The sequence below is a fragment of the Cheilinus undulatus genome, linkage group 4, assembly GCF_018320785.1.
Source record: "Cheilinus undulatus linkage group 4, ASM1832078v1, whole genome shotgun sequence".
In the NCBI taxonomy this organism is placed as follows: domain Eukaryota; kingdom Metazoa; phylum Chordata; class Actinopteri; order Labriformes; family Labridae; genus Cheilinus; species Cheilinus undulatus.
The window spans coordinates 8,617,915-9,077,536 of NC_054868.1; the positions used below are offsets into that span (position 1 = coordinate 8,617,915).

At 39.8% G+C, this 459,622-nt stretch overlaps 4 protein-coding genes across 9 annotated transcripts; 2 read left to right on the forward strand and 2 right to left on the reverse strand.

Moving 5' to 3' along the window:
- The first annotated feature begins 60,416 nt into the window (after positions 1 to 60,416).
- neurl1aa (neuralized E3 ubiquitin protein ligase 1Aa) lies at positions 60,417 to 145,976 on the forward strand. 2 transcript variants are annotated; one of them, XM_041785996.1, is made up of 7 exons: positions 60,417 to 60,646; positions 72,256 to 72,356; positions 82,914 to 83,164; positions 83,658 to 83,979; positions 114,435 to 115,163; positions 139,271 to 139,420; positions 140,554 to 145,976. In XM_041785996.1, the coding sequence occupies exons 2-7, from the start codon at positions 72,350 to 72,352 to the stop codon at positions 140,793 to 140,795; spliced, it is 1,701 nt and encodes a 566-aa protein (XP_041641930.1). In that variant the 5' UTR covers positions 60,417 to 60,646; positions 72,256 to 72,349; the 3' UTR covers positions 140,796 to 145,976. The 2 variants fall into 2 exon arrangements, with proteins under 2 accessions (XP_041641930.1, XP_041641929.1); XM_041785995.1 differs by lacking the exon at positions 72,256 to 72,356.
- A 23,501-nt stretch (positions 145,977 to 169,477) lies between these two features.
- On the reverse strand, positions 169,478 to 397,374 carry sh3pxd2aa (SH3 and PX domains 2Aa). Of its 4 annotated transcripts, XM_041786331.1 has the most exons (16): positions 397,237 to 397,374; positions 371,386 to 371,466; positions 333,623 to 333,698; positions 326,704 to 326,780; positions 320,116 to 320,207; positions 281,339 to 281,364; positions 260,226 to 260,270; positions 249,294 to 249,422; positions 211,643 to 211,756; positions 205,390 to 205,473; positions 189,774 to 189,891; positions 182,476 to 182,879; positions 182,322 to 182,336; positions 177,962 to 178,011; positions 177,374 to 177,493; positions 169,478 to 174,014 (listed from the first exon to the last, which is right to left on the reverse strand). In XM_041786331.1, the coding sequence occupies exons 1-16, from the start codon at positions 397,330 to 397,332 to the stop codon at positions 171,999 to 172,001; spliced, it is 3,543 nt and encodes a 1,180-aa protein (XP_041642265.1). In that variant the 5' UTR covers positions 397,333 to 397,374; the 3' UTR covers positions 169,478 to 171,998. The 4 variants fall into 4 exon arrangements, with proteins under 4 accessions (XP_041642265.1, XP_041642267.1, XP_041642266.1 ...); XM_041786333.1 differs by lacking the exon at positions 260,226 to 260,270; XM_041786332.1 differs by lacking the exon at positions 182,322 to 182,336.
- A 1,137-nt stretch (positions 397,375 to 398,511) lies between these two features.
- Positions 398,512 to 410,390, reverse strand: stn1 (STN1 subunit of CST complex). Of its 2 annotated transcripts, XM_041785700.1 has the most exons (10): positions 410,162 to 410,390; positions 409,875 to 409,970; positions 409,451 to 409,528; positions 408,362 to 408,535; positions 407,796 to 407,907; positions 405,098 to 405,245; positions 404,720 to 404,842; positions 404,543 to 404,615; positions 403,308 to 403,372; positions 398,512 to 398,630 (listed from the first exon to the last, which is right to left on the reverse strand). In XM_041785700.1, the coding sequence occupies exons 1-10, from the start codon at positions 410,292 to 410,294 to the stop codon at positions 398,622 to 398,624; spliced, it is 1,011 nt and encodes a 336-aa protein (XP_041641634.1). In that variant the 5' UTR covers positions 410,295 to 410,390; the 3' UTR covers positions 398,512 to 398,621. The 2 variants fall into 2 exon arrangements, with proteins under 2 accessions (XP_041641634.1, XP_041641633.1); XM_041785699.1 differs by lacking the exon at positions 398,512 to 398,630 and having other exon boundaries at positions 402,903 to 403,372.
- A 276-nt stretch (positions 410,391 to 410,666) lies between these two features.
- slkb (STE20-like kinase b) lies at positions 410,667 to 459,093 on the forward strand. Its single transcript, XM_041784895.1, has 18 exons — positions 410,667 to 411,622; positions 418,409 to 418,573; positions 425,559 to 425,607; positions 425,833 to 425,982; positions 433,153 to 433,225; positions 434,633 to 434,827; positions 435,045 to 435,126; positions 436,604 to 436,735; positions 438,211 to 438,891; positions 438,979 to 439,109; positions 439,350 to 439,473; positions 443,586 to 443,765; positions 447,186 to 447,315; positions 450,643 to 450,767; positions 450,899 to 451,090; positions 451,201 to 451,326; positions 452,537 to 452,650; positions 454,857 to 459,093. The coding sequence occupies exons 1-18, from the start codon at positions 411,473 to 411,475 to the stop codon at positions 455,001 to 455,003; spliced, it is 2,946 nt and encodes a 981-aa protein (XP_041640829.1). The 5' UTR covers positions 410,667 to 411,472; the 3' UTR covers positions 455,004 to 459,093.
- The last annotated feature ends 529 nt before the right edge of the window (positions 459,094 to 459,622 follow it).

Here is a 459,622-nt window from a genome sequence, read left to right on the forward strand (position 1 = left end):
AAATTGTGGAATGAGATGGAAATTGATATAAACTGGAAAAATTTGTTTACTGTAGTTAAAATGGGCAACAAAGGGTTGTTAACCCATTGAATCCTGAAAACACAAATTAATGCCAGAAAATTCTCATTTTTTGGAACTGAAATGTTCATTTAACTTTCTACTGAAATCCTAAAAAAAAAAAATCAGAATGTCCATAAAATTTAGCATATATATTTTTTGTATCTCATTTCATACATTGGGTTTTTTTGGAAACTGATAATCCACTTGGGGGAATTTTTATTATTTATCAGATTGTATTCAGAAGTTTTTTTCAGCAATTCATTGATTGTATTGATTAGATAGAGGTATCATAAAAGTATGTATCAAAATGATACAACAGGATTTAAGGAGTTAAAAGAGATTTATAGAGGCAAAGTGTCAAAAAAGGCAACAATAGGCAGAAAGTGGGAAGAACTGGTTTAGAAGTGGCAAAAACAGGCAGGAGAAAATGATGGAAAGGGTTTCAAATGGGAAAAAATGGATTTTAAGTGGCAAAAATGTTGTAAAAAAATGGCAAAATTTATGTACAAAAGTGATGAAAAACGGTTGACATTTGATAAAGAAGGCATCTGGTGACCCCTCAGAGTGTCTCATGCAGGGTCCCCACCCCAAGGTTGAGAACCACTGCCTTACACAGAGGAGAACCTTCCTTGATTGTGAATAACTGAGCTTTTCAGGAGTGCTCCTTTATTACCCAATCATGGTACTACCACCTGTTACCAGTCCACCTACTTGGAATTATTTAAATAAAGCAAAAAAGCTTTTGAGCATAAACATGAAATATTTTGTTGTTGTGTTGTATCAAATTAAAAAAATATATCTGCAAAGCACTGTATTCTGTTTTAATTCACATGTGAGACAACTTCCAGCCTTTTTGGGAATTGGGGTTTGTAAAAAAAATCAGGAGGAGACAAATCAGTCTTTAGAATCCAAGGTGGCCCTTTCAGTGATCCAAACCTTTCTGATTGGCTCAGTAATAAGAGCTGGCTCTTTCTGCGCCCTAATGGCTCTTCATTTGGTACCATTTAGGCTTTATCAAATCAGCCGTATTTAGAAATATGATTACCCATGACTGATTCTGTACATGCATTTTATTCAACTAATTCCGAAAAATTATCATTATTTTCCTAAATGTCCTGTCTGTCCTAAATGTCTTGCAGGCTGGACAAAATCTGCTCACCAGCTGGGCTGTGGTGAAATACTTGAGTGCTTGGTGCATGGTGTGGCTGTGGTGGATTGGTGTGAAGAAAAGAGAGTGGGTTCATATTCATTTTCCCCATGTTTCTGGTCTAAGACAGCGGTTTTCAAACTTTTTTGCCCAAGGCACACCTAAGGTTAAGCCAAAATCTCCAGGGCACACCATATTTAAATCAATACAAAATAGACTTTTTAAATAATGTTACAGTCAAGGTGGCCTATAAGGGGGAGAGCTTTCAGGGGCCCAGCAAACTGGGGGATCATGAAGATGGCAAATTGGGCAAAAAGTGGCAAAACAAAGTCAGAAATGGGCAAAAATTGGTAAAAAATTGGACAAAAAATGGGTTGCAATTGGCCAAAAAGTGGCAAAAATGGGTTACAAGTGGCCTAAAAGGATTAAATGTTGTAAAAAGGTGGTGAAAAACATGGGTTAAAAGTTATACAAAAGGGCAAAAGTGGGCAAAAATAGGCAAATAGGTGGCATAGATGGCAAAATAGATCACAAGGTGCAAAAAAGCGACAAAAAGGGTTAAAGTTGCTAAAAGGTGGTAAAAAGAGGTTAAAAGTGACTGGAAAAAATGGCCAAACAATAGCAAAATAGGGCGAAAAGTGGTAAGAAAAAAAAAGTAGCAAAAATTGGTTAAATGTGGCCAAAAGTTCCCAAAATGTGGCAAAAATGGGTCAAAAGTTGTAATAAGAAGTGGCAAAATTCTTAAGAAAAGCAGCAAAATGGTTTAAGTTGTCAAAAGAAGTGGCAAAAATGGGTGGAAAATTGGTTAGCTTGGTTAAAAATCACATGAGTTAATAAATTCAACACCAGTGTCAACCCAATAATAGCTTGCCATGCTTTTCAGCTCTTAATGAGGTATATGTTTGCCAGGATGCTCGCACCAAATGCACCAATACCATCAATAAATTCCAACTGTGGAGGTCCCATTCTCTGGGGTTTTTCAGGGGTCCAGCCAGATCTATGGGCAGGTCTGGTTACAGCACTTGCCATAAAGTTGTAGCAATAATGTATGGTACACCTAGACTTGCCTTAAGGCACACTAGTGTGCACTGCCACACCATTTGAGAACCACTGTTCTAAGATGTTAGAATGCCTTAATATTGGAGATGCAAGCTGAAGGTTGTGATGATTTGATCTAAATTTAAAAACATAAAAAGAGCAGACTCATTCCATTAGAAAAAGGAAGAAGGAGCCATACTCTCATTCTGATAAGGTTGTGTCATTTATCAAGAGAACATTTGGAAAATCTCCACTAAGCTGTAAAGCTGACTTTTGAGAGAAAGAACAGATGGAAAGCAAATGTTCACAGTCATTGGCTTCTTTTGTTTTGTTGTTTATTGTTGATTTACACTAGATGGCAGCTTCACACAGTCCATGAAGCATGATCAAGCGCTCATTAGGCATGTGTGTTTAACTCATGTTTGAAGCTGTGAGAGCAGAGATCTTACCAAGGCTGGTGCAGCTGTCTGCTTTGCATTTGCTTGAACGTCCTCCAGATTATTAACCAGGATGATAAAAGGGAGATGTGTTAGGGGGAACTCGGACATCAGGTTGAATGGGGAAGTTAAAAACCCCCTCTGATTCCCCCTCTGAATGGGTGAAAATACAAATTCAGAGCCCAAGGTAAGATACCACATTAGCAGTAGTGTATGTCCTTATTAGTGTGACATCACAGAGGTGGGTGGGGCAGCATCTAACTGCAGGTGGACCCTGGCTGTGTCAAAATCGCACTCGATGATGACATAGTTAACTGTTTAGACTATTTACACTATATGGACACAAGTATTTGGTCACACCTGTTAATTATTGAATTCAGGTGTTTCAATCAGGCATACATGTTTTTGTTTAATGAAATAAGCATTTACAATGTTGTTTGTCCTTCTGAGGACTACAGGCATGCTGTGATTGCTGTATGCAGAATAAGTGATTTTCTGCGAATGCTTTGTCTGAAAAAAGCTGAATAATGTAAGTAATTCCTGAAAGACGTTGAACATAAATAAATCCTGGTTATAACGCAAGTGATGCTAAAATGCTTTGCAATTAGCTTACAGAATTAACCAGGTCAGAGCAGAGTCATAAGTTATAAAGAGAAATAATCAGCTGGGCTTAGTGTCTCATCTTTGTTATTGTTTTAACTAAGAGCCCCCTTTCACATCCCTTTAATTTACATAATATGAATTAAAGGTGTGAAGGTGTGTTACAATATTACAGTCATTTAACAGACGCTTTAGTCCAAAACAATACATATAAATGTATCATATATATATATAGTATTCTGCATAATTGGCCATTAAACGTGATCTGATCTGCTTCTATGTCACAAGTATAGACAAACACAGTGTGCTTAACCTAATACCACACAAATAATTATAATATTCAATGTTTTTATTGAGCACAGCCCAGGAAGAATAGCTACTGCATATTTGCTGTATCTAATGGTGGATCCAAATAAACAAACAAACAAACAAACAAATATTCACAGGGCTGCTGTATACACAGTGCCGTGAAAAAGTATCAGCAGTCATTTTGGCCTTGAAACTCTCCCATGATGCCAGCTTTACCCAGTCTCTTTCTTATTGTTGAGTCATGAACTCTGACCTTAACAGAGGATAGTGAGGCCTGCAGTTCTTTAGATGTGGTTCTGGGTTCTTTTTGGACCTCCTAGATGAGTCGTCGTTGCACTCTTGGAGTCATTTTGGTTGGCTGACCACTCCTAGGAAGGCTCACTACTGTTCCCACTTTTCTCCATTTGTGGATAATGGCTCTGACCGTAGTTCGCTGGAGTCACGAAGCTTTGGAAATGGCTTTTTAACCTTTTCCAGACTGATAGATTTCACTCACTTTTTTTGTCTTGTTCTTAGGATGGTGGCATGATTTGTGTCTTTTTGAAACCTCGTAGCCTACTTCACTTTGTCTGACAGTTTTTATTTAAGTGATTTCTTGATTCAGCAAATCTGGCAGTAATCAGGCCTGGGTGTGGCCAGTGAAATTGAACTCAGCTTTCCAAAAACTGGTTAAACACTGATAACTCATAGTTTAACAAGAGGGGGAATTACTTTTTCACAAAGGGTCAGAGAGGTTTGGATTTTTTTTCCCCTTAAAAAAATTAAATAATCCTTCAAACAATGCATTTTCTACTTACTTGGGTTGTCTTTGTGAAATATAAAAATTGCAAAAAAAAAAAAAAAAAAAAAAAAAAAGCAGGAATCAGAAAGGGGGCAGACACTTTTTCACTGTATAAATATATACAAAACCATATATATTAATCATAAATATATTGCAATAGATCACCTTGCTCACTGTATCCTCATCCCTGTCTTGTAAACCATCTGGCCAGATTCTTACCGGGGGAAATACAAAAGCAGCATCTGTTTGCATTGATCGTGTGCAGTTTCTGCTTCGATGCAGAATCATCCACATCCTTATCACAGTGCATTGTGGTAAATATTATTTTTGACTGCACTGATTATCAGCTGCTTCTGCACTGATGCAGAATCATCCACATCTGCATCACACTGCATTGTAGAAAATATTATTTTCGACACCACTGACACACATGCATCATAGGGTTTAGTGGAGGTGAAATATCCAATATCATTACATATTTTTTACATATATATGCAAAGAATTAAGCTTTAATGGGTGATAAAATGCTCTTTCTCAATCACAGAAATGTTACAGAGAAAAAAAATTGGACGATTTTCAAGTGAATCCCTTCCTTCCTTCTGAAATGATGTTTTACACATTTGTCATCTGACTTTCTTCTTTAAATTCATGGCAAGTCGAATAAGATTCTACAATAAACTAGAATAATTCCAAAACTGCTCCGTTATCCCTTAATCTGCCCGGCCAAAAGTTTCACTAGAATATTTCTGATCTAAAGTACTGCATGTCAGATTGTTTCAGAAATACATCAGAGTCATGCAAGGAGCACAGCAGCTTCCATCTCTCTGAAGAGGATTATATATAGTCGTCAAACTGTGCTGATGAAAACCCAAAGGCTCTATCCACCTGTGTGCACGTCGCCTCTTCCGCTCCGCTCGCGCGCTGATGACGGGAGGACGTCATTAAAAACACCCACTACCTCGCTCGTTTGGCTGAAGAGGAAGTGTTTGTACCCGTCCACCTCGGAGGGAACGGTGTCAGCGGGGTTTAGACGGCAGTCGTCAGTCCGAGTGAAAGCGCTGGATTAGTTTAGCCTCGTTGTCATGGGCAGTAATGTGTCGGCTTTATCGACGCTGCACAGAGGACAACAGCAGGGGTTTCACCGCCTCCGGAACTCCGCGAAAGGTCAGTAACACACCACACCACTCAGCGGCTGCTCACTGCCACCTGCTCGTCACGTGAGCAGAGAGCGGCGTCTACAGGTAGATCAATGAAGTAGTTATTAAAAATTTAAAAACGGCCTAAATGAGAGTGGGGACTAGTCTCTAAACTTTGTGCTGCTCCTGATGAGCGGTGAGGGTGCTGAAGAACAGCTCCTGTGGCAGGCTGCAGGAGGAGGCCTGCTGCTGCTGCTGCTGCTGCCTGTGCAGATGTCAGGCTGTTTCAATGCTTGGAGCTTTTCTGTTAGTCAAAGTATTCATATCTCAGAGCAAAGGCTAGACCAGTGTTACTCAACCCTGCTTAACCAAAGAGCCAAACTGTTGAAAAATACCTTTGCAAGAGCCACAATCTAAGATGTGAACAGTGGCAAAACAGCTTGAAGTAGCAATAAAAATAAGTTAAAAGTGAAAAAAAATGGTCAAAAAGCAGCAAAAATGGGTGAAAATGGGCAAAAATTGAAAGAAAAACTAGAAAAGGGGTCAGAAAGAAACAGAAATGGTTAAGAGGTAACAAAAATGAGTTACAGGTGGCAAAAAAATGGTCCAAAAGGGGTAAAAAATGATTGAAAAGTGACTAAAATGGGCAAAAATTGGCAAAAAATAGGAAACAAGTGGTATTTAATGGCAAAAGGTAGTTTAATTGGGCAGAACATGGTGAACAGGGCAAAAATTGGATAAAAGTTGCAAAATAAAGTAGCAAAAATGGGTAAAAATCTGAAAAATTGGGTTTTTAATTGCAAAAGCCAGCTTAAATGAGCGAAAAGTGGCAAAATTTGCCAAAAAGTAAGAAGAAAAAGTGGTATTTAAGGGCAAAAGGTAGCTTCAATGGGAGAAAAGTGGCAAAAAAAAAAGTGAAAAAGGGCTAAAAAATGTTTTCCTTTCTTTAGGTTTTCTGGGGTAATAATATTTAGAATCAAGACTTTAAAGAGCCACAAATCAACAAGTCTAGACAGTCATCAGGGACATTAGTGGGCTTTTTAATGATGAATGTTAATTTTCATTCTACTCAGAAAGTTAACTGTTTAGGCCCATTCTACAGCACTGATCAGCAACTGGCGGCCCAGGGGCCAAATCAGGCCCTCCAAAGCTCCCCGTCCACCCTCTGAAAATCATCAAATTCATAAAAAGAGGAAAAGAAGATGTTCTGGTTTTAGGAGTATCTTTTGGCTTCACATGTCTGCAGCTGTTAAATCCGTCCCAAAAACAATTACTATTGAAATAGTTTTAGAATGATCTGATTTTGTTTTTACAGAAATTCACTCATCAGCCATTATTAGTAAATATCTTTTAAAAAATGGGTTAAGACTGGCAGAAATGTTGCAGAAATTTGCCAGAGTAATTGATGAAAAGAGGTTAGAGTAGCAAAGTGGGTTGTGGCACAAAGGGGCAAAAATGTGCAGGAAAACAGGTTAAAATACAGCAAAAATTGGTAAATGAGGAAAAAAGAGGCAAAAAGTATTTAAAAAATGAGTTAGTGGCAAAAATGGTGCAAAAATGTAATGAAAAGGGCCAAAAAAATGGATACAAGAGTGGCACAAAGGGGATAAAAAGTGCAGCGGTTAAATGTAGTTAGAGAATGGAAAAATTGTTTTAAAGAGGCAAAAAGTATCAAAAATGGGTTAAAAGTGGCAAAAATATAGCAAAAATAGCCTGGCAAAGTAGTGAAAAGGGGTTAAAGAGTGGCACGAAGGAACAGTAATTGGCAGAAAGTTGCAAAAATGGGTTTAAGAGGGGCAAAAAGGGCGAAAAGTGGCAAAAATGATCAAAAATAGGTTTCCATTCTTTGGGATTTTCAGCAGCCCAGACAATTCTGTGGGCTTGCCTGTCTTTTTGTGGCCTGCTGCATTATAGATAATAGGGATGGATATCACCGGTAATACCTAAAAATTTCCTGCATTTTGAACGGAAATACAAGTACTAATACAATAATATGTTAATCATACCAAAATATTTATTTCATTTTTGTTTATTTGAAAGTCCGGCCCCCAGAGTCTCTGTCAAGACTAAATCTGGCCCTTGTGCAAATGTAGTTGATGACCCCTGTTTCTACAGGGACACACATTTTCTGTCCCTAGCCTTTGCTGAAAAAAAAATGAACAACTACATTTTATTAAGTGATATTTCTTATATTGTTTAACCAGTTACACACATGCCAAGCAACAAATAAGTGCCTGTCCCCATGGTCATATTGTCAGGTCAAAATCTGATTTCTATGCCATTTAATACACAAAGATACAGGTGCATCTAAAGAGATTAGAATGTTATGAAAAAGTTCATTTTTTTCTCCCTGTGATTTAATTCAAGAAATGAAACTTCTATATTAGGGATGCACGATATTATCGGTCTGATATCAGTATCGGCAGATATTAGCTTAAAAAGGCAAATATCGGTATCGGCAGAAATTTGATATTTACATCCGATATTTTGCCCATGTATTTCAGCATATATCGACTGTAAATTTTGTCCATATATAAGCTACTAATAAATTAGTGGAGTTTTAAGCTGAACCAACAGACCCATGTCAGGTGAGTTCTTTTTCTTTATTTATCCCCATTCTTTAAACTTTAATGTGTTTTTTAAGGACTAAGAAATGTTTTCTTGGTCATCCTTAAACCTTAAAGTGTCCAAAAAGAATGAAATTTCTTGTCTGAAGAACATATTTAAATATCGGTATTGATATTGGTATCGGCTAAAATGAATCTTTAAATATCGGCATATTGGATATCGTCAAAAATCTAATATCATGCATCCCTATTCCATATATGCAAGATTTATCTCCTACAAAGTTAAGTGTTTCATGACTTCTGTGTTTTAATACTGATGGCTTTTGCTCACATACATAAAAACCACTATCTTAAAATAAAGAATGTCACAAAATACCAGCCCACAAAGGATTTAGGATACAGAAATGTTGACCTTCTGGAAAATTCTGCTCATTCTGTTTTTAGTTGGAGCTCCTCTTACACAAATTACTGCATCTATTTTGACGTTGCATGGAGCCAGTTAGTCTGTGGCACTGCTTGGGGTGTCACGCAGTCCAGGTCGCTGTGATAGCAGCCTTCAGCTCGTCTGTATTGTTGAGTCTGCTGTCTCACATTTTCCTCTTGACATTTCAGCAGAGATACTCTACGGGGTTCAGGTCAGACTAGTTGGCTGGCTAATCAAACATAGTAACACCAGGGTCAGCAAACCAGTCTCTGGTAGTTTCGGCTTCACTGTGGACAGGTGCCAAGTCCTGCTGGAAAAGGAAATCAGCATCGCCATGAAGTTTCTCAGCAGATGGAAGCATGAAGGACTGTCAGATCTCCTGGTAGATGACTGACAGCATGGAGTCTGGACTTGATAAGGACTGTTGGACCAACAGCAGTTGACATGGCACCCCAAACCATCACTGACTGTGGAAACTGAAGACACTAGACTTCAAGCACCTTGGATTCTGTGCCTCTCTGATCTTCCTCCAGACTCTGGGACCTTGATCTTCAAATGGAATTCAAAATTTACTTTCATCTGAAAACAGGATTTTGGACCACTAAGCAACAGTCCAGTTCTTTTCCCCCTTTTCCTCTCAGCCTCTGAGAATAGCCTGCTCCTTCAGCAGTGACCTTCTGTGGCTTACCCTTGTGGAGGATTTTAATGATTGTCCTCTGGACAATAGTCCAGTCAGCAGTCTTCCCCGTGATTGCGGTTGTGTGTACTGAACCATAATAAGAGAACAGGCTCTTTTCTAATTGGGCCTTTCTACAGTATTCTAATATTTTGAAACAGGGGATTATTGATTTTCATGAGCTATAAACTGTAATCCATGAGATTGAAACAAAAAAGTCTTGAAATGATGCACTTTGTATGAAATGCATTTTGAATATATGGACATTTAACTTTCTTAAGTCAACCAGAGGACAACAGTGAACTTTTACATGATATTCTAGTTTTTTATATTCACCTATGCATGACGATCACATGCAAGAGACATGAAACAACAAAATTTCAAATAAATAGTAGAAATTATACCATGAAAGTTGTTGTCCCACAGAGTCATGTCACTATTAAAAAGGGTAATTTAATTTGAAATTAAAATCATGCTGAGGATACCACTTGGCTTACTGTAGCTCTTTATGCAATTTGCATAATCTATGTAGAAATGCCCAGGATAAATCCACTGACCCTTCAGGTTTTTTCTGAAATATTTTAGAGTCTGGAGAAGTTTCTTTGTGCAAGAGTTAAGGTCAATATTTAATGCTCATGATCTTTGGATCTTCAGGGGGCACTACATTAAAAACAGGCATGATTCTGTACGGGGCTCAGGAACACTTTCAGAGCTCATTCTCTCAACACAGTTCACTGTGCCATCTACAAATGCAAGTTAAAGCTGTATCATGCAAAGATGAAGCCATATGTGAACATGATCCAGAATGGACTTGTATAAAATGGAAAACTGTTCTGTGATCAGATTAATTAACTTTTTAAACCCATTTTGTAAACCATGGACTCAATGTCCTGCTGACTAAAGAGGAGAGGGACCATCTAGCTTGTTCTCAATGCACAGTTCAAAAGCCTGCATCTCTGTTGGTGCGAGGTTGCATTAGTGCATATGGGATGTACAGCTTACACATCTGGAAAGGAACCATCAATGCTGAAAAGTATACAGGGATAGTAGAGCAAAATATGCTCCCATTCGGCCAGGTCCCTGTCAGGGAAGGCCTTGCACATTTCAGCAAAACAGTGCTAAACCATTGTCCATCAGAACAGCATGGCTTGACAGTAGAAGAGTCCAATTCTGAACTGGCAGTCCAGACCTTCCACCAATAGAAAACATGTGATACAACATAAAACAACTTCCTAGATATTTACAGACTGTTGTTAAAAGAAGAGGGGATGCTACTCTAACCATGGCCCTGTCCCTACTTTTTTGAGATGTGCTGCTGCCATCAAATTGAGCTTATATTTTGCATGAAATGATAAACTGTCTCACTTTCAGCATATGATGTGTTTTTATGTTCTATTGTGAGTAAAATATGTGTATATGAGATTTGCATATTATTGCATTATGATTGTATTTACATTTTTGCACATTATCTTAACTTTTCTGGGATTGGGGCTGTATTTGATAAAGCAAAAACATCTTTAGGGCTTTTTTAGCTTCAGACTGACATGTTGCTGCCACATCATCCTCTAACTGTGATCAGTATTTATCATGATAATGAAAAAGCCAGGAGGCTGTCAACAAACAACACAATTTAGGATTTCTACTGTCTTTTTTATGGATTTGTTGTTAAATTTCTCTGATACTCAAAGTAAAGATGAAAAGACTTGAATCTAGTTTGACAGTTGTTGATATAATTTTATTAGAATGCCTTTAAAGATTCATTCCCATTCATCAGCTAGGACTGATGCTAATGCATGTGGAAACTACCTTTATTCACAGAGGAGAAAAATGGTCATTAGGCATTTCTGAGAACAAAACACAGCTAAAGCAACAAAATTGGGCTTAGTGCTTTGATTAAAGGCCTAAAAATAAAATGTTCTTTGTACAGGCACACTTTCTTCTCACATACCCTCTTTAAAGCTCTCCAGAACCCTCTGGACTGTGTCCCACGAGTCGTACAATCATGTAAAGTACAGAACAGCCCACCTCCACATCCCCCCATCCTGAACCCACTGTTACATCTGGATTACAGAGAGTAAAATGAGCCTGGGGGAACAGTTTAAAAAGGAGCTGTCATCGGGATAATCACCATAAGTACACAGCTTGCCCTTTCACATCCTCTCTCTCTGCATCGAACGCACTCTCGGAGAGCGCTCGGCTATTTTCACATTGCAGGAACACAACGGAGAACAAGTGAGTCAGGCCCAGAGAGGCAAGGCGGTGCATGAGAGAAGAGGAACCATTATTCAGCCAGGTTTCCTTGACGACCACCCATAACATGTGCAACAGTTCCCATGGTGATGGTTTCCAGAGTGCCTTATCAGCAGGAGATGATGGCTGATTAGGATGAGGACCAGAGCACATCAGCGGCAGTAATGAAATGATGAGGACGTGTTTGTGCTGCTCTGCATCCATGTCTATGAGGCTGCCGTATGGACGGCAAGCAGTGATTGGTTAAACATGAGGAGAAATACTTGCAGATCAATGTTGAGATGATAGAGATTACATTTCAAGTTTATAATTCTTGACATCTTTCCAGCTCATGATCTGTCTTTGCTGTGCTGACTCAGCCTTGTGATAATGACTATCCATTTATTATCTACAATAACATCCTAATTTCATGCTTACATGAAAAATAGTACTAAAAATTCCCATTTTTCTTCATTATTTCTCTTCTTCTACTTAGTCTGCTTGTTCTTTTATGTTATTAGATTTTAGTCTTGCTTCCAGCAAGTGACATGATTAAGTAAGCCCGATGAGCACTCGTCACTTATTAAATAATAATCATCTCTAATTTAGACCTGCAAATAAGTTAGGACAGCGGACTTGCTTTTGTGTTCAAGTGTTTTAAATAATTTACCTGTTGTTATTTAGTGTAGTTTAAAGGTGAGGACACACTACAAGAATTTTTGCCAGCTTTTACCCATGATTCCCAGTTAGGCAAAGTCTGTCCCAGTCTGCATTAGTTGGGGACAGTCAGCATTGCTAGTCTGTTAGTGGGTGAGGGGAACAGACCTGACCCAACATCTGTCATAGTCAGTCAAACATGTTTTGATTTTTTGAATCTGGACACAATCAGGTAGTGTGAACTGATTACTGACCCCAATGCAAACACAGAGTTTGCATGAGAGTTTGATGCATTCAGTTGGCTTTCATTGGTTTGACGAATCATGTAGCCTGTGATCCATCATCATGTGCAGCTTTTTAACGTGTGATCCCCAATCTTTCTGTCATTATTAGGGCTGTCAAAGTTAACGCGTTAAAATTGCGTCAACTCAAATTACTTTTAATGCCACTATTTTTTTTTGTCGCACGATTAACGCATGCGCGTTCTTTGTGACCCTCGACCCACCCCGTAGTTTGCCACATCAGGAAGTGACGCCGTCGTGATGCGGTACAAGCGAGCAGAAATGATAAAGGACAGAGACTTTTGAATGGCAGGTTCAGCTTTCATATCATGCCAGATAAGACTGAAGTTATTTTCTCTTACTGTCGACATGAACTGAGTTATCAGGAGTTTGTACTAGTGGAGTCTTACACACCCCGTACCACTCGCTAGCTGAGCACACCGCTAAAGCAGAGAGCCGCCCCCCCTCACCGTGCCGGATTGTTTACGCTCAGACAACTGCAAGCAGTGATGGACTGGCTATCTGGCATACCGGGCATTTCCTGGTGGGTCGACGCACTTTTGGGCCTGTATGATTTATTCATTTATTTATATGTGCTATGAACCGGTACTACAGCTGCTCTGACCCTTTATATTGGCCGTTGACTGCTCTGATCACGTCTCATAAAGGTCTGTTTACTCCCACTCCCTTGCCGACTCAGCTCCTGCTTGAAAGTGAAAGTATTCTGACAAAACGAAACTTACTGAAACTATCGACTGGACTAGTAAGTAAACACCAAATTAAAAAAAAAAAAACAATCAAGATGCTGCAAAAGTGTCAAAGACTGAAGTCCCTATAGGAGGGTCTGACACTGGTGAATATAGGCCTACAGCTGCATCATGATGAGGAGGAGGAGACAGAGCAGCAGAGGCTGGTGTGTAACAGGGGAGCAGAGGTTAAAGGTGAGCCTGAGAGTGAAGAAGCTCTGTCGAGTATCATTATATAAGCTAAAAGGCATTATTAGACTGTGGGTCCCCTTTAATCATGAAGAAAAAAATGCTTGAGTAATCTGTAATGTAATTCTCTGACCGTATTTAGTCTTTTTCTATCATCCTGTTGAGGGATGATTGTGAGCCTTTATTTCCCCCATGTGAGACCAAAATTCTCTGCTTTAGTGCGAAGGATCCAGGAATGATCTTTAAGTGATTTGAACTTCACTGACCATGCTCTTTATATCAGTGTGTGATGATTAGATCTGTTATTCTGAGTTAAGCTGCTGAGAACAGAGGAGTTAACTTCTACAAGTCTGTGGTATTATTCAGTAATGTTACATTAAGGTCAGTATCTTCATCTATTGTGGCTTGGTGGGCTTGAGTTTACCATGTTATGCTCTCAGAAGATTTTTAGAGCATTCAGTGTCTTTGAGATTAGACTAGAAAATTTTCTGGACATTGTCTGTTGTGTTTTTTGGGTTGTTGACATGAACAAAGATTTGCATAAAAAAAGTATTGTTGTCCACTCATGTTGATAAGGGTATTTAAATCTTGAGAAATAGTCCTGTAAGGGGCATTTAGAACAGACAAAAAAAGTGTGATTAATTTGCGATTAATCGCAAGTTAACTATGGAATTTGAGAGATTAATCACGATTAAAAATTTTAATTTATTGACAACCCTAGTCATTATACAGAAATCTGCTGAAGAGAGTCTGTGCTTAACCTGGGGCAGATCCGCTTGAAATTTTTACAGCACACTAATAGCGCAACCTTTAGCGTGAAAATTGCGCCCACAATAGCTCCTCTTTTGCAACTAATCCATTAAAGAATTAGGGCCACACCCACATTTTGCCAGCCCAGTGCATCTAGCGCATTTTCCCACAGGCCAAGTGGCACATCAGTGGCTGTGTGCTTAGATCATGAACACCTCTATGGCAGACAGAAAAAAAGAAAAATACAATTTTCAAACCAGGACCTCGTGCCTGCAGAGACGTACAGCAAAATGCACACCTGCCTGCACATTTGATGATTATTATGTGCGATTCAGAGACTGGAAAAAATGACAAACACAGCACACACATCTGTACCTCTGCTGTTGTTACTAAATCACATAAAACACACTATTATGAGACAAACTGGGCAGTTTGGAAAACATTCGCTAGCCAGCTGCAGCTGAGTGAGGTCCTTCTGTTTGCTGTTGAACTTCCTGCTGCATAAATCGATATTTTACCAATTAATCAACTTGAACGTTCGTGATTTTTTTAACCATGAGAATTAACATCAGCCAAAACTGAAACAGACTGCAGACTTTACACAGGTCTATATTGGTCTATAATTAGAATGAACAGAGCAGTTAAGAGATATTTATTTGATGGAGAGGATGGAGTTTAAGGTTATGAACCAAGGCAGACTAATCTGAGCCATGACACTCCAGGGCTGAAGATGAATCCCACTCTGGCCCTTCCTGGCAGTAAGAGAAATTTTACATTTTATCATTCTGTTTGATGAGAACGTAAAATTTGGTCTTGTAGCAGTTTGTTTTTGATCAGCTGATGTTTCCTCATTAGTAAAATTAGCCTATGAACCAAATTATTGTCATTTAAAATGCACAGAGTGAAGGTGACAGCCAGGATACCGGACCGCATTTAGACAGCATTCAACCTCAGAGATGGTACATCACTAAAAGCATTCAAACGTGACGTACGCTCCGAGCAGAAGAGCAAAATAATGTGGAAAGAATGAGCTGCTTCATGTTCACACTAAGTACACGCAGCCCGACAAGAAAAGCAGAGACACAAACAGATGTAGCTGAAGAGGACATGTAGAGTGGTGCTGTGTGCGTGTCTCTATGGAAAACTGAATGTGTTAGACAAAGAGGGAGGCAGACATGGGGAATGCTAATGCAGCACTGAACAAGATGTAGAGTAATTCCTCATGGGTAAACAACACTTTAGTTCCAGCCCATTTCTCCATCTTTTTTAGAGATAAACCCATCTTACTCTGGAAGTCCTGCCTCAGTTAAGGGAATTAAATGAGTAATACCTGCAAACAAATTCAATTATTCTTGTTTAAGTAGCTCCTATAAATAGTGTAGAGCTCATAGCTTGAGCCTTTTTCCAACCGAGAAAAGAGGCTAATTTCAAGTCTTCCTCAAGGACGTTTAAACAGAGAGAAAATGAGCAAACCATCCAGTTAAAATGCTTTTGAAGTGCAGTCAGTAACACCCAGAGGTCAAAGTTGTGCTTTTGCTTTTCATCCTGATTATCTCACAGCACGTATGACAGGATTGAGGGTGCATTTGTTGGAAGTGTTTTATAGGCGTGCGGGGTCTGCTTCATTGAGTTGTGACACAGTTCATTTACACAGAGACAGCAGTGAGGAGCTAAACAGCCCGTCTGAGCCGTACATCATCACCTTTTCATTAACAGCAAACTGACTCCAGCTCAGCTCATTCCACTACATGATACTACAGCGAGGGCACCACAAGGGCATGCTGTTACCTCACGCTAACACACCGCTGCATAAACAAGCATGAACTGGCAAGTGCACAAACTCTTCAGTAAATATCAGTGATATATAGAAGTTGTTGTGAAACTGCCAAATTACGAACTTACCTAGAAGGGCATTCAACAGTTACAGTCACAAAGCACTGATTTCAGACTGACATCCAGTTAAAGTTTGTTAAATTTGGAAAAAACCCACTCGAATATGTCTTTTTCAACCATTTATGCATGGTTTCAGGCATTCCTGCAGGGCTCATAACCTGACACGCCAGGAAAGCTTCAATAAGAAACATTTAGGAATAGGCAGAGGCTTTGAAAAAAACTTGGACTGTGATTGGATGAACGTTCTGTCTGTCACATCTCTACGGGACAATCAGAGCAACAAAACACGTGACATAGCTGCTTTCGAGCTGCGTGTGCGCAGCTACCGAGGACTAATGCGAAACACGGCAACTATAGACATGTAAGTACTCGACTTTTGTCATTTTTGAAAAATGACAAAACTGGCGTTTTAACAGCATCCATGCTAATCTCTTCCGTCATAATTGCAGCGGCCTCTTGCTGCTGCTTGTTTACATCACAACTCTGCCGCACCTGAAAGTACTGCCCGTCATCGCTGATTGGTCCTGTCACTTTCTAACCGGGCCCAGACGGATCAGATTGGAGCTTTGCGAGATAGATTCGCGAAAAACAAGGAAATGGGTGTTTCCATCTGCTTTGCAAGGTTACAGGGCTCATTCATTCACAACCAATGACTGCATGAGGTTCTCCACTTTGTGAAAGACTGCGCTGGCCAATAGTTCAACAGTTTATGAAAAATGTTCCTCAACTTGCTCTGCAATAACCTTAGTTTCTCCATCAACATTTAAAGCAACCTTTGACATTTGACCTTTCAGGCATCGTCGCATTAAAAACAGATTCTACAGCGTTGGTTTAGGAACATTTTAGGAAACCACTGTCAGTTAACACATTAGACTGCTGCATCTACAAATTTAGGTGAAGCCTCTACCATGCAGTGTAATTTTGGCAGCTATTTTTAATTTTAGTCTTAGTTTTAGTCTTTAAAAGAAATGCATTTTAGTTTTAGTCACATTTTAGTCATTTGTATCCTTTTTAGTTTTAGTCTAGTTTTTGTCAACAAAAACTCAAACATTTTAGTCTAGTTTTAGTCCATAAAAAGTCCTCACATTTTAGTCTTTACTTTCAGTCCAAGCATTTATTGCCTTGCCTAAATCTGGTACCAAGTCATGGTAGTGTGTTCTCTGCACTCTTCCAAACCTGGGGTCCCTGCTTTCTACAGCTGAGAGGCAGAATAGATACAGCTGCATTGTTTTTTTGACAGATTTACCCACAATGGATAGTTTTTGTCAGTTTTATTCATCACAGATCTATTTTTGTTAGTCTTAGTCATTTTTTTTTTCATGATTCAAAGGCTGTCAGTGAACATTTTTATTCATAGATTTAGTCGATGAAATTAACACTGTTAACATGCAAAGCCATTTATCAACAACATCCAGGAGTACCACTGATTTCTCTGGACTCAAGCCTTTCTGAGATGGACTGACCTAAAGTGGAAAAAGAGCTGGTCTGATGAGTCCGCATTTCTAATTGTTTTTGGAAATATTTTTTATCAATCTAGTTACACACACATGGAGTACAAGGTACATTTAAAAACATATAAGAAATGAGAATTATGTGTGAGGGTGAGGTAGAAGCCTGCAAATGGCAAATATAAAAAGCACACCCAGGAGACAGTATAAATAGCTTACTTTTACCCTTAGAGCTCACAAAAAATTTAAATTTAGATGAAACACTTGACAGAGAGGTTACAACAGTATAAATGTTAAGATATTTAGGAACAAATAATCCAAACTCTATAAAGACTAATAATGGTAACATTTATGTTTTCATGATCCAGATTGGTATAAAAAGCCAGCATCAGTGATGGTGTTGGGGTGTATTAGTGCCCATAGCATGGGTAACTTGCACATTTGTCAAGGCACCATTAATACTGAGAGGTACTCAAAGTTTTGGAGCAATATGTGCTTTCAGTTGGACAGCTTTTTCAGGGACATCCATGCTTTTTTCAGCAAGACAATGCCTGGCTGCATTCTACATAAATCACAACAGCATGGCTTCACAATACAAGAGTGAGGGTATTAGAATGGCATGCATGCATCTAACCCTGTCTCCCACTGAACATACAGTATATGTTTAGTGCAGAAAACATGAACATCAAGCAAAGATGGAAAACAACTTCACTTTCAGTACTTCAGTATTGAGTGTCTTCAGACTTTAGTGCTGTTAGAAGAAAAGGTGATGCAACATAAGGTAAACATGCATAGTTTATGAGTTTGAACATGAAATATCTTGTCTTTGGACTGTGTTTTGTTGTGTTTTGGTCCACATTTTCAATAGTGTCCCAACTTTTTTTGGAATTGGGCTTTGTACTAATGCAAAAGAGGATTTTATGTGAGCAAAACAAAGCAAATAGGAACTAGAACTGCCACCAGGAGGTTTTATTCCTCTGTGCCCTTGCTAACTACTGTTGGTGTTCCGTTGTATGTCTTTTAATGTTTCCTAGGACAATTTAAAAAAAAACAACAGACAGTATGGCCCACGGTCACTTCAACCACACAATAAGAAAGACTGCAGTGACCTTTGAAGACCAAAATTGAATCAGTTCACCCTCCAGTCTAGTGTAGGTTTGTGCCAAATTTTCAAGCACATCACCAGAAATCACAAACACATCTCTGTTTTCACCATAAAATATGCAGAGAGCTGACACATTTGTAGCATAATCACATTTATGCACACAGACTGCTTTGAGCTTACAACACAGGATTTCAGAATCTAAAAACATGCAATCTCAGTCCTTGAAATGAGCATAAATCCTCCACTTTCTGCAACAACAGCAGCTCAAAAGTTAGACTGGAAAAGCTGATAAGCTTGTCGAATGAAAGCATCAAAGAAAGATTGGGAAACAGCTGAGTTACTCCAAATTGTGTCAAATAGACCAAGCTGATTGTAATCTCAATCGGATAAACGGCAAAAGGGTGAAGTTCTTTTAATTGCATGAGCATATAGAGTAAAGTTGAGACTTTTCAGATGGATTTGGTTCAGTTTGGATACAGAACATTAACAGAGGAGCAGAGAGGGAGAAAATTCATGTCTGGAGCAGGAAGGAGAACAGTCACACCAGGTAGCAATTTTGTATTTTACTACTTTCCATTTGAACATAGAAAATAACTGTATTACTTTATGATAGCATGCTTCCAAAATTGTGTATATAACCAAGAATCTAAGAGTAGAATCCAGCAACAAGAAACCAATGATTGGATCTTTTTCTTTTTACAGAAAACAGAACATTTTCAAACAGCAGGTTCTTTAATTCTAATAGCACACACTGGTCAGAAATCATGCCGGTGTCTTTCAATTCAGATTCAAAGCAGCTGTCCAATTTTTTTTTTATTTTGACCCTTGTTTTATTCTACATGCTTAAATGGGACAATATAGTGTGTTTTGGTTGTCCACAACTTAGACAAAGTAGTGAATCTCTGATTGGTGAAGCTCACCATTAAACACCCACAATCAGCTGCAACACAGAATTCTGTGGTAGATTTTTTTTGTAATACAGTCAATTTAGATTGGGAAATGGTGGTACATGACCCTGTAGAAATAAGATAGCTAGCTAGCTAGCTAGAATTATGTATTTATTTATTTGTTTCATTTATTAAGGGACAAAAGCCATCCAAACCTACCTGGCCCTATGTGAAGGACTCTGATTAACCAAATTTTTGGGAAGGTTGGTGTCAGTCTCACTAGCCACACCCCGGCCTGATTACCACCAGATCTGTTAAATCTCTTCAATCAAACCTGGGTGACAAAGTGAAGTAGGCTAAACAATCTCAAAAAGCAAAACATCATGCCACCGTCAACATCAATACAAGAACAGATGACAAAAAAGTCATTGTTAACAGTCTTGAAAGGGTTACAAAACCATTTCAAAGACTTTAAGACTCCAGGGAACCATGGTGAGAGCCATTATCCACAAATGGAGAAAACCTGGAACAGTGGCAAACCTCCCCAGGACTTCCCTTTACTTGACTAAGTTAAGGTCAGTGTTCACGATTCAACAATAAGAAAGAGACTGAGTTCCAAGGTAAAACCACTACTGGCCAAAAAGAACACAAAGGCTCATCTCACATTTGCCCCATAAACATCTTAATTATTCCCAAGTCTTTTGGGAAATATCCTGTGGACTGATGAGACAAAAGTTGACCTCTTGGGGTCTGCTGTTGACATTCCTGCGTGAGCTCACAGTTCTCCCGTGATCTCTTCCTGCTGATTAGGGCTGTGTGCCATGGCGCAGTGTTCTAGACTCACTTCCAGTCACTCGTCTTTGGTCGGACCAAACCTGCAGTGCTTTAATGCGCGGCGCAGTTGTCCTATGTGGAAATTGCGGGTGAGGCTGAAGCATTTCCAGTCATAGCCTCTCTCTTTTTCCTTCTCTCTCTCCTGCTTTCTCTCTCTATCCCACACACTGACAGCATCCCCTCCATGTCAGCTGCAGGTCTGCTAGTAGGAATACTTCCTGCTTGTTTATTTCCTTTATCATAGCATGGCTGTGGGTGCATCAGAAAGTAATCACAGCTGTTGCCATGGTAATTTAGAAAGTTGTCTGACAGTTTACAAAGGAAAAATACCCCAAAGTTGTTTATTCTGCTCACATTTCTGCTCTGACTGTGAGAGTGTCTGGAGTCGTACGACCAAAATATCGGTTATTAGTCAGGCCGGCTGTCATTCACCCCCCTGTACACAGCATGACAAATGACGCCCAATCCAACTGAAAGTCGACCCGACTTCAAAGTGAGTCGTGCGACTCAAAATTTGTGGCTGAATCAGATGAAAATCGCACAGTGTATGCCCAGCTTCAGAAAAATTGTCCTTTGCGATGAGGCTCCAATCGGGATACGCCCCCACAAACGGGGAAACAAATCTTGCCTCAAATCCTGTGTGTGTATTAGTGAGTTTCAGCTTAACCTTACTCTTTGATCAACTGCATTTTTTTAAAGAAATATCAACAGCAAACCAAAACTGGAGAAAGGAACAAACAGCAGGGCTTGTTTGTAAAAGGAAACTTTTAGTCATACAAGCTCAGGAATAAACCTGATGAGAATTATGTGTGCTGACCGTCTAGAGGAGGGGTCATTAAGTGAAATTATTCTGTATTTGTGTAGTAATTAGTAAACCTAGGACCATATTTCAAGCCATGCACAGCTGAGTGAAGTCATAACTAGAAACGGCAAAAATAATTCACCAAAGGACAAATTCAGAAAATGTTTCAGCCATTCTATATACTTCTTGGTTCAGCGTTGACCTCTCTGTTTTCTTTATACGATACTTGACCCTCTTATGCAACATGGCACTGACAGTGCAGCTGCCTGCCTGCAGCGTTTTTTCGAACATCCTTAACACCTGCCTAAATAAGAAACACAGATACAGAGAGGTGATAGCTGCACATTGTCACTCCTGAGAGGACTGGAGCACCTCAGGCACTGTAATACAGCATTCACACTTAGTAAACACTAGTTATAAAGAAATGAATAAAAGCTGCCTGGGTTTTTTTTCCAACCCAGACAGCTCTCTGCACTGGATGAGCTCATCAGGTTAGACGATGTGTCATACTTATATAAGACAACACAAAGGCAAGGAGCTTTCACAAGACTGTAATAGATGCATTTTGAAATGGCTGAAGAGCGCCTTGGTGACAATGATGCATTGTTTGGCTCTTGAGAAAGCAACAACTGGTTATATTATGGTGTATATATGCCATGTATTGTCAAAAATACCTGATAAAATTGATCAAATGATGCCTTTTTATTCCTAGTACAATGAGAAATGCATTGATGTAATGACTCTGTGTCTGCTAATGCCTGCTGCTTCTGTTACATTATTCATTCGGCTTCCTGCTCTCATACTACGGTAACAAGGACAGAGTTATTGCACTTTGTTAATCACAGGCCTTGTAACTGTTTCCACAGAGTACAAATGTATTGACTTATTCCCCTATAAAGATGTGAATACAGGCTGCTCCTGAGCACTGTGACAGATGTGAATTCTAATGGTACTTTACATTGATGTGAGGACAAACAGCTTGCCCGGAGTGCTCAGTAGCTGAGGCTTGCATAAGGAGTAGGAAGGGAATAATTAATCTCAGCCTGAATCATGATCATGTGCATTTGGAGCTCTAAAAGAAACTTGGTGAATCATAAACACCTCAGAATAGATGCAGGAAGCTGTATGTTAAATATAGGTCCAGGGTTATAGAAGTCTGTGCAGTGGAGTAAAACAACTTCCTTGTACTGTATGAATGGTTTACAGGTCATGGAATCAAGAGTCGCAAATGCAAATGTGCAAGTGGAATAGTTATAGTCCAAATGGCTCCATGGTGCAATGATCTGCTGTAGGATGATGACAGGATTAGTGGATCAAGTGCAGCATTCATGAAGTTTGTTGCTGCTGGTTCACACCATCATGGCTTTTATACTAGTGTGCTGTTGGTGTATGATGCATGTTGGCTGTGTCTCTGTGTTGTCTTTCTTCATACATCTCCCTACAATGACCTGATTGATTGTTCAACTGACCCGGAAAAATTCTGAATTAAAGCATTCTGTCCAAACACAAATGCCATAAAAGGCTTTTACTTTGAAAAGCACAAATAGGAAGAGCATTCTGTTGAACTTCCCTGATGTGGAAATCTAATTCAGCATTAAGTTTTAGACAACTTTACATATCAGCATATCTCAGCTTGTGGCCTTTATCGGGGACATCAAGAAACACACTGCAAACATATGCTGTAGACATACTTATAATATATGGACAAAAGTATTTGGTCACCTGACCATCACCATAACAGGGGCTGTATTCAAGTAGATTTACTTTTAAAAGGAGTTGGCCTCCTTTTTTCAGCTATAACAACTTCCACTCTTCTTGGCGTGTTTCTGTGGGAATTTGTGCCCGTTCATTCTGTAGAGCATTTATGAGGTCAGGCACTGATGTTGGACGAGAAGGCCTGGCTTGCAATCTCCGTCCCAGTTCATCTGAAAGGTGCTCAGTGGGGTTAAGGTTAAGGTTCTGTGTCAGGTTCTTCCACAACAAACTCATCAATCCATGTCTTTGTAGTCCTTCTTTGTGCACTGGGGTACAGCCATGTTGGAATAGAAAAGAGCCTTCCCCAAACTGTTGCCACAAAATTGGAAGAATAGCAGTGTCCAAAATTTCTTGGTGTGCTGAAGGATTTTGACTGGCCTTCAATATAGTTATGGGTCGTTTTTGAACAAGTGAAAAACTGGCTCTTTAATGTGAACAATAAGATCCAGATCCTGTTTGAAAGCTCTTTTATATCATTATTACTATTACTTTTATCTGTGTCTGTGTCTAATGTTAATGATTAGTAAGGATCGTCTGTCCGTACTACTTAACTACAGGTACAAAAGTTAAGCATAGTTGGAGTTAAATACCAGCAAAAATATCAATCATATGTCATGACATTGCTAAATTTGGCAGGTTAAATAAAGCCATTCAGGTACTCGAATAAGGAGCCAGCTGTTCTTGCTGAGTCGAACTAAATGATCTGGATCACTAAAAAGGGCCAAAATTCCCATCACCCAAACCATGAAAAACAGCCCTTAACCATTATCCCTCCCCCACCAAACTTCACACCTGGCATAATGCAGTCAGGCAAGCTTGATTCGTCACTCCACAGAACAAGTTTCACTGCTCCACAGTCCAATGTTGGTGTGCTTTACACCATTCCACCCAATGCTTTGCATTGGGCTTGGTGATGTGAGGCTTGCATACTGCTACTCAGCCATGGAAATCCATTCCATTAAGATCCTGCTGAACAGTTTTTGTGTTTACATTAATGCCAGTGGAGCTATGGAATCAGCAGAGTGTTGGTGACTTTCAAGCTCCATGCACCTCTGAGATTTGTCTGCTTCATGGCTGAGTTGCTGTTGTTCCTAAATGCTTCCACTTTTAATAATATCACTTACAGTTGACTGTGGAATATGCAGCAGGGATAAAATATCTTCACCTTACTTTTCTTTTACTGTAATGTCCTAACAGTGACATTTCTGTAGATTGTATTAATATTTGTAAAAGAAGGTAAAAGTTTAGAAATCTCTTTTCAACTGTTACCATGTTGGGAACATTTTCATTTTCCAGTTATTTGCATGAAAACAGAAATTTCCTTCTGGCATTCTCCAATAACTGAGTAGTGTGTGTGGCTGTAATAATAGCCTAAGTCATAGTAGATCATATCACATTTAGATCAAATGAAATATAACACAAAGACATTCTGTGGTGAGTCGTGTGCAGAGTGGAGCCGTTGTGGTTGGAAAATGAACTGACTTTAAAGGCCGTTACCTTGTCCTGATGTGACCTAAAGCTCTGAATGCTCGATTTTTTTTTTCTTTTTTCAAAGCATACCACAAACAAATTGCTTCACCTCATGACATCAGATCAAAAGAAGCATATCGACCTCACAAATGGGTTTGATTGCACCGTTTAGAAAAAAGAAAACTTGGAATGAAAGGTGGAGAAGTAATGATGGCAGAATGACAAGTTAATCAGGATGTTAGGAGCTGGTTTTTGTTGCAGAATAGCTCAGGGAACATTGTGACAGGAAGGTGATTATTTTCAAATTAAAAAAAGGGGGAATGGATTGGTTTTGCAAGCTGCTGCATGCTGGGAAAAACGTGAACTTTGTGTGGGGAGACAGTTTTCTAATGTGAGAACATGAACATAACATTTGTTGCATGATCCAACTGTGGTAATACACTGAGAGCTGTTTCATTCCATAAGCACAGCATGATTTAGCATTAGATATGGATTCATATTTCCAGCTACATCTTTATCCTGAAGGCAGTATTGCTCATTATTGGGTCAACTTTATACAAGGGCTGTTAAAGAATCAATTTTCACAGAATAATTGCTGATCTTTGATAGTTTATCGTGATTAATTGAATTTAAGTTGCATTTCGATTCAATTATTTCAAACTAACTTAAGGGCCTTGTCCACTCGGTCTTTAAGTGCCATGTAGAGTACAACTACATCCACTTTAGAAGTACTGAAATGTTTTCTTATGGTTTATTGTAATTTGCATATTACTGACATCTTGCTTCTTCTCCTCTCCCTCCTCTGTCTCCTCTGTTTTTGCACACAGCCCTTTTATGCCCTTATATGGGCATAAAAAGGGAATTTCTCAAAGCTAACTGGGAGAAATGTGTCTCCAGCTTAAGAGAACCTATAATTCATCAACTTTAAAACCCTGTAAAGTAATAGTTAATCTGTATTGAGGTTTGTGGTGTGACATGCCAGTGTGTTATGAACCCCCAGGTCAAATTTCAGTCAAATAAAACTTCTCTAAGGTTATAAAATAAAGCCTGAAAATTTTGAAAAAAGAGGCAGTAAAATCTGCTCCAGGATGGTGTGGGCGTGTCTGTTTGATGAGTTGAAGCCACGCCCACTCAGGAGAAAAACGATCCTCTCAGATTTAAGAAGATGCTACAACCTGAATGGAGAAAGAACTTATGCTATTAGCCTGCTATTTGACCTCAGGTGACCTTATGACCAGAGCACAGCTGCCTAGCTCTGTGTCAGAGCAGAAACAAAGTCCATTTTCTGGCTCAAATCTCTGTTATGATGCTTTAAACCAGGGGATTCTGAGTTTAGATCTAACCTGAGAGCCTAGAAAGGTCAACATTTAACCATGACCTGCCACCCTCTTTTTTAACAGTAATAAGATAAGAAAAAAAAACACTGGCACTGATAAAAATGATTTTGAGATTAAAAAAAGTCAAAATGATAGGTTCAAAGCCTAAAAATCTGAGATAATGTGATTTAAAAAACAAAATCTTGGGTTCAGATTTTTATAACTGAAGTATCTGTAATGGACTCAGTTGCTGTTGAACTGTGCTTTTGGTGCCAAAGATTCTGTTATGACAGTTACTGATTTTTACATAAAATCAGTGAATGCATCATGTTTGGCAGTGTTTGTGAGAAATCAGATGCCTTTCTGTTATAAGATGTAGGCTTGTGATTGGTTGAGAGGGTGTACAGAGGCAGATGCGTGTGTCTTAGTGTGTGTGCACATCTCCCTGTCAGTGTGTGTCTCTGAGGATGAGAGTTCTCTAGGTGCGTGTCTTGACATTCAGGGCTGCAGATTCATTGTTTTGTTGTTGGCTATAGCCCACAGTAGCCTGTGTGAAAATAAAGCCCATACAAGCGGTAAGACGTCCCGTGGCTTCTTTATGATAGAGAATCAAGGTGCATAATGGGCCAGATATGGCCTCCCGGGCCTTGAGTTTAGCACAGCCTGCTTAAATGATTCAAAGTCCACTGTGGCTGATAGATTTGGGAAATTTGCCTCACAATGAAAAAAAAACAGCATTTAACTGACTGTTACCTTTCAGTGAAGGCAGTAACATCAGCTAATAGCAGACTGTACTGAGATGAACTGCTCTGTGATTTTATATTGTATTAGGGGGGCGGGTAATTCCCCTAAGTGGGCCGGTGACATCGCCAGTCCACATAATTGCCCTGCCTTAATGAAACCTATCAGGGAGAGAGATGAAAAACTTTCTGACAGTCTAAATCCAAAATTCCGTCACACATAGATCTGTGTTTTCACAAAGTTGTTCCAGCTTGTGTGTTAAGACACAAATTTTATAGGGTCTTTAAGAACACGAACAAGTCATCGGTTTAGAACATGTCATGAATCCCACATGTTTTTCTCTTGAGAACAAATTTGTGAAGAAATCGTAGGGAGATACTGGTGAATGAGGCTCGCTGCCTTGAGGTAATATTTGTGTGGTTTAGGAGGCTGTTTGACTTCTTCTTTCTGTATAAACTCTGTGGAGCTGCTGAGTCAACACGGTGAAATGTTTACTCTCATATCGCAGAGCACAACCAATAAAGCACATCTGTCACAGAGCGTAAAAGCATGTAATGTTCCCGTCTTTATGGTAGTAAGTCAACATATCTCTGTGCAAAGACAAGACTGTTGTGCTGTATGATTATAAACATGCCAGAGATGCTTTCTGGTTGCCATTCAGGTTGGAGAAAGTCAAAGAGGCAGCAGAATAGAACAATGGAAGCAGCTCTATATCACTGAAATAAATGTACTTTGAATGTGAATCAGTCTGCTCTGCCGGTGAAAGAACTTTTATTCGACTGATCATGACAAGTACTCTTATGATTTCTGAATGCATTCCAATCAAGTGTGAAGTATAGCATGTGACTCCATTTGCCTCTCGTCACCTCTGTCGCTCTAAAGCACAGGCAGCCATTCAAACACGCACAGACGCCGCTTTCAGATGCTTTTAAACACACATACAGACACACAAAGAGGGATCTCCCCTCCGGCCTGCTGCTCCGCGGAGCTGCGCTACTGTTTCTGATGGGATAATCTCCACGTTGTGCTGCGGCCCATGTGAGGGAGGGATTACATATTTATTTGCAGAGTTGTCATCCCGCCTTTACCATCTGTCACCCGCAGCCATGGGACGTTTACAGGAGCTTTATAGCGGAGTGATAGGATGAGAGTGGGCGTGGGAGAGATTTGATGTGTGAGCAAGAGGAAAGAAAGAGGAAGTGTAGGGTAGAAGCTTGAGAAACAAGCAAGTCCAAGATAAACCCCTGAGATATATAACCTCCTGCACTTTTGAAAAGTACCTAAAGTTCCCCGTCACACCTGGTGTGGTGAAATACTCATGGAAGTTGGGGACTCTCCACTGTAGTCCTGCAGGGTCTTCAGGGACTTTTCCCATGCTCTGACTCTCTCAGTAGAGCCTTTTTTTTAAGTCCCAGGGTGATTAAGAGCCAAGTCTGTGCTGATGTCATAATCCACATCCTTGTCGCTTACATTACAGCTAACACATGATTGGTGGTCTGACTTTCTTGGCTTGCAAACTCAGGAAGAGTTGGCTCATAACAATCCAAACCACAGATGATGGGTTCCTTTTGATTCCTCTCGTCTTCTGGAGTTAAAATCAAAAAGGTTTATGAAATAAACACTTTGTCTAAAAATATTCTTGACTAGTATATTTTGATTTACCATTCACTAAAACTTCTGTAGAGCTGGGCACACACAAAACCATTTTTAAAACCTGAACAGATTTTTCACATGTGAAAGACCCCACACTTGAGGGACAAAGAGATTCCCCATATGCCATTTCTAGAGGTAGTAACAGAGCTGTCACAACAGTGAGAACAGGACCCAGTGTGGCACCAACTTTATTCAGGTTCATGGAAAAGAACTGATTTTAGATGGGGCATGTTTCCTTACATGAGGTTGCAGCAGGATTGGGTTTAAATAACCAAGAAAAGCACTAATAACAGTTTCAAACCAGATAGAATATGGATGGAAAATTGATTCACACCAGAATCGCAAACATTAATGTGTACAATTCTTAATCAGTTAGAAAAATTTCCAAGAATGAATATTATAACTACTTAACTGCATCCCACTGCAGTAATTTCCTCCTTGTACTGTCTCAGATGCTGCAGGAGGTGTATGACGGTTAGCTGTGATGTTAGCCTCAGCAGCGCTAGCTCTTACTGTCGTTAATGTTAACATTATTATGTCTGACATATTTCTGTACTGTCTGCACTGCCTGTGGAGCCTTCATGTACTCGGAGCTGTTCTCAGGTTTTAAGACTTACTGTGGATTCTCCAGTCCCAAGTAAGGGGAAGCCTGACCCTACCTGTCTGTTTTCCCTTATTGGGCCCCTTTTTTCTTCAAAATTACCTTAATTCTTTGTGACTTAGCTTTACTGTAGTGTTGGAAACATTCCTCAAAGATTTTGGTCCCTATTGACATAATAGCATCACTGCACAGCTGTTGGCCTCACAACCAGCAGGGGCGTAGCACAGGGGGAAAGGGTACTGATTACCTGGGCCCACAGTAGGAAGGGGCCCTTGAGAAGCCTGTAATGAAAAGTGTGTTTTTCTTAGTAATTGCAGTCATTATTGAATCAAAAGCAACAAAATAAATCAGTCAACTGAAATTTGTATCAAATAGAGTGAAATAAATACTGGGGGGCCTCTGATCCTCCCTTAAAAATGTCCAAATGGTATAGTCCAGCACTGCGAAATAATGCAAGTAAATTCAGTTAAACCATAGCAAAAATATCGCTCATAAATGGGGAAATTATGCTTCATATACATTTAAAATTTAAATATATTTGTAAAAAATGATGCAACATTTGTTGCTCGGCTAGCCATCTAAGGGGGGCCCTGTGTAACATTCCTTCTGGGGGCCCAGAATCCCTAGCTATGCCCCTGCATCCAGTCTCCTGTTCCACTACATCCCAAAGGTGCTGGAAACACCAAAGTCATTGTCATGTTCTAGAAACCTCTGGGATGACATGAGCTTTGTGACATTGGTTATACTCCTGAAAGTGTCCATCAACAGATGGGTACACTGTGGTCAAAAGGGGATGACCTGGTCAGCAACAATACTCAAGTGTTTAAACAATTAGTACTGAGGCTCCAAGAAGATTTCCCCTACACTATTGCACCACCAGCACCAGCCTGAACCATTGATGTGAGGCTAGATGGAGCCATACGCTCATGTTGTTTGACAATACTATTAAAATGTCACAGTGGGAATATAGAATTATCGAACCTGCTGTTCTTTAAACTAAAACCAGACTTGCGTTTTTTTTTTGTTTTTTTTTTGTTTGCCATAACCTGACTGATCCAGATGGATGTGTCTCACACATCCATCTGATTAACCTTCTATAGACACCATTTGGGAAAGGGCAGAGCCTTTGAAAAAAAATGCTGAGGGGGATTGGATGAACGTTCTTTCTGTCACATCTTTACAGGCCAATCAAAGCAACAGAACACGTGACGTTGCAGCCCAAAATGAGGTGTGCTGCTACTGAGGAGTAAACTCCATAGAGAACTGCAACGCGAACCATGGCGGCTGTAGACATGTCAGTACACAACTTTTTTTTTTTCTTTTAAAGAAAACAGCTCAATGCTGTTCTTTGTTCTTCTTTTAACGGAACAATGTCATCCAGTTCTGATAAAACTGACACTATAGCCGTGTCCGAAAGTACTGCCCCTCAACGCTGATTTGTCCTGTCACTTTCTAACCGGGCCCAAACGGTTCAGATGGAAACCTTGCAAGATGGATTTGCCAGTGAGAAACACGGAAACGGGCGTATCCATCTGCTTTGAAAGGTTAGCTTCGCATTGCATCAACAAGACATTTTGGCCCAAACCCTAGATATGGTTATGATAGCAAGAAAATTCCATAGATCAGCAGTTTGTGAAATACTCAGAAAAGCCGTTCTAGCACTAACAATCACAGTCACTTAAATCACCTTTCTTCTCAGTTCTGAAGCTCTGTTTGAACCCCAGCAGATCATCTTGGCCACATCAAGGCCTAAATACATTGCTTGCCACCATTTGATTGCCTGAATAGATATTTCACTGATGAGCAGTTGAACAGCTGTACCTAATAAAGTGGCCGATCAGTGTATATTTCAGGCCAACCAGAATTTTCATGGCGAAAAAGTTTACCCAAAATATGGCAATGATTTAGCAACATCTTGATGCATTTCCTCCCCTCCATATTCGTCCCCTATTCAGGCCACTCTAAATCAGAGGTTGAGTTTGTGTGAAACCTTTATTCCAAAAATGATGGTTTTTCTTATTTCTATAATAACGTGTTTTTCTTCCTCTCATTCTGGCTTCACGTTCGCTACTTCACGCCACTTTCTGGATGCTCTCTGCTAGACATTTATTTCTTTATACCCTCTAGCAGCCCTGGCTACCACAAACTGACATTTTTGTTTTAAATGCTGCCACACTCTCAGTTACTCTGTTTTTAAGGTGAAACTGCCTGAACGGTATAATGCTGTGATCTCTGCTGTTTTGCACCCTAGGGATACACTAAATTTAACAAGGATTTTGTTCAGGGCTTCCCTGTCAAGCTTTTAGTCTTATCTCTGTGCTATTCCTGTTATTTCCTTTAATGGCACCTTGTAAACAGCTCAGACTCCATGTCTTAATATGGAAGTCTTTGTTTGTATAGTTGGTAATTTGATATTGTGACATTTCACATCATCTTTGGAGGATTTTCATTCTGTTTATGGAGTAACTGTACCATTAAATTTTTATCTTGCGCTGAAAGATAAACATATACATTTTTAATGATGAAGTGAAGCAGCAACAGAATAGATACACCATGAAAAGGCACCAACAAATATGGAGAAAAAGAGATATATACAGATATACATGCAGGTATTTAGCCTAACAGTACTGGTACAATCTCAAATAAGGGGAACCAAATTAAAAAGCTAAAATAAAATTCCATAAATACTACATCTATTAAAAGAAACTGCAAAGATTTAACATATTTTAAAGTGTAAATACTTAATACAGTTTTTAAAGGGTGATTTCAATTAGTAAGGGACGGACAAACCTAGTCATTGCCCCCTAAACCAATAGCTGGTTGTTCCACCCTTGGTGGCAACAACTGGAAGCAGGCATTTGCAATTACTGGCAATGAGTTTTATGATGTTCTTTTGAGGAAATGCTGTGTTAGTTTTACACCAGATGTAATGGGACAAACACCTTTCAGAAGGTTCAACTTTTCTCTCTTCAGTCACAGATTATTTGTCCAAAAGTCTTTGGAATCATCAGAACATTTTTGGCAGATGTGACATGAGCTTTTGTGCATTTTTGGTCAGCAGTGGTTTTGGTCTGGGAAATCTCCCATGGTCGCCACTTTTACCCAGTCTCTTTCTTACATTTGAATCATGAACACTGATCTTAACCATACTCAAAGACAAGCTCACGGAGATGTGAGTGGATCCTTTCTGTGTTTCTTGGATCACAGATTACCTGACAGGAAGGCCACAGTTTGTCAGGCTGGGGAACTGTGTTTCTGGGACATTAATGAGCAGTACAAGGGCTCCACAAGGGACAGTCCTGGCTCCATTCCTGTTCACACTGTATACATCAGACTTCAAATACAGCACTGAGTCCTGCCACATTCAGAAATACTCTGATGACACTGCTATTGTGGCATGTATCAGAAATGAACAAGAAGCCGAATATAGGGATCTGATAAGTGCCTTCAGTGATAAAAACACAAGTATGCAAGGCGTCTGAACAAACTGGTGAAAAAATCTGGCCCCTGAATCAAGCTGAACTTATTGGAGGATGAGGTAGAGAGATGTACAATGAAGAAGGTGGAGGCCATTCTGGGGAACATGGATCATCCACTTCATATCTCCCTAAATGACCAAAGAAACAATAGTGGTGGATGGCTCCTCTCTCTTCACTGCAGGACAGAAAGATATAGAAGATCTTTCATACCATCAGCAGTAAGACTATATAATTCTACCATAAAAAGATGAGACTCCAGACAAATGAATTTCCCTTGTGGGAAAATAAAGTTATTGTATTGCACTGTAACAGAGTCAAGTGAGGCCTACAGGTCTTTAGATGTTGTTCTGGGTTCTTCTGTGACCTCCTGAATGAGTTGTTAATGGGCTCTTGGAGTCATTTTGGTGGGCAGGCCACTCCTAGGAAAGTTTAGCATTGTTCTGAGTTTTCTCTTTTTGTGGATAATGGCTCTCAGTGTGGTTCTCTTGAGTCCTATAGCCTCAGAAATGACTTCTTAACCTTTTCAAGTCTTAAAAATGTCAATGATTTGTTTCTTATCTGTTTTGAATTTCTTTAGATAGATAGATAGATAGATAGATAGATAGATAGATAGATAGATAGTAGTTTATTGTCATTGCATTGTAAAAACACAACAAAGTTACATTTGACAGTCTCCTCTGTAGCAGCAAACACAGTGGTCCAAGTGGTGGCTAGAAATCCTCAACCTCATGTCATCCATCCTGCTAATGAGGGAGCAGGCACCCAGGAGAAAGATGCTCAGTACGACAGCTTTGTGTGGGGCTGCTCTTAGCCTAGCCTGCAGCCTGGCTTGTTTGCCCTGCTTCTGCTTTCTCACACACCGTCGCTGCCTCCTCCCCACTGGCTGTAGGTGTTGTACTGCTCCACATCGTCAGTCTCCAAACATCCCATTCTCCGGATAATCTCTGTTGGGAAAAGATATAAACTCCTTGGGCATTGCTGTCCGTTCTGGTGTAAGTGTAGAGCTTTGTTTTGCTGCTAGTGATGGAGCGCCGGGCTGCTGCATTTGCACGCGCCTCCCCATGCCAACTCAGAAGGTAGCACTCAGTAGTCTCCAGATGGTGTCATGTTGTGTTGGATTTTGAAATCTTTTCGCCGACTTCACTTTGTCTGACAGGTTCTATTTAGGGGATTTCTTGATTCAATAGGTCTGGTAGTAGTCAGGCCAGTGAAGTCGAACTCAGCTTTCTATAAAATGTGGTTGGTCACAATTTAATCATGATTTAACAAGGGAGGCAATTACTTTTCCACATAGGTCCAGGTAGGTTTGGGTTTTGTGCCTTAATTAATAAAATTATGATTTCAAAAATTAATTTTGTATTTACTCAAGTTATCTATGTCTAATTTGTATGATGATCTGAAATCTGGTAAAACAGATTTAAATCAACAGCTTGAGACAGTAGCAGTTGCATACCCTTAAATAACACTAGATTCCTACAATGTTCTTTATGTCGTACTCTGTTAATGTAAGGCTTGTGCTGAACTTCTCTCCTCTTCTCAGAGCTTCTACCACTGCCATCCACTCCTGCTGTGCAACATGTTTTTTTCTCAAGAGCTACAGAAAGCAGTGGGAAAATAGCAAAGATAATCTCATCCGTCTTATGACTGTCCTTAAAAACATTCTGATCAAATAGCACGAGGCTGCCAGAGCTACACAAACAATCTTTCTGCTTCATTTTGAAGTAATGCCATGAAAAAATGATGTTAATGTCAAATCCTCCTCCTCCTGGTTCTCTTTTATGCCCTGCTTTGCCAATAGCTAAAACTGCTCAGAAAAGTCCAAAAGCAGAAATTATAATCAGTTTGCCTTCCTGTTACATAACCTGCTCTTTTAGAAGTGTCAGAATCATTGTGTGCTGATTGTTGATTCAGTTAATTAAAGCACTCTGCAGCCGTTTTTAACATTGAGCTGAATTTCAGGAAACAGCCCGACTGAGTTATATTTAAGAGATTTTATCCTCTATGTGCTGCTCCAAATCTTGTATAATCTTTATTATATGCATCCCCTCAGGGTGTGTCATACAGAAACACAATGTCTCCTTTCATTGCTACACTGCTGATGATGTAACACAACAGCATTGAGTGCTTTTCATTATCCTTTCTTATGCTTCCTGATGTCCTCTCTCCTCCTGTGATCCATTTTTTCTTTATTTCTCCACCGTCATGGAGGATCTCTCAGCCCTTTAAATGCACCTCATGGAGAGAGGACGCAATTAAACACAGTTTGACTCCATTTTAGTCTGACATTCTGGAATCACACAATTTTTGGATGACATTTTCAGCCTCTCATCTACAAGTACAGATGAGTGTGGATCACATCTGCCCCCAGATGCTGAAGGATCTGGACCCTGGAGGGCTTCTTTAGCCTACCAATGTCTCACACCTCTGCATTGTAAAACACGTTTAGATTTTAAGACAGGGATAACCTGAGAAAATACAAAATGCAGTTTTTAAATGATGATTTTATTTCCAGACCTACCCGGTCCTTGATAAATCATGAGTTAACTGTGTTTTACCACATTTTTCAGAAAGCTGAGTTTGATTTCACTGGCAACATCCAGGCCTTATTACTGCCAGACCTGTTGAATCAAGAAATCCCTTAAATTAGTGAGAGGCATTATCCACAAATGGAGAAAACTTGGAACCATGCTGTATTCTCCCAGGAGTTGCCAGCCAACCAAAAGGACTCCAGGAGTGCACTGACAGCATGTGCCAGGAGGTCACAGAAGAACCCAGAACAACATCTGAAGACCTGAAGGCTTCACCTGACTCAGTTTTGGTCAGTTTTCATGATTCAACAACAAGAAAGAGACTGGGCAAAAATGGCAACCATGGGAGAGTTCTCAGGCCAAAACCACTGTTGACCTAAAAGAACAAAAAGGCTCATGTCACATCTGCCAATGATATCTTGATGATCCCCAAGACCAGAATTAAATATGACTGAGATTATGTGGCATAACCTAAACAGACTGTTTGTGCTTGAAAATCCTTCAGTGTGGATGAATGGCATGAATTCTGCAAAGAAGAGTGGGCCAAAATTCCTCAGGGGGATATAAAAGATGTGGCACAACCAGTCATTAGATTTAGGGGTAAAGACTTTGTCAAATAGGGCCATGCAAGTTTGGATAGCTTTTTTCCCTTCATAAATTAAATCATTATTTAAAAACTGCATTTTGTATTTACCTGGGTTATCTTTGTTTAATTTCAAAATGTGTCTGCTGATCTGAAACATTAAAATGTGACAAAAAGGCAAAAAAATATGTAAATACTTTTTTACAGCACTGTGTACAAACATATGACTGAACCACTGTGTTGCTCGCTGACCATGGAGGCGTACTACACTCATGTTGGTTCAGCCTGTGTGGAAAGGCGAAGAAGGTTATTTAAAACTGTTTTTACAGGGTGAAAAACTGCTTTGGTGCTTTATCCATTTCATATTCTGACCAAAGCACAGCACAGACGTTTCATGTACACTACAGGAGAGTGTGTTAAAAGGCAAAAAGGAATATACAGTATGTGTCACTTTCTTTGCTTGCTTTCATACGTTTCTAAAGCAACAAAGTTGAATCCAAGACCTGACCTGTTTCCTGTGAGCTAATCACATTTACAGAGAGTGAAGTTAGGAGGAAGAAATTTGGATTCAGGTCAGGACTTTATGATAACGTCAGCAGACTTTCGGCCAGTTGAATGTAAACGAATGCCTTTGTAAAATAATTTGTTGTATGGCTTGATGCCGACTGTGTTGCTCTTGTTGAACGCCAAAGAAGACGATTCAATAAAAGGATGTAGGTGATAAGCAACTGTACACTGGACTGACGCTGATTGCTGTGTCTGGAGATCTGCAGATTGACACGGCTTTATTACTTTTAATAAAGTCTGTCAGATCCACAATTTATGCCTGTTGATCTTTTCACCTTCTGACTCATTGTATGGCCCACTTACAGAAATCATTGTCTGTCATAATAGTTCACTGTGCCATCCACAATTAATGCAATCCAAAAAAGCTGCCATTTTCTTTGGGCCAAAGCTCGTCAAAATGGACAGAGGCAAAATGGAAAACTGTTCCATTGTCAGATGAATCAAAAACCACATTTTTTGTGGAGACCACAGATATAATGTCCTTCTAAAGAAGAGAGTGACCATCCAGCTGGTAATCAGTGACAGTTTAAAAATCCTGCATCTTGGATGGTATGAGGTCACATTAGTGGCTATGGCATGGGCAGCTTACACATCTGCAAAGACACTATCACTATCACCTCTTTCAGCGAAGGCCACGTCCATCACAACAGCATGGCTTCACAGTAGAAGAGTCCAATCACTGAACTGACCTGCCTTCAGTCCAGACCTTTCGAGAGGGGTCCAGCTGCAGACCTCCACTCTCATTCTGTCTTGGACCTTTCACCAATAGAAAACATTTATAAGCACACTTCCATTACTGGCTGGAATAAACACTTTCGATGACTAAACATGTACACATAGACTGTAGAAAGAACTGGACAAAGCCTGTGTGACAGCTTACAATAGGCGGACTCAAACTGCTCTTGAAGCCAATCCACAGCGGCTTCCATAAGGAAAACGTGGTCTTAACCAAACTTTGGATCAACCTAACAGCCCGCCCACAATGCTTGACTTCCTGTCAGCTAGCTAGGTAGCATTCTGGTTGACAGAAACTTAGCTTCTGCCTGTCAATAAAATGAGATGCTTCAATCAGTGCACAGTGAGGTTTTTCCTAACTATAATCTAAATGACTGTGGGACAAAAAATTCACCGCCATACAGTGAGAGCACATGAAGACATTAGCTAATGAGACACCTTTTTTTTTTTTTTTTTTTTTTTTACCAGGCTGTAAACTAGTTTATTTCTAGTGTAAAATACGGCTTTTTAACAGGTGTTCAGACGGGACATCTGGTGTTCCTGCAGCCAGCCTCAAGTGGACACTTGCTGTATTGCAATCTTTTGCACTTCCACATTGCCTTCATTTTCAGGACCAGAGGTTGCCGCTTGGTTAAACATCAAGTGTTTGGGAATAGAACATGCCAAAATATATAAAAATGCTCTTTATTGTTGGAAATGTCTCAGTTCAGACAAACTGCTCTCTGGATCTTCAGTTTTTGAACTTGAATAAGGAGACAGTATTACAACTCATTTTATTTAAAGATAAAACTTTAAAATCAATTTTAAAACTAGTTTCTGGGGGAGCAGGTGGCCTAGTGGTTAAAGGCGCTCCCCATGTATGCGGGCGGGGTTCGAATCAGCCTGAGGCCCCTTACCACATGTATCTCCCCCAACTCTTGACCTTGTTTCCGACTCTATCCACTGTCCTCCTCTATCTAATAAAGGCACAAAAAATGCCCCCCCCCCCCCCAAAAAAAACCTAGTTTTTGGATCCTAGATCTCTGAGATCTCTGGGTGTATAAAAATAACTGAACTTCTGTACAGAATTTAAAGTTCTTGTGCAAAACATGGCATGAAATTACTGTTCAACAGATGTTACACGTTGCACTGTTCAGCTAATTTTTTGAGAAATGAAGCCAAACTTTAGACCCCTTTAGCCTATTTTTGTGATTGTGCTCCATGTTTGCTTCCTTGACTTCTCTGTTGCTCTTCCTCACTCACTGACTGACTCTCACGAGACTGTGTTTTTCAAACACAAGTAAGGCGTTGATAAGGAACTTTTTAAAATTTAAATGTAAATTATGTCGATGGATTAAACCAGGGGTTCCGAAACTTTTCAAACTTTCCCAAAAATAACGGTGACAAAGACCGGGGACCCCCACTGTCCTGAAGATTGGGTGTGGCATAGTTGAATACAGCCATGCACATTCCAGGATCGTCATGTGCAGGACTTTTTAAACATTGCTTTGATTTCAGCATAAATCTAAACAAATGACCATGTTTTTATTTTCAATTTAACCAATTTTATGCATGTATATCTACAGAAATGTGCAAAATATACAATTTAAAAACATTTAAAAATACTATCTGTTCCTTGGAAGGCATCTCGCGACCCCCATTCAGTGTCTTGCGACGCCCCAGGGGGTCCTGACCCCGACTTTGGGAACCACTTGATTAAACCACTTGTGACTGGTTCATGATTCCCATGCCCATTTTTTCTTATGGGGTAGTTAAAAAGTTTAAAAGTGTTGACAGTCTCATAATCTCTCTCTTCTTGTTGACTAGTCATTCTTTCCTTCACGAGCTGTCGCTTTTTAAATATTGTGCTATCACTATGAAAAGGAAAACTTTAGTCCCTCACTTTATATAACTCCTGCCATGTATCAATTTAAGAAATCTCTATAAAATGTCATAAAATGTTTTCATCGAGCAAGCTTCAGCATATGTCGCACCCAGCTCCTCATGACTCTGCTTTTTGTACCCTGAAGCTACAGAATCTCAGATGAATCCCGTGACTCCTCTCTCTTTCTAGTCCTCAGTCTTTCTCTCAAGCTTTGAGCAAAGCATGAGACGTCTTCATGTGTTTTTTCTGTCAAAACTTGATTCTCTGAGGTCTGAGCTCTGGGAAAAAAGAAAGCAAAGATGCCCTTAAAACAGTACCTCAGTCTGTTGTGGTCTCGAATGAGAAAAGGAACAGATTAGCCCCAGGTAATGTCTTTGGTGGCCTCTCCTGTGCCTAATTAAAAAGGCTATCCTTTTAGTGAGAACATATGAAGCAGTGATTTGAGGTGATTTCTCTGTGAGCTGTGCCAGCTCTTTGGGACAATCACGGCACTTTCAAGAACCCTGTTTCCTTTTGATCTTGTTTCAGCCCAGCCCAGCTCCTCCAGGATCTAAAAACCTGAAGAGAGAGGAGCGACACAGGTTGTAAATGTGATAAATGAGAGGAGAGATAAAGTGAGGGGCACTTAAACGGATAAAAGAAAGCTCCAGTAATCTGTCTCTGCATCTGGAAGTATCCTATTGCCAAATGAGACATGAGCGTGTGGGTGTTGAGACGGCTGCAGTTTGGTGATTCACCGAGGGCACAGCTTGGGAACCATGAAACCAGCAGGCCCGCTGATTGATGGCGCCAAAAATCCATGCAAACGCATTCATATGTTTCCTTGAGCAGCAGCTGTCCCATATTAATCTAATGTAATGAACAATAAACACCCCATCATGATCGGAATAGCAATTTAAAAGTCACAATGATGTGTTGTGAGAGGAATTACAACCATATGTAGTCTTGCCGGTAACAGAGAGGAGAGCTACAGGAAACTATGAGTGTCCTCATCAAACACAGGTTTGAAGCCAAGGCTGGTTCTGCCAACAACAGAGTTTATTAACTTTGGGTAATAAATACATCAGTGAAGCCCACTGGCCTATCTGATACCCTACATTCTTTAGGCTGGGAGCTGGGTCCTCCCTTTATTTATGGTCATCTCTCATTAATCCATACAATCACTGATACAAAAAAAACACTTCAAACTTAAAGCTCATTTTTCTAAGGGAAGGTAAAATTCCCTTTTCTTAGAAATGATCACACAATTCATGAGTACAAAAACCTCCTAAGGAGCAATGCAACAGGTATCCTTCATGGAAACTTATTAATTAACACAATTATTAAAACCTGACAAACATATAAAGCCTTTTCAATGGGCTAAACAGTACAAATAGTCTAGAACAGCCACACCATACCTTAGTATGCTGCAGCCCAAGTTGAAACCAGGGACCCACCAACCAGGGACATTATCAATACTCTGAAAGTGTTTTGATTCACAAAGTGGTATTTTCCCAGCCAGCATGTCCTTGTAGGCCAAACATGGGTTATACATGGGCTACAGTATGGGTCCCATGTGGGTTTGTGTTCCATGGTGGCTCCACCTGTGATTGCCCATGTGAACTGCAAGTGTAGATCAGCCCATAAGAGACCCATATAGGCCCCATCTCTGGGTTAACTGTTAAAAGAGCATTAAGTCTCAGAATATTGATTTGGTTGCATTACACAACTGATGCAGTTACCAAATATATGCTATGTAAATCAATGTTACCTCAAAATAACTGCATTTAATCAGGTTTCTCACAAAAACCTAAATTTCCTTTTCTTGTAGTAAAAGTTGAACATGTCATGAGGGCTTTTCCTTTGCAGAATGGTCATTTCACCTACTAGACCACTGATCAACAACTGGTAGCCCGAAGGCCAAATAAGGCCTTCCAAAGCTTCCTGTCTGGCTCCCAGAAATTTTTTTAATTCATAAAAGGAGGAAAAGAAGATGTTCTGGTTTTAGGAGTATCTTTTGGCTTGACATGTCTGCAGCTGTTAAATCCATCCCAAAAGCAATTACTATTAAAATAGTTTTAGAATGATCTGATTTTGATCTGTTTTTACAGGAATTCCCTCGTCAGCCATTATTAGTAAATATCTTTTTAAAAATGGGTTAAGACTGGCAGAAATGTTGCAAAAATTGCGAGAGTAAATGATGAAAAGGGGTTAGAGTAGCAAAGTGGGTTGTGGAGTGGCACAAAGGGGCAAAAATGTGCAGGAAAAGAGGTACAAATATGGCAAAAACCAGTAAATGAGGAAAAAGGGGCAAAAAGTATAAAAATGAGTTATTAGTGGCAAAAATGGTGCAAAAACGTAATGAAAAGGGGTTGAAAAGTGGAAAAATGGATACAAGAGTGGCACAAAGGGGATAAAATGTGCAGGAAAAGCAGTTTAAACATATTTAGAGAATGGAAAAATTGTTTTAAAGAGGCTAAAAGTTTCAAAAATGGGTTAAAAGTGACAAAAATATAGTAAAAATAGCCTGGCAAAGTAGTGAAAAGGGGTTGTTTTAAAAGAGGCAAAATTGATCAAGAATAGGTTCCCATTCTTTGGGATTTTCAGGGGCCCAGACAATTCTGTGGGCTTGCCTGTTGCATTATAGATAATGGGGATAGATATCACTGGTAATACCTAAAAAATGTCTGCGTTTTGAGAAGAAATACAAATACTAATACAATAATATGTTAGACCAAAATATTTATTTTTTTGTTTTTATTTGAAAGCCCAGCCCCCAGAGTCTCTGTCAAGACTAAATATGGCCCTTGTGCAAATGTAGTTGATGACCCCTGTGCCAGACCTTAAACCCATCATAATGAACACTACGTAAGCTAATGTGCTAACAGCTAATGTAATCCAGCCTCCTGAGACCCAAGCTGATGTTTGGTATGCATGTTTGATACTTCATAGTTATGTTGGAGTAGTAGGACCTGATAAGTATTAAAACCAAACATTGTATTTCAACAAGTAGTTTTAAAAAAATGTCCTCATATGTGGACAGTGGGTCTATTTTCCCACATAAAACAATCAAGACACAATTGTCTAACACAATATAAGCCATTTTATGACACCGATGCAAAAATGGATTTGGAAATATCCAAAAAATTGTAATTATTCCCTAAAAAATTTAAAAATAATGCCTAAAATTTAAAAATAATGCCGGCATATACTGTTAACATTTGATATAAAAATTTCGTCAAAATTTACAAATAAGACAAAGTTTTATGTTTTCAGATTTTGTTTACATCTACATTTAGAACAGATTTATTTTTCAAATGTGTTCAGTCATTGGCATATTTTCATCACCTATCTTTGTATTTCTGTCATCTTTGGTGGATTTCTAAATTTATCATGTTTCTTTATGTAAAAGGCATAAATTTACGCATATGAACTAATTTCAAAGTTAAGAAATGATTTTTTTTCCATTCACGTTTAACTAAACAACTTTAAAACATAATTAATGGTTCAATATTATATTATTTTTGAGATTTAAAACCAAGTATGGGAGTGACTGTTGCTGTTGTGACAGCAGTGTTATAGGAAAAAGTACCCTTTATATTAGTATTTCAGATATAATGTATCTTAAAATGATCTGAAATTTATTTCTATGTTTTAGGAGATAATAGCTAAATTTTGCTAAATGTGGTAGAATGGCCCACATACAATTTTATTTGAAAACCTAAACAATGTTGTGCCACAAAATAGATTTTAACTGAACATCATGTCTCCTGAATGTCCTTCATATGTGCAGGATCATATTTGTGAACATGGCATCCCCTGAATGGGATATGTCAGAGTTTCTCCTTCTATTGCATTCATCAACCTTTCTGCATTTGATAGACGTGGGAATGTATCCCATAGAAAACAAAAATCAATCAAGACTAATTTGTACCACATCTGAAAAGCATTTACTGACATATATAAACTAATGGTTTCTTTCTAAAATATTTTCAAGCTATAGTTCCTTAATCTTACACCAGTAGAAAGTCCCACTGTCCTCATATGTGTAGCTTGTTGCTGTTGATACAACTTGTCAAATTTGCAGCCATATCAAAATACAAACTTAACTTAGCATGAATCCTAAAATTTGAAGAGTTTTTTTTTACCTTGACCAGTTTTGTGTTGTGACTGGCTGTGGAGCATTTGTTGGATAGATTGGCAGCTATTCTAAATGTACACTGATCATTGTAATGTAATATTATGACCACAAGATGGCAGACAAAGTGTCCATGAAAGATGCCAACAGGTAAAGAAAAATTAAGAGATATGGTGTCAGAAACCAAAAATGTAATGTCTTCATGTGAGGATGCTAGCTAACTTTCTAATCTACTGGTTTTAACAAGGATTTGAAGATTTGATCTTTTTCCCCTAAATGGACTAAAAACAAAGTTCGCAGGATTTTAACTGCTGCTTCAAGTGGAGGACTGAGCAGCAGCATCTTAACAGATGATCAGAACGATTATTTCTCATATTTGGATCCCATATTCCCAGGAAAAAATGGACCGATAGGGATTGAGTTGTTACAAGCTGAGTGATTGTGTGTTTGTCATGTTCCACACTTTTTTGCCATCCTGAGGACAGTCTTTCTGATGATAAACTAGCAGCACAGGTGTAACAGAGGTCAAACATTGACTGGGTTATTGAGAACAGGACAGAATGGCTCTGTGCGTGTGCAAATGCAAATCTTTTGTTAATATAATGTGCCTTTGTTGAATCTGTGCTTTGAAGGCTACAGCACGCTCTGCAGCATGTTTGGTACATTCAAATTGGTTTAACAGTGAGGGTTTGTTTTAGCAGGATGTTTCATCCTTTCCTCAAAGCCGAGGTCAGACTACACATAGTGTAGTGGTAGTAAAGGTCAACACAACTGATGTGACGACGTTAAAAGAAAAAAGGATGAGGCTTGATCCAAGAGAGATGACTCTTAACCAGCATACTGTATGTACTATGCTGTATTATGATGAATGATATTTAAGCTTGATGTTAATGTTAACGGCAGTAACTCACTGTAGGTTGCTGCTACCATTCCTCTTTTTTCATCTGTCGTGGTCGTCCCATCATAAAGGCAGGGATGATGTAGTGAGAGCTCGCACAAACTTTCCTGCGTCTCGTAGTTCTATCTTAAAGCACAGATTCCATCAATTTTCTTCAGCTTTCAGGTATGTGAGCATATGCTGGCTCGGCACTCGGTCAATCAATCTCAGTCTTGTACTGCTCTGGCTTCCTGATGGCCACTGTCCAGACCTTTGCCAGACCCATGCCCCATCTCTCAGGTATCCCCCCAGCTGGTCCCTCCACAACACACACAGCCACCCACAACATCTGGACCAGCCTATTCGGTCCTGGTACCCAATATCCAGTGAGCTGGGTCAGGCCTGGGAAAGTGCACCAGGTGTCCATAGATTACAGCTGCCAATCCCGTGTCCAGCAGCTGACCCTTCCTATCGCCGCTCTCCTGAGCACACCAGCATTAGACACACGGTCTTGCAAACAACGTAAGACCGTGCATGAAGAGAAGTCGTCACAAAGGAGTCCAGCTGTGGCCTCCGGCCTTCAGTGAATGTCCAGGCCTCACAAGTGAATAGTAAGACCGGGAGGACCAAGGATCAAAAGACTAACTGCTATCCACATGCCCAGACACCAGGGGTGCCACACTGCTTTGCCCAGTGAACCCATCGCTCCATGAGTAAGTCCAAGTCTGTGGTTGATCTTAGTCTCGTAGTCAGCAGATCCATGGATTACACTGCTAAGGTAGGTGAACTGCTCTACAACTTCCACGCTCTTACCATCTACAGACACAGATTCAATGGCAGCATCCAAAGCTTCCTCAAATAACTGAATCGGGATGAGTATTCCAAACATTTCAGCCACCTAACTCAGCAACATTAAAGCCTCCATAGGCAAATCTGTTATCTCTGCAAGGATCACAGCATTACCTACTGTTATCCAGTAGGTTCAGTCCATACAGGTGCTGAAGAGTAGGAGCTAAGAAGCATCCCTGCCTCACCGCAGAATCAACTGGGAAGAGAAGATGAAGCCACCACACCTCGCAGCACTTTCTGAACCAGGATGCTGAGCAGACATCTGCTGGTCAAGCAAACTTGGGATCCTGCTAACTCCAGAATCCTCCAGGGATGCTCACTGAGTTAAACACCTTCTGGAAATTTAGCTTTGCCATTTGGTTTATTTACATTTGTGACAGGTGCTCATGCAGAGCACTCTGTGCTCTCATTGGTCAATGTCACTTACATCACAAATCGGACAAATCAAACACACCAGACTTTCTGTTGGGAGGTTGAGCGGTGTCTCAGACATGTTAGTGATTGCCGTTCTTTTGGAAGCTGTCCCAAAGAAACCATGAGGTCACCTTGCTGGAATCTCATTTCCAACAATCTTTTACATTTCTCATCCTTATCAATCTTTTATCAGATTAATTATCTGTTTGCTCTTGATTAAGTCTCTCCTGGTTAAAGCAGTTATGAAAAAAAAAGTATAGGAATGTACACAAGACTAGCTGTAGACATATTAAATAACAAACTTCATTGATAATTCTTATCCTGCCATACAGTATGTGATACCCTGCTGAAGCCCATCACTCCTCACCTGCACATTACACTGCAGCATATCAGGAGGCAGTATTTTCAGTCACACAATAAAGCATTTCTTTGCAACTATCTAACCCAGAGCAGAGCTGGTCTGAGAGATATTAAAGCAGAGTGACAGATCTAATTATCACTTCCCCACTTCTTCTGCCTCAACTCTGATGAAAACTGTGACATAACATCAGACATCCTATGCCCTCAAACTAACTTTCACCTTTGCTAACAGCTAAGAGTGTAGTTATCAGGCATACCTGCTGAGGGCATGACTCCGAATAGACGGAGAGGGATTTAGAATAAGGCTGGATATATGAAAAGAGGAGACCATCATTATCCCTGTGCTTACTGAGGTAACTGTGCAAATGCTCCCCTACTAGTAATCTTCACCTCCCCTCCTCTGTCTCTCTTGATTGTCATTTTCTCCCCTTCATAGTACGCACAGATCCAATGTCACTTTTGTAGATGTTAAGAGTGTGTCACAGCTAGGGGTGGAGAGAAGAAAACTTTCAAAAATCAATATTTTAGTGTATCAATACTGCTATTGAGTCTCAGGGGCCCTGGATGACTAAAAAAGAAAGCTCCTCCATCATCCACCACTCAAAGCAACTGTGATAAACACTAGGGACACAACAACACAGAGAGCCCACGGGTCAGTATGTAACTGTGTGTTTTGCTCACAGTTTTCAGTTCAGTAAATTGGACAGGAGTAGCAAGGGTTTAAGGTTAATAATGATAATGATAACTCTATTTGTATAACACTTTTAAAAGCAAAGGTTTAAAAGTGCCTTGGTACGTGCAGAGCAGTGTTAAATTTGTGACCAAAACTATGACAAAAGTGTTTGTTGACGGCCTTTTTCTATGACAAAAACTAGACTAAGACTAACAGAAATAGATCTGTGATGACTAAACCTGACAAAAACTAAGTTTAGTTCTCATCAGGATGACTTAAACTAGAATAAAATGTAATGTATCTGTCAAAAAAACAATGAAGCTTTAGCTATTCTGCCTCTCAGCTGTAGAAAGCAGGGACCCCAGGTTTGGCAGGGTACAAAGAACACACTACCATGATTTGGTACCAGATTTAGGCAAAAAAATAAATGCTTGGACTAAAAGGAAAGACTAAAATGTGAGGACTTCTCATGGACTGAAACTAGACTAAAATCTTTTTAGTTCTTGCTGACTAAAACAAGACTAAATGACTAAAATTTGACTAAAAGTAAAATACGTTTCATTTAAAGACTAAAACCAAGACTAAAATTAAAATAGCTGCCAGCATTAACACTAGTGCAGAGGCACACAGATCCCAACAAAGACAACAGAACAAATGACACTCATCAACATCAACAAAATGCAAGCAGTTAAAGAACTTGAGCCAATTTTGACCTAGATAATAACACAAGATATCATGAACTTTGGCATCATGAGATACCAAACAAACTAAGACATCGAAAGACACCATAAGTTACCATGCAGACTTACCTGCAATTTCCCCATAGGACGACTGCACCGCACACCAAAGCGCCGAGGGTTTGCTCCAACCGAAGGCCAGCGACCTCATCACTGGAAGCAAGCCTAGAGCGGGCAGAAATAATGGTAGAACTTTGAGTTCATGCAGGAATAGTATGTCAACTGCAGATGATTTTACCTTTTGGGTTAATTTATCACCCATTCCAGTATAAGTCCATGATATTATTGCTTCTGCTATCGGGTGAGTACATTAGGAAGTCAAAAGGTTAATGTTTGCTTAAAGGACACATTTAGTATCATTTGTGATTTTATTTAAATTCTTTGGCTAAATGTCCACAAAACTTAACTTTTTCTTGTCAATGGCGCCGTTGTAGCTCTGTGACCCACTGACCTCTTGGTGACCCTTTGCTCTCACTGCAGGAGGAGACGTAATGTTGTTATAGTGATGATTTACAATCGAGAGTCCATGCATTGTGTTGTATTTTGAAAAAAAAAAGATATTCTACACTTTTGACTTCCTTTTTGGAGCTCTCTGATGGACGGGTATTGACGCGGTTTGGCAGTGGCAGTGGCAAATAGTGGCACTCCAGGGAGGCGCCGCTGCTGGACTGGAATGCTGGCTGTGGAAATGCTCTGTTAGACTAGAGAGGGAGCTATGTGCTCTGCAGTACAATTCACCGACGGATGGCAGCGCAGTTGCTGTATGTGGAAATTGGAGGTTAGGCAACATAGACATCATTAGGACACAGACAACACATGACATCATAGGTGCAATAAGCACCACAGGAACCCAGCTTTTTTTCATCTAACCTTTATTTAACCAGGGTAGTCCCACTGAGATCAAAGATCTCTTTTTCGAAGGAGATGTTTATTTAAAGCAGTCCAGGTGACTTTAGAATACAAAGTACTATGGTGAGTAAGAAATCCACAGTTTGTTAATAATTCTCAGAGCTGCATGATAAATACTGTCCAACATATGAAGACTCTGAGCAGACAGTCTCAGGATGTATTCCTTACACACCAGTATGCACTCATTGCAGAGTAAGTCTACAGGCCTCACACAAACATATAAAAACATACTGCTCTGCTCTTTGCATCTGCTTTTTTGTTTTTAAAAGTTGAGGAGACACTCTGTCTGGTTTACTAATGTGCTCACAATATGACCACAGATGTTAAATGTGTGCGTTCAAACATGGGAGTAGAGAGCAGAGCACAGGGCCACCCCTGGCCAAAGTAAGGCCCTGGGCAGACCTCGTTTTGAGGCCCCTTAACACTGCCCCCCCCTTCTTTTTTAAAGTTAATCCCTGTGGGTTAATTGTTTTCATTGTAACATTAATTAGCTATCTGTTTTATTGGGGTCATTGTCTTTATGTGTTTTCACCCATGATCTGATTTTAAAACAGCTGATCAAGGTAGTTGGTTGACATGAATTATTTCTTGATTAGAACCGGCACGGGATATTTATGAAGTTTTATCATAAATTCCCAAACTAATCAATTGTCGAAGTTAACGTTTGACAAAAGAGGTTGCAAAATAACAGGTGACAGACACGATGAGAGTTTCTATGCTGTAAACATCAGGAGAGAAAGAGAGGGAGGGAGAGCACGAGCAGGTAGACACTGAGCGCACTTTATTGATTACATATGGCACTGATCTCCAAAAACAGATACTTTTAGGGTTAGTTTACTAATTTGTGACAGCTAGCCTTCTTAAAATTAAATAACTTTTTAAAAAACATAATTAAAAAGGGTTAAGAATTGCTAAAATTTGTTAATAATGGCAAAAAAAATAGTGGAGAAGGTGGTGAAATTAGATTTCTAAATAATAAATTAAGGTTTAAATTGGCAAAAACAGGCACCAAAAGTTATAATAGGGGATTAAAGAGTGACTGAAATGGCTTTTAAGTGCAAAGAATTGGTGGAAATTAGGTGGAATTGGATGAAAATTTGAAATATACTGGCAAAAATTGGTTAACTGTGGTAAAAATGGGAAAAAGGGTTGTAAAAAGTGATTTATATAGGCAACAATGGGTCAACAGAGGCAATAATAGGTGGAAAGTGGCAAGAATTGGTTTAGAAGTGGCAAAAACAGGCAGAAAAAGTGATGGAAAGGGTTAAAAATAGACAAAAACGGGTTTTAAGTGGCAAAAATGTTCTGAGATTGGCAAAATTGGTGTTAAAAAGTGATGAAAAAGTGTTGACATTTGGTAAAAGTGGTGTAAAGTGGCAACAGTGTAATTTTAAAAAATATTCTTTGTTTTTTTAAGGCATCTGTTGACCCTTCAGAGTGTCTCGCGACCCCCGAGGAGGTCCTGACCCCAAGGTTGAGAACCACTGATCTACAGCAGTAGTTCTCAACTGGTCCAGACCCACCAGTCTGACTTAAGACAGATTGCAACCCAAGTTACCAAAACTTTTTCAACAGTTCACATTTAGTTAATTGAATATGTTGAAGTTTGGAGCATGATTGAACTAAAACACCTGATATAAAAAAGAAATGGGACAAAACTGACAAATTTTATATCCTTTCCCCCCCATCATTACCTGTCAATTTTTGCCAATTTTCCAGAGAACATGTGAAATAACTTCAGTATCATGAGAAAAGTAGCCATTTTTTGCAAGAAGAGGAGATAAATTAGTTGAAATATTGATCAAACGTCCCAATTTCACAGTAAAACAGGGGAAAATAAAAGGAATTGATGCATATCCAATAAGGACCTCAGGACTTTTTGCCGCCACTTTTTTTTTTCCTAGTTGCCAAGTCCCGATCCACTGAAAACTGCTCAGCGACCCACTTTTGGGTCTCGACCCACCAGCTGAGAACCACTGATCTACAGTGTCTTCCCTATATTAACAAAATGCATTGTGTCTTATTGATAAGGACTTCGACTGATAAGGAGTGAGGATATCTTTAAAATGTAACAATCACCATCTATAGTCACAGCTCTGTGCAGTTTCTCCAGCTCTCCTCACGTTATTTAATCATCTTGTCCTGTTTCTGGATACTATGAACTTCCTCTGTTCCTCATTTATAAAAGGCCTTGTGCTGGGACTCTAGAGACCTGGCTAAAAAGGAGCTTTTGTTTGCACACACGTGCCGAGCAGCACTCTCAGACAATACCGGCTGCAGGAGACCCACTCTGCCGGCCCCCCTGCCACTCGGCATCTGCTGCCAGATTCCCTTTCACTACCATACAAATCACTTAGAAAGAGGCAGCAGGCCTCATTCTGCTGGCAGGATGTTATGTTGCCCCTGTGGACTGCTTTACTGTCCACAGCTCACACCTTGCTGTGCTATTACTCTGCTAAACTGCTATCTGTTGTTGTGTCACTGTACCATTACTGTTCAGGGACACTGTGTTCCACCAAGCTAATGGGCCTTCTGTGTTTGTGTTCGTCCCCGTGTGTGCTCACACATGAATCCCTGGTAGTCGTATGTAATGCCTTTCAAGCAGCGGTTGTCGTGGAAACATTGGTAAGGTCTGGTCTCCAGCTGCTGTTAAAGGCTGGAGCATGCTGGGACATGTGGCGGTGAGGGTTGGTTAATCATCAGCCATCACGTCAGCTCAGCAGCAGCATGATGTCTGATGACTGTACTCAATTTACAGAAACATATAAAACATTTCATATTTCTTTAGAGAAGAAAATACGCTAAAGATGTTTTAGCTCAGATGGTGATGAACTAAGAAGGATGTGGTTCTACTTTTTGTCACCCTTCACCCATCATAATTGAAAGTAGAAGGCTGTATGTGAAAATCAGGCCAGATACAACTCAGCTTTAGTTCCATGGTGGCCCTGCTTGTGATTGCCCATGTGATCTATAAGTGTGGATCAGCCCAGAAGAGACCCATATTGGCCCCATCTAGAGATCCTTGTAATTGCCAATGTTCACTACAAGTAGGCTCTATCTTTGATCTCTAAGTATGCAGCCTATACAGGTCTCTTATGGGCTGATCCACACTTGCAGTTCACATTGACAATCACAGGTGGGGCCCCCATGGAACCCATGGATAAACTCACATGGGCCCGATACTGTAGCCTACATATAACCCATGTGGGGCCTACAAGGACATGCTGGTTGGGAAAGCAGCAGAGCACTGGAGACTTTTAGACACCATGCAACTTAGCAGTCCTGAGTTGCTGTTCTTCCTAAATGCTTCCACTTTCTATTATCACTTAAGGGTTAACCATGGAATATCCAGCAAGGATGAAATTTCACAGTTTTGTTGCAAAGGTGGCATCCATCACAGTAGCACCACTGAAGTCACTGAGCTCTTCAGAACAACACATTTGCAAATGGAGACTGCATGGCTGGGTGCTTGATCTTATACACCTGTGTTAAATGGTCTGATTGAAACACTTGGATTTAATAATTAACAGGTGTGGCCAAATACCTTTGTCTGTATAACGCATACATAGTTTAAATTACATAAAACACAATGAATCTGATTTAATGTTGATCACCTCTAGAACCAAAAGTGGATATTAAGTTTTATTATTACCCTGAACCATCTTTATTGGCTATGGCATTGGGGTACGGCATTATGCTTAGGCCAGCATTATGACAGCCTCAAAGCACAGATACAGGTGTCCTTGTCGTGAAAATGTACACATACTGTACTGTACTTTAGTTAAAATGAATCAGCAGCACACAGCAGTCCTGTATTATTAAAGTAAGCTGTATGGGGATGTATATTCATCCACAAATCTGCAGACTGTCTCCTCCTGCAAACACTAAATGACTCTAAAAGTGTTGTCAGGAATGTGAAACATCCAGGCCTCAGTGAGGGGCCCCAAAAAATTTTCAGAACAGCAGGATGACCTGTGTTGATGATGCTTGTGGTATTATCCAAGGACGTACACTTCAGCTGAGAAATTATGGATGGAATTAAAAGCACTCATAAACTATATCAACTGTTAGGACGGCAGTAAATCAGCAGAAGTTGTATGCACATCCCCCTCATATACAAGCTGCACAATACCATGAGCCAAACACCGTCGGAGTCGGTTATGTAATGCAGTTTTATGTACTGACTTTCAAAAATGCACTATAATAATAATGCAGAGAAGACTGCAGGCCAGAGCAGGCTTTCGTGTGTAAAGGTTATGGCAGATGGAGTGGAAGCTGCATTATTAAAACAGGAAGTAAAAGGTAGAGTACAAAGGAAGGATGTTCAAGCAGAGCATTCATGTACACCACCAACGTCAAGGCAGCCGAGGAAGTGCACTTTACTTCAGCTCTTTTCCTCTACTGTGTATCTGCAAGGTTACACGACACATCTCGGATGTCTCTTCCCGAAAGTTGTCTGGCCAGCGTCCAGTCACGGCTCCTCTTATAGTCACGTCCGTTCTGTGACAAGAGCTGTTAGTGCATTGATGTCATCACAGGAGGAACTTTAAAGCCTTTAAAATGTGGTGTAGAAAAGGAAAATGCATCTACTGAATATCTTTGACAGTGTCATAAAGCAGCTACAAGGACTGGGTAAAGACAGTTCAACATTTTTCTCATTTGGCTGTTTGTCAATGTCGTATCCCTGCTGTGTGTTGTACTTAGTGATGCACCACTTTAAACACTTGACCTAATCAATGAAAAAAGTCTAGCTAAACCTGTGCAGTTGAGCCAAAAAGACCCCCATCTAAGGTACACAACTCATTCAAAGGGTTAAATACACCTCTAACTGTGCTGCAGTGAAAACAGCATTGCTCTCGCCTGGGGCCGTTTGCACTCATTCAGATGAGCCACAATGCAGATGTTAAAAAAATGGACCATATCCATGAAAATCAGCCTCAAACCAATAAACACCTAATTCACCAATGTAGGCACTAATTGGGCACGAATAGTTAGGCTTAAAACAATACATCTGCTGAGAGTTGGTGCACTGTTTTAAAGATTGAGACCCCATTACAAACCAGTCACAATTTTTTTCTCATGCAAATGATATGCACACAGTTATTTATGTCAAGCATGAAGCGTGTCAATGCAAGCGTTCATAACAGAAACAGAGTTTTTGCCATGCAAAATTGCGCCTAATTTTATTTCGAACCATGGTTGATTTTTTGTAAAGTTTTGCTCCAGAAGAGCACACATCTGACCAACTGAAAGGCTCGTTGTTGCCTATGGTAGAACAGTTTAGAGGCAGGTGGAGTTAAAACATCCTCCTCTCCATGCCACTTCATGTTTTCCCCTTTATCATATTAATATTTGTCTCTAGCCAGTGCCGCTTATTTTTGTCCAATGGCACTGTCCACTTGGTCCATGCGTAAGGAAACAGTTATGCACAGTCAGGAGGCAAGAGAGATGAAAACATTTAATGTACACCATATGGACAAAAGTATTTGGCCACCCCTGCTAATTGTTGAATTCAGGTGTTTCAATCAGACTCGTTGCCAGAGGTGAATAAAATCAGCTATGCAGTCTCCATTTGGAAACATTTGTAATACAAAATGGGTCATTCTGAAGAGCTCAGTGACTTCAAGCGTGGTTCTTGCATAGGATGCCGGCAACATGAAAACCATCTGTTGTTTGGCTTTCACAACACATGATGGACAGTACATGCACATAGCGAGAGACTGATTCCATATTTCCTCTCCAGACAGCTGTTGCATTGTACTTAAGGTTAGGCAACACCTTATGATAACCAACCTGGTTGGAGGTCCATATTTAGGGCCCGAGCACTGACCTCAGAGTGAGGACCCTGGCATTCTTGGATATTATTTTTCCAACACTTTGTGGCTTGTGTTTGGTGGAATTGTGCAAGTCCTCTGCACAGGGGACAAACCGGGCCCCATATGTCGCATAGGAGACTGAGTAAGAGCAACATGCATGAAAATTGGTACACATGTGTATCAGATCTAGAAAAAATAAAAAGTTACCAGGAACCATCCTCTAATATGAATAGGAAATGCACTCCAAACAGTAAAAGGCCATATTTTGTCCGTATTGTTTGTTTTGGGCAGCATCACTGTTGTCACATCTGAAGGATCTTCACCTACACATTTCATCAAATTGTCTCCATTTTTTTTTTTTTTTTTTTTGTGCTCTCTTCTGCTTTTGTCAGTAGTATTCCCCTTTGCTCATTCATTTCCTTTTTTAAAGGAAATATCACCAAGAAAACATGAATACTATATAAATTCAAGATATTATTATTATTATTATTATTATTATTATTACTAAAGGCCAGTGTTAGTGTTGTTTTTTTTCTTCATGCTGTCCTTGTTCACTCCATTCAGGGGAGCAGCTGAAGTGCTGAAACTCATATCATATGCATTGAATTTGGCATCAGAATAAACTTAAAAACTGTCCTCTCCCTTCTCAGCTCTGTATCTTTATGTGGACAAAACCCTGCTCCATTGATACAAGACTGCAGCTCAGCATAGAGACATAAAACAAGAGATATCTGCAATGTGCAGGACAACCTTTACTATCATTAAAACTGTATGTTTTGTGATTAAAATCTTGAGATAGAGCAGTTGGAGAGACAAAATCTTTTCAACTATAATTATGACATTTTCATTCATACATCCCTATCATTTTGTCATTGCCTTGCTTCAGTTTTTCCTCTGGGGATTGACAGAATTGTCAGAAACCAGATAACAGGAAACAAAACATCTTAAGCGTGCATTAGCTTAAGTCAGCATAGTTCTTGAAAAAATCCTGAATGTAAGTATTAACATGTGTAGATGTGATATATGAAAACATATGTGTTCATTTAACCTCCCTTTAAGCAACAACTGTCATTAATTTACATGTGTGCGCCATATGTGTGTTTACATTGTTTCATTTAGAAAACAAAAGCTTGACATTGCAGTCCTGATGTCGTTCTAATCAACATCCCAGCCAGGAACAATGTTTGTTATGGTTTCATGGCTGCAATCATTAGAAGTAGTGGGATATGGGGACATGTAAATATCATTAGCTGCAGGATTTAGCATGTATATAAACATGAATGTAAAGCATTACAAAGCCAGTATAACGGTCCATCAGCCTCTCCTCTTCACTAAAAGAAAACATATGTATGACTTCATCATAACCCGAAAAGACTTCAAGTTACATTCTAACAATCTGATGAATATATAAGTTAGCATATGTGAGTTTAATTCCAGATGTAACAGGCTTCTAAAAAATTCAACTTTCTTCTCCTCAGTCCACAGAAATTTTCCCCCAAAGTCTTGGGAATTATCAAGATGTTATTTGGCAAATGTGAGATGAGCCTTTGGTTTTGGTCCGGATGCCATTTTTGCTGTTGAATCGTGAACACTGACCTTAACTGTTAAGTCTGGCCTGCAGGTCTTTGGTTGTTGTTCTGGATTCTTCTGTGACCTCCTGGATTAGTCCTTGATGCACCCTGTACTTCACTTTGGTAGGCTGGCCACTCCTAGGAAGGTTCACCACTGTTCAAAGTTTTCTTCATTCGTGGATAATGGCTCTCATAGTGGTTGACTGGAGTCTCAAAGCCTTAGACATGGCTTTGTGACCCTTTCCAGACTCATAGATATTTATGTTCCTCCCTCACTTGTTGATGATGATGTTTTGAGATCTTTTGGCTTACTTCACTTTGTCAGACCGGTTCTGTTTAAGGGATTTCTTGATTCAACAGATCTGGCAGTAATCAGGCCTGGGTGTGGCTCGTGAAATTGATATCAGCTTTTCAAAAAATGTGGTTATTCAGCTAATTTATGATTTATGAAGGACGGCAATTATTTTTTCCACTTGTGGCCAGGTAGGTTTGGATGGCTTTACCCCCTAATAAATAAAATCATCATTTAAAAACTGCATTTCTTGGGTTATCTATGTCTAAAATTTGAATCTGTTTAATCAATCAAGAAGGGGGCAAATATTTTTTTTACAGCACTGCATGGAAATAAGGAGCTGGTGGGGTCAATGACTGCCTGTCAGCACGTCTAAATACTCTTGTCTCACTCCAATGTGGCTGTTATTAGTAATGTTTTTTTCAAACAGACAAATTTTGCATCTTAAATTTTTTATTAAGATTTGCTGATGTGCATCTTTTGCCAGATGCAGCCATGAAAGTTATTCTGCACTGTTTTCAGCCTGTGCTGAACAAATTAATCCATCTGCTAGCTGTAGCCTTATATTTAACAGAATGTTATGAAAGTGCTATTGATTTTCTCATCTATATCACTGCCAAAACTTAAAGTCTGCTTCCCAAAACTTTCCCACTGAGGACAAAAGTCTTAATACCACAGCAATTATGTATTCCTGGCATCCACCCAGTAAAATTTAGTTCTTATTCCACTAATTCAGATATCTAATTTAGCTCAGCCTGTCCTTCACGGTGCCATTATCTAAAGGCCTGCGGCTTCAGGCCCAAAGTAAACACAATGGTGTCTGAGATTGAGGGCTGTGAGGTCACCACAGATACGTGATGACAGCTCAAGTCAGAGACCTGACTCTTGTGGGGTCACCCAGTCTGTCTGCCAGGGGCCTGAGGTACAGAAGGAAGTATGTAGGGTGAAGGAGTGAGTGCTGAGAGCAAAGAATGTGGCCGCTTGCTTGCTGAGGGTCTGGATCCATTCTTAGCCTTAGACCTGTTACTACGTTATTTTTCAAATAGAAAAGTCTATGTGGATAAACTGAAAAACATAGGTGAGGAAGTGGTAAAATGGGGTGCTTTGAAAATTTGTCTTCATGAAAATCCTTTTTAATTCCAGTGAATTGGGGGGGGGGGGGGGGTAGCTATCCCTTATGTCTGTGGGTTAAGAATTGAAGGATCCCAAGGGTTTACAACATTAAGCCCTGTCACCAGGAAACAACAAACCAGACACAACAGATCGACTCATATCCGTTGCATGTATGTATTTCACATTCATCTGGGAAAGCGCCTATAGAAGCAAATCTTCAGAAGGTGATTGGCGGAAAGTTCTGTCAGTCACATTCATGACGAGCCAATCAGAACAGAGCTCAGAGATGGAGCACTGAGCAACATCATCCCCCCTCCTCTCCAGCTTGTCTTTTATTGCATCTGCTTGGTTAAAAGTCGTACACAAACATGAAGTCAGCCCCAGCGCAAATGGCTGTTGCTTAGTGGTCCCAAGTGCTGTGTTCCAATTAAAGTAAATTTTTATTTCAGTTATCACAGTTAATGATGGTTTGAGGTGTCAGGTCAGCTGCTGCTTTTGCTCCACTGTGCTTTATCAAGTCCAGAGTCAACGCTGTCTGTCAGGATATCGTACAGTCCCTCATGCTTCAATCTGCCGAGATGTTTTAGGGAGATACTGATTTACTTTTCCAGCAGAACTTGACATCTGCCCACAGTGAAGCCAAAACCACCACAAACTGGTTTGCTGGTATTACTGTGTTTGATTGGCCAGCCAACTGGTCTGGCCTGAACCCCGTGGAGAATCTCTGAGTAAATGTCAAGAGGAAGATGAAAAACAACAGACACAACAATGCAGATGAGCTGAAGGCTTCTACAGAGTAGCCTGGGCTCCATAATACCTCATCAGTGCCACGGACTGATTGGCTCCATGCCACATCACATGCCTGCAGTAATTTGTGCAACAGGAGCTCCAACAAATTACTGAGCTAATTACTTAATGAGCTCATTTTCCAGAGGGTTATCATTTCTGTATTGTAAATCCGTTCTTTGGAGCGTGTGTTGTGATATTCTGATATTTTGAGATAGTGGATTTTAGATTTTTCTGAGCCGGAAGTCATAATCATCAAGATTTAAACAAAGAGATATTTAATTTTATGAGCTTTATCTAGAATATATGAAAGTTTCTCTTCTTGAATGAACCCTTTAAGGGGCAGAGCCATATACCGTTACTTCGGACGACTTTCATTGCAGCCCCCCCCCCCCAGCTCAGAGAAAGTGGAACCCGTATGACTTTTCTCAGCCAATCAGTGGACATCAGTCAGGGTCATGGACCAATCAGCATCTCAAACCTTCTGTTTCCAACTGTTTCCAACAGTTTAAGGTTTCTTTTGGCCCCAAAGAAATGACCCTTAAATCCTAACCAACCAAAAAAAAGTTGATGAAACTGACAAATTTAAAGGTGAACAGTAGTGCTTAGTGTCCTGATAGGTTTTCTTTGTGTAGGATTTCTAGCAATTACTTAAACTTTGGTGTGAAAAATGGAGGAACCACATTTGGACATATCCCCATTTTGGCATGTAAATTTTGTCTATATTAAGACATATGCCCAACTTATCAAGCAACCAAACTGAGGATATTTTTTATGACAAATGACGTATTATAATGTAGGATAACAGTACTCTACAGTGGTACAATTTTCCAGTTGTAAATTCTTCTAATTTATAGAAACTTTTAAGTTTTGGCCAGTTTAATAACCTGATTACAGTTTTATTATATTTATGTGGTTTGTATCAGTTAGTAGACGATTTTTATTGTGAGAATTATTTCTACCAAAATTAATTCAGACATTTAATATTTGTGATGTTTCTTAAGTTCCCTGTTGGAATCATGAAGAAAAATAAAGTGAATAACAGTATAAGAGTTTTATTAAAGTTAAAGGCATAACTCAGTTATTCTTATTGTGAGCCTCATCGCTGCAAAAAATCACTTAGTTATTCAATATTTGTGATTTTTATCGGAGTCCTGTTAAGATTGGACTCCATAGACTCCATGGACTCCAAGATACTATTATTTTTACAGTATTCTGAGACCAAACATGTCTTGCCTCTAAGAAGGGGTAAAAATGTAAAGATAACTTCACCATGTCTTGAAAAATCATTATTAATATTTTGTATTTAGAATATTTTTAATGTGCAACTTGATAGTTGTTAGACTCTCTGTTTATTTTCCATTATCAACATTGCAACATGCTTACACTTTTGGTTTTTTTTTGTTTTTTTTTTTAACATAAACTGGCAAGGAACCACATATGGTCAATTCACTGACCTTGATTTTTACCAAAAGAATAAAATATATATAAGTGACAAAAGTAAAAAAGTATTGGAATGTCTGCTAGTAATATTATAGGGTAATGGTAACCAACTGGCGGCCCGTGGGCCTCATCAGACCCCCCACCTCTTCCCATCTGCCCCCAGAGCATTATCAAATGCAGAACATGTGCACAGTAAAAATATCATGTGGTTTAGGTACCTTAATTCTTATTTTTGTGATAAATTCCCAAACAACTCCATAAACAAATGATATTGAAACAATTTAATCAGGAATAACTTAAAGTTTCACCTATTTTTCAGAAATCCACCTGTCAGCTGTTACTAGCAAATAAAATGTATGTTAACTACGTATTTATCAGTCTGTTCTTGATTCAAATAAAAATTTTAGAAAACATTTTCTGTGTCAGCCTCAGGTGATTTGAGAGTGCCATTTTCCTGCTTGGGTGTTTCCACTCATCATTACTCAGCATATGAGTGTCAAACTCTGTGATGGACAACATGACAGTCATAAAAATAAAATAAAATAAAATATCTCAGTCGCTCCCTTGTTGTTGGCTATAATATAGGGACTGATCTCACTGTTAGAGGCTAAAAAATTACATTCATTCGAAAGAAAATGAAAATATTTGAACAAAAAATATGTACATTTATTAACATTTGAAAATATTTGAACAAAAAATATGTACATTTATTAACATTTAAAAATTATTAAATTTATTTGAAGTATCTGTTTAGAAAATAGCTGTCCCTTGTACAAATGCAGTTGATGATCACTGTTCTAGGGATTAAATTTAAGTATTTCAATGAGTGCTGAACAAAAGATTAAATCACAGGGGGAAATATTTTTTTCTGATGCTCTATTTTTTAAAAATGCACCTGTATGTATTCATTTAACCTCTTAAGACCCTGCATCCACATATGAGGACCTTTCATTCTGGCTATCTGACAACAAAGTAATAATTTAAACTATGAGAATTTGTGAGGTTATTGTTGGTAATGTCTTTTGAAGTTTACATAATTCACTTGGAGAATAAGAGAAATTAATATGAGATTTCAGGAATTTTCATGGATATTTTTGGGACCAACTTGGAAGTTTTCAAGTGTTTTATGAAAGTGTTTTCAGTATATTTTTGAACCATTTGAAGTTTAATTCAAGGTTTTTCAAAGTTGAATGTTTGATGTTTTTCATGGGAATATTTCATGTTAAAGGGGTGGATATTTCCACATTTTCTCTCTTTTTTTTTTGTAAATTTGGGAAATGCATTTGTAATAATTGGAAAATTGCTTTGAGATTTTTGGGGTGAATTTGCTTTAAAATTTTAGGTATATTTAAGGAAACTTGGGGATGGGTGTTTGTGAGATCCTAGAAATTTTATGGAAAGTTCAGGGAATTTGTAAGGATGGGGGGGGGGGGTCCATCATTTAATCATTTTAATCATTTTCTTGGGGAATATATTTGTACATTTTAGGGAATTCACTTTGAGATTTTTAAGTGATTTTTTGACAATTTCAGGAATTTCTATGACATTTTTTAAATTAAAATTTAGGCTTCATAATAAAGTTTAAAGTGAAAAAATTTAGGGTACTTTATATGTGAAAATTTAAAAATAAGTAAAAGAACATTTAATAGAAATTTTAGGTAGTTTCTACAAAATTTCAGAGAATTTGTGCTGATATTGGACATCATTTTAGATGAAATTTAATACCTGTTCAACAGTGAGACTGAGATATTAAAATGATCAGATCCTACCTCTCCCCAACACGTGAAAGATTTTAAAAATGTACCCCAGACAAAAGCTGGGGTCTCAGGAGGTTCCCAATTTGCCAATTGCTCTATTTTTGCTAGGTGCTAATCCACACTATTTTCTTTTCTCTACTAGAAGTCGTTTATATGACGAATGCTATTGTTTTATGCCATTGAATCAAAAACATATTTGCAGAACAATAGCCCACAGCCTATTCTCATACTTCCTGGTTATACTTCCCCCTCCTCGTGCTCCACTAACACTGCTTGGCAGCAGCCCTCGGTGTGGCAGTGACAGCGTTAAAAGCGCTCAGCCAGTCTCCACCTTTTATGTAAATGGCAGTGTGAGTGAGTGGGACCCGAGGCGGAGAGAGCGCTCAGTGAATGAGGGGGGGAGTTGCCTTCACGGATGTGTCTCTGCGCTCACAGGCAGGAGGTGTGGGTCTCTTGTCTCCACTGTTTTGCATCTATTCGGAGGGAAGAAGCGATAGGCTAGGCTGTCTTTGGATGCGAACGTGCAATCATGTCACGAGCGCTGGACTTTGTGAGCAGAGCATCTGAATAATCCATACTGGCGATAAGCAGACTCCAGAGGAATAAAGCAATGGGTGGCCAGATAACGCGAAATGCCTTTTACGGTAAGAAATAGACATTATATGTCTATGTTTTGTCTTTACAGCACATTTAAAGCATTACAGGTGAAGCTCCCACCTCTATCTTTGTTCATTTTTCTTTGAAATAGTGGTTTAGTGATTATTTCGTGGCTATGTTTACAGTACTGGCTGTCAGGTACCATATTGCTACTACAGCCTATTCTTCGGTCACAGTTACGTCACTCCCCTTAATTAGAATAAGGGTCTCGAGACGCGCAGCTGTGTTCACTTGTCTTGTGATTATATAGCGGTACATCAAAGAGAATGTCTTCACCTCCTTGCGCCATATTGATGACATTTTCTCACATAAAGCTGCTATAAAGTGGTTATTTCTTGTGGGTTAGGAGGCGAGGACATGTCATTGAAGGATGGAAAGTTGTGGGGTTTCCCTCTGCTCCGCTCTGCCCTCCTCTGCTTTGTGATGTGCTGTGGTTTCCCCTCATTAATAAAGAGACAGTGTATGCAGCTGTGCTCTGCAAAATCGATGTATTGATTCCAATCGTATTATACTGGATGCTAGCAGTGAGGTCGAGGAATCCATCACACATGATGGCTTGTGGCGACAGGAAAACAGCTGACTGCTCTACAAAAAGTACAAAGGGGGGTGAGGGTACTTCATTTGATACTGTAAAAAAAATAGGTTAGTATTGTTTTTTTTTTCCTTTGTTTTGTTTTTTAAGAAAGTGGACAGAGCTTTGTTAGAGGATACAGGAGTCTATTGGTTTAAAAGCTCAAAAGGACTCTGCAGATTTAACAGTTTATAAATAGTGAAATTCAACAGTGTAGTTTCTGTGTAATTCATGGAAAAGTGTAGGCTAAGTGTGTCCTGTTTCATGATAGAAACACCCGATTCTGATTAATATACTCTTTAGAATTAAAAAATATAGATAGTTTTGATAACCGTGGGATTAAAAGTGCATAAGCAAAAGAGTGCAAATAGTGTTATTCTGATCTCACTCCATTCATTATAGCTTTGTTTATTAGCATGCTATTGTGTTACATACACATAAGGGAGCCTATAGGAGTTAAGCCAGGTCCCTGTTCTACAGCCTCTCCTGGCCCTGACCACCTGATCATTCTAATTAAAGCCCCAGGATTAATCCAATTAGTTAAAGAGGGACAGACTAAGACAGGAGGAAGAGGCGACTGTACCTCCGTCTCATTGGTTACAAGGTCACTCAACTCTCACACTATTGCTCTGCAAAAGGCGGAAGATATACATGATGTTGATTAAGCGTATGAGGTCGCATGCTGGCTGCAGCTCACTGTGTCAGTTTGATGTGCGCATCTGAACAAAGGCTGAAAGTTACTTTGCAGAGGGGATGAATTTGAAACTCTGTCATCAGGCAAATCTGTCTTGAAAAGCCTAATTCCACAACGGACACGTTTTGGACCAATCAGCTTCATTTGGAGAACAAGGCGGTAGCTACAGGCAAGGTTTAGTTGAACTGGAATCCAATAGCAATGGCTGCCACTAGCATGTAGCAATGCAGGAATTAGCTCAGATGCGGCAGCAATTTCATCAGAATTGCACCACATTTCTTCATGAATTGAAAACTAAAGAACCACACTGAAAGCTTTTTACAATGGAGAAGGTGTTTTTGCTCTCTTGTTGACCTGTTTTGGTCGTTAGTGAGAGTTAGCTTTGGTTATTAGCTCAGCTGTAGCCACAGCGGCAGGTTTATCTGTATTTAAGCACATTGCTTCATTAAAACAACAGCATAGTGCCACACCAATAGCTTAACAAGATGGAAAAGGTGTTTTTTTGCTTCTCCTGACCTGCCTTAGCATTAGTTTGCGATTGTTACAGGGGAGGTTGAGTTCTACTGTAAGCTGGTATACAATAGCTGCTACCGCTAAAGTGATTAGCCATAGAAAAGCGTCAGTTTAAACAGAAGTGTTCCACATTTGTTTCTTGAAACAAGAGCATAGAGCTTCACCATAAGCTTTTATTGGAGAAGACATATTCGCTCTTCTACCGACCGTCCTCGGCACAAGTTTCATCCACATCATGCTCCACTTTTTATCCAGCGTGGCAGAGTTTGCCTGTAGCTGTGCATATGTACAGCCTAATTCTATCTTATCGCCCTGATTGGCCCATCGTGAATGTGACAGACACAGTTTCTCTAAACACCTTTTGAGAATTTTTTGAGAAGTCCTGCCCTTCTCAAACATTCTCTACTAGAACTTTCTCAGATGAATGTGAGATATAACCATGCTATGGATGTATGAAACAGTCTATCTGGTGTGTCAGAAAGTTTTCAGAACAAATGATAAAATGAGTCCCAAATTATCCACACTTAAAGAATCAGGGATTGGCACTGCACAGAGACAAAGATGTTTATCACACAAGCTGACGACAGATCTATTCAATTTTAGAGTCGACATAAACCAGTAAAGTAGTTAAAATAATATTGGTGTTTCTGTTCAACCAGTGACTATGTAGCCAAATGCATTAGTTGTGTTTTCCATTAAATGCTTCCCTTATGTGTGTATCATGACATGACTATAAAAAAGCACTTAATACTCAGAAGCTCTGAGCTCAGAAGTTAGTGTAATAACAACTTTAAAGACAGCTAGCTAGAAGTCATCAGTTAACATGGACACTAATTCAATCAAAACTCTGTGACTGTTCAACCTGACATGTCAGATGGATGTGTTTCACACATCCATCTGGTAAACCTCTCATAGACAGCATTTGGGAAAGGGCAGAGCCTTTGAAAAAAACTCAGAGGGTGATTGGATGATCGCTCTGTCTGTCACATCTTTATGGGCCAATCAGAGAACAAAACACGTGATGTCCAAGCTGCTACCGTGCACAGAGAAAAGTCTTGTACATGGCACTTGCAACTTCTAACTGTGCATGGGCGGGTTCGAATCCAGAGTACCTGGAGAGAACCTACTTAATCACGGGAAGAACGTGCAGGCTCTGCAGGGAAAGACCCTGACCTTGCCGTGAGGGAACAGCGCTAACCCCTGCGCTGCCATGTAGCCACTCAACCGGCATCCTATAAAGATATTTTTGAAGAAACCAAGACAGCTTTTATTCAACTTTCAACACACTTTTTTTTCTCAAAAGTATAAATCTGGGCACAGTGGCTTAAGAATTAAGAAGTTTTAAGTTTTATTTTTGCATTTTGAATGCTTGGTATAGTTGTAAACGGATTAAAAACATGGCCTTTTGGTAGCGATTCTCCATGCATAAATCCCCTCTTGCCCCCCAAAGGACGTTCTCTTCTGCTTCGTGACGTCATCTGCAAAGAACCTGTACAAAGAGGGCAGGTCTAGACTGTAGTCTTCGGTTCATTAGACTGAACATTAATCCATCATGAGCAAAGCAGCATTTAGCCAAGCTGCAGAGGCTAGGAGAAACTGCCTTCCAACAAGCGGAAATCTCAATCAGAACTTGACTCATGTTGAACAGCCATCTGCCACGACTGTGTCGGAGGTGTGAGGGGATAGAAGGGAGATGGCAGACACAGAGAGACAAACACCCAGAGTGAGAGCAATAACAACAACAATGAATATGGAAGATAAGATCTAACGTCTGTGATAGTGATTAAAGTTGTGTAGTATCAAGTTGCACAGTCATGCAATAGATTGGTCAATGAAAGAAAGACTGATATTGGTAAATATAGCAGTTGAAGTTCAGTACTGACAATACATAAGGCATGATAGTAATAGTTGTAGCAGTTTGAGTTAGACACATCTACAGCAGCAGGAACCTATGAGACAAAGGAGCAGTCAGGAAAATATTTTATCAACTTTACTGACAGGCTCCATGAATATTTACAGTTCTGTGGCGTGCAGTTATATGATAGGAATGCAAACAGACGGAGAGAAAAAGAGAGGAGCTCAGTGTGCCAGGTCCTGTGGCAGTCTAAGCCTATAGCAACATAATGAGGGGCTGGTCCAAGCCTGAGCCAGCCCGACCTATAAAGCTTATCATATAGGAGCATTTTAAACCTACTTTCAAGGTAGAGAGGGTGTCTGCCTCTCAGACCGTAAATGGTAGATGTTTCCAAACAAGACAGGCCTGGTAACTTGATGATCTACCTCCCATACTACTGCCAGAGACTGGAGGTACCAGGAGCAGGCCTGTAGTCTGGGAGTCTAATTTTCTGGAGGGATGTATAAGTGATGTTGTTGTTAAAATGGCTAAGTGTCTGAAAATTGATTTAGATTTGGCTTTGAAGTGAATGAATAAATAATGTGAAAAGTTTAAGCCCATGACTGTCAGGGTTCTCCACAGATCAGGCAGTGCAAAGGTACTCAGACTGCTGCTGCATCTCTGCATTGTTGCTGGCTGCATTGTCTTCCTGTGGTACAGAGATGCTCTGTTACATTAGGTACAGACAGTGCTGAGGTTGTTAATATAGTTTTGGAGCATGGTCAGCTGGACAAACATGATCAACTATAAATCGTCTCATGCATTGTTTTCTGTTTTACATGTTCTGCACAGAGTTTAAACAAACTGTACGTATTTTAATATGTACAAAGAAAGGATATATGAGAGGAGGAGCTTTATGCCAGACATCAGTGACGTAGGTGTTGTCCCTGCTGGCTCATTGACGTTGCTTCTCAGACACCTAAATTAAGTAATGTGTCGACTCCTATTGTGACGAGCCAAAACCTCTGTTACCTTTCTGTACTGTGAGCCTAACCTGGCTTTGTGAATGTCCTCCTTTTTAAAGAGGACCTTTTCTTCTAAGATTCTGTCCAAAATATAAAATCATTTTGCAAGCAGCTCTCCTGTTTATTCTGTAATTTTATTCACATACAGTGTATTTTAATGCTTTTATTGCTAGAAATGTATCAGTTTATAAAACAGCATTAAATAATTGGCCTATTTGAAGTTCTTTAGAGGAGTTACTCTGTAAACTGGGGTTTATTTCATCACTTTTTGCTGTAACAACCAGCTTTTTGTACGTGATCCTTCTTATTACATGGCTTAGTACAAAATCAGTTTGTATTTCAGCACATTAAAGAGATCACAGTGGTGTGTTTACACAATTTATTTGATATGAATCAGGAGCCAGGGGTGACAATACATTTGATGCTGTAAAATGAAGTAAGAAAGGGTGAATAGGTTGGGATTTTTTAACCTAAAAACAACAGGTGGCTTCAACTTTACAAATATGAGAGTACAAGTTTACCTTAAGTTCATTTTAGAGATATATCAGTTGTGAAATTAGGACAGATACTGATTCCAATTTTTAGAATGACACTAATAAGATAATACTGTATCCCATGGTATTAAAATTAGCCACAGTATATTGGTTGTTATTTACTGTGATTTTGAGAAATGATACTGAAGATTTTCCATATTTTAAAACCCAAATAGTAACTATAAGTTGTAGAGTGTAAAAGAGAAATGAGTAAAGCAGATTTATTATTCGAACTTCATTCATAGAATCAGAGAAAATAACTTTAATGTAATCATTTCAGCCTACAGGTCATTTCTTATTAAGTAACAATGGTTTTCTGACTGCATTAACAGACCAATTTGGTTAAATAACCCAGAAAAACTTGGTCAAAAGCACTGCTGATTTATATTTAGAGACATTGTGTTTTTAAGTGAATGGGACTAAAATTGATATCAGTGTTGCTATGGTTACCCACAGCCATTGATAGAAAGCATTTGAATGTTTCTGCTGTTCTGTCTGTAACTTAAAAAGCAAAATGTAAGAAGGGAAAACGTTCAGTGATGTTTTCCCCCTTACATTGTTTAATGCTGTCTTAATGAACTTACAGGTAATTAACATATATTAACATGAAGGTGTTACCGTCTTAATTTCTGTACTCTATTAAAACACACAAGTCTTCAGGGGCTTGTTCTTGGTATGAGAAAGGTGTGACTTACTGGTGTGATTACGCTTTCTAAAATTGCACCTTCTGCAGGCTGTTGTTCTCAGGTGTGAAGCAGCAGAGCACATCCAAACAGCGTTTGCTGAGTTGGTTACATAATTGAGTCTGCCGAGTGTGTGGGAGCTCCACTTCTGTGCTCCCGAATGACTGAAAGTGGGCCAGTGTCTGAGCTGCACAGGCTCATTCGATGGAGCGTCTGGCTCAGTTCAGTGTGAATTGGATTCAGCATCCAAATGCAGAGCAGAAACAGAGCTGAATAGATGCCACATAGCAATATTTTTTTTCTTAATTAAATAGAATCGTACATGGAGAAGTTTTAAATGCAAGCTAAAGGCAATGGTAATGCAACATGCAAGCCACAATCATCATAATCCTTCTCCCTCTATCTCTGACCCTGTTTGGACCTTACATTTACATCTGTGGTAGTTAGTTAGATACTAAGTGGTAATCCTTAAAGCTAGGTGTGGGGACACCTCAGTGTGTCCTGATGATTTGGTATCTGCTAGCTCAGTCTGCATACAAAGGTGGTCCAAGATGCCTTCTGTCAGACTGGTTTGATAGCTTCCACACTGAACTCATCAAACCATGTCTTTATAGTCCTTGCTTTGTGCACAGTCATGTTGGAATAGAAAAGGGCCTTCCCCAAACTGTTGCCACAAAGTTTGAAGCATAGCATTGTCCGAAATGTCTTGGTATGCTGAAGCATTAAGATTGGCTTTCACTGGAGTAAAGTGACCTAGCCAAAAACCCTGAAAAAAGCCCCATACCATTATCCCTGGTCCACCAAAATTCTGAGTTGGCACAATGCAGTCAGACAGGTAACACTGTCCAGGCATCCACCAAAGTCAGACTCTCAGATCTGACTACCAAAGCATTTACACTGTTTTACAGTCCACTGTCAGTGTGCTACACTGACACTGGACCACTCCATTCAATGCTTGGCATTGGCTGCTCAACCATGAAAACTCATTGTGAAACTCTCACTGCACAGTTTTTGTGCTTTTAGTGTCTGGCAAGGTCGCAACTCTTCAACTATGGAATCAGCAGATCAGTAAGGACTTTTTTATGCACCATGCACCTTAGCAGTCGTTGACCCCGCTCTGTGATTTTATGTGGTCTCCTGCCTTGTGGCTGAGCTGCTGCTGTTCCTAAACTCTTCCACTTTCTAATAATATCACTTGCAGTTGACTGGAATATCCAGCTGGGATGAAATTTCACAAATCGTCTTGTTGCAAAGATATCATCCATCACAGTAACACACTTGAAGTCACTGAGCTCTTATGAACGACCAGTTTTTGTATTACAAATGGAGTCTGCATGGCTAGGTGCTTGATTTTACACACCTGTGGCAAACGGTCTTAATTTCAACAATAAACAGGTGCAGCTAAATACTTTTGTCCATATAGTGTGCCATTCTGTGATACCAAGCAATTAGCTTAGAGACAATTTATGTGCTGTTACTTGTATCAGAGGCCGCCAAGTAGGTTCTGACTGGATGGCGTCACTGGAGCTGTATTATTAATGCACAGTGGAAACGCATGTACACAAGTGCAGTCTACTTGGTATCTGTTTCCCAAATGTGGGTGTTCATGCAGGGCCTCTATATTCTGTCTTTCGCTGTATGTTTGAGAGCAAAAGCAGAGCTTTAATCAGGGCCAGGCAGCAGCTATGGAGTGACAGAAACACATGTCTCAGGGTCAGGTGGCATTGTTAAGAGTGCGTGTCACTGACACCCATAAAATTCTTACTACCTCCGACTTCAGGCAGAATGTGTCAGGGCAACAATCTGTCACCTGCGTCCACACACACGAGGAATATCCCCTCACACTTACACACGTGTGCAACCCTAACCCACCCATTTGTGCAGGAAGTTTGTGTTTGTGTGTGTGCAGCTAGCCCTTCATCCTCATCCTCACGACAGGTCACCTTCAAGGCAGCGCCTACATAATGAATTCCAGCCAGCGCTGAATAGCATCTTCCCTGCATTCAGTCAATACACACTGCATATCATTACGCCCCTCTTCCACCCTGCTCTTCTTTCACTGCCAAAGCCTCACTGGATTGCATTGTGCTCCATTGTATATATGCAGCATGCAATGTTATTACTTATTGATCACTGTTGTGTAATCCTGCTGGTGAAGAGAATGCGGTAACAGCAGGAAGACAAGTGGATGACGTCAGCTGGACTTCATCATCTCTGCTGTCTCACCTTTCTCTGCCATGTCATCGCCGTGTGATTTATTGAAGAAGATTGTCTCCACCATAGATATGTCCAGGGAGGGAAACAAGGCAGAAGACAGTGTTATAATTCCTTTTTCAAAAGGGTTAGGCTCCTAAGGATGCAGTCCCAGTAGGCAGTGTCCTAACACACTTGTGCCCACAAGTCCAGTTTGTTTGACTGGTGTGAGTGCTTCATATTATGGTCGCCTTCTTGGCCTTGGAAAAGACAGGCTTCAGGAGGATATGATTGTTCATGCACCCACACAAGCATGGATGCACAGCTTGGGTGTGATTTTTAATTAATGTGACTGTTCTTCTTAACAATCTTTTTAAACAATGGCAGAGTATTAGATGGACAGATCTGTACAAAGCCACTCAGAATAAGCCACAGAGTGAGCAAAGTTACCGTAGTGTTGGCTGAATATACCGTCACAGTGCTTCCTCTGTTAGAGCACATGTCTTGTAAACTGCATGTATCATATTATGACATGATGACAAAAAACTGCATTTTGTATTTACTCTGGTTATCTTTGTCTCAAATTAAAAATTTGTTTGATGATCTGAAACATTCAAATGTGACAAATATGTGAAGATAAAAACCAGGGAGGAGGCAAATACTTTATAACAGCACCTTAAATTACTCTGGCTATGAAATCAAAAGATATCATGCTTGGAGAGAAAAGATGGAACTGTTGGCAGACATAATACTCCCTTACCAAAGATGAAGAGCAGATTTGGGCTGCATTGTTTGTCAAATTGCAGGACTTAAATTTCGATAAGATGAAAGGGATTGTTTTCTAGCATTTGAGTCAGTGGAAAACGACTTCATCGGGATCAGCAAAATCCTTTTGAAAAATGAGGCAAGCTGCAAGAAGACTGATATCACTGGTGTTCATGCAAATAGAATGAACAAATGTACTAAATAACAGCAGTTTAGGGTCACCTGAATGCTATTACAACACATTAAGGTTAAACATTTGACCCCTATAGTTAGGAGCTGCTGCAAAGTAAATAGTTTTCAATTACAGGAGCACCTGATGCCTCTCTACTGTCTTTATGGTAACCCCCCACATACAAAGCAGCATTACCATGGCCCCAATGCATCAACACTGAACCAAGCGTTGTGTCATGATGTTGCTTAGCAGCACGTCAAGCCCTTTGGTTACCGCCGCCATAATGAGTGATGAGTCTGTAATGAGTGTCGGCAGGTAGAATAGCAGCCAAAGCTTCAGTTACTGTCACTGCCGCGGTAGTTACCTTACTGTCACTGAGACACACACAGCTGATTGGGTTTCACACACTTGCTCTGTATCCGTGTGGCATCTGTCACACATGTACAAAAGCACATGTGTGGACTTGAAGATGAGTAACAGGAAAAAGAAATGTAATCCTCTGTGAAGCTCTGAGCGCCTGCTGGTGCATACAGCACATAAGGTCATCTCTCCTGAGCTGCGTTTTGAAGCGTCTCTGCTTAAATGATAATGTGTTTGTGATTAATCGCAGCTATTATTGTGTGATTCATTTCACAGTTGGTGTTACATCAGGCTGAAATGCCATTTTGTCATGAGTCAGTGGGATTGAATACATCATCCAGACACCGCTATGTAAACATCATTAAGATGTTGTTTGTCATTGCCCTCCAGGCTTGTTGGCGGTGTGGTAAATGACACTGTCATAATAAAGAACATGAGCGGGAAGAGGAACATTTTACTCTGATAACCTTTATTAAGAGAAACTCATGCTTTGGTGTCCCTCCTGAGTTGGGACTGATTGTTGTTCTCTAAGATAATGCAATCAACATTTCAACTCTGTGAAAATACTGCAAAATGTGTTTTCCTTACAGCTCGTTTTGGTGATTTATTGAAAGCACAGCAGTACATTAACAACAATTTACACTAATGGCTCCATCTGTTCGTAGTGATAGATTTCACTTTTGCTAATTTTATGTTACACCCAAAGCTACTCTGCATGATTGCAAATGCATACACACAGGCTCTGAATGTGAATGTAAGCCAGGCTTTACATAGCAACAAGTGCGGGGCGTGGGTTGGTGAGTGGGCTACCTGTGCTTCAGAGGAACTGCTGCTGTTGTGACTGAATGTTACAGACTCATCTTGTTTCCACAGCGCTAAAATTAGTCACAGTGGTTACATGGTGGAGATGTGGGTCAATGGCTTCTGCAAAAAGTTGGCATGTTCTGTACCAGTCTACCTGGAGCAGAGGAACAATACAGACACAGTTTAGTGCAGGATACAGCAGAGAATGAATGTGTACCCATCCTGTGATGTTATAACACTGTAAAACAGATGGACTGGCCAGATTCCATGTTGATCATGAGGCATATCCATCTTGCAAAGCTAGGAGGGTGGTTTAATTGTACTGGAAGCTGACAGCAATGGCTGCCACCATTGTAGCATTTAGCTCAGATGAAGCTATAGTATATTGTTAGTTTAATCAGAACTTGACAACATTTCTTTGTTGAAACAAAAGCAAAGAGCCACACATGGCTTTCAGACCAGCAAGGCTCCGTGCCAGTTCCTGGACCTAATTTTAAACCAGCCAGCACATTCAAACCAGGAAAAATTGGTTCTGAACCTGAAAAGTTGGTTCTCAGCTCGAACCAAAAATAGTTGGCTCTTTCAAGGGAACCGTGACATCATCAAATGGGCCTATCACTTTCTAGTTTGTGAAGAGGAGCGGAAAATGGCGAAAAAGAGGTCTTCTGGGGAGACAGAATGTTTGGTTGTGATCTGGGCATTGACAGTATTCCAGGTGAAGTTGGAGAGTAGAAGAAGATAGAGAGAACTTGTGGAAGAGATGGCGAAGGCTGTGTTCACCTGAACACCAGACCAAATCATCAATTAACTCGTGAAACTGAAGAAGGAAAGACTTGGGCAAAGTGGAGCTGGACGTGGTGATATATGTCCAGCAAGTCATCCCACGTGGTTCTGCTTAATCTGGTGTGAATGTGGGCTGGTCTGCCAGAAAGCACCAAGGTTCTGAGACTCCAGGTACAGGAAAAGTAGACCGAATACTGCTTTGGCAGTAATACTAGCCTCTCATACAGCCTAGCTTTTGCACTAACACTCCAGATAGTGTCCCCTTTAAATGGTTATGCAAATTTCCAAACTTGCCCTTAAATGGTAGTTAATAATAGACTGAAGAAAAGTGTTTGAATGACTGAACCACTGTGAGAAATTAAATTATGTATGCTTACTTTAGGGGTTTAGCATGGTTGCCTGTCTGCACGCTCGCTGTTAGTTGGGACATGGACATCCCGGAGTAGATACTGGCTCAGTCCCATTTCTAACTTTTACCCTTACATCTCGATATTACATAGTAATCTGTTGCAATCAATAAACCCTGCACAAGTTCACCCTATAATCACCTTAGGAGTTTTTCTGCACACAAGCTTTAATTATTTGCCAACTTTAATCAACCTAATTCCATATAAACCAGCGTAACAGTTATTAAATGACCCTGTTTTTTCCAATTTTGTTCTTCAGAGCCAGAAAGTCATCTGTCTACCAAACACCACAAATATTGGACTAGTTTTCTCCCGCCTATAAAATCCTCTTTGCATGGTAAACCACTTAGCTGATGACTGGTGAGTAATGGCTACATGACTCTTGCTAAAAAACACACAAACACACAGAGCTTACCGCTCACTCAGCGTTGTCCAACGAATAAAGTGGGAAGAGATCAGCTCGCTGCTCTACAGAGATGCTCAGTGGAGTATGACAGGTATTAGCCGCGTACAAGCCTGCGTATTGTGATGAGGGATTGGTGCTGTTGTGTGTTTGTGTGTTGTTATTAGTGGGATAAAGACCTTGACTCTCTGGGGCAGATAAACACAGGCTTTTCACCCCGTTTGCTTATAATGAGACATCCTTGACCTTTGGTGAAAAAGCTCCTGTGATGCTATTAAAACTGTTTTTTCCCTGATTACAAAGGCCTAGTCATGTTTTTTAAGAGAGAACCTGACAGATTGATGGTAAAAGGAGCCATTTTCAAGACATTTACATCAAGGGGTCACATCTTTGGCTCTGCTGACACGAGAACACTCAAGGATTTGTGTTGCTGAGGTAATTGGAGGACTGAGAGCAGCCGTCAGGCTCAAGGCCGCTTTGGTCCGTCTAAAAACTTAGAACTTCACCCAGGGATTTGGGAGTAAACACTGCATCTTCAGAACTCCTATGTGGAAAACAAAAGCTTTCACAGCCATACCATGACCATTTTGCCCAAAGCTCTTCACTGTGGATAAAGCTTACCGCTTATTTTGCTGTCACATATTCTAAAACCATCTTTAGACAGCCTGTAATGCTCTGGCAAAAAAACATCAGATGGTGAGATCATGTTTTTTCAGTTTTACTACAGGAACCTGTGAGCAGAAAAAAACAAACATTTTGGTGTGAGGACTTATAATTCTATAAACTCCCATGATATGGTGTTGAAAACCATCTTTTTAACGATGCAACATGATTTGGACGACTCCACATTGATGCACAGGCAGAGCAAAATCAATGCAGGCGGACATTGCCTGTGTATTTTCTCTCTGCAGTTGGACCTACCATAAATACTCAAATAATAGCTTTTTCCTTTCCAAATGGGGCCGCTTTCAATGCATTTTAACAGTAGTCTATTTCTAATGGAAAAGCTTTTCCCCTCTTTGTTGTAGGACTAGTCACACAGGACGCTACTTAACCAGCCATTATCTGTTTAGACTATGCTGGCACATCAACCAGGAAATACTTGAGTCTGCACAGATACGGCAGATGCGAAACACAGATATGGAGCAAGTCAGGGAGAATGACAGAGAAAAAAGACATTTCAATCGAGAATGGACAGACTCTTGTCCCACCAACAATTTAAAACCAGCATGTCTGGTTTGTTTCATTGCCGTTGTGATTGATGAAAGTGGTAATGCCAAACATTACTACAAGATAAAACACACCTGTCAAGTGAATGTACTATTTGATGACAAAAAATAAATTAAGAGCCTGAATCTATCAATTTTGCAGAGTTTTGACCCAATCAGACACAGCCTAACAACATCTTAAGCATCATGATATTGGATAGAGTCAAATTGTTGGCCTGATTATCGTAACCATAATAGAATTAAATTGTGAGACCTGTCAAGATGCACAGCTTTACCCTGATAGTTGGCATTTAAACCTGTAGTAATGGCCACAATGCCACAAGCTGCATGCTAGCAAGTGTGCCAACAGGAACGAGATGTCAAAAAAGTTATCACAGATTTCTGGAGGTAGAGCCATTCGTTGAAGAAAAAAAATTATGATAGAAAAAGAAAAGAGGAGAAAGGGGGGGTTGTGCTTTAGCAAAGGTAAAGAAATACAAGGATAAGTGTGTATATAGAATACATATACAGATAAATGTATACACAAACAACATGTACACAATATAAACATGCACATAGGCATACATGTGGGGCTGCATCTTAGTCTCAAGTTTGTCCCTGAGGCCTGTTAATAGAAAGGAGATCATTTTATTTTAGCTAGTATTGTATCTTTCTCTGGAGAGAGAAAGAAATGACGAATGTAAAACAGTTACATTTCTTAAAATGCTGTTAGTACACTGGCACATTGTCAGGTTTTAAGCTTGTAGAAGAAGCCTTGGCTTGCAAATTGCAACTAGACCAACATTATCACTCTTGGAGTTCATAATTCTTGCTCCACTTTTCAGTGAGTAAATGATTAGAGAGCATATGAGGAAGACACATGGAATCTTAATGGTACAACAAAGAAGTCTCAAAAAAGGCCTGAGGAAATAGCTGGCTTTTTAGAGGCTTAAAACTCAAAAAATGAAGCTACTGAATTGCAAAGTGTTTCAGGGCCTTCACTCTTAAACAGAACTCCTAGTCTGAACATAGAGTCTGACCTTGACTTAACTGGATTTCAGGGCAGCTTGACCAAAATGTGTGAGAAATTTCCAGCAATACATGTGCAAGAAAAAACAATAATGTCTGCTGTTTGATAGTGGACGGAGAGTGATCTGTCAGTTCTTTATGGTTGTTTCTCCATCAGGCAAATCTCGCTTACAAAGCTCGAGAAACATTTTTTCAAATCACTGACATTTGAGGAGAACAAGGTGGTAGCTGCAGGTGGGGTTTAGTTGTGCTTGAAGATGACAGCAATGCGGTGTAGTGATTAGCTCAGATGTAGCTACAGTGTGGCAGCAGTTTTATCAGACCTGGGCAAAATTTCTCCATTGTATAAGTGCAAAAAACAGTGCTGAAAGCTTTTCATTATAGAAAAGATGTTTCAGTTCGTCTCCCGACCTGCTTCAGTGTGAGTTTTCGATAGTTATGGGTGGGTTTAGCTGTGCTGTGAGATGTGTTATACAGTGGTTGCTGCCAGTGTATCTATTTGCCCTGATGTACCTATTGTATAGCAGCAGTTATCCCAACTTGGCTGAATTTCTTCTTCTCATTCCTTTTACATTTCTACCAGCCAGCCTTGGCATGATTTTTAACCAACAACAATAATTCGTAACTTGAAGCCGCGCCTTTCTGCCATGCTCATGTTACTACTGGAGCTGTGCTCTGTCACTCTGATTGGCCTGTAATGAATATGACAGACAGAACTGTCGTCCAATCAACAACCGATTAATTTCAGTAAATCCTCTGCAGTGGATATATGAAACAGTCTGTGTGGTGTGCAAGGTTGACAAGTCTCTTTCTGGAGACATTGGCATGTCTTCAAAACTCCATTTGACAACTTGCAATGCTTAAAATGCTAAAGTTGTGTCACCTTAAACACTGAATTTAAACTATTACAGTCATTTTTTTGCTTTTCTGATTCTAGAGTGCTTATAGGCAGGCATACTTTTTGGCTTTTTAATGCTAGAGCGCATTCGGAACAGTAGGGTTCAAAGAACAGGACTGATGCACCTGAGTACTGCAAAGTCATGTTTTGTGTTACTGGTAAAAATGTTGACAGATCACTCTGGGATAATGGCACTTTAAGTACGATCAATATATTGAAGTGCAGTCTGTTCAATTTACCGGATTATTCTTAAAATAAAGCCCAGATTATCATGATAATACAGGCTAATGAATGTGGCTGAAGCTTGGCTGTATCAGGCTGAAGATGGTAAGGCGATATTGGGACCACTGACAGACCATAAACACTTCAGTTTGTTTTCTGAGGAAGCTCCGTTTTTCCTGTGTTAATGTTCAGGATTAAATGCACAGCAGAGACTAAACTCGCCCTCTTAAAGTACAACTTGTATAACTGGAAAGGTCAGAAAGTCACAACGCTTAAAGACACTTAATCCAGTGTAACTCTTTCATTGACTTGCAAATACAAATAGCTGCAAAGCTGCTGAGTCTTAGACGACATGTCAATGGTGAAAGTGTGCAGTAAAAGAGAGGTTTAAAAGATCAATGAGGATGGAAAAAATGAGTAAAAGTTGTTAGCAGATTTATTGTCCTTTGAATAGACTCTCCTTAAAGTGCACACAAGCTGAGATTCAAAAAGCCTGGACTCTGTGCCTATAAATATCATAATGTTGTGTCTGAGTAAACAAAAGGCATCTGTTGTACCCTAGTCGATAGCCGCACAGTGAAAGAGTGCACCGATTGAGACCTTTAGATACGAGGGGTTGCTAAGGAACATGAATTCACACATAGTCTGTTCCTCGCCACAGCAGCTGCGCCCCTTTACAGCCCGATAATGCATTCAGCTCAATCTGCCCAGGACCATGTGAGCTGCATTCAACAACTGCTCTCCTGCGGCTCTGCCTAAGACAAAAGGCCTCAACGATGCTCTTAGGTTGAGGCCAGATTTAACAGCAGACACGTTTGCAGGGTGAAAAACTGGAAGGGTCATTACAAGATAAACACAGACGAGAGGGAAAAGAGGGAGACAAAGACAAAACGTTAGGACTGGCTGTATGGTCTTATCAGGACTCCACAGGACAGCTGCTGCTGCCAGTGTTAGCTTTCATTTGTCTGTTTGTCAAACTGTCCTCTGTGATTATGACAGCAGCTCTACAGCCAGGCCGGAGCTCCACAAACTTGTGATATGAACTGTAATACTCTTAGAGATTTTTAATTGTTTTAAGGCTTTTTGAGTTGTGATTCTTTTTTATGAGTCAGCATCGATAATGTCAAGTCAATCTTACCAGTGTCTTAAGTTTTGATTTAAATGAATGTGAAGAGATGTGTTTTAACTTGACACACCAGACTCTTTCATACTGTATATCCACTCAATTAAAAAAAAATCTCAGAAAGTGATTGGATGAACGTTCAGTCTGTCACATTTGTTATGAGCCAATCAGAGTAGCAAGACAAAATGATGTTGTATGCATGTGCAGCTTCAGTAGCAACCTGAGCCTGACAAACCAGCACAAACCTGTTGGATAAACCCGTGCCGAGGCCAGTCAGGAAAGTGCAAAAACATGTTCTATGCCAAGAGATGGCTTCATGTGGCTCTTTGCTTCTGTTTTTATAAAGAAATGTGGGCCCATTCTGATAAAAACTGCCTATGTACTGCCAAGGTAATAACTACACTGGTGCCAGCCATTGTGTATACCAGCTTACGGTCCAACAGCTCATTCTAAAGCAGGTTGGGAGAGGGGAGAAAACATCTGTCCTGTCATGAAAAGCTTTCAGTGCTGTTCTTTGCTCTTTATTTAATTAAGACATGTAGTCCAGTTCTGATAAAACTGCCGCTATACCATATCTACATCTGAGCAAAACGCTAAACTGTGGCAGCCTTTACCATCAGCTTCCAATACAACTAAATCTGCACGTAGCTACAGCCTCTGTTTTCAGGCCTGGCACAAACTTTTCAGACTGGTGATTTGCAAGATGGATTTTCCTGATGATTTGGCCAATCCATCTGCTTTGCAAGGTTAATGTATTTTATGATCTTGACTCTTAAATTAGTCGTTTAAAGAAGTGCTACTCTGTCACACTGGTGTGGTCTGAACTCATGATTTGGAGGTAGGAAACAGCCTCAAATTATATATTCTGTGAATACAGTGGTTAACGCTGTTTTACATTAAGACGTATGTAGGATTGCATGTACAAAATGACTCATGAAAATGATATGATTCCTGGTTATGTTGGTATTCTTACTCTTCAGGCACTCTAGTTTGTCTCTTTTCCTGTGGGAGTAACCCAGATAAAGCCTGTCTGACACTAATAGATTATTAAAATCATAACTAGTTTTGAGAATGCCAATGAGAGGCAACACATGATGACAAACAATGACAAACTTAATTGTTTTGTTGCCGTAGTATGTGGTGTGCAATGGGATTTGCAACACTGTACACCACATACTACCAGATTACAACCACCAGAGTCTCCACTCTCAAAACTCAACTTTAGAGTAAACACACTAAATGTGGCTAGCAGTTAGCTGCCTGCTACATCAACTGAGGTAGCAATGTTAGTCCATCTCTCTTTGTCACTTCCATGGTGGTATATTTACAGGGCCTATTGTTGCCAAAAATCAACAATTTGTTCCTCTGTTTCGGATGTTCATCTAACTTACTGCTATACATCTACCATTGTTGCCATGGCTGTGTTTGTTGTGCTTCCTCCCTTGGTAACCTTGCTTCCTGATTGGCTGTTGTTCCTTTTTATGAAACAATCAAGCCTGTGCCAGTTCGCTGTCCTTGATGTTACCTCCACACAATAAGATCTCTGATCATAAATACTGAGCATCTTTTAAGTCATAGAAGCTCAAGTCATCTTCCAAACAGATCACTCTACCTCACACCACAAGAAAATCCGGCAAGACAGCCATCAGATAATCTGAACTTTGCTGACTTGGTCAGAAGGACAGAATCTTTACTGTGTGGTTTAGTGTTTTCTCAAGAAATGTGCTCTTTATTTTACTTTAACTTGTAATTTGTACCGTTTTAAGATTAGATAATTTACATCCTGTTTGTATGAAATCCTGCTTTTATTTTGAAAGACAATAAGAACCTTGTGGTTGATCATCGCATTAATCACAGAAAACCATAACCTACCCTTGATAGAAAACAATCAATGAACGGCAAAACAGACATTATGGTGAGTAGCATTTAGCTGCCGCCTTAGCTTCACTATTAATGCAATTTAAAAAGTTCAATGCATTAATTTGTTTTTGTGAGCATCCACCCACCCAAGCGTTAGAATACTTAAGAAGAATACTTAATACAAGAAGAAAACTTGTAAACTAAAGTATTTTTGAAAGCTGAAAGATCTCAAGATTTCCTAAATTGATGGTCCTCGGGTATATAGTCCCATACACTGTTGGCCAAATATGAAACGTTCCCATTATATCTGAGTGCAGTGTGATTGCAGACTGAAATGGACTTGCTGATACATCAGGGTAAACACAGGGTTTTGCTGATGTGTATGCCGATGTATCAGTCTCTCAGAATTGAAGAGCTGACATTTCTGTCTTGCCCGAAAATCATTCAGGGAGAAATTCATCAAAGAAAAGACAGACATACCAATTTCTACTCAGACAGCTGCTTGAATTGCCCATAATGCAACACAGCTGGCAGCGCTTTGAGTCTGGAATGGGACTCTATCTCTTAACCCACAATCATGATTACTTTTGCCAACATCAGTGATCCCTTGGCCCACCCGTTAAACACGACTGAATACAAAATATGCAGGTGAGAGTCTGAGGAAAAGTCTGGAAGCATAGAAAATTAGATCAGACATTTTGACTGAAGGTGGGTACAACAGAAGATAAATGAAGCCTCTTCACCACAAAATGCTGGAATGTTCAAACACAAATAAAGAAACTTCTGGAAATCATTGACATCCTGGGATGGTGATATATCACATGTCAAAGCAGAATCAGATGGGGGAATATTTATGGACTCTCTGTTGAAGCAATTATCCTCAGCTTGGCTTCAGAATACTAATCTTACAATTTTAATCTGGCTGTAAACCAGCTTCGCTAAATCTGAGAGATTTCTCCAGAACACGTTTCTAGTGGCAAGCTTGATCCTAACCCCCCTCAGCAACTTTTAACAAGACTGCATACAGACACATGTACTGCCAATAATTCCGATGCAGTAAGGCCTTCTGCAGGTCGTAGAACTTCCTGTGATCTGTGTTATGGTTTTTCTCTGAACTTTTCTTGTGGTTCCAGAAGTATGTTCATCATATCACATCTATACAGACTATACAGTTGTTCACATTAGATTGTAAATATTGGGTCATCTATTTCAAAATAGGGGCACTGTACATTAAAGAATGTGCAGATAACTCTAAAGTGTTATTATTATGCATTGTATTATTAGATGGCAATATTTCAATACAAAGTTCTGATGTATGAATGACCCTGGACACTGGTGATGTAGATCTATGAAGGAAATTTAAGTTGTTTTTGTTATTTCACAATAAGTTGCAGGAAAACAACTTTTAGTGTCACAGAGAGGCTGTACATTAGCATTCTATTTGTTGAGCCATGTTCTGAGTTCACTGAGGAGCTAAAAACAAGCTGGTTCTTAACGGCACTGTCAGCCCAGAAAGTTTACTCGGTGCATCAAAAACACTCTGGTACAAGAATAGTTACAAAGAAGGAAAAAAAAATGTAATCCAAAATTAAGTCCTGTATCAGAACAGTGTTAATTTTGTCGATGGCCTTTTTTTTTTCATGACAAAAACAAGACCAAGGGCTTTACACACTGGGTTACAGTTATTTTCAGATCTGTTTTTTTTGGAATCCATAATCTCAAAAAACATCATGCACTTGGACCTTGTACACTGGGTCCGATGCGTTTTTATTTGCCTTCACTGCAAAAATTCGTAGAATGTGGGAAGTAGTTTCGTACTGCGAGCCTTCGTCTCTGTCACTCTTTTAAAATCCCACTGGATCCATCCTGACAGAGAGCTTCATACAGCACCTGCTCATGCGTCATAGCATTGAGCCAAGTTGGAGAGATGAAGAGTAACTTTTTAATTCATCCTCTGTTATGACCTTTGAGTAGGCTGCCTTTTTGTGTTATATTTCCATATCTGATATCCACGTAGTAAACCGGCAAACTACGGTGTTTGCAGTGAGGTTTCGGTGCAAGAGAGAATAAAGCAGCAGGCACTGATCTGAATCATCAACCACCCGTCAATCTGTTATATCTCCATGGTTGATATCCACATAATAAATGAGCAAACTTTGGTGTTTAAAGAGAGGTTTAGCGCGAGAGAGAAGGAGAGAGAGAGAAGGGGTCGGGAGGGCGTGAGCATTCAAGGTGGAAGCAGTGGGGACTGTTTTGAATCATCAATCACCCATTTAAATGACTTGGACTGATGCAAAATTTCACAAAAAACAAACCCATTCCAAAAAAAATGACGGACGAAAATTTCAGCGTCAGTATACAAACACGATTATAACAACATGAGCTAGATTTTCTTTTTTAACGTGCGAAAAATTCTGACAAAATAAACTGACTCAGTGTGCAAAGGCTATTAGACTATCAACAATAGACCTGTGATGACTAAAACTGACAAAAAGTAAGTTTAGTTTTCGTGAAGATGACTTAAACTAGACTAAAATGTAATTAGTTTTCGTTGGACATTCAAAATCCATGATATTTCTCCACTGTTGGTAAATCTGTCAATAAAACAAAGTAGCTGTAGCTATTCTGCCTCTCAGCTGTAGGAAGCAGGGACCCCAGGTTTGGCAGGATGCAGAGAACGTACTACCATGATTTGGTACCTGATTTAGGCAAAAGAATAAATGCTTGAACTAAAATTAAAGACTAAAATGTAAGGACTTTTTGAGACTAATATTAAAAATACCTGCCAAAATTAACAATGTATGAGAAAGAACTGCAACAAAAATATAACAGAAAATACAGAGGCCAAGAAAAATCTGAAGTGAGAGGTCATGGGAAGCAAAGACAGGGTGAAACCCTGGATAGGACAAGCACCCACCCTCACAGGGTCATGCTAATGGACTTGAGCTTGAGCTTGCATAGCTTCCCTAGTCACCTGACAACTCAAACTGCTTTTGCACCACAGGTCCCACCTACCCATTCACACCCATTCACTCATCCATTCATTCACTGATGGCAGAGGTTGCTATGCAGAATTGGCCATCGGTATTAGCCCATTCGTATGCTTCCAGACCCGCATACACACCACTGATGCAGCAGTGGGAGCAGACTGGGGCTAAGTGTCTTTTCCAAGGGTACATCGACATGTAAGCGCAGGAGCTGGGGATCAAACCCGCAACCTTCTGATTTTGAGACAACTCTACCTACTGAGAGTCGCCCACTGACGGTTCATTTGGAGCCTCAGGGGAAAAGAACTATACTACCCACAATTCTTGAGTACAGTTCTTTCCAAGATTCTTTCTTTTCTCACAGACTTTGGCCTCCAGTGATTGCTATGTTCATTATATACACTATAAACACAAACTACAATGAATATCATGTTTTTTTTTTTACCAACAGTACCATGAAGATGAATGTTGAAAGGTTTGTGTACATTTTGAAAAAGGCACAGATAACTTTGTCGCGCTATCATTGTGGGATCCCTTTACTCCTGGAAAACATTATCTATATATTCTTGTACCCTTGCCTTTGTGAAATGTTTGCACTGAATCAAATGTTTTATAACCACAATTTGGGTTGCTGGCTGGTTTGGTTTCAGTATTTAAAAATATCAATGAAAGCGTTTTCTGAAAATATCTGCAGGATTTCAAAGGAGCAGTTTGCTTCCAGAATCAGAGCTGCCAAAAAAGTGGGTGGTCACTTTTGGGCTGTATACAAGTGCCAACCAAGTGGTACAGTCATAGATTAACTTTTCATGTGCATTTGCTTTCTAGAGTGCTGTTTGTCTGGGAACAGTTCAGCATGTGCAAAACAGAGAATCATAATTTCTGTCTGACATGTTTTTGCAATCCTGACCTGTGTTGAGATTTGCCTTTCGCCATGCACAGCCCAGCATGATTATGGCTGATTTGCTCATTACTTCATTGCTTAGAAATAATCACCTAATAGAAGAACTCAGAAATCTCAGATTATGTGGTAATATCTGAAGTAATTTTCTGTGATGCAAAATTTTTCATCAGATTTTTAGCAAAAACATCAGGGAATAATTACTGTGATCAAACTTAACTCTGTGTTTCAAGAAAAAGGGTGGTTCATAGTAAAGCTCATGTATTTCTTTGCTGTCTGTTTCCAACAGATTCCCTTGGTGGCCCATTTCCATCCACGTCACACCGATGTCACCACAAACCCAAGAGGTGTCTGCCCATTCAGTGTGGCAGCGTTGGCGGGCAAATTCCCATCAGTCCGCTTCTTTTTCATCCGAACGCCAAGGGATCACAGATTGTCATGGACCTCACCCAGAAGAGCGTCAAGAGACAGGCCAGTTTCTGCAACGCCATCACCTTCTGCAACAGGCCCATTGCGCTGTATGAGCAAGTCCGCCTCAAGGTAATTCATGACAGCACTCTGGGAGCTTTTAAACTGTCAGACTAGTTTTCTCTGTGTATCTGAGTTTTACTCTTCGAATCTGGAGTCAATCAAAACAGCAGTAATTTCACTCTGAAGTCACGTTTTGGACTAGATGACCAAATGCTGCTGATTTTCAGGATTGGGTTTAGTGTTAGGCAGCTAAATGTACTAGCATAGGGAATCTAAAAAATGAAATTTGATCAAACAGAGGGGCATCAGGATGTATTTCAAATTAGAGCTACATATGTGATTGGTCATACCTGCATATGCATTTAATACTAGCACCATTGGCTGTAAATATATGCTTTACCCATCGTATTGTAAAGCTCAGATAACCTTATTGATTAGCAACAAAGAAGACAGTGCAGGTGCATCTAAAAAAAATCAAAATAACATGAAAGAGTTTTTTTTTTGGCTGTGATTTAATTCAAGAAATGAAACTTCTGTATATTCCATATATTTTTGTCCACAGATCACTAAAAAGCAGTGCTGTTGGAGTGGGGCTCTACGACTGGGCTTCACCTCTAAAGACCCCTCAAGGATAAACCCTGACAACCTTCCTAAATACGCCTGCCCCGACCTGGTATCACAGAGCGGCTTCTGGGCCAAAGCGCTGCCTGAGGAGTTTGCCAACGAGGGCAACATCATCGCCTTTTGGGTTGACAAGAAGGGCAGAGTCTTCTACCGCATTAATGAATCCAGTCCCATGCTGTTCTTCAGTGGAGTCCGCACAGCTGAGCCCCTCTGGGCACTCATTGATGTTTACGGTCTGACCCGCGGGGTACAGCTGCTAGGTAAGACAGCAGAAAACACAAAATAACTAACCAGGCATAGTGTGAAGCTGGCCTGTGGCAAGCACAGAGTGAGCAGCACCTACTGAGCCATGATTGCCATATTCATGGAAAATATGCTGAATAGAAATAAATCAGTATTATCCTTAAAGGCCTTGTTTTGTTGGAGGGCCCCTTATCACACTCTGCCTTTAATAGCTGTAATATATTGGAAAACATAATGCTCACATTGTACATGGTAAGTATGGGTACAGTAGGGCTCAAATATACTCTGTCCAAAGACCTGCAAATATGTTACTGACCTGCAACACTCAACCCATGCAACTCTTTAGTGACTAGTTGATCTTTTAACTCATAGTTTAAAATAATCCAGAAAAAAGGGAAACACTGTCAGCGAAAAAAAGATTCCATTATTTACAACCCACATATGATACAAGTATAAATACCAACGCTTTTAATCAGCACGAGAGAGAGAGAGGGAGCAGGAGCAAGAAAGAGAGAGACATAAGCTTCTTATGCCTTTGTTTCAATATTCTTCTGCAGCTGTCAGTGCTGTGCTGCTCTTGTAGTTTATGATGATTTAATGCTTTTTTCAACCCCTTGCAACTAGGGCTGGGTATTGAACCTCACGATTCAATTCGATTTCAGTTCTTTAGGTTGCGATTCGATATCGATTCGATTCGATTCGATATTGATTTAAATGCTTCAATGTCGATTCAGTAAGAAGTAGAAATACACAAATAACCTGTTGACAATTTTTAAATAATTATTTTCATGCCCATGTGAACATATTTGGTAAGTCACCTCACATTTTTGAGCAATAAAACATCTGAAAATAAAAATTTGCACAATAATAACTTATTTGTGTATATGGAGTACAGAAGTAAAAAACATGACAGTTCTGTATAAACACTGAAAAAGTAAAGTGCATGTAAACTTAAATAATGTTTCTGTCCTCTTGGAAATTGCGATAAACCTCACATAACATGGTTATGGTTGGTTGTTGTTTGGTTGAGTGAGGCTTCCATCCATACAACGCACAGCGACCCCCACTGGCCAGGAGGTGAATCGATTCAGAGGATTTGCTGAATCGATATTGAATTGGGGGGGGAAATCTTGCGATGCATCGATTAATCGATACTTTTGCCCACCCCTACTTGCAACCAAAGGTAATAAAGACCAGATTATCTGATGGTTCTTCAGTTTTTCTTGCCAGAATTTTCTGAGGTTTGTGGCGTGTGAACAGTGATTTTTCCCTCTCTGATCTGTTCAGAAGACAATCCATTTTGATATCGTAAATATCCAACATGTTCAATATTTATGATCATAGCATAAATACTGAGAGAGGAACACCATAGATAGCCAGGTTGGAACAATAGCCAATCAGGAAGCAAGTTGACCAAAGGAGGAAGCACAACAAACACAGCCATGGCAATGATTGTAAATATGAAGCGTAAAGTTAGACAAACTCTAGAAATGGAGGACCAACATTAGTGTTTACACGATGGGTCCTATTAAACACACAACAATCAACCTGACAAAGAGAGAATGAAATTGCTACCACAGTTGATATAGCTAATAGCTAGCCACATTTAGCTTGTTTAAAGTCCTGTTTAATCACACCACATTCTTAGTGTCAAATGTGGAGTCTCTAGTTGTCAGTGGACAGAGTCTATTGCGTGGTTTCTGTGTTGGTCATCATCACAGCTAAAACACCTGAATTCAATAACTAGCAGGTGTGGCAAAACACTTTTGTATACTTTCGTCATTTAGTGTGAAAACCGGCTCTTGGAAAAGGATTTTTTTCAACAAACCAGAAAAAATTTCCCAATAATTAGCAAATAAAGTTCATGGGGAAAATATCAGTCAAAACTGAAGATCTGAGGCACTCTTATTTGTTTAAAAATCCTTTATTAAACAGGAATGTCTCCATGACAGATAATAGCTAAATAACATGTGTCATGTGATAAGTCACATGTCAAAGGTCATAACAACAAAGAAAAACAGATTTTTTTAAACATAGATTACAACAGTAGATGTCAAACACCAAAAAACACATTTTAATAGTACAATAAATTGTTCATACTAATGCATGTTTAAAAAGCTAGTGAGTAGCCAACACAAAGCACTGAAACACATCTAATGAGAAGTTAAAATGATGATAAACCTATGACTGATGGAACTATTTGAAAAAAAAGTCACTTTGGTCGAGTGCTATAACCGTTCAACAGACAGTAAGGTCTTACATCATAGTCAAACAGTTGAAAACAGCTGGGTCTCACCACATAAAAAAAAAACAGTTCAAAAAGCAATGATAACATCATGATAATAAGAGACATATGAGATGACTTTCTGTTGATGATAGATTTAAGAAAATGATGCAACACTTAAAATTCTGGATGTCAAAATAGACTTAGAGAAAAGGTCGGGTCAGGTCAGGGAGTTGCTGGTTCAGCGCGTTACCACATCAACCTTGGTTCTGTACTGCTCTGGCCTCCTGATGGCCATCCTCCAGGTGTGTGCCTTGCCTATGCCTTATCTCACCAGATATCCTCTCACTTGGCCCCTCCAAGATGCACCCAATATGCAGTGAGCTGGATAAGGCCCGGGAAAGTGTGTGAGGTCCCCGTTAAAGTGCTACTGCCATTCCTGTAGCAGGCTGACCCTTCCCATCCCAGCTCTCCTGAGCAAGTAGTCACAAAGGAGTCCAGTCAGTGCATCTGGCCATCAGCTTATATCCTTACAAGAGTATTATAAGACCAGGAGGACCAAGGAACAGAAGGACCTGACTTTCATCTTCATGCTCAGATACTGTCTCCCTGTCTTGCTCAGCAAACCAATCATCCCATGTGCAAAAAGGGTAGAAATCAGTCTCCTTCTTGAGGCCAGGGAGGGAGGTAGGTAGCCCCATCTCATTGTAGGAGTTAATCACTGTCTCTGAGGTTTTGGGAGACTACTTCAATGACCATTACTTTTTAAAATATCCAGGTTGGTGTGGCTAGTCATTTTGTAATGCTGTGTCATGGGTAGTTTGAGTTTTCATGTCCATATGGCATATTTATGTTCAGCCGGTCTGTCTTGCATTTAACGTTTTGTGCTGCCAAAATTTAAAAACAACAAAAAAAAAAACACATCTGAGTTTTTTGATTAAAAACAACCACCAATATGCTGTCTCCTGTTATATTACTGCAGTGGTTGTAAGCTTTTGGATTAACCAGGAGGTGGGTTAAGGGGCAGATCGGTGGCTTTTACCAAGTTGTCTTTAAGGATGGGCTCTATGAAAAAAACAGCTGGAGGTTCAGTGAACACAGAAGCGAGTATGGTGTCACTCAGTAGGATGTCCCATTTTTTTCTGACGGATTTAATATCAGAGGCCAAGTTGCTAAACTGAGTGGAAAATAAGATTTTAGGGGGTTGTTGTTCTGCTTTACTCAAAGCTTGATAGAGGACCATTTTGCTACAACCCCTTTTTGACCCCATGAAGCATTCACCCTCCCTCTTCTCTCTCTCTCTTTTTGTTTTTTTGTTGGAAAAGTTGAGTACCACTGTTATTTTAAGTGGTGTCCTCCCAGTATAAACACTTACATGTTTTCCCTCCGTTTTTGAGTTTAGGTTTTATTTCATTGTGCACAGTCTTTGATGTGAAGTGTTAACATGCCATAAGTCAAAGGTGTTTTGTTGGTCTACGATGACCTCAGATTGTTTTGTTTTTACTTTCTACCTTTCTGCAGACAAAAACACAGGTGTTCTTGCGTTCTTGTGTTTACAGTAAACATGTCTTTTTCTAGAAGGTAACCTTCCCGTCTTCCTGTCTTTGTGTCCAGTAAAGCCCTCCATGAGGCAATGGAATAACAATGAACAAAGGCTATCTATATCCCACCAATATTTGGCCCCTTATGTTTACACAAAAGCCACGCTGCTGTGTATTATCAAGGTATGTTAGCTAGCTGAAGATACATAACACAGAGGCATAGCACAGGATAGTATGGCCGAGGCTTTGATGTGAGAGAATGTATACACATATTTCTATTCCCTGGAGAGTCAGTGCTGTCATCCCCTCTGTGCTTGTAAAAATAGACCAGGGGTCACATGTCCCATAGATAGCACATTTGATTGTAATTGTGCTCTGTGTTGATTGACACGGGTATCTCCAGGCCAGTGGGGGGTGGGTGTTCAGTGTCTTGAGCATGAAGGAAATCATGCTTGTCTTAACTCTCTATTTGTCTTTCCCTTAAAGACCATTTGCACCTATGGCTCACAATGTAGGTTCATAAGTCCAGTAGCTATTTTTATCTAATTAAATGTGAATAAATTATGGTTTGGAGGAGAAAAAAGCTTATAAGATAAAAGGGCACAGAAAGTGGTTCAAATATCAGACAGCAAAGGCCGACCAGCTGAGTTTACCACCCTGAGGTCGGCTCTGATTGAAGTCTCTGTAACCCTGACCTCCTTCAAACACAGCTTAAAGCACCACTTCAATCAAAACTTCCTCTTAGCCCTACTTAAGTCACTTCCACTGTCTTTTTACAGTCAGGCCATATGCAGGGCTGCCAGCAGAGCAGAGCTCCTGTTCCTCAGGGGGCCCACTGACTGACATCTGCCCCCACAAACAGAGGCCTGTTCAGAGGGCCGGAACGCCACCGAAGGTCGAGCTAGAGCTACATCATCTAGACTAGACACGACCCTTTGTGATGCTGAATGGCCGATTGTGTCAGGCCTGTGCATCACGTTTCTGTGTGCTACGCTTCACGAACCTTTCCCTATCCACAGATAAGCCCTGAGGCTTTCACATCTGAGGCTTTTTCTCCGCTTTCACTCCTTATTTTATCTGGCATTTAAGGAGCCGTCGTCTTTTCTCAAGCCTTGAATTCTCAATTAAGCCCACAGATTGATAGGTACAGAGTCATGGGAGTGCAATAAAGATGAAATAAAAATGTAAAGGAATTGAAAAACATCAAAACATAAAAGGAATTAAATAAAATATTTGGAGAAAATGGTCAAAGTTAAACATGTACAGCTGACAGAATTTTATTTGTTTATTATTTGTTCATTGTAACTGTATACATTTGTTTTGGGGCTTTTTTGCTTATAACATTACAATTTATTTTTTTCTCTGTGTTTTTAGAACCCTAAAATACACCATTTTCTTTTTAAATATTTTGGGTTTTCCTTGGACTTTTTTTGTTTTGCTTTATTTTAAAGGGACAAGATCACATTTAAAGGGGACGTGTTGTAAAAAAACATCTTTTAGTGTTTGTGCACATATATTTGATTATCTGAAGTATTAACTGACCTACAATATGTAAAATCAGCAAACCCCATCTTATGCCTGTGTCTGAAAAAATCTGAAGGGACATTTAAGATTTGTTGTCTAGACATCACAATGATACTTATTATGATAATACCTGCCTCTTACCTGGTACCCCCTCCCACATTTCCCAACCTAAACTGTCTGGGCCTTTTCATCCGTGGTAAGACTGTCAGTGGTTTTGGACCCTTTTGGACATTGCCTCATGCCAACCCTGCTACCTGCTTGGACAGTACCCAAGGCTATGCTTACTTGCTACATCCACCCCTGAAGGTGCAAGGGTGTTGACACAGTTATTTTTTCAACATCATGCCCCTGGAAATTTGCAAGGACATCCAGAGAAGTACCGGGGTTGTGTCAATCCTCCTTTTGCCTAATAGTGCCTCTCCCAGCTATCACTGGGCGAGAGGCGGGGTACACCCTGAACTGGTTGTCAGTCTATCGCAGGGCTGACATATAGAGACAGACAACCAGGCATGCTTACATTCACACCTACAGCCAATTTAGAGTCACCAGTTAACCTGACAAGCATTTTTTGGTGGTGGGAGGAGGCCAGAGTACCCCGAGAGAACCCATACATGCACAGGGAGAACATGCGAACCTGGGACCTTCTTGCTGTGAGGCAACAGCGCTAACCCCTGCACCACCGTACAGCCCTCATCATGAGATGTGTACATGAATTCTGGTGCTTCTGCAGCCAGCCTTTAGTGGACATGCACTTTTGCACTTCTGGTAAACATCTGCAGGAAGGCTGCTGCTTGGTTGGCACGCTCTGGAAGACAGGGTAAGGAAGGAGTACAGTATGTCCCTTTTCACATCTGCCTAGGCTTTATTAACTTAATAATCAATGTATTTTATCTGCAAGAATAAAATTGAGTCCTGTGTTTTTATTAAAATGGCTGAAAGCATATGTGAGATGCACTGATAACAATTAATCTTTTTATGTCTTTATGCATAAAATGCTTGACATAATTATTACTGTTAACAAACGTGAATTTCTTTACCTATAATTTTTTTTTCTTTACGGCTCCCCTTTGACTCCACAGTGAGGCATCAAATATTATTAGAAGAGGGCCACATTATGAAGCATCATCTTTTATTTCTTTTTATAGCTGATGATGGTAAAACCTAAACTGCCTGTTTAAAACAAATTTAGCTTTGGTTGTAAAAAAGAAAGGTTTGTATTATTGCAGGCATTTATCTAGAAGCCATTTCTCACTTTAATTCAGATCCTTTATCACATTTCACTCAGAATCTCCATTTCTCCCTCAGCCTTTTCTTCCTTTCCCTTCTCTGCCGGCGTGACGACCACATTTCCCCTCCAGGATCAATAACATTTATATTCTCTCATTTCAGCGTTTTTCTGTACTGAATAAGATTATACATGTGCCTCCTTTGGAAATACTATAATCCTTACTACACAAAGATTGAATTAAAATTCTATGGTGGATTAACTTTCTTGCTCAAAGACACGGCTTGTGTAGGCAGCACTTTTATAATATAAATTAGCAGGGGGCCTCTTGTAGTGTCTGTAGTGTTGCTCCTGTTCAGAGGGGGCAGAGCTGAACATAAAAACGTCACTCACAAAGATGCTCACAAATGTCTGTTCATTTAGATATCCTACTGTCCTTTATGTGTCTTTTTCCAGCCGTTACGTTATGCTTCCTATTACATGTAGCCCAGTTCAGTAAATGGATCCTGTGAATGTGCTAATCCTCCTGTCAGTTTCTTTGGAGTAGGTTGTTTCATTGACACTTAGCTGGACACCTTGCTTTATAATGACTAATGCCTCATGAAATAGGCAGTTTTATAATGGGAGCACATTTTTAGTCATTCTGCTAACCAGTTCCTGCTCTTTCAACCCATATTATATTAATTTCATCATTTTAAAAAGGCCCAATCAACAAGCTAAGTGCAATGCACAGGTGGGGATTTCAGGACCCCATGTAAAGATGCTGACCCCTGAATAAAAATATTAAGGGGCTTGACTTAAATAGATTATTATAGAAAAATATAGTAGCAAAATAAAAATAGAATATAAACATCACAATGCTGAATAAAATCTGTATAGATATACATTGTTTTTTGTCTACTGGATCTGGGGTTCAGTGAGAGTTTGTAGGGGGAGGGCCAGAGTTCTGTTCATAAGGCCGGCATCTTGTGGCGGGAGGTTTTAGTCCTGATGGACCCCAGCCCTCCCCTCCTGCCAGAGAAGAGGGCCTCAAAAGGTCCATGTCCAGGGTGAGGGGGGTCAACTGCAATTTTACTTGCACGCCTCACCGTCCTGAGGGTGTACAGGTCATGAAGGTATGGTACACAGCTGCCTGTCCCTCACCGTGGCTGCAGCATACCAGACGGTAATCACTGACGTGAGGATGGACTCGATGATGGCGGTGTAGAAGAGCACCATTACTGTTTTAGGCAGGTTACATTTCTTTAGCTGGCGCAGGAAGTATATCCTCTGTTGGGCTATCCTGATGAGGAAGCTGATGTTGAGCTCCCATGAGGTCATGGCTGATGAGAGTCCCAAAGAGGCCGTGGAAACTGGGGAGTCAGGTTAAAGGAACAGGGGCGTGGGCAGCAGCGTCCATCCTGAAATCCACAATCATCTCCACCTTCTTTAGAGTGTTAAGCTCCAAGTTGTTTTGACTGCACTAGGTCACCAGATGTTCCAGTTTCCACCTAACCTTGCAAAGCAGATGGATACACCCATTTCCATGTTTCTTCCTGGAAAATCCGTCTTGCAAAGCTCCCGTCTGAACTGTTTGGGCCCAGTTAGAAAGTGACAGGACCAATTAGCGTCAAGGGGTAGTACTTATGGGCGCGGTGGATTTGTGATGTAAGCAAGCAGCAATAAGAGGCCGGTGCAATTATGGCGGAAGAGATTAGCATGGATGCTGCTAAAGGGCAAGTTTTATCAGAACTTGACGACATTTTTCATTAAAAGAAGAAGAAAGAACAGCCTTGAGTTGTTTTCTTTTCAAAAACGACAAAAGTCGCGTACTGACACGTCTACAGTCTCCATGGTTTGCGTTTTGCAGGGTTAGGGTTAGTGGAGTTTACTCCTTCGGGAGGGGCACACCTCAGAAGCGGCTACGTCATGTGTTATGTTGCTTAGATTTGCCCGTAAAGATGTGACAGACAGAACGTTCATCCAGTCACCTTTCTTTTTCAAAGGCTCTGCCCTTTCCCAAAAGCCGTGTATGAGTACGATGAGGTCCGTGTTGTCCGCAGACTTCAGGAGCTTGACAGACTGGTGACTGAAGGTGCAGCTGTTGGGAGAGGAGCAGAGGAGAATGAACAAAGCCTTTGGGGATGCTGGTTCTGATGGTTCATGTTTAACTACCTTCACTTGCTACTTCCTGCCAGACAGGAAGTCTGTGATCCACGTGCAAGTGGAGTCAGGCATGTTAAGGTGAAATAGCTTTTATATTAAACAAAAGATAATGCAAGTAAATACAAAAATACATTTTTTTATGCTGATTTCATTTATTAAGGGGAAAAAAAAACATCCAGACTTACCTGGCCCTATGTGAAGTAGTAATTGGTTGTCATGTCTTTAACTTTGTCTGTCTATTGATTGGTGCTGGATGGATTTGTGTGTACATTTCCTGAAAGTAGCTGCCTGTTACTGCTGAAAATGAGACTGATGAGGGCAGGAGGAGTGAATTAAAACTGTGTATTTGCAATCAGATTGTGCTGAGCTTTAACCAAGTTTTGGTATACAAGTATTGATAATTACAGTTTTCATCAGCTGGATTTAATAAATATTGAGCAATGGACTCTTTAGTAATGAGATCTATTGCTGACATGAAAATTTTCATTGTGGCTGTACTAATCTTAAAGATCTCATAACACTTCCTCAGAAAAGACTTTCTTCTTACCTATGTATCATCTTTTCATCATCAGGAGGCTCTGCAGAGGTCAAAGCAGGAGTGAGAGCATGAAGAGTGATGACCCCTGGGGAGACATTTGGGATGCCTTTGATGTAGAAAGATTGAAACAGGAGCCGTAGTGTATCATGCAATAATCCAGCCTTGCAAGAATCACTGGGGGGATTCATCATACATGACAGGAACAAGAGGGGATGGAGGGTTGATTTAGTGGTTTCACACTTCCACAAACATGATGGCAGCAAGGTAAGATTTCCCCTGCCCACCCTGCATCCTGTTAATGAGGCTGAAACTAAAAATGATGAAACGTCAACATCAGAGACACAATAAATAAATGCATGTAGGAGCATCTGAACCCATCCGTATCATTATAGCTTCAGGCTTTAAAGCTGCAGGTTGTCCTTTCCTGCAGCATTTTCTTACAAAGGGGACATCTCAGGGACACCTGTAGGGAAAATCTTCAGGTGTGGCACAAACGTCCTCTTTGACTGGTAAGAGGTCAAGAGTTAAGAGAGATTTTGGCCTTAACTACTGTTTCATGCACTACTTCACATAAATATCTTAGTAAAAACAATGATGAAGAGATGACATTTTAATAAGATAGAGCTGTCAAAGGAACTCATTAGTTTTGATAATAATCCAGAAATAAAAACACTGATAAAATTAGAACGTCATACATCATTGATCATACAGCTGTGCACCTAATTTTTCTAATAAGATAAAACCCCATGCCAGAAAAGCTATTAATCTTTTATCAGTCTGAAAGAGAAAAAACAGTCTGTGATTAATTAATAAGCCTGCTCCAATTTTCTCTCCCTACATCATTTCACTTCCACACTTGTCAATATATCATCTTATCAGGAAGTATCATGAGATTTGGTGCAAACATCCATTAGGACACAAGACTCAACTGATTGAAATTTAAAGCGCACTCACTCCCTGCAGTGAGCCCATTTTTTTACACTTCCTTGTGTACCATGCTAATGTAGCAATACTAATGTAACTATGCTAACATAGCTATGCTAATGTAGCTATGCTAACATAGCTATGCTAATGTAGCTATGCTAATTTAACTATGCTAACATAGCTATGGTAATGTAGCTATGCTAACATAGCAATGCTAAAATAGCTATGCTAATGTAGCTATGCTTATGTAGCTATGCTAACATAGCTATGCTGACATATCAATTCTAATGTAGCTATGATAAATTAACTATGCTAACATAGTTATGCTAACGTAGCTATGCTTACGTAGTTATGTTAATGTAGCTATGCTAATGTAGCTATGTTAACAGGGTAACAAAAGCTAAAGTAGCTTCATTCACTTCAGCATAAGACTTCTATTAGCTACGTAGCTATGTTACTTTAGCCTCGGATATTTTAGCTGCATCAAAGGGTTTTCATCGTGGACAATTGTAATTTTTTTCCCCTTTTTTCCATACACAGCTTTATTAAACACTCTGTAACCAGGTTTTGCAGGTCTGTTTTTGACTTTTAACTTTAGTATTCTCAATCTTACCTTAACCCTTTACCTTTTAAACTAACCAGAAGTTTACTCTGATTTTATCCTAAAGTTTAAGCGTGCATTTCCATCTGTCCAGTAACTTTAGAGCGTGTGTGCTGACGTCAATTTCGGCATGTGAGGTATTGGCTTAGCTGGAATGAGTGGCAAAACAGCCGACAACACAGCTGTCTGTGGGAAACAGAAGAAAACAGGTGGATGAAGACTAATATCTGCTTAAATTAAGGATATTTGGACTCGGCAGAGATTCTTATCATTTCCTCGACCATTAACATTAATTAGTGTTCATAAATCAAAATTTCTGACATTATGGACCTCATTCTGAGTATACAAAGCAGAGCTTGATGGCATACATCATCTTCAGTTCATCAGTGATGGATGACACAAGTTTTGTTTATACGAAGCTTTAGATCAGTTGTTTCTCCTTATCTCAGAGATTAGCCCATTTATGATAACTTCACCTTATTTGTTGGAGATTGCTCTTGGGTTGTTAAATCAAGTAGGTTTATTTCAAAGATAGATCAACATATACCGGCTGTCTTACTTAATCCAGTTCAATTTAAACATGGGTAAAACCTTTATTTTATTTTTTATGTGACAAATTCACATGCTAGAGCTATCAGCTTTTATAATAACATATTCTAGAGCCCTGTGCTGGACTCTTTTCTTAACCCCGCCCCCTCCCGCTCTCACTGGATTTCAGACCATTACTGCCCACTCCCACAGTGAATGCGTTTCCACTCCCACCTGCACCCACAACAAGTTTGTTCAGTCCCACCAACATCCCACACAGACTCTGACAATCCATGTTGAATACTCAGAATAACTTACAGTGCGTTAATAAAGGGAAAATTTATGTTCACTTAAGCACCACCTTGATTGTATTTTATCAATGAATGAAGAAAACCCAGAGAAAACAAACACGTCCTTGTCTTGAGTAACGGTGCCACACATGGATAGAAAAAGGAGTGACAGACTGATTTAACTTCTGGTTATGGCTCAGTAATAGAAACATCAAAGTTATAATTTCTGACCTCATTTACTTGTCGTTTATTTCACAGTCATACAGAGGTGGAATTGTTTCCTGATCTCTTGAAAGTTTGTGTATCATAAAAACTGCAGTATACTTCCATCAGCTCTAACAGACAGTAGGCTTATTTTTACTCTTTTAACACTGTACCATTACCGACCTTGATGCTTAATTCAAAGAGACCAGTTTGCATGGAAAGGGGTGATTGTCCCCAAATAACTGCATAATGGTTCAGCATCTCTGCATGGCAGTCCATACAGTACAGTATGTGCAGTGGTCAGCTATCAACACAATAAGGGGAGCATTAAAGCTGTTTCTTATGACTTATTTACGAAGTTTCCGCACACACTTTTTTGACGAGCTTTAACAAATCTAGCAGTAAAATATGGTTGTCTTAACTTCATATACGTTCCCTTCATGCTGCTTTCACGGAAATAACAGAACTTAAGTTAGTTAATTTACAAAGGTTACTCAATTTAATCAGAGAGAAATGTGTTAAAAATCAATGAACTTGGCAGTTTTTTTTTTAGTCTTTGCCATAAAACCAGACGTGCTAATCAGACATTGCATGACTATATGTACAGCTAAAACCATAGTCCATCATAAGTGCCTGTTACCAGAGATACTGTTTCACTGTATGGTTGATTTGCTGGAACTGAAGGTCTTAATGTTTACTGTAGGGTAAGAGGAAGGAGATTTATCAGCTGAAATAATGCCACTTACCACCACCTGCCTACGAATTTCTGTCTCTAGTACAAACTTTCTGAAACTGCAGAGACTTGCGCTGACCATGACGTCACATACATACCCTCTGTAAAGAAAAGAAATATTCTTAGGGTTAATATCATTCCTTTTCAATGCTGTGTTGCAGACCCTCCTGGTTTATTGTGAGCCTATTAATTATTGTTGTTTGTTTGTTTTTTTCTTTAACATTTAACTGTAAAAAATATTGATGGGGAAACCTGATGGATCCACATTGCAGCTTGGATGGTATGCAGAGAGAGACGGCTATATCGCTGTAATTCTAGTCATGCTTCTTCTGCAGAGAGAAGGTGTCAGATGTGGTGTTGTCTCTGCTTAGACACCTCAGGCAGCACCTTATGTGTCTGCTCCTGAGCTTGAACTGGGCAAATATAATATAGCAGAGACTTGGCAGAATAATCTTTGGGCTGGACTGAAGCTGTCCCTATAGGCTTGAAATCCAACAAACTAGAAAGGGTTGTTTAATATAAACCCAATGTCCCAGTCTGAAGGTTAGCTGTCACTCTCATGGTATACACACATATATGGACACGTACACACACACAGAGCAGAACTTTACTTGACATCGTGAAGGAGGCTGAGCAAACAGAGTAATTCCAGCTGTTGTGAAGGCAGCAGCACTCAGATTGTGTGAGTCAGTCACAGTGGAGCTTTAATCAAGAGGGGCCCTCAGTGGGACTTCCCTGAAGGACAAGGGAATGAAGTCTGATTGCAAAGCCTCAGGCTGCTAACACCTCTCAAACCAGGCTGACTCAGAGAGAAGGAGTCCGCCGATCGAGCTGTCACCAGAAAGAAGTAGAGCAGTTAATGTAGCTCATACAAAACACAGTGTCCTGAAAGAGAAGCTATCTCTGTGTTCCATCAGGAAAACAGCATTTACCCTCTATGGAGGAGGGAAACCAAAGAGCATCTGACGTTTGTTATGAGGGATTGTTCTCAGGTGATGGATCAAATTGCACAGTAGCTCTTGGCTGGAGAATGAGGTCCCATTGAGCCATCAGGGAGCAACAATGTTTCCTGTCAATCTAGATGACTGACAGAGCAGCTGTAGAAACAGTTTTGTCAAATGGAGCATAAATATGATGCAGGTTTCTTCTGAACGTTATCTGACATCCAAATCTGTGCACTGAAACCTCGAAATCCTCCTTTATGTAAGAACCGCATTGTTTATTCTAGAGCGTGAAGCAGCATTGATTGTAGAAATGTGCTTTTGTGTAAAGATGACAGATGTGGGCTAGGTGAAAAGAAAACTAATCCTGGAAGCTGAAGTGCTTCACTGAGAGTAAAACAATGTTTGAAGGCTTGATGGATGAAGGCGCAGCAGAAACGACTCTTTTGTTTACGTCTTTCACAAGGCATGTCAGAAGAGCTATCTTATCTGTGACAGCACGTCAGCTAACGTAACGGGGTCGTCCCGTTTGGACCTTTCCCAACATGTCACTGATGGTGAGGCTAAAGTGGAGGAAGCATCACAGAATGACATCTGTCATGTGTCCAGCCAGTGCAGTTATAGAACAGCTGCTACACCTACATGTACCAGAGGCTTCCCTTCCCTGATTCTGCAGGAGATGGAAATAGTGATAAAGCAGACTTTTCTGATGTGTCAAATGAAGAAAACTCGATCTGGTGTTATTTAGACCTAAGGTTGCTGAAACCAACACCAGCTGAAACTGGCAAATGTTCCTCCAAGTATAACAGCTTTTAGTCAGGACAGGTTTTAAAAAGGAATTTCCACTATTCATCACTGTTCTTTGCAGTGTTAATTTCATCAACCAAAACTATGACTAAAAATGTTTGTTGACAGCCTTTTTTTTTCCATGACAAACACTACACTAAGACTAACAAAAACAGATCTGTGATGACTAAAACTGACAAAAACTAAGTTTAGTTTTTTGTCAAGACAACTAAAACTAGACTAAAATGTAATTTAGTTTTTGTCAGACATTCAAAATCCATTTTATTTCTTCACTGTTGGTAAATCTGTCAAAAAACAATGCAGCTGTAGCTATTCTACCTCTCAGCTGTAGAAAGCAGGGACCCCAGGTTTGGTAGGATGCAGAGAACACACTACCATGATTTGGTACCAGATTTAGCCAACAGAATAAATGTTTGGACTAAAAGAAAAGACTGAAATGTGAGGACTTTTTAAGGACTAAGACAAAAATTAAAATGTTTTTGAGTTTTCATCGACTTAAACCGACTAAAACTTAGAATGGTAGAAATGACTAAAATGTGACTAAAACTGAAAAGCTAAAGACGAAAACCAAGACTAAAATTACAAATAGCTGCCAAAATTACCTCTGGTTCTTTGGACTGCACACCAAAAGCATTTCTGAACCTTACCTAATCATTTTATTAAAACAAATTCAAGTTTATTTGCCAGGTTAATGCAGTTTGTTGTTTGGTGTGAGTGCTGCAGACCAAACAACTACACTGAGACCACTTTGAAAGGTGGGACTCCTTCAGTCCAGACTAACTGTAGGAAGAACTGTGATTTTTAAGATAAAATCACAACTGTTAATTTAATGCCAGTGTCTTGAATGCACGGATGTTCTTTGTTCACACTATGGACAAAAGTCTGCAAAAACAAAAAGTCCACCACCTGCCCATTACAACAGGGACTGTAATGACATTGTATTCAGTTCCCCCCTCCCCCCTTTGCAGCTAAAACACTCTCACTCCTCTTGGAAGGCTTTCCACATATATGAGGTCAGGCAATGATGTTGGACAAGAAGGCCTGGCTCACTATCTCTGTTCCAGTTCATCCCAAAGGTGCTCAATGAGGTTGAGACCAGTGCTCCGTGTTCTTCCACACCAAACTCATCAAACCATGTCTTTCTTGCTTTGTGCACTGGGGCACAGTCATGTTGGAATAGAAAAGAGCCTTTCCAAGACTGTTGCCACAAAGTCAGAAGCATAGCATTGTCCAAGATGTCTTAGTATGCTGAAGCATTTAGATTAGCCTTAACTGGAGATAAGGGGTCTAGCCCAAACCCTGAAAAACAGCCCCATACCATTATCCCTCCTCCAACAAGCAGCTGTTGACCTTACTCTGTGTTTTATGTAGTCTACTGCTTAATGGCTGAGTTGCTGTTCCTAAACGCTTCCACTTTTTAATAATATCTCTTACACTAAACCGTGGAATATCCAGCAGGGATGAAATTTCATGAACCATTTTATAGCAAAGGTGGCATCCATCACAGCACCACACTTGAAGTTCCTGAGCTCTTCAGAAGAACACATTTTGTATCACAAACGTTTGCAAATGAAGGCTGCATGGCTAGGTGCTTGATTTTATACCCCTGGGGGAACAAGTCTGATCTAAACACCTGAATTCAATAATTAACTGGTGTGGACCAATACTTTTGCCATTAGTGTACCAGTTGTAAAGCTAATTTGCTTCAACATATTTTAAATGTCATAAAATCACTTTTTCAGGCTTTTCTAACAAAAGTATGTGTCCCCGGCTTGTCCACAATCCCCTTAAATACCAGAAAAATCACTTTCCTTCTCTGTTTCTCCACCTTTCGGAAAAGAGTTGTCACTCCCCACATGACATCATGACTCCAGTATTGGATTTTTGCATGTCTAAACATGCAAAAATCCAACACTGATATATATTAAATCTGATATATATTCCTGTTTGGCAAACAGCACCTCAGCTCCACATGCTCCATAGGACCAAAAAAATCAGATATTTTCGATGACAGATAGCAGCCGGTCATCAGGTTCGATGCAATTGAGCAACTTCTCTGTAATGGCTTTGGCCTTTGCGTGGTCTGCTGGAAGTTTAGTGTTCCTCTGAAATGAGTGTCTGCTACTTGGCGCTTCTTGGCTGTTAGCCTACTGAAACGCCTGGTTCTCTTGTCACAAGAAACTTTTTCAGAACCTTGATTAAAGCATTACTTGGCACATTGGCTTTACACAAATGCAAGTTGCCGTCTTGCTTTTCTGTTTGACAAGAGTAAAACAGCTCCACGCTTCTGCAAAAACTCCCAAATTTGGTTTGTTGACATGAATTGGAGGAGTCGATCTAATATCTGGTGACAAAATTACATCAATATCAGACCAGTTAGCGATACTGGATCGAGTCTGTCCCATCTCTTTATAAAATCAAGTCGGTCTTATGTTAGCTCTTTGATGAAGTGATGTTAAGAGAGGATAAAACAATGTCTGTGAGCACAGTGTTAACAGTTTTGCTTTTCTCCTCCCACCTCAGTTGCATGTTTTTTAGCCCATGGCTACAAAGATACGAATGAGGATAAAAGCTTAGTGAATATCTTATAAATAAAACTTTCCAGGCGATCAGATGAAACAATTTTAGAATCAAACCCTAATCATAAAAGTCTGAACGCGTTGGGAGAAGCAGACTTGTTTAAACACAAGTGGATTCCAGGCATGAATATTTGATATAAAAGTTATCTGAAATTCTTCTGTTTTTGTTCTTTTCACTCACTCTCCTTTGGCTTCACTAACATGAAGTCATCAAGAATGATAGAGGTCTATAAGAGACGTTTGTTGTGTTTTCCAGCTCAGAAAGGGAGCGAGACGGACTTCTGGGAGAAGCCGGTTTCTTTCTCTGAAATGATGATTTGATTATAACGCGCACTTGACTGGCACTGTTGTTTAACTTGGCAGGAATCAGCCTTCCAGTTAATAGCAGCACTTACAAGTCCTGATGCTTCAAGCACGCCCTCCAACAAAAGCAGAAAAGCTGTAGTAATTCTGCCTTTTTGTGCTCGTTTGGAAAAGGCTCTGTTTTTTTAAAAACCCGTCAGACATCAAAAATTGCAAATTTAGTCATGTTGTAAGTCTTGGCTCAAGCGCCACAATAATAGAGGATGGTTGTTGTTCGGAGAGCTCAAAAGGCCAAGAAGAACTTTTTGGCATTAAGATTCAGTTTATAATGGCTGCGCCTTCACTGGACACTCTAGTACACTGTGTTCAAAGGTGGAAATCAAAATTCATACAGTAGTGCACTGAGGCTGGACATGTCTTAAAATTTTTAGGCTTAATCTGAAAAATGGTTTTAATTGGATAAATATTTTGAGCTTTCACATTACACATAATCAGTTTTTAATGTCATTGTCTGTATACTGTACATCACTGATCATCCACTGAGGCAGGGGTTCTCAACTTTTTCAGCTCATGATCCCCAAAATACAGGTGCCAGTGACCGGGGACCCCCACTGTACCTGAAGGTGGCTGAACACAGCCATGCACAGTCAAGAATTGTCATGTGCAGACAAGGCCGCCCATTAGGGGGGAAATGGGAGAGCTTTCTGGGGCCCAGCCAAACTGGGGGCCAGCAAAATCATGGTCCATTGTAGAGTAAAGCTGGGGTATTTTATATCTAACCAGAATAATGACCACTCTTACCAAAGAATTTTTTTTAGCTCATTTTTGTTTTAAGTAGCCCTCTTAAAAATGTAAATCAATTTGTTGAAAACAGAATTAAAATACCTTAAAAATAGCTAAAATGGGTTAATAATCACAGAAAAATAGTTGTAAAGGTGGTGAAATTAGATTCCAAAATGAGCAGAAATTGGTAAGAAATGCCAAAAATAAGATAAAATTAGTGGCAAAAGATTAAATTGGCAAAAATGGGCATATTAAGTGGTAAAGAGGGATTCAAAAGTGGCTGAGATGGCATTAAAGTGTCAAAATAGGTGAAAACTTGGTAAAATGGGATGAAAATTGATATAAACTGGCAAAAAGGGGTTAGCTAAGGCAGAAATATTCAGAAACAGGCAAAAATGGGCATATCAAATTGTGAAATGTGGCTTAAAAAAGTGGTAAAAGGGGTTAATTGTGGCAATTATGTGTCATCAGAGCCAACAGTAGGCAGAGAGTTGCAAGATTTGGATTAGATGTGGCAAAAACAGGCATTGAGAAGTGCTGGAAAGGGTTTACAGCTGAAAAAAAAACGGGTTTTAAGTTGCAAAAATGTGTTAAAATTGGCAAAATTGGTGGGGAAATGTGATAAAAATGGGTTCAATTTAGGCAAATTAGGACCCCCAATGGGGTCAACATTGAGAGCCCCCACACTTGAGGCCTGGGGGCCACATCAGGCCCCCCACAGCTTCCCATCCTGTCCCCAGAAGATCAATAAATTTCAGAAATTGTGCTGAGTAAAAATGCACTTTGTTGCATTCAGGGTATCTTTTTTTCCTTCACTTTTTAATCCCTACAGATATAAAAATAACCCCCAAATAATTGAGATTGAAACATTTCTTTAAAGATTGCCTTACAGAAATCCACCTGTCAGCCATTATTAGCAAATAAGATGCATGACAAACACATACTCTACTACTTGATTGCTATGGTCTATTTTACAGTCCGGCCCTAACAGTGTCTGAATAGACATATAAAAAATGTAGTTGATGACCCCTGCTGTACATCAGTGATAGGGTGGTTGTGGATGGGCCTGTGTAGAGATTGGTAATGAATAATTATCAGTCCTCTTCCATGCACAGGCCCAGAAATAAAACAGGGCGGCTTTAATTTAAGAACCTTATGATGGAGGTTATTAACACTGAGGTCCTGGCATTCTGATTGGCAGAGAAGGGGCGGTGCATACTGAATTCTGCAGATGACCTAAGGGACAGAGCTTTTGTGACTTACCGGGCGTTTTGCCCGGCTCTTTGTTACAGCCATGTGTCGCCCTGGGAGCCTGCTGCTCTTTCCAAAAGCCTGGGGTTCAGAGCCGCCAAGCCTGATCAGAGAGTGAAGTTTGGACCCATGCCAGGGAATAAGGAACATCCCAAACATCTAGCACAAAGACCCCTCTGACTCCATCTCTCCCTCCTGCCATCCCCCACTCTTTTTCTGTCCTTGCTGCTTTATATGTCCGTCTTTACCTCACTGGACTGGTCAGTTTGCGTGTCTTAATCCCCGGGTCGGTCACTGAGCTATACTCTGCCTCTTTCTCCCTCAAAGACCCCTGGTTGTCTCCCTAACGCTCTACTTTATCCGTTCCCATCTAAATCTCCCTGGATATCTATCTCAACCCTCCGCCTTCATAGCTGATCCAAGCTGAACAATTCCCCTAACAGCTTCTCTCCTCATGTCCTTCTGTCTCCTCTTCCTCCTTCTCTCAAATCACTCTAAGATTTCTCTTTTCATTTTCTCTTCCTGGTTCCAGCTCTCACTTCACCTTTGCCGACATCAGATGAAGCCCTCGGGAGGCTATGGATAAAGATAAGCCCTGTGAGATAGATTGTGTGCGTGAGACGGAGTAAATCCTCCGCCCGACCCCCCTCCTTCTCCAGCACTGGCTCAAAGTCCTGGCACGTTCTGTCTGCTCAGACTAGCAAAGCCACTAAGCCAGCCTCTACCTCGATCCACCTCCCCATGCACAGCATTAGCTAACGTGCTTTGTGGCAATTCCCTAATCAAAAAACATTTACAGCATGAGCCAGGGCCTGTGCGGAGGCCAAAACAGACACACGTCCACTCTCCATCCAATCATCCGCCACTCTTGTCCATGTATTTTCAATGGATTAGCCCAACAGGTGCTTAATTATTCTAATCTAAAAATGCTTCAAGGAGGAACCAGAGTAAAAGGGAATGCAGATGGGTTTCATTTTTTAAAAGTCTCACTCTCCCCTGCTTTAATGAATCAATGATTTGACCCAACAGGTGTTACATCTGGTTAGAAATTCAATCAAAAGTGAGAATCAGGTGATAACTCCCTCCTCCTCTTTTCCAAACCGCCACAGGCTCACAGTGGCAGCAGCTGCATCTTCCATGGCTTCTTTACAAAGTCTCCTTACATGAGAGAGAGGGAAACACACACTCACACAAACACACACTCGTCGTTTAATGCTTTCAAAGTGAACCGTTATGGCCCGAGCCAATGAGAAAGAGCATCTGTGAGTGCTGAATTTGAAAAGGACCAATAGGACAAAGGGATTGTATCAGCTAAAAAAACGCAGGTGCACCACGATTAAGCGGGCAGCAGCTGGTGAGGTCACAAACAGACTGGAAGAGCACACACTCACAAACACACACGCTTTTTCAGAGGCACTGTGGTTGGATGAAGTGGCACTAAGGGTGCTAGCACCCCCCGCAAGTAGACACACTTAGAAGTTTAGTAATAGTAGCCGATAACTTGTCTATCGATGAGGGTTTTATTTATGCCAACATAAACTATGTGGACAAAAGTATTTGGCCACACATTTAGTTATTGAATTCAGGTGTTTCAAACAGAGCCAATGCCACAAGTGTATAAAAAAGCACCTAGCCATGCAGTCTCCAGTCTACAGCTGCTGGTCCTGTGATGGATGTCACTTTTGCAACGAGACAGTCTGATGCAGTTTCAGCCCTGCTGGATATTCCACGGTCAACTGTAAGTGATATTATTAGAAAGTGGAAGCATTTAGAAACAGCAGCAACTTGGCAACAGCACAAAACTGTGCAGTGAGAATGGGTTTCCATGGCTGAGCAGCTGCATGAAAGCCTCACATCACCAAGTCGATGCCAAGTGTTGGGTGTGGTGTAAAGTACATGGACACTGGACTGTGGGGCAGTAGAAACAGTCAGCTGGGCAAGCCTGGGTTTGGCAGATGCAAGGAGACCTGTTGTGCCAGCTGTAAAGTTTGGTGGAGGAGGATGATGGTATGGGTCTGTTGTTCAGGATTTGGGCTAGGCCCCTTATCTTAGGTGATGGGCAATCATAATGCTTCAGCATACCAAGACATTTTGGACAATGCTTTACATCTAACTTTGTGGCAACAGTTTGGGGAAGTCCCTTTCCTGTCCCAACATGACTGTGCCCCTGTGTACAAAGCAAGGACTGTAAAGATATGGTTTGATTAGTTCAGTGTGGAAGAACTTGACTGGCCCATACAGAGCTCTGACCTCAACCCTACTGACCGTCTTTGGGATGAACTGGAACAGAGACTGCAAGCCAGGCCTTCTCGTCCAACATTGGTGTCTGAACTCATAAATGCTCTAAAGAATGGATGAGCAAAAATTCCCACAGAAATGCCGTACAATCTGATGGAAAGCCCGCTGCTAGCTGCAAATGGGGGGGGCAATTCCATATAAAAGTAAGTGTATTTGAAAACATTTATCACAGTCCCTGTTGTTGTAATGTCAGACAGCTGAATACTTTTGTCTATGTACTTTACATTAGCTGAGCTGGTCTCATTATCACCGCTGAACATGTTGTAGTAACTGGCCGATGCTCAAAGTCCCAAAGGCAATTTTAGCTTCTCCTCTGCATTCACATGCAACACTTTAATACAAACACCCAAACTTGACATTTTGTTCTCTTGAGTCAATTTGAAACCATGATTTGGTGTACTAATACTCTGCCTTTTTTTGTGACTGCTTCCTATTGTAATGTTGCCCTCTTTTATCCTGTATTTATATTGTCCTGTTGTGGTCTTTTGTTTTGCTTTGTTGTACTCAGAATTTCTGAAAATGTGGGCCTGCTCTAAATAAATCTTTGAGGTTTAAATAAGGGTTGAATGAATGAAAAATTCCCTGCCAAGTGAACTCAATGCTTTTATATTATTGTGCACACATTAAGGTGTTTTAGAGGTTTTGGACCTAATCAAAGAAATCAAAGATTGTATAATCATCCTGTCAGACAGGATGATTATACAATCTTTGCTCCCTACATACTTCATCTCTGCTGCTTACATACTTATGCATGTCTGTATGTGCTGTTACATTGTGCAGAAAAAAATGGCTTCTGTAGAGGTCGCTGTCTCCATATCTCCTTTGCTGCTGCTCCAACCAGCCTCCACCCAGCTAGTTGCCAAGATGAGCTCAAGTCAGATATACAGTGCATTCAAAAAGTATTCAGACCCTCATTTTGTCAGTTTTGTTATGTTGCAGCCTGATGCCACATTAAAAAAAATACATTCTTATTAATCTAAACTCAGTACACTCAGTGAAAACTGAATTTAAATTTTAATTCAAAAATAAGGCAAAGCCACAAATTATGGAGGCCACTGTGCTCTTGGAAACCTTCAATGCTGCAGGACTTTTGTTGTAGCCTTCCCCAGATCTGTGCCTTGCAACAATCCTGTCTCAGAGCTCTGCTGGCAGTTCCTTTGACTATATGGCTTGGTTTTTAGCTCTGATTTGCATTATCAGCTGTGAGGCCTTCTGTAGAGATGTGTGTGCCTTTCCAAACCATGTCCAGTCAGTTTCATTTACCACAGGTAGACTCCAGTCAAGGTGTAGAAACATCTCAGCAAAGATCCAGAGAAATGGAAGGAACCTGGGCTGATTTTCAAGTGTTTTTGCAAAGGTTCTAAAATTCTGAATTTGATATTTATTGATTCAGGAATGCTTTTAGGTCCCAACAACTCATGCTATTTGTATTTTTTTAAATCATACTTCTTTGTTGTGTTTTGCTGCTCTGCTTTGAACACTAGGAGCACCATTCCTGGTGGCTTCAATAGAACATGTGAAATTAAAGACAAAATCGATGCAGAGCATCAATGAGCCTTGAGTTAACTGACTTTACCAGTGAAGTGTCTGAACAACACTGCAGACTGTAGTCTTGTTAACAGGCTTATCCAGTTGAAACAACTCCTATGTGCGCCAGTGCACATAGTTGTCTGCTCGTGTCGAAAATACGTGAAAATTTGGTGAAGTGGGATGAAAATTGATATAAACTGGCAAAAAGGGTTTAGCTGTGTTTAGTGGTGAAGAAATGTGATAAAAATGGGTTAAAATTAGGCAAAACTGGTGTAAAGTGGCAACAGTATAATTCAAAATTTTTCTTAGTTTTTTAAGGGATCTGGAGACCCCCTCTCAGTGTCTCTCGACCCTCAATGGGGTCCCGACCCCAACGTTGAGAACCCCTGTGTTAAACTATACTATATAACTATGAAATTTCCTTGAATCAGTTTGGGCTGCTGTCGTTACTCTTTGAAATTCCAGCCCATCCATCCATCATCTATACCACCAACCTTGTTTGGGGTCAGGTTGGGGTTGGAGCTGATCCCAGATGTCACTGCATGAGAGACGGGAAACACCTTGGACTGATCGCCGGTCAGTCACTGAGAGATAATAGCCAGGCACACTCATTTGCACATAGAGGAAATTTAAAGTTACCATTCAACCTAACAGCATATTTTGCATATCCTCCACATGGGGAGAACCTGCAAACTCCACAAAGAAAGGCTCTGTCTGACCAGGGACCCTCTTGCTGTGAGCAGTGACCACTGCATCACTATGCAGCCTTGCATGATTCATTTAAAAAAATATGAATTTGCAGAGAATGACCTCATCATATAGAAAAACCTCTCTCAGCAGCCATAAATAAAAGTGACTTCCAGCATCCCTGGGATGCACAGTAAATGCTGTCCAGCTCTTTCATTCCTCTCTTTGTCCTTTGAGCTAACAACAAGTTTTAGGAACGCATAAGGAACCGCTGTGCCTCCATCTCACTGGCCTTTGATGAATAAAGAAGGAAAAAAAGAAGAATGCATGGCACACAAGCCCATATGGGTTTGAAATGACTGCGCTTTGAAAAGCAAGCGGAGAAGAGGATATGAAAGGGAACATAAACCCTCAGAGAAGTTTTTTTTTTCAAAAATAGCTCATAAAGGCCTATATTTTGTGAAAGGAATCAATTTCCTGTGTGAATGAGTTTGCGTTCACATGTTCTAAGTTTGAGTTAGAGTTGGAGCGACTAACAGGGCGAGCGAGATGGTCGTGGCTCTTTTAAAAGCATCCACGCTCCTTTCAACATAAATCCTGCATTGTCACAGGCAGCCATACACCCCCCATCTTGGATTTACCTCTCTGCTGTGTTCTCTCTCGATCCGCTGTTATCCCTCCGAGACATGTCATCATCCTCTCTGCAGCCTGGAGGTCCCGCAGCATCGTAAGACCCATCGTAATCCAATTTAGGATGGAGTGATGGGCAGCAGAGAAATGGGCAGCTCTGGAAGACACAAACACACAGTTCTTCTCAGTGATGTCATTCAGATCCCCGAATAGCTCAGAGCTGGTGGGCATCACGACTGCTTTGTGGAAGGGCTGCTGCTGCTCGGTCTGTGGCTAAAGGAGAGGCCTTTTCTAATCATCAGACGGCAGACTTTGAGCCACTTTAAGGTCTCACTGCTTCATTAAAGGCTTCCCTTCAGCAAATGGCTCTCTGACGAAATGGCAAAACATCAGGAAATGGCAGATTGAGCTGTTCAATTACAACTTAACAGCCGTACATCGATAGGCTCTGTTCATTTCCACAGCCTGGCCTTTGAGTTCTGGTGAGGGAAGGTTTAAAGTCAATCAAGAGAAATCGACAGCAGAGGAAATAGTAAATGAAATCCAAGCTGGCATGCTAGTCATCTTCAGCTAGCCTGGGGGACTCACAGTTAGCTGCAGCATACTTCTGAGCAGAGAGGTGTTTAATGGTTGATTAGCAGTCTCCGAGAGCTCCCCCACCCTTCGCACCAAAGGCACTGTCCTTTCCATTTTATGCCCCTCTGAAAAATCAATTAGCACAATCACAGGGCCTTAGTTCCATTAAACATTAATCACAGAGCGCCATGCTCGGGGTTAGCAGCTCACATTAATTGACATGACTCAGAGGGAGAGGTGATTACGTCTCAGCTTCGCTGTTTTCAAGGCCTCATCAGACACATCAGAGAGCATTTCAGTGAGGATGCAGAAAATCAGACATGTCACTGAACGATGATCAAACACTGAGGAGGCTGATGTGGTTTTCACTTCAGTTTAACACACTTGTGGCCTGATACTTGATGTCAGCCACTGTCTTTGTAGATGTTGATCCAGTGTAGGTGAACTTCAGAGACACAGAGGTGGACGGGAAATGTTTATTGATCACTAACCGAAGTTCATACTCTATTAAAATCATTTTTATAAGTTATCCTCATTTTGAAGAACATCACAGTTAGGGTGACCAGATTTTGAATCATTCAAATACGGACTTTGTAGGTGCTTATAGTAAAACTGGATTTTTAGTGCACCTTTAAAGGGGACAAATTATACAAAAAATGCTTTTTCAGGTTTTTCTAACAAAAATATGTGCCCCTGGCATGTCCATAATCCCCTCAAGTACCAGACCAATACATTTCCCCACCCCCTTTCTCCACCTTTCAGAAAATGTGTGCTGAAACAAGCCGTTCTCAGATTTTCCCCTCATGATGTCATGTTGGGAGTTAGCCCCGCCCCCAGGTTCAGTTGGCCTTCTCTGCTTGGAAGAAGGTTCTGCCCTACTCTCCTGATCCTCCTCTCAGCTGGCAGCTGAAGGGCAGATCAGAACAGCCAAATCCACCAAGCCACATCCATTTCCTGAGAGGGGCGGAGTCAGGGGAGGAGTCAGACAGGTCAATAATATTCAAAGCTACAGACACAGAAACAGCTTGTTCTGAGCAGGGCTGAAACAGAGGTTTTTATAGACATACAAAAATACAATACTGGCGTGTTTTTTTCAGCAACAGACTTCACAGTGTTTTGGGGACCTCTGAGACCAACATAAACTAAGATATTTTCTCTATGAAGTTGGTTGCTGCTAGTGTCTACCTCACTGAAGTAGGTTCCAATAGTAGTTTGAGATGGCTTTGTATGTACGTCTGCATTTTCACTGTGGGCTCATCCAGAGTTGTAATGGCTTACAGTCCACTGTGGGCGACTGAGCTTGCACGCTTTTGGGCAACCTTTAGCCTAGTTCTCATTTGTTATTTCTCCCAGGAAAGTCATGTTATTTTCAAGGCAGTCTGACTGCAACCCACCTTTCTCAGATGCCTGCCCTGCAGACCACTGCTGTCAGGATGGAAATACAAGCTGTACTGTTCTCATTGTGTGGCGACACAAATTAACAGCAAGCCAAACTCCGTTCAATAAATGCAGTAGAGTCAGGATTCATCTTAGTTTTGCCCTTTAATAAGATGCTGTTGATGCATTTATGAAGCAAGAGTGAAACTGTAAAGACATGAAATAAGAGAACAGCGAATGACAAAGTAGCTTTAGCTTACTGCTTCATACAAAATGAATCTTAAAAATAAAACTTAAAAGTGTCTATCACTTTAATGAATTTCCTTTGAAATTGCAATAAACTCACACTTTAAATCAAAAATTGCTCTCACAGCATTCCGTCATCTATAACCAATGTGTGTTCCACCTGCATGCCACATTTCTAACAGTGCAATGTCGGAACAAATTAAACAAGCTTTTCCTTACAAATGTCATCAAATATCATTAGAATATGAACATAAGGTAATTAACATAAGGTAAAAACTTACAGATGATGCTTTCACAAGCTTAAACAAAGGATTGGCAGCAGATGAGACGCGTCTGCTCCTCAGACTGCATGTAGAGAAAAATGGCAGCCTCCTTGTGTAACAACTTCCTGTTTACTAACTTACTTCCTGTTTTAATTTAACAACCACTAGGAGGTGCTCTGCTCAAAGTAATTCAGTGCCAGAGGCAGGACACAAGCAACACTTTCAAAATAAAATCAGATTTAACTTCAAGTTAGGGTTAGCGCTAGGGTTAGGATACCAAAAGTTAAAAACGTGACCTGCAAAACTTACTACAAGACTTAATATAGCACACTGAGCAGTCTGTCCTCCATAGTGACACCCTAATGCAGCTAACGTAGCTTAAGCTAACACAGACTAACCTACATTAGCTACATAGTTTATGTTTATGCAAGTAAAGTTGGTACTTATGAAGCTAATGTAGCTATGTTAGCATTAGCAACATAGCTAAAGCTAACGTTGCTAAAGCAGAAAATGGGAAACACATTGTGCCATCCTGACTGATGGTGGTTGTGTGTTTCACAGTAGCGAACTGCAAGAGTGGCGTCTGAGACTTGCTTGAGGCATTATTTTAGTTTGAGAATTTCCCTTCTGACAGACCAAATCCTGCTGTGTTCTTCATAATGAATCAACAGGTTAAAGACCCTGTTCTTCAGTATCTTTCCTCCATTAGTGTAGCTGTCATGTTAATGTGTTTGGCTTATGCTACTCTAAAGAAGCTTGTGTGTTCTGTTTTCACTACTCCAAGTTACAGCTAGCAGTGGGCAGCGTCTCCCACAGCCCTGCTAATTGAGGCTAAGAGGTTTATCTAGAGTCAGGCTCAAAGGTCTTGGTCAACCCCCCTATCTGACCAAGACTGAGAGACTCTCCAAAGAGGGAGAGTCAGCGGATGGTCACTGTCTTTCATCCCCCATCCTCCTAAAAGCCCCCCCTTTTCTGTCTTAATTGCTCTCCTTCAGGTCCTGCTTTGACTGAGGAGGGTCTTCTGCTATCTCCATGACCTCCTGTGAGGGGGGAGTGGAAGTTATTTTCTCTTTCTTCTCTGTCTCCTGTTTCCTCTTTCAGCCACTCCTACAAATGTACATTTGCATCTGTCACACACAAGCTCAGACAGCCAAGCCCTCCTCTACACTCAGAGTAACTGGGGTCTCTCTCAGGATGCCGGGCTAATTTTACCCCCAGGACAGCCAGAAGAAGCACAGCAATAGAGAGGGAGGGCACATTTGGAGGTGTTATTTTTAAATTGAGACTTTAAGTGAACTGACTGCATCTTATCAGAGACCCGAGAGCACTAATAGCACTCATTATTGTAGATGTGGAAGTAAAATCACGTTTATTTTTTTCCACAATGGATTTGATTATTAGTCATAATGTTTGTAATGTTTCATATAGCCTTTGCACATGTTCTATTTCTTATTCCTGTTGGGAAACCCTCACACACCCTCACGGGCCAAACAGAGTGACAAGACAAAATGAGCTAGCAGGCACGTGCAGCTCTATTAGTGACCTGAGCTCAACAGGCCAAGAGTGCGCTGCTGCTTTATAAGTGGTGGAGCTTGTTGGTGGATAAAACTCATGCTGATGCCAGTTGGAAGAAACGTGAAAACATCTTTTTTCATTATGAAAAGCTCCCAGGGCTGTTCTTTGCTCTGCATTTAATAAAGAAATGTGGCTCAGCTTTGATAAAACCTTCACTTGATGGTGCACTTGTATATTTTACTGACATCTGAGGCCAACCTTAACTTTATACAGCCAGTTTGTATCGCTAATATATTGGCTGTAAGAGGAAATGTTCATATCTGCCTGTACTGATTTGCCGATAACATTTTGCATCCCTACTCGTAAGCTCTGTGATATTTGTCTTGTGGCTTTTCCTTAACAAATCGAAATGTCAACTGAGGATCTCTACTGGAGAACACCATCAAGAATCAATGGCTAAGAGGTTTCACATCCTACTGATTCTTGTGCCATGCCTAAGTGTGACACAGAGCAGAAAAGTGGACTATGGGGCTAAAGCCTGATTGCACACAGTGTGGATTCTCTAATGTGAGTGATCCCTAATGAGATGTCAGGGGCCTCTGACTCCCCAGAAATGTGTTTAAGTTGTACTACTTTTGTACTACTAAGTTGTACTTTCTGTCGGAGAGCCCTGGTTTGTATATCCACACAAGCTTTTTACTGACCAGTACACTGAGCTCCAGATCCTTAACTGGTGGAGTGCACCTTTAAAGGCATAAAAACTTAAATATGAGGTGTACCATTCTCCAAATATTAGGCCAAGAAAATTAAAAAATGCTGACATACAGCTGATTTTTATTATTCAAATGTAACTGCCCAGGCTTATTACACACCCATCCTTCTTAAAAAAATATTTAGGTTCACTAAGATTTACTTTCTGTGGTGGACATGATTAATAATCATTGACTAGGAAGTTGGTATTTTTGAGCTAAATAAAAGCCATTTATTACTTACTCCCCAATGATTCTTCTCACCAGAAAGTGTTTTCTACCACTTGGTGGCTGCGATGATTCATGCTGACTACAATGTCATGTGCAGACCATATAAGCAGTTTACACTGATGAGAATTAAACAATCAGCCATGAAGCAAAGCATGGATGCCCCTATATACCTGCTCATAATGGATGCCAGGATCTGATACATTTAAATGCTGACTTCATCATTTATCATTAACAGCATAGAGACCAAATCTAATTACAGGTACATACATTCCCAACCTGTATGAGATGTAACAATAATATTACAATCAATTATAATTTGATCCTATTCTGTAACAAAGAGATTTTGTAAGGGCCCCCAGTCCATCTGACCAGTCCCACCTTTATCACAGGTCCTTAAACAGCATGGGCCCCAGTGCAGCTGCACTGTCTATAGTTATGCCTCTGATTGTGGGTTTCAGAGTTCCATTACTCCTGTTAAAAAATAGATAATTTTATTGGCATGAGTATTTAGGTAGCTGTTTGACTTGTTTCCAGGATTTATATATATTGATGTAAGGGTTTCCTGAAATGTCAGCGGACCATTTGAAAAGAAAAATTTACTTCTGGAACTAGAGCAGTGGAAAAAGTGGGTGGTCACTGCTGAGCTGTACAGTTGTGTGTCTATGTGATGAGTACTCCTGCTATTATAAATATGTAAAGGCAGATATTAATGGCTCTGTCTGCTGTGTGATACTGTACTATGGATTGCAAAGAATTCCCTCTGCTCAGGCCCATACACTTACACACAAACATGCACGTGCATGTGTTCAGTTTTGTACCAGGAGAGTAATTTATTCCTTGCAAACTGACACCATACAATATTTTCTGTATGAAAGTGGATGATTCAGCCCTGTGCATACACAAAAAACAAGCAACAACTGTCTGTTTTTCTTTATCTGTAAATACACTTCTTGACAATCTCATTTACTGCTGAGATGAGTAATTAGATTCAACCAACATTTGTGCAGCCAAAGTTAAATTGCTCTCTCTCTTTTTTATCATTATCTTGTTGTCAGAGTAGCTGCAGATTCAGCCACTCTCCGAACTGTATTCTCACAATTTGTACTTAGCTGACTTCAAACTTCATTGCCACCATCCTCAGGCAAATTGCTAATCAAAGTGGTACACAGCAAGACTGCTATTAACCGCTGTTCTCTTTTCTCTTCCTCGTCTCTCCCCTCCCTCTCCAGACAGTGAGATTGTTCCTCCAGACTGCCTGCGCCCACGCTCCTTCACCACTGTGCGCTCGTCCTCCCTGCGGCGTGAAGCCGATGACTCCCGCCTGTCTGTCAGCCTCTGTGACCTAAACCTACAGCAGGAGGACGGACGTCCGCCCCACAATCACGCCCACCGCCACACCCTCCACCTGGCCTCAGCCTCCTCCTCCTCCACCTGCCCCATACCGCAGAACTCTCTCAACTCCCAGCAGTCCTCTCTGCTGCCTTCCGCTCTGGAGAGCGACCTTCACTTCCACCAGCTGCGCGGCGCCCACATTAAGACGCTGGATGAGCAGACGGTGGCTCGCTCTGAGCACGCACGAGAGGAGCGCACCCTTGTCTTCACCAACCGTCCCCTCCGCACCGGAGAGACCGTCTTCATCAAAGTTACCAAGTCCAGCCCGGCACGCTCAGGCTCATTGTCTTATGGCGTGACATCATGTGACCCTGCTGTGCTGCGCCCCAGCGACCTTCCCTACAACCCTGAGGCCCTGGTGGACAGGAAGGAGTTCTGGGCGGTGTGCCGGGTGCCCACGCCTCTCCAGAGCAGCGACATCCTGGGTTTCTTGGTCAACCAGGAGGGAGAGGTCATCCTCAGCCACAACGGCACCAATGTGGGCATGCAGGTGTGTGTGGACAACTCCCGCCCACTCTGGATGTTCTTCGGTCTGCATGGGGCTGTGACACAGCTGAGGATTCTGGGTAAGTAAGCACTACATGGAATAACATTATATACTTATGGATAGAGGTGTACTGGCTCACAGAGGTCACAGATCAGTTTGGTTTCCACCCAGCCCAAGAAATCTCAGTTTGGCACAGTGCATGCTGATCTTGCATTTGGTGACACAGCCATTGTCCATCCAGTCTCGCTTGTTGCAATGGGAAATCCATCTCCTTTTAGAGACCTGGGTCATCTGGCACAGCTCAGTAATAAGACTTGGTCTTTTGGCTCCCAAACAGCTCTTGATCTGGCACCAGTTTGGCTGTAAAATGTATACTGAATTACAACAAAAATGGAAGAAATGAAACTGGTGTTCAAAGCAGACTGATTGTGGATGACTCATCGTTACTCATTATAGTAGGAAGGTTGCAGACAAGTCATTTATTTGTGTGTATATAGATCATCTCCACAACAGGTAAACCAGGTAACCCATGGGGGAAAAAATCAAAATTTTTCCGAGAGTAGGGATCATTCCAAATGTGTAGAAATTGTCTGATTTTTGGAGATTTTCTGATGATACCATTTTCAATTTATTCCTCACTATTTTTTTTATAATTTCTAGACATTTACATGCTATAAATAGAGCAGCATCTGTGCACTTGTTCAGAAAGGAAACTCAGGTATACTTATTTCACAGCTGGCATGCATCATAATCACATCACATGACACATCTTCTTAATTTGGCGGTCTATTTAAGCTGCGTCTCTTCCTCTGCTCTGTTATTGCCAGCTCTGCCCTGAATCAGGACTGCTGAAACTGAATTTTTAGCATGTTGGTTAATTAGCAACTTCTTTGACCCTCCAGTTATTTGTTTAATAGTTGTTAGCAAACCATTTTAAGAGTGTGGATACTGCCATGTTTTTTCTCGACTCAGACATAGGCTGTTTATCTATGACTGTGAGCGCAGAATAGTGACGTCCAAACAAGACAGTTCAGGAAGAATACTGACACCCTTACAGCCCTACTAAAGCATAGACACAAAAGTATTAAGATCATTTTAAAAAAGACTTAAAGAGGTTGTCATACATCCTTGCATCTTTGCAATATATTAAAAACTAGACTCCTTGAGTGCCACTTATATTCCTGAGTGTCATGTATAGCATTTAAAATATGCCATCTTGAAGGGCACAGTTGCTCTGTACCATGCTGACGGACAATTGTGCCCCCTCCTCAGTCCTGCTCTGGCCTTCACTCAAACTACTTCAGACTCAAATAGGCATGAAAACAGTTACATCTTCACACTGTTAGACTATGCTTTCAAGACATGCTATCTCACAGCATTGACACAAATCAGACAATGTGACTGTTACTTGACTCCCTGTAGTCAGATGTGGCCCTCCAAGACGGTCAGTCTTTAAAATGACTATAAAGAGGAAGCTTGTATTGATTATACCTCACAATTGTTTTGCACACCTGTGTTTGTGCATGTGTATGATCGGTCATATGGTGCTGAAGCTCACTTCTTTTATCCCAGCCTGTCTAAGGATGTGGCACAGAGCACTCATACTAGTTCAGCAAAATGGACTTTGGGGCTCAGGCCGGCTTGGGCACAGTATGGATTGTCTAATGTGAGTGCACCCTAAAGAGATGTTAGGGGTTTCTTACTCAGTTCTACTCTCTGTTGCAGTCTAGTTTGTAAATCCACACAGGCGTCTTACTGACCAGTAGACTAATCTTCAGATCCTAAATTGGTGGAGTGCACCTTTAATTTCATAAAAACTTGAAAAATGAGGTGGACGATCCTCCCAATGCTGTGCAAAGAATATTCAAGAGCACTGACATGCAGCACACTTTTATTATTCAAATATAATCCTGATGATATATATATTGGATGTTAAACGACCATCTTTTTGAAAATGTTTGGGTTCACTAAAATTGAACTCAAACATCATCAAGTGTTAACATGTTTAATCTACCTCCTGGAAGTGTCCTGAGTGGAGTAATGAGCTCCCTCAGTTCCCTGACAGCATGCTTTGTCTTGTGAATAATCCCACTTGAAGCAGTAATTTATGGTGGAAATAACCATCCTTTTAGCCCAGCGATGCGTCCTGGGTCAGGAACTCACAGATCAGGATATTGATCTTCATTTGGCCAAGCACACCACTGCTGGGACCTCCAAGCGCTGTGCTTAATTCACTTACTCTCCCAGCTAAAATCTATTTGTGCTAAGTGTTGATCGCTCTGACAGTATGCCGATGGAAGCAAACCACATCCCCCCTCTGTGTGGAAATTACAGCCATGGCCATGACCAGAACCAAAGGGTCAAGAGTGAGAGAGAGCACTTTATTACTTTGTTTGTCTCAATATTTACAGCAGATGTCTTCAAACAGGAAGTTTTCCGACACGTTCATAGGATTAAGAAATGTACACACTCTGTCACGAAGCTGGGGAGATGAAAAACAGGAAGTGAGAGAGCAGAGGATGGGGGGTGACCTGGATGAAGGAAGCACAAGATGTCTTACAGCATTGGCTGTTAGAGGTTTGCTGGGACACCTGAGGTTTGTTTACCTGCTGTAAATACTTAAAATGACAATAAGAGATATAAGGGTCTTTATCGGCTCTTCACTTTAGCTCTAGTTTGGTTAGAGCTACCTAGAAACAAAAGTTGTACTACTTTAATAAGGATGCTTTCATTATATTTATTGATTTAAATTGGCATGCAATAGAAAGTAATAAAGATGAACATATACGCTATCATAGAAAGCAAAAATGATTTGATATACTTATGGGTTATGCATGGAAAAACAGCTGTAGTTTTGAACCTATGCTGTAGGTCTGCGTTGCCCTGAACCCTGTGCAGAGGCCTACAAATGTAGCTGATGTACGCCTCTTAATGAAAGGAATATGCCTATACATGTATAGTATATAAAAAGTACTATCTATTGCAGTACTATTATTATGAAACATTGCAAAGCAGACCATAAGTCCTTTAACTGATGTGCAGCATAGCACTGTTGACTGCCAGTCTCTAAGCTATTTAAAGGCGTAGTTTATTCAAAAGCCAGATACTGTAAATGGCTGCAGAGAGTGTCACAACAAGCTAGTTGTAAGCATTGGGAAACATCCAACATGGATTTTCCCATCCATGTCTCCCTCCATAGCCAAATGAGTGCAAAAACTTCTCCCATCTCTGATTTCATGGATTCCATCTCCTTGGAGGACTTCTCTCTTTTCTTCTTTTCAATAACTGCAGTTTGATCAGTTGCTGCTCAGTATAGTAGCTTGCGTAACAATCAGACTGCTGCGTAGAATTTAGCTGAAGTATTTCAGAGTGATGCAGAAAAAGCACAAGTATGCACAAGTAAAAAGAGTACAGGAATATAGTACTCATGGAAAAGTACTGGTCTATAAATCTGCTCAAGTTAAAGTAAAAAGCTTTTATTTCAAAGTTTACTTTAAGTACTGAGCTACTAAGTAAGGGAGCACAATATTTGAATTTTATATCCCATATGCCAATATTTATAGATTGATTTTAGCCAATACCCATGCCGACGCCCATATTAAATATATATTTTATTTAACTACAAATTCAGTCCTTTGACCTTAATTCTAGTTTTGAGGATGAAAAAAGATACAAACTTTTCTCCTTAAAACTCACTTTTGAAGTTCAAAGAATGAGGATGAATAAAGAAAAAGATCTTAACTTACTTAGTATATACAGTATGGCCACATTTTACAGTCTATATACTGATATTCACGGCCAAAATATCAGATGTAAATATCAGCAGAAATATTGATATCTGCTGATACTTCTATCAGGCCAGTAATATCATGCATCCCTACTACTAAGAGTGGGCAGTGAGAAATAATGATTCTATTGCAAAACGGCCTTCTGCAATTTCCACGCTGCAAAATGTGCAATATTTCTCTACGCTGAAATGTGCATCAAAATACCAGTTTATTACATCCTTTGTTGCATCAGAGATGTTATGCTGTACACATCTTTTAGACTTTAAAGTGTAATTTTTCAGAATAGATTGTAAAAATTCCCCCTTTCCTTAATTTCAGTTTTTGCATTGATGTTGATGTTTATGCCTCACTTGTATGGCAGGCCTTTGTTATGATGTCATGATGATTGCTACAGGGCTGTAAGTTGTAATGAATCAGACATTCACTACTGTGATTGAAGGAGAAAAAAGTTTGTAAATCATACTGAATCATCTTCTATTTTCATCCCAACATACCGGCCTGGTCTACAGGAAAGTACAGTTTATGTTTAATCTCTCTAATCTTGTGTTGGTTATGATGTATAAGGGTGTGTTCCTTGTGTTTGTTGAAAAGTACATAAAATGAGAAATCTCATATTTAATCACTACACAGTACTGGGAAAAATCTGTGTTTCCCTAAACGATTAGCTGCAGTTGCTACAGAGGAAATTGACAGTAAAATATTATCTTCCTTTTTTTAAAATAACAGCAAGAGAATAAACTCCAACCAGGTTGTCCAGGTTAAGTCACACCATTATAAAATAGTAAAATATAACAGCAGTTGTTGGACGTGATGTGGAATCATTCTCTTGCTTTATGCCTTAGTTAAGAAAAGAGGTGGAAAAAGTACAAGAGTATTATACTTAATTAAGTGGCAGTACAGTAGAAGTATGAATACTGATTTCAAAATGTGTTCAAAAAGTTTAAGTACCCCAGAAAAACTACTCAATTACAGTAATCTGAGCAAATGTAATTACTTATTTTCCACATCTGCAGGTATGCAGCACTAACAATAGCATGTGTCGTAGCTATTACAGTTAAAGAAGCGTAAACCAGGCTTCTTTTCTGTCAGAATAGCTACACGCTGAGATTATAAGCACACTCCAAGATGTAATTTTCCTACCACCAACTGGGGGATTTTTTTCCTGTTTAAAGCTTGTCACAACCCATTATTAGTTAAACAATCCTTAAACTTGGTGTCAGTACAATTATTTTACTGCTTCTGATTGAGTTGGAACCTCCCTGACCCTGAATCACGAGTATCAATCTTGTTTAATATGATTCCAGGTTTGGATGTCTCTGATGAAATAGCCAATGAGAACAAGCAGACAAGGTCGTTTCACCAGCCAGATGTTGTGTACTTTTACAGCTCACAAACATAAACCCAACTAACTAAGAACACATGCAATAATCAGCTGAGGATGTTGATTGTCCTCCATATTGCTTTAGGTCATGTTTGATCGTGGGAGCTTCTGCTAAATCTCACGTCTGTCAAATCACCATTGGAAATCTTTTCTACAAGCTGCAGGTGTGTGGTCTCTCAGCACAATCTTTTTTGTTAACATTTGAATATTGTCTAGCATTTGTCAGGGGGGGCAAAGATGGAGGAAATGCAATTACTTTGCTGATCATTTGTCAATAAGAACAATAGAAATACTGTGACAAATTTTCTGGTCTTTCACAGATGTAGCAGTGTCAGTTGATAACTTAAATATAAGTCCTTGAATGATTGTGCAGTGGCTGATCCAGTTAAAACACCAAAATCTCGGGGTTCACTTCTCCACTCACACTGTTTTGGTAGGGAGGGTACACTCAATGTGAAAACCAGCAGACTTCTTTGCACACATTCTTAAGTGAGCCTGTTTGAGAGGTATTTGTTCCCAAAATCTGAAAAAATCCTGCTCAGATGAAAGAATAAATACATTGCTGAAATCACCAATTTAACAGCAAGCAGTGATTGCAGAATAACTCAGACGTAGTGAAGTCCTTGACAGTAAGAAGGCAGCCTAGCTGCCAGCTGTAAAGGCTGATTGTCGCGTGCAGGAGTGGAAACCATCTCCTGATAATGCATCTCTAAAGAAAAATAACTGCCAAAACAGCAGCGGCCTTTCAAAGGTGTCACACGTGTTTGTCTGTGGAGGAAGAGGCGACTATAAATACATCCTGCTTTTCGTCACTGACGGGTGGAAAAGGAAGCAGACGTTAAAAGAGGTTAAAGGGGTACCACCTCTGCTTTAACTAGACATGCAAGAGAGACCAAAGATAAACCGTTATCTCATCGAACACTATTTAAAACTGGCATGTTACAAAAAGAAATTCACTGTGTTCACTGTGAGCTAACTTTGTTCTGTTAGCTTGACCCTCTTAGCATAAACGGACAGCATAATAACCAAAATGACCATGTCAATACAAATCACACTGGACCAACAATACAGCAAAGAAAAAATATTATCAATAACTTCAGCAAAAATAGAAGTTCTAATAGTTTTTCTGTACGTGCCCAACCATGACAAGACCATTATACCCCTCACATTTTTTAGCCAGAGCAAAGCTGGAGCAACAGCACATCAGGCTGTAAATCTACCACGAAGACCCTTGAGTTTGCTTCCTTTCCAGGAGATTTCCTGGAAGCTTAATCATCCACAGAGGTTTCCTCTTCTCCAAAAGGGACTGACCAGTAAACAAAGCCAGCAAAAACCCTGAATAAAACAGAAATACAGTACTGTGCAGAAGTTGTAGTCATGTACCGCACTGATGGTTCTTCACAGGTCCTGATTTTCCACAGCCCCGGGCTGAAGAGAGGAGGGAGGTCAGCCAGAGTCAGTGTTGACACATTTGTCATGTACGTGTGTCGCTCAGCAGCCAAGGTCAAGCTTAACACCATTTCTTTTGTCCGGGCCTTTGCACCCATGGTAATACACCCAGCAACCACCAACAGTTTTCAGGTGCTTAGAAGACACACGACGACCAGGGATTGTGGCAACCCGCCCTAACAGTACCCTAGGCTATTATTAGGCACCATGTCTAAGCTGTGGTTTTTGTTTTGTTTTCATCAGATTATTTCCCCATGCCCTTGGTAATGTACAAAGACATCCAGAGCATGACCTGAGTTGTGTCAATCCTCCCTCCCGCCTGATGGGGCCCTCAGATGGGCGTACTTGCCATTACACGCCTTACTTCATTCTCAAATTTTGGCCCAAACATGCCTAAAACTTCTGCACAATACTGTGTATCAGTACGTTTACATCATGTTGAACAAGTTTCATCAAGTCAAGTTCAGACAGATGGACTGGCCAGATTAGTCTGTCTTCAGGCCGATCCATCTTACAGAGTCTGAGGCTGAAATGCTTGCCCTGGTCTGAGATTGATCAGACCAATCAGCATCATTTGAGGAACACTCAGTAGCTATGGGTGTGTTTACAGGTTCTCACTGTTGTCCAGATGAAAGTGAAATATATCACACATCATCGTTATGTGAAACAGTGAAACAGTATCTGGTGTGTTGTGGTTTGATGTTAATTTACTCTTGCATGTATATACTCAGTCTGTCTCATGTTAGTCAAGGCGTTCTGAGCATGCTCCACAGCTCTGATGTCGGGCTTTGACCTGGAAATTTGAAAGCATTAACCTTGCAAATGATTAGATTGGCCAGATCCCATGTTTGTCATCTGGCAAATCCATCTTGCAAAGCTCCAGTCTGAAACGACTATGCAAGGTCTGAAGCTACACGTAGCTACAGTTTGGGTTTAGTTGTACTGGTGTAGTATTTAGCTTGGATGCAGCTATGATATAGCATTCTCATGAGAACTGGACCACATTTCTTTATTTAATAAAGAGCAAAGAACAGCACCGAAAGCTTTTCACGACGGAAAAGATGTTTTTGCTCTTCTCCAAATCCTGCTGCGGCAGGAGATTGCAAAAGTTAAGAGAGGGGTGTAGTTGTACTGCAAGCCGGTAGATACAATAGCTGTCATTGAAAAAATAAGCATGGAAGTAGCTATAGTATAGTGGCAGTTTCATCAGAACACATTTCTTTACTAAAGCAGAAGCTAACAGCCACACTAAAATCTTCTGTTTGCAGAGCAGATGTTTTTGCACTTCTCCCAACTGGCCTCAGCATGACTTTTATCCACCAACAAGCTCCACAGTCCATAAAGTATGGAAGCACCTGTCTGTTGAGCTCAGGTTACAACTGGAGCTGCACATGCCTGACTACCTCATTTTGTTATGTTGCTGTGACTGGCCCATAATGAATCTCTATTGAAGGATTCCAAGATTAATATCAAATACATCCATGCAATGCATATACAAAACAGTCTATCTGGTGTGTTATGTTAGATCAGCATAAACTTGAAGAAGAAAGCCAGGAAGAAGCAAGCACAAGGCATCAACAGAGTGCTAGAATCACACATTTCTGGACAGATGAGGAGTTTATTGTGTCAGCTGAAGGACTAAAATGTACTGGATTACATGGATGGAAGGAAAAACTATTTACCCCATTCCACATAAAACCAGTCTGCTGCTTGTTAACTTCTTTGTTGATTCAGGTAGAGGACGTAATTGATCAACCTGAAGGCTGTCAATAGTAACTAATGGTGCACATCACCAGCAGAGCAGAATTGGACTTATTACTGTCTTAAATGATTCTCCCACAGTGCCTGTATACTGGGACAAAGACAAGAGCCCAGTTACAAGGAGCTATAAACCCACAGTGCATGTAACTGTACACACCGCCTATACCAGGAACCACTTTGGCTAACACAGAACATCACAAGGGGCTGTAAGCTAAGCTGCTGCTGGCTTGTTTCTGAGCTTTAAGGCTGTTTGTACTTTAAGATTCTTTCCATTTCCATCACTGTCTGGGTTGTTAATATAGGCAGAATATATCTTAGGTATAAAATATATGCAAAAATTCACAGACAATGCAGTTTTATGTTTTTGGGGGCTTCAGGAGTGTTAACAAATGTGACACTAATGTTGTCTCACTTCATGATGAAAACCCTGAATCTATTTGATTAGCATAGCTGACAAAAAGAACAGTGATAGAACCTGGAAAAGTGCTGAAGTTGTCGACTGCAAATATTCTAACATGCATCCCACAGAAAAGGTTTAACTAAAGCTCTGATTTGTGTGCATAAAATGAAAAACAGTTTCTTAACACAATGCCTGATACTAGGCCTGCTTTTTACAACAACGTCTGCAGAAAAGGTCACCTTTTGTTGCATTTTGGCTGTTTACTTCACATTAGCAGTTTGGAATGCAAAGTTATTAATTGATCTCCGGCTTCCAAACTTTTGGTAACAGCACCATCTCTATCATTATGCAAACTGGAAATATGCAGTTCCTCTCAAAACAGAGACTTTATGCTCATGCTCCTTAGATCCAGTCAGAAGTTTTGCATGATTGGGTGGACAAATGATTTTACAGCACTTCCTGTTGCATTGATCCTCAACTTGTGGCCCAGGGGCCTTATCAAGCCCCCCAAAGCTCCCCATCCAGCGCCTAAAAGATTATTAAATTCCAAAAATGTGAGGAGGAATGAAAAGTTGCTCACTTTTTGGGTATCTTTTGTCTTTTATCCCGACAGCTATCAAACTACCAACACTGAAACAGTTTTATCAGCAATGACTAAACACTTGATCTATTTTTTTTACATAAATCTCTGTGTCAGCAGTTAAAATGAACATGATGCATGATAAATACAAATATATTCATCCAATCCTGATTAAATCTGCACTATTCTGTCTCAACTTTCTGCTTCAGGCTCTTTGAGAGTGCAGTTTTCTCTGCCTAAGAATCAAAACAGAAGACTCACTTCCTGCATGTAATTTTCACCAATCAGGATGCAGCAAATTAGCCTAAACCCCAGTGATGGACAACATGGCCCCAGAAATTGGAAAATCGGTTTAATTTCCCCCTTGTAGCTGGCTGTAGTGTAGACAGAAGAGACTGAACAAACTGTTAATGCTTACATTTTACTTGCATTCTGAGAGAAAAAACAATATTAATACACTTAAATGTTAACCAGAACAGATATCTTTTATAGTTGAGTTTATTTGAGGGTCCAGTCTCAAAGCATCTGCTAAGAAAAAAGTTGGCCCATGTAAAGTTGTAGTTGATAAACCCTGTCCTTTTAAATAATATGTTTCATATTAAAGCATATAATCTAACACTTTATTTAGGCTAAAGCTAATAATTATGACTCATCATATCCTGTTTTCCAGTTAGTAGCCTGGTCAGCTAGCGCACTGTCACACTTTCTACGACATCTGCTGCAAAAGTACAATTTTTCAATGTAATGTGAAAATGAGGCGTTATTGTGTGCTTCAAAAACTAAAAATAAAATGGGGACAATATATCCAAATTTTTAGTCCCTGTCTTGGGATTTCTGCTTTAGCCTTTGGGCATTATGAGCAGCCAGTGGGCTGTCCAGCATGTTGTTCTTAACATGAGATGACTGAATCAGTCCCAAAGAAAGGGGAGCCAAAATGAGAGCGAGAGAATAAAACGTGTCGCCATGGTTACAGAGACACCAAGCAAGGATGTGAGCAAATGATATAAATATATCTGTAAATCATTACGCTTTATGCCACTTCCTGCCTTGGTTGGTGCACTGGTCCACTCAGGTTGGTTGATCCAAGTTGGTCCACTTTGCTTTCACACCTCAAATGAACCGCAACAGGGTTTGTTTGGAACCGAGGCCCCCGATTTTAAATAGGTTAACTTCTTTGGTCCATACCAGAGTACTTTCGAGCTTTCATACGATTCCAAACAAACCAGACTATCTGGGAAAATGGACCCGAGTTTGTTTAAAGCAGACCAAACAGCTATTGTGTGAATTGGACTCAAAATAAGACGAACTCACTAAAATTAGACATTTTTGCTTGGATTTTTGAAATCCAAGCAATTATAATTATCTAATTTTGTCAGGTGAATGTCTTTTACATGACTTTTTTACATATTTTGATGAGAAATGAAGACAAAAAATGTGTGAGAAAGTGATTTTTTTCAGTGCCGTACCAAATTCTGTTCTCCTTTTTCACTGCAAAGAAAATAAAAACTATACATTCTTTCTACTGCAGAAGAAAAAATGCGCTGTCATGGGACTGATAGATGGCCTACTCCACTGTTAAATTAAATGTCGGCTTGGCAGCCGTGCACAACAGACCACCTGTGTTTTCTATTTGAATTTCTAACAATCATTTACTGAAACCAGAGCTCTCTGACAGCACAACAAAACAGGAACAGCAGAACAATGAAGCCGGTCGGAGGCACGTCTTCTTATCAGAGCTGATCTTGGAATTCCCACTGAGGTGTGAATCATCTTTATATTTACCAGCTGCTTCAAATCAGGAAGCAGCCCTTATCTCCTTCGTACAACCTGTGATCTATGGCTTTGCGCTGACTGGAGAGCGTTTTATCGTTCAGTTAGGCTTGATTCGAGCCGTGTCTTCTACCTGGAGTGAGGGATGTTAAACTTGAAAGCTTGGCTCTCCCTGTGGACTCTTGTTCTTCAGGATGGGGAGATAAAGCAGTCATCACAAAGGCCTCCTGCTTCAAAGAAAGCACGAAGTAATGGAGCTCCGTCTAATGGGAGCAGACACATTCAAACAGAAACATCAGGTTAGCTCAGGTCAGCCTGGAGTGCTCTCACAGGTTAATGATAGTGAATGAAATCGATACTGCATTTCTTCTAGTGGTGCTAAAGGCAGGGAGGTCATACAAAGGTTAGAATATCTGTCCTCTTTGTGTTTTACATCCAGCTGAATTTTTTACATGTTAAATGCATTCTTAGCTTGACAAAAGTGACAAGTGTCTGTCTTCATGTTCCATTGCAAAGGCTAAGTCTTTGCACATTTTAAATGTTTACGAACATTTTTGCTAGCTTTGATTTTATCTACTATTTTACCATTATTTTATATCATTATTAGCCATCTACACACTAGAAATAACTAGGTCGGAATTATGATAAATAATTATGACTTTAAATAAACTTTGCATGTGCATCAGATGTATAACTCCTTCTACATGCTCTGGTGTGGATGTGTTGAGCCCACTCTAAAAGACTTTGGCTTCATCAGGTGTCTCAGTCTCAGCAGGACGCCTTTATTCCAAACTTAATAACAAGACTACAGTCCTCGGATGTGTGGCATTTAAGCCCACAGCACGGAGGAAGGCAGACTTGTTGGATGGGTGACTAATAGATAAAGAAAGGGCAGAAAAACAAAGACTATATTTTACCTTTATCAACTCTTGTTAGCTTGTAGAGCCCAAAACTATACTGTCAGAAACTCAACTTATTTTCAGTCTATCCAAAATGGAAGTGTCCCAGATGAAAGTTTTGATTTTTAAGTGATCATTTATTAGATTTTCCTGTGTTGGGAGTGATCCAAACTGCTTGGAAGAACACTGGGGCCGCTGTGTTCCCAATTCTTAAATATTAAAGAGATTAAAAATTTACTATCCAATCTCCTGTTGTGTGGGTGGAACCCCAGCGGCAGCTGAGCAGGCGTTCTGTGAAATGTTACATGATGACTTCAGTAGGAACCAAAATGTCCCCAGCAAATCACTCCTTACCCACATCCATCTAGCGGGCTGTAAAATAAAAGGGAATGAGCAGTCCCCACAACTCCTTGATTTTCTTTTCCATTTGTGAATGTTTGGGAAAAATAGTCCAAAAAACATTGTCACCACTTCTTTCTGCCCAATCTTAGCCGGGCATTTTTACTCTAAATTCACACTTGACCCTCAGACAATTTGCAAGATTACCAGGTTTTATTGGAAAGGATTCTTGAAGGCCTTTATTTTCTTCTGTAGCAAAGATAGGCTGTAACTGTGCTATAGTGGCCCAAGTGGTGATGAGCAGTGCATTCATGTCTGGTGGTGTGTCACTTTGCAATTCATTGCAATACATGTGGGTTTCATAATGGTCCTGTGCCAACTACCCATATGTGTTTTAAGCATGAGTGCCTTGCATGTTAGGTGGGTTAGTGTAAGGTCTCTTATGTTTCAGCCTCCATTAAGATTTAAAAACCTTTAGGTGTGGGTCAGCCTTCAGCTGACAGTCTATAAAGATCAAATATCAATGGTTTGAAAAAGATAGGGATTTTTTTCTATGATGCTTAAATCCCTTTTAGAGAGCTGTCATTTGCATCCCAAGGATGCGGCTGTCAGTGAAGGGAAAGCATCCTAGCACTACTTTTAAGAGTAAGCCATGAGGATTTCTGCTAAGGGGAATGTGTGCCAAAAAACATCACAACAATCGATTATCTTTTAGAGAAGGAGGATAAAAAAAAGAAAGTATTTTGCTTTTAAAATGTTGTTCTGACAGACTGATGAAATGAAGGCTCTCCCAGGAGCCCCACCAGTAGCACGGCATCCTGACTGACAAAAATAAAAGTGACAGAATGTGTGTTTTTTAAACTCTCCATGCCAAGACATGTCACGTACAGTCAGACCCACAGGGACACGACGACTCTTAGACATCATGTCACCCCAGTATTCCCCTCTATTGTCTAAATATCTGCCATTAGTGAGATTATTCCGAAAAGCAGAGCAGCTGACAGTTGAACTCTGAGAGGCAGATATTGAAGGGACCCTGTGCCTGGTGGTGTGGAAATAGGACACCCATCCAGTGACCCACTTCGCATGTTTTATAGATTCTATTAAAATGTCAGTGCGCTCATGCTCGAGTGAAACCTCTCACCACCCACATCCTCATGTGCTGCAGCTGCCACCCTCCTCTCTCCTCCTCTTCTCAACTTCTGCCATCTTAGCTGCTGACTTCTCCTCGTCTTTGCTTTCATTTCTGTGCTTACCACATGTTTGTTTCTGCATCTATTATTTAAACATGCTTTAACTGTCCACCATTAGTCAATGTAAACATCAACGTTTTGTCTTCTGATCCACCAGAAATTTCTTTTCTTGAACAGGAAGTAGCAAACCCAGGGCTTAAGACAACACAAACTACAAAGTAAAAGCATAACAAATCTCTTGGCTAATTCTTTAACTGGACTTAAGTGTGTCATTTTGTACATTTACTGTAAGTATATTAAGTATATACGCTATATGGAAAAAGTATTTGGCTACCTGACCATTACACCAGCAGGGACTGTAATGACATTGCATTCAGTTACATGTACTTTAATATGAAGCCCCCCCCACCGACATTATCTTGTCACATGACTTGTCAGGTGATTCAGATTATACATACATGGAGGTGCATCACCCGTGTCTATTTGTCTGATGAAGGGCTTGGGCCTGAAACGTCACATGTGGTGATAATCTTCATTAAATAAGCCTTTGGAGCAGCTTCTGGTGTGCAGACTTATTTACCTGTTTTGTTAGATAATGTCCTCCTGGCATCCGCTAAACCCAGACTCGCCAAAACAGTTAACCTGCTGTGTGCTGGGATTTTACATGGGCTCCCACTTCATGGTTGAGTCGCTGTTGTTCCTTAATGCTTCCACCTTCTATTAATGTAACTTACAGTTGACCGTGGAATATCCAGCAGGCATGACATTTCATGAACCATCTTTTTGCAAAGGTGGCATGGCCGAGAAAAGTTTTTGCACTTCTCTCTACCGGCCTCGGTATGAGATTTATACAAGAAGCTCCACCATTCATAAACTACAAAAGTGTATTACTACGAAGCTCAAGTTGCTTACCAGAGCTGCAAATGTCCTCTACCTCATTTTGTCTTAAGCCGGTTACACACTGCCGCCTCCAGTGATTTTAATGAGGGAAGGGCAGCTGACAGGAAGTGGTTTTAACCACGGCGGTAGGACCCAGAAGCGGTTGCTGCCCACATGAACGTGCACAGATTTTGCCCTGCCGCTCGGAGTTCAGCGTGTTGAACTTTCTGGCAGTGGCCGCCTGGCAGCAGCCAATCACATCAACAGAGGGAGAGAACCTGGAAATAGCAGGCCCTGCGTGTCTAAGCAAACAATGGAGGAGCTCATAATGTTGGTGTCAGAATATCCTGAGCTCTACAACACGGCTCTACCGTCATACAAAGACAACCAGAAGAAAAAAATTGTGGAACCAACCGTTAAAACGTATTTTCTAGGGGGAATTATTTTAATGACAGAACCGTATTTTTCCCTAAGTTTTATAGTACATTATACATGTTAATATACAGAGATTGTGAGGTACTCTACGTGTCTTTGGGGAGGGGGGGTTGTGATGGACTTGTGGGCGGGCTCTGGTGTGATATTCACCGAAGCACCTCTATGCCATTAATGCCTTGTACCACGGCGGCAGCAGCCACTTTAAAAACGCTCAGCATTTCGCGGGAATCCTCCGGCAGGGAGGCGGTTTTAAGGGTATTTACCGCGCGGCAGTGTGTAACTGGCTTTATTGCTATGATTGGCTGTAATGAATGTGACACACAGCATTCCAGTGTTAATTTTTTGTTGACTAAAACTCTGACAAAAAATGTTCCTCGACAGCCTTTTTTCCATGACAAAAATTAGACTAAAACTAACAAAAATAGATCTGTGAATACTAAAATTGACAAAAAGTTTTGAGTTTTTGTCAAGATAACTAAAACTAGACTAAAATGTAATGTAGTTTTCATTGGACATTCAAAATCTGTGATATGTCTCCACTGTGGGTAAATTGTCAAAAACAATGCAGCTGTAGCTATTCTGCCTCTCAGCTGTAGACAGTTGGTATCCCAGGTTTGGTAAGGTTAATAGAACACACTGTCATGGTTTGATAACAGATTTAGGCAAGAGAATAAATGCTTGGACTAAAACTAGACTAAAATGTTTTGACTGTTCGTTGACTAAAGCTAGACTAAAACTAAGAAGGATAGAAATGACTTAAATGTGACATTTCATCTAAAGACTAAAATCAAAAATAGCTGCCAAAGTTAGCACTGGCACCTTTCAAGAAGTTTTGAGAAGTCCTGCCTTTCTTTAAACTTTGTATGAGAAGTTTCCTTGATAAATATGAAATATATCCATGCAATTGATATGTGATACAGTCTATCTGGCCTGTCAGGTTAAAAAACAATGAAAAACATGTTAAAAAAAAAAAAAAGAAAGAAAGAATTTAGGAGCAATGAAATATATTAAATAAAATACTGATGTAAAATACTAAAAGACAGTCCAGGTAACAAAAAACCAATAAGAATTTAGATGAATTAACAAAACAAACGTTTATATAAGAAGACTCTAATTTATACTGTATCTACAAAAAAAAAAGGTTGCATCTATCCTCCACTCTTAGCTGTATTCATGTGTGAAAATGTCTTGGTCATATAGCTTTAAGTTGGATTGCTTTTTATTAATGAATGGTGTCATAGAGAGAGAGAGCATTTCCTTTTTTCAGACAAAGAAATGAGAAAAATTCACAAATTGAGCATGGGAGAAAAACAAATCACTCCTCATTTTCTTTTTCTTATTTTTCATTTGATTTCAGAGAGTCTAATCCAACATAAACATCCTTATATTGACACTCTGTCTCTCTTTTAGATGGAGGGGGGATTATCTGTGTTCTTCTATACATATGTATGAACCCGTGTGCACATATCTGCATGCAAGCACCACGGCTAAGACCATAAACAATCCAGGGATGTACGACTCTGTCATCCTTCCAAAAACAGCTCCTTTGTCTCTACAGATAATATCTCCAGCACAGAAAAAAAAAGACTATTAACATTTTATGCAGCAGGGTGAGCCATGACCTCAAACTTCTACCTTCTGAAGTCTTTTCTTCTCATCCAATCTAAACAGACACACAAAAACAAGCCTAAGTGCACATTCTGTCTGATAATGCCTCAGAAGAAGAGATTCTCTGCAATTAGATTAACAGCCATGCAGTCTGAAATGGCTCGTGTATGAGGATTGCATTTCGGAGAGGAGACGTTAATGTAAACGTTCCTCTTCTTCCTCTCCTTTCTTTATATCTGTTGATTTTCAGCCTATAAACAGTCCTTAAGATGTTATGTTTAACCCCTTCACTCCCCTTAGGTTGTGAAATGTCCGTCTCTTTATACACACAAAGCCCCTACACCCCTCAGCCGCGCCCATCTATCTGACCACATACTCTGCATTCCTCCCATGCTTTCAGGGAGGAGGAGATGTATGTGCTAAAGATGGATGGGTGGATGACCAGATAGATGGATAGATAGAGGTGTGGCCATAGAGAGGCAGCCCGGCCTCACAGCTGTTCACACAGGTCGCTTTAATCTAGTGGAGAACAGGCGGGATCAGGGACGGGCACCGCAGATCCTGCCTCAGCTGCCCGGGAGGGGAGGTGCCCGCCTGCCAGAGGGATTAGCAGGCAGAGATGGACAGAGAGGGGGGAGGGAGGGATGGAGGAGGCGGTGTGGAGAGAATAAGGATTCAGTCCCACTGGGGGAACCTCTCGTGCTGCAGGGCGGTCAGGCTCAAGTAATCCGATGAAAGGTGAAACATGACGAGTAGAGCTGCACCTTGTAGTGGCACAGTGGTTTATTTATCAGCACTTACAGCATTAATCTGAGTCTTAACCCACTTACACACTAGTTCAACAGTACATTTCTATGTGCATGTCCCTTTTTTTCTGAGCGTGTTAATACATCCAACAGTTTTGCTGTGCAGGACGATCAATATGGTGAAATACTCACTTAAAAACTGAAAGTAGGAAATGTGAAATTTAGTCTGATTGACTCAACTTCGGGTGCTTTCACATTAGGCCCAGTTGTTTTGAACTGCGCTGCGGCACGATTCCCCCCCCCCCCCCCCCGTTGGCTTGCTTTCACACTATCAACATTGATCCGTGCCAGGGCCTACTTGCGTATGTACTCAGTCTGAAACAGCAGGTGGCAGTATGCGTGTAGCTGGAATATAAACCCGCCAAGCAGGAGAAAGAAGAAGAAGCTATGACGGCAACCACTTGGGTCATGACCTCAGTGAAGACTGTTTTTGTTTTAACCCGGCCAAAAAGTCCATCCTGCAGCCATGGATGATTTAAAATAACTTTTTAAGATGCCAGCAATGTCGCTTTTCATATCTGCACATATGTGTGCAGCTCAGAGGATTAAATGGGCTTGCGCTGTGCAGATACAGCGTTTTTTTGAGGTGACAGACTTTTAATGCCTTTGCATGTCATTTCACTGACTATAATTTGTCTTCATCCGTAAGGTGAGTTACAACAGACCGTTTATTTACAGGATTCTGATGATGTCCGTCTTTTATTGAGAAAAAATGTGAACAAACTGCCTCGCCGTGGAAAGAAGTTTAGTTTTTACGATGGCGTCATAAAGCTGATATGATGCTCTGTCCCCTGTCTGGGCACAGTTGCATTCACATCTCATCTGAACTGTTCCTGAGTCCACTTGAATTGTGCCCGAGACTACCTCCCTAAGAAGGCCCAAGCCCGGCCCGGGCACGGTTCGTTTGCATTCACGCTAAATCAAAACGAACTGGACTTTGGTCTCAAATGTACTCGGATCTGGGACCGGGCCCCTAGTATGAAAGCTACTTTAACCTTCTAAGAGAGCAATGAATTGCTCACTTGTCAACAGGGAGTCTTTTCATTGGCCTGCGGGCCTTTTTAGGCTGTTAGGGCTTTTTTATGATCAATTTGAGTACTGTGTCATTTGCTAATAAAAATGTCAAGATCAAAAAGAGGTACGTGGTTTCCCCTAGACAGCAATGGATGTCAGATAGCAATAATGTAAATTACAAATTTTGATTAGCTATGAAAAAAATCCCAGTGTGCCATTGTAATTTTATTTCTCTGTTAAGACACTCATTCTGTACCTTTGAGAACTCCACTACATTGTAGCTGACATTGTTGAGAAGAGCAAGAGGATAAACTCCCAGCCCAGCATCTTTTGTCCTCCAAATCTGGTCTAGCACCTGAACCAGCTCCAGAACACGTCCAGCTGTATCCACAGCAATAAGAACATTGCTGTCACCTCGCAGGGTCTACATCACATTGGTTGGCAGCATCTCATCTCTTTGTTTACGACGTGGCTGCACATATGTGGCCCTGAAGGAGTCTGGGATTAGTAAGGAAGGACAAATGATGCTCTCTAATGTGCAGCCATTGAGGCGAATCTCTCTCTTGTGGTTGAAGTCCACAGCAGACACAATCTCCTCCTCCCCATCTTTTACTTCAGGAATTAAAAAATACATCATAGCAATGCTAGATAATCTTAATGTATCATTATCAGGATAACACAGACACTAATAGCAAGTTTCTCACATTTTCATAACTTGCAAAAATAAATTCAGTTGTTGGGCGGGTGTCATAAACAGTGCTCACATACTGGTCGCAGGATTCAATCTCAATCCTGGTGCATGTTTGATCTCACTTTCTTTCCCCATATTTCCTGTCTCTCTCCAGCTGTCCTGTTCAAGGAAAGATGGCCAGAATTCATCTGAAAAATAATAAATTTTGGGGGGATAAGAATGCATTTAAAAGATATTACACATCATGACATATTGGGTTTATGTGGTCAGGTTGTGCAGCAGGAGAAGCCGAGACAAGATGTCAGTTTGTTTGTGATGAAGGAATCTATAAACAGTGTTTCCCAGCCTTTAGCGGACTGTGAGCTTCTTATTCTGCTCAGGAGGTCCCCAGCTACAAACAGGTAGCTGTTACATCACACACGCTGGACATACAGTACAAAACAGGAACACATCAAGGCGCAGAGGGGCTCGGGAGCACCAGGGTAAGCCCCCCCGGTTATGCTAACAAAAGAGATTCCTAACTAACCCACCTTCATCCCCAAAATACCACATCACAGCTGCTGATACAGAGTCTACATGTCGACTCACCAGCTGAGACAAAAACACTGCTGCTCTTTATGACCCTGCTGTTATGGAGCAGTTTCTCTATATTCCAGTGACCCATTATTGGTTTGGCTCTTAAACAAATCAGCCTCTGTAGGGTGTCCCGGGGCATCAGATGGATTGATGGCCCTGCCGGTGCAGATGGCAGCAGATCTGCGGTCTGGCATACTGCTGGGACATTCGTTAGCGTGGGGGCTGTCATCCTGATGTCACCGGTCAGTGTTGACTATGACTCTGCCACAACAGATGAGTGTGGTTTCACTGTTTTTTTCCCCTCTGTCAGCTGTCCAGGAGAACAGACAGCCATGAAATCCTCCTCAGTGAGATTCACCACACTGGAGTGATGTGTTTTTAATAAAATCTGTCCTGAAATAGGACGCTTTAATGCACACATAGCAGCTGATTTGTGATGCTGTTGTTGTTCTATTTCTGACAGCGGGCTTTAGGAAGGTAATTTAAGTAATCAGCGTTTACATTGGGAGGCAGCAAAGCATTTGATGGGAATTCTTTGTTGATGATTATGTGCTAGCTCTGAAAGGCAGCTCATTTGCATCTTAATTTGTTTGGTATTTTGTGGATGTAGTACCTTTAGCAGAGAACTATTCCAGTTATTTTAAATAACAGAGAAAAAAAATTACCAAGAGTGGACACTGCCTGCTGGAAACATTTCATAAACAGTTTAACATTTTTATGAAAACACTTCATTCTGCATTTCTTGTTTGATACTGCTGGACTTTTTAGCCATGTTAATTGTTTTTAGAGGCATTTTCTTTTCTGTTGTTGTTGTTGTTTTTCAGTCACATGGGGTAGAATAACAAACTGAAAACACATCTGACAGATTAGTCCTTTAGAATGGCTTGTTTGTGGCTTCAAGCAGCCCAAAAGTTCCAGCCCGACCTTGTTGGAGACTTCGATATCCACTTGCCCATCCCATGACGTTTGGGAAAGGGCAGAGCCTTTGGAGGGTGATTGGATGAACTTTCTGTGTGTCACATCTTTACAAGCCAATCAAATCAACAAAACATGTGACGCTACTACAGAGGTGCACCACTTTCGAGGGGTAAATCCATAGAGAACTGCATAACAGGAACCATGGCGACTGTAGACATGTCAATACACCACTATTGTTGTTTTTGAAAAGAAAACTTATTGCTGTTCCTTGTTCTTTTAACGAAGAAATGTTGTCAAGTTCTGCTAAAACTGCCGCTTTAGCAACATCCAGTCTCTTCCGCCATAATTGCATCGGCCTCTTGTTGCTGCTTGCTTACATCACAACTCTTATATGGCCAAAATTCCTGCCCCTCAATGCTGATTGGTCCTGACACTTTCTAACTGGGCCCAAATGGTTCCGATGGGAGTAAGCAACACGCAAACAGGCGAATCCATCTGCTTTGCAAGGTTAGTATATTCAGGTTTATTTGATAATAAAAAAATATGGTCAGATGAGATGCTAATGAGCACAACAGAGCAGCATATATTACAGACTTTGCTTATATAGTGTATAATACACAGAGCAGTAAGGATGAGAAGTAGACACACAGATATCAGAGTGTATTTCACACACAAAGCTTATTGGAGACCATCAGTCTGTTGACAGAAGTTGCATTTCCATTACAGAAAAAAACACAATTTCTTAAATTTTGACTAAGTACAATTGCGCTTTGAATGTGTTTCCATTGAATGGAGTTTGGGCATGAGTCTTGTAATTCTTGGAAAATCTCATCTCACGAGACTCCACTGTGTAGGGAGGGTGAATCAAGCACTGTGATCTGTGTTTGGGTCAGAAACTGCTTTACTGAGAGTGTAATGTGAGCTGGCGCGTTGTCTTAATGAAGAATTATACCATTTTTCCACAATTGCAGAGAGAGAGGTAGGGAACGAGATGGAGATTGCACATAAGTTAATATCTCTCATAATCTGATGTTTTTAAATCATGAATATAAACACCAAAGGAAAGTCGAGCATGGATGCAAAGAAAACCTGAAGCAAAGAATTATCCCAGAAACACTTTAGAATAGAAGCATCATGCGCATAAACAAATAGTCTCACCCCAGAAACAAAGTGATCGGCTTTCACTTGAAACACTCAGTGTAGATTTACTGTCCCTTACATGTCAGCCTGGAATCAATTTACAGACGTATACACACAACAGTGCAGAGAGATGTGACTGCAGCTCTTAGGCACAGGTTCCTCAAATCATCTCACTGAAAAAATATCCAACTATCATCTTAACTTATTCAACAGATAGGGATGCAGCTAAGGACTATTCTATAGTCAGCTAGTCACCGACCACTGAAACAATAGTCAGCTCATTCATTTTTAAACAAAATTTTTGTCTTGGTTTTTATCATAATTATTGTTGAAGTAAGGCTGAATGATTTTCTTTTACAAATGTAAAGCCTAATTACTGTGTTGGTTAGAGTTTGCTCCACTGTTTAAGGGTTAAGTGGTTAAAGAGCTGACGTGCTTCACTCCCTATGTAAGGTGTTAACATCAGAGGAAGAAAATGTGATGGGGGGAAAAAGCCACTGTAATGTTATACTGTCGAGTAAGAAGTAAAAAGGGAAAGGCATGGGGTTCAGTCTGCAGCACTGTAGAGTTACACTAATGTTAAAAGCCAGGACGACATCGCCAGTGGATGACCAGCATTTGCTAGCATAGAAAGTAAAAACGCATTGACGATGTGCTCCTGTGATATGTAAGGTCTGCTTTACATATTTCACAAGCAATCTTTCTTTTTGAATTGTCAAGAGTGAAATATTGAAATTTTAGGACGTGCCAATGTTGCAGCGGGTGCCACCGTTTCTCTCTCTCGACAGATAGTATGAATGACAGATCGCTCACTCAGCTCAACACAATAGCGACAGGCTAACCTTAAAAGCAATGGATTCGCCCATTTCCGTGTTTCTCACAGGTTAGAAAGTGACCACTCAGCGTCAAGGGGCAGTTCTTTCAGGCGTGGCAGAGTTATGACGTAAAGCAAACAGCGACAAGGGGCCAGTGTAATTATGGCAGAAGAGATTTTTGTGGATGCTGGCTGCACCAGTTTATCAGAACTTGATGACATTTCTGCAACAAAGAACAGTATTGAGTTGTTTTCTTTTCAGAAACGACAAAAGTCATGCACTGACATGTCTACAGTTGCCATGGTTCTCGTTATGCAGTTCTCTATAGAGTTTACTCCTCAGCCCACCTCAGTAGCAGGTACGTCACGTTTTGTTGATTGGCTTGTAAAGATGTGACACACAGAACGTTCATCCAATCACCCTCTGAGTTTTTTTAAAGGCTCTGCCCTTTACTAACACATCCATCTGGAGTGTCAGGTTGCAGACGCAACAAACAAACTATCAGCTATAAAATTTGTCGGCAATGGCAGTCATCATTGATTATTTTTGACTATGGCGATGAATCATAGTATCCCTACCAACCGATGCAGGAACATGAGCATGTTTTTTGGAGCTGCTATCTTGCCTTTACGCCATTTTATGTCATTTCCTGTAAGTTTTGTCCCCATGAACTTCTGAGAGTTTAATAGTTAATGTTTTAGTTTTTAAAGTTCTTTTCCTCTTCAATACCTCGGTGTTAACTCCACATGCCTCCTTTTCTACTGCTAATAAACTGTATGTAGTGTGCACTTTAGTTTGAATCAGTCAACTAAATGTGTCATTCAAAGTGCTGACAAAGTTATTGTGTGAAATTTTATACATAGAGTAAGTATGGCTCACACTCTTTTGTGTCCAACTTGAGCTAAACATTTATGCAACAGTTACAGCTAAGAGGGCTAAAAAGCACCTTCTAACTCCAGAATCAGGACCTCTTTCTGTCCACAGACCATTATGATCATACTCTTTTATATCATACTTTCTTTTTTGATGCATTACAAATGCATACATCAATGTTGAGGTTTCAAGTCCATCTTATGCTAAGGTTTGTCTTAAAATTTAGTCCGTCAAATAAATCATGCAACAGCCCCCTCTCCAGGCATTGTAAACATTCTCAACATGTGTCCTTTAACTTTTCTTGGAATTTCCATTTGTTCCCGCCGTCTGTCATGTAAATATAGGACATGGAAAGAATGGAGGAGGCCTGCTTTGTTCTAAAAAAGAAAGAAGAGGAGAGCTCTCCTCTTCAGTAACAAATATGGGTGCATTTTTGAAATGACTGCTTTGAAAAATTAAACATGCTCTCTCTGTGATATCATGACTTTGAATGTAACCCCTTATTAGTGACAAGTAAGCCTCCTCTGCTCAATCTCATTGTTCGTGCTGTTCACAAGAAACATGAGCGAGAAATAACTGACAATGAGTTTTTACTTTAATGTCATGTCAATTTGTCTTCTTCAACCTCTAAAGCTCCATTTCTACTTTATGTAAATGATCTCATTGATTTTTGTTCATTCAGTCTTTTGTGTTCTGGATTTCTCTAAGTCCTGCTTTTTCTTTTCTCTCTCTGCTCTGTAGCTAATATCCTGCTATGCTTTTATGTCATGTAAAGACTACTCCTCTCTCCACCAAGGAAAACTCGACTACATAGTCATTCAAGTTCTGATTAAAGGTAGACAACTAACTCCCTGCCTTTCTCTGCTCCTAGGTTCCACTCATCTCGGGGATCAGCGAGCCACTTCGAACCCTGGCTCGCCCTCCTCCTCCCCTCACACCCCCAGCGCTCTGGGCAGTGGCAGCTCTGATCCGGTGCTGAACGGAGGCCTGTGCTCGGCTGCGTACTGCAGCTCAGCAGGGGGTAGGTACATCCAGGGAGGAAGCTACTACTGCAGAAGAAGAGAATCAATCACCCCACAGGGGACTGAGAGGAAGTCATTATGGGGTAGTAGCAGATGTCATCCTGCAGTAGTTAGAAACAATGGCCGACACTTAATTGTCCCGCTGGTGCTGAAGCTGCAGCTTGATGCATGAAAACGTTCGGCACGTGTTGCCGTCACAAAGCAGTGGCATGCAAATGGACCTGATGCAGTGGCTTTTCTAGAGTTAGACTGTCATAGACTGTATATTAAAGTGGATACAGTCACTGAGGAGTCTCTAGTTAAGATTTCTGCCAGTGTCTTTTTTCCCCTTTTCCCTGTTCATTACATATTTTGTCCAATTTGTGGATAGATGTTCTTCGGAAATTCACTTTATAATTATCATTATCTAAGTATCAGTTGAAATAATTGTGACTATGGTTTTGCCATATTCAAGAAGCCGTAAACCATGAAATTAACATCTAAGTGTAACTAAGGAAATGAAATATCAACAGGCCCTTTTTAAATTTCTAACATACAATCAGGCTTATTTATGCAAACATTTTTTTGGTGTTGTTGTTTTTAATTCAGCCCCTGCAGCACATTCAACCTATGATTATTCATTCTAGCAGGCAAATATACAATACCACAACCAACTAAAAAGCCTCCTGTACACATAACCCAAAAGGACATTGGCCATTTAGATTTTTTTGGAAAACAGAATTAGTGAAATTGGACATTTCCTGGACACATTCTGGGATTCATTACCCTAAAAATGTACTGTCACTATTGTAGAGTTACGTGTGGCATGAGAAAAGGCCTTCAGAAATGTAAGTCATTTAGCTCATGTGCAAAACTTGAGGGGGTGGCTCTGGACATTTAAACCAGAGGATGGATATTTAAGCCCAATCTGTAGGTAGTTGCCCTATCTCTCAGAGGCACACGTCAAGACATGTCTTTAAACTTCTTGGTAATTTTCAGAAAATGCTACAGTAGCTCAGTGTTACTCTTTGCCATAACATAAAATTACATTACAGCTACCTAGAAGTTCAAGTATGGTTTTTCAAAATGTGCTGTGCTGTTTTGTCTCTCCCAGACTTTTCTACCCTGACATTTTATTTTATTTTTTCCACAGGAACCACCCCAAATTCACCCATCAGCCTCCCTAAGTCACCTACGTTCCCATCAGGCCCACGGCCTTGGTCCGACGAGTGCTCTATCTGCTACGAGAACACAGTGGACACGGTGATCTACGCCTGCGGACACATGTGTCTGTGCTACACCTGTGGCCTGAAACTCAAGAAGATGTCTAACGCCTGCTGTCCCATCTGCAGACGGCAGATCAAAGACATTATCAAGACGTACCGCAGCACGTAAGAGGGCAGGACGGCTGACGGACGGACGGCCTCCCTATGAACAGCATAATCCCAGAGTCAGGGAAATTAACAGTTCAGGGAATATGAACTCTGGTACATACAGTTACTGTTGTTTGAACCTTTCCAAAGCTGGTACTGCTTCATTGGAAGGTCACTTCTCTGTAAGGAAGCATGGGAGGTTCTTCTGAGAACTTCATTTTTGCCAGAGGTGTTTGCTCTTTCCTGGCATCTTGACTGACATTGAAGGAGACAACTAATTTGACCATTATGTAGTTTGTTGAGCCATGTTGTAAGATTTAGGGAATGCTTCAGAGCAGATGAGATGCTTTGGGGCTGAATGTCTCAACAATAGTCTCTTAGAAGAAGCTTGGATATTCAACCTGGTGCAGATTTTTCTGACATCAATAAAACAAGCACATCTGCAGCAGGCTACATCTCAGTATGTCACAACTTATGTCTGTGTTACTGAGACATGAAGAGAAGAAATCAGAAGAAGAAGAAGTGGATTTCTGTAATCGTTGTGGTGATTATCAGTGAGTGATGTGCTTAGAGATGCGAGACGGTGCTGAGTAAATTAAGTAGGATTGTAAAACCTCTTGTACTTGTATAATCTAATGTACCGTAATGGTAGTTCTATTGCAAACGTCAGTGGTAGCTATATTGATGTGCTAGCTAGCTGCTTGCTCTGCAGTGTAGTATGTTGCACTGAAATCAGCTTCATCCTCTCAGAAATGCCCCGTTACTGACAGAGGATAAAGTAACAAACCTGCATCCAGCTCACTCAGCAGCTCCAAATTTCTGGAAGGAAATAGGGAGTGAAAAAGAGTAATTTTGATTCTCCTCAGGGTAAGCAATCTTTTCTAAGAACATTTAAATGATTACCCCAGATTTTACACAGGCCTAGTACACTGTGAGCACTCATGACAAAGTGATTCTCTCTAAAATAGTACCCAAAATAACACGTTACATCAAAGGATTGTTGCCATTGCATCAGGATCAACCAGGATACATCACAGCCTCCTGCCTTAACCCAGAAATGGTTCAGTTTTCACACAGATATTCTGTGTTCTCCAAAGCCCCTGATAAATTACCAAATAATGCTGTTGTGTGGCACATACTGTTTACTCAGAGGAGAAAAAGCACACAAATTAAAGATATTTTTGTAACACAATTCTATGACATTTCCAATGTTTAACTTTTAAATATTTATAAAGTTTGTGATGGGCCTTTCACCAGCAACAATCCTTTCTAGATATCAGTTCAGGGCAATGGTTTAAAAAGCTCAGATTTTTAATGTTTCTATGATACCCCCTTTAATTTCAGTATCAAATATCCATACACCCACTTCTGAAATTTTAATTTTAAATAGATGCCTTAGCAGTAAGTCATAGCTTATCAGGCTGGTTACACATTAGATCCTAACTGATTTTTAAAGTGTTATCAACCTCAGACATAAGACAACAGTAATCCTACAAATGTGCATGCTCAACAAACACCAGACTTCACACCTGAGATTTGCAGTAATGATTTTGGCAGTTCCACAGACATGAGATCTCACAGAAACCTGCATGATCAAACGTGACTTTAAAAGAAAAACAAACATGGAGGGTGGTCTAAATCCTCATCTGTCCTCATTTGCCTTTTTTTCTAGTGAAGACACTTGAGGTGAGGTGCTTTTTTAGGCCCCGTCCACACAGAGACGAATTCAGGAGTAAACGCAAAAGTTTTTTGTCATATCGGCATTTTATCCACACGGAAACAGCGTTTTAGGTGGCCGTAAAATGCTACTTTTTGAGTCAGGGTCCCAGAGTGGACAAATCTGTAAACACTTACCGTTTCGTCTCCGTGTGGACATAGTGGACACATAGCGTAGCCCACTTACCCCGCATGCGCATGTCGAACAAAACAACAATGGCGAATTATGGGGGTGTGTTCGTGCTGCAGAAGCTACTGAGTTTATTATGGCTTTTACAGCAAAATCTAAAGCTCCTTTATCACAACGGCGAACTGCATACACCATATGTTGCGTCAGTTTTCTGTGATCTTCTTCTCTCTTTTGGTGCATTTCGGTGGCAGCAATATAGCGCCACATACAGGCTTGGCATATATACTACAGTGTTTCCAGTTGTTTTCAGTGGTTCCATGCTTACGCGGACATTTCCTGAAACTATCTCTTATTTACGGAAAACTTTTTCAAAATAAAACAGAAATATAATGTTTATGTCTTTGTGTGGAAAAAGCCTTAGATATGTCGCTCAGGTATAAGAAAAAAAGAAAAAGAGCGAAAGCCTTCACTTTATCTCAAAATCAGTTTTATCTATGACATGTTCCTCATTGCATCCTTCTCGTATCTTAAAAATGAACCTAACAAGCTTATGGAACATTATTAATTATTCTAACCTCATTTTGTTGTACTAAAATAACACCTGACTCAGAGACAATCAACATGCACCTGCCTTAGGCATATAATTTTCATGATCATGGCACAAGAACTATTTAGCCTACAAAATAACCTCAGATATTTTTGTAGTAATCATAATGATAATTACTAACTGGACTGTATTAAGACTTGACTTGTTCCAGCCTTAAACATTTCCAAACATATTTTAGACATCATGCAGCATTTATTTACCAGTGTGAAGTGGGGAAAAAAGTCCACTGTTTGGGATGTAAATGACCAAAAGAGATCCTCTTTTCTCTCCACTGCAGTCGCTCTTTAACAAACACTCACCCTGATGTCTAACTGTAATGAGATGATAAAGGGACTTAGTACCTGTATTTGTTGACCAGTGGATTAAACAGGCCCCTGAAGTTCAAGGTCTGACCAAGCAGAGTATAGACATTCTCTGCGCCACTTCAATACAAACATCCTGCATCTTTATGTCCATTCTAAGTTATTTATAGCGTAACCCCTGTGAAACAATCAGACTAGAGCATGTTCTGCATCACTTTTATGCGCCTCTCTCTACTTGCATTGCCCTGCACTGCATTGCTCCTCCCTGTCCTGCTGCATGTCTTTCAGTCAGTCAGTCAGAGGCAGGCTCTTGCCATGTGCAACCAGAAGGGCCTTGGTTGGATGAGAGCCTTTTGACCAACCAACCAACCAACCAATCTACTGGAGCCAATCCCAGCAGTCATTAGACGAGAGGTTGCCATGGGCTGACATGTAGAGACAAAAGAAACAGACAAACTCACATCTACGGGCAATCTAGTGTCCTCAGGTAAGCTAATGAGCTTGTCTTTGGACTGTGGAAGGAAACCAGAGAATCCAGATAGACCCCATGCATGCATGGGGGAGAACACACAGACAGCCTGCTTCAATTAGGGTTCGAATGAGGGCTGAATGATCTGGGAAAATACTGATAAATATATTGAAATATTAGGATTTAATGTGCAATTAATTTTAGGTTCCTCCTCTTGTCTGTTTTTCAACAAACAATAAATGCAAGCAATAAATCATTCAATATTATAACCATTTGAAGAATATGATCATGTGTATGCCGTTCTCCTTTAATTAAGATAACCGACAAAAACAAGAGAAGTTGGATTTTCTGTTAACTTCTCTAAATAAATGGAAGTTTACATTAAAAAAACTGTACCATCTGCTATTTGATCCAGTGGCACAAAACCACATCCTCACTGTCCAGCTTACCTCGTGATCAGCTGGACATGTTAGATATTTATGAACAGGGAAATAGTACAATATTTGTATTGACCTGAGAATTATTCGGAGAAATAATCAGTTGTGGCAAGACTTTAATCAGGCCACACTCCTCCAATCATTAAGAGGCAAATCATGCCTAAAATCATCTAGTGTGTCACCAGCCTTACAGGAGATCACCCAAAATTGAGAGGCTTTTTCGTTAAAACAATTACCATACTATTTAATTTTGTAGATAATCAATAAATGGGGCTCAAATCTATGCTGCTATGGTTTTTGCCAGTTGTCCTTTTTTAGGGCAAATGCTGACAGAGATGTTTCACACATCCCTCCTCCCACATTACAGTTTGATTATGCTTTTGCTTGAAGTGTTGAATCACATTTGAATGTCTTTATGTATTTGGGGAGTTTTTTTTTTTTTTTAATCTGTGTGCTTGAATTGAAAAACAACAAAAAAAATGCTTTGGTCTTTTTTCATTATGATTCTGAAATTTGTTTCCTTGTTTATCCAAAACCATGAGAATCTAGATCTATTCTTGTTTTCTATAGAGAATATAGAGGGTTGCTTGTACCTAGGCGCAATAAGAAATATTGCAGTACACAATCAGAACCTCACTAATTGGGGTGGGAGTTATAAAATCTTGCTTGTATTGTCTGTATTTCAGGTGGTTTTTTTGTTTGTTTTTATTTGATAATTTATCTTTTTGTGTGTGAGCCCTTATTAGAGAGCCCTCCAACCCTATTTGTATTTATGATTCCTCTCATTATAGAGTCAGATAGCCATCAGTGTATGGTAATGATAAATGTCACTTTATAAAGCTACTGATTGTAATCTTGTAAATGTTAAGCCAGCGTTGCTCTGGCTGTTTTTATTTTGTGCAGACCCTCCGACCAAATTTGCTTTCTTTTGACTACTCTGTATAAATGTAACACCCTTTCTGCAAAATCCATTTACTCATCTATTAATTTTCAGACCACTTTAATTGGCAGACACAGTGTACAGAATGCACTGAGCTAAAAAAGGAACCAGCATTAGATTAATTAGATGTAAATTATCTGCACAACCATTTTTCTGAAAGGATGTAACACCATTTTTACTTTTGATTCAAAGTTCCTTGAATGTCACAGATTCTGTAATGAACTATTTATTTATTCCTGCAAACCTGCTCGCCTCGAGTGTTTGCTTTCTTTCTACATTGTGGCTATAGGATGCAAGTGTTCCTAGAAAATCTTACAGCAGCACATTTAGAGATTCCTTCTGTAGATTCTTGGTAAATTTCTGTCATGCATGAGTTATCTGTTCACTCTGTGTGAACACTGGGACCAACTGAAGACGAGCATCAGAGCGGAGCACTGTCAGTGTTCATGTAGACTGGAACCAGTGGCTAGAAATAAAATGTATATAAAGCCATTGTTGTCATAAAGCAGCTTAAATACTTTGCAGGTCTGTATTTTCCTTCTTTTTCTTTGGAAACAAGTGTTTGTGAGCTCTGTTCAGTGTGAGTCGGGCGATTGTGCTTAATAAACTTTCCAGATGTGTTTGAGCAGATTCTTTTGTTTGGTTGTTTATTATGTTCATTTTTAGTATACAGTATGTGGAATCCTCTAGCTGGGTGCACACTGTGCGATTTTGCTGCGATTCAGTCATGAATTTTGAGTTGCATGACTCACTCTTAAGTCGGGCCAACTTTCAGTCGGATCAGGTGTCGTTGTCGTGCTGTGTACGGGGGGTACGACAGCCGACCACAGCCCAACTACGACCCCATGACCTGCTCCCGATTGGTCGGCAGGATTTCTGGCATTTTTGATATTTTGGTCGTACGACTGACTCCAGACACTTCACACTGAGAGCAGAAATGAGAGCAGAATAAACAACTTCGGGGATTGTTTTCCTTTGTAAACAGTCAGACAACGTCCTAAATCACCATGGCAACAGCTAGAATAACTTCCTGATGCACCCCGGCTATGATAAAGGGAGTAAACAAGCAGGAAATATTCCTACCCGCGGACCTGCAGCTGACACAGAGGTGATGCTGTTTGTGTGTGTGAGACAGAGAGAGGTAGTAAGGGGGGAAGAGCGAGAGAGAGAGAGAGAGAGAATATGACTGAAAACACTTCACTCTCTGCGTGTGAGACTTTTTAAAAAGGAACTCCACGTGTTTTTGTCATAGTCCGTCCCGACTTCAGTCACACAGTGTGAGCACTCAGGTCATACACAACCGTCAGATTGTGCACGACCTGAGTGCTCACACTTCACGACTGTAGGATCGTACAGTGTGAGCACACAACTCGTGTGCCATTGTTGTGCATTATAAGCGATTCAGTTGCACAGAAAGAGATGACATTCTGCCATGACTGTCATATGACTGGCTTAAAATCGCACAGTGTTCACCCGGCTTTTGAGTAGATGTCCAGTATGGTGCCGCAAAATTAATCCAATTGTGATGTCAGGCAGTGCAATTACGGGATGCCACTTTTATATGCAACTACAGACCACTTTATTAGGTTCACCTGTTCAATAGCATGTTAACACAAATAGCTAATCAGCCAATCACATGGCAGCAACTCAATGCATTCAGGCATGTAGATGTGGTCAAGATAACTTGCTAAAGTTCAAACTGAGCATCAGAATGGGGAAGAAGGAGGAATTAAGTGACTTTGAATATGATGTGGTAGTTGGTGCCAGACAGGCTTGTCTTGAGTATTTCAGAAACTTCTTCAAGTGGATTTTCACCCACAACCATGTCTAGGGTTTATAGAGAATGGTCAAAAAAGGGAAAATATACAGTGAGCAACAGTTGTGAAGATAAAAAAAAATACCTTGTTGATGTCTCAGGGGAAAGGGCTGACTGGTTAGAGGTGATAGAAGGCAACAGCAACCCAGATAACCACTCGTTACAACCAAGGTATGCAGAATATCATCTCTGAATGCACAGCACATGGAACCTTTAGGCAGATGGACTACAGAAAAAGAAGACCTCAGCGTGTGCCACTCCTGTCAGCTAAGAACAGGAAAGTAAGACTACAGTTCGCACAGGCTTACCAAAATTAGACAATAGAAGATTGGAAAAAATGTTGCCTGGTCTGATGAGTCTAGATTTCAGCTACAACATTCAGATGGTAGGGTCAGAATTTGGAGCAAACAACATGAAAGCATCAGTCCATCCTGCCTTTTATTAATGGTTCAGGCTGGTGGTGGTGGTCTAATGGTGTGGGGGATAGTTTCTTGGCACACTTTGGGCCCCTTAGGACAACTGAGAATCATTTAAACGCCACAGCCAACCTGAGTATTGTTGCTGACCATGTCCGTTCCTTTATGACCACAGTGTACCCATCCTCTGATGGCTACTTCCAGCAGGATAATGTACCATATCACAAAGCTCAAATCATCTCAAACTGGATTCTTGAACATGACAATGACTTCATTGTTCTCCAGGGCCCTCCACAGTCACCAGATCTCAATCCAATAGAGCACCTTTGGGAGGTGGTGGAACAGGAAGATTTGCATCATGGCTGTGCAGCTGTCAAATCTGCAGCAACTGTGTGATGCTATCATGTCAATATGAGGAATGTTTCCAACACCTCGTTGAAACTATGCCACAAAGAACTAAGGCAGGTCTGAAGGCAAAAGGGGGTCCAACCTAGTACTAGCAAGGTGTACCCAATAAAGTGGCCAGTGGCTGTATTTTACATTATTAAGGTGAAAGTCAATGGCAACAAAGTGACCATAAACAGTTCCTTGCCCCAAAAATATCCATGCATGCCTTTAAAAATGTTAATAGTGTAAAATAAACACATGTATAGTCTAATCTGTATTTACATACACATCAAAAAGTCATTCAATTACAAAATTATCCTTTAGACATGTTGAGGTTGCTTTTAGAACCTGACCTCTTTCAGAGGCAAGACAGAATTAGCCTTAGAATACTATATAAGTAATAGTGGTACCACCAGTTTTATCTCATAACAAACAGGACATCTATGGTTCAGTGTTGTAGTACTCACATGTTGAATGTCCTGGTCTTGTCTCAGCCTCAGACTGGCCGGACTTGGGATTTTCCATCAAGGCCAGTCAAGACAGCACTGATCTGCTATTCTTCGACTTCATTACTGTGATAATAAGGAGAAACACTTGCTAAAACAACAAATAGCTTCACATGCAAAAACTCATACATCAGTTCAGGGATAGGAAGAAAGAAAGAAAGAAAGATTACGATGCAAGGGCAAAGAAGTTTGTCAAGTCTGGATTCAAGGAAACTCAGAAAGAGGCATGGATGAGTTGTAGTTATGCTTCTGATACGTTTCCAGAAAAATTACTATTAGGAAATTTAGATACAACAAACTCTTTCATCCATTGGATATCGATGATGTAAATGCCTGTCTGCTGTCGTCAAAATGGTGGCACCAGCCTTTGTACATTGAGGTTATCACATCTTCAGTTCAGTTTTTTCTCATGAAGTCCAGTGTTTTTATGAGTTGCCTTGCATCCAGGGGGAAGAATGATTCTTTTCTTTTTTTTTATTGAGATGTTTGAGAATCGTTGCGCAACCAGAGTAGGATCTCTTGTATGATGAAGACAAAATAACTACTATAAAATGGGTTCTATTCATTGTTGTTCACATAGAAGGGACACTTTCTTCAGATTTGTTCACCCATTTCAAAAATATCCTCGAGGTAAATTTTGACATAGGTGGCACCTTTTCCAGTTATGAAAGCCTTCTTTAAATAAAGAAAGCTCAACAGTGGATTCTGTAGAAACCTTAAAAGCATGCAGTGTTCCTGTACTGACCCTGAAGTTCCTCAAGGCTTTGCTTGTTGCAGGACTGAACATAGACTTCAAGTGTGGACCAACACTTCACGTTTGAATGAAGCAATAGCATTTATCCCCTTTTTTCTCAGCTACTTTCAACAGAATTATTCAAACATTTTATCAGCAGTTGAAGGTTGCTCTGTAGCTGCAATGTGTAAACCAAGGCTGCCAGCATTGACGCATTCATCACGAAAATCCCAATATAGTGCATTAAAGGTTTGTACATATGCCTATCAGGACAATAAATGTGCTCTATGCACGGCAGGGGGTGGCGTATTTCTGGTGGAAAATAAGACCGGTTCTCACCTTCCGCCTAACGATAAGTGTTAGGCCAAAATGGAATCTAAACCTGTACTGCCTTAATTTGTCCGTTTCGTTTTTTTTTTGTTTGTTTGTTTGTTTGTTTGTTTTGATTGTTGTTTGTGTTTACCATCATCGCTTGGCATCCAAACATACTAAAATGATGTTTCAAAAACAGGTTAAAAGCACTTCTGGACATCGTTGCTGCGTGCTGCAATGTACATCTTCAGCTAAATTTAACTCGTCATTAACAGTCAGCTCAGGTAACTCATGCAAACAGCGAGTAAACCACAACGATTTTGCCATCATACCCCATTCTCTTCTCCCGACTGGAAGTGTGGGAGCGGTCTAATGCCAAATGCGGAAGCAGTTCATGCATAGAGCCCATTACAACTTTCTAATAAACCTACAACAGAAACTCACTATCATTTATCTCCATAAGACCACTTCACATTTTGTGCTTATGTGGTATTCCAGTGTGTAAAATGCTTATTAATCCTGTGAATGGTCAGCAGGCTAACAGGAATTTGTCTTTTACTTCCAGTGTCAAAGTGGAAGGCAGTTTGCAAGACTGCTACGTTTTTTATCGTAAAAGTAATAAATAATCATTATCATGGACATGTGTGGATTTGTAGTTTCAAAGCTATAAATAAACAACCTGCTTTGCGCCTGGTTTAAAAATTTGGAATAGATAAAAATGCCAAAATCCACCTAGATCTGCAAAAAGGTAAGCTTCTGATCACAATTAACTCCATAGGATCCATCAAAGGGGTGCTGAGATATTGTAAACAATGCTGCAGCTTGGGATCACTGTTGATGCCACTGGCTTCAGGGTTGTAATAGAGCAGGAATGAGTCACAGAAGTAAATTAGCATTTTAGCACTTCCGGTTCCCTCGTCTGAAAGTCTATGGGATTTTTGAATGAGTTTTAATAAGGTCTGTGGTGAACACAAGCTCAAGAGAGTTTTATCCTACAACATAAAATACATGCGAAATGTGCCCCTCCTTTGAATTGTGTATCTTTTCACGTCTTAATAAAGGCAGTTGCTAGAAGACAGTTAACAAGGACCACAGTGTTTGTTGGGAAGACTATACATCATCATCTGAAGTGCAGCAACTGAGCCAGCCGTTCACTTGTATACGCGGGTGATGATGTTAAATTCAGTTGACCGTGTTGTAGTTCAATATAGCATGACGTTAGCTTTTTACTTTCGCCAGTCAGATTAACGGACCAGATATGATGCTTATATTATCAATTTGTTTTATCATTATGAACAAAACATGTAAGTTTCATACATTTTTATTGGACACAGGCCTTATTTTCAGCAATAATACAAAAACCCATTGAAAAATCCCATAGGCTCAACCTGCTAACTTTCGGGTTTGCCTACAAAATTACGTCACGACTGCACCACTCTATGAAGGGGCTTCTGGGTCTCAGCATTGTGTCTCAAATTATCTTTATATCAATCTTGTAACAAGCCAAAAAGGTGAGGCTGGGACGGGTTTTTATGCCTCCTGACAAACAGCTACACTGTGCCAACTTGCAATTACTTATTATATCAGCCATTACCCTATTTATGCAGTAATCCATATCCTTATTTAAATCAAAACCACCTCACCTGCTAAGGAAGCCAGTGATTGGCCATATTTCTAAGGTAGGTTGTTAAATATATCATTGTAGTAAACTGCCTTAGTTTAGGTGGAGTTACAGATGTTTACATATGCATTTGGTTCATTAATATTAGTGGATAATATTAGGTTATAATAGTTTTGTTTTTTTCATTAGTTTTATTTGTTTTTCATTTTCACTTTCTGTTTTCAATTTCAGTTTAGTTTTTATTAGTTTTTACTTGGCTGCATGGCGGCGCAGGGGTTGGTGCTGTTGCCTCACAGCAAGAAGGTTGCTGGTTCGCGTCCTGGTCAGGGCCAGGGGCCTTTCTGTGTGGAGTTTGCATGTTCTCTCCGTGCACGCATGGGTTCTCTCTGGGTATTCCGGCTTCCTCCCACTACCAAAAACATGCTCATTAGGTTAAATAGTGACTCTAAAGTGCCCGTAGGTGTGAATGTGAGTGTGCCTGGATGTCTGTCTCTATATGTCAGCCCTGCGATTGACTGGTGACCAGTCCAGGGTGTACCGCACCTCTTGCCCAATGACAGCTGGGATAGGCTCCAGCACCCCGCGACCCAGAATGGAATAAGCTGTATAGAAAATGGATGGATGGATGGATAGTGTTAACATGGTTTGTTAGCTTAGTTTAGTTTTTATTTTTCAAAAATGCTTCGTTTTAGTTTAGTTTTTATTAGTTTTAGTTTTTTCGGATACATGTTAGGGCTGAGGGGACATCATACATTTTTAAAAACATACAAACAGGCTACTCTTCACTTATCATCTTATCACCTCCGCCAAGGAGGTTATGTGATCGGGTGGGTTTGTTCGTTTGTTTGTCCATTTGTTTGTTCATTCGGTTGTTAGCAACATAACTCAAAAAGTTGTGGACGGATTTTGATGAAATTTTCAGGAAATGTCAGAAATGGCATAAGGAAGAACTGATTAGATTTTGCATTTGGAGGATTCTGTACTATTGGGAGACAGGGCTAATGGTGGAGGTCTGCGCTGTTACCACTTTACACCAGGAGATGGTGGACATGAGTAATTTCAATCCCAGTTTATGGAGCAGGAGTTTTTGGGTGTGTTTCTATTCAAAGTTTTGGAGTTTATAGAGTTTGACAGATGCACGCCTGGTCTAGGAGACGAGCGTAACAGAGAGAAAGACAGTAAATTGTAGTGAGAATACTCACAATGCTGGGAGGAACAGAGGAATATTCACCCTCTGCCATGACTTCTAGTCGTCCGGTGATACCATGGGTGCATCTGTTGGCACCTGTAGCGAAGCCAGTGCTTTGCCTCACTGTGTTTCCACCCGACCGTGGAGGGAGTAATCGGCAAATGCTGTGGTGGGGGGCACATGGGGACGGATCCAGGAATTTTTTTGAAGGGTTCTTCACTATTGGGAGATAGGGCTAATGGCGGAGGTCTGCACTCCCGAGTGCTTTTCTAGTTAAATATAATGTTTGAATACAAACCCAGACATCAAACTACCACTGTGTAAAGTCTTAACCAATCAATTCAGGCTATTTTAAACTCCTCAGACTTGGGTGTAGGTGCCGCTCAGTATGGTTGTGTCAAAGACCAAAACTAAGAATATTTTGTCTCAAATTTTATTTTATTTTAGTTAGTTTTGTGAACCCACTTTAAAGTTTTTGTTATTTTTTTCTCTTTTTTTTGGTAAAGCTTAGTTTTGGTTTAGTTTCAGTTAACTAAAATCATTTTGGGATTTTTGTTTTAGTCATTTAGTTAGTTTTAGTAAAACTATAATAACCTTGGTCGGGAGGCCTGCTGGCTGTGATGATGATGATTTAATATCATATCTATAATAACTTAACATTTCTGAGTCCAATAGATAGGGAGTGGTTATACAGTGTCCTCTGTTATATCTACCTTTGAAATGTCACAGTAGGAAACAATAGTTTTGATGACCAGTCAGATGTGCACTTAAGCAAAACTTTAAAAACTATGGTCAGAAAAACATCTGTCCATTTTCTATACCGCTTATCCCATTCAGGGTCATGGGGGGGCTGGAGCCTATCCCAGCTGTCAGTGGCCGAGAGGCGGGGTACACCCTGGACTGGTCGCCAGTCGATCGCAGGGCTGTCATATAGAGACAGACAACCAGGCACTCTCACACTCACACCTACAGCCAATTTAGAGTCACCCATTAACCTAATGAGCATGTTTTTTGGTGGTGGGAGGGAGCCAGTGAACTTGGAGAGAACCTATACATTCACAGGGAGAACATGCAAACACTGAAAAGCATGTTTATAGAATTAACTAAATCAATCACATTATATATGGAGGCTTGCATTGCTGCATGCTAAAAAAGTGTTAGCCTAGCTCATTATAGCTTTTCAGATGCTGAATCCACAGCATGTTTCTTTAATTCAAATAAAAATGTGAAAAGCCAAACCATTCTTCTTTCTTTGTCTCCCTCTACAAACGACTCAACAATTTCCTCTCAGTTCCTTACAGTTTGCTTCTCACCATGAATCATAATGGGATTTTTTTCTGCACAGTTACTGAATAAAATCAGTGTAATTTCTTCTATAGACCTTGAGTCAGGGCTGTATAATTCTCCCTGTCAAAGTGAGCTAAACTACTTCCTCTAACTTAAGTAGTGTAAGTGTTCTTACAGTGTGCTGTTTAATAGATTTGTATGTTTACTTTAAATAATGAAAGCATCATCATTGTGCCACTGTCTTTCTTCTTCACTGATATAATATTTGACATATCTTTATGCACATTTGACTTTTGACATTAAGACATAAAGAAACCAAAACCTGAAATGTCCTTTAAGTCAGACAAAGCCAGCTGTGCCCTTTGTGGTGTTCAGCTGAAACACAATGCTAAGTCATGTGGGGGCCCCAGTTACATCATATGTTGTGGCCTCTGTTTCAACCACAGCTGCTGGGGGGGCCTCAGGGTGACAGGTAGAGGATCAGTGGAAATATTTGTAACTTTGAAGCTTAAACTATGGAAGCGCTCCTGCTGGAATGACTGCACTATAAATTCATGAAGCACCTTATCCAGATGTCTCCAGCTCCATGATAGCCATCCGTCTGTCTGCAGTACGACATCCTCATATAAAGAAATGACTAAGGGATATGAATAAGATGAGTAATAATCTCCTGAAAAGAATAATCCAGACAAGTGTATCTAATCCCCGTCATTGTTCGGCTGAGCATTCATAACCCTGCCAGAGATCATCATCCATCAGTGTTCACACCCAATATTATTAGTTATGCTGTATAAAAACGGCTTGAACATAATAGAATTTCATCAAGACTCAGTGTCAACGTACATATTGGGTTTGTAATGTGCAGGTCTATTCATATGAAAATCTCTCTGTTCTTATTGTCGGTCCCTTTAACACTGGCTGTCTGCAGGAGGCAACACTGGATCAAGAGAGCCATCTAGTGGACATATGCTAGAATAGTCACCTACCTCAAAGGATGAAGGGTTGATTTAGAAAATGACTGAGACGTGATGTATTAGATATTCCTTTTGGAGCACCTCCAGGTCTCTGTAGCTGGAAGGACAAACTCTACTTTTGTCTCTTGTTGACAGCAGAATTATTACCATGAAAAAATGCTTGACAGTTTTGATATGGGGTTTGTAACTCTGCAGAAAGCAACATTTCACAGTACAATTGAAAGGAATTTCAGAGGGAGGTAACATGTATTCAGTAAACATCATGATTACACATTTTTATTTTGAGATTCAGCGAGAACTTTTTTTTTTTTTTTTTGATGACTCCATGCCAGGAATACCCCAGGCTGGAGGCTTTTTGTTTCTATAGCCATTCAAGTAGCTGTATTATCTAAAGCAATGGGTCCCAAAGTGGGAGGGGCGTTAGACACTGAGGGAAGGGGGATCTTGAGATGCTTTCCAAAAAGCAAAGAACTTTTTAAAATGACTTAAAATTACATATTTTTCCCATTATTGTAAAAATATTTCCATAAAATTAGTTCAAATTAAAATAAAACTAGTCATTAGGTGAGATTTACAGTGAAATCAAAGTAATGGTTAAAACACCCTTAAAAGTCTGCACGACTGTTCTTGAATGTACATGGATGTGCGTGACTATGCTTTCCAGAGACAGTGGGAGTCCTCGGGTCATGCACCTTTATGACCCTTATTAATAATACTATGAGGGTTTTTCTACAAACTTTGCACAAATTTCCACCCTGACTCAAGGATCAGCTGATTAGATTGATGAGAGACATTTATAGGGGTACTCAGCGCCAAACCTTTCTGCATGTGAAAACATTTTGTCTAAATCAGTGCTTCCCAAAGTTTGGGCCCCAGCGCGATTGTGGGTGGGCCACAAGAAGTCGTTTACAAAAACTAATTTGAACAATCATAAAATACTTTAATACATGTGGCTTCTGTTTGAAAACAGAAGTAACAAAACACAGCCTAAAGTTTCTACTGATTTCACCTTTTAATCTTCCATTTTGTCGGTGTCATGGTTTAACTGGTGTTGGATTAACTAGCGACACTCTGTTAATCATTCTGCTATGTCATTTTCTTCCCAATTTTGAGAACTTATCATTGTCTTCAAAGACATTTATTTATTTGATTAGGACAGTGGGGGCTGCAAAGCAGTGCAGGGGTTAGCCTTTCTGTGTGGAGTTTGCATGTTCTCCCCGTGTAAGCATGGGTTCTCGCCAGGTTGTCTGGCTTCCTCCCACCACCAAAACATACTCTATAGGTGTGAGTGTAAGTGTGCCTGGTTGTCTGTCTCTATAAGTCAGCCATGTGATTGACCAGTCCAAGGTGTACCCCGCCTCTCGGCCAATGACAGTTGGGATAGGCTCCAGCCCCCCCGCGACCCCCAAAGGGATAAGTGGTATAGAAAATGGATGGATGGATTAGGACAGTGCACATTAATCAACATATCTGCAATAAACGTCATTGTAAACTACTGCTACTTGGGAAGAGTTTTCAAGGCAACAAAGTCCTAATCTTGCAAAGTAAATGGATTGGTCAGACTCCATGTCTGTCATCAGGCAATTCCATCTTGCAAAACTCCAGTCTGTAATACTTGTTCCAGACATGAAAATGGTTCCAACCAATCAGCTTCATCAGAGGAAAATGAGGCGGTAGCTACAGGCAGGATTTACTTGTACTGGAGGCCCATAGCAACGGCTGCCACCAGTATAGCTATTAGCTCGGATGTAGCTGCAGTATTATTGCAGCAGTTCTCAGAACTGGGCCACATTTCTTTATCTAAACAAGTGCAGAGACTCACACTAAAAGCTCTTCTTTGCAGACAAGATGTTTTTGCACTGCCCTGTACACTGGGGCAGTTATGTTGGTATAGAACTGAGCCATCTCCAAACTGTTGGCACAAAGTTGAAAGCATAGCATTGTCCAAAGACATCTTGGTATGCTGAAGCTTTAAAGACTGCCCATCCCTAGGGACTAGACCAAACCTTGAAAGACAGCCAAATACTTTTTCCCTCTTCCACCAGTGCAGTCAGGCAGGTTATATTCTCCTGGCATCCGCCAAACCCAGACTCGCCCATCTGACTGCCAAACAGAGAAAGGTCATGGTATCATTTCACAAAACAGGTTTCCACTGCTCCACAGTCCAATGTGCAGGGGTGATAGTATTCAGGCACCGTGCCGGATCTCTGGCGTGGTGGCGTTTGGCTGCTGTGAAAAAAACTACTTTTGTGAGCTTGTTTATGGGACAGCCTGACATCAAGTCCTGAGTCAATAAAGATAACTGACACGTTTCATCAACCACACTAGGCCTACTAGCAAATCAGAAGTAGAGCAGGGGTCACACTAGGCTTACTAGCCAATCAGAAGTACAGTGGAGGCGGGTCTTGCGGAAGACAAAGCTTAGGTTGATTCCCTGCTCTGCCGTTCAGTGAATCTACATCTGATGAATCCCTACCGGTGTTGCCAACTTAGCAACTTTGTCGCTATATTTAGTGAGTTTTCAGACCCCTCTAGCGACTCTTTTTCAAAAAAGCGACTAGCAACATATCTAGCGACTTTTTCTGGTGTTACTGGAGACTTATGGAGACTCTGACATGAAAGCACACATCGTTGTTGCTCCACAGGTGCTGCCATGCGGCCCCTCCCCGTCCAATAGCACTCAGGCAGCCAAATCCTCGCACAGTGTCCCCCAAAGCTGAAGTCGTAGCAGGAGATGCTCACGCCTCCACGTCCAGACTGCAAATTAACTGCGCTGTGAAGGCCCCATGACTGTTTTTCTATTTTCTCTATTTGGTCAATTTAAAATTGTAAATGAAGCTTTTATATATATATATATATATATATATATATATATATAAACATATTATAAATGGTATGATCAAAAATATTAATGTTTCAGTGGGATTTGGGATTTTTAAGTGGACCATAAGGTTTTAAACTGAACCAAACATAAGAAAACTAACTTTCTAAGAAAAACAGAACAGTAAATAGAATAATAAACAAAAAATAAAAATGAACATAACTCTGCCAGAGTAGCTCTACAGTTATTTTTGCCTGTCCCAAGCCCAGATAAAGGAGGAGGGTTGGAATTGTGACGTTATAAAAACAAGAATCAACAGAAGCGCATTTATTTGTGGTTCTACATATATCAAAGTTCTTTTAGCTCACTTTTTTCTCTCTCTCATGACGTTTTTGCTCTCTCCTGCAGCGTCCATTACAATTAAATGTATACTGCTGATTATGCAAATTAGGCGGTTACGTCATTTAGCGTCCATTAACTTTACAATATATTGCAGTCAGATCCAGTACTTTTGTCGATATTGGCCTATACGTCCCCCACCTGGGAAAAAGTTCAGGTTTAGGATTTTTTTTCACTATCAGCCATGAATGTGGTGTACTTCACACCACTCCAACTAAAGCTTGGCTTTGGGCCTGATGATGTGAGGCTTGCATGCTGCTGCTCAGCCATGGAAACCCATTCCATGAAAGTCCTGTGTTGCAGTTTTTGTACGTACATTAATGCCGGTGGAAGTTCAGAACTCTTTAGCTATAGAATCAGTGGAGTGTTTGTGACTTTTTGACTCCGCTCTGTGATTTTACATGGACTTCTGCTTCATGGCTGAGTTGCTGTTGTTCCTTAACGCTTCCACTTTCTAATAATATCCCATATAGTTGACTGTGGAATATCCAGCAGGGATGAAGTGTAAAGAACTGTGTTATTGCAAATGTAGCCTCCATCACATGACCACACTTGAAGTCACTGATCTCTTTAGAATGACCCATTGTGTATCACAAATGTTAACAAATGAAGACTGCATGGGGCTTCAAATGCATTTTACTTAAGGGAAAAGTCAGGCTATTTTGTGAATATAGTGATTACATGTGGTTCAATAAAGAATTAACAGTTTTCTTTTTTACCACTTTTCCCACCATCTATGTGTAAAACAGGAACACTAGATAAGACTTAAATAAGATCATAGACTTAAAACAAAATTAATAAATCATCACATTTCAGTTGGCCAAGGACAGCGAATAAATATTGTGTCCTGTTAGCCCTGCCCCTCTGCAGCTTTAGCTATCATTTGAAGGGTTAAAACTGACCCAAAGTGTACTGATGGACAAAAGCTATGAACATGAACAATAGGCTGAGCTGCTGAACCCTCCCAAAACCTGCTTTCTCCCCTTAAAGTTTGAAGATTGTGGCGCTTCCTGGGACAGAGGTGTGAGCACATATTTCACGTAGCTTTGGACACCAGTCATAAATCTCTCAGCACACGTTTGGATACAAGGGAGCAAAAAACTCTCGTTTCTCCTCTTTAGTGGGAAACTGAGGCTCTGAGAACTCGTTCGTCTTCATTCGGAGCTCTCAACCTCCTCACACTTTTTCTCTCATACCGCCACACGTACTGTATATCCAGCTGCACTGTTCTGCTCCCCCACATCTAAACTCACTTAATCTGGCTTTCACAATAAGGCGAACAAAGATAAATGTCTCAATCTGTTATATTACTGTCACACAATATCATGGAGGAGGGAAGGGGGAGGGCTGATCCTCTTCATCTGCAGGAGCACGCACTGTGCATTCAGAAAATATTCACTTTTTTCAGGTTTTATGTTGCAGCCCGATGCTACAGTTGGAAAAAATAGTACCCCATCATTAAAACTGATTTTTAGACATTTTTGCAATATATTAACTATAAAAACTTAAATATCATGACACATGTATTCAGACCCTTTGCAGGAACACCTGAAATTCAGCTCAGGTAGCTCCCATTTCTCTTGATCTTCATTAAGAGGTTTCTACACCTTGATTGGAGTCCACCTGTGGTAAATAAAACTGAATGGACAGGATTTGGAGAGTCACATATTTCTCTATAGAAAGCCTCACAGCTGATAATGTATAGCAGAGAATAAAAAACAAGCCATGTGATCAAAGAAACTGCCTGCAGAGCTCAGAGACAGTGTTGCTGCAAGGCACTGATCTGAGGAGGGCTACAAAAAGAATTCTGCTGTACTGTGGTATCCAAAGAGCAGAGGGGCTGCCATAATTCTCAAATGGAAGAAGTTTGGCACAACCAGGACTCTTCCAAGGACCGGTTTCCCAGCCAAACTGAGCAATCAAGGATAAGAGAGGTGACTACTCTGGTCACTCTGACTGAAGCTCTAAAGACCCTGAGTGGAAATGGGACAAAGTTCCAGAAGGACAACCATCACTGCAGCCCTCCAGTCTGGACTTCATGGCAGAATGGCTAGACAGAAGTCTCTCCTCAGGGCATGTGATCAGTCAGGACCATTTTGCCTAGAAACACACAAAATTTACAGTTACAAATATTTCTTCATTAGTAGTTATTAATCAGCACTTGTTGCTAATGTTTGGCGGTGTGGCTGTTCTGGGATCCCCCTGCCTTTCCACGAGTCCGTGTGGAGAGCATTTAGCAGGGCTAGCACACGTTCCTATACCGATAACAAAAGCCCAAGGCAGGGAGAGAAGAAGCAAAACCCCACAGAGCAGGCATCAGTGTAGAGTTAATTTTGGCAGCTATTTTTAATTTTAGTCTTAGTCTTTATACTAAAGTCTTTTAGTTTTAGTCACATTTTAGTCATTTCTACCCTTTTCAGTTTTAGTCGACTAAAACTCTATTTTAGTCTAGTTTTAGTCCATAAAAAGTCCTCATGTTTCAGTCTTTACTTTTAGTCCAAGCATTTATTCTCTTGCATAAATCTGGTACCAAATCATGGTGGTGTGTTCCCTGCCAAACCTAGATCCCTGCTTTCCACAGCTGAGAGGCAGAATAGCCAGAGGTGCATTGGTTTTTCAAAAATTTATCCACAGTGGAGAAAAATCACAGATTTTGAATGTCAGACGGAAACTACATTACTTTATGTCAGTTGTAGTCAACACAGATCTATTTTTGTTAGTCTTAGTCTAGTTTTTGTCATGGAAAAAAAGGCTGTTGACAAAATTAACAGGGCGCACAAGAGCTGTTTGGTCCGCTCTAAACAAACTCTGGTCCATTTTGCCAGATAGTCAAGTTTGTTTGGAGTTGTGTGAAGCTCACGCGAACTCTGGTGCGGACCAAACAAGCGGACTCTGGTTCATGGCAAAGTGGACCAACTTGTAAACCAAAGGCTGGAAGTGGCATAAAGTGTAATGATATACGGATTTATATTTGATTTAATACACTCAAATATATGTCGGTACCTCACTTGGCATTTTTGTAGCCATAGCAACACGTGGTAGTCGGTGCTGATTTATTCATCTCATGTAAAGAACGACGTGCTGGACAGCTCACTGCCTCGCTGGCTGCTCCTAATGCCCCAATGCAAGAGCAGAAACCCCAAGACAGCATGAATTCTGCATTTTTTCATTGTTTATGTGGAAGAAAAGACCGTTCCAAAACTATCCCGGACTATCAGGTGTGAAAACGACCTAAGGCGTAGCAGAATAAAGTAGGAGCTGGGGTGGAGGAGGGTCACAAGAGCAGCTTGCCGAGAGAGAGGCAGAGTGTATCCAGGCTAGAGGAGTTTAGATAAGGCAGAGGGATTAACCAATAGAGCAAATCAGCTGGTCATCAGCTGATGAAGGCTTGTGTGAGATCAGCTGCTATTAACTATGGCAGCGCCTGATTCTGTAGCCTGCCTGAACTATACGCTGGATTTTTTTACACTCAGAGGCTTCCATGTAGCCACTCTGCCATAAAGCCAACGTGATGGTTGTCCTTCGGTAACATTGTCCCATCTCCACACAGGATCTCTGGAGCTCAATCAGGGTAACCATTGGTATCTTGGTCACCTCTCTTGCTAAGGCCCTTCTCACCTGATTTCCCAGTTTTGCCAGGCAACCAGCTCTAGGATGAGTTTTTGTCTGCCAAACTCCTTCCATTTGAGACTTATGGAGGCCACTGTGCTCTTGCATTAGAATCTTTTATAGCCTTCTTTCCCAGATCTTCAATAGAGAGGCATCCAAAGAAATGGGAGAAGCTGAGCTAAATTTCAGCTGTTTTTGCAAAGGACCTGAATACTTATGTTAATGTGAGATTACAGGCTTTTATTTTTAAATAATGAACAAACAAAATCTAAAATTATGTTTTCATTTTGTTATGATGGGGTACTGAATGCAGGAAAAAAAATAATTTAAGTGACTGTGGGAGTGTGTATACTTTCTGAATGAAGTGTCTGACTGGAAGTGTGAGGCAAAGAAACAAGGAGACGCTTTAAAACAACAAAGATAATACATTTAATATTGTTTCTCTTTTGGGCAATGCGAGATACAATGTAAACATGTACAAGATACAAAAAATAAAGGAACAAGACTTAAAAGGAAAGGGTAGATAAGAAAATGTCCTGTTTTAAAAAGGATGCACATGGATAAAATGTCTAATCAGAGTATGGACCGTCTGCTCTTATTTTTTAACATCCTGATCCACGGATGGATCGTGTTATTAGGATCTGAATGCTGAGTGTTCTTCGTCACCATGATTTTGTGGGCAGATGACTCATCACGGGATGACTCACTGACATTTGCAGTTAAAAAAAGCTTCCTAATCGCATGTCTTCAGAAACAATGAGAGGTTTAATCAAACACAATTAGCAAAGACAATGGCAATAAAAAAAGAACAGAATAGCACCTCCTTTGGTCCGACTCGAGGCCTGTTTTTGTTTCTGAGTTTGTTAGAGCGGTAGACATGCTGGCAACTGATTGTTTTAGTCAGAGTTTACGGATCAAGAACTCGATGGCATCAACTTCCAAGTGTTTTTGGCACATCTTCTCCACTGCACGGTGATGACAAACTCCCTTCTATTAATGCAACATGCAGGTGAAAAACAGACACTGACTCCATGACTTTTTATAGCTCACCTGTGCCATGAAACGCTGCCCTGCAGACTGGCAGAAGCCACTGTGTACTTGATTAGGAAGCTGTTAGTGTGGAATATCCTCTGCCTGGCTTAGGGTTAATTAAGACACACTGTCGTGCTAATTAGAAACAAGGTTTCAAACAGAGATGGAGAAAAGCACTACAGAGACACAGCTGCATGCCTCGTTCCTCGACACAGCCTCTTCTCTGGAGCTCAGAGACAGACTCGCTGATGCCCGCTGGCGTGTCAAACAGCAGCGATTCTGTGAGGAAGTTTAAAGAATGACATAAATAATCAGCAACTCTCGATTCAAAGGATTTTTTTTTTACCCTAAATGTTAGGAAAAACGCCTTGCAGCTTCGCTTGTTCCTTTCTTTCTTCTCTCAAACTGGAACAAAAACTGGATATTAATTAAAAACCTACAAAATCGTCCCATTAAATACCTCCCACTGACTCCCACACACTTCCTCAAACTTTCTCATCAAACATACGCCTGAGCCTTTATTAACTCAGCAATCACACTCTTCCAGAGCTGGCTGCTGTTGACTTCTGAAAGCCTTTATGAGTTCTTCTCATTATGAAACGTGAAACTTGTTTCATTAGACGTGAGTAAACTTTTCAAATCATGCCTTACACTCTTACAGCACTCAGTGATAATCTCAACAAAACATGAAGCAAAAAAAGAAGAAAAGAATCAAACATTCAAAGCTGTATTTTTTCCCTCCTGATTCATAAAAAAACTTTCTCAACATCCAGCTCGACTCTCACACCCTCAGGGCCACATAAGATCTGAAGACGCTGACAGCAGAAGAAGCTAAAATCAGACACGGGATCAGATTTTAAAGTTATTCTCTGGAATGAGAGCGAGACGAAAGAAGCTGCTGATGTCTGAACTCGTTTGTCTCTGACTGACTGGTGGAGCGGCATCAAATAGTGCAGCAATTAAAACATTGTTTGGAGTGATGAGATTTCACGGCTCTCATTCGGAAAGCTCATTAGGTATGCAGCAGAAGGAGGTGGAAGGAATTATTTTTCATAGTTTTCATAGTGCTGCCCACTAGTCTTTCATCTGCTTCTTATCAAAGCAGAGCTCCTCTCACCTCGCTCTCGCCTTGTCTGCTAGAATCCACTATCTGATCCGTCTTGTGTCTCCCTGCATCCTCCTTTCAAAAACTTTATCCTTGACCTCCCAATTCTCTTTCTTCTGAGTGCACCTGCAAAACAACCCATCTCATCATGCAAAAACACAAAGACCACCCCCCCCCCAACATGCCAGCAAACCCTGCCTAGACATCTCAATCATTTCACCAGGATTGGACTGCTGTGTCGAGGAAAGAGAAATGGAAATGTGTGGCGAAGAACGGAGAATATGCTATAGCAGCAGCTAGTGTTTGGGATTACAGAGCTTAAGGTGCTTCACGCTTGAGAGGTGCCATCCATTTGTTAAAATAAAGCGGAGGGTGAGGAATAAAACCGGGTTCTGGTGTAGTGGAGCTGTCTCACCCGGCTGACCTCCAGGAATACGTAGGGAAACTCGTATATTTCCACAGGCATGAATGACTCCTCATCACTGCTCAGTGTGTGTTGGCATGTGTGCATATGCTGAGCAGTGCAGGTAGAGTGTAGAAATATGGCCTTCGCCAATTTGGTTTCCATTCTGCCATGTGGATGCACAGGTTTAAGAGCTGTGAGGCTGAGATAGGCTGGATGGATTTAAAAAGGAATACTGTTACTGACTTTCTGCTGAGAGTTCGATAAAAACATTGATACCCCTCCCCAAAGCCGGTACTTTTAATATGAAAGCCAAGGTAGTTAGCTAAGCTTAGCATGATGACTGGGACTGGGAATAAGCTGGCATGGCTTTCTTTAATTGGTCAATCCACCTACACATTCCTGGAGAATGCAAACTCAAGAAAAGTATACTTTATGATTTGTTTTTGGACTTTTTGCTATTATATGGATAGGACTGATGAGGGAGAGAGAGAGGAACAACATGTTTGGAAAGAAGCCACCGGCCGGACTTGAATGCAGGCCATCCACTTTGAGAACTAAAGACAAATCTGAGAAGAAGCTGAAGAGATTCTGTGCTACTTTATTTCTGACAATGACATAAAGGAAACCAGGAGGAACTCATGGAGCCCCCTTCTGCTCAAACAGCTGTGACGGACTAACTTTGGAAAAAAACATTCATAAAGAGGGAAAATGGATTTACTGAAGAGGACTTACAAATAATCCCAGAGAGAATCCACAACAGTATTATTTTGGCCCCTTTGACTGATCAGTAGGAGGCATTTAACCTTTTTGTCTCTTGGCAGTTTATAAAAATCTCATGTAACGTTCCTCTGTTAGCAAGCATAAACGAGTAGGAGCTGCATGTAATCACTGCAGACCAAATCCAAAAGCAAAAAAAAAAAAAAAAAAAAAAAAAAAAAGGAAAATATTCACTCAGTGAATATCTATAAAGAAGGCATTTGTAAGCACTACTAGCCCATGGTGATTAGATGTAGCTAGGGCTAATAAGCTAACTAGCTAAGTTAGTAAAAACAGCTTTTCTTCACAGTTTCATATGTGGCTGTAACCTTGCAAAGCAGATGGTTTCAGGGTGAATATGATCTTTCCTCATTGTGCAATATTAAAAGAAAATACAGATCTCGAACCAGGTTGTTTTTTACAAGATGTGACTAAACCTAGAGTGAAACATAACAGCTGTTTTGGAATGAAATGTGAAATCATTCTCTCGCTAATGCATGCTACTAACTGTTGTATGTATTGAAAACAGAACTTCTTACTACTTTCTCGATGTTTGCAGAAAGCTTAGACCTCCTCGTTTTTGGCGTTTTTTTTTTTTCTAACTCGGTACTTGATGCTTTTTGAAATCTAACTGAGCACAACGCTTCTCCCAAAATGTACTTAAACAGAAGTAAAAGATTTTAAAAATGACTAAAGAAAGGACAAGGTATCAATAAGGGGGCAATTGTTTGTCAGATGGCGCTGGTGTGTTCTGGGCTTCAGACCAGACCTTAAACAGTGCTCAATAACTTTTTTTGTCATTGTGCTTAAATTATTTGTTAATCATTCATTAATCTGCAGTGTTTTTCCAGAATGCCTTAGCACATTGGACTCTTTCGCACCATGAGTGAAGTTACACACTCAGTTAGATAATTCCCACCAGCTGGAAACAACTTTACTATAGTATGGATGGTTTGCTGAGCATAATCAAAAAGGACTTCCTGGTTTAATATGCACTTTTCAGACATAATTGCTAGTAAGCACTGAAGTTAGCCTACCTAACAGGAAAGTTTCCACAGATTAGTTAAACTAATAAAAGTTTAGTTGATGTAAATTAAGTTGATATAACTTAAAATAGCTTAGTACATAACACTTCACATACAAAAACTATTTTTGCAGTATTACCTAAAATTTTTGAGTGATCGGTCCCCTTTAAGATTTTAAGTTTTATTAACCTCTCAGGGTTTACAGTGTACCTTTACAGCTGTTATACACATTTGATGCCTGATCCAGGCTGCTGTCAGTCTGCAAACAGCAGCAGATGTTGAGATGCACACGGTCTAATTTGTAAAAACTGCAAGAATTTTTCATGTCAGTTACCAAAAGATGGCAGCACCCATAAATCACTTGTCAGATTTGTCTACAACCCCCATACATGATGCACGGCCCAACCACTGTGCCATCTGCACCCTTCATACTTTCATCAGTACACGAAGTAAGAGACAGGTCTACAAGCTGTGATGTCTGGTGCATGTCTGTCCCCGCTCTCTCTCATCATATTTCCTTTCTGTTTTTAGCTGTCCTATCAAAATAAAGGCAATGTAATAGTAATTATTAGTTATAATAATAATAATCTTATAAGTATGATTTAATTATGTTTTAAATTACTCCTCACCCAAGTGTAGTGTCTTTCTGGCATCAAATCAACACTTTTTACTGTAAATCCAAACTGGGTTAGTGTGTTCCTCCCATCCTTCAGTCTACATGTTTAGAGAGTTTTAAATAAAAAGCGGCTTCAACATTTCTTAAATTAAAGAAAGCTGTGTCAATGTTACTTAACTCTCAACAGGAAACCAAAACAGGACTTTCTCCAAAAATGTCAAACCGATTCTTTAAGTTTATGGACAGAAGCCCTGCAGGAAGCTCTGTGTGTTGGCCTATTCACTCAGGAACTCTTTAGCACAATGGCATGTTCACCTATCTCATAAACAAGGCCTTTCAGGGGCTTGGTAAAGAAAAAACATAAAGATTTTTCTCCTATTTCTGGTGTACAATCTGAAAGCTGATGGATTGACGTGAAATGGCCTGAAGGTGCACTCATCTCCAGCTGTCTTGTTTACCGCACAAACTCCTGTCCACGTCTCTTTGCCGAGGGTTCCAAATGTCTCCTCCGCGGTGGTGATTGCTGAGGGAAAAGTCAGACCCGGTATGACAATGGTGGAGTAAATGTCAAGAGAGACATCCGTGTAGGTGCAGAGGATGCACCCTCAGAGGGAGAAAAAGAACAGAAGGAAGAAAAACAACAACACAAAAACAAGAAACTATCAAAATTCCATTCAGGCACGAACGTGACAGCTCAGAGAAGGGCCACAGAGGCCCCTGATGGTGGACCCATAACTCTCACTGTGTGGAGAAGAGCCCAGGTGGCTGTAATGTCAGTACAGAATGGGTCAGCGGGTTTCAGCCATGCCATTCATTCATTCTGTCCACTGCTGATCCCGAGCACAGGAGGAGCACAGATCCTCATGTGTTCTTATAAAAGTCCATCACGTCAGGAGATAATGAGATGTCACAGACAACCGCTTTGGTCCGATGAGTTTTCTGACACTTATAGGGGCTTTAAACATCTGCTCTTTCAAAATCATACACTTTAAATGATGCTAAAAGCTCATGACTGGCAGTTTGACTGGCAATATCTACTCCCAACAGATGTAATGGCATTGTTCACTGTTCTTCCAGACCTTGTGTGACCTTGCTGAAGCTTGATGCGTTTCTTATCTATTGCACATTTCCTCGCAGGTACATTTCAGAATATGACAGAAAAAAAAGAAAGAAAGAAAGCAAGGATGGAAAAAATAGATGCTACAAAGCTAAATGTCTGCTTGTCACAGAACAATTCCCTTGCCATTTCAGCAGAGGGAAATCATCAGGATCAAACAAAGCAATAGGAAATAATAATACGTGCTGGAGCAAAATGTTTTAAGTGATTCAGCACATTTACATAATGCCTTCGTCAGGATGGGAAAGAGCCTTGCTGCCTGACAGCAAACATCAACTTCTGAATGTTTAGTTTGATCATTTATTGGTCCTTCTGTGGGTTTATATGAGAAACACCTCCACCAAATTATTAAGATTACTGCTGTTTGTTGCATATTCAGCTGATGACGTCCAATTCATTAAAGAGATAATCTGAGTGAAAAAACTTTCAGGGAAGTAATGTGATTGTCACACCATAATAAGATTAAAAAAATATAATAAATATATGTTAAATCAGGCATTATGTAAAGCACAATAAAGATGAAGGAAGCGTCCATGATTTGCTAAAGTTGCAGCACACAGCATAGAAAAAAAATCAAATTTTTAGAGAATAAATTACTGCCCAATAAAAAAAACATGCTACAAAAACATTTTAGCTGCACTCTGATTTTTTTAAAATAGGAAAAAAAAATCATTTAATTCTGTACACTGTAGTTTTGCGACTCACTGACCAGCAGTGCATTTCTTATTGCACTGAGGTAGTACGGCTTGTACAGTTAGCCTTGATGATGGGATAAAAATCAGGTTGTAGTACCTTTCGCTGCCCACAAGAGGTCTCTGTTTCTCCAATTCTTCCCAATCTTTAGAACAGTCACTGTCACTGACAGTGCCACCTCCTCCTGTAGGCGAGGTGTGTTAAGAACAAAAAGAGAAATTAAATAATCACATTAAAAAATGAAATAAATAACATGCTGAGTATTGACTGCATCTTTACATTAATGCACCATAAAAACAAGTTTAAAGTGCACTAATTCACAAAACAGAACCACTTCGTTCCTCGTTATTGCCACTGTGTGATCACAAAGAAACAAAGTAAGAACAAAAATGAACAAACCCAAATATGCCTTTCTAAAATAGATAACTGCAATCTAGCAGGTACTGTACTTAGTATAATACTATGATGCTGTCCAGCAGAAACATAATGAAGAGTTAGTGTTCAGCCTCACAGTACAGCCCTGCTGAATCCGTCCAACACAGAGTCCTGCTCGGCCCACCTCTGTTACCTACTAGGGTTTCTTTAATTGGATGTTTATTCATGAAAAACTGAACTCACATAGGGTGTAGGTGCTAAACAGTAACCCCAGGTTTTATTTTTGTGGATTAATTTTCACATATTAAGAGAAAAGCTGTTTTAAAAATGCCTGCTTGTAAAATGATCCCAATCCTTTTAAATAATAATACTATTAATGCAATAAATACCTGACTCAGGGATTTTATTTGGAGTCAGAATAAACCATGCCTTAAACCAGGGGTGTCAAACTCAAGTCCCAGGGCCAAATCCAGACCGTGGAACAGTTACACCCAGATCATATATTTTTATCATAACTGGTCCATTCGTTTGAGGTCTGCAGATTTCCTCCAGTCTAAAATGTAAACTTAACAATGATGATCTAAAATATCCCTGTTAAGTCATAAAAATTTGAAAAAGTAAAAGTTAAAATAATTAGATAAACAGACGGGAATGTGGTATGACACAAAGTCATGGTTTCAACATTTTGAAATTTAAAAATTGTAATGTTTTTCTCACGCTTTAACATTTTAAACCAATTATTTTGAATTTATCTCATATTTTGACTCTTAAGAATAATGATTTCAACTTTCTATCTCATATTTTTGCCTTTTAAAAACATTATTTTGACTTTAAATGCCATGTTTTAAACCTTTTGAGCTAATAAATTTGAATTTTTATCTCAGATTTTGAGACTTCACACTTATTTCTTTTTCAATGTCAAAATCTTTTATAATCAGTGCTAAGGTTTTTTCCCCCATGATTCATTGCTGGTGAAAATTAGGTTGAAAGTTTATGGTAAAGTTAACCCCAAATTCAGAATTCAGCTCCTGCGGTGACTGAGTTTGACATCCATGCCATAAACTGATGGAACTGCATTTACCAGCGGATCAGGGAGGGTTGGTGGTCCCAAACATCGAACTGTATCAGCTTGCTTCTAAGTTTTGATGTTTGATTGACTGGATACGAAATGATCCAGATTCTGTCTGGCTTGATACTAAATCTTTGAGTTTTGCAAACCAGGAACAAAAGCCAGTCTTCCATTTGGAAACATATTTAACATTGTGGTCCAGAGGGAAAATAGGACTATTTTATCACATAGGACTCTGTTTTGCTTGATTATGTAGGAGTGGGATATGCAGAATATTCCAGAAGACTCTTCCTAGAACAAGAAAGGATGGCTATGAGTGCACTGTATGACTGAGATGTGGTGGATAATTGCCAACTAAAATATATATATTTTTGAAGTACCAGCTCTGGGTGCTGACAGCCAAGTGGTTAGGTCACGCCCCATTTACACATGTGGCTCAAGTTTAAGTCTGGCCTGCAGCTTCTTTCCCACATGTCCCACTCCAACTCTACCATCCATTTTCCTGACTATCTGAATAAAGGCAGAAACCCCCTAAAAATATCTTTTAAAAAAAAAGGTGTGCTTGTGCTTGTGCTCCCAGTGGACACAAGCTACACGCAAAGCATTTTGGGAATCCTATGCAGTGATTCTTCTTCAATATGTGAAATTCATCCATGAAAAAGTAACATCAGTTGCTGTATGGTACCCCTACCTTACTGTATACAGTCCTGTTGAAAATACACCATAATTAAAAAAAAATTGTAGGTAACAGAGCAGAGGTGGGCGGAGCACGACGCTCTGTTGGCTTTAGACAGACAGATTCAGAGTGACTGTACCGTCAGACAGAGTGCTCCCATTTTTCATTAGAAAATGATTTCAGCAGTCTTGAACATCAGCCTTTTGAATTTTGACTCAAGCTCAAACTATAAAATTCTCTCACTTTACTTGAAGAATAATTTCTTATTTCATCATTTAAGGTGACTGATGAGACATTTTTTGAAATCTTAAAATCCCTCCTTACCCTTTTTTCTTAGATTAGTATCAAGTGCTCCCAGGTGCTGATAGCAAAATGTATTTTATGTCCTGAAATGTACTTTAGTTTAAAATACCATCTAATTCTTGTATAAAAAAGTAAATAAGCAAATCATTAAACATGTCAAATGTTAATAACCTTTGTAAATATGTCCCTGGGATTCAATTAAACATTGCATTTCCAGTATTTCAATACATGTACAGCTGTATCATTGTATGTCTACAAAACAAAATACATATAAAGCAATTGTTCCTGGAGGTAAAAGCATTAGAGTAAATGTAAACCTTTGTTAAGTTAATTTCTCTGAGGTGATTTGTTCTGGAGAGAATTTAAGGTGATAGTAATGAAGAAGCATACTTTCCAGGAAACTTAAGTATCTGACTTTTTAAATATTTTCAAGTTCTGCAGGCTTTTTTCATAAATTTGTTACTCCAAATATTTACAATTGGGAGTTTAAAAGATACATAAATATATATTTTTATCCAGGGCATGGAGGCCTTTATCAAACCGGAGCACCTAAGGTATATTATGCCTGTTGTTGGTTGATGATAAAAGGCAAAATTAAACTTTTAAAAAGTCAGAACCGATGTAACAAGAGAGCAGAAATTATTCTCTAAGGAAAACTAACATTAACACGAGACATTAAACATAAACAATGAAACTAAAAATACTTGATAACGTGATTAACATGATGATTTAGTTTGCTCGATGATTTGTGACTTAAAAAGAATAAATTCTCTGCTGAATCTGGAGATTCAATCTTGGAACAGTTAGAGAGCTCCAGGTCAAACTTTTTTCTGTGGAGCTCTTTATTAATCATGGAAATACTCTTGGTGGTGTTCATACATCTATGGCACTCTTAGAAGATTTGGTTGATTTACTGTTTTGCCATCCACCATTTAGGACCTCCATTCAGGTGAACAAACACAAAAGGCACTTATTGGCCATCATAGTCAATAATGGGCAGGAATAAGCATAGCCATTACCCTGCTCAACTTCGGTATTACATGATCCAAACCTCTTAAAGAGGTTATCACTCCCATTCACATCCATTTTATATCTCACAGACACCGTCCTCCTCAAACTTTTTCACTGAAGGTGACCAAACCAACATTTCCAACCAAAATATTTAAAATTGTAACGTTCCTTTGTGTACATTTTAGTAAACCAGCACTAAAAGTGTTCTTCCGAAACAGATTAAAACATCTTTCTTTTCACACAGTCTTTTTAAAATTTACATTTTCAAGGACATATTGCTTACGGGAGATTGTGGGTAACATTCTTAAGAAATGATGCCACCCATGTCCTTGAAGACATCAAAAAAGGAGGGGGTAGGGTAGGGATGGTCTTATTTTTTCCGCTCAAGGTAGTTGGATGGGACCCAGCCCTTGCGGGGAAGCAGGCTGTCTTGCACCTGGCAGTACCACCATCCATTGGGATTTCTCTCCAAAACCTCCAGACAGGTGCCTTCAGTGAATCCCATAGTTTCCTCATCGCCCCTGTAATCAGCGATGGATACGTACACATCCCTGCCGAGGTTATTGTGAATCAGCTGGCTCTTCTCTATGGGCTTGGGTCGGACTGTAGACACGGGGATGCCGTTGCGTTGGTTAACTCTGCTCAGGGCCTCCTGGACATTTCCTGTACTGAACGCGCTCCCAGATGACCCAAGGCTGGAGCGCTCTGCGGGCCTTGTCTGACTTTCAACAACCACATGTGGCCGCACAGTGCTGAAGGAGGCATTTCTGCGCACACCCAAAGTGGCAGAACCAGATCCATAGTGATCACTTCTACCCAGCGATTCATTCCGCCTCAGAGAGCCTGTCATGTAGTGTCCATCCTTGGGTGGCTGAGTTGTGGTCACAAATACAGACTGGGGCCTTACCGCCACCTGGCGTACCCCATTCCTCATCCGAACTCCTCCGTTTACCATCCCAGATGGCTTCTGAAAGCCACCAGGAGGCTTTGATGGGATGGGCGGAGTGTTCCTCCTCAGGCTTTGATGCTGCTGGTTTAGACCTTGGATATTGATGTTGTTGAGAGCCAGAACGTGCTGCTTGTTTTTCTCCAGGCTGTTGGACTTACTCCCACCACTCCCATGCCCATCTGATTCTAGGCGGCCCCCATCAGCTGCTTGTCTCACAGGTTCTAGATAGTACGACGGGGCCCAACCTTCATCAGATCCCCAACGGATGTACCACCATCCACTCTCCTGCTTCTCCAGAACCTCCACCTCCACCCCGGCTGGAAAGCTGATCTCAGAGTCCTGGACCTTCTTGTATGCATCAAGGGAGCGGTACATATTGGGGCCTTCCACGTCTGAGTCCCCCCGGCTCCCTTTGGAGTAAACAGAGGAGAGATCTGAAGTGCTGCGGGAACACATTGAATCTTCTGACGAGATAACAGAAGCAGTTTCAGAGTCTTCCCCACGGGATTTGAGCCCATGCCGAAACTGACTTGTAGGCCTCAGCTGTCGTCTCAGAGAACTGATGTCCATCCTCTCAGGACTCTGGGGTTCAGATTTGGTCAGAAGGGGTTTTGGTCTCACAGATGGCTTGGGTCTGGTTGAAGGGCTCTGGCCAATTCTCAGCTCTACATCCCGGTTGAAGGCAGGAACTTTCTTGGGTCCTCTGGTTAGTTCATCTGAAGAAGAGTGTGGGCTGTTGTCCTGGGACCTAAGACTGATATCGATGTGTCTGCCCAAGGTCTGACTTCTTCTGTTCATCTCTGGGGTCATGGTCTTCATGGGTCTACCAGCTAAAGGTGAAGATCCAGAGGGTTTGCGTGGGACTGTGGATGAATGGTAGAGTCGTGGGGAATTTGGCTCACTGGCACCTTTGACTGCAGTGCCTTCAATGCCACTGCTAGGCCTGAAGCCATCATTCTCATAGATGCATTCCTCTTTTGCCACTTCCTCCACAGACCTAAAGGAAGCTCTTCTGCGAGTGAAGACAGGGGATGCTTTGCACACAGGAGGAGAGGCCTTGCAAGAAGGAGGAGAACTGCGGTACTTGTCGCTGACCACGTTGCTGATCTTCACATCCAGGGAGCGCTCATCCTTCAGGGAATCTGTGTCTGATTCACCTTCACAACCGACTGCTGGAACATCGTATTCAGGTTCCTCGTACACAGGCCTGGTCTGTGGCTCTGCAACTTTTGGAGCAGAGCTAGAGGGGGGAGGAGTTTCTTCAGAGTCTTGTTTTTTGACTGGCGGTGCAGGAGGAGGGACTTTAGGCCGGGTCAGGGTGCTGGTCCGACGGCTGAGGTTTGGCTTCTTGCGCTTGTCGATGTAGGAGCAGGGGGCCCAGCCTTCCATCTCTCCAATCTGCACATACCACCAGCCCCCAGGGTTCTTCTCTATGACCTTTTCAACAAGAAAGAGGAGAAAAATGCATTTAAAAAAAGAGTATTTTACTTTCTGTGAGGATTTAAAAACTTGCGTGATATTGCAATTGTTTTTTTTCCTCAAACCCTCCATCAATGCTTGATGCATGTCAGCATAGAATCATAATGGGTAGACTTTTTACATTGTGGATAGTCTACAAATTCTTTACCCTTTAAGTTTTTTGTCAGCCTAAACACTTCCATGACTTCAAGGCAACCTGAACTAAAATGTATCACAGCACTTCCAAGCTATCAGTTGTAGTGTTATTACAGTACCTACAGGGATTGTTTATACAAATGCATGTTCAGACAGACAACTACCCCTTGCCCCTCTAAAAAAGCATTCAATTCCATTTTTTCCTCATGTTTGTGCTTGAAAATAAAATCTGCTGTTGCAAGCTGAGCTATCAGTGACTCCAGTTTTGCCTTCTCTTTGCACTAAAACCAAAACTGGTTTAATGACGGTATTAATAACAGTTTACTGCCCAATCCTACCTTAACCCAAAGGTTATAATTGACAGAGACTTCAACATTTAGATTTTTGCTTCTTTTAAATCTACCTGCTTGCATCACTATAACTTTACTGAGCTTAAATTATGCTGTAACAAATAAATTGCTGTTCAGGTGGACTTCATTCAGATGTCCAGCAACAAACTCTACTCTGGACAAGTGGGTTTACATTTTGATATCAATTTATAAGGCCATTTATCTACACCAAAAACATGTGTGCTAAACATAGCCAACCTTAGGTTAGATCTAGGCTTTCAAACTTCTGTGTAAATTGAAGTAAAATAGTTGGGGCTTACAAAATACTTCTATCAGTACCATTAAAAATGCAGTTTATTGAGCTCAGTGTAGCTCAATTATTCATTTTAACTCAAATACTGTCCCCAGCCCAGTAGAAGTACACCATGAGAATCTCTCTTTTTTTCTTGGCATTTTCACCTCTGGTAGTTTGCCTGGAGCTCCCCAGCATTTTCAGGTGCTCAGGACACCCAAAGCATGACCAACTGGCAACTATGCGAACCACCTGGACTGTACCCTTGGCCAGTGCAGGGTGAATTTTGTCGACTAAAACTATGACTAAAAATGTTCGCCGACAGCCTTTTTTTCATGACAAAAACTAGACTAAGACTAACAAAAATAGTTCTGTAATGACAAAAACTGACAAAAACTAAGTTTAGTTTTCGCCAAGATGACTAAAATAGACTAAAATGTGATGTAGTTTTCGTCAGAGATTCAAAATCTGTGATATTTCTCCACAGTTGGTAAATGTACCACAAATACCATAATTTTGTACCAGATTTGGGCAAGAGAATAAATGCTTGGACTAAAAGTAAAGACTAAAATGTGAGGACTTTTCATGGACTAAAACTACACTAAAATGTTTTTGAGTTTTCCTTGACTAATACTAAAAAGGACAGAAATGACTAAAATGTGACTAAAACTAAAATGTATTTCATCTAGAGACTAAAACTAAGACTAAAATCAAAAATAGCTGCCAAAATTAACACTGGGCCAATATGGTTACCAATATGGGGTCAGGCCAAACTCAGGGGGGTTGTGAGACCCTGTCTGCTCTGACATTGTCAAAATTAGATGTATACACGTTTTAGAAAATTATGATTAGAAAAAACATGTATTAGGGCAAACCTAAAGATGAAAAAAAGAGAGAATCCATTAATTTATGAGCAGAAAAAGTCAAAATTTTGAGAGAAAAGTTGATTTTTTTAATTATACAGTTGTTTATTTACAAGAAAGTAAACTTATGATTTCAGAGTTTGATAAGTCAGTAATTTACGAGAGAACCTTGAAACGTCCCAGGTAAAAAAATGTCTAAAATCTTGACATAGTAAGTCTAATTTTCAAGTTTTTAAATTTGTAAAATTTAGAACAGTGTAATATCACAAATTTATAAGAAACCGAACTGAAAACAGTGATTGAATTTTCAACTTTATAATCTCAAAACTCAAAGTTTTGGTTCATGTACATTTAAGACTTAAGAAAAAAATCTTGTTTTTTTCCCCCATAAATGAACAACTTTTTAATTCTGATTATTAGTTTTAAAAGTTTTCTAGAGTGGCCCAAATAAACCGTTATAATAACAAATAGTTTATAAATATAGATCTTTTAGGTTTATGTAGGATTTTATGTCAGGATTTAGTAAGTGAAAACAATTTAAGTTTTGGCCATGCTTACTCGCCGTACCCAACCCTTACTCTTCCCTGAAAGTGTGGACTTTGCAATATTTCAACATATTATTTTCCCATGCCCCTGGTAATATGCAACGGCATCCAGAGCACGATGAGGGATGTATCAGTCCTCGGGCTTACTCATCACATATATACCTTACTTCACCCTGAATGTTTGGCCTAAATATGTCTGGAACAGTGCTGCATTTTTAACATTTGCTTATGCTGCTTCATGTTTGTCCTACATGCTTTACGTATTTTGTGTCTGTGGCTACTTATCCACCCAATAAATGATGGCATGTTATATCTATGCATAGTTTTTAGTTGTTTTTATTGCCAGGCATTGCTTGCACTCTATTTTTGCACAGTTTTCTTCTCTTACCCTTTCTTATCTTATTAAGTTTAGGGGCCTATTTTGACAGCTAGTCACAGAAACTAGCCTTTTGGGTAACTCTAGCATATTTACAGAAATGTTGATTAATATGCACTATACAAAAAGGTGATTACATGTTAGAGAAAACTGATTTTAAACCTTATTATCTAAGTGTGCCATTCTGACTTTGACACATTTGAAATAGTATAATGTCAGTCAGTCGTTTTCATGCATTTTTGAAGTCAAGTTTAAGTTGGACAAACATTGTCACTGCATCTAAACACATTGAATGTTACATTTTAGTGCCAAAAGGCAGAGTAAAAGAGAAAAAGCTTCATTCTGACGCTTAATATATGAGCAAAAGCATTCCCTACTAAACTGTGGAGAAACTTAGCCATACAGATGAAATGCAGTGTTTTTGGGACTGTCTGATTTGCTTGGTTATTGGGTTAATGATCACATATGTGATGTTCTTGAAGCAACATTTATAGCCTTCTTACATAAAGGTGAATAAAAAACAGCACAGTAGCAAGTGTTAAGGTTTCTAGTACAATGTAACTTAAAGCTGAATGATCTCTATCATCTTCATCTCTTTTCCCCAAGTCTCTGCAGAATTTATTCTGTCTACATCCTCATGTTCAAACATAAATCTCAAGGTCAAATCTCTATTGCTGCAGCTTTCAAGTCATTGCAGATAGCAGTGAGTCAACATTCATATTCAACTGGCCCTGACTGTCTCATCTCAGTGACAACAACGTAGATCTGGCCTCTTACATCAGCCTTTTGTCCTCCACGGAAACTGATGCCATCGGAGATTGAGGACTGGAAATCTGCTATGGTGTAATACTCTGCTTCCACAGCAGGGGGCTCTGGTGGCTTAGGTAACTGGAATCCCTGGACAGAAAATAAAGAGGAAAGATGTGAGCAGCTGACATCATTTCTAGACATCATTATACTGTATTTGGTTTAAGAGCGAGTAAGACTATGAACATGATGAAGCTGCTATCTGCTTATTTTAAGTTTTGTGTTTGTAATATGAAAACTAGACAAGTCTAATGTGTTCAGCAGTAGATTTAGATAATTAAAGACATGCAGAAATATATTTTTTCTGTGTATTGCTGTTACTGAGGTTGCTATGCCAACTGGGATCTCATTAATAACCTTTCCATTTTGTCGGTATTCTTGTTTACTGTGCTTTGATTCTTTTTTCTCAGCTACAATAAGCTTTCTAAATGTGTTACATCATTCTTCACTGTGTTCAGAGATAGGTCTGCAATGCTTGCACACCCCTGGTTAACACAAGCTTGTTTAAAATAAGCAAAAGCAGGTATTGTAAAGAAAAAGACATTTTTAATTACTTACAAGGTTGGGTTCTCTTCTTGGGGGAGGTTTCTGTCTCAGATTTGGAGAGCCTGAGAAACAAAGAAACATGTCATGTTTTTCCACAATAATAATGAACCAACAGTTAGGAACAAAAGATTTTATTTGTGCCTCATTCCTGGTCTCAGAGAAACAAAAACACCTCCACCACTGCCACAGAGAGGGTGGAAGTCATGATAGCTGTTTGAGACTGACAGCTTCTCCCAGCACTCCCTCTTCTAACTGCACTCCAGCAGTAAGAAAGGCATGTCACTCAACCCTAGGTTACACAGGGCACCACAATTTCTCCTTCTGACCAACTGCTTTGATTTCTCACTACTGGATATGTGTACTTCTGTACTGCCTGACAAGATGATGTTACGGACTGACAGTGAGTCGACCTCACACAGATGTGTGCTGATCCAGTGAGGAGCCCACACCCAGGAGAGCACGAGCAAAGCTCCCTTAAGAGAACGTTTTTTTTAACAGTCAGTGGAGAGGCAGGGAAGCACTACAAAAATTGTAAAAAGCTTAGTATGTCAATTCAGTTTCAGTTAAATATGCAATTCAAAGGTGCAGTGTGTAACATTTAGCATAGTTGCATTCAACAGAAAAAAGGTTAAAAAAAAACAAAAACAGGTAAAATGATATTTACAGTGTCTATAAAAATTATTAACCCCCTTGGATGTTTTACTCTTTTATTGATTTTTATAAACCAATCATGGTCAATATAACTTTTTTTTTTTACAAGAAACCTCCTGAATGTCAAAGTGAAAACAGGTTTCTAAAAAGTAATGTCAATTACATATAAATATGTAATGTAAGGCCCACGGCTGTGTCTGAAATCGCTCCCTATTCACTATGTAGTGCACTATAGTGATTGTAGTGAGTGTATAGAGATTGTAGTACAAAGACACCTGTGTCTGGAAGGTCTAGCCACTGGTTAATCAGTATTCTTGGCTACCATTACACCATGAAGACAAAAGAACACCCCAAGCAACTCAGAAAAAAAGGTTTTTCAAAAGTAGAAGTCAGGGGATGGATACAAATAAAAAAAATCCAAGGCACTGAACATGCCCTACAATTCAGTAAATTGATCATCGAGAAATGGAAGGAATATGACATGTTAATCTGCCTAGATCAGGCCGTCCTCACAAACCCAGTGACCGTGCAAGAAGAGACTAGTGAGAGAGGACACCAAGACACCTGTGACTACTCTGAGGTGGGTTAAAAACAGGACTGGATTACTGTTGGTGGTGAGGGCTAGCATTTACTATGGTGGCTCTGGGATGTTGGGGTTCAATGTCCAGCCTCCCTGTGGCGTTGTGGGACTAACTGGATGAAACACTCATGATGAGAGGTTTCACTTGACAGCCCTAGTGATGTGCTTTTTCTGCCCATTGATCTGCAATGTTAATTTTTAGGCCAGTATAAAATTATTGGGTGAAGGGGTTTCTTCACTGTGTGCTAATTGTTTATTTTTCGCTTATGTAGCTGGTTACCCCCACAGTTACAAGCTCCACAACCATGGCCTTCTCATTTTTTTCCTTTGTCTCATTTATTAAAAGGACCAATTGTGACTTGTTCAGCCCAGATAATAAACTTTACATTTTAATATCTTAAGGACCTTCATCATAACTTGCACATCAAGTTGATCAGTTACTGCTAATAACATCATGACATCATAGTGTAGCAAAGACCAAGAATGATTTAAATCTACAGTCATTATAATCAGTGGTCTAGTGCAGGGTATATGCAGGTAGACTTCTAAATCTGCTCTTGCAAAGGCAACAAAAAATTATCTTAATATACCGGTGCACTGGTTTGTAGCACATTACCCCATCCATGCTGAGGAATATTAAACACTTCACTCAAAATACATCATCATGAGTCATTGTGGGCCCGTGGTAATCATAAAATCTGCTCTACTTTGGTTGTTAATTTCATCAGGATGATTACTCAATGAAGCAGCAGAAGTTAAGTGGCAATATGTAAAGACTAAAAGCCCATTGAACTAAATATGCAAGACGATCTTACATGTCTTTGTTTTGAACACAAGGAAGTTATCCTTTGCTGAATAGGCTGCTTAAAAATGTGTGGATGAATTAAGACTATGCCTACCTCTCCAGGCACAACTCCATCACTGATTATAATTTCATAGGTACTCTTTATTATAGGAAACTGCCCATTAGTTTCTAAAATGCCTTCACTTTCTGGATGAGGTCTCAAACTACTCATAAACTAGGGCTGAACAATATTAGACAAAACTATCATTCTAACCTTTTCTTTCACTGATATAAAAAACATACAGGAAGTTGTCTAAAAATAGATGTGAGTTTATGTAGGCTTATGGCCAATTAACATTTGAGTCAAACAATCATTAATTAGTTAGACTGTAAGCCTATTTTCCTCTTCTTACATGATACAGATGCAATCAAAATGATTCAACCCCCATTGCAAATCCGGTTTATTGTTGAAATTTGCAGACTTTCTGCTTCTGCAATGAACAAATCAAACAAAAGCAACTGACATAGCTCAACACAACTGACGCTTCAAGTAGTTTCCCCAAATCCAACTGAAAATGCAACTTACAATGACGTCTCCAGTCTCAAAATTCAACCCCTTCATGGCAAGCATCTGTTGTACTTAGTAGAGCGCCCCTTTGCTTCAATGACCTGCTGCAAATGAGATGTATATACAGACACCATCTTCTGGCTGCGTTCTGGCAGGTATGCTTGGGATCAGGGAACTGTGCTCTTTTTAGCAGATGCTTCATTCTTCTTCCTCCAACATACCGCTGTGCCAAAAAGTTCCAGTTTTGTTTCATTGCTCCACAGAACAGAATCAAAAACCTCTGAGGCTTATTTAAATGATTTTGAGAATTTTGAAGCCAACTTGTCTTGGACTTTTTGATCAGTAGTGGTGTACCTCTTGGAGTTCTGGCTTGGAAATCGTCTACAGTTGTTGTGCGCCTTACTGTACTCCCCGAAACATCAGTCCCTGTTGCCACCAAGTTTTGCTCAAGGTCTTTCACCGTCACTCGAGGGTTTGACACAACCTGCCTTCACAGGTATCTGGTGGCAGCCACTGATTGCTTCACTTTTCTGCCCCATCAAGGAAGTGAAACCAAAGTTCCTGCAATCCTGAATTTAGGAACTGTGCTTCCAAAGGTGTGTCTAGAACACTTCAGTGCCTTTGCTATCTTTTTGTGTTCCTTGTGAAAGGGAATGATCTCTTCTCTCAACTTTTTGGACCATTCTTTTGACTTTGCTATATTTTTAACTTGCAGTCAAACGTGACACTCAACAAACCCCTCACAGTTCTGGTATTTCAGCTCAAGCACACCAGGAAATAATGAAGCCTTTCATTTGTTTCATCAGGTTTGCTTTAAAAAGTGCTTTTGTATATTTGTTGTGAGGGATTCTGTTCAGGGGTTGAATAATTTTTAGACCAGAGTAGTCATTGCAAGTTGCATTTGAAGTTGGATTGGGGAATCCACTTGAAACGTTAGTTGTGCTGAGCCATTTCAATTGCTTTTGTTAGATTTTTTGAGGAAATGTGACAATAACATTGTCAATACTGGAATATAAAGTGAAATAAATACGGTAAAACTAGAAAAATAATAATATCTATATAGCTTTAGCCGTTTGGACAATGTTTCTCTTGAATCCAAAATAAATTCCCCCTAAAAATTGCCACTAAATTGTAAAGTATTTTCCAAGGATGGCTCATATCTAGCTTGATTTTATCTGACTCCATATATAGATGAAGAACTTTTGTATCTACCATGATAGATTCATACTTTTGCAATGTGTTCACTGTGAACCCACCTTGCAGTAACTGGGGGATTTATTGTGCAGGCCCATCTCAAACAAAGTGATTTATAAAGATAGAAAGACTGCAACTGGCGGCTAAACTACCAATCAGATTATCAAGAATCAGTCAGCCTGAAATCACAGACTAAATTTTCAAAGTTTCCAGTTTTGGCCAATTGTAACAAACAGTAGAGTTTAGGAGGCTTGCAAGCTCACCCTAAGAGTGCATAGAGCAGTAGGGGTCAAAGAAATCAAGAGGCGAAATTACAAATTTTGCATTTGCATTTGTGTGATATTTCCTGTTCCTGTTCTCAAATCATCTTCTATGTTCAACATGTCCCTGCACATGCTCAGAAGGAAGGCACAAACTATGAATAATTTATTATTAATTAACATAAGCTAGCAAACAGAAATCAGCCATACTATCCTAGTATGTCAGTAGAAACAAGACACCAGTCAGGTTAAACAGACTCACAGGTTATTGCCAGTTGATTAGTTTAGATTAAACCACCACCACAGTTAGATATACCACCTGTAGTTTAGCTTACCTACAGCATCGAATCCTACACAAAAAAGAAAGTTACATGTTTTATTGTCTCATCCAAAGTTTCAGACCCTTCTCTCTTAAACATCAATGCATTCATTTATCAAATCTCTGCTGCAGAAAGACCAATTATGTCCTAACACTCCACAAATACTCACCAATTTCTACTCGATGTGGCGCCACTCTAGCGACAGCTGGGGACCCTGGCTCTCCTCTCGCTTTACTTTCTCGGAGTGCAGCGCTCGCTGCTATTCCTAGACATGGGCTGTTGGTGTCTCGCCCGGCACTCAGCCTCCTGCCTGTCTCTGCATTAATCTCAGCACTAAAGGGCATGGGCAGGCTGATCTCACTCTTTGAGATGTGTCGCTCGGGTGAGGTGCCTGCTTCTCCATCCGTCTGGATGTCCTTCTCACTGACCGACTTCTTCTGCAGCAGGTTGCTGATCTCCATGATGTTGCCGATGATTTCCACAGGGCCTGTCAGGGTCTTCTTGCGAGGAGAGAAGTCCTCTTTCACCTTTTTCAAGTATGAGGCAGGGGCCCAGCCTTCTTTTCCTAAGTATCTGTAAAAAGAAGACATAAAAAACAATATATTAATTTCCATTTTTTTCTCCAACACACATTTAAAGATAAGGAAATATTTGCAAACTTATGTTCCTCAAAGATCAGTTTTATATCTTAAACATCTATTCTAAATTTATTTGCCCAGTCACGTTCAAACACTGATGGCAGAAACTGCCATGCAAAGTGCCCATCAGTTTAACCTAATTTCATTTATATACCGCTGACACAACACAGAGAGGTATTTGGTGTTTTATGACAATATGACAACTACAGGCCAGTGCTGCTAAGAGCTACCCATCTCTGCTTTACTAGTTCTTTAAAGGTCACATATTTTACCCCTTTAAGACAAGTTAATATTGGTCTCAGAGGTGCTCAAAACATACCTGTGAAATTTGCTGCTGAAAAAAAATTCAATCTTGGATTTTTGCATTTCTAAAAAACCCCTCTGTTTCAGCCCTGCTCAGAATGAGCTGTTTCTGTGTCTGTGTCTTTAAATGTTACTGAGCTGTCTGACTCCGCCCCTCTAAGGAAATAGATGTGGCTTAATGGATGTGACTCTCCTGATCCAGGATCAGGACAGGAGGTGGAACTTTCTTCCCTGTGGGATGCGCCAACTGAACCTGGAGGCGGGGCTAACTCCCCACATGACATCATGAGGGGAAAATCAGAGAACGTCTTTTCCAGCAAACTTTTTCTGAAAGGTGGAAAAGGGATTGTGGACAGACCAGGGGCGCATATTTTTGTTAGAAAAGCCGGAAAATGTGTATTTCACATAGTATATGACCTTTAAGGCTCAAACTGAAGCCAGATTTGCCTCCCCCAAAGATTGAGGGAGTGTACCCTGCATGGAGACTCATCCCAAATGATTTTACGTCTGAAAAATCCCCAACAGTGTAGTGTCAACATAATCATTTTACTGCTCCAAATTGTGTCATAGCCTCTCATACCGTAGAGCACAACGTCCACATTATGAAACCTCAAAATGCCTCTGGATTTGAAAACGTTTGGAAATGTTTGAGATAATGTAAAACCTCAACTTTAAGATCTGTACAACATAGGACCGGTTGTTTTTACAATGAATACAGACATGTCAGTGCAAAAAGTTCTTGTATCTTTAGGAGACAACACACTCTACTACTGATCTACAACTGCCTCAAACAGACACTAATAATTCTGCAGCACATGCATACATACACGTATGCATGTTCATGCTGTATCAGTACCCCTTGCACTGAAGCTTTATATTTATATATATATATCTTTCCATTTCTGTCCAATGCATGCATACATATACGTATGTATGCACACATTGCATCAGCCTGCTCTGTATATGAGACCTGCTATGTGCATACATATTTATGTAGTCGGTATGCACGATTTTATTGTTGTATGCAGATCTGGGGCATGTATGTGTGAATGTAGCACTGTCTTGGCCCACTCCAGGCGGCAGGAGTGGGCGAAGTCAACTATAACATTTAATTTAGTTTTAATATCTGCTATAAGCTCTGCACAACATACAAGTGGAAAATTATTACTCCTTGCACTTAAAATAGCACTTAAAGCTATGCAAATTATTCAGCACCGTTTACATGCATCTTGTTACTGTGTGTTTGCACAATAATCAGTTTTTCTAACTCCAGCATGTTTACCTTTGTCTTTTATGCTTAAGCTCATTAATGTGCTCTGTCCTTTAAAATAGATAGATAAACACATTTCACAAACCAGGGACACAAATAGTGCAGTTCTATAAAGTCTTTTGTAGACTGATTTGTTATTTCTTTTCATGAGGCAAGCCTATCTCCCTTTAAGGGAGTCAAGATGACTTATTCTCAACACAAGATGTTACTCTATGTAAATCCAAGGGCATGAGGCTTACATTCATTTTACTATATACAAAGAAACAGTTTTAAATCTGTGCCTTTAAAGATGTCTCTTGGTTCTAAAATATTGTATATTCCACCTTTTTTAATCATGCAAAACAGATTTTTGTTCGTTTTCTTATTTTAGTTATATTTATGACTTTTTATGCTGTTCTTTTTTGGCATATTTTGACTATTACTTTTAGACTTCCTAATTCTATGAGGCCCCCTGCAGCTTGAAGTGCTAATGATGGTGATAAATCATCCTTGGAAGGAATATGCAACAACATTTCCATACTCTATGGATCTAAGTATGTGATAAAACACACCCACTGAGATCAAAAATATTAAAAAGCAGACACTTTTTAATTCTAACAGCGTAGGGTAGCCAAAGGCATGTAAACAAACTTCATTATGAATGCAAAGAGATGCTGCTCCTGCATTTGCACATTCATTGTTAAGCTAAATGAGTCATTTCAGAGAGCTCTCTGCAACAATAGGTAATGTTCCTAAAAGCAAGACTGACTCATTTGCCTCTCGTTGGGCCATTTTCTGCTCAGAAGAGATGTGATCATTTCTGCTCCCCTGTTTTATGACTCCAGCTGTGACCACAAGGAGTCCCCGTGACTAAAAAAGCTCCCATGCTATGATTTAACTGTAAAAAAAACACAAGGGCACACAGAGTGCAGCATGACTCAGATGTACACCTGGAGGATTATTTTATTGGACAACATGCTCTGAAATGACTCACTGCGCACTACAAAAAGGACAGAAGCAAATAAATCAAGTTCATTTTTATTTCTTTAATATTTATTTAGTAACATGGCAAATCATAAATTCACCTCAGGGTTTTTTTTTCACAGCAGATGACAACCTCTACCTCCAGCTCATGGATTCCCTTTAATGATGCGTACTGTAGCTGCAAGAATCTGGCAATATGATGCATATCAGAGGTACTGACATATTGTAATGTAATAGCAAGAGTACGTTACACCAAATTTAACTGGTCCTTCATGGAACTGTCTGATTAAAAAAAAAAAAAAAAAACCTTTGCAACTTCAGTTATTATCAGCAGTATATGTGTTAACTCTTTGCCTCTGTAAACATAGTGCAAGAATTTCAAAGCAAATTACCTCAGGAGGGAAACAACTCTACCATTCAGCTGTTAGGGCCTAAAACTATAGATGACAAGCAGTCCCATTTTAAAATTACAATTAATTGAAAAATGTGGGTAGTTAACCACAATTTCTCAAAGGTTTAATGACTTTTGTATAAATTATTTTGTGCTGGAAAACATTTTAAGTCCACTGACAAGGTAAAGCAATTCTTAAAAGTGTCTTGATTTTGGAATCAAATGAATGCAAACAAAATTTTATGACCTTGACTTGTTTGAATGAGTGCTGCACTGCATCACCAGTGTGGTCTTGAAGCATGACTTAGAGGTAGGAGACACCATCAAACTGCTTATTTTTTAAATAAAAAATACCCCGCTAAGCTGGGGGCCCAGGGAGGTTAGCAAACCATGGTTTGTTATGAAGTTAAGCTGTGAAACCATATTTTCTATCTGACTTGAATAATAACCACTCTTAGAAGCACATATCTTTATTTATTCATTTATGTATGAATAACCTTCTCTAAATGAAAATAACTTTTGTTAAAAACATAATTAAATGGGTTAAAGTCGCTAAAATTGGTTGATGATGGCAAAAAAATGGTGGAAAAGCTGGTGAAGTTAGATTTCCAAAGAATATATATTTGGGTTAAAGTGGCAAAAAAAGTGGTAAGGGGGGATTACAAAAGTGGCTGAAATGGTTTTTAGGTGCAAAAAAATCTGTTGAAATTAGGTGGATAAATATTTGATATAGACTGGCAAAAATGGGTTAAATGTGGGTAAAATGGGCAAAAATGGGTTGTTAAAAGTGATTGACAGAGGCAATAATGGGCCAACAGAGGCAATAATGGCAGAATGTGGCAAGAATTGGTTGAGAAGTGGCAAAAACAGGCAGAAAAAAAGTGATGGAAAGGGTTTAAAACAGAAAAAAATGGATTTTAAGTGGCAAAAACGTTCTAAAATTGTCAAAATTGGTGTTAAAAAGTGATGAAAAAGTCTTGGCATTTGGTAAAATTGGTGTAAAGTGGGAACAGTTTAATTTAAAAATCATTCTTAGTTTTTCAAAGGCATATGGTGACACCCTCAGAGTGTCTCGTGGCCCCCAAGGGGGTCCCAACCCCAAGGTTGAGAACCTTTGTTTTAGCATACTTCACTTTGTCAGACAAGTTCTATTTAAGAGATTTCTTGATACTTAGAAATCAGGAAGGAATCAATAGTGTTTCATGGCATAGTATATACCTCAAATATCACACAAGCCCTCTCAAATATATTTGTTTGTATACAAGTATGCACACTTTTAAGGGAGCATGTTTATGTCAGAAGCCACAGGGCAGCATGTGATAGTAATCCTAAGTGCAGATAAGCTCCAATCTGTTTTGCCCCCCAGGGACACAAAGAAGCAAACAACTGGTAGGAAACACACAGCCTGGTAAACAACATACAAGCAAAAACAGTAGGACAGACATTACACACATTAGAAATTCAAGGCTGGGCTCTCTGTTTATTTAAGATGCTATATGCTGCTATATGCTAATTGTTTCTACACTCCAAACCATAAATAAATGAGAGTTGGAGAAAGCTGCCATCTTGATCAAAGCAGTGAGGAGGGAAGACTGCCAACAATGTCACTAAGGACCTGTTCACTTTGAAACTGGATGACAAATCACATCACTGCCAAGTGTATATATGGGGCACCGTCATCCTGAGCCAACACACTGAATGGTTAAGGATTTAGTACTGGAGGTTCATATATGACACAAATAGAGGAGAAGAACTCTTACATAATGATTTACTAATGTATCACATGCAGTCTTTCTGTTACTAAAGACATGATGTCATCTGACAGTAATGTAGAGTTCAGTAGGGTATGGTTTGGTGACAGCGAAGATTACTGTTGGGCATGTATTTTTCAAGTTTCTTTAAAGAGGACATTCTGGTCAAGTGTCAGCAGGAGTTAGATATCATGACAGCAAATCATCATCTCTAAAGACCCCTGAAAACTCCTGAAAACTTCCTGAAAATTTCAGGGTAAGCTGCAGGTGTCAACACAAAAGGGTGAGCTGATGTGAGAACTCAGGAAGAAACATTCAGAAAAAATTGCCATGAGTAGATGTGAAGGGGTGATGATGTTTTCACCTGTCAACTGGAATTATACAGGTGTGATCTCCATTAATGTAATTCAACTGCTTTACCATACTTTCCTTCTGATTACCAGTATGCATGTCTGGACGTTTTTGTGGATGCACTGAATATCTCAAAGTACAGATTGCATTGAAATAAAGGCAAATATTCTAATCACAACACTGCACAACGAACTCCTTTACTTTGTCTGTTACTTCTGCAACATTCCTTTCTTGTCATGTACAGGGAATTGAAAGTATTCAGACCCCCTTCACTTTTTCTAGGTGCCTCCCATTTCTCTTGATTGCTCCTAAGATGTTTCTCCACCTTGACTGGGGTCCAGCTGTGTTAAATTAAAATGACCGGGCATGATTTGGAAGGGCACACACATCTCTAAAAAAAGCCTCACAGTTGACAACGCATATCAAAGCAAAACGCAAGTGCTTGTTGTAAGGCACAGATCTGGGAAAGCCTACAAAAAACCTTACTGCACTGAAGATTCCAAATAGCATGACTGCCTCCATAATTCTCCAACAGAAGAGGTTTGGCACAACCAGGACTTTTCCTAAAGCTAGTCATCTAGCCAAACTGAGCATTCGGGGGGGAATGGCCTTAGTAAGAGAGGTGACCAATAAGGCCTTTCCATTATGATTACTGGCCACACTAATCCAAGCCAAGCTGTGCTAATTTACTTTTTCATCACCAGTTTGGCCGTGCCAGGCAAGGCCGAGCCGGTCCAAGTGGGCCTGCCCCGCCTCCAAGCGCGCTGCAGTGACATCAGAGTGGTTTGTCATAATTCAAGTACACCTTGCAGACGTGTTTAAGTAGCAACCGCTGCACCAAACTTTGAAAAACCAGCATGGGCAGGCATGATGTGTGGACAGCTACACCAAACAGTGCTTCTTCCAGCAAAACAAAACAATGCTTACTAAAGCCCAGCAATTTGAGGTCACCAACTCAATAAGCTGCATCATGAGCTCTAAACAGGCCCTAAAATGGTCATAAAGCCCAGATAAGTGGACAGCTGCAGTGATGGTTGTCCTTCTGGAACTTTGTCCCATCTCCACACAGGATCTCTGGAGTTTAGTCAGAGTGGCCATTGGGTTCTTGGTCAACTCTCCTTAGGCCCTTCGCCACCGATTGCTCAGTTTTGCCAGGTGACCAGCTCTTAGAAAGTCCTGGTTGTGCCACTGTGCTCTTTGGAACCTTCAGTGAAGCACAATTTTTTGCCACCTTACCCGGATCTGGGTCTTGCAGCAATCCAGTCTCTGAGCCCTGCAGGCAGTTCCTCTGATCTCATGGCTTGGTTGTTGTTGTGATATGCATTGTCAGCTGTGAGGCCTTCTTAGGGAGGTGTGCGCCTTTTGAAATCATGTCAGATCAATATAATTTACCCCAGGTGGACTCCAGTCAAGGTGTAGAAACATCTCAGGAGTGATCCAGAGAAATGAGAGGAACCTGAGCAAAATTTGAATACTTGTAAGTATTTCCAAACATTTCACATTGTCATTATGGAGCACTGAGTGTAGATTAATGAAGGAAAAATGGAATGAAACGATTGTAAGCATCAGGCTGCAAATGAACAAAATGGAAAAAGTGAAGGGGGTCTGAAATAACCTTATTCTGTTGATTTTTTTGGACAGAACAGACTAGGGCAAAATCAAGTGGAAACTTGCGTTCAAAAGCCTGTGTTGTATTGTCTTAATTTAAGCAGCTTTGCCTCATTCTGTATTCCCCTGCTCAGTTCATAGTCAGATTAATCTGCTTGGTGTTAATGTTCTTTGCCAGCAGTTTTTACTCACCTGATGAACCACCAGCCCTCTAGGTTCTTCTGGATGACCTCCACGGTGACCCCCTTCTCAAAGCTGACTTCATCCTTCCCTTGGCTGGTATACGGCTGAATCGTCACATATTTCTCCTCTGGAGTTCAACAGAAAGGCAAAGGAGAGTGAGAACACCAGTGAAACACTGCCATTAAACCGTCGTTTTATTGCAGAGTGAGACTACTGTATGGTTTACATCTATCCCAGAGGGCCATATCAGGGGAAAAATGATGAGTGTGACCTACTTAAAGCGCTCAGACTATTTCCATACCAACACAAACACAACCCTCTCCCCCTCATCTTACACAATAATAACAACACGCTCCCTCTGCTGGCTGCTCTCCTCTTTGCTTGGACTCTTTGGACCCCGACCCAGTGTTTCTCTCTCTCCAAAGGGAGATTCCTCATCTAGCAGCAGGCCCACATCAGGGCCTCCCTTGAGGAGATAAGATTTTTGGACCGAGATCTCTCTTCTCATATCTCAAACTGATAGCCAATCCTCTCTCACGCTTTCAGGACTTCCAAAGAAATCAAAGAGAAAAGATTGGAGCGTAAGATTGGCAGGTAGATCTGACAAAGCAGAAGGGTATCATATGATCACTTTGACGTTTTAGTGGCTGTTCATTTATGGTATGGTATGCTTGGAGGGGAAAATCCCCTATAGACAAAGAATACAACGGAGGAACTGGCCTTAATGTTGATCTAACTATGCAGGGAATAGATGACTGTATACTTCTGGAAGTCATAAGACTATGTAGAGGAAACGTAAGGGGCGGAGAGGGTATCTCAACGCATGCTTTCAATAGGTGGGGTACGTCCAGACGGCGAGTTCCTCTCCTGCCTGTCAGTGCGGAGCAGCTGAGGTCAATAATGTGGACCAGGGAGGAATGTCTGGCCCTGAAACTCTGCTTGTGGAGTGTATTGTGTGTATGTGTGTTTGTTAGCTGGGGGTGAGTGCTTGCAGATGCAGGGACTAACTAATACACTGGCTTACAAAGGAATCTGCAATGTCTACCTAAACATGTGTGCTTGTTATGAGTTTTGATGCAACAGATGAGATAAGATAATCTCTTATTTTCAAAAGAGGGGGGTTCTGAAATTCCAAAATTCCCAGAGTGGAAATACAGACAAAATATTTGGTTTTATGTAAAAGTACTGTGTAATTTTAGAGGCTTTTAAAAAAGTATTTCCCAAGTGCTGTTAAACAGAGCAGGGAATTTTGTAAAACAGTTTTTCAAAACATCCTGGTTTGATATAACAGGAGATCTCACTTTTTTAAGCCCGCAACCCCCAAAATAAAGGTGCCAGAGACCGGGAACCCCCACTGTACCTAAAGGTGGTTGAACACAGCCATGCACAATTTGGAATAGTCATATGCAGACAAGGCTGTCCGTAAAGGGGGATAAATGGTAGAGCTTTCTGGCTCCCAGCCAAACTGGGGGCCCATGGAGGACAACAAAACCATGGTCCATTGTAAAGTTAAGCTGTGATATCTGTATTTCATATCTAACCTGAAAAAATAACCACTCTTATCAAAGAAAAAAAATCAATAAGAATTGGTTTAAAATTGCTACAATAGATTAATAATGGCAAAAAAATGGTAGAAAAGGCGGTGAAATTGGATTTTAAAAGTAGCCAAAATGGGTTAGAAGTGGTGAAAACTAGACAGAAATTGCAAAAACAATGGCAAAAATGGGTTAAAGTGGCAAAATGGGCATAAACAGAGGTTAAAGGGAGTTAATTAGTGGCTAAATTGGCTTCAAACTGACAAAAACGGTTGGAAATTTGGTGAAATGGGATGAAAAATTAATTTAAAAAAACAGGCTAAAGGGTTTACTTAGAAAGATGAAATAGGCAGAGATTGGCAGAAATTAAACTAGTAAAAAAAGGGCATTTTAAATGGTGAAATGTGGTTAAAATGGGTAAAATAGGTGTAAAAAGGGGTTAATGGCAGCAATAATCAACAGAGCTAGGCCTAAGTGGAAAGAATTGGTTTTGAAGTGGCAAAAACAGGCAGAAAAAAGTGGTGGAAAGAGTTGAAACATGACAAAAATAGGTGTTAAATGGGAAAAATTTGTTAAAATTGGTGGGAGAAATAATGAAAATGGGTCAAAATTTGACAAAACTGGTATAAAGTGGCAGCAGTGTCATTTAAAAAATATTCTTTGTTTTTTAAGGCATCTGGAGACCCCCTCTCAGTGTCTCATGACCCCCAAGGGGGTCCCAACCCCAAGGTTGAGAACTACTGTGATATAGGATGCTAACATGGTTTTACTTTGCACACAGAAACATAATTATTTCACTAAAAATAAGAAATGTCAGGGTCCAAATTATTAGCCCCCTTCAAAAAACATTATCTTGAGCCCATTTTATTAAGCTTTTTAAGTATTTTTTCATGCACAGCAGACTGGAGCAGATGCTGAAATGATTCCCTCTGTATAAGAAATAAGGAATGTGTTTGAATCAAAAAACAATTCTGAATAGAATCGTGACCCACAGAACTGGAATCAGACCATGAGATACTTAAAGATTCACACCTTTACTAAAGACTCCAGGACACCCGCCAGGACACTAGTGAATGACTCAGCCAAGTCAGGAATTGTAGTCTCAGAGAAGACAATCACTAGATGAGAGGTAACAGACCAAGAAAAACACCGCTTCTGCAGAAGAGACACCTTTAAGCCAGACTGAAGTATGCTAAGGACAACCTGGAGAAAGATTCTGCATACTGGAACCATGTCCTTTGGTCAGGTGAGACCAAACTAGAGCTCTTTAGCCATAAAGACATTGTCTATGGAAAAAAAAGGGAGAGGCGTATAACCCAAAGAACATCGTCCCAACAGTGAAACATAGTAGGAGTATTATGCTGTGGGATGCTTCAGTGCATCTGGAACTGGGAATCTTCTAAACGTGGAAGGAATCATGAAGAAAGAGGATATGTGAAGATTTTGAAAGTAAACTTTGACCCAGCAAAACTGAGTCTGGGTTGTCGCTTTGTCTTCCAGCAATCCAAAACATCTGTGGCTCCAGGTGAAGAACTACCTCCAGAAGACCAAAGTGAGCATTACTGAATGGCCTGCAAAAAGCCCTGACCTGAATCCCATTGAAAATCTGTGGGGTGAACTGAAGACCAAGGTCCATGCCAGAGGACCATCAAATCTAGAGGAGCTTGAGAGATTGGCCAAAGAAGAATGGGCTGGGATTCCTCTGAGGACATGTCAGATACTTGTAGAAAACTACACAAACAACTGCAGGCTGCAGCAAAAAGGAGACACAACTGACTATTAGCATCAGGGGGCTAATAATTTTACCTCATCTGTGATCCTTTATCTAGTGGTTTATGTGTTATTAATGCATTTTATTCCCTCTTAAATATCCACTTTCCATTTTAACTCCAAACTAAGTTAATCTGGTATTTCTTGGAACCAAACCAAACCCTAACACAAACAAACCTGCCCCTCCAGTTTCAGGTTTATTCTCTTCTTCAGTTTTATGTTTATAAAGTTGCCAAAAAATCTCAACTCCTACCTTGAACTTGTTCCAGGATTCTGTTTTGTTTTTGAAAGCAGCAGGTAAGTTGTGTGTGGAGGAGTCTTGTTGTTATGGATGTAGCATCTCAAATCGATGGATATGAATGAAACCGACATCAGCCTGTTTCTATTCCAGAGCTTTTACAAAACATTCCATAATGAAGCTGATGTTAAACAGTAGGGTTATGTTTACATGGGGGATGTAATATGAGCTCTTCTTGTCTTGATATAACTCTCATAACAGCATAGCGAACAGGTAATTAAGTACTGAAAAGCACATAATTACAGTTAACTTACATGGGCAGCAATTAAAGTATATAGGAGTTAATGAAGAGACTTTGAAGGCTGATTTCTTGTACACTTGATTTACTTAAAAAGTCTATTTCTGGTGTAAACTAGGGCTGTGTGTGATCAGCCGACAAAGGATTAAGGGAGATCGATCCACAATCCAACCACAATCCTGGTATGCTGTCTAAACTGTCATGTAGCTACCCACTACTAGGATCCACTGTAGCTCTGGTTAATGAATACTACAATACCACAATAACACTCTAAACCTAGGTGTAAACAAGCACAGATAATAGAAAGCATCACAAGCATCTCATGCAGCAGCATGGCTTGGCAGTATTTAAGGTTGTTCATTTTAAACCTGATAGTCCAGTGGACTCGCTCTGTTTTGGAATGGAAATTGCAACATTGTTGCACTTTCCTTTGGTTTAGTTCGCATTCACACTTCTCTTGGTCAAACAGACCAAACCGTCTGTACACCTAACCTCTACCCACTAGGGGAGCTGTTGTCATAAACAAAAGGCGACCAAGGAAAAAAGACGGCATCGAAGAAGAAGACAAAACCGGAAATCTATCTCCTTCCGCTGGTCTTTTTTCCACATCAGCAATGAAAAAATACCAAATTTACGCTGTCACGGAGTTTCTGCTTTTGCATTGGGGCATTATGAGCAGCAAGTGAGGCGGTGAGCTGTCCAGCATCTCGTTCTTTACATGCGACAAGTGAATCAGCACTGACTACGATGTGTTGCTATAGCTACACAGACGCCAAACGAGGCAACGACGTGTATTTGAGTATATTCAATCACATATAAATCCCTATATCATTACGCTTTATGCCTCTTACTTACTGCCTTTGGTTCACAAGTTAGTCCACTTTGCTTTCACACCTCAAACGAACCATACAAGGGTTCGTTAGGAAGCGGACCGAGACCCCGTGTTTTCAAGCGGACCAGAGTTCGCTTGTTTGGTCTGCACCAGAGTTTGTGTGAGCTTTCACACCGGCCCCAACGAACTGGACTATCCAGGAAAACAGACCAGACGAACGGCTCTGGTGTGAATGCGCACTTAATCTAGATCAGAGATTTTTAACCACTGTGGAGAAAGTGACTCCGGGAGTGAGCAGAAAAAAGAGCAAGTACGACCATGACTATTTCAAGTTTTGATTTTCATGGATGATTCCTGATGCCACAGCGTGCAATTTTCAAAGAGGTGCTGGCTAACGACAGCGTGAGACCAAGTGAACTATACAGCATCACACTGTGACAAAGCAACCAAGGTTTGGAAATCAAGGTGCATGATTTTTTGACAGGAGGAGGCCAAATAAATTGCACAGAAAAGCAGCTGAGATACTGAGCAAGCTTTAGTGAAGACAGGAAAGTCTTCACTATTCCCTGCTGCTAAAGATGACAATGATCCCATTGTCCGACAGCACTATCCAGCACCATGTCTCAGACATAAACTCTGTGGAGAAGCAACATGTACTTTCATCTTTGTTCAACCCCAACCTTGCATCAACTGTCAACAGGAGAGGCCTCCGTCCAGCCACTCTGCCATAAGCCTACCAGATCAGTGGAGGGCTGCAGTGATGGTAATCCTTCTGGAACTTTGTCCCGTCTCCACACAGGACCTCTAGGGTCCCTTTTCCACCGATTGCTCAGTTTGGCCGGACAGCCATCTCTTGGTAGAGTCTTGGCTGTACCAAACATCTTCTATTTGAGAATAATGGAGGCCACTGTGCTCTTGGAAACCTTTAGTGCAAACAAACTTTTTTTGTAGCCTTCCCTGGATCTGTACCTTGCAGTAATCATGTATCTGAGCTCTGCAGGCAATTCCCTTGACCTCATGGCTTGGTTTTTGTCCCGGCATGCATTTCCAGCATTGGCACATTCTATAGAGAGGTGTGTGCTTTTCCAAATCATGTCCAATCAATTTAATTTACCACAGGTGGACTTGAGTTAAAATCTATGACCTGTGCTTGATAGTCAGCAGAACTATTACCCTGTTATCTGTTGTTAGAGACTAATAGACCACTGTAACACTACTGTTAATGGGATCTGCTTATACTGTCACATCCCACCTGGTTTTCTGCTGGCCACACTGGCTGAAGTTTGCTGAAACATGATGGGCAACACAACTGGAACTACAAAATGTACCACAAATGTAAACCTGGGCATGTCACATGCAGAAAATCCAGACCCCCGAGCACAGATTCTCTATTTCTATGTAGAATCTTTGCTAAATGTTGCAAAGATTATTGCTCCTGGTGGTTTAATAAGGCTTTCTGTATTATAACCAAGAGTATGGACTAGACCTGCTATTTATAAAATGTCTTGAGATAGCATTAGTTATTGACCAGGGACCAGCACAGGGAGTGAAGAGGTCGGTCAGTGGGACCATAAATCAGATGAGGGACCTGCTGTAAATGATAGCACTCAGAGGGCGGAGGGAGGACAGCTTTTATTGAACCCCTGCCTAGCACACAATGATGTCACACCACTGTCAGCAGCCAATCAGAACCCTCAGAGGGGTCAAAACACCCCCGACCTGGCTTTGTGTCAGAGCATGAGGGAGTCAAAAAGATGATGCGCCTTAATTCAATTTAATTCTCGAGTGCACCCTTACTCATCTGTCAAGATCTTATGATCACATCTCCATCATCTTTATGGAGCGCCAAGTTAAAGGCAAAGAAATCTGCATCAGCAAACAGGCTGCAGAGTAAACGACTGCTCTCCTCCATTAGTGAATTAGCTCCTGAGAGAACATAAATCGTACCGGATCAGTCTTTGTTTTTGTCCTTTGCCAGCACTACTAAATCAAACTGTATCTCATGTGTCTGTGCAGAGCTGTAAAACCTCACTCACCCTGTTTCTTATCGCTAGCTTGGCAATGCATTATCATGCAGGGACAGTGGTGCCTCCATTCACAAAGCAGGGAGAGGAAAACAGGGATGACAAGACGGCAGGAAGGATAAGACCAGGACATTGAAATTTTTTTCTCCATAATAGCTGCTTATATTTTCTTGACTGTGCTAAAACTTTCAAGATAAAATACATGGAACCAGGCCAGTTTTACTAGACTTTCTTGTGGTTGTCTCTACTTTCTGGCATTCACATTATTCCCAGTAGCACACTCTCAGCCATCTGGTGCGGCAGGTCTGACTGAAGCACAGTTGAACCAAGTTCAGGCAGAAAAAAGCAGACAGCAGTACGGTAATTGGACAGCATGCCGACAGAAGGTAATACAGTCACCAAGTGAAGAGTGGTGGTGATTGAAAAACCTGGAAAATCCACAAAAAAAGAGACAGAAATCAGCAGCAGCTGCAGGTTTCATGGTGAGACTGTTTCGTATGTTAGAAAGGAAGGCTGCTGGTCTGGGAAGTAACAGCTTTTTTAAGCAATACAGCAAGAAAAGGAGATTTCATTCTACTTTTATGTTAGTTTAAAACCATGCAATTCAAATTATTTCACCAGGGCTTGGTTGTAATGTGGCGCCTTAGCCAGACAGTGGCTGGCAGCTGTTCGCAAACTACCATTCAATAAAAGAACAGAAGAAGCAGTAATGTCCAGTGACAAGGGCTGTGACGAGATCTCGTGGCATGAGAATAAAATGTCATGACATTTCTCATCAAGGTGAAAAATGAGATTAACAGACTGTTTATATGCAGCTGGGCAACAGCTGTTAAGTGGTCCAATTTAAGTGAAAAGTGTCCTGCTAGTTGCTCCTGACACTTTAAGAGGCAATAATGAGGATTGGAATATGCATTATGCTTCCTTAAGGAGCACTTAAAGTCACAAACTGGACCTCTAACTCAGTGGATAATGTCATGCATGGTGCAAATGTGTCTGACATCAAAGACAACAAAAGTACACCAGAAAAATTAAAAAGAACCCCCGCAGGAATCACTGTCCAACAGGCAACATCCAAACAAACATGTCTAAACACTCTGCCCAAGAGCATGATGGGAAACTCTGCCAACATTTCCCCCTAGGATTTGAAATCGCAGCGGGCAGAGCTTAGAGTACTTGACTCTTTACAGAGTTGAACTAACACTGGTGGGTCAACACTGGCTCTTAACACTGAAAAAACTCTTAACACTGAAGAAAATTTCACTCTGAATGGAGTTAGAGTCAAACTTTTGGAATTGAAATCAACTCTGAAATGTTTAACCCTGGAAATTCAACACTCCAGATTTTGCTGTGGGACACAAATGTCTACTGTAGACAACAGAGGAAGAAGTACAAGAGCATAGTACTCAAGTAAAAGTACAGTTTGTAGTAGGACTGATTTCAAAATGTACTCAGAAAAGTACAAGTACCCCCCCCCCAGCTCGATCACAGTCATTTGAGTAAATGCTACCAGTTACTTTTCCCCCTGGTTATCATAAAAGCCTCAGGTGTCTCCATGTTTGTAGTTTTACACATCAGGTAGGTGTATACACAAGCGGCAACCTCTGGTCCTGAAGCCAATGCGGAAGTGCAAAAAATTGCGAGTGTCCACTTGAGGCTGGCTGCAGGAACACCGGAAGTCCCGTCTGCACACATGTTAAACAGCCGGTTTTGACACACAAAATAAACTGTTTACAGCCTGGTTCGAAACACCAAATGTATCTCATTAGCTAGCGTCTTATTGTGCTCCCATTGTACGGGGGGTGAATGTTTTTGTACCACAATCGTTTGGATTATATTTAGGATGAAAGCTGATTGGCTCGTCTCATTTGATTGACAGATAGCTCGGCAGGTAGAGGCTCCATTTCTGTCGACTGGAATGCTAGGTACAGGCTGACAGGAAGTCGCTCTTAGTGGGCGGGCCATTGATCCAAAGCTCGGTTGAGGCCGCGATTTCAATATGGAAGCGTCCACGGATTGGCTTCAAAAGCCGTTTGAGTCCGCCTATTGTAAGCAGACGACTGACGTCACACGGGGTTTGTCCAATTCTTTCTACAGCCTATGTGTATACAGTAATCTTTGTGACCCCTAGTGGTGTCCTCTAGTAAAAATGCATTGCATATACCCTCTGAGCCTGAGAATATACATGTATATATGCACAAGAATGCTCATGACACAGCCAGACACATACGCCGGTGGAAGGTGAATACACCAAGTAAATCTCCAACGAATTACTGACTTTTCAAACTTTCTAAAATATCTGAATACATATGCACTACACAGAGGAATTTGTGGACAGAAGTACATATCTATCACTGGCATTCCTTAAGTAACGCACCTTGTGCTGTCCAGGCTGGCAAGACCAGGTGGGAAAGACTGTGATGTCAAATGCAAAAGATCTAAATTCTTTCCTAGGTTTAAATTAGCTCTTAACAATACTAAATTGGCAGGTCCATTAACAATTTTGAACATGTGTTGGCATCAAGTTAACTACCTAAGCTTCCGAAATATGTAATATATAGGCGCATCAGGCAATTGAGATCCAAACACAGGTGTTCATGTGAACGCTCTTACTGAAATGCTGTTCACCTTTTTACTCCTGATATCAACATAGACCAAAATCACCACTTTAGAAAAGTGTGCTTTCAGAAGAACAGCCTCTTTTAATGTATTTATAATACTTCAGATTCATGAGGTATAAACTGCACTGTACAAAATAAAAAACAAATACATCAATAAAAGTAGAAAAGACCTAAAATACTGCCTCTACACAATGATAGTAAAAGATGTGGTGCCTAAAAAAAGTGCTGGAATTCCAGGACATGGCCTCCAAAAGTGTTTCATGATGCCCTCATTCTCCGGTGGCGACAGCTTGCCTGGTGATTCATCCGCTCTCTATAGAAGCTGAGGTCTGTGTGATTAAAACCAGTCCACAGATTGGGCTGCTGCCCCACTTTCACACTTTCCATCGGCTCAATGGGGCCAAACCTCACCGTTCTGAGAGACGTATCTCATTAAGTAGCATTCCTGCAGACCTGGCTAACGATGTTCCTCTAACTCTGCTTCCAGTGTATAAATGATGACATACTGTTAACTTCCATCCTTTCATATTTTGTCCTACTTAGTTGCCAGTTTGAATTCCCAGCTAAGCTGTGTGAGAGATGTTTCCCTGTCACTGGACCATAGTTCAAGCTACTCTTTTTTTGGATGGTCTATTTGGCCAGCAAGACTCCACAATTCCTTCCATACAGAACAACTACCAAACATACAGTTATTGAGCTAATAATTCATATCTGAAAACAATAAATAATGTGAATTTTGAAAGCATTTAAACGCACACAAATTTTCCATGGAGAAGTTTATAAAATAAAAACTGCTCTCTATAAGGTGCATTTATTAAACACTATATCACACTTGCTCTCAGTGTGAACCAGGCTGGCAGCTATGTGTTTAAATGCTAGGTAAGTAAACTCTGCTGCTACGGGCCCCTCAATCAGAAAAATATAAAAACTGACATGTAGAAAAGTGGCGCTTAGCTTTGCCGTACTTCACTGTTTACTTTCATTCTGAATTGAGGTTTAACAAAGAACTTCACTCTGCATAGTACATTTACAAAATAGTCATGATGGAGAAAATCTGTTAAAAGTGTCCTACCTGGTTCACAGTGTAAGTGATCCCAGAATGCGTTGTGAGTGATTTGCAGTACAAACCAGGAAGTCTACTTTTAACAGCTTTTCTTCCTCATTATATGAAATTCATCCATGAATTTAAAATGCCCAGTTACTTTAAGTAAATCACCTAATCGAGTACTTCCAAAGATGAAGTAAGCCTAGGAGGTAATGGAGCAAAAGGGGTCTGGCTGCAAGCAGCAGCTCTCAGACACCCATGTTGCAGATCACTTCGGTAAGACGCACCACTACCGTCAGGACAGAAGGGATGTAATTTGTCAGTAAAACATATTTCCCATCTTAGAAATAGTTGCATGAACAGTGGCTATGTTAGCGTAAGCTACATAGCAAAAACTTACCTAGCTTTGCTAACTACATATCAAATGTTACTACCGTATTTTCCGGACTATAAGTCGCTCCGGAGTATAAGTCGCATCAGTCAAAAAATGCGTCATGAAGAGGAAAAAAAACATATATAAGTCGCACTGGACTATAAGTCGCATTCATTTAGAAATTGACACACCGTTGTCCATGCTCTATTAGAGAGGCGGTTGCATTGCATGAAGCGGTAACACCAAGAAGACCCGCCTGCAAAGTCATTTATATTCATCTCCTTTGCAACTACCAGGGCGTGGAGACGTAATTGCACCATTGACAAGCCTCTCCCAGCAGCACATTGTTCAAGCAGCCATCTGTGGACTTGTTCCTCCAGCTCTGGCCATCTTGCTTTCAGCCCGCAATTAGCTTTCTTTGTTTTCTTCACTGCAGTTAGAATAACCTCTGCTTTTCGCCAGTCCCTCACAAGTTTCTCACTCACTCCAAACTTTCTTTCTGCTGCTCGATTACAGTTTTCGTTAACTTTTTCAGTGGTACAGGAGCAGCATATAGTTGTCACAAGCCTAGGGCGCCCTCTTGCAGCTGTAGATGGTAATGTTTACTCCTTGTGCATGTCAGTCAGTATGGATTAACATTTAAAAACATGTTAAATTACATATGTTTTGATATATAAGTCGCACCTGACTATAAGTCGCAGGACCAGCCAAACTATGAAAAAAAGTGCGACTTACAGTCCGGAAAATACGGTATATAAGCTAAAGAAGTAACAATAGCTTTGGCAAATGTAGCTTAAAATAATGAATCAACATAAGCTATGTAGGTAACATAGCTACATTAGCCTTAGAAATGTTAGCTTTAGCTACGTATGCTAATGTAGCTTTAGCTACATTAATAGTTGCATTAGTGTGTGTTCAAGGCTTTTTGCAGTAAGTAGACTGTTAAGACAGCCTTATTAAATGTTTTGTCATCAGGTCATCCTAACCCTCACCTTAACCCCCGTGATGAATCCTTAGCACCTTATATATTCCCAAAACTTATGCACATGGCTGTAGGTGAAGGGGAAAGAAAGCACCTGATAATCCATTTTTATAAAACTCAAGTTTAATAGTGAAATATAACAAAAAATATAACAAAAATTGAGACTTAATTCTCTTTTAACAGACCTCTGCCTTCAGACAACGCGATTAGGTTTTTAGGAAAGATGTCTGTGTGTTCATAACTTGTTATGAGCTTACTGTCAATATTCCGAGCTGATAACCCAAAAAATCCAATGTCATTAACAAAAGATTTGTGCTCAGTGTTTTAACAGAGGAGTCTAAAATCAGCAATTTGTTTGACTTTATATTAAAGTGCCCCTGGCAACCACTTCTTCAGGTACGCAATATCTAATATGTAATTAAAATTATTTATTTATTTGGTATTATTTTCCCTCCAGACATTTTAGCCATCTATATCTTTGCCTGCAGGACATGATACCAATTACAGCTACCCCCATTCTTTCCCATAAAACTTAACAGGATTAACAACTTGGTTATGAAGTCATGAGTGTGACCTATCCTGCATTAACTTCCTGATGCCCTGACTATATGAGAATGTGTTTTAAATGTTGGTTGTTAAAGGGTGCAACAGGAGCCATAATCTTCTCTCCTGTAAAGTAAAAGTTGCTACAGGCTCCCTGGGGTTAGGCAGTACCTGCTATTCAACCTAGTTTGGCTCTTAATTTCATCATATATATGTATCTTGGCCTGCTGATTAAGGATAAGGTGGTCACACAGTTCATTCCAGGCAGGTGTTACTATGATAACAAGAAAAGAGAGTTTGCACGGGTCCAGGAACAGCTTTCACTATCAAATCTTAACCGTGACGCATCTGTTAAAAAAACCTTCACTTATTCTGCAGAGAGGTGTCTATCTACCTTACAGTTACAGTCTGAAGAAACAGCACTGATTCACACCCTAAAGCCTGTTTCAGACTGGCTGCATGTTTTGCTACTTGCGTGGTCTGTGTGTGTCTGCTCCTGCCGGTGCGGCTTTCACACAGGGCACCAGTTTGCTGTGTGTCAGCCACATCTTCCTGCTGTCATATTCCTGTCGTTCTTCATAAGTTTTACCTCAATAAACCCCCCTACATGTGACTTGATTCAGTGTATAGTGGAAGTGTGTCTAAAACAATTCAAAATAAAAGCATTCTGTACAAAGGAAAGGTGTTTCTCTACAGAAATGTTAACCAGGCTTTTAATTTGAAAAGCCAGAAATGCACTTATACTGTGTCTATCTTTCATGTTACTTATTCTGATGGTGTGGAGACAGAAAGCTTCATCAATAGTAGATCTTTAGGGAACAGCTTTATCAATCAGGTGCATTTAAGCTTGTGGCTTTCCTCAGGGTTATCAAGTCACACTTTTAAAACATATTCTACCCAGTTGGATATGTGTATGTGCCACAATAAGGTAAATATGGCTCTCCATTTATCATTTTCCTGTTTATTATGGTCCATAACTGCACAAGGCGCATTGAAAAAAATAGACGAGACCTCGAGTATCTGAATTCTCCACACCTGAGCCACACATATCAGGCACGTGGGACACAGCGCTCATGCAGGCAGTCTGAAAGCCCCGACTTGTTAACATGCAATCAAACTGAAAATCCAGATGTGTTGCAGTTGAGATGCGAGTGTCACACTCCCTGAAATGGGCTTAAGAAAGATGAAATGTTGTAGAAATGGGCTTATGTCTCTCTTTTAGCATCAAAGAAATACTGACAGAACCAAACTGCATGTAATTCAAAATCCAAAAATGAAGAGTGTGCAGCAACATTTATGTTTTTTTCTCTTTTTGAAGACATAAACACGAAAGTCATTATCGGCACTAGAGGGAGCTTGCTTTAATTAAGCAGTTATACAATCATTTATGTTGACATGGCTCAGTAGCTGTGAAGGTTTTTGTGTCTGAGCTGTAAAAGCAGAATAATTATCCAAATGTATTTAAAGCAGTCCAATTATTTTGCTGCTCAGAGTGAGAAGAGCAGCGTTCCAAGCTGGAGCGAGATTTGAGATTTTACTGTCAGAGCTGACTCATGGCCACCCAATATTCAGCTCCTGCTACGGTCTCCAGGCCAGTTGTTGTTGGCTGACTGCTAAGGGTGTAAATGAGGCTGTTTACCATGTGGACCACATAATATGTGAAAGTAAAGATGAGAGGGGCCAACAGAGGGGCTCTGCACTGGTACTTTGTGTTTGTTTTATTTACAGCACATGGGAGAGGTGTGTACTGCCTGTGTGGATGAGTCAGTTTTAAGCATCTTGTTCTGACTCCACTTCTGTTTTTCTAATCATGCATATTTTTCCCTTTTAAGATACTATTTAAAACATCAATCAAAAGTGCAGTACCAACTTTGAACTTCTGAATCTCATAATGCTAATGAGCAGAAAGAGGTGGCATGAGCACCATGTGCAGCAAATGTAAGCTACACCATGTGGACAGAAGTATTTGGCCACACCTGTTAATTATGGTATAATTTATCATAATGACTGTAACTTTTGCTGACAAGTCTTAGACAATAAGCCACAATGTAGAATAAATTTAAAAGGAAGTTAAAGTAATCTATCTAAACTTTAAAAGTTAAGAGAATGACAGGTATTTTAACTTAAGTATGTTTCCCCACCTGAGATTTTTTTGGAAACAGTTTTAGTTACTCCCACTTATTTGGGATAAGCAGGGTCCGATAATTCAAAACATCAGCCTTGTCTTTGAACAGGAATTTCTTCTTCACTTTCCACAATTAGAAAAAAAAAATCACACAAATTAAAAATAAATAAATAAATAAAAATAAACTAAAATTTCTGAGGAAATTATTACACGTTTTAAAAGTATCCAATAAAAGGACCCCAAATATTACTTTTAATGATCCTAAAATCTTTCAGTGAAACTTATTCTTTAACCTTAGAACATTCCATGCAAAGTCCTGAAAGTTTTCAAGCAAATTCCCCCCTAAAAATTCTTAGCAACTCTTAAACTTCTACTGATATATTCTTCAAAAGTCCATTAAAATAATAGAGAACATAAGGACGTCAAAACAAGTCCCCTGAAATTTCCATGAAAACTTAAAAGGACAACCCCTACCCCGCGATTTCCAATCAAAATCCCCAAAATTTACAAATAAATTTCCCACACTCCCCAAGAAGATGCCAATAAATCCAAAGCAGTTTCCCCAAATCTTCCAATGAAACTTTACAAAATATGCAACATCTTCTATACCGCTTATCCCCTTTGGGGTTTCAGGGGGCTGGTGCCTATCCTAGCTGTCATTGGGCCAGAGACAGGGTACACCCTGGACTGGTCGCCAGGGCTGACATATAAAGACAGACAACCAGACACGCTCACACTCACACCTACGGCCAACTTTACAGTCACCAATGAACATGTTTACAATAAGCATGTACCTGGAGAGAACCCACACATGCACAGGGAGAACATGCAAACTCCACACAGAAATGCCCTGACTGGGACACGAACCAGGGACCTTCTTAGTGGGAGGCAACAGCGCTGACCCCTGTGCCGCAATACAGCCCCAAAATATGTAAAATATCCCAGAATTTAAAATAAAAACACATTCTAATTTCCAATAAAATTTTTAAAAATATTCCAAACAGCAAACAATCCCAACATTTCAAGCAAATTACTCAAATTTTGAAAAATTTTCCCCAAAAATCCCATCAACAGAAGAGATTGCCACGTTTTAGGAAAGCCAAATGCAATGTCCTCATATGTACATGCTGGGTCTAAGGAGGTTAAATAAAGAAGGCTCATCCTCATCATGTGTAACGTACTTTATGTGTTTACTTCGTAGTGTGTTGTGTGTATGTGAGGTTCAGTTTGCTCTGTGTTCACCTCTGCTGTGCTGGCGGTTCACTATCCCGCCCAGGGTCCAGCGGCGGTCCAGCCTCTTCAGATGAGCCTTGCGTCTTTTAGTAACTGATGATGATGAGGAGCAACCAAGGAGGAGAAAAACAAACAAAAAACAAACGTTGGGTTAGTCTGAGCAGAATCCATTAGCAAAGTCAACAAGAGCAAACAAAAGCTGTTGTTAGAGGAATAAAAACGATTACAAGGGGGCACCAGCAAATAAACGAGGTCTCTAAGTCAAGTGTAAAGACAGTAATTTAGGGAAAAAAAACACAAGATACTTGAACTATAATAAAAATTAAAGCATACAGAATGTGTCAGGAATAAGGAAACTGATTATATTATTCAGGGGTAAAACAGTATTTAAGTCAAGTTAACAGTTTGTTCCTCACAGCAACAATCTGCTATAGAGAGATAGCAGCCTGATGCTAAGCCAATCAGAATCAAGTATTTAACACTGCCGCTCATAAAACCTGGGACCTGGGAACAGAATCTCACTGGAAATGTTTGAACTCTTCGCCTCTATCACTCCTCATTAGTCCCAGACCTGTGTGATAAAGCAGCAGTCAACATAATGACTCTTTTTCCTGTCTCAGTTCCCTCTCCTAAGCCACATGATGAACAAAACGAATAATCCTGGAGAGGAGAGATGGAAACAGACCTTGTCTTCTGCCTATGTTAGTACAGTGGTAATCTCATCCTCTATGGCTGCTCTTCACCTTCTTGTCTCCCATCATTCCTTCTGCTCAACACCCACCCCATCCTTTTGTATGCTGGCTGCTTCTTGTCATTTCCTCTTCCTTTGATTTGTCTCTGCCTTCCATCCATCCCAGTGAGCACCACCCTACCCCTGTTGACCTCCTAATTGAAATATCAGCTAAGGGAAGCCACAGAGGGAAATGTTATTTCGAGGTAATTTCAGTGGGGGCCAGGCTGCGCCTGTCGGTTCCTCTCCAGCGAGCTGAGCTGTCAGTGGAATTAGGTTACAGACCACGCAGAGATAATGAGATGTAAGAGACGACAGGAAGCAGGGAGAGGGAGATCAGAAATAAGAAGTGACGATGTGTGCAAACACAAAGACACCAGGCCTAATGGGAGAATGGGGCCGCTGACAGAGAGGGGTAGGAGTGGATCTCTGTGAGCTGAGGCACTTTCCACATAAATTGAGTTGAACACACTGGTTAACAGTGGAGGAAGAAAACTCAAGGCGATGATTGTGTGTGTCTGTTAAACAGCCAACCCGAAAGCTTAAAGGATTAGTCTGGTTCATGATAACTTGGCTCTTATTTTGGTAGATTTTATATAGCATTCTAAAACTAAAACAACATGATCCCTCCAGTAAATGTAGATGTGCACAGTGACCCTGAGGATAGGGATTTAATCACACACTGAACTCGCAACGCAGTTTGCAATGACGGGTTCACAATAGGTTCTGAAAAATCTGGGTCCATTTCAAAACCAATGTTTGAAGCAACAGTTTAGCTGACTGCCAATACTGATACTTTTTCCATTACTTCTTCTTCTCCCACCATGCCAGCAGTTTCTCTCATGTTTGACCATGAAAACAGATCAGACCAACAAAATAAAAGTCCTCTCTGAGTCAGCAGCCAGTCTGTGCTAGGTGCCAGCAACTCAATAGATGTTACTGACATCAGTCCATGCCACATTCCTTGGCACTGTGCCAATACAGATATCAGCTGATGCTGATGTTTCCTGCATTACTAAATTCTCACAACCGAATTGTTACATTTTATACAGCTGTAGGTCATCAAGTCAATATCTGAATATGGGATTGCCTTATAAGGCTCTCAATTATGATACTTCCATTTAGCCTTTTTGACTGCCTTGAACCTAGGACACTTCCTTTCTCTGAGAGTAAATGTGCTTTTATTTTGAAAGGACACAAGAGTAGTGCCCCCTTTGTGTCTGTGTGAAGGAAACACTGGTAGTGCAACATCCACTGGCAATCTTCACTCACTGTCGTATGTTTGTAGGCTATCCAGTGTTTCTTTTCAGTTAGAGATGTGACCTGTGGAGTTCAATCTCTACATCGATATGGAGTTCAGTATTTTTCCCAGAATTATTTATACTTTACATAAAATAGTATTTGTAAAGTATCAGATATAAAAATGTTGATGATACCAGTGTATTATTCTCTGGAGGGGACATAAAGTAATCATTAAAATTAGGGATGCACAATATTGGATTTTTGCCGATATCCTATATCGATATTTACAGATTCATTTTAGCCGATACTGATATGGATACTGATATTTAAATACGTTTCACTTAACTAAAGATTTAGTCCTTTCAACACAATTTTAGGTTTGAGGATTAAAAAAACAAACTTTTTTTTGTTTGTTCATTTAAAGAATGAAAATGAATAAAGAAAAAGATCTCAATTTACATTGGCTTGTTGTTCCAACACAAAACTCCACTAATTTACTAGTATATGTGGCCAAATTTTACAGTTGATATATGCTGATATGCAGGCCCAAAATATCGGATGTAAATATCTGCAAAAATTTTAATATCTGCCGATAACGATATATGGCCAATAATATCATGCATGCCCAGTTAAAAAAAAAACAAACAAAAAAAAACCGAAAATTAAGTTTTGTTTAATAAGTTATTGCTGGATTTAAAAAATGGTGTTATGGTGGAGCCAGAGTCAACAGGGACATAAAACTAAATTTAAATGGATATGAAACAACTGAAATAAAGTTTTTGGAATTTTCTTTCTATTGTAAATTTTCAGGAAAATTCCTTGGATGATACAGGACAGGAAAAAAAGCCACTGGCTTAAGCCTACTGTTTTTGTCTACTGATTAGGCCTTAGGGAAATAATCTAATTATGATGTTTTTTTCATCCCTGACATTTTGATTTTAATTATTTTTAAGTTCCTCATCTAATGTATTTTTCTTTTTCAGCAAATACAATCAACACATTATTCTACATAACAACCAAACACATTAGACAAATTAAACTAGGGCTGACCATTTGAAAAAAAATCTAGTGGATTTATTTTGACTGTTATTGCAAATTCAGTATGTGTGGAGAGAATAAACATTTTGATGTCAATTTTATTTTGACTATGAAAACATACAAAAATAGGAAAAGTACGATGCTTTTGCAAGCTGTTCTTAAAAATAATTGATGTTTTCATGTTTTCATGATTCGTAGAGCATAACATTTCTGCTGAATAAGTTTTCAATAAACTGACACACGTATTCACCTCTTTGAGATGTGTTCCCCTTTTTATTTTATAAATAAATCATCATTTTGAAAAAAAATTATGTGAAAGTGAAAAAGATTTCTACAAAGTAATGTCAGTAAAACAGAAAATATGAAATGGGAAAAAAGTGCCAGCATAAATGTTCACCCCCTTTAAAGAGACTGACCTAATTCAACAGAGGTCCAGCCAATTGGTGCTAGTAGTCTAACAATTAGTAAATATGGATCACCTGTGTGCAGTGAATGTGACTAAAGTGACTGTAGTATAAAGACACCTGTGTCTGGAAGGTCCAGTCACTGGTTAATCATTATTCCTGGCTACCATTACACCATGAAGACAAAAGAACACTCCAAGCAACTCAGAGAAAAGGTTACTGAAAAGTATTAAGTCAAGGGATGGATACCATATAATTTCCAAGGCAGTGAACATGCCCAGAGTTCAGTTGAATCCATCATCAAGAAATGGAAGAAATATGGCATGGTATGGGTAAATCTGCTTAGACCAGTGACCGTGCAAGAAAGAGACTAGTGAGAGCAGCCACCGAGACACCTATGACTACCCTGAAGGAGTTCCAAGCTTCAGCAGCTGAGATGGAGAGACTCTGCATAAAACAACTTTTGCCCGGCTTCTTCACCAGTCAAAGCTTTATGGGAGAGTGGCAAAGAGAAAGCCACTGTTGAAATAAACTCAGATTAAATCTGGACTATAGTTCACCAGAAGGCATGTGGGAGACTCCATGGTCAAGTGGGAGAAAGTTCTTTAGTCTAATGAGAACGAAATGGTGCTTTTTGGTAATTAAAAACCAAACATTGCATATCACCAAACACACCATCTTCACTGCAAAGCACAGCGGTGGCAGCATCATGACCAGCGAAAGCTAGACAGAAATGGTTTAAAGACAACAAGCTGAATGTTGTGGAATGGCTGAGTCAAAGCCCAGACCTCAAACCAATAGAGAATTTGTGGCTGGACTAGAAAAGGGCTGTTCATGCAACCTGACAGAGCTTGTGCAGTTTTGTAAAAAGAGTGAAGTAGTGTCAGCCAGATGCAAGCCAGACTGAGACCGATCCACACAGACTCAGTGCAATTGTATCTACTAAATTATGACTTGCAGGGGGTGAATATTTATCCAATCACTTATTTTACTTTATGTATTTTTATTTCCTTATCATTATTTTGTAGAAATCTGTTTTCACTTTGACATTAGGGAGGTTTTGTTTTCTTGTTTGTTTTTTTATTCAAAAAGGCCCAAATATATGGCGCCGGTAGTCAAGTGGTTAAGGCGCATGCCATTTACACAGACAACCCAGGTTCGAATCCAGCCCGTGGCACCATCTCCTGCATGTCTCTCCCTGCTCTCTCCCCTGTTTCCAACTCTATCCACTGTCCTATCAAATAAAGGCCAAAAATAAATCTTTAAAAAAAAAGGCCCAAATATATAGACCATGATTTATTTATAAAATTAATAATAGGGTAAAACATCAAAGGGGCAAATACTTTTTTTATAGGGACTGTATTTTTGGTAAGTCTAATTTGATTTGAATCACTAAAATGGGTACTAAAATAAAAAAACAGGTTGTCATTTGATTTTATCTAAATACAAAAATCAGACTGAAATAGAAGTGAATGTATTTTTCATGGTAAATTAAAGTATTGAAAGTGTGTGTTTTGTTTTAGTTTTTCTATTTTAAAAGAAAATAGGAATAAAAGCAGAAACAAAGGAAGATTGTTTATTCATATTCTGAGTCCGTATATTCACATCATCAGGGCCAAATAGACTGAGGTGTATCAGAGGTCCTCCTGCATAAAAACTTCTTTGGAGCTGCACTCTAATATGATGAATGATGAATATCATGAATATCCCTTCACATGCACATTTGAGCCAGTTCCCGTTTACCTAAGTGGATTTGAAACTACCTTCAAATCACCTGTTATCGTTTATTCCCTAACTGCGGAGTAATGGGCCAAGACCCGGTTAACAATGTGGCCAAATTATCCTGCAAAGGCCTGAATTAATCCACATTTTACACTCCATAGCTCACCAAAATTAAATTAAATCTAGTTGATTTGCAAACTTTCAAAATGAAAAAAAAAAAAAAAAACTTAGGCAAACCCTATTAAAACAATACAAACATAAAACCCCCAGGCGACAAACGCTTCATATCCATTAGGCTGTTATTTCACCTCCAGGAAACAGACTGTATGAGAATTCACTGCAGGCACTGACAGCATCTATTTTGTGTTAGAGAGGAGGAAAAAAAACCCAGAAACGAATGAGAACAGAAAATAACAGTGACTGTGGCAGCTGTGCAGGAGCTGTCATCATCTAGCAGAGTGTGTGTTTGTGTGTGCAGAATGTGCACAGCTCAATGAAGCGAGGAGGCTTGCACATCTTAATGAGAGACAGACCATGTTTGTTAGATAATCCAGTGGAACTCTGGAGCATGATAAACCATTCCAGGATTCCTGTTTCATTTCCACATACTGCTGCAGATAAACAGCGTGTGAAGCATGTTTTTCTAAGCATGCATCTGAGCATGCTCGCGTGTTTGCTCTTTATCTCTACAGGATTCCCCTTGGTCTGAAGCTGAAAAGGGGCTTAAAACACAGTGATGAAATGCTCCATCCCTGCAGTCAGACTAAACATCAGGGAGGAAAGGGTCACAACAAACTGAGCCTCCTGCAAGAGTTGCAGCCTCCCAGGGGAGCTAAAAGGAATTTTTCTGTGGTGCCAAAATATTGCAAACCCTTTGGCTTCGGTCTGGTACCATTTCACCATGGAGCGGCGACTGTGGTCTATAAGGTTCCTAATGTGTGACTGGAAGTGTGTGTTTAGCCCTGGCTTCTGTGTGCTGCTTTTTCAATTGAGATGTGAGCACAGAAAACCACACACATAAAACTGATCATTGAGAAATAATGGCTTGTTCCACTGAGGGGTTTCTGACGGTCATGTTCCTCTGTGTTCTTTGGAATCTAATAATGTCGTGTTTGTGTGAGCTAACCTTCTCCAGTCCTCGAGGTGCCCAAGTCCAAGTCGTCTCTGGTTACATTTTGGGAGTCCAGGTATGTGGCCGGCACCCAGCCCTGCTCCTCTGCTGTGCTGACGAACCACCAGCCTGAGGAGACAGAGATAAAGACAGACATGAATATAATGAACACATTTGCACTGCCAACAATCATCGAGGCTTCAAGTATGGCAGCTGCTGTTATTCCCACGTGGTGATTAAAAACCAAACAATGGGAATAACACGTCACTGTTACTAATCACAACTGTAGCACAATGCGACACCACTGTGAATAAATCTGCTTTGAGATACAGCCTGAGTTTAGCTGGTATGTCTGTACATTTAACATGCTGGGCTTGTCTGTATCAGCACGACAAAGGGATCTGAGGCAGACACATGTATGAATGTTTCACCTACTTGGAGTGCTTTCATCATCACTAAACCAGACATAGGAAAAGGAGGAAGACACCGGAGAGGAGAGTGTTGGAGCCTGAAGCAAAACATCGATCAATATAGATTTCAAAACTACTTGTCACGCACGCTGAAGATTAATGTGTTGACTGAGCGGTGGGTGGTTTAAGAAGTTGCTGCTTCTGCCATTATTAGTCATTCTGAAATGTACTTTACTGCTGCTGTTGCCTTTACACCCCAAGAGCTAACTGGCAAGTTAGAGTACAAACTAGCTTTGTGTAAAATCAGTACAGTTACAGAACACATGCTAATGTTTAGCATGTGTATCAGGGATCACACAGTTACTGATATGCATGATAAAAATCCTTCATAGTTGGGGCACAGGTGGCCGAGTGGCTAAGGCGCGCCCCATGTACTCAGATGGCCCGGGTTCGAATTTGGCCTGAGGTCCTTTACTGCATGTTTCTCCCCTGCTCTTGTCCCTGTTTCCAACTCTATCCGCTATCCTCCTCTATCAAATAAAGGCACAAAAATGCCCAAAATAAACCTTAAAAAAAAATCCTCCATAGTTTAAATTTAAAGGTCACATACTTTACCCCTTTAAGACAAGTTTATATTGGTCTCAGAGGTCCCTAAAACATGTCTGTGAAGTTTGTTTCTGTACAAAACACTCCAGTATTGGATTTTTGTGTCTTAAAACCCCTTGTTTCTCTGTAGCTTTAAATGTTAATGAGCTGCTCGACTCCGCCCCTGACAGGAAATGAATGTGGCTCTCCTGATCCTGCATCAGGAGAGGAGGGCAGAACTTTCTTCCAAGCAGGGTGGGCCAACCAAACCTGGGGGTGGTGCTAGTTCTCCACATGACATCATGGCCCGGGGCACAAATTTTTTTTATAAAAGCCTGAAAAGGTGTATTTTGCATAATATGTGACCTTTAATCATCATTAAAACTTGCAATAACTTTGATATCACAGTAAATGAAGTCCAGGTGGCATGTAGTGAAGGTTTGTTTACTGAGGTGAATGAAAAAACATTAACAGGTTGACTCTGGACAAACAGAAAAAATTTTAGGGACAAGGAGACATTTCTGCCTCTTAAGCCTCTTACAGGCTGTGCATTTCTAACAATCTTACTAGTTTCTGGCATGCTACATTGGGTAACTTGATTCCCATACAACATCAAGTTTGAAGTGTGCAGACTATAAGATGACAACTTTTACTGGATGCTGTTGAACCACAGGTTTGGCCTAACCTGACACGCCACACACACCTCCTACAGACTGTGTTTGGGAAAGGGCAGAACCGCTGGAAAAAAAACTTGGAGGGTGATTGGATGGACTTTCTGTCTGTCACATCTTTACGGGCCAATCAGAGCAACAAAACACGTTTCAAAACATTGTTTCTCAATGCTGGTCTTTGTTCTTGTCAAGTTCTGATAAAACTGGCACTTCAGCAGCATCTATGCTAATCTCTTCTGCCATAATTGCACCAGCCTCTTGTCGCTGCTTATACCATGACTCTGCCACACCCTAAAGTACTGCCTCTTACTCCTGTTTGGTCCTGTCACTTTCTTACAGGGCCCAGTCTGTTCAGATGGGAGTTTTGTAAGATGGATCCGCCAGTGAGAAACACGGAAATGGGCGAATCCATCTGTTCTGCAAGGTTAGGTAAGATTTACAACGCATTCTAATGCTAACTTGTTAGTTTGTTGACGCCAGTGTCGTGTTTATCGTTATGTCACCTCGTGCTGTATTCCTATTGTTTTGTGGGTCACTGTAGGTCATAGTAGCAGTCAAATTGTGAAATTGTCATCCTTAATTTCTGACGCTGTCAGAATTTTATCCCACGCTCACTTTGGTTGCAAGACTGTGACAACAACTATCTCTCAACCTGTCTCAAAGTGCAACATAGGACCACCTTTTTTTGGATCTGTAATCCGACAAAAACGTTGAACACTAGGACCTTGCACACCAAGGTCAATGCATTTTTATTTGCCTTCACTGCAAAAATTCATAGAATGTAGCAAATGGTTTCATATTGCTAGCCTGTGGCTCTGTCAGTCCTTCAAAGTCCTGCTGGATCCATCCTGACAGAGAGCTTCATACAGCACCCACTCACGCGTCATAGCGTTGAGCTAAGTTGGAGAGATGAAGAGTAACTTTTTAATTCTGTCTCTGTTACGACCTGTGAGTAGGCTACACACTTACGTCTTTATCTGTTATATTACAATAGCTGATATCCACATAATACACCGGCAAACTACGGTGTTTAAAGTGAGGTTTCAGTGCAAGAGAGAGACAGAGGAAGAGATAGAGAGAGAGGAGGGGTAGGGTGGTGGTCAGCAAGCAAGGAGGAAGCAGCAGGCACTGTTTTGAATCATCAATCACCCATTTAAATGACATGGACTAATGCGAAATTTTGCATAAAATCATACCTGTTCAAAAAAATAATAATAGTAATATTAATATGACAGACGAAAAATTTCAGCATCAATGTGCAAACATGATTAGAACAACATGAGCTGAATTTTCTTTTTCAATGTGTGAAAGATTCAGACAAAAAACAGACTCAGTGTGCAAAGGCCTTAAGGCTCAATCCCAATATACCCCTGCCACTAAAACCTACCCCTAAGTTCCCTTCTTGTATTGAGATTTGAGATGTAATGGTGTTGCTACACAAAGGGGAAGAACTAAATTTTATGGATTTAAACTATAAGATTTTACAGTGATCAGGATCATGGTCTAATCTGGTCAATCAACAGGCAAACCAGAATTGCCATTGCTGCAGCTAAAAATATGCAGAGAAGAAAAGGATCCATCATTGAGTCATATGTTGAAGTTTTGCCATTACAGATGCTGAATGTATGCTTTACTGGAACTCTTTAAAATGTTGACACATCTGAGCTTAACAGCCAAAGAGCTGTTTCTAGACAGTCTACATTTTTCCACAGACTGTCCTCTGTGTATGTCTGACTCTGGCTGACTAATCTTGTCTTTGGGGAGTCTCATGAAGGAGGGGTCATGGTTGCACATCACATCAGATTTCAAATTTCACTTCTTCCACACTCTATCCATACAGAAGAGAGATGCCTGCATTAACTATAACTGGATGTTTGTGGTCACGTTTGTCACAGCGCTCACTAAGCTGACTTGACATAATGACAAAAGCTCATCACTCTGGGCGCCAACCACAACCCAAAGAAGTAGGAGGGAAATTATTTACTGCAACCAAAGTTTGATTAAAGGCACATGTCAATGATTGCAAATCAATGCTCTTTAAAAGCTGAGGATGCCAGTTGTCTTGTGCCAAGGCAAAATGACTTAAGTATATAAGCTGCTTCAACTTCAGGCCAGATCAAACCAGATTACAAAGTGTAATGACAGCCAGCTAAGTGAACGAACGTGTTGGAGCACTGATTGTTGTTCCAGCTTTTGTGAAGTTGTAATGGCAATGTGGGAGCAAAAGTTAACTGCCTGCTTGTTTCGAGCAGCTGATGTCAGTTCAACACACCCTGAATTTCACAGATATCCAAAGGACTTCATGCTGACAACCCTCTGGTCTGAAGTGTTCAAACTGGTCTCAAGCTTCCCTCTGTATTACAGTATGATTGAACGTGTAAGTCCAGTAGAAGTCACAGATTTAGATGGATGGGTGGAGGTAGATACAAAACTCAACTTGTTTTCTTTCCAACAGTTAGATCATTACTGCTCACCATATGGCTTACTCTGTAATGCGGTTACAGAAGCCTGGGCGAATCAACCCATCACGCCCTTTTTTTTACTACCCAGCAAGACACCAATCACATTAACACATATTATGAATGATGTGGAAACTATGCCTGAAACATTGAGCTGTATCACAGGGAAAGTATCAGTAATGGTGAAGAGGGGGAGCCATGTTTGTACAGTAAAAGCAGCTACAGTCCTTGAGATGTCACACTTCTTGGTTGGGAGAGAGCATGTTCATTAATTTTATCAAGAGCACAGAAAAATTACAAGTTTATAACCAAAACTACACTGCCAATCATAAAACAATACTGTAACTCAATTTAATAATACTTGCAAAGGATGCTTTGGATAACTACTATTTTACATTTTTTGGCAACACTGGCACTTGAAACGTTGCTAACAATCACCTGCCTTATGAATTAGTTCCTTTTTCTCAAAAAATAGTTGATTTTTTATTTTATATATGTAACCCATAGCCAGGGGTGTAGCTAGGGATTTTGGGCCCCCAGAAAGAATATTACACAGACCTTAGCTGGACAGCCAAGCAACAACTGTTGCATTATTTTTTTTTACAAATATCTCTGCATTTTGATGTATTTTTTTACAATAATTTCCCCATTTATGAGCAATAATTTTACTATGGTTAAATTAAATTTACTAGCATTATTTCTTAGTGCTGGACACTTGGACATTTTTAAGGGAGGAGCAGCCTCCCAATACTTTATTTTACACTATTTTATATAAATTTCAGTCTACTGACTGATTATTTGGTTGCTTTTGGTTCAATAATGACACTATTTACTAAGAAAAATAAAAATAAAAATACACTTTTCATTGCAGGCTTCTCAAGGACCCCTCCCTACTGTGGGACCAGGTAATCAGTACCCTTTTTCCCCCTGTGCTGCACCCATGCTCAGCATTATAGTGAAGTGAAACAGCATTCCCACCCTTCCTGATTTCTCAGTTTTTGCATATTTGTCATTTTTAAATGTTTCAGATCATCAAACTACTTTTAATGTTAGACAGAGATAAGCCACAACGTAAACACCAAAAGCAGTTTTTAAATGATGATTTAATTTATTAAGGGAAAAAGCCATCCAAACCTACCTGGATGACCAGTTGTTCGGTTAAGGGGCATGAACGGCCTGTTTAAGGTGTTTCAGATCATTGTCCTGCTGCATAACTCAGGTGTGCTTGTGCTTGAGGTCACAAACTGATGGCTGGACATTCTCCTTCTGGATTTTCTGGTAGAGAGCAGAATTCATGGTTCCATCAATTTTGGCAAGTCAACCAGGTCCTGAAGCAGCAAAGCAGCCCCAGACCATCACACTACCAGCACCATGTTTGACTGTTGGTATGATGTTCTTTTTATAAAATGCAGGATAAACATCTTCCAAAAACTTCAACTCCTGTTTCATGAGTGCTCAGAATATTTTTTCAAAGGTTTTTGGGATCATCAGGATGTTACTTGTTAAATATGAGACCAGGCTTTGTGCTCTTTATTTGTCAGCTGGGGTTTTGGCCAGGTTGGCCACTCCTGGGAAGGCTCACCATGGTTCAAAGTTTTATCCATTGTGGATAGTGGCTCTCACTGTGGTTCGCTGGAATCCCAAAGCCTTGAAAATGGCATTATAACCCTTTCCAGACTGATAGATACCAATGACTTTGGTTCTCATCTCGATTTTCTTTAGATGGTGCCATAATGTGCTGCTTTTTGAAATCTTTTATCTTACTTCACTTTGTCAGACAGGTTCTATTTATGGTCTTTCTTGACACAGCACGTCTGGGAGTGATCAGGCTTTATCAAGGGGGGGGCATTACTTTTTCATGTAGGGCCAGGTAGGTTTGGATGGCTTTTCTCCTTCAAAAAAAATAAATAAATAAAAAAAATAAAAAATAAATCATTTAAAAAATGCATTTTGTATTGACTCAGGTTATCTGTGTGTAATATTAAAATTTGTTTGTTGATCTGAAACATTTAAGCATGACAAATCCAAAAAAGAAAGACAATGAAAGCCAGTGTTGAAATCATAATGGGTTGACACTTAACAGACTCCAGTGGAGAAGCATGCACAGCCCCTATGTGTGTCCTCATCTCTCCAAACAGCCATACAAGCAGCGAGAGGCCTGAGCCACCCTGACTCTGACAGCTAATATTTTATATAAAACACCATCTTCCAACACACACACTAGATCTTACTGTTCTTCTGAATACCCCACAGCAGGCCATGTCTCACAGTGAACACAGGAGTTAACTCAACCTTAGGGGCCACAGAACCACAGGGGGGTTACACACAGTAGCTGCAGTGTAGCTGAACTTCCTCACAGTCCCTGCAGCTTTCTGTGGATGCTCTGAATCTGCCCACAGTCTGCCTCCTGACTCCTGCAGAGACGTTGCGGTACAGTATGGCATCAGCGCAGGTCAGTGCAGTTCATGTTGGAGCAGTCGGGATCGATTTAGGTTTGTGTACGGCCCCAACTAGTGGAGGTAGCAGCTTCACGTGAAATTGTATTTGACACCCTGACAGTTATACTAGGCTAATTAAATGTAACGCTGTAACTTGTGGTGTAAGGAGCTCAGCGTTGTAGTGAGACACTGCTAGGGCTTGTAAACTCAGGAGGAGTTGTCAAACCTGGGCATGAAGAAGGCGCCTCTTTGTGGGTCTTGTCTGCAGGGTGAAGGTTGAAGAAGTGGGTTGTGTCCAGAAAATGGCAGGATTATTAACAAAAGGGGACACAGATAATCAAATATTCAAGTATATTAACCTCAAACTGGTTAACAAAGACGTTTAGTTTGATAGCAGTTAATCAGCTAGGTCTGTTAGTAATCAGCTGGAGATGACTGGTTATTAAAAAACAATCAAAGTATCAGCCTTTGCATTATAGATTTGAGTCATTGAGAGGCAGAGGTGGCTTGGTTGACACAAAATTGGAGAGTGGAGTAAGATGAGCCAGTTTTTACTCATGCTTCCTCTGGCTCAGGTAAAAATGTGACAGAAGTGAAATGAAAACATAAACCTTTGTTTGAAGATCTCTGCTCTCAAGTAAAATCAGCATGAACATACAGCAAAGACGTCTGAACATATGACCTCCCAAAAAAAGTCCCCAGATAGGGCTTAACTGATCTAAGTTGGGGGGTAAGTTGAGCCATCATAATAACATCATGAGTTTTAAGTTTATGATGAAAAGTCACCAGATAACAGATCTGAGATACTGAATCCGCCTCTGATAAAAGGACGGATCATGCAGCCAAAAACAGAAAGGTAGAGGTAAGACTTTGTCAGAGTCAGAACCCCAAAAAAAATCCTCCAGACAAAGCAGAAGTTCCATTTGAATTGCTTTTCTAATAAAATGACTATTTAAAAATGGATTAAAAAAATTAATGCCTATTTTTCCATGAAAGGCATAAATTTGTCTTTTATTTGCGTTGGCACAAATGCTGCAAAAAATGAGAAAATTTTGGAAGAATGTTTGTCACATTTGAAGAAGAAAGAACTCAAGAAATGAAACACATGCCAAATTTACCAGACAAGTCTGGATAAGCATATCATTTGAAGATATAAGAGGCAAGAATAAAGTCTGACTTCCTCATGAGAAGAAGCTACAGATGTAGCAATTAAACAATTTACTTGTTATGTGTATTAAACTTGCAATGCTCGGTGAACTATTTCAAATCCATTTGATAGCTTGTCACACTTCAGAGACTTTACTGATCTTAAATGCCTTATGGTGTTGGATCAACTTACCATTTAGCCTTTGGCTTACTTTGCCCTATAGCTATCATTTCGGGGGAAAAAAATGCCTGGTTTAGCAATTCATCCTGTGATATACATGGTTTAAAACATTAGACAATCATCAACATGTCTTATATATTGTTTTACATCTGGATGTCTTGGCATTGATATAAAAGTAATTTCCTACATGTGGAAAAAGTATTTTGGCATTTTTTTCTGTAAAAAAGGAATTACTTCTTCTCCTGTCTGCTTCTTTCAAACACAGAATGATCGAAATGATACTTCCTGAATTCAAGATCACATGACAAAACCTGTGCACAGTTGCCTGAACACAGGAGCTGGATCATGTTACCCAACTCTCCTTTGTGTGTCTGGGATTCTACAAGTAATAGAAACTTTGACAACAAAACTGTATTTACTTTACATGCTTTCACTTAGGTCAAGCAGCATTTCTAATTTAAAGTGGGGCAGAGATGGACATTGTGGGTTATTATTCAATAAGCTTTCTGCAGTACAGGAGACTGCAGCTAAAGTACGCCCAGTGTGCCTACACTGTTGCTCCTGCAATGGAAATCAATGGAGCAATGAAGCCACAGTAAGTTTAACTATCATTCACAGACTTTCTCCCCTCCATGACCAGCATTATAAACAATATGGACAAAAGTATTCAGACACCTGACCATTACACCTACAGGGACTGTGATGACATTGCATTCAAATACAATTTTGCCCCCCACTTTTGCAGCCTCCACTCTTGGAAAGCTTTCCACAAGATTCTCAAGGGTTTCCATGGAAATTTTTGCCCATTCATTCTATAGAGCACTTGTGAGGTCAGGCGCTGATGTTGGACAAGAAGGCCCTGCTCGCAATCTCCATTCCAGTTCATCCCAAAGGTGCTCAATTATGGAGCTATTATTGTTGCACAAGTACTTGCAAATACGTACAAAGATCTGTGAACAAATCCACAAATGCGTGCAGAGATCTGCAAATGTGTGCACAAATCCACAAATTTGTGTACAGATCTGCAAATCCATGTAAAGATTTGCAAATGTGTGCAAAGTTTTGCAAATTTGTACAAAGATCCACAAATGTGTGCACTAATCTGCAAATATATAGACCAATTTGTAATTGTGGATTTAGTTCATTTTGGTTCAGAATCTGCCTCTCAATTGGCTGTCACACACACGTGACTTTTGCAACACTTGTTGTTAGCAATAAGATCGACAGAGTGGTCTGTAACATTTCTATTTCTATAAATAACAGGGGAAGGGAAAGATTGTCGGTTTTGTACGGAGCTCAATGGCACCAACCAGTGTTGACATTTAAATCAAATTACTTCGACGAAGTTGGATAAGCTGATGAAGTGGCAGAGTGACAGAGCTGTGGACTTTCAATTATGAAGTCCAAGGTTCTTATTGCTAACATCACCCGGCTCATACAGCGTCATAATGGAGATTTCTGTTAAATACAACACAATGAACCACTGCTGATACCATTTTAGAGATAAGGAAGTCATTATTTTATTCACTCTTTCAATGAAAATATAAATAGTAACAATAGCAGTATAATACGATAACATTTCTCCTTCCACTCTGACGTTATATATAGCTCTTACTAAGACTTAACTGCTGCCTCTGTGTGATGCCTATCTGATGAGAAAGGCAGCCTTGCCTGTGAGCCTGCACTGAGGGCAACAGACCCCGCCTTTATGCTTACAGATCTAAGTACACGCTTACGGATCTGAGTACAAATCGTGCGCGGTACAAGTGTTGCAAAAGTCAAGTGTGTGTGACAGCCAATTGAGAGGCAGATTCTGAACCAAAATGAATTAAGTCCACAATTACAAATTGGTCTACATATTTGCAGATTAGTGCACACATTTGTGGATCTTTGTACAAATTTGCAAAACTTTGCACACATTTGCAAATCTTTACACAGATTTGCAGATCTGTACACACATTTGTGGATTCGTGCACGCATTAGCAGATCTCTGCACACATTTGTGGATTTGTGCACAGATCTTTGTACGCATTTGCAAATATTTTTGCAACGATAATAGCTCCATACTCAATGAGGTCAGAGCTCTGTGCAGGCCAGTCAAGATCTTCCACACCAAACCCATCAAACCATGCCTTTATAGTCCTTGCATTGTGCACTGGGGCACAGTCATGTTTGAATAGAAAAGGGCCTTCTCCAAACTGTTGCCACACATGTGGAAGCACAGCACTGTCTAAAATGTCTTGGTATGCTGAAGCTTTCAGACTGGCCCTCCCTGGTGATAAAGCTCCCAGCTCAAACTCTGAAAAACAGACCCGTACCATTATCCCTCCTCCATCAAACTTCACAGTGGGCAAAACCCAAACCCAGACTCGCCCATCCAACTGCCAAACAGAGAAGCATTGATTTGTCTCTCCACAGACCATGTTTCCACTGCTCCACAGTCCAGTGTCTGTCTGCTTTACACCACGCCATCTGACGCTTGGCATTGGACTTGGTGATGTGGGGCTTGCATGCAGTTGCTCAGCTATGGAACCCATTTATGAAGCTCCCACTGCACAGTTGGCTCTTCAGGTGTCAGCAGGTTTTCTGATATCTTGGTTTATGTTGCATTATCATTTAGCCTTTTCCATTTTTAATTTTGGATAATAAGTTCAAAACAATAAAGACATGAACTATAATGATCATAATATGAAGTTGTAGACAACACTCTGGGTGTACACTACCTGCTGGATTAAGAATAGTTCTGCTATAACAATGGCTTATTATGGCTTCCACATATTCCTTACTGTACTCAACCCCTTATATGTAAAGGCTAAATATGATTTGCTTTTGTATTTGTTTATAGATTATCTGCCCTAGCAGCCTTGGAAAGCACCAGAGGCTGTGGAGAGTTTACGTTTTGATACATGAAGGGTTGAATCATTTTCTTTTGTGCCAGCGCTTGAAAGTGCAAAGCTCCTCAGTATGAAACACATTCAGTCTTTCATAGGCTGATTCATTGCTACCACTCAAAGAGCTGAAGAATTGGAGCCACCTGTACTGAAGAGAGCTGGAGGGAATAAAGCAGAGTTCTTCCTGTCTAACCTGGCTTATAGTGAAAAAACAGAATAATAAATCTCCTGGGATCATGGAGGATTTAGGTGATTGTTTGGCACCATCAGTGGCAAGTTTAAGCTCTCAGCTGCAGCTTATCTCAACTCACTGCCATCAGTGTTTATCTCATCTTACCTTCAGTAAGATAAGATGGGAGTGGTTGATTGTTTTAAGAAGAATTCTTGGACTCAAAAGATTCAATAACTTGGGGAAATAACCATACTTCACCATTCAAAAATCTGAATCAGGAGTTATGTGATCTCATCTGTTAGTGCTGGTTAAATGATTGTTTTCAAGTTCCACAGCTGCGCAGAGTTAAACAGGGAATAGTTTTGGAACACAAATTTCAAAAATTTGTTCAGTTCTTAAAGGTGTTTTCTTATTCAGAAGAAAATAAATCTGCAGATCATCACAGTTTAGTCAACAAACCTTAAAATTAAGGGTTGACTTTACTGGCCTATAAAGTTACATGTTCTCCATGTTTAAAGTTAGATCATTAGTGTCACTCCCATGCTTTAGTGTTTTACAAAAGGCTAGAGCCAGCAACAGTCAGCTTAGCTGAAATGGCACACGCACACATGCTGTAATCCACTTGCTTGTCTGGCTTTATTCAAGTCGATCCAACTGTTACAAAATCTTCTCAAGCACCTCTGAAGCTCCTGCTGCATACAGTTACTATTCCCATGTAATATGCTAAAAAAATTTTCATCAAAAACTTCCATCATCATCTTGAAATATGAGATTAAAATAAGAGACTATCGTACTCAACAAGTACAGTTACTCTGGCTAAAATGTACTTAAGTAGAAATAAAAGTACTGGTCAATAAATCTACTCAAGTAAAAGTGAAACGGAAGTGATTCAAAGTTTATTCAAGTACTGAGTAAATTCTTTTATACCCAAGGGTCTTTCACAGTGAAATATGATCTTTCCTTAATGTGCATTAAGAACAAGAGAACATGAATCTTAAACCAGGTTGTTTATTATAAGGTGCGACTTAAGCTCAAGTCAAATGCAAAAGCTGTTTTGGGATGAAATGTGGAATGACTCTCTTAGAATATGCTTTTAGCCATCATTTGTAGTCAAGCCTAAACTACTGGCCAGTTTTATATTGTTGGCAGAAAGCCAACCTCCTCATTTTGGCTTTAAAGGCTTAATATTTTTTTCTCAGTACTTCATGCTTTAAAAATGTAGTGAAGTGCAATATTTACTTAAGTAAAAGGAAAATTAAAAGTACTCAAATAAGTAAAAGTACACAAAAAGCTGCTGACTAACAGTAATCTGAGTAAATGTATTTAGTTACTTTCCTCTAATTAAAACAGACCTGTGGCAGATTTGAAAACATATTGACTGTTTCTCTCTGCTTACTGTCCATCCATCCATTTGCTTTCATTCAAATCCATCCACCCATCTGTCCATCCATCCATCTAGTCATCTATCCATCCAGTTAGTCATTTATCCATCCATCCATCCATCCATCCATCCATCCATGTCCTTTCATTCACACCCATCCGTCCATCCATCCATCTAGTCATCTATCCATCCATCTATCCACCCATCCATCCATCCATCTTCCACCCATAACCCCCCAATCGAAAACATCCATCCATCCACCTTAGTTTATTCACATCCATCCATACAAATATCAATTTTATCCATCCACCAACATCATACAACCACAAATCTGTCCATTCACTAATAAATCCATCCTTAAAAGGAACCCTGCATGATCAGACAAGTTAATCTTGTTGTATAGATATTTGTATGTCTCAAATGTATATTAAACTAAAAAACTCAATATCCCACATATCTGCATTTTGAGTACATTTCAGCTCATAAACTCACCAGGAGACTGCCATGTTTTCATCCACGTCACGGAGTATGATGTCACGGAGTATGACGTCATGGAGTATGACGTCATGGTTCCGCAGCACTCCTCTCTGTTGTTAAGCAGTTACCACTTTTCAGACTTTATTTCTGCTTGCAGCTGTTGCTGACATGAGTTTGCTGCGTGTTGGTTTTGTCTCCCTGCTGTAAAAGCTGTCATTCCTACAAAGTTTTACCTCAGTAAACCTCCATCAAATGACTACATTGAGTGTATAGTGGAAGCATGCTGGGAGCTTTTCAAAATAAAAGTATTACGTACATAGAACGGAGTTTCTTCAATGCTAAATCAGACTTTTACTTTGAAAGGCACAAACCGGAAGTCCTTTCGTATTGTGTTTATCTTTACCTGAACCGTGAGGAAACAGAGAGCCTCATAAAGAAGAGAAGTTTGGGGAACAACTTTATTAAACAGATGCATTTCAGCTCGTGGCCTTCATCTGGTTCATAAAGAAACAGATTTCAAACATTTTCTACACGTGTGGATGTACATATTTGCTACAACAAGGTAAATATGGCTCTGTATTTATCATTTTCTTGTCTAGACAGACAGATAACTGCTCGTGGTGCAAATATAATATAGAAGAGACTTCTAATTTAAGAATTCTCCGTGTTTGAGATGTGCTGCGTTTCTGAGATGCAGCCCTAACACTAGCTTTCAGTCTGAAACAGGTTACAGCATAGGATCAAAGCGGAACTGTGACATCACGGCGCCAGCGCAGACCAAACAGGACCAAAACATGGCGATTTCCTGGTGGATTTATAAACTCAAATTACTCAAAATGCAGGTATCTCGTGAGTTTTTTAGTTCATTATGTATATGAGAGATGCAAATATCTATCCAACAAGATGAGCTTGTCTGATCATACAGGGTTCCTTTTAAAACCCCATCCATCCATCCATCTAGTCATTTATCCATCCATCCATCCACCCATCCATCCACCCATCCATCCACCCATCCATCCATCCATCCATATTTTCAAAAGGAAAATGAATAGGTAAAATCAGCTGTGTTAGAACAGAATCCAAAGCATGGATGTATTTGTTTCCTGTTGAAGCCTAAAAGGCTTCTGTTAAGTAAAATGGACAATAACACTTTGCCATCTCCAGTCTGGCAGATATTTTTTGGTCGCCTTCAAATATGCCTACTAAACAATCTCAAAAGGCCAGAAACAGTCAAACAGCCTCTCTGTCTTCCTCACACATGCCAAGCTTCAGACTCCATCATGTGCACACATGGTAGTCCAAGGCAAGGTTTGACATGGCCCAGTTCTCCTATAAATCCAGCTCTGCAGAAAGTGGGCCCAGTAAAAGCAGATAAATGAGAAACAGAAACAGAGCTGGACCCCCTGAAACACACACAAACACACTTACTTTATTCTCACAGATGGTCGAACAGACTGGAGACAAAAGGTTGAAAAAAAGGAGATACAGATGTTGGTATAGGAGACGAAACTAGAAAGATAGAAAAACTGTCTTCTATCGCGCTATAAAAGCCAGTTGGCAGCACTGCAAACCTGATCCCTGAGCAAAGTGGGCTGACCCTCATGTGTGAGAAGCCTGCAGTCAGTTTTCACAGAAAATCTGTCTCGTAGGAGGAGATCTGGGCCCAAGATTGGCAGCCAGATGGAGAAATATTACTCAGTCAATTAAAGCAAAGCATATCTTGGCTCACAATATGCGTGGAATGATGCACAAATCGACCAGTGAGGCACAGGGAGGGTGTGGTGGGCCGAATTACTGCATGAGTGAGTATTCTCACTTACAAAAGGAGTGACTAACTGCAGTCCTGTTCATCATCTCATGTTGACCAGGTTAAAACAGTGTTTTAGCTTTTAGAAGCTAAAACATTGTCTTTATAGAGCAGGGATGGGCAACTAGTGCTCACATGCAGCCTGCCTTCTTACTCACTGTGACCCACGAGTCAATCTTAAATATCAATAATGTTATAAATATGAAGAAACACGACAAAATCTGCCATGAAGGGTTTATTTGTGTTTCCATTATCAAAAATTGGAAAAAGTCCCAAATAACTGACCCGTACTGTCTCACTCTATTGGCACTCTTCTGTAGGGGTGCCAAGCTTACCTATCCATCCCTTAAGGTGGGACTACATTCACAATAGATACATTACAGTTCACTGATTGGTCAAAAGAATAGTGACTTCCCGCACAACATCTAAACACGTAATAGTACTAAGGATACTAACACGGAGCCACTATTTTTAAATATCAAATGGATATCAAACAAAGAATATTATCAGGGCAAAATTTTTAATGAACGATGTCAGCATGTATAAACACCCATGGAGGAACCTGGAGCTGCAGAACTTCCCGCCAATTGTCAAGTGACAAGGAGGCAAAGGAGGGTATTGAACGGCGCTGTGAGGAAGGAGAAAGTGTGCCAGCTGGTGGTGCAGCCTTGCCACCCGGCTTACAATGCCACCAACCAAGCGGGGGTAAGAGTGCCTGCGGAAATGCAAACTATTTCGGGGTTGACCATACCAAACTATACCAAACCATACTGAATCAAACTGGACGACCTAGTGGAAATGGGCCCAGGTGGAATAGAGGTTGGGTTTTGCCTCATAAGGGTGGCCTGGATTTGAGTCTGGCCTGTGGCTCCTTTCAGCATGAGTTGACTCTATCAGATGTCCTCCTCTATAAATAAAAGCATAAAAAGCCAAAACTTTGTGCAAAAACAACATATAAAAGAAAGAAATTATTCAAAATCATTTGCTGCATACGTTTCTGTAGTAAATACTTGTTGCAATAGACACTGGCTTGAATACTGGGTTTAGCTCACAAAATAAAGACTGGTTTGTACTTCTGAGTCAAAGCTACGCCATAGTAATGCTGCTGTTGTTGACACCTTTGTGTGTTGGTGTGTCGGAATCTCTGCAATATTCCACCAAAACACTGAAGGCAATCCTATTTCTATGCCACTTAGATCACCAGTATCTGGGGCTGTCATGGTCTCTCTGTTTGTATCCAGGACACTATGGCAACTGATACCAAGCCCATTATGTTTGAGCTGATAAAAATTGATCAGTGGTTGATTTTACAACAAAGAAAAGAGAAGAGACATTGGAGGAGATGGAGACGTGGATGAGGAAATGCATGTTAGCATATGTAGCACTATCTGAGTGTGCTTCTGTTTACATTCAAGGTTATGCAAACCTAGGGTGTATGCTACTGCACAGATTTGACACTGAAGTATAAATCATTTACATTTGACTTTGAAAACATACATGGAAGACATATGTTCTAGAAGAAATCCAAGAGGCAGATGGTTGATGATCTGTAATGACTACTGTTAGTGAAACAGATATTTAAAAAATCCTGGAATATAAGAGGATGGTAAAACAGAATGCAGAGGAGACATCATGAATGATGACTGGTGGCGGACATACTTGCAAGAAAGTTGAGCCCCATGTTTGGAAGCCAGTCATTCAAGTGGGCGGCACAGTTTTGAATCTGACTTGTTGCTCTAACCCTGATTTCTGACACTGTCAAGAAGCCCAGAAAATACGCAACGAAAAACCATAGGTAATGATTAAAGCTGTATTTGTTAAAAGTAGGTGAGTCTGCACATTTGCTGACAATCAACAGCAAATAACCAATTTTGATATGATTCTAACATTATATATGTTTGCACCACATTAAACTGGTAAATTGACCGTGTGCTCCAGCTTTTCTTAGTAGTTATGAGTATCTAAGTGTGTGCCCTGGCAGTGAGAATAAAATCAATACAGCCCTATTGTTAACCAAGGTTTCCTGTGCCTACCTCATGCACTATTAGGGACAAGTATTACCTAGGGACCTCTGGTAATTTGTAATAATCTCATGGGACATCTTTTTTTATTCATCTCTTGGGGATGGAGCATGTCTGTAATTTGGGGTGTAAAAAGGGCAAATTAACTACAAGCACACATATAGGTTCACAGGCAATTCTGATCCTGTACGAAAAGGCATCTCTGTCATTTTATGTTTTTTTTTAACAGCCCATGTGACTTTTTCTGCTCCTTTCACTGATCAAAAAGTAATAATGGCTTCTAAAAAAAAAAAAAAGTTTTATTTAACTTAACTTATTTAGTTAAACACTGCTCTTCTGCTCTTCCTCTTACAACTACTTAATACTATATTAGTATCATTGAACAACAAATTTCATGCAAAACACAATTCATGATTTGAAATGTGTCACTCAACATCCAGTGGTTAGGCTGCAAAAGCTGATCTCCATGAAGAGTGTTGTTGTGAATGCGTAATGATCCAAAATGAATAGAGTACCAAATAATATTCACAGCATCACCTGCATAAAAACTGTTCAAAGTAAAAGGAGAGGTTGAAAATAGTGCTGTTACTCAATTAAGAAAAATAACTAAGTTAATCACATCTCTACACTGTGATTAATCATGATTAATCAAAGCATTAAAAAAAATGGTTTAAGTATATTTTTATGTTTTAGATTTTTAAAGGTTTTTTCTTGTCAAGTGTTTTATTTTTGTTCTGTACAGCACAAAAAGTGCTGATCTGAGTCCTTATCAATATCACTATCAATACTTTCTATAGTTTGGTGGAAAGACAGAGTAAGGGCAAATATTTAAACTACAAGTGGTCTTAGCTGAGTAGTGCTTGAGTTAAAAAGCTATGATTCAGTCTGTCACATCTATTGGATATTCCTCAAATAAACAAATATTCATAATGTATTTATTGAAGTTTCTCATCATAAACTACATTTTTTCATTTTTATGTGACATTTGAACACATCATAACATAGAATACAGTTTCCTAATTTACTGAGGTTACCTGAAAGCATCATATTTTACATCTTCAGCTCATAAAATTTGCTAATTAACTTCAATTTTGCCAATTCCGCTGATATCTAAACTGGATTGTTGTGGATTGAATGTTAATGAATATGACTTGCTCAAAGATTTGCAGCTTTTTTCAGCATTTATCTGAGCAGCTGAAGAAGAAAACTGTCCTGAAGCAGCAGAAGAGAGTGGTATGGCCGTGGCTTGATCCCGTGCTGTTGTTGGCTTTTTTGCTAACATTAGCAAACGTGCTTATTTTTCCGAAGGTGGAACTTAACACCCGTTGTGCTTCGATGTAAAGACAGTTCATCACTGCAGCATGTACTCACAAGTTTTATCTTAGCTAACATTCACCACCTTTTAAAAAGAAAACTGCTGTTAAGCAGACCCGGGTCTGTCTCCTCACTCATCACTGCTGGCTGTGTTTGACCCACCTCTCACCTCTGGAGCTGAAGACAACTGGAGCAAGTTGTGGTTAAACTGAGTCATATGATTAAATTGTGTTATTTTTTTTTAACGCATTAAGGTTTCAAGATTATGATAATGTGCATGACAATGCAATTTCTGTATGCATTTTATAATAAAATCAAATATGCATTTTCATTGCTACAGCCATGCAGCACCCTTGTTTCCTTCAGAAATGTCTGTAAATTTGAATACATGACAGACTTCGCCTACTTGGTGTGAATGCAGCACACCAAATACTGTAATTCACAAATTACCAGAGGTCCTTAGGTAATATTTATCCCATACAAATAAGGCATTAGAGTAAGCACTCTCCATACTAGTCTAACAAGAAGTACAGCAACATACCAGTACTACTGTTTGTACAGCTCTGGAGATTTCTATGCTACTTAGATCACCAGTCTTGTCTCTGTTCGTTTGTACCTAGGACACTATGGAAACCACAACAAAAAGCTGTATATCACTCTTATCTTAAATAATAAAAGGAATAGTTCGTGTTCTGATTATTTTTTCCACTATGAGTTCAATTTGTCTTCAAATAAAGCCAAAATGAACCCTTGTCAGGGTTAAAGTAGTGATCAAAGAAGAGAAAACATATCATTTTTTTCTTGGAAACATGACCAACAAGTGCTCATGTCTATGACCTGCAGTGGAAAAACAAGAGTGAAAGCAGTTAGGGGGCGGGCGGGTCAGTCAGCAGCAGCAGCTGTGAAAATGAACCGGTGCAGAATGGGACAAATGAAAGGTGTTCAGCTAACAAAGTGCACACTGCAGACACATCTGTGCATACAGCAGAACACAGAGGAGTGTTATTTTTACACCGTGGAATCATCATGCTTGTTTTGGTGGGTCAGCCTGCTGTGTCTGTGTATGTATTTGTGTGACGTTGCTTCTTTGAGTGAGTCAGTGGAATAAGCAGTGAGAGTGGGCTCCGCTTGAAGCTCAGTTATGCTGCCTGTTGTTTTTAGTAGGATGAGAACATTAAGACTCATTTCCTTGTTGGTGACAGATCTTTTGTGTGTCCAGGTGTGAAAGCAAGAACACAAAACTTCCCTCCAGACCTCCTGCTAAAACTAATAATATCAGTTTTGCATCTATTATCATAAATAATGATTGTTAAAAAACTCATCTCTGAGCTGATTGACTCCTACTGATATTATCCACATGATCAGTCCTCCCCACTTTAAAGTCATTATAGTGGTCAAGGTTCATTTTAGAATGATCAGTCGATGTTGCTGCTGATGTTTCTCTGTGTCATGTTTCTTTCTCTCTCGCTTTCTCTCCATCAGTCCAACACATACTTTGTTTACATTCACAGTATTAGGGCATTTGTCCTTGTTCCAGTCTACAAGCACCTCAATAAATTCCTTTTTAGTCAGAATTGAAATAATTTGACTGTCTCTACCTGCAAGCAGGGTCCAAAACTAACACTCGCCACTCACCAATTACGGGTAAATTTTGTCTCTGGCCTATAAATTTTTAAGACCACTCGCCACTCTGGCAAGTTATTTTTTACCAGCGAAAAAATCTTTTGTTTTTTGTTACTGGAGAACGATACTGGTATTGGCTGGTTTCCTGGCAGAGTAATGTGTATTGCAGGCCGAGACGATCTTTGGTCATGTAGATGCGTCAGTCATGACGTCATTCACAGCACGCCGGGGTGGATAGCTGGTTGTTATGGTTGTTACTGTAGCCGTACCTCCTTGCAGTGTTGTCAATTTAGTGACTTAGTCGCTATATTTAGCGAGTTTTCAGACCTCTCTAGCGACTCTTTTTCAAAAAAGCGAATAGCGACAGATCTAGCGACTTTTTCTGGTGTTACTGGAGACTTTTGAAGACTCTGACATGAAAGCACCTATCATTGTAGCGCCTCTTGAGCAGCGGTAGCTGCCGTGGGTCCCTCCCCGTCCCAAAGCACTGACAGGCAGCCCACTCCTGGCGCAGCAGTCCCTCTTAGCTGCGGTTAGAGCAGGAGATGCTCACGCCTCCATGTCCAGACTACAGATAAACCGCGCTGTGAAGGCGCCTAGACAGTTTTTTCTATTGTCTCTTTTTGGTTCATTTAGATTCTTTATGAAGACTGTACACAAAAAAAAAGTGCCTAAGATTCAGACCATAAGGTTTAAACTAAACCAAACGTAAGAAAACTAAACTTCTAAGAAAAATATAATACTAAATAAATAATAAACCAAAAATGAAAAATTTAAAGTTACTCTGCCAGAGTATCTCTTGAGTCATTTTGCCTAGCCCAGATAAAGGAGGGTTGGAATTGTGAAATTATAAAAACAAGAATCAACAGAAGCAAGTTCATTTGTTGTTCTACACATAATAAGGCTCCTTTTACTCACTTTTTGTCTCTTTTAGCATGCATTATTGCTAGTATTAGTGCATACTATTAAAATATTGATTGAGAATCGCATACAAGACCCAAATGACATGTTAAATAATATTAATAGCAAATTACAACACTTAAAAGCAATTTTTATTTGGTTGGCTGGTAAAATATCTGCCTGGCTGGTAAAAAATTTCACTTACCAGCCAGCCTGGCTGGTAAGTGAAAAAGTTAGTTTTGGACCCCGCCTGCAGGTAAATGTACTAGTCTCATGGGACGACTGTTCAGCATGAGTCTGGTCCTGCTGAGGTTTCGGCCTGCCAAAGGTACAGCAATGTCCATAGGCAAGGATTCATCTCAGGGCCCAACATCCAACAACCCGAGGCCAGAGAGGGGGCACCCAGAGTCAAGCTCGACACATTTCGACACACTCATTAAGCAGCCAAGGTCAAGCTCAACTGCATCTCTTTTGTCCAGGTCTTTTCAAACCTGGGAATATGCCTGGAGACCACCGCCAGTTTTCAGGTACTTGGGACATCCACAGTGGCTCGTGACAACCCTACTACCTGCTTGGACAGTACCTGAAGCTATGCTTACTCACCACATCCACCCCTTACTTTTACCTAAAGGTCTTTTTTTGCTTTTTCAACAGATTATTTTCCCATGCCCCTGGTAATGTTCAAGGACATCCAGAGCACAACCAGGGGTTGTGTCAATACTCCTTCCCACCAAATGGACACCTTACTCATCACATCCATCTTACTCCTGTCTAAAAGTCTTAGTTATTATTACATTTTTAAAAGATGTATTTTTGGGCTTTTCACTGACAGAGGAGGATAGTGGACAGAATCAGAAACAGGGATGAGAGAGCTGGGGAGAGGCATGCAGGAAAGTGCCACAGGCTGGATTTGAACCCAGGCTGACTGTGTACATGGGGCTGGCCTTAAACCACTGGGCCATCAGTGCCTCAGTCTTGGTTGTTCTTTCAACAGATTATTTTCCCATGTCTTCCCATGTCCCTAGTAATATGCAAAGACATCCAGAGCACAACCAAGGGTTGTGTCAATCCCCCTTCACACACAATGGTGCCCATTGCCAGCTTCCTCGCCACATCTATGCCTTACATCGACCTCAATTTTGGCCCAAACATGCAGTGAGCTACTGCTGTCACGAGTGAGGGTTCACAACACTTTCTCAGGACATTTCTGATCAAGGAATACAGCTAAAATACACCCGCAGCCTGCATCACTCCCCATCCAGAGTTCCCTGCCTTAGTGAACGCCTGTGTTTTACCAACCTTCTTTAACTTTCTGGAGATAAACTGGAAAAATTGACCCAGACCAGAAGAGCTACATGGATACATACAAATTTGCCATCCAAATAAGTTTATGACTATTGTTTATTTTTCTAATGGCTGACAAGCAACAGCAGGAACATTTTGTTTACTTTATAAAAACATTGTGTCAGCTGTTGAGGTGAAAAACTGGGCTGAAATAACTTGATTTAGTTAAGTTTGATGTTTTTTGCCTCCGATTAAGCCCACAGGCCCGAACAGCTGATCCAATACACTGAGGCAGAGGTAGAAAATAGTGCCAAACACAGATGTTTTCTGGGGGGTAAAATAAAATGCTTCAAAAATGTTCAATATAGGGTACACATGGGCCAACATTTCTTGGCCTATTTCAACATAAAACTCAGTAAATTACATGGAGCAACTGTAGCGCTGGGCAGCCTAGCTTACCCAAGCGCATCCTGTTTGAAGGGGCAACCCTCACTGAAATCCCTGGAAGGCTAATGCCACTACTATGGCCAAGTAGGTACCTCATACACCCAAAGTTAAAAAATATCCCTTTAACGGACATTCTAGCTCTGTTGTATGGCACAACAGACCCAACTGGTCCAGAGGATTTATGAGACACAGAACAACTAATGACTAAAATCTGAAAGGTTATGCAGCAACACCTGCTGTCTCCCACATTTATACACACATACACACACTGCACATAAATATGAATATGTAAGACAGCAGAGAGGCTGTAATTGGCATTTCTTACAGCACTGAGAACTAATTGGTGTTTCTAGCTACACCATGTCTTGGCAGGCAATAATTGCCTGTTTTCTCCCGCAGAGGCAAAGCCGAGGTCACGGTGAACAGAGCAGTACAGTAACAGCAGCAAGAGCAAGATTATCATTGAGTGTCATGTGCATGGGCCCCGTGGGAGAGATTTGGAGGACTGGGAGATGCAGAAAGTAATGCTGGATACGTAACATAAGGGGCCGTTGAAAAAAAAAAAAAAAACAGAGGTGAGAGAGAGAGCAAATGAGAGCGGGGGAGATGAGATTAAAAGAGTGGTGTGAGGAGAGAGACAAAAGGAATAAAGCCAGCAGATGTTTGGCTGGAGCTTCAAAGCCGTAGTATTCCACACTAATTCTCCATCCAAAAACAACACTGCACTCTTTTCTTTCACTTTCTCATCGTGGTATTGTCAGGATGGTCATCTGACAGTTTTGACAATGATGTCTGGTAAAATAGGGGCGTCCAGGGGGCTCTTTAGGTGGCTGTCATTTTTGTGTGATCCTCTCAAATTCTAATTAGGAACAGATCACCCCCGAGAGCAGCTAGAGCTGGAATGCTCTGCTTCTTTTCAGGACGATGTATTGAATTGCCTACTTATCTTTCTGCAGAGTTAGCAGAGAAGAGATTCAAGAAGGATGCCGAAAATAGAAGCAAACAATTGTTGTTGCCTATTAACAGCCACAACATTAACTCGAGCACGCACCACGGCAACAAAATCTGCTCCACACTTTTAAGACTATTTTTAACCTCATCTGTGTCACTTAAAATGAACTTTTTGGGTAACGCTTTACAATTAGGCACAGGAAAAGTGGCATAGTTTCAAGGGAACAAACTGCTAGTTAGCCAGGGAACAACATTTTCCCCCCACCTCATTAACTTTTCACTCTTTCCTTGGTCAACTGGCAGTTAGGAAGTCATCTTATACCTGGCAACTATATGCCAGGATCATGGCCACATCCATGATGTGCATCTCCCGTTCCACCACCTCCCAAAGGGATTAAAATCTGGTAACTGTGAAGGCCATTGGATTACAGTGAACTCATTGCCATTTTCAAGAAACCAGTTTGAGATGATTTGAGCTTTATCCTGCTGGAAGTAGCCATGAGAAAAATGGTAAACTGTGGACATAAAGGGATGGACATGGTCAGCAACAATACTCTGTCATTTAAACAATGCTCAGTTGGTACTAAGGGGCCCAAAGTGTGCCAAAAAAATATCCCCCACACCATTAGACCACCAGCAGCCTGAACCATTGATACAAGGCAGGATGGATCCATGCTTTCATGTTGCTTATGCCAAATTCTGACTCTACCATCTCAGCGTTTCAGGTGAAATCAAGACTCATCAGACCAGGCAACGTTTTGGTGAGCCTTAGCAGACAGGAGTGGCACCTGGTATGGTCTTCTGCTGCTGTCCATCTGGGTCAAGGTTTGATGTGTTGTGCATTCAAAGATGGTATTCTGCAGATCTTGGTTGTAACGAGTGGTTATATGAGTTGCTGTTGCCTTTCTATAATCTTGAACTAGTCTGCCCATTCTCCTCTGACCTCTGAAATCAAAACAAAGCATTTTCATCTTCACAACTGCAGCTCACTGGATATTTTCCCTTTTTCTGACCATTCTCTGTAAACCATAGAGATGGTTGTGTTTGAAAATCCTAGTAGATCAGCAGTTTCTGAAATACTCAGACCAGCCTGTCTGGCACCAACAACCATGCCACGTTCAAAGTAAATAAAATTCCTCATTCTGATGCTTGGTTTGAACTTCAGCAAGTCATATTGACCACATCCACATGCCTAAATTCATCAAGTTGCTGCCATGCGTTTGGCTGATTAAGTATTTGTGTTAACAAGCAATTGAACAAGTGTACCTAATAAAGTGGTCAGTGAATATAATATACCCTTAGAATGAACTTTTCCTTTAGAAGTTGTGCCTCCACTGACTTTCCTCTGAGAAGTTTGAGTAAATTGAACCTCAGCTGTCATGAAAACTTAAATCCACTTCAAAAGATGCTCATGATGAAGAAAAAAGCCTAGAACTTTTGGCAGCTTCCTCCTAAACATATGGGGATGAGTATTTCATCAACAAAAGACTTGATTTTGGGTGAAGTGCCACCTTAAGACACTTCAAAGTGTTTCTGAAAGTTAAAAATAGGATGTTTTAGGGGCCACCTAATCCCTGCCGTGCTGTTCCCTCCTAGAAAGTCAAAGCCAATTTCAAGGTTCTGCTCTTTATTGACACAGTAAGACTGAGGCATTACATCCCAGTTTGAAGATCATGTTACTAGGGCGAAGTTTTCATAAAACGCAGGGGTCCTGTTACTGAGCCAGAACTGTTACAAGTGAAAAAGGATAGCATGCAGTGGGGGATTTTAGAAACCAGTGTTGACTAAACATCACGCTCAGTGAGTTCAGGCCTAAACTCTGCTTTAATGCTCCATATGGTGTCGGTGTTACCTTGAGCTAAAAGCCTGTAAGCCGTCAGTGTCTGTCAGATGTGTGTACTCTGCAATGCTCACCGAAACATGCTGTTTTAAAACTGAGCCCCTGAAGGTAGCTCCCTGGTCAGTCTCCTCTGAGCCGCTGCTATCCCACAGATTGTCTGAACTACACTGGAGGTAAAGAGGGACTGACTGAAGCTGTTTAGCACTCTATTACTGCCTGAGAGTGAGGCTAGTTAATAAGGCTGAGCTAGAGTGTAGTGAGAGTGATACTAGGCCATCCCCTGGCTCAAACATACCACCCTGATTGATGCTGGCTGTGTCTTTTATAGCCTGGAGGCGATGCTGATGCTTTTTTTTCAGCCTCCCATGTGAACTCCATCCAAAACAACCCTCTCTGATGCAGAACATCCTATAAGCTGGCCCTCAGTACACCTTGATTAAAGACATAAGATACCTTTGACAGCCAAAGGCAATGGGTATGCCAAGCAAGTGTCTATGCAAAACCTTTTAAAGCTCCCTCCAGAGAAGGATTTTGAAATAAAGCTGCATCATTTCACACATTGACACACTGTTTTTGTAATCCCCGACAGTCCATTTAGTACTTTGAATACCATTCACTCAAAAAAAGAGTGTCTGACCATTAATTCATCGTCTATTTGCTGACTGCCATTCATGACTCTAGGTAACATTCTTAGAAATATCTAGGAGTCCAACGACTCACAGAGTTCATGATTTGATCATTCACAGTTACACAGCAGACTTTATGTAGGATACTATGGTTTTACACACGCTTAGTTCAGTGGGGCATTTCAAACAGAATCAAGAAGCCTAAATATCATGACCCCTGTTTTCAGATTCTTCATCTCTATGCAGAATCTGAAACACTAACATTGTATTTGAATACATGTACTTTAATATGGAGTTGGCCTCCCTTTTACAACTATAACAGCCTCCACTCTTCTTTGAAGGCTGTCTACAAGATTTTGCTGTGATTCTGATTCTGCCCATTCATTCTGCAGAGCTTTTATGATGTCAGACACTGGTGTTGGACGATGAGGCCTGGCTCGCAAGCTCCCTTCCAGTTCCTCCCAAAGGTGCTGGATGGGGTTGTGGTCAGGGCTCCACAGCAAACTCATCAAGCTGTGTTTTTGTAGTACTTGTTTTTTGTGTTCGAATCTGGCCTGTGGTCCTTTGTCCCATGTCTCTTCCCACTCTCATCTCATTTCCGACTCTATCCACTGTTCTCCTCTGCCCAATAAAGACACTAAAAAGCCCAAAAATACATCTTAAAAAAAAATCAAATTAAATTTACCTGCATTATTGTTGCATTTCATTTTTTACTTGCGCTGGACTACACCATTTGGACATTTTATTGCATTTTACTTTATTTTAAACAAATAGAAGTTTGTTGACTGATTCATTTAGCTAATTTTGATTCAATAATGACACTAATTACTAAGATTTTTTTTCTTTCTTTCCCCCAAGGGCCCCTTCCTACTGTGGGCCTGGGTACTCGGCAGAGGTGGGAGAAAGTCATTGTTTTGCAAGTCTCAAGTAAGTCTCAAGTCTTTAATCCTAAGTCTCGAGTCAAGTCTCAAGTAAAGACAAGTCGAGTCAAGTCCGAAGTCGTAGGCTCCTTACAAGTCATAAGCACTGTTTACCAAATAAAATGCCATTTTAACAATGTAACAATCTATTAAATTTGACAAATACAATGAATGCATTTTGAATTGTTTTATTTTTTTAATGAAATAAGACCAGTGTGACAGAACTTAATCACACAGAAAAAGAGTGCTGACATAGCATTCAGGATATAATCAGTGCTAAGCGGTACAACAACAAATGAACTTCTAAAGACATTGTACAGTCATTTTAACTAATCTGGTGTGTGTGTGTGGGTGTGTGTGTGTGTGTGTGTGTGTGTGGTGAGTGTGTGTATATGTATAGGTGTGTGAGTGGATAAATAGGGTTTGTGTGTGTTTGTAAGTGAACATGTTTGACTGGTCAACATTAGGTTTAAGGTGTTATAACCAGTTCTTAACCTCAAGTTATGTGTTATGTGTTAAGTTATGTGAACACAATGACTGCCTCCTAGTGAATAAAAAAAATAAGAGCTGATGAATCATGTGTGTCTGTTTGGGTATTTATATTTAATATTTGGACATTTACTGTAGTTCTTTGACTCTGTTAACTTAAAGTCATGTTTTTTATTTTTTTCCTCCCATTATTCTTGCTTTTAGCCAAAGGGGGAGGATCCCCATATTGGTCCTTGCCCTGGGCCTGCAAATGGCTAAAACTGGCCCTGCCTCACATCTGCAGCTCCCCCTCACAAATCGTCCTGTCCTGATAGTTTGATGCTTTCATTTTCCTTTTTCTGCCCTTTTGACAGTATTTATTATTAGTGCATTTAATATCAAATTAAACACCCACATTTGGACAAATTTTACTAAATTTTACATAATTTCAAAATGTGATCCGTGTGTGTTTGGCTCGTTGATGATGATGCGCATCGTAAAAGTCATCGTCAAATACGAGTATGGGAGAGCATCGGCAGGAAGTGACTGAAGAAATGTGTTAAAACGAGGGAATTAGAAGCTTCAATTTGAACACAACACAGCACACCTCTATGAATTAACTTAATCAAGAGATGCACCACCAGTGGACTTCCTCTGCGTTCTTTTACGCATGTTCCTCCGTCCAGCACACATCCAACGGTAATAATATACAAGTTTTCATTTGAATTTGGAAGTTTAAGTCTGTCTTCTTTGTGTGGACTTAAATTTATAGAGGATTTCAGAAGGATTTTTTAAAGTAAGCCTTAAAAGAGCCACAACTGGTCACTAAAGAGCCACATGCAGCTCTAGAGCCGCGGGTTGAGTATCACTGCATTAGTTGAATATTTTAAATGGGGGCACATTTTACTCAACACACTCACTGAATATCTCAACTATTTTCAAGTCATCGAACTAAAGTCCGAGTCAAGTCCCGAGTCATTGTTGTCAAAGTCCAAGTTGAGTTGCAAGTTTTTGATGATATTGTCAAGTCCAAAGTCATCAAAATTGTGATTCGAGTCTGGCTCGAGTCCAAGTTGCTTGACTCGAGTCGACACCTCTGGTACTCTGTACCCTTTTTCCCCCTTGTGCTATACACATGTTTGTTCCTTGTTTGGGCTAAAAAACTGTTAATTGATTTGGTTGAATTGGTTCGTCATGTTCAGGGCTACACTCAAACTAGTGATGACCGAAGGCAAACAATTTCAAATCTGATTAAATGTTAATAATAGTGGCATTAGTCTCCTAGTCTCAAGTTAAGAAAAGACTCCAAAACAGAATTAATCAAGCACAATATATGTCAGACAAGATCACGACTGCAGTGAGTAAATGATGGGAAGCTATTTTTCAGGATGTGGCTAATGACAGCAGTGCCAGCGCCAGTGCTTTATTTAAGAATAAGGTTAGCAGACTAGTAATTCCACTGTCCACCAGTGTTTAATCATTTCATTGGCTTTTCTTGTGCATCTGTAAATCCATCCATCCATTTTCAACACCACCTATCCCATTAGGAGTTGCGGGGGGCTGGTCGCCAGTCAATTGCAGGGCTGACAAGTAGAGACAAACAACCAGGCATGCTCACATTGCAGCCCATCTGTAAATCAAACATCAAAATTACATTTTGTGCCACAATTTGGGCAACAGTTTCCTAACACAAGGAGTGTAGCCTCATATGGTCAATCCTACATAACGGGGAAAAAAGCTTTAATTCACATAAAATTCTAGACATTTCTAACTACTGTGGCAGAAAAATGCTGCAATTATTTTATAGCCTCGAGGTAACGCCTACCCTAAGCAGACCACAGCTTGTAGTGCAAATGACCTAATGCAATGTGAGGTTCTGATAAAAAATGTAGCCTCAGGCATTCTCTTATGAAACTGATCCACACAAGGAACAATCTGAAGCCAGAGCAAGTAAAACATTCAGGCCAAACCTTTGGAAAAGCTTTGGAAGAGCTGCCAACCTTACCAGATCTCCAAAGAAAGGTGTTGAGGAAATCTTGACAAAAATTCCTGCAAGCAATTCTCCAACAGCGATTTAGCTTTTGACAAGCTAAATGTCTGAATGTAGGCCAAAACATAAAACGTAACTGATATAATTTTACATAATGAAGGGTTATCTGGAAACACGTCAGGAGACGCACTGTATGTAAGGTGTAGAATCATTTCTCCAGAGAGGCTATCAAATCTGTCAAATCATTTTAAATCAACTGTGACAAAATGCCCCTACAACTTGGAAGCAGGGAGAGCAAAGATATTTGGGTAAATGGCTTCTCCGGCTGGCATTGTGGCTTGGGCGGTACACCAACCCAAAGGATAAAATGTTTGCAGTTTAGCATCAAGGCCCTCATGGCAGATCCATTAGTCTCGGCTGATGGAACAGAGGGAGAAAGGGTATTTTCCCCCACATTTCCCCCCGCTGATGCTGTGGCAACACAGTTGAAGGCTAGTCACTTCCATTTACATTGTCTGTGATGATGCTAGACAGTGTGGACGAGATCTTCAGGATTACTGATCATGTGGCCGAGTGTTCTGCACAGCATCAATTATTTGTTTTTGTATGAATGCCATAACAGGGAAGAAACAAATAAGAGCTTTCTGAAACTGAAGGGAGAAAGTGAAAGAGTTAAATTGAAGAGTGCTAATACAAACTCAAGCATTTGGACCTCTCCATGATGCACTAAAGCTTAATAAATCCATGATGAAACGATTGGTAAACAAGTACAGCCTGCACACCAATAACAACACAGGCTGGGTTTATTGGGAAGTTTGGTTAAAAGTATGTGTAAACTATTAAAAGTATATTTGATAGGCAACATATGTACAGCAATGTCTAAATTTATTTTAAAAACACCTGGACTTTTGTTTTATATTCTATATTAAATATCAAACACGCTGAATTTTAATGGTTCCAGATCAGGGAGGCCATGAAGTGATAGGAAGCAGTGAAAAAATAGAACTGACACATATTTGAGGATCATTTGGACAAACTGTCATTTGCAATAGGCACCTTAGGCCAGGCCAATCCCCCTTGATAACTGGCAGGCTGGAGGAAACCAGGCCTAGACCATTTAAAGACTAACTTTATGCCAGATTTCCCTCGCCAAAACATCTGAAAGTGTGGATTGATTTGATCGTTTATACAGCTCCCAGTCACACTGGAACCTCACCCCCTATAAATGTCAAACATTTTGATATCTTTGTTTCCAGGTCAGACCACTTCAGATAAAATACTTGCAGGTAGTAAGGTTGGCTTGTAATATACGGTTTTCTTGGGCACTTAATGGTATCCCTTTAATTTCTGTCATGAGAAAACTCTGCAGTGCATTGCTCAAAATTAACACCTTATGAGTGTTTGTTTCCAGCAGCAGCGTCACTGCCTGTAAAGGCTGGGTGATTACAGAAAAAATCAATATCACAATTAATTGAACTTTTTACCTCGATTACAACTGAAGTTAACCTGACACGCCAGATGGATGTGTGAAACACATCCATCTGGGAATCCTTTGATATACAGCGTTCAGGAAAGGGCAGAGCCTTTAAAAAAAACTCGGAGGGTGATTGGATGAATGATAATAATAATAATAATAGATTTTATTAATAACGCATTTTTCATTTCGAGAAATCTCAAAGTGCAAAAAGCACACAGAAAAAAAAAAAAGTTCTGTCACATCTTTACGGGCCAATCAGAGCAACAAAACACGTGACACTGTCGCTGCTACCGAGGTGTGCATGCGCAGCTACCGAGGAAAAACTCCACATCGAGCTGCATAACGCAAACCATGGTGACTACAGACATGTCTGTACACGACTTTTGTCGTTTTTGAAAAGAAAACAACTCAATACTGTTCTTTTTTCTTCTTTGAACGAAGAGATGTCATCAAGTTCTGATTAAACTGGTGCTTTAGCAGCATCCACGCTAATCTCTTCCGCCATAATGGCACCGGCCTCTTGTTGCTGCTTGCATATGTCAAGACTCCACTTTGCAAGCCTTGCAAGATGGATTCACCAGTGAGAAACAAGGAAAAGGGCGTATCCATCTGATTTGCAAGGTTAAACTGATGTATGATTATCCCACCCCCACACCTTTGACTCTCTCCGATTTGAGTTTTAGCAGACTCAATAGGACAGTCACGTGACTACTACTTCTCCTTTGGGTTTCTGGCAGGCTATATGCTTTGTAACACCTGGCTGCCTATCACATGACTACACAGCCAGTAGTGTGTTTTTAAAGGAGTTGTGCGGTAGTGGAGAGACAATTACAAGGGAAAAAAATGAAATAATTGACAGGGCAGTTCTACGTTGGTTAGAGGTTCCCAATGTCGGTTTTGATTATTTTACAATTAGCACTACTGCCTGTGTTTCAAAATGCTATAAAAGTGAGGACAGAACTCCTGTTCCAAGAAAGGAGTTGCTATTTGAACTGGCTCGTTCCGGCACGTCACATGAAGGCACCATGCCATGGTAACATCTGCCAAAGATTGCAACAAATGCAACTTTAATTCTTCTTTCTGGGGGTGAATCAGTGTTGAGAAATTCAAGGACAGAGTTTACCAGAGCTTGAACACACACTGAGCTGTTTTATGGGGTTTCATTAAATTACTGAGTACATTTTGTCATCCATTCAGATGGTGCACAAGTTTCTGCCACGGAACCCAGAGACATTCAGTGTTTTCCACAGGATTTTAGGTGACTATGGCGGGGGGATCCCAAACCTTAGGGGCATGCATTTTTGGTAGGGCTGGCAAATCAATCGCAAATGAGATTAAATTGCAATAAGGCTTGCTGCAATATTTGTTGAACCTGAAATTTGAGTCAAAATACCAGTTTTAAAGTTTTTTCTTGCAGCAAAGACATGATGCATTACATATCATGCAGTCATTTTAGTGGCATATTTTTAGAAACGTGTACAAAAAAAATCAAATTTTCTTCATTTTTGTATGTTTTTCTTGTTAAATAAGAGAATTATATCAAAATTATTACTCCCTTCAATACAACAGTTCATATCCAATTTGCAAAATGAGTCAAAATCATCACATTAGATTTTTTTCAAAATTGTCCAGCCCTAGTTTATCTAATATTGTGTTGGTAATAGCATAGAATTAATTATTGCTTTTTTTGTTGGAAAATACATGAGATGAGGATCTTTAGAGGTAATCACATATTAAATCGCAATTAAGAAAATTTTCCAATTCGTTCAGCCCTTGTTTTTGGGTGGCTCCAATACGCTGTCGTACATCATGTTTTCAGTAATGCACATCTAATGTTGACAACATCAGAACAGCCAGGGCTAAAATACCCCTGAGGTCTTTGGCAACACTGTTAAGGGTACCTGGACTCCAGAGTGGGGAACCACTGCTCTAAATGATCAAGAAAAACAAACTTGACATAAAACAACTTGCTGCTAGTCGAGTATGAATGCTGGTGTTCTTTTTCTAACTGCCAAGAGGAATCTCCAAGCATTCAAGATTCTCATGGAGTTTCTAGCACAGGTCTGAGGTTTTTAAAACATGCCGACCTTTCTGTGGTCTCCCTCCCATCACTGCCTCCTCTTAGTGCTACACACCATATAATTTAAATGGTTGCATATGCAGACTTATTTTCTCCAGCTGGGACATTCTTCCCTCCAGACGCTCAATGGTTCCCATGTCAGAGCAGAAACCAGGAGGGAGAAAATCAGGACAGTGGCCCAGACAAGGCCTCGACTCCTCTCTGAGGGATGATTCCAGCCTGTCCACCCCCCAGTCCCCTTTTGTGCTTCATAAATCTTGCTTTTGCGGTACAATTCCTAAATTGTAAGATGCTTGAGAGTTGATATGCAGACATGGACTTTAAACACTCAGGGGAATAACCGCTGACACAAACTCAAACACACACAGCAAAAATCTGTCCCATACAGCTTAAACCAGTTTTTACTGTGACAATGCTTCTTCTTGACACACTCCAGCGAACAGCTGGATCTAGAATTGCAAGGGCAATAACTTCTCACGGAGGCAAAACAACATCCGACTCAGGAGATGAACCCATAATTATGATAGGTCAGGCCTGAAGACACTTAAAACTGGTGGAAATATCTGCAAGAAGTAGAAAATAAATGTATGAAACCATCTGGAGTCAGGAAAGAAACATAAAAAAAAGTTGTTCAAGTATGTATGTGTGCTTCTCTTGGAGAGGATTAAAAGACAGCACTGCCCAAACTTCAATGTTAAAGGAAATAAACTGGATTTAATTTGAGGCTGTCAGTGTATCAGTGTTGAAAACGTCAAAGGAAGTAAGCACGCGCAGACCAGGACGCTGCAGTAAAACCTTGAAAGCAGAAAGGGGGTTGTGGGATATTATACAAGCTCTCAGATGTGTTTGTCTTGGCACAGACTCCCAGTGATGTCATCATCATCATGGCTGCTGCTCTACTTCTTTGGCCCAGTAAATGACGACAGCACGCAGCTCTCGGCAGGGATTCAAAAGAGCTGAAGTTGCTCGTATTGTTAGAAGATCTTAAATCTATATTTAGTATGGACATTCAGCATGAAGCTTTCCAATAGGTCTGGTGTGCACATGCTTTCAGGCCAGATATTCAGGATGGGCATCATGGCTGTGTTCTAAGTGAACAAAATAATAATAGTAAAGTGATGCATGCTCCTCACTCTAAAGAGTTTCTCATAACGTCATGAGAGAAAAAGATGAATGTCCCCTGGAGTTGGAAGCTTACAGGAACACTTGACATTTCAAAAACTCACAAACAGCGCTGTAAGGAGAGACAGAAATGAAGCCATCCACATCCTTCAAGAGATTATGAAGAAGACAACGACTTCCTTGTGCACAACTCTGAGCCAAACCCACATGACAAAAACACCCTTTCTGTTGTGACATCCTTCCTCTTTCAAAACTTCATTTAACAATTATCTCATTTACGCTGACAGGGAACGTGTTAATACGAGCCAAATGTGGATGTAAATCATACTAAGGCGACAAAACTGACAAGCCTGTTAAACGCATCAACTGACTCATAAAGGGCACATAATCACCCGAAGATGCGCTAGCCTAGATATCTTAGAGACATATGAATTCACACGGAATCGGAGCAGAGATAAGAGCTGAGAGAATGACGGCCAAGCTTTCTGTTGTGTAAGCTGTCAGTGTCTGCTTGCATGTGAGACAGCACAGTGATTGCTGAACAGAGTTTCTTTATCAGAAATGCTGCATTTAAAGCTGGTGCCAATGTTAGCTGTTGAAACCCCCCCCCCGTAATGATTCCTGGAGGTATGTTGGCTTGTGTGGCAGACACTGTCAGACTGTGGTGACAAATATGATGTGAAATAGGAGCTAAATAAGGAGCCACTTGGCAAATCGTCACCCCCAAAAGATTTCGCAAAGATGTGAGAAGCAAAATCCAGCCAGGCCGAAAGACTCTTAAGAAAGTGTTCCTCACAACAACAGCATGAGAACTCAACAGATCATAACATGTATCAGTGAATAAATCACCATAGACCTTTTAGATATTTTCAAAGGTTTTAGAAGATAAGTCAACATGCTGGAGCCAAAGTACAGGTACATGTTTTTAAGCTGAATTTTTGCAAATGCCAATTGTTGTTTAACTCTCTGAGGTCTGAGGGTATTTCCTTGATTTTTACATTATTTTATAATTCAACTTTTAACCCTTTGTGACCTACCATAGAACAAGTCCACCATTACATTTTTACATGCTGTAGTGCCATTTTTTGGAGTATTTGAGTTGGCTCTACATCAATATAATGCTTAGAACCCAAATCTTAATATGTGACAAGTTCATAGTAACAAATTAAATTGCTTAAAGTGCAAAAAAAAAAAAAAGGAGAAAAAAGAAAACTGTTTTTTGTTTTTTTAAACATTTTCCTAAATACAGAGATGTTATAGCTGTATCCCTCATAACTATGATTGTAAAAAAGTTGTACAAGATCATTTCAAACCACAAAAAAAAATATTTTGAGTACGGTCATAACTTCATTTTTGAAATACACTCATCTTTATAAACTGTCACAAAAACGAAAATAAAATGAAATTGTTCTCAATTTGCAAAAAGACAGCATCTTTATAAGAAATAAACTATTTACAAAAGTACAATCAAATCTCTGCCAGATTCTTTTGAGCATAAATATGTTTGCAGAAGACCATGTTGAAACAATAACAGAAGTGTCTTGTAACCTGCAAGAAAATAACATGATTAAAGCCTGAATTATATTTTATTCTATTGTTTTTGATGTGTGCGCTTTGTACTACATTTCTGCAAAAGAAGGAAGGATATTTCTAGAAAGAAACAGTACTCTGGAATACACTGAACGTTTGATATGTTAGTGTTACTTCGGTTTTAAACGCAAAAAGAATTATTGCTCTATTTCATTTGGTTACAATTTTACCTACGTCTAAAAATACATATGCAAATAGGAGTTCCAGCGCTCCCGTAGGTTTTTATGGGTTAAAAGTACTTGTAAATAACAAAATACCCAAGTGTTTTATATCAAAATTTTCAGGACCATCTCAGCTTAATGGATGCTGGACCATTTTTCTGTCCTTGAGGACTGTGTAAAGAATTATTTTAGCCAAAAAGCTGACATTTTAGAATTTCTCGTGAAAACACAGCTTCACTCATGTGGCTGATTTGTTTTGAAATATGTTTACCGAAGTCTTAGCTTCACAAAAGAAGTGTAATATATGAATAACATAATGGGTAAGTCCAGGAAACATGTCTAAAATGAAATTTTGTCATGGTTTTTTAAGCACAAATTTTGCCTGTCATGCTATTTCTAACTAAAATGAAGCTGTGTCATTGTGCTTCATCACTGCTTCTCAGTATTTGTTCCGCATTATTCAAACACTTTGCCATTATCAAAGATCCACAGGTCTAATTCTCCTGCAAAATCTGTGATAGGGAGGGCCTTAGGGAATGTCAGCTGGGTGGGAAAAGATGGACGGACAAAGGATTGACGGACAGGGAGAGGTGACAACATGTGCCCATTGCTCTCCTACTGGCCCTGCAACTCCAGGTGTGAATCACTTGGGATGGCAAGTAAAAGATGAGGCTATCCCATTCATGAAAGTGTTTGAACTGCATTTCTATGAGGCAAAATAACAAAGACGCTAATAAAAACAGCAAAAATGCACTGGCAAGTGCTTAGACCTCAGAGGGCCAACAAATGCCAACACCACTTTTTGTCAGTCTTTTTTTTTTAAATCACAAGAAAAAATATGCCGTGGACTTGCTACCGATTGACAACAGTAGTTTACTCACTGGTAAATTTGCATAATGAGTGCAGTTTTTTGTTAGAATGACTCCTCAATTCAAATAAAGGCAGTAAGCTGCTTGGATGTATTGAGAAAGGCCCTTCTGTCGGACTGAGCAGTTGTCTGTCAGATATCACTCTTTTATGCTTCATTTAGTCACTCACCACTCTTATGGTAGTTTTGTGTTGCAAAAATCCATACTGTGGCAGAAGTTATTCTGGTGACAGTACTGATAACAGTTTACCCCCAACCAGTGGCATCAAATATGTTTGACATTCATGATTCCAGACTGAGCTGCCTGGTGGAATACCTGCAGCAGCCAATAAGAATGAGCAGCCCAGGAAGTGTAACAAACCAGATCCTTCGTAGTTTTACAACTTACAAAAATAGCAGCAAACATCAACACAACTGTTCCACAAGCCAAGTTACAAGAGAGGACCAGCTTATGGAATTATGGAGACACAAGCGCCTTCATCACACTGTCTTATAGGAAATACCACAAAAGTGCTTTTTGTTTTTCACTGCAGTTGACTACTCTGACTCAACTCTATGTCTGTTATTCTTTTGAAGTCATATTTCATTGTGCAAGTTTCTAAGATCTTGTATCTGTGGAATCTCCACTGTGAAATGGTCACTACAAATGGCAGATGTGTGGTCTCGCGGTCTGGCCGCATCATCTTGTGAATGAATTCAGAGGATTATAATGCTAGAACTGGTGGAAACTATGCTTGTGTTTGTGACCTCAAGTCAGTTAAGCTTTTAAAATCATCTTAATAGCCTTAGCTGACTTCTGTGACTGGTGCTCATTGCAGACATACTGGATGTTTCTGTAACCAAACTGATGTTAAATTCACCTTTACAGCCTGGCTCCAATACAGAACCATCCAACTAACCACTCTATTCTCACTTTTACAAGCCAGAATAATTACTTCTGAGTTTAGCCTGACATTCTTACTGCAAGAAGCAGGAGACTGGCCCTCAGCCACAACTGTACTTTCCTCTGAACCAACAATCTAACTGACTGCTGCCAGCCAAACAGCACCTCCAGGTGGTGCCAAGCCCCACACCGGGAGATCAGGAGATTGGGAAAAGAGGGGAAAGACTGAGGGAGAGCAGCGTAGAGTGTGTAGAAGGGAATGAGACTGACCCTTGCAAACTAAGTGGGAGTGAAGTCAAAAGAGAGAAAGATGCCAAGTGAGCATCCTTCTCTGTATGTACATGTGAAAGTAGGTTTACTGTCTGCAACAGAGAGCCACATTTCCACATTGTATTGCTTCCAGCATGTGTTATAATGATGTTCTTGTGTGGATCTTTGTGTATGCATGGCTGTCAGAGTTAAAAAAAAAACAGAAGACCTTACCGCTTTCGCTCTTCTCAATCACGTCCACCGTCTCTCCAGCTTTGAGGCTTATCTCCGAGTTTTCCTGCCTCTCGTAGTTGGCCACAGCCACGTACTGCTCCAGCACCATGGGCTCCGAGCTGTCAATCCCTGAGGGGAAGAAACAGGCTGTCAGCCACCTGCCTGCCGTTGCACCACGCGAACGCCCGCTGCAACCTACTAAGCCACTGCTGCCGTGCACCCTATATGTCGCCATGAGCCAACCCCGGCTCCCTGCCACCAGAACTGATCACAACCCAAGCTCGCGACTTGGCTGCATACTCCCAAACATCTGGCCATATAGCTGAGTCGACCCCCGGCCCACAGCGAAGCACTGAGAAGCATTGGAAGGAATCAAAACAAAAGCAAAGTATGGAAGGAAAAACTTTTTATGGGCTGCATCTTGCATCTAAAAGGGATCCATGACCTCAAGCAAACTTTACAATCCAAACAGAAAGAGGCAGAAGAAAAAGAAGAAGACAGAGGAGCTGAGAGTGGTTAGGGGGAAAGACTGAGGAGCGAATGAGTGGAAGAATGGTGAAGTTTCCCTGTGGAAAATCAACAGTGTGGTTGAGGGGAAAGGCCTCCCCTCCACTGCCTGTGGGACACAGTCGTTGGACGGCGAGTTGGGAGAGGGGGGAGAACACACCAATCATGGTAGTCGGCACTGCTGGCCTTAAATAGAAACATATGAGTGGAGTAGAGAGGAGGAGAAAGAGAGAGAGAAGGAGGCAGGGTCCATGTTTATGTGAAACAAAAGAAGAAAGCATTTCAGTTGGGGTTAGGACGCTCTGTTTTCTCTCTCTCCTGCTCTGATGTTTAACCTTTTCAACGCCAGCAGTGTCATTTCTTAGAGTCATGTGAGGAACTTCTGATCATCATGCAGCCATGTTTTTTGTTGACACCCATTTATGGGGACATTTTGATGAGGGATGCCCCAAATAGGTTATTTGCTGTTGATACTGATTATCTATGAGAGGGATCAAAAAATACTGATTCACTGATCTAACTACTGAGAATACTGACTCAAGTAATTCTTTATCATTTTTCATAAACATTCCTGAAATCGTGTGCAAATCATCTTTTAAAACTGTAATGAAGGTAGCCACTGTAGCTTCAGTTCATAGTCGCTGCCTTCTTGTCAGCACTTTCGCCACTTTGCCGGAAGCTCTGCAGTTAGCATGTCGTAGGAACAGCTTGGTATGACAGCTTTAGGATCTAGAAAACAGAAATAACGTATGTAGTTTGTTCAGGGTTATACTCATTGAATGTATAACCATTCAAACCAAGTGATGATTGACCAAATTAAGCGAGATATTAATCTGCAAAGAGGAACGAAGGCTGGCGCAGCTAGCTGCTAACTTTAGCCTCCATGTTTGACGCAGCACACCAGACTAACATCACAAATACACAGAGCATCCAGTCAATTTCAAGATTCAACACGACACACAGATTCCCCATTTTAAAACTCATCACTATGTCAACATTACATCCCAGATGATGGTACAAGCCACAGGTCAACAGCAGGACAAAGCAGATGAATTTGCCGGTTAGCTGTTCAGCTGCTAGCTGGTATATGGAATTGCTAGTATGTAGACATAGTGTGGCGGCACTTTAATCAGAACTGGGACGCTTTTCTTTATTAAAACAAGAGCAAAGACCCACGGAGAAGATGGTTTTGCACTTCTCCTGACCGGCCACGGCATGAGTTTTATCCACCAACACACTCCACTGTTCATCAAATGTCGAGCTCAGGTTACTACTGGAGCTGCTCATGCCTGACTACGGCCTTTTGTCTTGTTGCTCTGATTGGCCTGTAATGAATGTGACAGACAGAATGTTTGTCCAATCACCTTACAATAATTTTTTGAAAAGTCCCACCCTTTCTAAAGGCTTTTAATGGGAGGTTTCCAGAAGAATGTGAATATATCCTATGCAATGTATACATGAAACGATGTATCTGGCATGTCAGGTTACCATAGTGGTAATACGACAATTCTTCACATCCTTTTTTAAAAAGGAAGAGCATGACCATAGGTGATCCGTTTTGGTGAATACAAGTATTAATACCAGCCTTCTGCTTGTTAATTTTCTGTATAAAAACAAAACAAAAAAACAAACAAACAAAAAAAAAACAAAAACAAAAAACACTATCACCAATAAGAGTAAAAAAGATAAAAAAGAAAATCTAGAAACTTTATACAATAAAATAAAATAAATGCTGTCTTGCAATCAGTGTCAGAAAGAGACAAAAATAAACTTTATTCACAACATCTGGCTCTTATATCACTGTTGATCTTGATATGTAGAGGTCAGGGTGATGGGTGAGTCAAACAATGCTAAGCATCTGCCCAGGAGACCAGGGGTTTGTGTCCAGTGTTCAAACAAAAACTCAGCATTGAGTTATTATTTCAACACACACCATGATGTGATTCCTAAACGAAACCACATTTTTAACGCAATAACCTCTGTGAATGGACTGTTGTGAGTTAGCAAAGTGAAAGACATCAGAGGGAAAATGATACAGAGCTTAAAATAGTTGCTTCATGGACACAGAGGAAGTTGGAAGAATGATCCACAGTTTTTAACCCAGTGAGACCATGAGCTTTTTTTCCTCAAATTCGGAATTTCTGCGATTTAGTTTTAAAAAGTACCAAATATTTAATAAGTGTTTAGATATTCACTCTTTACACTGCCTGGCATTACAACAACGACACTGTAATCATACTTCATCAAATACATGTACTTTAATATGGAGTTGGCCCCCTTTTGCAGCTACAACAGCCTCCACTCTTCTTGGAAGTCTTTCCACAAGATTTTGGAATGTTCTGTGGGAATTTGTGCCGTTCATTCTGTAAAGCATTTATGAGGTCAGGCACTGATGTTGGATGCTACAGTGTAGCTCAATTAAGCCATTCAACAGGACTGCTGTCGCCCCAGTATACGAGCACCAGATGAGAATTGATTTATAGACAGAAGTCTGTCTGACTGTGAATTTCACACGTACTCTATGCTCTGCTTTTGTTATTAAAGTGATGCAGCTACCATTTTAGTCTATGATGACAACAGACAATAACAAGACTTGTAATATGCAGCACACTCAAGCTGCTTACCTGGGCCAATGTCCAGCAGGAGCACTGTTGGGAAGGCCTAGAACACCTAGTCTAGTTTGGGTCAAGTGAGGTACATTAGAGGTAGAGTATTTATTAGGGCTGAATGATTTTGGAAAATAATCTAATTGCGATTTTTTTTCCCCCCAGTATTGCAATTTGATATGTGATTATTCCTTAAGTTAATCGTCTTATGTATTTCCAACAAACACACACAATAAACCATTGCATATTATAACCAAAACAATATTAGATAAAACTAGGGCTGAACAATTTTGAAAAAAAAAAAAGTAATTGTGATGATTTTGACTGTATTGATGGGAATGATCATTTTTATAACATCTTCATTTTAATCAGAAAAATGTACAAAAAATGAAGAAAGACGGAATTTTTGTACACTATTCTAAAAAAAAGGGTCTGAATGATTGCATGATAAGTAATGCATAACATCTCTGCTGTAACAAAGATGTTTTAAACTGGTATTTTGACTCAAATTTTAGGTTAAAGAAATATTACATCTGTGATTTGAAAATTGCAGCAGGTCATACTGCAATTTAATCTAATTTTTAACTAACTGCCCAGCCCCAGTATTTATGTGTCTTTTAAAAGTCCAATTTCAGTCATAATGGCATGGTAAATCTTTATTTTTTCTAACAACATGTAAACATACTGACCTACATGTTATGCATGACTGGAAATATATGGAGGGAAATTGTATAAGGATAAATGGAAAAAGCACAAACTCATTAATATCCTATGATTTGTTGAGAGGCTGACTTGGTCCATAAATGCTAAAAGGAGACGAGGCATGCAGATTAAAAAAAAAACATCAACTGTATGTGACCCTGCTGACTAAACAGAGCACTGACATCTGATTATCTGCAACACATTACTGTTCCTTGTGACATTCACCATTTGATCTACTTTAAATATTTAAAGAACATGATAAATATACAAACACTACCAACAATTTTAGCATGCACCTTGACAGCACCAGTTTTCCACAGACTAGATGACATTTAACCTGCAGCTGCAACTGTAACTACTGCCTGAATGTCACATTTGATAGTGACATGCTCAAAAAATGACAAAAGTTTTGACTTCTTTTTTTGTTTGGAGTATCCAGACATCATTATTTTTGGAGAGCTTTAGAATCAAAAAGGAAGTTACTAGTAAAAAAATATAACATGGGACCCAAAAATACCTCAAAGTCCCTGCACATTTTTTTTTTTTTTTTTTATACAAATTTCAGATTTTATTTGAAGTCAGGCTTCATTAACACTATTAGCATGAAGACTTGAAGCAGAAAAACTGACTCTTTACCAAATTAAAAGATTATGCCTACCAGCAGCTCTGGACTCAGTAATTAACAAGCTGAATTATTTAAAAAAAAAAAAAAAAAAAAAATCACAAACAGAAATGTTGCACAACATCCTGTGACTCTTTCCTGGCAAAAACAGCAGCAGACCTGAAATGACATGGCTGTGCCTGGCAACCTGAGCCACTGGTGGAGATGTTTGAAGGACTGTGCTGTCAGATTACCTTCTCATCATCAAAATGTGATCTTTCATGCACTTGAAAAGTGCTTTTGATAAATTATGAAACTGAATGGACAAGAGCAAGGTATTTTCTTTCCCATTGGTTTTTAATCACGCCAGGCCAACAGCAAGAGACCGATCTAGTCTCACAAGAAGCCAGTAAATATTTTACTGTAGCTTTAAAAGTATATTTACAAGTAATCACAAAATTTTCTGAGTAAATACTTTAAACCACGACTTAGTTATCATATAATGATGCATTATCACACCCATTTAAGCACTACATATTACCCAAAGTCTAAAGCAGCTTATTTATGTCAGCAGAAACTAAACTTTTGCCAGAGAGAGGAGAAAAAAAAAGATGCACTGTTGCAGTGATATTACGTGTTTTGGACCAAGCTTGAGTACAGGGGCTTACATTTTTGTATTCTTTAATATTAAGCAGCATTGTTCTGATTCCAATACCAGTATCTGAAATGCGGCCAATACTGCAGAAAATGCAGGTATTGGGATATTAGCAAATACATGTGTTTATGCACCTATACAATACAGTTTTGTTTAACCTTATATTTTTCTTCACTTAGCTAAGCTTGGAGAGCAAAGAACTCATTGGAGGTGCATAACGGAGCAAGATAAATGTCTGCAATTTAGCATTTTACACTTTAAAGTCAGATGAGTAAAACTGTGACAGGGACAGTGTGCAAGGCTGTAATTTCAAGGGGAAGTTGTTTCCAACTTCAACACCAGCAACCTGGTTAGGCACTTGGAGACACATTACACAAAGGAATGCGACAAGAGTCAAGCTCGACACATCTACGCACATGTGTGTTGCCTGGCAGCCAAGGTCAAGCTCGATGGCGTTTCTTTTGTCCTAGAACTTTTCACTCCAGGTAATATGCGCAGAGACCACTTGCAGTTTTTGGGCCCTTCGGACATCCACAGCATGACCAACATGGCAACTTATTACTACCCGCCCAGACAGTTCGCTGGGCCGTGCTGACTCACCACATCCACCCCTAACTCCACCCTAAATGTGTGGACTTAGCTAAATTTTTCAACAATTTTCCCATGAGCCAGGTAATATGCAAAGATATCCAGAGCACTACCTGGGTTGTGTCAATCCTCCTTCCTCTCTGATGGTGCCCTAAGAGAGGCTATTTGACATTAACACCTTAATTTAGACTCAATTTTTGGCCCAAACATGCCTAAAAGTTTTGCGCAGTAGTGTATATGTTGGCCTATAATGCTGGCTTTTATGTCGGGTTTAAACCAGATGCCTGCGTCCTTGTTTATTCCTTAAAAATGAGTTTTAGGGCAGTGGTTCTCAACTGGTCTGGCCTCAGGATCCACCAATATCTTTGTTAACAAATCGCAACCCAGATTTTCCAAACATTTTGATCAATGCACATGTAGAAAGTAAAAATGCTGCAATTAAGATCTTCGATGAACAGAATTTATGACAGGAACAAGAGACAGGGCAATGTTTTACAACCCCCTTTGCCTGTGATAACATGCACATTTTAGCCAATTTTCCAGAGATCTTGAGAAATAACTTCACTGACGTGGTAGAAATCACTCTTTTATTGCAAGAAAGGGGGATAAGGGATTTGAAATGTTGCCAAAACATTAAAATTTATCCATTATTACAATAAAACAGAGTAAAAGCAGTAGACTTTTGCCACCATTTTTTTCCCAGACACACATCCGCGACCCACTTGAAACTGCTCCATGACCCACTTTTGGGTCCTGACCCACCACTTAAGAACTACTGTTTAAGGTGCTCAAGTTGCTGGTCCAAAGTTGTTGGTTCTGTATCAATATCGGTATCAGCTAAAAGTAGTCTCTAACATTTCAGTGTATTGGATATTGGTAAAAAGATCTTGCAGCCCTACTTTTTCATATTATTGAAATCAATTTGCAGCAGTGTTAATTTCATCAACTAAAACTATGACTAAAAATATTCGTCCACAGCCTTTTGTTCCATGACAAAAACTAGACTAAGACTAACAAAAATAGATCTGTGATGACTAAAACTGACAAAAAGTAAGTTTCGTTTTCTTGAAGTTGACTAAAACTAGACTTAAATGTAATGCAAATTTTGTTGGACATTCAAAATCTGTGAAAATTCTCCACTGTGGGTAAATCTGTCAAAAAACAATGCAACTGTAGCTATTCTGACTCTCAGCTGTAGAAAGCAGGGACCCCAGGTTTGGCAGGGTGCAGAGAACACACTACCATGACTTGGTACCAGATTTAGGCTTGGACTAAAAGTAAAGACTAAAATATGAGGACTTTTTATGGACTAAACTGGTCTAAATGTTTTTGAGTTTTTGTCAACTAAAACTAGACTAGAAATGACTAAAATGTGACTAAAACCAAAAGACATTTCATCTAAAGACTAAAACTGAGACAAAAATTAAAAACAGCTGCCAAAATTAACACAGATTTGCAGTTAGCATCTGGCTACATGCAAACTGTCCTCAGTCATTCACAGGTGTTGAAGAAGTTCAGTCCATACTCAGAATGTACTGCAGTGCCAATATTGGTGTTTGTAAATTTACAGGTGCTGGCAAAATGAAGCAATATGAAATCTTTATAAAGGCTTATAATGCAGAAAACTGGGCTCAGATTAATGAGGAAATGATGTCATAACAGGATCAGTACATGCTGAGATTTCCTGTATCACTTGGCACATGGTGCATTATAAATATGTTGACTGTTCCTTAACAAAGCTATGTGTTTAAAAATCAGCCTTCTGTTTTTTATTACAGGACAAAACTGATGCTCAGCTCATACAGAAAAGATCTTCTCACAAATCCTGAGATGCTGGAGTCCTTGAAACACACATGAAGAGAAAAGGACCGTCAGCTCCAGCAATGACACAATACTGAGATTAGTCCCTGATGAGATAAAACCCAAGCACTTTTTAATTACTTTTGCTGACAGGGACAAGGAAAGAAAGTTTCAATCTTTGTCAGCAAATCTCTCCATCTTTCCACTGTTGCCTGCTTCTCAGATAATCAATTCTCTGCAGTCAGCCTCTCCCTCATTTAGTGAATGAGATAAGACCTTGAACATGATTTGTATTGTTAGAGTTTGGCTGAGCACATCCTGCATGTTAGATGTCACTGTCCTTTAAGATCATAGAGAAGATCCCAAAAAAGTCTGAACAAGCAGCTCACAACTAAAGGCTGCATCTCCACAGTGGGCCTTGTAATGATTTTACAGGAATTAAACAGGTTGCTCTGCAGTCATGCATTTAAATAGCCTAATGCAATGAAAAAAGAGGCTGCAGCTTTTAGAAACAATTAGGCATCTCTACATGTTGTTCCTCAAATAGGCAGGCAGGAAACACGTAGGGAGAGCTCATAACCTAACTTCCCCACCGGGTGAGGCTTGGCATTCATCTCTGTCTTTCTTTAATGCTCTCCCAAGAGGCGAAATAAAGAAAAGGAACATATTGCTAAGGATGTAAGCAGTCTATGTGTAGAGTGCAATCAAAGTCAGCCCGGGGTACTAAAGCAGCACAGATCCACCTATTTAAGAGCTTTATGCTGTTGTAATGGCAACCACACTTTGTAGAGAAATATCATGAATCCTAAAGACCTGTTACATGCTGTCTGCAATGTTCCTGCATCATTATAGCAGAGGAGTGCTTGTAGACTTCCAGGGTGAGTTGTATTTCCTCTGCTCTGTGCTGTAAAAGCCACTAGGGGTAAATTTAAGGTTGCAGGTCCTTTAAGGATCTCCTCTTTGTGGACTCAAGCCAAACTACACTGCTAACTCCCTCTTTAGCATTACGACAGCTGTTTATTACAATACCTGTCGATATCAGTAACAAGCTGGATCTAAAGTTCTCATTCCCTTTTGCTTCAAGCTAGTAGTCACCCCGACAGATTTTAATGAGTTACAAATCTCATAAACACATACTTTATACACAGTAAAACATAAACAACAAACCAGATGTTAAAACTGAGATATCTTACTGTTTCATGAAAATTTTTAGCTCATTTTGAATTTGATGTCTGAATGGATGCATATGTAGCTCTATAACCTCTCTATACTTTTCAGCATTGATAGTGCCTTTCCAGCTGTGTAAGCTGCTCATGCCATAGGCACTAATGCAACCCCATACCATCAGAGATGCGGGATTTTGAACTTTGTGCTGATAACAGGGGCTGAACAATTTGCAAAAATAATCTAATTGCAATTTTTTCCCCAAATATTGTGATTGAGATTTAATATGCAATTATTCTTGGGTTAATCCTGTGTATTTTTTGACAAGCAATAATAACTCCATAAATAAGACCATGTGTATTGAAAACAATGAAATTCTTTCCAAAGCAATTACTCCATGGTGGCAGGAATCGGAATATGGGGGTGCAACAAGCTTTAAGCTATAAAGGAGGTGGCTGGGGTGGGGGAGATGAGGCTGAGTACCAGCAGATGGGGTATGATTTTCATGAAGTAATGCTAGAATTCATCCGTTTTAGACAGAATGAGCTAACAATTTTTGCACGTTTTGCAAATGTGATGTCATTTGCTTTGTTTAAGGGCATTATCATTTTTATTTAACTTATTTTGATTAAGAAAAACATTCATAAAACACAAAAAGGAGGATTTTTTTAAACAACTTTAAAAAATATTGACACTTGACTGTTTGCATAATATGGACAAAATCTCTGCTGCTGCAAAAAATTTATTTATTATACTGGTAAATTGACACATTTCAAGTTAAAGAAATATTGCAACACCTGAAATTTAAAAATTGCAGCAGGCCATATTGTGATTTAATCTAATTTGCGATTAATTGCCCAGCCCTACTGATAACAAGCTGGGTGGTCCCTCTCCTCTTTGGTCTGTGGAACGAGGTATCTCCAAAAAGAATGTCAAATTTTGATTCATCTGACCACAGAACAGTTTTCCATGTTGCCTCAGTCAGTTTAAAAGGAGTAGAGAAGATAGCTGCCTTTCTGGATTGTGTACACACATGGCTTCTTCTTAGCATGATACAGATATAACAAATATGATTATTGGAAGTGTTCCTGAGCCCATTCAGTGATTTCTAGTGTAGAAGCATGCCTGTTTTTGATGCAGTGCTGCCTTAAGGCCTGAAAATCATGAGCATTTAATGCAGACCTCCAGCCTTGTCACAGATATTTCTGATGATTCTTAGTTTGTTGCAGATTGGAGAATTTCTACCCATCTTTCCTTCTAAAGGTTGCACCGTCCCTACTATATTGAGATGTGTTGCTGCCATCAAATTCAAAATGAGCTAATATTTTCATGAAATGGTGAAATGTCTCAGTTTCATCAGCTTACATGTAGTTTATGAGATTTGCAAATCATTGCATCCTGTTTATTCACACAATGTCCCAACGTTTTTGGAATTCGGGTTGTTGTGCTATTTATACCATTTCCTTTTTAGTTTACTGTTGTGACATTTCTTAGTTATAGTTTTTTGCACTGATTGATTTTAAGTCCATATTGCCCAGCCCTACTACAGTCATGTATTTTTTGTATTAATTGTACAGGGGTGTTTTACAAATTGAGTTATTAATATAATATTGCTCTTCATGCCCTGCTAATATGGTTTTATGATGTTTAATGATTTTTAAGGGGCAAGCTGTTCTTTATTTTCCAAACTCAGACTGATAGACTGAATGGCAGGAAACAGCTCATGCATGTCTTTCCCCAGCATTGCCTTGATTAAAACACTAGAACACTGGCTAAATGTTCAACAGATGTGCAGATCTGTGGATGTATTTGTGTCTTTAAATGTGTTTATATTTGCAGGAAACAGTATGTTCCTTTGGTTGATGCTTATTTGCAAAGAAGACCATTTCAATTGCACTTCTTCACTCTCAACTCGTCACTCCTTTACACCTAAAGTTGAATGAGGTCACAGGCAGCGAGCCAAGGATACAGGCGAACGTTAAGAACCAGACTTGACACCTCATTTCAATCTAAGACACTTCGCTACATGCAGACCTGAGGTCCATGTTTCTCACTCTCTGGCACTGTGCCCAGCTGTTGTGTTGGCCAACCAGGCCTGCAGAGATGGATGGACAGAGCGCAGAGAGAGGGAGGGGGTTGAATTTGAGCAGATGGGTGGAAGGAGAAGCTGGTGACAGCGCATGCAAAGCAGATGTCAGGAGAAAGCTCGAGTGTGAAGAGAAATAAAGGGAAAAATCAAAAGAGATGCAGCCATTCAAGCACAGTAGTGCATGCAAATTCAACATGTTGACATAGACACACAAGGCTACCTGAGGCCTCTTTCCTCGGGCTGTCTGTAAAGCCGTACATCCATACTGCAGACAGAGAGAAGGAAGGAGAGAAGCAGAGAGAGATTATTCAGTTTGACAGCATGCAGAAGCAGCAGTATGGCAAAGCACACCTTTATCACACCTACTGAACTCTAAAAATAAAGCGGCAGAGGCAAAAATAGCACTGGATCCAAAGTCTGGGCCTGCTCCTCTGGGATCATTACACAAAGTGGTGGGCAGTGTTTAAAAGTTTCACACTGGAGAGGACAAAGAGTATATGAGGACACGTAACTAGTGCAAACATCCAGTTTTTTTTTTAATCTCACTCTCGAACCCTCCCTCTTTTTAAACTGATAAACTCTCACTCCACCCTTCCCGTGATCCCCTTTCCTCCATCTCCCCATATCTTTCTACATTTCCATCCCTCTTTCTGGACCTCCTGGAATGTCTGAGAGGGGCGTCAGCCACATCCCCCTCCTCTCTTTGAAAAACATCTCAGTCCCAAACCAGGAAATTAAACGCCATGCATCAGAGAAGACGGGGACCTGGAGCTGGTGACCAAGATTTGGGGTTGGAGCAGATGCAACTACTTGGGATATTTCAAAGAGGACATGATTTGAGAACAATCAGAGGCACCAAAGTTTCAGCTTGGCTGTCATCTTAGCCTGGGAGTGAGCCAGTTTATACCACTCTTTTTGTAATGATGCAATATCTGTTATCTTCACAATTGAAAAGAACCAAAGCCTAATGAAAACACCCACTTTCAGACACATTTTTAACAAAAAGCTGTTGAGAGTTGAAAGAGAAAGAGCAGTGATGGCCTAGATTTAGAGACAGTCCAATACTAGCATCTCAGAAAGACATGGAAGTTATATTCATGTCTCCAACAATCAATGGAGACCATGGGAATGGTTGGAGTTTTGGTAGTAGTAACAGGAAATTGGAGCTAAGGCCACTCTATGGAGACACTTATGGCTAGTAGTGGGAGGCTGCCTGTGGTTTGGCATTACATTTGACCATCATCATAGTACTAAAAAATGTATTAATTGATGACATAGTAGTTTAGCTAGACTGAGCAGCAGCACATCACTGAAAAACGGCAGTTAGAAAGTACACAACAAACATAGTTTCGGTTATTATTAGCTTGAGTTTGTATTCGTACATGCATCATATGGACAAAAGTGTTCAGACACCTGACCATTATGCTTTAATATTGGGGTGCCCCCCTTTTGCAGCTATAACAGCCTTCACTCTTTTAGGAAGGCTTACACAAGATTTGAGGCAAGAGTGTTTTGAGGGAATTTGCGGCCATTCATTTTCTAAAGCATTTATGAGGTCATAAACTGATGTTGGATGAGAAGGCCTGGCTCGCAATCTCCGTTCCAGTTCATCTAAATGTGCTCGATGAGGTCAGAGCTCCCTGTGGGTTGTTCAAGGTCTTCCACACCAAACTCATCAAACCATGTCTTTATAGTCCTTGCTTTGTGAACTGTGGCACAGTGTTAATTTCGTCAACTAAAACTATGAGTAAAAACGTTCGTTGACAGCCTTTTTTTTGCATGACAAAAACTAGACTAAAACAAATATAGATCTGTGATGACTAAAACTGAAAAAACTAAGTTTAAGTTCTTGTCAAGATGACTAAAACTGGACTAAAATGTAATGTAGTTTTCGTTGGTCATTCAAAATCTGTGATAATTCTCCACTGTGGGTAAATCTGTCAAAAAAACAATGCAGCTGTAGCTATTCTGTCCCTCAACTGTAGAAAGCAGGGATACTAGGTTTGGGAGAGGGCATGGAACACACTACCATGACTTGTTACCAGATTTAGGGAAGATAATAAATGCTTGGACTAAAAGTAAAGACTAAAATGTGAGGACTTTTTACGGACCAAAAAATAGACATTTATGTTTCTGAGTTTTCATCGACTAAACTAGACTAAAACTTAAAAGGATAGAAATGACTAAAATGTGACTAACACTAAAATGCATTTCATTTAAAGATTAAAATTAAAAATAGCTGTCAAAGTTAACACTGCTGGGGCACAGTCATGTTGGAATAGAAAAGGGCCTTCTCCAAACTGTTGCCATAATGTTTGAAGCATAGTAATGTCAAAAGTGTCTTGGTATGTTGAAGCATTAAGATTGTCCTTTATGGGAGCAGGTGGCCGAGTGGTTAAGGTGCGCCCCACATAAGTGGACAGCCCGGGCTCGAATCCAGCCTGAGGCCCTTTACTGCATGTCTCTCCCCCGCTCTCGTCCTTGTTTCCGACTCTGTCCTCCTCTACCAAATAAAGGCAAAAAAATTCCCAGAATAAACCTTAAAAAAAAAAAAAAAAGATTGCCCTTCATTGGAGATGAACCCAAAACCTGAATAACAGCCCCATACTACTACCGCTTCCCCAAAAAACTTCCCAGTTGGCACAATGCAGTCAGGAAGGTTATATTTTGCCGGCATCCGCCAAACCCAGACTCTCCTACCTGCCAAACAGGGAAGTGTGATTTGTCACTCCACAGAACACGTTTCCACTGCTCCACAGTCCAGTGTCAGTGTGCTTTCCACCACTCTGTCTGATACCTGGCATTGGACTGGGTGATGTGAGGCTGGCATGCAGCTGCTCAGCCATGGAACCCCATTCCATGAAGCTCCTGCTGCACAGTTTTTGTGTTTACATTAATGCCAGTGGAAGTTCAGAACTCTTCAGCTATGGAACCAGCAGAGCACTGGCGACTTACATAGCCATAGACCCCTCTCTGTGATTTTACATGGTCCTCCACTTCATAGCTGAGTTGCTGTTGTTCTTGAACGCTTCCACTTTCTAATGATATCACTCACAGCTGACTGTGGAATATCCAGCAGGGATGAAATTTCATGAACCCTCTTACTGTAAAGCTTCAAGTCACTGAGGTCTTCAGAACAACCCATTTTGTATCACAAATGTTTGCAAATGAGACTGCATGACTTGGGGTTTGATTTTATACACCTGTGGCAACAGATCTGATTAAACACCAAACACTAAATAACAGGTGTGGCTAAATACTTTTGTCCATATAGTATACTTGTGTATTATAATGGTAATCTTGGCAACTTAATTTGTTATCTAATAGGCGCTCTCACTTTATTTCTAAAATCAAAATAGCCCAAGCAAATTGGATGTTTATGGTTCCTCACAATTACATCTTCTTTTATCGCTCTAGGGTCAATGGAAAAAGTGAAAACCCATGAAGGATTTACAGAGATTAATCATCATCACACAGGGCGGTTTCATAAATAATCAACTCGTCGTTCAAAAGAAAATCTTTTAACACCTCTTGAGCAGCCCGCTGCACTGGATCCTAACCAGCTCTGCCCCTGCTGCGAAGCCGGCAACTCCTCTACGCTGCCTCACGTGAGATAACAAAGGCAAAATCCCCTCTCGCCATCCACCCGAGCCTCAGGAGCTTTGCTGGATTGATGTTGGCCCCAGAGGGAGGGATACAGGCTGGTCCCAGGTCAGCCAGGGTCAAACCCCGCTAACTCACACCCTATCATGATTATTACCCACCCGGCTGCTTTCAGTGTAGCGCTCAACATCTGATTGATATTAACTCTCCTCCCTGCTCCGGGTCTTCCATGCTAACCCACCACACAAATACACACTCACAGACTCACACACACAGATGCTTAATTCTTTTCAGGTTTGGCTGATGACGTCACAAATGAGCAGAACCAGCAGTGTTTTCGCCGTTTGCCATTGCTGCTGTGGGTAATTTTCCTAGAGCTGACCCCAAACATCTACATTACCCTGCCACCCAGAGCCCAGTGAGGGTGAAAAATGTCCTTTCTTAAGCCCTTTGTTGGTTTGCATTGGAGGGGATTATTAACCATCTGACTTGTTTTTCTATCAACTTAGGAGATTGTGTTGTGAGAGAAAAGTTTGTCTTGCTGACGACACAGCGTGTCAGAGCCTGGAGACAGCACAATCTGTCAAAATAACAACCAGAGGACTTTAAGAAGGGACGTATCCCTAAAAACTCTACAACAGAACCAAGAACCAGCAGCATATTGTCTTAGCAGCTCTAAACTGGTTGTGCCGATGAACTGATCTACAGCCGCACGAGTAGCTGTGTAGCTAATCTTAGGCACTCTGGCACCCAGGGCTTACTGCTAATGCTAGCAAACTAATGACAACAAAAAAAAGATGTTACTCACTATCAGGCTTTGTTAGAGATCAAAACCTGTAAAATAAGTGGTAAAATACATTGTGTATGTTGCATAGGAGTAGCAAAGAATGCAGCACTGATGGCAAAATAGGACCTTTTCCACACATGCAGACCCAACATGTGGATCTTAACACTTCCAATTATCACAATCCCTGGATTGGAGAGGGGGGTCACAGGAGGCAGAACGTGAAATCAAAAGGATGACATGGATATGGCAAAGTAACAATATCCAGCACCATTATAACAGCATTCTTTGGGCTACGGCAATGTGGGATAGGATGATCTTAGATTGTGAAGAAATAGAATGTCCTGATGATCTGCTAAAGCACAGAAATCACCATATCACCTCTACCTCTGCAGCTCTACGCTCCCTTACCCTTACTCTTCTGCTCCCCAGTGGAGCAGTGATTCAACAGAAAATGTCAAAGTCAAATTTTACATTAGTCTTTAAAAATAGTCTTAGAACATATGCCCCATGTGGAACTGCTACATGGTTTTCTAAACCATCAGGGTGCCAGAAACATTCATGTTCACAATCTGTACAAAAGTTTCAAACTTTTTTTGATCTCAAGAGACTGAATCCCTGTTTGGGAGTCAAACTGGGAGGAGATGTGACACACTACAATACACAGTAAAAACTGAAGTGTTGACTTCTCAGTGTTTAATGGTGTCCAGTGTAGGAGGTATTTGATGTTGTAGATCCATTCAAGTCTACAGGGAGTAAATCGATCCAAGCCCCACCTACTGCCATTTCAAATTTGCATAATTTTCCCATGATGTCATCAGGCAGAGTGTTCATACATCTTCACCACTGGATTCCTTTGTTCATGGTTTTGATGGACTGTTTTAGCTTATTGGGTTTAAAAACTTTTGCACCATGCATGAAATTGTCAGCTGAGTTAGTCACTTCCTGCCTGCAGAATGCAAGCATTCATATTTTAAATGCAATTATCATTTACATGAGCATGCATCCTGTAACCAAGGACTTAACTAGAACACTCAATTGTGCACATGATTTGAGAAATTGCATGAACGATCTCCTGTGCAAAATAAGCATAGGAGATAATTAGATTATTTAATTTTTAGACTAACAAATGCTTTGCTCAAACACCTCCACAGTGATATCTGTTGAGTCCAGACACTGGTCGTTACTAAAAATGTTTAAGACACAGTAAACATTGAGTTCAATGTTTTTAATGACATGTTTTTTATTATTCTACAATTGTGCAAATGTTTTATTGCACACTAATGGTTTAGCAAAACCAAGACATAGCCCTGTGTAGATCAGTTAGAAATGTTCTTAAGGACTAAAGGTCTTTACACAATGGGTCCATTATTTTCAGGTGCGTTTTTTTCAGATCCATAATCCAAAAAAATGTCACGTACTCTGACCTTGCATGCAGATTCCACTGCGTTTTATTTACCTTTACTGCGAAAATTCATACAATGTGGCAAATTCTTTCATACTGCGAGCCTGTGGCTCTGTCACTTCTCTAAAATCCTGCTGGATCCATCGTGACAGAGAGCTTCATACAGCACACGCTCATGCATCATAGCACTGAGCCAAGTTGGAGAAATGGAGAGCAGCTTCTTGATTCAGTCTCTGTTATGACCTGTGGGTAGGCTACAATGTATGCCTTTATTTGTTAAATTTCCGTGAATGATATTCACATTATACACTGGCAAACTATAGTGTTTAAAGTCAGTTTGGTGCTAGAGAAGGAGAGGGGGAGGGAGGGGTTGGGCGGGGGTGAGCAATTAAGAGAGAACAAAGCAACAGGCGCTGATCTGAATCATCAATCACCCATCTCTCTGTAACATTTCCATGGTTGATATCCACATAATAAATGAGCAAACTTTGGTGTTATAAGTGAGGTTTCGGTGTGAGAGAGAAAGGAGGGGTCAGGTGGAGGTGAGCAAGCGAGGAGGAAGCAGCGGGTGCTGCTATGAATCATCAGTCACCCATTTAAATGATTTGGACTGATGCAAAATTTCACATAAAATCGAGCCTGTTCCCACAAAAATTTTGGCGTCAATTTAGCGTAAAAATCAGACTGAAAAAGAATTGCGATAAAATTGAGATTGTGATACGGCATTAAAAAATATTGCAACACGAATATTTGTTCCATATAGCTCACCCCTATATCAATGCTACCTATAATTTGAAGTATCATAATATCAACAAATGTGGAAAGAGCTAACTGTCAAACAGAGAAGAGTAGGAGGCTGCTGCATCACTGTGGTCTGGCTGTATGGTTAAGCTGATGTCCAATGACAGTTTAGTCACCAGGGCAGTAAAAAGTATTTTTCCATTTTAGCTGAAAATTTCATTTCAACTAACAGAGAAAATGTGTGACTTCCCCCTCAAACAACATCAGCAGTCAAAGAGACTGAACACACTGAATATTGTTGTTAGAATAATGTTGAAGTCGCTGGTTGTGACAACACTAGGGATGTATCTCTAAAGAGTGCAAAAGATTAAGAAACCAAAAAGGAGGAATGAGAGATAGAGGTGAAAATAAATCAGAAGTATCTTTCAGTGCAATCTTTCATTGGGTGGCACATACAGCTGAGATATTAAGAATCAGCACTGCACTGTGCTGTTAAGAAAAAACATGAAGGCTAAAATGCTGTAAATACTCCTCAGATATGCAGCTCTATCACCAGCCGTCAAACAGAGAGTCAGGAACATAACTGGTAAAACCTTGTCACCTGACACTGAGACAAAGGCAACCAATAACAAATTACAGCTACCCAGTATTGATTCTCAGCAGGTAAAAAAGCAGTGACACCAATGCTAACAATATCAAAGCACAGGCAAAGCTAACTAGTATTGATACTCTGTTTAGAAAGACAAGGAGAGAGTTCAGGCAAACAATTCATCTCACTGTGACACCAAACGCTGGCAGTAACAAATGACATTTGTGTGCAAACAGGGCGGTGGATGGGGGGTTGGTTGTCGGCCCCCTGCTTTAACCCTGACTCAATGCTAACAGAATAGAGCCGTTAGCAATGACACACAGGTCCCAATCTGAGCTCCAGGCTGGGAGAGTGACACGATGTGGGTGCTCGCCTTAGGGTGGGGTCAAATCTCATCATAGGTCACATCTGTTTCACAGTCGGCACTGTCACTTTACCACAGCCTGAGATTTCTCCTCTTCCTGTTCAAACTTAGCTTCATCCAGATTCTGACAACCACATTAAGCTTTTGCCTTTTAAAAATACTCCTCTGCATGAAAGGCCCACTCTACTGGACTGGGGCATCTATATTTCAACAGGATCATTTCTTGACGCTCCCTGTTTGCCATTTTTTGAGAAAAAATTTTGTGCTCAAAGTTAAAAAAGTAAGCTACAACAAAAAAAGAATAATACACTGTAGTGAAAGCACGCCATGATTCTTGATCCTACAAACTCAGGCAGGTGCAAAGTTAGAGATCATGATTTGGTTTTCAGCTATCTTTGAAGCCATTCTGGATTACCGCACTTTGATATCGGACAGTCCAGCATCAACCAAGGTCCTAACAGTCTCCCAGAAGCAGCACATGATCTATGAATGTACATGCACTGTATGCTAAATGAAAATACAAAAGTAAGTCGAGAGGTTAGGACAGTGAGTGACCCTTGATGTGGCACAGTGTCAGATAAATTAAAGGCTAACACACATTAATAATTCCACTGTTGAAATTTTATCCATAGCATACATCTTGTCCCTCCCTAAATCAATTTGTATGACATTCTTAAAGCCAAGAAATGTCGATATTTTTTTTTCTTGCTTTGATTTGTCTAGAATTTAAAAGAAAAGATGGGGCTTACAGCTGTGACAGCCAGCGTGACAGACAGTGTGGGTAACATACCATGACGGTGCCTTCAGGAGCAGTCCGTGTTAATATCATGAGGGCGTGTTCATGAGCCGGGATGCAGCAGGCACACTGGCAGATTCTCAACAGCCATAAACCAATCAATCAATGAACCTTTATTTATACTTGAGATATCATTGAGGGGGAACCCACATTTTTAATGATGTCGAGTCACTTGGAGAAGAAATTCAGAGAATACAAAGCAATAAAAAAACAAAAGATGAGAGATTGATCAAAAGACATTAAAATGATCAAACTATGGATGTATACTGAGCATGAGGTCTGGATAATAAGGTAATAAAAGTGCACTCTGGGGCAAACGGCTCCCTCTCTAGTCTATCGCTGCAGTTCTACTACACCCACCCTGGCCAGTCGGGCTAGAGCACCACTCTGCTCTTGCTGCTCAGGTCTATCTTCAACAGAGGTTGTTGCCAAAAAGCATCAATGCATGTAGATCAACTTCAACTGGAGGAAGAATGTGCAAAGAATCCTAACAATTTCAAAATTGAATACAATGCATGGACTCCCAGCTGTTAATCTCATCACACTATCATCACTCTGTTGTGGCAAAAGCCACAAGTCATCAGTCGGTTAGAGAGGGGCAGAGGTAATATAATGCCATGGATGAAGAAAAGCTCATTTTAGTGAAGGAAAACTACTAAATTTGATATGAAACCACACATCCTTTCTAGAAAAAATAAACTTTTAGACTTCCTAATTTACTCACCCATGGAAACAAAGACACAAAAATCACAGAATATATTCCATAAAATAGGGATGTTCCGATTTCCTTCCCGATACGACTCCAATACCAAAGTGTTGGGTACCAGCTGATACCTAGAACTGATCCGATACCAGTGTGAACTTTCTGGACTGACTGTGCAGACAAGCAAATTATTTTAGACCTATATTTGACTCAACAAATAGAATCATCATGTAGAGCAACTCTGTGACCCTAAAGTTGTTTTACTGCTGATTATAACTTTTACTCCTAAATATTAAGATAATAATACAGGGGGCTGCATCACAGATTCTTTCCATCTCTCTATATATTATGCTCTATTCAGGCAGCATGGCATGATTACATAGCAGCCTGCAACTGGCTGACAGACCCTCACAAAGAGTACATAATATGGCACTTAGCTTTCACGTTAGCATTCAAGCTAACGGTAATAAACCATGGTTATTCAATTAAAATAGATTAAAAAGTCGTTCAATGCCGCGTTTACTGGTGTGGATCTAACAATTCAGGTCTCCAAAAGTCACATGGATCCAGGCTCGCTGAAAAGGCTGCTGCAAAGGATTCAAAGGCATCAACAGCATCAATGGGAAAGCACAATGGCTGGCTTCAAGAGGAAAAAACAAGCAAGAGGCAGCGATTTGTGGTTCAAAAGTTCTTTAACTTTTGATAAATTGTGTCACATCTTGTCGTACATGACGTACAAGACACTGACTGGTCAGTTCTGTTGTCAGACCAGACAAAATTGTTACACATTGGAGCTTTTCATGATGGATTTCCCTGGTGAAAGACATAGAACCTGGCCAGTTCACCTACTTTGCAGGGTCAGGGGTCTCTCACATATTCACAATCTGTTTACGTCTTTAAAATCTTTTAGTGACAGCTTTAGATGGCATTCTCGAATCTGGACTAACACATCTAGATAATATGGTTGGTGGTTGATTTACATGTACATGCACCCACTTCAATCAGCTTCAAACTGGATGAGGTGTACTCTCACATGGTCCGCAATCCTGTGTCCAGAAGTTGAACGCAAGAATGCTAGCACAGCAAAGTCTTATTGTCATCTGTGTCCAGATTTCACCATAAGCTAGAGGGAAAGTGTGCACTGCATTTGTGCCAGATCAACAGGAAGAAGGTCCAATAGTAACCAGCTGAAAGGAAGAAAAGTGCCACAGTCCGTATCGGAGGCGGACATACTTCTAAAAGGATTCTCCTGCCATACTGGGACAAGGGCAATAGTCCAATTAAATAACCTAATCCAGTTACAGCTGTAACTCTACTGTGCATCCAAACATGCTGAGGGAGTGAGAGTGCTTCTATCGTATATGGTTGCTTAGTTGTAGATTATGTGTGACTATTACCTAAAGACTCATTCTTAGTGTGAAAAAAGTTACCCAACAACAGTTAGAAACTGTGGCTGCAGCCTGAGGTGAACTGTAGATGAACAGCAGAGATTCAATACTTTCTCTGCTCAGATGATAACCATTTCTTCTCTGTCATATTATATTTGCCATGCCTCTAGCAGTTATCATTTTTCAGCCTGAATCAATAATCACTTTGCTGTATCTTCAACATTGATTTGATAAGACAGCATGGACATTATTATCGCCGCAATTAAGTGCTCAGTGGGACATAAAAGTCTACACAGAGAAGGCTTTTATTCTAACAGGTTGTTATATGGAGGCAGGTAATGGAGGGTGTAAGTGTCATATAAAAGTGAGCTGCTGATGGTATGAACAACAGGCAGGCTGAGATTTTAATTAGCTCAGACAGTTTAACAGTTATGTCCCCAAACTAGCCCTGTCCACTAAAGCTACTTGTAAAAACACACAAAGACACAGCCCTCCTCGCTCCCTCCTCTGAGTAAATACGACCGGCCATTCAGGCTGAAATCTTATCCACTGTGCCACGTAAACAAACCAGCGCCTGTCTGACAGTCCCAACCCCTGCAGCCTCTGCAGCCCAAACAGCACCCTCCTCTGATCGCTCTGAATCTGGCCCTCACATGGTGGAGGGGTGAGCTCCATCTGCACTGCAGAGCTGAGGGGGGGGAGTGGAGCTATGACCCCTGAAACTCCCTGGACCTGACCCTTGTGTTTAAAAGAAACAAGTCTGACATCTACACCCCTCGCTCACTTGAGATTGGGTGTTTATTTTCTGCAAGAAACCATCAGAAAGATATTTCTCTTCATCATCAAAACTCATAGACCTCTTTAAAGGTCAAACATGCAAAAAGGGTCCCTGGATAGCCTGACAGTGAAAAACAACATTTTCATGGTTTAACTTTCCACTCAGATTCTGCTAGTTTGCTCTTCTCTTTTAACTGACCTTGTTATTTCACAAGAGTGAGTCAACAAAACCCATGCTTTGTTCAAAACATCCTCTGTTTGCCGAAAAAGTTATCTGCTCCTGTCGAAATGATGCATTTTTTTGTTTTCTGCAGCAAAAACATTGTGTTTAGGAATGACAACAGAACAGGGGGTAGATGTAGAAGGCCTCAAAAATCATAATGGATAAATAGACAAACACAAAAAAAACAAACCACTCAAAGTAACAAAGTTACTGCTTGAACACCAGCAGACATGATTAATCAAAAGCATGCACTGCCCTGGGGGATTGAAAATATCGTGACTAGCAGCAGTTTTTCCATCTGCATGGTGCTTCCATGCAGTTCCTCAGCTCAAGTTGGGGGTTGTCAGAACCAGTTAGTGCATCATCTCTACTCAGACATGAGGATTCAGGACTTAGTGTGAACACAGGAAGAAATATATTACTCTGAGACAGTGGTGGGTAGAGTACACAGTCACAGTACTCAAGTAAAAGTAGTTACTTAACAATAATAATTACTCGAGTAGAAGGAAAAGTACTCATAAAAATAAGTACTTGAGTAAGAGTAAATAAGTACCTTATTAAAAGACTACTCAAGTAGTGAGTAACTTCATGAGTAACTTCATTTTGTGCAATTTAATAAAACATTTCATTACGACATATTCAGGGGTAGTAATGTAAACTGCACATTGTCATAAATAAAGCAGCACAACTTGCTAAGAGTAAAAGAAGTAAAAGACTTAATACATAAAGCAGCAGTCAAATTATGTTTGTTAATCACAAGCTACTTTCACACTGCCTCTCTTTTCCGTGTCTGTTATGCCCTCGTTCCTCAACGCCGTTCTGTATGAAAGCAACCATTCTGCAATGGGGGCTCAATCTCACCCCACCTCTGATCCGGATCGAGAGGTAGTATCAGAGCTGTAACAGACTTTTCCACAACGAGTGTGAAAGGACGTCACGGCATTTCGCAACAGCGAGTGTGCGCTGCTGTCTCCATGAACTGCTAATAATGTGGATTAACTGGAGAGACTGCGAGGTTAGAGAGCTGATCACACTCTGTACAGGAGAGGAGAGAGCAGACACATCTCTGCTCACAGCAGCGCCTGAAATGTTCCATGATGTGTTCAAGTGAGCTCGGTACTCTGAAGTTTCCAACGTCCGCCGTAAATACGTGTGCTGTGACACCGCTTAAAGTCGGACTTCCAACTCAGAAACATGGAGGAAAAAAAGTCTATTGGATCTAATCAATTAAAATGAATGTTCATGTTATTTTCCCCATATTTCATTTAGAAAATACAAAGTTTTGAACCGAGAAATCCAGAGTTTCGAGTTTCATTGAAAGCAGCAGCTCGGGCAGCGGCTGCCATCTGATTACGGGACGCCGGGGTGTGTGTGTAAGCTCAAGCGAGCACAGCTCTGTTACACCTTTGTGTGAACTGCTCGTTGCGGAACAGAGATGGGCATTCCTTTTCGCCTTTATTGTGGAATCTCTGTGTAAAAACAGCAACAATTATGGGATGAAAAATTCAATATAATGAGAAAAAACAGACTCTTTCTCTCATGATAGTTATCTTATTTCTACGTGATGATTTTAATCTCAAATACATGAATTTATGCCTTGCAGTTCTTACTTTTTAATCACATTATATTCATTTTATCATATATTCATGATTTTTGGCTCATATTTATGAAATTAATCTTATGAACTGGCCTCATTTCTGACTTTTTGCCCTTTTTATATAGTTTTTACTTTTTAGCTCCAATTTATCAATTTTTATCCTGATTATCACTCAACAAATTTGGCAAGCCAAACTGAAACTTATTAAAACCAAGTCAACTTTGGCCCACTAGCCTCACGTTATAATCATGTTAGGTGTAATCACTGATATCAGAGATATGCCACGCACACATGATAGTAGTATCACCAACGACATAGCGTTAAATAATGCTGGGTAAAATCACATTTGTGGCAGAGTTGCAGAGGTGGTTGGAAACGATGTCATTCATCAGTGAAACAACTGTCTTTGCAGTCTGCAAGTTAAAACAGAGATTTGAACTTAAACGTTTTAATTAATGAGCAGTGCAGTCGTTAGCTTGTTTAGCTTTCTTACCATAAGTTTTTAGATTTGACATGCTATTTTTGAAGCTTGAGATTTGCCTCATGCTCATGCTGCTGTGCAAGCTCAGCTGAATGTAAAAAAATACTTAATGAAAATAAATTATAGACAAGTAAAAGTAGCGGCCAGAGCATGCCCAATGTAACAGAGCAAAAGTATCGTGTTTTAATCACAAATGCAACAGAGTAGGAGTAGAAAGTAAAAAGCTCAATAACTACTCTCAGAAGTAGGATTTTTCAAAGAACTACTCAAGTACATGTAAAGGAGTAACACGATATACCCACCTCTGCTCAAAGATGAGCTATAGGGACAAAAGTATTGTCAGACCTGTTAATTACTGACATTAGGTTTTTTAATCAGATCTGTTAACACAAGTGAATAAAATCAAGCAGGCCGCTCTGAAGACTTCAGTGACTCTATGCGTGGTACTGTGATTGATGACACCTTTGCAATGAGATGGTTCATGAAATTTCATCCCTGCAAGATTTCATGCTGTCATCTGTAAGTGACATTATTAGAAAGTGGAAGCATTTAGGAACAACAACAACTCCAGTGTTAATTTTGGAAGCTATTTTTGATTTTAATTTCTTTCAGTTTTAGTCACATTTTAGTCATTTCTACCCTTTTTAGAGAAATATTAGGGATTCTGAATGTCAGACGGAATCTACATTACATTTGAGTCTAGTTTTAGTCATCTTGACGAACACTAAACTTGCTTTTTGTCAGTTTTAGTCATCACAGATCTACTTTTGTCAGAGTTTTAGTCAACCAATAACACTGAGCAACTCAGCCAAAAAAGTGGAAGACCATAAAAAAACACAGAGCAGGGTCAACAACTGCTGAGGAACATTGTGCATCAAAGCTGCTAACACTCTACTGATAGCTGAAGACTTCTGAACTTCCACTGGCATTAATGTTAGCACCAAAACTGTGCAGTGGGAGCTTCATAGAATGGGTTTCCATGGCCAAGCTGTATGCTGCTGTGGAGCATGGACCTGCAAATTGCTTTAACTTTTGGTGCTCTAACAAATATAGAGCAAACATTTCTTGTTTGTTTTGTCTTGTTTTAAGATGTTTGTGGCTTGTTGTCTTTGTTCGACAGGATAGCTGAAGAGAGACAGGAAATACGGGGAAAGATAGACATGCATCAAACATGTGCCTCTGTATGTGGGCGCCTGCTCTACCAACTAAGCTAGATGGGTGCCCCAAATTCTGCAGTTTTTAAATGCCTGTTGAACCAGCACTGTGGTGGCATTAGCCTTTGGTTTTGTGCTAATGCTAGCAGCTACTGCTAGCAGCTACTGCCACTCCATATTCCCTTAATAATCTGTGGTTAGCAGGCCACATACTGTAATGCACCCTCAGTTTCAGAATGTTTGGCTTCATGAGAAAGTTAAAAAACGGCTTCATTATCTGTGGATTTTATCAGCTAATATTTTATTAATGGATAAAAAAATTATAACAAATATTTTCAGTATTGGCCAGGAATCTATGTATACTGGTAATTGTTGTGCATCCCTACTAAATATTGCTGAGTTCATGAGTTCATTCATCAGTACTGTCCTGTAAAATAGATCTTTGATAGCAATCTCCATTATACGTTAGCATCAAGCTAACAAATTGAAATGCTCCTGTTGGTCCACCTCTTCAGGTTATTGGCACTGACTTCCAAATTAATTTTTTTCTTGAAAAGCAGCTTTTTTAATTGCTTTGGTATCAAATTTGTTTGGTGCTACTAGCATTGTTTCAAAATTTAAAATGGCGGTATTGTGTTTATGGTGTGGATAGTTAAATATAAAGAGATTTCTATGCGTAAAATTCTAATTTGGTCATAAATCAATGAGAGCATTCATCATCATTTGGAAACTGTCTGGATGGTTGAGGGATTTTTCTGGCAAAAACACAAAAAGAAAAGCCTTTAAAATCATCTTAGTGACTTCCACTGAGAGCAGCAGCAGATCGAAAACCCAATAAAAGCACCCTATGGCTTTATGAGAGATTGAGCAGAGAGGAAACTTCATTTAGAGAACCTAATACTTTCTGTTCATTAAAGGATAGTGCTAAATCACTCTCTACACTAAGAAAGTTGTAAGTTCCACATCTAGTGGATTAAAATTCACACAGCCATTAGCCTCCCTGACTGACTAAATGTTTCTTCAGGTCACACAGACGGAAAAATCCACCTGTTTGAAAGCAAAGAATTGTAGACAAAACAACAAAAGCTGGCTTATCTGCAGCAGCAGTTGGCTTCCAAGAACTCAAATCTCTTTGAGGAATGTGGATGTAATTCAATTGGTAGTGAGCACCCTCAGGGGCTGCAACAAATCAATTCCTGCATGAGGGTCACAAAGTTTCTTTTCTTTAGGTCTAAAAATAAACTCACCATCAATGTCCAGACTTGTTTACTTGGTTGCCTTGAGCTCACTCAGAACTTTTCTGAATGGGGTTAAAATCAAAGAGACATCGACTTAAAGCTTTGCTCTAAACCAAGTCATTACAAAAGGTATCTGGAGATGTTTTCCTTCCCTAAATAAACCTCTGAGTTACTAGATATCAATACAAAGAGGTCTTTAAGGGCATCTGTGGTAAGACTGTCATATTTTCGATTAAACACAGGCTATTTCCTGTATTTTCCTTTAATAATCCATAGAGGATGACTGATGTTTCTTTAATTTACACAGCCTTAAACATACAGGGCTCCCAGATGCATTTACTACTTATTGCTCCAGTGTTTTGATGAAGCAGGTGTTCTCTAGATAATTCCCCTGCCAGTGCATTACATTTTCTGAGACGGTTAATGAAGCTTAAAATCCTCAGCAGAATATGCAGTTACAATTTCTTATTTTCATTTAGGCCTAACAAAATGCAAAATTACAACACAGTGGTACACGGAGAGTGAGTTCCGATCTTACTGGTGAGAAACTGTTCAACATCCCCCAGTGCCCACCCATTCTTTCTTACTAGCTCATTCATAGACGGGTCAACAGGGATGCATGGAGAGGTCCAGACACTTGGAACCATGAAACATTCTATCACCATTTAAATACAACCCCAATTCCAAAAACGCTGGGGCAATGTGTAAAATATAGCTAAAAACTAAAAGAATGATTTGAAAATCTCATAAACCCATAATTTATTCACAACAGGACATAAACAACATATCAGATGTTGAAACTGAGACATTTTACTATTTCATTAAAAGCATAAGCTCATTTTGAAATTGATGATAACAACACATCTAAAAAATTAGGAACAGGGCAAAAAAAAAAAGCTGGACAAGTGGAAATAATGAAAAAAGCTGGAGGATTAATGTGCAACTAATTAGGTTAACTGGCAACAGGTCAGTAACATGACTGGGTATGAATGAGCATTTTAGAGAGGCTCTCAGGAGTTAAGATGGGCAGAGGTTCATCAATCTGTGAAATACTGCATCTAAAAATTGTAAAAATATTTCAGGGAATGGTTTCTTGATGTAAAACTGACTTTGAATATCCCATCTCTGTGCACAAGAACAAGGCTGCAGGTCAATATTGGTTGCTCAGGCAGCACTGCATCAAAAACAGGTATGATTCTGTGCTGGAAATCACTGCATGAGCACAGGAACACTTACAGAAATCTTTGTCTGTCAACACAGTTCACCATGCCATCCACAAATACAAGTTAAAGCTGTGCCATGCAAAGAAGAAGCCATATGTGCACATAATCCAGAAAAGATACTGTCTTCTCTGGGCCAAAGCTCCTTTAAAATGGACTGAGGCAAAATGGAAACCTGTTCTGTGGACAGATTTATCAAAATTTGACATTCTTTCTTGAGACCACAGACGCCGTGTCCTGCAGACCAAAGAGGAGAGGGACCGTCCAGCTTGTTATCAGGGCACAGGTCAAAAGCCTGCATCTCTCATGGTATGGGGTTGCACTAGAGCTGAGAGTGTGGTCAGCTTTCACATCTGGAAAGGTACTATCAATGCTGAAAAGTAGGGAGATTTTAGACCAACATATGCTCCCATCCAGACCTCTCTTTCAGGGAAGGCCTTGCATATTTCAAGAGACAAAAGTGAACCATATATCGCACCCATCACAACAGCATGGCTTCACAATAGAGGGGTCCAGCTGCTGAACTGCCCTGTCTGCAGTCCAGACTTTTGTCAACAGAAAACATTTGGTGCATCATAAATGAAAAGAAATCTGGCAAAGAAGACCCAGGACTGTTTAGCAGCTAGAATCTTACACCAGACAAGGATGGGACAACATCCTTGCCCAAAACTGCAACAGACTGTTGTTAAAAGAAGAGGGGATGCTACACAATGGTAAAGATGTCCTGTCCCTACTTTTTTTAAAAGTGTGTGTCTGCTGTCAAGTTCAGAGTGAGTTAATATTTTTGATGAAATGGTAAAATGTCTCAATTTCAACATCTGATATGTTGTTTATGCTCATTTGTGAGTAAAATATGGGTTAAGAGATTTGGAAATCACTGCATTGTTTTTATTTACGTTTTACACAGCGCCCCAACTTTTTTGGAATTGGGGTTGTACTTTCTGAAGGGCCTCTGCTAGGCCTCTATAACAACATGAGAATATTTCTTTGCAGAGTTGATGAATAAAAAAGCCTTGAGCTTGAGCAAATACCTGGAGCTATGACATTGCTGAACATTACAGAAGTAAAGGCAAACAGCTAAAAATGACCAAAGATCACACTAATGATTAATTTCCGTCTGCTTCCAAGTAAATAATTTCAGTTTAATTAAGTACATGATACTTAGAGAAACAATGCTAGCAACATGGAAAAGCCTCAGCTGAGGCTCCTGTGCAAATACAAAAGCACAGCTTTAGACTTAACTAGTGTTCACTATGGGGTTGTTAAGATAATTATCATGGATTAACGATATGCTTTAAACATTCAGATGCCAAGTGACTGCACTTTATTACTTCATCCCTACAATGTTCTAACAATACGTCTTCAGTGAAGACCTAACATCAGAACTTGTGCCAGCACTTATCCAAGAAATGGCCCATACATCATTTCTGTGGCTCTTACCATGGCATGGCACCTGCTGCTGGCGGTGAGGCTGTTGGTGATGACAATTAATGGTGGAGAATAAGCCACAAACTAAGAAGCTAGCAGTGCCTCTTTAACAGCTTTTCTGTCTCGTATTGTCATAAACATACTTTTAATGGACACTGTGATATGTTTAGCAATAAATTTGGTGAGGTACTGGTTAGATTGAAATAACAATTCAACATGACAAGGTACAAGGGAATGATATGGAGAAGCTGTTTCTAAGAAGTAGTTTCTTTTGAGAGTGATGGGAGTCTGCTCTTATTTGAGAGAATGTTTTCTTCTGCCATTTTGTTTTTCTTTGTACCACATGGAAGCCAAAAGCAGGTGTTTATTTTCTAATACTGTCAAAGCCTTCCCAAATCTTGCCAGGTATACAGTATTACTGTATATCATATCATCACCCATACCTGAAAGATCAGCTCTTAAAATTGCGCTAAGCAAAATAAGCCAGAATCCCCATCACTTGGATCAAAGCTAAACAGACATAAATAAGCCAGGTTTATTTACTAGCATAGTTTCACTGATCATGTCATTTGATGTGGTGGTCTAAGTGTTGCATCAAAACAACCCATCCAGTCTGGATGATGGACTCTAGGACCAGCTCTGTGCAGTCCGGGCTATCGGATCTCAAACCATTTTCAATACACAGTGAGGTTCCTCCACGCTAAGCATTAAGGATTTCCTCTTGGTATCTGGAGACCCAAAACGATACACTGTAAATGCCTGTTAATGCATTGTTTAAATGGGGTGTGTGACAGCTGAGGGTGAGTGATACTATTGTAAGAGGTGACACCAACTACGGTTTACATTTCTTTAACTGTTTAAGATTAGGAATGCACGATACTGGATTTTTGACAATATGCCAATATTCACAGATTCGTTTTAGCCAATACCAATATCGATATTTAAAATCTGTTTTACATAATTAAACATTCAGTCCTTTGAACACAATTTTAGGTTTGAGGATGAAAAAGAAGCAAAGTTCTTTTCTTAAAACACACTTTAAAGTTTAAAGAATGAGAATGAATAAAGAAAAAGACTTAATTTACATAGGCCTGTTGGTCCAGCCTAAAACTCCACGAATGTATTAATATATATATATATATATATATATATATATATATATATATATATATATATATATAGCCAAAAAAACAGTTGATATACAATGATATGTACAGCCAAAATATCAGATGTAAATATCAGCAAAAATTTTGATAGCTGCCGATATCGATAATTGGCTTTTTATTGCTAATATCTGCCGATACCAATATTTGGCAGATAATATCGTGCATCCCTATTTAAGTTTGTTTTACAAAGATGGAAAAACCTGATGCCTTAAATGTAATAACTCTCAGTCACACTGGCACATTGAGGTATACTGGTTATTGATCAATAACTGGGTCAGTATCAGTATTAGTACAGGCAGACAGCCAAAGCCCAGTTATGATATCAGTATCAAGGCTAAATTATAACATTCTGGTGCATCAGTATACTGTATGTCATGCTGTGCCAAAAATTGAGCGTATACACTGTAGCATTGGTTGCGATCAGCTGATCTCATCAGCTGACGGCCAGCTGATTTGCTCAAAGAACGCTATCAGCTAATCTCTCTCATGCTGCCTTATTTAAACTGCTATTGCCTGGCTCTGCAAGCTGTTCTTGCAACCCTCCTCCACCCCAGCTCCTCCTTCATTCTGCTTCTTAATGTCATTCTGCTGTCACTGATGCCTGCTCTGCTCTGGAGTTTTTTGCTGCTTCTTTCCCTGCCATATGCTTTCCTTATCGGCATAGGAACATGTGCCGATGATGCTTTCCTCAGGCTTGTGGAAAGGCAGGGGGGTCCCAGGACAGCTACACCATCAAGTACAAATAACAGTAATAAATATTAACAATAACTGCTAATGAAGAAATATTTATTGCTGCAAATAATGTTTGTTTCTTGACAAAGTGGTCCTGGCTGAAATACTGATGCTATCAGTTAAGGCAAAAACAATAAAATATACCAAATAATAACCAGAATAAACCCCTTACTGTGTACCTTGAAAAAGTAAAAAAAAAACTATACAAAACAATGCAATTAGCTCCAGCAGAAAATAATGCCTGATTCGTCCAGTTTTTTGGCTCACATTTCTACATTAACATGAAGGAATAACAGGCACATCCTGCTGCAGACCTGTCCATGATTTTGCTCTTTACTGTGTTTTCTCTGCGGCTTCGTCTGGAAGTATTACAGCTAGTGTTTACCCCTTAAGTCCAGTGAAACAAGGCCACACACATCCGGATAAAATCCCAAGCCTCTTACAAGCACATACCTTCATCACAGCTTGAGATAAATCATTCTTTCTTCTTTCTTGGATGAAACAATTTAGAGTATCTAACTTATTGTACAAAAAAAAGGCTCAGAGTGGAAAAACACCACAGCAAATTGACAATCTGTCGGATGTCATGACCACCACATCTGAGAGTGATCCTCCCTGTTAATAGGACATGTATTAATGACTTGATTTTGACAACCCATAAACTATCAGGCAATTCTGAAACCCCACCTTGCAATCTATGGCCAGAGGGAGAGGGTTTGACAGCTTTTTGAATGCAACCCAAAAAGCAGTCGACAGTAAGTCAGCATCCCACAGCGGGACAAGTAAACATACCACACATTGACACCACATGGATTACACACAAGTCGCTAAGAAAGATCCAGAGTAGAATATCATGCCTCAGATCTCAAGAAGGAGCTTTATTACGAGCAACAAGTTGAAAGAGAGAGAAGGTTGTAAGCTAGCAAGAAAAACAAGTGACTTACCCGACTTGCGCTTGGAGCCATAGTCCCTGAGGGAGAAGCAACACAAGAGGGACATGGTTAGTGGTCAGCAGACGCCCCGCGGTCAACAACAAAGCATGTAGTCAGTGCATATTGATTGTGACACTCCTGTACAGGGAAAAAAGGCTGTACACAAAAACACAAGCATGCAATCGGCTTTAGCTTTAGCACACTAAGAAATGCATGAGAGAGAGAGAGGGAGAGAAACTGAGTGAAGGATGGGGAGAGAGGGAGGAATGACTTTGGCCAGCTGCCCGTACTCCCCGCAACAGACACAAATTAGTCATGTGACTCCTAAGCGGCACCACCATCCTCTTCCTATACTCCTTCTCTCCCTCCCTTCCTGGTCCTGTCGGAAAGAAGGCGACCTCTCCCCACGTTTTACAGAGGAAGGATCACTTTAAGATGCCCTGCTTAATGGATTCTAATGGGATTATGCCACAAGGCTAAGCTATGGATGGGAGGGGGGTGACAGAGTTTTAAGAGTGCCTGTGTATGAGGTTTGCTGAGTAAGGCGTGTCTGTTTTTGCCCTTGTCATTCTGGGACTCAGGATTGAGTTAAAAAGAAATAAAGCGTGAGACCAAAGTGAAGGTGGCTATTTTTAGAAACGCAGACCTGACGATCTGCCCATCATCATTCCCCATCCTTCCTCCCTTCCTGCTCTTGTCCTTTGTCTCTTAAAATCCACATGTCCTTTCCAAACCCTAGTCCAACCCTGATTTAGCCATGTCATCCTGCAGCACTGTTACAAATCAGAAACAGGCAGAGAAACTAAACAAAACCACAAGCTGAAAACAACAAAAGCTAATGTTTCCTATTTCAAATAAATTCTTTGGTTTAAAAATAACCATGCCACAAAATTTCAACCCCCACAGAGAGTGTAAAAAGGTTTGAATTTGACTAATAGTAATATGTGTGTTTATCTTTCAATAGCTCATGGTTTAATTCGATTTTGATTCTAGGAGTCACGATTCAACTAAAAATAAATCATCCCATTCATAACATATTCCTTATTTGTTGAAAGGAGGAGCTGCATTTGGGATCTACTGGGCAGTAACAAGCTAAAAATCATCATCTGACATTAAAAAGTATCAAAAGTATATGCAAGAGGATGTAGCTTCTATATTTGCAATGTTTAACCTGCTGATCAAAATAATGTAAATACACTGAGGCAATCCTTAAATAAAACAGGTAACATTTATTTATCTGTGCTTGCAAAATATCTTAACCCTTTACCTACTGAGTCTAAAAATGGCGATTTGGACATATTTTGCTTTTATGGCTGTAAAATAGTCAGGAAATGCCCAAAGTCTGAGAGCTTTGGTCCCTTTTCCCAGGAGTATTTGAACTTGACTTTTCAACATCTGGTTAATGATTATTGCACATTATATGGAATTGTCATCAGTTTAGAAGAAGAAAAACTCTAAAACGGATTTGTTTTTCATGGCTTTTATGAGAAGAAATATTGTTATTGCCCATGAAGTTTTGATTTGACATTTGAAATGTGAACCTATACATGTTTAGAACAATCACCAGTCATTTTTTGAGTCTAGGACTCTGGGTGTGCAAAACACAGTGCAAAAGATAACTATATACATAGGCAAAAATCTGTGCAAACAAAGGTGGAAAAATGCATTCTCAACATTCTCAAGCAACATATTATTATTGCACATGACAGACACGCACAAATGTCACTATCTAATGCTATTTTTTGAAAATAAAACACCACTCTCTCTCGCTCTCCTTTTACTGTCTTCCTTCACTCTCCTTTTCTCACTCGTCTTCTGCCAAAGCTGTCGTTTTCACGGTGCTGTTCGATATTACGGTAATATATATAGCACACATCATATATTGCCGGAAAGCACAGATTCTCAGCTCTCTGTCAGCGTCTGAATTTTTTAGATTGAGGAGTTAGAGGAGTTACAGTGTTGAGAATCTGTGTAGCGGTCTCGCGATACTTCTGGTGTTTTGCTATGAATGCCCACGTTTTATGGTTGCAAGTACTGCAATTAACCATATATGTGCGCATGCCCATAATTCTCAGCTTTCCAACACCATTGGAATTTTTCTGATCGGACAAACTTTGACAGCGTTACGGTAACAATACATCAGACATATAAAACCCGGCGCTGGGTCAGTAGGTAAAGGGTTAATGTGAATGAAAGTTCTGAGGTAACTCTTTATTTTAGGGTTTGATTATTACCATTTATTAGCTGCTTATCAGCATGCATACAAACTACTTTTTAGAAACTATTAATGGCTTATGAGTAGTTTATTCTACAAGACCGTAATCTATGTCCAAAAAACCATTAACAGAGTATTATTTAAATAACCTCCTTATTACTGCATATTAATAGTCAATTAGTAAGTTGTTTCACATTAATTATTATCTTCTCGATTACTCAGATAAACATGAGTTAAAATTGGATTTGACAGTCTAGTCCATGAGAAAAAAAACACTCAGTAAACTGTCAAATTCATCGCAGGGTCAGTGGGTTTATGATGTGAAGCTGCTGTGCTAATTAGAGTGTGGCTAAAGTTAGCAGCTAGCTACGCCAACCTTTGTTCCTCTTTGCTGATTAATATCAACTTAATGTGGATACTCATCCCATCGGTTGAGCCATATAGCTGGCTAACCACACACATTCCTAACTGGGGCTAAGTTCGAACGAAAAGGGTCCGCAGGCATGCTCCCGCCACCATCAGGCACTTTTATGTTCTATTTTCAAGCCAAGATTAGAAATTCCCAAAATTCTGTACATTTTTTGGCGGAAATGTAGCCTAACCAAAGAAAAATAACTCCTCAGAGCCAATATTTTTTGTAACATCTAACTGTTCTCAACCCATCTTCATCAATCTCAACCATGAAACAACCTGTGGAAGATCCATTATGTACTGTACCTTTACAGAATCAATGATAAGCAGATTTTAATAATAACAGGATTTTTTTTCCTTTTAAAAGATGACATCAAATGACAAAGTTATGGAAACTTTACCAGCACCAGTAGTGTCCAGTATGGAACACTTTACAACATATTCCCCTTTTTTACTTGGCCTTTTGACATCAAACAAAAACTGAAAGAGGTCACACTTTCCATACAAAGTGACTGCAGGCAAAATATGGCTTTGTAAGAGTAGTGCATGATAACATCACGCCAGTGTGATTGTGGACTTCTAAGGTTCGATAAACCTAAATGATTTGGGGGCTTTAGAGAAAACATCCGTGGCTTAAGCTCTGTAATCCACCTCCTGGCTCCACCAATACAGCGTACATTACAGCTTACCATTAACGGCTGACAAGACAAGTTATCAATCATTGTTTGGCATTTTGGGGTGGCCATTCAGATTCCAGGTGGGCCCTGGCATGCACTCCAGGGTCCACCCCTGGACAGAATAAGAAAGACACTCTGGGGTAAAGAAGGGAGACGCTAAGGCTTCATGAGTGGGACTGGTGCTGCTATTTTGCTGCTTTAATTCTTTTGTCCTTATTCCTCAGGACTGAGTTTGTCCATCTTATCCTAATGCAGTACAGTTATAAGATCATAAACAGACAGAGCAGGAAAATTAAAGCCCATTTCTGTAGTAAAGAGATTAATCCAACAAGAACCACCTCTCTTATTTAAAATACATTCTTTAGTTTAAAAATAACCACCATACAGGTAGTAATATCAACCCCCAGAGAACAGGTGAAGTGGTTTGTGGATGGCTGATAGCAACATGAGCTTCATTTCAAGAGGACTACCAGCCTGCTGCTGATGGCTTCTGCTGTAACAGAGGGATGTGTGTGAAATAAGTAGGTGTATGCAGGCGTGCTGGAGTGGATAATAAGTTGCTGCATGCGTGCCCACAAAGAGTTGTTGTGCGTAATAGATTGTGGATGTCCCCTATGATTCAGGATCAGCCACCCAGCTCTGAGAGTATGCTTGATTGGGACAGTTGACCTAGCTTGTGAAACAGGCCATTTCCTTAATGAGGGACCTCTCATCTTGTCAGGTATGATGCAGAGCAAATAGGCCTGGAAGATTACACCGCAGTGCCAAGAGAGCAGAAACAGCTCGGAGCAGCACAGCCAGCAGTCAAGGTAGTGCCCTTTCATGGCATGAGGTTAATGAAACCCTCCTCTTGGCTCTTGCCGCGACCGCACTCCAGCTAATAACCCACACGGAGACAGACGAGACGGCACATATGCATGAGCGAAAAGCCATGTCACAGGATTCTTTAGTGTCACTGGGCTTGTTCTTGCTCCATCTCTGCCCTTCGCTTCATCCCATCCCCTGTGATCTGATGTATCTGTCTCTTTGTGACTGGCCACTGCAAATGAATAAAGCCTTTATAGTGACCTCTCCACCACGATCCCTCTGTGCTAGCAACCAGAATATGCTTCATTGTCACCAAAGTGGGGCACAGAGAGAGCGGGACTTGACCCTCGCCTCATCCCATCCATCTCGGGCCATGCTGGACACATGACCTCTAAGACTTCAGGAATGGATAGCATTTCAGCCACTGGACAAAAACTTCAAATACTGGTGTCTGGGTGTGTCTGAGTGGAAACTATGCTGTTTGTGCTTTATGCTCATGGGTTTTCAGTGAAGTTTAAGATGCTGATACCCTCTGTTCAGGCACAGAGTAGGGTTTTAGATGTTTGTCATATTTCCATGTGCATGGAGAACTTCTTGTAAGAGCTGTCCTATTAAAGACAAGAAATCCAATCAAAAGTTGAGAGGACTGAACAATCTGCATGTATCAGCCAAATCACTGCACTTTATATTAACTTTATTGAATGCAGAGCAATAGCATGAAAGGCTCTTCATCAGGGGTGTTCAAACTTTTTCCACTAAAGGCCACACACAGAAATATATGAGGATGGTTGAGCCATTTTCATATTCCTCGCCTTGAGGATATTTGAGAAAAATAGAACCAATCTAATATAGGTTCAGATATGCTAAGTTACTGAGTATGCCTAAATGGTTAATGACTGAAAAGGCGAATAATCATTAATCATTCATCTTTTTTTCTCTCATTTAACACCCCTCTCAGTACCTCATCAAAGTGAAACAGAATTTTAGAAATTTTTGCAGATTTATGAAAAATAAAAAACTCAAATATCACATTGACAAAAGTGTTCAGACCTTTAGCAAAAACACTTTAGATTTAGCTCAGGTTATTCTCATAGAAACAATCTTGATCATCGTTTCTACACCTTGATTCAAGTCCACCTGTGGTAAATTAAATTTATTACACATGATTTGGAAAGCCTCACACCTCTCTAAGGCAGCGCAGGGGTTAGCGCACAGCAAGAAAGTCCCTGGTTCTCTTCCCAGTCAGGGCCTTTCTGTGCGGAGTTTGCATGTTCTCCCTGTGCATGCGTGGGTTTTCTCCGGGTACTACAGCTTCCTCCCACCACCAAAAACATGCTCATTACGTAAATTGGTGACTCTAAATTGCCCGTAGGTGTGAATGTAAGTGTGCTTGGTTGTCTCTCTCTAATGTCAGCCCTGCGATTGATTGCCAACCAGTCCAGGGTGTACCCTGCCTCTCATCCAATGACAACTGGGATAGGCTTACATCTTGTCATGATGGGGTACTGAGTGTAGATTAATGAGAATAAAACTGACTTTTTAAACTGTAGTATCGGGTTGAAACATAAGAAAAATGAAAAAGTGAAGGGTCTACATACTTTCTGAATGCACTGTACCAAAAATGCATGAACACCTTTAAAGAAATAAGAATTCTACCAATCACATTTCAACAGAAATCACCCTAGCATTTCTCCTGGACCACAGCTGTACTTTTAACACCTGGTATTTGTATACCTTGGGGAAGCATATAAGCACCAGCTGAAAGCTGTAATGCTTTTATATGTGTTGTTTCAGCGCTACAGAATGGATACACATCTGGTATATGTAAAGGGAAAGTAAAGGCTTTATTAATGACAGCTAACCAAAGGACAAATGACCCAATTCTTACAAAGCCTGCTCCAATGTCAGGTAAGCTACCAGGGATATTTTATATGCATGCTGACAGACTGCTGGGTTAATTGAACAGACTAATGATAAACGATCCAGCAGTGTGACAATGCAATAGGTGTATATTAGTGTGGGACCTGGAAATGACCAGTTGTAACTTATCAAGGAGGTGAAGACAGCGGCCAATGAAGGCGTTTTGTTTGGTGGAAAACAGCAGCAGCATGAAAAGTGCTTTGCTGTAACAAACTCCCAGGGAGCCTGTTAAGCTATTCATGCTGTGCTTGGTTTGAAAGGCAAACACGACCTCCAAGCTTTATAAACAGCTTCCAATCAAGAGAGAGGCATGGGCGTGAGCGGCTCCTTGTTCAACTGTAGATGTTTGGGAAAAAAATGTACTCAACCTGAAGCTGAGCTGTATTTAACTCTTTGGGGTTAATTGTTTTCGATAAATAATCACATGCAGTCTCAGAGGATGCCGTTAATGTTAATCCTGACACATACAGTGATAGCTAATTGGATCAATAGCATGAGGTTTTACTGCTGTAAAGCAGAGTAGGTCAAAGTGAAAGGTTAGCTTGTATCACATGTGGGTGGTTGTTGGTATTAAGCAAGCACAATGGGCTTTAGAGCAACATGCCTGCATGCCTTCCAAGCATTAGCCCACTGAAGAGCTCAGCAGGGAAATATTAGTCAACATGCCGGCACATTAGGCATACTAGAAACCAGCAGGTAATTACAGCAGCACCCACTTAGCAACAATATTAACCTAGTTTTGAGCAGATGAGACATTATTTCATAATGAAGCAAAAAGTGAGACACATGTTAGGCTTATTAGCAAAGCAGCTAACATTAACATTACTTTAGGGTACACCAGAGAGAATGCAGTGAGACTATTTTTGACTTTATTTTCAGAGGTATGGTTTTTGGAGGCATCTGCTAAGCATTAGGACACAAAGGAGGGGCAGGGTAGGGCCAAACTTTGAGGAAAGAGTGCAGAAATACAGGGTCCAGATTCTGTGCAGTGACCCGAATCCTGGAGGCTGAAATCAAACTCTTCCCTGGAGGGCTGAGCAACCAGCTCCGGCTGCCAACTCTCTCCCCACATCTCCTGAAGGTAGGGAGAGGAGGAAGCGAGGGGTGAAAGGCGACGTGAAGAACACATTCTGCAGCGGTGGAGAAAAGTGGTGGTGTTTTATGTGGCTAGGTGGGATCTCAAGGCCATTTTTTTTTCTGCAGCCAGAAGAGAAACGCTACACTGGTCCTGCTGACAGTTTGTTTTTGCAGAGGAGTTAGTGAGATTTTACAGCTTAGCAGTATACCTCCAGTCTGCAATCACAGTGCAGCTATAATAACTATCTGCAATGATGCCATGGAAAATTGTGCAGCTAATTCTAATGGGTCACGTCATTAAAAAAAACACATTTTCAGATTTGTAAGTATATTTGGGTAAAGCCTGGCAAACACTAAAAGATTTTCTAAAATGACTGTAAATACTGAGCATGTCTTCAGAGCAGATTGGTGAGGGAAAGACTAATCAACACACCACAGGAAATACTGGCACAATAATCTTTAGAACTATCCAATTACCAGGCTTTTGCTGATTTTGGTGGGAAGTGAGGAATCAGGTCAAAAATAGGCCCAATTAACTCGCAAAATGTGAAATAAGCCCAACAAGTTCTCTGTGTGCAGCTTGCCTATGTCTGAAAACATATCTGGTGGTTTGATCAGAATATGCTCTCCTTGTGATATCGCAATGAGAGTCACTATAATACCCCCACCCTTGGCTAACAAGCGAAACTTTTGCAGTGGTTTCACTTTATTTCTCCCATAAGCTTCACAGCCACTCACCTGAGACTCCACATAGAGTGTTTCATATTTCCATTGCATGGTTATATTTCAACAAAGTTTGTTGTATTGTTTCATTAGGACTCAGGGTTGAACACATACCACTGGACAGCTGGCTGGACCACGCCAAACCTCACTACTGTGAAAAAGGCTGTTTAGAGTGGTGTTTATTCAGGGTCAAAAACCTTCTCTGGTGCTTGATCTGTATATTTTGGCCAAAGCGCCTCACAGATGTTTCATTCAGACCACAAGAGACCATGTTAAAAAGTGAAATAGAGGTATATGTCACCTTTGATAGTTTTCAGACAATGAGAGGTGGATGGTAAGGATACATTTTTAAATGCAAAGATGCTGACAAAGATGCCGTTAAACTGGTTGTTTTTCCTGCAGTAGGAATGTTTTGGTGAAGTTCACTAAGGACTTAAGTGCCTCTGTCTGTTGCTATGTGATTATTAACCTACCCTACATAGTAAAGATAGGTATGTATGCTGAACCACACAGAAACACTAGCAGATGGGCCACAAGAACACACACTCTCAGAGTTTTGTCACACTTTTCATCACATTCTGACGTTTGGTCACGGTGTATTCTCTGACTACAGCTCCATGAAGCAGGAGCACTTTCATGCACGTCTCATCAGTTCCAGAGCACAGAGCTCTCGACATTGATTGTCAAGCCAAAACAGATGTGAGCGCGTCTGCTGAGGGTGGCCATGTGCTGCACGGGTCAGGAGGGTCAGCTCAGTGATCAGCTGACTGCAGGAGTGTAAGTCAAGATATCTGAGTGTGCACTCATACAGGGATATTCATACAGTAGACCCAGGATCACGTGAAACGTACTGCTTGTAGAATCAGAATCTTTATTGTCATTGTACACAAGTATAACGAAATTGTGCGGAGTTCCATACAGTGCAAAAGAAAAATATGAACTGAAACAAGGTGATCTAATTAATAATGTAATGTTGTGAGGTGGAATGAGTCACTGGTTAGTGTTCATTTATTATTGCAACTGCTCTGGGATATGTGCTGTTTTCCAGCCTGTTAGTTTTGGCTCTCATTTTCCTGAACTGTCTTCTTCTTTTTACTAAATTTACCACTACCATCTAGAAGATTAGAGCCCCAGATGTCTTGGAAATTCTGTTTGGATTTGAAATTCTTGTCTTTATGTTTGATTATAGAGCCTTTTGGTCAACTTTTGTTGTTTTAAGTTGTATTGTTTGCATAAATTTAGATTGACTGGACTGAAAACAACACTCCCCTGATTTTCAACCCCTATGATCTTAAAAAAAAACCTTGACCATGGTTACCTCAGTAAAAATGCTGTATTACACACATTAAAGGCTGTGTTGTCTCTATTAGCTCATGTTATTGAATTTGGCACTTTCTAACAGAGTGATACCTAGAGTAGGAGCTAAGCTCTTTCTAGAAGGATTATAATGTTTTGACTAAGAAAAACAAAGCCTGTGTTGTTTTGCCTGTTAACACCTGCACGTGCATGCCCGGTTAGCCTATGTTAATGGTCATAAGATATAAACTGTGTGAGTAAATAGCGCCACAAAGTCCAAATAGCCCACATTTGTATGTCATGTTCCTGTGGATTGGAGGATTGGAGCTCAAATGTCATGTTGCAGTCCTGTATTCCAGGTCTTTTGTCAAATAAAGGTCCAGATTTTGATGATTGCTTAATTTGAAAAATGAAATGCAGCTTTGAAGACAATGAATGTTTAAAATTCAGACTGGTGTTTAAAAAAATGTTTGATTACCCTTTAGAGACAGATTAATAATGTTTTTTATTGTTAATGACAGCCTTAGTCCATCTACATCTACATCTATTCTTTTCTTTTGTTTGGTGGAAAAATAATGACAGAAGTTGTAAAAGCTGAGAAGAGCTTGGGTTAAAAATGTCATGTTCCATCTGTTATGTCTGTTTGTTGCTGAAAAAACAACTAACTGTAATTATTAACCCTTTAAAACCTACAGGAGTGCTGGTGCTCCCATTTGCATATCTACTTTTAACCGTGGGTAGAATTGTAACCAAATGAGATAGAGCAAAAATTCTTTTTGTACATAAAACCGGAGTAACACTAACATAACACACATTCAATGTGTTACAGAGTACTGTTTCCTTCTAGAAATATCCTTCCTACTTTTGCAGAAATATAGTATAAAGCAAACACATCAAAAACAATACAATATAATATAATATAATCCGGGCTTTAATCATGTTGTTTTCTTGCAGGTCACAAGTTACACTTGTTATTGTTTCAACATGGTCTTCTGCAAACACATACAGATTTGATTGCACTGCTGTAAATAGTTAATTTCTTCTAAAAATGTAGTCTTTTTGCAAATTGATCACAATTTCATTTTATTTTCATTTTTGCCACATTTAATCAAGATGAGTGTATTTCAAAAATGAAGTTATAAACATACTCAAAATATTTTTTTGTGGTTTGAAATGGTCTTGTGCATCTTTTTTACAACCACAATTTTGAGGGCCACAGCTTTGAAATCTCTGTATTTAGGAAAATGTGTAAAGAAACAAGAAACGCTTATCATTGTTCTTGTGTTTTTTTGCACTTTTGAGCAATTTAATTTGTTACTATAGACTTCTCACATACATATTGTTAAAATTTGGGTTCTAAGCGTTGTATTGATGAATAGCCAATTCAAATACTCAAAAAAATGGCAGATTTGTTCCATGGTAGGTCATAAAGGGCTAAGGTTTCTCATCAAAAACTGAATCTTTGTTTCTTGATGTGACATTTGAACACATGACATTTTCAATTGGTAGGTCCACTAATTAACTTTTATTCAGCTAAATTCAAGAGATTTCAAAACTGGATTGACATTTTTTCAACTAATGGGACTTAATACAAAGCTTGGGAGCACTGTCAGCACTGATCTGAGCAGGTGAAATAGAAAATAATCCTGGAGCAGCAGGAGTCAGTGTGCTATGTCCAGCTGGAGTCGTTTTCTTCAAGCTGACAGTGGAAGGTTGAGTTAGATTTGATGAACAACTCTGATGTGCTTTGAGCTTTAGCTGTATCCCTACCCTTAGGTTCCATCGCACTGAGGCTCTGATACACTTTATGGACCAAGTATTTGGCCACACCTGTTAAGTATTTAACTCAGGTGTTTCATTCAGACCCGTTGCCACAGGTTAATAAAATCAGCCATGCAGTCTCAATTTGCAAACATTTGTGATACAAAATGGGACATTCTGAAGAGATCAGTGACTTCAAGTGTGGTACTGTGATGGCTGCCACCTTTGCAATAACCTTTGCAATAACCTTAGATAGATAAGGTTTGTAAATTTCATCCTTGCTGTATATTCCACAGTCACCTGTAAGTGATATTATTAGAAAGTTTAAGAGTTTAGGAACAACAGCAACCCAGGCATGAAGCAAAAGAGGGAGGGGTAGAGATAACAGTATGGGTCTGTTTCAGGCTGCCCCTTAAGTCCTGTGAAGGCCAGTCTAAACTGCATGATGCAGAGCACACCTATGATGAAAGCAAAGTGCCATTAAAATGGAGGAGAAAATCTTTGAGCTGTCAGCAAGACAGAAAGCAAAGTGTACTGTAGCTGTCTTAGGTGTCTGTGTTTTTAACCAACTCTTTTTTTATAGCGTCAAACTTCTCTCCCGACCTTATCTATGTGAGATTGTAGTTCTGCTTAACAGGGATTATACTGGCTTTTACAGCAAACAAAATGAGGTTGTTAGCTGTTTAAAGCCTCTTAAAGACAAACACTAGCCCTGACTAACCCGTGCAAACTACAGTTTATGCACGGTGAAAAAAGTGCTTGCGTTTGCAATTTGTTTTCTCACTGCTCTATGAATCTAACCCATATGGATCATTACATTTCTAGAACGGGTTCTCCTTTGCATGAAATCTGCAGAAAAAAAGGAGTAACAGTGGGGAAGAAATGAGACACCACTTGATTGCTGTTCATCATCACACATTGCTGTTGAGGTGACAATAAAGCTTCAACCATCTTGTTCATACTATTGATCTCTGTGTTGATCTTCTCCATAAACTTAAACAGTCACTAGCTCTGGTTTACATGTGTACATACTTAAGACACAATAAATTCACATCCTTAGAAGTTAAAGACTGAATACAAACAAACACATGGAACTTTACTGATTTTATTTTATTCTATTTTATCTTATTTTTATTTTTATTTTTACTATGTTTTTAGTCCTATTGTTTTATCTAAATAATCAGGTTAATTTCATTATACATTGATTATTTGTGGAATTATCTAATATGCAAATTTATATTATGTGTAAATATTTAATGCATTTTTAGTTTTACACTGCTCTTACATCTCAACTTTTTTTGATAATAATTTATAAATGCTGGAAATATTTAATGCATTTTTAGTTTTACACTGCTCTTACATCTCAACTTTTTTTGATAATAATTTATAAATGCTGGAAATATTTACATTTACAGGCCTCCTTAGTTGTCTGTTGTGCCCCTTGGTTTCAGGTGTGGTCCTGAAAAATCTTCATTTCAAGGGTTATGTAGCCCTTGGCCCTTAGCTGTAGCCCTCGATTCAAAAGAGAACTGGGACACCCCTTCACCTGATGTGAACACACAAAACCAAGGGGAAGGGCTAAGATAAGGGCTAAGGGGTAGAAATGGGATTGACCCTCAGCCTTGAGTTGTTCCCCTGATGTGCTTCCTTTCAAAATGACTTAAATACAGATTACATTTGTACGTGTTCTAGTGGTATATCGTTAGGTTAAATATTGCACATTAACGTCAATGAGGGTAATTTGAAGGAATTAATTGGCAAAACAGGATGCTAGATGTTTTCAGAGTAAAGCTTTGTTGTCATCACACCTTGATGCTTTTTTCTGCCTCTGTTTTACCCTTGAACTCCATCCTAGTGAAAGTGAAACACCAGTGGCGTTAATATTGCAGCTTTAAATGGCTCTGTGAACTGGACTTTTGACAGCCCAATAAAAGAAGATGTCAGGATAATGTCAGAGAGCGATCAGGCTGATTAAAAGAGTCAGATAAGAGGTGAAACTGATAAACTGCAGGAAATAAATTCATTAACCTGGCCATGTATGTTTGTTTGATTTCCTTGCGATATATCTTAATTATTGCAGGTTAACTATGATGTGGTCTTATTTTTATGGCCTATGTATTCTGTATCAAACTGCACCGAGAAGAAACCCAGACATACCCACTCCTATTGAAACATATAAACAGTAAATATTTAATACTGATTTTATTAGCCAATAGATAAATGCATAAAGAAATTGTCCGTAAAGGCGTTTTAACTCATCAACTCTATATGAGGTGGATGTTAGATAAAAAGCTAATCAATGTGTTTGCAGGTATTAGCATAATACCCGCCAGTTAATGACTCTCAATGGCCCCCTGCAGCCTGTAGGACCAGTAAATACAGACTCGAGATTAGCGTCTTAGTCTCTCTCTTCGTCGACCTCCCTCCCCATGTCCCTTTGCTCCAAACCCCCCAGTTCATACCGGAGCGTCTCCAAATCTGGATCCCAGCCCTAACCCTTTAAACCTCAAGCCCACTGACTCTCTAAGCCCCTCTATAACCCCAAATTGCCCCCAGCCGATCCCCGTCCTTTAGCTCTGGTGGCTGTCACAAGGCTAAAACCCAGGGTGGGCATTAACACTCCAGATGGGGTTCAAAGAGTCAATAAACCTCAACACTCCTCCGTACACAGCAGAGTAAACATACTTGTTGTTCTGGCTGAGATGCAGTCAGAGTGTTGACGTCTAATTCATTTTACTGTTTCCTGTTTCTGACTGTTTTATATTTAAGACTGAGTCACTGTGATGTCCCACTTACAACTCTGAGAGGACAACTGAGATGACTGCAGCTACAGATATGATGACCAAGACTGGAGAGAGTGCATGAATACTGTTGCCAAGTAAAACTGCAGTCACTCTGATTAATAATACTTCAATACAAGGACAATTACTTCTCTAAAAATCTACTCCAGTAAAAGTAAAAAGTCATTTTTAGTCATTCATTTGCATATGAGTAGACATTTTTGATGCTTGAGGAGTTTGAAAAGTAAATGAGAAAATGGGAAAAAGCAAGAAAATATGAGTCTTTGACAATATTGCTACTTAAAGGTACATATTTTTATTCAACTGTAGTTCAACTCCAAGTTTTGGATGTTTTAGGGAAACTTTGGGCCAGTCCCATTGATAATGTTGTGTTCACTAGCCTATTTATCTCAGCTTTTGTGATTACCTGTGGCTGATGTTGAAAATCCAGTTAAAGCTGCTTCGCTTGGGCTCCAGCAGGATGTCTGCTAACAAACTTACTTTATTTCTTTGCAGGCCCTCAGTTTACTCTCCAAAGTCCTGACCATTCCCTCCCTGTTTTGTATCCTGAACCTCTTTCAACTACAACATTGAACATTTATCTCCTTGTTTAAAGTACCTAATGCTCAGTGCCATTAGATTTGACAGACATGATGCAATTCTCTACTCAGAAGAACATAAACACTGGGATTAACAAAAGCAGATAAATCAGCTGAATCTGACTACTTAGTTTCAGTACACACAGTGACCATGCATCCTGATTTGATCAGAATCATCCTGTTTTCAGGCTCTGTGTCCCAACAACAATCAAGTATGTCCTAGTTTTGAACAATCTTTGTTCTGATTTTAGCAGAGTGAAACACCAAAACAATGCACCATGCCTTCACCATTGTCTGTATGCATGTCAATCAGTGTCACGACCACAGCTGTTGCCATGGAAAAGCATCACTGATGCTCAGCATGTCACAGCTCACTACTGGTTTGTTGGTACTTGTGTCAATCAATGTCTGCTTGATTATCATACTGACAGGACAGCTACATGATGTCAAGGTAGGCCAGCTGTCATGCTATAAAGAAAGAGTGCCAGAATAGTTGCAGCTTTCTTCAAAAAATACCAGGTTATGAGTATGATGCATGTTGCACATACTGCGAATGTCTGTTTTTAGTCAACAACATTGGAAAAGCCAACATTCAAAGCTCTGTTAACACTAGCAAACACAATCAGGCTGGAAGTAGCCCTGTCAGGAGCTACTCTAGTGAGGTGAACATTAGTGACAACCAACTTAAATGGGCTGTTGAAAGGTGCACTGAAGAAACCAACATACGCTCAAATCAGAGTGTCCATATTTGCAGTACTGAGAGGGTGGTCACCCTGACTGGGTAGTTTTAATGGCAGTCACATATAAATCTAATTAGCTAACATAAGCTAACCAAACATCAGGCATAATTAGCCACTTTTCATACTCAAACCCAATTCCAAAAACATTGGGACACTATAAAATAGGTTTGTAATGTTTGCAAATCTCATAAACTCATGTTTTACTTTAATTGAACATAAACAACATATCAGATGTTGAAACTGAGATATTCGACCATTCAAAGAAAAATATTACCAATTTTCGTATTTGTTGCAGCAACACATCCCAAAAAAGTTGGGACATGGCCATGTTTGGAGAAAAGTCCACACGCACATCCAACCAAAGAGGGAAGGTGCTGAGCCGAAAATGAGACTAAGAATGAACAGAAAAACGTCTCGCACACTGCAGGGCTTTCAAAATACAACTATTTAATGCACCGACATAGGGACGTGGATTGTATTTTTGGATCCCTGCTGTGCGCAAGATGCTTTTCCTGTTCATACAGGGCCATGTTGACCATAGCGTAGCATCCCCTCTACTTCTAACAACAGCCTGTAGACATCTGGGAAGTGAGTAAACCAGCTGCTGGAGGTTTGGGGGTATCTTTTGATGCTATTGTGGACTGTAGGTAGTGGGACATTCAAAGATTTACACTGAGGCTCATTTTCTCAATTTAAGTGCAGTTTTTGCATATTTGTGAACCTCTGGACACTTTTACTTCTGGGAGACTGTCTCTCCCAAATGTTTTTTTAATACCCAGTATTGCAACTGACAAATTAACCAAATTGGTTGCAAAATGCTCCTCCAGCTGTTTCACGACATAGTGAAATGTCTCAGTGTTAACAGCTGAAAAGCTGTTTATGTTCTATTGTGAATAACATATGGGTTTACGAGATCTGCAAATCATTGCACTATAATTTTTATTTACATTTTACATGGTGCCCCAACTTTTTTGGAATTAGGGTTTTAAGATGGGGAAGATAAAATCATTCTTCCTTAGTGTTTCTTATCAATCAAGGCAGGCATATGTGCTAATGAATTCTACCTTTCATTTGTGAGTGGAAGAATCTGCTTTCTTCCTTTTTAAGGACTAATCTATAATATTAGCTTTACTTGTCAATCCTATTGTCAATGACATCTTCAGACTCCACCCTCTGCACACATTATCACCCACTTATTCTAAAGTAACCCAAAAACAACAAATCTGTCTTCACCGTGTCACCCCTGCTACTTAGGCTGTCTCTGTCGAGAGCCCAGAGCTGACCAATCACATGACTTCATGACTTATCCTGGTAATAATCTGATAATCTTGCAGCATCTCTCTCCTGGAGGCATGAGCCAAGGTCGATGCCTATTGTTATTCATGGGGAAGGTTGTGAGGGGGCATGATGAATGATGATAACATCACCCTTGTCTCACACTACGGCAGCCTGTGGGGGGCAGTGGCCAATATTTTCATCACGGCTGAAAAGCGGTACGCGCATGTTAATGGAGAAATTTGTCAACGTTATGGTCTGTAGAGGAAAGATAATGCCATTTAGGCTGATAGTTATATGATTGCTATAGCACGTGCCCAGACAGATAAAACAAATCATGGCCCACGTTCCCATGCAAATTGTCTCAATAAAAATGAAAGATGCGGGGTAAAAATGCAAACTGAGAAAAGAAAAAAGTTAAGTCTCACAAAAAGGGAAACATGACGAAGAGAGGATGTCTAGGAGGGTTTGGAGAGGCGAGAAATTCCATCTAGTGGAAATAGATCCCACAGGAAGAGGAAGGGGGGTAAAAATGGACATAAATACAGAAAGAAAGGCTGAAAACAGCCCAGAGAAATGCTTGAGAATCTGCTCAGACAGAGGATACATTTATAGAGGGAGGGAAGCCCTGGGGAGGTTTTCTGAGTGGACCAGAGGCTGACCTGGTTAGACAGAGAGAGGGAGGACACTGTTAGAGGCTGTTTGTATTGGAGAGTGCACCACCATGTGGACTAAGACTGGAGGGCAGAAAGCCGATGTAAACAGCTGTGATTTTGAACTTTTGATAAGACAAAAAATGCTTTAGTTCCTGTCTTGTATGAAAGGTCTGAATGAATGTATAGAAGGTCATGTTTGTTTGTTTGTTTGTGTTTGGTGTGGATTACCTAACGGAATATGATAGGGCATTATAAACTCAAGCTTCAGCCCACACCTTTTTCATCAGTTTAATTCCAAAATGTATTTTCTCACACAAGTTCTTATCTACATGCAAGTCTCGCACAACTTACTGGGGAGGAATTGTTGGACGACAAACTAAATAAAGAGCTGAACAAAACTTAATTGCAAGAGAAGGGTAAATTAGAGTGAAATACAGCAGTTCCACTTAATTATCAGTAGAAACATTAAAAACAAGAAAACAAGATGGTAAGACAGCTACATTTGACATGAAAATACTAAAAATTGAGCTAGGCCCCACCCTCCGATGCCACGAGCCAGTCACATTACTCACTAGGGGTGGGAATCACTAGTGGCCCCAACATGCGGTATTATCACGATACTTGGCTCACAATTCAGCATTATTGTGGTTTTAAACATTTTGCAATACAGTGAGTATTGCAATACTATATATTGCGATATACTGCGACCTATACTGCAACCTATACCATTTTTAACAGTTAAGCTGATTTAGCTTTAGTCTTTCCCTCATGTTTATTGCATTCCCAGTATTTTATTTCCATGAAGCACTTCTTGCAAACCTCATGTGCCATGTATAGAGCTGGACAATTAATTGAAAAATAATCAAGACCGACATTTAGAGCCCCTAACTGACATAAACCTGCTGTGTCAATTATTTCAATTATTTCCTCTTGTAATTCTCTCTCTCTACTAGTGCACCAACCCCTTGAAAACAAACTACTGGCTGTGTAGTCATGTGATAGGAAGCCAAGTGTTGCAGGGCACTTATCCTGCTGGAAAGCCAAGAGAAGAATAAGTAATAGTCATGTGACACCATCCCATCCTGTCCGCTAAAACTCAAACACGGACACGACTATGCAGCGTGAGCAGCACAGTTATTTTCTGGTTTTTATACAACAGTAAAAAAAATGTCATTAGCAAGAAATACAAGTTGTTTATTTTCTACTTTTCTTGGAATATTTGACTTTGTACGAAAAAATATTTTCATTTCAGCTGTTGTGTTTTGATTTCAAATGTTTAAATAAATAACCATAAATTGTTTATCTGTGCAAGTTCCTTTCAACTATTTGTTTTAAGATTATACAAATATTTGCAGAAAAAAACAGCGTTGGAGGTGGGGGTGGAATAATCGTTCATTGATTGTAATCGAAGTAAAAAGTTCAATTAATCATGATTTTGATTTTTGCCATAATCACCCAGCCCTAGTCTATGCATCTCATTTGTGCCCTGTTTGCATTACTGGTGTCCTTCCCCTGGTGCTGCCATGTTTGTTGTACTGATTTTCTCCTACTGTATGACTGTCACCCCTGCTGACCTCACTGGACAAACAATTGATTTAATTTTTCCATCATCAAAAACTTCAGTTCGTAGATAAAATATCACGATGCTATGCTGTAGCATATCATTCCCAGCTCCACAATGCTTCATAGATGCACCACAGAAAAGCCTTAAAATTTTGTTTTTCCTGCGGCTCTCAATTCTATGCTTCCAGCTTTGTAGCTACAGTTTGGGGTTCTGTTACACCATGACAATGCCTCAGTGCACAAAGCAATAGAGGGGGACAGTGGATGGAATCAGAAACAAGAATGAGGGAGAGACAGGATGCTCACCTATGCTGGGCGCGACCTAACCACTAGGCCATCTGAGCGCCACTAAAGACATGGTTTGATGAGTTTGGTGTGAAAGAACTTGATTGGCCTGCACAGAGCCCTGACATCATAAATGCTCTGCAGAATGAATGGGCAAAAATTCCCACAAAAACAACCCAAACTCCCTGATAGTTAAATGGTCAGATGGTCAGCCGTCCGAATACTTTTGTCCATGTGTATTTTTGCATCTTGTTCAGATCATGGTCCAAGTCAGTGATGGAATAACCGGCCAGCAGCTGACCTACAATCTTCAGCAGGTTTTCATTTGTTGTAACAGTTTTGATTAAAAGTAAGACACAAACAGCATGTAGTGTTGCAAAACTTCAGAACCAACAAAGCCTGAAACAAAAGGAGAACTTGTCGACTCATCCAAAAGATGTGAGATGAAATTAAATCTTTCTTTGTCTTTTTGCAGACAAATTGAATGTGGTATTCTTGGAAAAACAAGAAGCCTGTCATTACTCCAAATATTCCTTTGAAAACACCAACTTTTCTGTTCTGGGTAACAATAGAAGCTTTGCAGGAGTTGCTATCCCCTCAGTTTCTTATTCTTGTTCTTGTTTAAATCTCAGGAGTATCGTTATCACTTCACACATAAACTCTGTTCACAGAAACTTTCTGTCAGATGATGCAAATGAAGAACATTAAAAAAAACAGGGATTTCATAATTGCATTGCAACAACTTTGTCTCTTTCTCACAGGTGACTATGATTATACCGCACCTTGTGACCTTGTTTCTAAAAAAAATGATTTCAACAAATTTTCTTCATCAAAATTATTATTTCCTGCATCAAAAGGGACATTTTTAAAGGTAGTAACGCCCAGCCTCTCATCTAAGCTGTGAAGACTTAGGAATATAAACTTCAGACGGCATGGAGAGGATGAATAACACATTATATTTTCAGAGTTACCAAGATAAGAGAGCACAGCAGAATATTTATTCCTATTTTTCTCATCCTAGCAGATGAGCTCAGAACACGGATCTATCTGTCGGCCATGCTCCATCTGTTACAGCAGAAATGGCCTATTCTGGTCTGTGTTTCCATGTACTCCCTGATATAATCCATGATGTAAGTCTCCACATGCCAATAATAATGCCATCAGGAGATGTGACCTGCAAGAGTTTCACTGGAGATCAAAAAACATTCACTTTTCTAGTCTTCTAGTGACTTAAATCACTGTTTATGTAGGTTTGCTTCAGCCTTAATGGGGAATATAATCAGCATTTTGTAATCAACTACAGTAAACATAAACATTTCACAACTTTCCATACATGATGAAAGTATTTCATGATTTTTTTCTTTTTAGCTGAATGGCTGTCATAGCATTATTTGCACATAAAAGCTTGTGAGTGAAGTTTAATTCAAAATTTTAAAATGTGCTAAATTCAACCTAATATTAATTTTAGCTTTTCTGCATACAAACTTTAAAAATCCAAAACCAAGGCCAACTTGAACCCCTAAATACCTTTTGTATCATATTTGATACACACTTTTATTGGACCTAAATCTAATCAAAATGATCAATAAATTACTTAAAATCTTTTTAATACAGGCAGATAAATTGTTAAAAAAAAACCCTACAGTGGATTATCAGTTGCCAAAAATGCCTTAGTGTATCAAATGTGATACAAAAAAATACATATGTAAATACAAAATCCTGTTTTGTATTTTTTTATTTGGGTAGAAGGTTAAATAAATATTTCAGTTACAAAAAAATGAGAATTTTCTGGCTATTATTTGAGTTAACAGGCTTTAAGGGATCATCACTGGTTTCACTGTATGCATCCATATTTTTAAGCTATAACGTGATATACAATATATATCACAATACATATTAGCGTAAACATATGGTGATATAAGTTTTAAGAAATATTGATAACTATGATCTTGTTGTCTGTTACTGTGAATTATCTGAATCCTAAACTATTTTACTGTTTTGTCTTGTCTAGACTTTTGTCTTAACAAGATTTAAAAACATCAACTCTGTGGTGCAAAGTAAATTTCTATACCTCTTTTTTTCAGGACAACTTGGGCTTTAAGAATATGTGTGCTGCAGTAATTTCCCTTGAATTTTTTAAAAGTTATGGGACTATGAAGACAAAATTAAAAAAACTAATCAGAAAATGAAACTCAAAGATTTTTATGTATTAAACAAAGTAAACATTAATGACTAAGGGTTTTTTTGCACAAACTTGTTCTCCCATTTCTTTGGGATCAAAAGATTTAAAACATTAATCATAGCATGACAAATGGAAAAAAAAAAAAAACAAACGTAATTCTACAAAACAAACATTGCATTTTGTGGAATTTTAGTGATTATTTAAAGCAGTTCCTGTCTGCAGTGACTCTGACGGTACAGCCTGCCGTTGGTTGTCACAGCCCAGTCACAATGCATTCTGGCATCCAAACAGACAATATGGCGGCGGGCTGAGCCGCTAGTTGCAGGAACAGTTGAAAAATGGACCATGAATGATTAAAAAGATGTCAAATATCTGAGTTACTGATGTGGATTTAATCTTTAAAGACCTTGGAAAATTTAGAAAATGTTCTGTGTGACGTACAAAGGCGTGGATAGCGTCATTAGAACGGCACGATGGAGGGCTCTCAGGGGAAAAGCAAGTAAGTGCCTACAATCGATGGTTCAAAAGTTATTCAACTTGAATAATAAGCAAATGCCGATCTCAGAGGGGTTACTAACACACCAACCTGCAGTGTAGATCTTGTCAGGATTCATGATTAAACTAAGTTTTCAATAAAAACTTTATAAAAACATTATTATTTGGCACTTTTCAAAACAAAGTTACAAAGTGTTTTACAGGGGAAAGGCCTACCGTCACTTTGGTCCAGTATAAATCATTCTCTGTGGCACATTTCTCCACCCTCAACATGTACAGAATATAAAGCTGGGCGTACACTGAAAAAAAATTTCGTCCAATTCAGCCACAAATTCTAAATCCCACGACTCACTTGGAAGTCAGTCGGATCGTGCATAGTTTGTCGTGCTGTGTACAAGGGGTTACAGCAGCTGACCAGGACCCGCCTACGGCCCAACCAGCTGCTCCTGACTGGTCGGATGGATTTCTGACATGCCTGATATTTTGTTCGTACTCCACACACTCCCACAGTGAAAGCAGAATCATGAGCAGAATCCTCAACTTTGGGATATTTTTCTGTTATAAACTGTCAGACAGCATCTGAAACCATCATGACAACAGCAGGACTGACTTTCTGATGCCCCCCCACACCCCGGCTAAAACAAAGAAAATAGACAAGCAGGTAATATTTCTACCTGCGGAGCTCCAGATGACAGGGATGGTGATGCTGTTTGTATGTGTGGGACAGAGAGAGCACGAGGGAGAGAGAGAGTGAGAGAGAGAGAGCAAGGATATGACTTGACACTACTTCTACCTCAGTGTGTGAGACTTTTTCAAACTCCAGTTTTTGGTCACAGTCCATCCCAACTTCACTCACAAAATGTGAGCCTAATCAGGTCATCACTGTAGACCATCGTGTTTTGTAGTGTGAGCAAATTTACCGTGGGCAATAATCATGCATTATAAGTGATTTAGTCACACAGCATGAGCTGACATTCTGCCACAACTGCATAGAGTTGGCTTTAAAATCACACAGTGTATGCCCAACTTAAGACTGCATGTTAAATAGAATATGGAGCATGTAAAATAAGATCCAATCACAAGTGGTCACCGGAGGTGCATTTGGAGATCAAGATCCAATCAGGTGTTGACACTCGCCATTTGTGATCTGCTCATGTACAAAACATCACTTAAACCAGATGTGAATCAAGTCTTTTCCACCGCGATACTTTCTGCACTCAGCCACTTATCAAAAGAGGTTTCACAGCTGAGCAGGTCATATATGCCTAAAATATGAGACACATGTATAATAGTGTGACATATTCTACAATTAACAGACTTCTGAGCACTACTGAACCATCAAAAATATGAAAAATAGCTGCTCTTACCACACATGAGGTCTGTTAAAGCATATAAAACCACTTTAATAGCTTCCATATTAGTATTCAAAGGATTTCCCCACGCTCAGATGTATTTGTATTAGTCTCTAAGATCCCATACTGCCTGAGCTCCATGCAAACTCCTTGTGGGAATCCAAAGCCAAATATTTGGAACTACTCATACAGAGGGAGTCACCAAAAAGGAGCCGCGCTGGGGCAAGTCCCATATGTATAAAAGAGCCTTTAATATCTACAACTGTGCAGCAATGTTCACATAAAGTACGTGTTTTGACACATAAAACTGTCATGAAGCTGTTACGATAAAGTCTTCCTTTTGATTTCAGGCTTCTGCACCACGGGAGAGAAATATCCATGTTTTTGTAGTTTTTATTCTGTAGGACGTTTCATCACATCAAAAAGGGAAAACAAAAAGAGCACAGATCCAGCTGAAGGTCCAATCAAAATATATATTAAACATCAAGGGCACTCAGCTTCAAAAAGAAGCTGCTGATTGCAAGAGAGTGGCATCAGCTTGGAGACCCTCTTTCCACCCAGCTGCAGTGCTGTGCTCCACAGAGAGGGGTCACTATCATTTAAACACAGGCAGAGGGTGAAGGAAACTATGGCTGATGGTGAAATGTGCTCAGGATCTGTGTGCATTCTCAGATTTGATTGATGGGATTGATTCCTGCTCTGCACTGCGAGGCACGTGGCTCTTTTTCCCAATCACATCATTGTCAGAAAATTCAATCTAACAGAGTAGAGTCGGCCAGATGCTGGCTATTGTTAAAGCATGGCTCCTTTAATACAACCTTATGGAGGGGGTATAAAAAATAAGACTTCACGGTTCGATCTGGTCATAAAAAAGGTCAGATTGAACACCTCGCTCTAACCTGAATGTCGATACATTACATCCGCTCCCTCGTATATTGATCATGTTTTGCAGCCTGGCAGATATTAGGGTATAAAAGATGCACAGGGCTGGGTGATATGGACCAAAAAATCTATTTTCTAGCTGAATAGCAAAACACAAAGGACATCAAATGAGTGGCACTAATGAAAAAAAATAGGAGTATTTTGAATTAGTAACCTTGATTGGCAACAGGTCAGTTGCAAGATTGGGTGTAAAAGGAGCACTTTAGAGGGCCAGAGACTCTCTGAAGTAAAGATGGGCAGAGGTTCATCAATCTGCAAAAAACTGCATCAAAACCTTTGGAACATTTAAAAGAAAATGTTCCTCAACATCCGTGACCCCCAATGGGATAAGCAGTATAGAAAATGGGTGGATGGATGGATGTTCCTCAACATAAAACTGCAAAGACCTGGAACATCCCACCATCTACAGGCCATAATATCATCAAAAGATTCAGAGAATCTGGAGAAATCTCTGGAAACAAGTGACAACCCAAAAGTAAAAAATGGATGCTTGTGATACTCAGGCCCTAAGGTGACATTTGATCAAAAACTTGCCTGATTCCATACTTGAAATTAGTGCACAGGCTCAGGAACACTTCCAGAAATTATTGTCTGCCTGCACAGTTGGTTGCGCCATCATTAAATGTAAGTTAAAGCTGTATCATACAAAGAAGAACCCATGTTAGAACACAATCCAGAAATGCTGCCACCTTCTCTGGGCCAAAGCTCATTTAGAATGGAATCAGGCAAAATGCAAAACTGTTCTGTGGTAGAAGCCTATGACATGCCCATTGGTGTGCCGATGACATCCAAAATGGCAGCTGGCATTCCTCAAAAGTCAGCCAAATCATTTTGTAGGCCTACATACTTATCTATCATGTATGTAAATAAACTGATAGCTGTGCATTTATCCAACACACTCAAGATCATGTATCCATTTTGCCTGCCATCTATTTCATCCTTCAGAACATTCATTCAACAGTGGACACACCGATGACCACATGAAGTCTGAAGAAAGATGCAAAAGTATACTGAAAATATCAATTCCAACAATACTGTCTTTCTCATTGATTGCATCAGTGGTGGGGTTTTCATGTTTGAGTGTATCCCACTTATTAAAGCTTAATAACGTTTGCCTGCTTGTCTCCACTTTTGTCCTCCTTTACTCCAATGTCTGTTATGCACTGGTGGTCTGACTGTAAGGGCAGTTTGTACGTTTATATGATCAAACTTGAAACGATTCATCTTCTTCTCCAGCAAGATTAACACAATGCAGGTCCATTTCTTATTTTCTTTAAATTTAGTTGATTTAATTCAACCAAGAGTTACTTATCTTTCATTGAACTGTGCATCAAACATGTCCTTTAGAGATTTCTACCCTTTGTTGGGCTACTAAGCTATTTAAATAGATGTATTTGTGTGTATCTTGTATTGGTCAGCCCACAGAAGTGTGCACATAGGAGGATGTGTGACAACAACAGGATACTATACTGCAGGACGAAGCCCCATAATTCACGTTAAAATTGCTCAGCCAGCACATAAGACATGATTTCTTGCTTCCTTGTTTGCAGCATTTGTGTCATCCTGCTCTTGAAAGTTGCCACATAAATAAACTTTGAGCTTCCTCTCCTCCTTTGCTACATCTCAACCCTTATTCTTCATTAACAGTGCTGTGAAAATGTACTTCCCCTTTTATGATTTCTCATTTTTTGGACATTTGTCATGCTGCATTTCATTATATTTTCAGTAATTGCCCTGCTTGTTAAATCATGAATCAACTGTGATTAACCACATTACTGAAAAGCTGAGTTTAACCTCACAAGCCACACCCAGGTCTGATAATCCCTCGAAAATACAGTAGAACATGTCTGACAAAGTTATGTAGTCTTAAAGATCTCAAAATGCAACACATCATGAAGCCATCTCGAGAAATTCAAGAACAGATGAGAAACAAAGTCATCAGTCAGTCTGGAAAGGGTTATAAAGCCCTTTCTATGGCTTTGGGGCTCTTGCAAACCACAGTGAGAGCCATTATCCACAAATGGAGAAAACTTGGAACAGTGGTGAACCTTCCCAGGAGTGGCTGGCCCAACAAAATTACTCCAAAAACTCACTGACGACTCATCCAGGAGGTCACAAATGAACCCAGAACGACACCTAAAGACCTGCAGGCCTCACTTGACACAGCTAAGGTCAAAGTTCATGATTTAACAGTAAGAAAGAGACTGGGCAAAAATGGCAACCATGGGAGAGTTCCAAGGCTACAATCACTGCTGACAAAGCCTTGTCCAACATTTGCCAAAAAACATCTTGATGATCCCCAAGACTTTTTGGAAAGTATGCTGTGGACTGACAGGACGAAAGTTGAACGTATTGAAAAGTGTGTGACCGGTTACATCTGACGTAAAACTAACACAGCATTTCATAAAAAGAACATCATACCAACAGTCAAACATGGTGGTGGCAGTGTGCTGGTCTGGGGCTGTGTTGCTGCTAGACCTGGACCACTTGCTGTAATTGATGGAACCATGAATTCTGCTCACTTGCAGAACATCCTGAAGGAGAATGTTTGGCCATCAATCTGTGACCTCAGGCTCAAGCACACTTGGGTTATTCAGTGACACAATGATGTGAAGCAACCAGGAAGTCCACCGCTGAATGGCTTGGAAAAAAAGGAGGATCTAAGTGGCCTAGTAAAAAACTTAAATACACTTGAGATACTGTGGCATCCCTAAACCAACCACTGTGACTGAATTAAAACAAATCTGCAAAGAAACATGGGCCAAAATTCCTCGACAGTGATGTGAAAAACTGCAAGTTATTGCAAACACTTACATTAGCACCAAAGGTGGTGCAAGCAGTTGTTAGGTTTAGGGGGCAATTACTTTTTCACATTAGGCCCGGTTGGTTTAGATGCTTTTTGCCCTTTATTGATGAAAAACCGCATGTTGTATTTACTTGGGATATCTTTGTCTACTGTTAAAATCTGTCTGATGATCTGAAACATTAGAGTGCGACAAACATGCCAAAAAAATAAGATATCCAGAAGGGGGCAAACACTTTTTCACAGCACTGTATCTTTTTCCATCATGCACTCAGCCTCTCCTCCTCCCCTGCATTGTCTATGAGTTACGAGGCATCCCTCCCCCCCTCCATCCCTCCTCCTCCCTGTCAACTGTCTGTTCCTCACCGTCTGCTTGGAGCTGAAGACAGGCGACATGCTCACTCAGCCTTAATGGATACGCTTCTCCTCTCCTCTAACTATTAGGATCAATAGCACTCACAGGAGACCGCACAGCACACACCAACAGTGAGCAGCTCCAGCATGGACAGGGTTAAACACTTTAAGTGTGTCAAAGTGGTGAGGAGTGGTCAGCCAGGGGTTTGGCCTGTTGAGGGTCTTTTGTGTGTCATGTATGCGCATTCATGTGTGAGCATTTATCGATCTATGATACTTCATGCAATTATGATTTAAAGTGTTTGTGCAGAAAAAGAGTTGACGTTGTTTTTTCGACTAAATTGCCCCTGCTCGTTGGTGTGCTGCGTGCCTCTTGTTGTTGTCAGGCTATTTCAGTGCACCTCCCGTCTGTCTGTATTTCTACAGTTTCAACTCTATTTTTTCTCTCCGCACCATCTTATGTGGATGCACTCATTCACCCTCCCACCCACCCGATGTGGTGTCTGACTCACTTGTGCTCTCTTCCTCGCACACTTACTCACAGGGTGTTGTCAAGGTAGGGTACGGGCTTGCAACAGTAATAGCTCTGGGAGGGCTAGACTGTACATGAGGGTGATGAAGAGAGCTAGATGGGACAGCTGTAAAGCTACCAGGGTGATGAAATGTGTCCATGGAATCACTTCCTGGAAAAGGAGGAAGACGATGAAGAGGATGGAGGGGATCCCAAGGGAGGCCGGGAGGTCAGATGCAGGAGAGTGCAAGGCCAATGGCACCACTAGGACTAGGCAATAAATCTATTAGTTTGTATATATTTTCAAACACAGGTCTACTAGTCCTGTTACTCTAGAGCTGATTAATTATAGCAAAAATCATAATAACAATTACACCAAGATCACAGTTGTAAACGCAATCACTCACTGAGTTTAAAACTTCTACAACACATGCACTCATCGGACTTTGACACTCTTAATGCCTTAAAAAAATCATTAAATGAAATAAATCAGTGAAAAAACAAATATACCAAAATAAAAGTATATAATAACAATTCATCTGCTAAAAAAAAATTTTATGGCTAAAGTAGGCTGTCAACATTGATTGAGTTAATCATGACTAATCATGATCCTAAATTAGAGCACTATGTTTTTTCAATTGCGATTAATTGGGTACGTAACTTTCCCTCTCACAAACTTTGTTTCAGCCGCATCAGCATCTCCCTGCGGCTGCTGTGACATAAAATAACCACCACTGCCCCTTAATGTCTTATTTCACTTTAAAAACACACAGACAGCTCGGTGGACAGGTCAGAGGTCAATTGCACCTTGTGTTATCAAATATTCACCTTTTTACTGTCACCTATATTTTACAATCCATAACAAATTCCTTTTTCTGTGGTTAAATTTGTATCATAACCTTCGGTCTACATATACTAGTAAAAGCAGGTCTGTATTAGGCCTGAATGTTTTGTAAAAATAATCAAATGTGATTTTTTTCCAAGACACTGAATTGCGATTAAATATGCGATTATTCTTGGGTTAATCTTATGTATTTTTCAACAAGTTCAAGCAATAAATAATTCTATAAATAAGACCATGTGTATTGAAAACAATGACATTATTTCCAAAGCAATTAATCCATAGTAGCATAAACCTGAATATGAGGGTGCAACAAGCTTTAAGCTATAAAGGAAGCGGCTGGGGTGGGGGAGGTGAGGCTGGCTACCAGCTGATCGCAGCTGGGGTATGACTTTTGTGAAGTAACACCAGGCTTCATCAGTTTTAGACAGAACTATTTTTGATCATATTGCAAATGTGATGTCATTTGCTTTGTTTAAGGGTATTATTAATTTTATGTCACTCATTTTGACTTAGAAAACACATCAAACACAAAAAGGAGGATTTTTGTAAACCATAATAAAAAAATTGACACTTGAATATTTGCATTATATGCATAAAATCTCTGCTGCAAAAGAAATTGATTTATTAACCTGGTATTTTGACACATTTCAAGTTAAAGAAATATTGCAATTTCTGCGATTTAAAAATTGCAGCAGGTCACATTGGGATTCAATCTAATTTGCGATTAATTGCCCAGCCTTAGTTTGTATCCAAACAGGAAGTCAGTTACCTTTAGTTTAAGACATTAGAAAAATCCAAAATGGCACAACAAAAAGTTTAAAACTGCAATTAATCGCAATTGATGACAGAAATTCTAAGATTAATCACAGTTAAAAAATTTTATTTTTTGATAGCTCTTGGCCAGGGGTGTCAAACTCACTGCAGGGGTCAAATCCTGAATTTAGGTCTAACATGAGGGTCTAGCAGGGTCAACTTTTAACCATAAACTGTCAACTCATTCAACAGTGATGAATTACGGGGAAAAAACTGATGATTAATGATTTTGAGATTTAAAAATACAAAAATAAGTTTAAAGGTTCAAAACTTGAGATAACAAGCCAAACTTAGTAGTTCAAAAGTTCAAAAACATGTCATTAAAAGTCAAAATGATTTTAAAAGTTTAATATATGAGGTCGAAATATAAGTTAAAATTCAAAACCATGAGTTTGATGGTCAAAATATGACTAAAAGCTTTAAACAGTGAATCTTAAAGGTCAAAATATGAGATAAAAGTCAAAATCATAAGTTTCACAGGTCAAATTATGAGATTTAATCAAAATCATTAGTTAAAAGTCTTACAGCTGTAAATATTGGAAGTTAGGAGTTGAAAAGGTTAAAACATGAGATAAAAGTTTAATTTGTGAGTGAAAAAGGTCAAATATGACCTAAAACTTAAAAATAATGAATCCAAATTGCCAAAAATCTGAAAAAGTCAAAATCAGAATTTAAGTCATAATTGTGAGACTAAAAATAAAAAATATAAAAAAACATGCACATTAATTTTTCTTCCCACATTGCTGACTTTTGTCAAATTATTTTTTTACTCTTTACTTTTCCAACTGTTTTTGACTTAACAAGGATATTTAAATCATGAAGGGTAAGGTTATAATTTTACACTGGAGGAAATCTGCAGACCTCATACTGGTCGGTTAGTAATACTGAAAATATGATATGATCTCAAGGGCCGGTATAACTATACCCCGAGCTGGATTTGACCCCCGAACCTTGAGTTTGACACCCCTGCCCTCGGCCAAAGATTAACATTAAATACTGAAACTTTACCATATGACAAATCCAATGGACAAAACCACATGTGGAACTTTGATCATTTAATCAATATTGTTTTGTTTTTATGATCACGGGAAAATGGTGATTGGAATTGAAACTTGATTAACTGCCCAGCATTACCCTCTAATGCATCCTCTCAATATCATAGCAGAAATCTGGTTATACGGTCAGTCCGATACATAGATCGGAGTGTGTTAGTCTGACTGTGAGCGTATGATATGCACAAATCCCACACTGGTTCTTGGTACATGTACACACATTTTCATCTCAGTGTGGATGTCCTGTGCAGTGTAAAAGTGTCAGATAAGCTACAGGATTTAAACATCTAACATTACACCCAACGTCTGACAATCTGTGAGCAATATTAATTGCCATTTCATGAAGCAATATTTCTCTTTTTATCAAAGCACCATCATAGTCATTCTGTGTTTTATCCATGGGACTTTATTTGATTATTTACCAAAAGTTTCTCCCTGTTTCCTTAAGTGCATCATCCTGTTTCAGGGCTTTTATATCAGTGGTTTAACAGCATCTCTACTAATAAACTTTCTCATTGAGCTGTTACTAAAATGCAAAAGTTCTGTGTAAAGTCCAACACATAAAGGAATCAAGAGCAACAAATATAGAAGTCAATAACAGAGCCACTAGTGTGTAACAGATGAGCTGCCACACTGAAACAGACGTACAAACTAGGATAGATTGATGTGAGTCCTCAGAAATCACTCCGTCTCAAGGTTTCAAATCACTTCTCTTCATTTTATAGCACTTAGGACACACATGTATGAGCACACGGACATTTATAACCCACACAACACTAACACACACTCCAATCAGGACTTTGAATCAATAGCCAATCTCATTTCTGAACCACAATTCCTCATGATTCATCTTTATCCAGCAGATGCATTATGGGCAGGGAATGGAAGCAACCCATCCAATTTAGCCCCGGCACGAGTGGAGTCCTCTGGATCATGATGTCTACTAACTATTAACTGAGCAGTTTTTCTTTTTTCAGACTCAGAGCCAGCACCTCAGCCCTCTGCATGTTCTTCTTTTATTAAGAGTGGAGAGCAAACGCCTGTAAGGATCCATAGAGGCCACAGAGGGTTCCCTCTGTTTGATCCGGAGCAGACCGGAGAAGAACATTTTGTCTTGCAGAGGTTTCCACAACTTCACCACCTCTGTGTTCAAACCACGGTGCTGTGAGGAAGTATTTACCCCTTCCTGATTTCTCATTTCTGCACATTTGTCACACTTTAATGTTTTAGATCATCAAAAAAAAACAGAAACAATTTTAGATAAAGATAACCCCAGTAAATAACTGTGATTGATTGATTGATTTTTTTTTTTTTTTTTTTTTGGAAGCTGAGGATCAATTCCACTCGCCTGATAACTGCCAGACCTGTTGAATCAAGAAATCCCTTAAATTGAACCTGTCTGACAAAGTGAAATAGGCTAAAAGATCTCTCAAAGCTACCAAACATGGCAACATCTAAAGAAATTCAAATGATGAGGAACAAAGTCACTGACATCAATCAGTATGGACTTTCTACTTAAGTTTTAACCAGAGTATCTGTACTTTTACTTGAGTACTACACTCTTGTACTTTTTCTGACTCCGTTGACTACAAAGCAGCATATAGACAGAGAATGATTCCACATCACATGCCAAAACAGCTGTTGTTTTGATGTGAGACACATTTGCACCCTATGTGAAGTTATCCACTGAGTCAGAGTTCCCGCCCATGACTTTAGGTGCTTCTAAAAGACATAATGCATATTTTTCATTGGCATGCATTGCCTTGTTATGAGGCAAACTCTCTGTTTTGGTCTTGTCAGAGGAGACCCACCTAGAGTTACTGCAGCTCTGTCATACTGTAAAAAATCTAACTCTCTCAAACATTGTTTAAGTATATGTAGTGTGAACTAATTCATACACTTTTAAAGCGTTAAATTTAACTCTGTATGTGTTTAATTCACACTGTCAATTTTGCTGTGTATTTGACTTTACCACAGAGGCGTGACTTTACCTAACAACCTGGATGGAGATTTATTTCTATGTTGTTTTTGCTGATAGGAAAAGATCATATTTTTTCTATGACAGTACTCAGTGCTTAAAGTACAGTATATTTATAGACCACTACTTTTACTTTTACTTGAGTTGATTTTGAGTTCAATAGTCTTGTACTTTAGTCATCTCTGAATAGTTTATACAAACCCATTTTGGTAAGATAAACCTACTGTATGTAGACGGATTTTCTGTGGGTTTTTCCATGAAACGATTAAACCTGATGTTGATTTTTGACAGTAATTTATCACTTTTTAATTCATGTGGGTCTTAGGGAGCATTTCTTACATACAAGTAAAGAGGGATCTGGAAAAAAAGGTTGGGAACTATTGATCTAAAGCAAGCAGAATTTATCTACTGAACAACAAATCACATAGTTACCAGTAAAATGTCAACATCAGACTGAAATTCTTGACAATTTGGATTATAAATAGGCAAATACCAGATCTCTGCTGGGATAATTAAGACCTTAAATGACACATGCCTTTAGTTAAAACCATTTAGAGAAAGCTCTAAAAAATTTGTATGACACATGATCAAGCATCTAAAACCAGGCTATTCAACAGTGGCTCTTTGAGTTGACTACTAATACTGTTAAATCATGCTTTTTTTCAAAATATATTATCCTGTTTATTATATTTTTATTATTGCCTGTCACATTAATTCCCCAATTCATATGTTCAACCTCACATTTTTGCATGTTATTCCTATTAATACAAATTCTCTAATAACTGCCTAGTACATGCTCTGCTTGCTCTTCACTCCAGATAATAAAATGCAAGGAGCAGACAGTTTAAATGTGAATGGACAGAGAAGTATGTGTCAGTTGACTTTTTTTCACTTGGCTCTGAGGTTTGCTGCAAGAAGCTTTTGGGGCAACGTCATGTTATAAGCAAAGATGATGCACCATTTTTCAGGCTTCTACAGGACAAGAGAGCTAAATCAGCATCACTAGCAGAGGCATGGATTTTAGGCAAAAAGAAAAACCTAGATGCAGAGACTTGGAAAGCATTCTTTTGTCAAATGAGGGACAGAAATTCAAAATAGTTTGTTAGATTGAAGTTATCATCATGCATATGTCATGCGATATATCTCTGGCCCACAACTGGGATCCTTTTTCAAGAACTGGCCCTTATTCTAAAGCTCATTAAATAATTCTGATCTAAAAGATTCCCCTCAGGACTTATCTTAACTTTCTATCAGCAGACACACTTTCTGAACCTCTTCTAACTGGTGGAGATCCCCAAGGCTTGATCCTTGGCCTCTCCTTCTGAAAGTTCCTTTACTGCATTAAATAATCTGCTTTCTGTCTCTGTCATGACCCCTTTAGGCTGTGTAGGGAACTTGTTCGTTTAACCATCTGTTTAACTTCAACAGGTGACAATAAAATATATAAAGTGAGTTTGTACACCACAGATGGGAGCTAACAGACTGTATCTGGTGAGCACAGCATGTCCACACATGGCTTCATCTTCCATCTCCTGACAAGGAAGATAAATGCATTTTCTTTATGCAGCAAAATCTCTGGCATACAGAGAGAATGAAGGGACAAAAAAGCTGAGGAGAGATGAAGGGCATAAGTCAAACGAGAGGCAGAAAGACAAGATGAGCACGCAGGCGAGATGGAAAGCTCTGTGGACAGCAAAAGAAAGAAAGCTGTTGATCAAAGAATGATTGCGCTGGTGTTTGTAACCTTGAGCTGTCGTGTCAATTAAACACACCCGAATACACAAGGCCGAGCAAGATGCAAGGAGTTTGAGAAGGATGGAGGTTGGGGCGATTACTCGGTGCTGTAAAGCATCAGCTGGGAGACTAAAATCACTAAATCACTAAACCACTAAATCCTGCCTGCCCCAATCTTTTTTTTTCATGTCCAGGATAGACAGTTAAGGACAAAAAAGGAGAAGGGATAGGAAATGAAAGGTACTGAGAGAATGTATGAAAATATTTTCAAAAAGACATAGCCCCAGTCCAAGAAGAGTACTCAGTTGCAGCGCCCCAGGTGCAGCTGACACGTTGCATAGAGAAACACATTACAAATGAAGAGTGCAATACTGGCAAAGTAGAGTGTGTTCTCTAATTAAAAACTACCCGAAGGGGCTATCTCCTGCTATGAAACAAGTCCTTCTCCCCTCTCACCCTCACATCCATCATCTCTCTGTACCGCCTGCCTGCCTGCCTGCCTCTGCCCAGCCTGAGTCGAGCTTTTAACGAACTTTGAGAGAAAGAGCTGATCAGGGAATAGTCTTTATGGACACTGAGAACAGACTGAGAAATAATGAGCTCAGCCACAGTACTATTAAGCTGTATTAAAGAGGTGACATGCAAATATTATGTTATTTATAACATGCAAATCAAGCATGTGTGAAAGATGAAACCACATTTGAGCTAATGCAATCAGAAGATATGTTTGTATTATGTGATAATTAGATTTCACAGTGAGCATGTTTTACTGTGTGTGCATTCATACATGTCTATAAGGACTGTGCAATCATTACTGCAGCTGCATCTTACTTGTTAACTGGTGCATCTTATGCATCTAATGATGCAATGTCTGTGCCACCGCAGCCTGGATAGCAAAAAGAGGCATGTTACTTATTGAGTTTGAGTGCCAAACAAAAACCCTGTGGCACAATAAGTACGGGAAATTTCTGTTTGGTAGATTATACAATGCTTCTTGGTAATCTTGTACCGTTGGAAAGCCTGTTCATTTCCCTTTTGGTGCCATGGGAACATGCATTTGTAGGATGAGCAGCAGAGCTGAGTATGTGGTTTGCACCCATGAAAAATTGCCAAATCTTCTCTTCCAATGTCAAACAGCTTATTCTGCTGTTTCTACTGAGTCTTGTTTTGAGCTTCTGGTACCCCCAATCAAGCACCTGAGTGTCAGCACCTGTGAGCATGGGCTCTGCTACAGTGGTCCGTAGGTGTCAGCTCTAGGAATCGGCATGCCACATTCAACTGGGTTGGCCTGTGCAATAGGGAAAAATTCAAGCTAGTGCTGTGCAAGACCAAGCTTTATTTGGAGCGAGCTCCTGAACCATCTCCAAACTGAGGGCCAAGTTCCATATAGCAAGGAATGTCAGAGACAGGCCGTGAAGTGGGCATCCCGCGAAGATGACACCCCAAGACGACCAGTTCCTCACCCTGTCAGCACTTAGGAACTGCAGGATTGCAGGACAACATGGCTGATGGCTCACAAAAGTGGAACAGACTACACAATGTCGATCTATGGCTGCTCTCATTTCAAATAAAATCATCCACTGAAATGCATATTAGATTACCATCAACAACAGCACTCCTGCAATCCATGTAGTGGGTGGCATCATAGTCATCACTGTCCTGAACAATACTAGGAAAAATCACAATGATATATTTTTTTCTGAGATACTGTATATTGGGTATAACGATACCCAAGAAATACACAGAAGAGAATTTGTTTCAAAAGAGTCCAACCAGTGCTTGTAAGCATCAGTCAGCCTCCAGGCCTCACAAGTGAATAGCAAGCCCTGTTGGACTGAAAGACTCTGACTTTAGCCCACATGCTGAGATACCAGGGAGTGCCAGACCGCCTTGACAGCGCACCCATTGCCCCATGTGTGAGACCAAGTCTGCAGTTGATCTAAGTCTGAAGTCAGCGGATCGATGGATCACACTGCCAAGGTAGGAACTGATCCACAACCTCTTACCATTCACAGACACAGATTCAGAGGCAGCATCCAAGGCATCCCCAAATGCCTGGATCTTGTCTTTGGCCCAGGATATGTGCATTCCAAACACTTCAGCCTCCTCGCTAAGCAAGTTAAGAGCCCCTTCAAGGAGATCTACAGTCTTTGCAAGGATCACAGCATAGATCAGTCAAGTTTGTTTATCTGGACACACCACAGTTTGCTGTGGTGTGTCCAGTCCATACAGGTACTTACCTGTATAACCATACAGGTAAGCACATAGGAGCTCAGACACACCCCTACCTCAGTCAGAGATGGCGCCACTACACAGCACTCACTGTACCAGAATATAGCCAGTGAAGGTAGAATCCCACAGAGCTTCAGAATCCTGCAGAGGGCATCACTGCTCACGAGTCAAACGTCTTTCAGAAGTCATTGGCTGCAAGCAACTTTCAATTGATTTCCCAAGTGTGCTCAGTGAGGGCCTGAAGTGCCAGGATTCAGTCTATCATTGACCTCTTAGGCATGAAGCACAACTGTTCAGGCCCCTGGTGTTGGAACAGCGGATCACAGCTTCTGCTGAAAAGTTTCAGTGCAAAGACCTTTTTGCAATGAGAGAAGCGTAATACCCCTGTATTTGTTTTACTCCTGCACATTGCCCTTTACCTTCCAGATCAGCAATAAAACAAAAATTAGGCAAAACTTTACCTGAAAATGTAGTGCATTTTTATGCACATTTTCAATCAAACAATCATATATGAAGGAAGAAAAAACTTGTTGCTTGTTAGTGTAATCAATGCGTTAATGAGCAGCAGCAGTTTTTTACATGCCAAGGACACATACTTTTCATGCAGTGTTCAGTTACTACTGTCAGCGATATCTGACAGGATTTCATAGTTTAAATCATCAGTGAGAAAACCTGCACTAAACTTTACATCATATACTGCTTTTCACTCTGTATATAAATGAAATTGTTTTGTCTGTGAGTGGTTGTCGTACCCATCTACATGCAGATGGTACTATTTTGTATTGTATGGCGGGCTCTGTACAATTAGCTGTCAAAAACTTGCAATTTGCATTTAATTCTGTACAGGACTTTTTAATTAATCATAAACGTAATGCAAGTAAAACAAAATTTATGTTGTTTTTCAGAGCCAGAAAATCTGATTAGGACAATACATATACTGTAAATGGTTTAGAAATTGAGAGAGTCACAGAACACAAATATCTTGGTATATGGATTGATAAGGACTTTTCTTTAAGTTCCATGTGAACTCTCTGACCTCCAAGCTGAGGCAGAAAATTGGCTTCCTGTAAAGAAGCAAATCAGGTTTTCCATTGTCTTCTAGGAAGAGAATAGTTGAAGCTGTGCTCTTATCAGTTATTGATTATGGAGATGTAATTTATAGGCATGCAGCAGCTTCAATGCTAAGGCCCGTGGACACTGTCTGTCACTCGGCCATTAGATTTATAACTGTTGATGGATACAGCACTCATCATTGTGTCCTATATGAGAAGGTTGGTTGGCCTTCCTTTGAAAATAGGTGCGACAGACATTGGGTTTTAAACATTTTAAGGCCCTCATTGGAAAACTACCACCTTACATCTTAAATTTGTTGGAGTGAAGTTCAAGCACTCACATGATCCACTCCACTGATTGGTTAGTTCTTAAAGTTCCTCGAGCTTGCACTGAACTTGGCAAAACTTCCTTTGATGCCCCAAGCCCCGACCTTCCAACAAACTCTGAAGATTGAAGTCCTGCCCTCTCGTGCAGAGTTTAGGGCCTTGGTTTCTAGTCACTTTGTTTCCAATTGCTATTGTTTTAATTGATTTCTGCTGGTTTTGACTGATTGTATTTGACTGTTGTTGCATTTTTTCCTTGCTTATTCTAATGTGCCTGTAATCTCAACGACATTGGAAATGAGGGAAACCTCAATGTCCTTTTAAGAATAAAGGTTTGAATGAACTGAATGAATATACTACAAAAGTGGCAGCATTACATGCTTCAGATGCATCACACATCCTGCAATATGACTATTATGCATGCACACATCACAATCACGGTTATACTGTTTAGCCCTAGTCCTTACATGTCTCCATGTGGTCAATACATTTTCGACATTTCCATTGTAATAGTCTTCTTCCAAATGGTGTTAAAACTGTTTTATAATTCAATATCTATTTGGTAACCAATTTGGTCCAGCCCTTTACAGGAAGCTCGATTTCTGTTCAAATCACCAAAATGAGCCTCTGGTGCTGTGAAGGCTTCAGCTGCTCTGACAATAAACCTAACCAAAGCATCTGCTGCCTGCAGTCATTTTCACTTTTATTCAGCTCAAAGTAATCCTCACACTTAACCTGATCTTTGAATATTTCTGTTGCCCAAAAGTAAAACTATTCCTCTTTACAATTTCATTTGTTAGATTTTTATTAAATGGCATAATTCGCCTGATTAGCATTCAAATCCAGCAATCACAGCACTACCTTTTGTGGACTGTTTTCTGCAAAATGGGATTTTAGGCTGCCATGCCAGTTTGTTTTATTCTAGCTATCACTCCCACTGTTGAAAGTTTATTAGAAAAATTGCAGGTCAATCAGTTTATGAACTCAATCTGATGTTGCATAGCCTGATTCCCTTTTATGAACAAACCATGACACAGGCTTCTGTACCAGTATAACAACAGAGATTCTTTAATATTCAGCCAAGAATTCAAAGTCATGGTCTGCTACTGATCACCACCGATTTTTACATGTTTTGGAGTAAGATTACATTTCCCATTTCCTTTGTGGAGTCCACTTATTTACTGTGAATGGAACTGCTGATGCAGCCGAACAGTAATGACGGCCTTGCAGTGGAGCTTGACACATAATTAAGTTGGCACCTAAGTGTATTGTGCACTGTGTACATGTGTTTGCCATTTCTGCATTGAGTTTGCACAGTGAAGTTTGTGACACTTACTCCACAGGGGGGTTGATGTCCTCAGCTTTTGTCTCGAAGAAGCGCAGCACCTCCTCGCTCTGTGAAATCTGAGGAGGGAGTCTCACAAGCGCCTAAAGAGAGAGACAGAGAGACAATGGTAGGCGTTGAAAAGACAACAACCTGCAATTATTTTTGTTCTTTAATCCAGTGTGTTAAGTTGAATTTATCTTCTTTAAATGATGCAGAAACTTCCCTTTCTTTACAAGGGTCTGTCTTGGAAAGAGATCCCAATCTCAAATAGATCATGGAAATATTACATGAAAATTGAGTAATAGTAAATTTTAACAAATATGTGCTTTGAAAGCTGTCAGCTTTAGTGGCAAATAGCAAATGATCAACTGCTGAGCATATTCAGACTACTTCCATGGTTTTGCCCTTTCATCCCAGGTAGTAGATAATCAGCCAAAGCCAAGGACTGCATAGGACAGTGGTTCCCAAAGTTGACCGTGGTGTTTTCTGCTGTTGCCTCCATTAAGAGAAAAACAAATCAAAGCTGGATATTGAAAATGTTCTGAGAGTGGCTGTCTCACAACTGCATCAGGACTCAAGAAGCACTAAATAAGCCCAAAATAGTCCCAGAAATTATTGAAGGGCTGGGTGAATAGGTCTCAAAGATGTTTAATAAGTTCTCATTTTCTGGGAATTGTTTATCTTCAGAGAGTCAAATTATTAAAACTCATTTTTTTAGGTTGTATGTTGTAGTAAATTCTAATGAAAAAAGCATTGGTATGCAAAAATTGTGAATTACAGTGTGTTTGTCATACATATTCATGTTTTTACATGTTACTATGTAAGATAAGGGAAAGGGGGGCCTGACAATATTTTCATTGGCAAAAGGGGGGCCCGAGAGAAAAGTCTGGTAACCACTGGTATAGGATGACATTACCACTGTGACTTCATTCACTGTTTTGATTATGAATTCTTAAAAAAAAAAAAAAAAAAAAAAAACACCTGAAACATGCCTCAGGTTTGTGGTTCGATTGGTAACATGCCATAGTACCATAATTTAGTTTGTTTGTTTGAGCCAATGGCTGGTGTTAGCTTGGATAATGTTAATTCCAGACTCAGTCTTGTCCTGACCTTGCAACTCCTGGTTTACAGACCTGGAACAAGCCACTTCAACTCCCTGACATTGGCTTTCTCCACATGTTCTACCCCTTCAGTCTTCAGTGGCTGTCTGGTCTGAAAGGTGTTTCTTTTCTATTAGCCAAGCGCTGATAACTGTGACTTGTGCTCTTTTGCCGTCCAGTGACTGGTAGAGTCTTTTATTGTGGTGGAGAGGGTATGTTTTATAGGGCAGAGCCCTCAGTGTTGCTAAAATGTGTGCAACAGACATGAATGGTCCATTAAATACTATAGGGAACAAATTCTGCTACTGAACTTTGGGTCCTGACCCAGATTTTAGGACTGTTAGAAAACTGCTGATTGTACCTACTAAGCCACAGTGGCCCATCTTTTATGAATATGAAGTTGATTTTTTTTTTATAATTCCCATCTATTTGTTAATAATAAGGCTCACAGTTATGCATACTAAAGGGTACCTGCTATGACAGGTAGGCATGCTGCAGCTGTTTGACTTGAAGTGAGTTAGAGAAAGCATTACCATCATGGCAACCGCCAACATTAAGCTTCAAACTTTACTGTAGAAACCAGTAGGTGACATCAACAAGACTACCTCCATGTTTTTTTTTTTTTTTTAACCAAGATGAGTCCCAAAGTGTGATCATCCATCCTTTCCCCACTTCCCTCTCCCTCTATGTTTATTGATAAAGTGAGTCTTAAGTGAAAGAACAGATCATATGTCTGACTAACCATCCATATTTAATGATCTGCTCCTTTTCCACTCAAGGTCTAGCTCATGTGCAGCACACAGTTGCTCATCTGTGAAGATATGAAACAACATCTGCAAACTGCATGCTTTCTTATTTAAATCGGCATAGTCTGAGCCACCTTCATATTTCATTCATCAGATCTTATATTATTCAAAGGGCCTCGTGGTCGTGATTGAAGACGCAGTATCTCACTGTGTGCTCATCGTTGGCTGGACTCCCACAGTCTCCAGAGAGCAGATCCCTGGAGAACACTGGATAATTACTCTTCCTCTCTGTTGTTTGTCTCATAAACAGGATGCAGGAAGTAAACACTGCGGAACACTCCAGTCCTGGGTTCGCTATAGCAACCATAAACATTAGAGTGCTCCGGGTTATTTGGGTAATGAGGAAATCTTTGCTTATGCGGAGCTAAAGATCAGGTTGATTTCAGATGTATGTAATTGCTTTTGGGTTTTTTAGACTTCTTTGGTCCCAATTAGTGGGCTGGCACAGAGGTTAACCTCTGCAAGAACAGGACAATGATCCTGCTAAATAATTGTTTGCAAAGAGACAAATAAAAGGGCCTTAATTTGACTTAAAGTTTCCAGAAATTCTGCTAGAAATCATATCAACACTGAGAGACTCATTAAGCATCCACAAAAATCAAAGACCTAGACCAACAAAGAGCTCAGTTTTCTGTTAAGGGTAGATCCTTTTAACCCCTTTAACAGAATGCATTAACAGGAATTTGTAGACATTTCAGCCACTTCGATTCCAAAACAAGTGGTAATCTGTAATGCTTTGAGTGGATACACCTCATTGTGAACTAAAAAACAGCTTGATATCTGACAGCTTAGACTGCATATGGAGGTGATCTGGGATGCCTTCACATTGCATGCTGGCACACATCAAAGCCACTTGGGTTAAATGACGTGATCTGCTGTATTCATGCTAGTAAAGAAAAGCATGATCTTATCTTCTGGACCAGGTGTTTCAATCAGACTCATTATCACAGGTGAATATCATCAAGCACCTAGCCATGTGGTCTTCATTTGCAGATATTTGTGATACAAAATGGGTAACCCTGAAGGCCTCAGTGACTTTAAGAGGTTCACGGAGTTTCATTCCTGCTGGATATTCCACATCCAACTGTGGGTGATATCATTAGAGAGTTGAAGTGTTTAGGAACAACAGCAACTCAGCCACAAAGCAGAAGACCACGTAAAATCACAGGGCACGGTAAGCAACTGTTAAGGCGCATGGTGCGTTAAAGTCTGCTGATTCCATACCTGGAAGCTTCATGACTGGGTTTTCCATGGCTGAGCAGCTGCATGCAAGCTGCACATCACCAATATCACCAATATATCCGATATATTGGCCGATAACTGATATTTTGGCCAATATATGAAATAAGAATATTGATATACACAGGATATATACTGTACATGAACATAAATGTGGACATGTAAATAACCAGTTGCATATATCCTCGTTTATTTCACAAAGATGCAACTTAGACGTCTTAAAATGCTGTGCAATAGTCTTATACTGTGGCTGTGGACCATATTAGAGAGGAAAATGATAAATTGAGAGCAATATTTATGTCGTTGTGGCAAATATGCACAAAGAATATGTTTACAATGTGTTTCTTGATAACCCTGAGGAAGGCCACAAGCTTAAATGTGCCTGTTTTATAAAGTTGTTCTCTAAAGATCTACTCTTAGTGAAACTTTTTGTCTCCACACTGGTAGAATATGTCACAAGTAAGATAAACACCGTATGAATGCTTTTCTGGTTTGTGCTTTTCAAAGTAAAAGCCAGGTTTAGCATTTCTATAGAGAAACTCCATTCACTTGTACAGAATGCTTTTATTTTGAATAGTTCCCGACACACTTCCTCTATACATTGAATCAAGTCGCTTCAAGGACAGGGAGATGCAGCTGACACGCAGAAAACTTGCGCCCTGTGTGAAAGCTACACTGGCAGGAACCGGAGCTGACACGCGCGGCACACACAAGCAGAAAACCACGATCCCAGTCTGAAGCAAGCGTTAGTCCTCTACTCTGCTGCAGTCGAACTGCGCAAGGACGGGGCTGCCTGTGAGTGCTTAGGGATGGGGAGGGGCCCACAGCTGCATCTGCTGCTCAGTGAAAAGAGCAACAACAATACGTGCTTTCACAACAAAGTCTCTAAAACTTTCCAGTAACACCAGAAAAAGTTGCTAGATTTGTCGTTAGTCGGCTTTTTGTAAAAGGGTCGCTAGAGGGGTCTGAAAACTCACTAAATATAGCAACAAAGTCATTAAGTTGGCAACACTGAGTGAGGGAGAGCTTCTGCTGCACTCTGTGTCTGAGGGGGAGGGGGCCAGACTCTTGGGCTGAGTCCAGCATGGAGACACAACACAGAGCGACAGGAGCAGAGACGCCAAAAAAGTTAATATATCAGCTACATATTGGCCGATGTTGAGTAATCTGTGAAAAGCTATAATTGGCCCGATTAATCGGCCGCCAATAAATCATTCGGGCTCTAATCTGCACACTTAAGCATGCACATGATGTGATGACATAACAGCCTGCATTGGTTGACAGCCCTTCACAAAGCATTCTGGGAAAACAGAATTTCCATTATAATTCAAGCAAGCAGCATAAAAATGATTGAAAAGGAATAAAAAGTGGATAAAAAGATGTTCAATGTTGACCCTACCAGTGTAGATTTAATCTTTTAAGTCCCAAAGGAGTCACCAGAGTTCCAGGCTTGCTAGAAAAGCTTCCTTAAGATCTACTATCTCATGGATAGCATCAACAAAACGGCGCAAGGGGAAAAAAAGTAAGAGTCTACGATTTATGGTTCAAAAGTTACTTAACTTTTAAAAACCTGTTTAACTGCTTGTGGTATATGACAACCCTAGTCTAGAACAGCAGTTTTGTACATTTTCAAACTTTAAATCATGTGTTTTAATGTCAGAAGTTTTATGTCTTAACTACATTTAAATCCAATATTGTGCATCCTTTTTCACTCTGTGAGTTTGATTCTGTAAAGAATAGACCTTGTAATGATGATCTGGATGAATTATCCTCCCTATTTATGCCATAGGGAGGAAGGACAGATCATCCATGAGTGATCTAGCTTAGCTTTAGATGAGAGAGAGAGCAACACACTGTGGTTTTGTAGCAAGCCTGTCTAAACAGACAAGACAATCTAGAAACAGACCAAGCAAAAACTTTCAGCAGTTTTCCCTGGTTCTAAGATTTGTCCGTCTCTATAGGAAATGTTTTTACACCTATGAATGCAGATGGTGACTTCTTCAGCGGAAGCAGTCTGTCAGTTGGATTAAAGAAGGAAAACATGGAGAAGTTGTCTGAACTTTGGCCCCCTTTTACTTAACAGAACCCTCTGTACTTTTGCTGGACAAAGTAGCATGGTGTGCCTGCAAGTGTGTTAGCTTAACAAGCAAGGGCAAATACAGGCTTTTTGGTTGGGATGACCTGGACCCTAACTCCCCAAGAAGATTTATAAGATGTGTTTGCATGCACACAAAAACTAATAGTATATTTTAGTAGCTTTAACCACTCCAAAAAGACCGGGCTGGACAAAGTCCACCACTTCAAACATTAAAACCTATAGGAAACTGACAGTTATTAATAAAGTTTGATTTTCACTAATTTTGTTCAGAAATTAAACATTCTAGGGGAGCAGGTGACCTAGTGGTTAAAGGCGCTCCCCATGTACGCGGGCGGCCCGGGTTCGAATCCAGCCTGAGGCCCTTTACCGCATGTCTCTCCCCCACTCTTGATCCTGTTTCCGGCTCTATCCACTGTCCTCCTCTATCTAATAAAGGCACAAAAATGCCCAAAAATAAAGAAAGAAAGAAAGAAATTAAACATTCTAGCATTGTGACAGCTCTATATAGTCCACTATATTGGAGTCCTGCAGTGATTTTATCTCCTGAGACCCCCCAGCATCACCACGTCTGACATGGAGAAGTTCATGCTTCAGGACATGTGGAAGATTTCTGGGGGCAAACTGTCCAGAAATTTTAAAAAATGTTTAGGAGTGCATGTGTGAAAACACATGAGCTTGTATAAACTTGGATTTCCAGTGGCTTTGAAGGAACCTGTCCCTTTGCCTGCGTGGATTTCTGCCTAAATGAGGGAGGAAGGAAGGAAGGAAGCATGGAGGGCACGTCAGAGGAAAGGGCCTGTATCTGCGATAAATCAAAAAAATAATAATAAAAGAGAGAACAGGAAGTGATAATGTAGGCTTCCCTTGAACTTAAAAAAACGGAAGTATTTCAGAGCTTCTTTTTCCTTCTTTGGATCAGAGAGGAACTTTCTTTTTTAGTGCAAAACTAAAGGGAAAAGGTCATTAGTGTTTGGGCCTTTAAAATAAAAAGCTCAGAATGTGCAGCATCTCAGAAGTTTGATGCACAACTAGGTCAACCCACTTTTCTGGTTGTGGCACAGATAGAATAAACAACCCTCTAATGTAGGAAGAGTTCATAACAAGCAGAGTCCTTCAAAGCCTTAGACAACTTCAGTGTCAGAGCACATTAGAGGCCCTTTAGATGTCAGAATAACTCAGACGCAAAGCTCTGCACTGTAATCACTCTGAAACTTGTACATGTCTGCAAGTGTGTCTAAGTCTCATGTCCCATGTCTAAAGCATGTGAAAGGACAGTATGAGCACTGACTTCTGACCCCCTAACAGGCTGGGGAGACATTCCCCAGAGTCAGACAGGGAACTAAAGGATGTTTACCCTGCAGTAGTCGTCGATGAAACGCAGTCGCTTCATGGCCACGTCTCGCACATGACTCCTCCGGAACAGGATTTTGCCTGGAGGGGGGGAAGAGGAAAGAAAGAAGATTAAAAATGTGGGAGGACAGAGAGGGTGAAGGAAAAGGCAAGCTTATTTAATACTGAACCTTTCAGGAACAAGCCAATTAATTAAGCTTTCCTGGAGCAGAGGAATTTAAAAAATACTTAACATTAAAAAAAAACACGAAAAACACTAAAAAGAGTGAAGGAGGTTTAATTTCTTTTACTTTCTGTAAAATAAAACTTTGAGCTGATTTTGTATTACTGACAGCCTTGTGTAATACTCTATCCCACCAGGAGGTGTCAGTGATGGTGACACTATGGCTGAAGCAATCTCAGTCCCACAGTCAAGGCCCCAGCTGTCCTCCTATATGGATTCCATGACCTCTGTCTGTGACACAGCTTTTAAAATAACAAATAGGATTTACACACACATGGGTCATGAATTTTCCTTTCATTCTCTCATCCCACCCATGGGGAACATTAAAGGACCCCCTACCATTAAATGTATGCGCAGAATCCTGTGCAGGAAGTGTAAAATGATAGTGATAACTATATAATCAGCTAATCTATAGGCTCTATTTAAAGAGCTGTACTTATACCCTGGTATAAAAATAACTATTCATTTACATATTACATGAACAATTCACAAACCTAACACAAACATTTCTTCAAAACCAAGGGGGATTTCTGATAAGTCTGCATCACATGACCTGCTGAAACATTATTATTTCAAGTACATATGCAATCAGCTGTTAGCACATCTGTAATGTTGTGTACTGCTTGTCCTAAACAAGACATAAAACTGAGGGAGTTTCATATTTACATGTAACGTAGTTCCGTTTGTGCCTACTGTAGGGCAGTCATAAGTAAAAACATCTTACTTGAATTAACGATTATGACTTTTAGTGGGATATTTTCACAGTGTAGTGAGAGTACTTCACTACTAGGAGTGCCAATCAGCTGTTCCATCACAATATGATAAGAAACCAATACTTTGGACAAGAATCAAAATTGTTTCATAGTTAGTTTTCTGTTAACAAAAAAACCTCTTTTAACAAAAAAAACCCTGCATTTCACAATGTTGAAAATGTTTTTTTAATTACTTAAAATTGAAGGACCCTGATTTTTCTCAAATTACGAGAATAATATGGACATTTATGTTAAAACATGTTGACTTTATAACAGCAATCAAGAAGGAGGAGGCATGAAACAGCAGATTTTTCCCTCTATGCGTATCTGTAGAGCCTGTATCAGACACCATTCATGCTACTTCAGCCATAACGAGGGGAGAGTAATTTGTCTGTCAATGATGTCATAAAGCAGTTGAATACAGATTAAAAAAATGAAAACTTAGTTTGCAAAATAAGGTGGTGTAGTCTATGTCCGACGTATGTCCTCTTTAACTCGGCTGCTAACTGTTAGTGACTGCTGCTACTGTTTGCTTATTGAGGACATGCAGCTGTGCTGACAACAGGCATGTGGGAGGAATTTCAAAATAAAATTGCAGCTTAAAGGTGTAAGTGTGGATCAATGTTTTGACTTTCTATAGATCAGCCTATCTATATCCATTAATGGATCATTACACTCCTATTTATTAGTACCAGTGGCAAACATTTTAGCGACATTTTAGCGAATGGCGACATATTCAATAAATCAAACAGCTTTTCATTAGGGCCGTCAGCATTTATGCATTAGCTGTGATTAATTAAGGTCCATAATTAATGCACTAATTTTTTTATCAAGATTAATTACATGCCTTTTGTCCCTCTAAGCACACTCTGGTGAATTATGGTATCATCTCCCTTCAGCCACAGTGATTGGAAATAAGTATGTTGCCACTCCTTAACGTCTAAATTCACTTAAAAAAAACAAAAAACAAAAAAAAAACAGCTCAGTGGACAAGTCAAGTCATCTGCACCTCATGTTATCAAATATTTACCTTTATACTGCTACCCTCTTTTCTACCCATAGGAAGTTCCTTTTCCCAAAAGTTCTGCATTTTCTTTCAAAATAAAAAGCAGGTCTGCATCCAAACAGGAAGTCATTTCCCCTTCATTTAAGACCGTGCATTAAACAGTCCTGCAAAGTTTGAGTCCACATATAATGATAAATCAGTCAAAATAAAAACATTCCTGAAGTACTTGAATACTCATACCCATCCCTAGTTACTGCCTTCATAAAAAAAATGCTATGTAACATGTGCATATTTATCAAAATGCCACAAGAGTGTGTTTCTATTTCCATCAGCAGTATCACTTATCAATTATCTGGGTTTTAATCATGTGGGAGTAAGACTCTATACTACAGAACAGATTTGAAAAAGTTTAACTATTGAAACAGTTTAAAGACAGTATTAAAAACTGAATAATGCCCAGTCCTAGTAGGAGCAAGCTTTAAATGATTATATGATGCTATTCAGACCTTAGTCATTTTCTGATTGGTCAGACTATGGTTAGCTCATCATTCCAGTTCCTCTGATTCACTGACAATCAAAGAAACACACGCATGCAATTGCTTTTCTTGTGCTTGTGGCCGAACACATCTCTCCTCTCTCCTGCTTATATTTTGATGGGAATACTGGGGGGAACATGATTGATAGTGAATGCTCGACAGCTCAACCAACATTATTTCTCATTTCATTTCATACCTGAAAATAAACATATCTCAAGCTTGCCAACGTCTCATCACAGTCCATGAAAAACAGTGTTTTATAAACATTTCCCCCCATATTATTCACTGATCCTTAAACCTTAACCATCATTGTACAATCCCATATCCAAAAAAGTTGGGGCACTGTGTAAAATGTGAATACAAACAATGCAATGATTGTCAAATCTCATGAACCCTTATTTTATTCACAGCAGACATATCGAACAAATATCAAAAAAGTTTGGATGGGGCAACTAAAGTTCAAAGATAAAAGAAGACAGAAGGCCCTGTCCCTACTTTTTCAAATGTGTTGCCACCATCAAAATCAAAATGAGTTAATATTTTTCATAAAATGGTAAAATGTCTCAGTTTCAACATCTGATATGTTGTTTTTGTTCTATCGTGAATACAATATGGGTTAATGAGGTTTGCAAATCATTGCATTTTGTTTTTATTTACATTTTTACACAGAGCCCCAAATATTTTGGAATTGAGGTTGTAATGAAAGAAAGAAAAGTTTATTTATAGAGCAGGTTTAAACACAGCCTAAGCTGGCCAAGTGTTTTAAAGCCACTCCAATGTAAGTGTGTAACCTAAACAGCTCCACAACACAAGTGACATAATAATCATGCAATGCTATGAATGAATAAATAACATGCCAGGAATACTTTTAATCATCAGTTTTATCGATTTGTTGATGCAGGCCTAAATAAACTCATCCTAATCTGAAATACTGCTCTGCAGTTTAACTCGTTCTGTTAGTGTCACACAGCAGGGCAGAGAGGTTTATCCTCAAATAAACATCCTCATACAAACACAGACGGTCAATGATGTTTGCATCTGGTGCCACTGGCTTCATAGATAAGAGGGAGGTGGACATTTGGCTGGTTTCCAAATAGCTTTTGTGTGGCTGTGAGTATCAGCATGAGAAAAAACATGCACTCAGAAGGAGGAGGGTGGAGGGGGGGGTGTAAAGAGTTTACAGTGAGCTGACTGGACTGAACTTTGATACGGTTCTAGTGAAAATCAAACTATTGAAACCTGTTTGACAGGGCTGAACGATTTGCGAAAAAAGCTGAACTGCGATTTATTTCCCTAATATTGTGATTGTGATTTAATATGCGATTATTTCTAGGTTGCTCATCTTTTGTATTATTCAGCATAAGCAATAAATCATTCAATATTATAACCAACACAATAAAATATAAATCAAAGTAGGGATGGACGATTTGAAAAACAATATGTAACTGCGATTTTGGCTAATATAGCAAATTTGACATTGATTGCTATACGGAAGGGACAATAATTTTTTATGTTATTCTCATTCTGATGAAGAAAAACATTAAAATGAACTGGAAAAGTAGGATTTTAGTAAACTATTCAGAAAAAACACACTTGTATTTATGCATAATGTACAGAGCATAAAATCTCTGCTCCCAAAAAATTACCCAGCCCTACTGTGTGATACCATGGCTATGAAAACAGAAGTGTAAGGCTAACTCCAAATTCACACTCTGTTCACTATATGCCCAACTTCACTGGTACCAACCCCTGGTCCCCAAAGATCCTGGGGGGGGGTCTGTTATCAGACCGCCAAAATTAGATTTACACATATTGACTAAAACCATGATTTTTAGGGTTTTATCAGTGAAATAATTAAAATCTATGTTGATTTTTGGTGTGTGTGTATCACTTTTTCTTCTCTCTTGGGTCATGGGGGGGGGGTCTGCTTTACATGTAAGGGGGGCTCCAAGGAAAAATGGTTGGGAAACACTACTCTACTTAGTGAATTAGCCATTTTGTAGTGGTGTCTGAATTCTCCGTGAGCATTGTTATATCAGATAATTTGCATTCATTGTACACCACAATACAACAACCAATGTTCACTATCCCATCAATATTTACCCACATCCTTCACAAAACAAAGTTTCTACAAGGAGAGAGCAACTTTTACTGCTTTCATACCTTACAGACTGATGAGAGAACAACGAGAGTGAATAAGAGCACATAAACACAGAGTAAACATTTTAAGTCTTTTTCCCTCAATCTACAGTCTGTTTTAATAAAGTGCTAAGAATTTACAATGGATTAATGGTTTTCCTTATGATCGTTACAGGCATGAGACCATTGTTTGAAAATTTTACCTCTATTTCCGATCCTCATTGCTGTTAAATGAGCAAAAGCAATGACAGCATATCACACCTTTATTTAAATCCCCTTCATTTACAATGACTTCAAGGCATAGGTTCATTCTAAAAAACAACGATGACAGTTAAAAACAATAACATTCAGAGGTAAAATGGTTTGAGATCGTCTTACGTGAAACAATAGTGACAGTATTTAAACTGTGTTGTTAATTATTCTACATTTTTGAAGCATTAAAGCAAATTCTTGCCTCTAGAGACATTTTCAAAATCTTTTATGCACCGATGAGTGCACCATAAAGTCTACTACAGACAGTTAGCTATAGGAAGCAGCGAGAAGGGGATAAGTATGTGACTGGAGTCTGCTATGCCAATATTTTTACCAATAAATACAAGGTACCTCTGCCTGAAATGCCAAATTTAATGCTCACCCATACAGTTGAGGTGCAAGATGGGCAATGTTTTTTCAATATTCAATCACACATTCTAAAAAAGAGAGATTTTCAGAATTTTATTTAAAACTATATTTTTCCCATTATTTTTACCAGCCCCTAGTTTTGATGTGGTGCTACCACCAGACGGTGGTGGATGTGCATGTGAAAGCTGTTTGTTAAGAAGAAAGCAGTAGCATCTGATCAGTGTTAATTTTGTTGACTAAAACTCTGACTACAAATGTTCATCCACAGCCTTTTTTTCCATGACAAAAACTAGACTAAGACTAACAAAAATAGATCTGTGATGACTAAACAGTGCATCTGTATCTCTTTAGCCTCTCAGCTGTAGAAAGCAGGGACCCCAGGTTTGGCAGGGTGCAGAGAACACATTACCATGATTTGGTACCAGATTTAGGCAAGAAAATAAATGCTTGGACTAAAAGTAAGACAAAAATGTTTTCAATTTTCATAGATGAAAAAAATGAACCAAAATTAGAAAGGGTAGAAATGACTACACCGTGACAACAACTAAAAGATATTTGATCAAAAGACTACGGCCACTTTTTTCTTTTTTTTTTTTCCAGATGAGGCGGGAACGACAGTGACGTCCCTTTGCCAGAAAGTGACACATGAGTCCTGAAGCACTGCTGCCCCAGAGCCATCTGTAGAGGTGGAGGATTTTTCCCCTCCAGAGTCCCCTGAAGCAGGCTGTAGTGTGGAGGTGGACCGTGGTGGTCCTGAAAACTACCTGTTTGGGCCGTTGGCTCCAGCACCGGCGTTTCTAAAGCCAGAGCTCTCAGAGCCGAAGCAGTGCAGGTGCAGGAGAGGATGGGAGTGGTCTCTGAATGGTAAAGATGGTTAGAGGTGGTAATGTTCTACTTTTAATATTAGGTTTGTGACATAGAACCTTGTCAAAAAAAGATTTTTTAAACCAGACATCCATTTGAGCTAATTAAAAGCCATAAAATGCAGATTTTTATCAGTTTGGTGCAAATGTCAGAAATAACACCAGCACTGATGTTTTTTTTTTATCATAGTTCAGTCAGATAACCTGAGTGTACAGCTAAAAAAAATGTGTTCATAACTTTGTCTTCTTTAAAATTGATGGCTACATCTTATGAACTCTATATATTTCCCAGCTCTGACACATTCACACACTAGACATGTGTGTGTGATTAGCAAAATCGCTGTCAGCCCTCCTGCCCCGCACTCTGAACTGCCACAAACACCGTCATCGATCACTGCCACACCGTCCCGTAGGTCGCCATGAGCCTGAATGTCAGGAGACGACTTACAGCAGGAGAGACGAGCATGTGTGGCATGACTCCACTCAATGTGAGGACACACACATTTATCCTGTATATTTATCAAGTGATTAAACACATGTAGAATAACAACCTCAGTTAGAAAAGACAACCCGATTCAACAACGCCCTTTAATAAAAACGTCACACACAGCTGTGATTTGTCAGCAGTTACACACATCTATACATTCATACACACAGAGGCACACACATGCAGCACAGGCAGGCATCAGTAACCAGCTCATATTGATGCTGCACTACTGCCAGCCATACATTATTAATACCAGAGCCTGTTCAGATAACTGCAGCTATGGAGCAGACTATTACCTGGAAGGAATGGGATGATCCTCTTCTTTGGGTCTTTCTGCCCTCCCTCAATTGGGAACTTGTCGAGTATCTGCATCTGTGGAAGGAAGACAAACAGATTTAGTTTTATTGTTCTTGAAGTTTGGAGGAAAATGTTTATCTGCCTCTTCCTGAGAGTGAGATATGAAGATCAATTTCAGGCTCAGTCTTTATCTTAAGTGCAGAGAAGAAGCCAGCAGCAGTTGGCCTACCATAGCATAAACGCAGACTTTCAAAGTTCACACATCGACCAACAACTCTGCACTGAGGCTATGAGAAAAGAAGAGGTGATTTCAAATGTGGGTCAGATAGATGTGAGTCTTGACACGGAAGTCAGGATGCAAGACAAGAGCAAAAAGGAAGAAGTTGACATGGATTTTTCTGGCAATCACAGAAATGTTTCTGATCAAAAATAAGGTATATTTTTAGAAGTGTGCATAGCAACGTTCTAGATTTATCTGCCTGTGGCCCTTTGTGGTCACATGAGGAGAAGTGACGGGGGAAGTTGATATAACGGTTATCTACTCGTGAAAAAAAAAAACAAAACTAACATATTTAGAAAAAAAAAATCTTTATTTCGGTTCTTTCAAGCTTGTTTTACTCTAAAAAGCATTTCCAATCCTGTCACCAAAAAATGTTGATGTATATTTCTGTTGATACGAGAAATGCACTGAAAAGAGTTGCTTGCAAAAAAAATACACAAGTTCCACCACGCAAAAAAGAGCTATATCTCAAAATACAAAAATGTTGCAGCATTAAAAACTTCATATAACAACACAGTGAATTATATTTTTTATTTTTAGCTTTTGCAAACAAAAGGTGTCAGGTGTCTTAACCAGGTCAGCTGTTAAACCTACATGAAGACTATGAATTAGTGCTGCACAGTATACTGAAATTTTCTGTATTTTCAGAACTTTTTATTCAAAACAGTTGCTGATGTTTGCAAACATTCATTGGTCAAATATGGCTCTGGTTCAAGAGACTGGTAGAGTATTAAAGGTCACATATTTTACCCTTTAACAACAAGTTTATATTGGTCTCAGAGGTCCCCAAACATGCCTGTGAAGTTTGGTGCTGAAAAAAAACACTCCAGTGTTGGATTTTTGGATGTCTAAAAATCCCCTCTGTTTCAGCTCTGCTCAGAACGAGCTGTTTCTGTGTCTGTGACTTTAAATGCTAATAAGCTGTCTGACTACTCCACCCCTGACCAATCCCCTCCCAGGAAATGGATGTGGCTTAATGGATGTGGTTCTCCAGAGAGGAAGGCTAACCAAAAGGGCTAACCAAACCTGGAGGCGGTGCTAACTCCTCACATGACATCATGAAGGAAAAATCTGAGAACGGCTTGTTTCAGCACACATTTTCTGAAAGGAGGAGAAAGGAGGGGGGGTTTCTGATTCTTGGGGGGGGTTGTGGACAGGCCAGGGGCACATATTTTAGCAGGAAAAGGCTGAAAAAGTATATTTTGCGCGATATGTGACCTTAAGCAGGCTGGGAGAATTCCAAAGTTTTATGTAGATCTCCACAAGATGGCGGTGTGAGCAAGGAAGGCAGTGTCAACACTGGAGTAGCTGGCTCCAGTCATTCATTCAGTTTAACACAGTGCAAGCCTCTGCCACCAGAGGAAGCATGACAGCAACTAACAGCAACAGCAACAACAGTAGTGAGTAATACCTCCATGTGCAAAGGTTAACAAACCATGGAGCTACTCTAAACCACAGAGCTGATGCTAAAGTTGCATGCTAAAGGTGCTACAAACATTCATAACAGCACACGCTTACAACATCACAAGATACCTAAGCAACAAACACACAGACCTGTCCAAGGAGAACTAAACATGTTAGCTTAGCACAGAAGCTTGCTGGCTGCCAGCTAGTAGGAAAATGATGGGTTGCTACTTATGTTAAATGCTAAACGTAGCATTAGAAAATACACACCACATTGCTTTAACCCCCATCCTCCAGACTTAAAAGCCTGACAGGTTTACAGGAACACATGAGCTCCAAAATGCTAAATTTATGATGCTAACGTTGTACTTTGTCTTGTTTAGGCACTTTAAAAAACCTTGCAACAGCACTAATAACTTACACTGCCTGGCCAAAAAAAAAAGTCGCCACCTGGATTTAACTAAGCAAATAGGTACGAGCCTCCTATTGGATATTTACTGCATGGGTGATTATCTTTCAGCTGGCAACAAGTTATTTAACCCCAGCTGATGCAATCAGTAACTTCTCATTTCTTAAACAACCATGTCGAAAGACACATCCTGTGGTCTTGGAAAAGATGTTAGTCTGTTTAAGAGGGGTCAAATCATTGGCATGCAACGAAGGCTTCAGTTTGCTAGGGAGCATAAAGATTGGACTCTGGAGGAATGGAAGAAGGTCATGTGGTCTGATGAGTCCAGATTTACCCTGTTCCAGAGTGATGGGCACATCAGGGTAAGAAGAGAGGCATGTGAAGTGACGCACCCATCATGCCTAGTGCCTACTGTACAAGCCTGTGGGGGAAGTGCTATGATCTGGGGTTGCTGCAGTTGGTCAGGTCTAGGTTCAGCAAATTTATGTGCCCAAAGAATGAAGTCAGCTGACTACCTGAATATACTGAATGACCAGGTTATTCCATCAATGGATTTTTTCTTCCCTAATGGCACGGGCATATTCCAGGATGACAATGCCAGGATTCATCGGGCTCAAATTGTGAAAGAGTGGTTCAGGGAGCATGAGACATCATTTTCACACATGGATTGGCAACCACAGAGTCCAGACCTTAACCCCATTGAGGATCTTTGGTGTTCATGTGCTGGAGAAGGCTTTGCGCAGTGGTCAGACTCTCCCTTCATCAACACAGGATCTTGGTGAAAAATGGAACACTGGATGGAAATAAATCTTGTGACATTGCAGAAGCTTATCGAAACAATCCCGGTGAATGCTGTAATCAAAGCTAAAGGCGGTCCAACGAAATACTGGAGTGTGTGACCTTTCTTTGGTGGCGACTTTTTTTTGGCCAGGCAGTGGATTTAACATGTCATTAAAGTGGCTCTACAGTGAGAGATTAAACAATCAAAAAGAAAAGTCACTCTCACTCTGTGAAGCTACCAGTGTCCAGAGTGAACACAAAGCCATGGATAAAAAAGGAAAATAGAAAGTGATTTGGTCACTGAAGCAACAACCCAGTTTAAAAGGCTTGCCCAGATTTACAGAAACTGTTTTATTCCCAAAATAATATTAGCATTGTGCAGGGCAGGTCTATAAAACAATGTTTTATGTACTAAATTCTATTAAATACAATGTTTATATAGAATTACACTTGGATCAAATAAAATCTACTTGTCATTAGTCTTGATGTACATGAAGTATTAAAGATATTTTTAAAAATGAACTTTGTGGACTCAAGTGAGTCACCTAGTTTTGCATAAGTGCACTCACTGTATAGAACGATTAATATATAGAGCACCAAATAAGTGATTACAGTTATAGAAGGAGTGAATCTAAAACAATTTTAATTGTATTTAATGTTGTTTTTAACTCTGTAGGTTTCTAATAAGCTGTCATTTCAAAAATGGGACCATCCCCTTGTCAAAACCCTTTGTCTGATCTATCTAAGGATCGGGACTTCAGTCAACCACAGTGAGAGCCATTTTCCACAAACAGGAAAAACTTGGAACAGTGGAGAACCTCCCTAGGATTGGCCAGCCTACCAAAATTACTCCAAGGCCACATCTCTGACCCATCCCAGAGGCCACAAAAGTACCTCCAAAAACATCTAAAGACCTGGAGGCCTCACTAGACTCATTCAAGGTCAGTGTTCATGATTCTACAATAAGAAAGGGACTGGGCAACAATGGCATCCATATGAGAGTTAAAAGGCTAAAACCACTGATGGCCAAAAAGAACAAAGGTTCATCTCACATTTGCCAAGAAAGATTTTGAAGATCCCTAGGACTTGGCTTAATTGATCGAACCATGAATTCTGCTCTCTACCAGAAAATCTTGAGGGAGAATATCGAGCCATCATTTTGTGACCTCAAACTCAAGTGCACTTGGGTTATGCAGAAGGACAATGATCCAAAACACACCAGCAAAAACAAAAGTTTTGGTGCAGTCAAGTCAAAGTCCAGACTTAAATCTGATTGAGATGTTATGGCCCGACCTTAAACGGGCCATGCATGCTTGAAAACCCTCCAATGTGGCTGAATTACAATAATTCTGCAAAGACAAGTTGGCCAAAATTCCTCCATAGCGATGTGAAAGACTCATTTCCAGTTAGCACAAATGCTTGCTTGCAGCTGCTGCCGCCAAGGGTGGCCGACCAGTCACTAGTTTTACGGAGCTATTGCTTTTCACATGGAGCCATGTAGGTTTGAAAATCAGCATTTAAAAACTGCATTTTGTATTTACACCTCTAATATCCACACGTTTAAGCATGATTGATAGCCTTGTGTGTCATCATAGTATATTCGAAACAGCTCTCAGAATAATATCATGGTCTTTTTTTCCCTAATAGTCCTTATTCTTTTATCTCTAAGAAAACGAGAATCAGAATCAATATGCGATATGAACTGGATTCCCCATGAGGCCAGAATCAATAAAATACCACTGGTAACCAACCTTATATGCAACTCACTTGAAGTATTTATGATATAGGAGGAAAAATTCCCCAATCCTCAACCCCCATAAGGAATGCTTTCCTTTATATTTCAGATAGGAAACATAAGATTTAATATTTTCCTTAAAAATGGAATGTGCAGCTTTCTGGGGTTAATACCCTTCATAAGCATTTAATCCCAAATCCACATGAGTCTCGCACATATATTGTAAAAATCACAGCCTGTCAACACGCCCCTGGTCCCAAAGGCTTGGAGCAGCGGTGGCTCCGTGAAGTGCGGGTTCATGGGAGTCAAACGAGCTCCGATTTATTCATAAAGCACAGCGACGCAAACACGGTGAAAAGAAGTGCTGACACTGGAGCTGAAAGTGCAAGAAAAAGAAAGAGAACGAGGGAGGATGGAGGGGAAGACAGGAACGTAGAGACGGAGCGGGAGAAGAGGAAGGCGCTAAGAGACGCAGCAGAGGTCATGGGGGTGTAGAGGATTGTGTCAGCCCTATTGTGTTTACCCAGTTTCACCCTTCAAATAAATCATTCAAGAGAGGGATTAGAGAGGAAATAAAGCAGAGGAGAGATGCAGAGGGTTCGCACACACTGTACAGCACTGCAGCAAACAGTTTCCTACAGTAATCAGAGACAGAGAGGAGGTAAAGTAGAATGTTTATGTGCTGCATGCGTAGGGGGAGGAAGTCCAGAAGTGAATATAAGTAAAGGACAGAAACGACAGTTATGTCTGCATCCCAGGGCTGGAAATACGCTGGTGGGACTTCAAGATATCAGCTACTTAGACATCCAAACTCAAATCCCCAGTGCCCTCCCATGACATGTCAGTCCACAGATCCAGTTCCTCCTGTCCATCTGTCAATCTGAATCCACCTCTGTATTGAACTCCTGTCTTTTTTCCTCTCCTCCTCCTTTTACCCAGTTCCACTTGGCTGGGCAGAGAGTCAGAGGACACCGACAGAGAATAAGAGAGAAAGTCATGGTCCAGGTTCTTTCCTCTTCATGCTGTTTGGAAGATTTCTTTTAAGCCTCCCAGTTTCTGCTGCAGCGACAAAACTCAGCAGACCCGGCTGTTTGTTTGGACCCCCCATCCACGCTGCAAGGGACCAAAAAAAATCCTGCTGATTTTACAATCCACCTTGAAAAATTTGGGGGAGAACAGGAACGCATTGATGATGGACCAGAAAACAAACATGTAGCAGAGAAGCAGTTTTCGATGCGACTGCAGCCTTCCTTAAAAAATAGACAAGGTGAGGTTGGGAAACATCCAAACCTGAGTATGGGGTTGTGTGTATAATCAGGATAATAATATCTGTTAGTCATGCATCAATGTTAATGTTAATGTTAAAAAATCTCCAGTCTTCTAAAGCAGTAGTTCCCTACCCTTTCACCTTTTCACCAATTTCACCTGCTGTCTGATAAAATCACAACAGAATGGGTCTTTATAAATGAGTTCTGACCAAAATACCTTAGTTTAAATAAACTTTACTGTAAGCAAGTTATCAAGCTTTAAGTTTAGATCCATAAATTTAATTTTGACAACCAGCAGACAAGGCCTCATGTTCTCCCTTACATCTGTGGTACGCCCCTGGGGTTGAGGGAGCAGACCCCAGGTTGGGAACCAATGTTCTACAGAAGCATATACCATCGCTTCCTATAGGATAAGTCTAGCTTGACATTATGGCTAAGAATCAAATACACAAACGCAGCATACCTGTAGTGCCTGTGACTCCCTCCACCCAGCCCTGCCAATGACAATTCAAAGGTGCTATCTGAGGGGGATCAGGCTGCAGACCAGTGTTAATTTTGTCGACTAAAACTCTGACTAAAAATGTTAATCGTGAGCCTTTTTTCCAAGAAAAAAACTAGACTAAGACTAACAAAAATAGATCTGTGATGACTGAAACTGATAAAAAGTATGTTTAGTTTTCATCAAGATGACTGAAATGTTGTTTTGGTTGGACATTCAAAATCCTTGATATTTCTCCACTGTGGATAAATCTGTCAAAAAACAATGCAGCTGTATCTCTTCTGCCTCTCAGCTGTAGAAAGCAGGGACCCCAGGTTTGGCAGGGTGCAGAGAACACACTACCATGATTTGGTACCAGATTTAGGCAAGAAAATAAATGCTTGTTGAAAAATGAAGTCAATGTGGAAGTGCAAAAAATTGCAATACAGTGAGTGTCCACTTGAGGCTGGCTACAGGAACAACGGAAGTCCCACCTGGACACACGTTCATTTTACACTAGAAATAAACTGGTTTACAGCCTGGTTCAAAGAACCAAACGTCTCTCATTAGCTAATGTCTTCATGTGCTCTCACTGTTCAGGGGTGAATTTTTTTTTACCATAATGGTTTAGATTATATTTAGGAAAAACCAGAATGCTAGCTAGCTGACAGAAAGTCGAGCTCAGTGGGCGGGCCATTAGGTTGATCCAAAGTTCGGTTGAGATTTCAATATGCAAGCCACCGCGGATTGGCTTCAAGAGCTGTTTGAGTCCGCCTGTTGCAAGCAGACGGCTGACTTCACACAGGCTTTGTCCGATTCTTTCTACAGTCTATGCCTAGGACTAAGCCATATGTTAGCTTTAGCTAGGTGAGGTAACGCAAACGTAAGTAATGCTAACACAGCTACATTAGCTATGTAGCTATGTTAGCTTTAGAAAACATAGCATAGGTTAAGGTAGCTAACATAGCTTTGTTAGCTCTAGCTAGTTAGCTATAAAGCTATTTTACATGAAGAAAATATAGGTTTAAGATGTGCAAAAATGAAAATAGTGTCAAAAGTCTTCAGCTAAGTTCCCGATGTAGCCTACACAGCTAAGCAGCTAAAGTAGCTTTGTAAGGTTTAGCCCATGCTACATTGACTATTTTCATGGAGGAGAAGCTTTTTTTGTTGACTGTTAAGTCAGCGCTATAAAATGTTGTGTAATTAAGTTTGGCAGGTCGGGTTTTTCTTTTACTTTTTAGTATCTTAACCCTCATCCTAACTGGAAGTTAAATGTATTTTTATTTTTCAAGTTTTATGATGTATTTCCAACCTGACAGAGACAGTTGTCTGCAAGAGTCTGAGAGCTGTGGTCTGGAGCCAGACTGTCTTGAAATACTTTGAACTTCCATTTCCCAGCATAAACTCTGGAGTTTGGTTATTCTTTAAGCTACAAAAACATGAAACATAGGATCTGATGTAGACTTTGCCCGATACCTTATGGAAAAGAACTTAAGAACTTATATCCCACTGGCCACAGGTAAATGTGAGTGTGTGGTCATGTGTGCATGAGCTGCAGGAACTGAAAGAACAACAGCATTCCTGAAGTTTATCGTGTCTGTTCTCCACTACAGTCCTATTCACAGAGCTGACTTTTTTGAATTTGCATTCTTCTCTAAGAGTGTAACACACTGAGTAAACCGCCCCTTCTTACACTACAGTTCCAGCCCAAACTGGCCCACTTGGATCAAGGTCAGCTCATTATTCAAACAGTCTCTGCCTGGTTCAGGCTTGTCCTAAAATACACACTTCCCCATCCCAGCTGACAGATTCCTGGCAAGAGGAAGCGTGCTTGCATCCCGCCAGGAATTGTGGGATCACAGGGAGGGAAAACAGTGAGAACAGGTGGGATGAAGTAGATCAGGTGATGGAGCCGGTGGCCATAACTGCTCCTTTACATGTAGGCGCACGTGCTGCATGCTGTACAGGAAACACTCAGCCTATTGTGAGTAATTTGGAAAACAGTGCAGGTGGTGATACTCTGTTCCCAGGATGTCGACTGAGAAAGAAAATAAATAATAAATATAAAAAAAAACACTCATGCCAAACCATTGCTCCACTTCCCAGACTTCACTTCACTGTCTCCTTGGTAACCAGCACAGAGAGAGTATGAAGAAGAGTTGTGAAGGGGTGTGATTGGATGATGCTGTGCAGCTCTGGACCACTGGTGTAAATGTTGGGAGTCAGGTAAAAAAAAAAAAAAAGAAAGGAGGAAGTGGTTCTTTCATCTGTTGTCAGAGTGTGTGTAGATAACTATGATGTAATGGGTCCAATTCAGCAAAGCTCTTACACATCACTCCTTCAGGGAGAGTAAGTTGTTGATTTTTACTCAGCATTCAAGCTGGCTCCTACACAGGACTACACTGCTCCATGTATGGGCATGAGATATAACGAAACCAAGAACTCAGCACTGTATGGGTCACAAATCACTCTCTTGGTGATGCCAAACACAACAGAATAGCTATTATTGTCAAACTATGACATTATATGGACATTATACTTGTTTTTGGTCACACTGCATGTCTGGGTAGAGGTTTTTGGGTTCAGAAATTTGGATCAAAACCAATAGAGCAGTCACATTCAAATTATTAATCCTGCTATCAAACCTGATGTGAATAGACCAGAGAATGGCAAAAATGAAACTTGCATGAACAAATTAAACAGAGAGAGACTAGGGTTGTCACAATACAATCTTAAGCTTTGATGCTATAGGTTGTTTGCAGTCACATAATCCCAATGATGTATGAATATCAGATGGAGGGCAAGAAGTAAAGAATACTGGTCAGGAATCAACTGCAAAAGAAGAATGTTAGTGCATTAGCTGGACCTACATGCTGCATTTTTCATCGAAAAATGTCGGCCTATATTGGGTATGATCCCTGTATTTTACAATAAAATGTTTTGTTTCCCTGGGTTGATCAATTTCCCTTGCCAGAAGGTGACTGATAAAACAAATCACTTAGTCCTGCAGACCTCTTACATGACTAGCCATATGAAGGAAAATGAAAGTCTTGAGAGTCTTGTACAGGGCTTAGAGGCATGCTTTTAACGGTAATGGAAACACTCAGATCAGGTTGGGTACGGCAGCAGATGGTTCGGTTCGGCTTTTTGCCGAATCAACCTGGGCCCTGTACTGCTCTGGCCTCCTGGTTTGGCTTGCACCAGGTCCATGCCCCATCTCTCCCAGCTGACCCCTTCACCATGCATGTGGCTGCCCCCAACGTCTGGACCAACCCACTATGTCCTACACACCTGGTGAGGTAGATCAGGCCCTGGAAAGTGCACCAGATGCCCATGAAAGTGCAGCTGCCGCTCATGTATCCCATTAGACACAAGCATATGAAAGAGAAGTTGTCACAAAGGAGCCAAGCCAGAACCTCTGGCCATCAGTGAGCGACCAGGCCAGGACCAAAAGACTCAGACTTTTGTCCAAATGCTCCAACACTGTGAGTGCCATACTGCCTTGCTCAGTGAGCACATCGCCACAATGCCCAGTCCAAGTCTCGAGTTGACCTAAGCCTCGAAGTCAGCAGGTTGATGGATAACACTGCCATGGTAGGTGAACTGCTCCACAACTACCACGCTTTCACCATTCACAGAAACAGATTTGATGGCAGCATCGAATGGGGCTTTTCCACCAAGACTTTTGGATACAAACCAAGATATACCGATTTACTTTCCATCACCAGTTTGATGACACCAGGCTATGCTCAGCCACGCCTAGAATGGTCCTGCTCTGAAGCAGGTCCCAAGTGCTCGCCCTCGCCTCCAAGTGTGCTGTGGTGACGTCACAGCAGTTTGTCATCATTCTGGGATGCCCCGCAGATGCACCAAACTTTAAAATACCTGCTGGATTACCAATAGAAGAATAAGAAACTTTGAAGTAAAAAAATGGGTGCTTGTTCGTTAGAACTATACTTACTGAAGAGCAGTTATCTAACGTCATCAACTCAAAATGTTACGTCATCAGCTCTAGACGCGCCCTGAAATGAGCAGCTCAGTTGATGTGGAAAATCCAATTCCCTGCCATGCCGAGTCAAACTAAGTAGAGCCAATGTAATGGAAAAGCCCCACCAGGCATCCCCAAAAGCCTGAATCATTGTTTTGACCAAGGAGATATGCATTACCAGCATTTGGGAACACTGAAATACTATTAACCAACAAACTTTATTGGTTAATATTTAGATCTAAGTATATAAGTTACAATATGACAATATATTTAACACATTCCATAGGACAAACTGGTACCAAACAAAGACATATCGGGTGCTTTTATGACTGGACTGTGTCAAATACTCTGGATCTCTAAAAGGAAACTGATTTTCAATGTCAACCATCGAGGCTGGATTGATATCTACTGTGGAAACCCAAGCAAGATCAGGGTTCAAAAAACTCTGTCAAACTTTAATGAACCTAATCAGACAGTGGAAATGGACCATACACAAGTGTTGTCTGGCTCTACTCCTCCAGGTTTTAGACAGAGGCTTTTAATCAACATCTGCCATCGTTTCTGACCTGTACAACACCACTTAATGGAGGTTTTCTATGTTGACATCCTCGGTAGGCCAGTATCCTTATGCCCAAGTGGCAATTTCCTTTTCAAAATAAGTGCAACTAGCAAATAAGTGTTGCAAATTTTGTCACCTTTCAGCCTGTAGATCTTCTACTGTTAACTAATAACTACTCATACAGTTTGTGTGATGGCTATCTTGTGTCTTCTGCATTTGTTTAGCAAAAGACTGACCCAAACCAGTAGGCACATGCTCGGACGAGTGCCTCTTCACCATTTCCCAGGAGGCTGACTTCTCTCTGCCTCTTCATCTATTTCCAATATTGACTAAAATTCACACTGAAAAAACATTTCCAGTATGGCGACTGCTGTCATTTGGCCTCAAAACTGCTTCAGAAACTAGAGTGTGATGTCACTGACACTTCAGCCATGTTTAATGCAGTCTAGACATGTACAACATTTTTTTCTCATACCTATTATCCATTGCATAAGCAGGAAAATATGCAGAAATCAGTTCGTTTTTGGAAAAAAATTGTGATTTTCTGTGATTCGGATCATTCCAACTATTTCTTTGCCACCATGAAGGTTTAAAAGAACTTCTCCACCAATCTTTACATGGTGAACATTATACTCTCCGAACTGTAACATAAAGTATAATCAGTGAGGGCTCATTCATTTAAGTTTCAGCGAGAAAAACTTGAAACACACAGAGAGAGGAACAACTGAGCCGGCAGCAGCAGCGACTCCTTCTTCATATCATGCACATGTGCTAAGAATAGAACCTCCATATAAGGAACTGTGAGAGCCAGTTGGCATAAACTTGGAGGATGCCATTCATGTGCAGCAGATTGATGTCTTACTTCCTGTTGGTGGTCATGTAACTGGGAGGGTTTACCCTAGGCATCACAATAATGGAACAAAACGGGTTGGATATAAACACACACACACTTACACACAGATTCAAACTCTGGAAAGACTCATGACCCGAATGACAAGGCAGCCATGTGATCTTTTGCACCATTTTCACGGTAACATGCTGATAGTGAGCAGAGCAACTGAGCATGCTTGTTCTGGCTGGTCTCAGGGCATGACATGTCATTGCTCTTGCTGCTCCACTTGTGTCTGCTCCAAGCAAGTGTACAGTTAAGCATGAAGACAACACATTTCCTGTCCTGGTACTGTAAACATGTTGTTTCCTCTCACTTCTTCTCCCTATTCTTCTCCCTCTATTTGGAGACGAAGGAAATTTAGCATATTTTACTTTCTTCTTCTTCTTCTTCTTGACACCCAAACCTGAAAAGAGGACAGAAACTAATGGAGGGCATGAATCAAGCCTCAGCTTGCATTAGCAGCCAGCGGTATTCAGTTTCAGAGAGGCAGATGTCTGAGAGAGCTCCAGGGGAGGGAGGTTGTTCCTTTCCAGCCACAATCACTCACAGTTGTGCCTCTAAATATAAACTGGCACCCTGGCACCAAATCACTGCCAGAGGTTGGTCTATTATATTTGGATGCAATATGATACCCTGCATGCTTCTATGCAGGGAATGTATGTGGGAGTGGTGTCGGGGGGCTGGATTTGTCAAAAATCTGCTCCTGGGGATGTCAACAGTGTGTCAATTCATACCCACTCCCCGTGTTTCAATAAGACAACAGGTGTAGGGCTGTGGAAACTCCTGTCTGTCGTCTGTCGCTCACTCATCACTCCTCAGTGTCAGGCAGCAGAGCTGCTGTGGTCTTTGGAACAAGTCTCCAGGGATGAGCTTTGGCTGGGAAACACTCTAAGTGGAATCGGATCCCATTTTCTCCAGGGACCAAGGTGGAATTCCAGCTACTCTTAAAACCTGGAAGCAACTGTGGCCATATGAGTGATATGAATGAGATGATTCTGTCTGAATTATGGCTGGGAAATAAAGATTTTAGATGAAATCCCAATATGGCCCAATACAATTTTCAAATAAGAAAAACTGCAGCATTTCTTTGACCTCAAATGTGTCAAAATGCCAAGTTGATACTTTATTTTGCAGCTGCAGAGATGTTACACAGCAAAAGCTTGAGTCTTGATATCTCAGGGTTAAACATTTCTGAGTTGATTTAAACTCCCGAAGTGTAATTTCAACTCCAGTCTGAGTGAAATGGCCTTCAGTATTGAAGTTACCTGACAGTGTTGATCCACCAGTGTAAGTTAAACTCAGTAAGAGTCAACTGATCTAAGCTCCGCCCAGTGTGATTTTAAGGGGATGCCCTTGGACAGTGTTTGAATGTGTTTTGACAGGTGTGTTAGTTGTATTTTGGTGTTCCCTGTTGTACAGTGATCCCTGTTGAGTTTCTTTTGGTCATGTTTCTGGTGGGTTATTGTTGTAAGGCACATATGCACAATGAGTGAAGCTATCCACTGAGTTTAAGTTAACCCTGTGAATTTACGTGTTCCTAAAGGATGCCCAGAGCATATTCTTCATCAGCATGCATTGCCCTGCTATGAGGTTAACTCTGCTTTGTTCTTGCCAGAGATCCACCTTGCCACAGATTTTCAAGAGTTACTGCTGATCTGTCAAATTGTTAAATATTTAACACTTTTAAAAGTGTAGTTTAATTATATGTAGTGTGGATCAATATAGACACTCTAAGTGTTAGATTCAACTCTATATATGTTTTAATGACACTGTCAATTTGGCTGTGGAAGTTCTACCATTCATACAAATATTCAACTGTCAATTTTCTAGGGCAGTTAGCAAAAAAAAACCCTACCTTCCTTTTTCGAGTTCTTTCTTAATCAACATAAAAATAACACCAAAAAAACACCACTTCCTTTTAGAACAACAATTCATATCAGGTTTGCAATATGAGTCAAAATGATCACAATTTGACATAATTTCAATTTTTGTGCACCACGGAGAACAGTAAGCTTTTTTTTTTTTGTTTGTTTTTTTTTCGTTTTTTAAATTTATTTATTTATTTAAATAAAAACTCAGATATGATTGTGAGATATCACGTGAATCTATCACTCGTCACACATCAGTCACTTTGCTCAGGGAGCGTTTGGTGTGCAGATCCAGCTAGCAACAATGGATGAATATTTAAGTGTGTCCACTGCATCAAGTAATGCTAGGCCCAAATTAGAATATGATGACAGTTATCTCAAGTTTGGTACTTGAGAATAGCAATGGAAGACCGAAATGTGTTGTGTGTTACTTACTGTGTTTACAAATGAAGCCATGAAGCCCGCCAATCAATCATCTGTTAACACAGTGGTTCTCAACCTTTTCAGCCTGCGACCCCAAAAATAAAAGTGCCGGAGACTGGGGGCCCCCACTGTACCTAAAGGTGGTTTGAACACAGCCATGAACATTCAAGAATAGTTATGTGCAGACAAGGCTGTCCATAAAGGGGGATAAATGGGTGCCTCGCCAAACTAGGGGCCCATGGAGGTCAACAAAACCATGGTCCATTGTAAAGTTAAGCTGTGATATCTATATTTCATATCTAACCTGAAAAAATAACCACCCTTATCAAAGAAAAAATATCTTTTTGTAAATGTAAATGTAAATCCCCTTTGTTAAAAAAAAGCATAAAATTTGTTTAAAAATTGCTACAATGGGTAAATGGGTGAAATAAAATTTTAAAAGTAGACAAAATGGGTTAGAAGTGGCAAAATGGGCATTAATAGTGGTAAAAGGGAGTTAAATAGTGGCTAAAATGACTTTAAATTGGCAAAATGGTTGGAAATTTGGTGAAATGGGGTGAAAAATTGTTTTAAAAAATGGCAAAAAGGGGTAACTGAGAAAGAAGAAATAGGCAGAGATTGGCAGAAACTGGTAGCAAAAATGGGCATATCAAATGGTAAAATGTGGTTAAAATGGGAAAAATGGGTGTAAAAAGGGTTAATAGTAGCAATAATGGGTCAATACAGCTAACATTAAGCTTAAGTGGCAAGAATTGGTTTAGAAGGGGCAAAAACAGGCAGAAAAAAAGTGGTGGAAAGAGATGAAACATGACAAAAATAGGTGTTAAAATTTGTTAAAGTTGGTGGGAAAAATAAGGAAAATGGGTCAAAATTTGACAAAATTGGTGTAAAAGTATCAACAGTGTCATTTAAAAAATATTCTTAGTTTTTGAGGGCATCTGGAGACCCCCTCTAAGTGTCTCACCACCCCAAGGTTGTGACCCACTGTGTTAACAAAGCATGCAGAGTTCAAGGAAAAAACAAAAGATTTTTACAAACAAAAGGTGAGGAACACATCCATCAGACAACATGAACCAGACCACAACCTCAGAAAAACTACAAAGGGATTCTTATTTGGCTGCTCAAAGCATTGCAGAAAGTAAGAAGCCACACTCAAATAGACAAGAGCTTGTATTTAGGTTAAAGAGTTTAAAATACAGTGGCCTTGACTGCTCAGTTGTGCCAGTTTAACCTCTATAACATCAAGAGTTATTGAGGGTAGATGTGATATAACACAAAAAAATAAATCATAATTGATAAACCAACTTTAATTAACTTGGGATGCACCACTGCATTGGTTTAGTATTGGTATGAGCTGATATCAGTCATGTCAACAAACACTCCAATGATGAATAACCTGGCTTCTAGAGACACATTTTTCAGTCTGCACAGCCAAACACAGAACTAGTCAGAGAATTAAAGCACTGAGAGCTCTGTAGGCTTGGTTTGTGTCTGTTTTTGGAAAGTTTTGCAGGAGCAGGAGTAAAAATAGCTGTGCAAGCTGCTGATGAATGAATTCAGTTAAACTGCATTATTCAGTTTTATCAAAGCGCTCAGCCTGAAACAAATTTAAGACTCGTGAGCCACTTTGTCAGTTTTGTCAATCGTGTTAACTCTGTGGTGAAGCAAAGCATCGCCTGCTGAAGGAAAACCTTTACAAACAAGAATCCAGGTTCTACTGTTTCTTTCTCTGAATCTCCAGAGTTCAGCAGAGGTAATGGTGTTGATGTTTTGACATCTGTATGCTTTTCTCACACACAGTCATTAAATATACATTAATCAGAAAAATAAAACAGCAGAGGCTGCAAGACCGAGGAAGAAAAGATCGAATACAAGGAGAGCAGGTGTTTGCTTTTCCCCTCACATACAGATATTTACTGATATTAGTGAAGCCACAGCTTTTTTTCATTTTGTTTATAGCAGGGAATTTAAAGCTAAGTTACTATTTGATATTAAATTTAGATAACTGTCCTCTCTCCCTCATGTTCTCACTTCAAATGCAAATCAGCACAGCACCTTGTTCAGTTCCCTTAGCCTCTAAACATACTGAAGCATGAAAACATAATGTGGTAAGGCATGGAGGGATGAAGAAATGTACAAATGTGCACAAGTGGTACAAAGAAGCTCACAATTACAGACTAAAGGAATGAAAACAATCCACCATCCATCCACTCAAACTTTTGCCTATATCATTATTTTTCAGAACAGGTTTGACTTTTTCTATTTTTTACATCAGTCCAAGTCATTCAGATGAGTGATTGATGATTCAGAACTGCACCTGCTGCTCCCCTCTCACTCACTCATTCACTCACTCTCTCACCCTTCTCCCTCCTCTCTTGTTCTGAAACCTCACTCTGAATGCCATGATTTGCCCGTGCATTATACTGATATCAACCATGGAACATAACTCTCTCCAATTTGGCACAGCGCTATCACACCAGAGGTGGTGCTGTATGAAGCTCTCTGTCAGGATGGATGGATTCAGCGTGATTTTTCAAAGAGTGAAGGAATCATCTTCATTCTTTCTTCTCTTCACAGAAGGAAACAACTAATCTGTGTTAATAAGCAAAGTCTGAGTGCATGATGTTTTTGTACAGATCTGAAAAATCCCATTGGACAATGACAGACTCAGTGTTAAAAGACTCTGAGTTTGTTAGCTTGATGCTAACACATGAGTTGCTTTTCCTTGTTTGGATTTTGACAATACCGGTGCAAAATCTATACTTATTATACAGTGTCAGTGCCTAAATGGTGCCTGAAGTGATACTTTTGAGAGGAAAAAATGTTTGTTGAAAGTCAGCGGGAGTCCAGTCACTCGAATATTAAAAAGCAGAATGCTACAGGTGATGCTCACAAATATCCGGCAACTGAAAACTCTGTCTCCCATACAGTATTTCTTTACTTGTTTTTCTTTTTGTTTCTGTCTTTGTATTGTGTTTAGTGTTAGCACTGTTATGTTAAACAAAAACTATAAATAAAGTGTTAAAAAAAAAAAAGAAAAAAAGAAATTTCGTGGGAGAATAAAATCTGTTTGGTATCATAAATGATTTGTAGAAATATCTTTATAAGATGCCAGTCAAACATAGAATAAGAAAAGGAAGCCGGTGTAACTTAACACATAAATCACCCAAATTTCACATTGTTTCTTGCCTGTCATTGGTTGGCAGGGTATCAAAATGAAGATATCTGTGTTGTATTTGGTCCTGCAGGTATTGGATGTTGGTGCCAGTTTTCAATACTCATCCCTAACCAAATGTACTAGGAACTTTCAGTTCCAGGAACTTCTCTTCAAGGCATAAAACACTTCCTGTGGCCCATTATCTGCATTACTACAGGGGCCTGAAGCCCATCAGGCATCCAAACACAGAAAGACAAAGTAATAGTAATCAATATGATTATGAGACATCCGATACTTTACTAATAGTTCTAATATTTAACATATAAAATGCATTAGTCTTTTATTTTTTCATTGTCATTTAACCACTAATTAGGTAAAGGTTAAAGATGTAAGTCCATAACACTACAGTTGTGTCACCTGACATCGATGCCTTCTTCTTTTGTGAAAAATGGCTGTCAACGTCAGTATTTAGACATACCTCAGCCACCCCTTGGTGATACCCCATCCCAACCAGGCACCAGTAAAAGTAACACTACAAAGTGTTTTTTTGTTATTGTTGTTGTTGTTTTTTTAAATTGGGCAAAGTTTGAAAAAACAGGTGACATAAGTGCTATACAACACAAGACAAAGCATAAGAACATTGGTCATAAGATGATATAACAGTTGCATGAAATCGTATTTCAATAAATTCATGACTGTCAAAAATCACGACTGATAACATGATTTTTCATGTTACGACACTCCCTTCATGAGTTTATAAGGAAAAGAAACCTAAACATGTTAGCGCCATTTGTAATTGAACCAACTTAGTTTAACCCTTCATTTACTATTCAGTGTACTTGACCTTTCATTTTACAAACCCAAATTTAAAAAAAAGAGAGAGAGACACTATGTATTTCTTAAAGCTTGAAAAAAATAAATACGCTCTCAAAGGTTCCTTGCAGGATTTTAGCAAGCAGCAAAAGCCCCCCCCCCCCCTTATTTATTTTTTGTTTGTCTGTTTGTTTTTTGTGTATTAATTATTCATTTATTATTGATTGATTTATTATTTCAATTTAAAACTTACAGTACATACAGTAATTTGCAAGTCCTCTTCAACTGAAACTCAGTTTAATAAAGCACAAAGACAACACATTCAGTGGTCAGAATGACTTTCTTTTTTCTTTTTTGGAAACCTAAGAACATTAGAATTTGACACTTGCAACAGCTTCCAAATAAAGTTTTAAAAGAGGCAAAATTGGTAAATTTGTAGAATGCTAATAAACACCTGGATCATTCCACAGGTGAGGAGGTTAATTGGTGTAGCCATAATAATGTCTGTAGAATCCTTTGGGCTAAAGAGGAAAAGAAGCATCCAGATTATTCTCAATCAAAGTTCAAAAGCCAGCATCTGTGAAGGTGTATTCATGCCTATGGCACAGGTGACTGTGAAGGTACTATTAATACTGAAAGACACATACAGGTTCTGGAGCAGCATAAGCTTCCATACTGATGATGTCTTTCTCAGTGACATCCCAGAAAGACAATATCAAGCCACAGTCTGCATGAGTTACAACAGCATGGCTTCACAACAAGAAACTGAGGGTACTGGACTGGCCAGCATGTAGTCCAGAGATGCCTCCTACTAAAAGTGTAGGATACATTATGAAGTGAAAAACACAACAATGGAAACCTGTACAGTTCAGCAGCTAGACGCTAAGCAAGAATGGGTAAAAAATTCAACTTTCAATATTTCAACAATCACTGTCTTCAGTCCTTAGAAGCTTACAGAGTGTTGTTGGAAGAAAATGTGATGTAATACAGTGGTAATCCTGCTCATGTCCCAACTTTTCTGAAACAGGCATCAAATTCAGAATGTGTCCTATACTAAAAAAAAAAAAAAACAAAGTTAATCAGTGTTAACTTGAAGTATTTTTTCATTGTGCTGTATTCAGTTAAGTATAGGTTGATATGCAAATCACTGTGTTCCGTTTATGTTAACATTTTATACAATGTCCCAACTTTTTTGAAGTTGTAGTTGGTCATAGAAGTACCAGCGAAGTGTCTCTTCAGTATTTTTAGATCATTCACTGCCTCAGTAGCACCTCACCAAGAAACCAAACCTTTCTTTCACTCTCCAGAGCAGCCACAACCTCAAACCATGGAAAAGAGCACCGTCCTCTTCCACAGTTTGGGTTAAATAAGTAGGCCAGCCAACTTAAAGTTAGCACAGGCAAAGGCAAAGAGGAAGGACTCTCACCTGTGCCAGGGTTCAAAGCTAACAGAGCAGGGCAGCGCCTAATTTAGCCATGCTGACCGCCTGAGAGTTTCCATCCTGACAGCCAGGACAAACCCCCGGCACGGTGGCCAAACCACAGCCTTCTCCTAGAGGGGTGAATCGGGTGGCAGTGGCACTGTGAGTGTGTGTTCGATGCACTCCACGGCCCAGGCTTCGGAGGGCGTGGAAGGGAAATGAGAAGTGAGGTTTGGAATAAAACCATGAGTGGGCAGAGAGGAGTAAAGAAAGCTTCAAAGAGAAAGACTAAAAATACTGAAACAAAAGCTGCAGATATCAGAAAGATGAAAAAGTTTAGTTGAAATGAGCTGCTTTTCAACTTAATAAATGAAAGTGTGAGGTTTGGAGACTGAAGCTCTGTTTTAATGATCTAATAAAATGCTCAGATGACAACAAACACTTGGTTTCATTATTACTGTTTTTCAAATTTAAGTTCAGGCAGCACTGCTTTAAAAACAGGCAGGATTCTGTTCTGGACATCACCACATGGGTTCAGGAACACTTCCAGAATTCATTGTCTGTGTACACCATTTTGCCATGACTTTCACAAATGAAGCCCAGCATTAGTTCATGCAGGATATGGTAGTCATACGCCAAGCTGTGATCAGCTAATGGCCAGCTGATCCTGATAATCGCCTCCCAACTCCTACAGCCAATCACAGCTCTTTCTGTCAACACAGCAGTGTATTCAAATATGACGTACTTCTCACTGCTCCCTGCTTGCATTAATGCTGATGCACCACGCTGCTGCTGCTGCTGCTTCTGGCAAAGCTTAACCTCCTCCTCCCCAGCCTCCTCCTTCATAGTATAAAGCTTGTTACACTCAAGTACTGACATTCAGTTCTTTTGAACTAATTTTATTGCATGCAGGACGCATTGTCATTAATGTATCCATCCATATGGGGGTTTCTAGCCATGCGCTTCCTGGAAAAGAGACTTTAAAAAAAAAAAAAAAACTCGGAGGGTGATTGGATGAACGTCCTGTCTGTCACATCTTTACGGGCCTATCAGAGCAACAAAACACATGACGCCGTAGTCCCAAACGGAGGTGCGCAGCTACAGACAAGAAAACTCCATGGAGAGCTGCTTAACGTGAACCATGGCAACTGCAGACATGTCAGTACATGACTTTTGCTCTTTTTGAAAAGAAAACAACTCACTGCTGTTCTTTGTTCTTCTTTTAATGAAGAAATATCATCAAGTTCTGATAAAACTGGCAACTCTGCAGTGCCCGAAAGTATTGCCCCTTGTTGCTGATTGGTCTTGTCACTTCTATCCGAGCCCAAACAGTTAAGACGGGAGCTTTGCATGATGGATTCACCAGTAAAAAACAAAGAAACGGGCTAATCCATCTACTTTGCAAGGTTAACACAATGGTAAACATGGCCCTGTCCCTGCTTTTTTGAGATGTGTGGCTGCCATCAAATTAAAAATGAGCTAATATTTTTCATGAAATGTTGAAATGTCTCAATTTTGACATCTGATATGTTGTTTGTGTTTGATTCAGAATAAAATATGAATTTATGAGATTTAAAAATCATTACATTCTGTTATTATTTATCCTTATCACAGTGCCCCAACTCTTTTGGGATTTAGGTTGAATTTGTGTCATAACATTGGTGAGATGACACAGCCAAAGACTGCAATTCAAGAACAGAACAGAGGAAAAGTGAAACAGAACTACTGTTGTACTTTACTTTTCATAGAAAAGAATCAAACAGTCATAAATGTGCACACCGTCTGCCCAGGATAACAGCTGGCAGCACTAGTGCTCATAGTCTACATGAAATTCCTTTTTGTGCATTTTTTTAATGGATAAAATTAATTCCACGGGGGTTTCCCTCCAGAGGCTGAATGTCTCATTTTAAATGATACTATGGTCTACTCAAAGGTTTTAATTTTACGGTCTTTTATTCCTCCTCAGCTCCTTCTGTGTCTGTGGTATAAAACGTTATCTAACTGAGATGGGGAGAGGGCTGAGTGGGGTAAAACTAGGTCATCAACTAATAGAAAGACTGTCTGAGTAATACGCCAGTAATGCATCACACACACTAACAAATGAAGCACATGCATGCAAAACAGCTGAGCATAGAAACCCATAACAGAAGCCTGTAGCTCTGTAGGCTAATGCACTTGACCCTTAGAACGTGCAGGTCGTGTTGGATTAGCCAGGGAAACTAGCTCAGAAATCACCCATGGGGGGGTGTTATAGTGAGGGTGGGAGATGGGGAAGGCTTTCTGTGGAGAGACAGAGACAGATGGAGGAGCGGAAAGAGATATGCAAGCAGCGGGGGGGGGGGAGAGATAGGGTGAGAAATAGAATGAGATATGAATGTGAGAAAGTGTGTGCGGCATGCGGGAAGGACGTGACGAACAGGTCGTGCAGAGGGAGGCAGAGACAAATAGGGAAAAGACGGATGAGGACAGGAGAAGGAGAGCAGATAGACACCTGGGTTTCACTTTAAATTCTAGTGGGAACTCTCATCTCTTATCGGCCCGTGTCTCTATCTCAGTTTCGACTCTCTCTCTTTTGCAGTCTGACTTTGTGGTATTATAAGCCCGTGTCCCGTGTGTCTCAACCAGCCTGCTGTTTACCCTATCGCTGTTCATTTACCTGCACACAGAGAGGGAAGCAAGGCATTGGCTGGACTCAGACTGGACATTGACACAGATACTGTAGATAAGCAGAGCAGTCTGTGGATTCTGCACCATCAGCATTAAACCTACAGGGATGTTTGTTTAAACATGTTTGGAGTGCCAAGTGGGTGGGGTTTATTGCAGCAGGGTTATACAGTTTAATAGCATAGGGAAATTTACTTGATTAACTTCTGATAAAATGGTTTAGCCTTGTGTATTATTTGGGACACTTGGGGCTGATTCCACAAAAGAACTGCACTAACTTTGAAGTTGCTAAAACTGTGCAAACCACATAAAAATGTGTCCAAGCCACTGAGCATGTGCAAACTGCTGAGCCATGCAGACAGCTCCCTGGTTTTACTTTTCCCATTAAGATGCATGCACATAAAGGAATTATTCTATCATAAGGATTCATCCCCTTGCATGTTTCACTCTTGAAATGATTTTATCAGTAATTAATGGTCAATATCGTATGGCTTTTTTGATCTAAGAAAATCACGAAATAAACAAACCCGCTTTAATTTCAAAGTGAAGGCAGGTTTCTTCAAAGTCACATCAATTAAAAAAAAGCATGTAGGGTAAAATAAGTGGCTGCATAAATATTCACTCATTTCAAAGTGACTGCCAAATAATGCTAGTAGTGTCAGTGCCTTAGAGGAATGGGGATCACCTAACTGCAGGCAATGTGTCTCAAGTGACTTCTGGACACATGTATCCAGAAAGGCCACTCACTGGTTAATCAGTATTCCTGGCTACCATTTCTCCATGAAGACAAAAGAACAATCCAAGCAACTCAGAGAAAAGGTTATTAAAAAAGGGTAAGTCAGGGAATGGATATAAAAACATTTCCATGGCACTGAACATCCCCCAGAGTTCAGTTAAATCCATCACCAAGAAATTGAAGGAATATGGCCTGGATCCGTCCATCCTCCGTGCAGGAAGAAGACTAGTGAGAGAGGCCACCTATGACACCTGAAGGAGTTACAAGCTGCAGCTGAGATGGGAGAGACTCTGCAGATAACAACTGGTCTTCACCAGTCAAAGCTTTATGGGAGAGTGGCAAGGAAAAAGCCACTGTGTAAGAAAACTCAAATTAAACATCAACTACAGTTCGCCAAAAGTCATGTGAGAGACTCCATGATCAAGTGGAAGAAAGTTCAGACCATCTTGGTCTGATGAGACCAAAATGGTGCTTCTTGGCCATCAATGTTTGGCACACACAAAACACTGCTCATCCCAACAAACACACTATCCCCACTGTGAAGCACAGAGGTGGCAGCATCATGCTGTGGGGTTGCTTCTTAGCAGCCAGCCCTGGAAGGATTGAAAAATATAGGCCTGAAGGACGATCTTATTTAGGCACCGTCCACACGGAGACAAATTCAGTAGTATACGCAAATGTTTTTCGTTATATAGGCATTTTGGGAGGCTCTAAATGCTACTTTTTGAAACCAGGTCCTAGAGTGAACAAATCTGTAAACGCCTACCTTACGCTTACCACTTGTGCTGCATGCGCATGTCAAACTGAAACAACAATGGCAGATTAGAGGGTTGTGTTCGTGCTGCAGAAGCTATTGAGCTTATTATGGCTTTAACAGAAAAATCTGATGCTGCTTTACCACCACCGAGAACAGCAGACACCAGATGTTCTTAAATCCAGAGAACAACAAGAAGGGCAACTTTTGGGCAGTTTTCCATAATCTTCTTCTCTCTTTCGGTGCATTCCCATGGCAGCGTTACAGCGCCACTTAAAGGCTTGGCATATGAACTACAGAGTTTTCAGTTGTTTCTTAGTAGTTCCATGCTTACACGGACATTCCCTGGAATGATCCTGTATTTACGGAAAACCTTTTCGAAACAAAACGGACATATATCGTTTTCGTCTCCATGTGGACAAGGCCTCAGTCTGGAAGAGAACTATGGCTTGGGAGAAGGATTTTTATTTTTTCCAGCAAGGCAAAGACAAAGATGGAAAAACCTCAGAAAACAAAAAAGGAACAGTTATTTTCTGATTTTCATTGTCCAAGAAGAGATGAATAAAGGAAATATGGTTTTGTCTTTTCAATCTTAGCGTTTTCTTGTGTTTAGATAAAAAAAGGAAGATCAGAGAACAAACTTCCACCAATCAGCAAGTAATGTGGGCATAAACCGATGTCAGAGGCAGATGTTTATCTGCTGTGTCTTACCAATTTGATGGTGGGTTTTAGCACACCAACTGCTGATTTACAAAAGAGACTTATCACTGGGCAGACATGTGACCTTTTGGACAAACTGTATCTGTTTTCATGGTCAAACATGAAAATGTTGGCCTTGTAGGAGCCTTACATCTGGAAGAAACACAGGCATTGGTCTCGGACATCGGCTAAATTATTATTTAAAAAACTGATGTGATGATCTGTGCATCTCTTTATGCAACAAACGTAACAGATAGGCTATTGTGTTGTTTAAAGCAGGAGGTATCAAAAATGTACTAGAAATTCTGACAACCTTATTGATAAAGTCTGCCTGTCTATCTCAGACGTAGGCAAACCTGGATTGGCTTGTTTCACATTTTGTGGATACTCCAGGTGCCAAAATATGTGCAAAATCAGTAAAAAAGTGTTTTTTTCATGACATTTCCCTTTAAATATCAGGGATTTGCAGCAAGACTCCAAAGGAGACTGTTTTCAATTTAACACCAAAGGCTGATTCTATTTACTGAATCAGTGAACAGTATTTCCATTGTATAAAACCCCTATGGCAACGTAATGATTATTTCAGGTTGGAGACGAAGCCTGAAGCAATACTAGGGGAACTCTATGAACAGTGATCTATTTTAAAGGTAAAATGCATGAAAACATTAATAATAGGTCTTTTCTTTCTTTAATGAATAACCTCAGCCAGAAGTGCCTCCATGTAGTACATTAATTCCTGATGAAGGACACCTCACAGACTATCATCCCTTCCATATTGAGCAGATGAGGTATCAATGTGCTCCCACTGTTTGCCCCCTTTGTTTCACTGCCTCCTGTTATGTGGAGATGTACGTGCAAGCTGACAGACTTGTATTGCTCTCTATCCATCTCTGTCTTGTTTTCTCCTCCTCTCTTCTCTGCACTTGACTGGCCGGCCCCCTGTTTCTGTTCAGCTCAAGGTCTCCTCCACCTGAATGGGATGCTGAGGAGAGGAGATGAAAACTTTGAGTGCTTCGTACATCTTTGGCAGCTTTGCCTCACGCTGAGCCTTGAACAGAGAGGCTGTGCTTTTCTTTTTTTTTATTACATTGCTAGCTAAGCCTCCACTGCCTTCATACAGCATTAATAAATCACACTGTATTTATTTTACACCCCTGCTGTGTATTCTTTCATGGAGGGGAGGGTTGTGTGTTCTGTGTGCCCGGATATTGGCGAGGTGAGCGGGCAGAGCAGCTCACACTGTTGAAAGATTAAAGGACAGATGTGATCAGGAGCATTCAATAAGAATATCTGAAGCATGAAGGGAATTCATACAGGTATTACTTTATCCTCATATACGGAGGAACAAGCAAAAGCCAAAAAAGACTTTTTATGTCTTTCTGACCTTCCTTTCAAAAAGAAATAAAGTTAAACTTTATAGTAAATGCAATTATGACACCCTGAGATGGAATCCATTTATACCTCATGCATGTAAATTGAAGAATTTAAAAAACGTTACGAAACAAACAGCATGTGTGGACAAGAAGTTGCATGAGAAGCTGGCCCTTTCAACTTGGAAAGGAATGAAAGAAAATATGTTAAGACATTAATTTTTCTCCGTTAAATGAAATCACCAGACAAAAAGGGCATTTTCTACTTACTCGGGGCTATCTTTGTGTAATATTAAAATTTTTGGGGGATTTGAAGCATTTAAGAGTGACAAATCCGTAAAAAAAGTATTAAGGAAAGGGGCAAATACTTTTTTCACAGCACTGTATACAGTACCTTTAAAAGTATTCTCCCCCTTGGATGTTTTAACCTTTAAGAGACTTTATAAATCAATCATGGTCAATATAATTTGGCTTTCTTGACACAAAATACAACAAAAAACTCTTTATATTGAAAACAGATTTCTACAAAGTCATGTTTATAAAAAAACACGTGAGGTAAAATAAGTGGCAGCATAAATATTCACCCCTTTAAAGTGACTGACCTAATCCAACAGAGGTCCAACCAGTTAATGTTAGTACTCTCACAAATGTGAAATGGGGATCACCTGATCACAGGGAATGTGTTTCAAGTGACTGTAGTGTAAAGACACCTGAATCTGAAGAGTCCAGTCACTAGTTAATCAGTATTCCTGGCTACCATTAAACCATGAAGACAAAAGAACACCCCAAGCAACTCAGAGAAAGGTTATTATAAAGTTAAAGTCAGGGAATGGATATTAACATATTTCCAAGGCAGTGAACATCCCCCAGAGTTCAGTTAAACCCATCACCAAGAAATTGAAGGAGTATGGCACATGTTCAAATCTGCCTATCACGCCATCACAAACTGAGTCACTGTGCAAAAAGGAGACTAGTGAGAGAGGCCACCAAGACACCTATGACTACTCTGGAGTTACAAGCTTCAGCAGCTGAGATGGGAGAGACTCTGCAGACAACAACTGTTGCCCAGGTTCTTCACCAGTCAAAGCTTCATGGGAGGCTGACAAAAAGAAAGCTGCTTTTGAAGAGAACTCTGGTTAAATCTGGACTAGGGTTTGCCAAAAGGCACGTGGGAGACTCCATGATCAAGTGGAAGAAAGTTCTTTTGTCTGATGAGACCAAAATGGTGCTTTCTGGCCATCACCACAAACACATCATCCCCACTGTGATGCAAGGTGGTGGCAGCTTCATGTTGTGGGGATGCTTCTTAGCAGTCAGCCCTGGACAGCTTGTAAAGGTAGAGTGAATGTGGCAAAATATAGGAAATTCTGGTGGACAGTCTTATTCAGTCTGCAAGAGAACTACTGCTTGGGAGAAGATTTATTTTCCAGGAAGACAATGTCCAGAAATAATTTTAAGACAACACTGTAAATGTTCACGGGTGGTGGAGTCAAATCCCAGACCTCAATCTAAAAGAGAATTTGTGGCTGGACTTGAAAAGTGCTGTTCACACTTGATCCTCATGCAATCTGACATAGCTTGAGTAGTTTTGCAAAGAAGAATGGAGTAAAATTGCAGCGTCCTCCTCGGTCGGATTGAGACCTTCACACAGATTCAGTGCTGTGATTGCAACAAAAGGAGCTTCTACTAAATACTGACTTGAACGGTGTGACTATATATGCAATCAAGTCTTTAATATGAAATATTTATTTAAATTAACAGTACTTTGTAGAACTCTGTTTACACTTTTAAATTACAGAGGGTTTTTTTTAATCAAAAAGGCCAAATAATATTAACCCTGATGTATTCATAAATTCAGTAAAGAGGTGAAACATCCAAGGGGGTGAATATTTTTTTATAGGCACTTCCTAACAATAATAAAGACTTAGCCCTCCTCTGTAGATGAAGATGGAGCAGTGCTGATCATGACAGTGAGAAATTAAACAGCACCGACCATGCCGTTACACCTGACCAGGTGGAAAAAATCCCAAACTTGCATTACCTGGTTAATCTAATATTAGATTTTCTCTAATTTTTTTTATCTGACCCCCCCCCCCCCCCCAGACTCTCCAACCTTGTCTATCAGTGTGTTTTTGACACATTCTTGTAGTCAGGAGGCAGACAGGCAGCCTCTTTGATTCCCTGAATGTGTCCCAGTCACCTCACAGTCACACTGCTCAGTTTCTTGAAGCATGGAAACATCCCACAAATGGCTGTACTGTGTTCATTCATCCTAAATTTAGCCCACACTCCTGATCCCTTCTCCTTAGCTGTGGGAAACACTGCATACTTCGTCCCCCTTCTGCTCTGACTCCAGAGAGGACCGGGTCTGGGCCGTCCTGTCAAACACTCAATTGTAACTCACAAAGAACAGGTCCTGTGTTCTGTGTGGAGGTGTCCTTCCTCTGCCTCCCATCAGAGGCTAAAAAGTATGTTTCCTGCTCTCCCCCGTCCTGAACACATAAATAAAATAAAACAGCCCTTTATCCTCGACCTGAAACAATAGGCTACCTCATTCGGTTGAGTTACAGTACGTCCACGACACACCTCAAGGACAAAAAAGGCTGCCGACTATTCAGCAATTTATCCTCCAAGATGGCATACCGATAATGCCTCGTCGTCTAGACATATGTTTCCATCAGCCCGCCCACTTAGAGGTTAGAGATTCCCAATTCAGTGACCTTCCTCTTAAGCGCCCTGACCGCAGCAACTGTATAATTTTCTACGCTGAACACAACATGCTGTTTGTCAAAGCCTACTCCTTGCATCTTTAAAGCTGCTTCTAAAAGAATTGAATACTGACCTTGACACTCAGCCAAACAGGCTAATATCGTACATTGGTTCTTCAAAGGTAAGCTTAAATGGGATACAAGAGAAATCTAACATTAAAATCCAAGCAAACTAAATATTCAGCTGCTGCAGGGAGGCTCATACAAGGGCAGAGTTGGAAAAAGAAAAGAGAGGCTTGATCGGCATGTGCTGGCAGAATACAAACCAAAGGCCCTCGTAAAAAAGCGTGAGTCAGAGCGTGTCCTTCTCTCAGATTGTGAGCCATGCCACAGCCTTAAATATACAAAAACTTTGCCCGGGGCACGAAGACACTAAGAGCAAAAACACCCACTCCTTATTTTTCATGAGTGACCCTGAAATCCACAGTATCTCTCTTGTTTCACTGCTCTCATCCGCATCATCGATGTCGTCAGCATCAACAGCGGGAATCTTAATCACCAACGCCACTGGTATCACTGTCATCCTCATTACCATAATCCCTTTCATATCTTTCATCACTGTCCTCCTTTGCTTCATTATCACCACAATCACCATCATCATCATCCTACTCTAACTCCACAGTGGTTTTCTCCTCCTCAGGCCCTTCCACATGACCTGTTCCCCTCCCCGTCCTGGTTTCCTCCCTTATGACGAGGAACTAAGGCAGCCTACTTCTGAGAGAAGGACAAACTGTTTGACTCATTCAGTGGTTCAGGACTTGTGATAAAACCACAGAGGTGAAGAAGAAGCCAGGAAGAGCCAGTCACATCCTGATGAGGGAGATGAGCTGTATGTTAGTGGACAAACTGAGTAAGAGTAAGGGAAGGGGTGGAAAACAGAGTGGGCAATGTACGCAGTGAGTGTTATGGTGACACATACACTTCATGGACGAATCAGGTGTGTGAAATCAAGCACCTAGCCATGCAGTCTCCATTTGCAAACATCTGTGATACAAAATGTGCCATTCTGAAGAGCTCAGTGGCTTCAAGCGAGGTACTGTGATGGATGCCACCTTTGCAATAAATAAGACCGTCAGTGAAATTTCATCCCTGCTGGACATTCAACTGTCATGTGCAAGTGGTATTAGAAAGTGGAAGCATTTAGGAACAACAGCAACTCGGCCATGAAGCACAAAGACATGTAAAATCACAGAGCTCGAGTTCTGTACTTCCACTGGCATAATGGAAGCACACAAACTGTGCAGCAGGAGCTCCATGGCCGAGCAGCTGCATGCAAGCCTCACATTATCCAAGTGCAATGGGTTTGGCAGATGCCGGGAGAAAGTTGCCTGCCTGACTTTACTGTTTGGTGGAGGAGGGATAATAGTATGGTGCTGTTTTTCAGGGTTTGGGCTTGGCCTCTGATCTCCAGTGAAGGCCAATCTCAATGCTTCAGCATACCAGGGCATTTTGGACAATGCTATGCTTCCAACTTTGTGGCAACAGAACTATAAAGTGAGTTTGGTGTGGAACCTCAACCCTATCAAGCACCTTTAAGATGAACCAGAACGGAGATTGTGAGACAGGCTTTCTCATCCAATGTCAGTGCCTGACCTCATAAGTTCTCACTCCATGAGTGGGCACAAATTCCCACAAAAAGACTCTCAAATCTTGTGAAAGACTTCCAAAGAAGTGTGGAGGCTGTAACAGCTGCCTCGGTAGTACTATGTTGGTACCAGATTTCAATACTCATCCATAGATCCAATACCATTTGTTTCCTTCCTGATACAGAGTACTGATCCGATACCGTTGTAAAATTTCTGAAGTGACTGACTGGATTGAGTTCTATTTTTTAACAAATACATAACATAAATGAAGTATATATAAAGATAAAAATATAAAATAAAACAAAACAGTATAGGTTTGGTGCATAAACATGTACTTGCTGATACCAAAACCTGCATTTTCAGCAGTGTTGGACATATTTCCGATACTACTGGTACTGATACTTGTATCAGAACTAACCCTAAGATTGTGGTGTTTATCGCTCTGGTTTCACGTCAAAGTCACATTGAAAGTAACCCAACCGATCAGACCACAGTCAGACTCCAAAAGATCAGATATGTATCTGATGAAGTACCACATATGAAAGTGGTCTGAATCTGATATTAAACGTCATATTCAGTGACATAAAAATCCAGTACGAGTCAGATTTGGGTCACTTTTAAATGAAATGTGGATGTATCATTTCAGTCCAGTGAAGCCAAAGTATGTGAATCATTCAGCTGTATAGAAGATAATAATAAAAAAGTACTAATGATCAAACGTACACTCCAGCACAGCAGCTTCAGCCCTCCAAACAACAGTAAAATACAGGATGGAGAGACAGCAAAGGATTGAAGAAAAAAGAAGTTGCTCCTCTCTCCCCAATGAAATGGACACTGTTTACAGAATAAAATCTACCTCCATAATGGCTCCCATCGGGGCAGTTTTAGCAACATTTTGCATGAATACCTTCATTCCATTAGCCTTGAATGCCTCCTTTTTCACAAAGGGCCACTAAATAGTAGCATTATGGCTCCTATTATTTTTACCTCAACACATTTTTACCGCACTGGTACAAGCACTCTGGAGTTGAGGGACATAACACTGGATGCATTAAAATTCATCATTTTTAGGAGGTTTAGGTAGAAGAGGAGCACGAGTAAAGCTTTTTAAGGGCGATACACAAAGAGAAAAATAGATATTAAGGTCACTGTGACATCTACCTTACATCAAAGCTTGCACATTTTTTATCATCCATGCATTCAGTTCAACACATGAAGCAGCCTTTTACAAACTCTGTAAAGTTTGGTTAGTTTTGGAGCATCTTAAAGCCCCCAAATAAGTGATTCTGCTTACAGAAAACTAACATATAGAAACAACAGGGTCCTCACTAGTGATGGGTCATTTGTGAATGAGCTGGCTCTTTGACGTGAGCAACAAGAGCCCGTCTGAGAGCTGTTTTTACATCATTTTTACCATTACCAATTTTATTTTTATACACTGTAGATTGTGTGTGTGTATTATTTGATTGATTAGTAGGGATATTTTATCCTCTACCAAAGACCAGACAGAGAGCACACATTACACTGGTTTTAAGGTCTCTGCATTGGCTACCTTACCATGCAAAGCAGATGGATATGCCCGTTTCATTGTTTCTCACTGGCGAATCCATCTTGCAAAGCTCCCATCTGAACCATTTGCACCCAGTTAGAAAGTGATAGGACCAATCAGCTATGAGGGGCAGTATTTTCGGACACAGCTGAGTAAGCAGCCACAAGAGGCCGGTGCAATTATGGCAGATGACGTTAACGTGGATGCTGCTAAAGCACCAGTTTTATCAGGATTTCATGACATTTCTTCGTTAAAAGAAGAACAAAGAACAGCATTGAGTTGTTTTCTTTTCAAAAATGACAAAAGTCGTGTACTGACATGTCTACAGTCACCATAATTTGCGTTATGCAGCTCTCTATGGAGTTTACTCCTCAGTAGGGGTGCAGCTCAGTAGCGGCTACATCAAGAGTTTTCTTGCTCTGATTGGCCCGTAAAGATGTGACAGACAAAACGTTCATCCAATCACCCTCCAAGTTTGTTTGTTTTTTTTTCTTTTACAAAGGCTCTGTCCTTTCCCAAACGTGTACATGAGAGGTTTACCAGATGGATGTGTGAAAATGAAACACATCCATCTGGCGTGCCAGGTTTATTGGTTACCCGTTTGTTTTAGAATTGATTTTAAGGCTCCTCTGTTGGTTTTTAAATGTCTTAATGGTCTTGGTCCTTCTTATTTACCTGATTTGCTTTTACCCCATAAGCCAAGTAGAGCCCTTAGGTCTTCAGGAAGTTGTCTGTTAACAGTCCCTAAAGTTAGAACTAAAACTTGTGGTGAGGTATCTTTTTATTATTACCAACTAATGTTAATGTTTATAAAGGAAACTCAAGACCTACGTTTTTAGTCTGGCCTTTAACTTAATTTTAGATCATCAGCTTAATTTGTGTTTTAGCATTTATCTCTCTGTGTAGTTTTAGTATCAGGATTGTTTTTATTAAAGAGTTTTTTAAACTCTTATCATAATTTAACAAGTCCTCTTTATGTGTTTTAGATTTATTTTATACAATTTTATTGAGCAATTTTTAGTGCTTTTATTCTTATTTCAGTATCTTTTTGTTCTGTTTTCATTTCATTTTACTTTATCATTTTTAAAATGTAATTTTATGTTACTTTGTTTTTTACATTTTAACCTAACCTCCAGTGTTTCCTCATTTTGAATTTTAAGATTTCTTCAGTATGCAAGTTCCTGTTCTTACTGAATGCATTAAACATGATATAAAATGGACTTGGTAAATGGATTTGAGCTTCATCATACTTGCCAATATTGTGTTTGGATTACAGGGTGGGGAAGAGGGGACAGGGATGGTGTGGGGAAAGGGCTGGGTAGGGAGGGATGGGGTAGGGTGGAGTCATGTTTTTGTTTTGTTTTTACTTTGTGTGTAAAGCACTTTGTACAACATTGTTTGTATGAAAAGTGCAATACAAATAAAGACTGATTGATTTATTGATTGACTGATTGATTGATTGATTGATTGATATCACTTGTGATCAATTACCCTACTCACCTGTGGTGAATCTTCCAGGTGTGTTTTAGCATTCCACAACTGTCCCAGTCCTGCCCCTTCCTTCCTTGCCCCAATTTTTTGGAGTATGTTGCAAGCATCAAATTCAGAAAGCGTGCTGATTATTGATGGAACAATAAAACTTTTATGTTTGAACACTAAATGCCTTGTCTTTGTGCTGTATTTCATTGAATAACAGTTACAAAGGATTTGCACATCACTATTTTGTATTTAATTCACAACATTCCATCTTTCTTGGATTTGGGGTTTAAGCATGTAATCACGTATTTTATTACATGGTTTCACTTTTTAAAATCATACCAGTCATTTTTATCCATTTTAAACGAATGGTGGCCCCACCAGAGGCCCACACTTTGGGAAGCGCTGACATAAAAGAGTCTGTTTTCAGACAAAGCCTAAACAAAGTTTGTCAGCGTAACATCTGCTTCGCCTGCACAGAACCACGGCCAGTATGTTTCCTGGAAGAGAGCATGTTCGAGTTATTACTTAGAAACAGTCTTGAAATCCCCAGTGGTCTTTGCCAAAGCTTTGGTTAGAACGCTCTCCAACAGTTTCAGAGAGGCCGTCCATGTTTCTCTCCTCGAAGGGTTAGCAAGGCTGCTGAGAGCAGCCGGGTCTCTGCAGTAGATAAATGTTTGGACAGGAGAGACTCCAGGATGCTCTGAAAACAATGGGATCAAACAGGATCATCAAAGGCATCAGGCCAGATCAAAAGCTGGGAGAACTTTACTTTCGATCTATACAGCAGCAGAGATGGAGGATAATTCTGTATTAGAGAGCAGGTATGTCAGTGTTGCTGGAGGGAGTTTTATTCATAAGTGTCACAGTGCAAATGGAAACATCAAAGAAGCAGGCCAAGTAAGATGTGAGCGCCCAAGTGCTGCTACTGATATATTACAGTGTGCTTTAAAATGGACACCTGGTTAATCCCAGAAATATGAAGCAGTAGATTTTCACAAAGAAACTCACTTAATAGCAGCAGCAACCTTGGCCAAACTTTGCCCATGTGAGGGCTGCTTTCTTTGACAACTCAATAAAGTGCAATCCAAGTTAGGTGACCTTTGCCCCTTGCCATTTGACAAAGCTAACAAAATCAATCTTGCAGCCGCTGACTGGGAGTGCTTTTGTGCCAAGCCATCCATGAACCATTAAGATTCATTAGTTTCCTCCCAGGCAATTTGAAGACCAGGCTTGTGTATGCAAGGAGCTGAGTACACGAGGAAGCCATGCATTCACTTCTTCTGCCTGCATCTCAGACTTTTCCAGAGGATGAATATCCAAGCACCTTGTCCTTGTTTATTATGCTACCCCTGTCTTTTATGCCAAGTTGGAAGTAATCAGTCAGAGGGGGGTCCTTTTCTCCACCTCATACTGCCCCTCTCGTTATCAATGGGAGCTTTCAGAAAGGACCTTTCCTCTGCTGATTGAAACATCATTTCCTGCAGGACAAGCACACAGGCTCTATTGAGATGTGCCCCCTGTAACTCTCTCACTGCAGCCCCTTCATATTTACTGCCGACCCTGAGACCTCTAGTCCAATATACATATGGGATCGGCTTGCAGCAAGCTGAGAGGCACAAACGTACACAAACATTCGCTCAATTTGGAATCTGAGAGACACAATGCAGGGTTTTCACTGGAGCTCATGGCCAAGTCCAAAATAAACAGGGTCCTGAGGAGAGAGCTTGACACTTCAGAATGAGAGAAAAGTATCTGAGCCAAGAAAACCAGAGCGTTACTGATGCATTATCCAATATTCTTTAGCCAAAACACTCCTATCACAGTTAAATCACTGTCGGTAGGGACAGGGATCCAAACCCAGTTCCATAAAGATCCTGGTGGTATTTTCAATCCCAGGCAATCAATGATGTTTAAGCTTATCAATGCTGGTATTAAGGCTTGTGGGCCCTAATCCACATTTGTCAAGGTTTTCAGCATTACTGTATTAAACATGATGTGATCTAGGTCCATAATTAGAGCATGATTTTTCTTTTTGCTTTCAATATTGCATTATATGCTTTATTGTTCCTTTCTTTAACACTCCCTTAAGTCTCCCTGTAGCCACAGTGATGTAAAATAAGTCCACCACTGCTCCTAAATGTCTCATTTCACTTCACAAACTCACAGATAGCTCAGTGGATAAGTCAAAAGTCATCTGAACTTTGCATTATAAAGCATTTAACTTTTTACTGTCCCCTTATTTCCTCATCAATCCAAATCAAGTTCTTTTTTCCAAGGTTGAGGTCACGTCATAATCTTTGTTCTACCCAACAGTTTTTTTTCTAAATAAAAGCAGGTTTACATCCTAACAGGAAGTCAATTACCCTTTATTCAAATCTATAAAAAAAATCAAAAATAAAACAGAAACTGTTATCATGCAAATTGGGAATTTGAAAATGCAACAAAAAGACAATCATTTTCAATTAACTGTAGGATTTCTGAGATTGTTACAAATTTTAACATCTGACAGCCCCAAATTGTTTATAAAGCACATTTAAATACTACAAAGGAGACCAAGGCAGTGCACAATTAGGCACATGGTCAATGTAAAAACACAGGACACAAAAAGTTATAATAACATCCTGTCAAAAAAAGTAAGTGACACTAATACAGAAAAGCTAAAGGGGCATTCAGCCACCTACTACATTCATTTGCAGGAGGTCAGTAATATAGTTGGGTATTAAAGTGGCATTTTAGAGAGGTAGAGTCTCTCAGAAGTAAAGATTGGCAGACGTTCACCAATCTACAAAAAAAAACTGGGTCTTAAAATTGTGGACCAATTTCATAAAAGTGTTCCTTAATGTGGGCTGAACGGTGGCTGCTGTTACTTGACAGCATGAAGGTTCCTAGTTCACTTCTAAATCAGGGCCTTTCTGTGCTGAGTTTGCATGTTCTCTTTGTGCTGGTGTGGGTTCTCTCCTTATGCTCACATGCTCATTAGGTTTAATGATGACTCTAAATTACCTGTAGGTGTGTGGGTGCCTGATTGTCTGTCTCTATATGTCAGATCTGCGATTGACTGGCAACCAGTCCAGGGTGTACCCTGTCTCTCGCCCAATGACGCTGGAATAGGCTCCAGACCCCCATGACTAATTTGAATTTCCCACAATCTACAGTATATTATAGAGTGCATTCAAAGGATCTAGAGACATCTCTGTGTGTAAGGGACAAGACCAAAAGTCAGTATGGGCCCTCAGGTGGCACTGAGTTTAAAACAGGCATGCTTTTGTGCTGGAAAACACTGCATGGGCTCAGGAACACTTCCACACATTACTGTCTGTGACAGTTCACCATACCATCCACAAATGCAAGTTAAAGCTAAGTTAAAGAAGTCATATGTGAACAGAATCCAAAAACGTTGTGGTCTTCTCTGGGCCAAAGCTCATTTAAAATGGACTGAGGCAAAATGGAAAACTGTTCTGTGGTCAGATAAATCAAAATTTGAAATTCTTTTTCAAAACGATGGATATTGTGTGCTGCAGACCAAAGAGGAGAGGGACTATTCAGCTAATTATTAACACAGTCTGAAGGCCTGCACCTGTGATGATATGGAGTTACAGTACTCTCTGGCGTGGGCTTATACATCTGGAAAGGTGCCAGCAATGCTGAAATGTCTACAGAGGTTTTGGAACAGATGCTCCCATCCAGACAACACTGCAGTTTTCTCAAATTAAACAGAAAGTTCAGTGATGCAAACATTTCAAGCAGTTGATCAACAGGGAAAACAGAGCAGGTCTGGTTGGAGGACCTTCAGACAAAGACAGGCAGTCATGCTCAGTGAGAACAGGTTAACCCATACTACAAAGAGACACTGGGAACAATTGTTTAAATGGACATTGAACATTCAAAATAAACCACCCTCTCTCTTTTAGAATGAAATTTCAGTATGAAATGGCCATATAAGATCAGGTTCACATGTTAACATGATGCATGCTTTTATTCTTATATCTGAGCCCATGTAAACATAGCTAGGTTTGCTTGTGTTGCCTGTCCATGCAAAACATTTCTTTTCAAGCCAGAAAAAAATCACTAAAACGAGCCATCATATCAGAAACCCATCATTTTTCAGGATTATATCTTGGTCAGGCTCTTAAAAAACTGATGAGGACCTCCTTCATTTACAACTCTATCTAAGCAATCAACCAATCTGAGAAGGCTGCACCAGAAATTGTAACAGCGACCCACTATAAAATGTGGTACATGAAAATAATGTCCCTGTGGGTTTCTTACTTGTACTATAAAGCAGGCCTGTCAGCTCCCTGACATTTTGAGGGTAAGAGAGAGATGAGATGAGAGTGAAGAAAGAGAGGGGCCCAAAGAAGTAGGGGCGAGATACAGACAGAGCAGAGAGATAAAGATGCATACATCGCTGCATCTCTACGCTGCAAATGGATACAAACCATCTATCCCCTGCTCCCTGACCAATTACTAACACACACATTGATTCATCGAGGGGACAAGGTGTGGAGAACACGGCAGAAGTGAACAACTGTGGGGCTTACACATTAATCTATAGCAAACAATGCAGCAAGTTCACAGGGTTGACACGTTCAAATACATCATCAGCGGAGAAAATACGGATTTCTCTACAAACACAAACCCTGCATTGAGCAAGCATAGAGAAGATGAGTGACTGAAGATTACCTGGAGGTCAAAGAATTTGCTGTATCTTCTGTAGATGATGTGGGAGGTGTTGTCAGAGTAGGTGACATTGATGAGATAGACCTGCCAAGAGAAGAGAAGCCAAGTTAAAACACAGTGGTTCATTTTACTGGCTGGTTATACAGCCAACAGAAAATCCTGATCCTGGTGCAGCTTAATGCATGTCCCCCCTTGTGCTCTATCTGCATGTTTCCTGTCTCTAATCAAAAAAGGCAAAAAAAAGCAGTGATGTTCAAAGGTGAATAATTTCATGTGTTTAAACCAAATTCATAAATGCATTTAGTCTAGATTAGATAACACAGAGGGAACAAGCAGAAATGAGTACTCTTTATTTAAGGGGGTCATGGTGGCAGTGCAATGATGTGAAGTTAGTTAGCAGAATATGGCTAACACCAGCAGCCCTTGATCCTCTTTCCTGTCTTTCTTTAACATCCAAATTCCTGTGCTGCCTGACGTCACTCAGTGCTTTAGTTATATGCAACCTGACCAGAAAATAAGAAAAAAAAACATACAGACATTGAAAAATATGAACTCACAGGAAAGCAAACCAAGTCCCCGAAATCAGTGGATCCCAACCTTTTTTCTTTGAGCGCCGAGGTGCAACGCTACCGAGAACTGCATAATGCAAACCATGGCAACTGTAGACATTTCAGTACATGACTTTGTCATTTTTTAAATGAAACAACTCAATCCTGTTCTTTGTTCTTCTTTTAAAAAAGAAATGTGGTCAAGTTCTGATAAAACTGGCACTTTAGCAGCATCCATCTACACCATCCATCTAATCTCTTCTGCCATAATTGCACCAGCCTCTTGTTGCTGCTTGCTTACGTCATGACTCCGTCGCGCCTGAAAGTACTGCCCCTTGAAGCTGATTGGTCCTGTCACTTTCTAACCGGGCCCAAATGGTTCAGACAGGAGCTTTGCGAGATGGATTTGCCAGTAAGAAACACGGAAACGGGCGAATCTATCTGCTTTGCAAGGTTAAGAAGAACTATAGCATGTGTAAATCTGGCTACATCAGGGTTAATGCAGGGCTGACCCTAACCCTGAGTTTGGAAGCACTTTTTCATGAACTTTCTGGGCCAGTGAATGCATGCTCTCACAGTCTGATTTTGTTACTTCTTAAGCTGACAGTCAAAAGTTCTGGTTTAATTTGACTCGCAATGGTGATGGGTGAGGCCCAAAGCAGACTCGGGTATGAAGCCCCCCCCTACACTGCCCCTCAGTAAAACCCACATAGCGTGCTGTCTGGACATTATTAACCATGGTATTGAAGGGTAGTAAAGAGTGTTTCTCACCAACGATTTCAATGATAATTAAAATATGAATGGGAAAATTACTGAGGGTATTTTATCCCTGTTAATCATTAATGCTGGTAACTGTTCCATCTCTAAGCCTGACACAGCCTGCGAATAAGTCTATCCTCATCTTCTAGCACCAGATAGAGCTAAACCAGACTGTTCCTATCTGTGCTATCACTTCACTTTTGTTTACTGTTGGGTAAAAGAACATTATGGCAGCAGAGCAGCAGCCATTAACTGGAGCTAGAGTAGCTTCTAGTAGCAGGTAGTCGTGTTACCATTTGGACAGAGCATTTCAATGGTACTATTGCCTTAAAATGATTAAAGTATTAAGAATTAGGTTAACTGACTCGTAAGTCTGGTGCCGAAGATTAATGGACCTAGTGTTAAGCCAGTTAATTGCACGCATCTCTCACGCAAAAATCCCAAACAACAATGAAAAAAGCCAATACCTGGAAAATGAAAGCAATTTTGCTTGTTAAATGGTAAATACTACCTTCATTGTCAATGCTGTTCCTCTAACTGACCAATCAATTACTTGCATGACCTTCATTCTCTAAAACAACAGATGCCAAATTGATTTTAATGGCAAACACATGTGTTTGTACTCCCAATCACTTGATGATAACATGCTCCACCGTCATGAATGCTCAATGACTCACTCGCTCATAAATCTGTCAGTGATTGATACCCCAGGGTGGGAGCTGCCATCATCCCTCTGTTGTCAGCACACTGACCTACTGCTCTTTACCCTTGGCTGAAGCAACGCCTGAGCTCTGTGAGGCCTGATAAGATTGAGAGAGTCCATTCATCCGTCAAGAGAAGGCAAGTGATGTTGCCGTCATTTCTAATCTAACGAAACATAGATAACCCAGGTAAGAGATCCACAGGCCAGGATTTTTTCATTAGAGACATTAAGAGCAGGTGGGATTTCTCAACTGCTGATAGGGAGATTTACAAAAGAGGGCTCTGGATATGGAAATACTCTTGTGGATAACTTGTTACATAACATTATGCTACAGCCTTTGAAGGGCAAATTACACTGAGGTACCAGTTCATCTGGTACACTTCCAGACTGTAATACAATTCAATGAAACATGTCAGGCTTATAGTGTTTTAATACTCATGCCCCTTCATTGATACGGATCAGGTTTGACAATTATTAAAACTCTCTCAATACAATGTGATAATGTAAACAACAAGAAATCCTATGTCTACATTACTCAGCCAGCATCTTTTAAAACAATTATAGTGAGTGCTCTCGTGTGGGAGGACATTCATTGGTATTGGTTGGCCAGTTTTGTTTTTCATGGTCCTCAAGGTTCATAAAGATAGTGAAATAATTTAGACCAGTTTTGTGTGTTCAAAAAAGTTAACATTGACCTGATCTTTCCCATTGACTGGGACTGGAATGTTTTCCCCAGAAAGGGGAGGGGCCAGCATCGTTTGGGCAAAGTACCCGGAAGGGTTGCTCTTAGCCATTTACAGTGAATTTACAGTTTTTATTGTTGTAGTCAGTAACGGAGGTGCTCCCTTTCATAGCTGAGGCTCGCGCCATATAAAACTGAATGGACGAAATGAGCCAGCTGACAGCCATCTACTTCACTGTTGGAAATGTCGGCCTTGCTTGTTCACACTGCCAGCTGGTGGAATTTCCTTGTAAAACGGTTAAATTATCCCAGCCTGTTGAATACCTAAGGTGGCTTGAACCAGACCCATATTTGACCAATGAGTGGTACCGAGTACCAGGAAATTCTGGTGCAATACTATCCCAAAGAAAAGGATGTTAAGAGTGTGTGCATCACATGGTTGATGTTTTCCAAGCTTTCTAAAGCCTGGTATACACCATGCGATACCCAGCTGTCCCACACAAAAGATGGGAAATCTTGATCCCAGTTTTCGTTGCTTTGACTCATTATTTACAACAGTGCTAGTGGCATAGACAGACAATGCACATTGATAACGTTTTTTTCTTGCATACCGGCGTACGTCGTAGCCTGGGATTAAGCCACTTAGTGGGAGTTGTCACACAGTCTGCACACATCAAACTTGATATTGTATGAGATTAAAGTCGCAGAATGTAGCATGCCAGAAAATAAAAAGATTGCTAAAAATGCACAGTTTTAAAAAATAGCTTACAGCTCAGAGGGTTAAATTAGCTCAATCTTAAATCAAACAATCACTATTAAGTGAGATTTGTGCTCAAATGTAAGTAATGAGCAAAAAAAAAAAAATCTTAAAATGTAAATTTATACATGATGCTTTGTGCAATACTGCATGCTATAGCCACCTAATGGAGTAGTAACACCGGAAACCGTGGGGGCAGTGTTGCTGTCACTACCAGATACGTAGCTCTAGTGAAACACGAAGAAGAAATAACAATGGTGGAACTTTTTAGAAAAGTTGTGCGAGTTGGTTAGAAACGCTGCCTCCGTTTTTGTCTCTATGCAAGAGGTACATTATCAATACCTCCTCCACAGTCGCCATGTTTGTTTTTGAGTTTGTTGTTGTCATAAACTTTTTGGATTTTTGAATTAGTTTTCGGTTAAATACCTGAAATAAGGTCTGTGGTGAACACAAGCTCAAGAGAGTTTAACGTTTTATCCTACAACATAAAATAGATGTGAAACTTGCCCCACCTTTGAATTGTGTATCTTTTCACATCTTAATAAAGGCGGCTGCCTTTTAAACATCCAGCTCCACCACTGGAATGTCAACCTGCCTCCTGCACTGCAGTTGAGCCATGCATTTAAACATCAAATTCTGAGCTTTTAGGAGCAATTTTTGCATAAAATTTACCTGATGTACCAAAACATCTGTTTAAACCTTCTATATTGAACATTATGTTCCTGCTTGCTGTTCTTTCATAAGGCATTCATATGGAGTACAGAGGGAAGCAGCATAGATACGTCCTCTGTCTGTTTTTGTTGCTAGATAACGACAGCATCTCTAAAAATCATTCATGGTTTTCACATGGTTCCTTACCTACCAAGCACATCAAAGAACACATTTGCCTGTTCTCAATTTTCAGCTAAAATAGCCATTATCAAGTGATTTGCAGTGGAGCGTGATTTTGTCGCCCAGCCAAGGCATTCCAGCTAAGTGGCCCGGACACAGCGCAAATACAAATCCACTTAGCTTGAAGCAGCCGTGAACACTGAAACGATTGACTTTGCCTCTTCTGTAGCATTCAGATCAAATAAAGGCAGCCGTTTCCCTGGTGAGCCATTTCTGCGCCTTATTCCTGCAAGCTCCATCTTTGTGACTGATCTTACACTGTCACTCCAACCCTCTGTACCTGCCAAGAGCCCCCAGAGCAGAGCTGGGATGAATGAGGTCGAGTGAAAGACCCTGAAGTTGACACACGAAGGGCAGCAGCTTGAAACAAAAACGGTTCCACAACAAAGCCAGGGGTTATGAAGGCCTTGTTGCTGCTGAGGGGGCTCAGCGCCTGCTGGCAAGGAGCCATCGCAGTATGTTCACTCCCATGCAAACACAGCTACTGGCATCCCGAAGCTGTGACTGTCACACTACACTGACAAACTTGTTCTGTGCACAGCAGGATGTCACCACAGCGATTAGCTTGGCATTTATTGCTATGGAAATGTGCTCCCCTGGGTACTGCTGGGTTCTAAAGTCATAAAAGTAAAAAACTGGCTTGCACAGCCACAGTCAGCAATGTCTCCAAGTGTCTTTGTGACTTCTGTAGCGTAACAAGGACTTGCAAATACAGCAAAGAGCTCTTTTTGTCGTTCATTTACAAAAGCAGCTCCTGACAAAAACAGAAAACATGCCGGAAAAAGGGCACACACAGAGAAGTGGATCAACTGAAGCCAAGGTGTCCTGACATCCTGAATGTCTCATTGGTCATGGCTGTCTGAAAGGGGCTAAGAGGCTGCCTAGCAGGGAGCTCGTATACATGTGTCACCTGGAAGGAAAGCGCTCAAAGATTATCATGTTCCCATGTCTTTAGCTGCCTTGAAGTCAGCTAGGCTCAATAAAATGTTACAAAGCATCCTAGAAGGCATGCATATGCCTACCAAATAAATACTCTTCTCTTAATTTGCTAAGGAGATTATACTGTGTTGATTCTGTTTGCACGTTGACATTATGGCATTATTCATATTCTACTGAAAGTAGCTAATATCAACAAATGTTTGCCTAATATAGGGGCTAGCAAGCAAGCTAGCATAGTTGTCTGGGGAAGCAGCAAGCTAAATGGCACGATACAACTGTGACTGGTGATTGGATGAGAGGTTAAGATCATGACTTCACCTGATTGGAAGGCAGTTGGAGGGTGGGACTTGTCGTCTATGCAGCCGCTGCCTTCCAGGCAAAGCTGAGGGCATGAAACAGCACTGAGCCATTTGAATGAAGAGGATAAGACATTCAGGATATCAGGACACCATCGAGTATTATGCATAGGCTTAGCTTGAACATGGACCATTTTACCAACTCTGTCTTGCGCATACCACACAACACTCAGAGGCTGATCCACTAAGAGTTTTGGCGCTATGCCAATAGCACCGACAGTTGATTCAGAAGATTTGCACATGCTAATAGTTCCTTCTAAACATGTTTGATATTTATGGTTCAAGGTCTGGGAAGCTACAGGCAGCTTTTGTTCAGTGAAGATCGTGTTTAACCATATACTTGAGGATAATTTGTGGTAAGCCTGATGTGCCCCCACGATCATCCAGGGAGGCTTAAGTCCTGTAATGTGTGGCCAGCCTTAGGTGGAAAGGGGAGAAATACAGGGAAAGAGAGGGAGAAATAAATGGCGCTGGTTTAATATCCAGGTTCATTTAGTGTTAAATTGCACCACTTTTAGTGCCTGTGTCAGTTAGCACTGGCCTTTGTGGATTACCGGTAGTTTTGTGGGGCAATTATGCACTAAATTTTAAATACTTATCCCCCTACTCCTTACTTAATAGAGGAGGGCCAATCTACTGTCTTTCAGACCCGATCTGATTCCACTATATCACCCGATACACTGCATAAGAGTTGCTACATTGAGGGAAGCATGTTGTGACATGCCCCCCTTACAGCTAGTTACAATGGACCTTTCCTTCTGTTTAGCTTCTTCAGGAGACAAAGAGATAAAATATACAGTTTACTATATGTTGACATTTTGTTAGAAAACATAACTATGGTTCTTGGTCCATACTGCCCTGCCCGATTGTGTGTGTTGAACAAATTTGTAATCCATAAGTATGTATTACAGTATGTCATAAATCTCCAGCTCAACCGAAATTCTCAGACAAAATTTGAATTAATCCTTGGCGATGTATTGAGGCGGCTGCATGTCTCTATACCAGTTCATCAGGAGTTGATCCCTACTTCCTGCAGTCACATGCTGAAGCGTCCTTGGACAGAACGCTGAACCCCAAATTGCTTCAATGGGTCAATGTACTGTTTGTTCATACAAATACAATTGCAGTAAACAAACAGCATCTATATATCTGGTGAGCTAATTACCAGCAAGGCCTTATCTGCAAAAGCTGATTGCAAATGTATGAGGAGCTTACTCCCTTTCTACTATGTGGCTCTGCATATGTGTGTGTGCTCTATAAACTCCTCTGACCTCAACGGTATGCCAGAGTATCGTCCTCCCATCATGCCTCAAGGCCACATAATTTACCGCAGAAGCAAATCCGTGCTGAGCTGAGGCATAAGATAGGAGCCAGGCAGGAAGATGTGGACTCTGAGAAGGGATCCAAACCCCAGAAGCAGATGGGTATGTGATGGCAACCACAGTTAACAACACAACCAATGATCATCCCAGGACTTCCCATGCCCAAAATATCATGCTTAAATCTAATGCCACCCCCCCACACACTCACCCAAAATAGACTCTTTCACTCAACACTCAGTAAATTAGAACAGTCTGAACTGCTAACCCTCAAGATGAATGAAGAAACATCCAGAACCTTCTATATTCCTGTAATGAAACCTGATCATTCATTTTGCATAATATATTTTCCCTCTAAGTGAGGGATGGGACACACTCATGCAACAACCAAAGTAAGCACAAATGAGCTGACTCACAGCTCAAGTAGATCTAGTCCTGAGTGCAGAGCCTTCAATGTGGAACAAAAGTGTAACACTTTATTTTAAGGGCCTTTGTTCATTAATCCAATTTTGCACTGGCACTGCCCATTTCAATACAAAACCAATACAGTTCAGTGTTTAAGCACTTCAGGTGTACAATGCCCTTTGCATCAGCTGCTTTTGTTGTTGCGCTCAAAGTGCTCTCAGTTCAAACAGCTCAACTTCACAGCAACTTCAGGGGAGTTACATTTTTGGTTAGGGAAATATGAGCAAGTGTAGAGTTAATTATACTGTGGATGGACCCAAATCCCTGACATATATCCTCAGTTAAAAAAGAGCTGGAGTTGAACACGTGTAAAAATCAAGTGCCAGTAAATCAAATCTGTAAGTGCTACTGCAGCACCTTTAACTCTGAACTTTTCTTATTCTGAACTTTTTTATTCTGAACTCTGAACCTGGACATGACACACAGTGTTATTAATCCCTAACCTCGCAAAGTAGATGGATTTACCAGACTCCATCTCTGGCATCAGGCAAATCCATGTTGAAAAGTTACAATCAAAAACATCTGATCCAAACCGAACGCTGGACATCAGTGTCATTTAAGGAGGATGAGGCAATAGCTATGGGTGGATAGTAGTTGTACTGAAGGCCATTTGTAATTGCCAGTGCAATGATTAGCTTTGATTTAGCTTAAGTACAGCCACAGTTTCACCAGAACTTCATTATGTTTCTGTATTAAATTAAGATCAAAAGCTCATGATGAAAAATATGTTTTCGCTCTACTGCCAACATGCTTCAGCATGTGATTATAAAAGCTTTGGGGGGGGCGGAGTGTTAGTTTGGACGTAGTCATGGTGACAGTTTTGTCAGAACTGGAAATTTCTTTAATAAACATTCACAAAGAGCCCCTCTGAAAGCTTTTCATGATGAAGCTTTTCATGTTTTTGCACTCTCCCGGTCTGCTTCAGCATGGTTTGTGATCGTTAACAAATCTAAAATGAGCTAATACTTTTTATGAAATAGTAAAATGTCTAAGTTTCAACATATGATATGCCTATGCTCTATTGAGATTTGCAGATCATTGCATTCAGTTTTTACTTGCATTTTACAAATAACTACAATGTTTTTTGGAATTTGGGTTGTAGGTAAATATGTTTACATACAAGTCATCATTTTGAAATTAATGTAGATATTGTAGTGTAAAACCTCAACATAAAACCTTCACCTCCTGAGACCTGAGCGGTTTGAAATACATTTTTAGTTTCTTCCAGTAGGAGCTGATAGGTTTAAATGCTCAGCCTTGTCTTTGAACAGAAATTACATTTGGCCAAAGAAATATGTCAAATAGCAACACAAATTCTCTAAAATTTCAAAGAAGCTACCTAAATTTCTGTGATAAATAAAACATACTCTTAAGTTCAAGCATTCTAATAACTCCTGAAAATAAAAAAAAATCCCCATAATCTCAAAGGCAATCCCCCCTAAAGCTTCCAAGCAAATTTCTAAATTGTACAATGAAAATGACCCAAACCTCCTGATAAATTCCCATAAATTTCCCAAAAAATAAGGAAATGTCAAAGGGCATCGTCTTCCCCCAACTGCAATCAAATTCCCCAAATCAACAAATATATTTCCCAAGTTTCAATGAAAAAGCCAAAAAAAATTAAAGCAAATCCCCCCCATAACTTAGATTAAATTCCCCCAAATTGTATGAAAATGTCAAAAAATCCCCCAAATATACATAAAAAATCCCACGAAAAAAACCAAACATTCCACAGCGAAAAAACTTCCAATGAAACTCTCAAAGGACACAAATATTTCCCAAAATTTCCATAAAAATACTTAAAAATTCCAATATAAATTTCCCAAGATATCAATGAAAATTCCTGAAAATTTGAATAGCAAATTCCTCCAGTATTTCAAGTAAATTACTTAAACCTTAATGGAAATTACAGACAATTATTTCAAATATTCTAATAGTTGAAATTATTACTGCATTGTAGGAAAGCCAGAATGTAATGTCCTCATGCTGTATGTGCATGCAGGGTCTAAAACTTCATTCACTGATCATTAACACTAGGATCTAGTTTTGTTCTCACAGAGGGAGTTAAAGTTGCTGAAATTTCATAAACAAAATGTGGAAAGTGCCCACACCTAATCAGAAGTGTAATGAACCAGACATGCTGACACATATAGGAGGGATTAAAAGTGACTCACTCAGATGTCAGTTAGGAAATAATCCTCCTACTTGTGAAATAATCATGATAGGACAGAACAAGGCATGAGACATTCTTTACAGCAGCCACACTGACTTATTCACATATTTTCAAGCATCAACAAACCTCCAGTTTATCTTCTGTGTGGGGATTTTAGCAGCACAGAAATCAAGATAAAAGTCAAACATTATCTTGTGATTGCTCTTAGACATTCTGGCACAGCAGGCATGTCTGAACAATGAGGCTCTGAGACCAAACTGAAGGCTGAATTTTGGCTGAAAAGGCAAGACAAAAGCCCACGTGGAAAAGCATGATCTGTACGATCTTCTGACTTCTAACAGTCAGCTGTTAATAACCACACCTACCTTTGGAAACAGGAAGGTGTTGGGGACTAAAACGGGTATCGAGGGATTAGGAAACAATGAGAAGGCTGAACCATAACTCACTTTAATGAGTGTAAAGGAAAGAACAAGGCTAAGATTGGACTCTCAAAAAAGGAAAATGCACATGTGCTTTACCAAAGTAGGAGGAAGGGCTTAAAAACACAAAAGTCATGCTCGGAGAAAAAGAAAAGACCCTGGACTTCGGATTAATTTAAATGAAACAGCTATAAATATTCATGTCAAGTTTACAGCTTAATTTTTCTTCATAGAGAAATAGATTCTAGAATCAATACAATTTCAACAACCGTAGAAGAAAGAGTTAGTAACTGAAGAGAAAAAACAACTTACAGTTTCGGAGGAAAGCCAGGAGCCAGTCCTTCAGCTTTCAAATGAAGAAGGCAAAAGAGCCGAGAGCTTGGTTGGGCAGAGAATGTGGGCCTAGCCACTAAATGCAGTGAACCCCGCCTAAACTTCTAAATTTGAAGTAACCTATAAAACAGACACACACAATACTTCCAGACCATGAAAGCACAAATGTTCTGACTTCACAAAGTAAAGCTGGAAAAGACTGTCTTTGCATGAGAGCAGAGTCTTTCCACACGGAGCCCCGACTGCCCTAAATTCACTCACTCGTCTAATAAGGCCGGTTATTAACCAGTGACAATAAGGCCTGACAAATTATTCAAAGCTGTGTCACAGTAAGGCCAACAAAAAGAGCCACAAGAGTGAAACAAACTGTCTGACAATTCCATTCATAAGCTTTGGCCGGGGGTCTTTGGAAAAAGAAACTCTACAGAGACAGGTTTTGTATTTGCTGCCAGAATGGTGGCCTTTATAAGCCACACACCAGGCCCACGCCACGATTTTCCGTAACTGTGATCACTTCTGTTGTGAAATGGAGCAATCAGCCTTCTGTGCCTTTATGATGAGCACAGGAAGTGAGGGTCAGAAGGAAAGCGTGTATAAGCAGGTACTTCCTGTCCTGTATGTGTGCCCTTGTTGGTGTCTTTGTACTTGTTCATAAAAGAAAAGTTCTCGAGAGATTTCAGATTTCAGATCTCAGATCAGATTTCAGCAGACAGGATATACTGACATACAGTGCTGTGGAAAACTATTTGTCGAACAAATTTTAATGTTAGACAAAGATAACCAAATAAATTACAAAATGCAGTTTCTATGTGATTATTTCATTTATTAAAGGATAAAAGGCCATCCAAACCTGCCTGGCCCTATGTGGAAAAATTACTGTCAAAGACACTGAAAAATGTTTATGTTCATAAAAACTGTATGACAGCATTAGTCTCATTTTTTAAAAGCCACACCTCATATTAAACACGATTTCTAATGGATTTTCCAGCATCTGCATCACAGGCACAAATGACCCTCAAACTATGGCACTGTCCACACGGAGATGAATTCAGGAGTATACGCATAAGCTTTTTGTCGTGTCAGTGTTTCATCCACACAGAAATGGCGTTTTGGGAGGCCGTGAATGCTACTTTCCTAAAACCAGGTCCCAGAGTGAACGAATCTGTAAACGCTTACCGTTTCGTCTCCGTATGGACAGCTGCATCTTTCTTAAAATGATTACATCACACATAGGATAGCCCACTAAAGCAGCATGCGCGAATCAAACCAAAAACAGCTATGGCGGATTAGAGGGTTGTGTTTCTGCTGCAGGAGCTACTGAGCTTATTATGGCTTTTACAACAAAATCTGATGCTCCTTTACCACCACTGAGAACAGCATAGCCCAGATGTTCTTAAATTCACCACGGAGAACAACCACAAGGGCAACCAGTAGAAAGTTTGTGGCAGTTTTCTGTAATCTTCCTCTCTCTTTTGGTGCATTTCCGTGGCGGCTTTACAGCACCACTTACAGGCTTGGCATATATACAACAGCATTTTCAGTCGTTTTCAGTGGTGGCATGCTTACACGGACATTTCCTGAAATGGCCCTGTGTTTACGGAAAACTTTTTCAAAACAAAATGGACATATATGGTTGTTGTCTCTGTGTGGACAAGGCCTATGACACCTGGGATTGGTTCCAGCCCACAAAACAGGATATAATGTTGGTAATGGATTAATTAGTTGATAAAAAGGCAAAAATTGACATCATAGCATTTAGTTTTGTTGCTTCATTGCCATGTAGTCCTTTTTACATCTTGTCTTGCCTTGTGAGACTACAGCTCCATATGACAGAGAAAGCCACCTGCTGAGAGGTCCATGAACTGGCGGATCAGAATGGCTTCAGGGACAATCTAATGAAATTTGCAAGACATTTCTACGGTGCTAGTGTGCAACCAAGCATGTTGTATATGGAGCTGTTTTACAAGCCCCTACATGCAAGTCCAATTCAAGTTTCAGTTCCCTCAGTGGAAGTCTGAATTCAAATCTTGAGTTGGAATTTTTCTGTATTTTAGTTGATGTTTCAGGTCAGGTCAGGTTCAGCACTTTGCCACATCATCCTTGGTCCTGCACCGCTTTGGCCTCCTGATGGCCTTCCTCCAGGCCCATGCCCCATCCCTCCAGGTACCCTCCCACAACGCACGCAGTCGCTCCTGCCATCTGGAGCAGCCCCCGGGGTCCTGGGCACCTCAGTATGCACTGAGCTGCATCAGGCCCAGGAAGGCGCGCCAGGTGCCCATAAAAGCACCTGGCGCCATTCCCGAATCAGGCAATTGGCCCTTCCCATCGTCGCTCTCCTGAGTACGTTAACATTAGACATCACATGGTCTAGCCAATGTTACCCAGTGATGCGCTGAAGAGAAGTTCTTACATAGGAGTCCATTAGGTGCTTCTGGCCATCCATCACCGTCCAGGCCTCACAAGATTATAGTAAGACCAGGAGGACCAGCCTCACGGTCAGCAGATCAATGGATTATGTTGCCAAAGTAGCTGAACTGCTCTACAACTTCTACACCCTCACCAGGCACAGGTTCAATCGCAGCAGCCAAGGCATCCCCAAAGGCCCAGATCTTTGTTTTGGCCCTGGAGACAAGCATTCCAAATGCTTCAGGCTCCTTACTCAGCAAGTTAAGAGCCCCCGCAAGGACATCTAGAGTCTCTACAAAGATCAACGCATCATAAGCAAAGTCAAGATCAGTGATCTGGACGTCACATTTATTTCGGACTCAAATATTAAAATTGAAAGTGTTTGGTGCCTAAATTTGAGCCATCTTGTGCTTTATTGTCATAGGTTGGTCACTAAAGGGATAAAGATCACGGTCATAAATAACATTGACAGCGTTGATTTCTAGTACTATTTTAGTATGATTATTGTTCTTTCTACTGCATATATTATAAAGCAGATCAGATACTTTGACTGAATCATCGCTCAGTGCTTTGGTAAAGAAAGAATCTTGTCATGCTCATCATGCGGGTTTCATTCTAATAACGTTTTAGTCAATTTCCTTGACTATCAAGTAATATCAGAAAGAAAGCTGGGAGCAAGAATAATTCTAACTCAATTTTCATCCCATTGCTCTCATTCTTCCTCCTCTGCCTTACAGCCATTCTTCTTCCACAAGAACACACACATCAAGCTAGACAACAACGCTCAGTGATGTTGAGAAAGTTCACTTTGGGTCATTTTCCCATGCAAAGACAAAAAAACAGAGCCAAACATGATGCACATGCGCTATCCTTTCACAGAGCATTGCCACTTCTAGAGTCATTTTCATACGTGCACTCCTGAAACGTTCAGGCAGGCTCCCCCTGAAATCTCCCTGACTTAACTGTTCACACATGCACCTGCAGCAGGAGACTCTCCTGTTGAGCTGAAGAGGAGGGGGTCTCTGGAGGCAGGAAATGAAACAGCAATGAAGCAATGGAGTCTGACACAATAATACCAATTTTTCCTTTGTATCAGTGCAATGTGTTGTTCGACATTGTCCAGTATCAATAAAAGAGCTGACAGAACATAAAACATAACGAGACATTTTCATTATGCAAATCTGGTCAAATATCTACAACGCCTGCTCATTCATGGTGAATACAGCTCAATAATGATGGCTCGCTGTTTCAGCGTCTGTCCTTCCACAGGAAAAGTTTTCCCTTTCAAACCCTGAAATAACATTTTATAAAGTCCTAATACTAAAAACTTTAATCATGGAGCCAAGTCAACCAACCACCTGAAAATTAGTGACTATGAGAAAAAAATGGTTTGACGAGAAGATACAGGACTATAATTTTGTGAACTGCATGTCCTACAATCCATTGTGATTAACGTATTACATTCACATGATAGATTTTCTCATGTGAGCCAATAGGGTTGCACCAGTACACATACAAATAGCCCAAGCATAAGCACTCCAACTCATGAAATATTACAGATATTGTAAACTATTTCAAAGCTTGATGTCAGTCTCTCGTTAGTCAAAGTTTGAGCTACAGTATTTGGACAAAAGTATTTGGACAAACATTACAGTTTTATGGTCTCAGGTTAATTAATTTCAAGAAACTCTCCAGTCCCTTTTTTCCTTGCTCTCATGACCTGTTGAATCCTGACTGCTAAACTCTGACTGGAGTGTCCAGTGTGGGCTCTTGGGCAGGGTCCTTAACATGATGAACACCTTTCCTAGATGTCTGTGCTTTGGGCTAAACCGTCTGCTAAAAGACATTGTAGCAGAGGTACACTTATTACCTGACTGCATTGTGTCAACTGTGAAGTTAAGCGGAGGAGGGATATCGGTACGGGGCTGTTTGTCAGGGTTTGGGCTAGTCCCTTTATCTCCAGCGTACAAAGACATTTTGGCCAATGCTATGCTTCCAATTTTGAGGCAACAGTATGGGAAGTCCCTTTTCTTTTCCAACATGACTGTTCCCCAGTGCACACAGCAAGGACTATAAAGACATGGTCTGATGAGTGTGTAAGAACTTGACGGGCCCACACAGAGCCCTGACCTCCGCCTTATCTAGCACCTCTGGGATAAATTGGAACAGAGATTGCAAGCCAGTCCTTCTCGTCCAACATCAGTGCCTGACTTCATTAATGCTCTACAGAATGAATGGGCACAAATTCCCACAGAAACACTCCTAAGTCTTGTGGAAAGCCTTCCAAGAAGAGTGAGGGCTGTTATAGCTGCAGAAAGGTGGTGAACTCCTTATTAACATGTATTTGAATACACTGTCAGTACAATCAATGTTAGAGTAATGGGCATGTAGCCCAATACTTTTGTCCAAGTAATGTAGCTTGTGGAAAGTCTACCTTGGATGATTATGACATTCTGGTGAACACGCTCTATTTGAGCTTGAGCTCTATTTTCACACTGTGCTCTCACATCAGCTCTGCCAGACTTGCACATAATTTACTATGGAGCAGGCAGGGAGAATTTCAAGGTAAAGCTGGGGTGATTAATTCATCTTTTTGCACTCACACACGCAGTTAGACCTTCCAAAAATCTTTGGAAAGAAAAGTAGGTGAGATTTTTAGAAGTCCAGCTGTTAGACAGAATTCCATGGAGTCATGTTTGCCCACAATAGCATGTGATTTCACCCTGACAGCAGACAGAGGAGTGCAGCAGCCGTCTTGCTGAAGGAAAAAAGCTCTTGTTGCATGTTTAAGACTTCTGCAGGAGACACATAAAATGTTCCACAATCTGAAACAACATCTGTTGTTGAACACATGAAAACAACTCCCAGTATGCAGCAGTCCTGTGTGAGTTCCCGGTAATAACAGTGGAAGAATGACGACGTCTGCTGCTTTTGTAAACCACTCAAGTCACAGCATGCAGCATGGATACACACTCCTGACAGCGTCAGAGTTAGGGCTTAGCAAAATGAGCATCAAGAATCGACTTCACTAACAGACGTCAGCTAAGCCCCTTTGACACACAAACATGGCCCTTGAGCACTTCCAGCTCGTTGTCAACTCTCCCAAACAATGGACAATCCCCTCCAAAAAAGGCCAGTCTCATAAACTCGTCCTGTCCCCAGCATGAGCCTCTCAGTTTGGGGTGAGCATCTGAAAACAGGGACCCTTTTCACCAAGATATCACTCCGTGTTTGATAGGCCAATAAATACTTGAGAGTGGAACAGCCCTCTGAAGAGATGTTTTATGGTGCCAAATAACAACACCGTCTTCAAGTCAGAGCCTTTGCATGGCACAGGAGTCTCTAGAAAATGAAATGTTATGGGACTGGGACTTGTAAGGGAAACAGAAGCTTAAAGTCAACATGGCCGTGCCCAACCTTGCACTCTCTTTTATCACCTCGTCCTGCAAGCACAACAAACATACACACAACCCCGTGTGAGAATGTGAGCGTGTTTGATGCATGTTTGCGACTCAGCGGTCCAGCCTTCCCCACGGTCCGACGAGCATTTCCCTTTGACAAAGCCCCAAGTCTCATTCCCCCTCCTCTCACAAGATAAGCATTTCCAGCTGGTTTCACAAACATTACAAATGAGATTCAATGGCTGACACAGATTGTGTCTTTCTCTCATTTTCTCTCCTCTCTCCCTCTTTCCATTTCCCTCTTTTTTTCTTCTCACAGTGACTTGCCTTGTCTCATGAGACAGGGTAACTAGGGAAACTAGGCCACAGACTGGCCTGCTGAGATAGAAGAGCCCAAAACACATTGCAGCTTGGTTTTAGAAGCTCCTGTTACATTTCAACTGAACATACAGAAGCTTGAGTCCTGCTTGACAAAGCCTACCAATGAGGTGGACTGATTTGGGAAGCTCATGTTACACTATTTAAATGGAGCCATAATTGTATAACAGCAGTACACAAATTTGCAGCCAAAACGTAGAATTATGAAACTAAAACATCTTCATTAGTTACCTTTTCCTACTCTGTTTGTATGAGTATTTACATAACCAAAGGACTTCCAACACTTTGAAAGCCAGTTGTAATTGTCTGTTTTGTGAAAACACATTTCCGCCGCTTAAAAAAAGAAAAATGTGGAAATTGGGCAATTTTTTTAAAAAAATGGAAAAAAGTTGGTCCAAATTATGAGATAAAAATCCAAATAATGAGCAATAAAGTAAAAAATATGAGTTGAAATTATGACTTGAAAAATGGAAATTATGAGATAAAAAGTGGAAATTATGAGATAAAGACTCAAAATAATTTATATCTGAGCAGAGTTCCCCATCATACCGTTGGGCCGCCGAAGTCCACTCTGTTTAATATCATATCAGTGGGCTCACATGTATTGATTATGTCACCAAATCAATCACTCCTAACAACGCGCTACAGTTGTAAGCCCCGTGAATAAAGGGGCTGTTGTGATAACTGAAGACTTCTCCAAGTTTTAACTCAGAAAAGTGTTTATGTTTGGGTCTGTTGTGCTACATTTGGCGTTAGCATCTTAGCTAAACTTTAGCTCCACCGTCTCAACAGATGAGGTTTAAAGAGCTGCCATAGTTCTTAAACGCTTTTCTCCAAAGCGTACACAGGCAGACATTTCGAAAGTTATCCTTCCTTTATATAAAGTCCACATGATTGTTTCCTGAGGCGCAGAACTGTAACTTAAGGACATTTTGGCGATAACCGGTGAAACACATCCATCTACCTAGCGAGCACCTCCAGCAAATGGAACTCGCGTTTAAAGGTAAAAGGTCACCACGGGTCGCGCATACACAATCAAAGATGCTTTGACAGGTCGGTCGGTGCTAATTTCGACACAGCGCCACTGCCACTACTGGTGGTTGCACAGGAAATGCAGGAAAACAGGAAAACGCTTGGTGGAATATCCGATTGAAAAAACTGAACCGTGAGCTGGTGGCGGTAAGGAATTTCGCGGTGGCGGCCACCACCAAATTCTCTATGCAGGAAAAACCCTGGTACAAAGCAGAGGTGTCAAAAGTATTCACATTCTTTACTCAGGTAGAAGTATAGCCAGTAAGGTTTAAAAAGACTTCTGTATAAGTTGAAGTATCAACTCAAGCTTTTTACTCAAGTAAAAGTATAAAAGTACTGGTTTCAAAACTATTCTACCATTCTAACAATTCTATCATTCCATTCCACCATTCCATTCAATTCCACCATTCCATTCCATTATACTTTCCATTCCATTCTACCATTCCATTCTATTGCATTCTACCATTCCATTCCATTATACTTTCCATTCTATTCTACCATTCCATTCCATTATACTTCCCATTGCATTCTAGCATTCCATGTCATTCCACCATTCCATTCCATTATACTTTCCATTCCATTCTACCATTCCATTCTATTCTACCATTCCATTTTATTATACATTCCATTCCATTCTACCATTCTAATCCATTGCATTCTACCATTCCATGTCATTCCACCATTCCATTCCATTATACTTTCCATTCCATTATACTTTCCATTCCATTCTACCATTCCATTCTATTCTACCATTCCATTATACTTTCCATTCCATTATACTAGTACATTCCATTCCATTCTACCATAGTGCACTACCCCACCTCCCCAAAAAAACATTTTTCTAAAGGCCAAAATAAAGGTTATGTTATATCAAAATGTTAATGTTGAAAAGTTTGGGATGCAACTGTTTCAGCCATATTTATGCCCACTGAAAATGAACACATTTTAGTACAATGCAAATACATTCAAGAACCATCTGTGTGTACTACCAATCTCCTCACTGGTGCTTGGTTGGGACATTTCACTCCAGTTCTCTTGAGTCTCTGCCATGGACATCTTCGTACTAGGCTACATACATCTGATATTTCCTTGCTGGAGTGTGACATGATTTGTGTCATGTCCGAAGGTGCGATGGACCGCGTACAAACCAATAGGGTGTCAGAATGGTATTATGTTTATACTTCTCATCCAACCCCAATTTAATTCACTCTATCTGGATTGCGTGATTTATCTGGATAGTTTTTGGGGTTTTTTATTTGTGTTTTTTTGAATGATACCAAGCCGGAATGAAAACAAGCTGAAATGAAATAGGAGTAACAAGGCTGTTTTTAAAATGTAAGGAGTAGAAAGTACAGATAATTGTGTGAAAATGTAAGGAGTAGAAGAAAAAAGTCAGCTGGAAAATAATTACTCCAGTAAAGTATAGATATGCAAAATTTCTACTTAAGTAAGGTAACAAAGTAGTTGTACTTTGTTACTTGACACCTCTGATACAAAGGGAGTTCTTCCAAAGACTTGCTAAAATGGGCTTTTACTTTGAAAAGCGCGAACCGGAAGTGCTTTTGTACTATGTGGAAACAGAGAGCTTCATAAAGAGTAGACATTTAGGGAACAACTTTATTAAACAGACTCATTTTAGCTCATGGCTTTCATCTGGTTCATCAAAAAACAGATTTCAAACAAATTCTACCCAAGTGGATGTAAATATTTGCTACAAGAAGGTTAATATGGCTCTGTATTTTACATTTTACTGTCTAGATGGACAGATAACTGCTCATGGTGCTAGTAAAAAAATAGAAGAGACCTCAAATATTAAAATTCTCCGTGCATGAGACGTGCAGCCTCTCTGAGATGCAGCCCTAACACTGGCTGCCAGTCTGGAACTGAGGAATGGCGAGGGGTGCTGCAAAACTGTGAAATCACAGCGCCCACGTGGCCCAAAACCTGGCAGCTTCCTGGTGACTTTATAAGCTCAAATTACTCAAAATGCAGTTATCTGGTGAGTTTTTTAGTTCAATATAAAGTGCTTAACAAATTTATTAGACCACCTGTCATATTTGTCTCAGAGACCATCCAGCATCATGAAGTGCTTTAAGGCAGACTCTTTCATTTTCAGTGAGCTCTCCACGGTTTACCATTTTGAACAGGAATGAGGAATTTCAAACTGAATTCACCCAAATTTGAGTCAGCTCACTGGGCTTCTCTGAGAAGTCAGAAATGAATCAAGCATAACATTCAACCACTGAAACTAATTTTTCTGTACAGGAATGCAAGTAAATAACTATAATTTGACATACCAATCAAGAAATATTGATGTGCTTTACTATTTTTTCAGTTTTTTTGGAAATCAGTAAATTTGAAAATTCAAGGATAGCAATAATAATTCTATATTAGCATTAAAAACATCATTTGGGTTAAAGACCTTCTACATATGGGTGTATTAACCATTGCAGAAACATAAAAAATGATTTTGGTAATTACCAATGCTGTTAATTTAGGGCAGCTGTGGCATAAACCTTACTTTGATTAGGGTTAGGGTGGTCTTATAAATTTGTTAAGCACTGTACATACAAGAGATACAAAAACCTATCCAACAAGATGAACTTGCCTGATCATGCAGGGTTCCTTTTAAGCGTTAAATTCAAATGTATACGACTTTGACTTAAACTGGCAAGTTTGCGGTGTTTTAACATTATCACTGAGGTGTGGCTTTACCTCAACAACCTGGTTGGAGATCTATTATCTTGCTGTTCTTGCCAATAAGGAAAGATTTAACTCTACAACTCTTCAGTATCTACTCAGAACTTAAAATTAAATACTTTTAACTTTTACTAGAGTAGATTTAAAGAGCAGTACTTCTACATCAGTAAATCTTTAGAGTGACTGAACTTTTACTTGAGTAAAATATTATGTACTTTTTCCACCTTTGTGATTATTACACCCTTTGAATTTGTAACTAACTAAACTGCACTGAATGTGAAAATCAATGTTTGAAACGGTGATTTAGCTGATACCAATGTTGTTTTCTTCCCTTCTACACCCCAACTACACCAGCATTTTCCTTTATGTTTCATCATGAAAAAGATCTGCTCAGTAAAGTAGTCTCTTATTTGATTTAGCAGTGAGGTATACTGATGCCACCATTAAATTGATCGGACAAAACATAAACACTGGCTTCTCATATGTGTTCATGCCACTTTATTAGTCTATGGTTGATGTTTGTCAATATGATCAACATCATTGCATTTATGCATCTGTGCATCCCTAAAAGCCTTTAAGCATATAAGCTATAAGCAGTGCGTAAACCTAAACAATGTCTGCTTTACTACTTGCACATCTACAAGGCTAGAAAATCAGCTACAAAAGGGGCAAAATGTCCAGAGCCAACAGGGACACTTGTGATCAATCTCACTCTGTTAGAATTTGACTACACAAGTTTGCAATGGGAAATAGAGTGCCTTGGGGCTCATTTTGCATCACAAGCTAATTCTGAAGCATTTTCAACATCTAATTTAAACATAATTAATATTTCATTCAGTTGATATTGTTCTTACAAGCAAGATAAATAAGGTTGTGTTAATCAAGACAGCACAATCTAATTGGCACACAGTAAACCTGAGGGCAGGTATTACTCCAGTAGGGGAGTGCTGGTTGGTTTCAAGAGCTCCAGGCAAACTATAATTAAGCTGCCATGTCTGGTCTACTATGTACTCTGTGCTTGATGTGTGCTTGAAGGCGACATATACAATAATCTGGGGGAATGAGAGGAGGAGGGCTGGACTTGTCAGTCATGAACCTACAGTTCATTTTAGCCCTGGGGCTCTGAACATCAATGTTTCAGCTGTGTCTGAATTTAGGTATCATGTTCACAGGGGAAACCCCATTAAAACAAGTATACACTCACATCACAGTGAAGTGTTTATGGTGGTGTTACATACCCAGTAAAGCTCACAGAAGCAGTTTTGGTGTGCTCTAAAAAGTAAAATATCCAAGGTTTGCATCATATTGTTCCGTCATGTACAGCAGATACTGCATGTCTAATGACGCGTCACATATGAAGAGACCACTCTCAATGTCTCTCATCAGTAGGCAACATGAGTGCTAATTGTGTCTTCATATTGCTAGGCCAAAGGGTCTGCAGAACTGTAATTGCATATAAGCAAGTCTTTATAATGACTTGTTTATGAGCTTTAAATAGGATCTCAATATGGAGCCATGAATTGCAGAGCCACGACACAGACCACAATGTATATAAAGAGTGGTATGGGTGAAGATGAATGCAGGTGAGGATGTGGAAGGTAATAAAAACCACTACAGTATGTTCCCAGTTTTAAGACTAACTCGGCTAGCCTTCAAACCTACTGATGACACAAAATGGTATGGTGGGAATATCATCATGGTCAGACACCTTACAAGGTTGGATGTAAAATTCAGATCCAAACTTTTGGGTAAAAATAGGCCAGGAGCTTTCTAAATGCTGACAAAAAGGACAGTTAACATTTGTTATTCCATGACAAATGATGCTGGTGCAAGATATACTGATTTGTTATTTAGATCATCAGGGGGCATGAATTCTATTGGCTATTGTAAGTGATGTGCATTTCAAATTTCTTGCAGATAGAGATTTGAGTTTGATTGTTTGAGTCTAACACATAATGGGAACTGCCATTAACAAGCTAACAGATTTAATACTGTGTCCCAGGATTAAACGCAGGAAAATATCTATTTCACTTGATAATAGTACATGAAAGAGGTCATTTAAGTGATCATTTATGAACAGTATCAAGTAAAAAAGGACATTTCTCAAGAGATGATAAGTTAGCTTTTCAGCATCTGCAGAACCATAGTGCTACATCTGTAGACCCTAACATTAAAGCTTTCTTCTTCTTTTGATATTTAATGATAATTAGCAAACAGCTCTTAGATGTGCTGCAGCCTCTGCCTGGCAGTAATACAGAATGCCACTAAAAAAACAGAATAAATATATTTTTAATATAAGTTTGTAAACTTTGAATTCTTGTACATTGACTAATCAAAAAAATCATCTTGTGTCCCTTGTATCATATCTTTCTGTGTGCATAGACTTTAAAAAGTGAGAAACACCACTCATCTTTTGAACCCAAACCGTGGCAGGCGCCATATTGAAAAGAATTGCTTAAAAAAAATTTCAATCAACATATAAAACGGACAACGGGTGGAGCTGAGGTGAGTTTTAAGCCTCCTTAAAAAAGCTACATCTCACTGGATTCAGGCTGCTTCAGAGTGGGTGCTGCATTGCTAAAATACATCAGAGACAGGAATGGGTATCATTTGGGTTTTTGTCGTATCAAATATGGGATAAAAAGGATAACCAGTGCAACACATAAATCTCACAATTTCCACAGTTTTATTCTTCCGTACATTTGGGGTGACATGGTACCGAAATGAAGTATTGACATCTGTGTTGTACTTCTGTATTGGATGTGTTGGTACTGGTACCATGTCCGTACCGGATTTTGATACTCACCCCTATGCACAGGAGCTGCTTCACAGCTTTTTCTTTTCATTTTGGCATGCAGGTCAGAGCTTTCAGACTGAGATATATTTGTCTCACACGCTGAGAATGTAGAAAATAGAAGCCTTGTCTATTTTCACCGCAAGCCATGCGCGTTTTAACCTGACACACCAGATAAACATTGCATAAGATTTATTTCACATTCATTTGTGAAACCTCCCATACAAAGTGTTTGGGAATGGCAGGATTTTTCAAGAAATGCTCGGAAGGTGATTGAACGAACGTTCTGTCCGTCACTATCATTACAGGCCAGTTAGAGCAACGAGACAACATAAGGTAGTAGGCATGCCCGGCTCCAGTAGTAACCTGAGCTTGACAGTAAGATGCTGTTGTAGGTTACAAGTGCCGGAGCCTGTTGTTGGAAAAAACTCATGCCAAGGCCGGTCAGCAAAATATCTACTCCTCCAATTGAAGCTTTAGGTGTGGCTCTGTGCTCTTGTTTGAATAAAGAAATGTGGCCCAGTTCTGATAAAACTGCTTCTATACATCCAAGCTAATCACTACATCGCTACACCAGAGGCAGACGTCTATACCAGCTTACAGTACAACTAAACCCTGCCTGTAACAACTTCCAACTCATGTCGAAGCAGGTCAGGAGAAGAGCGACAACATGTTTCCGTCATGAAAGCTTTCAGTGCTGGTCTTTGCACTTTAGTTAATAAAGAAATGTGGTTCAGTTCTCATAAAACTGCTGCTATAGATACATCCAAGCCAAGCGTTATACTGGCGGCAGCCATTGCTATCGGCTTCCAGCACAACTAAACCCTGCTCATAAAACATAACAAAGTTGAATTTAACAGCCAAAGAAAAATTTTAACTCCATTCTGAGTGAAATTGTCTTTAGTGTTTGGATTATTTGAAAAACTGATCTAAGCTCTGCCCACTGCAATTTCAAATCTTGGGGATGTGTAAGCAGAGTTACCCATCATGCCCTTGGGCACAGTGTTTAGATGACTTTAGTTGTGTTTGGATGTTGACAGTGATCCCTACTGGGGTTATTTTGTTGTTCCTGGTGAACTGTTGTCAATTTTGTTGTTCTACATATTAAGACCATGAGAGAAGTTATCCACTGAGTTAGAGTTCATGTATAGCCACAGAATAAACCCTGACAATATTATCCTCTCCCCAATGGCAACAGGTAGTTTAGCTTTTCATCCATTCATAAAAAAGTGCAGCTCATTGCTTTGGACACTAGGAGGCAATGTATATTGTGGATATACAGACATAACATTTAACATTAGTAACAGTAACATTTAAAGCAACAGAAACAGCTCATTCTGACCAGGGCTGAAACAGAGGCGTTCTTAGACATGCAAAGATCCAATACTGGAGTGTTTTTTCAGCAACAGACTTCACAGGCATGTTTTGGGGACCTCTGAGACAGATATAAACTTGTCTTAAAATGGTAAAACATGTCCCCTTTAATGGTTCCCTTATTGATGCCTTACTTCCATGTGCTTTGACAAACCTTTGAGTGACAGCCCGAGCAAGAACAGAGAAATTGAGGACGTTAACATGGCGACCAGTCACAAAAACAGGTCAAGGCAGTAAAAAATGTGGCTTCATTTCTCAAAAAAATGACGCAAATAGCACAACATGCAAGTGATTCTATGCAAGGCATGCATCTTTTTGCACAAGTACTTTAAATTTTGTACAAGATTTCTATTTATTTTTATATGTCCAGAGATCTAGGATACAGAGACTAGTTTTGTATTTAAGTTACTCTTTAAAAGATACTGAGCAGTAGTACTGTATTCAAATTTAAGTTCAGGTATTGAAGACACAGAGAGCAGTTTGTTTTAACTGAGACATTTCCAACTAAAAAAAGAGAAATTTTGCATATTTTAGCATGTTCTACAACCAATATATGATGTTTAGCATTTTTGGCTGGGAAAACTGTTTACTATAGACAGGAATTGATAAGAGAATCTATAAAGAATTGAAATAATAAGCAGAATCAATAATGGTGATTGTGTCAATAAAATCGTATCAATTCCCATGGAAATAGCTATCACCTAAAATTATTTGTAAATGTCCGCATATTGAATATCAGCAAAAATCCAGCATTGTGCATCCCTATCTTTTAGTATAATGTTTAGTATAGTATGCTGTAATATGGTTTGGTATCTTGACTTATTCTGCAATTCCCACCCCTTGTTATCTAAGTCTGCAAACCGTTAGGCATAGCATACTCTTAACTACTGTGAGCCCAAAACCTCAAGTCCATTCAGCAGTGGAAGTTTGTTTCAACCTTTCGACCCCCTGAAAATATAGGAGAGAGCAAATTAGAGGAACCTTTGATCATCTAACACCAAAGATAACTGAAGCCACTCAAAGCATCCCTGATTGTAGATCCAATAGCATGCCTGGAACTCAGAATACTCTAGACATGTTAAAGATGATAACCTCCATTACTTGAATGTGCCTAGTATGCACATTATGACAGTTCACGGCTGTGACAGCTCACCTGTGTTCATGAAGTATGTCTACTGAGAGGCTGTGGATGGTTAGCTAGTAAAGCTTTGGCATTGTTAATGATTTATGAGCAGAGATGTTGCTGAACAAGAGTCTGACTGTGAGCTTAGCTTAGCCAGGCTACATTAGATGGACTAAACGCTCCGTTTAGGTGTCACGCTGTGGCTGTGCACAGGCCAGAGCAGAGACATACACCGCTGACACATCTGAATGGGACAAGGTGGGAAAGAGGTGACATGGATGAAGCTGAGGCAGGCAACTCACGTAGTGTTTGGACGGATTGCGTCTCTTCTCCACGTCCACGACTTTCACGTCCAGCACAGTCCGAAACTGCATCTTGACCCTGCAAAGGCTATGCATTAAAGGCGAGTGGCAGGCAGACAGACAGCTGCTGCGGCTCCAGATAAGCTATCTTATATCACGGGAGAGAAATCCCAACATTCATCGCTGTGTCATTTAACCATTCAGCGGTCCATTAAGACATCAGCTCCTCGCAGCAGATCCGGCCGACCAGACTTCCCTCCGATGACGCAACGATCGTCAAATCTGATTAGAAACTTATCGATAGTCCATTGAAGCCTCTCGGTGAAACAGGCACAGCCGAATATCCAAGTAGAGGCTGATTTTCACGTTGCATTCAAAGACAGAGGCTGGTATCCGAAGCTGTGCAGAAGTCGATCACCTTAGAATAGAAAAAAAAGTAACGCGACTTCCTTTGTGTCTGCCTTGATGCCTACAAAAAAGGGGCATGAGCCTACCTGGAGGTTACACAGGCTGGATGAATGTAAAGGGAGCCGGCAAATCCAGCGCCAAACGCCTCCTGCTGCGTTCCGGCAGGCGCAGTGAATTTAGGGAACGGAGTGGGATGGGCTTCATCACGTCCTCAGGGCTACTTGGAATAAAGCTGGCAAGAAAAAAAAACACAGGGATTTGTCTGTGCCTTCCTCCAGGAGAAGCGTACTGTTGTGTGTATGTGACATAGTTATCAAGCTACATCTGAAAGCACAGAGAGGGGATTTATCATTCGCATCATCCATCCGTCTTCCTTCCTCTCCATAAGTTTTGTTCTGCCTTTAAGAGAATATGTCACACACATCAGGCAAATAAATGAGTCTAAATTCGACTTGTACTCTATCCTAATGATTGAAATTTTCTCCCTTCTTGTGCATTAGATGACGGTGTACTAATAACGCAGTTCCTTTACGCTCTCCAGGATCAGAGCTGTATGTGTGCAGCTTTCTGGCCGGAGACACGAGCTACTGGAACTATGGATACAGATGTTTCACAGGCGACCAATCAGCAGCAGCCTGCTCTACATGAAAGAGCCAATTAACGACCAAACACTGCCCCCCTGTGCACACAGCAACACAAGCAAGAAACCCATTTAGAGGCTGGACTACATGCTTTTATGCTCTTTTGTGTAGTTCAGTTGAGTTGAAGCAACAAATAGAGCCAATTAAACCCCACAATAAAAGCATTTTTATTTTTAGAAAAGACCAGTATCAGATCAGTATTTCTTATTTAAAAGACCTTTCTGTTGCCTGGACCCTGAGGCTAAAATCCAGCTGCATCTGCCCCTGGGCCTTTCAGTGTTTTTCGGAGTGGGGGTCCAGAGTTCCCAGGGGGTCAACAGGAGGCACCAGGTGGGGTCATGAAACCTGGAGTGAAGGAGGGGGTGGAAAAAAATTACATTCAGCTCTGTATTACTTGTGACAATTGCATTTTACTTTAAATATACTCCAATTTGTGGTGCTACTACCTAATGCCATCTTAACATGGCCTATTATTTTCAATGCCAGTCTTTAATTGTAAAAAATACTAATATTAATATTTAAAAAAATACACCCACACACTTACTGTTACTCTGGAGCAGTGTTAAATATCTGGGGCTTAGCCTAAATTTATGATTAAGGGTCAACCAATATTGTTTTTCAGGGCTGATATGGATACCGACTATTAGTAGAACATGGGACCGATAACCAATATTTGGAACAGATATGTATTTGTTATGAAAAACAAAATGTACTTTATGTGGCAAAAATATGACTGTATCTTAAAAATTTGAGGAATATAAGCAATTTATCACTTCCTCTGTAAATATGAGAAACCACACAGAGCCACACTGATGCGGAAAGAGATGCCGCCCACTTCCTGTGTCAGTGCCACCCTGGCCTCAGTGTTGATTGGCTGGCAGTTGTATGACACCAAGCCCATCCAATAGTGGAGGGTGAAAACAAAGCCAGAGGGGATGATACACCTTGCAAAAGAGCCAAATAACTGATTCTGAAGTAACTGATTATCAGTAAAATAAAACGCCAGTACTGATAATCTGCTAAATGTCAAATATAGTATCAAAAATCATCCAGGCCAATAAACAAATTTAGATTTTAAATGCCAACAAACATAATTGCAGTTCAACTTTTTAAAAAAGCAGACATTAGTGCAGCCTTTCCTAAACTTCAGTATGCTAGGTCTCAATTTGAGACCTGAATGTTACTCTGAAAGTGTGTGTGAGGAGAAAAGCTCAACTAATGAGCCACTACCATTTTTTCGTTTCAATCAGACCACTTAAATTTTTGTTTCTTATATTTTCTGTAATTCATTGTGTCCATAAACTCTTCCAAGTCACATTAATGTATCTGAAGATACTGATTAACTCTTAGAGTCAGGAAGTGGAATGTTTAACAGAGTGTCACTGGTTAATCCAACACCAGTTAAACTGTGACATCGGGTGTATATATCAGATGAAGAAAATGATAAAAATGTAACATCAGGTAAATTGTCTGGCTGTTTGTTGTTACTTCAGAGATTTAGAAAATAAATAGCGTGTAATCAAAGATTTTTAAAGTCATTTAAAAGGTGATTTAGTGTTTTAGTTTTGTTTTGTTTCTATTTCTATGATTTAAAGTTTTTTGTAAATTACCTCTCACAACCCAACTACAGTCTCTCCAGGGTCCACCAGAGGGCCCTGAATTAAGAGTGTTCCGGCCAAGACAGAAAGCAGCACATTTAAAAGATTTACAGAAAACATTAAACACTACAAACAGATCAACCAACTCCTGAGTCACAGAGAAGAAAGTCATCAGTCAAAGTCTCTATAACCTGATGCATCCTCCTCCAAGACCATCAGTCTACTTTAAAATAATTTAGAGACCAGCTCCCTCAGACATAAATTTTCCTGCAGAAGATTCCAGGCTGCAAGAGCAGCATATCCAAAACTTCTTTTGTCCATCTCAAGATGGGCTTTGGGCACAGTTAGCAAAAATAAGTCTTGCAACTGAGTCACAGAGTGAGGACTGTAACTTCCAGAACTTTCAACATCAGTAAAATCACACAAGTATGATGGAAGCAGGTTAGCTATTTCCTTATAAATAAGGCTATGCCAATGATTTTGTCTTTGAGCAGCTAATGAAGAACTTAATCATACAGAATACGATGATGAGTTAAGGACTTTAGATTTGCTATAAACATTAGTGCCCCATGGTAAAGAAGATGTATGCATACATGAAACATTACCATAATCAATCAGAGGCCTAAAAGTGGTAGCAACAAAAACAAGAAACAACAAAAAAAGACTTATTTCTAACGTAAATGCTCAGACACAAATGTAGTTTATATAGAAGTTGCTCAATATGAAGCATAAAAGTTAGAGCATCATCAATCAAAAACCCAAGGTATTTATTAGAAGACACAGGTGTGAAGTATTGGAAAAAGTCTGACTATAGGTTACTAAAGCCATCTTCTAAAGCCAATCAGTGGCAGCTACCATATTGAAAACATGGACTCAAACTAACTTTTGGTCAGCCTATCAAATAAAGAGGGCAGGTGGGAAACTCAAGATGCTGCAGCTGCACTGGAGCCCATGCTTTAACAGGACACAAGCAGGGTCCTGTTGGATGGAAAGTAGTGATTTTTTTTTTTTTTTTTTACTTTATTACTGAGTTAGATGGAATTAAATTTATAGAACTCTTGTTACCTTTAAATATTGGGAATTGTGCTCTGACAGTTCTAGATGCTGTCATCCACAATATGCAGGTACATTTAAAAACTATGCTTTATTTCATGACTACTTGTATAATTTGCATCAGAAGGCATTGTAACCTAACCTGGCATGCCAGATGGATTTGTTTCACACACCCAAAAAAAACCCTAGTTGTTTTAATTTTGTTATGGAGAAAATAATCATCATTTAGAGTTAAATGAAAACACCTTCTAGAGTAAAAACTCTCAAAACATTTCTCCGCAAGCAGAGTAAATTTTACTCCAAAGAGACTGGGACCAAATGGGATATTTTTCAGGATAAAATTCCATTCAATTTGACTAAAACTTATTCAGGTAAAGTAACAGTGTAGGAAATTGTTTTAAAGCAGTGGTTATCAGCCTTTTTCCCTGGAGCCTCTCCTACTGATATCTAAGAAAAGCCGAGCCCCCCCAAGACCCACAGAAATTAAAAAGTGATCGATTACTGTAAAAAAATCAGCATCAATTTTAATTGTTTCATAGACAATCCCCATGGACAATAGGTTTATAAATGTTCATTATACCAAAATACATTTGTATAAACTTAAGTAAACTTTTGCCACAATCTTAGTTAATTTATGCCAGTCTAATCTTGACAACCTCAGAGCAGACAAAGCCTTGCAACCCCCTGAGATCTCAGGTGGCCCCCTAGGGGGTCCTGGACCCCAGGTTAGGAACCAGTCATCTAAAGGATCTTGTGTTTACAAGACAGGACAAAAGTCTTGACAATGAGTCTGTATTTTGGATGTTTTTGTATCTGTAATCTGACTTAAAAAAAAAAAAAAAAAACCTGTATAGATTTTGATGCATTTGCTTCTCTATTCTCTTCAGAAATTCAAAGCAAGGCAGCATTTTTCCTCATAACGCAAAGTCAAAACCCAGTGAAGATGATTCTGTAGCTCTTTCCCTCTTTGAAAATATAAAACACAGGTCCGCATCTCTATTCTCTCTTATTCCAGTCTATCTTGTTATGTGACTGTATGGTCCATAAGCGAATGCATGGGCAAAAAACAGTGTTTAAAGTTAATTTTCTGTGAAAGAGAGAGAGAGAGAGAGAGAGAGAGAGAGAGAGAGAGAGAGAGCTGCATCTGTTGCACCGAATAGCCTATCACCCATTATAATATAACTTTGATGAATGCCAAATAACACAAAGAAAAAAAACTGTTAAAAAATACAGACATTTCTAGTGTCGCAGTTTCAGAGACAAAAACTCTAACTCTATGTGCAAAGTCCTTCAGTTTGACAAATGTGCTATTGTGTGGCATCATAGGAAATGTAAGAGAAGGAGACTACGTTTAGAAGTGGATTCAGCCTAATGGTTTGAAAGTAAGGCAATTTTAAACCTGGATTCTTTTTAATATTATTGGGTGACTCCAATAATTGACATGAGAAGTTAAACTGCTTAAAGGAGGCTAAGCTGCCTTGCATCCTTTGTACTATATACTGAAGCCACATATACAACATACTGAGTATTAACATTACTGTCAGCATGCTGTCACCAACATATTTCCAACTTTTATTGGCTTAGATAGCAACAAGCTAGCATGACCTTCAGCCTGGAAATAGAATTCAACAAGAATAAACATATCAACATTATCAATAGAGTTTCATAGTTATGAGAGTGTTCAATAATAATATTTCAAATGTATTACAGCTTGGTAACTTTAAATCCCATCTGACTTGTTGGCAGGTCGGTGAACTCTGTTATGGGATAGCCTGAGAGTCACAATACATTTTAAGTTTAATCCTACTGATGTGCTCCTGTCGAATATGTAAAAATTCTGGCCAATCTAGTAAACATCCCAAGGTTTCTTGCATACAAAAACCTGCACACTATGAAGTCAAAACATTCTACATACTCAATGCGACATTTCAAATGAGGAGCATGAGTATGGGGTTTCAGAGACCGCCTATTTCTCTCTTTAATCCATTTTAAAAGTACAAAACTAATGGAAAGAGTTAAAACTTTGGAAGACATAGAGTGTCTGAAATCATACCTGACATTTTTTTAAGATTTTTATTTTACATACGTTTCATAAACTTTTCATTGTACAAATTGTGTGTGTGTGTTATTAGAAAAAAACTGTTGGAGATACCCTAATGAGAGAAGTACTTAAGTTAACAAAAATCACAATAAATGCCATGATTGGTTTAGGCTCACATTTGGAGCAATAGGCCATACTGCACTCATCATATGCAGTAACAGCCCAACTGTCCTTTGGCTAAAAAGCTGTGTAATGGTTGTCACTGGTGCTGACAATGTCACTGTTGCACTCCAGTGATTTGAGGACCAGCTCCAGTGCTGCTTTGCTCACATTGAGGCTGTAGCGCTGCCTGACAGCAGACAGGATGTGCAGGATGTGACAGCCCTTTTCTGCATCTATAGACACAGGAAGTGGGAAAAATATATCATTACATGTGTTCATGAAAACCAAAGTTATAAAGAAATAAAAACATGAAAAAAGAGACTGTTTAAGGTAAATGTTTTCAATTAAAAACATATTTTATGCTGCTTCTAAAATTAAAACAAGCTAGTGCTTTACATTATTTTACAGTGACGTTAGCAAGTAAGTTGTTGAAGATAATGCTGTTGTCTAATTGTTGCTAATGGATAATTAAACATGTCTTCTCAAAGGTATAATAAGCAACATTTAACATTAATATAGCTGATATCAGAAATATCATTGACGAATATATCTGTTAGTAAAGGCCCTTCTAAAAACTGATGTAAAACTCCATATGAACTTGTTTTATGCAGCTAAAACAAGTTGGTGCTTATTTCAGCTTGTATTTTCCCTCAGCTCTGATTTACTTTGTGTCTTAAAAATAAATTGTTTTGGGCAAACAGATACCAAGTGACTGCAAGACTATATTATTATGTACCTTTCTTACCATGTCTTGGCATTCCTGAACGATGTGTTGCGTGAATGAATGGGGGCAAATTAGCCATGATGCAGGAGGCTAGCAGTACCTTTTTAACAGCTTTTCTCCCTCATTTTTCATAAACGTGCTTCTAAAGCACACAGTGATCTCAATTCAAGACAACAAGTTACAAGGAAGTCATGATGTGTCATTTGTGGACAAACCAGTTCAAAGACTTAGCTCTTTTTGTGAGTGACAGGCGCTGGCTCCCATTTGAGAGAGTTTCTTTTCGTCTATTTTTGTTGTTGTTTAAAAGATATAAAAATTGGGAGATGAAACACTACCTTTCATTACTGAGCCGAGACAAACCACCTTCTCTAAAAATTGCTCCAGTTCCTCTCACTCCAAGGTAAGCTGACAGACATAAATAAAGCAATGCTTTTGCTTACTTTCAGGCAACCTCAGTATGCAGTCTGAGCTATCAGATACTGAATGGCCATTAGTAAACACCAAGGTGTATTCACACCTAGCATAAAGGATAATCACTTGGTCTCAAATTGATGTTAGTACCTCTATGTGCAAAGGAGGAAGACTGAGGAAATGGTCTCTAAATTAAGCTAAAAGCTACAATGAATCAACATTCACATAAAGATTTCTTTTGTAAAAAGCAAAAACAAAGGCTCCTTACACTTCTCCCTCTTTGAGTCTTCCCTGATAATGTCTTTGACTGCCATGAGCAGATCTTTGTCTTCTGCAGTCACCTATTGTTGACAGAATCAAAGAGAGACACATCCTAAATGACAGCTCACAACAACAACTTTCTGAAGTGGAAAGATTCACCGAGGATTTCTCTGTTGTCTCTCACATGGTAGACTTCATCCTGGGATTTCACTTTGCGGTACACAATACCCTCATCCTGTAAAACCTGAAGGGCCTCCTTCAGGAGCTGGCGTAGCTGCTGGCAAAGAGACGGACCTGCCACAGGCTCCTTCACAGCAACAGAGAAGCAGGATAGTTAAGAACTCATTGATTCCCATTTATATGAACAATACCTTAATTTTCTAAAGAGCAAAGGTACATTGGTTTGCTAAAAATCAAATGCTGGTTGTATATATTTATACTGTTCATCAATATCCCCAAAGATGTATGCTTTGAATACAGTCTGACATTTGAATTTGGTATTTGGCCCCATTATCAAACATCTTCAAAAAGAAAAGGTAAGCACACTTTCATTCTGGCTTACCTGATCTGCTGATGCTGTTTGAGGCTGCCTGGAGATCAGAGGCTGCAGGAGGTCCAGAACATCATATGGTCTGAACCTGCTCACTGACTTCTGCTTGACAAAGTCTTTGATGATATTTGTTGCCTTGCAGAGGGGACTGAGGGCTGAGCTAAAGAAAGAAAACAGACATAGAATCATGACAAAATATTCTTGTTTATATTTATTTTATTAATATCTCAGAATACCCTTCTATCTTTTGTGTAAATTACATAAAATATATTAGATTATTTACTTGTTTTATTTACATGAATTTTGATCTTCAAATTATATGAGGGGGTTTAAATGGCTAACAAAGCTACCATCTACTCTTCGTGTTGTACTCATGGACTGTATTCTTATTTAACCTTTGTTTAACCAGGTTAGTCTCATTGAGATAAGAGACCTAGGTAGACCTATATACACATGGACACATTTTAGTGACATTGATTTCTAAGACAGAGTTTTAAAGCCCAGTAATGACTAGGGCTAAATGACAAAAATTGATACAGCAATGTATGATCACATGATGATACGTGCATTGATACAGATGTTACAGGATACATATAGGTGCCTGAGGATGCCAGGATGGCATCTTTAACTATAAAAGCACTCGGAGAGCACAGACCTCCACCATTAGCCCTACCTCCCAACAGTAAAGAATCCTTCAAAAAAATCCTAGATCCAGACATTGATCCGGATCACTCCCAAAATCTAATCAGTTCTTTCTTATGCCATTCCTGACATTTCTTAAAAATGTCATCAAAATCCGCCCATGACTTTTTGAGTTATGTTGCTAACAAGCTAACAAACATACCCTGCCAATCACATAACCTCCTTGGCGGGGGTAAAAATGTACATGCCTTACAGACACTAGACTGCATAATGCTGCATTAGCTGGACATTAGTCATGCTATATGCAAGCAATGCAAGAATAAGGTTAAATTCTGCAGTAACACCAATCTTCATCTACACATGAGAACCAGGCTAATTAGCAGTTAGCATCAATGGCTAGGCTAACTACAACGGGCAGTTTTGTGCCATCACATCCAGCACTGAATGACAATGTAAAGTCAAAACATTCCTCAACTTCTAAATGGGACCAGCAGATCAAAAGCAGCGATTTATGCCTTATTTGTAAAACTGTGAGCTGTACAGTGTAGCTGATAAGGAAAGCTTAAGCCAGCTGATTACTGAGTGTAGGGATGTGCACAATTAAATGGTTAAATTCATTTATCAAATTAGCTGGTATGAAATTTATGAGTTGGTTCAACTAATTAACTGTATTTCTTTTTAAACACAGGTTTGAAAGTCCAGTCTTTAATGCTCTTTTTGACTGTAATGAACCTCCAGCCACTAGAGGCCGCTGTAGCTTTAGTTTATGGCCGCTGTCTTCCTGTCTGAGCTTTCCCACAGCACTTCACCGGGCATATATATACGAGAGGTTTAGCAGTAGCTTAATGGTTAGCATGTAGCATCAACAGCGTGGTATGACAGTTTTTAAAGTAGTAAATGGAAATAAAGTGGTATGTAGGCTGCTGAGGGTTTAACTCATGTATAACTACTCAACTGACTTGAAAAAAGGCCACACATCAAAGCACGATATTTATCTGCGAAGAGAAACGAAGGCTGGCGGAGCTAGCTTTTAATGTTAGCCATGCTGTACTGAGTACATCAGGTTCATATCATACCTGCTAACACAATGACCCTGTGAGGAATTTGGATTTTCTTCTCTTTCGACTAGTCAGTTAAATGAAATTTAAATTAGCATTTAGTTGAATGGAGAAAAAGACTCTTAGGAACATCCTTAATTGAATGTGGATCATTCTGTTTAATGCCCACTCATTGTTTCATTATAAAAACTGTGGTGCTGTTTCATGCAGAGGTAAAGCAAAGACATTCTTGCAATTATAAAAAGATCAATGAATCATCTTTTGATTAGTGCTAAGGGAAGCTGGACCAGTTTATCCTTCATCTAAACACATCCTGCCTCGTTTCTTCTTTTCACACAAACTGCTTCTGCTGCGAAGTCTGCTGACACGTTGGTTAATACAACTCCAATTACAAATGTACTGAAACCAGTCACATGTCGATGTGTCCTTGAGCATGACACTTAAATGTGTATGGATGCATATGAATGGAATTAGCCAGCTTCTTTATCTAGCAGCCTTCGCTGCAGGTATGTGAACATGGAGTGAATGGATATGTGTAACCTGTGGTGTAAAGCACTTTGAGTAGTCAGAAGAATAGAAAAGTGCTATAAAATCTCAGGTCCATTTAACATTGCAATGCTGACAACCTACCCCCATGCACAGATTCTACATTTTATGTAGCATTTATAAGTAGAGAATGCCTGGAATCTAATGAGGTTACCTTGGCTTTTGGAGGCAGCCTCAAGAGGACATTCTGAGAACCAGAATTCTTTACACTTCAACATTGGCTTCATTTTTCAAAATTGAAGGTTGCTGCTTGGTTTAACTTCAATTCCTAGTTAAAAAGTAGCAGTGGCATCTCTGATATTTTAATGTACAACCATGAAAACATACAATTCTGTTCTCTTTACTTGTTTTTATTAGGAACAGGGATCATGTGGTAAAAATAAAGATAAAAATTGGGCGTCAGCGAGGTGAATCCTGGCTACTCAGTAAAATATATCATTGTTATTTGGGGTGATTGTTTTTACCTTGTTGCATTCGGCTGCAGCTGGCATGGTTTGTCATAGCACTGTCTGTAGAGCTGAGGAACCTCCATCATCCATGCTATCTGGACGGCCATCACTGGGTCGTTCACTTTATCTGTGAACACACAGAGACACAGATACACACATGATGAATGGACAGAGGTTATAGATGGCAGACACTCACAAATAAAAATGTGCTGTGTGGGGTTTTGTGTACACATAAGACAGAGAGACACATGTAGGCTATTGTAAAGGTAGACTGAAGTGCTAGGATAAAGACTGTTCTTGCTATTTACTACAAGTTAATGTAGAATAACGTGAAAGTGAGCATAAGGTTTTTGAGCATTTGTAGTTGCTAAGGAGGCACCATGGATGTTGGTTTTCTTTGACATAGTTTCAGACTGGGTTTCAAAAGCATATACTGAATCGTAACAATGAGAGCAACCCCAGTTCCTTTATTCTGGAACCAGGCTGGATGTGTTTACTTGCTATTACTGCTGTTTCACATTACTAGGAAATGAGAGAAAGTGGATGGCTGTGGCCTGAAGAGAACAGGGCTACGCACTCACAGTAGACTGAGGCCATGATTTCTCGCTGTTGCCTCGAAGTCTTCACCGGTCCCCTGACTCGCAGCAGTTCTCCAATCTCCAGGTGGCAGCGGCTCCGCTGGGCTTGTCTCAGCTTCGCCAGCTCAGCGACTGGGTTAAAGCCTCCCTGAACCCCATCACTGTGTTTTCCCCCTGCTAAAAAATAAAAATCCATACAGGCTACAACAAGACTTCATTGTTTGTTTGTTTTTTTTACAGTAAATATATCTATCTTGCTGAAGAACAGCTAAACTCATACATTAACATGCAAAGCTATTCAACGAGATGTGTAGATCTATGATTCTATCACAGCTTTGCAAATGTATCGACAGGAATGCCTTTGACATATCTGTAAGACCTCAAGTACAAATATTTACTGTATGTAAATGAGCTGTGTTTATGGAGAAGAAAACTCAAAAGGGTAGCCTTTGCACAAAGAGGCTCTAATTGAAAGGATAAATATCAAATATGGAAGATATATTAAATATAAGAAAAAATAAAAATGTAAAAATGTTAAATGATGGAAAAATAAACAATGACTCCATAAGAAACAGGTCATCGTTAAAGGATTTATAAATTCACTGCACCAGGTTAATGTGTTAATTTCATAATAAGGCACTAGGTGGTAGATTTCACTCTTGAAGTGTTAATTTACTATATGCATGTGTTTAGGCTGGAACATTAATCCAGATGAATCCTCTTCAATAAAACAATTCACATCCAGTTTGCAAAATGAGTCAAAATAATTGCAATCAGATACTTTTTTCAAAGTCATGCAGCCCTATTCTCATCTAATATTTTGTTGGTTATTACATAGTATCTTTTAGTATCTTTTTTGCTTGTTTAATTGCTGATTTGTTGAAAAAAAACACTCATGTTAAGAAACTTAAGAAATTATTGCATATTAAATCCAAACACAAAATTTGGGGGACCCCAATTACATATGTTACTTCCAAATATATGGCAAATAAGCAGTAAGTCAAGATAATAAAACCAATTGAAGACAATTTTAATAGTACAGGCATGTAAAGCTTAAGCAACTCTTGCCAAATTCAAAGACGGGAAACTCACATTTAGTAGTATCCCCCTCCTCTTTCAAAAGGTCATTTTTCCAGCATAAACAGTTTATAACACCAGTGCCATCATCCACTGAAGAAAGAGACACAAAATTAGACAAATACTGATATGTTTCTGAAAAAATAAACAATTCAAAGGCATAATAATTTCCGTTATTCATAATGCAGGATATTTAAAACAAGTTTAGTGGTTAAAAAAGGAAAGGTATTAGGATTTTGTTTTGACAACGCTCAAAATAGTTGACACTGCAATAGTGGGACCTTTAAAGAGCCTTTACAATTAAAGCATTGTTCACATGATTACCAAACTATCTGAATCAACATCCTGATACACTAAGCCAAATCCAATCAATCAGATAATTCTGCATTTGATGCTACACAATGAACTAAGGGTAAAGAAAGGGTCAGAACAAAATTACCTCCATAACAGAAGAAGTCTTCTCTTTCTCTCTTATAAACCACTGTCCCGAGAACATCAACTTTGTAGATTGGATGTGAGTTGTAGAAGTAAATTCCTGTGAAGCATAGAGAAATGAAAAGATAACAGTAATGGTTTCATAAGCATAAGGAAGTTAGGAATTGGCTAACCTTCCTAACAAGAAAAAATAACCTGAAACGTGTACATAGGTAAGTTTTGTTCATTATCTAAGATAATAACTGATGTTTACTTTGGAAGTAAAACCTGTGTATCTGTATGTGTCACTACCTGGCACCTGTATGGACTCTGTCATCTCCAGGATGTCTTTAACATACAGCTTGGCGAAGGCAGAAAATATCGGGTCCAGTCCCCACAACATCGATGGGGCTTCCTCTGCTTGATCCTTCGTAGCTGCCTGCATTTCATCATGAGTGCAAAACAGATTATCAACTTGTTTTTGTGATGTTTTCTTAGAGCGAATAGACTCCCAGAGGAAAGTTAAGCTAGCAGCAGGAGAGTGGAGCGAGCATTGATCACGTGACTCTCTGTCAACACATACTTAAATATTTTTTTCTACAGCGGCAGGCAATATTTATTTACTACACATCTCTCAAATGAAGATTATCGGTTCGTTAAAATAAATATTTAGACACAATTATTTCTATGATTATGCGACGCGTTCGGGCTTCGCAAAGGTTTGTGGGACATGTAGTTTCAGCAGGGACACAAAGAATTCTGGCTGATTGTGTTTATTGAGTCGATGCAGGCCACTGGATGGGGTAACACTACAAAGAACTAGCACCGTTCATATTGTTTATTTTTCGGTATGAAACAGTTCAAACTATCGTCGTTATAATAGTTAGCACGTCTTTTTCGCCGCCTTGGTCAGCTGTGTTTGGTCTTCCGTACAGACGAGGGCAGCAAAAGATTTAATTTCCCCCGCCAACGGTCAAGCACGAGGAGTGAGAAGAGAAAGAACTCAGCCGCGCGCTTGGTACTCGTGAACGCGCACCGACACTAAATCCGCTAGATTATTAAACCCGTCCCACTTCAAGGAAAAAAGATGACTGTTTTTACTGTGTTAGCGAATGTTAATTTGCGGGTATGTTATAACCATTTTCACACTCAAGGAAACTAATGAATTACTCTGTGGAATACAACTACTTGGAAGGACTCCTCTTTTCCCTCTTGGCTGAAGAAGAGCCACACAGGAGGATTGTCGGGCCAGTTGGTCGTCAGGAGTTGGAACAACGGCGAGCTTCCCGCACTACTTTGCAATAAAAGAAAGTCTTTCTAGGCAGATTTCAAACGCTGGAACACTTCCAGATTAGCTGTTAGTTGTTTTTCAGGGGTTTACAATGACCCATGATGTGCGAAAGGGCTAGTATCTGGACTGGTCAAAACAGTGTCAAAGGCTAAGCTAGGTTGTGATCCTAACTATTATGAGGGCAGCTCTGTGTTGACTAGGCAGTTATTAATAACTAATGGGACACATGTTACTCCAAAGACTGGTGCTAGAGTAAGCAAACGGAAACTATTTTGGCTTTTAAAAGTTTAATTCCTCTTTTGACTTTATGATTGAATGAAGCAGGATTCAGTATGTCATTTTTTAATTTCCGTAAAATATTTAAATTGGGTGCCGAGAAGAAGAAGAAACAGTATGAACATGTGCGCAGAGATGAAAATCCAGAGGAAATATGGGACATAATCGGCGAACTTGGAGATGGAGCCTTTGGGAAAGTGTTCAAGGTGGGTAACAGCTCATTCAGGCTTTTTCTTCGTAGAGAATAGCATTTCCTCTGCTATGCTTTACTGTGGCAAAATAGGCCTGGACGTTTTTGTAACCAAACAGTCCTCTTTTTGAATACATGCAACGTGACAGCAGTGCCACAGTAGTCTTGTTTTGCTTTGTGACCCACCCACCATCTTCAAGCAAACACACCAGCCTTGTGACGGAGGTGATGGGGTCATATGTCTGCTGAGATCCATTGCACGTTTGTCTTATCAAATTAATTTATATCTTTTAATTTAATTTATTGGTATGGAGGTTTGAGGAAGATGAAGATTGAAAAAAATATTTAAAAAAAAACAGTAAAATACTGACCATAGTAAAACATTGATAAACTGAAAATAGTACTTCCACAAGAAAACTATTGTACTCTTTCTTTTATTGACATGTGAGAGACATGTAAATGTCACCGGGTATTTTTATTGTTGGGTAAAATATTATTTAAACTCTCCATTTACTGGTCTTATGGTAAAATTATTGATATCTACATTTGAACAATTATTGATTAAAGAAAAATATATGAACAAAAAGAAAGCAGATCTAAATTACACCAGCAGTTACCACATCAACATGAAGCAAACAAACATGTTTGGAGCAGAATGAAGTTAATACATGTTTATCCTACCCCTTTTTCACAGCTGTGATACAAATATCTGCCCTTTGTCTTTACAAATTCATTTACAAGGAAAGCTGTAGGGATGCTCTGCTGATATCAAGTTTAAATACTTGTACTCCTGTTCATTAAACATTGCAGATAAAGTGCTCGATATCATTTTTCAGTTTGCTGTCAGCCTCTCATTGTCTGAAAAGCAAGGCAAAGTTGGAGCCATGCCTACAGTTTGGTGATATCATCAACAGTCATCATAGAGGGCTGGATTACCGGATATTGTGGGCACCAAGAGGCTGCAGAAAAATGTTTAAAATACAGTGTGCTTGTTTTTTAACATGAGACATGGTATCTCAATTTGCCTTTACATGAGGGACAAACTGGTGGGTGTCCCTCTTGTGTATGAAAAGGGTGATTATGTATGATTTTTTTTTAAAACAAAATGAAGAGAAAAAGTGGTCTGCAAACTGGGATGGTTGTAAATATACAGTGCTGTGCATAAGTTCTAGGCATGCAGGGTGCTAAGGACTCATCACAGGGCCCAGTGTGCCACAATCCGGGGCTGGAGGGGATTGGCTAGATTCAAGTTCAACATATGTAGACACACTTATGTGTCACTGGGCAGCCAAGGTCAAGCTCGATGGCATCTCTTTTGTCCGGCCTTCTCACTCCTGGTGTTGCGCCCCAACACTGGTGTCGGTTTTCGGGCCCTCAGGACATCCACAGCATAACCAGAGGTTTGATCATCAAAAACACTTTTAAAAAGTGAAACAGTCCTTGTAAAAACGAAACAGCATAATTTGAGACGTGACCCAAACACAACAGAATTCCAGAGAAACCCGATCATCAAATACAGAGCACTCTTGTTATCATAGTGCAGTATCTAAAGTTAAACTGGAGCTGCTATAGAACTTTCTTTTTTTTTGCCATATCGCTCTTGAGGGTAATTATTTTTCCTCTTAAAGTCCAGAGTTTGTTGCTTCAATGTAAAAGTCTCTTCTGTTACTGTAGTGAATTCACTGTATTCATTTGCAGGTTTAGGTCAGAGATGTCAGATCAAATTGGTATTATTAAACAAAACCCTGCTGCTACCCCCAGGAAACAGTTGTTATAGATGCTGCAAGTAGCTGTTGGACTGTTGCGTCTCTCAAGCTTGAAGTATTTCTATACCGCCGACATTTTAGCCACAGCATTGCTAATGTAGCTACCCGCTGCTACTGTTGTCTTAGCCACGCATTCTCGGCCTGCCGCAAATTGTCACGCGTTTATGACAGCTGGCGTAAGTGATCATCCGGGATGATCTGATCAAATTGCCAATCTCCAATCTGATATACGCTCTCCGGTAGGGGTGTAAAGGTATGTGTATTCGTACTATATCTGTTCGGTACGGGCCTCTCAGTACGGTACAGACGTGTTTCGAATGGATACATGTTGAACAAAGCTCATACAAAAACAGTAAACCAGAGCACAACTCACTGTCACACTGTCCTGGCAACCACACAACCACAGCAAACCACAGCAACAGCCTGAATATTCCTAGATAAAAGTGTCCTGTTTAGGAACACTTTGTATCCCAGTGAAATACAACAGTGGACAAAGACAACAGTAGCGCTGACATTATTCTGCAGATGTGTCACTGACAGCATATCGTCCAGCAGACCAATCAAAGCATTTGAAAAGTCACCACTCAAACAAGAACGTTACTTTAACGAGGAGGAACAACAAAAAGATCTTTTCATTTTAACAATGGTGCTCTGGTTTTGTGAATCAAATTAATTCTAAAAGTGTACCTTTAACTGTCAGCTTCAAAGGAGGGGGAGAGGGGACTCCATCATGTCTGCAGCTGTGTCATAGATAAAGTTATCCTTAGATTGCACACGGCTCTAACCTCTCTATCTGCCAAGATGGGCTGTAAAAAGTTCTCCCAAACTTTTTAGAAGGTCCCATTAGTTAAAAAAGTAATCCAGTGCTGAAGTCCGTGTTGAAATCAGCATAAATAGACGCTAATTGGCATACTTAACAAGCAAACTTCCGGACTACTGATGATGTGTTCAAGTTGGCTGGGAAATTTTAGTGTTTAAAGAATGGGTATAAATATGTCAATATATCAGTTAAAATAACCTAAAGGTTTTATTAATCAAAAACCTTTTGGAAGGAGGCTGCAGCATTATTAATAATTTAAATTAATTCAGCCTATTTATTTTAATACAGTTAAAAAAAAAGATCTGTTATTTTTTCACTTTAATTACTGTACTGAAAACATACCGAACCGTGGCTTAAAAACCGAGGTTTTTAAAAAAAATTTTCTTACTGTTACACCCTTACTATCCAGTCAGTCCCCATTATTTGCTGATGCTTATGATTATTAACAGGTCAAAAATCTGCCGAAACTGATGCATCCTTACTGATAACCATATCAACATGATAACATTGCCAAGTTATCCTGAGGAGTTTCTTTATTGATATATTCTCTGATAAGAGCTCAGATAATGGCAGTTGCCTGTTAGAAGACTTTTACACCAGTTTATTTTTAATTGGTCCATGTAGGCCCCGTAATACTAGCAAACTAATGTATGTTGAAGTCAAAAGTTTGCATGCAAAGGGAAAGGGTGTCGAGATGTCACTGGATGTACCCAGTACTGTTTCCAAAACTCTTTTCATTGTGAGAGTTAACATAAGTCACATATTTCCTATACTTCTTTATCAGGAGTGAAATGGACAATAACAAAGCGCTCAAACTTTTTTTTTTCTTTTTGAAGCACCAATAAACCACCTAAATGACTCTTGTAGTTTGTCAGATTGCTGAACTACCATCAAAGCAACACTCTTGTCATCATTTTAATAGCTCCATTGTTTGGTTTGACCCAAATGCACAGCAGGAGCTAGAAACTTTACTTGCATGATTGACAGTACATTTTATCAGTCAGGAGGGCTCTACTTTCTCTGATTTCAGGAAGTCTGTGGCTAAAAGATGTAATTTACATGCTCTGTTTTGTTCTTTGTTGCCAGATGCTATTTTTAGACTCTGAAACAGTTGAACTGAACCAAGATCCCTAGCTGGTGTTACTTTGTGCCGTGCTTTAATTAAGCCTAATCTCCTCGGACAATGATTTAGTCACAGGTTGCCAATTTCTCCTGCAATGCAAGGGCCAGGTTCTCACAAAACAGACCGACTGCTCAAGAGAGATGTTTTCATTTTTTAGTGAGCTACCTCAGTTGGAAAAGTAGTCCATAATGTATCAGTCAGATGCAAATGAACGTCTGAGATAATTAGTTGGTGTATACTCCTCACACTGTATGAATGTGACAAGATTTCTCTTATAAAAGATGTAATTATGACGGTTTAAACCCCTTGTACAACATAAAAGCAGACAAACAATGGGCGCCAAATCAGTTTTTCTAAGCTTTTCTCAGACAATAGATGCAGGTGGCAGCATTGAGTATCCATGATTGTGGAACTCCATGATTAGCTGTGTTTAGGAGTGGTGTGAAGAGTTGTTTTCCAGGGATAAAGGAGGTTTTGAGGCTATGTTAGAGACATTCTTGGAGTTGGAATCAGTATATGAAAAAACTAGACTGTTAAAGGATAAAGTGTCACAAACACATCTGATATCTTCTAGATCCGGGCAGTATATTGTGTCCTGAAGATATCTTGATAAATTTCTGGGGAAAATCAAACAATATTTATATTTTTTTATACAACAAAAACACAAGTCTAAGTCATCCAATATTTGGTCAGTTCTTGCTTTTAGTAACCAAGAATGGCAGCAAGCTCATTCACACTTTGTAAAGTACTCAGATGGTTGTTAATGTGTTGATACTGAAAGATGTAAAATATATGTGGGGAAAAAAGTGTGATAAGACTCACTTTCACTTTCATCGGCTTTGCTTAAAGAAATACGGCTTATATCTGTAACTTTTTTTAAAGATTTGGCTTTGTTTGACACTATGGCTGTACGATTGAAGAAAAACCTGACATTTAGGGCTAACACCTTTTAGTTGGTTCTTTGGTCAGTATGCTTTCATCCAGTCAAGATCCTGTTCATTGGTTGGTTGTGCACAAGTGTGTGAGAACATAACTGTGGAAGCACACAGCTGACTGATCGAGAGATGCCCAGCAGGAGACAGAGAGGACTAACCTAATGCAGCGCTGGGTTATGCAGGCAGAGAGGACAAAGTGACCGCAACAAACCTGCCAGATTCTGATTGTTTCAGTGCGGTTACGCTGAAAATAACTTGGAAAAAACATGTTTTGAACTCGACACATACATAGATGGAGGATCAGAGGCTTGTCAGAGCCTCAACTTCCATAGCCTGTTTAATTCTCCAGTCAGCAAATGCAACTATTAAGTCCCTTTATCATTGAATTAAAATGTGCCTGTCAGTGTTAGTGTCTGTTACACACAGACAGAGAGATAGCAAAAGAGAGAAAAGACGATGGCTGTGTCCGAAATCAGTCCCTATTCACTATATAGTGCACTATATAGTGAATACACCATTTTGTAGTGGTGTCCGGATTCTGAGTGAGCATTGTTATTCACTATATAGTGCACTCATTCTATCCCTCAATGCATTGTGAAAAGTAGTGAACAACCGATGGTCACTAGCCCAGCAATATTTACCATAATGCATTGTGGTTGCTGCTCTCAAACATGACGGACGGATGAGAGGAGCACAGGAACATATACAAAAACTTTTTGAAATGCTTTTTTGTTTGTTGGTTTTACCAAATCTGTAAGAAAATATTAAGGATTTCAACCGGAGTAACTTTTTCCCCCATGATGATTACAAGACATGAGACCATCATCTTAGTGCAAAAATAAGTGATAGTACACAAAAAAATGTATATTATTTTGTCACTATGGAGACAACTTTTGTTATCTATTATTATACCTGTTTTTTTGTGAAAATACGTTACATTTTGTAGCAGTTTTCATTAAAATTCTACTGTTAATTTCGATCCTCAGCCATTGTCAAGGAAATTTACGAGCCGTTGCTGCTAAACATTTTAATAGTGAGACGGCGATGACATCATCGCCCGCAGCCGGAGTAGTGTCCGAAATCATTTTTGTGTTTTGCAGTTGAGTCCACTATATAGTCCACTATATGCTGCTGACTATAGAGTGGATAGGGAGTAGGGAATGAGTGAGTGGTTTCGGACACAGCCGATGTCTTCTTCTTGTGAAGTTCTGACCAGAAATTTTTTTCCCTTCACCTTAGTAAATAAATGCTGCTTACTGTCTGATATATGCTCCTAAATTACACAGCACGGGCTGAAACAAGTAAGTCCTGTTAATAGTTAGTGATATAAATTAATACAAACAGTGGCCTTAGGTTATTTTTTGGACTATATGATGCTAAATAGGCCAGTTATTCTGATGTGATCACTGAAATTATTTGACTAAAGGTAGGTGCATGCTGACCATCTCTGAGTGGATGTTATTTTGGGACGACATAATGAGAAAAAAATCATTAAAAGCATGTTAGTGAGTAATTTTACAACCTTAGCTGCATCACATTTGTAACTGTACAGATAGATAGAAATTAATAGCTGTTTGCTTCAGTACTAAGGAGAACATTTTGGGGGGTTGTATTTTTCTGAAAGAAGTGTATGGCTCAACCCAGAACACAGCCAGGTCACCAGGAAGTGGCTGCATCCCATTTCACAGCAGCAACTTCATTGAGCACATCCTGCCTGCAGGGAGGCCAAAACAAACAGGAGAAATTTCCACTTTAACAAGACATGTCTCTTGTTCTGCTGACTTATTCAGACCTGGAGCATGATGGACACTGTTTATTTGCATGTTAAAGGCCCTGTCAGAGACTGTTTGAGCGCATTTATGTTGCAGGTCACAGGCCAAGATACGATAAAGTCCAATAAGAACCAAGCTGATCTTTTGTGAGTGTTTATGAACACATGTGTTACAAACTACATGAGTTGCAAGACTCCTGTCAGCTTACAGCTTACAGGCGTTCCTATTATGCCTTGTCAGACATGATTTCAACCTGTAAACTGAGAACAATCTCACATTTTCAGAGTAAGTTCACTTTAAAGACAATGAAGACTTGCATCTGTGAATTGAGTAAGTAGGTAAGTCCTCTTGCCAAACTTTGGTCTAATAATACTGTCATCCCACAGGCTCAAAACAAACAGACGGGCATCCTTGCTGCAGCCAAAGTTATTGACACAAAGTCTGAGGAGGAGTTGGAGGACTACATGGTGGAGATTGACATCCTGGCCTCCTGTGACCACCAAAACATTGTCAAACTGCTCGACGCTTTCTATTATGAGAGCAAACTATGGGTGAGTAGAAGGAAGAGCTCTTTGGAGTGATAAAGACAACAATGTTTCCTCTGTTCTCTCAGTGTTTACCACCCAAGCAAACGGAAATAGAGGCTACACATTGTCAATAGCAGTTCGATTGCGTAAAATCAATCTTGATAACAAATAAGGCTTCCCTTGAAGGTATGGTTCAAGGTTTGAATAACTGCAGCTTGTTCAGTTTTAAAAATTGTCAAAATAAGGTGCAAGTGTTTGACAAAGTGAATCTCTAAAAAATCAAAGTAATACTGTTTCAATGAGTCATTCTCTGCAAGATTTTTGTTCTTGTTGTCATGGTAATGTTCATATGGGTTCAGAGTGAGCTTTCACAGTTGCATTAAACATCACTAGGCTGTTGTTACAAGGTTTTTGCAGTACATGCACGTTCCTTTCCTGCTGTTGTATTGTTATCAAATTGTAAGGCCAAAGTTCAGCCTAACAGCAGAAACAAGCAGCTTTTAGAGCTGTTAATCATCATACTGGTTTATTATCCATCTTTCAATGAGCTCATTTTTGAATGCAATTTCTGCTTTACTTTAAGCCACTTTTGTTAAATAAAAATAGCATGCTATCTCTTATCTTTGAAATTAAATTAAAACAATTTTTGTGCAGCAGGAACATAGAATTTCAGGTTCATTTTTCTTTTTTGGAGCTTTTTGTTTGGTTTTTATAAATATGAAAAAGACATCACTTCCCTTGTGAAATATTACTTGATATGCCATCATCAAAGCTGGTGAGCTGTGTGTGTGAGTGTTTACTGTTGATGATGTAGTGTATTTTAACCATCATCCTGGGGTGCAGCAGAAAAGAACAATGTTGGCAGCGAGCAGCTGAAGAGCAATGCCATTGGAAGTAAAAACTTTACAGGAGATGCCACTTTTCAAACAGTGTATTCACTGGAGAGACTTAGAGCATACCTCTCACAGAGAATTGATGGTGATTATATATGGATTAGAAAAGAAAAAAAGAAAGAAGAAATGGTCAACAAATATACTTGGGTGGCCAATATAAGTATGGTTATGTGTTGGAAACACTGAAAAATATCAATTACATGGTAAAGATGAAAAAAACAAATTGAAAAACCAAAACATACATGAAATAGAAGGCTTACATTCCCACATCCATTTAGAAAACAGCCATTGCAGTCTAAGACAGATGGGAATAGGAAGCTAATGCCCTTTTATGCTTCCAAATGTGCATAAGTTAAGAGAAACACAAAAGCATAATGATGAGTGGACCAGGGTTTGACTGATGAGTCAATATACAAACATGTCAGTGACAGTCAGGCCATTATGAAGTCTCGTGATTACCTGAGTGTTTAATTTCAGTGCATTTTATCGAGCGCTCAGCCCTTTTCCTCCTCATTGTCCTCTGAACAATGGCTCCAGTTTGATGGAGGCTGTCTGTTGATTATTATCTCTGCTCATGAGACACCTGTTCCACAGTAAAGTTCCTCACTGTAGAGAAAGCAATTAAATTTGAGAGCAGGGAGTCTTTCTAGGACATTTCCTCCTTTAAATTAAAGGCTTTATCACAGGATAGTAAGAAGGGACTAATTTTATGGCTGCAATCTTAATCATGTCTTCCATCAATGCTTTGCTTTTATGCTGTGATTTCAGCTGCACAGGAACAGTTTGTAAGCTGATATTGCTTATGTTTCATTCTTGATAGGCTTCAATACATGTAGGCCTTCCACCCTTACATCCTTCCTTTCTGTGCCACATGAATCTATTAAAAACTCTGAGGGACACGTTTGTCCATATGTCTGTGTGTGTTTGTGAAATAAACAAGTGGGAGAGGAAGCCGCAGCCCTTGCCCGATGTTCCTCCCTGCCTCCCGCCAGTCTGAAGAACCACTGTGAGGGCCATTGTACAACAGTGGGGCCACTAAAACAACAGAACGCCTACAGTGAAATACTAGAATGGTTCAGTGTTGAATACCCGAGACTGAGACTTGAGCAATTGTATGTCTTGTAAGGGCTTTGTTGTTGTAAGTAGAACAGTCTTGAAAGCCTGGGTGAATAATGGAATTCCACTGAACCTCAGGGAACGGTCTTTTTACTAAAAATCCTCACCAAAGTTTTCACCACCTGCCGAGTTAACTGCAGGCTGACCCTTAAAAAAGCCAACGAATAAACCACAATCAGTTTCTCAATGGTTACAAAAAAATGCAGAAATGCAGCTTTACTTCCTCTTCCTGAATGAGAGATGTCTGGCCATATGTTCCACAGATCTAAGTGTAGAGGACTGAATCACCTAGTTTTTGTACAATGTGGAATTTATGACTTACAGGTCTAGAAAAGAATAGGGGGAAAGAGAGTATTTTTGGAATTCTGTTTACAGTCTGGTGATACCACGTATGTTTCATGGCATGTGGACAGGACAATTTACCACAGGGATGTACCAGCAGACTTCAGCAGTCATCATCACACAAAAAGTTAGGCAATTATACTTCAGCAACCATACACATGTTGTATATACAGTGCTTAACAAATTTATTAAACCACCCTAACCCTAACCAAAGTAAAGTTTATGCCACAGCTGCCCTAAATTAACAGCATTGGTAATTACCAAAATCATTTTTTATGTTTCTGCAATGGTTAATACACCAACATGTAGAAGCTCTTAAACCCAAATGATATTTTTAATGCTAAATTATAATTATTATTGTTATCCATGAATTTTCAAATGTACTAATATACAAAAAAACTGAAAAAATAGTAAAGCACATCAATATTTCTTGATTTTTATGTCAAATTAGTTATTTACTTGTATTCCTGTACAGAAAAATTAGTTGTAGTGGTTGAGTGTTATGCTTGATTAATTTCTGACTTCTCATAGAAGCCCAGTGAGCCGGCTCAAATTTGGGTGAATTCAGTTTGAAATTCCTCATTCCAGTTCAAAATGGTAAAATGTAGAGAGCTCACCGAAAATGAAAGAGTTCACATTAAAGCACTTCATGGTGCTGGATGGTCTCTGAGACAAATATGACAGGTGGTCTAATAAATTTGTTAGGCACTGTATGTGGGGTACACTGTACATATTAAAAGCTATTTTAGTGTTTTCAGAAGTCACAGGATAGAGATTGATGTTCAGGAAAGGCACATAGTCTCTAATAGGCTCTGTGCTTCTCAGAGCAAAAAAAAAATGCATGCTTTCATTGTTATTTCCATGGACACAGTAAATAAACAGAGCTCTGACTGTATGAACTGATTTAATTTTTAAATTCTCATTTAAAGATTACTATAATATAACATTATGAAAAATAATGGTAAAGAAAAGAAGTATACACAAGCAGTATCAGTCAGTTTTCTTCCTTTTTGGGTGTTGATGCTCGACAATGGATTTGACAGCCACAATGGGTAACAAGTGGTGTAATGGATCCCATTTGTTCTGTGATTAGTACGGATCAACCCACACGGTCCGTGCATGTGATGTGCGGATTAATTGCCAAGTTTGACACGGTTACAGTTTAACTGTTGCTAAATCTGGATGCAGAGCACCATGAAAAAAAAGAAACGACAGGGTTGTGTTTCACTCTTCAGTGCATTGAGCTGAGGTGTATGCACATTTGTTAATCCAGCATGATGCAGAAATGCATGATCCTGCATCCATGCTGGAAAAGAACGCTATGAGAGAAAAAAAAAAACTTTCTTGGAGCAGCTCTGCAACACTATGTAGTAAAAGTTAGATCTTGTTGCCAAATGTCCAACCTATGCATTCGTCCTTAGGTGGATCCTGGATATCCATATATAGCTCCTTATAACATCTGTGCAATTGAATGCAAATCCGGATCCAGACTACAGATCCCAATGTGCTTTATGTGGCAAGGAGTCAAACAAATACTGGCACTGTAAAAGTAACCGTATAAATGTCAGACTGATGCGTTCTGATTTTTGAACTTTTTTTTTTCTTAATAAAAGAGATTCCAGGTTTTTTCTCATCACACACTGTAATAGAGAAAATTAAACTGCAGCTTTGAGATCCATGGGGACATTCAGTGAATCTGAAAATGATACGATCTGTGTCCCAAAACCTTGGCACATCTGAACCGAAGGAATCTGGTCTGTTTCCCTCCCAAGTGTTTTTTTCAGGACTGGCCTTAAAATCCCAAAATAAATGCAACATTGCAATTTAAGTGTATAGCCACATAGGCCAACTATGACATTCATTTAAAGGGCTGGATTAGTATCATGCTTTAAGGTTAGCCTTTGTCCCAAAAAGTGTAATAAAAAAAATCCTGTCTTGATCAGGTCTCTTAAGTATCCTGGTTATGTGCTGCCGTGTAAACGTAATACTGCTTTGTTATTATGATGTCTAATCTGTGGAAATTTTGTCTAGCTGTCCTATAGAAAATTTGTATACTGAAAAATTTGAAAAAAAAAATCAAATTCATGTTGCGATGAACATGAAGATATAACTGCACCAGGATGAACAGAGACCGTCCTGATCATGCAAACAGCTACAACAGAACACTTATGGACTACCAGGTTTTCTTATGTTTCATGTAAACCTCCTGTCTACAGTAAGATGAATATAGGAAAATGCTGAAAAATGGGATAAGTATGTAAACACAGCCACTCTGATTTAGATACTCTAACTTCTTTACTGCCATAATCATACCCACCCATTCCTGAAGGTGCTGTGTCCATAAAAGCTTTAATCCTATTTTCAGAGGGCCTCAGAACTGGCAGTATAGCTAGCTACCTAGCAGCTGTGTGAAACCTATTCCACAATGTGGCCCCAACTGGGCCAATCCTCTTACATCAACAGCCATGCTGAAAGCTCCTAAATGCCTTTAAGGCTCAGAGTGTTTCATTCACACAGGCTGGGTGGAGGTTCATTCTCAAATTGCCTAGGCTTAGTGTGTCAATGTGGAACGTGATAATGTCGAGTTTGTATGAGCTTTGTACATTTATCATGAATGTTCCAGCAGGACAAACGCACAGGAGCAAAAACACTGCGGTCAGGCTGAGAACCTTCCAGACTCCCACAATAGCTCTAGTGACAGAGTTCATCCAGAGCAGTGGTTCACTGAAAGCCTGCTCTCATCTGTGTTTGAAATGAAATTTGTGTTAAAGTTCAGTGGTAATTTTTAAATGTAAGGGTTGTAATTTAGTTGCTTATCCTTCTCTGATTGAAATAAACTTTCGGTTTTGGACAATTAAATCAAGAGAAGGTTTAGCTTATTTATAATGTGCAGAGCTGAGTGTGCACATAAAAATGATAAGAGACTGTGTTAAAAAAAAATGTCAGCTATTTCAAATTTCGTCAGTCTTTAGATCAAAATATATATTTTTTTATTTTAAGTCACATTTTAGTCATTTATACTTTTTGAAGTTTAAATTTGGATTAGGTAAACAGAAACACAATCATTTTAATCCAGTTTTAGTCTAGGGGAAATTCTTACATCTTATTCATCACTTTAAATCAAAACATTTATCCTCTCTGAACTCTTAGTCAGTTTACTAAATTATAAAATTAATGTGAAGTAAAACACTCCTGTTAATGCTTTACCAATTGTTTAGTTAATTCCTTATGCGAATGAAAATACTGACATACCCTGATTGCCCCTTATCTCTGCTCGTGCTTTGTCAGATTATATTCACATTAGAGGAATAGCAGGATTTTGAATGTCTGACAATCCAGCACTGACATTTTAGTCCTGTTAAGTCTCCCTTTACTAAACTGAACTTATTTTTTTGTCTCAGATTTAATTATCACAAAGCATTTTTAGCTTGTTATTGTCCCGTATTCCTAATTTAAAGGGTAGTCAAAGAACATTTTAGTCGTATTTAAGTCCATAAAAGTAACTGGAAATAATGCTACCAAAAATGTATATCTTCCTTTTCCCAGTGTTCTTAAAAAGCACAGGGCTTTTTCCACAAAGAAAAGTATGGAAAAAACCCAAGCTTGACCCATAATAAATTCTGAATATCATATTCAGAATAATTTTGAGAAATGTGTGTGCAGTTAAAGCATCAGTTGGGCATTTTTAACAAATTACTGTTAATGATAGTGATGCTTCTAATAAACACTGAAGTAGATTTTAAAAAACACAGAACAGGAAACAGAAATAATAATTCTAAAGTGGCACAGAAAATGCAGAAATTGGTTCCAGAAAATAGATCAGAATGCAGGAAAGTAAATATATTGTGGGAAAAGATCTCCAGAACCCCTTGCCTGATGGTGCCAACTATAAAATTTTAAATAAAATAGTTTTTAAAATGTTAACATATTTAGTGCCATGGCCAACATTTTGGTGCAGAAAAGAAAGAGAAAAACCAAACTTGTTTGACACAGTATTTGGAAAATTATACAGAGAAAAAGGTTGCTTTATGTGGTTACCGACTTACAAGTTTGTCATAAAAATTGAACAAAAAAATCGTGATAAAATCAAGATTGTGACCTGACCATGAAAACATTGTGATAAGATTTTTTTTCCATATCGCCCAGCCCTACTTCTTTATAACATTAAAAAATCCAAGCTGAACTGTTAACACCAGTACTGACCATCTTATTTATTTTTATTTTCTGTAACCATGGCTGGGGTGTTGATGTCACACAAGCCAAATTACAGCACCCTGAGCATGTCAACAAGCCTTTTGTATACATTTTCAATCGCTTATTTTGCCAGGAATGATTTATTTAACTGTGCAATAAGCATAATATTATCATAGATTACCATTTACACATGTTCCTGACAAAGTCAGAAAGTTTGAGGAGACTTGGTCAAAAGTTCATCACAGCTTTAGATGTATAAACTTTCACTGCTTAAAGAAAAGGTTATTTATTAGCAAAAATAAAGAGATTGACACTTTAAACCTTGAATTCAAATCTTGGGTTGGTTTCTAATTTGACAAATGTTGTTTTTGTTTGTGTTGTACTGTGTTTTACATAAACAAATGCTTGTATTGCAAATGCAAAAACACACTGACTGCGCATTTCCCTTTTCCTTTCATTTGCAGATCCTCATCGAGTTCTGTGCAGGAGGTGCTGTGGATGCAGTCATGCTAGGTGAGTCAGCATTCTTATTTGCATACAGGTTTTTACTCAAGCAGTATTGAACAGAGAAGTCAAAAATCATTTCACCAGAAACCCCTGCAGACCACCCACATACGACATTCTTCATTCATCAATACACCAAGTGGAGCTTATCCCTTATTATGATTAGGTTGCATTAGTGAATTCCTGGTTCAGGAATGCCAAGCATGTGTTTGTGTGACCCTCGTCCCTCTGCAGAACTGGAGAGACCCCTGACAGAGCCTCAGATTAGGGTGGTGTGTAAGCAGACTCTACAGGCCCTCGTCTACCTCCATGATAACAACATCATCCACAGAGACCTGAAGGCTGGAAACATCCTCCTCACGCTGGACGGTGACGTCAAGCTGGGTAAGAGCAAAGTCATATCCTGCAGTTAACACCAGAGAGAACATCCTTTCTTTCATACTGGGCAGAGACAAGGGTTTGGTGTTAAACTACCTTGAGCTTAGATCGTGATCAGATTTACAGTTTTTATTCCATATGCAGAGATCAAAAATCAATATTAAAAGTGGAAGTAACTCAACAGCTAACACTCTGATTTATCTTTAAATTTGTTTTTTTTGTTTTTTTAAAGATTTATATTTAGGCTTTTATGCCTTTAGTGAGATTGGACAGCCAGTAGAGTTTGAAACTGAGGCAGAAGTAAGTTGGAACTAGGTAGAGATAGATAGATACTTTATCAATCCCCTGTTAAATTCAAGCAAATTCAGGGAGTGACATGCAAGATGGAGCCAGAGGCCAGATTTCAACCTGGGTTGCCTGCTTCAAGAGACAGCCTCTATATATGGGGTTTACGTAAAATGATTACAAGGCCTCAGCCATTTAATTTTCTGTCATCTGACTACTTTCTAAATGTGAAAGACACATTAGTGTAGATTTTTGTCATTTTTCACTTATACTTTTGAACCAAAATAAAAGATTTTGTAGTCATTGGATGGCTTGGAGACTAACAATCTGAACGGATCTCAGGAGGCGTGCACTTTGCAGACCCTACGGCCCATATAAGAGTATTAAAGAAACACAGAGCTGGGTTCACAAAAGGTGCACACTAAATGAGTGCAAATGAGTCAAAAGGACACACAAAGGTTTAACTGCACCCCTAATCCTGAGCAAACAATGTCCCTATGCACAGTGCTGTTTGTGTGTATTTAAATGAGCCATCATGCTGTCATTTGGGGAAAAATGTCACCTCTCTATGCAAATGAGCCTCAACACATAAAGCCTCTAATTCACAAACACCTGCACTAATTGTCATTCACAGTTAAAGTGAAAGTATCACGGCCTGATTAGAGTTTGTTGTGGCTGCAACATAACTGAACACTTAATTCATGTGTGGAGAAACCTGGATCCATTGTGATGAGGATGTGAGAATTTGTTATTTCCTCAAGTTGTCCTTGCTTGCTACCTTCAGGGAGGATTTTTCTTAGAAACTTGTATTATGTTTTCAAGTCTGGCTTCACACTAAACGTAAGGGTCGTACCTCATCATCTTTATGTGGCCAGAATTGAGCTCTGTCAGCATGAAGTGCAGCTCCCTGCAGAGTAAAGGAGTAGCAGATCTTCTGTTCACGGATAGATGCCAAACAAGAGCAAACTACATAGAGCAGTGTATGTTTGTACCGAAGTATGAGGAGGGGTTACATAGTGGGAGCAAAGTCTGTGCATTTCGTAGAGCTAATAGGGGTCAGTATTTATTCTAAGTCAACCAGGGCCACACATTTCTAGTATGGACTGTGTTATAGAGGGTATTTTGGAAATTTTTTTCAAATCTCTGAGCCAATTTTTTCCCAAGAGGAATGATTCTTTTTTAATTAATTCAAAGACAAGGTAGACATCTTGTGATTGATGAACACTAAGAAAATCCTGATTAAAAAACAAAATTTTATAATGAGTACCTCAGTTTAAAAACCCTCTTGTCACCAAAACATTTTGGAAAAAGAGTGATTTTTATACTTTTTTTTTTCTTGTTATTACATTTTAAACAGTTGTATGCAGATTGAAAACATCAAGCACAACAGGATAAAAAAGGAAAACCAGAAATGAACATGACAAATTAAAAGGAAATTTTTCAAAACATCCCAAATTTTTTTTTTTTTTATTTTATTTATTTTTTTTTTTTTTAAGATTTATTTTTGGGCAGTTTTGTACCTTTATTAGATAGGGGAGGACAGTGGATAGAGTTGGAAACAGGGTCAAGAGTTGGGAGAGACATGCAGTAAAGGGTCTCAAGCCGGATTCGAACCCGGGCTGCCCACATACATGGGGAGCGTCTTTAACCACTAGGCCACCTGCTCTCAACCATCCCAGATTTTTATACTTTTTTTTTTTTTTTTTTTTAAGGTTAACCAAGTCAAATCATGCAGACCTTATCTGAAATGCTAAACATACAGAGGACGACATCTATGTGCAAAATTACATCTAAAAAAAAGACCAAAGTATAGTGATAATTACACAAATGTATTAATATGCACTAATACTTAAGTCCACATGCATCTCTCCAAAGTTACAGGAAATCACATAAAAAGGGGGGGGGGGGCTGCAATGCATGAAGCAGTGATTTTATCTGCTTGTCTTAGCATGATGAAATGAGCAGACCCTAAAACCCCTTTAAGACAACTTCAGAATTTTTTTTTAAATCTTTTCCCTACTAATTTTCTACCACTTTATCAACAGTGTTTCCAACAATTTATCTTGCCAAAACATGAGAGAAACTGGTAGCTGTAATATTTTTTGTTATTCTTGATAGGTGCTTGGGATTACTTATAATTCCTTTGTTGTTTTACTCTGAAAAAAATTACATCATTTCTAAATTGGTTATACTTCAAAGGGCAGCGTGATAAATCAGAAGAAGAAATCATGATCTTGATTCATTCAGACAAGCAATCTCGTTTCTGATTGACAGCCATTCACTTATTTGTGTTTCTCTGCGCATTCAGAACAAGCTTTATTTACATGTTAATTTATTTGCTGCACAAAAATCCAGTCGTTTGATCAGTCACATTCACAAAGCATAAAGCAAAACACACATTTAATTAGTTAATCAGGCCATATACTAGTGTATGGTTCCATCATGCAACTTAATCTCTCTCATTTCTCATCTTTATGTCAGTCACGGTTACCAGCCACACACACGGTCGGCAATGTGGTGCTTTTAGACAAGCAGGAAGTAGAGCAATTGTGGGGGAGTAGAGCAGCACATTTTAAGGTAAAGAAAAAAAAAAGTGACAAGGAGGAAAATGCTTTAGCGACAGTGAGAATGATGGTCTGTATCTGAAGAAAAGGGCGTGTGGAATTTTTTGGGATTCAACCTGACAATGATCCAAAAAGAGTTGTAATTTGCAATCAGTGCACTGGCATTGTTGTAGCACCCCAAAGTGACATCACAAATCTCTATAACCACATCAAAAATCACCACAAAATCCATTATAAATTAGAAATAAAGGACACGAAAACCACATTGCAAAATCCCTTCCATCAGACCACACTAACCTATTTTGTATTAGAAAACTTTACATTTGTTTTTTTATGTTCTACAGCCTTTAAGGTATTAATTTTAAGTGTTCTACAATAAGAAATGAAACGAGAGACTTAAGATGAAGTCCAGCTTTTTTATATATGTTTAAAGCTATAGACAGCACATATTTTAATGTAAGTGGGTTTTTTTCATTGTTTTGTGAGAGTTTGGAATCTCAGTTCTAAGGGAGAAAATCTGTGATTCAATTTTAGCAAGAATAACGCAGCCCTGGTACCTTAAAGTCCTGTTAAAGAAAAAGAAAATAATACATTGTGCTGGGAAAAGAGCAAAGGGGAACTGATCTTCCTGACAAGTACCATTTTTTTTTTTTTTTGCTGGCACAGTTATGCAGTTTTTATGGCTCTCTGAGGGAAAATCATGAATTAGTTCAAGTGTAGAGATGTAGGTTGTGTTCCTAAGGCAAAACTCTCGATGTATATGTGGAATTTTCTTCATGACATAACTGCTGGAAATGGCACAGAACTGATCTTTACAGTGATATAATCCATTTTTATAGTTGATTTCACACATGCTTATGAAATATTCAATTATCTAATCTGGGTTTCATCATTTACACCCCAGTCTCTCTAGAAAAACCTTGTTTGAGCTGGCATGTGGCAAGTTTGCCGTATTGAAGTTGGCCTGCTGTTTTATTCTAGCAGTTTAAATGTAAGGAGCTTTGAATATTCACATGATCCTTCTCATGACATTTAATTCATGCATGTAAAAGATAATCTTTAAAAAAATGTATCTTTGTGTGCTTTGGCTCGAGTTTATTTAAATACTTTTTATAGGGAAAGGTTTTTTTTTAATCAGCAGCCAATAAAAGATCAAGTAATACAAAACAGAACAAATGGATATCTCAATAAGAATTTAAATCATACAAAAATGTATACAAGTCAAAACAGATAGAACTGTTACACACACCTGTCCCTGTTCTCTGCTTCGCCTTTTTCCTGTTTTTCCTCCCCATCACCAAATTGTGTTGTAAATAGGAATTATGAATTTTTTCCTCATGAATCAACTTTCACAGCCTTTAAGCCGTATAAGCTGAGGATGATTTTTGTTTATAACATAACAGAGCAACTGACGCAAAAGATGCTTTAGCCTAATTGTTTGGATGTACGGCAGCAAGTCTGTTTGTGTGATTGTAATTCTCTGTAGAGGCGGACAGGTATGGCTCAGGGAGAGTTGGAGAGTTTGAGGGCCAATTTTCCTTTTTTTTAATTGAATGGGGATTGCGTTGATAACTAAAGTGGATAAAATAAAGTAAAAATCAAAAATTTTCCCTTTATGTTTTCATCAAGTTCAAAGAGTTGCTGGGGGATGTTTTATAACCAGTGGCAATTAAGCTGTGCTTTTTTTTCTATATTAGATTACCTGAAATGTGCATTAAATAATTTTGGCAACTATGAGAAGAGGGAGTGTCAGAGGTTGCAGGCATCCTGCTCTGACATAGCTGATTTTAAGCCTGTTTGTATTTTAAAAATACTGCGATATGACACAGATGCTTTTATTTGGTTCTGAGATTGAACTATAAAAGCCAAGTTACTGGTAAAGTTCTGAATAATTAAGACATCATTGTACATAAATGCAATGTTTTAGAAGTTGTATTTTCTGTTTGTTTTAACATTTCTAAGTACTTAAGATTGAGGGGGTCTATTTTGTGTTTCCTAGATTTTTTTTAAGTTTTATTTTCAACAGTTATTAATAATAGGTTTGTGTTAGTCTTTCAAAATCCATCAGGATTATTGAGTCTAACTCTTGGAAGGAATATTTTCTTTTCAAAACAGTTTTTTTTGAGAGAAGGGTCTCCATTTAGACAACCTTTTCATCACTGATGTAGAATAAACTTCATCCACAGTTAAAGGTCTGAAGACAGACCACATATTCACTGAATAGGCATGCTTGTGCCAGTGTATACAGGCTCACATAAACAGGAAATAGTAATAATATTGTTGCTCCAAAGATGGCTATAAATGGACTGCACAGAACAATTGTTTGAATTATAACTTTCTCCTACATGATCTCATTGAAGGCACTCAAAAAAGCAGAAATTCTCTACTAGAGAGCTGCTGCTAGCATAGACATTGATGTCTGCATCTTTTAGGCTAATTAAAGTTGGAATAACCCCAATACTTCAGGTCATGTATATATATAAACTTAGCACAAAAAGTAAGGAAATTTGTGTTTGGTAGATTATTTCTTTGTTGTAACAGTGTTTCTTGGCAATAAATCTTGTTGGTTTTATTGCGTTGGAAAGCCTCTTTACCTGATTTTTACTTAGGAAAAAGGATTTTGATTAGATATAGAGCTCTGTATATAAGGGATACCTTTAATCTAGAGCTCTACAGAGCTCACTTTGTGTCAGCAGATTGTTAAAATACTGTCCGTAGTTCTAAAAATGTAAACTTTGCAAAGCAGATGTATTGGCCAGATTCCATATCTGTCATCAGGCAAGTCCGTCTTGCAAAGCTTCTATCTGAAATGTTTGTCTCAAGTCTGGGAGACCAACCAGTGTCATTTGAGGAGAACGAAGCTGCTATGGGCTGGTTTAGTTGTGCTGGAAGGCGGTAATAATGGCTGCCACCAGTGTCGCAGTTAGCTCAGATGTAGCTTTAGTATAGTGGCAGTTTTTTTCAGAACTGGACCACATATGTTATTACAAATGAGCAAAGAAGTACAAAAATATTCACAGAAAGCTGGTGGAAAAATGTTTTTGTGCTTCTCCCGACTGACCTCATCATGAGTTTTATCCCACAACAAGCTCCACTGTTCAGAAACTGCAGCAGCATCTTACTACAGTGCCTACTAGAAATGTGCATGCCTACTACCCCATTTATTACATCACCCTGATTCGCCCATAAGGAATTTGACAGATTGTTCATCCAATCACCTTCCCAGAAATTTTTGAAAAGTCCTGCCATTCCCAAACGTTTTGTATGGGAGCGATGCATGCCTACTACTACCTTGTCCCATCCGTCTAATTGGCCCGTAAGGAATTTGACAGACAGAATGTTCATTCAATCACCTTTCCAGAATTTTTTTAAAAGTCCGGCCCTTCCCAAATGTTTTTTATTGGAGGTTTTCCAGATGAATGTGAAATTTACCCATGCAATGGATATATAAAACAGTTATCTGGCATGTCAGTGAAATTCAAAATAGACAGGTGAATCTTTTCTGTACTGTTACAGTTAATTTGCCTATCATATACTGTAGAATCATGTATTGTTTGTCTTGGTTTAGGTCTGTGTCACAAGTGGTATCAGTTAAAATGAATTAGGAAATCTCAGCATACTATAAACAAGATTTATCTGTGGGTATGAATAGTTAGATTGTGTCAAAAATACACTTTCATGCATCCCTACCACAAAATGCTTTTGTTGATAAGTAGATAAAGTCATTGGGCCAAAGCAGTCAATCCAGGGACTCTGTATTTCTCACCCTTCCTCTTTCATCAAGCAAGCATCTTCCTCTCATGTCTGCTGAGCATGAGGTAATCTCTTGAATATCTTTGAGAAAAAAAGGCTGTAGAGACTTATACCACACACTTGTGCTGTTTCTTTGCCATTGCATCATGGAAACCTGAAGTTGCACAAATAAACAGTTATGACCTGCTCCTCAGTTTGTACACAAACATTTATCTGCAGCAGATGCAGAGACGGGATGAGTCACTGCTGGGGGATGTAACTAGCTCAGAGCGATAACAAACAGTCTGTCCAGTGACATAACACATTACACATTACATACACAGAGGTGCCTGTGCATCTGCCTGCAAGGACAACAATGAGGCATTAATCACACGTGATGACAATTTATGAATTTATGAAGATTTCTTTTTCTGGGGCCGTGATGAAAATAACTCTGACTGTGAACACTAAATAGCTTCTTTCTGACTTATTTTATCTATTAATGATTTTAAACAAAATTTGTTCCTGTTGCTGTCTTTGGACAGTAGTGGTCCTGCAGCAAATTTCTCAATGTCTTGAATCACATGTCTTTCAGCTGACTTCGGTGTGTCTGCCAAAAACACCAAAACACTGCAGAGGAGAGACTCATTCATTGGAACGCCCTACTGGTGAGTGGAGAGACAAAACTGTTTTCATAATCAATAAAAACAACCTGAAAAGAAAAAGATTGCCAAAGATCTGGATAGAGTTAGCATTTTCACCTTGCTTGAACAGAATTCAGTGAACACTGGTGACTTCCACATCTTATTTTAGTCAACAGGTTTCAGTCAAGCTATGGTTATAGCTTTATTGGGCCACTAAATTGGACTCCTGCCCTTGTCCCGGTGTTCACACACCATGGGAGAGTTGATTTATTGGTGGAAATATGTCCAACCCCACTAAAGTACATGGTGATGAGCCCCCTTTTAGCTACTAACTATTGTACCTTTAATATCACATACTAAACCATACAACATACAAGCAGATGACATAGTGGTTGTGTGTCAGATAGTAAAAACATGGACAATTTAACAGCTCTGTACATTTTGTACACACTGTGCTTTTCTGTTGGTATTATGAAATACATACTATCCACTGTGCTTGTTGCGCTAGCTCCTGCTGTGCTACGCATTTACAGTTTGCTGTTTGACTCCAGGGTGGGAATTATGGACCATGCACAGAACGCCTAAGCCAGTTAAGGGCAGATTGAGGGGTATACAGAAGAGGATGAAATTATTGGCCCACACTCTGAAAATTTTATACAGAAAGTATTTCCCAACTGCTGTTAAACAAGGCAAGCCATTTTAACACAGCTTTTCCAAACATCCTAGTTTTATTTTGGATACTTATATTATTTTTCTTTGCACGCAGGAACAAAATGATTTCGCAAAAAAAAACAAAAACTACCAGGGTCAAAGTAATTATAATTGGAAGATAACCCTCAATTTTGACTTGATTTTACAAGCAATACAAAGTTAGAGGACACTATTACACAACACTGGTTTGTGCTATGGCTCAACAAAGAGGTCAGTTCTAAAGGAGGTTGTGTTTGTAGTTTTCAATAAGCTTCAAACACATCTCCTGAGGAATCCCAGTCTAAATAAATGCTAAAAAAAAACATGGGGAGGGCTTATAATTTCCTGTGTAGTCAAAATCTGAGAAAGTTAACAAAGTATGGTTTTAGTCAGACTTACATGTTCATGTGTTGCATAAAGTCCAGTTTTTGTCATACCATCACAATAAATTGACCCAACTGATTCCTTTTCACAGGCTAATACAAAATGCGCACTGCACTTTTATCTTAAATCTGATGAAGATGCAGTGCACTTCAACACTTTTGTCCTTTGTACCTTATTATTTTGCAAAAAGTGACCTATGTGTTCCAATTTCTTCTTTGGATTGTGAAAATGACTCCTCTTTTTATATCTTTGGTCCTTTTCTGAAAGCACCAACCTCTGTCTGAAGGGTTGAAGCACAAGAGACTTGTCTAAAGTCTTGTAAACATACTGACACTTTTCTTTTTTTGCTCCCTTCAGGATGGCTCCAGAGGTTGTGATGTGTGAGACATCAAAGGATCGCCCGTATGACTACAAGGCTGATATCTGGTCCCTCGGGGTCACCTTGATTGAGTTGGCGCAGATTGAGCCGCCAAATCACGAGATGAACCCCATGAGAGTTTTGCTGAAAATAGCCAAGTCGGATCCTCCAACCTTAATGCAGCCGTCACGTTGGTGAGTAATTGGAAGAAGCTCAGGCCTCCTGTCGGGGACAGAGAGAGGCTGCTCTGCTCTGAGACTCTTGGCTGTAGTGGTCATGTGCATGGTCATTGCATGGTCAATCCTACTAACGGTCTTTGATGCCTCCTTTTACGTATTGAAATTTTAGCAATACTGAGATTTGTTTGTGTATGTATATTTAAGTCTATTGTTTATCACTTCAATCATTAAGGTCCCCAGAGTTCAGTGATTTCTTACGGCGATGTCTGGACAAGAATGTGGACAACAGATGGAGTGCTCCTCAGCTACTACAGGTACTTTTCTCATGAACAGTTTGAACTTCACTCTAAAACCAATGTCTCTAATACACGACTTTGTCAAACACTGATCTGCATTTTTTGCAAGAAAGTGGCTGTACAAGCTGCCCTGGGTTTAGGGATGGGAAGTCGCAGTAATTTCAGTGCCTGATTATTTCATACCAAAGTGGGCAGAGAGACACAGAAAAGAGAGACGGGGGAAGCCACTGGTTGCATGCTGTAGGAGACCAAAGGTGTAGGTGTGTGTGAGTGGGGTTGTGAGAACTGGGGCAGGGTGAGCAGATTAAGTACAGCAGCAAGTAAACACTAAAACACAGCGTAAGAGAGGACTAAATTGGCAAAGAGAGACAGAACTTACTTAACAAGAAGGTAATGTTATCTTTGAAATCACACAACTTCTATCACAACTATGAAAAGAGCTTTACCTTATTTCAGTTCTTTCCTTAATGCTCCAACCCCCCTGTTTAACTACTTATCAGCGTCAGTTCATGGTACCTTCTTCAAAAAGAAGCCATAATCTTCATTAACCCCTTCCATGCCCATGCAGCACCTGTGCTGCTAAGAATAAGCATTCCTGGTGGACATCTGCTTGCCTGCCTGCTGTCAAGTCAGGCACAGTGCCTTGTGTCCCGCCATGATTGACACTCATCCCTTTGTGCTGGAGCTGACGTCAGCTGTACAGGCTTTTCTTTTTCCATTGGGTTTAAGGTGCTCACCAGGTCAGAGCCACTTCTTACAGAGAGGCAGAGAGGAAGACACACAAACAAACAGAGGAATTACTATACAGCGCTTCAGTGAAGGGATTGCTCTTTTGTACAAGAAGACTCAATGGGCTTGAAAATACAGAATAACGGACTGCCGCCAATGAAGGTTTTGATATCGAAGAAGCTTCACATACTCAGGCCAGCGATAGAATATATTCAGCAGATTTCTAAGCTGAAAAAGGTGAGGCTGTAGACTTAGGGTGTTAAGTGTCATCTTTTTTCATGTTTGAGTTGACTGATTGGTACAAGGCTTGATTTATTTGTTTATTGTTTTTTGTTTTTTGTTTTTTTGGTGGGGGTTCTCATAGTGATTTATTTTTACCCATATTTTTTTCTTTTAAGCCTGTAAAGCCCTTTGTGGTTGCTATAAATGTAACTTAAGTTTTATTTAACATGGGAAACTTTCATGGGAGAGAAATGGGAAAGAAAGATGCAAGGAAGAATTATTCTCTCATTACTGTATGATTAGATTATTGTATTTACCTGTGTAGGTATTCTTATGGCTAAAATAGTCAAAGCCTGTTTCTCTGGGGATAATTTTTGTCTCATCATAGCTGGTATAAGTTGTGAAGGATTTTCCATCCTGCACTGCAAAATGTGTTGAAGTCTGTCAGGTTAATGTTTAGTTAAACAACATATGCTAAGAGTTTCAGATTCTTGTTTTCTAATTGGGTTTTTTATGTTGTGTTGTTTGTGTTTTTTTTGCACAGCACCCGTTTGTGTCCAGTGTTTCAGACAGCAGGCCGCTGAGGGAGCTTATAGCCGAAGCAAAGGCCGAGGTCACTGAGGAGATCGAAGAGCACAAGGAGGAAGAGGAAGAAGAGGAGACAGAAGCACATCTGGTGTGTAAACAGTTGCTCTAAAAACAGTCTGTAACACTAATTTTTGTTTGTTCCAAATATGTTTATGTAATCAGGTTTTTTAAGCAGAGCATACTTGTTTTGCTTAGTCACAATATGAGCTTCATATTTGTGACTTTTCTCTGGAATTAGAAAATAATTTAGTCAAGAAATCACAGAGAATTTAAATCATTTTAATGTGTGAGGATTTTCTGCTTTCCTGTATCTTTTTAGTCATATTGTTTAAATGCATTTTTGCTTTTGAATGTTGATTTGATAAAAAAATGTGCATAAGAATTAAAGATGGTGGGCAGTACAGTGGTACTGCATCCTAAGGCCTTTAAAAATAACAATGAAAATACTTTAAATACCATCATAAAAAATCCGCTGTGTAATGTGCGCGTGTATGAGCTAAATGCCTTAAAGCCTAGTCCACTATATATTGTATCCAAAACCAAGTTTTTCCTCAATCCATATTCAGAAATAATCCCATCCACACAAGCAGAATTTCAACAGTATTCCTTTCTTCACTGTGTGGGCGAAGATGCTCACTTGAGGGCATATCCTGAGTGAAGGCTCATTGCAAATGATTATTTGTCTGAATAACACTCAAGTGTGGGGTGTCAACTCATTTATTTCACTGCCCAAACTCACATTGTAGTCTCCCAGACCTTGAATCGCCAGTATCAAACAAGATATTGATGATTCGAGGTTGTAATGCCTCCTACGGAGTACCCAAAACAACCAATGTGAGCGAGCCACCCTGGAAGCGTCACCAGCCAGGTGCATACAACTAGAACTTTCCTCCAGCCAGGATTTCATCCAAATACTTTTCCTTGTTTGTTTGTTTGTTTGTTTTTTGCTGCAACTGTAACACATACTAGGACAGCTTATCATGGAGGGACAAGACAAGGGTAGGGTAGACGTCTGTTTTTCTTCTGGAGTTGTGATCATGCAGGGTCGTTGGCAGGTCGGCAGGTGTGTGGTCTGAGTGGACTCACGGTCTGGCTGAGTTGTCTAGTGTGCGCTCGAAGGATTGTAAGATGAAAAATCGCTTCTCTTCATGTCTGTTGTCGCCTACATAGAATGGCTTAAAAAACTTTAATTCCTTGTTCTGGAGCACTTGGATGTTAATAGAGACATCTATTTTAAACAACAGAGTGTATTCATTGTAAATTAAGCAGCAAACACTCACAGTTTTAGATTGTTATTTAGACCTTTTCTGAATGAGACAGAGGACATACACAATAAAAGAAAAGAGCTCATACACCAGTGTATGTGCACAGTGCTAGAGGATCTGACTGATCAATAATTTCAGTTAAATCATCTGATAGAGCCTCTCTTTGTTGCTGACACAGCAAGAAACACCTTAAAACTCATTGTGCTTTGTAATGACATCAGTTTAACTCTGACTGTTGGTGATTTTTGGAAAAGACAGCATTCCTAACTTCACTTTTTCACACTTACTTCTTCTGTAGGGCCACAAACGTGCTCCCTCTGATGTCAGCGTTGCCAGCTCTGAGGATGAAAAGGTCCCCCTCTCTCCCACCATCCTTGAGTCAGTCCCTGAGAAGGTTGAACCAGGGCTACCAGGGCCCACATCCACAGAGCTCCCCGTGGCCAACCATGTGCTGGACACCAGCTTTGTGGAGGAGCCTGCTGCCCCCACAGCTGGAAAACACACTCCAGGTGATGATAGAGTGGCAGAACATAAATTAGAGGAGACGCTCACAGAAGGAGCAGATGATGCCTCCCCAGGGATGGAAACAGAAGTACCGGCTGAGGAAATGCAGAACCTGGAGATAGCTCCTGAGGATGAAAAGGAGGTTGACACAAATGAGGTTCCAATCACTCCAAAACCCACAACAAAATCCACTGAGGAGGAAAAGATGGAAGTGGAGGAATCAAATGCAGCAGCAGAGGAGGAAGAACCATACAAACATCTTAAGATGACAGTGACACTTCCGGGTGAGGATAAAGTTGTACTCAAAAAGGAAAATGAGAGCGAGAAGATGATTCCAGACAAAGTTAAAGATGACAAAGAGAGAGACTCAGACTCGGGAAGCGGCTCTGCTGCTGATAACAGCAGTGTGGACCTGAATCTGTCTATCTCAAGCTTTTTGTCCAAAACAAAAGAGCCAGGATCTGTTTCCATACAGGTAACTTACTCATCCACAAATTTCAGGCACTGTTTGACGTTGAGCACAGCTACAGAAACTATAAACTCTTGTCTCTTTTTAAACAAGGACACGCAGCGCCAGAAGAAGACGCTAAAGAAGACTCGTAAATTCATGGTGGATGGAGTTGAAGTGAGCGTGACTACATCAAAGATCATCACTGACAATGACACCAAGAACGAGGAGATGAGATTCCTGAGGTATTCAGCTGCTCTCATACGCATACACCATGTGCATCAGTTTATGCAAATTTTATGCAAATATGTTACCAGAAAAAATGTGTTCCCAACCTTACTGTAAAGAGTTAATCTTTACCAACACTGAACCTCTTTTTTTTTTTCTAAGTCAGAGCTCATGTTTGTTCACTACTGGGATCCACTGTATGGTAAAAAATACACATAAAATCAGCGTTTTCTTTCTCTACTTCTTCTGTCCTCCAGGCGCCAGGAGCTGAGGGAGCTGCGTCTCCTGCAGAAGGAAGAGCAGAGAGCCCAGCAGCAGCTCAGCAACAAACTGCAGCAGCAGAAAGAGCAGATCTACCGACGCTTTGAACAAGAGACGACAGTGAGTCACTCAATTCAAATGCCAATGCTTAGACTGCTGTCTTTATGTCAAATCTGTTAGTTTCTTGCTCAATTGGGTCCCACAGAGATCACTTTTCACGGTAGTATCTGCAGGACAGCTTTGTGAGTGAGCCCATGCTCTTCCAGAACCATTTTTATGTATTCATGATGTTGCATAAGATGAAATGTGAATCAGTTGCTTCTTGCAGTGCTTTCTTGAAAGTTTGCAAGTTTCCAAGCTTGTTTTTTTTTTAGATCTGTCATTGTCATATTGAAATCACTGCACCTTAATCAATAAGGGATAAGTGGGATAAGTCCAGGAGTGCTTTGCGTTTGGGGTTTCGGTATTATAAAAGTGAAAGAGCACACACCCTTAGATACAAACATGGCCTTTAAACTGAAATGACAGTGTAAACATCTGTTATCTATGTCGTCTTTAGCTGATTTATGACTTTCCCTGAAAAGGAAGAATATCTGTGGGGAAGGTTTTGCCTTAGGAGTATAAAAAGCCACAAGTATCTTTTCTGCCTTCTTGCACTTTAAATAAATTAAAACATGATATAATATTCTACGTTGTATAAACCATCTGTTTCCCCTTGATAACAATATTTTTGTCATGTTTGCCACTGTGTAGTAGCCCCTCTTCTTTTAATTACAGTCTGTAGAAGTCTGGGAAGTGAAAGAGACCAGCTGGGGAAGTTTTGGAGAGGTTGTTGTCCAACCCTTGTCTGATGTAGAATTCTTGCCGCTAAACCTTCCTGAGTCTTCCTTGTCAGGTTTTCTGTTTTATGATGCTTTCTGTTGGTGAAAGGTCTGGACTGCAGGTAGGCCACTTCAGCACCCAGACCCTTCTGCTGCAAAGCCATGCTATTGTGATGGATACAGTATGGGGTTTAGAATTGTCTCGCTGAAATATGCAAGGCCATCCCTGAAAGAGACTTCTCAATGACAGCATATGTAGCTCTAAAACCTCTCTATACTTTTCAGTATTGATAGTGCCTTTCTCAAAAAAAAATAGTAAAATGTCTCAGTTTCAGCATATGATATGTTGTTTGTGTTCAGCTGTGAATGAAATGTGCATTTATGAGATTTGCAAATCATTATTCCTGTTCCTTATATTTGACACAGCAACCCAACTTTTTTGGAACTGGGTTTGTAGTGGGCTACTGTGTAAGTATGTGGTTTTAGATATAACTCATGTATATAAATATATATGTATTTTTTCATATAGATCCTCTCTGCCTTTATGAGCACAGGCAGAGCTAATGTCAAACTTATCATTTAACTGTACAAAAGATTTTTTTCCGCAGTCACAAGAATCAGTGACAGTACTTAGGGCGTCTTTTGAACTTTGTCAGTTGCTTCATTTTTTCTTGAACCCACACATTACAAAGTTCACTGTGAGATCTTCTTGACTGTAACTCAGTTTACAGTTACACTTCAAAGTAGCTTCTAAAGATGCATGTTTATCCTGTATTGAGGCTTCTTTCTGTTTTAATCTTAAAAATTGGTATTTTTCTGGCTCCCAGGAAAGGTTGGAATGCATTCCTGTGTTTTGCCAAGCAGTGCCACTATGAGCCGTGCCCAAGTGCACCCACCAGCACAAGCGCGCCGCAGTGACACCCCAGAAGTTCGTCATCATTTAGGGAAGTTTCACAAACGTATATTAAGTAGCAACTGCTGCACCAATCTTTGAAATATCTGCCAGATTACCAATAGAATAATAGAATAAACCCAACCTTAATAATCTAATAATCTTAAAAATTGGTATTTTTCTGGCTCCCAGGAAAGGTTGGAATGCATTCCTGTGTAAAGTTATACAAAATGTAAACAAAATACTTCATAGATTTTGTTGATTTGATCACTAGTCAACATCCTTTCAGCTCATAATCTCTTAGGACTTTGCATTATAAATTCACAGAACAGCTCCCTCTTTAACAGCAGTTTGTTTCACTCATAGATGAGCAGAGGCGGACAGCTTGGCCTGTCAGGAAGACCATGTTTTATTCTTACTGCCAGAAAATCCGGTTGTTAAAAACTGAGAGAGACTGTCAACTATCAGAAATAATTTTAATGTAACTAATGGCAGAAATACTGTGTGCAGCATTCATTAGAATGAATTATACCAACACTTGAATTTCAAATTGAAAGGCAAACAGTAATACTTTATTTATTGAACTAAACACAGAATTAATGCCAATTTAAGCTGCTCTTTCAATTCCATGGACAGAGTATCTTCAGATTCCATCCATCCAGGCAGGGTGCACCATGGACTGGTTGCCAGTCAATCACAGGGCTGACATATAGAGACAGACAACCAGACACGCTCACATTCACACCTATGGCCAATTTAGAGTCACCAGTTAATCTACCGAGCGTGTCTTTAGTGGTGGGAGGAAGCCAGAGTGCCTGGAGAGAACCCACACAAGCAGACAACAGCGCTAACCCCTGTGTCACCATGCAGCCTGTATTTATAGATTATTTGGGTATAATTTCATTATATTTCTTTTTTTCTCATATGTATTAAGTAATGCATATTAACCATAGACTGTCGAAAGAATTGGACAAAGCCTGTTTGATGTCAGTCGTCTGCTTACAATAGGCGGACTCAAACAGCTCTTGAAGCCAATCCGCAGCGGCTTCCATATTGAAATCGCGGTCTCAACCAAACTTTGGATCAACCTAACGGCCCACCCGCTAAGCACAACTTCCTGTCAGCTAGCTAGCTAGCATTCTTGTTGATAGAAATGTAGCTTCTGCCTGTCAAGCTGTCAATCAAATGAGACGCACCAATCAGTCTGCAGTGAGGTTTTTCCTAAATATAATCCAAACGATTGTGGTACACATAAATTCACCCCCATACAGTGAGAGCAAGTGAAGACATTAGCTAATGATACACGTTTTGTTTTTTGAACCAGGCTGTAAACCAGTTTATTTCTAGTGTAAAAAACGGATTTTTAAAAGGTGTTCAGACGGGACTACCGGTGTTCCTGCAGCCAGCCTCAAGTGGACACTCATGTGGACACTCGCTGTATTGCAGTTTTTTTGCGCTTCCGCATTGGCTTCGTAATTTTTCAGGACCGGAGGGTTCCGCTTGATATTAACAAGATTTACAGTTATAGACAGTTATATTTATTAATATATTTGGAAAAATGCATACAAATAATCATCATAGATTATTATTGGAATATTTCTACTTTAAATTTTTTTTTTTTTTTTTTTTTTAGATTTATTTTTGGGCTTTTCATGCCTTTATTCCATAGTGGAGGACAGTGGATAGAGTTGGAAACGGGAGAGAGAGTGGGAGTGACATGCGGTAAAGGGCCACAGGCTGGGTTTGAACCCTGGCCAACCGCGTACATGGTTAGGGTTTAGACCGCTAGGCTACCTGTGCACCCCCAACTTTTCATCTTCTAATTCATTTTTTGTGCATGTTCTTGTAAGAGCAACTCATACTGATACTCTTCATGATAGATTTTATGTTTTTTTTCATGTACAGAGTCATTTCATATCTTAGACTGGTTTGTGGGCCATGTTTGGTGAGACGATGGGTTGCATGTGACCCCAGGGCCTCAAGTTGCCCACCCTTTCAGCTTTGGGGCTCATCCTCTATGACTTTTGGCAACACAGATCCAAACCAAGCCGTGTTGATTTACTTTTCCACCACTAGTTTTGCCAAGCAGTGCCACTATGAGCCGTGCCCAAGTGCACCCACCAGCACAAGCGCGCCGCAGTGACACCCCAGAAGTTCGTCATCATTTAGGGAAGTTTCACAAACGTATATTAAGTAGCAACTGCTGCACCAATCTTTGAAATATCTGCCAGATTACCAATAGAAGAAGAAGAAGAAACTTTGAAAGCAAACATTGCTTCTTCTTCCTTTTGTGGAGCAAAACAATGCTTACTGTAGCGTAGCTATTTAACACCATCGACCCAAAACGCTGCGTCCTCAGCTCTAGTCGCTTCCTCAAACGGGAAGTCAGTTGTGGTGGAAAAGCAAATCCCCTGCCACGCTGGGCTGCTGTACCGAGTCAAACCAGGTAGAGCCAAGCCGGTCAATGTTATGGTAAAGCCCCACTTGACTCATGCCCCGTTTCTCTTTGTGTCCTCCAGAGTAAGAAACGTCAGTACGATCAGGAGGTGGAGAACCTGGAGCGACAGCAGAAGCAGACCATTGAGAGGTTGGAGCAGGAGCACACCAACCGGCTCAGAGACGAGGCCAAACGCATCAAAGCTGAGCAGGACAAAGAGCTCTCCAAGTACCAGAACATGCTAAAGAATCGCAAGAAAGAGGTTGGCATGTCAACCACATCATGTTTTAGGTCTTAACAGCAGGCTTTTGGAGGATGTGATGGCTTATAAATTATCTATTCTTAGGGGGTTGTTTGAATACTAAGGCACGCACACACCCCTGTGAGCTGTCTTATAAGTGTTTACGTAACCAGCATTTAGCTGCACAAGGGCTTAATCAGTCTGCCTGCCACCTCTCATTTATTTTCTCAACCAGTGCTAATCTATCCACAGCTTTTGTCCCATTTTGTTTCCTTCTGTTGCTCATGACTTCCCCAATACAGGCCAAACAGGAAGTGGGAATTTCTCCAAAGCATGTGACAAACACTATCATTAAACGTTTTAAAGAAGATATTATCCAGGCCTCACCAGAAGAGGTAATGACGGTTTGCTTTGCTGTGAATTTTGAACTTTGATCCACACTACCTTTTCCCCATGGCATCACTCACTCTTTTGTTGGAACAAACTTCAAACTGTGTGAGGGGAGTGTGCAGAGAGTTATACAACATTATTATTTATTAGGCTATTTTTTGCTGTTTTTATGACTTTTCCTCTCCTCTCCAAACCTTCCACCTACATAAGTTTGCAGTGCCCACAGAGTTCAAGTGTATGTTCAGTGTTTAGTGCGATGTGTAGGAGGGTAATGTACTGTGATCCACAGGGAGTGGCCGATGTTATGATTCAGTCCTTTCAGTTGTCTTATCTGTGTAATGCTCCTGAACAAGATGTAAGTGAAACACCAGCTGACTGCTATTTTTTTTCTGTAATAGAACTTTTCTTTGTATACTCTTTCAGGCACACACTTAAACCTCTCTATACATCAGTTGCTTTTTCTCCGCTATTTCAGCAACAAATCTTTAGGGCTGTAGTCAACCAAAGTGAAACTTGGCTGACTAAGATTACTCCTAACCTTCAATAGGTGAAAGAATTGGCCAGATTCCATGTCTGTCATCAGGCTTCAAGCTGATATGCTTGTTCCTGGTCAAAGAATAAGCAGACCAATCAGCGCCAGAACATGGCGATAGCTACAGGCATGGTTTAATTGTATTGCAAGCCTGTGTATGAAGTGTTGCCCAGATGGATGTGAAAAATATCAAATGCAAAGGATGAAAAAAAGATTACAGAGGGAAAAGATTTAAGAAAACAATATGCAAAGGATACCAATAAAACAAAGGAAGAGTGGCAGGTTTAAGGCAATTTTGAATTATAAAGTTTAAAATATTGGACAGAAATGTATAATTCATTTCACAGTCTATAGTTCAAACAATTCAGATATATGCCGCATTTCAAATTAGTATGCAAATGATATTTTTCTCTGATTTTCCTAAATGGTCAATGCAAATGACAGTCAGTATAATTTTCAAGTCATCAACCATTAGAGCATATTTCAAATTTTATTGAACAAACCTCCATATGATATATATATATATTTTTTTTTTTTTCAAAAATAAAAACCTCAAAATGCACTGTTCCAAATTTTTACGCACAGCAGAGTTTCAGAACATTTTTATAGGTTGTAGAGAACTGAAAATGGTCATTTGTTGAATCTACAGTGTTAGGAGGTCATATTTACTAAAATCAAAAGCTACTTCAATCAAAAACATTTTAACAGGCAAAGTTACATGTTAACATAGAAGCCCTTCTTTGATATCACCTTCACTATTCTTGCATCCATTGAACTTGTGAGTTTTTGGAGAGTTTCTGCTTGAATTTCTTTGCAAGATGTCAGAATAGCCTCCCACAGCAGCTTTTTTTGATGTGAACTGCCTCCCACCTTCATAGATCTTTAGCTTTAGGATGCTCCAGAGGTTCTCAATAGGGTTGAGGTCAGGGGAGGATGGGGCCACACCATGAGTTTCTCTCCTTCTATACCCATAGCAGCCAATGACACAGAGGGATTCTTTGCAGCATGAGATGGTGCATTGTCACGCATGAAGATAATTTTGCAATAGAAGGTCCAGTTCTTCTTTTTGAACCACGGAAGAAAGCGGTTAGTCAGAAACTCTGTATACTTTGCCAAGGTCATTTTCACACCTTCAGGGACCCTAAGGGGCCTACTAGCTCTCTCCCCATGATTTCAGCCAAAACTTGACTGTACCACCTCCTTGCTGACATCACAGCCTTGTTGGGACATGGCGGCCATCCAGGGTTGCACGGCACTCATCAGTCACCAGACTGTTTGAAAATTAGTCTTCATGCATTTCTGGGCCCACTGCAACCATTTCTGCTTGCTTGAGCATTGATTGGGGATGGCTGAATAGTAGACACAACTGCAAGTCTGTGGAGGATCCTACACCTTGAGGTTGATGGGACTCCAGAGGCACCAGCAGCTTCAAATACCTCTTTGCTGCTTTGTAATGGCATTTTATCTGCTGCTCTCTTAATCCGATGAATTTGTTTGGCAGAAACCTTCCTCATTATGCCTTTATCTGCACAAACCTGTCTGTGCTCTGAATCAGCCACAAATTTCTTCACAGCACGATGATCATGCTTAAGCCTTGTCCAAGGCATTGCACTATTTGAGGCTTTTCAGCAGCAGAGAGATCCTTTTTCTTTCCATATTGCTTGAAACCTGTGGCTGGCTTAATAATGTGGAACGTCCTTCTTAAGTAGTTTTCCTTTTCTTGGGCTCACCTGGCAAAATAATGATCACGGGTGTCTGAGATTGATTTCAGTGATCCAAAGAGCCCTGAGACACGATACCATCCATGAGTTTAACAGAAAAACCAAAAATGTAATGTTTATGACACTAAAATCCAATTTGCATAACAATCTGGAACGCATTATACAGTACTGACACTCAGGATTGTTTGTATAAAGTGTTTTTTTTCTTTGTCCCAGAGGATTTCATCAGCTGAAGGATTATAAAACTACTAAATAAGTCATGCAGCCTGGTCCCAAAGCTTTAAAAGCATAAGCTGAGAAATAAATATGCCATGTTTGGAATCTGTGGCATAATTTATAACAATTTAAAAGCATTCAGAAGCAGAAAGCTCTCAAATGTTTTGCTTATGTCACTGATCTCTGCATGAGCGTGCAGACCTCAAAGTTGCTGTGGTAAGTGTGCCAATTAGGGTGGATTAATGTGACTGACATACAGGAAGCAGCCTCTATCCCCAGCTGCAAATGTCTGGTTCATCAGTTTAAGCTTTACTTCAGCTTAAGTGGAGTCTGTCGGCCAGCAAACATACTTAGACGTTCACTTGGCCTAATTAATGCATTGTTTAAGTTTGAAGGGATGACTCTTTGTTTTATTGCCAGCAAGTGCATCACTTTGAAGGCGAGGATTTGTCATGTGTTGATGAAGGTTCAGTCGGTGATTTTCTGATTGTGCTTCTGTTTTTGTGTGTTGTACTTTTGTAGATTTTCATGAACCCATTTTCCTTTCATTTTCCCTCATTTTTTTTATTCTTCTTCTTCCAGGAACAGGAGTTTCTTCAAAAGCAGCAGCAGGATCTGGACAGCGCTCTGAAGAAGATTATTCAGCAACACAAACATGAGCTCGCCACCATTGAGAGGGACTGCCTCAACCACAAGCAGCAGCTGCTCCGAGGTATATCACAATAAAATCTGCAATGGAAGATACTCTTGCAGTACACATTTTAGTCTGAAAAGTCTAGTCTCTGGTCTTTTTTACTGGTTTAACTGCTATGCCACCATAAAATGATGACAGTTATGAAAATTATTGTCATGATCACAAGTGCTCCATCATCGCCACTTTCAGATTCAGATTCAGAAAACTTTATTGTCTGTTATTTGACAGAAAATTGCCTTAGGCATGGCTCAACATATAGTCTAACATAGAGCCAGACACCGTGAGTCGCTCACAGAGTAGCGCCCCACTGCTACTGCTGCCACTTTAGGCTGAGAGCTAACTGACCATACTGCTAGCAAGCATGATGGCCAGCTCCACATGGGGAAAACAGATGGGACTTAAAGAGCCACACAGCTGCACATAAACACCATGTTGTTGACCTGAATGTGAAGGAAACCATTTGGGAAAACAGATTAAACCTATTTCCTCTGAGAAAAACCGCCTGCGTCTTACATAATAGGAATGCAAACTGATTTTGGCATAGTATCGGTATCAGCAGATATTAGCTTAAAAAGTTAATTATCGGTATCAGCACTCATGCTTTCAACCAATACATTGGCTCTTTATATTGGCTGTATGTATGAATATGTTGGAGTTTTTTACACAACCAACAGACGTACAACATCTGAAGTCTTTGTCTTTGGTCATCCTTTTTCCTTAAATTCAAAGGACTTTCTTTGCTCATCCTGTTAACTTTTAAATGTGTTTTAAGGACTGAAGTTTTAGCTCTGAACCACAGTTATGTGTCATACTAGGGCTGTAAATCACCTGTTTCATCATATAATGTTGATATTTCTAACAGCAATACAATATTTTCTGATATCACAAAAGTTATATGCTTTTCATTTGGTTCCATATAGGAGCCTGTGATCGATATCGGACTATTTAATGAACAAATTTTACGCAGTTACTGAAAAAGTTACTTAGCAGTTTAATTCTGAAAAGTTTCCATTTTTGAAAAAGGAAAAGGAACAAAGACCTACGTTTCACTACAGTACCCTTTTTAATGTTGCAAATGTTTTTAATCACTTAAAATTGAGGGCGCCTGATTATTTTTAAATTAGGAACATAATATGGACATTTGTGTTAAAACATGCTGACTTTAAAATGGCAAACATTCAGTACCAAACATTTTTACTTCTTTTTCTTTTCTCTTACCACTCTAAAGCACCAATATGTACTTTATCTGCAACCTGTCATAATCATGATCAAGTCTTTTGGCCTCTTTTTTTTTGTTTTTCCTGAACATATTTACACATTTGGACTCAAATGGAATTTACAAAGGAGCCTATAAATGTGGCATAAAAGTCTTTTGTAGTTTTGTAATACATTTTGAGATTTTGAATTAGAGTAAATATGTGGCAAATGATTTTTTACAGTTATGAATTTACATTATTTTTTTTATTTACTGCAAATTTATTTTCATAAATGTAGGAGTTTAAGGCAAAGTTTTAGCCAATTTCAAAGGAGTGAAAGGGGGGGTTAAAGAGAGCAGCTGTCCTGCTTTAATCACCTGGAGGTAGGACAACGTACATTTATTATAAACCTAACATGAGACATCTGGCTTCAACCTGTTTATCCAAAGGGGCATGAAGCAGTAGACTTTATCCTTTTTCTGTTTAGCAGCAGAGCCTGTAATCACTCTCGTACTTGTCATCAGTCAGTTATAACCAGAGGAGAGTGTTTTTTATCCATAAATGCTCCACAAAGGTGGTTGTATACAGATAAAAATATGCAGACTTAGTCGACAAAGTAAGAAAAGAGGACAGCCCTGCAGTAGTCACTGTCCAAAAATGTTCACAAAACTGAGAGAGGAGTGGACATCCTTGTCATCTCACCCACTAACTGTTAGCGTCAGCTGTCTACCACTGCTTGGTTGAGGACATACTGCCTGGTGGAAACTTTCAACAGACATGCAGGAGGAATTTCAAAATAAAAGCGTAGCTTAAAGGTAGTGGTTTAGATCAATGTTTTGACTTTCTATCAATCTTATTGGATAAGTAATTAACCCATCCATATATTGTTAGAAATTGACAGTCATTATATCCCTAATTGCTATCAGCTAAAATAAATTTGTAAATATCCGTATATTGAAAATTGTAAAAAATCCAATGTCATGCATTCTAATATATATTATTGCAACTTATTGTACAGATTTTATAGTGTATGTGTGGCATTCATGTTCTTTAGATTAAAACTGGTTACTTTTTGCAAGCATTTACGTCTTACACAGCTGTAAAAAAAAAAAATTACGCAAGAAAAATATTATGATATTACAGTGAAATATATTATTATTATAATATTATTAAATATTGGGAGGCTGTACTAAAGTTAAAAAGGTGCTCGGTTAGACAGCAGCACAGACCAGTACAGTACAGGTTTGATTCAGAAAGACTCCTCAAATAAAAAAACAAGTGACCAGTGGAGGTACGCAGTGCAGCTCTTGGCAAACTGGTTCATATCTCACATCATTGAATGCTACTGCAGACTAACAGCATGACTAAGAGAGTGTGACATATATTCTGGATTTTATATTATTTTTTTAGCTGGTGAAATATTTAGTGAAGCAGTATTACTGTAAGGCAGGTGGGCGCCAAAAAAAACAGAAGAGTTTCTGATGTCAGGTTATCATGTATAAATAATTCCCTGCCCCTTTTTTCCTGTAAACCCTGGTTATTTCTTACCTAAAGAAGATAAATGCAAACAGCATGTCCAAATCTTCTTTGGTGCTCATCAAGATTTTTTAAAAATCTTTTCCAGGTGTTTTCTAGCTGTGTTGAGTGTGTTGTAAAATTGAAAAAAATCATTCTACGTTAAGCGACTCAAATAAGCAGTGAACAGTCTCTCTTTTCAGGCTGAATAAATTCTTCCCTTTATCCTCTCTAACACCAGCAAGAGCTGCGCCGACATGATTGAAGCCAGTTAGCTGTTAGCACTGCTGCTGGGACTTAATCCCATGCTTAATGTGCCAGGAGCGACACAAACAACACTTCTCTAAAACGCTCAGTGTACCAAGCCATGAGAGGTTGAAACTGGACTTTTGAAGCTTTTAAAGAGCTTTCAAGTTGAATAAAAATTGTGAGATAGTTGAAAGCTTCAAGGCTGATACCTAATTGGTGAAGATCATTTTAGTTGACAGGAACAGGTCAGTTTTTCTCTACTGCAGACCTTCTAGTTGAGCAGGAAGCTTTTAAAATGATTCATGGTGTTGAGTGGTTATTCCCCTAAAATCAGCTTGTGAATGGTTCTTCTGTGTGATGATACAGCTTTGTCTTTTGTTCACAGCAAGGGAGGCTGCCATGTGGGAGCTGGAAGAGCGCCATCTGCAGGAGAAACACCAGCTGTTCAAGCAACAGCTCAAAGATCAGTACTTCATGCAGAGACACCAGCTGCTGAAGAGACATGAGAAGGTCTGTGCTGAATAAGAGATAAAGCTTTCTTATTATGCTTTTATAGTTCTGGCAGAAATTTGCTGCAAGAAATTAGTATTGAAAATGCTAAGTTGCACTGAAAGCTCACTGTACGTATCATGTGTTTGCAGGAGATGGAGCAGATGCAGCGCTACAACCAGCGTCTGATCGAGGAGCTGAAGAACAAGCATACACAGGAGAGAACCAGACTGCCAAAGATACAGCGCAGCGAGGCTAAAACCCGCATGGCGATGTTCAAAAAGAGTCTACGCATCACTGGAGCAACCATCAGCCTCGAGCAGGAGAGGGAGAGAGTCAAACAGGTGAGCAATAAGACGAGCAGTTAGGTTTTTTTTTTGTCTTATATAACAACTCGTCAACAAAGAAAATGAGGACTAACACAAAAAGCACGATCATGTTTATGCTCCACCAGTTTGCAGCACAGGAAGAGAAGAGACAGAAGAACGAGAGGCTCCATCAGCAACAGAAGCATGAAAACCAGATGAGAGACCTGCAGCTGCAGTGTGATGCCAATGTCAGAGAACTCCAGCAGCTGCAGGTACAGACTACAAGAAAACATGACTATACTTTTACATATTTAATGGACAGCTAAAGGATGGATTCTGGTCACATTCAGGAACCTTTTTTTCATATCTTTTGGCATTAAAAAGCAGCTAATGCAGCAGCTCTAAAAACGTCTACACACCCTGGTTAACACCCTCATTTTTGTTGTGTACCTTAAAGGAGGGATAAGTTCTAAAATTATATATCTTGGCTTTTTTATACTACAAAATGTTGCATGTGAACAGGGGTGTGTAGACTTTTTATAGCCACTGTAAGTACAAAAAAGTTTTCAGCTTACCCTGGTAAATCTGTTCAGTTGGCAGCTGAGAGATGGGCTGTAAAGACTGCAGCTTAACCTGACAGATTGTTGGTAGAACTGTTGGATAACATAACTGAAAGGATTCCTTCATAAAAGACCTTTTATTTTGTTTTATCCAGAGAAAAAAGCTGTTAGAAGGTTATGTTTATAGCCACCAGACTCGACAAAAATAAGCTTCCAAAACTTGTCACTGCTTTAGAAAGTTTGTGGAGTTGTTTGACTTTGGTGTTTGAAAAAATTAGGGCAACACAGTTTCATGTTTATTTTTTATAAAAGGGATTGGATTAAGTGAATAATTTTCTTCATTCAGAAGAAAAACAACTGTATAAAAACAACTTTATACAAGTTATGGCTTTTGTTTAGCCAGTTTCTTTTAATCTGAACATGTTTTTAAGATATTAAAAAGTTAAACTAAAATGGAAATTAAAATAATTATAAGGAACAACATTTAGATTTAGAATTAGAATCAGAATGGGTTTTATTGGCAAGTACATTTTTACATACAAGGTATTTGACTCGGTGTTTGGTGCAACAGTTGACAGAGAAAGAATCAAATACAATATAATATAAACAAAAAAATTGTACAATGATGCAAAAAGGAAAGACTACAAATTAACAGATTTACTTGTGAATAGTTTATAGTGCAATTTTTCTAAATGAAAAATATAGTATAATATAGTACACACAGTGTGTGGTTATAAACAGTGGAAATAAAGTGCGACAAGTGTCAATGTAACTCATAAGTTTGTATAAACATGTATTGTTCTCCGTAATGTTAAAGAAGGAGCCTTCATTAGAATAATTCTGTAATCTGCAGTCTTGTTTTGCACATTTGCACACAGTAACGTACTAACTTTTGCTTTACTTGCGTCCCTGTGTGCCACAGAACGAGAAGTGCCACCTGCTGATCGAACATGAGACCCAGAAGCTGAAGGAGCTGGATGAGGAGCACAGCCAGGAGCTGAAGGAGTGGAGAGAGAAGCTACGACCCAGGAAGAAGGTAACTGCTACAATGATAATGATGGCTGGTAACTTTCAGCCTACACTGCACACAGAAAAACAAACCTTACTTCTCCAAGTGTCCCAAGGTTTTGGTTTTTAGTTTTTAATTATGATAGAATACAGACTTGATATTGATATCCTCACCTTCAGCAGTGCTACAGGACAGTTCATCAAGTGTCAGTAAAAGGCTAAACAGACATTCATGTCCCCAAAAGAACTTTGCTGAATGGGTGTTTTTTGAGCTGCTCAAATTTGATTATTAGCAAATGTTAGTTTGCTTTCACTCTAGAGGGACTAGAGATGAGCATTGCAAATAAATTTATTAGGGGATCACAATATTTTCAACCTGATATCAGTAACATCAGATAGTAGCTCAAAAAGTAAATTATATGTATCAGGAGATACCTTATATGGACAAAAGTATTTGGCCACGCCTTGGATTATTATTGAATTTAGGTGTTTCAATCAGACCTGTTGCCACAGGTGTATGAAATCAACCACCTAGCCATGCAGTCTCCATTTGCAAACAAAATGTGTCGTTCTGAAGAGCTCAGTGTCTTCAAGTGAGGTACTGTGATAGATGCCACCTTTGCAAAAAGACAGTTCGTGAAATTTCATCCCTCCAGGATATTCCACTGTCAGCATTGAGTGATATTATTTGAAAAATGGAAGAGTTTAGGAACAACATCAACTCAGCCATGAGGCGAAGAGCCACGTAAAATCACAGAGCAGGATCAACGACTGCTGAGGCACATGGTGCATGAAAGTCGCCAGTGCTCATCTAATTTAGTAGCTGAAGAGTTGTGAACTTCCACAGGCCTTACTGTAAACACAAATACTGTCAAGCATGAGCTACAGCAGTTTCATGCAAGCCTCACATCCCTGAGTACAGTGCCAAGCCCCGGATGGAGTGTTGTAAATCAAACCAATACAGGACTGTGGAGCTGTGGAAATGTGTTCTGTAGAGTGACGAACTAGCGTCTCAGTTTGGCAGTCGGATGGGCGAATCTGGATTTAGCGGTCGCTGGGAAACATTTGGCAGAGGAGGATAATGGTTTGGGGTTGTTTTTTCAGGGTTTGGGCTAGACCCCTTACCTCCAGTGAAGGGGAATCTTAAGGCTTGAGCATATCAAGACATTTTGGAAAATGCTTTTCTTTCAAAGGGAGGACTATAAGACATGTTTTGAAAAATTCCCACAGAAACACAGATTTTCCACAAAATCTTGTGGAAAGACTTCCAAGAAGAGGGTAGGCTATTATAGCTGCAAGAGGGGGGGCAAGTGCATGTATTTGAATACAATGTCATTACAGTTGGTGTAATGGTCAGGCTGCTAAATCCTTTTGTCCATAAAGTGTATTTATAGCCAGTATAGCTGCTCTGTATTCTGGCATAATGTACAAATAAGTGTGTGCAATTTAAAACAAAATCAGCAGACCTACCATTAGTTTTTTCTCTATTGTCTTCATTCCTAAAACTTCATATTGTGTGCAAAGGGCAACTTGTGTTCAACTTTTTGGAACCAATTTTAATGAGAGGTTATTTCTGGTACAGGAGAGACTTGATGATCCTTACTGTTTAAAAAATAAATAAAAGCTGTGTTTATTTTTGTATCAATTAAAATTAATTTGAAACTATCGGCAAATTGAAGCACCACAATAATCCAGTATCATGACTCCTTAAAATGTAATGTCCAAAAGTCACTGCCAGTGATTTAAATGTTGTTAGAATTAATTTCAATAACTCCCAGTGACTCTTTTCACAGAAATGGACTGGGATGTACATCTTGGATTATTAGCTTACAAATAACAGAAATGACCTTCACTGGTCTAACAGATGTGTTGTAGTTTGCATGGTGGTAATTTTAACTTCAGAAAACCTTTATTTTACCGAACATTCTAGTGCTTAAAGAAAGACTTAAAAATAGATATTTTTAGATAAAATGAGAGTCAGATTAATGACTAAATCTTGACTCATGCATAATTTACTTTTACCTTCTTTGAAGTTGTAAATTCAGACCTGCAATCAGAAAAAATCATTTTGCATGTATGCAGTGATCAGTGTTTGATCAGTGTTTGTCCTTCTTTGATCCACCTTGTAGTACCAGAAATCAGAGCGCATGTTAAGTTTACTTAATGATAAAGTCTCCTTGGATATTTTGTGAAAAACTTAAAGAAACAAAAAAAATGTCTTTTTGCTTCTTCAGGCCCTGGAGGAAGAGTTCGCCAGAAAACTGCAGGAACAGGAAGTCTTCTTCAAAATGAGCGGAGAGTCGGAGTGCCTTAACCCCTCCACCCAGAGCCGCATCTCCAAGTTCTATCCCATACCCAGCGTCCAGTCCACAGGTTTCTAGGAGAAACCTACCCACTCCTGCACAGACACACACAGTCTGCATGCACACGTTGAGCATGTGGATGTGTGTGAACACACGCACACCCAGAGTAGGAACCGAGCCTGTGCTGCCTTGCCCTCACCCTCCAGGGACTCTAAGAGGGTGAAAGAAGCATCTCTGTTTCTGGACTTTAGTCTGCAGCTCTCCTGTTTTCTGCTCTTACTATTCTATGATATCATATTCTCATTCTTACTGCCATTTCATGGAAAATGACGCAGGATATCTGCAGAGTCAGTGTTTCAGTAACCTCAAAAACCGCTAAAGTGAAGTCGCTCTGTCAAACCTCTTTACTGATTGAATTATTTTATGAAAAATCCAGTGCCTGTAGAATTTGAAGTCAAAGCAATTTAAGAATTTACTACTTAATTTTTCTCTCATTTAGACATTTGCACTATTGAAAAATAGCATTTTTATACCACTTTAACATGATGATTTAATTTGATAATGAAGAGCAGACATATCATTTAGAATTGATGCTAAAATAGAATGTACTTCTCGTGGAGACATTTTTAACTCACAATATGATACAGTATATTTTTTATCCAATAAGACTTCATATTTGAACTTAAGTTTGTGATATTAAATGACCAGTGTAATGCCTGATTTCAAAGTGAGTTTTAGGAACTTTTTATTGCAGAAATGATTCTGTCTTTCAGGGTTTTTCTTCAGAATGCCTTCCTGTCTCAAACACAACACTTATTATAAAGCAACAAGCAGAGGAGGAGGAGAGGGTAGTTTAGGAGGAGGTGTTTACATACAGAGACAAAGGATCACTGTTGATTAGACACAAAGGAAATCACTGTGGTGGCAGAAAGAACGTGTCAAACAAGCATTTATGTACAAGTTTGTTGGTCCCGTTTTCATGTTGTAGGTTTGACCACTTTATTGTTATTAGGTAAAAGTGAAGTGTATCAATAGGGCTGTTATTCAGGGATGAATAAAGAATGCAATGCATCAGTGTCCATAGATTGTAGCAGGGTATCATAATATATATTCACTTGAGTACCCTGTAATTTCTGTCATACTTTATCAAAAACACTATCATTTTGTTGAATAGTTTACATGCAAAACTTCAGGCAGCAGTTCATATTGTGTGGGGTTTAAACCCCCAAACACTAGATGGCAGTGTTAGCAGGAATCTGTCTCCAGAAAATGCACTCATCAAATCAAATCTAACAATTATGGAGGCAGGAATAAGGACGACCATATCACTAAATTCACAGAAAGCACGTCTTTGTAAAAAGCAGTCTCTTACGAGGGAGCAATGTACTCTCTCACCAGTACAATATTGCTATATATTGAGTCTAACCTCTTTATTTTGATGTGTATCAAATGGACAGATGATTTCCAATAAACAGTTTTACTAAATAGTAAAAAAAAAAAATTAAGAGTTTAGAACCCACAAGCTGGATCAAACAGAATTAAAAGTTTTCCTCTATGACCTTTCATAAGGTATTTTGCTACAAGGTGTATCATGTGTAGGCCTGTTTTTTCTTCTTTATTGATGAAATGAAAGTACTGTTGTTATTGTCATGCTAGCTTATAGCCTTAATATTTCAGAAAAGCTGTATGGATATACTGTAAACCTGATATGGCTGCCTTTAAAGACTTTAGTCAAACTAAAGAATAAATGCCAGCTCATAAACTTAATGTTACTTTTTTATGAAGTTGCATGTTGAAAGTGTCAGAAAGTTAACAACTGTAATATTAGCTGTATATAAAAGGTGAATGTGGACATTGGTGGAAGACAACTTTGGAGACAACTCCTGAAAAACGGTTGATTGCTCCCCCTGGGTGAGGAGTTAGTCTCTGCCTCTGGTGAAGGAGTTCAAGAATCCCAGGTTTTGCCCATGCGTGAGGGCAAATGGGAGCGCCAGTTTGACAGGCGTCTGTTTTAAAGCTTTTGATTTACCTGACGATCTACCTTCCAACCATCTCCAGCGGTTGCAAACTCTGGGTAATGACCAAAAGAACGAGATTGTGGACACAAGCGGCTGAAATTAGTTTTTTTTTTGTTGTTTTTTTTTATAGGGGTGGCTGGGATGAGCCTTAGAGATAGGGTGAGGAGTTCAGACATCCTGAGGGAACTAGGAGTACAGCCACTGCTCCTTGCATTGAAAGAAGCCAGCTGAGGTGGTTGAGCATCTGATCACGATGCTTTCAGGGCGCCTCCCTTTGGAGGTCTTCCAGGCACGCCCAGCTGGGAGGAGACCTTGGGGAAGACCCAGAATGCACTGGAGGGATTATGTATCCTGTCTGGTCAAGGAACACTTTAGGATCCCCCAGAAGGTGTTGGAAAGTCGCTGGGGAGAGGGATGTCTGGGTTGACTTGCTCAACCTGCTACCACTGTGACCCAGTCCCGGATAAGTGCAAGAAGATGTGCTTACTGTAATACTCAATGGGATGTTGATTGGGCCAAGAAAAACCATCCCGTTCTCTTAGTATAACTGCCCTGAAGCAAGATGTTTGAAGATGCCTCTTATCCTTTAACAGGACAATGCTCCCTTCAGAAGGAGTCTCTTGTTCAAGTGAAGGATTTCAAGTGTCTTGGGCTCTTGTTTACGAGTGATGGTAAATTGGAGAGTGATATAGACAGATGGATCATGCAGCATTCGTTGTTGGGTTGAAGAGAGAGAGCTGATGTCACAAGCTTTGGATAGTGACCAGAAGAATGGGCTTAGAGCAGAGACGCTTCTTGATGCTTCCTTGACACCAAAAGGAGCCAGTTGGGGAGGTTCAAGCATGTGGTTGAGATGCCTCTTTGTGGGGGTGCAGATGGCCACGTGGTTAAGTTATGGCAAATGTACTCAGATGAACCCAGTACAGCATGGTTTGCATGCTGCATGTCTCCACCCTACTCTAGTCCCTGTTTCATAGTCTTCACTGTCCTCTCTAACATAAAGGCATTAAAAGCCAAAAAACATCTTTATAAAGACGCCTTTCTGCCTCCTCTTTTGGAGGTTTTCTGGACACATCCAACTGGGAGGAGACCCCAGGAGACCTATAACTTGCTGGAGGAATTACATATCCCATCTGGCCTGGGACTACCTCGGGATTATCTTTGATGAACTTAGAAAGTGTTGCTGGTGAGAGGGCCATTTAGGTCAACTTGCTTAGCCTGCTGCCATTGTGATCCAGCCCTGGACGAGCAGACAATGGATGGAAAGATGGACAGATATGTATCGATCTATTTCCAACCCTCACCCATGGTCATGAGCTTTGGGTAGTGACAAAAAAATGAGACCACACATAAACAGTCAAGATGAGGTTCTTCAGAAGGGTGGCTGGGCTCAGCCATCATGATAAGGTGAGGAGTAGAGACGCTGGTCCTTTATACTAAAAGGAGCCAGCTGTGATGGTTTTGTGCATCTGATTAGAATACCTTCAGGTCACCGCCCTGTGGAGGTCTTCAGGTTCTTACTGGGTAGAGACTGCTGTTTTGGAACTTTTAGTGTTGACTGTAGTTTGAAACCAAGAGGCTAAATCCACCTCTTATATACAGCCTATGATCTGTATCTAAAGGAACAGGACTTAAAAGGTTTATTTTTTATTTTGGCAGATGTGATAGGATAATGTGAACACAATGTAATATTTGATGCAGTTGTAAACACAAGCATAATCAAAAATGGACCTGACTGGTTTAGGCCATGTTGACTTCTGATTGGTTCATTTTATCATCTCAGTTTCTCTATGATTGGCTGTTGGGAATTACAGATAGTCAAAGGTATTTAATAACTGAACTGTTATGTAAAAATGCAGTGAAGGAGTGCTGTGCACCTTTTACAAAGCTGACTCAGTAGCTATTTATGTGTCACCCACACTGCAGCGTCTGTGCTGTTGATTTTGCTTTCATTGGAGGTTTGCAGCATTAAATAATCACAAAATCAATCCAGTCAGTGTCGGCTTTATTGGTCAGATAGATTCTACAAATTAATGATTGAATGTTGACAAAAAAAAAAATATCCATATCAAAATCATTTTGCATTTTTAAAATAAATGTATAGTTTTTGAATGCCTGTGTAATGTAGATTTTCATTTTGCTGTAAATAAACATTTTCCTGTGTATGAAACTTGTGTTTTTTCTTTTTGGTTCCACATTTTATTACATTCTTTGGCAGTGATAAAAATAAAAAAAACTTTCAGAGCATCATAAAAATACAAACAACAAAATTCACCAAAGATGATCTAAAAAGAAGTTAATCATTAGTACTGAACTGTTAAAATGTCCATTTAATCATGAAAATAAAAGATATCGCCCCTCTGAATGACACCACTAAAAACAATGGTCAAAACATACTAGTCCATCACTATACATAATCAGTGGAAGCCTTAAAAGGCTATACATCCTTAAATTTAACTTTACTACTTTCCCATGTTGACTGTTTAGTCAAAATCTCACCTTTCAAAATAAAGCAAATTTTTGAATTAGATGAAATCTGTAAAATACAAGTAGAATCAACATATGAAATAAAGTTTATGGATGCATGTCCTCAAGGGCTCCCATACATAATCCATTTAAAAAGAGTTTTGAGCTATAAAAATAATACAGTCATTTCTCATTAAAAATATGAAACAGTAA

Excerpts from the sequence above, each read along its gene's own strand:
- neurl1aa (XM_041785995.1), top strand. The coding sequence starts at position 60,613 with ATGGGTGGCCAGATAACGCGAAATGCCTTTTACG. Across the intron at positions 60,647-82,913 it reads AACGCGAAATGCCTTTTACG|ATTCCCTTGGTGGCCCATTT; the intron begins GTAAGAAATAGA and ends TGTTTCCAACAG. Across the intron at positions 115,164-139,270 it reads GACACAGCTGAGGATTCTGG|GTTCCACTCATCTCGGGGAT; the intron begins GTAAGTAAGCAC and ends CTCTGCTCCTAG.
- sh3pxd2aa (XM_041786331.1), bottom strand. The coding sequence starts at position 397,332 with ATGCATAGCCTTTGCAGGGTCAAGATGCAGTTTCGGACTGTGCTGGAC. Across the intron at positions 260,271-281,338 it reads TGGCTCCAAGCGCAAGTCGG|TATGGATGTACGGCTTTACA; the intron begins GTAAGTCACTTG and ends CTCTGTCTGCAG. Across the intron at positions 177,494-177,961 it reads CAAGAAGAGAACCCAACCTT|GGATTCCAGTTACCTAAGCC; the intron begins GTAAGTAATTAA and ends TTTTCTGTCCAG.
- stn1 (XM_041785699.1), bottom strand. The coding sequence starts at position 410,294 with ATGCAGGCAGCTACGAAGGATCAAGCAGAGGAAGCCCCATCGATGTTG. Across the intron at positions 409,971-410,161 it reads AGAGTCCATACAGGTGCCAG|GAATTTACTTCTACAACTCA; the intron begins GTAGTGACACAT and ends TATGCTTCACAG. Across the intron at positions 403,373-404,542 it reads AGACTCAAAGAGGGAGAAGT|ATGCAGAAAAGGGCTGTCAC; the intron begins GTAAGGAGCCTT and ends CTGTGTCTATAG.
- slkb (XM_041784895.1), top strand. The coding sequence starts at position 411,473 with ATGTCATTTTTTAATTTCCGTAAAATATTTAAATTGGGTGCCGAGAAG. Across the intron at positions 434,828-435,044 it reads TTAATGCAGCCGTCACGTTG|GTCCCCAGAGTTCAGTGATT; the intron begins GTGAGTAATTGG and ends TCAATCATTAAG. Across the intron at positions 439,474-443,585 it reads GCTTTGAACAAGAGACGACA|AGTAAGAAACGTCAGTACGA; the intron begins GTGAGTCACTCA and ends TGTGTCCTCCAG.